General features: G+C 37.6%; 2 protein-coding genes and 1 pseudogene across 4 annotated transcripts; 2 read left to right on the top strand and 1 right to left on the bottom strand.

The window, feature by feature from the left end:
* Window positions 1-23,225: 23,225 nt before the first annotated feature.
* On the top strand, window positions 23,226-39,038 carry TFAM (transcription factor A, mitochondrial). The gene is made up of 7 exons (XM_059170218.1): window positions 23,226-23,750; window positions 24,270-24,388; window positions 25,772-25,842; window positions 26,254-26,403; window positions 29,754-29,849; window positions 35,274-35,330; window positions 35,825-39,038. The coding sequence occupies exons 1-7, from the start codon at window positions 23,650-23,652 to the stop codon at window positions 35,969-35,971; spliced, it is 741 nt and encodes a 246-aa protein (XP_059026201.1). The 5' UTR covers window positions 23,226-23,649; the 3' UTR covers window positions 35,972-39,038.
* A 1,512-nt stretch (window positions 39,039-40,550) lies between these two features.
* Window positions 40,551-41,712, bottom strand: LOC131830334 (peroxisomal membrane protein PEX13-like; annotated as a pseudogene).
* A 149,528-nt stretch (window positions 41,713-191,240) lies between these two features.
* On the top strand, window positions 191,241-463,235 carry BICC1 (BicC family RNA binding protein 1). 3 transcript variants are annotated; one of them, XM_059170216.1, is made up of 22 exons: window positions 191,241-191,744; window positions 284,078-284,124; window positions 352,063-352,132; window positions 422,103-422,182; window positions 423,932-424,090; window positions 425,887-425,940; window positions 426,384-426,578; window positions 427,009-427,260; window positions 430,803-430,934; window positions 432,967-433,153; window positions 435,191-435,352; window positions 435,952-436,148; window positions 436,286-436,418; window positions 436,944-437,100; window positions 439,145-439,310; window positions 442,148-442,187; window positions 442,581-442,735; window positions 448,161-448,317; window positions 451,967-452,127; window positions 454,857-454,956; window positions 457,742-457,820; window positions 460,562-460,697. In XM_059170216.1, the coding sequence occupies exons 1-21, from the start codon at window positions 191,249-191,251 to the stop codon at window positions 457,795-457,797; spliced, it is 3,156 nt and encodes a 1,051-aa protein (XP_059026199.1). In that variant the 5' UTR covers window positions 191,241-191,248; the 3' UTR covers window positions 457,798-457,820; window positions 460,562-460,697. The 3 variants fall into 3 exon arrangements, with proteins under 3 accessions (XP_059026199.1, XP_059026198.1, XP_059026197.1); XM_059170215.1 differs by lacking the exon at window positions 457,742-457,820 and having other exon boundaries at window positions 439,148-439,310; window positions 460,562-463,235; XM_059170214.1 differs by lacking the exon at window positions 457,742-457,820 and having other exon boundaries at window positions 191,242-191,744; window positions 460,562-463,235.
* The last annotated feature ends 83,528 nt before the right edge of the window (window positions 463,236-546,763 follow it).

Here is a 546,763-nt window from a genome sequence, read left to right as displayed (position 1 = left end):
TTTTCTATGACAGCTTTTAAGATTCTTTTTTTTTATATATATTCTTTAACAGATTTGCTACAGCGTTACAAAGAGTAGCTTTGTCTTATCTTGCTTGAGGTTCACAGAACTTCTTGAATTGTAGGTTGATACATTTCTTCAGTTTTGGAAAAATCTCAAATATTCATCAAATATTGCCTCTGCCTCTTTTTATTTCTCCCCTATAAGACTCTAGTATAAAATATATTAGAATTTTTTACTATAGCCCCCATGCTCCCCAGCATGTCTTCTGTGTTTTCTTTTCTTTTTTCCTTTGTGCTTTAGTTTGGAAATTTTGTATTCATCTTTTTTTTCAGTTCACTAATCCTATGTTCTGAGTGTGTAATCTGTTCTTAAACCCACCTACTCAATTTCAAATATTGTAGCTAATTTCAGATTTTATTTTTCAGTTCTAGAACTATCTCTCTTTTTTTTTACATATTTCAGTTTTCTATTGAGTCCCTAAATTATTTTCTCCATGTTTTCCCCTATTTTTAAGTCCTTAATCACAGTTATTTTAAAGTCTGTCTGCTAATTTCAATTAACTGAATCACCTGTAGCTGTGCTTTTATCAAAAGCCAGAAATTGTGTATAAAAACTGTTAGAGACTCTAGATGATATTATCTTACCTGAAAAAGGGCTCACCCATTCCTCTGCCAGACAAATAGTATGCAAAGATGCTCATCTTGAGGCAATCAAGGTCTGTACTTAGTTGAGGCTGGTTTGCAGTTTTATCTAATTCAATCTATGTCTAACTTACTTTTGTTTGGAGTGCCCAACGTTCTAGGACTATCTTTGTTTCCTCAGAACAGAGACTGCAGGAAATTCCAGTCTGCTTTTCAATATTTTTGATTCCCAGTTTCAGCATTTTGCTTCTTAGAGCTGCAGAATTTGGCAGATATTTTGAGAGGGGAAATAATCATATTTCTGAAGACTTCCTGATCTGCTGGAAATCACCAAATGTACAATTGGTTTTTCTGTTGTAAGCAGTTGCCCTTTGCCAGAGATCCAACCTGAATTCTCAGCCTTTCACCACACCAAATTAACACGTACTCCACGGAGAAAAAGGACCACAGATCCACTTTTTTAAAGCTTCCCCTTTCCTCTGTCTCTCCACAGTACAAGACTGCAAAAAATTGCAGTGTGGTTTCAAAAGTTTAGTTCTTTAGCTCCCCAACCAGTACAGTTTAAGACTCTGGTATTTATCTTGAGGAGAAAGCTAGCTGCATGTGGATGTCCCTTAAGTCTCCAGTTCTGTCCCTACAGCACTGTTGAACCACAGCAAGTTCTGTTAGTTTCTCTGCCTTTCAGTACTCACCTACTACCCGTGTGAAACCCAAATTCTCACCCTCTAGTCTGTACTACAGAAGAATGGTTGCAAAAACTCAAGAGCTTATCTTTGAGAGTTTCATGGTTGCTGCAGCAATCTTGTATTTTTCAATTATATTTTTAAAAGACTTTATTTTTTTTAAGATTTTATTTATTTATTTGACAGAGATCACAAGTAGGCAGAGAAGCAGGCAGAGAGAGAGGAAGCAGGCTCCCTGCCGAGCAGAGAGCCCAATGTGGGGCTTGATCCCAGGACCCTGGGATCATGACCTGAGTGGAAGGCAGAGGCTTTAACCCACTGAGCCACCCAGGCACCCCTAAAAGACTTTATTTTTAAGTAATCTCTGCACCCACTGTTATAATTTCTGTATTTCAACCAGTTCTTCTGATTCTCAGTAGATCAGCCTATCTGGAAATAAAAATCCCTATCACTCTTTTTCTTTAATGTTCTACTTCTATAACGTCCTATCTCTCTCTGTCCTCAGACTGCCTTCGAATTCATCATCCACAGAGATGTCAAAGTAGTCTATCGAACCCGAATATGTTCTTGTGGATTATTAGCTTTAAAATGTTTCAAAACTCCCACAGCCTCAGTAGCGGTTTTGCAGAGGAGACTGGGAAAAAAAGAAAGAAGAGGTTAATGGGTTAGCCTTTGGATCTTACACTGCAACTTCAAAGAGTGAAGCTGATTTATATATCAGAGTCCTGTAGGTTCTCACATTTGTTCCTTTTGTTTAAATCATCAACCAGCAGAATAAAGTACTATGATCTGACCTGTGCTGCACTTCCAGACTCATCTCCCCCTGCCTGCCTCCCACCAAACTTCCTGTGGTGCCAATGGCTCCCAGCCTTTCCCAATTCCAGTACAGAGCAGTGCTTTTCATTCTCAAATGTTGGTCATATTGTTCATTCTGCTGAAAATGCCCTCTTCTCCAATCCTTTAAATCTCCAATTCTTTGTTATTTCTTCTTTCCTTATCTGTTGAGTAAATGAGTTATCCTCACTGGTGCTTCATGACACTTAGTGTGCATCATTTCCACACACACACCCCGCTTTATTGAGATACAATTAACCTATGACACTGTATAAGTTTAGGGTGTACGACATGTTGATTTGATACACTTATATATCATAAAATGACTACCACAGTAGGGTTAGTTAACACCTCCATAAGCTTACATAATTACCACCATTTTTAGTATTGAGAACATTCAAGATTTAATCTCTTAGCAACTTCCCACTATATAGTACAATATTATTAACTGTAATAACCATGCTGTACACTAGATCCCCAGAACTTATTCATTTTATAAATGGAAGTTTATACCCTTTGGCCAACCTCACCCCATTTCTCAATGCCATTGCATCTCCACACAGACACACACACACACACACACACACACACATCCCTTCTGGTACCATCATTTTATTCTGCTCTATGAGTCTGGCTTTCTTAGATTCCACATATAAGTGATATACAGTGTTTGTGTTTCTGATTATTCTCACTTAGCAATGTCTTCAAGGTTGCAAATTGCAGGATTTCCTTCTTTCTCATGGCTGAATAATATTCTACTGTGTATATATATACACCACATCTTCTTTACCTATTCATCCACTGATAGACCCTTAGGCTGTTTCCATATCTTTGCTATTATGAGCAATGCTGCAATGAATATTGGAGTGCACATATTTCTTGGATATCTTGTTTTCACTTCCTTTGGACGGATACCCAAAAGTGGAATTGCTGGATCATAATAGTTCTATTTTTAATTTTAGGAGGAAACTCCATATTGTTTTCCATACTGGCTGCACCAGTTTACGTTCCCATGGACAATAGATAAGAATTCATGCTTGTCAACATTTTTTAAATCTTTTCTTTCTTTCTTTCTTTCTCTCTCTCTCTTTCTTTCTTTCTTCTTTTTTTACTATAAACAACTTAAAAAAACCCCAAACATACCTATAATGTATTCTTTGCTCCAGGGGCACAGGTCTGTGAATCATCAGACTTACACATTTCACAGCACTCACCATAGTACATACCCTCCCCAGTGTCCATAACCCAACCACCCTACCCCTCTTTCCCTGCCCCCCAGCAACCCTCAATTTGTTTTGTGAGATTAGGAGTCTCTTACAGTTTGTCTCCCTCCCGATCCAATTTTGCTTTATTTTTTCCCTCCCAACCTCCATGACCTCCCATTCTGCCTCCCAAATTCCCCATATCAAAGAGATCATATAATTATTGTCTTTCTCTGATTGACTTATTTTGCTCAGCATAATACCCTCTAGTTCCATCCACGTCATTGCAAAGATTTGGGGTTTTTTTGTTTTGTTTTGTTTTGTTTTCTGATGATAGCTATTCTAATAGGTGTGAGGTTAAATCTCTATGATTTTTTAAAAAACTTTACTTATTTATTTGAGAGAGAGAGATCATGAGAGGGGAGGTCAGAGGGAGAAGCAGACTCTCCGCTGAGCAGGGAGACTAATGCGGGACTCAGTCCCAGGACTCCAGGATCATGACCTGAGCTGAAGGCAGTCACCCAACCAACTGAGCTGCCCAGGCACCCCAAAATCTCTTTATGACTTTGATTTACATTTCTCTGATGATTAATGATGTTGAGCATCTTTTCATATACCAATTGACCATTTGTATGTCTTCTTTGGGAAAAAAAAAATCTCTTCAGTTCCTCTGCCCACTTTTTTTAAAAGATTTTATTTATTTATTTGAAAGAGATAGATCACAAGTAGGCAGAGAGGCAGACAAAGAGAGAGAAAGACAGGGAAGCAGGCTCCCTGATGAGCAGAAAGCCCGATGTGGGACTTGATCCCAGGACCCTGAGATCATGGCCTGAGCCGAAGGCAGCGGCTTAACCCACTGAGCCACCCAGGTGTCCCCGTCTGCCCATTTTTAAAGTGGGTTCTTTGTTTTCTGCTATTGCTTTGCATTGTTTCCTTATATATTTAAATATTAACTCCTTATCCAACTTATTATTTGCAAATACTTTTTTCTATTCCATATGTTTCCTTTCTATTTTGTTAATTGTTTCTTTTGATGAGCAGAAGCCTTTTAGTTTAACGTGATCCCACTTATTTATTTTTGTTGTCATTGTTTGTGCTTTTAATGTCATATCCAAAAAACTATTGCCAATGTTAAGGGATTTTTTTCTTTTTCTTTAGGTGTTTTATGGTTTTAGGTTTTACACTAAAGTCCTTAATTCATGCTGAGTTAATTTTTGTGAGTGGTGCATGATAGGGGCTCAATTTCATCCATCTCTATATGATTATCCAGTTTTCCCAGTACCATTTTTTGAAGAGACTATCACTTCCTCATTGAATATTCTTGAATCCCTTGTCAAATATTAATTGACTGTATATGCAAGAGTTCACTTATTGATTCTTGATGCAATTCCATTGGTCCATGTTTATATTTTTATACCAGTACCATACTGTTTTGATTAATGAAGCTTTGTAGTATAGTTTTTTTAAAGATGTTATTTATTTATTTGACAGAGAGAGACACAGCAAGAGAGGGAACACAAGCAGGGGTAAGTGGGAGAGGGAGAAGCAGGTTTCTTGCTGAGCAAGGAGCCCAACGTGAGACTCAATCCCAGGACCCCGGGATCATGACCAAAGCCAAAGGCAGATGCTTAACAACTGAGCCACCCAGGTGCCTTGTAGTATAGTTTGAAGTCAGGAAGTATAATGCTTCCAGCTTTGTTCTTTCTCAGATTTGCTTTGACTATTCAGAGTCCTTTGTGATTTTATCGGAATGTTAGGATTTTTTTTTTTTAAGTTTCTGTGAAAATTCTTTGGAATTTTGATAGGGGTTGCATTCAATATATAGATGGTTTTGGGTAGTATGAACAATTTAACAATATTAATTCTTCCAACCCATGAACACGGGATATCTTTCCATTTATTTATTTTTTTTATTTAATTTCTTTTCAGTGTAACAAAATTCATTGTTTATGCACCACACCCAGTGCTCCATGCAGTACGTGCCCTCCATAATACCCACCACCAGGCTCCCCAAGACTCCCACCCCCCACCTCTTCAAAACCCTCAGATTGTTTTTCAGAGTCCATAGTCTCTCATGGTTCATCTCCCCCTCCAATTTCCCTCAACTCCCTTCTCCTCTCCATCTCCCAATATCCTCTGTGTTACTTCTTATGCTCCACAAATAAGTGAAGCCATATGATAATTGACCCTCTCTGCTTGATTTATTTCACTCAGCATAATCTCTCCCAGTCCCGTCCATGTTGCTACAAAAGTTGGGTACTCATCCTTTCTGGTGGAGGCAGAATACTCCATAGTGTTATGTGAACCACATCTTCCTTATCCACTTATCCGTTGAAGGGCATCTTGGTTCTTTCCACAGTTTGGCGACTGTGGCCATTGCTGCTATGAGCATTGGGGTACAGATGGCCCTTCTTTTCACTACATCTGTATCGTTGGGATAACTACCCAGTAGTGTAACTGCAGGGTCATAGGGAAGCTCTATTTTTAATTTTTTAAGGAATCTCCACACTGTTCTCCAAATTGGCTGCACCAACTTGCATTCCTATCAACAGTGTAAGAGGGTTCCCCTTTCTCTACATCTTCTCCAAGCCACGTTGTTTCCTGTCTTGCTAATTTTGGCTATTCTGACAGGTGTAAGGTGGTATCTCAATGTGGTTTTAATTTGAATCTCCCTGATGGCCAGTGATGATGAACATTTTTTCATGTGTCTGATAGCCATTTGTAGGTCTTCATTGGAGAAGTGTCTGTTCATGTCTTCTGCCCATTTTTTGACATGATTAACTGTTTTGTGTGTGCTGAGTTTGAGATGTTCTTTATAGATGCTGGATATCAGCCTTTTGTCTGTACTGTCATTTGCAAATATCTTCTCCCATTCCGTGGGTTGCCTCTTTGTTTTGTTGACTGTTTCCTTTGCTGTGCAGAAGCTTTTGATTTTTATGAAGTCCCAAAAGTTCATTTTTGCTTTTGTTTCCTTTGCCTTTGGAGACATATCTTGAAAGAAGTTGCTGTGGCTGATATCGAAGAGGTTACTGCCTATGTTCTCCTCCAGGATTCTGATGGATTCCTGTCTCATGTTGAGGTCTTTTATCCATTTCCAGTTTATCTTTGTGTACAGTATAAGAGAATGGTTGAGTTTCATTCTTCTTCATATAGCTGTCCAATTTCCCAGCACCATTTATTGAAGGACTGTCTTTTTTCCACTGTATATTTTTTCCTGCTTTGTTGAAGATTAGTTGACCATAGAGTTGAGGGTCCATATCTGGGCTTTCTATTCTGTTCCACTGGTCTATGTGTCTGTTTTTATGCCAGTACCATGCTGTCTTGGTGATCACAGCTTTGTAGTAAAGCTTGAAATCAGACAATGTGATGCCCCCAGTTTTGTTTTTGTTTTTCAACATTTCCTTAGCGATTCGGAGTCTCTTCTGATTCCAAACAAATTTTAGGATTATTTGCTCCGGCTCTTTGAAAAGTACTGGTGGAATTTTGATTGAAATGGCATTAAAAATATCGATTGCTCTAGGCAGTATAGACATTTTAACAATGTTTTTTCTTCCTATCCAAGATAATGGAATAGTCTTCCATCTTTTTGTGTCTTCTTCATTTTTTTCATGAGTGTTCTGTAGTTCCTCAAGTACAGATCCTTTACCTCTTTGGTGAGGTTTATTCCCAGGTATCTTATGGTTCTTGGTGCTATAGTAAATGGAATCGATTCTCTAATTTCCCTTTCTGTGTTTTCATTGTTAGTGTATGGGAAAGCAGCTGATTTCTGTACATTGACTTTGTATCCTGCCACATTACTGAATTGCTGTATGAGTTCTAGTAGTTTGGGGGTGGAGTCTTTTGGGTTTTCCATATAAAATATCATGTCATCTGCAAAGAGAGAGAGTTTGACTTCTTCATTGCCAATTTGGATACCTTTTATTTCTCTTTGTTGTCTGATTGCTGTTGTTAGGACTTCTGATACTATGTTGAACAAGTGTAGTGAGAGTGGGTTTCCATTTATTTTTGTATTTTTTTCACCTAGGTTCTATAGTTTTCAGCTTACAGATTTTCACTGTCTTGGTTAAATGAGTGTTTTAGTGGTTTTGATGCTATCACAAATGAAATATTTTGTTTTTCAGATATTTTATTGTTAGTATATAGAAATGCAACGATTTCTGTATGTTGATTTTGCAACCTGCAACTTTAATTTGTTGACTGCTCTAATAGTTCTTGATTGGTCTTTAGGATTTTCTATATATAAGATCATATAATCTGCAAAGATAATTTTATTTCTTCCTTTTCAATTTAGATGCCTTTTATTTCTTTTTCTTGCCTAATTATTCTGGCTAGGACTCCAGTACGGTGTTGGATAGGAGTAGTAATTGTGGACACACTTTCAACCTTTCACCACTATGATGTTACCTAAGTTTTGTCATATATGGCATTTATGTTGATGCACATTCTTTCTTTGATCAATTTTTTGATAGCTTTTATTCCGAAAGGATGTTGTATTTCACCAAATGCTTTTTCTGCATCAATTGGGATGAACATATGATTTTCATCTTTTACTCTACGAATATGTTGTAAGACATGTGTTGACTTGGGTAGTTGAACTATCCTTTTATCCCAGGAATATATTCCACTTGATTGTGGTATATGATCATTTTAATGTGCTGTTGAATTCAGTTTGCTAATATTTTCTTTAGGATCTTTGCATCTATATTCATCAGGTATATTGGCCTGTAGTTTTCTTTCGTTGTAGTTTCCTTGTTTGGTGTTAGTACATGATAATGCTGGCCTCATTAAATGGGCTTTCAAATGTTCCCTCTTCTTCAACTTCTGGAAGAGTTTCAGAAGGATTAGAAGAATTTGAGATGGATTGCTATCAATTCTTCAAATGTTTGGAAGAGTTCACCAAGGAAACTCTCTGGACTTTTCTTTGGTGGGGGATTTTGATTATTGATTCATCTCCTTATTATTGGTACATTTCAATTTTCTGTTCCTTCATGATTCAGTCTTGGCAGGTTGTACCTACTAAATTTCTTCTAGGTTATCCAATTTATTGTTGCATAATTGTTCATAGTAGTCTCATGGTTCTTTGTAATTCTGTAGTTGCAAGTTACAAAGTCTCTTCTCTCATATCTGATTTTATTTATATGAGTCATTTTCTCTTAGTCTAGCTAAAAGTTTGTCAATTTTGTTGTATTTTTAAAAAATCAGCTCTGGGTTTCATTGATATTTTTTATTCCTATTTATAATATTTCTATTTCTTTTCTGGTCTCTATAATTTCTGATCTGATCTTTGTTATTTCTTTCCTTCTTTAGTTTGTTCTTCTTTTTGTAGTTCCCTGAGGTGTAAAGTTAGGTTGATTATTTAACATCTTTCTGTTTTCTTTGTGTAGGTGTTTATCCCTATCAACTTCCTTCCTAGAGCTGCTCTTGCTGTTTCCAACGGGTTTTAGTATGTTGTGTTTCCATTTTTATTTGCTTCAAGATTTTTAAAATTTCCTTTTTGTTTTCTTCTTGATCTATTATTTGTTCAGGACTGGGTTAATTTCTACAAATTTGTGAATCTTGCAGCCTTCCTCCTGCTATTAATCTATAATTTCCTAACATTGTGACCTGAAAACATACCTGGTGTGATTTCAATTTCCCTAAATTTGCTAAGATTTGTTTTGTGATGTACCATATAGGCTGTCCTGGAGAATGTTCTGAGTGCTTTTAAGAAGATTGTGTATTCTGGGGCTGCCTGGGTGGCTCAGTGGGTTAAGCCTCTGCCTTCAGCTCAGGTCATGATCTCAGGGTCGTGGGATTGAGTCCCGCATCGGGCTATCTGCTGGCCAGGGAGCCTGCTTCCTCCTCCCCCTCTCTCTCTTTCTCTCTCTGCTTGCCTCTCTGACTACTTGTGGTCTCTCTCTGTCAAATAAATAAAAATCTTTAAAAAGAAAAAGAGAATATTGTGTATTCTAACAAACTGAGTGTTTTGGGGGGTGTGGGGATGGGTGAGCCTGGTAGTGGGTATTAAGGAGGGCACATATTGGATGGAGCACTGGGTGTAATGTGTGAATGATGAATCTTGGAACACTACATCAAAAGCTAATGATGCATGGTGACTAACATAACACAATAAAAATTTATTTTTAAAAAGATTTTATTTATTTATTTGACAGAGATCACAAATGGGCAGAGAGGCAAAGGGAAAGGAGGAAAGCAGCCCCCCCCCCCCACCTCCAAGCAGAAAGCCTGATGTGGGGCTTGATCCCAGGATTCTGAGATCATGACCTCAGCTGAAGGCAGAGGCTTAACCACTGAGCCATGCAGGCACTTCCACAATAAAAATTAAAAAGAAGAAGAAGGAGGAGGAGGAGGAGGAGGAGGAGAAGAAGAAGAAGAAGAAGAAGAAGAAGAAGAAGAAGAAGAAGAAGAAGATGATGATGATGATGATTTTGGGATATGAAGAAGAAGAGGAAGAAGAAGATTTTGTATTCTAGTGTGGTTGGATGGAATGTTCTAGATATGTCTTTTAGATCTCTTTGGTCATAAAATATAGTTCAAATCCAAGTTTCCTTATGGCATGGGTGGTTCAGTGGTAGAATTCTTGCCTGCCAAGTTTTCTTATGGATTTTCTGCCTGGCAATCTATTTTTGAAAGAGGCGTATTGAAGTTCCCTACTATTACTTTATTATTGTCTGTTTTCCCTTCAGATCTATAATTGTTTAATATATTTAGATGCTCAATGTAGAGTGCATATATATTTAAGATTATCATGCCTTCTTGATGAATTGACTTATCATTATATAATGACATTGCCTTTTATAGTTTTTGGTTTAAAATTTATTCTGTCTGATATAGGTATGGTTACCACTGCTCCCTGGACTTCTACTTGCATGCACTATCTTATTCCATTCCTTCACTTTAAGCTTATGCATCCTTAAGCTAAAGCAAGTGTTTTGTAGGCAGCATATAGTTGAGTTTTCTTCTACTTCTTCTTCTTCTCCTTCTCCTTCTCCTTCTCCTTCTCCTCCTCCTCCTTCTCCGCTTCCTCCTCCTCCTCCTCCTCCTCCTTCTTCTTCTATCTATCCAGCCACTCTATGCCTTTCTTTTGGAGAATTCAATCCATTTATATTTAGAGTAGTTATTTATAGGTAGGGACATATTCATACCATCTTATTAATTTCTAGCCATTTTGTATTTCCTTCTTTCCTTTCTCTTGTTGCCTTCTGTGACCTGATGATTTTCTGTAGCAGTATGCTTTGATTTCCTTCTCTTTATTTTTTGTAATCAATTGTAAGTTTTTGCTTATGGTTATCATGAGGCTTATGTGAACTGTCTTATAGATATAACAGTCTATTTTATGCTGGTAACAACTTAAGCTGCATACAAAAATTCTGCCCTTTTACTCTCCTACCCTTCATGTTTTTTATATCATCATTACCTCTTTTATATTGGCATTCATTTAAAAATTATTATATCTATAGTTATTTTCAATATTCTTATCTTTTAACCTTTATGCTGTAGTTAAGTGGTTAACATATCTCCATATTATGGTACTAGGTATTCTGAATTTGCCATATATTTACCTTTACTAGTGTATTGTATATTTTCAGGTTAATTGGTGTCTTATTATTTCTGCTTGAAGAACTCATTTCAGTATTTCTTATAAGACAGTTCTATTGGAATGCTAAGTGAAATAAGTGTCAGAGAAAGGCAAATACCATATAATTTCACTCAATTATGTGGAATTTCAGAAACAAAACAAATGAGCAAAGGGGAAAACAGAAAAGCAAACCAAGAAATAGACTACTAACTGTAGGGAACAAACTGATAATTACAAGAGGGGAGTTTGATTGGGGGATGGGTAAAATAGGTGATGGGGATTAAGGAGTGCACTTGTTGTGATGAGCACTGAGTGTTATACACAAGTGTTGAATCACTATATTGTACACCTGAAACTAATATTACACTGTATGCTAACTAACTGCAATTTAAATAAAAACTTGAAAAAAAAACCTGTTCTACTGGTGATAAACTCCCTCAGCTTGTTTGTTTGGGAAAGTCCCATTTCTCCATTTCTGAAGGACAGCTTTGCAGTTAGAGTATTGTTAGTTGGCACTTCTTTTCTTTCAGCACTTTGAAAATATCACCTCTTTCTCCTGGCCTGCAAGATTTCTGCCAGATATATGTAAATAGCTTTATGGGAGGGGTCCCTTGTAAGTTATATACTTCTTTTCTTTTTGTGTTTTTAAGATTCTCTATTTGCCTTTTATCTTTGATGGTTTTATTTAATGTGCCTGGGAGACAATCTTTTTAAGCTGAGTTGGGTGATCTATGAACTTCATCAACTTGGATATCCAAATCACTCCCCAGATTTAGAAAACTCTCAGCAATTAATTCTTTAAGCTTTCTTCCCCCTCCCCTTCTCCTTTTGGAACTTCAATAATTTTCAAATTGTTTCTTAGTATGTAATTCTATAGATTATGTAGGTTTTCTCCATTCTTTTTTATTCTTCTCATTGTTGTTCTCTGACTAAATAACATCAAAGTTCCTGTCTTCTGATTCATAAGTTCTTTCTTCTGTTTGTTCCATCATGATGATGATGTTCTCTAAGGCATTTTGCACTTTGTTCTTTGAATTCTTCAGCTCCAGAATTTGTTTTATTCTTTTATGACTTGTATCTCTTTGTTAAGCTTCTGGGTCCCCCCCCCCCCATATATTGTTTCCCTGATTTTGTTGAATTATCTTCCTGTGCATGTATGCTTTGGTTTTGTTTTGGTTTTGGGGGTCTTTTTGTAGCTCATTCAGTTTCCTTAAAACAGCTCTTTTGAATTCTTTACTAGGTCCATTGCAGATCTCTGTTTTGGGCATCAGTTTCTGGAAGATTACTGTGATCCTTTGGTCTTGTCATTTTTCTTGCCTTTTTATGTTCCTCGAAGTTTTGCATTGTGGTCTTTACATCTGACAGAGCCACCTCCTTCAATCTTTACTAGCTGCCTTTAGTAGAGGAAAAACTTCCATCATCACTGCTAGGGATTCTGAGGCTTTCTCAGCTCCTTTGTACAGCTGTTCCGTGCTTCTTGCTCCCTCTTGTGGCAGAACTCCGTGTGTGTGTGTGTGTGTGTGTGTGTGTGTGTGTGTGTGTGTGTGGCAGAACTCTTAAGCTTAAATGCCTTCTCTTGATCCTTTAATGCGCTAGGTAGAATGCTGACAGCTTCCTTTTTGTTTTCCCAAAGGTGGCATTAAAGTTCAAATCTGTGGTCTCTTTCTGGCCTACAGATTCCAGCTGGCTCTCTGTGAATGTTCACTAGCCATATGTCAGAGATTGATTTCACTGCTGTCATCAGAAAATGCACAGAGCAAGTTGGATACAGGGTATGAATGTGTGTGTGTGTGTGTGTGTGTGTGTGTGTGTGTGTGTGTTGCATCGAGGACTGGGGGAGGCTATGGGCCAGGTGGGAAGATCTGTGGGTGAGGAGTCCCCTGCAGTTAGTACTCTGGTTTCCTGATGCAGTCCACAACAGAGTTAGTAAGATCCACATCTTTTTAATACCCTTTGAGAATCCTATCTGTGCTCTCTCAGCCTCTTCCCATTCTCCAGTCCTTATGTTTATGATTCAGTACTCTCTGGATAGCTGAGAGAAAAATGAGATCCTTTCACAGTTGTTCTACACTTTTTTCTCACTTTCCCTTGTTAACCGGAGAAATCATGGGCTCAGATTTCTCTTGGTCTTAACCTGTGCTCTCTTAGGGGAAAGGTGATGACTCTGTTCCTCTTCTTTTTCCAATGTGTCACAACTCCTTTTTTCTTTTTTCTTTTCTATTCTTTCCTCTTTTCTTTCCTTTCCTCTTTTCTTTTCTTTTATTAAATTTTTATTTTTTTAAATTATTTTTTAAATTAAATAATAATGTATTATTAGCCCCAGGGGTACAGGTCTGTGAATTGCCAGATTTACATACTTCACAGCACTCACCATAGCACATACCCTCCCCAATGTCTATAACCCAACCACCCTCTCCCTACCCCTCTCCCCCTGGCAACCCTCAGTTTGTTTTGTGACATTAAGAGTCTCTTATGGTTTGTCTCCCTCTCCATCCCATCTTGTTTCATTTATTCTTTTCCTACCCTCCCAACCCCCCCCCCCATGTTGCTTCTTGACTTCCTCATATCAGGGAGATCATATGATAGTTGTCTTTCTCCAATTGACTTACTTCGCTAAGCATAATACCCTCTAGTTCCATCCACATCATTGCAAATGAAAAGATTTCATTTCTTTTGATGGCTGCAGAGTATTCATTCCATTGTTTATATACACCACCACATCTTCTTTATCCATTTAACTGTTTTCTCTTTTCTTTTTTCTTTTCTTTCTTTCTTTTTTTTCTTCAATATTGTCCTGGAAATTTTCTGGGAACCTGGACTTATACAATCCTCTTTTGGCCTTGATTTTCTAAGACAGTGTTTTGCAGGCTCTCCTAGACTATGGTTGAGGGGGCTGGAGTGGCTCACAGGTCACTACAGTGTACATAGCTGAGACTGAGACCTGTAAGCCTATTATTACCCATTATACAAGTGGTGGAACTCCTCCCAGGTTCCTTGAAAAATAGTGCTAGATCCCACAGCTCCCACCTAGGCACTTTTGTTCATGGATGGATGTCAAATTATTGTTGGTGGGGAGGCACAGATGAGGGATGTCTTATTTAGCCATAATGCTGACATCACTCCACTCCCATTGTGTATCTTTATAATTACCCTTACCATGCTCTATTATCAGTATAATTAACCATGGGATCCTTAACTTGGGATCATTTTTTACTCCCTGGCACTTAGCACAGTGTCTGGCACACAAGAACTCAAATATTTATTGAATAAGTAAATGAATTAGTCATCAGAAGATACTTGGAATTTTATTTTTATTATTTATTTATTTATTTATTTATTTGACAGAGAGAGATCACAAGTAGGCAGAGAGGCAGGCAGAGAGAGAGAGGGGGAAGCAGGCTCCCTGCTGAGCAGAGAGCCAGATGTGGGACTCGATCCCAGGACCCTGAGATCATGCCTGAGCTGAAGGCAGCGGCTTAACCCACTGAGCCACCCAGGCGCCCGATACTTGGAATTTTAAATGGCATGTTTAATTGGGGAAGGGATTAATTAAGATAAGTGAAACCCAACAAAGATAATAAATAGAAGTAAGTAGAAATAAGAAATAAATAACAGCATTGGTAGGTCTGTGTGCAGTTAATTAGAGAAAAGGTTACATGGAGAAGGCAGATTTGATAGCCTGTAAGAAGTCAGGATAAGTTTTTCACTGGCAAACTGATCTAATAAAAACATTTGTTTAGGAATATTTATTTAATGTAGAATAGAATTTGAATAGGAATAGTCTGTTATACTAGAATCCTCAAAGGCATTCTTGGCTTCCATAGGCTAAACTGGTCAATGAAATCCTGCTGGTGGTACTGATAAATGTCTTTGGAATGTGAGCTGTAGCACTATGCTGCTAGTTTGATCACAGTCTCTTTCCTGGATTTTAGCAATAGCCTCTTCACTCATCTCCTTCCTTACAGTTTCCTCACTCCCATCACTTTCTATGCTCCTACCAAAGAGATTTTTCTAAAAACAAGTTTAACCTCCCTAAAGAATCATCCATCTTTTGCTAGCAAACTCTTTAGCATATTACACACAGCCCTTCACAACCTAATGCTGCCCAACATTTTTGGATTTGTGTCAAATCACTCATTCCATATACATATTTAAAATACACCATGTTCTCATGTTTATCTGTCACTTGCACATACTGTTTCCTTTTTCTGAAATGTACCTCCACCCTTCTCCACTTGAAAAAAACAGTTCAAATGTCACCTGCTTTATGAAGCCAACCCCTCCTCCCCCAGGCAGATTTAAACAGATGGATCATTCCTTAGTCATGTTTGTATTTTTAGAAGTTGTTGCAGCATCTAGCATAGTACTGGTTTCTACTAGAAACTAAATTTAAAAAATATATTATGAAAGATGAATATCACCGTTATATCTTGGGAAAAATGTAAAAGAAACAGATTTTTTTTTAAAGATTTTATTTGTTTATTTGACAGAGAGAGACAGAGAGGTCACAAGTAGGCAGAGAGGCAGGCAGAGAGAGAGAGAGAGAGGGAGAAGCAGGCTCCCTGCCAAGGAGAGAGCCCGATGTGGGGCTCCATCCCAGGACCCGGGGATCATGACCTGGGCCGAAGGCAGAGGCTTAACCCACTGAGCCACCCAGGTGCCCCAAGAAACAAATTTTTACAAAGTAAAAAGTGAGTACCATATACACACTCCTGCAATACTCAGATATAATCCCCATTAAACCCAATTTTGTGTATATTATTTCACACACTTTTTATGCATTCACACATTGTATAAAATTACACATGTGTAGTTTTGAAAAATTCAAGCCTAATGTTTTTGAATGACTGAATGAGTGAATAAAAGAACCTAAGATGTTATTTTAACAATATTCATTAAAGAAGTTAAGAAAGAGTCTTTATAGGGATAGAAAAGGAACAATAGAATGTGAGTATTGAAAAAAAAAAAAACAACACTGCAATTTCATGACTCATTTGCCTATGTTGTCCTTACATACAATCAAATATAATTTCAAAGCTGCAAACTGGATTCATAGGTGGGAATTTATAGCAAGATGAAACAATAAAGGTAATCCCTCCTATATATATCTCTCTGAATACCAGTTTTCATACCAGTACAAAACAAAGAATTCCACCTTGTAGGATTTTGAAACAATTAGAGATAATATATTAAAATGTTTGGCACATGTCAGAGGGGAGAGGGGTAGGGCATGGGCTAAATAAGTGATGGGGATTAAGGAGTGCCCTTGTGATGAGAAATGGGTGTTGTATGGAAGTGTTGGATCACTATATTGTACTCCTAAAACTAATATAACACTATATATTAACTGGAATTAAAATAAATATTAAAAAATATGTAAATAGCCACGAAATTAAATGTTTGGCACATAATTGAGCAATAAATTATAATTTTAATTGATCAGTTATTTTACAGTAATGCAAGGGCAAATACTATAAAGTTATCCTGTTTATTAACATTATTCTAACAATTTAACCATTCTGGATTTCTTCGACCCTTAAGTCAGCTTTCAGGAATATCCAGCAGTATGAATTTGAGTTTTATAATTTGCATAAAATTACAGCTATCCTTTTGCTTGTCCTACCTCCTGCTGACTCATAGAATTAACTTTAAAATAGAAAGGTTATATTTATATTGCAGAATGTTGCTACAGCAATAGCTAAAAATAACTTTGGTGTGCTCTTAATAATTAAGGTTGCATCTTGACTTTGTTCCAATTGGGAAATAATTCATAAACCAATTTGGATAACTTGGAATTGTTAGCATGCAATAGATCTTACTTTCTATTTTTTTTCTCCCTTCCATTCTTCTGTATAGTATGTTAAGGCAAACTCAAGTGTATTCATAATAGAACCTTAGTAAATGAAAATGTTTTGGAGGAAAAAATTACATACATAGTTTTCTATGTGTATAATTTATTGAAATATCGATTTATAGGAAAGATACACTAGGAGAAATTCAGACAATAATTCCCTCCCCCCCTTGCTGCAATAAATTGTTATACTTTTGTAATTTTCATGTGTTGTTACTTTGTTTTCCTAATCAGAGTGTAACCTATTTGGGACAGAAACAATGTCTCAATTCTTTTTGTGCTACTTAATACCTATTAGAGTGCTATTTAGTTTTTAATGAGTAAATTGTCTTTAAATGTGGTGTTGAAATATCTTATTTCTAGAAATACATTTTACTTATGAGTTTAGAATGCATCTATTCCTCATGCTAAACCTATTAGGTGATTGCTCTTATTTTAGTGAATTATTTGTCCATTATAATTACAAAAGCAAGACTACTTTCTTGAATATTTTTTCTTTGGGTGATATCAATGTATGTAACTCTGTTATTTAGTAGTGAATTATCTTGGTCTCTGGCTGCTGCTACTACTTATTGGTGCTATTCAATTTTACCAGTGTGCACGTATCAATAAACCATTATCATTATTTTCATATGTGTTTCCCAAAATTTTACATAGTCCCCATCTCCACATATTAACTTTTTATTGGTGAATAATACTTCTAACAGGTGTCACTATTTTCTATGGGGCCAAATTTGTATGTAAATGATTTGTGCAGATGCGAACCTTTTCACATTTTCTGTGTCTCTCTTCCTCCCTCCCTCTACCTATCTGTCATACTGAATATAGTATGTTAGGTACTAAAGGGGATAGAAAGAAGCTGAAGACTTGGTCCTGTCTTCAAGAGCTTGCCATCTATTGAGAAAAAAAAAATATATGTGCACATAACAAAAGATTAAACACCAGAGCAGTCTATGATATGTCACAAGTAAATAATAAAAGCTCACACACTAAAGAAAAATTCAAGAATATATTTTGGGCTGGAATGATACGGTGTGTTGAATGAGTCTGATGGATAGTCTGATATAATGGAGAAAGCATTACATTTAATTGGAAGACCAGGTTTTCACCTCCACAACCTACTAATTAGTGTAACCTTTTGTGTCTTGTGCTTTCTAAACTTAATTTTTCTCATCTATAAATAATGATACCATCTCTGCCTGCTATTTTAATTTCTGAATAACATAATCAAAGTTATATAAAAATGTTCTAAAATATTAAAGTATGACTCCAATCTAAAGGGGTGTTATTTTTTCATCACCTACCATAGTTTTATGCTCAAACATCACTAATTTAAGAAATGCTAAAAGTTCAATAGGAATAGAAGAGTAATGCTGATATATAACATATGTGTATGCATGTATTGATGTGGGAAACAAAAGCAGTAGAAAAATTACTTTTTTAAAGATTCATTTTATTTATTTATTTGACAGATAGAGATCACAGGTTGACGAGAAGCAGGCAGAAAGAGAGGAGGAAGCAGGCTTCTCGCAGAGCAGAGCGCCCGATGCGAGGCTCAATGTGGGGATCGATGCGGGGCTCGATCCCAGGACCCTGGGACCATGACCTGAGCCGAAGGCAGTGGCTCAATCCACTGAGCCACCCAGGCGCCCCAGTAGAAAAATTATTAAATTTCCTTACCACCTACAGCCCACTGACAAGTCCTTGAAACAGGCAGAGTGACATTCCTCTAGGGACTCAACTGCCTTGATTACTTTGCTAAGGGCAAAAGGCAATCCTAGCCTGACCCACCACCTCCAGGACCCTGTAAATCTACTTTAACATATAAAAATTCCTTTGGAAACGTCATCTCTAAACTCCCAAGATACTTGTTGGTAATCATCCCCCAGGCCTATGGCCCACCAATATACATCTGTAGGGTCTCATGACTAAGCTTTCATTAGATGTTAATAAATGACCTTATCCCAACAATAGCTAGTCCCCTCAAGGTCTGAAAATCTTGCTTCCAAAATTCTTTAGAGACTTATGTTATCCCTAACTACTCCCAACTTGTATATAATGGGCCACTCCTCCTGACCCATTGCAGCTCTTTCTAACCACAGGTCCTGTCCCTGTACTTAAATAAAATCACCTTTTTGCACCAAAGATGTCTCAAGAATTATTTCTTGACTGTCAGCTTTGAACCCCAACATCTTCCCTACATTATGGGTGTAATTTAAAAGGGGCAGGAAATGACAGAGTAATGGCAGGTCTGTGATGCAAATCTCACGTTGGGGAAAATTCATATTACACCTGTAATTATTTAGAAGCTAATAATAATTGTTACAAATAATATAATTATAGCCATTATCTGTTGAATCTTTATGATGTGACAGGGACTCTGTTAGGAACTTCTTGTATATTTCCTAATTTAATCCTCACAACAATCTTAAGAATCAGCCATTATTGTTCCCATTTTCACAGAAGGGAAAACTCTGGGTCAGAGAAATTATCATTTGGCAGGGTCACACAGCTAGTAAGTAACAAGAACAGGATTCAAATCCAGATGTGTCTAACTTATGAGTCTATATTCTTATCCGGTAATTTCCGTAACTTCGGTGTGTCATGCAAAATGCAACCCAGAGCCAAGTGAAGTGGTTTGATGTTTTTATTAAACCAGAAAAAGAACCAGGTATTTAAATAATAAATTATTTTTAAGCAAAGGTGAAGTGAGAAACTATAGGGGAATCAGAAAAGCCAGTTCGTGGAGGATTTCTATGCCATGTATGAGAATTTAAACTTGATTCCGTAGGTAATCAGGAACCACTGAAGGTTTCAAATATAGATATGTGAAAATCGCCTACCTGGCATTGTTGCAGGATTTCTTTTCCTTTATTGCCCGTGGTTCTTGGTCACACTGCTTTGAAGAATGAAGAGGTAGACCAGAGGAAGAGTGTTAGGCAGCAAAGCAAAGTTTATTGAGTGATAGCAAAGCAGTTTATTAAACAATAGTACAAAGCTCCCAAAGGAGGGAGCCCGATAGGGCTGCTACCATGAGTTTCTAAGACTAGAGGTTTTGGGGGGCTTGATGGCAGCTGTTTAATTTGATTAACCCTCAATGTGCCCATCACCCAATCAAGTTTTTGTCATCTACCTATCACAGGGGAAAGGGCAGAGGGCTTCTTCCAGGGTGGTGTAAAATCCTTTTAAGGGTTGAGTCCTCTTAGGGTAGGTTAGGAGTGGGGGGAGGGGGTCATCCCTGTCTGCCTTTCTTCAACTATCCTTCATTAGCATAGAGTCTGTCTCAATAAGCAGGTGAAGGGATGAGATTTGTCTTTTAGAAAGAAGGAGTTGGTGACTGGGCACAATATGGTTAGGAGGGAAATAAGATGAAAGTAGGAAAACTCCTGTAAGAGTTTGGGAAAAGATGTCAGAGCCTGAACCAGTGACATACAGGAGCGAGCTGGTATTGGTCTGGAGAGCCAGTTGTGTGTGTGTGTGTGTGTGTTTATATATATCCAAATGGATATATATAGCTCTTCCCAACTCTAGGTGTGGTGACATCACAGTAGTTGGAAATGAGCCGCTGTAGGAGAATTTATACCACAGATCTCAGCAAACACTACAAACTAGGGCTTTCTCTTTGGAGAGCTGATTTGCCAACATATTACTAGCCAAACAAAAGCAACAGCAATTTGGAGAAAGAATACTTACCAGAGAGGTTAATGAGGTAAAATCAGCAATACTTACCATTAGCTGATTGATGGGGGAGAAGTATTGTTACCAGCTAGACCCCAAGACCCGACCTTTACTGCTTGCCTGGCTGTACCTAGAAGCCTTTTCCCACCTTTTTTCCTTTCAGCTTATCCCATAACTCAGGCAAAAGACCCTAGGGGCATAGCATCCTCAGAAGGATAATAAAACTACCCCTTAAGCGATAACATCTGCCTGGGTAGCGATCCACTGGTCCAGACTACCCAGACCAATCTGAGATTAACCCCAACTCACACCTACAGAGATGGACCATGGAGTGACCTGTGGAATGACTGACCTCATTATAATAGTAAAATCTCCACCCAAGGAGGAACACAAGCCTCATTTGAGCCTCATTTATATTACAATGTTAAGGCATGTTTTATTAAGCTGCATGTGTGACCTTATGCCCAGTCCTACCTAAAATGACAAGGCTTCCCTATCTAAATATTCATCCTAACGCAAATAAAAGGAACCCATTCAGCCTTGCTCAGAGAGTCAGGTCTTTGAAGTTTATTCCCCATGATGTCTTTATTTGCTGCGAATAAAGTTTACTTTGTGTGACAACTCCACCTGTATAGTAGTCTCTGTGACTTACCAAAAAGCAAACTCGCAGTAGCTCAATTACAGTCAGTGGGAAAGATTATAAAATGATTTATCAAATTATTAGTTTGGATAATTCAAATGGGATACTGGTGCCTCTTATCAGGACAAGGAGTTCAAAATGGAAAAAATAGTGAATTCTCTTCAGGGAAAATTGAAGTATCTGTGAGACATGATGGTAAAGATATCCACAAGACAGTGGTTATATAGATTTGGAACTAAAATGAAGTCTGTATTCAAAATAAAATATTGGAATCATGAGGATATAACTGATAGTTGAAGTCAGTAGATAAACAGTAGATAAAACATTTAAAACAAAACAAAGTAACAGAGCCCTGGGAAAGGCTGTGGCAAGACTTCACATTTCATAAAGTAAATATAAATGAAATCATATGTCTTTTTGTTAAAAGCAATTTCAGTAAGTAAGTAGGATTATTTTTATAAATGCTGCATTCAGAATAAAATTACACTGCATGCAAATGAATGTAAAGGAATATTGGTATCTGATGAAAACAAATATAGATCAGATTTGTAAGAACTGTATAGGAAGATTTATCAAAATGACACTTTAATATTTAAGATTTTATTTATTCATTTTAGAGAGAGACAGCATGAGTGGGAGAGGCAGAGAGAGAGAGAGACAGGACCTCAAGCAGACTCCATGCTAAGCATGGAGCCTGTTATGCAACTCAATAGATACCTGGAATCTGAGAACATGACCGGAGCTGAAAACAAGAGTCGGAGGCTTAATCACCCAGGAACCCCTCAAATGACACGTTAAAACAAAAAGATTTTTTAAATATCCAAAAGAAGTTTAACTTTTATCAAACATCTGAAAGAACAAAAACATTCTAGAAAGTACAGAGAAAAATTGAGAATTCAGCTAAAATGTAATTATAAGGAAATGTGTGCTATACTTTATCTTGGCAATGTATTTTAATTGTTTATTTCTTTGCTTCTCTCATTAGACTTTACTGAGAGTGAAGGAATGTCGTGTCTTTTACCCACATTTGGGGCCTTGTACATAGTTATATAATCAGAAAAAAACTCGTTTCTTTCATGACAAGATGGACGTTTGAACAGATGACCTGGGAAGGTCTTTTCAACCCTGACAGTCTATGAATAGATGATAGAAATAGATAGATATATAAAAAAATATAGATAGAAAAAGTAATAGTTGCTTACTTACCACTTAAAAGAAGTGGGCTTAGTCCTTTGTAATACTAAAGGGCCAATGTTTCAAAGCTACAGAAAGGCAGTTGACTCTCAGCTTAATTACAGTGGTATGAATTTTTCAATTATTCAATTAAGAATTAACAATTATAGCTACCCAACAGAGGTTTCAAGATGTGGCTATCTTGGAAATAATTAGAAATGTAAAAGCTGATCCTTAGATACTTTCAGTTTAGGTCTTCCCAATCTTTTTCATGCCATTGTCTGCACAGAAAATGGTTGTACAGCATATCAACCAATAGCTCAAAGAATATTTGCCATATGCTCTCAGGACTTGGGGAAAACTAATCTAGTCCAACATCCTCATCTGCAGTGGGGGAAACTGAATCTTAGGGGATGCAACATTTCCGGATCAAGACTTTAACATGAACGCTGGGACTAGGTAGTGCCTCTGCACAACTAATTAGACAAAGTCCCCTTCCTAGAAATTAAGCAGGATTGGATGTCAGGCTCGAAGACCAGGTCTGGGATAGCTGCAGTGGAGGGGAGGACCGTCTAGATCAGTACTGCTTTAAATGTGGTCCCATGATCACTGGCATCAGAACTTTTTAAACCGTGAGGAACTTGTTGAAAACAGAGATTCACCGGCCTCACACAGACATACTTAATTAGGCAATGCGGCAAGGCCAGGACATCTGCATTTTTAGGTTTGAAAACACTCCCTACCTTCCACTCCCCCACCCCCGCCCCCGCAGTATTTTGGGGCTCTAGAGCTCCAGCTCCGGCTAGAACTGAGCGGCTCCGCTCCTCGCCAGGCACCCGCCAGCTTCACCTCGGAGCAGCGGGTGCCGCACAGTTATCCCGCGTCCTCGTAGTAAACTTGTTTGTTACGTACTAGCCCTTCCGGTCGTCACAGCCAGACGCCAGCCAGCACTGCCCAAGCCAGCTGAGACCACCGCAGTGCCTCCACCAGCCTCCTGGCCCCGCGGAGTAAAAGACTGCGGAGGGGGGCGGGGGCCGGGGGCAGAGGTGGCTCAGCTGCGCCCCCTTAAGGCCAGGACCCTCCGCAGGCAAGCCGGGCTGCGGTTTCCTTTCTCCGCCCCCGAGCTCCTCCTACTTTGCGGCCCCGCCCATCGGGAAGCCACTACAGCGCCTGCGTCAATTCTGCCTTGCCCCGCCCCCTACTACCAACCGGATGCTAGAGGATTTCCCATGGTGCCTCGCGAGTGGCGGGCATGAGAGTAAACTGCGGAAGGTCGCCAGCGGGTTCTAGTCATTGTTGGAGTTGTTCTCTTGTGCCGCAGGGCTTCGCCGAGATTGGCGCCCAGTCGCTTACTTGGCGGGTGCAATGGCGCTTTTCCGATGCGTGTGGAGCGTGCTGAGTGCCCTGGGAAAGTCCGGATCGGACCTCTGCGCGGGCTGTGGAAGTCGACTGCGCTCTCCTTTCAGGTGGGACCGCTCACCTGCTCTCTCGGGAGGTGGCACGGCCCAGGACGCTCTGGGGTTGGAGTGTGTACTTTTTGTCCCTTCTAGGAGGTGCGGGCCACTATGGCCCTCTGATTCAGACCTCGTCTTTGCCTAGGTGGCTTTGAGACCAGGCCTAGACGCCAGTAGTCTTTCCGGCCACCCTCCACCTTTCCTCTTCCCGCCCCACCGCACTGTCCACTCTGGTAGCACCGGTTCCGAGCTCTCTGCGAAGTCGCGCCACGAGCCTCCCGCCATCAGTATGGGAGTTAGGGAGGCGGCGGCCAGGACCTTTCCTCCACCTTGCTCTTCCTAGGAGGCATAGGTAGAGTTTTGAGACTTCCAAGTTTTGCAGGTTTTCCTTCCGGTTAGGACAGGGTTTTAAATGTCACTAACATGGTGTCATCTGTGGCATCTTGAGGACCTCTCATTTGGTGTCTCTGTCCTATACAAATGAATATTGTCACTTAAATACTTTATATTGGTTATTTTCTTTATACGTAGTTTTGCGTATGTACCGAGATGTTTTTCATCCACCGCGAATAGTTACCCAAAGAAGCCTCTGACTTCATATGTTCGGTTTTCTAAAGAACAGCTACCCATATTTAAAGCTCAGAACCCAGGTAAGGAGTTTTGGAGCATTTATTCTTTTCTGAAGTAGTAAAGAGGACTAAACGGTTAAACTTCAAACTTGATTTGCATTTTCAAAGCATCCATTGACTGTGCGAACATAACCATTATATTTAGTGGTCTGTAAAATAGGAAGTATGACGTATTTTTTACCAAGTCGAAATGCTTTAAAAATATGTTAATGAAAAGTATTATTTTCCTTTCCTACAGTATATGTATTTTTTGATGCATAGTTGATGTGCAGTGTTACTAGTTTCAGGTGTATAAGGTAGTGATTCTAGTGATTCCTATCCATAACTCTGAGTTATGCCATGCTCACTGCAGGTGTAGCTATCAGCAGTCACCAGACAGTGCTGTTAGGATATCATTGACTTTATCCTCCTGACTTACTAATTTAATGAAAGGTATTTTTAAAATAGCAGCGTGTGGAGTGGAAAGCATCCAAGGAAGAGGATGAAAAAGCTGAATTTGGGTGATAAAGTTGCCATTGGCCTGGAGCATCATTGATAAATCATCTTATCTTTTACTTAGCTCCTACTTCAGGGAAGTTGCAATGAAATAATAACTTACTTGGATTTGTTCTATAAACTGTAAAGCTCTATACAAATTACTGCTAATTTCAGGAGCTTTTTCACTGGAAATTGGTTGAATTCCTGAAAAAAAAGATTTCCAGGTAGGATATTTGTTGACTCCCTAGAAAGGCTATGGACCTTCATTTGGGGTTATAGTGGCATAAATGTCAATTAACTTTGTTTACGATATCTAAAGCCCTTTCAGAGGTCACTTGTGAAAACCAAATGAGCTTTGATGAATTACATTATAAAGAATTGGTTTAAGAAACATGTTTCAGAAGTACTCACATCTTTTAAAATATGGTAGTTCAAACTAAGTGGGAAATGGGGAATGATGAATTGATTTTGGAAGAGTTTGCTTGAGTATAGTACTTCTGTAATTAAAATACAATTGATGTTACATGAATCAAGACTATATTTTATGTTTAGTCAGGTTTTATGAACTTAATAATTCCTGAAAGTTGGGGAAAAAGTTTTGTCTGAAAAATGAGGTAAAAAGCTTGAAGAAGTTGATTACCCAACTTCTTAAGCTAATAATTTCTGAGGACTATTTGGGGATATGTTATATACTTCTTAACTTTTAGTTAATAGATTTTTAACCGTGTTGAATGAAATAATGAAATTCTGTATCAAATTTAAATTAGCTGATTAAAGAAAACCTACATCATTGTATTCAGTGTTGTGTGGTATAGAGATATCTGTAATAAAACTTAGAGCTGATGGATTATGCTTTCCTAGAAGTCTTTAGAAATTAATCCTGAGACATAAAATTGTGACTTTTTTTCATTTTATTCCAATCTATAGCTGCAAAAAATTCAGAACTAATTAGAAAAATCGCCCAACTATGGAGGGAACTTCCTGATTCAGAGAAAAAAGTAAGCATATTGGTTTTTCACTATTGCTGGCCAGTTATTCTGCAGTTAAAAACAGTAGTCATGTCCTTTAAGTACCAAAAAAAAAATTTATTTAATACCCTTATCTATAAAGGAACTTCATACATTCTCATTCACATAAATGATTAGAATATGAACGTACGGCAGTGGTCATGAAGGGTTGGCAGCAATCTGAAGTTGAAGACTAATTGTTAGACTCTCACCTTGGTTAGCATGTATATGAAAAATACAGGTTTTTAATCCATATGCATGTGATTCCAAAGCACATTTTTCACTTGGTAGTTCAGTCAGTCTTTATCTGAAGTCATGCAGTTGTCTTTCCCTGCAGGTATGTTATGTTTAATTTACCAGGGGTAAATTTATTGACTTCTTATCTGTGTTTTTTATTTATAGATATATGAAGATGCTTACAGGGCAGACTGGCAGGCATACAAAGAAGAGATAAACAGAATTCAAGAACAGTTAACTCCAAGTCAGATTGTATCTTTGGAAAAAGAAATCCAGCAAAAACGTTTAAAAAAGAAAGCATTAATAAAAAAAAGAGTGAGTATCAATGAAATATTCTTTTCCTTTGGCAAAGGACTGAAATTTATGTAACTATGAATATAGGGAGTTTTTTTTTTTTTTATTTTTGTATGTGTGGCTAAATGATGGAATGTCATCAGGGGTACCCCATTTAGGAAATAATGAGATCGCTCTATTCTGCCACTTGTACCACTTGGCACTGAGTGTCTTGGAAACCCTTGTTACTACTTTTGGATGTATCTCTATTTAAGATACATAGTTAGGACTAGCATGAAAGCTGTAGGAACAGAGTTATGAAACAGCCAAATCAGGAATAACAAGGATCTTTGCTTCTGGGTCTTATCTAGAATAACCTGCTGATTTGACTTGTTTTATAAGTAATGGTGAGTTTGATGCTAAATGTTGCTGAATAGACTGAATCTATTAACACATCGGGAAGAAGTGACTTATTGTATCTTCAAGTAAGAAGTGTCCATAGGATGAAATTCGGTTTTTCCTTATTAAAAACCCCACATGGTTCAAAGTTTGTAGTTCCCAGCTTAAGGTTATTAATTCACTTAAATTCTGTTGCTTGAAAGACTACATTTTTCTATAGAACCAATGTTAGGTATGAGGTAGTCAGCTTGCTGGTCCAGTACACAGACTATAGAAAATGGTCACCAGAGCTAAAACTATTTCTTTGGAAAAGCAAATTTGAGACTTTGATGTGAGATACCAGTATTTCTCTCCCTGGACCTAATGTTAAGCCCTCCTAGTACCAGTGTTGAGGACTCATCCATTTTAAAGTCAGTAATCTAGATAGTAATCTAGTTTTCTGATCCAGTTAGTAAAAGGAAACTGGAAAAGATAATAGAAATACGGTGTCTGCTTAAGGATAGTATTGGAGGTGTGATTACCAAAGTTTATTCTCCCTCTTTTTTTCTCCCCTCTTCTTTAATGCAGCCATCCAGTGTTAAGAGTGGAGGGACCAGAAGTGAGGATTGGGCAGTGATAGAGGATTTCCCTTTCATACATTTCTTTTGTTCCTTATTCTTTCTCTTCCTGTTTCCAATATTTTTTTTTAAGATTTTATCTTTTCGAGAGAGCACGCATGCACGTGAGCATGAGCAAGGGAGGGGGCAGAAGGAGAGGTAGAAGCAGACTTCTGGCTGAGCCAGGAGCCCAACATAGGGTTTGATTCCAGGACCCTGAGATCACGACCTGAGCTGAAGGCAGACTCTTAACTGACTGAGCCACCCAGGCGCCCCTTGTATTCCCATTACACGTTTGCTACACCTGTTGTAAGTTGTCCCATAGACCTTGGTTAGTTGGTTCAGTTGTTTTTTCAGTCTTGGTTCTCTTTGCTTTTGGATTTTTGAGGATTCTGTTAATATGTCCTTTAGTTCAGAGATTCTTTCTTTAGCTGTGTCCAGTCTAATAAGTCTATCAAAGACATTCGTCGTTTCTATTATAGCATTTTTGATACCTAACTTTTTTTTTTTTTCGGTTCATTTTTGGGATTTCCATCTCTTTTTTATTGCTAGTCTGGTCTTGCATGCAGTCTAGAGTCGTCAGCATATTGTTGTTTTAAATTCCTGGTCTGATAATTTTAACATTCCCCCATATCTGGTTCTCATGCTTACTTTGTCTCTTCAAATTATGTTTTTTTTGCCTTTTAGTATACCTTGGAAGTTTTTTCTTGATAGATGGACATGAGGTGCTGGGTGGAAGGAACTGCTGTAAATAGGCCTTAGTAATATGATAGGTGTGGGGGCAAGAGAAGCATTCTGTAGTCCTAGGATTCGGTCCTTATCTTTCAGTGAGCCTGTGCCACTGGTCTGTGAACTTCAGAAGAGTTTCTCAGTTCACTCCTGCACACACTGCCTCCCCCTTAGGTGTGGGACAGGATGGCTAGAGTGTGCAGGAGTTGGGTATTTCCCTTCACTTAGGTCAGTTAGGTTCTCGGTTAACTGTTAAGGCCTGAGGCAGGCCTTCATAATTGAGTACTCGGGCATTTCAAAATAGTTTCTTTTCCTCTCCCCTTTTCTCCTCATAGAAGCAGGAGGGCATTTTTTTTTCTGGTATGTATTGTGGAAATCTGGTCTAGCTCCTAGAGGTAGGTCTCACAATACTGTGAGAACTCTCAGTATTGTGTATTGGGTCCCCCTGTAGTTTTTAAGCTCTAAGAGTTGTCCACAGAAAGCATCCAGCAATTCATTTATTACAGTAGAGGTTTTCCTACCCCAGCACTGGTTCCAGCAGGGTTTGCCTCGACTCTCCCTGTATTCCCTTGTATATCTCCAGTCTAGGGGGTATCAGTTTGCCCTGTTTCTTCCTCTCTTGGATCCAAGGAAGGTTGTAGATTTTTCAGTATGTTCAGCTTTATACTTACTGTTAGTAAGTGATGACTTCCAAGCTCCTGGCATGTAGAACCAGAAACTTGAGGCCTGAAGGTTTTTTTCTCTCAGGTTTCATTTTCACTCCCTGTTGGAATTTTTCTTTCTGTTGAAGATTCCCAGTGCTAACTAGTAGAGATCAGGTGAGAAGTGTGGGGATCAGGAAGTTACAAGTAGAGCACCTGGGAGAGAAATCTCTAGCAGTAGCTCTAGAAACAAAAGGGGGAAGTAGTTAAGTTATGAGGTGCCTGGAGTCTACAGTAGTTTTATGATTGAGAAGTTGAGGGAGAAGATAATAAATCACAGGGGTCCTACTTTTACTTATGAATGAAAATTGGGTTATTGACTTTAACCAAATTACCATTAAAAGCCATACACTTTTATAAATTACAAGTACTACTGTCCAAATTCAGAAACTAAGTAGGATAATGCAGTACCTCTTATTCTCTGAAACTCAGAAACTAAATTGATTTAAACAGCACGGAATATGTGTATTCTTTTCCATCTCCTGCTTCCCCTGCTCTTTGGTACCCAATTAAAAGAATTGAATTTAACACATTGTTGAGGTTTAAAAGTTGAGAGATATCAGAGAAGGAAATGAGATTGTTAAACAGATAGTCTAGGGTTCATGAGTTGTGGTGGATCCACGTAGTGACTAGGAGATGGTAGTGTCCTGCAAAGATGAAGCTGAGATTGTTTTAACCTTTAAAAAAGATTTTGTGCATATGTGCTCAGTTATTCAGTTTGTGGAGACTATGAGAATCATATGTAAAGGAAATATTTGTGTGTGGAAAATAAATCATAAAATCTATTATAATTTTGAAAACTTAGTGCAGTTGTCATCTCCAGAATGAATAATCATTTTGTATGAGAATTATAACATTGACTCACAGGAACTTTCCACAGTGCATAGTAGTGAATAAAGTTTCTGTAGGTAAAGTTAAGTCTCACACAAATTAAAACTGTATCTAATTCTTCATTTTTGTTACTCAGGAGTTAACAATGCTTGGAAAACCGAAAAGACCTCGCTCAGCTTATAACATTTTTATAGCTGAAAGGTTCCAGGAAGCTAAGGATGGTACATCACAGGTAAAACAGAAAACAGCATTTGTTTTTTAAATTTTTATTTATTTTAATTTTAAAATATTTAGACAGAAAGTTGTAGAGGTGCCATGTTAGGAGGTAAAGAAAAGTAAATTATTTTAAATAAGTATACAAATATGATCCTCTTTCTTATATCTCTTTTAGAAGAAAACCCTTTTTCTTACTTAGTGGCTAATAATGTATATTCAATTTTTTTAATTTAAAAATAACATTTTCAAATTCATAGGTATTTCAAAGTTCTGGAGACTTTTTATATTTTTATTGTTAGGTTTATTATTATTATTTTTTAAAGATTTTATTTATTTATTTGACAGAGATCACAAGTAGGCAGAGAGGCAGGTAGAGAGAGAGAGAGAGGAGGAAGCAGCAGGCTCCCTGCTGAGGGATCCTAGGACCCTGGGATCATGACCTGAGCCAAAGCAGAGGCTGTAACCCACTGAGCCACCCAGGCACCCCTTATCTGGCAATTCTTAGCTGTTTTGTAATCACTGGGAAAGAATGAGAGTAGAATTACAATGTTTTGTATTGGGATTTGAGTATAACCTATTGCTTCATGTTATATCCTTTAATAACAGTTATGTCCGTGGGAATGTATCATACATATGAATATCATCATATGAATGTGTCAAAGAAAGAAGTTTATCATTCCTGCTATGGCTTATTCTTTCCTTTATTTCCTTCTTAGAAGCTCCAAATGGGGAATTATATTTTTCCTTTTATAATATGATATGGTAAGAAAAGCGTACAGATCCCTCACTGTTGTCAATCTGGAGATGAAGGTTTTTTGCCATTCTGCCACATTTTGGGTTATTTGGATCTGTAGTTCATTTCAGAAATCTCTTTAATGTATGATTAAATAATGTATATGTGACATAGTCTTTCCTGGCTGTATACTTTTCACTGATTTACTCGTTGGGATTTTTTTTTATCTTATGTTCTTAAAGATTTATTTATTTTAGAGAGAGTGCAAGAGCTGGAGCGCAAGGAGAGGGACGAAGGGAGGGAGAGAGAGAGAGACAAGCAGACTCCCTGCTGAGTGGGGAGCCTGATGCGGGGCTTGATCCCAGGATCCTTAGATCATGACCTGAGCCCAGAGCAAGAGCCAGATGCTTAACCAACTGACCCACCCAGGTGCCCCACTCCTTGGGATTTAAAAATTCCGTTTCTATGTCTTTATGTTACTAAAATGCATATCTGTTTATTTTTTTTTAGTTGAAATTTGCTCAGTTAGTAACTTACTTTGGATTTTATCAGTATAAGAAAATTGTATGCTATATGAGAATCCTCCTAAATCAGTGGCTCTCAACTCAGACTGTGTCTTGGAATCACCTAGAAAGCTTAATGGCTGAGGGACCCTATCCTGGGAAATTAAAATTAATGCAACTGTCATTTTTAATCATTTAAAAAATACTGGTGGGACGCCTGGGTGGCTCAGTTGGTTAAGCGGCTGCCTTTGGCTCAGGTCATGATCCCAGCGTCCTGGGATCGAGTCCCACGTCGGGCTCCTTGCTCAGCGGGGAGCCTGCTTCTCTCTCTGTCTCTGCCTGTCACTCTACGTGTGCTCATTCTCGCACTCTCGCTCGCTCTCTGACAAATAAATAAATTTTAAAAAATATTAAAAAAAAATAAAAAATAAAAAATACTGGTTATACATCCTCATAGTTAAAAGAATAAAAATAAGACTTTTGTTATGAAAGGTACCAGGTTTCACAGCCTTGTCATACTGCTTACTCCAGAAGCAGATACTTTCAACTGTTAGCTGACTCTTGTGATATTTACTGCTTATCTCTAAATCATACCTTATATTATTAATTCTTGATTTATTTCAATTTTAAGCCTTATCTTTTAAGCCCACTATATAAGACTAACATTTAATATTATCTTATCCTGCTGTTCATGTTTCCACTCACCTGCGTCCCAGTATAGTTATCAGAATTTTTGTTAGTTCAGTATTGAGTATGTTATTATGATAATGTAAACCTAGTCATAGCTGAGTTGTGCCATTTGCTATGATTATTTTTCCTTTCTTACAAAACTCACTTCCACTGAAGTTCATTTTATTTTGTGTTTTTGTTTCCTTAGCTTATTATATACTATCAGTAATTTAGCCTTAAACTCTTAAATACATTCACTGGCTTTCAGTGCATTTAAGATACATAAGCTGTTCTGTTAGTTTCAGGGTGGTGCCTCTGATTTGTTCCAATTTAATTGTGGCCTTTTATGGTTAGTGCACAGTTGATATTCAGCTTTTGTGGTGCTTTTGCTTCTTCTGTTGTCTTTCTTGGTTTACTGGTTCTGTTACAGCATCTCCCCAGTGAGAGTATGTGGAAGATCAACTTTTTGAGTTTTTGCATGTCTGAAAATATCCTATCCTTACATTGTTTGATAGTTTGGGCATAGAATTCTAGGATGGGGTCATGTTCTTTCAAATTTTTAAAAATAGTGCTTCTTTCTCTTGCAGCTGCTTCGAATTTATTTATTTACTTATTTTTAAAGATTTTATTTGAGAGAGAGAGAGAGACTATGAGAGGGGTGAGGTCTGATGGAGAAGCAGACTCCCTGCTTGAGCAGGGAACCTGATGTGGTACTCAATCTGGAGATTCCAGGATCGTGAGCTGAGCCAAAGGCAGACACTTTAACCAGTTGAGCCACCCAGGTGCCCCTTGTAGCTTCTTGTTAATGTTTTTGAGAACTATAAGCCATTTTGATTATTAGTTCTTTGAATATGATCTGCTTTCTTTTTTCTTCCTTTGCCCCCCTTTTTTCCTCTGTTCTCTCTAAGACAGAGAGTCTTCTGAGCTGGTCCTTTCATTTTCTTTTCTGTATTGTTTTCTCTTAGCCTTTTTTGCCTTTCTTTCTGGGATATTGTATACATTTTTACTTAATCTTCACTGGCCCCAACTATACCTGGGGTAAATACACCCTTTAGAGAGGGTAAATCCTAGAATCTGCCCATGGTGGGGATTTAATCTCCTTTTCAAGAGAATTTCAGTCAGTCTCCTGTTTTAAGCCCAACATTCACCTCTATTTTCTACCTATCTGATGCTGCCAATTCCTGAGCTACCTGGGAATTCTGCACTATAAACCAGTTTGCTTTTTTGGCTTTCCTAGTGCCAACTTGGGAATCTGCCTTGTTGGTTAGATAAGTCACTATTTCTCCACCTGCTTTTCAGCTTCTAAAATTTTGTGATAGTGCCCTCACCTGTTGTTTTTGTCCACATGGGTTTATGGCATAAGAAATATTTATTTTACGTTAAAAAAAATAAACAGTAGAAGTTTTTTGCTCACAGTCTGGAGGCTGGGAAGTCCAAGACCAGGACAGCGTCATGGTTGCCTACTGGTGAGGTCCCTCTTGGTTCATATCATCTCACTGTGTCCTCCATGGTGGGGGGGCTTTGTGTAATGGGTTTTAGGAGGGAGCAGAATTCAATATCTTTATATCTTTTTAGTTTTCTTTAATGAATGGTGAAAGCTCAGATTATTTAGACATGCAACTTTATAAATTATTTTTGAACTCAGTGAATACAAAACTTTATGGATTAAATATAAGCTTTAAAAAACTTAAAGAATTGAGAGCATTAAAGCAATTCCTTGCAAAGCTAAGAGAGCAGTTGTTTAGTGAGTAACTGTCCCTGGATATATTAGATGTGTTTATAAAGGTAAGTTTTAAGATGTTCGAAGTATAATGGTTATATAGTCTCAGATACTATCTGGTACCTCCATTTTTGTTGATAGGAAAGAATTTAGAGTTTGAAATGGTAAAGCTCATTTTTCTCATTCTGTTTTTCCTTTAAAGTCACTGATAATTTCCTCTTAGCTTTAAACAGATACTTTTTAGACTATTTCCCTCTCTCCTTCACATTTGCTTTCTCCTACCCCTGTGTGTCTCTCCCTGCCCCTCATTCTCCTCCCACCCATTTATTCCCATTTAGTCTCTCCTTTGTGGGAGCAACAGCACAAGCTGTATGCGGTGTGCAGACTGTCCTCTCTGCCTCTCTCCAGTCATGGGTTCCCTGAATCCTTTTAATTTTATAAATGAAGAACCATGCCTAAGGGAGGTAATAATGACTTTTTCCAAGTCATATAATTAAGTTCAGCTAAGTAGAATTAAGGACTAGTGTTAAATTGTTCCCATGACTACAACTAAATACTTTGGCACAAATTTTAGAATAAAACATTAAGATACAGGGAAGAAATAAAGACACTTAATCTTTGAAGTTAGTCTATCATAGGGAATATAGATTTATACTTGAATTATTAGTATTGGTGAATCAAAAAGGATACATCCACATAGCAAAGAAAACCATTAACAAAGTGAAAAGGCAACCTACTGAATGCGAGAAAAATACTTGAAAATCATACATCTGGGTGCCTGGGTGGCTCATTGCGGTAAGGCTCCGCCTTTAGCTCAGGTCATGATCTCAGGGTCCTGGGATCAAGAACTGCTTTGGGCTCTCTGCTCAGCAGGGAGCCTGCTTCCCCCTCTCTCTCTGCCTGCCTCTCTGCCTACTTGTGGTTTCTGTCAAATAAATAAATAAAATCTTTATTTAAAAAAAATCATATATCTGATAAGGGGCTAATATCTAGAATATATAAAGGACACATACAACCCAATAGCAAAGAACAAAAAAAAAATCTGATTAAAAAATAGGGAGGGGGCACCTATTGGGCATTATTTACAATAATCAAGACGTGGAAGCAATCCAACTGTCTATCAATGGATGAATGGATAAAGAAACTTTTATTTATCAATGACTATTCAGCCATCAAAAAAAATGACATCTTGATATTTGCAACAGTATGGATGGCCTTTGAGAGCATTATTCTAAGTGAAATAAGAAATAGACAAATACTGTGTGATCTCTTATATGTGGAATCTTGGAAACAACCAAGTTCATAGGTACAGAGAATGGATTCGTGCTTGTCAGAGGTTAGGGTTGGGGCCCAAAATGGGGTGAGAATGGTCAAAGGGTACAAACTTGTATTTTTAAATATAAATAAGTCTTAAGGATGTAATGTGCAACAGAGTGACTGTAGTTAATATTTTAAAGTTGCCTGGAATGGATCTTAAAAGTTCTCATCACAAAATTTTTGTCTGCATTTTTGTGACATGTTAACTAGACTTATGGTGGTGATCATTTCACAGTACATAAAAATAATGAATCAAGTTTACTCCTGAAACTAATAATAATATAATGTGTTCATTATATCTTAATGAAAAGATAAATATTTTCATCCTATTCACTTTTTGTATGTTTTAACAGTGTAGTAGTTTTTATTTGGAAAGAAAGGTAGGAGTTGAGACTTTGCCTGTGATTCTTGACATCTGAAATTTTATTGTTGAAATGAATAATAAAAAATCTTTAACCACTGAAGTGTATCTGGTACTTAAACATACATATTTTACAGGTAAAGCTGAAGACTATAAATGAAAACTGGAAAAATCTGTCTAGTTCTCAAAAGCAAGTAAGTAGTATGGTTTTAGTTTCAAGTGTCTAGTTAAAATATCTGTGAGAAAATATATTAGGGCAAGGCTTGATTCATGTGAAAACAACTTTGTATCACTAATAGCACAGTTAAAGTATTTTAAAATTATTTTTATATCCTTAGAAACAGTTTGGTTTTTTTCTTTTGGTAGTTTTTAACTGCAAATAAAACTGATATTTAAAACAATGTCACTCATAACTCCGAGTGCTCACTCTATCCAGGGATAATCACTCCTGGCCTCTGTTTCTTTTCCATATCCCAAGCCCTAAAATTATACCAGCTTTATTAATTCTTACAAAAATCTTAATTTCTGGCCCTTTTCTCATCTTTTATCTCAAAAAACTTTCCTTCTGCTGTCCCTTTTACACATGTGGAACAGTAAGGTGATTTCTAGAATATATGGAGTTTTCCAGAAATTAATTGTAAAAGACTCTTCTAAAGAAATCATTTTAACACTTAACACTTTTTCTCAGGTATATATTCAGCTTGCTAATGATGATAAAATTCGTTATTATAATGAAATGAAATCTTGGGAAGAACAGATGATGGAAGTTGGACGAAAAGATCTTCTACGTCGCACAGTAAAGCACCAACGAAAAGTCGACCCTGAGGAGTATTGAAATAGAAGATTGAGTTATGTTCATAATGGATAGACACAAGAAACCAATTAGGTCTCAATACCTGAAGCTATTGAAAATTAGAAAGGATAAAGTTGGTGAACATTTTATATTTAATTCCTTTTTTCTTTAGCCCATGGACTTTTCTGCCAGTTCAATACATTTTGTATTAGTATCTTGCTTTGGAAAACCCAAAGAGATAAAAAGTTCATGCGAAATTTATTTTGTGTTAAGGAACTACTGAGGATCCAAATAATCCATGAAATGCAGCAGTGAATCATTTTACCTTTGATAAAGGTAAATCAGACTGTGAAGTTTTTTTATACTTGATGACTGGAAGGAGTATTTTTGTTTCCTTATATATATATGGAGTCAGGAGTTTCATATTCAAAAGTGTAGGAGTCATAGTGTCCTCTGATATAATTGTACATTTTAGAAAAGCGCCCATAATTCATCTAAGTAAATTCCACTTCCTAGGTGTAATTCACATATTCGGAGTTGATGGTTGTACATACAAGGAATTGCTGATTTTAATTGCAGTTTTTTATAAAAAGGATGGAGAGATTTATAAACCTTTTCCTCATTGCCTTTTTCCCAGAGTAAAAACAAAGAAATTATGTACCAAATCTATGCATATTGTTTTATACTGCATAGAATAAAGATTTTAAATGTTTCCTAATTATATGTTTTAAGGTGAAACATTCATTTTGCAGATTTTGTTTTCTTTTTTAAGTAGAGGTATGTATTCTGAATTATTTTCTTTTTCTCATGTGAGTATATTTATCCATAAATTAGATAACCTGTACGGTATAAGTTTTAAAATGAGTGATCTAAAAAACAAGTCTCCAAACTCTTTAGGCTTGGGATTCAAAAGTTTTGCACAACATATATAAACCCATATATAAGACACAGGCAGCTCTGGCCTGTAAGCCAAATCCAGCCTAGTGGCTGCTTTTCATAGTCTGTAGGACTAAGAATTGTGTTTACAATTTTAATTCATTAAGAAGGAAGTTTCAAGACACAGGAAAATTAATATGAGATTCTGTGTCCATAAAGTTTTATTGGAACACAGTTATACTTTTACTCTTATACTCTTGTATAAGTTATACTTACACTCTTTTACTCATGGTTTATGGTTGCTTTTGGATAACAGTGACAGTTGAGTAAATGTTTCAGAGACTAAAGCCTAAAGTCTAAAATATTTACTATCAAACCCCTTACAAAGAAAGTTTGTCAGCCTATAGAGTGGTATGACTGGTGTTCCAATGTATAAATGTGTTGGGATAGTTCTTTAAAACTCTTTCAAAGGTTTTTGTTTTAGAATCTTTGTCACCATTTACTTTAAGAGAAAAGAAGTCAGACCACTGAAAAAGCTAAGCAAACTTACTCTGCAGTGTTAGCCAGGAAAATTATCTTTAGTTTCACATTATGTTGCAGTATAATAAAAAAGGTCCACATAGTGTGGAATGAGATTCTTTTGAAGTATTTGCTATGGGTTAGTAAAATGAACTTCAGGAACTTTCCAGTAAGCACATTACCACAAAATCTTTATCAGATTTTAGCATTTGTTTATCCTTTAAGAGAGTTAAGCAAAGGTTTTCAAATCCATACCACATTTTTGATCAAAATAATTCATCTGTCATCATCAGTTCACAGGAACAGGATAACTCAAAATTTATATGTGCTTTATATTATGCTAGCTGTTGAGAAATGGCAGTTTCTAAATTTCTAGAAAACTTAGAAGATTTTTGTTGTTTCTGGATAGAAAAATCAGTAAAAAGTCACAAAAAGATGACTTAGGTACACCGAGCTTGACAAAGTTAGGGACTGAAGACAAAAAAATACAGCTTAAGAGGAAGAATAAGATTTAAATGTATAAAGGTGGGTGTTTTCAAACAACTTTGTGCTGTGGTTAGGAATACGGGACAGTCTGCCATTAGTTAGATACACCATGAAAAAAAATAGATACACCATGGTTCTGAGGCTAGAGTATTTTGGGGAAGAAGGGAACTGCACTGTTACCAGTCTATTTGGGTTTCCAGGAGAATTAAGTGCTCACTCCCTGTGGTATCTAGAATGTTACTCCTTATGTACCTTCTTCAGGAGAATGGCGAAAGTCATCAGTCAAATAATTTTTTGTGTCCTGTGCTTCAGATGAGCCCAGGGAGCATATAGGTGTCAGTGCTGGTAGTAAATATTGTAGAATGGGTGAGATGGAGAAATGAGTTTTGTAAATACCTGACAAAGGTACAAAACACGTCTTTGCAGTTACCTTCTGAGCTCTTAGCATTTTACCTATGGATGCTATTTTACACTGAGCACATTCAAATCAAATCTTCCCAAATATATTGGGAGGTTCAGTATCCACTAGGTTCTCAAGTATTTACACCCTCATACAGGAAAAGGAAGTATAAAACAGTGGAAGGAGCTAGAGCAGAACTAAATTATGATAATACCAAATTGTATTGGATTTGCTTTGTTTCTAAAACAATGTTATTGTTAATACTTTAAATATTAGAATAATCTGATTCGACACCTTTCTTAAACTTCAATACATGCTGAAGACTGGCATGCCATATGTCAAATGTCATCTAGATTATACACAAAGTTTCTATTATAAAGAATAAATTTAACATCAGTAACCAGTGGCCACTCCTGTAGAGCCTTGGTTTTTAGATGTTTAAGTTGTTTCAACAGAGTAAGTGCTGTAGGAAGTACAGAAGAATGCTAGAGAGAAAGATGCTCAAGAAATGAAATAGGGTTTATGCTGTTCTTCATAAGCGATATGTCATAAAGAGATTTTTGTACTATTGTTTAGAGGAGTACCAATATTAGGTTTTTGAAGTACTTTGATGACAGAATAGAGGTCTGTGTGATTATTTTACTTTCTGATGTTTACTTAAAGAATATTGTGTGCCCATTCAGCCTTTTATGATCATGTAATTTTGCTGTTGTTTTTGGCTAATCCTTTTTTGGAAATACCACTTTAAAAATAAGGCGTATGTTTTTATAGTTGCTCTGAATGTGTGTATTTAAATTTGTGAATTAAAAGGGTATTACTATAAGTGGATTTAAAGTAACTAGAAAGTTTTATTGATTTTTCTGACATTTGCTCTACCTAAAACAATCACCACCAGGTTGTGCCGAAACAGTAGGAAGTTTTTATACAATTAACTGAGTATATCCATTATTTCTCTTAATTTTATCTACATTCACTTTAAGAATATTCTCTTCCTTTCTTTACTGTCCCCAGCTACTTTCCCTTCTTTTCTTCATAGCACCAACCTCTTACAGACAATTTTGAAAATGTTATTAAGCACAGACTGTGTTTTAAAATTTTAAAGCAGTAAAGAATATTTTTAAAATTGAGTCTTTGGAAAGAATAAGAAAATGAACATATTTATTACTTTGAATTTATAAAACAGCATAATAATACAAAGCTGCTTTCATCAGTCTCACATTGTTCACAAAGTACTTTTGGTAATTGATTAAATCACTGATAATATTTAATAGCAAATACATAAAATAGAAAACCATTTTCTAATACACTTTAAAATATTTTTTAAAAATTTACTGACTAAAGAACTAAATATTTAAAATTGACCCTAAACAAGAATTTTAAATAAGCTAAACATTTTTTTCACTTTAACATCATTTGAAACACCCGTATATAAAATGGTTTCTGATTAACTTAGGTGATGTGCAACAAAATATTGGAATTTATTCTTTTTTGCTTGTATTGACTGAATTTAGAATTTATCCAGTTTCATTTCTCTTTCCCCACAAATCCAGTTTAAAATATGGGAAAAAAAGCATCTGATCCGAGTACTAACCTGGCCCAACCCAGCTTAGCTTCCAATATCAGGTGATATCGGGCGTGTTCAGGGTGGTATGGCCATAGACCCCTTGCTCAGCCGGGAACCTGCTTCTCACTGTCCCGCTCCCCCTGCTTGTGTTTCCTCTCACTGTATCTCTATCTGTCAAATAGATAAAATCTTTTAAAAAAATAAAATATGGGAAGAAGGAAAGGAGTGTATAGTTCTGATGTCAACTAGTTTTGACACACTGACCTTTTATTATATAGGCTGCCAACCAGCAGCCTTAACATTAAAGAACTTGATTTGGTTATAGCCATCTCTAAGGTTCTGTTTATTTATTTATTTATTTAACACAGATCAGAACATTTCTCTTCAGTTTAAAGTTGTAAAAAAAAAAAAAAAAAGCCCTTTGTTCTCATATTTATGTTATCACTTGATTTCTAAGGATTCCAAACCGATTAAGCTCTAACTTTAAAAAGCATTAAAGACCCCTACTGTAGCAAACTCTGTTCTATAGTTCATCAATCTTACTTTCAAATTAAGATGAAAATGGTAGCAGGCTCCATAATCTTAAAATCTAGGTGAAACAACTTGTAAAATGTAACCAGGTCACTAGACCAACACACTAGTGTTCAACTTTAATAATTTCTAGCAGTAAAACACCTGGAATAGCCATTAACAAATGTATTCATTGGATTGTAGATTAATTTTTTTGAAAGAATTTTTAAAAAGTATAGTTCAGTTGCAGGCAAACATGAAAGATATCAAAGATCTTGTTTATCTCCCCCTTTCCCAGTGGGATCAGGTGCAACTGGAACCTTATTAGTTTCAACAAAAACAGATTCAAAGGCAGATTCCAGTTCATCCAAAGAATTAGCAGCTGTGGCTACTTTAATTAGTGTTGCATTGGTAAGATTGTTGCTGCTTGGAAATTTTGCTGGATTCCACTGCTTCTGTACTTCTTACCAAGACTTTTGACATAATTACAAGGTGTAAGTCTTGTTTGACCATCAAGACTAGCCAGAAGCGAGCCATGTACTTTGGGTTGCTTTCTTTGAGAGGTTAAGTTTAGCATATTGCCAGCATGGAAAGATTTCTTCAGATACAGCAGCAAAATCATATTCTCTAGCAAGTATGTGGTCATCCTCACCACTTGCCCAGTTCATATTGTTACTTCATCATTATGGGTAGACAGCATTTTCCAGATGAGGTAAGGACTACTAAGAATAATCGCAAAGAATAAGAACATTGGCTGAGATTTTGCTGAGTTAGCGGCTCAGCCCTCATCATCAAGGCAAGCCACAGTTCCTTCACTTTCTGCCCAAAGGTCCTCATTCAGAGCCTCTTCTTAAATCATCCACTGCAACTGTTTGTAAAGATAACTTATAGTCCTAACTAAAACAAAAGCTGAAAAACCCTTTGTGAAATGTATTTTTAATTGGGAAAAATGATTTGCTACATCGAAACATACAGACAGCTGAAAAGGTAGCATCCATCATCATCAGAGGCAAATACATGCACAATACTTCAGTGGACTGAAAAGCACCTCTGCTGCTTTCTTTAGCTTGCTGAATAAATCTAGGTGGTAGATCATCACACAGAGGTGGTTATAGCCAAGCCCATTATCTCCATAACTATAAGGTCTATAGCTTCCATAAAATGCATTTCCACAGGCACCATATCTTGAAGAAAATGAACTGTAAGCAGGTCTGAAAGCATTCACATTGCTGCTTCCTGTCTGCTGTGATGGCCTTGGAAGAATAGGTGGGGCATTCTGGTAAGTGTTGGTTATCCAGGTCTTGTCAGTAAAGTAGGACCCAAATCAGGAGATTGGAAATGGGGGCAGGTCTTCATCCTGGCCAAGCTCCAGGAATTCTGGCCAAGCTCCCTGGGTTTGGGGGTCAGGGGAGGAGTCTGGGAAGCCATCTCCTCCTCCTCCACTCAGCTCCCAGTCTGTGCTGGGAGGTTCTTTTAAATTAACTTGTTTATACTGGAGTTTTGTGCATTGAATTTGGTGGGATTAAGTGATGAGGGGTCCAAATTTATTAATCCTTCAGAAATTGTGAAACATTATGAGCATTTGATACCAATTTCGGATTTCTTTTCCCCCAGTCACCAGTCAGAACAGTTTCTCAGCAGTTGTGTAACTAAGGTGAGCAAGAATTTTACTAGTGGCAGATACTTAGTTTTACTGGTGGTAGAGACCAGTAGTTTTTATGACTTCGGAATTTATACCCTGACCACAAAGGTACTTACATGAGGTTAGTGGAGATTTGTTAAAAACATCATTTTTTGTTAATTTTGATATTAACATCTGATTATGCATAAACTTAGTATCAGATATAAGTTAGACCTAAACAACTCAGGATATTTATCCAAAGCTATCTCCTCACCTTCAGTTTTTACTTTTGCAAAGCTCCTACTTGTCCTCTATAAGAGCCTGAATGACAATTTGGATGTGAGATAGACATGTCACAACTTTTAACCAATACTATTATTGACAGTGTTATCTTGGATTCAGAAGGAATGTGTCCCCCTTTTTTTAATGGAAAATGGGAATTGATTGCTGATGAAGTTTGTTGCTGAGTATTAAGAACAAAAAAGTGTACTTGAGGAAAATAATTAGAACTAGACATTGCTCCCTATAAAAATCAAATGATGAAAAAAAGTTTTGAAAATGGTGAGATGAAGACTTCTTTCCTTTTCGTTTTCCAAAATCTATTAAAGTGGCTAAAGAAATGCTAAACAGGTAGACAAAAATAGCAATATTAGAAAACAAGAAACAGTACCATCAATAGAGTAGCAATTTCTAGTATTTTTGGAAGATAGGAGATGAGTAGTGACCAATAGGTGTTTGTTGGTGCCAACATAAACCAACCACATAAAGATTAGTGAGATAAATGGAGGTCTCACGAGTTCTGAGTATGGGGGCTAGTAACAAAGGTTATCTCTTAAGGTTTGGAGAGAAATTGGGGTTGGGTTGGAGCAGGAGAGGAATAAAATGGACAGACTAGAGTTTGTTTCTCCTTATTTTGCTTAAGGAAAGTAGAATGATAAGAGACTGCATGGTTGGCTCTATCCAAACTAGGTGATATGATTCTTAACCCTTACTCAAAAGAATCAACCCTAGACTTTTAAACATGCAGATGCCTAGAGTCAAAATCTGGAGGGTAGAACTGAGTGCTGGCTTTTTGTAAGTTGTCTGGGTAAAATAATGTGCAGTTGGGGTTGAGAACCGTTTGGTGGGAGTAGTGCTGTATTTTGGCTTCCCAACCTGGTGGTAGTGGCTGGTATTACCTGGATAGGTTATAGGTAGAGTAAATATAGTCCATTATCCCAGCTGGAAGGTTTTCGAAAAAGCAAGAATTAGTAGTCATACCTGGACAACAAGCAGCCTGGAGCATATGGTCACTCTAGATATGAGTGTGCTTAGGTATTCCTTTCACCTCTGTGTAGTTATGCTGTTGGTTTGAAGAGCCAGGTTGTACAAGGAGCTGCTTCCGTTTACTCCAGTATGCCTTGTAAATAAAACCATTTTTTGGCATGCCATGACATGAAAGAGGCTGATAAACACTGTTTCTAACTAACCACAGGTTACTTTTAACACATGTAGTAAGAAGTGAATTCCCTGTGAAAGAGAGAGCTCCTCCGCTGGTGTTGAACCCCCAAATCAAACCCTGGCCAGTAGGTTTCATGCTGTTTAAATCACAGAATCAAGCTGAGGAATTTTTCCTTTATCCATGTAGAGTCAGACATACTTGCTTCCTGTTTAAGGGCATATGGAGCATTCTTCCGGTTAGGCAATATGTTAGGTCATAAGACAAACCTCATTAAATTTAAAAAGATTTTTAAAATCATGCAAAATAATCACAATGAAAAATAAGGTAATTTGGGAAATATATAAATATGTGGAATTTAAACATCCATTCCTAAATAACCAATGTGTCAAAATAAATCACAAGAGAAATAGAAAATACATTGGAATGAATGAAAATGAAGACAATCTACCATGATGGGCTATAGCTAAAGCAATGCTTCAGAGGGATAATATGTTTACCTTCTATTGGCTACAGTATAGGAGATCACAAATCAACAACATAACCTTTCAGTTTAAGACTAGAAGCCCAAAGGAAGTGGATGGAATGAAATGAGATTTAGAGCAGAAATTAAAAGAAATAATAGAAAATAGAGAAAAATCAATGAATCCCAAGGGTTGTTATTTGAACTGATCAACAAAATTGACAAACTTGGCTGGATCAACCTATGAAAAAAGATTGAATGACTAGAATCTGAAATGAAAGAGGGAACTTTACTAATGACTATACAGAAATAAAAAGGATTATAAATATTATGAACAATTTTATGCCAACAATAAAATGGATCAATTTTTAGAAAGAAAACTTTTTAAGTAATAGAATAACTGGTAATTCAGGAGGAAGTGAAGGTATTTTCTAAAATTGGTTGAGAAAAATATTTTTAAGTGTCTTTTAATGTTATTCAGCAGTAGAAGAACTAAAATTACAAAATTGGAGGAAAGGAGTAGTGTTACTATAAATGATTAAAATTTTCATCTTTTACTTACATGTAAATAAAAGTACAATTGTTATTCAGAGCTATAATCAAAACTGAAACCTGAAAAGTGGAATAGATAGCCTAAGGATGGAAATAGGTTGGGAGACTTCTCCTATTCTGATGTTTTAATTTCTATATATTACCTAAATAATTTAAAAAAAGATTTTACTTATTTGAGAGTGTGTGAACAACCACAAGCAGGGGGTGCGAAGGCGCAAAGGGAAAGGGTAGAAACAGACTCCCTGCTAAGCAGGCTCCATCCCAGGACCCTGAAATCAGGACCTGAGCCAAAGGCAGACACTTAACCAACTGAGTCACCCAGGCTCCCCTTAAATAATTCTTAAGTGCAGAACTGAAATATGCACAGATATTTTAAGGAAAGGGAAAAAAAACTATGAAAAAGATTTCATATCCCCTGAGCGCTCAAGAAATTGGACAAGATTCAAACATTATTTGATCTTTTTTTTTTCAAGCACAAATAGAACATTTATTAAAAAGATGTTCTGAAAACTCTCTTCACACTAGACAATATAATTAATATAATTTATCTAATTTACATGCAATTGGTTTCATATAAGCCACATTTCTGACCAAAATGCAATTATGTGGGGGTGCCTGGGTGGCTCAGTGGGTTAAAGCCTCTGCCTTCGGCTCAGGTCATGATCCCAGTGTCCTGGGATGGAGCCCCACATTGGGCTCTCTGCTCAGCAGGGAGCCTGCTTCCCTTCCTTTCCCTCTGCCTTGTGATCTCTGCCTGTCCAAAAAAAAAAAAAAAAAGAGAGAGAGAGAGAGAAAAGAAAAGAAAAGGAAAGAAAAACTCTTAAAAAAAAACCCCAAAGCAAACAAACAAACAAAAAAACCCAAAATGCAATTACGTTAGAAATCAATAGCAACACCAACAACAAAAGCTAGAAAACTCCATGTGATTGGGAATTAGAAAAAAGATGTCTAAAATCACTGGGCAAAGAAGTAATTATCACAAAAAGTATAAAATTTTAACTATTCTAATGAAAATATTACATGAAAAAACAAATATGGTACCACTGGAATAAAAAGTACAGAAACTCAAATTTAGTATTAGAAAGGCAAAAGAATGAGGATTATTAAATCACACTATGATCTGTTTTTTTCTTTGTTTTGGTATATTTGACACACAATATTACATTAATTTCAAGTATACAACGTGTTCTAATTTCGTTCCTCATTTTAAAAAAAGATTCACAACTGAGCTTTACTTTTTTTTTTAAATTTTTTTCAGTGTTCCAACATTCATTGTTTATGCACCACACCCACCCAGCGCTCTATGCAATATATTCCCTCCTCAATATCCACCACCAGGCTCACCCAATCCTACCCCTTCCCCTCCAAAACCCTCAGTTTGTTTTTCAGAGTCCACTATCTCTCATGGTTTGTCTCCCCCTCCGATTTCCCCTAACTCACTTCTCCTTTCCATCTCCTTCCATCTCCCAATGTCCTTCATGTTATTCTTTAAGCTCCACAAGTAAGTGAAATCATATGATACTTGACTCTCTCAGCTTGACTTATTTCACTCAGCATAAACTCCTCCAGTCCTGTCCATGTTGATATAGAAGTTGGGTATTCATCTTTTCTGATGGAGGCATAATACTCCATTGTATATATGTACTATATCTTCTTTATCCATTCATCTGTTGAAGGGCATTTTGGTTCTTTACACAGTTTGGCGACTGTGGCCATTGCTGCTGTGAGCATTGGGGTACAGATGGCCCTTCTTTTCACTACATCAGAATCTTTGGGATAAATACCCAATAGTGCAATTGCAAAGTCATAGGGAAGCTCTATTTTTAATTTATTAAGGAATCTTCACACTGTTTTCCAAAGTGGCTGCACCAACTTGCATTCCCACCAACAGTATAAGAGGGTTTCTCCTCATCTTCTCCACCAGAAAAGAGAGAGAAGATGACCAAGTGGCAGAGCCACAATTTGAATCTAAATATATAGATACTGGGACTCCAGAGCCCTCATTCCTAGTTTTCTTATCAACTGACCCATTTAGACTGTTAGGAATAACATTTTGAGGTTATTGTGAGTAACACATGACAGACATTTGTGTATAAATTGTTGTGTAGATGTTTGTTTTTCTTGAATATATTCCTAGAAAATACTGGGTCATTTGATAACTATTTTTAACCCTGTGACAAACTCTAGACTGTTATCCAAAGTGGTTGTGCCACTTTACATTTCCACCAGCAATATATGAGAGTTCTAATTTCTCCACATCCTTGTTAACACTTCTTTTAAAAAATTGTGACATAATTGACATATAATATTACATTTTTTCAGATGTACAACATAATGATTTGTTGTGTGTGTACATTGCAAAATGATTACCACAATAAGTCTAGTTAACATCCGTTATCATACAGTTACATTTTTTCTTGTGATATGAAGATCTATCTGTTCTCAGTGACTTTCAGTTATGCAATACACTATTATTAACTATAGTCATCATGCTGCACATTACATCTCTAGGGCTTATTTATTTTATAACTAGAAGTTTTTACCTTTTACCCACTTAAGCTACCCCCAACCCCTACCTCTGGAAACCACCAATCTATTCTCTATATAACACTTATTTTTATGTCTTTTATTCTATAGCCATCCTTGTGATGTTAACTTGGTTTGCATAATGACTAATGATTGAGCATTTTTTGCATGTGTTTACTAGTGATTTGTGTATTTTCTTTTTTTTTTAAAGATTTTATTTATTTATTTGACAGAGAGAGATCACAAGTAGGCAGAGAGGCAGGCAGAGAGAGAGAGAGAGGGAAGCAGGCTCCCCACTGAGCAGAGAGCCCGATGCGGGACTCGATCCCAGGACCCTGAGATCATGACCCCAGCCAAAGGCAGCGGCTTAGCCCACTGAGCCACCCAGGTGCCCCGATTTGTGTATTTTCTTTAGAGAAATGTCTATTCAGATCTTTTGCCCTATTTAAAATTGTGTTAGTTATCTTTTTATTATAAAGAGTATATAGTCTAGATATAAGTCCCTTATAAGATACATGAATTGCAAATATTATCTTCCATGCTGGGAGTTGTCTTTTTACTTCATTGATGACGTCATTTTGCAGCACAAGTTTTAATTTTGATGATGCTCAGCTTATTTTTTCTTTTGTTTCTTATACTTTTGGTGTCATAAGTAAGAAACAATTGCCAAATCCAAGTTTGTGAAGATTTACTCCCTCTATTTTCTTCTAAGTGTTTTATAGTTTGGTTCTTACATTTAGATTATATAATCCAGTTTTAATTTTTATGTTAGGGTTACACAGGGAGTTAATTTTTGTGTATGGTGCAAGGTGGCAATCTACTTCATTCTTTTGCATGTGGATATCTATTTGTTGAAAAAACTATTTTAGCCCCATCTAGTTGTCTTGATATCTTTTGAAAAATCAATTGAGTATAGACACATATATTTATTTTTTTAAGTCTCAGTTCTATTAGATTCATCTGTATGTCTGTCTTTATGGCAGTACCATATTGTCTTAATTATTGTAGTTTTGTAGTAAGTTTTATAACTGTGAATTGTGAATTCTTCAACTTTTTTCAGTCTTCAAGATTGTTTTGGTTACTCTGAATCCTCTTGCATTTCCATATGAATTTTAGTATCTGTGTGTCAATATATGCAAAGAAGTCATCTGGGATCCTGATAGATTGCACTGAATCTGTGGTAAAATTGGTGCATTTTGAAATTTCCATTGTTTCATCTTATCAATGACATCTTCATATTAAATTGCATTTGGCAGATATGTAAGTTTGTTTTTGATGCATTTTGGAATATGATTTTGGGTTAACCTAACCCAGTGAAGTGGCTGCAATGTAACTAAAAAGATAGAAGAAACAGCACATCCAAAGGCCCTATATTAGATGGAGAGAATGAGGTTGATTAAAGAGATATTTCAGAGGCTGAATCCATAGGATTTGATAATTGATGTTATATAGTGTATTTGTGTATTTGTTTATTCTGAACATTTCATATAAATGAAATCATGTAATATGAGAGATAAGGCAGAAAAAGGTATCAAAGATTATCCCCAAGGTTTTGGGGGCAACCAAGATGGGGAATACTGAAGGATCTGTTTCCTTTAACTTGGCCATTTCTCTGCCTAGATCAGTGGGTTTCTTGCCTGTCTAGGCAATTGTTTTTCTAGAGTTAAAGAGGCAAAACAAGGCCAGGATTTAGGTTGTAAGCATATACACAAAAATGGTAAAATTGGGAGGATTGAGAGTTGCTACACTGGATAGAGTCAAAGGTTAATTTGTATAGAGATAATCATAGTGCTGTGATTTTGCTAAATTACCATTTGTTAAGTAGAGCTCTGGGGTATCAAATGGTAGGCCAGGTGACTTCAACGAAAGACTATAAGAGAAAGTGAAATATAGAAGTTTATTAGTCACAGGTCCTGGAGGAAGTACTCTGCATACCTAGAGGGGTCAGGCAGGGAGGTAAAGGCAGAGTGCAGGTAGAGAGAGAGCAAGGCAGGACCTGGGAATATACCTTTATTTGGATACTTAAATGGAGTGCTTTGAGGTTCCCAGGATAAGTTCAGATTGGTTAACTCAAACCAGAAAAATGAAGATTTTGGTAAAATTCTGGGAGTCTTAGCTGAAGGGCATACAAGGGGAAGATCCTGGGAGGTGGAGGAGAATGCTTATTATAAGGGTCACTGAGAGAGTCATATCAGGAACTTCTATTTACTTGTGATTCTGTGGGCTGTTAACTAACTAGGGCAAGGGCTTAACAGAAGGGCTAATGCCATCTTGAGGCTACTTGGCCACACAAAAAGATTGCTGGGGCAGCAATATTAAGGAGTAGTTTAGCCAACTCTCAATCTAGAGACCTGAATGTGCATCTAAGGAAGTCTGAGAGTACACCTAAGGAGATTGAACTACTGGGGAGAGACAGGTGATACATCAGTACTATGCGTGAGGATATAGGATCTGAGATGTCACTATAGGCAGAAGCTAGGTTGCAGTATCTACAGTTGGGAGTTCAACTGACAGTATGTGTGAAGAACTTTGTTGGGAGAACCAGGATCAGACTATAGAACAAAGAGAAACGAAGAACAGCATCCACTCAGCTTCTGAAGTTCATCAAAACCAGTCTTTAACAAATTAAAGAATCATCAACAAACATGCAGTGCTAATTTCTGGGCGTCTTAGTAGATGAACAAGAAGCTCAAATGATTCTGCCACAAATGGAATATCGATCATACTTTAAAAAACACTGACGAAATGATCAAAAAGACTAACTTAATGATGAATCAAGTAGGCTACTAAGAGATACATCCTTTCTTTAGGTCTAGGAGAGATCTTAATATATTGTGAATGGAGATTGAGGTTATCTACCAGGAGTAGAGCCCTACCAGATATTTGTCCCATCTGTGTGATCATTCTTTAAATAAGTTGTTCTTGACCTGGTGGGGATGGGTGGGATGACTGGCATTTTGGCCCTCAGAATATTTGGCCTTTTTTGTCTGAGACATTTTGATGGGGCAATACTATAGGCTTAATGGGTAAAGGACAAGGTTGCTGCTAAACATACAATATGCAGGCTATTCCCCACAACAAAGAATTGTCTTGTCCCAAATGTCAATCTTGCTGCTATTGAGAAAATCTGCTCTGAATTCTGGACTAATATAAGGTCTTGGAATAAAGAGAAGAGTAATTGCTGGCAAGATTTCAGAGACAAGAGCTAAGGTGGTTCTACTTCGTTTTCTTTGGAAATTGCTACTATTAGCAATATCCACACAACAACCAAAAGAAATACTAAGCTTTATGGGAAGAGAAGGGTTAAGGAGAGGGGCATACAAAGACACAGGAAAGCCCCAGGAACAACTCTTACCTCTGTTCCGTGAGGACTCATTCATGATGATGGCTATTTGCACAGTCTTGGTGGTCCTTGTAAAGTGACCGGAAAGGAGAGCTTGTATTTGTATAGCACTTCCGTTCACAAAATATTTGTACATCCCCGAGCTTATTCTTTGGCTTGGGAGGGAAGCAGCATTGCTGCTGTAACAAATTGCCACTCTGTGACTTAAACAGAAATTTATTCCGTAATGGTATTGGGACCCAGAATCTGAAATCAGTGGTTTAGCAGGGCTATAATTCCTCCAAAGGCTAAAGGGGAGAATATGTTCATTGCTTTTTCCAGCTTCTGGGAGCTGTGGCATTCTTTGCCTTGTGGTGTTGTATCTTTCTCTGCGTTCATCACCTTTGCTTCTGTGTATGTCTCAAAATTCCCTCTGCCTTTCCCTCACAGGCACACACGTGATTGCATTTAAGGTCCACTCAGATAACTCTCAAGATCTTTAACTTAATCACATCTATGGCCGTGTTAGGTGGTATTCACAGGTCCTAGGGATAAGGATGTGAGCATTTTCTTCTGGAGTTGGTATCATTCAGCTCACTGTACAATGTAATGATGACCCTCGTTTTACATTATTCTCCTAGGTCACATGGCTAATGAATTGTGGAACTTGGCCCCCAAGGCCAAATGCTAGTCCCATCTTTTAACATTATACTATAAATCCTAACAAGAAATATGAGAGAGAAGATGAAATAGATAAGGCAGAAACAAGAATAGAGGAGAATTGGGAAGTAGAAAACAGTTAAATTGCAGACTTGAGATTTGGGACAGTAAGCAAAAAGAAAGACTGCTATGAAAAAAGGCTAATGGATGAGCCCAGGGGCAATGGTCAGTTAATGTATAATTGAGTTACTACCATCTGGGGTTTTTGTTTGTCACCATACCTGCTAAGGTTTAATGTTCCAGGCCAGGAATTATCTACAGGTAAGATAATGTCATTTACTTAACAGTGGTTGGCACAGTGCCTTGCAAATAAAAGCATTTCTTCATTGCAAAGCACGAAAGTTATCAGCCATAGTTACCAGTTCACATTTTTGTGCTCAAGTTCTATAAGGACTATTGATTTGATATTTTTCTAAACCTTGTAAATCATTACTTGCCAGACAACTAACACTCTCAGGCAAGTGATAAACAATGCAGCTTTCATTTTTCCTGTTCCTTGTCCAGTGTTATCCTATTGAGAGAGACTATGATTTTTAGACTACAGCTATTGTCAGTTTTGGCTACACACTAGAATAATCGGAGGAAACTTTAAAATCCATGGTATTCCTATGCACCCCAGGCCAATTAATGAGCAACCTCTAGAAATGGGATCTGAGAGAAAAAGTATACAAACTTTATACTTTTATTTTTTAATTGTCACATTCTCATTTTAAAATTAATATATAGGATTTTATAATTTTAAAGAATTATGAAGTATTACATTTCTAGCATATCATAAATACTGATTTAAAAATAAAAAATATAAATATATAAAATATATAAATATATAAAAGTCACAGAAATGATTCTTAAATGCATACAATGGGGATTAAAAACCATAGTGTAATATGATAAAACATTACTGGAAAATTTCCTATTATTCCTTTCCATTCTGCACCCTTCATAGAATTTTATACTATTAATGTAGTATATTCTCATCCTTAAATGTCTTTTATTTATTACCCTATCATAATTGAATGGAGCCAACATATGGATATAAATTTGGATTGAGCTTTTAAATTTCCTGTGTCCACAGGCTTTAAGTACTTAAATCTGGATTGTGGGATCATTACAATTACATCAGAGCACAATTAAGAGGAATGCCTGGGTGGCTCAGTGAGTTAAGCCTCTGCTTTCAGCTCAGGTCATGATCTCAGGGTCCTGGGATGAGCCCCACATCAGGCTGTCTGCTCGGTGGGGAGCCTGCTTCCTCCTCTCTCTCTGCCTGCCTCTCTGCCTACTTATGATCTCTCTCTGTTAAATAAATAAATAAAATCTTTAAAAAAAACCCACAATTAATAAAGGCAACATTAATATATTAAGAGTAACTGGATATGATATATATGGATTTTTTAAAAGTCTTTATTTATGTGAGAGAGAGAGCATGAGAGGAGAGAAGGTCAGAGGGAGAAGCAAACTCCCCACAGAGCTGGAAACCCGATGCGGGACTCGATCCCAGCACTCTGGGATCGTGACCCCAGCCGAAGGCAAAGGCTTAACCAACTGAGCCACCTAGGCGCCTGATATATATATATTTTTTGAGCTACATGATTTATTTTGATAAAATCAACATTGAGCAGATAATCTGTTGGGTATAGGAGGACTTTGCTTATTTGGCATCTTTGCAGTTATTCTGTGTTGGTGAAGCTTAAAAGCCAAATCTTTTATTTTATTTTTAATTTTTAAATTTTTTTATTTATTGTTTTAATTTTAATTCCAGTATAGTTAACATACAGTGTTATATTAGTTTTAGGTGTACAAAATGGTGATTTAACAATTTCAAGCAACGCCTTGTGCTCATCATGACAAGTGCACTCCTTAACCCTCATCACCTATTTCACCCCTCCCCCTCCCACCTCCCCTCTGGTGACGATCAGTTTGTCCTCTGTAGTTAAGAGTCTGTTTCCTGATTTGTCTCTTTTTTATTCCTTTGCTCATTTACTTTTCTTCTTAATTTCCACATGTGAAATCATATAGTATTTTTCTGTGACTCATTTATTTTACTTAACATTATACTCTCTATCTCCATCCATGTTGCAAATAGCAAGAGTTCATTCCTTTTAATGACTGAATAATATTACATTGTGTGTATATGGATATATATATATATATATAATATTTACACATATAAATATATTATATATAATGTGGAGTTGGAGAGGATGCAGAGAAAAAGAAAGCCGTGTGCATCTTGGTGGGAATGCAAACTGATATAGTCACAGTGGAAAACAGTATGGAGGTTCCTCTAAAAGTTGAAACTAGAACTATCTTATGATCCAGCAATTGCACTACTAGATATTTATGCAAAGTATACAAAAACATTAATTCAAAGGGATATATGCACCCCTATGTTTATTGCAGCATTATTTACAATAGCTAAGAAATTATGGAAGCAGCCCAAGTGTCCATTGAAAAATGAATGGATAAAGATCGAAGATTTCATTCTTTTATGGCTGAATAATATTCCACTGTATATATGTACCACCTCTTTGTCCATTCATCTATCTAGTTTATTTATTTTTTGTTTTTTTAAGATTTTATTTTTTATTTATTTGACAGGCAGAGATCACAAGTATGCAGAGAAGTAGGCAGAGAGGGGGAAGCAAGCTCCCTGCTGAGCAGAGAGGCTGATGCGGAGCTCAATCCCAGGACCCTGAGATCATGACCTGAGCTGAAGGCAGAGGCTTAGCCCATTGAGCCACCCAGGTGCCCCTAGTTTATTTTTGTTTTTGTTTCCTTGGCTCAGGAGATATATCTAGAAAAATGTTGCTAAGGCCAATGTTAGAGACATCATTGCCTGTGCTATCTTCAAGGATTTTTATTATTTCAGATCTCACATTTATGTCTTCAATCCATATTAAATATTTTTTTGTGTATGATGTAAGAAAGTGCCCCAGTTCCATTCTTTCACATGTAGCTTTCCAGTTTTCCCAACATTTGTTGAAGAGACTATCTTTTCCCCTTGCATATTCTTTCCTCCGCTGTCAAAGTTTAATTGAGCATGTAAGGGTAGATTCATTTCTGGGTTTTCTGTTCTGTTCCATTCATCTATACGTCTATTTGTGTGCTAGTACCATAGTGTTTTGTTCAATACAGCTTTTATTATAGCTTGAAGTCTGGAATTGTGACATTTCCAGCTTTATTTTTCTTTTTCAAGATTGCTTTGGTTATTCAGGGTATTTCATGGTTCCAGACAAATTTTAGGGTGGTTTGTTCTAGTTCTGTGAAAACTGCTATAGGTATTTTGATAGGGATTGTGTTAATGTGTAGTTTGCTTTGGTTAGTACAGACATTTTAATATTATTTTTGTTTTTCCAATCCATGAGCATGGAATGTCTTTCCATTTCTTTGTATCTTCAATTTCTTTCAAATGTTTTAGTTTTCAAAATATAGGTTTTGAAAGAAGATGGGATTGGGAGGGAGACAAACCATAAGTGACTCTTAATCTCACAAAACAAACTGAGGGTTGTTGGGGGGAGGGGGTTTGGGAGAAGGGGGTGGTATTATGGACATTGGGGAGGGTATGTGTTTTGGTGAGTGCTGTGAAGTGTGTAAACCTGGTGATTCACAGACCTGTACCCCTGGGGATAAAAATATATGTTTATAAAAAATAAAAAATTATATTAAAATTTCAAAAAAAAAAAAATAAAAAAAATAAAAATGTAAAAAAAAAACCAAAAAAACAAAATATAGGTTTTTCATCTTTTTGGTTAAGTATATTCCTGAGTACTTTGTTATTTTTGGTATAATTATAAATGAGATAGTTTTTTAAAAATTTCTCTCTCTGTTGTTTCATTATTTGTATATAGCTGTCAATAGATTTCTGTATGTTGATTTTGTATCCTGTGACTTTATTGAATTCATTTATCAATTCTAGCAGTTTTGCTTTGTTTTGGTAGAATCTTTTGGTATATTTGGTATAGTCAAATATATATAGTGTGTGCGTGTGTGTGTGAGTGTGTGTATACACTATTGTATCATTGGCAAACAGTGAAATTTTACTTCCTCTTTACCAATTTGGATGACTTTTACTCCTTTCTCTTGTCTGATTGCTGTGGCTAGGACTTGCAGTACTATTTTGAATAGAAGTGGTGAGAGCAGATATCCTTGCTTGTTCCTAACCTTAGGGAGAATGCTCTCAGTTTTTCCTCCATTGAGTATGATGTTTGCTGTGGGTTTTTGATACATAGCCTTTGTTATGTTAAAATATATTCCCTCTAAACCTACTTTTTGAGGGTTTTTATCATGAATGGACATTGTATTTTGTCAAATACTTTTTATGTATCTATTGAAATGATCATATGGTTTTTATCCTTTCTATAACGGATGCAATGTATTACATTGATTGATTTGCAAATTTTGAGCCTCACTTGCATATTGGGAATAAATCCAACTTGATTGTGGCCAGTGATTTTCTTTAATGTATTGTTGGATTTGATTTGGTAGTATTTTGTTGAGGATTTTGCATCTATGTTTATCAGAGATATTGCCCTGTAGGGGTTTTTTTGGCTTTTTTTTTTTTTTTTTTTGCAGTATCTTTGTCCGGCTTGGATATCAGGATGATGCTGGCCTGATAGAATGGATTCCTTTTCTATTTTTGGAATAGTTTGAGAAGAATAAGTTTCTATTCTTTAAATATTTGGTAGAAGTCCCTTATAATGCTGCCTGGCCCTGGACTTTTGTATGTTGGGAGTTTTTTGATTACTGTCAATTTCCTTGCTAATAATCAATTTGTTAAAATATATATATATATATATTTTGCTTTGGTTTTGGTAGGTTATATGTTTCTAGGAATTTATCCATTTCTTCTAGGTTGTCAGTTTGTTGGCATTTGGATCTATTACAATTGTTTGTTTTTTCTCCTCTTTCAGTAGTAATTTTGTGTATTTGGGTCCTCTCTCTTTTTTAAGGAGTCCTGCTAGAGATTTATCCATTTTGTCGATCTTTTCAAATAACCAGATTCTGATTTCATTGATCTGTTCTATTGTGTTTTTTAAGTTTCTATATAATTTATTTCTGCTGTAATTTTTTTTTAATATTCTTCAGACTGTTTCTTTTTTTTTTTTAAGATTTTATTTATTTATTTGACAGAGAGAGATCACAAGTAGGCATAGAGGCAGGCAGAGAGAGAGGGGGGGGGAAGCAGGCTCCCTGCTGAGCAGAGAGCCCGATGTGGGACTCGATCCCAGGACCCTGAGATCATGACCTGAGCCGAAGGCAGAGGCTTAACCCACTGAGCCACCCAGGCGCCCCTCTGCTGTAATTTTTATTATTTCCTTCCTTCTGCTTGTTTGGGGTTTTACTTTTTCTTTTTTCTAGCTCCTTTAGGTGTAAAGTAAGATTGAGATTTTTTTCTTGCATCTTGAGGTAGACCTGTATTACTACAAACTTCTCTCTTAGAACTGCTTTTCCTGCATCTGAAAGGTTTTAACCATTTTGTTTTCATTTTCATTTGTTTTCATGTATTTTTTGATTTCTTGGTTGTCTCAGTCATTACTAGTAGTATGTTATTTAAACTCCATGTATTTGTGGTTTCTCCAGTTTTTTTTTTTCCCTTGGGGGTTGATTTCTATTTTCATAGGGTTGTGCTCAGAAAAGATGCATGGCATGACTTCAACCTCTTTGAATTTGTCGAGGCTTGTTTTGTGGCCTAATATGTGATGTATTATGAAGATTTTTTCCATGTGCGCTTGAAAAGAATGTGTAGTCTGCTGTGTTAGGAAGGAATGCCCTGAATATATCTGCTAAATCCATCTATACATTGTGTTTCAAAGCCACTGATTTTCTGTTTGGATAATCTGTCCATTGATGTAGTGGGATGTTAAAGACACTACTACTGTTGCATTACTATCTATTACTTCCTTTATATTTGTTATTAACTGTTTTACTTGGGTGCTCCATGTTAGGTGCATAAATATTTACTGTTGTTAAAACTTCTTGTAGGATTGTCCCCTTTATTATTATATGGTGTCCTTCTTTGTCTTTTTACAGTCTTTTTTTAAAAGTCTATTTTATCCAATATAAGTTTTCCTATCTTGACTTTCTTTTGATATCCATTTGCATGATAAATGCGCATCCTCTCACTTTCAATCTGCAGGTGTCTTTTGGTCTGAAATGAGGGTCTTGCATATACATGGGTCTTATTTTTTTTGTTTTGTTTTGTTTAATTTTTAGTATATTCTTTCATTCTATGTGTTTTGATTGGAGCATTTAGCCATTTATATTCAAAGAATTATTGATAGATATGTATTTATTGCCATTTAGTTACTTGGTTTGTAGTTGTTTCTATAGTTTTCCTCTGATCCTTTCTTGTACTCCTTCATGGTTTGCTGGTTTTCTTTAGTGATATACTTAGATTCCTTTCTCTTTATTCTTTGCATATCGATCACTGGTTTTTGATTTGTGGTTATCATTAAGTTTGTATATATAATATCTTCTGCATATCTCAGTTTATATTAAGTTGATGGTCACTTGAATCTGAACTCATTCTTTACTCAACTTCTCCCCATATTTTAGGTATATGTTGTCATAGTTTACATCTTTTTACTTTGTGAATCTTTTGACTGATTTTTATAGTATACTCATTTTTCATACTGTCATTTATGGTCTTTCCTTTCCACTCGCAGAGTCCCCTTAAACATTTCTTGTAGGTCTCGTTTAGTGATCATGAACTATTTCAGTTTTTGTTTGTCTGACAACCCCTTTAAATTCTCCTTCTATTCTGAATGATAGCCTTGCTGGATAAAGTATTCTTGACTGTAGATTGTTCCTTTTCAGAATACTCAATATATCATGCCATTCCCTTCTGGACTACAAAGTTTCTGCTGAAAAATAATAATAAAATAAATTTTAAAAAATGATAGCCTTATGGGGTTTCCATGGTATGTGACTGTTTTCTTTTACTGCATTAATTTTTTTTCTTTATCACTACTTTTTGTCATTTTGATTACTGTGTGTCTTAGTGTAGACCTCCTCGGGTCAATTTTTGGGGGGATCTCTGTGCCTCCTGGATCTACCTCCTGGTATCTGTTTCCTTCCCAGATTATGGAATTTTTTGGCTATTATATCTTCAAATACATTTTCTGTCTCCTTTTCTCTCTGCTCTTTTTCTGGGATCCCTATAATGATAAGTTATACACTTGATGGAGTTACTGAGTTCACTAAATCTATTCTCATTTTGCACAATTCTTTTTTCTCCCATTTGCTTAGCTTGATTAATTTACATTAGTCTGTCTTTCAGATCATTAATTCATTCCTCTGCTTCCTATAATCAGCTGTGTGTTCTATCAATTGTATTTTTAATTTCATTTATTTTGCCTTCAAATCTGATTTTTTTTCCTCTCTCTCTCTGAAATGAGGAATGGAGACTGAGGTCCTCCATTCTTTTCTCAAGTGCAGTGAGTATTTTTACAATCATTACTTTAAATTCTTTGTCAGGCATGTTACTTATATCTGTTTGCTCAGGTCTTTTGCTGTGGTTTTATCCTGTTCTTTCATTTGGGACATGTTCCTCTGTATCCTCATTTTGTATAACATTCTGTGTCTGTTTCTCTGTGTTAGGACATTGAGCTATGTCTCTTACACTAGAAAGTATGAAGATGAGGTCCTGTAGTGCCCTCCTGTGTAGTATCTCATGTTCATCAGAACCTGGTGGTTCAGGAAGTTCTCCTGTGTGTGTTTCATGTGCCCTGATATTGTGGCTCAGCTGCTTTTCCATTCAGTGTGGTCATCTGGAATGGTTCCCCTGTGGTGTTATGGGCCAGTCTGGGAACTGCTTGGGCTTGAGTTATGTCATACTAGGTGTTTGCCCAAGATGCAGTAACACCAAACTACAAGGCATTTTCCCTATGTTGTACCCTGAGAAGCTTTCATTGGGGGATGGAGCCTACAGATAGACCAGTTGTCTGCCTCCAGCTCACCCCTGAGGCCTCTGACAGGTGTGTGCAATTATCTTTCCCCCTCTCTGAAGCAGGAGTCACTCTGGAGTGTTCTGTAACTTGCTTGTGGTGGTGAGTTCACAGGTATAATTTATCAAAATTCATTGATTTGTACAGTTTATATATCAATATAGTTGATAAAATATGTTTCAAATTTTTACAAATATTAAAAAGTAAAATCTTACTGGGAATATACAGAAGAATAAATCCCTACTCAAATTAGTAAAAGTCTGTCTCTCACTTTGAACCAAAGCTAATAGGGCTCTTTTAGATTCATCCCTGTCCCCCATATCTGGCCTATTCTTTACCTAACTCATCTCATTCCACCTACTTCTCACCCACCAGACCATGTGTCTATTTCTGGGACATGCTTCTCTCCATAACTTTAAGTCTTTCTTCAAATATCATCTTTTTAATGAAGCCCATTCTGAACACTCTTTAAAATAGCAACCTGTATCTCCCTCACTATACTCTGGTCTCTTCTATTCCACTCTTTTTCTTTATTCTGTAGACCTTAACATCTTCTAAGTATATAGACTACTTATTATGTTTAGTGTTTATTGTCATTTAGGATGTAAACTCCACGAGGGCAGAAATCTTTGCTTTGTTCTTTATCATAACTAGAACTGTGCCTGGCATATACTCAGCACTCATTAAGTGTTGAATAAAAGATGAATGAAAGTGGATTTAAATTGAAGACTTTTCAAGTTAGTGTATATTTGGGTTAATAAGATCCTTCATTAAGCATTTTAAAATCTTTCTAGGGATTTTTACAGGGGTACCCTGCCTGACACAAAAGCAAAAACTAAAATTCAAGGAGTTTGATTCAGTGATTTTGGAGACAAAACTAGCAGGTACTATGGAATTCAAGAGTATTAAGTGTAGTCACTGGTGATGATATAGGGTCTTGAATATGAGGCAGAATTCTTTAAAGCTAAGCACTCACTCTTCCTTACATTGATAATGCAGACTTAGGAGAAAAGCAAATTTGAAGGAAAGTAAATTTAGGATGGTTGTATTGATGTATTCATTTGTCGAACTTGAAGTATAGAACCATTATCTGGGGGAACAAAACTCTTACATCCTCTAAATAGATGGCTCTCTACATAAACTGAAATAGTAGACCAGATGTAAAGAAGTAGGAGAAAACTGTGAAGCAGGAAGTGTGGCGGGGAGGATGTTAACCTCACTACGGGGATTCTGTTACATTCTCTTCCTTGTATAACATGACAGATTTATGTATTCAGTCACATCACTGAAACCCAATTTCTCAGAGCCTTTATCATTTCTAACTCAAAAGAATGTCTACTTTTGACACAAAAGTGTTAAAGCTTAGGTAGATTTTTGTACTACATATGTTAAACACCCAAACCCAACAAGTGGAGATAGAAAGTCAGAACTGGGTCAGAAGAAACTGGCCCAGTTGTGGGTTATTTTCAGCAATTAAAGTGCCTGCTGAACTCTGAAGTTGATCAAGAAGACAATAGCCTCTAGATTGTCCAACCCAGTGGTCCAATTAAGGATGGGGGGAAGGCAAAATATGCAGTATTCAGAGGGAATGCAGACAATAGGCATTGCTCACACAAGAAGAAGAAAGTAACATCCTCAGGAAGCAGAGGCTAGGTAGACAAACAAAAAAGAGGGTTTGTTATGCAAAGGCTGGGAAACCTGTCAAGAAGGGCAAGGTTCAAGCAAGAACTCCAGTTCCAGCAGGAACTATCAAGATACCTTGAAGTTGCAAGGACTGACCTGGAGTATTACAATATGTACGGAAAACTCTCTTCTGAGAACACTGAGGAAGCCACAGAGCATTCAGGTTTTCTTAGAATCTAGGTAGGATAAGGAAATTGCGATTCATGATGAATTGCAATTAGGGTCAGGTGTCTAATTTTGACAGTAATATTTAAAATCAACATGCACGGTGAGAACAGCACTTCCCTTACAGTCTTGTTCGAAGATCAAATTAGTTATGTTTATACTGTATTTAGAATAGTACCTTACATAATAAGCACTACATATCAGGAGATGTACCTTACAATAGGACATAATTTTGTGAAAATACATTGCCTAAATTATCACCCATCTGGTATGTAACAAAGATTATGTTGTACTTTCTTTTTTTTTCTTAATTTTTTATTTTTTTAAATAAACATATAATATATTTTTATCCCCAGGGGTACAGTCTGTGAATCACCAGGTTTACACACTTCACAGCACTCACCATAGCACATACCCTCCCCAATGTCCATAACCCCACCCCCCTTCTCCCAACCCCCTTCCCCCCAGCAACCCTCAGTTTGTTTTGTGAGATTAAGAGTCACTTATGGTTTGTCTCCCTCCCAAACCCATCTTGTTTCATTTATTCTTCTCCTACCCCCTTAATCCCCCATGTTGCATCTCCACTTCCTCATATCAGGGAGATCATATGATAGTCGTCTTTCTCTGCTTGACTTATTTCGCTAAGCATGATATGCTCTAGTTCCATCCACGTTGTCGCAAATGGCAAGATTTCATTTCTTTTGATGGCTGCATAGTATTCCATTGTGTATATATACCACATCTTCTTTATCCATTCATCTGTTGATGTAAATCTAAGTTCTTTCCATAGTTTGGTTATTGTAGACATTGCTGCTATAAACATTCAGATGCATGTGCCCCTTCAGATCACTACGTTTGTATCTTTAGGGTAAATACCCAGTAGTGCTATTGCTGGGTCATAGGATAGTTTTATTTTCAACATTTTGAGGAACCTTCATGTTGTTTTTCCAGAGTGGTTGCACCAGCTTGCATTCCCACCAACAGTGTAGGAGGGTTCCCCTTTCTCTGCATCCTCGCCAACATCTGTCATTTCCTGACTTGTTAATTTTAGCCTTTCTGACTGGTGTGAGGTGATATTTCATTGTGGTTTTGATTTGTATTTCCCTGATGCCAAGTGATATGGAGCACTTTTTCATGTGTCTGTTGGCCATCTGGATGTCTTCTTTGCAGAACTGTCTGTTCATGTCTTCTGCCCATTTCTTGATTGGATTATTTATTCTTTGGGTGTTGAGTTTGCTAAGTTCTTTATAGATTTAGGACACTAGTCCTTTATCTGATATGTCGTTTGCAAATATCTTCTCCCATTATGTCAGTTGTCTTTTGGTTTTGTTAACTGTTTCCTGTGCTATGCAAAAGATTTTGATCTTGATAAAATCCCAATAGTTCATTTTTTACCTTGCTTCCCTTGCCTTTGGCGATGTTCCTAGGAAGATGTTGGTGCGGCTGAGGTCGAAGAGGTTGCTGCCTGTGTTCTCCTCAAGGGTATTGATGGATTCCTTTCTCACATTGAGGTCCTTCATCCATTTTGAGTCTATTTTCGTGTGTGGTGTAAGGAAATGGTCCAATTTCATTTTTCTGCATGTGGCTGGCCAGTTTTCCCAACACCATTTATTGAAGAGGCTGTCTTTTTCCCATTGGACATTCTTTCCTGCTTTGTCGAAGATTAGTTGACCATAGAGTTGAGGGTCTATTTCTGGGCTCTCTAATCTGTTCCATGGATCTATGTGTCTGCTTTTGTGCCAGTACCATGCTGTCTTGATGATGACAGCTTTGTAATAAAGCTTGAAGTCTGAAATTGTGATGCCACCAACGTTGGCTTTCTTTTTCAATATTCCTTTGGCTATTCGAGGTCTTTTCTGGTTCCATATAAATTTTAGGATTATTTGTTTCATTTCTTTGAAAAAGATGGATGGTACTTTGGTAGGAATTGCATTAAATGTGTAGATTGCTTTAGGTAGCATAGACATTTTCACAATATTTATTCTTCCAATCCAGGAGCATGGAACATTTTTCCATTTCTTTGTGTCTTCTTCAATTTCTTTCAATGAGTACTTTATAGTTTTCTGAACATAGATTCTTTGCCTCTTTGGCTAGGTTTATTCCTAGGTATCTTATGGTTTTGGGTACAATTGAAAATGGGATTGACTCCTTAATTTCTTTCATCTGTCTTGTTGGTGTAGAGAAATGCAACTGATTTCTGTGCATTGGTTTTATATCCTGACACTTTACTGAATTCCTGTACAAGTTCTAGCAGTTTTGGAGTGGAGTCTTTTGGGTTTTCCGCATATAGTATCATATCATCTGTGAAGAGTGATAGTTTGACTTCTTCTTTGCTGATTTGGATGCCTTTAGTTTCCTTTTGTTGTCTGATTGCTGAGGCTAGGACTTCTAGTACTATGTTGAATAGCAGTGGTGATAATGGACATCCCTGCCGTGTTCCTGACGTTAGTGGAAAAGCTTTCAGTTTTTTCTCCATTGCAAATGATATTTGCGGTGGGTTTTTCATAGATGCTTTGATGATACTGAGGTATGTGCCCTCTATCCCTACACTTTGAAGAGTTTTGATCAGGAAGGGATGCTGTACTTTGTCAAATGCTTTTTCAGCATCTATTGAGAGTATCATATGGTTCTTCTTCTTTCTTTTATTAATGTGTTGGATCACATTGATTGATTTGTGGATGTTGAACCAACTTTGCAGCCCTGGAATAAATCCCACTTGGTCATGGTGAATGATTCTTTTAATGTACTGTTGAATCCTATTGCCTAGTATTTTGGTGAGAATTTTCGCATCTGTGTTCATCAAGGATATTGGTCTGTAGTTCTCTTTTTTGATGGGATCCTTGTCTGGTTTGGGGATCAAGGTGATGCTGGCTTCATAAAATGAGTTTGGAAATTTTCTTTCTATTTCTATTTTTTGGAAGAGTTTCAGGAGAATAGGAATTAGTTCTTCTTTAAATGTTTGGTAGAATTCTCCCGGGAAGCCGTCTGGCCCTGGGCTTTTGCTTGTTTGGAGATTTTTGATGACTGTTTCAATCTCCTTACTGGTTATGGGTCTGTTCAGGCTTTCTATTTCTTCCTGGTTCAGTTGTGGTAGTTTATATGTCTCTAGGAATGTATCCATTTCTTCCAGATTGTCAAATTTGTTGGCGTAGAGTTGCTCATAGCATGTTCTTATAATTATTTGTATTTCTTTGCTATTAGTTGTGATCTCTCCTCTTTCATTCCTGATTTTATTTATTTGGGTCCTTTCTCTTTTCTTTTTGATAAGTCTGGCCAGGGGTTTATCAATCTTATTAATTCTTTCAAAGAACAAGTTCCTAGTTTCATTGATTTGTTTATTGTTTTTTTTTTGTTTGTTTGTTTCTATTTCATTGATTTCTGCTCTGATCTTTATGATTTCTCTTCTTCTGCTGGGTTTAGGGTCTCTTTCTTGTTCTTTCTCCAGCTCCTTTAGGTGTAGGATTAGGTTGTGTACCTGAGACCTTTCTTGTTTCTTGAGAAAGGCTTGTACCGCTATATATTTTCCTCTCAGGAGTGCCTTTGTTGTGTCCCACAGATTTTGAACCGTTGTGTTTTTATTATCATTTGTTTCCATGAAATTTTTCAATTCTTCTTTAATTTCCTGGTTGACCCATTCATTCTTTAGAAGGATGCTGTTATAGTCTCCATGTATTTGGGTTCTTTCCAAACTTCCTTTTGTCGTTGAGTTCTAGCTTTAGAGCATTGTGATCTGAAAATATGCAGGGAATGATCCCAATCTTTTGATACCGGTTGAGTCCTGATTTAGGACCGAGGATGTGATCTATTCTGGAGAATGTTCCATGTGCACTAGAGAAGTATGTGTATTCTGTTGCTTTGGGATGAAATGTTCTGAATATATCTGTGATGTCCATCTGGTCCAGTGTGTCGTTTAAGGCCTTTATTTCCTTGCTGATCTTTTGCTTGGATGATCTGTCCATTTCAGTGAGGGGAGTGTTAATGTCCCGTACTATTATTGTATTATTGTTGATGTGTTTCTTTGATTTTGTTATTAATTGGTTTATATAGTTGGCTGCTCCCACGTTGGGGGCATAGATATTTAAAATTGTTAAATCTTCTTGTTGGACAGACCCTTTGAGTATGATATAGTGTCCTTCCTCATTTCTTATTATAGTCTTTGGCTTAAAATCTAATTGATCTGATATAAGGATGGCCACTCCTGCTTTCTTCTGATGTCCATTAGCATGGTAAATTCTTTTCCACCCCCTCACTTTAAATCTGGAGGTGTCTTTGGGTTTAAAATGAGTTTCTTGTAAGCAAGATATAGATGGCTTTTGTTTTTTTATCCATTCTGATACCCTGTGTCTTTTGATTGGGGTATTTAGCCCATTAACATTTAGGGTTACTATTGAGAGATAAGAATTTAGTGCCATTGTATTGCCTGTAAGGTGACTGTTACTGTATATTGTCTCTGTTCTTTTCTGATCTACTACTTTTTTGGGCTCTCTCTTTGCTTAGAGGATCCCTTTCAATATTTCCTGTAGAGCTGGTTTGGTGTTTGCAAATCCTTTCAGTTTTTGTTTGTCCTGGAAGCTTTTTATCTCTCCTTCTATTTTCAATGATAGCCTAGCTGGATATAGTATTCTCAGCTGCATGTTTTTCTCATTTAGTGCTCTGAATATATCATGTAAACTCTTTCTGGCCTGCCAGGTCTCTGTGGATAAGTCTGCTGCTAATCTAATATTCTTACCATTGTATGTTAAAGACTTCTTTTCCCGGGCTGCTTTCAGGATTTTCTCTTTGTCACTAAGACTTATAAATTTTACTATTAGGTGACGGGGTGTGGACCTATTCTTACTGATTTTGATGGGGGTTCTCTGCACCTCTTGGATTTTGATGCTTGTTCCCTTTGCCATATTAGGGAAATTCTCTCCAATAATTCTCTCCAATATACCTTCTGCTCCCCTCTCTCTCTCTTCTTCTTCTGGAATCCCAATTATTCTAATGTTGTTTTGTCTTATGGTCTCACTTATCTCTCGAATTTTCCCCTTGTGGTCCAGTAACTGTTTGTCCCTCTTTTGCTCAGCTTCTTTATTCTCTGCCATTTGGTCTTCTATATCACTAATTCTTTCTTCTGCCACATTTATCCTAGCAGTGAGAGTCTCCATTTTTTATTGCACCTCATTAATAGCTTTTTTAAATTTCAACTTGGTTAGATTTTAGTTCTTTTATTTCTCCAGAAAGGGCTTTCATCTCTCCAGATAGGGTTTCTCTAATATTTTCCATGCCTTTTTTGAGCCCGGCTAGAACCTTGAGAATCATCATTCTGAATTCTAGATCTGATATATTACCAATGTCTGTATTGATTAGGTCCCTAGCCTTCAGTACTGCCTCTTGTTCTTTTTTTTTTTTTTTTTGTGGTGAATTTTTCCGCCTTGTCATTTTGCTCAGATAAGAGTATATGAAGGAGCAAGTAAAATACTAAAAGGGTGGCAACAACCCCAGGAAAATATGCTTTAACCAAATCAGAAGAGATCCCAGATCATGAGTGGGGGAGAGAGGGGATAAAAAGAGCTTCAGAAAGGAAAAAAAAAAAAAAAAGAAAAAAAGAAAAAGATAAGAAAAGAAAAGAAGCAATTAAAAAAAGAAAATGAATAAAGAAAAAGTATAAAAAGGAAAATATATATATATTAAGCTAGTTAAAAAACATTAAAAAAGAAAAGAGTAAAAGTTAAAAAAATTTAGCAGAAGAAGAGAAAAAAATTGAAAAAGAAAAACAAATTTAAATTAACTACAAGACTAAAGAATCATGGGGAGAAAGCCATGCGTTCTGAGCTTTGCTTTCTCCTCCTCTGGAATTCCGCTGCTCTCTTGGTATTGAAACTGCACTCCTTTGTAGGTGAACTTGGTCCTGGCTTGATTTCTTGTTGGTCTTCTGGGGGAGGGGCCTGTTGTAGTGATTCTCAAGTGTCTTTTCCCCAGGAGGAATTGCACAGCCCTTGCCAGGGGCTGGCCTCAGTAATCTGATCGGGTTTGCTTTTGGGAGCTTTTGTTCCCTAAGCACTTTCCATAGAGTTCTGGAGGATGGGAATGAAAATGGAGGCCTCCTGGTCTCCAGCCCAGAGTTGCCGAGAGCCTGGGGCCCCACTCCTGAGTCCGCCCTCAGAGAACTGAACCCAATTACTCCCGTCTCTGTGGCCTCCAGCAGCGCTCCGAGCTCACCATGCCTGAGACCAGTTCAAGGTAACCCTGAGCTGGGAGCTCACTCCTCAGCTCTGTCTCTGTAGCTGGCTTCCCCATTCTAATACCTGTAAGCTCTGCGACACTCAGACACCCCTGATCCTTCTGTGACTCTGCGGGACCTGAGGCCATGCTGACCCCGCGTGGGCTTCGCCCTGGTTTAGCCTCTGGAGCAATGTCCCTCAGTGGAACAGACTTTTAAAAGTCCTGATTTTGTGCTCCGTTGCTCCGTCGCTTGCCGGGAGCTGGCCCCTCCCCCCAGGGTCTATCTTCCCGTAGCCTTGGATTCACTTCTCTGCCAGTCCTACCTTTCAGAAAGTGGTTGATTTTCTGTTTCTAGAATTGCTGTTCTTCTTCTCTTTGATATGCTGTTGGATTTGTAGGTGTTTGCAATCTTTAGATAAGCTATCCAGCTTATCTCCTGCTATCTGCTATCTAGTTTATCTCCTGCTATCTGAAGTAGTCTCAGACTGCTGCTTCTCCGCCATCTTGACTCCTCCCCTTATGTTGTACTTTTTTGGATAAAGAAATTTAGAAATTTAGAAATTTCTTGAGTAATTTAAACTTTTAAAATTGCAAATGAAACTGAATATTGATGGATTTTAAAAATGTTACAAAGCTGGGGTGCCTGGGTGGTTCAGTGGGTTAAGCCTCTGCCTTCGGCTCAGGTCATGATCTCTGGTCTGGGATTGAGCCCCACATCATGCTCTCTGCTCAGTGGGGAGCCTGCTTCCCCTCTCTCTCTCTCTGCATGGCTCTTTGCCTACTTGTGATCTCTCTCTGTCAAATAAATAAATAAAATCTTATGAAATAAAGATCTTATGAAATAAAAGCTTATGAAAATAATAATAAATACTGGTATAAGAAAAATATATGAATGTTGCACATGTATCTGCACTTTTACTTTACCTGAATCACATCTAAAAATAACAAAAGAATTAAATGAAAATTAAGTGGCAAAAGACAAATAATGGCTAAATAGACTACAAAAAAATAAAGATAATTGACAAACCAGTGAAGTTATAATACTCATGTATTGTACAAATAAACTATATAATACATGATATACACAATACATAGAATTGTATAAAGTGGTATGAATTATTTTTTAAAGGATATCTAGTGTTGTTCTTTGCGAAGAAAAGTGTCACCATATATATTGAAGTAGATAAACCTTTTTAAAAAAAGATTTTATTTTTTATTTGACATACACAGATTGAGAGAGAGAGAGAGAGGAGAGAGAGCACAAACAGGTGGAGTGCAGGCAGAAGGAGAGGGAGAAGCAGGCTCACTGCTGAGACAAGAGCCTGATGCAGGGCTTGATCCCAGGACTATGACCTAAGCTTGATCATGACCTGAGCTGAAGGCAGATGCTTAACTGACTGAGCCACTCAGGTGCCCCTATATAAAACATTCTTAAGTCATCAACTGGACAGCCAATTATTTTGTGCTCATAAATCCAGCTTTCTATCTGTGCATAACTCTGGGTGACTATGGGTGACATTTACTGGAGTTCTGTTATAGTTATTAAAAAACAGTATAGATAGCCTCAAGATCAAAAGGACCAAAATATGAGTTTTTGTGGAGGGTTCTCTTACTTCTCTTACAGGAGCTCGCCTGTGAACAGGAGCTGAATTTCAGGGTTCCTTTGAGGTTGAACTTGAGGCTGAATGGTATGGATTCCTCTCTCATAGATCCTGGATCTGACTTCAACTCATTGAGAAGACTTTAGTTCACCCCATATGCTAGTTCTGTGATTGCTGTGGCACTATTTCTCAAAGACTGGGCCAAGGATCTCCTATATCAAAATGTTCTCCTGTGCTCAATAAAAAAGATAACAAATGGGCCAGGGAAGATTTTCAGATGGCAAATAAGCACATGAAAAGGTTCTCCTCATCTTAAGTCAAAAAGGAAATGCAAACTAAAGCAACAATGAGATATCACTACATACTTATTAGAATGGCCAAAATCCAGAATGTGGATAACATCAAATACTGATGAGGATGTGCAACACCAGGAACTCCCATTCATTGCTGGTGGGAAGGCAAAATGGTACAGCCAGTTTGGAAGACAATTTGACCATTTCTTACAAAACTAAACATAACTTTAACTATACAATCCATTAATCATATTTACCAAAAAGTGTTGAAAACTTATGTCCACACTAAAACCTGCACATAGATGTTCATAGCAACTTGATTCATAATTGTTAAACCTGGAAGCAATCAAGATGCCCTTCAGTAGGTGAATGGATAAACTGTGGTACATCCAGACAATGGAATATTATTTAGCATTAAAAAGAAATGAACTATCAAGCCATGAAAAGACATGGAGGAAACTCAAATGCATATTACTGAAGTGAAGGAAGCTAGTCTGAAAGCCTATATACTGTATGATTCCAACTACATGTATGAGATTCTGGAAAAGGCAAAACTATAGAAATAGTGAAAGGATCAGTGGTTTCCAGGGGTAGCTGGAGAGGAAGAGATGATTAGGTATAGCACAGTGGATTTTTAGGATAATGAAACTACTCTGTATGATGCTATAAGGGTAGATATATGGCTTTATACATTTGTCCAAACCCATAGAATGTAACAGAGTTAGCTGTAATGTAAACTTTGGACTTTGAGTGATAATGTGTTAATGTAGGCTCATCTGTTGTAATAAATGCACCATTCTGGTGGGGGATGTTTATAACGGAGGAGGAGTGCATATGTGGGAGCATGAGGTATTTGGGAAATCTTTGTACCTTCCTCGATTTTGCTATGAATCTAAAACTGCTCTAAAAATAGTCTATTTATAAAACAAACCCCCACCAATTCCAGTATCCAACCCCAGACCACAGGGTCACAGTCTCTGAGGATAGACCCCTTGAATCTTCATTTTCTTCAAGTAACCCAGATGATTCTTATGCCCACTAAAATTTAAAATGTACTGCATTGGAGTACATATGTGTGTTTCCTCAGTTCAGGCTGCTCAGTACAGGAACAGCTCAGTACCCAGCTGGCTAAAGTTGAAGACAATAGAGACTAAAGCAAGCTGAGCTGGGCTCTTGCTCTTTCGTCCAGCAAATATTCTTTCCAGGCTCTCTCATTCAGTTTGTTAACCTCAAATGGCAGTGTAATATACACACACCATTCTTGATTTTGTTGTTACAATTACTGTTTCTACATTAGCAGTATATCAGGACATAGAGACTTCCCTTCCTCCTCCTCTTCCTTCTTTTCTTCTTCTTCTTCAGATTTTATTTTTAAGTAATCTCTGCACCCAACGGGTGGCTCAAAATCACAACCCCGAGTCAAGAGTTGTATGCTTTACTGACTGAGCTAGGTGCCCTGAGAACTGCTGCTGCTACTGCTGCTGCTTCTTTTTAAAAAGCCTGTGCTGTATTCCATTGCATGGCTACACCATATTTTTTTTTTAACAGTTTCCCTAATGATTGATTGTTTTTAAACTTTTGCTCTTACAAAAAAATGCTGCCATAAAGTCTTGTACATGTATGTACATGTTATTTATCACCTCTGTGAATATATCAAGATAAATTCCTTAAAGTGGAAATATTGGATTGGAAGTATATGCATTTGTGATTTTGATCTGTGGTGCCAAGAGGTAGTGCCAGTTACATACCCCTAGCAATATGTGAGCACTGCATAACTTTTTGATGACTCCTTATTATTCTGTTGCAGGGATTACCATACTTTGTTTAATCTTTCTTCTGTTTGTGAACACTGGAATTGTTTCTCTTCCCACATTTATTTTGCTCTCAAAGCCACACTATTTTATTGTATTATGACTAAATTACTCAACATGGGGGATTCAACAATTTAGAGCAGGCCCTTGTTCTTACTGTCATGGGGGATTTAACAATGTAGAGAGGGTCCTTGTCCTTACTGTTATTATCACAACAACAGGCCTACAAACTCTTTTCTAACTGTTTCACCATCTATGATCTCACTTTTGTGGCCAGACCTCACCTCTAGTCCCTGGGAATTTCTTCTGTGAACCCAGCAGGATGACATCCCTTAAGTCAAATTCCAACGCTTTGAAGCAGATCAGCAGATCAGGGCCCCCTAATGACTAATTACACACAGCCCTGATCCCACACAGCTTCAAGCTTGTTTTCTGCAGCCTTTCATCCCTGCATCCTTCAGTCCATCTCTTCCCCAGTGGGAAAGCACACAGTGGAGTGGGAAGAGCGTGATGCATGTCCCTCAGGCTATGCAGAGACTCTGATCTCTACAGTGACTTGTTTGCAAACAAATTCTTTCCCTTAGTGCCAAGGAACTGAAGAGAGAAGTGGGAATGGGGACAGCCCTGGCACCTGGAAACCAAAGGTTTATCTGCATGAAGCAATATTAGAAGTGGTTTATGCTGAGCATCTCCAGCTTTTCATATTGTAGTTCTGCACTAGCCTCAAACTTAGATGGTTTCTTACTGTTTGTTAAAAACCTTCCAAATATTTTTAGAGGTTCTCAGAGATGGTGGTCTTGGAGTGGAAAAAGTCCTCCGAAAAAAGTGCTACAACTCCAGCCATGATGGCCTTCTCTCATTAATCTCCTTGGCTCTTCCTGCCTGGATCCAATTGGAAATCAGAGCAAGATGATACTAAAAATAGTTTTGGCCAGAGACCCATGAATGCTTAAGTCTTACTGAGGAATGGAGGAGGGAGGGTGCCGTGGCTCAGTCGGTTAAGAGTCTGTCTTCAGCCCAGGTCATGATCTCAGAGTCTTGGGATTGAGCCCCACATCTTGAGCTCTCTCTCAGCTCTGCTCACTGCTTCTCCCTCTCCCTCTGCTGCTCCCCTTGCATGTGCTTTTCCCCCCTCTCTCTGTCAAACAAATAAATAAAATCTTAAAAAAAAAATCTTACTAAAGAATAGCCAAGAAAGTCATATAACAAAGGAAGTTTAGCAAAGGAAAACAAAGTAAGGCTTGTTTGGTAGATGTGCTTTTGACCCCAACCCCAATGTAAACAACTAAATCATAGTTCTGGTTTACCACAAGATAGCCATGAGGAAAGAAGAGAGAAGAGAAGGAGATTATGACAACATACTTCCTGCGAGCATGGACCCTGGACCTTACCACTTTAGCAGTTTGGAAGGAAGACAAGAGAACCACACTCCTATGGATGCAATACTGGAGGAGCGCATGCTCCAAGCAGGGAGAAAATAAAGGCGCTGAAGTAGGAGCACGCACGATATGTCCAAGGGACAGCTCCTGATCCATGGATTTTATTTTTTAATCCATGATTCTGGCAGGTGTTTTAGATTACGATTGATAGCTGTGGATTTAATAATTTTAAATATAGTGGCCTTCATTTTTTTTCACTTCACTGAACAATATTCAGAACTTTGTTTTGATCTATTGACATATACTCATTCTACTGGGATATGAAATTCTGAAAATCATTGAAGTCATTCTTTTCCTAGTAATGGTTGGGAAGACCTTGTAAAGATAGATTATAAACCAAGAAATGTCAAATTAATGATACTGGCAGTGAATTAAGTTGTTTTATTGGAAGTCTTCACTTCGATCCATAATTTGTATAAATCATTCATAAATTAATTGATCATCTGCTTTCTCAATCATTGAATAAACTGCAAGGAATAAAGTTTCCCCATTCTGATTATAGTGGAAAAAAATAACTTATATCTAGAGGTTTGAATCAGCAACGCCTTGGCACAATTTGATTTGAATGTCAAGTGATCAAATCACTTGGAAGTAGTTTTGGTGTCCAGTGGGTTTTTCCCCATTTCCAAGAAGTTTAGACATCTATAGTTATTCATCCCAGAAAACTACAGCTAGGTACATTTTCTGTCATCAGGTTCTTTTTCAAGGTTTCTTAAAAGTAGTTTATTCTACAAACATCAGAGGGCAGCATTTGATAGGGATTCCAAAAAGACAAAAAAATTCTCCACATCAAACCTGTCTGAATGCTCTATTGAGCTACACTTTTCTCTCTTTCCTGATTCTTCTTCTGTTCTTTACAAGAGAGCAAATGCCTTGACCTGTGACTGTTTACTACTTACTACCCTCTCCTTTCTCCACCAACAGACCTAGCTGGCTGAGTTTCATCTCTTCCCCCTCCTTTTAGGATCCCTGTGTGTACCACATAGACTGGAAAGCCAAAAACTCTATCTCCTGATTCCCTTGTAGAATTAGGATTGCAAATGTGATTTTAATTTGGCCAATCAGATGTACTTGTGGGACATTCGGAAAACAGATATGTGTATGGAGGAGGGCTGTTTCTGTTTTCTGTAGGCAAGCATGGTTTGGAGGGGTTGAGCTTTCTGTAGTAGCATCGCAATATTTAGTCACTAGCTCTGTGGGGCTCAAGGCTTGGGATGTTGGACATGCAATTTTTGCTGATGCCAGTCGAGCAGGAGAAGTGTGACTGGAGAGACAATAGCTACAGCAGTGGGGCATTGTGATTCCCAGCTTGCCATTTAGGATGAGTTCCAGGGAAGTTTCCTGATTCTCTACCTTTTTAATTATGGCATGGTTCCTTGGTTCCTTGGCAGGCCAGTTCTGTCTTCTGGGAGCCATTCCTGGAGGCCCTGCCTCAAATTTGTTTCCCCATTTTCCCAATACTTTATGTGTATCCAATTCTCTGCATTTCTTACATCTCTTTCTGCTTAAAATAGTTAAAGTTGTTTCTGTTTTCTAAAACTGACTCCTGAATGATATATTGACTGGAGGTAAGAAAAAGCTCCAGCTCACATACAGCACCATGATTCATATGTCTATGATCTTCGTAGCCATCAGGTAAACTGAACTGAAATACCACCGCGAAATCTGGAAGTAAACAAATTACCTCTTCTTATGTACCTCGCCCCACTTCTAAAGTAAGTTAGTGTGATTGTACTGCTGCCACCAACATAACAGATATGCAACGGTGCACTTGGATTGCATGCTGGCAATTAAGTTCATAGCCATCATTCAATAAGCATTTATGCAGATGACTGTGAGATTCTTTAAAAGGGTTATTAGGAGCTAACCACATGAATATTAGTTCAGTATAGCTCCCCTGAACCCCCAGAGGAACATGGCTGATGGATTCTGATATAACTGGCGTGAGGATCTAAAGATGCCTGCCAACTTCTTCAGCCATTCTACATTTCTTTCTTTGGGGTGAGGCTTAGTTTGGATGTGTTCTCTGACTTTATTCACACACTAGCATAAGAAATATTTAAATGCATTTGACCTCACAGGATTGCTCCTAAACAAGATACATTCTATTAATGCTTTTCTGTAGCTGCTCTTGGGGTATTTAAACTCTCACAGACCTTTACATGAATCCCCAGTATACCGGCCAGTCTTAATGACGTTGTTACTCATTGTTGGCATATTGAATAGTCTCTGGTAAGTGGACTCTTAATAATAAATATCCATATTTTTCATATAAGACAATGGCAAGACTACAAACCCAACCTACAGTCTAGAAGATCAACCTCATAGCTTGATTTTCAGGGAGATACAAACTGAAATTCCTTAATTTTTTTATGACCAGCATGCTGCAAGAATCCCTAACTCTCATAACTAGAGGGTTGAGGTTACTATAAGAATTGGAGACGGAATCAGAGATTTCCAAGCTATCAATCCCTCTTGAAAAACAACAGCAACAATAACCACCACCACCACCACCACAACACATCACCATTGGAATTCCATTGCATATGGAAGCCATTCTGTCTTCCTTGACAATAGAAACTATTCTTTTTGCTACCCTGAGATCTCTCTTCCAGGAGGAAGCTAATAATCTCCCTCATGCTACATCTGCTGTCAGCAGTATGAGACCATATTCCATTTTTCCCTGTGGTTATGTGTAAAACTGGACATTTCAAAAGAAATTTCTGAAAACATTGCAGGAATTGGCAAACTCATACCAGCAAAAAAAGTAAGTAATTTTTTTAAGAATAGATGTTGAGGCTACTTGGCTCAGAAGCATAGATGATACCTTTAGGTGGAGCTAAATTTGTTTCTATGGGTGCATAATTCTCTTATGGTCTATACCTTACAGTTTGCCTCCTGGATCAATGTTCTTATCTGTTAGGATTCTCTGGTTATAAACAATCTAAATCAACTCTGGATAACTGAAATGATATAGGAAGTAATAACTTGGGATTTCCTTAGTATAAATTCTGATTCTTTAACTTACTAATTTATGTCACTGGGCAATCAAACTGATCTCTATTTGCTTTCATTTGTAAAAGGGAATAATAAAAATACTACAACTTCATAAGGCATTGTGAGGAATAGGTGGAAACTTGCATGTCAAGAGTTTGGCACATGTTAACTATTCAGTAGGTTTCAACTATAATTTTATTTCTAGATGGTCTTTCCTGCTTTTTTCAAAAGAATTGTTTATGATAAATAGATAATAGATAGATGATAGATAGATAAATAAATACCTGGAGGTCACCACATAGAGTTTTTGAAGACTGTTTTCTTCTTATTTTTTTTTCCTTTTATTTTTTAAAAGATTTTATTTATTTGACAGATAGAGATCACAAGCAGGCAGAGAGGCAGGAGAGAGAGACAGAGAGAGGAGGAAACGGGCTCCCTGCCAAGCAGAAAGCCAGATGTGGGGCTTGATCCCAGGACCCTGGGGTCATGACCTGAGCCAAATGCAGAGGCTTCAACCCACGGAAGGCACCCCATGTTTGAGGCTTGTAAATAAGATCTTTCCCCCCACCGAATGAAAGCTTGTAATGTGCTTTGGTTACCCTTGTGGTGTTACATTTAGAGTTTATACTCGAAACCATTTGTGTCAGTTGGGTCCTAGAGTATGCAGGCCCTGTGACAAAGTTGGGAGTGCAAGATGTTCCTTGGTAGGTAATATCTGTAAAAGGAAAAAGGGGAAAGAAGTGGGATTTGGCAGGGAGAACCTTTAGACTCTGATGTAACTCTGACTCCTGCGAAAGGAGAGGAGCAGAAAGCAGGTTTGCATAGCAAGAACCTCAGATCTGGAAAAAAAAAAAAAATCAGCCAATCTGATGGCAATAAAGCAAAGATTGCATATTAGAGTATGCTCTAGGCTAGGTACTAGTGTCTCTGCAGTGCTGTCATTGGCTGGAGGATGCCTTAGAAGAATGTGGCTTTATCTTAAAAGTTAAGGCAGATCCTGAAAGCCTTAATAGCCAAGAATGCTGGCAAGTTCCTTCTTGAAGGGAAGTTCTGAGCAATAAACATCCATGGCTGCCACAGTCCACCCCTCATGCTTCTTGGCAGCAGCTCCTACAGGGTTCTAATGAGTCTCTCTTCCTAATGGGAATGTTACAGGCTCCAACTGATATTCATTGTCTGTCCTTCTCCAGGGACCATTCTACATCCCCCTCTCCCTCAGCTACTACTTCTCCAGCCTCAGTGACGTGTCTGTTTTTGGTTTTCCCAAAAGCTAATTCCTGAGGAACTGAGCCACAGGGAACCGTATTCTCCTCAGTTCAGGATGGCTGCACTCGTCAATTCACAATTATATTTGGACAAGAGAGTAACTGGAAGTGTCCCCAATGGATCACTGGAGTTCCACACATATTCCTCTATCCCAGTTGTAGCACAGCATCCCCACCTCTTAATAACCCCTAACCTATTTAAGGCAGCAACTCCTGTCCTTGCTTGTTGATCCCAGGTGTAAGGAATCCAAAATGGCCAGATGGCAACTGTGTCTTATAGATCAATGGAAACCTTGCTGTGTCTCTCAGGGTAGCAGGACTTCTAAACCTGCAAATACCAGAGTTGGAACTAAAACATAAAGTCCTCAATGGGTCACTGCAAATGACATTATGTGGGGCCACTCCTGCTTCCACCCCTTAATTCCTGGACCCATGAATTTTTCCTGTTGGGTACATGGCACCATATACAGGACTCTGAATCAGTGTGTACTACAACCTGGAGGATGATACCCTGTCCCAGCCAGTACTACCTATAAGTTAGTACTTAATCAGGTCATTTCATTTTGCTAACAGATTGGCAGCTTCTGGGTGGTATGACCAGTGGACCTCATGTTTCGGCCCACTTCCCTACCTCCTCTCTCCCCTACCTTCAGGGGGTTCCCTGATCAGATGCTATATTGTATAGGACTCTAAGGAACTATGGGTCACATGCTCCTTAACAATAACTTCCAAATCTGATTCATTGTTAGATTCACAGACTGGAAAAACCTTAGAAGTCATTTCTTAGTTTAGGCTTAATCTGATCTCTGATTGACAGCTATAACACCCTTGAAAGAGACCAACAAGCCCAAAGATGACAAAATCCATGATACCAATGCCACCATTCCCCTTTTAAGGTCTCACTGTAGACATCATTAATTTTTTTTATGACTTTTATCTGCTGAGTCCATATAGGGACTCAGAATCTTTTTCAACAAACTCTGGAAGAAACTAATACTAAACAACCTGATCTGTGACATTGAGTTGAAATCTATGTGCTAATATGATCTAGCCTTTACCTGAGAGATAGCTGAAGACTGACAATGCATTCTTACTTGCAAGAGCTCACTTCATTTCTGTAGGAACATACTGCCTCATTTCACTTTTAAATCCCTCTTATATGTACATAAATGTTTAACAAATATTTAAATAATAAAATTTGTAGAATAAATAAAAAATAAAATAAAGACTTGAAGAAGTCTTTCATATTTTGTTTCAGATCACCCAGAAAATCTGTTGATTTATCAAATTTATTGAAAACCTACTATGTTAAGTACTAGTGTAGGAGCTGGGAGATAGAGTTGAGCAACACAGATAAAAGATCTATCTTTATGGAGCTTACATTCTAGTAGACATTGACAATAAGCATATTAAGAGATGAAGAATGAGAAAGTAGCAAGTAGTGAAAGTGTTGTGGTGGAAATAAAACAATTTCGTGACAGGAATGATTGGGAATGTGGTACTTTGTGTGAGGTGATCAGGAAAGTCTGCAGTGAGAAAAAGACTTAAAGACTTTATTTGAGAGAGAGTGAGAGAGAAAGCACAAGCCTGTTGGGGATGGGAAGAGAAAGAGGGAGAATCAGACTCTGCTGAGCAGAAAACCTGATGTGGGGCTCTATCCCAGGACCTTGGGATCATAAACCAAGCTGAAGGCAGACACTTAACTGACTAAGCCACCCAGGGACCCAGAAGACTTTTGTTTTTATTGTGGTAAAATATATGCAAGATTTACCATTTAACCATTTTTAAATGTACAGTTCACAGGCATCAGGTACATTTACGTTGTTGTACAACCATTTACCACCTTTCATATCCAGAACTTTTCATCATCACATATAAAACTTTATATCCATTAAAAAAATAACTCCCCATTTCTCCTTCTGCTCAATCTCTGGTAACTGGTTTTCTATTTTCTGTTTCTATGAATTTGCCTATTCTAGGTACCTCATGTAAGTAGAATCATATAATATTTGTCCTTCTGTGACTGGCTTATTTAACTTAGCATGTCTTCAGCGTTCATCCATGTCATAACATGTATGAAAAGATGACTTTTTGAAGAGCTTTTAATTAAAGTATAACATGCAAAGAGAAAAGTTGAGAACTCCTTTACAACTTAAACAAATCAGGGTAAGCAGCACCTGGATAAGAAATCTAAAATTACCAGTTCCACAGGAGACCTCCTCAGAAGACCTCCCTAGACGTCCTGTCTAGTCATAGTCCCCAGTGGTAACTTCTACCTTGACTTTTAAGAGTATATATTAACTTTGCCTATTTTTTAACTTTATATAAATGAAACCATACAATAATTACTATTTTTCAACCTGCTTTCTTTTGTTCAAAATTATGCTTGGTGGTGTTTGTCTATATTGTATATAGTTATAGTTTTCAAAATTCTCATTTCTTTATAGTATTCTCTTGTGTATACTACAATTTATCCATTAAACCATTGATGGGTACTTAGGTAATTTCTGTCCTTAGCTATTATAAATACTGCTGCTATGAACATTCTTATACATGTTTTTTGTGAACACATGAATGGATTTATATTAATTATATGCATATATAATATATTAACTATTTGTTATATAACATGGATATATAATGTGAGCATGTTATATACATTCCTATACATATATAGTCAGAAGTGGAAATCCTAGGTCACAGATTATGTGTAAGTATATAGCTTTAGTTGCTTCCAAAATGGTTTATCCATTTACAAAGAGTCACATTTATGCTGTGGCCTGAATGACAGTGAAGAGCGGAAGCTGCACTGAGATTTCTGTACTAATATCTCTCCACTGCTGTGCCAAAAATGTATCCTTTCTTCAAGTGGTTAGAGTCCAATGAGAGAAGACCTCCCACCTCCTTGTGGCTGTGGTCTCCCAGTGACACTTTAGTGAGAGTAGCCTTCATCATTTTTGTCAGGCTGAGGGAGACAAGAGATGCTGACTGATGACTCATGCCCCTCGGCTCCACTTCCCAGAGCTCCACTCACCACATCAGTGAGTCTGGCAGTTGGGGGAGACATAAACACACCCATTGTGTTGATATCAGTGGTAGCAAAGATGTCAAGAGCCAAAGCCTGAGAAGGGGAGGAGAGAATTGGAGTAAATAAGTCAATGGAAAAAAAGATCAAATGAGGGCTTGAAAGTCACATCTAAAGAATTATTTCAGTAACAGTGGCAAATGAAACACAAGGCCTCTACTGCTAGAATAATCAGTGGTACCTGTTTCAGATTCCTAAGCATGCTTTTGGGAGGTCTTAGGACTCAAAGTTTTGCCAGTTGTGTGGCCTAGGATGAAAGCCATCAACAGAGGTTGGAATTCAGGGATTTCTTCTCAACAGAAACAAAAGGAGGCTTGAAAAACTGGCCACAGTAATGCCTATAAATGCTGTGTGGGTGTGAGGAACTGATTCTTTGTCCTGGTTCAGAAATTACAAACAAAACTGTTAGAAATTGGTCATTTTGGGGTAAAGTTTCCAGTGGGAAAGAGAAAAGTTTACTGGCTTTTCCTTTCAGTGGTTTAGAATTTCCTCAGGGTACAGAGGGGTTCCAGTGTGTTTCTTTCAGGTGCTACTCATAAAATCCCATCTTTTGAAGAAAAGAACTAGAACAAAATGATTGGTGTGTTAAGATGAAGTTTCTTACTCTCCACATGGCCACAAGTCACTGATCCCTTTTTGAATTGCATTCTGTGCCTTTAAGATAGCCAAACAGGGGTGAAGCAAACTGTATTTAACCCAACCCCAGTCTTGAAGGGATTGAGGGAGTCTCTCTTTTTTCTTTTTTCTTTCTTTATTCTTCTTTCCATCTTTCTTTCTTTCTTTCAGGTTAATTAGCAAAATAGAGTATATCATTAGTTTCAGATGTGTTCAATAATTCATCAGTTGCATATAACACCCAGTGCTCATCACATCATGTGTTTTCCATGATGGCTATCACCCAATTACCCCATCCCCCCATCCACCTCTCCACCAGCAACCGTCAATTTTTTTCCTATAGTTAAGAGTCTCCCATGGCTTTTCTCCCTCTCTGATGACTTCCCATTCCATTTTCCCTCCCTTCCCCTATAATCCTCTGTGCTGTTTCTTATATTCCACATATGAATGAAACCATATGATAACAGTCTTTCTCTGATTGACTTATTTCACTCAGCATATTACCCTCTAGTCCCATCCACATCAATGTAATGGTAAGTATTTATCCTCTCTGATGACTGAGTAATATTCCATTGTATATATAAATATACCACATCTTCTTTATCCATTGTTCTGTCAATAGACATTGTGGCTCTTTCCACAGTTAGGCTATTGTGGACATTGTTGCTATAAATATTGGGGTGCGGGTGCCCCTTTGGATCACTACCTTTGTATCTTTGGGGTAAATACTAAGTAGTGCAATTTTGGCTTGTAGGTTAGCTCTAATTTTAATGTAGTGAGGAACCACCATGCTGTTTTCCAGAGTGGCTGTATCAGCCTCCACTCCCACCAATAGTGTAAGAGAGTTCCCCTTTCTCTGCACCCTCTGCACTCCTGCCTCAGGGGTACAGGTCTGTGAATTGCCAGGTTTACACACTTCACAGCACTCACCGTAGCACATACCCTTCCCAGTGTCTGCAGCCCTCTCCTGCCCCCCTGGCCCCAGCAACCCTCAGTTTGTTTTGTGAGATCAAGAGTCTCTTATGGTTTGTCTTCCTCCCAATCCCATCTTGTTTCATTTTTTTCCTTTCCTACCCTTCAAACCTCCCACATTGCCTCAAATTACTCATATCAGAGAGATGACATGATAATTGTCTTCCTTGGACTGACTTATTTCGCTCAGCATATTACCCTCTAGTTCCATCCATATCGTCACAAATGGCAAGATTTCATTTCTTTTGATGGCTATATAGTATTCCACTGTATATATATACAACATCTTCTTTATCCATTCATCTGTTGATTGACATCTATGTTCTTTCCATAGTTAGGCTATTTGGACATTGTTGCTATAAACATTCGGGTGCATGGGCCCCTTCGGATCTCTACATTTGTATCTTTAGGGTAAGTACCCAGTAGTGTGATTGCTGGGTTGTAGAGAAGCTCTATTTTCAACTTGTTAGAAACCTCCATGCTGTTTTCCAGAGTGACTGCACCAGCTTGCATTCCCACTAGCAATGTCAGAGGGTTCCTCTTTCTCCACATTCTTGCCAACATCTCATTTCCTAACTTGTTAATTATAGCCATTCTGACTGGTGTGACGTGGTATCTCATTGTGGTTTTGATTTGTATTTCCCTGATGCCAGTGATATTGAGCACTTTTTTATATGTCTGTTGGCCATCTGGATGTCTTCTTTGCAGAAATGTCTGTTCATGTCTTCTGCCCATTTCTTGATCGGATTATTTGTTCTTTGGGAGTTGAGTTTGATAAGTTCTTTCTACATTTTGAGTATTAGCCCCTTATCTGATATGTCATTTGTGAATATATTCTCCCATTCTGTCAGTTATCTTTTGGTTTTATTGACTGTTTCCATTGCTGTGCAAAACCTTTTGATCTTGACAAAGTCCCAATAGTTCATTTTTGTCCTTGTTTCCCTTGCCTTTGACGATGTTCCTAGGAAGAAGTTGCTGAGGCTGAGGTTGAAGAGGTTGCTGCCTGTGTTCTCCTCAAGGATTTTGATGGATTCTTGTCTTACATTGAGGTCTTTCATCCATTTTGAGTCTATTTTTGTGTGTGGTGTAAGGAAAAGATCCAGTTTCATTCTTCTGCATGTGGCTGTCCAATTTTCCCTACAGCACTTGTTGAAGAGACTCTCTTTTTTGCATTGGACATTCTATCCTGCTCTGTCAGAGATTAGTTAACCATTGAGTTGAGGGTCCACTTCTTGGCTGTCTATTCAATTCCATTGATCTATGTGTCTGTTTTTCTTCCAGTACCATAATCCCTTGATGTTACAGCTTTGTAATACAGCTTGAAGTCTGGAATTGTGATGCAACCGTCTTTGGCTTTCTTTCTCAATATTTCTCTATTTGGGGAATTATTCCTCTATTTCTGGCTATTGGGAGTATTTTCTGGTTCCATATAAATTTTAGGATTATTTGTTCCATTTATTTTAAAACAAAATTGATGGTATTTTGATAGGGATTGCTGTAAATGTGTAGATTGGCTTAGGTAGCATAGACATTTTCACAATATTTGTTCTTCCAATGCATGAGCATGGAATGCTCTTTTTCTATTTCTTTATGCCTTCCTCCATTTCTTTCATGAGTACTTTATAGTTTTCTGATTACAGATTCATTGCCTCTTTGATTAGGTTTATTCCTAGGTATCTTATGGTTTTGTGTACAGTTGTAAATGGGATCGACTCCTTAATTTCTCTTTCTTCTGTCTTGCTATTGGTGTATAGAAATGCAACTGATTTCTGTGCGTTGATTTTATATCCTGACCCTCTACTGATTTCATGTATGAGTTCTAGCAGTTTTGGAGCAGAGTCTTTTGGGTTTTACACATAAAGTATCATGTCATCTGCAAAGTTTGATAGTTTGACTTCTTTTTCGATTCAGATGCCTTTTAGTTCTTTTTGTTGTCTGATTGCTGAGGCTAGGACTTCTCGTACCATGTTGAATAGCAGTGGTGATAGTGGACATCCCTGCTGTGTTCCTGAGCTTAGGGGAAAAACTCCATTATTTCCCCATTGAGAATGATATTCGCTGTGGGTTTTCATAGATAGCTTTGATGATATCGAGGTATGTACCCTCTATGCCTACACATTGAAGAGTTTTGATCAGGAAGGGATGCTGTACTTTGTCATATGCTTTTTCAGCATCTATTGAGAGTATCATATGGTTCTTGTTCTTTCTTTCATTAATATATTGTATCACATTGATTGATTTGCAAATGTTGAACCAACCTTGTCGCCCAGGAGTAAACTCCACTTGGTCATGATGAAAAATCCTTTTAAGATACTGTTGGATCCTGTTGACTAGTATTTTGGTGAGAATTTTTGCTTCTGTGTTCATCAAGGATATTGGTCTGTAATTCTCCTTTTTGATGGGATCTTTGTCTGGTTTGGGGACGAAGGTAATGCTGGCCTCATGAAATGAGTTTGGAAGTTTTCCTTCCATTTCTATTTTTTGGAACAGTATCAGGAGAATAGGTATTAATTCTTCTTTAAATGTTTGGTAGAATTCCCCTGGGAAGCTGTCTGGCCCTGGGCTTCTGTTTTTTGGGAAGTTTTTGATGACTGCTTCAATCTCCTTACTGGTTATAAGTCTGTTCAGGTTTTCTATTTCTTCCTGGTTCACTTTTGGTAGTTTATATGTCTCTAGGAATGCATCCATTTCTTCCAGATTGTCAATTTTGCTGTTGTATAGTTGCTCAAATATTTTCTTATACTTGTTTGTATTTCTTTGATGTTGGTTGTGATCTCTCCTCTTTCATTCATGATTTTTTTGGGGGCGGGGGGTCCTTTCTCTCTCTCTCTCTTTTTGATAAGTCTGGTCAAGGGTTTACCAATCTTACTAATTCTTTCAAAAACTGACTCCTAGTTTCGTTGATTTGTTCTACCCTTCTTTTTGTTTCTATTTCATTGATTTCTGCTCTGATCTTCATGATCTCCTGCTGGTTTTAGGCTTTGCTGTTCTTTCTCTAGCTCCTTTAAGTGTAGGGTTAGGTTGAGTACCTGAGTCCTTTCTTGTTTCTTGAGACAGGCTTGTATTGCTCTATACCTTCCTCTGAGGATTGCCTTTGGTTTGTTCCAAGGATTTCAAACAGTTGTGTTTTCACTTTCATTTGTTTCCATGAATTCTTTCAATACTTCTTTTATTTCCTGGTTGACCTATTCATGCATTAGTAGGATGCTCTTTAGCCTCCATGTATTTGAGTTCTTTCCAACTTTTGTGATTGAGTTCTAGCTTCAGAGCATTGTACTCTGAAAATATGCAGAGAATGATCCCGATCTTTTGGTACCAGTTGAGACCCGCTTTGTGACCCAGGATGTGATCTGTTCTGGAGAATGTACCATGTACACTAGAGAAAAATGTGCATTCTGTTGCTTTGCGATGGAGTGTTCTGAATATATCTGTGATGTCCCTCTGGTGCAGTGTGTCATTTAAAGGCTTGATTTCCTTGCTGGTCTTTTGCTTGGATGATCTGTCCATTTCAGTGAGGGTGATGTTAAAGTCCCCTACTATTTCTGTATTATTGTTGGTGTGTTTCTTTGATTTTATTATTAATTGGTTTATATAATTGGCTCCTCCCATGTTAGGGACATAGATATTTAAAATTGTTAGATCTTCTTGTTGGACAACCCTTTAAGTATGATATAGTGTCCTTCCTTATCTCTCCAGTTCTGACATCTTACCAATGTTCGTATTGATTAGGTCCATTGGCTTAAGATCTAATTTATCTGATATAAGAATTGCCACCCCAGCTTTCTTTGGATGTCCATTTGCATGGTAAATTGTTTTCCAGACCCTCACTTTCAATCTGGAGGTTTCTTTGGGTCAAAAATGAGTTTTGTAGACAGCATATCGATGGGTCTTGTTTTTTTTTATTCATTCTGATACCCTGTGTCTTTTGATTGGGGCATTTAGCCCATTTACATTCAGGGTAACTATTGTATTGTATTTAGTTCCATTGTATTGCCTATAAGGTGACTGTTTCTGTATATTATCTCCGTTCCTTCTGTTCTATGTTAACTTTAGGCTCTCTTTTTTGCTTAGTGGACCACTTTCAATATTTCCTGTAGGGCTGTTTTGGTTGGTGTTTGCAAATTCTTTTAATTTTTGTTTCTCCTGGAAGCTTTTTATCTCTCCTTCTATTTTCAATGACAACCTCACTCAATATATTATTCCTGGCTGCATATTTTTCTTGTTTAGTGCTCTGAATGCTGCTAATCTAATATTTCTACCATTGTATATTACAGACTTCTTGTCCCAAACTGCTTTCAGGATTTTCTCTTTGTCAAAAAGACTTTTAAGTTTTACTATTAGATGGCAAGCTGTGGATCTATTTTTATTGATTTTGAGGGATGTTCTCTGTGCCTCCTGAATTTTGATGCTTGTTACATTTGTTATATTAGGAATTGCCCTAATTAGGAAAATTCTCTACTATAATTTGCTCCAATATACCTTCTCCCCCTCTCTCTTTCTTCGTCTTCTGGGATCCCAACTATTCTAATTATGTTTTGCCTTATGGTATCACTTATTGCTCAAATTCTCCTCTTGTGGTCCAGTAGTTGTTTGGCTCTCTTTTGCTCAGCTTCTTTTTTCTTTATCATTTGGTCTTCTATATCACTAATTCTCTCTTCTGTCTCATATATCCTAGCAGTAAGAGCCTCCATTTTTGTTTGCACCTCATTAGTAGCTTTTTAAAAAATTTCAACTTGGTTAGATTTTAGTTCTTTTATTCCTCCGGAAAGGGCTTTTATATCTCCCGAGAGGGTTTCTCTAATATCTTCCATGCCTTTTTCAAGCCCAGCTCGCACCTTGATAGTGGTCATTCTGAACTCCAGTTCTGACATCTTACCAATGTTCGTATTGATTAGGTCCATTGGTACTGCCTCTTTTCCTGTTTTTTTTTTTTTTTTTTTTTTTTTTTTTTTTTTTTTTGTGGTGAGTTTTCCCACCTTGTCATTTTATCCAGAGAAGAATATATGAAGGAGAGAATAAAATAGTAAAAATGTGGCAAAAAAAAAAAAAAAACCAGAAATATGTACACTAACCAAATCAGGAGAGACCCAAAACTGGGGGAAGAAGAAAGTGGGATATATATATATATATATATACTGGTTAATAGAACAGAGCCACCACTTGATTTTGGGTGTATTCTGTTCTCTTAGAAGAAACTACCTCCTAAAATTTTAAAGAAAGAAAAACATATAATATATGTGTGTGTATACACTCACACACACACAAATAAGGGTAAACTCAATGAAGGGATGGAATATGACTGTGCAGATGAAAATTTTTTAAAAATCTAAAGGAATTGATAAGATTAGTTGGTTAGAAAAAGAAAAGAAAAAAAGGAGTTAAAAAATGTTAAAAGAGGAAAGAGGAAAAGTTAAAAAATAGAATAAGAAGAAACATAAAATTAGAAAAACTTAACTTTGCAAGACTAAAGGGTCATGGGGAAATAGCCATGAATTCTATGCATTGCTTTCCCCTAGCTCTGGAGTTCGGCCATTCTCCTTGACTGGTGAGCTTGATCTTGGCTGGCTGTTCTTGCTGATCTTCTGGGGGAGGGTTCTGTTGCAGTGAGTATCAAATGTCTTTGCCTGAGGCAGAATTGCACGGCCCCTGCCAGGGGCCAGGCTAAGTCATCTGCTCAGGTTTGCTTTCAGTACCTTTTATTCCCTGAACGCTTTCCATAGAGCTCTGGAGGACAGGAAAGAAAATTGCAGCCTCCCAATCTCCTACCTGGAGGAGCCAAGACCTCAGAGCTCCACTCCTCAGTGCACCTTCAGAGAAAAACAGTCAATCACTCCTGTCTCCCTGGTCTCAGGCAGTGATCTGTGCTCACCTGGCCCATGATTGAGCATTTTCATCGCTGGCACATAATCCTGTTTGGAGTCTCCAAACTCAGGAGATTCCTGCCACATGTTCCTGTGCCACTCCACCTAGAGGAGGAAGGAGGCAGTGTCTCCAGATCTGCCACTTGGGTCCATGCTCAAAAAGCAGTGGTCCAACTCTGCCTTGGATCATGGTTTAAGGTAACCCTGATCTGAAAGCTCACTCCTTGGCTCTGTCTCTGTAGTTGGCTTCCCTGCTCTGATACCTGGGAACTCTGCCACACTCAGACACCCCTGATCTTTTTGTGGCCCCGCAGGACCTGAGACCACACTGTCCCCATGAGGGCCCCCCCTTTAGACTCTGGAGCAATGTCCTTCAGTGGAGCAGACTTCTAAAAGTTCTGACTTTGTGCTCGCTGCTCCACTGCTTGGCAGGAGCCACCACCCCCTCCCAACCCCGGCAGTCTATCTTCCTGTCACTTCAGATTCACTTCTCTGCATGTCCTACCTTTGAGAAAGTGGTTGTTTTTCTATTCCTAGAATTGTTGCTCTTCTTCTTTTTTATCTCCTATTGAGTTTGTAGGTGTTCAAAATTGTTTGATAACTATCTAGCCAAACTCCTGGGATCTGATGTCATTTCAGTCTGCTACTCCTCTGCCATTTTGGCCCTCTCAATTTTTCTCCTTTTAAGATTAAGGAAATATATTTCTCAGGGTGTCTATTATCTTCCAATGTTCAGATCTTTCTATCAATTTTCCCAATTTGTTTCACAGAATTCCTAGGAGCAAGCACACAGTCACAGAGGGGCAAAGTTATGAACACTTACATATTGATGTTTTTGGCATCACTTGTACAATTTTTTTAAAAAGATTTTATTTATTTATTTGAGAGAGAGACAGTGAGAGAGAGCATGAGCGAGAATAAGGTCAGAGAGAGAAGCAGACTCCTTGTGGAGCTGGGAGCCTGATGTGGAACTCGATCCCGGGACTCCAGGACCATGACCTGAGCCGAAGGCGGTCGTCCAACCAACTGAGCCACCCAGGCGTCCCTCACTTGTACAATTTTAAACAGATTATTTTCCAGTCACTAAATAGTAGTTTTTTTTTCAATAAGAGGCAAGGTTGACAAAGTTACTAAAATCCATATTTTTGAAGACTGGAGGAAGGAAGGAGTTGAAATGTAGTACAAGATGAGCAACAACTCTGAGCATAGGCAAAATTCTGCTTAGACCTTCATTTCCCTGCCTCTGGTAACACCACACATGCTGATACTTTTCCCTGGAGGCCCTGGGACCATAAGCCAATAAACCATCCCCTTGGAAATTTACCTACTCTCTGATAGTTATTTGACTGGATGAAGAAACCACAAGGGAGAGAATAGAATTTCAAGGTCATATTCAGCCATTTTTCTGATATTTCATATCTACTACATGGGTTTCTTCATTTGGATCCCATTTCTCTGTTAAAATCAAAGAACATCTGCTCTCTGCTTATTCAGGGCCTGGCATGGCCAATGACAGTATTTCATGCTGAACCTGAAGGACAGCAAAGAAGTAAAGCTAAGGTGCTTTACTTGAAGCATCTAAAAACTAGAGCAGGAGTCTAAGAGCATGCAAAGTAAAAACATATGCAATATGATTTGCTAAGATATAAATATAACAGAAAGTTACAAAAGAAAAAATACTAAAAACATACTAAATGTAAACATGTTGAAGAAATTGCTGAATAAGAGTGTTTTCATAGCGTAGCCAAGCAAATAAAGAGATGTTTTCTCAATAAATAATATATTTAGAATATTTGTCTAGAAAAGTACATAGATGTCTTAGGATTAAACTTCTCAACTCTTTGGGAAGGAAGCAATTTCTTGCTCACTTATTTATTAACTTAAAATATGTTTAAATAGAATTTGCTGTGTAGCAACAGTATTAGGCACTAGGAGTAAGACCTAGAATAAGATCATTGAAAACTATGAGGATTAAATGGGCTAAACAAAAAGTTCCTGCTATGTAATAGGTACTTAATAAAGTGATATTTCTTAAAAAAAAAAAAAAAGAAAAGACTTACATGGTCCTTTCCCTCTTGGAGCATACAGTATAATGAAAGACATTGAACAGGTTATTACTCATTCAGACATTGAATGTGTGCACTGAGAGTTATGATGCAGAAGTGCAAGGTGTTTTCAAGCTAGTCCATCAGGGAAGGCTTTATAGAAGAATATGATAAAAAAAAAAAAAAAAGAGGACAGAGTTTCTTTCCTTTCTCTGGCATATAAAACAAAGTAAATATGTGTTGAGCAATTCAGGTGTTACACTGTCACCTCTGGGCATCGTCCTTCTCCTTTGAAAAGAATACATTAACATCAGATTAAACAAAAAGCTCATAAAATGCATGATAGCACATTGACCAATCAAAACATACCAAGCATTCTTTTCCGGAGGATTGGGAAAGAGATTCATTTTGAAATAATTATCTGGCAGTGGGTTCAAACTGAAAAAAACAAACATGAAGCCATAATTATTTTCCAACAGAGCTAAGGACTTATCCTACTTTCTGAAATTGTATAACTCTTTCATAGCACTGAAAGCTCAATACTGATTTTTATGTTCTAAGGGTAAAAACATGATGTCTGTTTTATTTCACAACATGAATTAAAAGAATTTGTGGAACAGGATATTGTTTTGGTTCAATAGGTTGTTCAAGGTTCCTTAGGAGTTTTATCTAGTAACTGTTTTCAGCTTTAAGGTATTAATGTTTCCACTTGGTTTTCAAACCCAAAGACTGCATAAGCAGATTTTTCTGTTTTTGATGCTTATTCTACTGTTAGTGTGGTTTAAGGTAATCAGTCATATAACCAAGAGTAATAAAGGTCTCTCGCTAAGAGTTTTTGCCCAAATAAAACATTCATTGCTTTGAGTGGAAATGGTGATTATTTAAAGATTATGGGAATAGCTTGGAGTCAAACTTCATAAATGTCCCTGATTTGCAACTCATGAGCTATTTGGGAAGGCTGTCCCTCATGTTAATAAGATGCTGGCCAGGCTCATGTTAAGAAAACTAGATTTCCTGATGGGAACAATAAAGTGACTGATTTTCTTGAGCTATCAGCAAGTCTCTACTCCTCCTTCAGGGATCTTTCTGCCAGACTCCACAAGGAAAACCTGCTCTATTCCCATCTTTCCTTGTGGACCCAACTCCAGGGTTTGTGTTTACGATCACAATTAAGTCAGGTTTGAGACTATTTTCTCTCAGGACCATTTGCCACAGGGGGCTATCACTCCCATCTGCCAGTCCTCAGAATTTTGCTGCTTCCCTCCAGAGGCCTAAAGTTCAACACACTGGAGCCTGACTTTGGTCTTCCCTACTTGGCCTAATATTGCTAATGATAATGTCCTCCAAATTTTATGCTTCCCTACTACATTAGTTCTGATATTTTCCTACAAATGCATCTCCACTATACTAGTTTACTATTGTTTCAAACAAGTTACCATAATCTTAGGGCTTAAAAGAACACAAATTTATTATTGGACAGTTCTGAAGGTCAGAAGTCTGAAATGGTGTCATTGGGTTAAAATCAAGGTGTCACCAAGGCTGCATTCCTTCCTGGAGGCTCTAGGAGAGAATCAATTTCCTTGGTTTTTCTAGTTTCTAGAAGCTGCCTTCCATCACCAAGTGGTTGGCTGAGCCTTTTTCATAGCATATATCTCTAACTTTTGTAATCACATTTCACTCTGATTCTTGCTTTCTTCCTTCTGATTTCACTTTTCATTCTTGTGATCACATTGGGCCCACATGAACAACCCAGGATGATATTCTACTTTGAAATCAGCCAATTAGCAACCTTAATGCTATCTTCAATCTTTATTCTGTCTTTCTGTGTAACATAACATATTCACAGATTCTGGAGATTAGCATATGGACATCCTTATGGGGTCCTTGGTCTGTCTACTACACTCATCTTCAATCCTGCAATCAAATATTACTTTTACTTCTCCAATGATTTCCTACAAAACTGAAAAATAGAACTGGTAATTGAACTCAATAGAAGATGTTAAAGGCAAATATATTTATAGGACATGTCCCTACTCATTTTCCTATGTTTGTTTACATATCCTGAATCAACCGTGGTCCTTTTCAATACAGAACCCAGCCTAGTCTTCAGAATCCTTCTTAATATAGTCTTCTTGGTAATCTCTTCCAAATGGTCAGATTTAGTGTAAAGATGAATCTCATTTGATATAGCTGCTTTAGTAGGTTACTTCTTCCTTTTAATTGGGAACTTCTGGATATGCAATGTTTTAACCCAAAGGAATGCTTTTAATGGTAAACTTTAGAGTACCAGTAATTAGCCCCTGGAGACATGTATCCTTAGGAGATTTTCCTGGAATCTTTTTTTTTTTTCTTCTTCTAAGACTTTATTTATTTATTTGAGAGAGAGAGAGAGAGATCATGAGCAGGATGGAATGGCAGGTAGAGGAAGAAGCAGGCTCCCTGCAGCAGGGAGCCTGATGTGGGACTTAGTCCCTGGACTAAGGATTGGATTATGACCCAAGCCAAAGGCAGATGCTTAACTGCCTGAGCCACCCAGGCACCACTTTCCTGGAATCTTTTAAGGTATAATACATGTGCCAATTCCTGTTCCCCTCTTCCTAAGTCCACCACTGCACAGGAGACAGGATTGGATGATCTAGGACAGTGATTCTCAATCTCAGCACTATGGGCATTTTGCATGGGATAATTCTCTGTTGTGGGCACTGCCCTTTGCTTGTAGGATGTCTAGCAGCATCCCTGGCCTTTGCCCACTTGATGCCAATAGTAATTCGCCAGTGAAAAACATCTAAAGAGGTTTTTACTTTTGCATGTACGCTGGGAAACAAAATAGCCCCCACTTGAGAACCATTGTTCTAGTAGAATGAAGTAGAAACCACCTATTTCTGGACTTAATATTAGAAAGAAAAATTTTTGTTGTGTTGTGGTTCTTTGACTTTCCTTTGATTTATATTTAATGGCATTTGCATATATTATTATTATTTTTTGTCAATGGAAGACCCCATCAACAATATAATTTCCTCAAGTCTTCATTTTAGATATCCAAATCCTAGACCTGAGTGGAAGCCTTTTTGTCAGCAAGGGTGTAGGATGAGCATGAGTATTGATTTTACCAATTTTTAAATTTTAAATTTTTAAATGTTTAAATCTCAGTTCAAATGCACTCCTCCTTCTCTGCCTTCTTCTGAACTCCTATTGGCTAAACCTCCAAAGACTGTTGTCATATACATCTGATAGTCCTTATCATTTTATGTATGGATACATGGCTGACTCCAGATAGACTACTTTGAGAATGGTTTTTATAACATACTGAGGTACAGTGCCCTGCATATAATAGGTGCTTAACAATCACTAAAAAAAAAAAATTACTTATTTCGCACATTTCACAGAGTCAAGTAAGCTTTAGATTTAGCTCGCTTTACATATGTACAAATTACCAATCTTCAGGAAATAAAAGTTATGTTATTAATACATACTCCCAGTGTAGTCTTCCTAACATAACATTGTTCTTAGTTGAATAATATTCACTGTTTATATCATTATTCATATATAAATGTTTCTCATAGTTGAACTGTGTAGAATAAAAATGATTGCTATTCCTTTTCAGCACATTTTTTAGAGTAGATACATGTCCACAATCCCTAATTTCCAATTCCAAAATTCAAAAAGCTTGAAAGATCAGAACCAAAACAAAACAAAATTTTATGTTTGCAGCAAATTCATTTAACTGCAACATCTGTCCTGAACATATCTGGCTACCTATAGTTCTTATTTATGTTACCTGGTGTGATTATTTAAATGCTTTGCTGCAGAAATTTTGATGTGTTTGTTACAGTAAATGACCTACTTGGAGAGTTATAAAATATATACCATTCCCACCATATTTCTAAAATTTTAATTTTAGATTTCTGAAAAAATATAAAATTTGAAATATATACCTCTCCAAGGAGTTCAGAATTGCGATGATCTCATTTTTTTGTTTCTTTCTTAAATTTACTTTTCAAAATTTTATACTTTGAAATAGAACAAACTTAGAGGAAAGTGCATAAAGCAAAAATGTACAAATGAGTATTTGTAAAATGAATATCTGTTTAGCTATAACCCAGGTCAAACAATACAAGATGGCCAGCACTGAAAAAGTTCCAAGTATTTCCCTACCCAATCATCACATCTTCCATGCTGTTATTGGTGACCATTAGCCTAACTTTTATGTATTTCCTTGGTTTTCATTTTAGTTTTGCCACTAAATTATACATCCCTAAACAAATAATTTTGTCTGTTTCTGAACTTCAGATAAATGAAATAACATATCATATATATATATGTGTGTGTGTGTGTGTGTGTGTGTATACATATAGATATATATGTATATATAGGCTTTCTTTTTCCATTTAAAAATGTTTTGAAATAAACTCAAATTTATAGAAAAGTTGAAAATATGGTACAAATTTTTTTTCTGCACTGAGAGTAAATTGCTAATATGTTCCATATGATTCTCCTTAATGCTCCTGACTTCTGGGATTCTTCTGTATGTATTTCTTATAAACAAGAACATTCTGTTGTATAACCTCAATACAACTATAAAAAGTAGGAAATTAGCATTGGTACCATACCCTCTAACTCTTAGATTCCATTCAAGTTTTTCAAATTGTCCCAATAATGTCTTTTATAGCTAATCCCTAATTTGCAATTCCAAAATTCAAAAAGCTCCAGTTCAGAATCACTACACTGCATTATTTGTCCTCTCTCTTTATTCTCCTTCAATTAAATTGAAAGTAGTTTGTCCAGTTTTCCTTGGCTTCCATGACCACAAAATTTTTACAAATTATAGGTCAGTTATTTTGTAGAATGTCCCTCCATTTGAGCTTATCTGACATCACTTGATTAGATTTATTTTATGCATCTCTGGCAAGAGAACTATAAAACTGATGTTATGTTCTTTTCATTGCATTCTACCAGGTGCTACATAATTCTTATTTGTTCCATTATTGATGCTATTTATTTTAATCACTTGATAAAAGTCATTAAGTTTGCTAGGCTTTCAGCTGAAAATTTACTTTTTTGTCCTTTATAATTAATAAATATTCTATGGGGAGATTCTTGTATAATACAAAGTACCTCATTTAAATATCTCATGAAACTTTGTTCATTAATTTTTAGTGAGCCATGGTTTCCAATTTGATTCAAAAGATTATAGTGCTTTAACATATTATTTACTGTGATGTTTAAATCATCCTAGATTGGACCAGTTGTATCCCCTCAAGACTATTGTTTGCCCTTTTGACATGTCACCATCATTCTTTAAGCCATTCCTTATTTTCTGGTATAGGAAGAAAGAATATTCCAGGATCATCTTCTACTTTTCCTGCTCCTATCCTGGAATGAGCTATTTTTCTAAGAAATTTAATTCTATGATTCCACTTAGTGGATATTTAGAGAATAAGATCTGGCTACTAGGTCTGCTCATTGCTTTTTTTTTTTTTTTTAAAGATTTTATTTATTTATTTGACAGAGAGAAATCACAAGTAGATGGAGAGGCAGGCAGAGAGAGAGAGAGAGGGAAGCGGGCTCCCTGCTGAGCAGAGAGCCTGATGCGGGACTCGATCCCAGGACCCTGAGATCATGACCTGAGCCGAAGGCAGCGGCTTAACCCACTGAGCCACCCAGGCGCCCTGCTCATTGCTTTTGAAGTTATGACTACTCCCACATCCTCTTAGTGGACATAGCTAGAGAATATATGTCGGTGTATACATGTATTTATATGTATATATGTGTGTTTATATATGCATATATATCATACATATATAATATTCACACATAACAATACACATTTACATCTAGATTTACTTCTCTATCAATCTATGAGCTAAAAACTATGAATCCTTAATAACTCTAATTTTATTTCAATACCACAGGGCTCATTCCAGTTTTCCTTCTTCCTACACTTTTATTCTCTTTCTCCTAACAGTTAGGAAACAGATTCCCATTATCCTTAACAGATTTACCTAACTGATTGATCTCTCTTATGCAATCAATATCCCATAACTCCTGCTAATCCCTCCCCCACTTTTATGCTCTCATCATTTCACTGGTGCTCTGACACCATACAATGTGCCTCCATTGTATGTAGTTATCCTTCCATCTTATTCTTCCCTAAGTGACCACTGACATTCTATGTGTCTTTAGAAATGAGTTTGAACTTTCTAGAATTTTATGTAACTGGATCATATGGTGCACATTCTTTCATTTAACATAAGTAATTTAAGATTCACTCATGTTAAGTCACTAATTCCTTCCCTGATATTGCTGAGCACTATTCCATTGTATGGCTCTACCATAATTTTGTCTATATATTCATCTGCTGATGCAGATGTCATCAGCAAATGTACTGATGCACATTTGAGTTGTTTTCTACCTTTTGGCTCTTAAAAATAAAACTACTATAAAAATTCATGTGCAAGTGTTTATGTGGACATGTATCTCTCCTTCTCTTAGGTAAATACCTAGGAATTAAATGGCTGGATAAAATTACAGATAATAGGTTTAACTTCTTTTTTTTCTTTCTTTTTTTTTCTTTTCTTTCTTTTTTTTTTTTTTTTTTTTTTTTTTTTTTGTCACACATTTGCCCTTATTATGAGCAGCAGCAGGTGGGATACATCCAGCAATAGTAAAAAAAATTAATTTATAAAAATAGGAATTCAGGGAAGCCACCTTTTTGGAACCCTTGGGAACTCATATGTAGATGCCAAACCAGAGCAACAGGAAGAGGACTCCAAAGCCCATGAAGAGCAATGCTACCAAGGAGATGAGAAGCATTCATTCTTCTGATCAATGAGCATGGAATGCTTTTCCATCTTTTTGTGACTTCTTCAATTTCTTTCATGAGTGTTCTGTAGTTCTTTGAGTACAGATCCTTTACCTCTGTGGTTAGGTTTACTTCCAGGTATCTTAAGGTACTTGGTTCTATAGTAAATGGAATTGATTCTCTAATTTCTCTTTCTGTGGTTTCATTGTTAGTGTATAAGAAACCAACTGATTTCTGTGCATTGATTTTGTATCCTGCCACATTGCTGAATTGCTGTATGAGTTCTAGTAGTTTGGGGCTGGAGTCTTTCGGTTTTCTACATAAAGCATCATGTCATCTGTGAAGAAAGGGAGTTTGACTTCTTCCTTGCCAATTTGAACACCTTTTATTTGTTTTTGTTGTCTGATTGCTATTGCTAGTTTCTTCTAGTACTATGTTGAACAACAGTGACGAAAGTGGGCATCCTTGTCATGTTCCTGATCTTAATGGGAAGGCTGTCAGCTTTTCCCTGTTGAGAATGATATTCACTATGGGTTTTTCCTTTTTAGCTATTTTCTTATTTTATCAAGTATGTTCTAGGTCTTTCTCAATTTTCATTTTTACCTTTATGTTTTATATATTTTTTTTTCATTTTTGGCTTCCTTTCATTGTATTCAATTTTATTTTTGTATATATGTATTTTCTTTCTTTCTTCCCTATTTTGGGATCTAGTTTCTTCCAACAAACAGACACAAATACACCCAGGATCTACTTCATTGTCCTGTTCTGTTCAGCTTATTTGATTTAATTTTTTGTCTGTTTGTTTATTTTTGCTTACTTTTGATTTCTTTACTGTATATTTTTCTGGTGTCCTTGTTGTTATTTTTGTACATTTTCTCTCTCATTTATTCTTTTCTGTACATAAAGATAAGATAGAAGAACTCAACTTAAAAGAGAAAAAAGAGGTGGTACTCACTGCCATGGATCTAATCAATATGGAGATAATTAAGATGTTGGAACTAGAATTCAAAACAATGATTATAAAGATACTAGATGAGCTTGAAAAAGGCATACTAGACAATAGAGAACCCCTTACTAGAGAAACAAAAGAACTAAAATCTAATCAGTTTGAAATATAAAATGACATTACTGAGATGTAATTAAAAAATGGAGGCTCAAACTGCTAGGATAAATGAGGCAGAAGAGAGTCAGTGATATAGAAGACAAAATGATGAAGAATGATGAAGCTGAGAATAAGAGAGATAAATAACTACTGGATCACGAGGAGAAGATTAGAAATCAGCAATAAGTAAAGCAAAACAATATTAGAATAATAGGGGTTCCAGAGGAAAGGGGAGCAGAAGGTTTATTTAAACAAATCATAACTGATAACTTTCCTTATCTGGGGAAGGAAATAAGCATTCAGGTCTAGGAGGCAAAGAGACCTTCCCCCCAAATCAATAAAAACAGGCCAAAACCTTGACATACATTAGTCAAGGCTGAAATTTCAGAGACAAAGAGAGAATCCTGAAGTCAGCTTGAGACAAGAGGTTCTTAACCTATGAGGGTAGAAACGAGGCTGCCATCAGACCTATTCACAGAGACTGGGAAACCAGAAATAACTAGCATGTTATGTTCAGGGTATTAAATGAGAAAAATATGCAGCCAACAATACTTATACAGCAAGACTGTAATTCTGAAAGGAGGAGAGACAAAGAGCTTACAGAACAAACAGAAACTAAAAGAGTATGTGATCAATAAACTAGCCCTGTAAGAAATAATAAAAGAGAATCAAGATGGAGGAACAAGATGGTGGAGGAGCAGGAGACCTAATATCATTGTGTCCCAGGAATTCAGCTAGTTATTAAGCCATTCTGAACACTTACAAACTCAACAAGAGATCAAAGAGAAGAGCAGAAATTCTAGGAACAGAATGGACCTAATCAATATGGACATCAGTAAGATGTCAGATCTAGAATTCAGAATGGTGATTATCAAGGTGCTAGTGGGGCTTGAAAAAGCATGGAAGATACTAGAGAATCCCTTTCTGGAGAAATAAAATCCCTTTCTGGGGAACTAAAAGAACTAAAATCTAACCAAGTTGAAATAATAAAAGCTATTAATAAGGTACAATAAAAAATGGAGGCTCTTACTGCTAGGGTCAATGAGGCAGAAGAGAGAATTAGTGATATAGAAGACCAAAAGATGAAGAATGAAGAAGCTGAGAAAAAGAGAGTCAAACAACTACTGGATCACAAGCAGAGAATTCAAGAGATAAGTGATACCATAAGACAAAACATTATTAGAATAATTGGCATCCCAGAAGAAGAAGAAAGGAAGAGGGGTGTAGAAGGTATACTAGTGGAAATTATACCAGAGAATTTCCCTAATTTAGCAAAGGGAACAAGCACCAAAATCTAGGAGGCCCCTCATTGAAATGAACAGATCATCCAAGCAAAAGACCAGCAAGGAAATCAAGTCTTTAAATGACACACTGCGCCAGAGGGACATCACAGATATATTCAGAACACTCCATCCCAAAGCAACAGAATGCACATTCTTCTCTAGTACACATGGAACATTCTCCAGTACAGATCACATCCTGGGTCACAAAGCGGGTCTCAACCGGTACCAAAAGATTGGGATCATTCCCTGCATATTTTCAGACTACAATGCTCTGAATCTAGATCTCAATAACAAGAGGAAAGTTGGAAAGAACTCAAATACATAGAGGCTAAAAAGCATCCTACTAATGAATGAATGGGTGAACCGGGAAATTAAAGAAGAACTGAAAGAATTCATGGAAAAAATAAAAAATGAAAACACAACTGTTCAAAATCCTTGGGACAAAGCAAAGGCAGCCCTGGGAGGAAGGTATAGAGTGATACAAGCCTTTCTGAAGAAACAAGAAATGACTCAGGTACACAACCTAACGCTACACCTAAAGGAGCTGGAGAAAGAACAGTAAAGTAAGCCTAAAATCAGCAGAAGAGAAATCATGAAGATCAGAGAAGAAATCAATGAAATAGAAACAAAAAGAAGGGTAGAACAAATCAACAAAAACTAGGAGTTGGTTCTTTGAAGGAATTAATAAGATAGATAAACCCTGGTCAGACTTATCAAAAAGAAAAGAGAAAGGTCCCAAATAAATAAAATCATGAATGCAAAAGGAGAGATCACAACCAACATCAAAGAAATACAAACAAGTATAAGAAAATATTATGAGCAACTATACAACAGCAAAATTGACAATCTGGAAGAAATGGATGCATTCCTAGAGACATATAAACTACCAAAAGTGAACTAGGAAGAAACAGAAAGCCCAAACAGACCCATAACCAGTAGGGAGATTGAAGCAGTCATCAAAAATCTCCCAACAAACAGAAGCCCAGGGCCAGACAGTTTCCCAGGGGGAATTCTACCAAACATTTAAAGAAGAATTAATACCTATTCTCCTGACACTGTTCCAAAAAATAGAAATGGAAGGAAAACTTCCAAACTCATTTCATGAGGCCAGTAATATCTTGGTCCCCAAACCAGACAAAGACCCCATCAAAAGGGAGAATTACAGACCAATATCCTTGATGAACACAGAAGCAAAAATTCTCACCAAAATACTAGTCAACAGGATCCAACAGTATCTTAAAAGGATTTTTCATCATGACCAAGTGGAGTTTACTCCTGGGCGACAAGGTTGGTTCAACATTTACAACTCAATCAACGTGATACAGTATATTAATGAAAGAAAGAACAAGAACCATATGATACTCTCAATAGATGTTGAAAAAGCATATGACAAAGTACAGCATCCCTTCCTGATCAAAACTCTTCAATGTGTAGGCATAGAGGGTACATACCTCGATATCATCAAAGCTATCTATGAAAACCCACAGCGAATATCATTCTCCCCTAAGCTCAGGAACACAGCAGGGATGTCCACTATCACCACTGCTATTCAACATGGTACGAGAAGTCCTGGCCTCAGCAATCAGACAACAAAAAGAACTAAAAGGCATCTGAATCGAAAAAGAAGTCAAACTATCAAACTTTGCAGATGACATGATACTTTATGTGTAAAACCCAAAAGACTCCACTCCAAAACTGCTAGAACTCATACATGAAATCAGTAGAGGGTCAGGATATAAAATCAACGCACAGAAATCAGTTGCATTTCTATACACCAACAGCAAGACAGAAGAAAGAGAAATTAAGGAGTCGATCCCATTTACAACTGTACACAAAACCATAAGATACCTAGGAATAAACCTAATCAAAGAGGCAATGAATCTGTAATCAGAAAACTATACAGTACTCATGAAAGAAATGGAGGAAGGCATAAAGAAACAGAAAAAAAGCATTCCATGCTCATGCATTGGAAGAACAAATATTGTGAAAATGTCTATGCTACCTAAGCCAATCTACACATTTACAGCAATCCCTATCAAAATGCCATCAATTTTTTTTTCAAAGAAATGGAACAAATAATCCTAAAATTTATATGGAACCAGAAAATACCCCAAAGAGCCAGAGGAATATTGAGAAAGAAAGCCAAAGATGGTGGCATCACAATTCCAGGCTTCAAGCTCTAATACAAAGCTGTAAGCATCAAGGGAGTATGGTAATGGCACAAAAACAGACACATAGATCAATGAATCTGAATGATGGCCAAGAAATGGACCCTCAACTCTAATTTGATCAATTTGATTTAGTTTAATCTTTGTCAACTAATCTTTGACAAAACAGGAAATAATATCCAGTGGATAAAAAAGAGTCTCTTCAACAAGTGCTGTGGGGAAAATTGGACAGTCACAAGCAGAAGAATGAAACTTGACCATTTCCTATACCACAAACAAAAAATAGACTTAAAATGGATGAAAGACCTCAGTGTAAGACAGGAATCTATCAAAATCCTTGAGGAGAACACAGGCAGCAACGTCTTCAACCACAGCCTCAGCAACTTCTTCCTAGAAACATCATCAAAGGCAAGGAAAACAGCAAAAATGAACTATTGGGACTTCATCAATATCAAAAGGTTTTCCACAGCAAAGGAAACAGTCAACAAAACCAAAAGACAACTGACAGAATGGGAGAAGATATTAAAAAGCAACATATCAGATAAAGGGCTAATATCCAAAATCTATAAGGAACTTATCAAACTCAACACCCAAAGGACAAATAATCCAATCAAGAAATGGGCAGAGGACATGAACAAACATTTCTGCAAAGAAGACATCCACATGGTCAACAGACATATGAAAAAGGGTTGAAAATCACTTGGCATCAGGGAAATACAAATCAAAACCACAATGAGATACCACCTCACACCAGTCAGAATGGCTAAAATTAACAAGTCAGGAAATGACAGATGTTGGCAAGGATGCAGAGAAAGGGGAACTCTCCTACGCTGTCAGTGGGAAGGCAAGCTGGTGTAGTCACTTTGGAAAATAGTATGGAGATTTCTCAAAATGTTGAAAATAGAGTTACCCTACAACCCAACAATCTCACTACTGGGTATCTACCCTCAAGATACAAATGTAGGTATCCAAAAAGGCACATGCATCCGAATGTTTATAGCAACAATGTCCACAATAGCTAAACTATGGAAAGAACTTAGATGTCCATCAACAGATGAATGAATAAAGAAGACATGGCATCTATTTATATAATAGAATACAATGCAGCCATCAAAACCCTCAAAATCTTGCCATTTGCAACAATGTGGATGGAACTAGAGGGTATTATGCTAAGAGAAATAAGTTAATCACAGAAAGACAATTATCATATGATCTCTCTGATATGAGGAATTGGAGTTGCAGGACAGGGATTCATGGGGGTAGGGAGGGACAATTGAAACAAGATGGGACTGGGGGGACGCCTGGGTGGCTCAGTGGGTTAAAGCCTCTGATCCTGGGATCCTGGGATTGAGGCCTATGTAGGGCTCTCTTCTCAGAGGGGAGCCTTCTTCCTCCCTCTCTCTCGGCTTACTTGTGATCTCTGTTGGATGAAAATATAGTCTTTAAAAAATAAAAGATGGGACTGGGGATGGAGACAAATCATAAGAAACTCGTAATCTCAGCAAATAAACTGAGGGTTGCTGGGGGTTAGGGGACAGGATGGCTGGGTTATGGATATTGGAGAGGGTATGTGCTATGGTGAGTGCTGGGAAATGTGTAAGTCTGATGATTTACAGACCTGTACCCCTGGGGCAAATAATACATCATCTGTTAGTTAAAAAAAAAAAGAAGAAGAAGAAATGTTAAAAGAGATCTTTAAAGAAATAATGAGCCCAAAAATAACAAAGACCAGAAAGGAACAGAGATAATATACAGAAACTGTGAATTTACAGATAATACCATGGCACTAAATTCATATCTTTCAATAATTCCTTTGAATGTAAATGGGCTAAATGCTCTAATCAAAGGACACAGGGTATCAAATTGGATAAAAAGTGAAGACCCATCCATTTGGTGTCTGAGAAACTCATTTTAGGCCCAAAGACATCTCCAAATTGAATGTGAAGAGGTGGAGAACAATTTATCATGCTAATGGACAGCAAAAGAAAGCTATAGTAGCAATCCTTATAGAGAAATTAGATTTTAAACCAAAGACTGTAATAAGAGGTGAAGAAGGACACGATATCTTAATAAAAGAGTCTATCCAACAAGAAGATCTAGCAATTATGGATATTTATGCCCCTAACACAGGAACAGCCAATATATACACTAATTAATAACAAAATTAAAGAAACACATTGATAATAATACAATAGTCATAGGAGACTTTAACACTCTATTCAGAACAATAGACAGATCATCTAAGCAGAAGATCAATTAGGAAACAAGGGCTTTGAATGACACACTGGACCAGATGGACTTCACAGATATATTCAAAACATTCCAACATAAAGCAGCAGAATACACATTCTTCCTAAGTGCACATGGAACAGTCTCCCAAAAAAGATCTCATACTGGGTCACAAATCAGGTCTCAACCAGTGCCAAAATATTGGAATTACTCCCTGCATATTTTCAAACCACAACACTTTAAAACTTGAACTCAATCACACGAAAAAATTTAGAAGGAACACAAATACATGGAAGTTAAAGAACATGCATATCAAGAATGAATGGAAAATTAAAGAAGAATTTTAAAAATTAAAGAAAAATGTGGGGCACCTGGGTGGCTCAGTGGGTTAAGCCTCTGCCTTCGGCTCAGGTCATGATCTCAGGGTCCTGGGATCGAGTCCCGCATCGGGATCTCTGCTCAGCAGGGAGCCTGCTTCCCTCTCTCTCTCTCTGCCTGCCTCTTCATCTGCTTGTGATATCTCTCTGTCAAATAAATAAATAAAATCTTTAAAAAAAATTAAAAATGTAAAAAATTTAAAATTTAAAAAAATTTTTAAAAATTCATGGAAACAAATAAAAAATGGTAACATAATTCAAAACCTTTGAGATTCAACAAAGGGAGTTCTAAGAGGGAAATATATAGCAATTGAAGCATTTCTCAAGAAGCAAGAAAAGTCTCAAATACACAACCTAACCTTACACCTAAAGGAGCTGGAGAAAGAACAGTAAACAAAGCTTAAATCCAGCAGGTGAAGAGAAATAATAAAGATTAGAACAGAAATTAATGAAAGAGAAACCACAGGAACAGTAGAACAGATCAAACTAGGTGATAAGTTCAATAAACTCCTAGCCAGAGTTTTCAAAAAGAAAAGAGAAATCACCCAAATAAATAAAATCATGAATGAAAGACAAGAGATCACATCCAGCACCAAAGAAATACAAGTGATTATAAGGACATATTTTGAGCAACTATATGCCAACAGATTAGCCAATCTGGAAGAAATAGATGCATTCTTAGAAACATATTAACTACCAAAACTGAACCAGGAAGAAATAGAAAACCTGAACAGACCCATAAACAGGAAAGAAATTGAAACAATAATAAAAAATCTAGCAAAAAACAAGGGTCTAGTCCCAACGGGCCTCCTAGCATAATTCTACCAAACTTTTAAAGAAGAATCAATACCTATACTTCTAAAACTGTTTCAAAAAATAGACATAGAAGGAAAACTTCCAAACTCAGTCTATGAGGCCAGTATTACCTTGATCCCAAAACCAGACAAAGACCCCATCAAAAAGGAGAATTGCAGATCAATATCCCTCATGAAATGGATGCTAAAATTCTCACCAAGATCTTAGCCAATAGGATCTAACTGTATATTAGAAGTATTATTCACCATGACGAAGTGGGATTTACTTCCGTATTGCAAGTGTGGTTCAATATTTGCAAATAAATGAATGTGATACATCACATTAAAGAAGAAAGGACAAGAACCATATGATCCTCTCAATAGATGCAGGAAAAGGATTTGACAAAGTACAGAGTTCTTTCTTGATTAAAAACTTCCCAATATGGGGGAACATACCTCAATATCATAAAAGCCATATACTAAAAGCCCACAGTGAATATCATTCTTAACAGGGAAAAATTGAGAGTTTGTTTTAAGGTTAGGAACACAACAGTGATGTTCATTTTCACCACTGTTGTTCAACATAGTACTAGAAGTCCTAGCCTCAGCAGTTCAGACAACAATAAATAAATAAAAGGGATCTAAATCAGCAAAAAAAGATTTTCAAACTTTTGCTCTTTGCAGCACGATAATCTACATTAAAAACCAAAGGACCGGGGTGCCTGGGTGGCTCAGTGGGTTAAGCCTCTGCCTTCAGCTCAGCTCATGATCTCAGGGTTCTGGGATTGAGTCCTGCATCGGGCTCTCTGCTCCGCACGGAGCCTGTTTCCTCCTCTCTCTCTCTCTCTCTCTCTCTGCTTGTCTCTCTGCCTACTTGTGATCTCTCTCTGTCAAATAAATAAAATCTTAAAAAAGAAAAGAAAAGAAAAGAAAACCAAAGGACCCCACTCCCAAATTGCTAGAACTCATATAGGAATTCAGTGAAGTTACAGAATATAAAATCAGTGCACAGAAGTTAGTTGCATTTCTATGCACTACAATGAGGAAGAAGACAGAAAAATCAAGGAATGGATCCTATTTACAACTTCACAGAAACCAATAAGACACCTAGAAATCAACCTAACCAAAAAGGTAAAGGACTTACTCTGAAAACCATAGAACACTTATGAAAGAAATTGAGGAAGACACAAAGAAATGGGAATACATTCCATGCCCATGGATTGGAAGAATATTCTTAAAATGTCTATGCTACCCAGAACAATCTACACATTCATTGCAATCCCTATCAATATACTATCAACATTTTTCACACAGCTAGACCAAATAATCCTAAATTTGTATGAAATGAGGAAAGATCCTGAATAGCCAAAGGAATGTTGAAAAGGAAAACCAAAGCTGGTGGCATCACAATTCTGGACTTCAAGCTAGATTACAAAACTGCAGTCATTAGGATATCATGGTACTGATACAAAAACAGACACATGGATCAATGGAACAGAATAGAGAACCCAGAAATGAACCCTCAATAAATTGTTGACAAGGCAGGAAAGAATATCCAATTGAAAAAAGAGAGTCTCTTTGACAAATGGTGTTGGGATAATTGGACAGCCACATACAGAAGAATGAAACTGGACCATTCTCTTACACCATACACAAAAATAAACTCAAGATGGATAAAAAGACCTAAATGTGAGACAGGAATCCATTGAAATCCCAGAGGAGAACACAAGTAGTAACCTCTTTGGCCTCAGCCATAGCAACTTCCTCCTAGACACGTCTTCAAAGCTAAGGGAAACAAAAGCAAAAGTTCATTATTGAGACTTCAACAAGAGAAAAAGCTTCTGCACAAAGAAGTAAATAGTTGAGGGGCGCCTGGGTGGCTCAGTGGGTTAAGCCGCTGCCTTCGGCTCAGGTCATGATCTCGGGGTCCTGGGATCGAGTCCCGCATCGGGCTCTCTGCTAAGCAGGGAGCCTGCTTCCCTCTCTCTCTCTCTGTCTGCCTCTCCGACTACTTGTGATTCCTCTCTGTCAAATAAATAAATAAAATCTTTAAAAAAAAAAAAAGAAGTAAATAGTTGACAAAACCAAAAGACAATCTACAGTATGAGAGAAGATATTTGCAAATGTTTTATCAGATAAAGGGTTAGTATCTAAAATCTATAAAAAACTTATCAAATTCAACACCCCCAAAACAACAAATTCAGTCAAGAAATGGGCAGAAGACATGAACAGACACTTACTCAAAGAAGACATACAAATGGTCAACAGATTCATGAGAAAAAGCTCCACATTGCTCGGCATCAGGGAAATACAAATCAAAGCCACAATGAGATATCACCACACACCAGTCAGAATGGCTAAAATTAACAAGTCAGGAAATGACAGATATTGACAAGGATGCAGAGAAAGGGGCTCACTCTTTGGGAATGTAAGCTGGTGCAGAGAGGGGCACACTCTTGTGGGAATGTGAACTGATATAGACACTCTGGGAAACAGTGTGGAGTTTCCTCAAAAAGTTAAAAATAGAGCTACCCTAATGACCCAGGAATTGCACTACTAGGTATTTACCCAAAGGATCCAAGCATACTGGAACCAAGGGGGACCTGTACCTCAATGCTTACAGCAACAATGTCCACAATAACCAAAATATGGAAAGAGCCCAGATGTCCATTGACATCCATTGGCAGAATATATACACAATGTAATATTACTCAGCCATCAAAAAGAGAAATGTTATCATTTGCAATGACATGGATTGAACTAGAGGGTATTATGCTAAGCAAAATAGGTCAACCAGAGAAAGAAGATTATCATATGATTTCACTCATATTTAGAATTTAAGAAACAAAACAGGATCATATGGGAAGGGGGGGAAGAAAATAAGACAAAATTAGAGAGGGAGACAAACCATGAGACTCTTAACTCTAGGAAACAAACTGAGGGTTGCTGGAGGGGAGATAGGTGAAGGTATGGAGTAACTGGGAAATCGGCATTAAGGTGGGTGCCTTAATGTAATGAAGGCTGGATGTAATATGCAAGTGATGAATCTGTAAACTCTATCTCTAAATCTAATAATGCACTATATGTCAATTAATTGAATTTAAACAAAAATAAAAAAGAAAAGAAAATTGCACTACTTTATAAAACTACAAAAAATTTATATTCCCTTTCAGATGTTATTTCAAAAAATGTGTAGTTTTCATATATGTAATTATACCCCATGGTAAATGTCTTAATTTTGTATTATTTCTATCATGTCACATGAATAAATGAGTTTTCTCTTGCTGATCTTTATAATTATATCCTTCTAATATACATTCCATTTTTATGTACAACTTTTTGAACTATTATTCAATTCATTGTATGTTTATATTGCTACTATGAATAATGCTCCATATCTATTTTATATCTATCTATCTAGATAGATAGATGATAAATAGATAGATGCAAAATTAAGTATCTCCCTTTTGTGGAAGATATCTGTTGTAGTGTAGATACATTTAATATTATTTCATTTATTTTAATATTTACTCACTAGAGCCTTGACGTTACAAAGCTTTTAGAGTTATGTGGGTGATAATGTTTGTATTTGAGATTGTTGAAAGAAGTGACTTGCTTCATTTATGTATGCAGCATCCAGCATAGTGCCAATTATTAGACTAATAAAAGCTATATTTTGAATGAGAAACTCAATGGATGAATGAATGATTAATTCACTTGTCATATAAGTAGAGTTTGAATGCATCCCTTGCCATCTGGATGCAGTTTGATTTCAAGTGTACCCTGTGATATTGGCAACGTCTGGAGAGCTATTTAGTTACTCCTGTGATCTGGATTTTAGAAAAGTCTGGAATGTTGCCCTGAGAACACAATCTGCAACAGTGTCTGGGATTTTTGCTTTTGCTTCCTGGACCACTGTGCACCCAAATATTTCTATGGGCTTACCTCTGAAAAAGAGACTGTGATCTTTTCTTTCTGAAGGAAACTTTCCCATTACTTTTGCCTCAGTGCAACAGGCCCTTGCAGGGCAGGCTAAGTTTGAGCCAGAATGTTTGAATTTCTTAGCTTTGTTCTCTCCTGGGCTTCAGAAAACAACCGGGTTCATGATCAGCTGTATCACTCTTTCTGTTTTATTGTTTGATGCTATTTCTTTTCTTTTCTTTTCTTTTCTTTTGTAAAGGGATATTAATTTTACTTGAGATAAAAATTTTTAAAAGTTGGGATTTTGATTTAGCTAATTAGCACCATGGAATAATATACAATGGAGATCTTACATCAATGTCGTTTGTCTTTTACCAACAATAATTAGTACTTATGGCATTTTATGATTTCCTTGTATTATTTCACTTAATTTAATCATTACAACAACCCAATGAAGTAGATATTATTATGAACATTTTCTGAATTAGGAAAATAATGTCAATGTTAAAAGTCTTTCCATAAGAACCTGGAAGTGGTGGGGTCAGTGTTCAAAGCTGATTCTGTCTGGTAAATCCATTTAAAGCATTTTCATGTATATTCTACTCTCTAATTCATGCTTACAACACCAGAAGAAGACTCTGATTTGTCCTGTCTGTAGAGGTAGAGATAGATTCAGAGTTTATGTTCTTTCCCATCCAAGTTTTCATAGAAATGAATTATCATCACCAGGTTGTTAGTGTGGACCTTTTGTTTCCTCATCTCATATTCTCTCTCAGCCTCTCCTACTCTAGATCTTTCTGAATCCTTCACTTTATAGTCGAAGAAACTGGGTTCCAGAATACTGTGACAATTTGCTAAGGTCATACAGCTAGTTAGCAAGCTAAGACTAGAGCTCACATTTTCTGCCCCTCAAGCTAATGTCTCCTCTGTTATGTCTATGTGGCAAACAAAAGCTCTTGGTAAAGAATGTGTTTTGTGAATTATATTCCAAACCAAAACCAAACCAAAACAAAACTTAACAAAACTAAACAAAAACAAAAAAAATTAACATAGCCCCTCCAGTGCAGAGAACTTTAACTTGTCATTTTCATTAGCTAAAATGGTCTCTATCATTTGAGATGCCTAGTCAATCTGTTAATTATCAAATATATACTGAATGGCTAATATAAATGTGCTTAGCAGTAGAGGCCAGCCCTGAGTGGGGTCTCTGTCATCAGTATATGAAACGTCTCAGGATTTGATATTCTTTCTCACCCAGTATACAACTCAAAAGAAGCAAAGTAAATAGAATTTTCCTCCTCAACAGCTGTATTTATTTTGGGCCGTTTCTCCACCTACAAGTCCATTTTCTGTCCTCAGAGCTTCTGAACCTGTTTATTTTCAACCTCCCAGAGGCAGCCAGCTGTTGTATTCCTGTGTCATGGCACAAAGAAGTCAACAAGTTCTTCTGGAGGGGAACAAGCCATTTCAAGAGCTTAAAGGATATAACCCAAAAGAGAGTTTACCAACTGTGGCTATTTCCTTGAGCAAGACACCAACCCTGCTCTCAAATATCTTACTCAAGTAGCTTAACAAGATATAATTGGAGACAAAACTTGAGCACTGGAAGTTAAGGAGTAATATAAGCTCAGAGCTTAAATGATATCAAGTGAATGTGATTAAACAGAGTGCTCTAGTCAGTAGGCTGGACTAGGCTTGTAGAAATATTTTGAATTCCAAGTTTGATTTTGTGTGTGTTTGTTTTTAAATGAGACAACAGTTAAAAACTGAAAACATTTACCTAAAAATCCATATATATATATAACTTCTGTTGAAAAAACAGATCTGTTAGAATGGGTTTATCTTCATGCAACTATGGGCTGAAGTGGTGGGTGTGTTAGATGAAATACATATTCCCCAGCTTGCCACAGTCCTCAGCATTCACTATGTTCTTCCCAATGTTGAGGCCAAGTCTCAATTGCTTTGTATCCTAAAAACTCCAGTATTCTTTTTCTTATACTCATTGACTTCAGTTATGTGCTTGGTCCCACAGGTATGTGAGTATTCCATTCCTGCCAGAATAATAATGTTCTGTGAGTTTAGAGGAAGATGAGAACTTTGATGGTTGGGGTGGATATCCTACTTATTGGGTGGCTGCTATAATGTGATGAGCACTGGGTAGGCATGATACCTCATTACTCAGAAAGCTCTACCAGGTAGGTATTATCATTCCCATTTTACAAATGGGAAAAGTGAGGCTCAGAAAGGTTATGTGGTCAGACAGAAGTCATCTAGTTAGTGAGTAGCTAGGATTCAAAACCATCTGGATGCAGATAAATCATCACTTTAGTTGCTGTCTCCCACAGAGAAGTAGGAAGTAATAAAGCTGAGTTTTGAACCCAGACTGTCTGACTCTAAGCCTAGCGGCCATTCTAAAATGTTATACTGTACCAGAGGCAAAGACTCTACCATTTGCAAAGGGATAGCAAGTAAATATCTCATGATGAATCAAGAAGAACAAGAAGAAAGAACAATTTCCATTGGGAAATGACTTACATGTCCAAGAATAAGTTCTGAAATACATTGTAATAAATAATACATTGGGACAGTCCTTAAATTATAAATAGGCCAGCCCATAACTAAGCAGCTGGCATGCGTCTGGGGTAAGTTGAATTTTGGCCATTAACAGAGTATAAGCTACTCAAAATCACCATTAGGTATTTTGATGTGAAGGACTGAATCCTATGAAGAAGCTTAACAAGGCCTACAAATTGCAAATGGTCTGGGAAGATAAAGGAGAAATAAAACCTATCTTCTAGACCTTGAAGGGAAGATCTAGATCAGTCATCCCCTGAGTAGTGCCCACAAGAAGCTGGAACTCAAAGAGACTGAAGTGCTATGTCACAATTCATCACTTTGCCTAAGGCTTATTCTGAGCACTGGAAATACAAAAGATTTAAATGTTACATACTCTGTTTACTATTTTTTAAAAAGGATTTTCTGATAAGTTGCAAAGCTTAGATTTAAACCCAGCACTTCTGGGTTATTCCCACTATATTCTGCCTCCCAGAAAGCAGATGGTAGAGAGGAGAAGGACAGGCCTTCCAGGTAGAGGGTTGCTTTGTTAGGAAATTTCAGAGTCTGTTAGGGTAGAGAAGGAAAAAAAAATAGCAGAAGTTGAAGCCTCTGACAACAGTCACCAATTTCATCACTTACCCTGTCACCACAGATTGCAGAGGACTGACCATGTGGTCCCCACTGAGGGTCCCAAGGGCCATATATTTAATGACCACTCTGCCTTTTCATTTTTTTCCCTCATAGCCATGGCCATTTAGCCCCACCTGCAGGATCCAAAAGATTCTGGATCAATTATCTTCTTGGTCAAGGTAAGTTGCAACCTAGTAGTTTTTTTTTTTTTTTTTTATAAACATATATTTTTATCCCCAGGGGTACAGGTCTGTGAATCACCAGGTTTACACACTTCACAGCACTCACCAAAGCACATACCCTCCCCAATGTCCATAATCCCACCCCCTTCTCCCAACCTAGTAGTTAAACCACAAACCATCTTTAATTTGAGTGATGTTAAACAGCAACAAAACCGGGCGCCTGGGTGGCTCAGTGGGTTAAGCCACTGCCTTCGGCTCAGGTCATGATCTCAGGGTACTGGGATCGAGTCCCACATCGGGCTCTCTGCTCAGCAGGGAGCCTGCTTCCCTTCCTCTCTCTCTGCCTGCCTCTCTGCCTACTTGTGATCTCTCTCTGCCAAATAAATAAATAAAGTTCTAAAAAAAAAAAAAAACAGCAACAAAACCCAAAATGACAATTACTATAAGAGTAATATTAGAGGGTGGAGACAAGATGGCAGGGAAGTAGGAGAGGAGGCGCTGTTTCAAACCGTACCCTAAAGTGAGCTGATTACCTACCAAACAACTCCAATCACCCATGAAATCAGCCTGAGTTCAGAATTATGCACGTCTGGATCTCCTCAGGGGCAGAAGACACCAGTGGGCAGGTAAAGCGGAGTGGGAACATCGAACTGATATCAGAAGATAAACAAAAGGGGGAGGGAGCCACCAAAGGCGACCCACTGGAAAGTCATACCCCTAATACGAGAGTGCCTTGCATCTGGGGGCCAGCATTAACTTGGAGTCTGGTTGAAAGCACTCAAAAAGAGCAAAGGATTGTGGGGGGAAATTGTGGGAATCGGGGCAGCTAGGGACAAGGGCTTAAGTCCCCGGACCCAGGACAGCCTCCCCTGGCGCTGAGCCATAGAGTGTGGCAGAGAAACCAGGTCTTGGTCCCTGAGCTGCCAGTGCACCCGAGAATGCATGGGGTCCGGCTCCTGTGAAGGGCTGGAAGCCTCGCCAGATGGCAGAACGCCGAGCCGTGCTAACAGAGCCTGAGATGCACGTGCCCCTCACCCTCCCCTGAGAGAGGTGCATGCCAGCCCAGCACTCTTAGATCCAGAAAGACCAGGCACTCCCAGCCCGGGCCAGCAGGAAAATCTCAGTGTGCAATCGCTGTTTGGAACGTCTCTGGCAGTCTGGAACTGCCCAGACAACTGCCACTGCTGTGGTTTTGGGTACATGCAGAAGATCCTGCGTCCCCAGGGACCTGCTCTGCCAGCGGCCAAGGGGGCATTTATATGCGCTCTGCAGCACCCGCAGGGGAGCAGACTGAAGCTTCTCTCTGAGAGGGTGGTCGGGGTGCAGTTTGTTTTCCTCTAAACTTCCAAAAACGATCATAAGCGGTCAAGGCAAGAAAAAAGAAGTGAACAAACATAAAAACCTCCAGAGAACAAAAGCCTGAAAAAACTGGTTTCCTCAGAGCCTACCTCCTTGAGGGGGGCAGGAGGACTTAACTCAGGGAACATCATTGACTCAAAACCCACGTGGCAGGGCCCTCCCCCAGAAAACCAACCAGGAAAGGAAAAAAAAAAAAAGGACTACAAGGGAACAACCACCACTACTTCATAGATACAACTTTTATTTTTAACTCGTTTCCACTATTCCGGTTCATTATATATATATAGATAGATAGATAATTTTTTAACCTACTTACCATCACAGTGAGATGTCCAGTACATCAAATTCAATAATAACCTTCTAACCTGAACTTTTTGATACATACACCCGTGCTTTTCTTTTGCATTTCTATTTTTTAAATTTTTTCAACTTTTAGTATAGTTTAGTCTAGTTTATTCCTTTTTTATTTTTATTTTCAAATATTCGTATAGAGTTAAACTTCAAGGTAATCCCCTTTCCCCAATCAATGCTACCCCATAGGTAAACCAATTTTTAATCCCCCTTTATCTTGGGAAAGTTGAGTCCTTTAACAAAGATATCAAGATATATCCAGGAAGAATCAAAATTAACTTCCTCACCCACACTGAGAATTTATAACCACTCTCCCATCTTTTTCTTCCACCAGTGTTTTTGTGTATTTGTGTTTGTCCTGATAGTATATATATCTTATACTTATAGTATATATATCTTATACTCTTTTTGATGAGATTCTTCCTTTTATTGCTTATACATATAGATTTTTTTTCTCTTGTCATATATTTTGTCAGTCTTTTTCTTTGTCTGTTTTTGTTTGTATACTTCATAAATCTTACCTTGAGGCCCATTTGGGCTGAACCTTCTCTTTTATCTTCCCCTTTTTTCCTCTCTCTCTTTTTTTCTTTTTCTTTTCTTTTTTCTCTCATTTGGGTGGGGAATCCTGATTGCTCAGAAGTGTTCCAAGGTGCACCTTGACTGCACCACGGTCAATACATCCAGCTACATCCATTCTATTTCTCATAAAAATGACTAGGAGGAGGAATGCCCAACAGAAGAAAAATCCAGAGGATGGGCCTTCTGCAACAGAGCTAATAGCTATCAACATAGACAATATGCCAGAAAGAGAATTCAGGCTAACAATTATCCAGGTAATAGCTAGGTTGGAGAAAGCCATGGATGACCAAATGGAAATGATTAGGGCAGAAATGAAAGCCAACAGGGATGATGTTCACAATGTTAGGGCAGAACTGAAAGGCACCAGGGATAAGGTTCACAATGCTCTCAATGAGTTCCAATCTAATCTAAATTCTCTAAAACCTAGGGTAACTGAGACAGAAGATAGAATTAGTAATCTGGAGGACAAACAGATAGAGAGAAAGGATCAGGAGGAAGCCTGGAACAAACAGCTTAGAAGCCACAAAAATAGAATCAGGGAAATAAATGATGTCATGAAACATTCCAACATCAGAATTATTGGAATCCCTGAAGGGGAGGAGAAAGAAAGAAGTCTAGAAGATATAGTGGAACAAGTTCTCCATGAAAATTTTCCCAGTCTCGCGAATGGAATCAGCGTTCATGTACTAGAGGCAGAACGGTCTCCACCCAAGATTATAGATTCCAAAACAAACAAACAAAAAAATCAAGGCACCTGATAGTAAAATTGAAAAAATCATAATTGTAGATACAATCTCTTGAAAGCCGCTAGGACAAAGAGGCTCCTTACGTACAGAGGAAAGGCCAACAGAATAACGTCAGACCTGTCCACACAGACCTGGCAAGCCAGAAAGGGCTGGCAAGATATATTCAGGGCACTAAATGAGAAGAACATACAGCCAAGAATACTTTATGCAGCAAGACTGACATTCAAAGTGGATGGAGAGATCAAGAGTTTCCAAGACCGGCAAGGCTTAAAAGATTATGCAACCACCAAGCCGACACTGCAGGAAATATTAAGAGGGGTTCTATAAAAGAGAAAATATCCTAAGAATAGCATTGAACAGAAATATAGAGACAATCTACAGAAAGAAAGACTTCAAAGGTAACACGATGTCTATAAAATCATATTTATCAATAATCACTCTCAATGTGAATGGCCTAAATAGGCCCATAAAATGACACAGGGTTGCAGATTGGATGAAATGACAGGACCCATCCATATGTTGTCTACAAGAGACCCATTTTGAACCTAAAGATACATCCAGACTGAATGTGAAGGGATGGAGAAGCATCTTTCATGCTAATGGGCCTCAAAAGAAGGCCAGGGTAGTGATTCTCATATCAGATAAATTAGATTTTAAAGTAAAGACTATCGTCAGAGATACAGAAGGACACTACATCATTCTTTTTTTTTTAAAAGATTTTATTTATCAGAGAGAGAGGGGGGGGAGAGAGCGAGCACAGGCAGACAGAATGGCAGGCAGAGGCAGAGGGAGAAGCAGGCTCCCTGCTGAGCAAGGAGCCCGATGTGGGACTCGATCCCAGGACGCTAGGATCATGAGCCGAAGGCAGCTGCTTAACCAACTGAGCCACCCAGGCGACCCGACACTACATCATTCTTAATGGGTCTATCCACCAAGATGATCTAACAATTGTAAATATCTATGCCCCCAATATGGGAGCAGCCAATTACATAACAAAACCATTAATCAAGATAAAGAGTCATACTGATATGAATACACTAATAGTAGGAGATCTTAACACACCTTTCTCAGAAATAGATCATCGAAGCAGAAAATCAATAAAGAAACAAGAGAATTGAATGATACATTGGACCAGATAGACCTCATAGATATATACAGAACATTCCACCCTAAAACAACAGAATACACATTCTTCTCAAGTGCACATGGAACATTCTCAAGAATAGACCACATAATGGGTCACAAATCAGGACTCAACCGATACCAAAAGACTGAGATTATTCCCTGAATATTCTCAGATCACAGTGCTTTGAAACTGGAGCTCAATCACAAGGAAAAGTTCGGAAGGAACTCAAACACCTGGAAGCTAAAGACCACCTTGCTTAAGAATGCTTGGATCAACCAGGAGATCAAAGAAGAACTTGAACAATTCATGGAAACCAATGAGAATGAAGACACTTTGGTCCAAAACCTATGGGATGCAGCAAAGCCGGTCCTAAGGGGGAAATACATAGCCATCCAAGCCTCCCTCAAAAAAAAATTGAAAAATCCAGAATACACCAGCTGTCTCTACACCTTAAAGAACTGGAGAATCAACAACAAATTAAACCAACTCCACACATAAGAAGGGAAATAATCAAGATTAGAGCAGAGATCAATGAGGTAGAAACCAGAGATACAGTAGAACGTATCAATTAAACTAGAAGCTGGTTTTTTGAAAGAATCAATAAGATCGATAAACCATTGGCCACACCAATCCAAAAGAAAAGAGAGAAAGCCCAAATTAATAAAATTATGAATAAAAAGGGAGAGATCACAACTCACACCTAGGAAGTAGAAACAATCATCAGAAGATATTATCAACAGTTATATGCCAATAAGGTAAGCAACCTAGATGAAATGAATGCATTCCTGGAAAACTATAAACTCCCAAAATTGAACCAGGAAGAAATTGGCAACCTGAATAGACTGATATCTAATAACGAGATTGAAGCAGTGATCAAAAACCTATGAAAAAACAAGAGCCCAGGACCTGATGGATTCCCTGGGGAATTCTACCAAACTTTCAAAGAAGAAATAACACCTATTCTCCTGAAGCTGTTCAAAAAATTGAAGCAGAAGGAAAACTTCCTGACTCTTTCTATGAAGCCAGCATTACCCTGATCCCCAAACCAGGCAAAGACCCTACCAAAAAGGAGAATTTCAGACCAATATCACTGATGAATATGGATGCTAAGATTCTCAACAATACTCTAGCAAACAGGATCCAACAGCACATTAAAAAGATTATCCACCATGACCAGGTGGGATTCAACCCTGGGCTACAAGGATGGTTCAACATGTGAAAATCAATCAATGTGATGGATCAAATTAATAAGAGAAGAGAGAAGAACCATATGGTCCTCTCAATTAATGCAGAAAAAGCATCTGACAAAATCCAGCATCCATTTCTAATTAAAAACACTTCAAAGTATAGGGATAGAGGGAACATTCCTGAACTTCATAAAAATCTATCTATGAAAGACACACAGCAAATATTATCCTCAATGGGAAAAAGCTTGCAGCCTTCTTGTTGAGATCAGGAACACGACAAGGATGCCCACTCTTACCACTCTTGTTCAACATAGTATTAGAAGTCCTAGCGACAACAATCAGACAACAAAGAGAAATAAAAGGTATCAAAATTGGCAATGAAGAAGTCAAACTCTCTCTCTTTGCAGATGACATGATTCTTTATATGGAAAACCCAAAAGACTCCACCCCCAAACTACTAGAACTCATACAGCAATTCAGTATGTGGCAGGATTCAAAGTCAATGTGCAGAAATCAGTGGCTTTTTTTCTACACTAACAATGAAAATATAGAAAGGGAAATTAGAGAATCGATTCCATTTACTATAGCACAAAGAACCATAAGATACCTGGGATTAAACCTAACCAAAGCAGGGCGCCTGGGTGGCTCAGTGGGTTAAGCCGCTGCCTTCGGCTCAGGTCATGATCTCAGGGTCCTGGGATCGAGTCCCGCATCGGGCTCTCTGCTCAGCAGGGAGCTTGCTTCCTCCTCTCTCTCTGCCTTCCTCTCTGCCTACTTGTGATCTCTCTCTGTCGAATAAATAAATAAAATCTTAAAAAAAAAAAAAAAAAAAAAAACCTAACCAAAGCGGTAAAGGATCTGTACTGGAGGAACTACAGAACACTCATGAACAAAACTGAAGAAGACACAAAAAGATGGAAGACCATTCCATGCTCTTGGATCGGAAGAATAAACATTGTTAAAATGTCTATACTGCCTAGAGCAATTGATACTTTTAATGCCATTCCAATCAAAATTCCACTGGTATTTTTCAAAGAGCTAGAGCAAATAATCATAAAATTTGTATGGAATCAGAAGAGACCCCGAATTGCTAAGGAAGTGTTGAAACACAAAAATAAAACGGTGGCATCACGTTACCCGATTTCAAGGTTTACTACAAAGCTGTGATCACCAAGACAGCATGGTACTGGAATAAAAACAGACACATAGACCAGTGGAACAGAGTAGAGAGCCCAGATATGGACCCTCAATTCTATGGTCAAATAATCTTTGAAAGAACAGGAAAAAATATCCAGTGGAAAAAAGACAGTCTCTTCAATAAATGGTGCTGGGAAAACAGGACAGCTCTATGTAGAAGAATGAAACTCGACCATTCTATTACACTGTACACAAAGATAAATTGGAAATGGATAAAAAACCTCAACATGAGACAGTAATCCATCAGAATTCTGGAGGAGACCATAGGCAGTAACCTCTTTGATATCAGCCACAGCAACTTCTTTCAAGATATGTCTCCAAAGGCAAAGGAAACAAAAGCGAAAGTGAACTTTTGAGACTTCATCAAGATCAAAAGCTTCTGCACAGCAAAGGAAACAGTCAACAAAACAAAGAGGCAACCCAAGGAATGGGAGAAGATATTTGCAAATGACAGTACAGACAGAAGGTTGATATCCAGGATCTATAAAGAACTCCTTAAACTCAACACACACAAAACAGATAATCATATCAAAAAATGGGCAGAAGACATGAACAGACACTTCTCCAAAGAAGACATACAAATGGCTATCAGACACATGAAAAAATGTTCATCATCACTAGCCATCAGGGAGATTCAAATTAAAACCACATTGAGATACCACCTTACACCAGTCAGAATGGCCAAATTTAGCAAGACAGGAAACAGCGTGTGTTGGAGAGGATGTGGAGAAAGGGGAATCCTCTTACACTGTTGGTGGGAATGCAGGTTGGTGCAGCCACTTTGGAAAACAGTGTGGAGATTTTTCAAGAAATTAAAAATAGAACTTCCCTATGACCCAGCAATTGCACTACTGGGTATTTACCGCAGAGATTCTGATGTAGTGAGAAGAAGGGTCATCTGTACCCCAATGTTTATAGCAGCAATGGCCACGGTTGCCAAACTGTGGAAAGAACCAAGATGCCTTTCAATGGATGAATGGATAAGGAAGATATAGTCCATATACACTATGGAGTATTATGCCTCCATCAGAAAGGATGAATACCCAACTTTTATATCAGCATGGACGGGACTGAAAGAGATTATGCTGAGTGAAATAAGTCAAGCAGAGAGAGTCAATTATCATATGGTTTCACTTATTTGTAGAGCATAACAAATAGCATGGAGGACAAGGGGAGATGGAGAGAAGGGAGTTGAGGGAAATTGGAAGGGGAGGTGAACCATGAGAGACTATGGACTCTGAAAAACAATCTGAGGGTTTTGAAGGGGCAGGGAGTGGGAGGTTGGGGGAACCAGGTGGTGGGTATTAGGGAGGGCACTGATTGCATGGAGCACTGGGTGTGGTGCAAAAACAATGAATACTGTTATGCTGAAAAGAAATAAAAAATTTAAAGAAGAAGAGTAATATTAGAAATTACTTTTGCTGAGCATTTTTGTGTCCTAAATACTTTGTTATATAATTTATATTCTTTATTTCACTTAGTTGTTATATCAGCCTGTGAGATACATATATATATTAAAAGAAGACAATACTTTTGTCAGTCTCTTACATTTCTGCAATCTTGTGAGTGAGGCACTGGCTTCCATTTGTTCCAGACTAATTTTTGAAGGATGCCTGTATAGCATACAGCCTTGGAAGATAGAGATAATGTCTTCTGTCAGATTTCTTAAACTCAGGATTCCCCTTTTGTAACACAATCCTCTTTGCATCTCACTACTGGAAATGAACTTTGGAGAATCAGCACAGAAATGCTGGCCCTCTGGCTATTGCTATTGCCATAAGTCATAAAATTGTCATTTGTCTCTGAACCAGGATTTTTTTGTCTTCCAGCACCCTTGAAACTGTAGCAGGCTAACCTCTTAGCTTGCAAAGAGGGTAATATCTCAGACTCTACACTTTCCTTTGAAAGATGTTATTTTCTTTTTTTTTTTTTTTTAAAGATTTTATTTATTAATTTGACAGAGAGAAATCACAAGTAGACAGAGAGGCAGCCAGAGAGAGAGAGAGGGAAGCAGGCTCTCTGCCGAGCAGAGAGCCCGATGCGGGACTCGATCCCAGGACTCTGAGATCATGACCTGAGCCGAAGGCAGCGGCTTAACCCACTGAGCCACCCAGGCGCCCCGAAAGATGTTATTTTCATTTTACAGACTAGAAACTGAGATTTTAGGAAGTGTTTTAAATTGTAGTATTTAAATCTCATCTTATACCTTAGTATTCACTTAGATATTCTGCCTTGTTATAGATATTAAATCCCCATTTTGGAACATATTTCTGGCACCCACATCTCAGATAATTCTCTATTCCTGAGATAGTCATCTATCCATCGATCCCAGTGTTTATTCAGCACATAATATGAACATTGTTCTCATCAGTTATCCCTGGGAATGACATCTCTCTTTGAACCCAAACTCCTGTAACAGTATCATGGTGGAAATTAAGTAAATAATAATGGGCACCTGGGTGGCTCATTGGATTAAGCCTCTGCTTTCAGCTTGAGTTATGATCTCAGGGTTCTGGGATGGAGGCCTGCTTCAGGGTCTCTGCTCAGAAGGAGCCTGCTTCCCCCTCTTTTTCTGCCTGCCTCTCTGCCTACTTGTGATCTCTCTCTCTCTCTCTCTTTGTCAAATAAATAAATAAAATATTTTAAAAAAATGGATATGAAAACATCTAATTAAATTACTGATATATTTCTTTTATATATAGATCCCCAGGCCTCATTCCAAGGGATTCTGAATCAGTAGATTTAAGTAAAGCCAAAATGCAGACTTTTTTTTTTTTTTCTTTTAAACAAGAGTCTCAGGTAATTCTGGTACATTTGTGTCCTAGGCTTCTTTGTGAAAAGCATTTATACATGGGATAAAATCGAGGTCCTTTACAAAGTACACCAGGATTTGGACTGTTTACTCTGTGTTTACCTCTTATGCTATTGTTCCTTACTTTGTGCTTTATATTCTATCTACTCTTTTTTTAAAATTTTATTTATTTATTTGACAGACAGAGATCGCAAGTAGGCAGAGAGACAGGCAGAGAGAGAGGAAGGAAAGCAGGCTCCCAGCCAAGCGGGGAGACCAATGTGGGGCTCGATCCTAGGACCCTGGGTTCATGACCTAAGCCAAAGGCAGAGGCTTTAACCCATTGAGCCACCCAGATGCACCTATATTCTAGCTACTCTTAATAGATTATAATTCTTTCAACTTCTACTCTTCTTCTTTACCTAGTATAACAACCTTCTACTCATTCTTTTAACTCATCTGTGTCCTCCTCTAGGAAGCCTTCCCCATCTGAAGAGGGGATATGTTTTCCCTATCTTCCCAAAGCTTGCAGTGCTTTATTATATCATTTATTTCTACCTTTTATTAAGATTACATATCTGTCTCCACCACCAGACTATAAACTCCTTGAGGGCAAGTAATCTGTCCTGTACATTTTTAATACTTTATATGGGAAGACATTATAGGATACTATAGTATCTGGTTCATAATCATCACTGGGCTTTGAAATCAGTTTTTGTTGAATGAATGAAAGAATGAATAAACGGCAGAATGATTAAAGCTATACGTTTGCAGATAGCTTTCAATATAAAATCCTATTAATGATACATTCTTGATTTTCTTAAAAACATTTATTTCATCTGAGATAACAACAATGTGAGGAAAGGGATATAGTAAAGAAGTTGGATTTTAGCATGGGTAGAGAGAATAAAGGCAATATACCCCAGCATCATTTTACAGAAAAGGAAACTGAGGTTCAGAAAAAATAAGTGAGTAACCCAACATCACACAACTTGCTAATGGCAAAGCAAGATTGAAAGCTTTTGGCTTTCATTCTCAAGCCATAGATCTAGCTATCTATCAGCTATCTATCATCTATCAATCATCCATCTATCATCTATCTATCTATTTCATCATCTATCTATCATCTACCATCTATCTATCTATCATCTATATATCTATCTAATCTATCATCTATCAATCTGTCATCTATCAATCCATTCATTCATTAAAATTTTTAGTATAATCACCAGGTTCTCATTACAAGTATGCTCCTTAATCACCATCACCTGTTTCTACCATCCTCTTACTCCCCCTCCCCCTTTACTTGGGGTCTTTTGTGGTTCCATGCACATTTTAGGACCATTTTAGTTCTGTGAAAAACGCTGTTGGTATTTTGATAGGGATTGTATTAAATGTGTAGATTGCTTTAGGTAATATGGACATTTTCACAGTATTTGTTCTTCCAGTCCATGAGCATGGAAAGTGTTTCCATTTCTTTGTGTTGTCTTCAATTTCTTTTATCAGTGTTTATAGTTTTCAAAGTACAGATCATTTACCTCTTTGGTTAGATTTATTTCCTTGTATCTTATAATTTATGGTGCAGTTATAAATGGGCTTTCCCCCCTTGATTTCTCTTTCTACTGCTTCATTTTTGGTGTGCAGAAATGCAACAGATTTCTATATATTGATATTGTATCCTATGACTCTACCAGATATATTTCTCAGTTCTAGTGTTTGCTTGTTTGTTTTTGTTTCTTTGTTTGTTTTGTGTGGTATTTCAGGTTTTCTATGCATAGGATCATGTCATCTGCAAACAGAGAAAGTTTTACTTCATCCGTACTGAATTAATTGGATACCTTTTTTTTTCTTTTGTTGTCTAATTGTTGTAGCTAAGACTTCCAGTACTATGCTGAATAAAAATGGTAAGGATGGACATCCTTGTCTTGTTCATGACCTTAGGGGCAAAGCTCTCAGTTTCCCCTCCGTGTTAGCTGTAGGTTTTTGATATATGGCCTTTATTATGTTAAGATATGTTCCCTCTAAATCTACTTTGTGGAGGGTTTTTATCATGAATTGAAGTTGTACTTGTCAAATGCTTTTTCTAAATCTAGTGAAATTATCATATAGTTTTTATCCTTTCTCTTATGCAGTGATGTATTATGTTGATTGTTTGCAAATATTTAACCATTCTTGCATCCTGAGAATAAATCTCATTTGATCATGGTGAATGATTTTTTCAAATATATTGTTGGATTTTGTTTGTTAGTGTTTTGTTGAGGATTTTTGCATCTATGTTCATCAGGAATATTGGCCTATTGTTGTTTTATTATGTGTGGTATCTTTTTCTGGTTCAGATAATAGAATGAATTTTGAAGTTTTCCTTCCTTTTCTATTTTTTTAGAATAGCTTAAGAAGAATAGGTTTCTGTTCTTTAAATGTTTGGTAGAATTCCCTGTGAAGCTGTCTGGCCGTGGACTTTTGTTTGTTGGGAGTTTTTGATTACTGATTTAATCCTCTTGCTGGTAATCAGCCTTTTCAAATTTTCTATTTCTTCTGTTCCTGTTTTTGGTAGGTTATACATTTCTAAGTATTTATGAATTTCTTCTAGGTTGTCTAATTTGTTGGCTTATAGTTTTTCATAATATTCTCTTACATTTGTTTGCATTTCTGTGGTGTTGGTTATTTTTCCTTTTTTATTTGTGATTTGAGTCCATTCTCTTTCCTTCTCCTTGTCTGTATTTCTGTTTCTTTCTTGCTCTTTCTTTCTTCCTTTCTTTCTTTCTTTCTTTTAGTGAGCCTGGCTAGAGGTTTATCAATTTTCTTTGATCTTTTCAAAGCTCCTGTTTTCACTGATCTGTTCTATTGTTTCTTTAGTTAGTATATAATTTATTTATGTTGTACTCTTTTTTTATTTCTTCCCTTCTGCTGGTTCTGGGTATTGTTCTTCTTTTTCTAGCTCTTTAGCTGTAAGGTTAGGTGGTTGTTTTAAGATTTTTCTCGCTTCTCAAGGACAAAAATGAACTATTGGGACTTCATCAAGATCAAAAGTTTTTTCACAGCAAAGGAAAACAGTCAACAAAACCAAAAGACAACTGACAGAATGGAAGAAGATATTTTAAAAAATCACATATCAGATAAAGGGCTAGTATCCAAAATCTATAAAGAATTTATCAAACTCAACACCCAAAGAACAAATAATCCAATCAAGAAAGGGGCAGAAGACATGAACATATATTTCTGCAAAGGAGACATCCAGATGGCCAACAGACACACAAAAAAAGTGCTCAGCATCCTTTGGCATCAGGGAAATACAAATCAAAACCACAGTGAGATACCACCTCACACCAGTCAGAATGGCTAAAATTAACAAGTCAGAAAATGACAGATGTTGGCAAGGGACTGCAAGCTGGTGTTGGTGGGACTGCAAGCTGGTGCATCCACTGTTGGTGGGACTGCAAGCTGGTGCATCCACTCTGGAAAACAGTATGGAGGTTCCTCAAAAAGTTGAAAATAGAACTACCCTATGGCCCCGCAATTGCACTACTGGGTATTTACCCTCAAGATACAAATGTAGGTATCCAAAGGGGCACATGCACCTGAATATTTATAGCAGCAATGTTCACAATAGCCAAACTATGGAAAGAACCTAGATGTTCATCAGCAGATGAATGGATAAAGATGTGGCATATATATACAATGGAATGCTATGCAGCCATCAAAACTCTCAAAGTCTTATCATTTACAACAATGTGGATGAACTAGAAGATATTATGCTAAGCAAAATAAGTCAACCATAGAAAGACAACTATCATATGATCTCTCTGATATGAGGAATTTGAGAGGCAAGGCAGGATATCATGGTGAGTAAGGAGGGGAAAAAAATGAAACAAGATGGGGCCGGGGAGGGAAACAAACCATAAGAGACTCTTAATCTCATGAAACAAACCGAGGGTTGCTGAGGGGTTGTGGGGAGGGATAGGGTGGCTGGATTATGGACATTGGGGAAGGTATGTGCTATGGTGAGTGCTCTGAAGTGTGTAAGCCTGATGATTCACAGACCTGTACCTCTGGGGCAAATAACACACTATACATTAATTAAAAAAAGAAAAGATTTTTCTTGCTTCTTGCGGTAGACATGCATTGACATAAACTTCCCTCTTAGAAATGGGTGCCTGGGTGGCTTGGTTGGTTAAGTGTCTTCCTTCAGCTCAGGTCTTGACCTTTAGGTCCTGGGATCAGGCTCCCTGCTCAGCAGGGAGTCTGCTTCTGCCTCTGACTCTCCCCCTCACTCCTGCTCTCTCTCAAATAAATAAAATCTTAAAAAAAAAAAAAAAAAAGAACTATTTTTGCTGTGTCCCAAGGTTTTGAGACATTGTATTTTCATTTGTTTCCATATAATTTTTTATTCCTTCTTATATTTATTGGCTGACTTATTCATTGCTTAGTAGCACGTTATTTAACCTGCATGTATTTGTGGTCCTTCCAGACTTTTTCTTGTAGTTGACTTCTAGTTTTATAGGATTGTGGTCAGAAAAGATGCCAGATATGACTTCAATCTTTTTAAATTTGTTTTGTGGCCTAATATGTGATCTGTTCTAGAGAATGTTCCAGATGCATATGAAAAGAATTGTGTATTCTGTTGTTTTAGAATGCAATGTTCTGCATATATCCGTTAAATCTAACTTGTCCAGTGTGTCATTCAAAGCCTTTGTTTTTCCTTGTTGATTTTCTGTTTGGATGATCTGTCCATCCCTTCACTTTCAATCTACAGGTATCTTTAGGTCTAAAATGTAACTTCTGTAGGCAGCATATAGCTACATCTTATTTATTTTATCCTATCTGTCACCCTGTATCTTTTGATTGGAGCATTTAGGCCATTTACATTCAAGGTAATTGTTGAAAGATAAATATTTTTGCCTTTTTTTTTTTATTTTTTGCTTTTTGAGATTTTTTCTTTTTTTAATATTTTATTTACTTGAGAGGGAGAGTGAAGGGAACAAGCCAAGGGAGGGGGAGGGGCAGAAGAAGAGGGAGAATCAAACTTCCTGCTGAGCGGGGAGCTCTATGCAGGGCTCAGTCCCAGAACCCCAGGACCATGACCTGAGATAAAGACAGATGCTTAACCAACTGAGCCACCCAGGCAGCCCCATCTTTTTCTTTTTCTTTCTTTTTTTTTTTTAAGTATTTTTTTTAAAGATTTTATTTATTTATTTAACAGAGAGAGATCAGAAGTAGACAGAGAGGCAGACAGAGAGAGAGAGAGGGAAGCAGGCTCCCTGCTGAGCAGAGAGCCCAATGCGGGCCTCGATCCCAGGACCCTGAGATCATGACCTGAGCCGAAGGCAGCAGATTAACCCACTGAACCGCCCAGGCGCCCCATCTTTTTCTTTTTATTTATAGTTTGGGTTCAATGCAAATCAATTCCCTAACATGAGAAGTTACCATGGATCAAAACAGAAATATAGGAATGTAATATATAATCCAAAATAGATATTTAGCATTCAGATATGAAACAAAACAGAATATTCATTGACACATATGGAAGCTTGAGATCTGCTGGATATGGTTGCTCAGGTATGTCTTCCTAAAGAAGGGGAAAAATAGCTTTGATTATCAAGACTACTGTGGCCATATCAGATATCTGAACATTAAAGCCTCAATGTGTGACCATGCAAACAAATGACCTTAGAGTGTGTATTTAAAAAAGCTTTATTTTAAAAGTTTGCTGTACATTGAGACAGTTGTGAAATGAGTTTCTTTCCAGAATCAAGCTTACTTTGGACTTAGGAACAGGTTCTAACTCTCTAAAATTATTGACTAACAGAAAGTGTTCCAAATGTAGTTATTCTGATTCAGATTTAAAAAGACAAGTATTTACACAAAGAGTATACATTTTTTCTGAATTTTAATGTATGTAAGTTTCCAGTCTTAACTTCCGAAATATTATAATTTTGGCTTCTGCACACATTTTGCCTTTTTAATTTCAAGATTTGTCAATTTTATCTTCAAAACAGATAATTTCTTAACTTGTAAAAAGTTTTTGACATAAGCAGAAATAAAAAGCATTTTGAAGTTAGTTGAGGTCAATGTACTTCTACTCTTTAGGATCAGTTTGGCTAAATGAATCTGGCACTGTTGCTGAATAGGAATTGGTGATAAGTATATGAGCAAAATTTGCTCATTATGCTTCAATCTGACATAGATTCCCATCCATCATTGCTCTGGCTCATGTCAATTATTATATAAAAAATCAAATGCAGTGCCAAATCCAAAGCCTCAGAGAAAAGAGTTCATCTTTTAGACCTAGGAAAGATAAAAACTATTCTCATTTTCAAGGTAGAATTTTACATGTTCATACTTTTTAAGCAATATTTAAATCAACTTTAACTAAAAAAAAAAAAATTAACTTTAACTATCTTGGATGTTGTCTCCTCATATTGTATCTGAAACACCAGGAGATTTAGTAGAGATTGGTCATCTAATCAAACCTTCACATGTTCTTCAAACCAATTACATTTGATGTTCTCAACATTTTCTGTGTTAATAGTATGGAGTTTACAGACCTGTTTTTTTCTTTGTCACCCTAGATGTCTAGACACCATTTGGATTAGGTTTAGAATATGGGAAAGAATAGATATTTCTTGGCCTGAGACTTTTAACAGTAAAGAGGTAGAAGGAAGAATGAGATCATGAAGAGACTGACTATTGACAGCAGAACACAGCCAGTTGCTCCGGTAGTGGCATTAGTTGGATTTGGGGCAGTTGAGGTATTCTGGGAAGGAGTGACTTGAAAGTGTTACAACAGTTGTTTGATTTGAATAAATCTGTGTGAGTAAGAACAGCACCAGAAGTACTATCTTCAGTCTGAGCCAAGCCACCATTACTCTGCTCATGTCCATTCTGTTGGTATCGGTGCATGGCTCATCTCACTGTATATGGGGTTAAGTGGAGAACTAACTGCTGGTTTGGGGCGGGTGCAGGCAAGGCCATATTTATCACCATTTTATTAATTATTTTGTGGTTGTTTCTGAAGATTTTCTCTGATTCTTTATATCTTTCTTTCATAGTATGCTGGTATTCTTTAGTGATATATTTTAGTGATATATTTGGATTTTTTTCCCTTTATTCTTTGCATATTTATTAGTGGTTTTTGATTTGTGGTTACCATTAGGTTTGTATATAACATCTTCTGCTCTTATTTGGATTTTCTCTTTATTCTTTGCATATTTATTATTTATTTGCAGTTACCATTAGATTTGTATATAACATCTTCTGCATATAACAGTCTAATTAAATTGTTGTTTAATTTTGAACCCTTTTGTTACTCTTCTTCTCCCCACATTTTATGTATATGATGTCATATTTTACATCCTTTATATTGTGAGTTACTTGAATGATTTTCTTAAGCAAAAATATTCATTTTTACTGATTTTGTGTCTCCCACCATCATATTGTCACTTTTGGTCAATCCTTTCAACTCAGAATCCCTTTTCATATTTCTTGCAGGGCCAGTTTAGTGGTCACAAACCCCTTCACTTTTTGTTTGTTTGGGAATATCTTTATTTATCCTTCTATTTTGAATGATACCCTTGTTGGATAGAGTATCCTTGGCAGCAGGTTTTTTCCATTCAACACTTTTAATGTATCATACCATTCCTTTCTGGCTCGAAAAGTTTCTGCTGAAAAATCCCCTGATAACCTTATGGGATTTCCTCTGTATGTAATTGTCTTCTTTTCTTTTGCTGCCTTTATTATTTTTTTTCCTTTATCACTGTATTTTGCCATTTTGATTATAGTGTGTGTTGGTGTGGATCTGCTTTTGTTGATTTTGGTTGGAGGTTCTCCATGCCTCCTGAATCTAGATATGTTTCTTCTTTCAGATTAAGGAAATTTTCAGCTATTATTTCTTCAAATAAAATTTCTGCCCCCCTTTCTCTCTTTTCTTCTTCTGGGACTCCTAAAATATGAATGTTATTATGTTTGATGGGGTGACTGAATTCTTTAAGTCAGTTCTCATTTTGCACAATTCTCTCTTCTCTCTTTTGTTCAGCTTGATTACTTTCATTACTATGTCTTCTAGATCATCAATTTGTTCCTCTGCTTCTTCCAGCTGTTGTTCATCCTACCAAAAGTCTTTCTCATTTTATTTATTGAGCCCTTAAACTCTGCTATGTTATTCTTTATCTCTGTGTTAATGGTCTCACTGATGTCCTCCACTGTTTTCTCCAATCCAGTGAACTATCCTTATGATTATTGCTTTAAATTCTCCATCAGACATGTTACTTATATCTGTTTCACTGTGGCCTTGTCATGATTTTCCTTTGGGGAAAATTCCTCTATCTTCTCATTTTGTCTATATCTCTTTTCCTGTTTCTAGTGTGAGGAAAATCTGCTATGTCTCCTGTTCTTGTGGGTAATGACTTTATGAAGAAGAGCTACTGTAGTGCCTTTCAGTGTAGTGTTCCCTGTTCTCTGGTGCCTCGTGTTTCTGGGACTCTCTCCAATGTGTGCTGTGCTGTTGAGGTTGCTTTATCCTTCAAGCCAGTCATCTGCAGAGGCTCTCTTTGCCTGTTGTGGGTAATGTTTGGGGCTTGGCCTGAATATGGCACATTTTAAATAGGCATTGCCTGGTCTGTTTGTGAAATGAGACCTGTTGCCACTTCCACTGGAACCAATGCCGTGCAAAACTTCTGGGTTGGGAGACATGGCATTGGCAGTGATTTGGGCTAGTCTTCTGTGGTATGGACAAACTGCACTGAGATTGAGGTAAACATGACTGGGAACAGCAGTCATGCTGTTCTGGAGCACTGAGGTGGGGCTTGGTGTAAGCAAGTTACGTAGCAAATATAGGCATCACACTGGTTCCTGCAGATAGTCCTGTGCCTATGTTATGGTGGGGTGGGGGATGGTGTCTGCCAGTTCCTTTGTACCCAGAGGGGTCTCTCCACGAATGTTGCTTCTAGGATATGCTCTGAGATGAGCAAATAATCTCCCCAATGTGTGTCCCAGGCACTCTTCAGGTCACTGTTTCCATACTGTATGTCTGTAGGCTGTTCATTCTGCTTTTCCTCTAAGAACGACCCAATGTCTTCCAAGTTCTTCTAGAGCCAAGCACACTGGCTTTTAAAACTCCAAGCTTTAAGCTCCACTGGTTACAAGAACTCATGAAATTTGGCCCCTCTCACTTTCCAAGCCTGTTGTTATTGGGAGTTGTTTCCTTGTGTGGGTTCCCCTGCGTATTAATCTGTCTCTTGCCATTCTCCACAACCATGTCTCTATCCCCACCACTGCAGCCATCATTTATTTTGTCTTCCAGGCCTTGTTTCCACACTTTCTACCTTCTTTGATGTGACCTCTTTTCTCCTTTTACTTGTAGAGTTTTTTCTGCTAGTCTTCAGGTTGATTTTTGGAGTATTTAAGATGATATGATAGTTATTTAGTTGTATTCCTGGGAAGAGGCAAGTCTACAGTCCTTCCATTCTACCACCAGCTTCTCCTTCCCGAGCTCTTTAGATTAACCATACTCTCCCCCTTCCACTAAGTTATAGACCTACTCAAAGTCCAGCTAAAGTTTTCACCATCCTGGCTTTTTAAAAATACTTCATCTGATATTGATAATGTCGTTATTTCATATTATCTGAAAAATTCCTATGCAATGTTTTCTTTACACAAATTTGCTTTCTCTGATATAGACTCTATTGAGATATTTTTAAAACTGTTATTGTGTTTATTCTTACTATTTAATTAAATTACTGTTTTTATATCCTGTGAATCAAATCTGCCTTCTCATTTTGAATAACTAACTTTGATCTGATAGATTTTTCTGGAGAAATCTCTCTTTCACTAGTAATTAAGACATGGAAATGTGGTTTATTAAAAAAGAAAGACTCCTTGTTTTCCCTAAATCATCCAAAGCACAATCAACTCCATGTGTGTTCCTTTTTTCACTTTTATAATCATATGCAGAAAATCTTTAACATTCTATTAAGTCCTCCAGTTTAAATCAATACATATGATACATTGCATGGGAGTTTTTAATTTGCCTTGCCATGGAAACCTTTATCTTTTCCCTGTGACCTGATTGTAGCTTACTAAAATAAAAAAGGCCCTTTGAATAGATTTTATGCAACATGGTATCTTAATCAGGTCTATGAATAATTTTTCAGGCAAGGGTCTTATTTCTATTTATAAAATAATATTTTGGAGACCATTAGGACTAGTCCTATGCAGTAATCATAAAGTCCTTGAGTTCCAGCTAAGAACATGCAAAAAAAATTGTTGTTACTATAACTGCTCAAACATATGGCTGGGTTCAGGGGAATCTGTTAACTTTTTGTGTTGCATCCAAAAGTTTCCAATTATCAACAAAAGATGGCATACCAGCCCAATTACTCCTGATGTATTCCAGTCAAGGATTCCAAGTAATCATAGTTGTGTGGGTGTATGTGGTCTGAAGTAAGAAGAATCAGTGAAAATTTCAAGCATAAATACACAACAGAGATCATTTACATATCACAACCAGACAAACACATCCCACTGAGCTGAATGTGCTTTCAATAGGAAGCAAGAATTTTGGGCCACCTCCCAATCCCTGATTCATAGTCTTTGTAAACTGTTTGAGATACATTTTGTTTCCAGTTTTGCAACAAACTTCTCCAACAGCTTATTTGCTTCATACGTCAACAAACTTGAGGAAAGTATTGCCTGTTACATAAGATAATAAGAAATGTGGAAAACTGCTGTTAGGACCTAGCTACCCCCCCAAATTTGGACAAAGATATTATAGATTTGATGTGGAAGCAGGCTTATCTTTTTTTTTTTTTTTTTTTAACATGTATTTTTATCCCCAGTGGTACAGGTCTGTGAATCACCAGGTTTACACACTTCACAGCACTCACCAAAGCACATACCCTCCCCAATGTCCATAATACCACCCCCTTCTCCCAAACCCCCTCCCCCCAGCAACCCTCAGTTTGTTTTGTGAGATTAAGAGTCACTTATGGTTTGTCTCCCTCCCAATCCCATCTTCCTTCATTTATTCTTCTCGTACCCACTTAAGCCCCCATGTTGCAACACCACTTCCTCATATCAGGGAAGCAGGCTTATCTTGATGAACATTAGTATGTCCCTTCAATTCCTAGATAACTCTTACACTCCTTGGAATGAATTGGTTGGGGATCTTTTAAAAGTTTGCTTAAATTTTGTGACTGTATGAGCCAAAAAAATAGCAAAGTAAGGAAAGGAAAAAGGACTCAGCATAGCTTCAGGAAAATGCACGTAGCCTGCTTTGAAGGCAAATCATCCCCAGGCATGAGGCCACAGGGAGATCCCTGAAGACAACTCCTGACTGGCCAGGTCCTGTGTTGCCTTTATCTATTCAGATATCAGCAAAAACTACCAAGCCTGTTGGCAAAAGTGGAAATAACTCAAGCTTGATCCTCCCAAAATGCATCTCAGATGATGTCACTGTACTTCTATTGATTCTTCATCATTTATAAAACCAAGTACAAGGGTCCCTGGGTGGCTCAGTTGTTAAGCATCTGCCTTCGGCTCAGGTCATAATCCCAGGGTCCTGGGATAGAGTCCCACATCAGGCTCCCTGCTTGTTGGGGAGCCTGCTTCTCTCTTTCCCACTCTCCCTGCTTGTGTTCCCTCTCTCTCCATCATATAAATAAATAAAATCTGGGGGAAAAAACCCAAGTGCTAATTCCTCAGTCTGGTTCTCAATGCCCTTCTGTAATCATTTTTCAATCTTCCATTAATCACACAGATTTTAATAAAAACCAAGTTACTGATTAGTCCATGAAATAGCCCCAGTCTTTTCTGTTTTGTTGTCTTTGTTCATATGACATTACAGATAAGATTGATAGCAATACTGTTATTCTTATTAATTCTAGTATTTGTTGAATACTTAACTGTGTGCGGGGGTCTCATAACAACTATAAGGTAAGGATGTAGAGTTACTTATTAGCTGCTGAGGACCACAGAAACTGCAAATGACAGAATAAAGGCTTTGAAACTCTAATGTCACATGTCTGACATGAGAGTCCTCATTATACTGCATCTAACTTCTACAAATAATCATATCTCTGAGTGAGTTTATTTTCTATGCAAATTTTAAAATAACCTCTTAGCAGTCTTTCTGATCTTCTACTTTACTATATGGTGATCTGGTGGAGAGCAGGGATCACAACTTTGTGTTTTCTGTATCCCACATAACACCATGTAGTAAGTGTACAGTAGGTCTTCCATTTGTTCTGGGCAAAGCCCCTGATTATCCAGATAGCAGAACAGGATTCCAAAAGGGAAAGTGGATTAGAACAAAAGTTGGATTTTGTGAGATTGATATCTGGCATCCCAGCTTTATTTTCCCTTTTCCTCCTGAAAGAGGGTTCCATTCTCCAAGGCACCACAAGAATCAGAAGGAAAAAGGATGTTAAATGTTCTACTATGGTCAGGCTCTTTTGTCCTGGAGCTGGTTTGTACCATGTCTTGACCTGGTAATCAGTAATCAGTATGTTGTCTAGAACATGAAAACTTAAAATTAGCCATGTGGGAGTATTTATACCATAAAATTAAGAAACACTACAAATCAGTGCTTCTCTGGACCCCCTGCCCCAATATCTTGTTTGCCAATACACTAGGGCCTGCCCAAAAATGAGAGATACCCATGATCCCAAAGGCCTCTTGCCTTTTCCCTGATCCCTCTGACCCTCCCAACTTTTGGGTCTAGCATACTTTGTTCAGTGTTTTTTATGAACAGATTCTCTGCTTGGTATATGAAGAACATCATGATTATAGCTATCTGGTTTCTTACTGATGAAATAAGAGATACATGAATAACATTAAGGATTACCAAGTATATCATTTGGGTTTTTTACCCTCTTAATTTGTTTTTAAGTTGAAAGTATACATATTTCATATATGAAAGTATAGGAAAAATGTAAGTGCCTTGAGACTTTACTTTTCACTACTGCTGCCTACATAGGGCCTGCATGCAGTGTGAGGCATGTGATAGGTGTTAAAAAGTAAATGAATGAGATTACACGCAAAAAAACAGTCAAGAATATAATAAAACATGAACAGTGTTTATCTATGAATAATGTAATCATGTGTTATTTTAATTTTCTTTTCTTTTTTTCCTTTTTTTCTTTTTGTTTTGAGTCGGGTTCTTATCTGTATTTTGTATGTATTTTTGCAAATTTTGCAAATTTAAATAATATGCATGTATTACATTGAAAGCCAAATAAAAATAAAAGAAAGAGGAACTGGAATTATTCAAAATGGCTAACATTAAGAGCAAGAATCAGAAAAACTTGTGTTGCTAAAGTCTACTAAATTACAGGAGAATTTTGTGGGAAGGCTTCCTAAAGGAAATGAGACTTGAGGGGTACCTGGGTGGATGGCTCAGTTGGTTAAGTGTTTGCCTTCAGCTCAGGTCATGATCTCTGGGTCCTGGGATTGAGTCTCAGATTGGGTTTCCTGCTCAGGTGGGAGTCTGCTTTCTTTCCTCTCTCTCTCCCTCTATCCCTCCCCACTGCTCATTCTCTCTCTCTCATATAAATGAATAAAATCTTTTTAAAAAAGGAAGTAGGGCTTGAGATAGGTTTAAAATCTCCTTCCCTCAGAGTCATGTTAAGCTAGTTATCAAAAGAGAAAAACCAGGTAAAATAGTTCACACTAAGGGCTGAATGACTGGCAGATGATGATACTATCCCTTCCCAGGCATCAAAAATCCAAACTGATGGATTATGCAGTAAAATCTTCTATAGTTTTGCCAATTTTTCATTTGCTTATTTACCAATTACTAAGAAGTGTCTGTTAAAATATCTCACTGTTCTGGTGGATTTGTTGGTTTCTCCTTCAAATAAAGTGCTTGATTCTGTGTGATATTTTCAAATCTACTTTCCAGATCACCAATATTCTCTTCATCTGTGTCTAAACCAATGTTTAAAATTCCCCTTGAGGTTCATTTTTCATCATTAATTTTTTATCTTTAGACTTTTTTTTCCACCTTGGCCTATCAATGTTTATACTTTAAATATTTCTGTAAAGTTCTTTACATTTCTTTTGTATTTGGTGTCTGGTAATTCCATCATCTGCTGTCTGTTTAGGACTGATTCTGCAGATTATTCACATCATGTTGTTGAAGACTTCTTTCCAAATATGCTTAGGGACCTTTAAATTCCTCTGGGATGTCTTTGAGGCCTGTCTTTAAGTTAATTTAATTCAAGAGATAATTGACTTTGGCTTCTGAGCAGTGTTTTATGGCACCATCAACCTCAGAGTGCTTGGATAATATGAGTTCTAACTCCAAATCTGTGTGAGGGTGCGTTCACTGTGAGTTAGGAATTATCGGGGAGTTTTTTTTTATTCTGCTCCATATAGAGCTAACAGTGAAAGAGCACAGTGTTCCCACCACATATCCCTTTATTGTTTTCCCCTATTCCATATACTTACCCTATTATCTTTGAAGGGCTCCTGAATTTATACAGTGGTCTATAATACAACCTTTCACACTGCATCAGTCTCAGGATTTGTCTTTTGCCACTTGAGCATAGATCATTAAAGCCAAACTGTCAGCTACTATAGACTTATAAATGAGCCTCTAGTGCTTCCTTCCTTCTTTGGATTTGTAATTTTTTATTTTCTCTTTTTCCCACTAGTTCAGCCATGTGTTTAAAAATATGAATTTTATATTTTAGAGAAAAAGTTTAGATGTTCTGTACTGGGATGGTTTCTCTGGAATCTAGATTACCTTAATGCCAAAAATGGTTTCCTGCGTTCAGGCAAGAACTAAGAGGAATCACTGTCTATTACTTTTCCCTGCCTCCACAAATTTTACCCATCCTTATCCTCTAATCTATTCCAACTAAAAAACAATAAAATCTCCCATTTGTTTGAACAATTTGCATGTGCTAGTACTACTCTATGTTCTTTACATGTTTTCTTTAATTTAGTCTTTAGGGTACCTGTGATATAAGGTAAAACTTTAATTTTTATCTTGCCGAGAAGGACCCTGAGGTTCAGAGGGTTTAAGCTTACGTGCCCATAGAAGTCTGCATGCTTGCCCCCCAAACTCTATGGTCTGTCATGACAGATTGATGGGCAAACTAATGTGAAATTTTCAAATGTCTTGACTCAAATAAGTTTAGGAAACACAGTTAATGAAAATTAAAGGGATTTATTAGCAGAGAAATCTCAACCTTTAATATATTAAATGTGCACTGTGAGTCATTAAGAGAGTAAAGTTTGTAGTTTTTGCTAAACTCTTTTGGCTACACAACTCTTTTTTTAAAAATTTAAATTAAATTAGCCAAGGTATAGTACTTATTAGTTTTTTATATAATGTTCAATAAACATTGAATTATTTATTATAATTTTAAAAATTTGTTTACTGTAATTATATAATATATTATATATAAAATAATAATTATATATATATCTATATATATAAATTATATATACATATAATTTTTATATGTATTTTTTTTTCAGTGAGCAATTAGTGCTTATCATATCAGGTACCCTCTTTAATTCCCATCACCCAGTTACCCCATCCCCCCACTCACCTCCTTTTCTGCAACCCTGTTTGTTTCCTGGAGTCAAGAGTCTCATATGGTTTGTCTCCCTCAATGATTTCTTTCCATTCAGTTTTCCTTCCCTTTCCTTGCACTATTCCTTATGTTCCACATATAAGTGAAACCATATGATAATTGTGTTTCTCTGATTGACTTATTTCACGTAGCATAATCCCCTCCAATTCCATCCATGTCAATGTAAATAATGAGTAGTCATCCTTTCTGATGGTTGAGTAATATTCTATTGTGTATATGAACCACATCTTTATTCATTCACCTGTTGAAACACATTTCAGCTTTTTCCACATTTTGGCTATTGTGGACATTGCTGCTATAAACACTGGGGTACATATGCTTCTTCTTTTCACTACATCTGCATCTTTGGGATAATTACCTAGTAGTGCAATTGCTGAGTCATAAGGTAGCTCTATTTTTAACATCCTGGGGATTCTCCATTCTGTTTTCCAGAGTGGCTATACCAGTTTGCACCACCAGTGTAGTAGGGATCCCCTTTCTCCACATCCTCCCCAACACTTGCTGTTTCCTGTCTTGTACTTTTAGCCATTCTGACTAGTGTAAAACTGTATCTCATTGTGGTTTTGATTTGTATTTCCCTGATGGTAAGTGATGTGAACCATTTTTTCATATGTCTGTTAGCCATTTGTATGTTTTCTTTGGAGAAGTGTCTGTTCATGTCTCTGCACATTTCTTGATTGGATTATTTGTTTTGGGGTGTTGAGTCTGATAAGTTCTTTATAGATCTTGGATACAACTCCTTTATCTCTAATGTCATTTGAAAATATCTTCTCCCATTCTGTAGGTTGACTTATAGTTTTGTTGATTGTTTTTTCTGGCCACACAACTCTTTTTTGCAAGAAAGCACCTCCAACACCTGTAGTGCCATAGAACAAGTCTTGGGAAATGTTGCCCTAAAATAATGAAATTTATCCCTCATTTGAAATATAAAAAATTTTGGAAACTCCAGACAAAGATGAAAAAGAGTCTTTAAACCTTATAGCAATGATAATAATAAACACTAAAAGCAGGTACCCAGTTTGATCATTCTAATCATGCAGATCCTTTCCAGATAACTTTTCCAATATTCACAACCAACCTTAGATGACTTATCACTGAGCATTCAAAAGACTGTCATTGTCTATAACAGATTCAGTTACTGAGATGGATTCTCTAATTTTCTAGTATATAGACAGCATTTTTGGCACAAGTGAATCCTCAGGAAGACATTAAAAGTCTAACCCTCAGTCAGTTAAATATCTGCCTTCCATTCGAATTGTGATCAGGATCCTGGGATCAAGCCCCATGTTGGGCTCTCTGCTTCTCCCTCTCCTTCTGTATTTACTCTCACTTTTTCTCAAGTAAGTAAACAAAAAGAATCTTTTAAAAAAGGGGTTGGAGGGGTAACCCTCTCTGAGAGATATACATTTAGTGATGCTAAAATCCCCAGCAGTGTCACCAAAAGGTAAATACAAAAATGTTAACAGTGACTCCCATTAGATGATGGAATTATGAATGACTGTTATTTTTCCTTTTAATTTATCTGTGTTTAAAAGAATTCAACAATGTTATATATTAATTTTAGAGTTTAGAAAGGCATTTTTGAAAAAAGTACATTTATAACTACTTAAAGGGGTAAATAAATATGTTTTTAAAATTGCAGAATTTGATTCTCAGAGAGAAAGGTAACTTTTTCAAAGTCACATAGTCTATCAGAGGTCAAATTGGTGTTTTTGATTCCCTGACTCCCTCCCTGAGGACCCTCCTCAGAATACTATACATTACCCTATAGTCAGTGAGACATTACCCTATAGTCACCCTGAGCCACTGGCAGGGCTGTCCCTTCTCAGGAAAGGAGTCCTCCAAAAAGGAGATACATATGTCTTTTGGGCAGGTGGGTCTCCATCCTTTTCTGGACAAATGAGAAGACCATGCTGACAATTCCACAGATTTTCTTGCCTGTGCTTCAAGATTTGCTAATATTTTTCTCACTAGGGCAATATCATGAAAGGAGGAAGAAGGGCTCCCTACAAGAATGGGATAATTAATCTCTCTTAAGTAACCATTCTGTAATACATGACTCATTGTTATTGCTGTTCTGTTCCAGCCATTTACTGCTGTTGAACACCCCACGGAAGAGATAGAGATAGATTGTTATTTGGCTTCCTCTCTTGGGAAGAATGACTAGAACCACCTAATGTGAAAGTTTGGGGAATCTTACACTGCTGAGGTTGGGAGATTGGGAGGTCTGTGGTGATTCTGGAACTCATTTTACAAAATAGACAATGAAGTAATTGATTCACTGTTTTCAATTTAAAATAGCATATTTGTGGGGGTTTTTTCTTGCTGAAATAAGAACTTAGAAGGATGATGGTATAACACTGGAGAAAGGGTGTTGGAACCTCACCCACCTGCATTTGCCTTCCTGTATACAATTTGAGCAGTAGAAGTTGGGAAATGGGTGATGAAACAAGGACTGGGAAGAGATAGACTTTCTCACAGTGATGTAGAATTGAAGGAAGCACTCAGAAAGCCTTGGTACCAACATCTTAATTTTTTATATGGGGAAACTAAATTCTACAGATGTGAAAATATTAGGTATTTAACTGTTTATTGAGTCCTTTAAATGTCTTGAGAGTATGTATGAATAAATAATAAATAATAAATAAATGTATAAATAATCTATTATGTACTAGAAATTAAGCTAGACATAGTAGGTGGAGCAGAAAACAATGTAGCTGAGTCCCTGCTTTCTGCAATCTAGAGACCCAAAGAGGAAAAATGAAAAAAAAAAAAAAAAAAAAAAAAAACAAACTCTGAGCCAGAATCCATATCTTTTAGGTCTAAATTGGTAATTTTTCTTACATTTCCCATCAAATATATCTTAAGAACCTAGTATTTTTTTTTTTAATTTTGGACAACTCAGTAAACATGTAGACTTCCATTTTACTAACATTCAAAAATAAACTTGTATGTTTACTCATTCACTTATTCATTTATCAAATATTTACTAAGAACTGTCTATATCCCAGACATAAAACTCACTGAACTCACAGAATAAAATCTTTTTACTGAGAGCAAATTTACATATGCCACCAATGCTCTCCAAATAGTAACCAAAAGGTAGCTGGAAAGTCCAGGGTTGGCTATATTTTCTTTTTGCCATTTAAAGTGGGCTTATTCCCCTAGGTACCTGAATCCCAACTTGGATTTCCTCTCCCATTTTTCCTTCCCTTTCTCTCTCTCTTTTCTATCCATCCACTAACCACCCCCCACTTCCTTCTGTCCTTTTACTCCTCCTTCTTTCCTTCCCTCCTTTTTCCTTCTCTCTCTTATTTCTATCCATCCTCTTTATACATCGTGTAAACAATAATTACAGTGAATCGAATTATAGTAATATTTCAAAGTCATAAAGCTAAACACTTTCATCAACAGAGTTAATATATTCTTGTTTTGTAGCTGTTGCAAATTGTAACTTTTATTTATTCTTCCTAAATAAAAACTTTTCCTAAGTTTCAAGCTTTTTTTAAATTTTCTTTTTTAAATTTTACTTATTTATTTGACAGAGATCACAAGTAGGCAGAAAGGCAGGCAGAGAGAGAGGAAGGGAAGCAGGTTCCCTGCTGAGCAGAGAGCCCGATGCGGGGCTCGATTCCAGGACCCTGGGATCATGACCTGAGCCGAAGGCAGAGGCTTTAACCCACTGAGGCGTCCCAAGTTTCAAGCTTTTATTTAACATAGGCGACATGAATACTGGATTATATTCACCACTGTATCAGGAAAACATGTTACTGGTATAAATCCCCAAACGGGCAAGGGCAAAAGGAAGAAAAAGAAAAATGTGAGATGACATGACTGATTTTTGACAAGTCCAGATAAAAAGGAAGAATAAAACACTGGTCCTTATCAAGGCAAAAAAAAAAAAGAAATACTGCTCCTTATCAGGGTAAATAGTGTTATCTACCAATGCACACAAGAATTTCCAATATTAACTAACCTGTACTCTTCAAAAGGCATTTTCTCATAGCTGAAGAATCACATTCATGTTGGCAGCTGATTTATAAGTCCAAGAATGTGTTTTTTTGGATCACTGCCTCATCAAAATGGAGAAATTATAGAAATAAGTGGTGCTCATCTGTTTGTTTCTCTAGTTCACTTGCATGTAATTTTTTTCTTTCAATTTTCAGGTTAATGAAAAGCGGTTACTTGAAGTTAGCAAGAGTTTATGTGCATATTGCTAAAATCTGCATAACAGCCCTTTTGGGGTCTTATTTCAATAAGTAAACAAGATGAATTGCATATTCTTTTTGAAGGTCATTATTATAGCAGCTCAGAGACTGACCATCCCATTGAGATGTTCTTCCTGTTAATTTGGGACCTCTCTCAGACACTCTGGTTTCATTCACTGTTAATGGTTGTGTGTATGTGTGTATTTCAGCAAGCACTGGGGGACTTCGCAAGTACAGCTGATGTCTCTATGGTCTAATTGGTGAAAAAAGCAAGTCCTGGCTGGAGAAACACAAAACTGGCTTACTTTCTTGGCAGGATCTTCATGCTGCCAGGACTTGGTTTTTCCCAGGCTGAAAGCACTCTCCTGAAGGCTAAGTGCATGCCATTTAATGCATTTTTGAATGGGTAGGAAAAATGATAATTCCTTCAGTTCCCTTCTATCCCAAAAAGGAGGATCACAAACGGACAGTAGTCTGGGGAGAAAACTGTTCTACAGAAAGTCCCACTTGGTACTCCATCTCACTGTGTTTTTACTCTTTCACCTAGTGTCTGTACTTCTGTTTCCTCATCTACAACACTGTGCTATCATATTGTAAATGCAGGTTTTTTGCAGCGTGTCATAGGTAAGTGCTTAGTATATCTATTCATAATTATATTATTTGACTACTACTGCCACTACACCATAATGTTACTACTGCCAGTATTTCTATAATTACCACTCTGAGTCATCTCAGATTGTGTTTGTACACTTAACAACTACAGTATTATTTCAAATTTCACAAAACTATGATTAAGAAGTCTGTCTTTAAATCATAGAAAACTCAATTCACACTGGCTAAAACAAACAAACAGCACCACCAAAAAACTTAGAAGAGTTTCATGGCTAGTAATACAGTGAGCTAAAATAACCTGAAATCTTCCCACTGTAAAACAAAAGAAATGCTGGGTACATTTTTTTCAGAAGATTTTAAACTATCAATTCAATTTAAAAAACAGTTTTGTACTATTCACATTATCTGTATCACCATATGTGAGTTTTGGTATTTGTGGTTTTTCAGGAAATGGTCCATTTAATCTAAGCTATCAAGTGTTTGTGTGTAAACTTGCTCAAAGTATACTTTTATCCTTTTACTATCTGTAGGGTCCTCTGATAATATTTTTCTCTTTCATTCCAAATATTAGTAATTTGTGTCTTCTTTCTTCTTTTAGTCAGTTTTGTTTATAGGTTAATTTGTATTTTATTGATCTTTTTTACAGAAGATTTTGGTTATTTTGACTTTATCGTTTTTTGTTTGTTCATTTGTTTTCAATTTTATGGACTTCTGCTTTCATGTTTATGATTTCCTTCCTTCTATTTATGCTGGGTTTATTTTGCTCTCCCTTTTCTAGTTTCTTAATGTCCTTTCTATAAGCATTTGATGCTATAAATTTCCCTTGAAGCACTTATTTAGACATCACATAATTTTTGACATTGTGTTTTATTTTTGTTCAGTTTAAAATATTATCTCTGATGCATGGATTCATATAGAAGGGTGTTGTTTAAATTCCAAGTGTTTGGAGACCTCCTGTTATCTTTCTATTACTATTGGTATTTTAATTCTATTATACTCAGAGAACATACTTTGTATGATTTTGAATCTTTTTAATGTGTTAAGGTGTGCTTTATGACCCAGATATGATCTATCTTGATGAGTAGTCCATGTGTATAGAATGTTGTAACAATTTTAGTGAGTTCCAGTTAGTTGATGGAGTTGTTCAGTTCGTCTACAACCTTGCTGATTTTCTATTAATTCTGTCAATTACTGAGAGAGGAAAGATTGAAGTTTCCAGATACAATTTTGGACTTGTCCATTTTGTCTTTAATTGCATCAGTTTTGCTTAATGTATTTTGAAGCTGGTATTAAAGTTGCAAACATATATAGGATTATTATGTCTTCTTGGTGAAATGGACATTTGATTATTATGTGATGCCCCTCTTCATCGCTAATGACCTATTTTGCTCTGCAGTCTTCTCTGATATTATTACAACCACCTCAGCTTTCTTTGGAGAGGGTTTGCATAGAATCTCCTCTTTTTTCCTTTCACTTTTAACCTACCCATATCATCATGGTTGAAATAAGTTTCTTGAAGACAAAATATAGTTGGATTATATATACTATATCATATATATGATAGATATATTATACATATTGTATATACTGTATATATGATATAATATACATACTATATATCATTTATACTATATAAATATATACACTATATAAAATATATATAGGCTATATATATAAACTATATATAAATATATATGTACTATATATAAATATCACATCTTCTTTACCCCTTCATCTGTCAATGGACATCTGGGCTTTTTCCACAGTTTGACTATTGTGGACATTGCTGCCACAAACATTGGGGTGCATGTAGCCTTTCAAATCACTATGTTTGATTCTTTTGGATAAATACCTAGTAGTGCAATAGCTGAGTTGTAGGGTAGCTCTATTTTTAACTTTTTGAGGAGTTTCTATACTTGATAGTTGGGTCAGAAAAGACCAAGGATAAAGTTTACTTACCTCATCATTTTGTTTCCGTTTCGAGTGACCTACTCAGTACAAGCTAACTGTGCTCATGCTTAAAACATTCTCCAACTTTTCCTATCAGGCTTTTTTTTTTTCCTAGCTGGAATGTTGTTGGCTCAATGTCCTTTTGTGGGCTCAGTACAGTTGTTAGGAGATTTTTAATGGCTGCAGTATAATGCATCTGTTTTTCACACCAATCTCAGCTTCTGAGTCAGGAATAGCTACTTTTGTGATTCAAGAATAGAAGGGCCAGAGATGGCCGTAATTTCTCCTTAGGGCTGTAGCAGAGGAGAAAATCTGAGGATAGTAATGAACATGAGATGATATCTCTGTTAAGAAGAAATCTGTTCCTGCCTCATTCTTGGCCCAAACAGCTGTAAGCCTGATAAAACAATATTGCATGTTAGTTTCAGGAATGTAACTCAGCCATTTCAGTGTTTCCTTTCTGGGTCTCTGTGGATTTCTAACCCTCACTTTAACAGTAAGGTTATATTATCCTCATTTTCTCCTGCCATCACTCGGCTGTTTTTCTTTCTCCTGGGTTCAGTGAGTCATTTCCTCAAGTCTTCCCTGGTTTGGCTTCAGCAATTTAAGATAATCATCAAGAGCTGTCCTTTTCTCTCCTTCAGGCTTGAATTCCTCCCACTGTCAGAGACCTTTTGCTTCCCAGTGTCTGAGGTGAGTGGGATCCATCTAATACCCTTTCTTAAATCTTAGTGTGTGTGCTAGAGAGTCCGACAGACAGACCATGAGAAAAAGGTAACAAAATGAATGTTTTGGGGTGGGTAAAGGGAGAGAAAGAGAGAGCGACCGACTCGTGCTTTATGCAAGTTGTTGATGTGAACCCACTATTAAAATATTTAAACTGTTATAATTTTCCTTCAGAGTAACATGAAAACATCCAATGCTTTGTGAGAAACTTGATGCGGCTTTTTGTTTTGTCTCCCAAGTATCTGTATTCCTTCACCTGGTGTAGTTGTTAAGCACCTGAGTCCTGAAGTGAGACAGGATCTGTGTTGACACACTGATACTACCACCTTCTAACTGTCTAACCATTGGCAAGTTATTTGACTTGCATGTGTTTTTGTTCCTTCATCTGAAAAAATGGAGAGTGTAATAGTATTCACCGAGGACTGGTGGAGCAATTAGATAAGGAATATCACATAGGAAGTGCTTCATCACTGGCTGTTATTGTTATTGTTACTGTCATTCCTATGGGAATTGAATTTATGCCTGCCAGTTACTTATGTTTTCCTGGGATGTCCAAATAGTATTTAATAAACAACTAGGTTCAGATCAGGTGTCAATAAACTACAGTTTACTGGCCAAAGTCTGCCATAACCTATTTTTGTAAATAAAGTTTTATTGGAATACAGACACATCCATATGTTTATACATTCTTCATGGCTGCCTTTGCTGTATAATGGCAGAGCTGAGTGGAGGTGTCAGAGACTATATGACCCTCAATGCCAAAAAAAAATTATTAATTGGCCCTTAATAGAAAAAGTTTGCCAATCTCTGGTCTAGAGAGTCATATTTAATTGTTTTAAAGTATATAAATAGTTGTGGACAAATTTGTAATTCTGTGTCTCAGTTTCCCTAACCAAAAAATGCATGTAGTAGATAAGATGATTCCAAAATAGGATTTTTTCTAGAACTATTCAGATGTCATTGTAAATCCTGGAGTCTGGGAATTTGTAATTGGTTTGTCCTTTCTGGTGGGCTTTCATAAGCTGTAAGAAGAGATAAAAAGCAGAAAACAATTCTCAGTAATTTAGACACCAAATATTGTGGTAAATCATGAGAGGTGATTTATTCCAGAGAGGGAGAGGACAGTGTTGTGAGACTTTAAGGTTTTTTTCTGGCTAGGTGGAGGAGATCTTAGTAATTGCTGTGTCTCTTTCTGCTGACTTAGCAATTTTCCTCATTCTTTGGCTTAAAAAAAAAAAAAAAAATTATTTCTGTTTCCCCACTGCCTGACCTCTGTGCCACTTTCTTTTCCAGGTTAGCCCCTGCGTTTTTTTCTTCCCCCAGAATGACTCCTTTCTCCAGTGGTTTCCTCAGCTGTCTGTTCTCTACCCTCTACTTCCTTCAGATGTGATGTAGGTGGAGGCAGATTGTCAAGTCTTCCAGCAATTACTGCTGCTGGATAGCGCAGGACCTGAATTTCAAGCAGTTTTAGGGGAGGGTGGAAGAAATGGACAAGTGAGTCACATGAAAAGGGAAACACCACAAACTGGTAATCTGCGTCCTTTGAAATTTAGGGTTAAGAAACAGGGAAAGCTGGGAGAATCTCACAATTTGCAGTGGGTACCTGGGGAAGAGCCTTAGACCATCAGTCAGGACTTTCTGATTCAGCTCTGCCACAAAATAAGTGTAGTGTCCTCAGGTTGGTCTTTGATCTTCCCTGAGCCTTGGTTTTCTCTTTGTAAAATTAAAATAATTGCTTTCCCGCTTTCCACACAGGGTTTTGTGATGGTCACATGTATGTGGAAGAGGTGTTTGGTTTTTTATTTAATTTATTTAAAAGGAGAGCATAAGTAGGCCAAGCAGCAGGCAGAGGGGGAGGGGGAAGCAGGCTCTCCACTGTGCAAGGAGCCCAATATGGAACTGGATCCAGGACCCTGGGATCATGACCTGAGCCAAAGGCAGAAGCTTAAGCGACTGAGCCATCCAGGTGTCCCTCAAAGTCAAAATTATCATGGTTTGGAATAAAGGTTACTTCTAGGAAGTTTTGGAGACATTTGGGATCCAGGTGGGAGATTAAGACCTCAGGAAGCTTGGAGTGAATATATCAAGATGGATGGAAAGTGGAAGGTGTAATAGGGAGAAATGAAAATGAACTTAGCAGCATGTGATGGAGTTGTTTAAGTATGTTATAGTAAATGCCAATAATGCAAGAAATGAGAGTGTCCCAACACCTCAAACATTCCCTCGTAGATGCGCACGCATGGACATATACACATACACACTGCATTTCATTGATTCCAGGACCCATATCGTTTTGTGGTTGAACATCTCTGAAACTGAAATGCATCTTACAATCAATGGGGTGTCATAGTTCAGTTGGCAGCATTTTACCCTCATTATTGGCACATAAAAAAATTATGTGTATGAAAACCTATACTATCTTCAACTTGGTGTGTGTGTGTGTGTGTGTGTGTGTGAAAGAGAGAGAGAGTGGGGAGAGAGAGAAAAGAGAGAGAGAATGAAACTATCTCACCACAGGAAATGTCTGAAAAAATATATTGAATACTCATTCCATTTGCCTTAATAATTGTTATTATCTTAACTTTTTGGATCCTTTTTAAAACTTTCTTCATTTGAGACAGAGAGAGAGAGAGAGAGAGAGAGAGCATAAACAGGGGAGAAAGACAGAGGGAAAGTGAGAAACAGACATCAACTGAGCCAGGAGCCTGATGGGGTTCAGTCCCAGCACTAAGAGATAATGATCTGAGCCAGAGGCAGATGCTTAACCATCTGAGCCACCCATACATCCCCTTTTTTGACCATTTCAATTCACTGGTGTTACTTTTGTTTTCACAATGTTGTACAACCATCGTCACTAATTATTTCCAAAATTTTTCATCACTCAAAACAGAACTCTGTAATCATTAAGCTTATGTATGTATGTATGTATGTATTTATTTTAAAGTATAACTAACATACAGTGTTATATTAAAACATAATGGTGTACAACACAATGATTCACCAATTCTGCACATTATACAGTGCTCACCAAATAAGTGTCGTCTTCGTCATCAAACATTACTAAAATCTTGTTGACTATACTCTCTATATTTTTTATCTCCATGACTTATTTATTTATTTTTTTAAAAAAGATTTTATTTATTTATTTGACAGAAAGATTACAAGTAGGCAGAGAGGCAGGCAGAGAGAGAAGGGGAGGCAGACTTCCTGCTGAACAGAGTCCCACGCAGGGTCCCTAGGACCCTGAGATCATGACCTGAGGTGAAGGCAGAGGCTTTAACCCACTGAGCTCCCCAGGCACCCCTCCATGACTTATTTAGTTTGTAACTGGAAGTTTTTACCTCTTAATCACCTTTATCTATTTTACCCATCCCCCCTCCCCCATTTCCCCGGTATTTGTTCTCAGTATCCAAGAGTCTGGGTTTTTTGGTTCATCTTTTTTTCCTCTTTGTTCATTTGTTTTGTTTCTTAAATTCTGCATATGAGTGAAATTATATGGCATTTGTCTTACTCTGACTTATTTCACTTAGCATAATGCCCTTTAGGTCCATCTCCATTAAGACAAATGGCAAGATCTTATCTTTTTTTTAATGGCTGACTGAGTAATATTCCAGTGTGTGTGTGTGTTTGTGTGTGTTCTTTATCCAATTCATCTACAGATGGACATTTCTATTGTTTCCATATTTGGCTATTGTAAATTATGCTGCAACAAACGTAGGGGTGCATGAATTTTTTCAAATTAGTCCTTTCATTTTCTTTGGATAAATATCGGGGTTTGGGAGAAGGGGGTGGGATTATGGACATTGGGGAGGGTATGTGATTTGGTGAGTGCTGTGAAGTGTGTAAACCTGGTGATTCACAGACCTGTACCCCTGGGGATAAAAATATATGTTTATAAAAAATAAAAAATTAAAAAAATATATCTAATAGTAGAATACTGCATCATATGGTATTTCTATTTTTAATTTTTTGAGTAATCTCCATATTGTTTTCCATAGGGGCTGCACTAATTTATTATTCCACCACAGGGCACAGGAGTTCCTTTTTCTCCACATCCTCATCAACATTTATTATTTATTGTTTTTATTCTAGCCATTCTGACAGTTGTTAAGGTGATACCTCATTGTGGTATTGATTTGCATTTCCCTGATGATTAGTGTTGTTGAACATCTTTTCACGTGTCTATTGACCATCTGTATATCTTCTTTGGAAAAATGTCTATTCGGGGCCTCTCCCCATTTTTAAGTATTATTTGGGGTTTTCTTGGTGTTGAGTTGTTTAAGTTCTTTTTTTTATATAAAAGATTTATATATTTTAGAGAGAGAGAGAGAGCGAGCACAAGTGAGAGGGACAGAGGAAGAGGGAGAAAGAATCTGAAGCAGACTCTGTGCTCAGTGCAGAACCCAATGCAGGGCTGATCTCATGACCCTGAGATTATGATCTCAGCAGAAACCCAGAGTCAGACGCTTAACCCACTGTGCCAATCAGGTGCCCCTGTATAAGTTCTTTATATATTTTGGATACTAACCCTTTATGGGTTATATCATTTGCAAATATCTTCTCTCATCCAGTAGGTTGTTTTTTTTTTTTTTTTTGTCTTGTTTTGTTTGTTTCCTTCACTGTGCAGAAGCTTTTTATTTTGGTATAGTCATAGTAGTTTATTTTTTCTTTTGTTTCCCTTGCCTGAAGAGACATATCTAGAAAAATATTTCTGTGACTGAATTGAAGAGAATACTGCCTACAGTTTATTTCTAAAGAGTTTTATGGTTTCATGTCTTACATTTAGGTCTTTAATCCAATTTGAGTTTATCTTTTGTATTGTGTAAGAATGTGGTCCAGTTTCATTCTTTTGTGTATAGCTGTTCAGTTACCCCAACACCATTTGTTGAAATGTCTATTTTTTTCCTATTGTATATTTTTTCCTCCTTTGTCATAGATTAATTGACCATATAAACATGGATTTATTTCTGGACTTTCTATTCTGTTTTATTGACTTATGTTTCTCTTTTAGTGCCAGTGCCATAAAGCTTTCACTCCTGTACCTTTGTAATATATCTTGAAATTTGGGATTGTGACACATCCAACTTTGTTCTTTTTCTTTTCTTTTTTTTTTTTTTTAAGATTGCTTTAACTATTTGGTGTTCTTTGTGTTTACATACAAATTTTGGATTATTTGTTCTAGTTCTGTGAAAATTGCTTTGTATTTTAATAGGAATTGCATTAAACCTGTGATTAACTTTGAGTAGTATAGACATTTTAACAATATTGTTTCTTCCAGTTCATGAGCATGGAATATTTTTTTCATTTGTTTGTGTCATCTTCATTTTTTTAAATCAATGTAATTGTTTCATGATTTCCAGCATACAGATCTTTCACTTCCTTGGTTAACTGTGTTTCTCGGTATTTTATTATTTTTGGTGCAATTGTAAATGGGATTGTTGTCTTAATTTCTCTTTCTGCTGCTTCATTATGAGTGTACAGAAATGCAGTAGATTTATGTAAATTAATTTTGTACCTGTGACTTTCCTGAATTCATTTATCAGTTCTAGTAGTTTTCTTAGGAAGTCTTTAGGGTTTTCTATATACATTATCATGTCATCTATACTTAGGAAAAGTTTTGCTTCTTCTTTACCAATTTGGATGCCTTTTATTTCTTTTTGTTGTCTGATTGTTGCAGTGAGGGCTTCCAGTACCATGTTGAATAAAAGTGAAAATGAACATCTTTGTCTTGTCCTTGATGTTAAGGAAAAAGCTCTCAGTATTTCACCATTGACTATGATTTCACATATAATCTTTATTATGCTGAGGTATGTTCCCTCTAAACCTACTTTGTTGAGTTTTTATTATGAATGGATGTTGTATTTGCCAAGTGTTTTTCTGCATCTGTTCAAATTATCATGTGGTTTTCATCCTTTCTTTTATTAATGTGATATATCACATTAACTGATTTGTGAATATTGAACCACCCTTGCATCCCAGAAATAAATTCCACTTGATCAAGGTGAATGATTTTTTAAAATGTATATTTAAATTTATTTAATAATATTTTATTTAGTTTTTTGCATCTGTTCATTAGAAATATTGACCTGTAGTTTTCTTTTTTTGTAATGACTGTGTCTATTCTTGGTATAGGATTATCCTGGCCTTGTGGAATGAATTCATATCTTTCCTTCCCATTCTATTTTGTGGAATAGATAGAGAAGAATAGTTTTCAATTATTATATATTTCTAGGAATTTGTCCATTTCTTCTAGGTTGTACAACTTGTTAGCATATGATTTTTATAATATTCTCTTATAATCCTGTGTATTTCTGAAGGTTGGTTATTATTTCTCCCCCTTTATTTCCAATTTTATTTATTTCAGTCCCTTTCCTTTTTTTCTTCATGAGTCTAGCTAAAGATTTATCAAATTTGTTTTTCTTCAAATTACTAGCTCCTGGTTTCACTGACCTTTTAAAATTGATTTTTAGTCTCTATTCCATATACTTCTGCTACAGTCTTTACCTAATCTATTCTTACTTCTACTGGGTTTGGTTTTTGTTGTTGTTGTTCTCTTCCTCCTCCTCCTCCCCCCCCCTCCTCCTCCCCCCCCTCCTCCTCCCCCCTTCCTCCTCCTCCTCCTCCCCCTCCTCTCCTCTTTCCTGTCTCTTTAGTTATACTTTTAGGTTGCTTATTTGAGATTTTTCTTGTTTCATGAGGTAGGCCTGTATCATTGTAAACTTCCTTCTGGGAACTGCTTTGTCACATCCCCAAATTTTGAACAATTCTGTTTTCATTTTTATTTGTCCCCATGTATTGTTGATTTTCTCTTTGATTTTTTGGTTGACTCATTCATTGTTTAGTACCATGTTATTTAGCCTTCGTGTATGTGTTCTTTCCAGATTTTTTTCTTGTAATTGATTTCCAGTTTCATACCATTGTGGTAGGAAATGATGTATGATATGATTTCAGTCATCTTGAATTTATTGTGACATGTTTTGTGGCTGAAAATGTGATCTGTTCTGGACAATATTCTATCTGCCCTTGAAAAGAATGTGTATTCTGCTGCTTTTGGATGGAATGTTCTTTATATACTTGTTAAGTTAATCTGGTTTAATGTGTCATTCAAACCCACTGTTTCCTTGTTGATTTCTGTCTGGATGATCTATCCATTGATCTATCCATTGATGTAAATACATTATTGTATTTCTGCCCACTTATCCTTTTATTTTTTTTTTTCTAGTTAAGTACTGTCATGTTGGATGCACATATATTTACAAATGTTACATTCTCTTGTTGGATCGTTCCCTCTATCATTTATCATACATAACTTTGTCTTTGTTTTAAAATCTATTTTCCTCAATATGAGTATTGCTACCCAGCTTTCTTATCCCTTCTATTTGCATAGTAAATGTTGGTCCATCCCTTCACTTTCTGCAAATTTACAGGTGTCTTTAGGACTAAATTGAGTCTCTTGTAAACAGCATATGGATGGGTTCTGGTTAAGATGGTGGAGAAGGAGGATCCTGAGCTCACCTCATCTCATGGGTACACCAAGATAAAAACTACATTTGTATAACTAATGCTGAAAATGACCCAAAGCATGACAGAACAGACTTTCCACGTTCTTTTCAGATAAGAGGCCACATCAAAAAGGTTAGGAGAGGCAGAAACATGGTCAGGAATAAGACTTCTAGTGAGACTAACTATAAATAGGAGTGACACTACAAGCACAGAAAAAAGAAAGGAACAGACCCCATACCATGCACTCCTGGCTTGGACGACTCCACTAGGAAGACAAATCCCCATGTCATTCAGTTTTGAAAACAAGAGGGGATAGACTGTATTTTTAAAATTGGTGGGGTTTAACTCCAGGTAATTTAAAAATCAGTGCACAAAGCTCTGGGAGAGCTGGAGAATGATAGGAAACTGAGTCCCTGCCCTTAAAGAGAAAACATAACAAATAACCTGGTTAATAGCCATAGGGAGAGGAGGAGATAACCACACACAACAGTTCTCATGAGCCTTTTAGGTGGTAGAATAGGGAGAGTGCACTGTAGTTTGGAGTCCCAGCAGAGGGACTCCTAGTAAATACCTGGTCTGACTGTAGGTTCTGCTGACTAATGAAAACAATTCAGGGGTCAATACAGGGAGAGTGCCCTATAGTTTGGTGTGCACACAACTTCAGCAGACATACTGAATGCAGAAAGTTAGCCTGATGGTTGACACTACCCAACTATGAGCCCAGACCAGCCTCAAACATGCCCCTCAACAGTGCAGGGATAAATTCCTCCTCAGTGTGCCAATAGCAGGCAAAGTGGGACATTGTATACAACTAAACTGAAGACAAACCTGGGTACACAGTAGAGTGCATGTAGTAGGATGCACACAGACCTCATAGAAGCAACTGAAGTACATGGGACCCCTGAAGCAACTGCTTCTGGTGAACAGGGAGTATTGTGCTATAGGGTACCACAGGGCTTCATCATTAGGTCACTACTTTCAACATCAGAAAATGTAGCTGATCTTCCTAATACATAGAAACGAACACAGACAAAATGAAGAGACAGAGGAACATGTCTCAAATCAAAGAACAAGACAAAATCACAGCAAAAGAACTAAATAGAGATAAGCGATAATTCAAAGTAATGATCATAAAGATACTAGACTTGAGAAAAAGGTGGACAATCTTAGTGAGACCTTCAGCAAAAAAATAGAAAATATGAAAAAGAACAAGTCAGGAAGGAGGAGCAAGATGGCAGAGGATTACAAATCTGAAATATCATCAAGTCCCAGAAGTTCAGCTAAATAGTTATTGAACCATTCTGAACACCTACAAACTCAACAGGAGATAGAAGAGAAGAGCAACAATTCTGAGAACAGAAAATCAACCACTTTCCATAGGGTAGGGTGTGCAGAGAAGTGAATCTGAAGCTGCGGGAAGATAGACCATGGGGGGACAGGCTGGCTCTCAGCAAGTGAGAGAACAGCAGAGCACAAAATTGGACCTTTTTGAAGTATGATTCACTGAGGGACGTTGCTCCAGAGGCTAAGCAGGGGGTGTCCCTTGTGGGGACAGTGTGGTCTTGGGACCTGTGGGAACAACAAAAAGACCAGGAGTGTCTGAGGGTGGCAGAGCTCTCAGGTATCATAGTGGGGAAGCTGGCTGCAGGATGGAGCTGAGAAGTGGGCTCTCGGCTTGGGATTACCTTAAACTGTGATCCAAGGCACAGTTGGGACACTGATCTTCAATCAGGGACCCCACAAGTGGCACATCTGGAGAGACCCTCTCTTTTCTACTTCAGGAAGAGTGGTGCGGGAGTGTGCTGCAGGAATCTGCTGGGTTTGGAGACTCCAAACAGGGCCATGGCAAGAGACAGAAATACTTGGTCATAGGCTGGGTGAGCATGGAGTGCAATGGGAGACTAGGGAGAAGGGACTGATTGACTACTTTTCTCTAAGGGGTCATTGAGGAGTGAGGCCCTGAGCTCTCAGCTTCTACAGGGCAGGAGATTGAGAGGCCACCATTTTTATTCCCATCCTCCAAAGCTGTACAGAGAGTTCAGAGAACAAAAGCTCTGAAAGTGAGTCCGAGCAAATTATTTAGCCTGACCCCTGGCAAGGGCAGTGCAATTCTGCCTTCAGCAAAGACATTTGAGAAGCACTGCAACAAGCCCCTCCCCCAGAAGATCAGCAAGAACATCCAGCCAAGAGCAAGTTCACCAATGAATTAGAAGTATGGGACTCCAGAGCTAGGGGAAAGCAACACATAGAATTCATGGCTTTTTTCCCATGATCCTTTAGTCTTGCAAAGTAAGTTTTTGAAATTTTATATTTTTCTTATTTTTTTCTATTTTTCCTCTTTCCTGTATTAATGTTTCTTAACTATTTTATCATATAAGTGCCTTTAAAAAATATTTTTAAATTTTCATTGTTATAGTCATATTCTATCTCTTCATTATATTTAACTTTATTATTGTATATGTATAGTTTTTTTTTTTCTTTGAAATTTTGGGATACAATTTCTTCTAATAGATCAAAATATACCCTAAATCTAGCACATGGCTGTGTTCTAGCTTCCAGCCTGATCACATCCACTCCTCTTTTATTTTTCTTTTTTCAGCCAACTTCTTATCAATTCCTTTTTAAACTCTTTATTAATTTTCATCTTTATAGTCATATTCTATTCCTTCCCTGTGTTAAACCTTATTTTGTATATATACATATAGGTTTTTCTTTCTTTAAAATTTGGGGAGATAGTTTTTTCCAACAGACCAAAATACACCAAAAATCAAGTGTGTGGCTCTGTTCTATTCACCAGTCTAATATATATATATATATATATATATATATATATATATATATATATATATTTTTATCTCTTTTTCCTTCCAGTTTCAGTTCTTTTCTGATTTGGTTAGTGTATATTTTTCTAAGTTCATTGCTATCATTTTAGTATTTTTTGTCTCAATCATCTATTCCTTTCTGGATAAAATGACAAGGTGGAAAAACTCATCATAAACAAAAAAAGAACAAGAGTACTGATGGTTAGGGAACTAATCAATACAGACATTAGTAATACATCAGACAAGATTCAGAATGACGATTATCTCAAAAAAAGCATGGAAGATATTAGAAAACACCTTTCTGGAGAAAAAGAACTAAAATCTAACCAATTTGAAAATTTTAAAAAAGCTATGAGTGAGGTGCAAACAAAAATGGAGGCTCTTACTGCTAGAGCAAAAGAGGCACAAGAGAGAATTAGTGATATAGAAGACCAAATGATGGTGAATAAAGAAGCTGAGCAAAAGAGAGACAAGCAACTACTGGACCACAAGGGAAGAGTTTGAGAGATAAGTGATACCATAAGACAAAAAAATATCAGAATAATCGGGATCCCCAAAGAAGAAGAAAGAGAGAGATGGGCAGAAGGTATATTGAAGCAAATTGTAGTAGAGAATTTCCCTAATATGGCAAAGGGAACAAGCATCAAAATCTAGGAGACACAGAGAACCTCTCTCAAAATCAATAAAAATAGGTCAATACTCTGTCATCTAATAGTAAAACTTACAAGTTGTAGTGACAAAGAGAAAATCCTGAAAGCAGCTCGGAAATAGAGGTCTGTAACATACAATGGTAGAAATGTTAGATTGGCAGCAGACCTATCCACAGAGACCTGGGTGGCCAGAAAGGACTTACATGATATATTCAGAGCATTAAACGAGAAAACTATGCAACCAAAAATACTATATCCAGCTAGATCGTCATGGAAAATAGAAGGAGAGATAAAAAGCCTTCAGGACAAACAGAAACTAAAAGAATTTGCAAACACCAAACCAGCCCTACAGGAAATATTGCAAAGGGCCTCTAAGCAAAAACAGAGCCTAAAAGTAACATAGACTAGAAAAAACAGAGACAACATATGGTGACAGTCACCTTACAGACAATACAATGGCACTAAATTCATATCATTCAATAGTTACCAAAATGCTGTCTACAAGAAACTCATTTTAGACCCAAAGACACCTCCAGTTTGAAAGTGAGGGACTGGAAAACAATTTACCATGCTAATGGACATCCAAAAAAAGCTGAGGTGGCAATCCTTATTCTCATAAATTAGGTTTTAAGCCAAAGACTATAATAAGAGAATGAGGAAGGACACTATATTATACTTAAAGTGTTGTCCAACAATAAGATCTAACAATTTTAAATATCTATGCCCCTAACATGGAAGGAGCCAATTATATAAAACAATTAACAACAAAATCAAAGAAACACATTGACAATAATAAAATAATAGTAGGGAACTTTAACACCTTCCTTACTGAAATGGAAAGGTCATCTAAGCAAAAGATCAACAAGGAAATAAAATAAAGGCTTTAAATGACACACAGGACTAGACAGACATCAGAATACATATTCTTCTCTAGTGCACATGGAATATTCTCCAGAACGGATCACATCCTGGGTCACAAAGCAAGTCTCAACTGATCCAAAAGATTGGGATCATTCCCTGCATATTTTCAGACTACAATGCTCTGAAGCTAGAACTCAGTCACAAGAGGAAAGTTGGAAAGAACACAAATACATGGAGGCTAAAGAACATCCTACTAACGTATGAATGGGTCAAACAGGAAATGAAAGAAGAATTGAAAGAATTCATGGAAACAAATGAAAATAAAAGCACAACTGTTCAAAATCGTTGGGGCAAAAAAAGGCAGTCCTGGGAGGAAGGTATAGAGTGATACAAGCCTTTCTGAAGAAACAAGAAAGGACTCTGGTATAAAACCTAACCCTACACCTAAAGGAGCTGGAGAAAGAACAGCATAGTAAGCCTAAAACCAGCAGGAGAAGAGAGATCATGAAGATCAGAGCAGAAATCAATAAAATAGAAACAAAAGAACAGTAGAACAAATCAATGAAACTAGGAGTTGGTTCTTTGAAAGAATTAATAAGATTGATAAACCTCTAGCCAGACTTATCAAAAAGAAAAGAAAAAAGAGCCCAAATGAAAAAAAAAAAAATCATGAATGAAAGAGGAGAGTTCACAACCAACATCAAAGAAATACAAACAAGTATAAGAACATATTATGAGCAACTATACACCAGCAAAATTGATAATGTGGAAGAAATAGAGACATATAAACCAAAAGTGAACCAGGAAGAAATAGAAAGCCTGAACAGACCCATAATCAGTAAGGAGATTGAAGCAGTCATCAAAAACCTCCCAACAAACAGGAGCCCAGGGCCAGATGGCTTCCCAGGGGAATTCTATCAAACATTAAAGAAGAATTAATACCTATTCTCCTGAAACTGTTCCAAAAAATAGAAATGGAAGGAAAACTTCCATACTCATTTTATGAGGCCATCATTACCTGGGTCCCCAAACCAGACTAAGACCCCATCAAAAAGGAGAATTACAGACCAATATCCTTGATGAATATGGATGCAAAAATTCTCACCAAAATACTAGCCAACAGGATCCAACAGTACCTTAAAAGGATTATTCACCATGACCAAGTGGGATTTATTCGTGGGCTGCAAGGTTGGTTCAACATCCACGAATCAATCAATGCAATATGATACATTAATAAAAGAAAGAACAAGAACAGTATGATACTCTCAATAGATGCTGAAAAAGCATTTGACAAAGAACAGCATCCTTTCTTGATCAAAACTCTTCACAGTGTAGGAATAGAGGGTACATACCCCAGTGTCATCAAGTCATCTGTGAAAAACCCACAGCTAATATCATTCTCAATGGGAAAAAACTGAGAGCTTTTCCCCTTAGCTCAGGAACATGGCAGGGATATCCACTATCACCACTGCTATTCAACTTAGTACTAGAAATCCCAGCCTCAGCAATCAGACAACAAAAAGAACTAAAAGGCATCTGAATTGGCAAAGATGAAGTCAAACTCTCTCACTCTTTGCAGATGGCATGATTCTTTAGGTGGAATACCCCAAAGACTCCACTCCAAAACTGCTAGAACTCATTCACGAAATCAGTAGAGGGTCAGGATATAAAATCAATGCTCAGAAATCAGTTACATTTCTATACACCAACAGCAAGACAGAAGAAAGAAAAATCAAGGAGTCAATCCCATTTACAACTGCACCCCACACCATAAGATACCTGGGAAAAAACCTAACCAAAATGGTAAAGGATCTGTACTCAGAAAACTATAAAGTACTCATGAAAGATATGGAGGAAGACACAAAGAAATAGAAAAATACTCCATTGTAAGAACAAATATTGTGAATATGTCTATGCTTCCTAAAGCAATCTACACATTTAACGCTATCCCTATTTTTTTAAAAATCAATTTTTTCTAAGAAATAGAAAAATTTATCCTAAAATTTATTAGGAACCAGAAAATAACCTGAATAGCCAGAGGAATGTTGAAAAAGAAAGCCAAAGTTGGTGGCATCACAATTCCAGACTTCAAGCTCTATTACAAAGCTATAAGCATCAAGACATTATGGTACTGGCACAAAAACAGACACATAGATCAATGGAACAGAATAGATAGCCAAGAAATGGACCCTTAACTCTATGGTCAACTGATCTTTGACAAAGCAGGAAAGAATGTCTAATGGAAAAAGAGTTTCTTCAACAAATTCTTCTGCCACATGCAGAAGAATGAAACTGGACCTTTTCCTTACACCACACACAAAAATAGACTCAAAATGGATGAAAGACCTCAATGGAGACAAGAATCCATCAAAATTCTTGAGGAGAACAAAGCAGCAACCTCTTTGATCTCAGCCACAGCAACTTCTTCCCAGAAACATCGCCAAAGGCAAGGGAAACAAGGGCAAAAATGAATCATTGGGACTTCATCAAGATCAAAAGCTTTTGCACAACAACAGAAACAGTCAACAAAACCAAAAGGCAACTGATAGAATGGGAGAAGATACTCGCAAATGACATATCAGATAAAGGGGTAGTATCCAAAATCTAGAAAGAACTTATCAAACTCAACACCCAAAGAACAAATAATCCAATCAAGAAATGGGCAGAACAGTGTGGAGATTCCTCAAGAAATTAAAAATAGAGCTTCCCTATGACCCTGCAATTGCACTACTGGGTATATATCCCAAAGATACAGATGTAGTGTAAAGAAGGGCCATCTGTACCCCAATGTTTATAGCAGCAATGGCCATGGTTGCCAAACTGTGAAAAGAACCATGATGCCCTTCAACGGACGAATGGATAAGGAAGATGTAGTCCATATACACTATGGAGTATTATGCCTCCATCAGAAAGGATGAATATGCAACTTTTATATCAACATGGACGGGACTGGAAGAGATTATGCTGAGTGAAATAAGTCAAGCAGAGAGAGTCAATTATCATATGATTTCACTTATTTGTGGAGCATAACAAATAACATGGAGGACATGGGGAGATGGAGAGGAGAAGGGAGTTGAGGGAAATTGGAAGGGGAGGTGAACCATGAGAGACTATGGAACTCTGAAAAAGAACCTGAGGGTTGTGAAGGGACGGGGGGTGGGAGGTTCTGGGAGCTAGGTGGTGGATATTAAGGAGGCCATATATTGCATGGAGCACTGGGTATGGTGCAAAAACAATGAATACTGTTACTCTGAAAAGAAATTTAAAAAAAGAAAGAAATGGGTAGAAGACATGAACAGGCATTTCTGCAAAGAAGACATCCAGATGGCCAACAGACACACACAAAAAAGTGCTCAATTGCACCCAGCATCAGGAAAATACAAATCAATACCACAATGAGATTACCACCTCACACCAGTCAGAATGGCTAAAATTAACAAGCCAGGAAATGATAGATGTTGACGAGGTTGTGGAGAAATGAGAACCCTCCTCCACTGTTGGTGGGAATGCAAGCTGGTGTGTCCACTCTGGAAAACAGTATGGAGGTTCCTCAAAAAGTTGAAAATAAAGCTACCCTATGACCCAGCAATCTCACTACTGGGTATCTACCCTAAAGATACAAATGCAGGATCCAAAGGGGAACGTGCCCCCCGAATGTTTATAGCAGCAATGTCCACAATAGCTAAACTATGGAAAGAACTTAGATGTCCATCAACAGACGAATGGATAAAGGAGATGTAGCATATATACATTTATATACATATATGTATACATATATATATATACACACACATATACATATGTGTGTGTATATATATACACACACACATATATATATTACAATGCAGCCATCAAAAAACTCAAAATCTTGCCATTTGCAACAACATGGATGGAACTAAAGGGTATTATGCTAAGTGAAATAAATCAATCAGAGAAGGACAATTATATGATCTCTCTGAAATGAGAAATTTGAGAGGCAGGGCAGGGCGTCATGGGAGTATGGAAGGAAAAATGAAACAAGATGGTACTGGGGTTGGAGACAAACCATAAGAGACTCTTAATTCAGCAAATAAACTGAGGGTTGCTGGGGGGTAGGGGGAAGGGACAGGGTGGCTGGGTTATGGCATTGGAGAGGGTATGTGCTATGGTGAGTGTTGTGAAATGTGTAAGCCTGATGATTCACAGACCTGTACCTCTGAAACAAATAATACATTATATGTTAATAATAAAAAAGTATAATTCAGAGATGAATAATTCAATAACTGAAATAAAAAATAAATTAGAGGGAATTACTAGCAGTTTAGAGGGTGCAGAAGGATGAATCAGTGATCTGGAAGACAGGTTAATGGAAAGTAACCAATCTGAACAGCAAAAAGATAATTGAATAATAAAAAAAAATATGAGAATAGGTTAAGGGAATGCAGCAGCATCATCAACATCATTTACATTTTAGAGATCCCAGAAGAGAAGAGAGAGAGAAGGGGGCAGAAATCTTTTTTGAGGAATAATAACAGAAAAATTCCCTAATCTGGAGGAAAGAAACAGAAAGAAAGAAATTCCCTAATCTGGAGGAAAGAAACAGATACCTAAATCCAGGAATTACAGAATGCCCCTAACAAAATTACCCCAGTCAATACCAACACACATAATAACCAAAATAGTAAAAAGTAGTGATAAAACAAATTTTAAAAGCAGTGAGAGAAAAGAATACATTTACCTATAAGGTAACCCCCATAAGGCTATCAGTTGAGTTTTCAGCAGAAATTTTGCAGGTCGGAGGAAATAGGATGATATAGTCAAAATGTTGCATGGAAAAAATCTGCAGCCAAGAATAACTCTTCCTAGCAAAAATATCATTTAGAATAGAAGGAGAGTTAAAGTGTTTCCCAAACAAACAAAAGTGAAGGAAATCATTCCCACTAAACCAGTCTTATAAGAAACATTATAGGGAATTCTGAGTGGAAAGAAAAGACCAAAACCAGAAGTAAGAAAATTATGAAAGGAAAAAATTTCACAGATAAAAGCAAAGATATAATGAAAGTAGTAGATTAATCACATATAAAATCAGTTTGAAACACAAGAGTGGTAAAATCAATTATACCTATATATTAAAATATGACACTGTCTATATAAAGTGTGGGAGGAGAGTGAAAATTTAGTGCTTTTGGTTGTATGAAAACTTAAACAATCATGAACTCAATATAGATTGTGATATGTTTAAGTTGTTAGCTATGAACCTAACGGTAACCACAAATCAAAAACCCATAATAGATACACAAAAAAGAGAAAGTGATCCAAGCATAACACTAAAGACCTTCATCAAACCACAAAGGAAGTGAATAAGAAAAATAAGAAGAGAACAGAGAACTATACAATCAGAAAACAAGTAATAAAATGGCAATAAGAACATGCCTATCAATAATTACTTTAAATGTAAATGGGCTTTATGTTCCAATCAAAAGACATAGGGTGAATGAACGGATAAAGAAGGTATTCACTTAATTTTCTTTTGTTAATATTTTTTGAGAAAGAATCTTAAAGATCATTGAACCCAATGTCTTCATACTGAGGAAGAAATGAGCCTCAGGTATTCGTTTACTTTGTCCCCATTGCGTATGTTTGGGGAGCAGTGGTCCTAGTGAGACTTCAACACATCAACGTGTTCACAATATGATTTACACAAATTATTTATAATTTCAGTGTTTTGGGAACCCCAAGAAGTGGGATATGTTTCGAGCTAGACGAACTAAGAATGAGGAGAGCTGTGCCCTATAAAAAAGTCCCCCCTTGGTAACTTAATCCACATAATGGGAGTGAAAATGGAGTATAGATATACTGATCAAGGCCTGGGGCAGTCAGTAAGTATTAGTGTGGTTCAGTTTTTTTGACAGGACATCTTTCTTTTTTCCTTCCTGTCTTTGTTTCTTTCTTTCTTTCTTTGTTTCTTTCTTTCTTTACTTCCTTCCTTCCTTCCTTCCTTCCTTGCTTCACTTTTTTAAAAATTTCTTTTCAGCATAACAGAATTCATTGTTTTTGCACCACACCCAGTGCTCCATGCAATATGTGCCCTCCTTAATACCCACCACCTGGCTCCCCCAACCTCCCACCCTCTGCCCCTTCAAAACCCTCAGATTGTTTTTCAGAGTCCTGCTTCACTTTAAATGGTTGTGGGGTATGATAGGATAGTGAATTGAGAGGCGTCAAGGACGGTGGCAGAGTAGGAGGACCCTAGGCTCATCTCTTCCCATGAACACAACTAGGTAACTATCAAATCATCCTATATTTCCCAGAAATAACCCCAAAGACTGACAGAACAAACTCCACAGCTAAAGGGAGAGAAGAGGCCACACTGAAGAAGGTAGGAAGTACGGAAACATGGTTTAGGGGAGAAATGGATTGCAGGTGCTGCTAAGGGGAGGGGCTCATGGTTGTGGAGAAAAGGAGCTCCACTGGCTGCAAGAACTCACAAATTTCATTCCCTCTCATTTTTCAAGCCAGTGGCTTTGGAGAAATGTTCTTGTGCATTCCTCTGCCCAGAGGGGACTGCGCTACTCCCAGAGAGAAGGCTGGCAAACAATCCAGGAGCATACAGAGTGGAAACAGTTTGGCAGAATTCCTGGGGCACATAGTGGGGAAATTATTTGCTCATCTTGGAGAGCATCCCTGAGAGGCAATGCTCACATTGCCTCTCAGAACAGGGGAGCTGGCCTCCTCCACCCTTCAACATAAACAAAGAGCCACCTGAAGGAAGCAGCTCAGCATGACACCAGCTCCCTAACTTGCTTACACCAGGCTCTCTGCTGCTCCCCTCACCCCAAACCCAGCAACTGTGCTCTGGTGGGACCATGCTTCTCAGTCAAGCTTGTCTCAGTCGCAGCATGGCAGGATCCTTCCCCTAGAAGATAGCCTAGGCCCTTGCCCACACCATGACTCCTAATCAGAGAGTTTTACAGGGAGGTGGTGTCAGGTCTCATTTCACAAGTAGATCATAAAGCCATACTGAAGTATACTTCAAGTAAAAAATGTTCTTGCTGAAAAAACAAAACAAAACAACAGCAACAAAATAATGCAATAGTTCATATTTCAGAAGGGTTAGGTAAGATACTGACTGAAAAGTTTTCATTTGATTTTTAAAATTTGGAGTCAATGTTGACCTGGACACAAGCTGTCTGGTGGCATTGGAGGACACAGAAGGCAGATTGCATTTGGTAGTTGAAAAAATGTAAGTTGAGGAAGGAAAGGTAACCTCTGTTTCTACCAGTATAATTATAAAGAAAAAAGCAATATGGTATCCAGAGAAATAGATTAATAAAGACTTTGTTTAATTATAATAATAAAAATAATAATAATTAATAATAAAAAGATAGTGAATTTAGTTATCCCTTTGAAAGAGGAGGGTGCCTCTTGCCTTTTTGGTCACAGAGAGACAACTTTTGTCCTGTGTTCTCTCCCTATGCTTATAGGGATGAGTCAGAGTTGCTCTTGTTATTTAAGTGTAGATGTGGGTTCAAGGCACAGAATGGCCTTGAATGAGTGGCCAGAATGAGACAGAATGGCCACTTTTTTCCCTCTTGAAGGTTCTAAAATTGTTCCACTTCATTTTTAGCCCCTTCACTACAATTGATGTTGTATCCTTTCCCCACAACTTTTTCTTTCTTTAATTAAATGATATTCTGGTCATCCTCAGATCAAATTGAAACATACCTGAATGGTGCCCTCAGGATCTCTCGTTCTGTGACTCTCTTTGAGCCTTGGTGCTGCCATTTTAGCCATGTGATTTTGGGATTCTTGAACCATAATTCGCCATCATACATAGGGCTTTTGAGTAGATTAAATGTAATAATGCATGCATAGCCTTTTTTTTTTTAAGATTTAATTTATTTCGTTATTAAAAAGAGAGAGCACGAGCAAGGGCAGGGGTAGAGGGAGAGAGAGACAGAGAGAGAGAGAAGCAGATTCCCCCTGAACAGGGAGCCCCGTGGGGGACTTGATCCCAGGACCCTGGGATCATGATCTGACCCAAAGGCAGATGCTTAACTGACTGAGCCACCCAGGCACCCCCATGCATACAAGGTCTTTGCATTTCTTGATGTCAGACAGATAACCAATATTGAAAAAAATGATAGCTACTTTTATTATTTTCTTGTGGTAACCCCCCTTTTCCTTTATCAGGTAAGATATTATAATTCTTGTATTATTATAGCAAATTTATTCTCTGTATATTTATAGGTTTTAATAGTTATACTATTGCTATTTGTATGATTTTAAGTTGTTATTCTCCCAAGAATATTTGCATTCTTTTCCTCAATTTATTTTTGTAGTGTAATGGCACTTCTTATACTGAAAAAAGTTCAGTGAAATCATTTAGTGGGGTATGTGGGTGGAGAGGTGCAGAGGAGTATCTTCACATCCACTTTCTCTCCTACTTCCATTTTCAGTTAAGACTGATCCTATTGTTTACATAGACATTTTCTCTGGTTATAAATGCCCACTGTATGCCAACTCCAGTCTTGTGTACACTGATTTACGTTTTGTCTTCCTAATGGCCACTCCCATGTAATTCTTCTGTTCATATAATTCTCTGAAAACAGAGAAACTTCCCTTTTTCCTTTCTCCTGATGATGGTACCGCAGCCAAAATTGCAGATCTGGTATTCCCACCTCAGATAACTCTCTCTCATAGCTCAAATTCTCTTTAACACTCTCTCTTTCTCTCCACTTCTGCACAATAAAGTACACTCTATTTGTGAACTTAAAAATGACTTGGACCATAAATAATAAGTAAGGACATTGTGGTAAAACAACAGTATCCAGGAAGAGGAAGCGTCAAAGATTTTTATATTTTTATTGCTTTCATTCAGATTATAAAAGAAGTGCCTGGTGGCTTAAAAGGTTTGAATAAAAATGTGTTAAGGAGAAAGAGGGTCTCACATAATCTCACCTATGAGGGGCAACCACTGGTAACAGGTTGGGGCATATTTTGATTCAGTTTTTTGTTTGTTTGTTTGTTTTCTGGCAGTAATAAATTTTGAGGTGTAACTAAGCATAATGGAGAAGAAATGAAACTCTAAAAAGCCTTTGAAAAAGCCCAGATCTGCTCTTAGGAATCAGCATAAGACTCCAATAAAATCTGTTCTTCCTTAAACCAAATATTCAAAATACATAAAAAGAATTCTTATTCAGTTTACTGTTGTGTTTAATAACTACCATTACTACAGTATTGTATTGCACTATTTTTTTAATAAAAAAATAGGTTTCAGATTCACAATGGGTAAAACAGGGCTAATCTTTAAATCTGGCCACCATTAAAATATTATTTCTTCAAATAAATGCGTACCAACAAACTTTGGAAAGATAATTTGGGAACAATTAATATTTTCTTCCAAGTGAATGTAGTTTTGATCAGAGGCATGCAGGAAAGAACCATATTTGGAACAGATCTCACTTTGTTATGTGGTAAAGAAAACCTGACTTAGGATCCATTTCTAGCTTAGATGATGAAACTTTGGGTAAGTCATTAAACTTTGCTTGAGTGCTTGGATCTTGCTGGGTAATACTGTAGCAGCTATCATCTGAATGCATTTTGGCTGCTAGGAAGGCAACAAATAATGGCTTCAGAAAGGAAAATGGGACTGTTTTGTTTTTAAACAACAACAACAAAAAGTCCTGTCAAGTTATTTTAGAAAAAAAAGATGGTTTTAGGGCTAAAACTGGTAAAAGGCAGCAAATTAAAAACAGCTGAGTCATATAGGCAATGAAAGTGAAAACCTGGAAACTACCACTTTTCAAAGGCAGCATACTCTGCATTCTTGTGCTTTTCTCTGGACACAGGTTATCTCTGCTTTCCCACAATTTTGACTAATTCATGATCACTCTGGCCATGAGCTTGACTCTGATTCAGATTTTAATGTCTTTGAATTTAGTTTCTCCAGCTAACTAAGCCAGTCTGTGTTCCAATTTCAAATTCCCAGGATGCAAAAATCTAGTTGGTCCAGATTGTGTCAAATGTCCAAAGAATTGTGATTAGAGATGGATTCAGTAGAGGTTGGGAGCAGGAGTTGATTCTATTAGAAAAACCTGTGGTAGTAATGGCTGCCATCTTTGATATAATTTAAGAGAAAATTGATGTTTATATTTTCTATTCTATTTCTCTTTTGGAGGGTTTTTACTTTGTTTTAATTCAATTCAACAAATATTCAAATCTCTTCAATTCTAAGACATGTTTTTCAAAACTTAATGATCTGATATCTAGTCATGTCTCACAGTCAGTGTCAGTGTGTTCATTCAATGATCTCTGTTGTAGTATTTCTCCTTAATCTCCCACAACCACTATTAAACTGGTAAGATTGTAAAACTGAGGAAATACCACATATATTATCAACAGAAAATCAGTTGCTTTCCATGGAGGTTATCACTAGATATGGGGCTGGATTAGAAGGTGGGGAAATATTCCAGTATCTTTTTTCCACCATCCCTAAAGTCCTGTACCAAAAGAAAAAGGAGGCTGTATTCCCCCTTGCTGTAAGAAATGAAGTCCATTAAAGATTCCGAGGTGGTCTCGGGATTTATAGCTCTGAGAAGCAAACATTTATTTTATAGAATAACTATCAGTGCTGACTAAACAGGAAGTCAATACTAGAGCACGTGTGGGCACAAAATGTAGCTTTGTATGCAACAAAATTCCAGGCAATTGGCTCGTCTAATTCACTCAATTTTAAGAAAAGAATGCTTCCTTTGGAACTGAAGTTCTTTCTACTTGGTTTCAGCCCAAAGGTAAGCATTTTTGGAGAAGGTTAAATCTTTTCAGATGTTTTTGAGGTGTACAAGGAGGAAAAACTAAACCATTCTTCGTTACACATACTTCTAGCTTCTGTTATCCAAATGGGTTTGAACTTTAATATTTTTGTTCTATTTTGAGAATCCCACAGAGTGCTCAAAAAGTAGCTTATGGAAAAAATTCTTCTCAAATCAGTCCTGAAAATAGCTACGTTTGTACTTGAATAGAAGAGTAAACTTTTCAAGCTATGTAAAAGGTACACATAAGATAAGGCCTATATAGAGAAACTAATCACTTGGAAAACTGGCAGAATCTGTTAAAGTTTCAGAAAAACAAAACAAAACAAAACCTTGAATCAAGTTTTTAAAAATTTTGTTAAACTTTAAAACATACATGGATTGGAAAAAACAGAGCATTCAAACTCATTATTGAGACTGCATTATATAGTAGATCAGGTTTGATGCTTATTAGCTCTGTGTGGTTGGTTAGATTGCTGCTTCTTTCTGTATTTCAGGTTTCTAATTTATAAGAGGATCATGATAAAATAAACCTATTTCAAAAAGTTGTTGTGAGCAATAAATCACAAAAGCAAGGTATCTATTTTCACTTGGCATACATAATGTGTGTTGGCCGGCTAGCAATGGCTGTAATTATGTGGTACACAATAAAGGGTTCCACTGATGCCAAAAACAGAAAAATGGTTGAACCAGACAAGAAACCATGCGTTGAGTAAATAGCTTCGTAGACAAATGAATTTAGTGGATTTTAAGAAAGGAATTTCTTTTACTTTTAGTTTTATAAGCTTTATGGATAGATGCAAACTTTATTAAAACAAAAAGTGGTCCAGTTTCATTCTTTTGAATGTAGATGACCAGTTTCCCCAACACAATTTGAAGTGACAGTCTTTTTCTCATTGGATATCCTTTCCTGTTTTGATGAAGATTAATTGACCATATAGGTGTGACTTTATTTCTGAGTTTTCTATTCTATGTGTTTATTTCTGAATTTTCTATTCTATGTGCCAGTACCACATACTGTTCTGATTATCACAGCTCTGTAACATGACTTAAAGTCCAGAATTGTGATGTCTCCAGCTTTGCTTTTCTTTTTGAAGGTTACGTTGGCTATTACTTTTGTTGTTCCACACAAATTTTAGGGTTATTTATTCTAGTACTGTGAAAAATGCTGTTGATATATTTTTTAAGATCTTTTATTTTTCACTTATTTATTTGAAAGAGAAAGAAAATGAGAGAGAGGGAATATGAGAGGGGAAAAGTCAGAGGGAGAAGCAGGCTCCCCATGGAGCAGAGAAGCCAATGCAGGACTTGATTCCAGGACTGTGGGATCGTGACCTGAGTCGAAAAGAGATGCTTAGCTGACTGAGCCAGCTAGGCACATGATGATTTTTTTAATGTATTTAAATGATTTTTTTAATGTATTGTTGGTTTGGTTTGCTAGTATTTTGCTAAGGATTTTTGCATCTATGTTATCAGAAATATTGGCCTGTAGTTCTCTTTTTTGGTGGTGTCTGTCCTTTTCTGGTTTGGTATCAAGGTGGTACTGGCCTCATACCAAATGAATTTGAAAGTTTTCCTTCTTCTGCTCTTGTTTGTTTGTTTGTTTGTTTGTTTAAAAGTTTGAGAAAAATAGGTATTAATTTTTCTTTAAATGTTTGATAGAATTTCCCTGTGTAGCTGTCTGGCCCTGGACTTTTGTTTGTTGGGGATCTTTAATTATTAATTCAATCTTCTTGCTGGTAATCAGCCTGTTCAAATTTTCTATTTCATCTATTTCAGTTTGGGTAGATCATGTGTTTCTAGGTATTTATGCATTTCTTCTAGACTGCCCAATTTTTTTGGCATATAGTTTTTCATAATGTTCTCTTATGTTATTTGTGTTTCTGTGGTATTGATTGTTATTTTCCTCTTTCATTTATGATTTGTTTATTTGAGTCTTTTCTTTCTTTTTGATGAGTCTGACTAGAGGTTTATAAATTTTGTTGTTCTTTTTCAAAGAACTGGCTCCTAGTTTCATTGTTCTGTTCTATTGTTTTAGTTTGTATATCATTTATTTCTGCTGTAATCTTTATTATTTCCTCCCTTCTGCTGGTTTGGGGTTTTGTTTTTTTCTTCTTTTTGTACCTCCTTTAGGTATAATATTAGGTTGCTGATTTGAGGTTTTTTTACTTCTTGTGGTAGGCCTATATTGCTATAAACTTCTCTCTTCAAACTACTTTTGCTGTGTCCCAAAGGCTCTGAGCTTTTATATTTTTATTTTCATTTGTTTTCAAGTACTTTTCAATTTCCTCTGAGATTTCTTGGTTGACTCATTCATTGTTTAGTAGCATGTTATTTAACCTGCGTGTATCTGTGGTATTTCCAGATTTTTTCATGTGGTTGACTTCTAGTTTCATAAGGTTATGGTCAGAAAAGGTGCCTGGTATGTTTTCAATCTCTTTGAATTGGTTGAGACATTTTTTGTGGCCTAATATGTGATCTATTCTGGAGAATGTTCCATGTGCACTTGCAAAGAATGAGTATTCTGCTGTTTTAAGATGGAATGTTCTGAATATATCTGTTAAGTCCATCTGATCCAGTATGTCATTCAAAGCCATTTTTTTCCTTGCTAATTTTTTGTTTAGATGATCTATCAATAGAAGTGGGATATTAAAGTCCCCTACTATTATTGTATTGCTATTATTAGTCCCTTTAGGTTTGTTATTAAATGTTTTATGTATTGGGGTGCTCCCATGTTATGTCTGTGTTATTTACAATTGTTGTACATTTTTGTTGGATTGTCTCCTTTATGTTTATATAGTGTCTTTCCATATCTCTTTTTATGGACTTTGTTATAAAGTCTATTTTGTCCAAAGTAAGTGTTGTTACCCTGGCTTTCTTTTGACATTAATTTGCATGATAAATATTTGTCCATCCCCTCACTTTCAATCTGTAGGTGTCTTTGGGTCTGGCATGATTATTTTGTAGGCAGCATACAGATGTGTTTTATTTCTTTTTAATAGAGTCTGTCACCCTATGTTTTGGGGTTAGAACATTTAGTCCATTTACACTCAAAGTAATTATTGATAGATATGTATTTATTGCCATTTTGTTACTTGTTTTTTGGGTTGTTTTTGTAGTTTTTCTCTGATACTTTCCTCTCTTTCCCTCTTTCATGGTTTCTTAGTTTCCTTTAGTGATATACTTGGTTTCCTACTCTATATTTTGCATATCTATTACTGGTTTTTAATTTGTGGTTACCATTCAGTTTATATACAACTATCTTCTGTATAAAGCAATCTATAATAAGCTGATGGTTGCTTAATTTTGAACTCTCTTTTTAACTCCCTCCACATTTTAGATATTTAATATAGTATTTTGCATACTTTTATTCTGTGCTGCTCTTATTTTTATACTTCATGAAGTATATATATATACTTCATGTAGTTATACTTCATTTTTCTTTTGCTTTTTTCTTCTCTACATTTAGTTGTGGAATTTGTTCTGCCAGTGTTCCATTTGCTTTCTCTTTTATTTACTTAGATGTGAGGGTTATCTAGTCTTCAGTGCTGGACAGGGTGAGCTTAAGGTCCTTCTACTCTGCCATTTTCACAAGCTCCCCATAGCATGTACTTATAACATAATACCATAAATATGATTGTCAAAGTTTTTTTTTTTAACCTAACAGTATAGGGGCACCTGGGTGGCTCAGTGGGTTAAAGCCTCTGCCTTCGGCTCAGGTCATGATCCCAGGGTCTTGGGATCGAGCCCCGCATCGGGCTTTCTGCTCAGCAGGAAGCCTGCTTTCCCCCACATCTCTGCCTGCCTCTCTGACTACTTGTGATCTCTCTCTCTCTCTCTCTCTCTCTGTCAAATAAATAGATAAATAATCTAAAAAAAAAAAAAAAAACTAACAGTATATGGCTTCGACGTGTTTCCGTGTCACTGTTTGGAAGTTTTGACATTCCCTATTTATGTATAAGACCCAGAAAGTCAAGATGTATTTTGGTTCTGGAGGCATCCAGTTACTATAAATGTCCAAATAAGGTTTTTAAACATCCTTAGCAGGAGAGAAAGTGCTTATTTAAAAACGTGAGCCCCATTTACATCACAATCTGCTGAAGGGAGACCAGATATCCTTGTCCACTTATGCATGAAATATACATTCACAACCACAATCAAACAAAGCATCAAAGCCCAGGCAAGAAAACAAAAAGCACACTAATTATTTTTAATAGAGCATTTAATAAAGAAGATTGATTAAGAGTATCAGATTTAAGCAAAAAGGGAATGTTAAAGTAAAACAAGTAAATACATGCAGGTAGCAACTGTGACCCCTGTGGCTGGGAGAACAGCGGGAAGAGTTAGATCAGCAAACCTGCAAGCTTGGAGGGTCCCTGAGATGCTGGAACTAAGACTTCCACAGAGGGGGTGCCATCACTTGCTCTGAGTATGAGGCTGGGTATGAGTATGAGGTAATTCCGAGTATGAGGCTGGATCCAGCAGTGATGGAAGAAGCTCGAAACTAGAATTATGCTTTGCTGCTGGAGCCAAAGGACATTGCTAGAGTAGCAATGACAGGATTAAGGGGCACAAGGGAAGGAGCAAATCTCTTCTTCCTTCTCCAGCCTTCATATCTCCCTCTGTTGTTTCCATTTGCAAAATCTAACAGGAAATGCTCTCTCCAAAGAGAATGGCATTTGCAGAGCCCAGATCTCAGGTTCCTGGAGTAGAATAGAAAAAGGTGGGTTTGTAGCTGAGAGAAAATAGGTTAATCCAGCACAGAGTGCTTGGATATAAATGTGATTCCTATTTTGTAGTTACTGGGTGATAAGCAGATCTGTACATTCCTGTTTCTCTGGTTAGGAGTTATTTATAAGCACAAGCAAGGAAGCCTATGAAATAGACAAGCTGTCTAACTAAGTAAACATAAGTTCATGATAATAGAGTTCCCCACTAATCTATGCTTAATAAGTAAATCTACCTGATTTGTCAATAAACCAATAACAGTAGTTTCCAAAATTATTTTTAAAACATTTTTGATAGAAAAACTTAGGGAAGAAATTATTTATCAATTTATTTTTTTATTTTTATTTTTAAAAATGTTCAGCTAATTTATTTAACAGAGAGAGAGAAAAGAAGAGAGCACGAACCGGGGGGAGAGACAGGAGGAGAAACAGACTCTCCACTGCACCTGGAGGTCAATGTGGGGCTCCATCCAAGAACCCTGTGATCATGACCTGACTGAAGGCAGATGCTTCACCGACAGAGCCACTCAAGTACTCCTCAATTTATTATTTTAAAATAAATTAGGGGAAAGTTTGCATTATTTGCCTTGGCAATTTGAAGATTTCACCCAACTCTGCATTCTACCACACATATTTAAAACCAGCATAAGCTGGTAGTAAATGGCCATGAAGTGTAAATAGGCCTCATACACCAAAAGGATACTTCTCTTTTCTTTTCTTGTGTTATTTAATTCTTTCCTTGAAAAAGCTCTTCTTTTAAAGCCCATGAAAACAGGGGTACCTGTGTGACTCAGTTGTTTGGGCACCAGACTCTTATTGATTTCTGCTGGGTTCATGATCTCAGTGTCAGGATCAATCCTTGTGTTGAGCTCCCCACTCAGCAGGGAGTCTGCTTAAAATTCTCTCCCTCTGTGCTTCAGTCTGCTTGGGTGCAGGTGTGCACATTTTCTCTTTCTTTTTAAAGTCCATGAACACAACCAGCCACTTGAGAAAAAAGGCAAGAAAAAAATCCTATTGATTTCTTTGTGCTTGAGCAGAACTCTTGGTTCTTTTTTCTTTTTTCTTTTTTATTCAGTTCTATTGAAAGTAGAACATTAATTCATTCACTTTATTTAATGCCTTCAGTGTCTCTACTTTATTAAGTGGGGGGGATATAAAGATAAAGAGATAGACCCTGCACTCAAGGGACTTGGATCTAATAGAGGAAGATGGCTCTGTATACAGTAACTGATTTAGCAAAGATCCCATGACACAATCAGGTAGGTGGCGTCATGACGACACTAGAGGAATGGTCAATTCTGTCTTTGGGATGGGTATGCTTAAGAAAGTGTCCACTGAGGAAGTGACTTATTGAGAGTATATCTATCAAGTAGATAGTGAAGATAGGTAAAAATAACCTTCATCGATTCTTCTTTTTACTTTGTGGGTCAGATATTGTATGTGGAAATATCAGAGATGCTGTACCAATGAAAGAGTAAGAACAAAACCACAGTGGTATCATGGCCAAAAGGAAGATGAAATTCAGAAATATAAAAGTCTTTGCCAAGAAGAGCAAGTTTTTTCAATTGTTTGTTTGAGATATTTCTGCATTATATTTGTTGGCATTGAAAAAAATTAGCCAAGGTTAAACTAAGCTTTTGTATATCTGATCTCGAACTTTTGTAATACACTATTTCATTTTTATTTTAGCTAATTACATGTTCCCTTTGAATGTTATTTTAGCCATTTTCCTTTGGCCTTATAAAATGCAAATTATACTGTACAAAAGCAATTTTAATATAGGAATTACAGACTCCATTTGTCTTCACAAAGTATGTGCCATAATCAGAGAATATTGAACTGTATAACTGATGGTAGAATTGGGCTTGGAGTGAAAGAATGGCAGCAAGTGAAGCATATTTGAGGGAGGAATTCAATCACAATTATGTAGGGTTTGGGTAGTTTGGATTTTTGAATAATGTATTTGAGCATGAATTGAAGGATTGGTCTCAGAGTTTTCCTAGTGATTTTTAAGAGGAAAAATATCATCGAAGGGTTTAATTTCTCTTTTTATTAAAAAAAGGAATATGTAATTAGATACTTTATTATTTCAGTGAAAGACATATAATTCCATTATAACTTGAGCTCTAGCTAACAAGACCTGGCTTTAGAGGAAAGGATTATACCTGGACATAGAAATTATGTTTTATTAGAGTAAGAATTTAGAATTGTGGTTTTCAAATGACTTCTGAGCCTTCTGGAAAACATGTTAATATGTATATTTTCAAGCACTCTCCCTCCATCTCCCACTGTGAAATTCAGATTCAGTTGGTTTGGGAAAAGTTCCATAAATTTGCATTTTTCAATAAGCACACCAAGTGATTCTAATATAGATGGCATTGGACTACACTTTGAGAAAGGCCATAGAAACTTCTTCCTTCTGAAATTTTTTATATCTAAAATTTCTTTTTCATAATGCAGAATATAGAGCTATTGAAGGTAAAAGGCTTAGAACAATTCTTGCATTCTTATTCGTGATTTCTGCTAATGAAAGATGACTTTGCTAACTTAATTAATGCCTGCAAGGATGAGAGTGATGATTGTGTATGGTCTTGTTAGTGACTTGTTCCCTTTCTTTTTCCCCCTCAGGTTTTTCTATTTTTCATACACTGTCCTGATTCTTCCTCCTTTCTTTTGATTATACTGTATCTACTTTGTCAGTATGTATAGACGTTCATGAGAGCAATCAATATTTCCTGTCTATTCATAACAGTGTATCTGTAGACTTTTTGTACTAGTAAACAAGGTTAGCTGGATTTCAACCCATCATGTGGGAGTTTCCCTTTTTTTACCTGGAATACCTTAATTTTTCTCTTTTTGAATATTTAAGTGTGTTATTCCATTATCTTGTGGCATAAAGTGTTGCTGTTGGAAAGACCAATGACAATCATATTATTATAAATGACTTGTTCTTTGTGTCTGGAAGTCCAAAGGATTTTTTCCTTTTTACTTAAAATCTAATACCTTTTATTAGAATGTCTTTCTGAGTTGGCAACTTTAGGTTGATTTTTCTAGGTTTAAGAAGTTTTCTTTCTTTTTTTTTTTAAGATTTTATTTATTTATCAGAGAGAGTGAGCACAAGCAGACAGAGTGGCAGGCAGAGGCAGAGGGAGAAGCAGGCTCCCCGCGAGCAAGGAGCCCGATGTGGGACTCGATCCCAGGACGCTGGGATCATGACCTGAGCCGAAGGCAGCCGCTTAAACAACTAAGCCACCCGGGCGTCCCTTAAAATATTATTTATGTCATCTTTTTTTCATGGAAGTTTTCTTACAGTTTTTAGTGTTTGTTCTGTCCCATTTCTTTGATTTTCTTCTTCAGAGACTCCTATTATATGGAAGTCACCCTGCTTATATTCCATCTCTATCATTATCTCTAAAATCTTTTAAAAAAATATTTCTTAAAATTTCATTTTGCCTTAAAATATTTTTATTCTTCCATCTTCTATATCTCTTCAGTTATTTTCCACCATGTTTGTTTTCACCTTAGTTTCTTCTAATGGAGAATTGCTTCTAAAGATGTAATGTTAACGTCTTAATTTAAACTTGTTTAATTCCTTCCTGAGCTCTTTATCCTCTTTTTCAAATCTTTCCTTTGTCATTTATAGTAAATTATTTTCCAATTCTGAGTATTTCTTCTTTCATAACTTCTATTATTTAAAACATTTCTTTTTGCTTGTTCTGAAATTTAAGTTGGAATGCTTGTCTTTCTGGCCTGTTTTCATGCTCTCTTGGGATATCTACTACATTATTTGACTTTTTTCTTTTTCATATTTCAACCTCAGTGTATTTCTTTTGCTTACTTTAAAGTGCAAATAGATTTCTTTAGCAAAGAGATAAAAATATATGATCCCTTGGGGGCACCTGGGTGGCTCAGATGGTTAAGCTGCTCACTTTGGCTTGGATCATGATCCCAGGGTTCTGGGATCGAGCCCTCCATTGGGGTCCCTGCTTGGAAGGGAGCATGCTTCTCCCTCTCCTTTTACTGCTCCCCCTGCTTGTGGTCTCTTGCTGTCTTTGTCAAATAAATAAATAAAATCTCTTTTTATAAATAAATAAATAAATAAACTACCCAACAAATAAATAAATAAATATATAGGACCCCATACTTCCACGTTTTGCTTCTCTATTTTCTTCTTTACTTAAATCCTGAACTTCTTTTCCCTTAGTTACTATTTTTCTATCCTACTTAATCTGATCCTATTTCCAGGAGTTTTTACTCAATTAGGAATTCGACTTGGGAGAGTGCTTTGGTTTATGAGTTTGAGAGTTCACAGGGTCCAGACGTCTTCAGCACCAGCCATCCTTCTGCCCTGACATTGGATCCTGTGGCGCTCCCACTTAGTCTAAGCTATTTTCAGATTAACTTTATGTGCTTTCTAAGGAGTAATTGATGGCAGTTTTGGAGTTCTTCTGATACTGTCCCCACTAGCCTCTATGAGGTCTGTGAGGATATGTAGTCATCTACTTTTCTTGTGTACATTCTTGGTGGGTTTTTGGTTTTGCTAACTAGTTGTTATGTCTGGAGTGTTTTTGGAGGAAGAAGATTCAGGGAGTTTTGGAAAATATACTAACTCCACCTCAATTTTCCTTTATTTATCTGTTTCAGGTGTAGGACTCTGTCTTCCCTCCTCAAGATTTCTCAATTTCTCTAGTTATGCACAAAACAATTATTAAAAATAATATCCATCATTTATTGAGAGCATACTACATTCTGGATTACTGAATGAATTAAATGCTTTATAACATGTTCATAGTCTTTACAACAATCTTTGGATGTAGCTACTTTATAACCATTTAAAATAAAGAATAGCAGATGTGAAAAGTTAAAATAGTTGGTCCTAGGTTGGAGTAGTTTGCTTGGAAAATGGCACTAATCATCCTTCCTTCCTGATAATCATGTCCTGGGATAATCCCCTCCCCTCATATATGGGCAGGACCAAGTAACCTTCTTCTAATGAACAGACTGTAGAAAACGTGATGATATGTCACTTCTGAGATTAGCCCACAAAAATGATATTGGTTTGGGAACCCTTTCTCTCTTGCTTTCTTGCTTGTTCTTTCTGATAGAAGCCAGCTGCCATGTTGTGTGTTACCGTAGAGGCCCATGTGAAAGGAATTGAGAGAAGACCCCCCCAGCCAATAGCCAGCAAAGAACTGAAGTCCTTCACCCAACAGCCCTAGAAAAACTAGATACTGCTAACAGCTGTGTGAGTGACTTGGAAGTGGCTCATCTCTTTGTTTAGACTTTGAATAAGACTACAAATGCAGCTGACACCCTGATTGTAGTTTGTGAGAGATTTTTGAGCCAGAGGTGCCCAGATAATTTATATTTGGGTTCCTGATCCACAGAAATACACAGATAATGTTTATTGTTTTAAACTGTTGATTTTAGAGTAACCTGTTACATGGCAAGAGGTAACTAATACACATGTCATAAAGGTAATAAGTGTCCCTGTTGGCTTGGAATCCAGGGGATCTGATTTCAGGGTCTATATTTTTCACTTGTTTGTGACACTGACTTTGATTAACCTATACCTTTATGTGCCAGTATTTCTACCAAATTGAATTTGACAATCTTCCAGTTCTTTGATTCTATTCATTCTTCTTTGAAAGAAATTTTTCTAACTAAAAATTGCCTGTTCCTGAACTGAGTAAGTGAGCACTTCCTTTAAGTCATGGACATTTAGAGTTAGGAGGAATCTGAAAATATGTATAATCCAAATCAGTCTGTTCCCAGTTTTCACAGACGAGGAAATTAGGCCCAGAAAAATTAAAAGACTTGCCTAAAGTTATAGAATTAGTGAAATAATGAGGAATAAAGTCCAAGTCTCTTAAAGTCCGGTGTAGGGCCATGAGCAGGTACAGATAGTTCTGGATGGTCACAGTTCACTACCATATTCTGAACCTGGAGTAGATTCAAGTTGATTCCCCTTCAGTTTTGCTGCAGAAAAACACAAGGATCCCCAAGGGAAGAGCTGACAAATAATGAGTAGGATATTTATTTCCTTTCCTCTCAGTCTTACTTCTCCTGAAAGAGGGGTAGACAGACTGTGTCCAACTGAATGACTGTCTTGCAATCCCATAACCACAGCACTGAATCCAACATAGCAATGAAATTTCATACTGAGAGCCAACTCCAAATGATTTGTCTTGGCTCTTCAGACTGCTCGTTGAGAAGCATTTCCTGAGCTAGAGTGGAAGGGGCTGTGTTTAACCAGTACTGTCAGCTATGACAGGAGGTTGAGGGTCTGGTGGAATGTGTGCCATGTACTTGCCCATTGACATCTCTGCAGATTTAGCAGCCTGGTCCCTCCTTTGATATTCCAGGCTTTTCCCACTATGAACCCTTCTTGCCACACAAGCTGCCCAGGAAGGGTCATTTTCAATCTCCACTGCCCTTCATTTCTGGCATCTTTTTCTTCTCATTTGATGGTGAGTTTTAGCATATAAGTGGCATTGGTGGAATTTACCTTGTCACTGAGTGTAATGTTGGAAGCAGAGCCAGTTCTCACATCCCTGAGGTTGGATGCTTTTATGGCTTCATAGACTACATTTCTAGCTGGATCTAAAAGTCACATTGCCAGAAAACTTTTATTCAGCCCATCAGAAAAAAAAAAAAAAGGCAGGAAGATACAATTTTGCACATGCTTATTCTATTGTCTTTTGCAAAACACTCCATTTTTCTCAATCCCAGGGGGTCATGGGAATAAATTTACAGGTGAGTGCTAGTTCAGGTATCTTAGATGACAAGGTAAAATATTGGTCTTGTAGATCAAAAGCTCAATTAACATGTGCCTTGGAACTTGGACAACTGTAGGAGCTGTGAGGCTAGTGTTTAAATATCTCTATGGGTGGTAGTTTCAACATAGTACTGGCAGGTTTTTTTTGTTTGCTTGTTTTTTGTTTTTTGGATTTTTTTGTTTTGTTTTGTTTTTGGCAAGGTAGAGAATTAGGCAATGTTAGAATTCAGGTGAATGCCTGGGAAAGTTCATTTTCTTCTATTCTCCTGCCTGCTGCTTAACTTTCTTCTATTTCAATTCATTCTGTTCTATTTTCAATGACTCGGCATTGGAGTTTATTTTCCAGCATTGGAGTATTGAAACCTAAATGAAAATTTTTACTTTTCAGAATATTTTTAATCAGAAGTCTATATTATTGAAACAGTTAAAGAATGGTAGGATGCCTTCTGGCAACTAGATAGCCTTGGCTCTTGACTCCTGGAAAACACAAATCCCTCCTCTTTCGGTGGGAAAGCAATAAAAGCCTGAACATAATTTGATGCTTTGAGTTGTGGAACTTGGGTAAGTCAATTTGGATCTATAGGCTTACTTTGTCCATAGGTATAAATGTGTGTGTGTTGGGGGAGAGAGACAGAGAGATAATGAGATCAATACTTCTTTGAAAATTTAGAACCCTGAAATTAATGAAGAAAAAGTTTGAGCTACTGGGAATCCTATCCTTCCTCAACTCTGACAACACCATTGTTACTTTTCTGTAAGAGCTTTTTGCATTCAAGCTTATTTGAAAGATGGTTTCTATTGTTTTAAATGTGAAAACCACCAGCATCAATGAGCCTTAGATTCCTTTGACTTCTAATTTTTTTTAAAGATTTTATTTATTTACTTGACACAGAGAGAGAGAGAGATCACAAGTCAGCAGAGAGGCAGGCAGAGAGAGGGGGATGCAGGCTCACTGCTGAGCAGAGAGCCTGATTAGGGGCTCGATCCCAGGACCCAGAGATCATGACCTGAGCCGAAGGTAGAGGCCTAACCCATTGAGCCACCCAGGCGCCCCTGACTTCTAATATTTTATAGAACTTACATATAACCAGATAGTCCTAGATTGGAGAGAAAGTTCCATATGATGGTTAAGAACATCATCTTTGTCAGATGTCTCTGTCTTTGGGTCAAAACCACACCTTACTGAGTCCTTAGTTATTATCTTCTTTAAAGTGGAGATAATATATATTTTTTAATTTTTAAAAAGATTTTATTTATTTATTTGGGAGGGGTGGGACAAGGAGGGACAGTGAGAAGGAGAAACCAACTTCCTGCTGAGCAGAGAGCCTAATGTGGGACTCCATCTCAGAACCCAAGCTGAAGGCAGCCTGGGTCTGACTGAGCCACCCAGGGGCCCTAAAGTGGAGATAATATTTGTATCTATTTCATAGGATTGTGGTGAAAACCAAATGAGCTAGTTCACAGTGTTCAGCAATTCATAAATATTCAGTAAGTGATAGATATTATTATTATGGTGGGGGTATAGCTCAGTGGTAGAGCATTTGACTGCAGATAGATATTATTATTAATCTGAAAAAACATTGGCATTATATATAGTATGCACATCTTCCTTTATTATATCATTTACATTTATTTCAAAAAGGCTTCTCCTAGAACCAAATCTAAAAACATTGAAATAGAATATCTAATACTCTGCTGCTTTTTTAAGCTTGACATTGCAAGGAAAATTTATATGATTTTAGAATGTTCACTTGAGTGCAAACTAATCTGTAAAATATACTGTACCATAATGTGACCATGTAGTTTTTGGCCAAAAGGTTTCAGTAAAAAGTTGAAGTGAAAATAATTTAAGACAAAAATGAATGGTTTCTGTGGATGATGCTTTACTGAAAATCAGCTTTTTCATAAAATTTAAGTGTGTATTTGTAGAACTTTATTTTTCTTTGAGTTTTTGGGTCTCAATTTCTTAATCTGTAAAGTAAAGGGACTGGACCTGGTAATTTTTCATATTTAATATTGATGATCCTAAGTTTCTTATCATGGGATGTGGCATTCCAATCAATTCTTCTAAATTCTTTAGGCATCCATTTCTTTAGCTGCAAATTGAGAAAAGAATATTTTTGGCTATCTGCTACCATTGATTTTAGCACTAGAGTTTTAACTTTTGTTTTTATGCCTGTCCTCATCAGTCTTTGGTTATTTAATCATCTAAAGTGTATCACAAAACAATTTGTAGAGAAGGGGCAAGATGGTGGAGAAGTAGGAGCCCCTGTTTCAACCAGTCCCCTAAAGTGAGCTAAATATCTACCAGAACACTCTGAAGACCCATGTAATCAGCCTGAGATGTAAGATTATACACTTCTGGATCTCTACAGGAATAGAAGACATCAATGGAGAGGGTGCAATTTGGCTGGATGATGGTGGATATATTCAGCTATACATCCCCTCAACCAACTCTCACCAAAATGACTAGGAGGAGGAATACCTAACAGAAGAAAAATTCAGAGACCATGCCCTCTGCCACAGAACTATTGGAAATGGACATAAACAGTATGTTGGAAAGGGAATTCAGAATAACAATTATCCAGGCAATGGCTAGGTTGGAGAAGACCATTAGTGACAACTTATAATCACTAAAGGGCAGAAGTGAGAGCTGATTGGGCAGAAGTTAAAAAGGCTACAATGATATCCAATCTAATCTAAATACTCTAAAAGCTAGGGTAACCAAGGTAGAAGATAGATTTAGTGATCTTAAGACAAACTGATAGAAAAAAAGGATCAGAAGGAGGCCTGGAACAAACAGCTTAGAAGCCATGAAAACATAACTAGGGAAATAAATGACATCATAAAATTCCAACATCAGAATTATTGGGATCTCTGAGGGGGTGGAAAAAGAGAGAAGATTAGAAGATATAGATGAACAAATTCTGGATGAAAATTTTCCCAGTCTGGGAAATGGATCAAGTGTTCATGTCCTAGAGGCAGAAAGGACACGCTCCCCCAACATCAATGAGTCTAGAAAGACATTCAGATACTTAATTGTGAGATTCATGAATCATAATTTCAGACAGGAGGTCTTGAGGGCATCTAGGGGCAAGAGATTCCTTATGTACAGAGGAAAGACCATCAGAATAACATCAGACCTTTCCACAGACAGGTGCAAGCCAGAAAGGGCTGGGAAGACATATTTAGGGCACTAAATGAGAAGAACATGCAGCCAAGAATAATTTATACAGCAAAGGTGACATTCAAAATGGATGGAGAGATAAAGAGCTTCCAAGACTGACAAAGTTTAAAAGAGTATGTGACCACCAAGCCAGCACAGCAAAAAATATTAAGGGGGGTTCTATTAAAGAAGAAAGAACCCAAGAGTGACATAGGACAGAGATTTACAGAGACAATATATAGAAACAAGTACTTCCCAGGCAACATGATGTCGATGAAAACTTATCTTTCAATGATCACTCTCAATGTGAATGGCCTAAATACTCCCATAAAATGGCACAGGGTTGCAGACTGGATGAAACAACAGGACCTGTCCATATGCTGTCTACAAAAGACACATTTGGAACCTAAAAATACATCCAGACTGAAAGTGAAGGAATGGAGAACCATCTTTCATGCCAACGGGCCTCAAACGAAATCTGGGGTGGTGATTCTCGTATCAAATAAATTAGATTTTAAGCTAAAGAATGTAGTCAGAGATACAGAAGGACACTACATCATTCTTAAAGGGTCTATCCACCAAGAAGATCTAACAATTGTAAATATTTATGGCCCCAATATGGGAGAAGCCAAATACATACTTCAACTGTTAATCAAAATAAATAAAGAGTCATATTGATATGAATATTGATATGAATGATATTGATATAAATACATTAATTGTAGGGGATCTTAACGTATCACTCTCAGTAACAGATGATCATCCAAGCAGAAAATCAATAAAGAAACAAGAGCTTTGAATGACACCTTGGACCAGATGTACCAGATGTAGATATATACAGAACATTCCACCCTAAAAAATCCAGAATACTCATTCTTCTAAAGCACACATGGAACTTTCTCCAGAATAGACCACATACTGGGTCACAAATCAGGGCTCAACCGATACCAAGAGACAGATTATTCCCTGCATATTCTCAGACCACAATGCTTTGAAACTGGAACTCAACCACAAGAAGAAGTTTGGAAGGAATGCAAACACTTGGAAGTTAAAGACCATCCTGCTCAAGAATGTTTGGATCAACCAGGAAATCAAAGAAGAACTTAAAAAATTCATGGAAACCAATCAGAATGAAGACACATCAGTCCAAAACCTATGGGATACGGCAAAGGTGATCCTAAAGGGGAAATACATAGCCATCCAAGCCTCACTCAAAAAAATTGAAAAATCCCCAATACACCAACTCTCTTTACACCTTAAAGAACTGGAAAATCAACGACAAATGAAGCCAACCCCACACACAAGAAGGGAAATAATTAAGATTAAAGCAGAAATCAATTATTTAGAAACACGAGATACAGTAGAATACATCAACGAACTAGAAGCTCATTCTTTGAAAGAATTAATAAGCACTGGCCATACTAGTCCAAAAACCTAACCTAGACGAAATGGATGCATTCCTAGAAACCTATAAACTTCCAAGACTAAAACAGGAAGAAACTGACAACCCGAATAGACCAATAGCTAGTAACGATATTGAAATAGTGATCAAAAATCTCCCCCAAAATAAGAGCCTGATGGATTCTTTTGGGAATTCTACCAAACATTCAAAGAAGAAATAATACCTATTCTCCTGAAGCTATTTCAAAAAATAAAAACAGAAGGAAAACTTCCAGACTCTTTCTATGATGCCAGCACTACCCTGATCCCCAAACCAGGCAAAGACGCCATCAAAAAGGAGAATTTCAGACCAATATCCCTGATGAATATGGATGCTGAGATTCTCAACAAGATCCCAGCTAATAGAATTCAGCAGTACATTAGAGGATTATCTACAGTGACCAGGTGGGATTTACCCATGGGATGTAGGGGTGGTTCAACATTTGCAAATTAATCAATGTGTTAGAACAAATCAATAAGAGAAGAGAGAAGAACCACATGGCCTTCTCAATTGATGCATAAAAAGCGTTTGACAAGATAGAGCATCCATTCTTGATTAAAACTCTTCAGAGCATAGGGATAGAGGGAATATTCCTCAACTTTATAAAATCTATCTATGAAAAACCCACAGCGAATATCATTCTCAACAGGGAAAAGCTGACCACCTTCCCTCTGAGATCAGGAACACGACAAGGATGTTCATCCTCACCACTGTTGTTCAATATAGTACTAGAAGTCCTGACAACAGTAATCAGACAACAAAAAGAAATAAAATGTATTCAAATTGGCAAAGAAGAAGTCAAACTCTCTCTCTTCGCAGATGACATGATACTTTACATGGAAAACCCAAAAGCCCACCCCCAAACTACTAGAACTCATACAGCAATTCAGCAATGTGGCAGGATACAAAATCAATGCACACAAATCAGAAATCAGTTGCTTTCTTATATACTAACAATGAAACTATAGAAAGGGAAATTAGAGAATCAATTCCATTTACTATAACACCAAGAACCATAAGATACCTGGGAGTAAACCTAACCAAAGAAGGATCTGTACTCGAGGAACTACAGAACATTCATGAAAGAAATTGAAGAAGCATTCCATGCTCATGGTTCAGAAGAATAAACATTGTTAAAATGTCTGTACTGCCCAGAGAAATCTATACTTTCAATGCCATCCTAATCAAAATTCCACCGGCATTTTTCAAAGTGCCGGAACAAACAGTCCTAAAATTTGTATGGAACCTGAAAAGACCCTGAATCGCTAAGGAAACGTTGAAAAAGAAAAACAAACTGGGGCATCACGTTGCCTGATTTCAAGCTTTACTACAAAGCTGTGATCACCAGGACATCACGGTACTAGTGCAAAAACAGACACAAGGACCAGTGGAACCAAGTAGAGAGTTCAGATATGGACCTGCAACTCTGTAGTCAAATAACCTTTGACAAAGTGGGGAAAAATATACAGTGGTAAAAAGACAGTCTCTTCAATAAATGGTGCTGGGAAAATTGGACAGCTATGTATTGAAGAATGAAACTTGACCATTCCCTTATACCATACACAAAGATAAACTCAAAATGGTTAAAAGATCTCAACGTGAGGCAGGAATCCATCAGAATCCTAGAGGAGAACATAAGCAGTAACCTCTTCAACATGGGCCACAGGAACTTCTTTCAAGACACACCTCCAGAGACAAAGGAAACAAAAGCAAAAATGAACTTTTGGGACTTCATCAAGATCAAAAGCTTCTGCACAATAAAGGAAATAGTCAACAAATCAAAGAGACAACCCAGGGAATGGGAGAAGATATTCACAAATGACACTGAAGACAAAGGGCTGATATCCAAGATCTATAAAGAAAACTCCTCAAACTCAACACACACAAAACAGATAATCACAACAAAAAATGGGCAAAAGACATGAACAGACACTTCTCCAAAGAAGACATAGAAATGGTTAACAGATACATTAAAAAAACGTTCATCATCATTAGCCATCAGGGAGATTCAAATCAAAACTGTATTGAGATACCACCTTATACCAGTTAGAATGGCCAAAGTTAACAAGACAAGAAACAAGTGGTGGAGAGGATGTGGAGAAAGGAGAACCTTCTTACACTGTTGGTGGGAATAGAAGTTGGTTCAGTCACTCTGGAAAACAGTGTGGAGATTCCTTAAGAAATTAAAAATAGAGCTACCCTATGACTCAACAATTGCACTGGGTATTTACCCCAAAGACACATATGTAGTGAAAAAAGGACCATATGAACACCAGCGTTCAAAGCAGCAATGGCCATAGTCGCCAAACCGTGGAAAGAGCCAAGATATCCTTCAATGGACGAATGGATAAAGAAGATATGATTCATATATACAATGGAATATTATGCCTCTATTAGAAAGGAAGAATACCCAACTTTGTATCAACATGGAAGGGACTGGAGGAGATTATGCTGAGTGAAATAAATCAAGCAAAGAAAGTCAATTATCATATTGTTTCACTTACTTGAGGAACATAAGGAATAACATGGAGGACATTAGGAGAAGGAAAGGAAAAGTGAATTGGGGGAAATCAGAGGGGGAGACAAACCATGAGAGACTGTGGACTCTGAGAAACAAACTGAGGGTTTTGGAAGGGAGGGGGTGGGGGGATGGCTGAGCCTGATGGCGGGTATTAAAGAGGGCATATATTGTATGGAGCACTGGGTGTGGTGAATAAACAATTAATCTTGGAAACACTGAAAATTTAAAATATAATTTAAAAAATTAGTACTTGACCAAGAAAAAAAATAATAATTTGTAGGCAGTTAGTTTTAAGTGCATGGTTAAGGGCTTATCAACCTATACCAGGCTATTTCTGAGTGTTCTTTGGGACATAATGGTGGAAAAAAACCCCACATTTTCTGCCTCAGACATCCGACATATGATGATAGTGATAATGATGAAGAAAATAAAGATAGTAAATGCAAACATAAGGGCTATAAATGGAGTAAGCTCAATATTTACTGGATACAGAAGTTAAGAAAACCCCAATCAGCTGGAGGTAGAGTGTTTGTGAAGTCCAAGGCAACAGAGTGGGAGAGAGTATTCCAAGTCAGAGGAGTAATGATAGTGAAACACAGAGTTCTAGATGAGAGAGCAGGACTAGACTGGGAGTTACAAATCGTTCCACATTGTTGGAGTGTGAAATGTGAAAAGAGAATATGAGGTGGGATTGTTAAACGGGCCTGCTAAGAGCTCATTTAATTTAGTTATATCTGGCCATATGCTGAGATTAAACATGTCTGAAATGTCAAGATTTTAAATTAAAGTAGGAAAGCAGTTTTAATATAAATTTCTGAAACTCTTAGGAAAATACAGAATCAATAGTTTTGTATTTTGCATTAGAAAAGACTAGCCCACGGAAACTAATTAAGAGTTCCTGGAAGGGCCACCTGGGTGGCTCAGTGGGTTAAGCCTCTGTCTTCTGCTCAGGTCATGATCTCAGGATCTAAGGATCCAGCCCCACATTGGGCTCTCTGCTCAGCGGGGAGCCTGCTTCCTCCTCTCTCTCTGCCTGCCTCTCTGCCTACTTGTAATCTCTCTGTCAAACAAAGAAATAAAATCTTTAAAAAAAAAAAAAAAAGAGTTCCTGGAAAATAACACCAAATTCATTTTACTTTAAAATGTTTCCTGGGGCTCCTGGGTGGCTCAGTGGGTTAAAGCCTTCGACTGGGGTCATGATACCAGCATCCTGGGATCGAGCCCCGCATAGGGCTCTGCTCTGCAGGGAGCCTGCTTCCTCCTCTCTCTCTGCCTACTTGTGATCTCTGTCTGTCAAGTAAATAAATAAGATCTTAAAAACAACAACAACAACAAAAAAACTAGCCTAAAATGTTTCCTGAGGAGTCCTCTTTGTCAGATGAGCACTAAGCAGTTAGACATGAATTTCTTAGATAGGTGTAAGATAATGCTCCTTAAAAAAACAAAACAAAACAAAACAAAACAACAAAAACTCTTATGGGTTTTCATAACTTGTGAACTTGAAGATTTTATTCAAAATTTTCCCAGAGATTTTTTTTTTTTAAATTATTGACTTACTCCATTTTAAAAAATCTACACAATTGATTACCTGGCATCTGATCTATTCCTATGCTCTCAGTGAATTTCAATGAAATGGAAAGATAAAGTCAAACCACATACATGCTCTTAAAACAAAAAGACTATCAATTATTCTAACTCTGGTTCAATTTTTGTAGAAAAAGGACACAATTCAGAAGCTGTAAATTCAAGATTCTGCTATTTATCATTTCAATAATGGTTTTGTAAGGATATGTTGCTTCATTAGCTTTTCTAAATTTAAAACTATATATCCATATGGCTTAAAGAACCAAATTGTTCTAGAAGACTTGTATAAAACCCAGAAGTACCGTATGCCTTCCTTCCATTTCCCATTTCCTACAGGCAACCACTTTTAGTTTGATTCTATTTTCACTTCCATATCTCTAAATGATGTGCTTGTATTGGTACTTCTTCATTTTTAAAAGTTTATCATTATCTATTAAGGCTCCCCTAAAGCACTTTTTCACCGCCGCTCCTCTCAAAGCCCCCACTACTCCTCTGCATATGTTCATACTCTTCAAGCATTTTATTCAATCTAGAAGAAATCTCAACCCTGAGACTTATGACCTGCTCCAATTTGAGCTCGCCTTTCACTATGATCCCTAGGACCCCCTTTGCCTCTATCATGTGCTGGATCTCTTGTTTCCTAGGTTTCATGTTTTTCTCTTCATCTTGATTTACTCCCTTGCTTTGGGGACACACGATCTTCAGTAGCTTACTCAGAAATAATATAAGGAAAATACCCTCTTTTGAGAGATCTCATACCTAAGAATGAATTTGTCAGGCATGATTGATATTTTTACTGACTATAAACTTCTACATTGGAAATTATTTTCCATCAGTCACTGCTCTACCACCTTTAGCTCCTGGTGCTTCATCGGTTTGGTTCCTATGTTTTCTCCATACCTGCACACAAGAAGCTTAGCACTGGTGGATAAAGTCAAAACAAGCAGGCAGATCCCTTATAAATTTGTGACTACCAAGATCATGTGGACTTTCAACAGTGCCAATTCATTCTTTTACAGAAGCAAAAGAGTATTTTAAAAACTCTGTAAACAAACAGACATGAAAATCTCTACTTTCTTCAAACCTTTAGCAGCTCTCCTTCCCCCACATTCTCAGCAGGTAATTTTGATTTTCACTCTTTTGGGAAAATAAAAGCCATGAGGTGACAATTCCCTTGAACTCTAGAAATGAAATCTACAAAGTGACATACATTTACACCTATCTGTTCATCTTTGGATGAACAGTTTTGCTTATATTTGGGTCTTTGAAGTCTATTCTGTTCATGCTTGCAAAGCCCTATAATACTGATTTCTCCTCTTTTTTTTCTTATATGTTCAATTTCTGTCAAATGGATCATTTTCAGTGGTTTTTCCAGTGCTCAAACCTCACCCATTAAATTAGTCATTCAACTTACCAGCCAACCAACATAATAAACAAGAAACAGCCCTTCTTTTACCTAGATTATTTCTACCTAGATTCCTTCAGCTATTTCTCTCTGATCCCCTTCTCAGCCAAACCTTTCGCAAAAAGCTGTCTTACTCCTCATTTCATTAGCTATATTCATTCCTTCACCACTACATTCTGACTTTTCTTGCTAAGGTCCCAGTGACCTTCATCAAAAAATTTTGACCTGGGCTGCCTGGGTGGCTCAGTGAGTTAAGCCTCTGCCTTCATCTCTGGTCATGATCTGAGGGTCCTAGGATCAAGTCCTGCATCGGGCTCTCTGCTAGGCAGGGAGCCTGCTTCCTCCTCCCCCGCTACTCTCCCTCTCTCTCTGCTTGCCCCTCTGCCTACTTGTGATCTCTCTCTGTCAAATAAATAAAATCTTTAAAAAAAATTTTTTTTGACCTAACTACTATGCAAAGATCATCACATTTTCTTTTTTGAAGTAGTTTTTTTTCCCCTGGGCTTACATAACAAAACTTTGTTTTGTTTTTTCCTTCCTCCCTTATTATTCCTTCTATCTCCTTTCCTATTATATTATCATCTTCTTGATCACTAAATGTTAGGATTTGTGAAAAGCTCTTTCCTTGGTTCTCCCTTCTTCTAATTCTCTTCTCTTTCCCGAGACAGTTTTACCCATATATATGGCTAATTACTGTCTATAAACAAATAAGTAACACGTTTTAGTCTCCAGTCAAGATCTTTCCTGAATTCCAGACCCATATGTCCAATTGCTTATACGACATATCTTTTTGGGGTTTCAATGACACCTTAAACTTAATATGCCCTGTTCAAATTCATCTTTATTCCAGTGAAGTCAATCCTCTCCCAGTGTCTGTTTTAGCTAATGGTACCTATCTTTCTCCATTTATGTTAGCCAGAACTCAAGAGTCATTCTTGACATTTCTTTCTTCATCACCCCCTATCCAATCCATCACCAAACTTGTTGGTGACATTTGCAATCACAATATTTCTCAAATCCTCTCACAAATCTCAATCTTCACCACTCTAGGTAAGCTACCAGTATCTATTATCTAAACTTTCTGGATAGTCTCTTAATTGGTATACTTCTGTTCCTGCCCTCGAACTACTCCCCATGCTATAGCCATAGTCATCTTTTAAAATGCAAATCTAAGTACATTATCCTTGAAAGCCTTTACATGGCTTCTTTCTATTCTAAGGAAAAAGACAAAAACTCCTTAATTTGGCTGAGAGGGCTTACATACTCTATTCCTTTCCTTAACTCTCTTTCCTCAGCTAACACTGCCTTATTCCTTACTTTCTTTACCAGCTTTGCTGATTTCCTTTTTGGTCCTCCACTGAAGGAATGTACACTGCCTCCTCCCACCACAGGATCTTTGCTTATGCTGATTCTGTTGAGAGTCCATACAGCTTAGTGGCTAAGCATAGAGTACCCAAAGTCTAATTTTCAAGGGAGACTTCCTGGGTTCAAATCCTGATTTTATAATTTATAATTTTATAATTTACTTAGTTGTAAAATTAGTTGAGTTATTTTACCTCCCATACCTAAGTTTCCCCAACTGGAAAACAAGGATAATTTTGATATCTGACTTCAGGGATGTTAGGATGATCAGTCATTTGAAGGGGAGGCCTCACTCTCCTCTTTCTTGCCGAAATTCTTCTCAAACTTCTATTCAGCCCCAGAGTAATTTTCTCTGACAAGCCTCCACTGACCTCTCTGGTTGAATTCAAATACTCCATTACTAGATTTTCTCCTATCTTGAGTCTCTTATTCGTAATGCTTAATATAGGTGCAATTTTATATTTTTCTGAACAATTTATTTATTTAGATCAATATTCTATCTTTCTAGATAGAATGTTAGCTCCAGGAGCTTAGGGATTGTGTTTGTTTTTGATAACTCTTCTTCCAGCCTAACATACTATCTATCATATCCCAGGTTCTCCCCAAATATTTCTTTCTTTCTTTCTTTTTTTTTTTTAAGATTTTATTTATTTATTTGACAGACAGAGATCACAAGTAGGCAGAGAGAGAGAGAGAGAAGGAAGCAGGCTCCCTGCGAAGCAGAGAGCCTGATGCGGGGCTTGATCCCAGGACCTTGGGATCATCACCCAAGTGGAAGTCAGAGGCTTTAACCCACTGAGCCACCCAGGAGCCCATCTCCCCAAATATTTCTTGACAGAAATAGATGGTAAACATCCCTGATGGAAGGCTCCTTGATAACCTGTTTTTTGGTGTTTAAGTTAGTGCTTTGCACAGTAATTAATAAGTTCAGAGAAGGAACACACGGTAGTCAATCAAGCAGTTAAGCTGTATATCTGCTCCCAGTTTTTCAGAAGGTGAGTCTGAGCAGGAAGGTTATCTGCTCAATAAGGTAGGGTTTTGTGCAAATTATTTGCCAGGTACATGGACCTGGGTTTGATTCTTGTCTCCATTATCTGATGTTATGTGACCTTAGTCATGTCACTTGACTTCCCAGAGTCTTAATGACCTCATCTGTCAGTACAGGACAGTACACGGCACAATCAATTCTTGTTAACTAGGCAACTGAACCTATACGAGTTTCTATTGACCCTAAGTGTAACTTGCCCCTTGTGTAAGCTAATAAACCTCCCTCTGTGACACAGTAACAGACTGCTTTCCCATTCCAAACCCCACCCTCTAAAAGAGTAAACAAAGCAAAACAACCAGGAATGAATCAGTGGGAACGCTAAATGGAGTTCCAAGGGCATTCTTGGTGCAAGCAAGTTTCTTCCCCGGTGCTTCAAGTCCAAGTTTATAAGTGGCAGTGGGTGGGCTGGCCTGGGCAGTTAGGATCATAGGGTCATTTACTGGTCCTCTATGAGACAGACCTTGAAAACAGAGAAGAGCCCTCGGTCCCTGACAAAACAGGCTGCCTAGATGACAACTGGATTCAGCCAACCACCATTTCCCTCTGAGAGGCTTTTTTTCTTTGCCACCCGGCCTTCCCCCTTTCAAATCAAGCTGAATCTTTTCCTTGAGAATCACATAGAAAATGACTCCCTCCTCACTTCATTCAAGAAAAAAAATCCCTTTCTTCACAATAAAGAGTAAGCCTCTTGTCCACTTCTTCTGCAGCTGACCGTTTTGCTGTGCTAAGAGGAGTGATCTGGCTGTGAACTTGAGCGGAGGAATGAACTGCGTGGAAGCAATGACCACAATGATGTCTGCAAGAGATGGACATTGTTTTCTTCGGCTAGTCTTCTCCTTCCTCCCTCCTCTTGTTTCAAACTTCTGGGACCGACCGGGGTTGTGAGTTACAGCGTGCAGTGTGTGTATGTAAATAGCAGGGGAGTTACGTGTGCATTCGGCGTGCGTTCGGAAAGTGTGCTTTAAACCTGGTGAGTGTCTGTGTTTGAAGAACCGTGAAAGTACACGGGCGGGATAAGTTTTGTACGAGTAAGTGCAGAAAAGCAGTAGTGTGTACGTGGTGAGTGTGCGCGCGCGAGTGTGTTCGAGCGCCAGGGGCGCCCCGCCCGCGCGCCCGCCCGCCGCGGCTCCCCGTGGGCCGGCGGGGCCAATGAGCGCACGGCGGCCGGGGCGGCGGGCGGGGAGGGGGCGCCGGAGCCCTGCGGATGGAGGCGCGGGCGGCGCGGCGCGCTCATTCCGCTCGGGCGTTGCTGGCAGGGGGAGGCGCAGTCACTGGCCCAGAATCCGGGCCCGGACTCTGGGCAGCAGGCGGCTCTCGGGGTTGGGATGCGCCGGGGGCTCCGTGGCGGCGGCGTTGGCGGCGGCGTGGGCGGCTGCCGGGGGACGAGCTAGCGCCGCGTCGCGGGGAGCCAGTGGAGCCCGGACTGCAAGCGGAGGCGGGGGCGCAGGCGGAGCGGCGGCCGCAGTCGGAGCCCGAGCCGGAGCCGGAGCCCGAGCGCCGCGCGCCCACCATGGCCGCCCAGGGCGAGCCCGGCTACCTGGCGGCGCACTCGGACCCGGGCTCCAACAGCGAACGCAGCACTGACTCGCCCATGCCCGGCTCCGAGGACGACCTGGTCGCCGGGGCGCCCCTGCATAGCCCCGAGTGGAGCGAGGAGCGCTTCCGCGTGGACAGGAAGAAACTTGAGGCCATGTTACAAGGTAGGCATCCCCCACGTCCTCGGCCTCCCGGACCGAGTCCGCACTTCTTCCCGGACATCCCCGCTCTGCGCCCAGCTCCCCACCCCAGCCCAGAGCCGACGTAGTTTCCCGGTTTCCTCTCCCGCGAAACCGCAGGACACCCAAGGAGTGGGGACCTCGCAGGACTCTCCAGCCTTCCACGCTTCTCAGGTCTCCAGGCACCGGGAGCCTTGTGCTAACTTGACCCGCTTTAGAAAAGCCGAAGGCCGGGTTTGTACCGGCACGTCCCAGTTGTGTTCACTTCGATACTTTGGAGATGCCAACTTTAGCCTCGATACCCGGGCTGTGCCATCAGGACCCACTGCGGCCGCACAGAATATTCGTGACTGTATCCCCACTCCCTGATAGCCTTGAATTCTAGCGCTCTGTCCCTGTTTCTCCTCCTGTCAGTATCCACTTCCTCCAGCTGAGGGGCCTTGTTTAGCTATTGGGAAACACCGCAGATGTCAGGGCTTAAGATAGGAGCTCCCGCCTCCCACCCTCCGCTCTGGAGTAAAAGGGGCCTGGATGGGGGTAAAGAGCCAGAGCCTGGGGGCTGTGTCAGGGCAGTGCTGCTGGGTTGGAAGACACTGTGTGTTCATCTCCTGACAGGCTTATAAAACACATCTTGAGTTACACTCAGTTCATAAAAATCTTCCTGTGTTATGAGAGTCTGTCTTACACATTTTTTTCCCCCCCTAGTTTCTCTGGGACTTTCCCAGGCATAACAGCTTTAGGACTGGAGACAAATTCTGAGTTTTAATGGGAGGATTGGAATTCTTAGAGTGAACGCTAAAATGTCCAAGGTCATTTGGGCCTGCCTTAAAAATGTTAATTACTCGCCTACCTGTCAGTCACCAGTGTGGTCATTTCCCTCATCCAGAAAACTATGATGGTTTGAATGGCTGTCATTCTTAAAATACTTAGAGGACCAGGCATTAATTTGACTAAGGGTGTATGGTGGGTTCATTCAGTAGCCAGTGTCTTTATATCAAGAGAGGATTGGCGGTTCCAACTTTCTTCTGTCGCTTTGTGCATAACTAATTCGGACTTTATCAGTCAGTGCATCACAACATCGGAGCTGTTTAGCCCTCCCTGGAAATGCAGTGGCTTTTAAAGACAATTAAACAGGTTATTTTAAGAGAGAACAACATGTTTTCCAAGACAATAACTTGGTAGAAACAAATAGCAGGAGTGTTTGGCTGGGGTTTTTGGATGAGCTCCCTTGTTGCTTATTTTTACTGATAAACATCCCTCGTGCTTATCATGTCTGTCTCTTTCTCTCTTTTTTCCTCCTTAAATTATATAATGTTTCTAGGAGAGTTACTTTTGTAATAAACTGTTCAAATAAGAATATCGCATAGTGGATTTAAAAATTAAATTATAGAGGATTTGGAAATTAAAGTTGTATTTCGATCCATTTTAGTTTAATTTGTTCCATTGTTCTTTTTGACTAATTTCTGATTCTAAAACAAAATATTAAGTTTATTCAGAAAAATATTGCGAGATTGTTTCCTACGTGAGTTTGGGATGATGTGAAAGATGGATCTTCTAATAATACTACGTCTTCCTTACCTGTTCCATTTATGCATGCACAGATAGTGACAGCGATGTTAGTTTCTAGGCAGCCCTCTGAGCTTTGGAAGTGGATTTCTTTTTTGAATTAATTAATTTTTCTCTAGAATAAAATGAAATATGGGTGAAGCATTTCTTAAATTTGAAGGCTGCCCCCTTAGCTACTCTGCCATGAGGTGGTTTAAAATTGCTTCAGTGATAAAGTTTCTTTCTCAAGAAGTCCTAACACTAACAGAGGCAACGTTTCTTCAACAATCAATGTATAGTGAAATATTTACATTTCAGCCCCAAAGAATTCTTTAATGATTGAACATAGGCTTTTGATTAACTTTCCAGAAATCACCAATAAGTGAATTATGCCTTCTGAGAAAGTAAATTTTGAACTTGTTTGGCAATAGAACGTGGTACACAGTGTATCAAGGCATTTTGTGATGCATGCTTCCTAGTGTTAAAGTATGTAGAACTACTATGTTTGAAGGAATGAGACTGGTTTTCTGAACCAAAAATAATCCTGTGTCTCATTGTTTTAAGCCAGGGGATTATACAGAGAGTGGCCACTGGCATCACTCAGACCTAGGTTGATATCCTACAGACATTGGGACAGTTTCTGGGCCTTTGTCTCAGTTTGCCCATCTCTAAATGGGACTAATAATAGTATTTCTGTTGGGGTTTTGTGAGAATTAAAAGGTACAATGCCTGATAAGCTAATGACAAATAACAGCCTAATATATTTTAGATGCTTTTATTATTATTAATAATAAATATTATAGCATAGATACAAATGGGCACATTTGCAGTGCCCATTACAATTTCTGACAGATAGTGTATACTTAATTATTTGGAGAACCAAAAAATTCTGCAATTTCATATTGTAGAAGTAAAATAGAGACCAAAATAGGAAGTTTGGCAAGTCAGTAAATATTCTAATATTGTTAGATATTCTTCGGTATAAACCTTTTTCTTTTGAAAAGTGCCAAGTAAGTAAAAGTATTTGCCTGATTGGATTTCTGATTATGTGAATCGGATTTGCCATCTTTCTTTTCATAATTGCCTTAAAATATATGCCGCTTTCCAGTTTAAATCTGGGTAAATAAGATTATCTGTCTTTAAGTCTACATAGTACAAATTAGTGATTATAATGCTTGGAATTTGTTTCTAGAGAGACTGTCCTGGGGGCAAGTTAATCTTTAATGGGTGCATTTTTATTAGTAGAGAATTTCTTCTATGCAATGGACCAAAAATTCACTGAGGTTAAAATATGGGCAGTAGGGCACTGATCAAAGAAATGAAATACCATTCTTGGGTGAACAATGAATCCCCAAATAATTTATATACATAAAAACCACCAGGCTGAAAAGGTAGGGAGAAATTGCTAGTTTTTCTTTTCTCTTTTCTTTTTTCTTTTTTTTCCCTTTATCTTTTTTTGTCTGATAACTACTTTGGAACAGTCTTGCAGAGTATCTGACATTTTTGTCTAAACAAAGATTATCAATTGTATTAGTCAGTGGTTTTATAAATGAGAACTATTTTCAAGTTTATTGAAGTTTATGGTCAGCCTTGGAATGCATACCATGGACAGCACTGTTTAATTGTAAAGAAAAATTGTTTTTTAATTTATTTAATACTGATTTTCAAACTTCAGAGTTCATGCCTCATGTGAAATGATAGTATTGATTCATTTAAGTCAATTAAATGTGACTTATGGTATGCAAAGAGGAGGAAGAGAATAGTATAGAAGAAAGAATAGTATAGGAAAGTAGGAAATAAATAGGTCAGAAGAGTCAGAAATAGAAATAGTCTTGGTGTTTGCTAGAGGTCTGAGAGGCAAACATGGAATTTGCATATGTATGTTTTTTTCTTTCTTTCTCTCTGTCTTTTTGGTTGTTATACATCTTACTGTTACACTTTTCTTCTTAACTTACAAAACATACATGCATACCATACAATTAAAAATTCCTATATACAATTTAGAAGCATAGCCATTTTCAGAGTTCTGAATCCCTTGTTTCATCATAGAGGAAGTGTTACAGGTGGGAAATGGCCTATTTTTATGAACTGAGGTTGACATCTGGTGGGCTTTTAGGATATTGCTGTTAAAGACTTTAAAAACCGTGTTGCATTTTTACAATGACAGGCACAATAGGGATCATTGACTTCTGGCTTGCGTAGCAGAAGTAGCCACTAAAATAGGTTGTCAACACATTATTGATTAAAAGTAAGAGCAGCAGTTATGTTATCTCTTTAATTTAACAAGTGAAGTGAATCTTTAGTGAAGATGGTCCTGTGTTGTAGGTATTTTGTGGGAGAAATACAAAGCACAAATATATGAAAATTGGGAAGAACTGAAAGTGAAGATAAGTAAGAGCTAAGCTTGATACAGGTTTCTAGCTAATGTTTGATTAAGGGTTATACAATAGGAATAAACCAAACTTTATGAAGCTTAGGGGTTAAAATCACAAGGTGCTGGGCCAGAATGTGAATTCAAATCTTGATGCTGCCTTCTAATAGGGAGCTTGGGAAAATTCATCACCTGTGGCCCTCTGTCTGAAAGTGGGTGTTGGGTCACCTGGGTGGCTCAGTCACTTAAGCATCTGACTCTTGATTTTGGCTCGTTCATGATCTCGGGGTTGTGAGATTGAGCCCTGCAGTGGGCTTCTTGCTGGGTGTGGAGCCTGCTTGGGGTTCTCTCTGTCTCTCTGCCCTCCTCCCATCAATCAGTCAATGAATCAGTCAAAAAATAAAAGAGGGTATTAATAGTTCTAGCATCTTGAAGTGCTTGTGATGATTAAGACAAAAATGATGTATGTAAAGCATCACAGTGCTGGCCATGTAGGAAATGCTGAATAAATGAATGATAACTATGTTCATTATAAACCATAGTTCATAAAATGCACATTTTTATATTGCAAATGAAAATCAAGTGTATTGGAAAAGAAATTAAATGGTCTTATGATAAATAAATATTGATAGCTATTTAAATATTATTGACCTTCGTGGCAGCTTACACTGTGATGAGTATATTAGCTTCTTGTAAAGGTGGTTGAGTATATACTGCGTAAAACTATATTAGACATGACTGTGGAATTTTAGGTTTTGCTCAGGATGAGAGAGCTTTATGTTCTTGTTAGTTGTCCTTGCCTTGAGTATTTTTCATTCTTTGAAGGGTCCTGAGCCATTCATTTCTGATACTTTTACAAAAGACTAGCAGCAAAATCTGTTTCCTTTCTAGTTTTACGTTGCTTTGAACTTGTCATTCACTGGTGTCTAGAAAGAGGCTTTTTTCAAAGTCTGTGCCCAGACTTGTTCTGTTTGCTCACTTGTAAAATGGGAATGTTGTGAGCACTGAATAAGACTATGCACGTGAAATGCTTAGCTCAGTGCTAGGCTCATGGTGCTTGGTGGATGTCAGTATCGCCACAGCTCTGTGCCTTGTGATAAAGATTTCAAAACACTAAAGAGCAAATGCTCACCAGGTTTTCAAAAAAAAACTACATGTGAATTCCTTTTGTTTCAGGGAAGGGGTTATTTATTTTTTAGAAGTCTTTCTCCAATCAGAAGGTTAGTTAGGACAATTGTCGTTGAGGTTGAGCTCAGACTTGAAGGTTAAGATTGCTTTATAAACAGTGAAAAAGTCCATCAGAGATCGTGTAGCTCCGCAGTAAAGAGCTCAGGAGCTGCTGTTAGACTGGCCTGGATTGGGGTCTTAACTTCGCCTCTCCTAGGGTCCTGTAAGGATAAAACCAGGTGGGCATATGTCCCTGGCCTCTAGGGCATTGAGTAAGCACTCTTGGTCAATGCAGGTACTCATAGTAAGTCTTATCTTTGCAAAGGCTTGTGGGGTTTTGTCGAAGTTGATCAATGATAAGTTAAAACATAGAAAGGCTTGTCATATTGATGATTTTAATGGGCAGGAATGTATTTGGCTGTGACTAACAGAAAACCGAACACAGGGCGGCTTAAACAAGCCAGGGGTTTATTTTCCTCACCTAACACAAAATCTGGAGCTAAGAGGTCCAAGCCCCAGTAGTTGCCCCAGGGTCCTCAAGGAGCCCAGTGACTACCCTCTGCCATCCCCACTCTCTGGCTTTTGACCTCATTTTCTAGACTGGCTGTCTGTTCCTGAAGGTGCATCCGGGGTCTGTGCAGGGGAATGGAGGAAACATTGTTTTCTATTCAAGATTTTGAGGAAGAATCTCTCTCCTGAAACTTCCATCTGTATTTCTTTGGTTGCTCTTTGCTACATGAGATTCTGGGACTGTAACTGCTTTTCCAGCTTCTCTAACAGAAGTAGGCATGGAAAAAAAGGGAGGCACAATGAATCCAACCCGGTTTCCCCACGATGGGTGAAGTGGGGATTGTGACAAAAATTCGAAGTTGTGACTGAAGCAGAAGCTTACTTATATTGGCAACTGACCTGCATTGATAATCCCTAGAAATTTAGATTATTTGGTAATGTTATAGGTAGGTGGAATTTCTTTCTTGGCATAATGCAGGAATAAACTTAAATTCTAAAGACAAAACATCCTTATCATATAGAGCTGTTCTCATCCTGTTACTGCTTTTACAAACAGAACCTAGGTCCACTAAGTAATGTAATTGCCTTTTTTCCTCCACTGTTTTTTCCATGTCAGTTTTTTTTTTTAGTCGAAAATTACACAACAATAAAAATGCCTATTTTCCCTTTTATTACTCCATGATAGATATCTTTTCTCTTTTCCTTCCTGCCTATCACCCATCTCAAATTGCTTTTCGAATTGACAGGTTCAGTATAGTTCATGCTTCTGTCCTTTTGGCTTTTGGAGATTGGTTATTGCAGTACATTCTTGCCAAGAAAGCCAGAGTTTGTTCAGAAGATGAAGTCATTTTGGACGCAGTTTGACAGTAGAATTACCATCAGATTTGTGCCATGTTTTGGTGTTTGAAATTGTTCAGAGTGATGAGCTAATAAAATACACCGGTTGGCTCATTCTTGGCTTTATTCTAAAATGTATCTCTTAAAAAATGCATGGTTCAGTGACATGGTACATGTAAAATACTGAATAATTCCTGATAGGATGAGGCACAATTATAATGTTAATTTATAGTGGCTCTTGCTTAGTATGGGGGATGACCTTGGCAAGAAACCCTTGCTATAATGCAGAAGCCACCACATTGATTTATTTTCTTTCTTTCTTTCTTTCTTTCTTTCTTTCTTTTTCTTTTCTTTTCTTTTCTTTTCTTTTTTTCTCCTATCAATTGATTTTTAATCCTTATGGTACTTACCTTTAGGGCAGTATCCGAAATACACAAACTATTAATAGAAACATTTTGTGGATGTTATATATTTATAAATCCATTTCCTACCTCCTAAGCTGCTAATGACTATAGGTAATGAAAACATTTATTTGTAACAAGTTTAATAACTTGTTACTCCCACTGGTATTTATGATGCTGGCATAGAAAAAGGTAATTCTCACCTTGTAGATTTGAAGAAATTTCTCTGTTACAGTGAGTAAGGTAAACCACACATTAGTCTGCATATTGAGTTTATCTAAAGCTTACTTGCATCTCTTGTATAGGAAGATGGTCAAACATAAGATTTGAATATTAGTCATTGTGGTTTTTTTTTCTCATTATGAAAGTAATATAAACTTAACAGAATACTTGAAAGTACAAACAGATATAAAAAAGAAAAACCAGAAGTCTTCTTAATCTAGCAATAACCACTATTGTGTTTTGGAAATCTAGCAATAACCACTGATAGTATTTTGGGAATTATTTTCTGGGCTTTAAAAAATATGCTGACACATAATTTATTTTTATAACAGATATTGAGTTCCCACTGTGTATCAGGTACATTGTTAGCATTAGGCTTTGGGGATGCAGACAAAACCAAGATAGATAAGATAGATATGGTTCTGTGTTTTGTGTCCCCTACATTCTAAATTGGAATCACACCCAGTTTTTCACTTAGCATTGTGTCATGAGTATTTTCCATCTCATTAAAGACTTTTGAAGAGTATGGTTTTAAGTAGATATAAAATATCACCTTGATATATCATACTTTGCTTAAACATTATGACATCTTAAAACATTTCACAGGGTGGGGAGTGGGTAGAGTCTGATGTTTTCACTCATACTGCCCGAGATTCAGATCCTGGGCAGGTTAAAAAATAACCTGCCTAGGCAAGTAAGTAACTTCTCTGCACCCTAGTCTTTTTCTGTCTACAGTGGGGATAAAACTACTGAGGGTTAGAGAAATACTATGTGTAAGCACAAGGGCCAGATCCAGTGCATATACTCAGAAAAATGGCAAATGGTGAATATTAATACTGCTGTCCCAAACACTCTTGCCTAAAAACCTTGTTTGCACCCTTGAATATCCTTGTAGGAAAAATTCTTACTAGTGAAATTTTTGAGCAAAGGGCATGGCTCTTTTAAGACTCCTGTTAAAGTGCACAAAATTATTTTCTGGAAACTTTGACAGGTTAGGCAGAAGAGACAACAGATTTGCAGGATGTCTGCTCCTCATGCCTGTGATCTTATAGCCTTACTTGTTTAAGCTGTTAATTGTGAGAAATTAGGATGTAATTGAATGACCTATCCACAGTTAAGAGTTCTATATGTTTCTTTCACTGAAAATTTTAAAAGGTATTTATTTTACCTGATTAACATGTCTGCAGATCAATAGTTCTTAAAATTTGTGTGCATAAAAATCATCTGGGAATATTGTGCAGAAAGGCAAACTCTGGGCTTATGTTGGAGATTCTGATTGTGTAGGCTGGAGGATTGCTATAGTGGTTGGAATCTGCATTTTGAAAAGAATCTCAGCGTGACTCTAGGTTGTGATCCTAGGGCTATACTTTGAGAAACCTTGTCTACATGGTTTCATGGTTACGGTCAAAATTAAAAAGATTCAGATCCTTATCTTTCTTTGATTTCCTTTGTCCTTGAAGTACTTTCTCCATGTTAGACCATCTTGAAGCATTTTAGTCTAGGAGCATAATTTATAACTGGCACAGCATTGTTTAGTGTATTGTATGGGACTTAGGAAGAGCCCAAACCTGTATATTCCTATAGGGGAATATATTATCTTTATTATTGTGCAGTAGGCTCAGAACAAATTTAATTTTCTTACAGATTCCCATTAAGTTAGAAACCTATTTAATGTATTATAAAATAATTTAAAAGGACATATTTGTTATAGAAATTTCAAAAGCAATATGAAGGAAGCTTTTTAAGAATGAAAATAATCATCAGTAATCTCACTATCCTGACAGCTATTTTTACTTTTCTGCTTTTAAATATAATCTTGATATACAGTCTTTGACTATTTGTGTAGAGTTTATGTAGTTCTTGCGATATCATTAGCTACTATTTTGTATTTAGTATTTTAATCTAATATATTAACTATTTTTATGTATTTTTTAAAGAGCTGTTTATTTTGGAAAGAGAGAGAGAGCCTGGTGGGGGGGGTGGGGGGGAGGGACCCAAGGAGAGAGAGAGTCTCAAGCAGACTTCCCACTCAGTATGGAGTCTGACTTGGGGCTCCATCTCATGACCCCGCGATCATGACCAGAGCTGAAACCAAGAGTTAGATGCTACGCCGACTGTGCCACCCAGGTTCCCATTTCTGTATTTCTAAGCAGTTTTCAAAATTAAAATTTTGCAGTTGAATAATAGTACATTTGGTTAAAAAATTTTTACAGTTATAGACTATGTTGTAGTAAATGTGAATTGTATTTTTTTCTTCCTTTGGAACTTTATTCTGAGGGAAAAATTTTGAGGAGTATGGTTATTGAAGAATGGTAGTGATTTTGAAAGCAGCAGCCAACTTTAATTATTTGTATGAGACACTCTGCCTGAGCTTTAGGAGTGTTCAGTCGTCTCCACCTCTCATGCAGCAATCTAGGAGATACCGGTACTGTTGGGATCTGTATTGTACCGACAGAAGGACTATAAACACTTTAAACTTGGGGAGTAGGTTTCTTTTTGGAATTCTTCGTGGATCTAGACAGTACTTTTCTTCTCACGGTTGTTGCTGAGTTGAAACTCATATTCATTGTGGACATATACCAAATCTGGATCTAAGATGCTGAACTATACTCCAGAATAGGTTAGTGTTTCTCTGGTTCCCTGCTAAAAGGCAGAGGAATGTGATAGTAGGTATGAAGTTGGTTTAGAATTCTTGGTGAGATTGCACATGTTCCCAAGCTCTGCCTTCTAGTAGCCTTGGTTAACTTTTCTGTTTTCTTCATGAAACAGGGATAATAATATCTCTCACCCTGGGCTGAGGTGAAGATGATATAGTAATGAATTTCAAGTTGGCTTACAGTTGGTTCCCTGTACGTGGTCTATATGTTTCAAATTCATCTCCTATTCCTCTCCAATGTCTAGTCCAGTGCTGGGTTTATAGACTAAATGACCCATGGTGGAGCTGGATTAAAAACTGCCTATTTTGGGCTATGGACCTGGCACTGACTTCATGGAATGGAACTTTAAAGGTAGGGCATATGCTTGACCTTCAGAAATACCAACATTTCTGCCTTATCTAAATAAGGCATAGTAACTTTCCACCTGTAAGGGGGTCTTCCTTTACTTTTAGTCTAGGAGCTGTGTAGAATGTTGTACTATTAGTGATAGTATATTAGTGCAGAGTTTTGAATAAGGGTATGCAAAGTAATTCAAATGAGGTAAATGTTGAATAATTTGTATCTGTGTCTGATTTGGATTAGTTTTATACATTGAAATTTGTCAAGGTTTAATAGAATTCGTTAGTTATAGATACTGGATTATCTTTTTCTTATAAGAATACATCTCCAGATACTTGTTTAAATGTGATTTTTGAAGCGTCTCAGATAAGAGACCATCTGTTCTTGTAATAAGTGGTCTTTTATGTTAGTTTGCTCATGGCACTAGGATAGTCACTGACATATTTTTGGCTAGAAAGAAATAAACCATTCCTCTCAGAAGAGTGGGTAACCAGGAGTCAGGCAACTTGAATTCATGATCCAGCCTTGCCATTGACACTGTGTTGACACTGTGTAAGTCATTTAACCTCTCAGGGTTTTGGATTAGATTTCCCTAAAATCTTTCCCAGTTTTAGTATTCTGAGTTTTTTTGTACAGTATATAATAAAAGCCCCATAGTGGTTGGATTGCAGTGGTGGAAGCTGACTGAATTCATGTACATGAGCAGTTTGGGTAGGAATTTGCCTTTATGAGTACCACACATTAGCATTCACAACAGATGGGGGAGGAGGGTGGAATGAAGACAGTAGAGTATCTTGGTTTAGAGGAGCAAGTACTCACAAGACAGCTGACTGTGTGAGCTCTGTTGACATCTTGGCAGTCAGGTTTACAGTGTCTTGTGGGTTTGATGTTACCCAGTTTAAGGTTTTCTTTTTTCTTTAATTTAAGGTTTTCTACAGTAATTATACTGGAATGGCAATGTTAACCATAGTTGAAACTTGTTGGTGTTAACTTAACTGTTAGATGAACGAAGGTGATCATGTGCTTCCCCAAGTAGCGTCTTTTTGTAACATTTTCCTTCCTTTATATCATGTCCAGTTAGCAAGCTTCATGTGCCAAGATTTAAACATTTCATATAAACCATTAGAGAAACATAGTAGGGAAATGTAATAATGTTCATTAGAGTAAATTCTCAATTAAAAAGATAACTATGTCCAAAGTTTAAGTATTTTCAGAATTGTTTTAATTTCTTCTTCATTATTGAGAAGTAACACACTATTTGTCTTGTACAGAGGACCACTGAAGCTTGTATTACGTGTTTTTTGAGTTGGTTCCTTTATCATATTCTGAGCTTTTTAAAGCAAAATCAATATTTTGGCAAGAAATTGTTATCTTTTAAATTGCTTGATTATAATGATCTGATTTAAAAAGCCAGAAAAATGTTTAGCTTGAGTGTTGCAGGAGGACTCATATAAAGGAATGTTTATTTTAATCCAGGGGGAATGTTTTTCTTAATTATTTTCTAATATTGGTAAAGGAAACCCAAGCTTAGCATAGATCTATAAAGGCTTTTTTGGCAGGGAGAGGACAGGGATTTATAATTTAGTAAAGCATTGCTGGCAGTCATATTGTCACTTAAAGAGAAAGCTGCCTTCAAAAATATATTTACTGTCAGTGAATGGACATCTGAGATGCTGTTATCTATGAAAATTGCATTTGACTATGTCAAACATTTAAGCTTCAGCAACAAAATATTATAAAAATGGATTTGAATTTGAATGAAGATCTGCATAAATGATTAGCTTTCAGGCTTGTGAAAATTGTCTTTTATTATAAATTAGGAATAATGAGGCCATCTGAAAAACCCAATGGGCAATTACTGTGTTTGAAAAAAAATCATGAGGTCATATTATGAGACTTCACAAGTGAATAAAGCCTTTTACCTGTAAGAGGAATATAGTCTGGTAGAATAGAGGAAACCCACCTATATTCAATAACAGAAAAGAAAGGGAGATCCCATGGAGTAAAGTTCTGCTTAAGTAATGTGCTTCTTAGCCTGGCATTGCCTACTTCTGTCCCTCAAGACTAAGACTTACAATAGCTAGTTTATTTGAGAAAGGCTCTTGAGAAGAGGAGGTGAGGGAATAAGGAGAGTCAAATGGGGAAGGAGAAAAAAAAAAAACAAAGCCAGTACAATGATGCATTATTGACTTGGTTACCTCTGAGAGTGAACAGCTATTTCTGGTAGTCACAGAGACTACATCCCTAAATCACCCATCTAAGATACTAAAAGGAGAAGTATTTGTCTGTAAGTTTCTGTCTTTCTGGAGGGTTGCCCCATGAGGTTTGCCTTTTCTGAGCCTCTGGGTTACATATGTATGACAACTCTTGACCCTCCATGTATCCAATGAGCTCCCAGAGCATGAAGGGAAGTGTCTGTTTGGTATAAGTTTGAGATGAGATACTATTAGTACAAAATGGGTTGACGCCTGCACAGTGTCATTAACTGTAGCTTGACTGGAATCAGAGATGAAGTGTAGTGGAGGTGAGATAATATATAATATGGTCTGTACAATACAAAAGCTTTATATATTTTAAATGGAAAAAAAATTCAGAAAGAGAGAGATAGAAGTGGATGTCAATACCCTTTGTTCTAAATCAAAGCATAGTCTTTCCTATAAATTGTTGATCATTGCTGTTGTGTGTGTTTCCTTTGAGTTTGTTATAATGTGAGATTACAGAAATAAACTGGTCTTTGGTCAGAAAGATGGTAGAATAGAACACTCCAGAACTCACTGCCCTACAGAAACACTGACTTAATAATATATAGTCCAAAAAGCCATTATATTAATGCCCAGGCAAGTGCAAAGGCAAGAACAGCTGCATTGAAATGGGTCAGAAAGGTGGTTTCATTTTATCTATATCAGCCCCTCCTACAGGCCGGTAAAGCTAATAATTAAAAGGAAAAGCCCAGTATGCTGCTTGTGCCTTGGAAGGAAAAGAGAATAGTGGAACATATATCCAATGTTCCAGGGTTTTCTTGGAGTGGGAAACTACATGAGGGGTTTGTTTATATTTTGTTGCTTGACATGGAGTGCTGATGGGGAACTGGTATACTTTGGATGCCTGGCTATTGAGAGCAAAAGAAGGCTCAGCAACCTGTGATAGTGCCAGAGAACCTGCAGTACTGTAGATAGACATCAGAGGGAGAAATAGACTAATGCTTCACGCAAAATAAACTGGAAAACCTCTTTAGTTGGAAAATTATACAAGCTCAGAGAACATGTATCCTTGTAAAAGGTTTGAAAGGCCCCCAAAATCTCTAGCCAGGCTGACTGATGAAAGTCTTCCAATACATAAAGCCAGTCCATAAAAACTGGGGGAGGTGGCTGCCTTTTTAAAATGCAAAAATGACAACCAAAAAAATAGCAGTTAACAAAGGACACAACAAAACAGGGAAGCATGGCTCAACCAAAAGAACAAAATAACATTGGGAGATGGAGAAGAGAAATGAGTTGGGGGAAATCGGAGGGGGAGACAAACCATGAGAGACTGTGGTCTCTGGGAAGCAAACTAAGGGTTTTTGCGGGGGAGGGTTTGGCGGTGGGATGAGCTTAGTGGTGGGTATTTTGGAGGGCATGTATTGCATGGAACACTGGGTGTGGTACATAAGCATTGAATTTTGGAACACCGAAAAAAAGATAAAATTAAATTAAATTAAAAAAATGCAAAAAGGCTTCTAATTTATAGCAGCTGATGACATTAGGATTAATAAACTCATGAGTGCTTTTTGTGTTAAAAAAAAATCTTCAGAAACCAAACATAAGAAATGGAGCTTTATGAATTAGTGGACAAAGAATTAAAAGTAATTGTCTTAAACTTAGTGTGCTTCAGTAGATTAATGGAAGAATTCAGTAGAGGGGTTCAACATCAGACTTGATATAGCAGGAGAAAGAATCAGTGAACTTAAAGACAGTTCATTTGAAATGATCACATCAGAGAAATGAAAGGGAAAAAAAAAACAAATGTGAAAAAAGTCTGAGGGACTTATAGGACACTGTCAGATGGTCCAATTTATACAATATGGGAGTCCTTGAGAAGAGAGAGATGAGCAGAGAGTTTCTTTGAAGACACAATGGTAGGAAGCTTCCCAGATAAGGAAGGAGAAAACTTAAAAGATTCTAACTAGGTCCATCTAAAGTTGTCCCACTGAGACACATAAAAAACCAAGAAATGGACCCTCAACTCTATGGTTAACTAATCTTCAACAAAGCAGGAAAGAACATCTAATGGAAAAGAGACAGTCTCTTTAATAAATTGTATTGGGAAAGTTGGAGATCCATATGCAGAATGAAACTGGACCTTTCTCTTACACTGTACACAAAAATAAACTCAAAATGGTAAAAGACTTAAACATGAGACAGGATTCCATCAAAATCCAGAAGAGAACATAGGCAGCAATCTCTTTGACCTTGGCCACAGTAACTTTCTGCTAGAAACATCTTCAAAAGCAAGAGAAACAAAAGCAGAAATGAACTATTGGAACTTCATCAAGATAAAAGGCTTCTGAATGACAAGGGAAACAGTCAACAAAACAAAAAGGCAACTTACATAATGGGAGAAGATATTTGCAAATGATGTTAACAGATAAAGGGCTGCTATCCAAAGATTTATAAAGAACTTATCAAACTCAACAATCAAAAAACAACAAAGCCAGTCAAGAAATGGGCAGAAGACATGAGCAGACATTTCTCCCAAGGAGACATGTAAATTTCCAACAAACACATGAAAAAATGCTCCACATCACTTGGCATCAGGGAAATACAAATCAGAACCACAATGAGATACCACCTTACACCAGTCAGAAGGGCTTAAGTTAACATGAAATGACAAATGTTGGCGAGGATGCGGAGAAAAGGGAACCCTCTTACTCTACTGGTGGGAATGCAAACTGGGATAGCTACTTTGGAAAACAGAATGGAGGTTCCTCAAAAAATTAAAAAAAGAACTACCTTCAGCTTCCATTTGCAATGAAATATCTTTTCCCTTCCTTTCACTTTCAGCCTGTGTATTCTTTATATCTAAAGTGAGTCCCTTACAACATACAGTTGGACAGTTTTTTTTTTTTTTTTTGGTTGGCCATTTTTAAAAATCCATTCAGCTACTTTATGTCTTTTGATCAGGGAGTTTGATCTCAAATAATAAAAATCAGAAATGAAAGAGGAGATATTACAAGTGATGCCATGGAAATAAAAAAGATCATACAGGACAACTGAACATTTATATGCCTAAAATTGGATAATCTACAAGAAATGGATAAATTTAGAAAAATATATGACCTACCAAGACTGAATCATGAAGAGATTAAAAAAAAAATCTGAACAGAGCTTTAACTAGTAAAGAGCTTGAATCAGAAGTAATCTTAATAATGAAAAGCCCAAAGCTGGATGGCTTCCTTGGAGAATGATACCAAACATTTAACAAAGGATTGAATCTAGTTCTTCATCTCTTCCTAAAATTTGAGGAGGATGGAACACTTCCAAACTCATGCTATAAAGCCCCCGATGCTAAAAATCAAAGATACTACAAGAAAACTACAAACCAATATCCCCAGTGAATATTGATGCAAAGATCCTCAACAAAATATTAGGAAACTAAATTCAGCAGCATATTAAAAGGATTATATTTAATATATAATTAAATAAACCAAGTGAGGTTTATTTCTGGAATGCAAGAATGGCTTAACATGTGAAAATCAATCTGTGTAATATACCACATGAAGAGAATGAAGGACAAAACCCACAGGATTCAGGTAGGTAGTAAAAAACATTTGGCAATATTCATCATCTTTTTATGAAAAAAACATTCAGTAAACAGAATTAGGGGTGCCTGGTTTGCTCAGTGGGTTTAGCCTCTGCCTTCAGTTCAGGTCATGATCTCAGGGTCATTGGATTGAGCCCCGTATCAGGCTCTCCGCTTAGCGGGGAGACTGCTTCCCCCTCTCTGTCTGCCTGCCTCTCTGCCTACTTGTGATCTCTTTCTGTCAACTGCATAAATAAAATCTTAAAAAAAAAAATAAACTGAGAATTACCTCAATGTAAGGAAGGGCAAATATGAAAAGCACGGCTAACATCACTCAATGGTGAAAAACTGAAAGTTTTTTCTCTAAGGTCAGGGTGCCCATTCTCATCACTTCTATTCAATAAGGTACTGAAAGTCCTAGCCAGAACAGTCAGGTAGAGAAATAAAAGGGCATCCAAATAGGAAAGGAAGAGGTAAAATTATTTGTTTGCAGATGGCATGATCTTGCATGTAGAAATCACTAGAGATTCCACACACACAAAACCGTTTGAATAAGCAATTTCAGCAAAGTTTTAGGATACAGAATGAACATACAAAAGTAAATTGCATTTCTATGTAATGACCAATCCAAAAATAAGAAAATAATCCCAAATACAATAGCATCAAAAAGAATAAAATACTTAGGAAATAAACTTAAGTGAGGAGATGTGGATATTGAGAACTGTAAAACATTGGTGAAATTAAAGAAGACACTAGTGGAAAGATATATGGTTGGAAGACTTAGTATTATTAAAATGCCCTATTACACAAAGTGTAGATTACAAAGTGTAGATTACAAAGTGATCTACAGATTCACTGTAAACAGTATCAAAATCTCCAGTAGTACAGTTGCTGGATCATAGGATTGATCTATTTTTAACTTTTGGAGGTACTTCCACACTGTTTTCCAAAGTGGTTGTAACAACTTGCATTCCTGCCAACAGCGTAAGAGGGTTCCCCATTCTCCACAGCCTCTCCAACATTTGTTTCTTGTCTTGTCAATTTTTTCCATTCTGTCTGGTGTAAGGTGGTATCTCAGTGTGGCTTTGTTTTGAATTTCCCTGATGACTAATGATAATAGGCATATTTTCATGTGTCCGTTAGCCATGGGTATGTCTTCTTTGGAAAAGTGTCTGCTCATGTTTTCTGCCCAGTTTTTGACTTGATTATTGTTTTTTCACGTGTTGAGTTTGAGAATTTCTTTATAGATATTGGATATCAGCCCTTTGTCTATAGTGTCATTTGCAAGTATCTTCTCCCATTCCGTAGGTTGCCTTTTTGTTTTGTTGACTGTTAACTTCACTGTCAGGAAGGGTTTTTTTCTTGATGAAGCCCTAAAAGTTCTTTTTTGCTTTGGTTTCCTTCACCTTTGGAGATGTATCTTGAAAGAAGTTGCTGTGGCTAATGTCGAAGAGGTTACTGCCTATGTTCTGTAGGATTTTGATGGATTCCTGTCTCACATTGAAGTCTTTCATCTCATTTTTAGTTTATCTTTGTGTATGGTGTAAGAGAATGGTCGAGTTTCATTCTTCTATGCATAGCTGTCCAATTTTCCCAGCACCATTTATTGAAGAGACTGTCTTTTTTTCCATTGGATACTTTTTTCCTGCTTTGTTGAAGATTATTTGACCATAGAGTTGAGGATCCATATCTAGGTTCTCTATTCTGTTCCATTGATCTATGTGTCTGTTTTTGTGCCAGTACCATGCTGTCTTTATGATCATAGATTTGTAATATAGCTTGAAATCAGGCAACATGATACCCCTAGCTTTGTTTTTCTTTCTCAGCCATCAGAAGGGATGAATACCCAAAATTTGCATCAACATGGATGGAACTGGAGGAAATTATGCTAAGTGAAATAAGTCAAGCAGAGAAAGGCAGTTATCATAAGGGAATAGCAATGGAGGACATTAGGAGAAAGAAGGCAAAAATGAAGGGGGAGGAATCAGATGGGGAGAAGAACCATGAGACACCATGGACTCTGGGAAACAAACTGAGGGTTTTAGAGGGGAGGGGGATAGGGGGAGTGGGCTATCTTGGTGATGGTATTAAGGAGGGCCCATATTGCATGGAGCACTGGGTGTTATATGCAAACAATGAGTCATGGAACAGTACATCGAAGACCAATGTTGTACTATATAATGACTAACATAATATAATAAAAAAATAAAATTATGGGGAAAAAAATCTCAATGTCATGTTTTGCAGAAATAAAAAAAAATTCTGAAATTCATAAGGAATCTTGAAGGACCCCAAGTAGTGAAATCAGTCTTGAGGAAGAACAAAGTTGGAGACCTCACGTTTTCTGACTTCAAAACATATTATAAAACTGCAGTAATCAAAAAAATATGGTACTGTCATAAAGACAGGTATATAGACCAAAAGAACGCAACAGAGAACCCAGAAATAAACTTCCCTTATATGATCAGAAGATCTTTGACAAAGGTGCCAATGCTATACCATGGGAAAGGTTAGTCTCTTCAACAAATAGTGTTAGGGAAACTAGAGATCCACAGGCAAAAGAATTAAGTTTGGACCCTTACCTTATACCATATACAAAAATTACCTCAAAGTGTTTAAACACCTAAATGTAGGACCTAGAACTATAAAAATCCTAGAAGAAACATAGCAGAATGGCTTCATGTCACTGGGTTTGTCAGTTATTTTTGGATATAACATAAAAAGCATAGGCACCACAAGCAATAATAGACAAATGGTATGACATCAAACTTAAAAAATTCTTTGCAGCAGAGGAAACAACCAACAGGCAACCTACAGAAAAGGAGAAAATATTTGTAAACTATGTATCTGATAAGGGATTAATACCCACATTATAGAATTCCTAAACTTAGTAAGAAAAACAAATTTAAAAAATTGATTATGGTTTTAAATGGTCATTGCTCCAAAGAAGATACACAAGTGACAAACAAATATGAAAAGATGCTCAACCTCAAATGATCATTAAGGAAATGCAATTACTATATGTTGGCTAATTGAATTTAAATAAAAATAAAAGTAAAAAACATACAGCTTAGAACCACAATGAAATACCACCTCACAGCCAGTAGGATGGCCATTATCCAAAAAACAGAAAATAACAAGTGTTGGCAAGGATGTAGAGAAATTGGAAAACTCATGCTCTGTTGGTGGGAATGTAAAATGGCTCAGCTGCTAATGGATAATAGTATGACACTTCCTTGACAAATTAAAATTGGAGTTATATATGATCCAGCAGTCCTACTTCTGAATATATATGCAGAAGAATTTAAAATATCCATTCAAAGAGATAGCTGTACTCTCATGATCATTGGAGCATTAGAGCATTATTCACAGTAGCCAAAAGATGGGAAGCAACTTAAATGTCCATCAGTCAGTAAATGGAGAAAGAAAGTGTGTGTGTGTGAAATCACACACACACATACTCCTGAATGTTATGCAGCCTTAAAAAGGAAGAAATCTTGTCATATGCTACAACAGGAATGAACCTTGAGAACATTACACTAAGTGGAAAGTAAAATAATCCAGTCACAGAAAGACAAATACTGCATGATTCCGCTTATATGAGGTATCTGAAATAGTCAAACTCTAAGAAACAGAAAGTAGAATGATGATACCAGGGAATGGAGGGAATGGAAAAGGGGAGTCTGCTCAGTTTTTATAGAGTTTCAGTTTTGCAAGATGAAAAACTAAAAGAGATCTGTTGTACAACAATGTGCGTATAATTAACACTATAATACTTTTCACTTAAAAATAGTTAAGATGGTAACTTACATATTCTTGACTAAAATAAAAGCCAAAAAAGAAAAAAAAAATCCTGTGTATTGTCCTCTGTTTTTTTTACCTTACAGGACAGATTTGCCCTAGTTGTAAACCTTTATGAACAGTCATGATCTTTTAAAAAATGTTTAAACATTTGTAAAAGAGAAAGAGCAAAGTACTTGAAAAGTCATACTAGTTCTTTATCTTTGTTAATTGTTTAAAAAGGAGAGCACTTTCTATATTTCATAAGGGTGAAAGCACTCATCCATTGAAACCTGAACCGTGAGTATTTCCTTCTGAGAGATGCATAAAAATAAGTCGGCAAGAAGGCAGAACTCTGCGGTAACTGGAACCTCGTAATAGCATTTACATTTGGTGTTAACATGCACACACAGGAAACAGGATTCAGTTATTTTCAAGCTCTCTAATCCAAAATGTGCTGAATGGATATTTCTTTTTAAAAATAAATATACAAAATGGATTTGTGTTACTTGAAGTTTAAAATAAATGTTCTTGCATTCCATAGTTAACAATTGTAACAATATCACTTTCTCAAGTTCCCGTATTTTTAAAGTGGACTATCATGGTTTGGCTCAGCTACTAAATTAAATTATTGCTGGCTTGCACATTTCTATTGGTTACACTAAAATCTTTACCTCCATTGGAAAATATGCCCTATTTTCAGTGTTTATTTTAGGGTTCTTGGCTTACGATATCTCTGTTTAGCAACAAAGGATTGATTTGTATGTGTGATCTGTTGTAAGCATCTAGAAAGAAAAGAAAGAGAAATGTGTTATGCTGTGTTACAAATACACATCAAAGTAGTGTGAAAAGCATTAGTGCAATTATTATTATTTTTAGATTTTGCTTATTTATTTGACAGAGATCACAAGTAGGCAGAGAGAGAGGAAGGGAAGCAGGCTCCCTGCTGAGCAGAGAGCCCGATGCGGGGCTGGATCCCAGGACCCTGGGATCATGACCAGAGCTGAAGGCAGGGGCTTTAACCCACTGAGCCATCCAGGTCCCCCTAGTGCAATTATTTTCTTAATAATTGATAAGAATGGTTCTAGTTATGTACATATGTACATATACATAATATATATACATACATATAACACACACATATACATATATATATATACACACATATATATATATATATATATATATATATATATATATATTTATGTTATGGATTGAATCGTGTCCACCCAAAGTTAATATGTTGGAATTCCAACCCCCAGTATGTTAGAAAGTGACCCTGTAAAACAAAAATTAGGTCTTTATGCAGGTGATCAAATTAGAGTGAAGTCATTACTGTAATCCAGTGTGACTGGTGTACTATGAAAAAAGGGGAAATTTGGACACACACACACACAATAGTAGAGGGAAGATACTGTGAAGAGCCTCAGGGAGAATGTGGCCATTCCTCATAGCTCTCAGAAGAAATCAGTCCAGCAGCACCTTGATTTTGGACTTGTAGTCTCTAGAACTGGTGACAATAAATTTCTGGTGTTTGAGTCATCCAGTTTGTGGTACTTAGCTATGGAAGTATTAACAAATTAATGCAGTGTACTTTTCTGTTGTACAAATCAGGACACTCATTTAGCTGAAGCACAGGTCTCAAAACAGTTTAACATTTTTTACTTAGTATCTCGTAAGCACTCTTAAGAAATTAAGGTTGGCTATGATAATGCAGCAGTTAGGTTTGAAAAGTGGATCCAGGACTTCTGACCCTACTTTGCAGAAATATAAATCAGACCTTTTCTTATTCAGGAGTTTGGGTTTGTGCAATTTTTAGCAGTGCCAGAGTCCACCAGGGACCTAATAGTGTAGAGAGGCAGAATCAGAAACAAACTTCACTTTAATCCAGCACCAAAAAACAAAAAATTCAAAACCAAAAACTAAAACAAAACCCTCAGAATTACACAGATTAGAATTAATTTTCCTGGAGATTGGAAGTAGATGTCTTTGACCAGTGTTTCCACTGCCCCAAGCTGTAAGTGCCTTTTTATTGTGCTCATGTTATTATTATGAGCACGGTATCAGGAGGTGACCCTTAAGTTCAGCGCTTGGAGAAGTGGAAGAAGAAGCTGTTTGCCTCTGTATACCTTGGCCTACCCAGTTGTCCTGTGCTGCATATCCGAGTAAACTCACACCTGGGTTTACTACACCCAGCTGACGCAGGAACACATCAGGGTTTCCCAAACCCTGGGAAAAACTGGAGATAGTGATTGAGAAGAAGAAAACTATTTTAAAATGTTAGGTGTTTTTGTTGTGGCTTTTGGAGATTGGGAGAGGTTAATTTTGGGGTGAGAAAGTTCTCTATCTACTTGAATTTTGTAGACTAAGATAGTGAAGTCTGTCAAACTGGCCTGACCAGTGATTTTCACAGTAATTTTTAATTAAAAAAAAAAACAAAACTGTATTATACGAAGTTGGCATTCTTTAAATCTTGTTACTGGCTGTTAAAGTTGTCCAGTATTTCAGTAACTCAAAATATACCAAGAGATGCCCTTTAAAAGGTGTTACATTGATATTTAATGTAAGACTGTAAAGTTTTTGGAGTAATGAAGAATTCATACCTTTTAGAAAAATTGACCTAGTTATTGGTAAAATTTTATTATCTATTCTAATATTATGTTTAGGAAATAGCTAATCAAAGGATTTTATTTGATTTGTTGTGCTTATGAATTTGAGAATTTTGTGACAGTTTATTTTTGGGATAGAATTAGTCTGTTACCACTAGAAATGACCTTTTCAAGTACATATACTTTTTGTGTTTCTATTATGACTAATTCCTTTCTAACATTTTCAAACCCACAGTTTTTAGTTATGAAATAATTGAGTAAGTCAGTTCAGAGTAATTTTCTTTTTTTTTAATTAAAAAAATTTTTAAAAAAGATTTTATTTATTTATTTGACAGAGATCACAAGTAGGCAGAGAGGCAGGCAGAGAGAGAGGAGGAAGCAGGCTCCCCGCTGAGCAGAGAGCCCTATGTGGGGCTTGATCCCAGGACCTTGGGATCATGACCTGAGCTGAAGGCAGAGGCTTTAACCCACTGAGCCACACAGGTGCCCCCAGAGTAATTTTCTATTTTTGTTTTTAACATTTTTAATTGTGAAGTATAACACAGATACAACAAATATAGCAGAAATGAACAATGAATTATTTATACCACTCAGGTCAAGAAAGAAAATACTGTCAGCACCCTAAAAAGCACTCTATTCATGCCTATTCCTCACCTTTGAAGGTCACAGCTCTTCTCATTTCTATGGTAGTATTTGTCTTAGTTTGCTATACCTATATACCTTGTTGGGTTTTACCTTCTTTTAAACTTAATGTAATTATGCAGTATAGAACCTGTTAAGTCTGGCTTTTCTCCCTCAAAATTGAAATCCATCTATATTGTGTATAAGTATGGTTTTCATTACTGAATATTTTCTATGGTATGAACTTACCATAGTTTATCCTTTCTACTCTGATAATCTTACCTTTAAACTGGAGCATTTAGTTTCACAAATATTTGATGTAATTATCAATATAGTTGGATTTAGGTCTGTAACTTTGTTATGTGTTCTTGTGTTTGTCTCATCTGTTTTTTACTCTTATTTTAAGTTTGATGGATTTTTGTTTTATTTATTATTTATTTATTTATTTATTTTTTTAATTTTTTATTTTTTATAAACATATATTTTTTATAAACATATATTTTTATCCCCAGGTCTGTGAATCACCAGGTTTACACACTTCACAGCACTCACCAAATCACATACCCACCCCAATGTCCATAATCCCACCCCCTTCTCCCCAACCCCCTCCCCCCGGCAACCCTCAGTTTGTTTTGTGAGATTAAGAGTCACTTATGGTTTGTCTCCCTCCCAATCCCATCTTGTTTCATTTATTCTTCTACCCACTTAAGCCTCCATGTTGCATCACCACTTCCTCATATCAGGGAGATCATATGATAGTTGTCTTTCTCTGCTTGACTTATTTCGCTAAGCATGGTACGCTCTAGTTCCATCCACGTTGTTGCAAATGGCAAGATTTCATTTCTTTTGATGGCTGCATAGTATTCCATTGTGTATATATACCACATCTTCTTGATCCATTCATCTGTTGATGGACATCTAGGTTCTTTCCATAGTTTGGCTATTGTGGACATTGCTGCTATAAACATTCGGGTGCATGTGTCCCTTTGGATCACTACATTTGTATCTTTAGGGTAAATACCCAATAGTGCAATTGCTGGGTCATAGGGCAGTTCTATTTTCAACATTTTGAGGAACCTCCATGCTGTTTTCCAGAGTGGCTGCACCAGCTTGCATTCCCACCAACAGTGTAGGAGGGTTCCCCTTTCTCCGCATCCTCGGCAGCATCTGTCATTTCCTGACTTGTTGATTTTAGCCATTCTGACTGGTGTGAGGTGATATCTCATTGTGGTTTTGATTTGTATTTCCCTGATGCCGAGTGATATGGAGCACTTTTTCATGTGTCTGTTCGCCATCTGGATGTCTTCTTTGCAGAAATGTCTGTTCATGTCTTCTGCCCATTTCTTGATTGGATTATTTGTTCTTTGGGTGTTGAGTTTGCTAAGTTCTTTATAGATTCTGGACACTAGTCCTTTATCTGATATGTCGTTTGCAAATATCTTCTCCCATTCTGTCAGTTGTCTTTTGATTTTGTTAACTGTTTCCTTTGCTGTGCAAAAGCTTTTGATCTTGATGAAATCCCAGTAGTTCATTTTTTCCCTTGCTTCCCTTGCCTTTTGCGTTGTTCCTAGGAAGATGTTGCTGCGGCAGAGGTCGAAGAGGTTGCTGCCCGTGTTCTCCTCAAGGATTTTGATGGATTCCTTTCGTACATTGAGGTCCTTCATCCATTTTGAGTCTATTTTTGTGTGTGGTGTAAGGAAATGGTCCAATTTCATTTTTCTGCATGTGGCTGTCCAATTTTCCCAGCACCATTTATTGAAAAGGCTGTCTTTTTTCCATTGGACATTCTTTCCTGCTTTGTCGAAGATTAGTTGACCATAGATTTGAGGGTCTATTTCTGGGCTCTCTATTCTGTTCCATTGATCTATGTGTCTGTTTTTGTGCCAGTACCATGCTGTCTTGATGATGACAGCTTTGTAATAGAGCTTGAAGTCCGGAATTGTGATGCCACCAACGTTGGCTTTCTTTTTCAATATCCCTTTGGCTATTCGAGGTCTTTTCTGGTTCCATATAAATTTTAGCATTATTTGTTCCATTTCTTTGAAAAAGATGGATGGTACTTTGATAGGAATTGCATTAAATGTGTAGATTGCTTTAGGTAGCATAGACATTTTCACAATATTTATTCTTCCAATCCAGGAGCATGGAACATTTTTCCATTTCTTTGTGTCTTCCTCAGTTTCTTTCATGAGTACTTTATAGTTTTCTGAGTATAGATTCTGTGTCTCTTTGGTTAGGTTTATTCCTAGGTATCTTATGGTTTTGGATGCAATTGTAAATGGGATTGACTCCTTAATATCTCTTTCTTCTGTCTTGCTGTTGGTGTAGAGAAATGCAACTGATTTCTGTGCATTGATTTTATATCCTGACACTTTACTGAATTCCTGTATAAGTTCTAGCAGTTTTGGAGTGGAGTCTTTTGGGTTTTCCACATATAGTATCATATCATCTGCGAAGAGTGATAATTTGACTTCTTCTTTGCCGATTTGGATGCCTTTAATTTCCTTTTGTTGTCTGATTGCTGAGGCTAGGACCTCTAGTACGATGTTGAATAGCAGTGGTGATAATGGACATCCCTGCCGTGTTCCTGACCTTAGCGGAAAAACTTTCAGTTTTTCTCCATTGAGAATGATATTTGCGGTGGGTTTTTCATAGATGGCTTTGATGATATTGAGGTATGTGCCCTCTATCCCTACACTTTGAAGAGTTTTGATCAGGAAGGGATGTTGTACTTTGTCAAATGCTTTTTCAGCATCTATTGAGAGTATCATATGGTTCTTGTTCTTACTTTTATTGATGTGTTGTATCACATTGACTGATTTGCGGATGTTGAACCAACCTTGCAGCCCTGGAATAAATCCCACTTGGTCGTGGTGAATAATCTTTTTAATGTACTGTTGAATCCTATTGGCTAGTATTTTGTTGAGTATTTTCGCATCTGTGTTCATCAAGGATATCGGTCTATAGCTCTCTTTTTTGGTGGGATCCTTGTCTGGTTTTGGGATCAAGGTGATGCTGGCCTCATAAAATGAGTTTGGAAGTTTTCCTTCCATTTCTATTTTTTGGAACAGTTTTAGGAGAATAGGAATTAGTTCTTCTTTAAATGTTTGGTAGAATTCCCCCGGGAAGCCGTCTGGCCCTGGGCTTTTGTTTGTTTGGAGATTTTTAATGACTGTTTCAATCTCCTTACTGGTTATGGGTCTGTTCAGGCTTTCTATTTCTTCATGGTTCAGTTGTGGTAGTTTATATGTTTCTAGGAATGCATCCATTTCTTCCAGATTGTCAAATTTATTGCCGTAGAGTTGCTCATAGTATGTTCTTATAATAGTTTGTATTTCTTTGGTGTTAGTTGTGATCTCTCCTCTTTCATTCATGATTTTATTTATTTGGGTCCTTTCTCTTTTCTTTTTGATAAGTCGGGCCAGGGGTTTATCAATTTTATTAATTCTTTCAAAGAACCAGCTCCTAGTTTCGTTGATTTGTTCTATTGTTTTTTTGGTTTCTATTTCATTGATTTCTGCTCTGATCTTTATGATTTCTCTTCTCCTGCTGGGCTTAGGGTTTCTTTCTTTTTCTTTCTCCAGCTCCTTTAGGTGTAGGGTTAGGTTGTGTACCTGAGACCTTTCTTGTTTCTTGAGAAAGGCTTGTACCGCTATATATTTTCCTCTCAGGACTGCCTTTGTTGTGTCCCACAGATTTTGAACCGTTGTATTTTCATTATCATTTGTTTCCATGATTTTTTTCAATTCTTCTTTAATTTCCCGGTTGACCCATTCATTCTTTAGAAGGATACTGTTTAGTCTCCATGTATTTGGGTTCTTTCCAAACTTCCTTTTGTGGTTGAGTTCTAGCTTTAGAGCATTGTGGTCTGAAAATATGCAGGGAATGATCCCAATCTTTTGATACCTGTTGAGTCCTGATTTAGGACCGAGGATGTGATCTATTCTGGAGAATGTTCCATGTGCACTAGAGAAGAATGTGTATTCTGTTGCTTTGGGATGAAATGTTCTGAATATATCTGTGATGTCCATCTGGTCCAGTGTGTCGTTTAAGGCCTTTATTTCCTTGCTGATCTTTTGCTTGGATGACCTGTCCATTTCAGTGAGGGGAGTGTTAAAGTCCCCTACTATTATTGTATTATTGTTGATGTGTTTCTTTGATTTTGTTATTAATTGGTTTATATAGTTGGCTGCTCCCACGTTGGGGGCATAGATATTTAAAATTGTTAAATCTTCTTGTTGGACAGACCCTTTGAGTATGATATAGTGTCCTTCCTCATCTCTTATTATAGTCTTTGGCTTAAAATCTAATTGATCTGATATAAGGATTGCCACTCCTGCTTTCTTCTGATGTCCATTAGCATGGTAAATTCTTTTCCACCCCCTCACTTTAAATCTGGAGGTGTCTTCGGGCTTAAAATGTGTTTCTTGGAGGCAACATATAGATGGGTTTTGTTTTTTTATCCATTCTGATACCCTGTGTCTTTTGACAGGGGCATTTAGCCCATTCACATTCAGGGTAACTATTGAGAGATATGAATTTAGTGCCATTGTATTGCCTGTAAGGTGACTGTTACTGTATATGGTCTCTGTTCCTTTCTGATCTACCACTTGTAGGCTCTCTCTTTGCTTAGAGGACCCCTTTCAATATTTCCTGTAGAGCTGGTTTGGTATTTGCAAATTCTTTCAGTTGTTGTTTGTCCTGGAAGCTTTTAATCTCTCCTTCTATTTTCAATGATAGCCTAGCTGGATATAGTATTCTTGGCTGCATGTTTTTCTCGTTTAGTGCTCTGAAAATATCATGCCAGCTCTTTGTGGATAAGTCAGCTGCCAATCTAATATTTTTACCATTGTATGTTACAGACTTCTTTTCCCGGGCTGCTTTCAGGATTTTCTCTTTGTCATTGAGACTTGTAAATTTTACTATTAGGTGACGGGGTGTGGGCCTATTCTTATTGATTTTGAGGGGCATTCTCTGAACCTCCTGAATTTTGATGCTCGTTCCCTTTGCCATATTGGGGAAATTCTCCCCAATAATTCTCTCCAGTATACCTTCTGCTCCCCTCTCACTTTCTTCTTCTTCTGGAATCCCAATTATTCTAATGTTGTTTCGTCTTATGGTGTCACTTATCTCTCGAATTCTCCCCTCATGGTCCAGTAGCTGTTTGTCCCTCTTTTGATCAGCTTCTTTATTCTCTGTCATTTGGTCTTCTATATCACTAATTCTTTCTTCTGCCTCATTTATCCTAGCAGTGAGAGCCTCCATTTTTGATTGCACCTCATGAATAGCTTTTTTGATTTCAACTTGGTTAGATTTTAGTTCTTTTATTTCTACAGAAAGGGCTTTTATATCTCTCGAGAGGGTTTCTCTAATATCTTCCATGCCTTTTTCGAGCCCGGCTAGAACCTTGAGAATTGTCATTCTGAACTCTAGATCTGACATATTACCGATGTCTGTATTGATTAGGTCCCTAGCCTTCGGTACTGCCTCTTGTTCTTTTTTTTGTGGTGAATTTTTACGTCTTGTCATTTTGTCCAGATAAGAGTAAATGAAGGGGCAAGTAAAATACTAAAAGGGTGGCAACAACCCCAGGAAAATATGCTTTAGCCAAATTAGAAGAGATCCAAAATCGTGAGTGGGGAGAAAGGGGATAAAAAGAGGTTCAAAAAGGAAGAAAGAAAAAAGAATAAAAAAAAAAAAAAAAAAAGAAAAGAAAAGAATTTTTTTAAAAAAAGAAAACACCTAAGAAAAATGTAAAAATATATATATATATATATTAGATAAACTAGTAAAAAATCGTTAAAAAAGAAAAAGGTAACAGTTAAAAAAAAAAATTTTACCCGAAGGCGAGAAAAAAAAAAAATGAAAAAGAAAAAATTAAATTAACTGCAAGACTAAAAAAAATCACAGGAAAAAAGCTATGAGTTCCGTGCTTGGCTTTCTCCTCCTCTGGAATTCTGCTGCTCTCCTTGGTATTGAAACCGCACTCCTTGGTAGGTGAACTTGGTCTCGGCTGGATTTCTTGTTGATCTTCTGGGGGAGGGGCCTGTTGTAGTGATTCTCAAGTGTCTTTGCCCCAGGCGGAATTACACCGCCCTTACCCGGGCCGGGGTGAGTAATCCGCTCAGGTTTGCTTTCAGGAGCTTTTGTTCCCTGAGCGCTTTCCGTAGAGTTCCAGAGGACGGGAATACAAATGGCGGCCTCCTGGTCTCCGGCCCGGAGGAGCCGAGAGCCCAGGGCCCCACTCCTCAGTGTGCCCTCAGAGAACAGCGCCCAGTTACTCCCGTCTGCCTGACCTCCGGCCGCGCTCCGAGCTCACCGAGCCTGCGACCGGTTCAAGGTAACACGGAGCTGCGAGCTTACTGTCGGCTCTGTCTCTGTAGCCGGCTTTCCCGTTCCAATACCCGCAAGCTCTGCGACACTCAGACACCCCCGATCCTTCTGTGACCCTGCGGGACCTGAGGCCACGCTGACCCCGCGTGGGCTTCGCCCCGGTTTAGCCTCTGGGGCGATGTCCCTCAGCGGAACAGACTTTTAAAAGTCCTGATTTTGTGCGCGGTTGCTCCGCCGCTTGCCGGGAGCCGGCCCCTCCCCCCGGGGTCTATCTTCCCGTCGCTTTGGATTCACTTCTCCGCCGGTCCTACCTTTCAGAAAGTGGTTGTTTTTCTGTTTCCAGAATTGCTGTTCTTCTTCTCTTCAATCTGCCGATGGATTTTCAGGTGTTTGCAATCTTTAGATAAGCTATCTAGCTGATCTCCGGCTAGCTGAAGCAGTCTCAGCTTGCTACTTCTCCGCCATCTTGACTCCTCCCCCTTTATTATTTATTTTTTAAGATTTTATTTATTTGAGAGAAAGTGAGAGAGAGGGAATAGGAGCAGAGAGAGGGGCAGAGAGAGAAGCAGATTTCCTGCTGAGCAGGGAGCCTTATGTGGGGTTCCAATCCAGGGGATTATGACCAGAGACGAAGGCAGATGCTTAACTGACTGAGCCACCCAGGCATCCTAGATTTTCATGTTTTATAGCAGTTTTAGATTCACAGCACAATTGAGCATAGGGTAAAGAGATTTCTCATTTTCCTGTCCCCATACATTCATAATCATTATCAGCCTCTCCCACCAGAGTGATAATCAGTTCTAGTTACTGAACCTGTATGGAAACATCACCATCTCCCGAAGCCCATAGTTACATTAGGGCTCACTCTTGGTGTTGTGTATTTTGTGGGTTTGGACAGATGCGTAATGGCATATTCTTTGTTGTTTCCTATCCAGTCTTACTTTGGGCTAATTGATGATTTATAAAATTTCCGCCTAACTTATCTAGTGGTTTTTTAACAATAGCTTTTAAAAAAATGTAATTGCTTGCTGCTAAAATAAAAAAAATTTAAATGGATAAAATTGATGAACAAATAGGATCACATTGTACATCCTCAGGTTGTCACAACCTATTAAGAATTATTATTTACTACTGGGGGTGCCTGGATGGCTCAGTGGGTTAAAGCCTCTGCCTTTGGCTCAGGTCATGATCCCAGGGTCCTGGGATCGAGCCCCGCATCGGGCTCTCTGCTCAGCGGGGAGCCTGCTTCCTCCTCTCTCTCTCCCTGCCTGCCTCTCTGCCTACTTGTGATCTCTGTCTGTCAAATAAATAAAATCTTGAAAAAAAAATTATTATTTACTACTTTATGTGAAAGGAAAGCCTGTGCCAGCATACAGGTTCATTTACCACCATCCTCCATCCTTTACGATGTGGTTTCCATATGTATTATTGTCTACTTCTATTACAAACCCCACAGTAAAATTGTGTAGTTTTTTGTTTTTCATTTTAATTCCAGTTAGTCAACATATGGTGTTATATTAGTTTCAGGTGTACAGTATAGTGATTCAACAATTCCATGTATCACCTGGAGCTCCTCATGGCAAGTGCATCCCTTGATCCCTTTTACTTATTTTACCCATCCCCCCACCCCTGCCCCTCTGGTAACCACCAGTATGTTCTGTATAGTTAAGAATCTGTTTCCAGGTTTCTTTCTTTCTTTTTGCTTGTTTATTTTGTTTCTTAAATTCCGTATATGAGCAAAATCCTGTGGTATTTGGCTTTCTCTGACTGACTTATTTCACTTACCTTTGTACTTTCTAGCTCCATCCATTCATTGCAAATGGCAAGATTTCATTTTTTTTTATGGCTGAGTAATATTCCTGTGTATACATATATTCCATCTTTAACCATTCATCAGTCAGTGGACACTTGAGCTGCTTCCGTATCTTGACTATTATAAATGATGCTGCTGTAAACTTGGGGGGTGCCTATCCCTTTGAATTAATGTTTGGTATTCTTTGGACAAATACCTAGTAGCGCAATTGCTGGACTCCATACTGTTTTCCAGAATGGCCGCACCAGTTTGTATTCTCACCAACAGTTGCAAGAGGGTTACTTTTTCTCTACATCCTCGCCAACATCTGTTGTTTCTTGTGTTGTTGATTTTAGCTCTTCTGTGTGAAGTGATACATTTTTATAGTTTTGGTTTGCATTTCCCTGATGGTGAGTGATGATGAGCATCTTTTCATGTGTCTGTTGGCCATCTGGATGTCTTCTTTGGAGAAATGTCTGTTCAGTCTTCTGCCCATTATTTTTAATTGATTTTTGGGGTTGAGTTTTATAACATCTTTATCTGTTTTGGTTACTAACCCTTGATCAGCTATGTCATTTGCCAGTGTTTTCTCCTGTTCAGTAGATTGCATTTTAGTTTTGTTGTTTCCTTGCTGTGCAGAAGCTTTTTATTTTTCTGTGGTCCCAATAGTTTATTTTTGCTTTTGTTTCCCTTGCCTCAGGGGACTTAGCTAGAAAAAGTTGATATAGCCAATGTCAAGTAAGTTACTACCTGTGTTCTCCTGTGTAGGATTTTAATGGTTTCATGTCTCACATTTAGGTCTTTAATTCATTTAGAATTATTTTTGTATATGGTGTAAGGAAGTAATGCATTTTCTGGATTCCTGTTGTGACAACTTAATGGATGTCAGGATTCTGTTTTATAGTTGAAGAGAATGGAGGCCATTAGGCTTTTTTTCAGGTGGTGGCCTTAGGACATGAGTAGCATATTAAAAGTTGCAACTTGTGGTCCTAGACATTTCACTTATTTGATTTAATTAATTGCTCCAGCATTGCTTTGTGTGGTGTCAGGGACAGAATTGACCTCCCAGGTAGTTAAAAAGTAGAGTAATCAGTAACCCTGGCAGGAGTCCTAGAAACTTCAGTATAAATAGGCCAATTTTCTCTTCTGATCATCAAGATCGAAAAGGGGAAGTTGAGGTCTAGGTAATGAGATTCTCTGTATGTGAAGTCAGTTAATTTTCAGTGAGTAGATCAGTATTTTCATCTCTTACGGTAATGATTAGCAACTCCTGTTAAGGGAAGTTTCAGTGAGTGCTTGAAAAATATGGGTCAGTGAGGTCTGTCATGTGAAACTCAATGTTGGCCTGGCATCTCTGGAACTCAAGTGATGGCCAAATGGTTTGGCCTCTGTTAAACAGAGTTTTAATCATTAAATGGAAATGGATAAAATTGGTGAACAAATAGAGTGGCTTCAAAGCTCTGATTTGGTCTTTAAATAGCCCCTAACTTTGGTTGGAGAGTCAAGTGAAATATTTCACCACAGGAGTTATCACTAAAGAGAATCAGTTCAGTCAATGGTGCTAGTTTCTCTAACCATGGTGTTCTACACTAGGGATAAAAAACTGTCCTCCCCAGTTAGGTAGAATTTAGATGGAGAAGTAAGTAATAACAAATTGTATGTTTTAAAAAATGTCTTCCACTTATTTGTTTGATTATGGTTATTTACATAATTTATAAATGATAGAATGAGAAAGTTTATTTGTAAGGCTGTGGAACTTCTATTTATATGTATTGGGGGATGGTTAATATTATGACAAACTGTTACCTTGGGATGAACGTTATACCTCTCTGGTTGTGTTCAAAATGCATCTCTTCAAAATGCTGAATGGAAAGCCTTGATTCTGTCTAATTTTATTGGTATATGTGTATGCATGCAAGGTAGGAAAAGATTAATTTTTATTCATTTGCAGCTTCTCAAATTCTGAAATTGCATTACTAGATCTAAAATAATAGGTCAGTTTGGTGATGTATTAAGCATTTCATGTAAGGAAAGAGTGTTAGGGTTATTAGAATACTTGAAGAGCCATACATTCACATAGCATAAAAAGTTTACAACTTGATTCATAGTACAAAGGACAAAAGAATCTCTCAAGAAATATGACTTATAGAATATTGACATAGAGTTAAGTTAGTATAATTTCAACCCCTCTAATGCCAAATTTTGTCCTTAAAACTAAGAGTAATTTGATTGATAGTGCATTGATGCAAGTAGGAAATTGTTTTTTTAAATCACTTTTCTGATTGCTTTTAGTTTTTTTTTTTTTTTAAGATTTTATTTATTCATTTGACAGAGATTACAAGCGGGCAGAGAGGCAGGCAGAAAGAGAAGAAGGGAAGCAGGCTCGATGCTAAGCAGAGAGCCCAACACGGGGCTCTATCCCCGGACCCTGAGATCATGACCTGAGCAGAAGGCAGAGGCTTTAACCCACAGAGCCACCCAGGTGCCCCAGGTTTTTTTTTTTTTTTTTTTTTTTTAAACAGCATTTTAAACAGGATTAAACATAATTATGTAAATTGTGTTTGCAGAATCAAGGGGTATACTTGGACTGGTTAAGAAGACAATCTCAAATTACTAAATCTATAGGTCAAAGACTATCTAGGTATCAAAATCCAAAGGAGTCCCACTTAACTTTTTTGTTTTTTTTTTAAAGATTTTATTTATTTATTTGACAGAGAGAAATCACAAGTAGATGGAGAGGCAGGCAGAGAGAGAAGAGAGAGAGGGAAGCAGGCTCCCCGCTGAGCAGGGAGCCCGATGTGGGACTCGATCTCAGGACTCTGAGATCATGACCTGAGCCGAAGGCAGCGGCTTAACCCACTGAGCCACCCAGGCGCCCCTCCACTTAACTTTTTAAAAAAATTTATTTATTTATTTATTTGTTTGTTTATTTATTTATGTATTTATTTGACAGAGATCACAAGTAGGCAGAGAGGCAGGCAGAGAGAGAGAGAGGAAGGGAAGCAGGCCCCCTGCTGAGCAGAGAGCTTGATGTGGGGCTCAATCCCAGGACTAGGGGATCATGACCTGAGCCAAAGACAGAGAGGCTTTAACCCACTGAGCCACCCAGGCACCCTCTTCTCCCCCAAACTTAACTTTTTTCATGTTTCTTTCTTCTCAGTTATACTCAGCTTCCATTTTTTAAAAATTATGTATTTTCTTGCATTATTCTTTTTTGTTAGTGGAGGGTCTTTTTAAGTAATTTCTTCATAATAGGTTACTTTGGTTGGAAACATTGCCTCCCAAAGGTCTCCTGTCCTCATTCCTGGAACATGGAAATGTTACCTTATACAGTAAAGAGACCTTTTAGATGTGATTAAGGATCAGGAGACTATGCTAGACAATTATTTTTTCTCTGAAGAATTTTCTTTAGTATTTCTTATCTTTAACATTCTTACTTTGCTCTTATTTTTGAGAGAAATTTTCATTAGTTAAGCAATTCCAGGTTGAGAGGGTTCCTCCCCCACCTTTTTATTATTTTAGAGATGTTTCACAGAATTCTGGCTTGCATTATTTATAATGAGAAATTGGCCATCATCTGCAAATTAGATTTGGTCTGTAAATTATGTGTATTTTTTTCTCTAGTTGTGTTAGAGATATTTTCTTTAACACTGGTTTAAGCACTGTGATGATATATATATCAATGTTGTTTTATTCATGTTTCTTACGTTTAGAGTTCATTTGAATTTATGGGTTTATAGTTTTCATCAAATGTAGAAGATTTTCAACCATTATTTCTTTAAATATTTTTTTCTGTTCCCTTCCTTTGCGGATTTGATTTATATGTATATTAGTTTGCTTGATGCAGTTCCACAGCTCACTGATGCTCTGTCCATTTTTCCTCAGTATTTCTTTTTTAATCATTGTGATTAATTTTAGATAGTCTCTATTACTATGACTTCAAATCAGCTTCTCTGAAGTTGATTTTTCTTCTCTAGAAAGTTTAATGTGTTTTTCGTCCTATCCAGTGTGAAACCCCAGACAGTGTATATTTTATTTCTAGTAGTTTGGTTAGGACCTTTGGAATATCTTAAAATTTTCAAATTTTTGTTGTGCTTTTTGATCACATAATAGCCTTTTAAAAATGTTTCTGTTAATTCTAATATATGACAGTTCTACTTAACTGGTTTATGTCCTTAATATGGATTGTATTTTCCAGGTTCTTTACTTGCCTAATTTTTCATTACATGCCAGACATTGTGATTCTTGTTGAATGCTGAATATTTTTGTATTCTTGATCTTTGTTGTGGAATATAGTTAAGTCGCTCAGGAGGATTTGACCCTTTCATGTCTTGTTTTTAAGCTTTCTTAGATAAGACCAGAGCAACATTTAGTCTAGGACTAGTTTTACCTTCTACCAAGGCAAAATCCTTTTTGAATAATCTACCTGGTGTTCTTTTGATTATGAAGCTTTCTACTCTAACTAATGGGAACAACATGTGTGAACTTTATATTATTCCCTCTTCTCCTCTCAGGTGGTTCTTGGCTAGTTTCTTTACACCTAGGTGTTGATCAGGGAATAATGGAGAGGGAACCCCAGCACCTCTTCAGAGTTCTCTGCCTTCATAACTTTCTCCTCTGTGGTACTTTACCCTGCAAGTTCTCAGCATCTTGGTCTCTTGTATTCCCAGACCCATCTCCTCAGCTCAGGCTCTGTCTGGCCATGCTTTTTGTTTTGTAGTCTAGAAATTCCATCCAGGCAATAAGCTGTTTCAATTGAATGGTTACCTTGTTTGTTTCCTGTCTCTCACTGTCCAGTGTCCAGTGTTTTAAAAACCATTGTTCAAACTACTTTGTCCGTTTTTGAGTTGTTTCAAGTGTGTGGATAAATCTGTTTTGCTATGTTGGCTGGGAGAGGATGTCTCCAGCCTGTGAGATCTTAATCATCTTCAGGCACATTCTTAGGATCACTTTTTTTTTTTGGGTAACTTCATAGTGCAGTTTGTTTAGTAAAAATGCCCAGACTTTTAGTTTTAATTGGGACCTGAAAAATAATGTCTTTATGTATATTTAGGGTGATTTATGATGGTTTATCTGAAGGTCTATAAAATATAGTAAAAGTCTTTAGAGTTCAGTTGTAATGCTGAAATATATAAAGCTTTGAGTTCTAAATGGCTTACAAAACTGAAAAATGGAATGTGTGTGTGTTTTAATTTAATATTGAAATGCAGCCATTAGATGTGTTGATATATCTGTTTCCTGGAATAAATGAATTTTTAAGTTTAGAAACAATGGAATATTTTAAACTTTGGTGTCACTTAGTTTTCTTTGGATTTCATTTTTATAAGTGATAAAATTTTTAGTGATATGGTGAGGTTATTGAAATTTGTTGAAAAAAGTTGCTTAATTTTTCCTACTATTTGCTATAAGAAACACATTACATTTGGAAGCATGCATTTAATTACTGGTGGAATTCTGTGCCGCATTTTATTATGTACAACTTTTTCTTTTGGCTTTCAAGTGGGAAAAAAAAATAAAAGCTCTGTGTTTGGGATAACTGTGTGATCAAAGTTTGAGGTGAGTGAAAGCTGATGACATATTTTAAGCTGATTTCAATTAAAAATCCTTTTGTCTTAGCTTTATTTTTGTTATATATTTAGGCACAGCATAGTGATTTGGGCTCATTTTCAGTCTTCCTTTTTTCTCTCTCTTTGTGGGCTGTTTTAAAACTTAAATGGTTTTGAAGCAAAGTCTTTCACAAAGTGCTTTGCTCTCAGTTATTGTTTATTTGCCATGGCTCTAAATCAAGTCCATAAATGAGAAAATGGTTTTGGCTCCCTGAGTCAGGCCAGAGATGCCGATTGCAGTGTCTGAATCAGTGGGGCTCTCCTTGACTTTGCAGGCAGCAGGCACTTTACATCAGTCATCTCAGAAGTACTGTGGGACATGTAGCAATCTCCCCTACAAATGAGGGACATGATTTTCAGTGAGGTCACAGTAAGCTGCCTCTGATGTCATTCTGCTAACAAAGAGGCCGACTCTGTAATACCCACAGCACTATGCTGTCTCGTACTATTTCCCCCTGGACGTAGGTAGAGGTAGCTACTGGCTGTTCTTGCACCCCTTGTCCAAATTGTCATAGAGGTCTTTATGCCCTCATCCAGGCAAGCACTGGGCTGCCGGTGACAGTCCTCATCTAGTTGATAGGAAGCCCACTCCTTTATTTAAAAAGAGGCTGTAAACACCATTATATATTATTTTGGTAAATTTGGATATGAATGGTTCTGACTATTTAGGAAAAATCTGTGAAATGAGGTACTTTTAGTAATAATTAAAGAATATCTATGAAATGACATACTTTGTGTACAATTTTGTCTTTCCCATTTTAAGTAGCATTGGTATAAAAAGAATAGGAAAGAAAAAATTATTTAAGAATCTGGGTACCAGTCATTTCAGACACCATCTTCTTTTTTTATTCTTATCACATTTACCTATGTACAATTTTTGCTTCATCTCACCTAGCTATTATAGAAAATTATCATAAGCCCAAACTTCCAATGCTTTGTAGAGTCACTGATTCATCTCCTAGGTATAATGTGAATATTCTGTTTATGTCTTTGAATTAGAGGTGATATAATTTACAAATTGCTAGATGCAACTTACATTCAGGATTTTATGGATTCTTTGTGCTTCATATTTGGCATTCAGGAGGTAGGTACATGTGAAGGACTTGTAACAGTGCATCATTAGATCATTATTTCATGTTTGTGCATCCATGTGCTTAGGGATAACAGTGTGAACAAGGCAGACCTAGGCTTTCATCTCCAAAGGCTTGTAGTCAAGGATTTCAAGAGTTTTGAAACTTTGCACAGATGCTGGGCAGAGCCTCTTTTTGTCCTATCTGCAGGGGAGCTGGTCAGTTAAGTGGGCCAGCATGCTCTGTCTCTGCGCAGCCTGTCCCTTGAGGGCTTAGGAAAGAGGGCAAGCCTCTGAATGAGAAAGCAGACCACCCCTCATCTTCACAGCAAGCTGGACACCACTGTACCCCCATCACCTCACTGCCTGCTCTGGGAGGATAGAACAAAATTGTAATGGAAAAACAAAATAACTGGGAACCCTTTTTCATAGTAAGTAGAACTCTCTTTCCTTCTGGCTGTAAAATTGCTTAATATTCTGAAAGTTCATGAGATGGCTGTACTAGCTTTTTTTGACAAATCTAGAAACAAAGGTGGAAGATGGCGTTTTAAAAACCGGGACTGCAGTGTTAGTTAGGCTGGTCCAGATAATTGTCCAGAGCAAATGTTGGTTTTTCTGTCTTCTTCCTCTTTCGTTTTTTCCCCTCCTTTTCTTGTTTCTTTCCTTTTTTTCTTTCTCTCCCTCCTTTTCCCTTCAGTAAACAAGAGGGGTAAGAAATGCGTGAGTAAATGTGCCATCTGTTCATAATGGAAGATGCACATATGAATGGAATGTCAGTGAGTATAAAGGTAGGGTACGGATTTTACATCTTTTGAGGGTGTGAATATACTGATGTTTACCTTATGAGTGTTGTTCTTCTTTGGTCCATATCTATCAAGTGACTTAGTGATTTGCACATTTCTAACTGTTGAATTGTGTATATATATGTGTGTATAAGTGTGGTTATAACCATATTAAAATTTATTTTTTAAATTTATAAATGATCAATGATAAAAATACTGAGGCATCTGTTTCTCTGAAGCTGAGGTCAATTAATAATCAGTGTTGCTTGGTAGTATTATAGAGCAGATCTTTCATTTCATTGGGTGGCTCAGTCGGTTGAGCCTTTGGCTAAGGTCATGATCCTGGGGTGCTGGGGTTGAGCCCCACATGAGGCTCCCTGCTCAGCGGAGAGCCTGCTTCTCTCTCTTCTTCTGCCTACCTCTCTGCCTACGTGTGATATCTCTCTCTCTGTCAAAGAGATAAATAAAATCTTACAAAAATAAGGAATAGTTAATAAACTAATATGGTCTTATATTATAAAGGGATGTTTTCATCAGTTAACTGAATACTTTGGAGAACTGAAGCCCATACTTTTTTTTTTTTTTTCTTTTTTAAAGATTTCATTTATTTATTTGACAGAGAGAGATCACAAGTAGGCAGAGAGGCAGGCAGAGAGAGGGGGGGAGGGAAGCAGACTCCCCTCTGAGCAGAGAGTCTGTTTCTGGGTCATGATCCCAGGACCCCTAGATCATGACCTGAGCTGAGAGTAGAGGCTTTAACCCACTGAGCCACCCAGGCGTCCCTGTCATTTTATTTTTGTTTCCTGTTCTGATGTTAGTCTGTCTCCTAAAGTTAGGACCCTAACCTGCCCTTTGTTCTACTTTGTCATTCACTGGAGCTGTGATCTGGTTTAGCAGAACTTTTTAGGAACTTTGCTAAAAGTTGAAATGACTCAGAGAGAGAATTTTAAAAAGAGTGGAGTGCTTGCTGAAATTTGTGTTTTTTTCCCCATCAGTCTCCTGTGAAAGGCTGAATAATGGCCCAACATGTCCGTAACCTAATTTACAAATCTGTGAGTATGTTACCTGGCAAAGGGACTTTGCAGATATGTTTAAATTAAAGATCTTCAGCTTTGGAGATTGTTTTGGATTATCTAGTGGGCCCAGTGTAATCATCAGGGTCCTTATGAGAAGAAAGGTGATAATAAGACAGGAGGAGATGGAGGACAGAAGCAGAAGATGGGATGTTATGGCTTCGAAGATGGAGGAGGAGGCCAGAAGCCAAGGAATGTGGATGAGTAACTTTCCAGTAACAGGAAAAGACAAGGAAGGGATTCTCCCTAGAGCCCCCAGAAGGAACGTACATATCTGCCAGCATTATTATTTTAGCTTGTAAGACTCATTCATAATTTCTGAACTCCAGAACACCAAATAAAAAATTTGTGTTGTTTCAAGCCCCTGAGTTTATGATAATTTGTTATAGCAGCACTAGGAAAATAATGTACTCCAAAGCAGTGGGGTATTTGGAGGACAAAATTGTAACCCTTAATGTTTTAAAACCCAATACAGATGTAATATGTGCTAACTAGAGGTATAATAGAAAGAATGAGTAAATAAATAAGTGGATACCAACTTTTAACACTTGACTTTTTGAATTTATAATCCAGACATTGTCACAATTCACAAGAATGAGAATGGGAAGTAGTAGGTTTAAGAAAAAAAAAAAAAAAAACTTCCCTAAATTTAGGGGAATTAGTAATAGATACCTGTTAATGATATCAGCTGTGCAAGGGACATGATTTCCCTGTTTAATTAAAAAGTGCTTATGTGTGAGGCAAAGTAAAATCTTATGAAATTGGCAATATCAGCTATTTTTGATGGAAAGGAAGAAAGAAGGGCAGACAGGCAAGCTTCAAGAAGCCAGAGCTGCAATTTGGTAACACTCATCTGTTCTGTTCTTTAATGATAATTATTGTAGTTGATGGAATGCTTCCTCTGTACCAAGTGGTGAGTTCAGCAAGGTTTTATATATATTTCATTTAATGATTACAACTGTCTGAAGTCCCTCACCACTATTTCTATCCCATTAAACTATTCCCATTTTTTCCCAGATTTTTATTTAAAGTCCAGTTAACAAACAGTGTAATATTAGTTTCAGGTATACAGAATTGTGATTAATTGCTTCCAGACATCGCCCAGTGCTCATCACAACAAGTGCAAGCGTTAATCCTCATCACTTGTTTAATCCTCACCCACCACTTCCCCTCTGGTAACGTTCAGTTCTTTGTAGTTAAGTTGTATTTCTTGGTTTCCCTCTCTTTTTTCCTCCCCCCGAGTTCATTTTTTTGTTTCTTAAATTCCACATATGAATGAAATCATTTGGTATTGGTCTTTCTCTGACTGACTGACTTCACTTAGCAGTATACTCTCTAGCTTTATCCGTGTTGCAAATGACAAGATTTCATTCTTTTTGACAGCTGAGTTATATTCTATTGTATATATACTGTATATACCGTATCTTCTTTTTTTTAATCAGTTAAACATCCAACTCTTTTTTAATTTTTAATTTAATTTTTTTTAAAGATTTTATTTATTTGACAGACAGAGATCACAAGTAGGCAGAGAGAGAGGGAGGCAGGCTCCCTCCTGAGCAGAGAGCCCCATGCGGGCCTTGATCCCAGGACTCTGGGATCATGACCTGAGCTGAAGCCACTGAGTCACTCAGGTGCCCCCTGACTCTTTTTTTTTTTTTTTTAAAGACATTATTTATTTATTTGACAGAGGGAGAGAAAGAGATCACAAGTGGGCAGAGAGGTAGGCAGAGAGAGAGGGGGAAGCAGGCTTCCTGCTGAGCAGAGAGCCTGATGTGGGGCTTGATCCCAGGACCCCGAGACCATGACCTGAGCTGAAGCCAGAGGCTTAACCCTCTGAACCACCCAGGCCCACCTATACTGTATCTTCTTTATCAATCCCTCATTATTGGACAGCTGGGTATTTTGGCTATTATTGACAATGTTGCTATAAACATTGAGGTGTATATGTATCCCTTCGAATCAGTGTTTTTGTATCTTTGGGTAAATACCTACTAGTGTAATTGCTGTATTGTAGGGTAGTTCTATTTTCAACTTTTTGAGGAACCTCCATTCTATTTTCCACAGTGGTTGTACCAGTTTGTATTTGTACCAACAGTGCAAGAGTGTTCCCCTTTCTCTTCATCCTTGCCAATCCCTGTTGTTTCTTGTATTGTTGATTTTAGCCATTCTGACCAGTGTGAAGTGGTATCTTATCGTAGTTTTGATTTGCATTTCCCTGATGATGAGCATCTTTTCATGTGTCTGTTGGCCATCTGGATGTCATCTTTGGAGAAATGTCTGTTCATGTCTTCTGCCCATTTTTAAATTAGATTATTCAATTTTTGGGTGTTGAGTTTTATAAGTTCTTTTTCTGTTTTGATTACTAATCCTTTATCAGATATGTGATTTGCAAATATTTTCTCCCATTTAATATTCCCATTTTAAGGATTCAAAAACTGAGGGTCAGAGTTGTCCAGAGACTTGCCTGAGGTCCTTCAACATTTGACCTCAAGAGCTTGGCCTCATTTGTTTGGTATATGAGATGGAAGGGATACAAATCATTAGCATCAACAACTTCCACCACCTTTTTGTAATGCTGTATTTTTGTGATTATTAGAGTGATAGTGTTCAGTGAAGGAAATTTGAAAACTGTGGAAACATATAGAAAAAAATAAAAAATGACATCAAACGAAAGATAAATTCTCTTAAAAATGCTTTTGTGTTTTATAACACTTTAGCAGCACAAAAAAAAAAACCACCACATTTTTCAAGAGAGAAACTCCTCTTAACACTGAATTTTCTCAAGTTTACCAAGAAGTAGCTAGAGACATCAAGATTAGAGCTTACTTTCTCATTGCCAGCTGATGCATAATCACTAACAATATCTTTATCTGGAAAAAATGACTCTCAACACATTCTCATATTTCATGAGTCAGTTGAATTACCTGAGCAAAAGATCTGTCTGCAGCCACCACCCATTGTCTGTGAGATTCTGGCTTTTGTGAGAAGTGATTGATGGGTAGATGGTGCCACTTGGCATGGCCATTCTTGTTGGCAGGTAACCTTTCTTTCTTATCCATATATTTATGAGAAAGTTACTTCTTGGAATTGGTGTGTATTCTTTTGTTATTCAGTTTCAGCAAGTTTGCTTACCTGAAATTTAGGTCCATACCGAACTACAAGTGGTACCTTAGAAACTTGGAGATGTGATACTTAGGCCACCGACCGACATCATCAGTATGAAGTACAATGAAAACCCAAGGGGAGAATTATAAAAAGGTATAAAAACTGATGGTAATCTGGGGGTGTTGATGCTCATATCTCTGGAAACTGCATAGCATTGTCATTGATGTCCATGATGATGACCTGGATTAGACCATGTGTCTTGCACCTTATGAAAGATCTGGAAAAAGTGTTTAACATGTCCCTAGAACACTTTACATACTTAATGGTTAACTTAAATGTTGTTGTTGTTCTTTTCTTTAAGGGTATAAACTTTACTTTTCTATGATGACCTATTCCCTAGAAGGTCCCCAAAGCTGAGGTTTTAGTGCATATCTGTGAAGCAGCCTATACCATAAACTTTTAAAAAATGATTTGAACTCTCTTTTCTCCCTTTAGGAGAGCTTTGAAGAGAAGTAAAAATGATTTGTCATCCCTTCAAAAATATATACTTATATATTTTCACTCTCATCTCATAATTGGTTTGACTTCGATGCTTCAAAATGTGGTTGATCTTTTAAAAGTTTTATTTGATTTTTTTTTTTAAAGCTCTTCTGAATTCTGTAAGCTGAGTTGCATAGCCAGTTAAGATAGCCACTTGCAGTTTAAAGTTGAGATGTAAATGAACTGCTTATAGTTAAGTAGATTACTCATAATAGCATTTTTCAAGTACCTGGTGTCTGGGGATCTGCTGATCACCTGTGCCTGGAGAGCTGGTGAAGACTCACAGGGAGGACAGAAAAATCGTCTAATTCTGAGTAGGCTTCTTAAGGATTTTCAGGCAGAAGAACCGTCAAGGACAAAGACTTGGAGTTTGGAAAGGGCATGGTCTGTATGGAGAATACTGAGAGATGTTATGTGATCAAAATCCTGCTGGGATGGAATGTGGGACGGGGGGTGGGGGGTGGGGAGAAAGAAAAAATTAATTTTCTCTTCCAGAGTGGGAATTTTGCAGCCAGTGACATCCTAATCCCAACAACTTTCTGGCCCCGTAAGTTAGGTAATTTATCTTGTATCTCTACCTTGATTTTCTCATCTGCACAGTGAATGCTACTAACAGTGTCTGTCTGTAAGGGCTAGCTGACAAGACACACAAGCCTCTCGTGTGCTACCTGAGATTAAGTGCTCTACATGGGTTTCCCTCTTTTTTTTTTTTTTTTTTCTTTTTTTAAAAAATTCTCCTCAGGATGCCCTGTGACTAACCCCGGTACTTTCGGGAGGCCAGATCAGACTGGCAGGTGCCAAACAGAGCTCTCGGTCTTTGATGGAAAATGTATGACTTGGAAGTCTGCTCCCAACCCCTTCTAAAGCTGATTCTGTATTATGTAGCACTTATTTAAATGTTCTAGTGGGTTATCTCTTCACCCCAAAGTTTAAACTGAGAAATCCTTCTGGCAAGGATGAAAGGAAAGGAAGAAGGGTTGCTGGCCAGCAAAAACAGAGTAGAAGAGAAACTTGTGCACAGATCGCCCGCATCAGCACACCACATCCACTCCAAGGAGGCGGGAGGTTTCTCAATCCCAAAAATCTAGCCAGGGTTTTTTTAGGTAAGGATTGGTCTTTGTATTCAATGTTTATCTTGGACCTCTTCACACTTTTTCCTACTCTTGGTGCAATGTCTTCTCCTCTGCCTTCTCTCCACTCAGTGAATTATCAGAAGAGAGAAGGTAAGACTCACAAATGAACAGCTTTTGCAAGAACTACATGAAAATGCCAAAGCCTTTCTAAGGAAGGGGGATTTCGCCCCAAAGCTATAGGGCTGTTGGCTCACTAAGCAGTGGAGTGCAGAGATTGCACAGGTTTCCCCTACTTTACCTTTTGTGTTCCTAAGGGAAGATTTTTGGAGAAAGACAAACCAAGACATTTCACTTCTTAGGTAATGCTTAAGAATTCTTAGTTTGGGCTTTAATTTTTTTTTTTTCCTTCTCCAAATAACACTGGTAGAGAAATGAATGTGGATAGGTTTGGGAGAAGTGCTGTACAAGTACGATTTGGGTATGTTTTCGAGTTACGCAGAAAGAAAGTAGAACATTAAGTTAAGTAAGTTTAATGTTGATACAGCCAATAACATTCATTTGGAGATGGTGTAACTGGTGTCTGTCTGCACAGAGTTTCCTGGAGGTTGTCCAGTCTCAAACCCTTTTAATTATATAGTGTTGCATTTTTCTTCTTGTTGCTCTTCCTGTCACCACAAGGAATATGTGTCCCTGTCATATTTAAATGTCTTGAGGGCTCTATATTGCAGTTAGAGTGGAATGTTAGGAACTTTTGTGGAGAAACTACTTATTTTTGTGAATTTCCTTCAAACCTGTAGCGTTGGCAATTATAACTGAAGGTGATTTCTTAATCAGCTGCAGTAGTTAGTAAATGAGCAACATGACTGCCCAGCTAGAGAGCAAGAGTAAGATGAATGTCTATGTATTTCACGGTTCTGGGAAGCTCAAAGGACATTCATAGGAAAATTTACTTAAAAACAATAGACACAATGTCCAGTTCTGATGTCAGGGTTAGAGAAATTATCTTTGGCCAAGGTTGACTTCCATCTTGCCTTGTAACATTAAAGTGCATGCTCTAGCGTGATGCCCACATGTGCTTTTCCTGGCTTGCTCCTCTTGTAGGTTTGGCCCTCATAGACTTAAAGGTTTTCCAAGTTGGCCAACCCTCATGATGAACTCTTTTGAGCATGATAGGCTGGTTGCAAAGGCAGGAGCAGCCAAGATGACTGGAGCTATGACTGGTGTTGAAAGAGGTTGAAGTGGAGCTATTCGGAACAGATGCAGACTTACTTATTTCAATTGATCCCATCTTTGTAGGCTTCTTTTCAACTTTTAGAACTGCTTCTTACTTTGGCTTTGAATGTTTATCTTTCCCTTAACTTTCTAGCCATAATATATTTGAGCCAGCGGGACCTGGAATTTGTGCTTAATTTGTGCAAATACAGTTTGGAAACTTAAAGGTTAGGGAAGTTATGTGTAAATAAGATATTTAACTTAAACCAGAACTGTGTGTGTGTATCTCCAGACCTGAATGCATTTAACCTGGGAGTTACTAAGCCAACTGCTAATTTAGCATTGACACAGCCTAAAGAGAAACAAATGGATAGCAAGTGTAGTCTTGGTGAGATTCTCCTAGATTTTCTTACTTCCAGATGCTTTTATGCTTTACATAAAATAGTATCTTAATCACCTTTCTTAGTGAAATGTTTCATGACATCATTTTTGTTTTGGGTTTGTAAAGGTAGTACTGCTGCTCTTCGTTTTTTCTTCTTAGAAATATCTGCTTGACTTTGTTCAGTACCTGGCAAAGGTATCCATTTCACCAATTTCTCATGTCCTTTATCTTAATCTGTCATTGCTATGTATCTAGTGCAACCTAGACATCAAACAATTTGAATTGTAAATCTGACTTCTTGGACTGCAAGTTTTTAGAAAGGCACTCTGACCAAATTCAGTTTGACAATTCTAAATGGAGTAATGAGAATTCAGAGGCTTGCATAATTTTATTTGAAAGAACCTTTGTCATTCCACTGGGCCTATCAGAGAACCCATCTAATGGAAGGTGCTTGATTAAATACTTGTTGAATTGAATGTATGTGGTCAAACAGTGCATTCTTTTTCTAGATGGTCACGATAGAGGCCAGGCTTATGGAGATTACCTGGAGGCTAAGAATATATTATTTCCATGGGGATTCAATTTTTAATCTAATGTAGAAATGTTGTTGCTTTGAACAAATTTCATTAAAAATATTGTTATAGGGGCGCCTGGGTGGCTCAGTGGGTTAGGCCTCTGCCTTCGGCTCGGGTCGTGATCCGGGAGTTCTGGGATCGGGCCCCGCATCGGGCTCTCTGCTCTGCGGGAAGCCTGCTTCCCCCCACCTCTCTCTGCCTGACTCTCTGCCTGCTTGTGATCTCTCTCCGTCAAATAAATGGGTAAAATCTTAAAAAAAAAATATTGTTATAAATCTTAATATATGCATAAAACTGAAAAGTGTAGAAGTCTTCCTTAAACATCTCTCATATCTCTATTCCTATCTAACCATATACCTGTGTCTAGATATATAGCTCATATATCTGTATTTAAATATGTTGAGGAAAAAAGATAGAGGGACAAAATATCAACAAAGATTAGAGCTCTGGTATTGGGAAATAAGAAAAACAGCCAGCTGGAGGAAAAACTGTGCTGTGCATAGCTGGTGTGCACTTCCAGTTCTTGGTGAAATATGAAATATGGTGAACATTTTTCATTGTCATTAGGTTTTCCTGGTAGCGTGACTTTCTGTTATGTGATATTCCATTATTATAGATACTTTATTTCAGTTATGTAGGGCATGAGAGAGAAGATTTGGTGCTTACTATTATAGTTTTTCCATCAGTACTTATGGGAGGAAGCCGAAGCAGGAAATTAATTCATATTTGACTATGGAGTCTGTTTCATCTGAGGTTTTACCCCAAACAAAATGGTGGCACAGCACCTTGGGAAGCTGCAAATTTTTCTGTGTTGGGGCATGTGTTCCCCTTCCCTGTTTCCTCTCTCTAGTTGTAAGCAGAGCTCTCTCAGTGGTTGTGTAATGATGGCTTGAGCTTAATTGCTGTCTTCTGTGGTGTTGGGTAGTTTTATAGTATTTTAATGAAGGTGTAGCTCAGTGTTGGTGTGTTTGGGAATTCAGTGGCTCTTTGTTCCCTTAACTCTTTTCTTGGGAAAAAAGGCAGTTAGATTCCTCACAAAAGGCTGATAAGTAGATTCTGTATTTTATTCAGTGGAAAATAAAATTTGGCCTTTGTCATTACTGAAGATACTGACTTTGTAAGGCAGACTCCTACAGCTTTTGTAGTATTCCTAGGAGTTCTTAGCAGTTAAATGATAGTCCAAGAAGGAATAAACATTTTTTGAGGTTCAGATGGTGTGAAAGACATTTAGCTAGTGCTCTGAAACTGATTTGATGGTTTATAATCTTTTTGGTATTCATAGCCTAGTAGCATAGGTGAGGGCTGTAGAATTCCTCCCGAATAGCCTTATTATTGGGTCATGTGTAACTACTAAAACAGATAACACAGAATCTTGCCTTATGCGCAAATCCTTATCAATGAGCAAGGCTCAGTGTGTTTATTTCATAAGTTCAGTGAGGTCTGAGCTATCTCCTTTTAGTGCTCCTGCAGTCCTTGTAGGAAATATTCACTCAAGGCAAAAGGGAAATTGCATGAGTATCTGCTAGTCTTCCCTCAGAGTGGAAATACTAAGCCTGGGCTGCCAATTTAAAGTGTTTGGACCACTGGATTTTCTCAGTTTATATGCCCTGTTTACTCAAGGGCAGGAGTACCCTACAGTATTTCTAGTCAGTCCACATTTTTAAAACAGCACTGTTTGACCCATGAAAATAATTTTTAACATTCATTTTGTTATTTAATAAAATCCTCTGGTATTTATGAAAGTTAAAGAAAAATTCAGACTCCTCACTAACCACTGCAGTGAGGCCTGTGTGGAGGCTGTCAGATGCTAATACTCCTGGGGTCTGTTCTCAGCTGGAGTAGCCAACCGTTCTGGGTTGTGGGTCCGAACCAACAAAGAGGCATTTGTCACATGAGCTGTGTCGAAGTATTTTAAATATGATTACAGACAACATAGTAGAAAGATGTTTTGTGATTATTCTTGTATGTGAGAACCAGATTGGGAGATTCATTTGGACACAAAAATGTTGAAATATAAAGAGCATTTTTGTGGTTGATGGGAAAAATTGGAAACACATTTGATGTTCAGACTGGCCTAAAAACCTGGGACACATGGTTGCCAGAGAACAGGCCCTTTCAGTGCTTTTCTCTGGGCAGTGGCAACTTGGAAGTGAGATAAAAATAGAGAAGACAGTCTAACTAGCTTCTTTGCATAAATATAAGTGCATGCTAAAGTAATACATATTAACAAATAGAAAGTTAATTATGTGCACGGGTAGCATATGAAAGTGTGCACAGCCCTCTTACCTTCAGCAGCAGTTTTCAGATATTTTGTTTCCCGACCCTTTGACACTTTAAAAACTTATTAAGGACCCCCAAAGAGATGTCATTTATGTAGATTATAATTATTGATATTGACTTATTAGAAATTAAAATAGAAAAATTTTAATATAGTCAAACATATGGTTTCATTGCCGGTTAATAAAAATTATTTTTTTTATGAATTTATATATTTTCCAAAACAAATTCAGTGAGATAGATGACTCTATTTTTCTATTTTTGCGCATGTCATTAGTATCTTGTGTCCTCAAAGACAGCTGGATTCTTGTGCCTTCTGCTGCATGCTGACTGTTGCTCTCTCATCCTGCATGTAGTGTCTGGAAAACTCCAGTGTATGTGCGTGAGGAAATGACCATGAGAAAAGCAAAGAATGTAGCATCCTGAAAACCAATCTGATCTCGCAGATCCTCCTGAAGGAGCATCAGAGAACACCCCCTGTCCGGAAGGGGCTCTGAGAATGGCTGTGGTGTAGTTTCAGAGAGGGCTCTAACCGCCCATTATGTGATTCAGTCCCGGGGACTAAGTGGTGTCTCCACTCTGTCATTGAGGAGGAACCTGAGGTTCTGGCAGGCTTTATCCTTGAGTACAGGGCAAGTTCCTCATGACTGGGTGCAGCCAGTTTTCTTTTGATGGTTCTGTTAATGTGATTGTTCTTTTTCAGTGTATGTCTTTGTTTACTGTGATTTGTGCCACCTCGTGCTGAGAATTCAGGGAGGGGGAAGAGTTCCTCATTACCGATGCACCTTTGTGGTATGAGATTAGTTCTTTGCAAAGAGTTATAGCTTTGGAGGTGATATTTCAAACAGACCAAATAGGTTAATTAGGGCAGTTGTTTATATTTTCTCATCTTATATGGATTATATTTTATACCTTATGAGAGAGTAGATCTGGTGGAGTGTCACTACCCCTAATTATTTTCACTCTGTACAAACTTGTGTTCTCTGTGGAGGTCAGCAAGACTTTCTACCAAGTCTTTCAGGAACAGATCTATTGTGTAGGATCTGTGTTTTGAAATTTTGCAGTTGACAGATACTTACTGTTCAATATACGTTCCCCTTAATATTCAATGAAAATTAGAAAAATGAAAATTATTAGAAAAGCAATAAAGACAGACCCCAGTTTTTATTATTTTATTCCATGTACTTATAAGTTACCATAAAAGTTTCTAAGTGCTTCCCCTCAGTTTTTGTATTATCTTTATTATCTCCTTGCTTTCTGGGGATACACAGTTCACAACCTCACAATAGAGCACACTCGGAGGAGTGCTATCATAGCCACCCTGCCTTCTAGTGGAATTCAGACCTGGATTTTTAGTCATTTGACTTCTTGGCTCCCGTCCTCAACTTAAGTTTAAACGAGGGAATTCTTAATCTTCTCTGATTTCTCAAATAGTATTTAAATAGTGTTGTGCATTGGAAACTATGTTACAAAAGTAAGGTATATTCAAAGTATAATATTAGAAAGGATTACTACTATTAGAAAAATACATTCAAACATAAGTTCAAATAACATTGTCTTCAACCTTATTTTCTTAACAAGATGAGCGACTCTGGCTTATTTGTTCGAGGAAGACAAAATAACAAGTGAGAGAAAAAGAGAAGGTTATCCCAGATGGCTTGAGGGTAAGGGAAGGAATGAGTGGTGGTTTAGTTTTTCTTTTGGGGTCTTCACAAGTCATTTCACTAAAGACTTCGGTGTGAGGGAAGGGACAGTGCGACCGCTAATCAGAAGAGGTAGGGGCTGAGAGGGAGAGGGAAAACAGAAGAACAGATCTGTCAGGGACAGAGGAGGCTGTAGCAGACCGAGAGCCCCTTTATAACAGATGAGGTTGGTTTCCATCCTGCCCAAAGGTCAGTGGGACTTGTGGTTATCACCATCAGTGCTGGGGTTTCTCTGAGCACTTAGCATTTATCAGGTGCTTACCATGTGCCAGGCAGAGGCTGGTTCCTTCTCCTATGACCTCAGTTCTCACAACAGGCCCAGGAAGGAGGACAAGAGGGCAGTGAGGCTCAGTTGGAAGTAAAGTATTTGTTCAGAGGCACACTGCTAGTCCATAGTGAGACTGGGAGTGGAACATCAGTGAGATGCCAGAGTCCCTTGCTTTCTCTGCAGATCCGCTGCAAATTTAAAAGACTGGGAGTTGAGCCTGAAGGGGGCCCATGTACGAGCTGTAGCATGGCCTTACTTACTTGCTGTGGTATACTTTCCTACCATTGCTTACCGTACTTCTCCAGATAAAGAAGATGGAAGATGGTAAAGTGTCTGTTTCCAGAAACATTTTTAAGGAAATCAGAGAGAGGCCAAAAGGGACTTAAATTTCTCCAGAGAGGAAGTTGAGAAACTCAAGTACAGCAAACCCCTAATGCCAGATGTTATTTATCCAAAGGTTTTTGGCTACATTGCAATACTTTCTGGATCTCTGCTAGTTCTCTGCAATCTTTCTGAAGCTGCTTTGAGTTTTAAAAATATACGTACCTGAATTTGAAACCATAGTCATTTAATTTAAAATATGATCTTAAAACCCTAAATTCTTTGCAATAACAATGTTGGAAGCACAGAAGGAATCAGTCCAAATGATTATTTGAAGTATTATTTTATTCCAACTGGAAAAAAATATTTCGGAACTGGCAACTCTTTCAGCTAGAGTAAGCTGTGTTTTTGCTTTAAAAAAAAAAAATCACATTTAGCATTCCCTTACTCCATACACATGGAATGTTTCCTACTTAAATTTTTAATTATTATTCCTTAATGGAAAGCTAAAAGGAGATTTCACTGCAGCTGTCTTTGACTTTTCTACCTAAATGGTAGCAAAAACTTTTATATTTGGTCATAAGGCAAAATATATTACTTATTACCCTGTAGATGATGTGGAGAGGTGGATGGGGATAAGGGTAATTAAAATTTTCTCTTATAATAAGGAGCTTTGATTTGTGGTCGCAGATCTGTAATTATCCTTCTTTTCCTGAATGACATTTTCAGAATCATTCTTTCATATTTTTACTTTTGATCATCTTTTAAAATCATACTTTACGGAGTAGTTTTGAGTATGAGTATTTTCAAGTTCCTAGTTTTTGTTCCTAAGACTTCAAACAATCTCTTCTAATTGCTTTTTAATTTTTCTCGTAGTATGTTCTGCAGTCTGCTTTTCTGTTCCCGGCTAGAATCATACAGCCCCTGGTCTAGGGCTTACATTGTCTTCCAGTCACCTCCTTAATTGATAGAAAACTTAGGGGAATGTATTGTTCCAGTTAATCTATTTTTCTTAATAAAGATTGATGCAGAAAAAAAAAATTTTTTTTTTGACTCTGGTTGTTGAAAATGTTCCTAAAATAATATCCCACATTCCTTCCTTAGTAAGCACAGTGGAAATGATTGCCTCCTGATGGCTGAAAATCTTGTAGTGTTTGAGAGCAACTTTTCCAGATATCTCTTCTCCCCAAATGTGTGATAAATAGAGATTGAGAAGGATTGGAGATAAATAGCTTCTGGCGTCATTGCCAGAGAGGCGAGGGGTCTGGTTGCTCTGTCCCCCTCCCCTGCATCAGAGAAGCTCAAGAACCCGTCTCTGAACCATGCTGTCCTCCCACCTGTGTGTGCAGGAGTTAACCTCCCTGGATTTGCACGTGTCCAGAGTTCTCTCTGCTTTCTCTTTGCTGTTTCTCCTTGAAAGCTATTACTCTTCTCTCCTGTCCTCCATGTGAATAAGGTGGGGCATACCTTGGCAGTGCCTTGTAGGACATTGAATGTCCAGGAAGTGGCTATTTTGAAGTCCTCATAATACTAGATGTCTCATGAGTTGATTCCTCATGAAGGTTTGGGCGGATGAGGAGCTCAGAGCTCCCCCACATGGTACTAATGATCAACCACACTGTAGCCCCGCTGTGCTCCTCCTGGGGGCCTCCCTTCTTGTTGCTGGTGAGTTCACCGTTTCTGCCCCGCTGCCTTGGCTCAGTCTTGCCTCTGGCCTTATCTGGACTTTCCTTACAGCTGGTTTGAGAGCAAAGCTCAGCGGGTGTCTGTAGGGAATGGTTCACTCCAAGCTGGGGGAAAAGACATTTTGACTTTTTTCTAAGGTTATGCTGTTTGCTCTTAAGTTCCTGCTAGTGCTGAGGTGGTCTTGCAGCCAAAGTAAACAGAGAATTTTCCTTACTAAAGTAGTTTGTGTATGGGCACTCATTGCTGGGAAACACCTGAACCCTGAGGCCATAACCTAACTAAACATGGAAATGGTCATATCTTAGAGCCTGGCTTGGTGTGGAAGGGTGTTTTGTGGCAGTGTAGTTCTTTCTAATTTTACAATCCATCCCTGGCAGAGAAGTTCAGGGCTCTTGCTGGGTGTCATCTTATCACTACCAGGTTATTATTTCCTTCTTCCAGGAGGGAGGCTGGAGAGTGCTTGTTCCTAATCCTTTCTAATTTTTGAGGTAATGGGATTTTTTTTTCCCCTTCTCATTTTCTGAGCCAGTTGTGAACTGTAAAGAACTGCCCCATCTCCCTTTCAATCTGTTTGGCTTCTGGCTGACTCTGCCCAGTTGATTGAGGTGTGTTTCCAGAGGGAATGCAGGCTAATTTAGCTTAAAGGGAGTATGCTTAGAAAGGCAGATCTACAGAGCAAAGAAAGACCTGGATGTCTTCCAAAGAATAAAAAAAAAGATTTTTGGGTTAGCCATTATTTTGGACAATGGGATGTATATACTGTTGCTTACTGTAATCACTCCATGGAACCAGTTTAGTTCCAGGGCTGGGGGAGAAGTGATTCTATTTCTCCCAGATCTTATGCTTTTTGTACCTTCTGGTCTCTTTCTGACACCAGCCTCCCCTTCCCAATATCAAGCAACATTTCCATGAAATTTGAAAACCTTAGTTACCGATGGAGTACAAACAGGAGAAGTTGAACTCCGTGAATAACAGAGCTCTAGTAGTTTTTAAGATCAGACAGTATCAGAGGAATTTTGTGTTTGTTAAGTCTGCTTAGGGTGTTTTAATGGTGGGACCTAAGAACAGAAAAATTTATGTGACAATTGTAAGATTTTAGGAAAAGTTTTAATAAGGAAGAGAGAGGTGGTTTTCAAATTTTGAAGGTACTTACAAGCAAAAAAGTTGCTAGAAATATCTAAGACTTTTATTTTCCTTTAAAAATAAATGGCATCTTTATTTCTTGGGGTCTTGAAAGCTGTAAAAATTTTTCTGTCTATACTCATTAATTAAAGGAAGTAATATTTAGTCTATTTTTTTAAAATTTTTAATTAATTTTTTATTTTTTATAAACATATATTTTTATCCCCCGGGGTACAGGTCTGTGAATCACCAGGTTTACACACTTATTTAGTCTATTTTTTAAAAAGAATGGGGATATGAACCTCTGAAACTAATAATACACTATATATTAATTGAATGTAAATAAAATTAAAAAGAATGATATGAAGTCTCAGATAATGTAGCCTAATTATGAAGGTTTTATATGTTGAAGCATCTTTTAAAATGTTAGCTATTTTTAATAATAGTGCTTTTGTAAATAGTACTAAAGAGCCACAAAAAATAAGTGATAATGATAATATTTATATTTAAAATATTTATTAGTTTATTATAGTATTAAGTTATTCATAGTCAACATCTTTATCACCATACATATACATGTTTAGTACTATTTTTAAGTGCTTTATTTTTCTTTCCTTTTCTTTTTTTTTTTTAAGATTTTATTTATTTATTTGACAGAGATCGCAAGCAGGCAGAGAGGCAGGCAGAGAGAGGAGGAAGCAGGCCCCCTGCTGAGCAGAGAGCCTGATGTGGGGCTCCATCCCAGGACCCTGAGATCATGACCTGAGCCGAAGGCAGCGGCTTAACCCACTGAGCCACCCAGGCGCCCCGTGTGCTTTATTTTTCTTAATCTACAGATCTAGATGGATACAGTCTTTGAGAGAATAGAATAAAAATACCCCCGAGTTTTTTAAAGGGGGCATTTCAACTTCTCAGGTGCCTGTTCTGTGGTTGTTAAAAAAGAAAAAAGTAAAATGAGAACAACAGATTTGGTACCATTTTGGTGGGGGACGGGGAAGCAAATGGATATGAAGTATTGGAAATACTCAGGTTTCGACATCAAATGATGGATTTTGGCTATTCACCTTTCTGTATTACAAGCAAAAAAGGAGGGGAAATTGCTAAGGGACCCCCCCCCCCCCATTTGGGAGGAATGAAAAAGCATATCTGTTTTATTTGAATGTGTATATATACTCATGGCAGATGTCAGAGATAAAAAATACGTATATTAAAAATTACAGTTATTTTCCATTTTTCTAATCATCACATCTTTCTTTGACTGACTCTTCCATCTTTAAGGACACTTGTGATTATATTGGGCCCACTCAGAGAATCCAGAATAGTCACCTTATGTTAAGGTCAGCTGTTAGGAATCTTAATTCCATTTGCTGCGTTTATTCTCCCTCAGCATGTAACCTAACATACTGAAAGGTCTCAAGGATTAGGATGTGGGGGCCGTAATTCTGCCTACCATAGCGCTTAACGTCCATGTATCCCGAATAGAATTCATGGTTTTCTACCCTAAACTTTGTTTTCCCTTAATGAGCTGTGTCTTAGTAAGTGATGCCACTATCTTTCAGTTGATTACATTGCTACCTCAGAGTTATTCGTGGCTCTGTCTTTGTTCTCCTCACTTTTCATATATAATCTATCATCGACTTTGGTGGATTTTACTTCCAAGATAGTTTTCAAATTAGAGACCTCTGTTTCTGCCACACCTATACCAAGATGTGTAGGAATTTTCTAATGGGTCTCCCAGGGTATTCTTCCCCAACCACCTTCAGCTTTACTGAGGTATTCTTGAAACACAAAAATTGTATGTATTTAGGTGGTACGATGTAATTATTTTAGAGGTGTACAGCGTATGTTCTTTTGACCTTCTTCAGACGTTCTCCACCCCTTAGCTACAGATATCTTTTAAAAATGCAAATATACTAGTGTCACTTCTCTTAAAACTTAGGGATAAAAAAACAATCCCAATGGGGCCTCAGAGTACTCTCCCTGATTCCTTATCTGTCATTCCCTGTTGCCCTTCCTCCAATTTCTAGGCTGCCTCAGGGGCTATCTATGGGTCTCTTCTCTCTGCCAAGGAGTCCTCTCATCTCCCCAACACTTGCTCTTTGAACTTACACTCCTTCTTCATGTTTTGATCCATATACTTCTGTGGGGAGACCTTCCTCTTGCTAGTTGGTCTGCAAGAGGACCCCAGTTGAGTGCTGTCAATTTGTCTGTACTTTTCCTTCATAACTCTTGCCACAGTTTGTGATTGTAACTATTTGTAACAGTTTTATGGAGTGGTTGAGTATCTCTGCTCTGAATGTGAAGGTGAAGCTATCATATTCATATATTCCGTAAGGGCACTACTGCACTCCTGTGCCCAGGCACATGTTTTTTCAGTAATTGTTCTTTTTTTTTTTTTTTTTATTTCCAAGATTTTTTATTTGTTTATTTGAGAGAGAGAGAGAGAGAGCATAAGCAGGGAGAGAGGGAGAGGGAGAAGCAGACGCCCTGCTGAGCAGGGTGCCTGATGTGGGGCTCAATCCCAGGTCCTAGGGATCACGACCTGAGCCCAAAGGCAGATGCTTAACCATCTGAGACCCCAGGCGTCCCTCAGTAATTGTCCTTAACCGGGCTGTGTTAAAATTCCCTTTTCTGTGATATAGAATATACCATATTCCTTAATGATAAGTCAACCAAATGTTATAGCTTTTTCCATTTCAGTGTTTAAGGATCAATCCTATTCATTTTACCTTTTCTGTCTTCAGATCAGGAAAGGGAAGAAAAAACTTCTTCCCCCATGACTTCCATTCTCCTCAAAAGGTGTCCATCTTCTGGTCAGTCCCGTTTTTTGTATTGTCTAGAGTTTGGGTGGGATAATGTGGACTTAGGGTCAAGCTGGTGTTTCTTAGTAAACTCTGGAAGGAGGTGGCTTCCCCTTAATGTGCTCCTTGGCTTACTCTATGAACATATATTGTGTGTACTTAGCTCTGGACTTCAGCCTTAATTCTGGATATGAAGATCATTGCTGTGAGGCTATTTCATGATTTCTCTTTGTGATTGCTAGTTAATTTCTCTTCCTGTTGTTGGGCAGTATTGTTCATGAGTATAAGGACCATACATACCTGCTTCTTCTTTTCTCTTCACTTAACTCCTCAGTGTAGGGTGGCCAGTTCCAGTTTATTTAGGAGTGAGGGGATTCTGAGGACAGTGTTAAAACTAGGATACTCCTGGTCAAATTGGGATGTTAGCTAGGCTACTTCAGTGTTTTCTTAGCACACTGACTAACAAAGTAGGAATAAAACTTTTTTTTTTTTTTTAATAAATGAGAACAGAATAATTTGTCAAAGGCTAACAAGCAGGTAATGAGCTTATTGATGATTGTGCTTTTGTTCTTCAGTAACCAAAATTAGAATAAATAAAGCTAGTCATTTTGTCGCCTCACCTGATTGTTATTAATTTCTTTCCTTTTAGATCTCTAATTTACAGTTGTACTTAGTCACAATGGGAATGGGAAATTACAGAAGTAGAGTATGAAAGTGGAATTCAGTTGACTTAATGCTATGTGCCCCAGGTCCATAATTTGTGATATTTAATAATCTAGAGTAATAGTGATAGCATTGTAGTAATGCTGTTTTTTCCTTTGGTTTTGTAGAGTGTTTTTCATTGGCAAGTAAGTTTTGGGTAGTCTGTGTGGTCTGTTCCTATCCAGGATTATGACACAATTCTTTGTGTGGTCATTTTAAAATTAAATTTTTAAAAATTCAGCTATGATTCAGTTTTCCCAATAATAAACTCATTAGTTCATTTAATTATAAAAATTCTAAATAGTGTGGGTATTATTCTCCCTGTGTGACAGGTAATGATGTACTTTCAGAGAAGTGGTTAAGACGGGTTGTTACTGCATATTAATAAACACACAACTTTTATTCTGAAAGGGACTGGTATGCTACACACAAAACCCACAATATTGTTAATACTAGTTTTCCTTGTTTTCTTCTAGTTAAACTTTAGGAGAGTTCCTCACCTTTTTTAAAATGTTCTACAACTGGATAATGATGTTTCTACATGCTTGTAATAAAAAAGTAGTAATATGCAGTTTTCTCTGAGGATCATAAATCCATTATAAGTAGAATGACTAGGAAATGCCACTTTTTTGATTCTTGGTTTCTTAGCCCATTTATTCATGCATCCATCCATCCATCAATCCAGCCATCCATCCATTTAATGTGTACTACATGTCTGCTGTATTTCAGATATTGTCATACACTGGAAGATAGGTAAAAAAACAATTAAGACCCTGTTCCCATATGGATGAATTCAGGCTCTACAGTTGAATGTTCTTGGTGACTCCTTACTGACAAGCAATCAGTGCTATAAATATTTGCTAAGTTCTTTCTTTGTGTCAGACACTGTTGTTAGGTGCCCAGAATACGATGCCAATAAAACCTGCATAGATTTTCTATCTTCATGTGGTGTATAGTAGATATGGACACACACATGCAATACACTATATACATGCTATACATGGACTCTGTACACATATACCACACTTTGCACACACATCATGTGCACACATATATAGCACATAAGCATATAAATATTTGGATATCATTGGGAAATACACATATTAGTGTGTGTGTGTGTGTGTATGTATGTGTGTAAATCAATGAGCTCACTGAATTGAGGTGACTTCAGAAATTAGGCAACAGCCGCTGTTATTGACTTGCAAGCAGGGTCTTATCTCGTCTGGTTTGCCCCCTTGTTCTCTGTGGGAGAGACACAGGGTCTGCTAGTTATCTTGTTGGTAACTATGGGTTTTATCTGTGTGTTTTGTGCAGAGGAAGAAAGTGGATATTACCCCAGGTGGCCTTATTAAGACCTCATGAATATTGGTTGCCACATGTCTCATGTATAATTTGTGCATCACGAATATTTAGTGCCACAGGTGCCTCATGCATATTTATTGCTTTATGAATATTGGGTACCTCTTGTATATTTAATGCCTCATGAGTTTTATGTGCCTTTTGGTTCATTCATCCCTTTTTATGTTCACACTTTATCACATCTCTTTACTTACCTATGTTAAACACACCTGATGAGTTCCATCTATCCATTTATTTTCCTTTGTTACTGAGCAGAATTTCCTGCCTTACTGAGCAGAATTGAATTTTCTCAAACAATATAGCAAGCGTACATTACAGCTATCCATTTGTAAGGTTCCATGAGCCTAGTGCATGGAGCTTCAGGGGAAAGAAAAATATTTTTCATTTATAAAATTTCAAGTCAGGAATACACCTATAGATATTTTCTAATGTAGGAATTTTCCTAAAAACTTGAGTATAATAAAGCTCAAAAGTGAATTGAAATTCTTGTGAAAAAGACTATTCTTAGCAATGTATTTGTATTAGTTTATGGTTTTGTTTAAAGCTTGTACCATGAAATTAGTGGAAGGAGATGGCAATGCCATTTAATATCCCTTACTGCCTTGCGGGTTTTGAACTTTTGAGTTGCCACTGTTACTCTTCTGTGTCATAAACATTTTTGTTATGGTTATGATTCACAGTTATAGTGTATGGAAATGTTATTTTGTACGATAAACTGTCAGACTAATGTAAATGTGTTTTAGGAGGCCAGGAAGCTCCTGTTCATGCTGACCAAGAGCCAGATTCTCATTAAGCTCCTGGCTTTTGAGTAATCTGGGGGCATGTTTAAGGTTAGCAGTAATTGATAGGATGGTTTGTATTTTCTGGATATCATGGAGAGTAGTTCTTTCTGTTTCATTAATAACTAGTCAGGAAGGGACCTAGGTTTGGTGTCTTCTCTGCCATTTTCAGAGAGGGTCTCGCATAGATTGTTTGAGAAGATATCTTAGAACAGACGTACCAACTATCTCATGTACTAAAGAAGTGGTTGTGTAGAGTAGAAGTGCTTTTCCAATGCGACTGAAACCAAATAAACTGGGAAAAATTGGGGAATCATAAATACTATAAATATTTTGTTATACCCTTAATATGTATGTATAATATATTTAATATACATATGATATATATATTGTTTACATATATTTATATTATTTATGTTATATATTTAAATTGTACACAAATAATATACATATATTCTATTATACATACATTCACTTTTTTTTGTTAGGGCCAAGATCTTTTCTGAATATGGGGAACTGATTAGAAACATTCATATTTCTTGGGATAAATTGACAGATGTATTTGGGAATAGATGCAGCTGGCCCTTAACACAGCTTGTGGGAGCCAGAGGTCGTAGGGGTCCATGATTTTGTCTTGTATCCTCAAGGGTTTTGGGCCCTCTTGTGCATCAGTCACTTCGTTTTACAGGAGAGAGAGGGGGTGTTGGTGATGTGGACATTGTCTAGGAAATCTGCTTCTCCTGGTTTTAACGTTTTCACTTCTCTTTTATGTCTGAATTGAATTTCAACTGAGATTTTCTAGTCTGTGCCAGTGACAGAGCAGGTAAAAAAGGCATTTCTTGTTTCGGAGCCTCTCATTTGTGGTATTCTGGAGTCATTTAAGCAGGCAGGGCCAGGCAGCTGAACCCTCCAGTGTGCCCCCTGCCCACACAGCTTGCCACTCAAGCACTGGGTAGGATGACCAATTCTCCTGGTGTGCCTGGGACTGAGGGAGGCTGGACTCTCAGTGACAGAAACGAATCATGAGTTGCACCCCTAGCCCCTGCAACTCCTACCCCAGGATATCTGTGGCCAAAGACACGGCCTCATAGCAGATGCTGTCCACAAATAGTGGTGCATTAGAACTGGTGGATGAATACCAGCCTCTGAGCTCCTCCAGGGGACAGCTCTGTGGATCTCCCTGCAATGTCTGAGAGGTCCCTGCAGAATGGGCCCCAAGTCCCACAAAGGGAAGCCCTCAGGCATCTGTACAAACTTCCCTCTTTGCTGTTTTTCCCAAACCTCCCTACCAGCAACCCTTGGGATCAACTTCTAAATTAAATTACTTTTACTCATGTAACTTGTTGCAGAGTCTACCTTTGGGTGAGTCCAATAAAAGACATAAGAACTATTTTGCCCTCATTTCACAAAAAAGGAAAATGAGGTACAGAGAAATTAAGTAATTTTGCTCAGAGTTGTTCAGCTAGCAGAGCTAGTAAAGAATACTAGTTACTACATCATATACAGCTTTTGTTCCCATCCCCCCATTTGTAATTATTTCCAGAAAACCCAAAGGTCAGTTTATTCATATGGAATTAACAAGAGGCCGTCATCAGTCCATGGGATTATGGATGGTATGTTATTCTGCTCCTATTAACTTTACGGTCATAGAATTGAGTGTAGAGCAGAAAATACCTCTTAGAGTATTTAGGCTGTTCTTTTTTCTTAATCAAGGAGAAATCTATCTTTTATATAATTTCCAAAATTAGCAGATTTTGACTAAGCACCAAGTGCTGATCCCTTGCCCCAGTCTGGCCTTGGCTGGAAGGAGGACTTGTGACATCTCAGACTGGATCTGATGTAAATGGCCTGCTTGTGCGAAGGAGTTGTATCTTCTGGTTCTTGGCTAGCATCCTAGAGGTCTCTATCTATGAAATGACTCATTATAAGGAAGTCTATTAAAAACAAATCTCTCCCTGTTTCAGAACATCTCTTTAAACTTCTGCTTAAAGAATTTTGGGTTTTCAGTTCCTGTTACTGCCAAGAAATGGAGTATGCCTTGAGGAAGTACAGTACTTGGGTTTCTTGTAAAGATGGATGCTTTGGGAAGTGAGGGCATTTCCCTCTTATTTAAAAGCAAGAAGCTTGGAAATTATAATAGAATTTTAAAAATTCTTTCACTGTAAAACCCCACAGCTTAATCAAAAGTATTCCACGTTTCTCTAGTAAAGGTGATTCCACTTACCTGATGTTTTAGGAATCTTTTCCATTATTCTCAATCCCTTTAAAATCTATTTAAAAAAAAAAAACAGCAAATTATCTGCTGAAATAAAATAATATGGTGCAGAAGCGTCGGATATAACCATATGCCCATGTGTAGGAATGAGTGGAAAGTATTTTGCTTTAGAGAAACAGTCTTTACCAAAGATGGTAGCTCTGATTTAAAATGAGCTTGCTTTTCTTGGACTAACTTGTCCTTTCTACTGGTGCACTTGTTCCTTTCCTAAAAGATCTAAAAAGACACTCCCCAGTATTGGGAAATATCCCCTCATTGTCACAACTGGCTTTGGATTTTCAGCTCCATATCTGCTTTTGTCCTGTACTCTTAAGGGGCCACCCACACAAGTGCTCTTTCACCTTGTTTTCATGCTGATGGGTTGCAATATATATTTGGGCAACTATATGCCAGCAAATTTGACAATCTGGAAGAAATGGATGGATTCCTAGAGACATATAAACTACCAAAATTGAATCAGAAAGAAATAGAAAACCTGAACAGACCCATAACCAGTAAGGAGATTGAAGCAGTCATTAAAAATCTCCCAACAAACAAGAGCCCAGGGCCAGACGGCTTCCCAGGGGAATTCTACCAAACATTTATTTATTTATTTATTTACTTATTTATAAAGATTTTATTTCTTTATTTATTTGACAGACAGAGATCGCAAGTAGGCAGCTAGGCAGGCAAAGAGAGGGGAGGGGAGAAGCAGGCTCCCTGCTGAGCAGAGAGCCTGATGCAGGGCTCCATCCCAGGACCCTGGGATCATGATCTGAGCCAAAGGCAGAGGCTTTAACCCATTGAGGCACCCAGGCGCCCCTCTACCAAACATTTAAAGAAGAATTAATACCTATTTTTCTGAAACTATTCCGAAAAATAGAAATGGAAGGAAAACTTCCAAACTCATTTTTTGAGGCCAGTATTACCTTATTCCCAAAATTAAAGACTCTACAAAAAGGAGAATTACAGACCAATATCCTTGATGACCACAGATGCAAAAATTCTCACCAAAATACTAGCCAACAGGATCCAACAGTACACTAAAAGCATTATTCATCACGACCAAGTGGGATTTATTCGTGGGCTTCAAGGTTGGTTCAACATCTGCAAATCAATCAATGTGATATAATATATTAATAAAAGAAAAAACAAGAACCATATGATACTCTCAATAGATGCTGCAAAAACATTTGACAAAGTACAGCATCCTTTCTTGATCAAAACTCTTCAAAGTGGAAGGATAGAGGGTACATACATCAATATCATCAAAGCCATCTGAAAAGCTCACAGTGAATATCATTCTCAGTGGAGAGAAACTGAGAGCTTTTCCCCTAAGCTCAGGAACATGGCAGGGGTGTCCACTATCACTACTGCTATTCAACATAGTACTAGAAGTCCTAGCCTCAGCAATCAGATAACAAAAAGAACTAAAAGGCATCTGAATGAGCAAAGAAGAAGTCAAACTATCACTTTTTACAGATGACATGATACTTTATGTGGAAAACCCAAAAGACTTCACTCCAAAACTTCTAGAACTCATACAGGAGTTCAGTAATGTGTCAGGATATAAAACCAATGCACAGAAATCAGTTACATTTCTATACACCAACAACAAGACAGAAGAAAGAGAAATTAAGGAGTCAATCCCATTTACGATTGCTCCCCAAACCATAAGATACCTAAGAATAAACCTAACCAAAGAGGCAAAGAATCTGTACTCAAAACTATAAAGTTCTCATGAAAGAAATTGAGGAAGACACAAAGAAATGGAAAAATGTTCCATGCTCTTGGATTGGAAGAACAAATATTGTGAAAATGTCTATACTACCTAAAGCAATCTACATGTTTAATGCAATCCCTATCAAAATACCATCAATTTTTTTTTTCAAAGAAATGGAACAAATAATCTTAGAATTTATATGGAATCAGAAAAGACCCTGAATAGCCAGAGGAATGTTGAAAAAGAAAGCCAAAGTTGGTGGCATCGTAATTCCAGACTTCAAGCTCTATTACAAAGCTGTCATCATCAAGACAGTATGATACTGGCCCCAAACCAGACACATGGATCAATGGAACAGAATAGAGAGCCCAGAAATAAACCCTCAACTCTATGGTCAACTAATCTTTGACAAAGCAGGAAAGAATGTCCAATGGAAAAAAGAGAGTCTCTTCAACAAATGGTGCTGGGAGCACTGGACAGCCACATGCAGAAGAATGAAACAGGACCATTTCCTTATACCACACACAAAAATAGACTCCAAATGGATGAAAGACCTCAATGTGAGACAGGAATCCACCAAAATTGAGGAAAACACAGGCAGCAACCTTTTCGACCTCAGCCACAGCAACTTCTTCCTAGAAACATCACCAAAGGCAAGGGAAGAAAGGGCAAAAATGAACTATTGGGACTTCATCAAGATCAAAAGCTTTTTCACAACAAAGGAAACAGTCAACAAAACCAAAAGGCAACTGACAGAATGGGAGAAGGTATTCACAAATGACATATCAGATAAAGGGCTAGTATCCAAAATCTATAAAGAACTTATCAAACTCAACACCCAAAGAACAAATAATCCAATCAAGAAATGGGCAGAGGACACGAACAGACATTTCTGTAAAGAAGACATCCAGATGGCCAATAGATATATGAAAAAGTGCTCAACATCCCTCAGCATCAGGGAAATACAAATCAAAACCACAATGAGATACCACCTCACACCAGGCAGAATGGCTAAAATTAACAGTCAGGAAATGATAGATATTGATGAGGATGTGGAGAAAGGGGAACCTTCCTACATTGTTGGTGGGAATGCAAACTGGTGCATCCACTCTGGAAAACAGTATGGAGGTTCCTCAAAAAGTTGAAAATAGAGCTACTCTACAACCCAGCAATCACACTACTGGGTATTTACCCTAAAGATAGAAATGTAGGGATCCCAAGAGGCACGTGCACCTGAATGTTTATAGCAGCAATGTTCACAATAGCCAAACTATGGAAAAAACCTAGATGTCCATCAATAGATGAGTGGATAAGATGTGGCAAATATATATATTATGGAATACTATGCAGATATAAAAAGAAATGAAATTTTGCCATTTGTGATGACTTGGATGGAACTAGAAGGTATTATGCTGAGTGAAATAAGTCAATTAGAGAAGGACAATTATCATATGATCTCTTTGATATAAGGAATTTGATGGGCGGGGGTGCGTCTGGGGGATAGGGAAGGAAAAAAATGAAACAAGGTGGGATCAGGAGAGAGACAAACCATAAGAGACTTTTAAGCTCACAGAACAAACTGAGGTTTGCTGGGGGCTGGGGAAGTAGGGAGAGGTTGGTTGGATTATAGATGTGGGGGAAGTTGTGTGCTTTGGTGAGTGCTGTGAAATATGTAAGCCTGATGATTCACAGACCTTTACCCCTGGGGCAAATAATACATTATACGTTAATTAAAAAAAAAATACTGTTGGGTGGGGGAAGAATTGCTAAGAAGGATTTGGTACAGTGTAGGTTTGACTTGGGGGCCTCTTCCCTTGCTTGTGTCTAAAAGCAGATTCATTTTTACCTGGTGCATGGTGCATGGTCTGGGAAGTGTGGCCTAACTAGTGGGGAGGTTTTAAGATGTAGCAGGAAAACTCTTTCCCAGGTGCTTTGAATATTAGGCTCCAGGAGTTTTAGGAAGTCTGCTGTGTCCTCAGGAGTTGAGGTGGGTGCTCTTTGACTCAACAAACAGTCCGCTTTTCCTAACACACTGTGGCAGGAATGAATTGCTCTGAAATTTTCTTGTATTTAGTTCTGTTTCTAGTCTCTGCCACCAACTTTCATAGGTTTACTCACCACGTATAAAGTAGAATTTAGTAATGTTTCTCAAGGTGGGGTGGTATTATTTTTCTAGAATATATTTCCCGGTATATGACAAAACTTTTTATTCTCTCATATCCTTTATAAATTTGTAAGGGTGATTTTATAATGTCTTCAGCTTCTCCTTCCTAAAATGAAATTTTTCACAGACAATTTTGTTAAAAGCAAAATACCCTCTAATAAATATCTCGTTATATTAGTTGCTTCTGTCTGGACACAGTTCTTTCTTTAGGTGTTGTGATGAGAAATGCATGTAATATTACATGTATAGATGAATATTAATTTGGGTTGAAATTGGGATAATATTCTTTGTCCTCTCCTTAGCCTTGGTCAGTTTTTTTTTTTTTTTCTTTTGTTGTGGGGAGGGGCTGTGGAGAATGTTGGAGACTGATCCTGAATTAATACCTTTAGAGAATAGTCTGTCATGATGTTGTTTTTCTTCTTAATTGTTAAGTCCTTCAAGTAATTAAAAAGAAAAACCTTCTGAATTTTATTTTTCTTTCTTTATTTTGTTTTGTTTTTTTTTTTTTTAAGAGAGAGAGGGAGAGAGAGACAGACACATGGAGAGACAGAGGGAGAGAAAGAATGTTAAACAGGCTCCATGCCCTCACAACCCCGAGATCTAGACCTGAGCTGAATTCAAGAGTCGGTTGCTTAACCAAGTAAGCCATCCAGGTGCCCCCTAAATTTTCTTTTAATTACATGTCCTCTCCTTCTTTCCCTCCCCTTATTCCCACTTGGAAAAGGGTTAGACACAGTATCAGATCCATATTGACTGGTTGATCGAGGAGCAGCTCCATTGAAAAATCCTGAGGCCATTTTGGGGACTGGAGGGTGATAGAGAGGCATACTTTGTTTTTCTTATGGGAATATTTCACCTTAAACTGTAGTTACCCGATTATAGCCACCAAATAGCACTCTTGCTCTAACCAATGCCATTTAGGTTGTCTTTCACAAGATCTAATAGAAGAGGGATGGGAGGGAACACTGCACTTCACTGTACTTTGTGGTTTATTACATTTTTCAAGTTCTTTGGGCAAAGACTGCTCAAGAATTTTTGTAAGATGCATCCACAGAAGCTCAAGTTATTCTTTTCTAATTGCAGGCAGTGAGCTTTTCGCCGTTCCCTTTGTGTGTACTCATCTCTAAGTTTGAGTGTGAGGGGGAACTGCTCATGGTTCACAAAGCAGCATCTATTTTGAGAAGTTGACTCCCAGCCCTTGCTGTTATAACAAGCATGTAACATAGCACCCTATTTTTCAAAATCATTTTTGTTGGCTTCTGGTTGTGCTTGTAAAAGGTGCTTATTTGGAACCCCCCCAGCTGTAGTGTTCTGTTTATAACCACCGAGTAGGTACAGTTAAGCTGACTGCATTGTACATGGGGAGAGTTTGTGTGGATTCAGGGCCAGGGAGTGAGGAGACAAGCTGTCTGTCAGATAACATAGTGGGAGAAGCCTGGCAAGACTTACTAGAGGGCAAGCATTCTAGCTTGGATAGACAATTGAAAAATTTGGGCAAGAAGTACTACTTTGTACATTCATTTCAACTTTGTTAATCTTAAGAAATCCTTTTGAAATCAGAATTTACCGAGTTTAATTAGTTATATGAGTAAACACAAATTCATAAAGTATTTTCTCATGAATAGATACTTTAAAAAATGACTTGACTTATGGTAAAAATTTTTAAGTGGTCTTTACTTTCACATATGGATGTGTCTATGGGTTTTTTGGGGCTCATTTTCAAAGTACTATAGCTATATCCCAAGAAAATTTGGGAAATAAAGATAAGATATATTGTAATTAATAATACTCTTTCCTAGTGTATACATTTTGGCCTTCTGATGAATGTCCCTGGTTTTACGTCTGTATTTAAAGGATAATATTTACAGTCATATCACACATAGAATTTTATTACCTGCTCTTTTCTTTGTTTTAACAGCATAGTTTATTGTAATCACTTTTCATACTTCATCAAAGTTTTTGCAAATCAAAACCATCTTTTAAAATAACCTTAAAATGTCTGAGTAAGTAAGTGCCTGTATCTAAATTTTCTTAATTCTCATATTGCTTTGTTTTTACTCATTATAAATATTGTGAAAATGAACATGTTTGTGCCAGTAGTCTTTCCTCTTATATTTTGGATTATATCCTTAGGACCAAGTCTCCTGGAAATAGAATTATTGGGAACTATATGGAAATGATAGTTACTCTTTATATAAACCAAATTGTTTTTTAAAATGATTGCATGAATTTACAGCTCCATGATAGCTTTATTGGTGCTTATGATATTACTGAATTTCAGGGTTGTAGTATAATTATATAAATTATATAAAAACTCTAGCTGAGATAAAATCTTTGTATTCTCTGGAAAAACTCACCATTTTAAAAAGGATAGATTCACGTAGTCTATCTGACCCATTAAAGAGCAGGAATTTTATTTTTTTCAAAGCTTTCTGAAATTAACCTAAACCGGTTTAGCAAAATCAGAAAGATGTTCTAGAGAATTTTTACACTGTATAGTTGAGGATAAGTGCCTCAAGCATGCACCTTCAGAACTTGATAGAGCATTGCCAACTGTCGTTACCTTTTTAGAAAAGCTTGAATATTTTGAGAGTGGTGAATAATCTAGGTCTAAGACATTTTAGTTTCTTGAACTTAAGAAAAATGAGTTTAAACTTTCCAAAGTAAACAAAGTGTAAAAAAGCAGCTGAGAAGATAGAACTGTTCAAGAAAATGAATACATACAGACCCACTATGCTGTTAGAGCAGATTTATTTTAATTGAGATAGAATGTGACTCCTTAACCAGAGCTAAAATTCTGGGAATAAGAAGAAAGCTATGGCTTGGAATATGACCACCGTGTTTGCATCATAAATATACGCACATATTTTATGAAAGGAAATAGAGGTAATAGTATCTGTTATAACTTTTATCGTAGGCCAAAGACTATTACCTTAAAATTACTCTTCAAGCATTGTTTGAGATGAAAACCACATTTAAAGGTGGATTCTGCCTACTGATGAAAAACGAATTCATGTTAACAAACCAACAAGTTTAAATGGAATAAATTATAATCAGATGTTAGATTTTGATCGACTTTAACAAAAACAAATGATTCTCTTCAGAAATGAGAATTGATGGCTTAGCCCTCAAAGAATATATCTTTCTTTTAAACTAAATGTCTTGAGAGGAGGGGATCTGCTTAATTTCCTAAAAGGAGACTTGTGATTTATCAGCAGCAAACTGCTGAATTTAAGAAATAAGAGCTCACTTAAATATTTCCTAGACCTTCTGAATGAAGTTGCCGTGATCTGTGGTAGTTCGGTTATGTGGAGCATTTTACAGAAGGTTGGATTGTGCAGGTAGCTATGGAACAGGACCTGTTGGGATGGTAGGTCAGCTCCCCTCTGAATGATACCTTTGCTGCCATTCTTTTGCATATTAGAACTTATTTTTTAACCCTAGATTGTAGAAGTCTTTCAGGACCACTGGGTATCTGCTGATTATCTTAGCACTTCACACTTTTTTTTTTTTTTTAAGATTTTACTTATTTGAGAAAGTGGGAACGAGAGGGAGCATGAGTTGGGGGAGGAAGAGAGGGAGAGGAAGAAGCAGACTTCCTCACCGAGCAGGGAGTCCAGCCCAGGGCTTGATCCCAGGATCCCATGACTAGAGCCGAAGGCAGACACTTAGCTGACTGAAGCACCCACTTCACACCTCTTCTAATGAGATGCCATGTGAGGCCGTCTTGGCTCAGCAGTCCTTGAGTAGAAAAAATTTAGAAAGGGAGGGTGCCTGGGTGGCTCAGTGGGTTAAGCTGCTGCCTTTGGCTCAGGTCATGATCTCAGGGTCCTGGGATCCAGTCCCACATCAGGCTCTCTGCTCAGCAGGGAGCCTACTTCCCTCTCTCTCTCTCTCTCTCTGCCTGCCTCTCTGCCTACTTGTGATCTCTGTCTGTCAAATAAATAAATAAAATCTTTAAAAAAAATTTAGAAAGGGATGGGAACACTTTTAATGATAAAAAATGAGTCAGTTACTGCTTCTATCATCCTTCAGTTCAGCCTGAAGAACAGCATTTCTAGGTTGTAATAAATTATGTGAAATACCCAGAGCACAAGCAATACTTTAAAATCTACAATGATTTATATTGTCATATTTATTTATGTGCATATGTATGTAGAGTTGACACACAATATTGCATTATTTATGATGTCATATTTATAAACATTTTACCTACCTCAAAGTAATTGTATTTCTCTGTGGTCCTGGAGTTAAGGTGAAACGTGTAATAGGTGGCTCTGGGCCACTGGCTAGGGTCCTAGGAAGCCAGCTTGACTGAAATTTTGGAAATAAAAAGTAGCAGTGTCACCAGTGATTCCAGTGATGTCACAGTGCTTGAAACTTCTATGTGTAAGAATTACCTGGTATATTTACAAGAGTGCAGGTTCCTGGGCTCCCACAAAGATTAAGATTTGGTGGGATCTGTGGGTGGGCCCAAGAATATGATTTTTTTTTTCAGGAGCATCCCTCTCCCCAGTGTATCTTCAAGTTGGTATGCTTTATAGTTCGTTGGAGTATTAGATAACTCTTACCCAGTTGGTATGTTTGTATAAGCAGACCTATCTTATTTGAGCTACTAGAAGCATCCAATTAAAAAGATAAATTTTGTGATCTAGTTAAATTTATTGACAACCTGAAAGAGTTTGGAAAGATTATGGGACCTGTCCATTTGGTAGTTCCCTGACAGTGTAGAAGTGGCATAGGTATGTATTATTTAGAAGATCATTGCATGAAGAAAGGATATTCCTAAAAAAAAAAAAAAAAAAAAAAAAAAAATCCTACAAGTAATGCTTAACTAGTGATACCGGTATGATGAGTGGGGAAGTTCTTCATTGACCTGGACTCTGTGACTTTCCTAGCCCTAGACACTAAATGTCTGCATCATTGTACTCAACCCCCGTCCCAAGACAACATCATCACCTCACATATTTCCAAACACTCCTCTGAGGAGTGATGCTTCCCCTGGTAAGAATCAGTGTGAGCCAACTTGAGATATTCATGGCCCCAATGACTGGAGAACTCGCCTTTCTCTCTGCTGTCCCGACCTATGGCCCCTCAGGTGCTGTTTAAGTGTTTTGAGACATATAAAGGGAAATCTAGTGGACGAACGGGTGTGGGTATTCTCTGCCCAGAATTCACTTTCCCTATCTCCCGTGTCTCAGTCCTTTTGTATGGTAAGGGATCAGCTCAGAGCTCCCCACCATGTTTATTCTTTGAGTTCCTTTTATCTGTGACTCTTAAATAATGTTTAACCTTTTACAGTCTCATCATTTTTATTACTGACCTCAAGAATTTATAGTTGAGTAAGACTTTATGTTCTTTGAGGTCAAGGTTGATGGCTTCCATTTATTAAATACTTATAGAGTGCTTATTTACATATTATTAAATACTTATAGAGTGCTTATTTACATATTTTTGAGGTGAAAGCAGAGTCTTAGGGAGGCTAAATCACATGCTGGGGTTACACTGTTAGTAAATTGGCAAGCCCAGAGTTGAACCCAGGCTTTTCTGACTCCACAGTTTTTATCTCCCCTTTATATGCCTCAGATGCTAACTAAGTTTTGTTTAAATGAATCAGTAAGTGAGCCTTTTAGAAGAATTTGAGTAGCCTTGATGAAAGCAAGCATATCTTTGTGCCCTTGTAACCACCTCACCCATTCGGTGAAGAGAATAGGGAAACAGACTGCCCTTTCATAGATTTTTGCACATAACCTGAATTGTAAGCATGCCTGGAACACATTTGGTTCTGATTTAAAACAAGCTGGCTTGCCCCATTGCCATGTTATTAAAACACAAAAGAAGTATAAACTTCATTCCATTAAATAACCATCTACATAAACTCTTAAAGATTTTCATGGTTTTGGGTTGGGCCAAAGCTAGATATTAAGGAAATGGATATTAATGTTATATATTTTATTCAAAGTACTCTAATTCTTTAACCCTCTCACCAGCCCCTCAACACACTAACCAATATTTTTCTTTCTTCCTCAAAATGTTCCCAGGATGTTAAGGCAGGTACAGCTTGGATTTCAATACTCCTTGCTTTCAGTCCTTTGTAGCCTGTCAGGATGCTCTCTACTTGAATCTTTTTCAGTTTCCTTTGGGTAATAGTTAAGTAAGTTATTATAGTAGCACTGTATAATGGAACTATAATGTGAACTGCAAATGTAACTTAAAATTTTATAACTACATGAAAAAGAAAAGAGTTGAGATTAATTTTAATAATAAATTTCTTTAACCCCATATGTAGAAATGATATTGTTTCAACATATAATCCAAATATTACTGAGATTTTTACATTTTTCTGTGCTAAGTCTTTGAAATCCAGTAAGTTTTTTACTCTTACAGTACACCTGGATTCAGACTAGCCATGTTTGAAGTGCTAAATAGCCACAAGTGGTTAGTGGCTATTGTTTTGGGCAGTGCAGCTCTCTGGGAAGACCAGCATATCATTGTGGTGTGTTAGGTATTCATAATTACATTAAACTGTATAAAGGCCATGAACATACTTTAGCTTTTGATAAAGCTAGGAGACTGTTGATTTAAAAAAAAAACACTAATATTATGTAAATACTCAAAATTGTCAGATAGTGTTTATGACCCAGGCCAGACTAACTGGTGCAGGAATTGCTTATGTTAGAAGAAAGAGGCCGGAGAAGCTAAATATTTGAAATGAGCAAAATTTCTCTTCATCAGTTGGACTGAGAGTACATTGACGTATGTTAGGGTCATCAGTCCACAAGGAAGTCTTCACTGTCAGGTCAATAAATTTGAAGTCTAGCCAGAGTTACTTGAAGAGTCCAAATTAAATGTTGTTTGAAGCAATGAATAATATAATTTAGGTGTTCTCAGATTTTTCTGAATATTTGTTTTCCTCCACTTGATAGCAGCAGATGCTTTGTGAAACTGAAAGCCTATTGACTAGGAAATGTTGGCCTTTGCCTGAGGCTGCACTGTGCCCTGAGTGTGGCGGGGCCACCGCTGTCTTAGGTCATCTCCAGCACTGGGATAATGACAGAGTTTTACTGCCCTCAGAGGTTCGACATGTAAAGAAAGTCCCCTGCAACCTGCATTTTGATTAGTGTAATTCTGTAGAGCACTTAATTTTGGGGTTAATAGAATATAAACCTTCAATAGGCAGAAGTCCCCATTGTTAGAATAGATTATGACTGCTGCCCCCCCTCCAGCATAAATTTTGTCATTCCTGTTAGTTCAGTTGGAAATTTGATGGGAAATGAAATTTTTAAAAAAATCTCAGAGGATGTCTTGGATTACTGGTGTAGTTCAATTAGTGGTTCATGCTCTAGGCCCAGATTGTAATGGACGGTCCATCTCTTTGCACTCATGCTCTTACTTATTGATCCAGTTTAGACTGTGGTAAATTAATAAGGTGTTATCTGTTTTATTTTATGTGACCTTCCAGTAAAAGTGGCCCTCTTTTAAGTAGTCTGTAATTAGAAATGTATACACTAAATTTTCTCTTTTTGGTTCATGCATTTTGGAGTCTCTTTCTGTCTCGAGGCTAGCTACTGTACTTGGATGTGAATCACAGAGGTTTTCCAAACATTGGATTTCGTGTTTTCAGCTGTGAAGTTTCCTACTGTGGGCATGAGAGTTGGCACAGAATCGGTATTTCCGTCTAGAAAGCGCTAGGTTAATTAAAGCCTGTGATATTCTATGCTTGGTATGATTTCATTGTCCATTATTCATCTCTGATATTGCCACAGGCATTATCCCTTAAATAGCTTATACCCACATTTGACCTTCACACTTTTGTCAGATTGCTTTATACCTTGTGGGCTGAAAGTGATGCTGTGACAAACAGCCTGGGCTCACTCTCAAAGACGAAGAAAGATTTCAAATATGTTACCTGATTTCTTTTTATAATTAAAAAGAAGTTCAAGCTATGTAAAGGCATTCTGAAAAATGCAAAGGAGAAAGTGATGAATGACCCAGTAATTCCACCAGTCAAATAATGATTGTTAATATTTTGATGTTTATTTTACTTTAAGTCTTTTTCCCCCTAGCATATACATTCATTCTATGTGTATACATACATTCTTTTTTTTTTTTTTTAAGATTTTATTTATTTATTTGATAGAGAGAGCACAAGCAGGGGGAGTGGCAGGGAGAGGGAGAAGCAGGCTCCCACTGAGCAGAGAGCCTGATTCCAGGGCCCTGGGATCACTACTCAGCTGAAGGCATACACTTAACTGACTGAGCCACCCAGGTGCCCCATGCATTCATTCTTACATAGAGAATTGAGATAATTCTGTATATCCTGTCTTACAGTCTCCTTAAAAAATAATTTATTTCACTTTTGAACATGGGGATTTTGGGGGGTGACTTTTAAAAAAATTCCTGTTAACATACAGTATTATATTAGTTTCAGTTGTACAACATAGTGATTCATCACAAATGTTCTCCTTAAATCCCCTTGCCTGTTTAACCCATACCCCACCCACCTCCCCTCTGGTGACCATCAGTTTGTTTTCTATAGTTAAGAGTCTATTTCTTGATTTATCGCTCTCCTTTTTTTCCCCTTTGCTTGTTTGTTTTGTTTCCTAAATTCCACACTTGAGTGAAATCATGTAGTGCTTGTCTTACTCTGACTTGTTTCACTTAGCATCATACACTCTGGCTCCATCCATAGTGCTGCAAATGGCAAGAGTTCATTCTTCTTCTTCTTCTTTTTAAGATTTTATTTACTTGAGAAAGAATGTGAGCAAGAGAGAGCACATCAGTAGGGGCAGATGCAGGGGGGTGGGGAAGCAGCCTCCCACTGAGCAGGGAGCCTGATGTGGGCCTTGATCCCAGGACCCTGAGATTGTGATCTGAGCTGAAGGTAGATGCTTAACTGATTGAGCCACCCAGGCACCCTGAGAGTTCATTCTTTTTTTTTTTTTTTTTCCCAAAGATTTTATCTATTTATTTACAGAGGGAGATCACAAGTAGGCAGAGAGGCAGGCAGCGAGAGAGAGGGCTCCCCACCGAGCAAAGAGCCTGATGCGGGGCTCGATCCTAGGACCCTGAGATCATGACCCAAGCTGAAGGCAGAGGCCCAACCCACTGAGCCACCCAGGTACCCCGAGAGTTCATTCTTTTTAATGACTAAGTAATATTCCCTTGCATATATATTCCACATCTTCTTCATCCATTTATCAATTGATGGCACTTGGCTGCTTCCATAACTTCACTATTATAGATAATGCTGCTACAAACATTGGGGTTCTTGTATTCCTTTGAATTAGTGTTTTTACATTCTTTGGGTAAATAGCCAGTAATTCAATTGCTGGATTGTAGGATGTTTCTATTTTTAACTTTTTTGAAGAACCTCCATACTGTTTTCCACAGTGGCTGCACCAGTTTGCATTCCCACTAACAGTGCAGGAGGGTTCCCCTTTCTGTGTAACCTTGCCAACACCTGTTGTTTCTATTTTGTTGTTTTTAGCCATTCTGACAGATGTAAGGTGGTATATCATTGTAGTTTTGATTCGCACTTCCCTGACGGTAAGTGATGATGAGTAGTAGATGCTCATCTATTAGCCAAGTCGATGTTTTCTTTGGAGAAATGTCCATGTGTTCTGCCCATTTTTTAAATTGGATTATTTGCTTTTTGGGTGTTGAATTATGTAAGTTACTTACATATTTTGGATACTGACCCTTTATCAGATGTGTTGTTTGCAGGTGCCTGGGTGGCTCAGTTGGTCAGGTGTCTGTCTTCAGCTCAGGTCATGATCCTGGGGTCCTGGCATTGAGCCTCACTCCCTGCTCAGAGGGGAGTCTGCTTCTCCCTCTATCCCTCGCTCCACTCTCATGCTCTTTCTCTCAAATATATAAATAAAATCTTAAAAAAAAAAGATAAGTTTTTTGCAAATAAGTTCTTCCATTCCCTAGTTTACCTTTTAGTTTTGTTGATTTTTTTTCCTTCACTATGCAGAAGAAGCTTTTTTTTTTTTTTTTTTTTTTAAAGATTTTATGTATTTATTTGACAGAGAGAAATCACAAGTAGATGGAGAGACAGGCAGAGAGAGAGAGGGAAGCAGGCTCCCTGCTGAGCAGAGAACCTGACGCAGGACTCGATCCCAGGACCCTGAGATCATGACCCGAGCCGAAGGCAGCGGCTTAACCCACTGAGCCACCCAGGCGCCCAGAAGAAGCTTTTTATTTTGATGTAGTCCCAGTAGTTTATTTTTGCTTTTATTTCCCTTGCCTCATGGGACCCATCTAGAAAGTAGTTGCTACAGCTGTTGTCAAAGAAGTTACTGCCTGTGCTTTCTTCCAGGTTTATATGGTCTCGGGTCTTATATTTAGATGTTTCATTCATTTTGAATTTATTTTTGTGTACGGTATGAAAAAGCGGTCTGGTCTCCTTCTTTTGCTTATTGTTATCCAGTTTTCCCAACACCATTTGTTGAGAATATCTTTTTCCCACTAGATATTCTTTCCTGCTTTGTCAGAGATGAATTGACCATATAGTTGTGGGTTTATTTCTGGGTTTTCTATTCTGTTATATTGATCTAGTATCTATTTTTGTGCCAGTACCATACTGTTTTGTTTACTGCAACTTGGTAATGCAACTTGAAGTCCAGAATTGTGATGCTCCCAAGTTTTGCTTTTCTTTTACAAGATTGCTTTCTTTGAGGTCTTTCATGGTTCCACACAAATTTTAAAGTTGTTCTAGTTCTGTGAAAAAAGCTGCTCCTATTTTGAGAGGGATTGCATTTAAATGTGGAGATTGCTGTGAGTAGTATAGACATTTTCATAGTATTTGTTCTTCCAGTCCATGAGCATGGAATGTGTTTCCATTTCTTTGTGTTATCTTCAGTTTCTTTCATTAATGTTTTACAGTTTTCAGAATATAGGTCTTTCACTTCTTTGGTCATTTTATTCCTAGACATCTTATTATTTTTTAGTGCAATTATAAATGGGGTTGCTTTCTTGCTTTTTTTTCCTGCTGTTTCATTATTAGTGTATACAAAAGTAACAGATTTCCATACATTGATTTTGTGTCCTGGGATTTTACTGAATTTGTTTAGGAGTTCTAGCAGTTTTTTGGTGGAATCTTTCAGGTGTTCTATCTATAGTATCATGTCATCTGCAAATAATGAAAGTTTTACTTCTTCCTTAAAGGTTTGGATGCATTTTATTTCTTTTGTTCTCTGATTGCTGTGGCTAGGACTTCCAGGACTGTGTTGAATAAAAAGGGTGGGAGTAGATATCCTTGTCTTGTTTCTGACCTTAGGAGGAAAGCTCTCAGTTCACTGTGGGTTTTTGATATATGGCTTTTATTATGTTGAATTATGTTCCCTCTAAACTTACTTTGTTGAGGGATTTTATCATGAATGGGTGTTGTACTTTATCAAATTGTTCTTTTGCATCTATTGAAAGGATCATATGGTTCTTATCCTTTCTTTGATTGATGTGATGTAGAATGTTGATTGATTTGCAAATATGAACCACCCTTGCAACCCAGGAATAAATCCCCCTTGATCATGGTGAATGATTTTTTTTTTTAATGCATTGTTGGGTTTGGTTTGCTAGCATTTTGTTGAGGATATTTGCATATATGGACATTGGAGAGATTGGGTGGTAATTCTCTTGTTTTGTGGTGTCTTTATCTGCTTTGGTATCAGGGTAATGCTGGCTTCATAGAATGGATTTGGAAATTTTTCCTCCTTTTCTGTTTTTTTGGAAGAGTTTGAGAAGAATAGATACAAACTCTCCATTAAATGTTTGGTAGAATTTACCTGTGAAAGCATCTGGTCTTGGACTTTTGTTTGTTGGGATTTTTTTTTTTTTTTTTTAATTAGTGATTCAGTTTCTTTGTGGGTTTTGGTCTGTTCAAATTTTCTATCTCTTCCTGTTTCAGTTTTGGTAGTTTCTATGTTTCTAGGAATTTACCCATTTCTTTTAGGTTATCCAGTTGGTTGGCATATTAGTTTTTCATAATGTTCTCTTAGGATTTTTTTTAATTTCTCTGGTGTTGGTTGTTATTTCTCTCTCATTTGTGATTTTATTTATTTGAGTACTTTGTCTTTTTGATAAGTCTGGCTAGAGGTTTATTACTTTTGTTGATTTTTTTCAAAGAACTAGCTACTGGTTTCATTGATCTCTTCTGTTGTTTTTTAAGTTTGCATATTGTGTATTTCTGCTCTTTTGTTTTTAATATTTTATTTGGGAGAGAGAGAACAAGAGATGGGGTGAGGCAGAGAAAGAGGGAGAAGCAGACTCACTGCTGAGCTGGGAGCACGACGCAGGGCTTCATCCCAGGAGCATAAGATCATAACTTGAGTTGAAGTCTGATGTTTAACCGACTGAGCCACCCAGGTGCCCCACCTACTCTAGTCTTGGTTATTTTCTTCCTTTAGGTTTTGTTTGTTCTTCTTTATTTAGGTTAAAGTTGTTTGGGATTTTTCTTGCTTCTTGAGGTAGACCTGTATTGCCTCTTAGAACTGATGAAGTTCCAGAACCTAAGTCAGGTTCGGTGGGGTGAGGAGGTTCGGAGCCGACGACTAAAGAAAGAATTCTTAAGACATCGTTGGTGCAAAATGGTGGTTTATTAAAGCACGGGGACAGGGCCCGTGGGCAGGAAGAGCTGCTGCTGCCCCGGGTTGTGAGGGGTGGTTGGTTATATACGCAGGAGTTGGGTAGGTGAGGACAAAGGGGTATTCAGAAGGGCTATTGGGGCAAAGAATACTATCAGGATATTGAAGGCTTAGTTACTATCAAGTAAAGACAATTGAGAGTCTCCTGGTGGAATGTTACATTCCTGCTATCAAGCATCCCTGTTAATGAGATTTAGGTTTAAAGACAATTGGGAGTCTGGTGGAATGTTACATTCCTGCTATCAAGCATCCTTGTTAATGAGATTTAGGTTTAGAAGAAATTTAACTTTATTTACTTTTCCTTCTACCTCCACCTCCTTTGGTTTTTATGGAGGGGAGGGTAACATTAGGCTTGAGGAACTGAGTTCTGTGTCTTTGGAAATTGGGCTATTGATAAGGTAACTTCTTTGTTGTAATCTCAAGGACATTTGCAAACCAAGGGAGACTCCTGTCTTGTAGGATTGTGATCTCAGCAAGTTAACTATTTATCATTTTATGGCAGTCAGGGGTGCCTGAGGAATGCTACACCTATGGAGGGGAGCGGATGAAGGGGGGGGTGCAAGGCGCCAGCTCTTGCTTTGTCCTCAGCCAGCCTCCTGCTCCCTCAGAACCAATTCTACTGCATCCCAAAGGTTTGTGTTTCATTTTCATTTGTCTTCATGTACTTCTTAAATTTTTTCTTTTACTTCCTGATTGACTAATTCATTGGTTAGTCACATATTATTTAACTTCCATTTATTTGTGGTCTTTCCAGATTTTTCTTATGATTGATTTCTATTTTCAGAGTCTTTTGGTCAGAAAAGATGCATAATATGACTTCAATCTTTTGAATTTTTTGAGGTTTGTTTTATGGCATAATATGTGATCTATTCTGGAGCATGTTCCATATGCGCTTGTAAAGAATGTGTGTTCTGCTGTTTTAGGGTGGAATGTTTGAATATATCTGTTAAATCCATCTGGTCTAGTGTGTCATGCAAGCCATTGTTTTCTTGTTGATTTTCTGTTTAGATGATCTGTCTGTTGATGTGAGTGGGATGTTAAAGTCCCCTACTGTTAAAATTGCAATATTATCAATTAGTTCTTTTATGTTTGTTATTAACTGTTTTATTTGGGTGTGCCCATGTTGATGCATAAATATTATAGTTGTTATATCTTCTTTTTGGATTATCCCCTTTATTATTATAGTGTCCTTTTTTGTCTCTTGCTACAGTTTTTGTTTTAAAGTCTATTTTGCCCAATATAAAAGTATTGTGAATTTGGATTTCTTTTGACCTCTGTTTGCATGATAAATGTTTTTTCATTCATTCACTTGCAGGTGTTAGGTCTAGAATGATTCTCTTGTAGGCAGCCTCTAGGTGGGTCTTGTTTTTTTTATGTATTCTCTCACCCTATGTCTTTTGATTGGAGCATTTAATCAATTTACATTCAAAGTAGTTTTTGTGTATTTATTGCCATTTTATTACTTGTTTTGTGATTGTTTCTGAAGATTTTCTCTAATCTTTTCTTGTCTTTCTCTTTTTCCTGCTTTTCTGGTTTTGCTTAGTGATATATTTGGATTTCCTTCTCTTTGTTCTTTGCATATATATTAACGATTTTTGATTTGTGATTACCACTAGGTTGGTATATAACATGTTCTGAATATAACAATATATATGAAATTGATGGTCATTCAAGTTTGAACCATTCTTTACTCCTCCTCTGCCCATGTTTCAGGTATATGTTGTCATATTTTATATCCTTTTTTGAGTTCCTTGACTAATTTTTTTTTTAAAAGAAATACTAATTTTTACTGATTTTTTTGTTTTCTTTCTTCATACTGTCACATTAGGTCTTTCCTTTCCACTTACAGTCTCCTTTAGTATTTCTTGCAGTGGTCATGAACTCTTTTGGCTTTTGTCTGAGAAACTATCTCTACTGAATGATATCCTTGCTGGGTAGAATATTCTTGGCTGCAGATTAATCCAGTTCAGCACTTTCAGTATATTATGCCACTTTCTTCTAGCTTGGAGAGTTTCTGCCTTCTGGGTTCTCCCTTGTAAATTACTGACTTCTTTTGTTTTGTTACTTATAAATGTTTTCTTAATCGTTTTATTTTGCAATTTTAATTATAATATATTTTGGTGTGGAGCTGCTTTTGTTTATTCTGTTGGATGTTTTCTGCCTCCTGGATCTGGATATGTTTCTTTCTCCAGATTAGGGAAGTTTTTAGCTATTACTTCTTCAAATAAATTTTCTGCCCTCTTTTTACTCTATTGTCTTCAAAGACTCCTACAATAAGAATGTTATTACATTTGATGGAAACACTGAGTTCCTTATGTAGATTTTCATTTTGAATAATACTTTTTTTCTCTCTTTTGTTCAGCTTACTTTCCATTACTCTGTCTTCTAAGTCATGGATTTCTTCCTCTGCTTCTTCCAGCCTGCTGTTTATTCTTTTTCTTTCTTTCTTTCTTTTTTTAAAAAATATTTTATTTATTTATTTGTCAGAAAGAGAGAGGGTGAGCACACAGCAGGGGGAACAGCAGACAAAGGTGAAGGGAGAAGCAGCCTCCCCTGAGGTAGCCCAGTGTGGGGCTTGATCCCATGACCCTGAGATCATGACCTGAGCTGATGGCAGATGCTTAACCATCTGAGCTACACAGGTGCCCCCACCTGCTGTTTATTCTACCAAGCATGTTTCAGATTTTGTTTATTGAGTCTTTTATCTCTGCTATATTACTCCTTATCTCTGTGTTAAGGGTCTCACTCATGTCTTCCACTCTTTTTTCCTGTCCATTGATGATCATTACTTTAAATCTTTTATTTTTTTAATTTTTTAAAGATTTTATTTATTTACTGGACAGAGAGAGAGGTCACAAGTAGGCAAAGAGGCAGGTCAGAGAGAGGTGGGGGATGCAGGCCCCCAGCTGAGCAGAGATCCCGATGCGGGGCTCAGTCCCAGCACCCTGGGATCTTGACCTGAGCTGAAGGCAGAGGCTTAACCCACTGAGCCACCCAGGCACCCCAATTACTTTAAATTCTTTATCAGGAATGTTAGTTATATCTGTTCTCATTTAGATCTCTGGTTATGGCTTTGTCTTGTTCTTCCATTTGGGACAGATTCCTCTGTCTTCTCATTTTGTCTAGTCTACATGCCTGCTTCTCTGTTAGAAAAGTCAACTATGTTTCCTGCTCTTGATAATCTTATGAAAAAGAGGTCCTATAGTGCCCTGTAGTGTTTTTCTCAAGGTCCTGATGCTTTAGAGAATATCTCCAGTGTATGCAGCATGTGCTCTTTGATGTGGCCTCTTCTCTACCTTTAGTTGTGGAGGTTGTTCTGACAGTCTTCAGGTCAATTCCTGGGGTATTTATGATGATTTGATAGTTTTGTGTAGTTGTATTCCTGGGATGAGGCAAGACTAGAGACCTCCTACTCCACTACCATCTTCCTCCTGTCTCTTCTGAACATGGGCAGTTTTAACTGCAAAACAACAACAACAACAACAACAAACAATATTTTAAAAAAGCATTAAACTGAAGAAGAAATTCATTCTCAAATTACCAACCACTATTTGAAGGAAAAAAAAAATACTTTTGTTTGTTTCTTCTTGATTTTTCTCTACAGGGCTACATGCTTTTCTTGCTTTTAAATTTTTTTAAAGCAGGTAAATTTGATTTGTTCATTTGTTCATGTGGTCCCTGAAAACAGGTAGGGAATTTTAGGAAAGATGAGGTCTGAAAATCCTCACACTTACTGTGATATATAACTTTCAGAAGCCATTCTTCATTACTGATGTTTAAACTTGGAGTGTTTTTCAGTTTACTAGGTGTTTGAATAACTTTGAGAATTGAAGGAACTTTAAAAATAGACTTAATGTCTACTATTCAATCAATTCTCAGAACTTTATATGCCACTCTTAGATATGAGTGTTAGATATGATTCATGAAAATAAAAAGTTCTTTGGAAGTATATAATAACTACATCTTCTTCATCTTTTTATGATTCCTCTTTCAGTGAAATTGGCTCAATTGTCATGGAAGTTTTCTGAAAACAATAATATACAGAATAAAATATCTCACATAGCTCTTTTAGCATATTCATTAAATTGATCTGATAAGTGAATGTTTTAAAATTTTAGTACTTTTGCTGGAGAATCAGGGTACCTAAATGTTCACATTTATTTTCAGGTGACCTTCACATACAGCAGCCTTCTTGGTTGCAAATGTGCTACAGTTGGGTTGTGTTAAGAAAAAGGGAGAAATGCCTTGAATCTTCATAGAGTTGAAGAATTACTTCTCATTTATTTTTATATTGAACTGTTTTGTTTGTTTGTTTTGTTTTGTTTTGGCTCAGATTCCACAGGGTTGAGGAAAAAACCCATTGCCTATCCAGCGAGTTTTTAAAGATATTCCATTCTGTCTTTTAAATGTGAATACATAATCCTTGTTTTTTTAGATTTGACTCCAGAAAACATTAGATGTTATACTAGAAAAGCATTTTAGAGTGAAAGGGATATTTAAACAAGTTTCCATATGCCTTAAGAATTTTAAATTGAGTTCCCCCCCTTTAATTCAGTAATTAACTAAATTTACCCTGTAGTTTGGGGGAGTATAATAGTTTACACCTGTTTCAACTTTTGCTGTTTTTATTGGCTATGGATTTTGCCATCCCATATTTCTTGTGAAGCAAAAATATCAAATAAAATATGGCAAAGCATTGGAGAAATTATAATAAACATAAAAATGAATTGTTCAGCTTAAAATATGAAATGCTTTACCTGCACAGCCATGTTTCAGTAGTATTGAAGTAATTTATTCTTGAAGTTCTATGTCATGAAAATAAAGACAGTTGCTTTCATTGGCAAGAATAATCCAGGGTTTTTACAATCAAATGACTAAAGTTTGGAACATCAGGCAGAGGTCATGTTATACAGACAGTTAGAGAAAGCCTGTTAAATCATTTTATGTGTGTTCATGATACTGTGGAATAAAAAAGATGAGAGTGTATTGGTTTATAAGAATATGAAGACTCAACAGAACTGTTAAACCACAGAATATATAGTCAGACTTCAAAGGTCAAGGAATGTCACAACATCAGGATGGCTTGGCTCATTTCACAGGCAGTATTTGCCTCTCCAACCATAGTGAAAAGACAACCATTGAGTCAAGATATTATCATATCTCATGTGTTTTCTTTTTCTTTTTTTGTATCCAACTCTTATATGGTCTTCCTAAAAGTACCCTGTGTTCTTCAGGCCTTGTGGGAGCTTCCCAGCTGTAGTGTTGGATTAAGAGTAAAATGAGTAGCTTTTTAGTACATTGTTCTGAATGAGAATAGCTAAATTAAGTTTCTATTAAGTTTGGTTAGGGGGAAGCTGTTACCATGACAAGATCTTTGGCAAGTTGTCACTAAAATTAAGTTTTGATTTTGACTTAATCTTATTAGTGGGTGACTCTGACTATATGGACCAAGGTTGTACGTTGAATGAGATCAGGGCCTTGTGAATTTTGATTGACCAGTACAGGACTTAAATATTCATGGAATGAAAGAGGGAACTACTTTTTATTCTTTTCTGCATCTGTAAAATGAACTTATTAAATACCTAAGTTTATACTGAGAGGTAAATATTCTGCAAACATCCTCCCCACAATCTCTCACTTCTTCAGAGGAGTTTATATTTTAATACTGAGGAATTTGGACTATTTGAGAACTGAGCTCTCAAATTTGAGCAGGGAGGATCCTCCATTGGGGTGGCTGAGAGAATGCTTTTGGTGTTATATCCTTCTCCTTTAATTGGCTTCTGTGGCCTTGACAGCTTTGCCTTCATGGGGTCAGTAAAAGGCTGGTAGGAGACTGAGCAACCTGGGAATGAGATAAGGAATAGTTACTATATATATATATAGTGCCTATGACGTGGTCTAACCATGGTTTGTACCTGAGACAATCGGAGTCTCTCACTAGGGTGCTTGGTGGGCTTAAGTAATAGACACTACTCAGGATTTAGGGGGAAATCAGGCTCAGATTGGGAGTTTCGTATATGTCAATACTTGGAAGGAAAGAGGCCAAAGAATTACAGTATGAGTATTTTTGGTGCCATTGAGTATCCCTGCTTTCTCTTTCCCTTGATCTCCTAAGGTTGCTAAAGGTGCAGGTTTCTTTTAAATTTTAGATGTTTCTAGAACATAGTTAATTATAATTTGAGTCTAAGGAAAATCCTCTCTCCCTCTTTTTATTCATGCAGGGATTGAAAGGCCATTCTGTGAAGTCTGTTTAGCTGGACTTGGAATGAAGGGGCATTTCAAGGTTGTGACATAATGAGTTTATCAGGAGCAAAATAAGTGTCCTAAAGGAAATGTCTGTAATAAAGTGTACTTGTATTATGAAATTTAAAATGATGAATTCTATGTTGTGAAGGAGTTCCCTGTGGGTGAAAGGCGTCTTGATAGGCCTGTCTTGCTTCATAGGCCTTTGAAAATATCTTTGACTCCAAAGTTTATTTCTTTTTTTTTTATTAATATTTTATTTTTTATAAACATATATTTTTATCCCCAGGGGTACAGGTCTGTGAATCACCAGGTTTACACACTTCACAGCACTCACCAAAGCACATACCCTCCCCAGTGTCCATAATCCCACCCCCTTCTCCCAAACCCCCTCCCACCAGCAACCCTCAGTTTGTTTTGTGAGATTAAGAGTCACTTATGGTTTGTCTCCCTCCCAATCCCATCTTGTTTCATTGATTCTTCTCCTACCCACTTAAGCCCCCATGTTGCATCACCACTTCCTCATATCAGGGAGATCATATGATAGTTGTCTTTCTCTGCTTGACTTATTTCGCTAAGCATGATACGGTCTAGTTCCATCCATGTTGTCGCAAATGGCAAGATTTCATTTCTTTTGATGGCTGCATAGTATTCCACTGTGTATATATACCACATCTTCTTGATCCATTCATCTGTTGATGGACATCTAGGTTCTTTCCATAGTTAGGCTATTGTGGACATTGCTGCTATAAACATTCGGGTGCACGTGCCCCTTTGGATCACTACGTTTGTATCTTTAGGGTAAATACCCAATAGTGCAATTGCTGGGTCATAGGGCAGTTCTATTTTCAACATTTTGAGGAACCTCCATGCTGCTTTCCAGAGTGGCTGTACCAGCTTGCATTCCCACCAACAGTGTAGGAGGGTTCCCCTTTCTCCGCATCCTCGCCAGCATCTGTCATTTCCTGACTTGTTTATTTTAGCCATTCTGACTGGTGTGAGGTGATATCTCATTGTGGTTTTGATCTGTATTTCCCTGATGCCGAGTGATATGGAGCACTTACCTCTTCGACCTCTACCGCAGCAACATCTTCCTTGGAACAACGCCAAAGGCAAGGGAAGCAAGGGAAAAAATGAACTATTGGGACTTCATCAAGATCAAAAGCTTTTGCACAGCAAAGGAAACAGTTAACAAAATCAAAAGACAACTGACAGAATGGGAGAAGATATTTGCAAACGACTTATCAGATAAAGGACTAGTGTCCAGAATCTATAAAGAACTTAGCAAACTCAACACCCAGAGAACAAATAATCCAATCAAGAAATGGGCAGAGGACATGAGCAGACATTTCTGCAAAGAAGACATCCAGATGGCCAACAGACACATGAAAAAGGACTCCAAAGTTTCTTTTCAAAGAAGTGTTTCCTCAATGTCACTAGAATTTTATCAGATCTTTGTGCCACACTATGCAATTTTGATCACCAAGTGATTTTGTCATTAAGTAGGGACACTTCAAAGTGTTTTTTGCTTTAGAGATAAAGAGAAAGCCTAAGAGAGGGCCAAGCTGAAATGCCCCCAATGCACTTATTAGGTTTGGGTACTAGGCCTTTTGTCTTGCCTAGGTAGCCCCTCTAGGTAGGATCATCCACATTTTCCAGTTTATTTAGAAAGTATAAGCTTTGGTTTTGTTGTTGTTGTTGTTTTGTTTTGTTTTTATTTTTGTTTTTGTTTTGGTCAAATTTGCTTTTTATCGTTTTTAAAAATTTTTTTTAAAGATTTTATTTGTTTATTTGACAGAGAGAGATCACAAGTAGGCAGAGAGGCCGGCAGAGAGAGAGGAGGAAGCAGGCTCCCTGCTGAGCAGAAATTCCCAGTGAGGAGCTGGATCCTAGGACCCTGAGAACATGACCTGAGCTGAGGGCAGAGGCTTAACCCACTGAGCCACCTAGGGGCTCTTTTTAAAAACTTTTTAAAAATTTGTTTTTATTTTTATTTTTATTTTTTATTTTTTTTTAATTTTTAATTTTTAATTTTTTATAAACATATATTTTTATCCCAGGGGTACAGGTCTGTGAATCACCAGGTTTACACACTTCACAGCACTCACCAAAGCACATACCTTCCCCAGTGTCCATAATCCCACCCCCTTCTCCCAAACCCCCTCCCACCAGCAACCCTCAGTTTGTTTTGTGAGATTAAGAGTCACTTATGGTTTGTCTCCCTCCCAATCCCATCTTGTTTCATTGATTCTTCTCCTACCCACTTAAGCCCCCATGTTGCATCACCACTTCCTCATATCAGGGAGATCATATGATAGTTGTCTTTCTCTGCTTGACTTATTTCGCTAAGCATGATACGGTCTAGTTCCATCCATGTTGTTGCAAATGGCAAGATTTCATTTCTTTTGATGGCTGCATAGTATTCCACTGTGTATATATACCACATCTTCTTGATCCATTCATCTGTTGATGGACATCTAGGTTCTTTCCATAGTTAGGCTATTGTGGACATTGCTGCTATAAACATTCGGGTGCACGTGCCCCTTTGGATCACTACGTTTGTATCTTTAGGGTAAATACCCAATAGTGCAATTGCTGGGTCATAGGGCAGTTCTATTTTCAACATTTTGAGGAACCTCCATGCTGTTTTCCAGAGTGGCTGCACCAGCTTGCATTCCCACCAACAATGTAAGAGGGCTTCCCTTTCTCCGCATCCTCGCCAGCATCTGTCATTTCCTGACTTGTTTATTTTAGCCATTCTGACTGGTGTGAGGTGATATCGCATTGTGGTTTTGATTTGTATTTCCCTGATGCCCAGTGATATGGAGCACTTTTTCATGTGTCTGTTGGCCATCTGGATGTCTTCTTTGCAGAAATGTCTGTTCATGTCCTCTGCCCATTTCTTGATTGGATTATTTGTTCTCTGGGTGTTGAGTTTGCTAAGTTCTTTATAGATTCTGGACACTAGTCCTTTATCTGATAAGTCGTTTGCAAATATCTTCTCCCATTCTGTCAGTTGTCTTCTGATTTTGTTAACTGTTTCCTTTGCTGTGCAAAAGCTTTTGATCTTGATGAAATCCCAATAGTTCATTTTTTCCCTTGCTTCCCTTGCCTTTGGCGTTGTTCCTAGGAAGATGTTGCTGCGGCTGAGGTCGAAGAGGTTGCTGCCTGTGTTCTCCTCAAGGATTTTGATCAATTCCTTTCGCACATTGAGGTCCTTCATCCATTTTGAGTCTATTTTTGTGTGTGGTGTAAGGAAATGGTCCAATTTCATTTTTCTGCATGTGGCTGTCCAATTTTCCCAGCACCATTTATTGAAGAGGCTGTCTTTTTTCCATTGGACATTCTTTCCTGCTTTGTCGAAGATTAGTTGACCATAGAGTTGAGGGTCTATTTCTGGGCTCTCTATTCTGTTCCATTGATCTATGTGTCTGTTTTTGTGCCAGTACCATGCTGTCTTGATGATGACAGCTTTGTAATAGAGCTTGAAGTCCGGAATTGTGATGCCACCAACGTTGGCTTTCTTTTTCAATATCCCTTTGGCTATTCGAGGTCTTTTCTGGTTCCATATAAATTTTAGAATTATTTGTTCCATTTCTTTGAAAAAGATGGATGGTACTTTGATAGGAATTGCATTAAATGTGTAGATTGCTTTAGGTAGCATAGACATTTTCACAATATTTATTCTTCCAATCCAGGAGCATGGAACATTTTTCCATTTCTTTGTGTCTTCCTCAATTTCTTTCATGAATACTTTATAGTTTTCTGAGTATAGATCCTTTGCCTCTTTGGTTAGGCTTATTCCTAGGTATCTTATGGTTTTGGGTGCAATTGTAAATGGGATTGACTCCTTAATTTCTCTTTCTTCTGTCTTGCTGTTGGTGTAGAGAAATGCAACTGATTTCTCTGCATTGATTTTATATCTTGACACTTTCCTGAGAGGAAAATATATAGCGGTACAAGCCTTTCTCAAGAAACAAGAAAGGTCTCAGGTACACAACCTAACCCTACATCTATAGGAGCTGGAGAAAGAACAAGAAAGAAACCCTAAGCCAAGCAGGAGAAGAGAAATTATAAAGATCAGAGCAGAAATCAATGAAATAGAAACCAAAAAGACAATAGAGCAAATCAACGAATCTAGGAGCTGGTTCTTTGAAAGAATTAATAAAATTGATAAACCCCTGGCCCGACTTATCAAAAAGAAAAGAGTAAGGACCCAAATAAATAAAATCATGAATGAAAGAGGAGAGATCACAACTAACACCAAAGAAATACAAACTATTATAAGAACATACTATGAGCAACTCTACGCCAAGAAATTTGACAATCTGGAAGAAATGGATGCATTCCTAGAAACATATAAACTACCACAACTGAACCAGGAAGAAGTAGAAAGCCTGAATAGACCCATAACCAGTAAAGAGATTGAAACAGTCATTAAAAATCTCCAAACAAACAAAAGCCCAGGGCCAGACGGCTTCCTGGGGGAATTCTACCAAACATTTAAAGAACTAATTCCTATTCTCCTGAAACTGTTCCAAAAAATAGAAATGGAAGGAAAACTTCCAAACTCATTTTATGAGGCCAGCATCACCTTGATCCCCAAACCAGACAAGGATCCCATCAAAAAAGAGAGCTATAGACCAATATCCTTGATGAACACAGATGCGAAAATACTCAACAAAATACTAGCCAATAGGATTCAACAGTACATTAAAAGGATTATTCACCACAACCAAGTGGGATTTATTCCAGGGCTGCAAGGTTGGTTCAACATCCACAAATCAGTCAATGTGATACGACACATCAATAAAAGAAAGAACAAGAACCATATGATACTCTCAATAGATGCTGAAAAAGCATTTGACAAAGTACAGCATCCCTTCCTGATCAAAACTCTTCAAAGTGTAGGGATAGAGGGCACATACCTCAATATCATCAAAGCCATCTATGAAAAACCCACTGCAAATATCATTCTCAATGGAGAAAAACTGAAAGCTTTTCCGCTAAGGTCATGAACACGGCAGGGATGTCCATTATCACCACTGCTATTCAACATAGTACTAGAAGTCCTAGCCTCAGCAATCAGACAACAAAAGGAAATTAAAGGCATCCAAATCGGCAAAGAAGAAGTCAAATTATCACTCTTCGCAGATGATATGATACTATATGTGGAAAACCCGAAAGACTCCACTCCAAAACTGCTAGAACTTATACAGGAATTCAGTAAAGTGTCAGGATATAAAATCAATGCGCAGAAATCAGTTGCATTTCTCTACACCAACAGCAAGACAGAAGAAAGAGAAATTATTTTTATTTTTTAAGTAGTCTCCATGCCCAGTGTGGACCCCAATGTAGGGTCTGAATTCATGACCCCAAGATCAAGACCTGAGCTGAGATCAAGATCTGGATGTTTACCTGACTGAGTCACCCAGTCGCCCTTCCTTTTTTCTTTTTTTAAAGTTTTAATATTAACATATTTCCAAATTAGAGAGTGAAAATCATAATTGGTAGTGTTAACTTCCAGGAAACCTATTTGTGGAAGTGTGTGATTGAAATGCTCACATGTGTTTGCTCAGTTTCTGTTCTCAGTTCATGCTGTTGGAGATTTGGTATTTGTACAGAAAGTAAAATTAAATGGTATTGGCATTATGTATTAGGGTTTATGTATTAGGGTTTTTTGCATTTTTTGTTATGTTTTTTTGTTGCTGTAACAAATTATAAGCATAATGGTATACAACATAAATTTATTTGTGTAGTTCCAGTGTTGCAAAGTCTGAAATGGATTTCACTGGCATATATCAATGTGTTGGCGGGTCATCCTCCCTTCAGAGGCTCCAGGGGAGAACCCATTTCCTTGCCTTTCCCAGCTTCTAGAGGCTACCTCTCTTCTTAAGCTTGTGGCCCCCTTTGTCCATCTTCAAAGCCAGCAGCGTAGCATCTCTAATATCTTTCTCCATTGACCTCTCCTTTATTTGTTATGTGTCCTGCTCTCCTTCTGCTTCTATTGTCACATCACCTTCTTGGATTCTGACCTTCCCACTTCCCTCTTACAAGGACCTTGTGATGACATTGCGCCCACCTGGGTAATTCAGGATTGTCTCCCAAGCTCAACAGCTTTAATTTAATCACACTGCAAAATTCCTTTTGCCACATAAAGTAAGATATTCATACTTTCCAGGAATTAGGGCCTGAACATCTTTGAGAGGCTGTTGTTTAAGCCTGCCCTTAGCATAGAGTTAAAAATTTTTTTTTCTTTTTAGCTCTTCATTTCTTTTCTTTTCTCTTCTTTTTTAAAGATTTTATTTATTTATTTGAGAGAGAGAATGAGTGAGAGAGAGCATGAGGGGAGGGAGAAGCAGACTCCCTACTGAGCCGGGAGCTGACATGGGGCTTGATCCCAGGACCCTGAGATCATGACCTGTTGACAAAAATACATATTTTTACAAGATTATAGAAGGTGTCTTATATTTAACTATGAAATTAAAGCTGGCTAAAAAATTTAATATTAATACTTGCTATTTCTTTGAGGGAATTTCTTTGAGTTTTGAGTCTTCTACCTAACAGAATGACCTGCCACATTTCTTGGGTCATCATTAATTTTTTCAAATTGAGGTATAATTGACACTCAAGAGTCTTTAATAATTTTAGTAAGTGTCCTGGACACACATACACACATGTATATGTATATGCATGTACACACAGTGCTCCTCATCAGTATTGACCAGCAGGTGTTTGGGGTACCATGGCTTCTAGATTTCATTGTCTAGGAGTTCTTGCTCCAGCTCATTTCCTTGTCTTATCCAAGGGGTGCTTCTCCGGTTAACCACTGTTCCACCCTGCACCTGAGTTTGAAACCTGTATGGTGTTTGCTTTCCTTTTTTTCTTTTTAAGAGAGAGCATGAGTTGGGGATGGGTGTCCGGGAGGAGGAGGGGAAAGTAGGAGTGAGAGAGAGGATCTTAAGCAGGTTCCACACCCAGCGCAGAGCCCAACACAGAGCTTGATCTCATGACTCTAATATTATGACTTGAGCCAAAATTAAGAGTCAGGTGCTTAATCAACTGAGTCCCCCAATGCAGTCCGAGGCTTTTGCAAGTAAGAAGCTATTGGTTCTTTGTCTCCTCTCTTCTTTTAGTCAAATTGCTTACTCCTCTCCACATATTAAAAAGAAGGTTCACAGACTTATAAGACTTTTGAATGTAGAGACCTGGTTTTCTCCTATATTTATAGTCTGCCATTTAGAAATAAGAACAATTATTCAAAGGTAATGACTTTTAAATTAATCTCACATGAAGTTTTATTGTTGTGTGTGACCTTCTCTATTACCATTTCATCCTCATGATGTTTTGTCTCTTTCTTATAAATGTGAATTAAGGAGTGAATTAAAGTATGATGGCAGCTGAAACCCAAGTTGATTATATAGTCATTGAAAGTGTAGAACAAATAGCTAAGAGTATAAGGCCTTGTGGGATGAACCACCCATTGAAAAGGCAACCTCATGCCTGGGATTGGTTGCAGATAGGAAGTGCTTAGAGCACTATAGTTTATTATATTGGTAGTTGCATTTGCTCATGTCATTCCTTAATTAAGGATGCGATTACTTTCATCTGTGTGTGAAAAGAGACCTGGGTCTTTCAGACAAAAAAAAAAAATTTGTGAAATTATCTGAAGTTGTATATTTGATTGAATTAGTATGTTTGTTTTTGTTTTTGTTTGTGACTTTGCACCAGATGAGGCCTGTTCAGGGAGGCACTGAGCTTTGGGAGAGCAAGAATGGCATCTCACTTATTGCTCTGTTATTCTCATAGTTGATACTTGAGAGGCTTTTGAATACAAAGGCCAGAAAAAAAAGAAACTATTTTAAATGTATACGTTTTTATTTACAGCTGCTGCTGAAGGAAAAGGCAAAAGTGGGGAAGACTTTTTTCAGAAGGTAAGTTGCTTTGTACTCCTGCCTCTTAGTGATAATTCAGGAGAAGTCAGTGTGTCTCAATGGTTACACTCAAGGCCCATGAAAGCTCCCCTTCCGTATGAAGGCAAATAGGTTTTGATGAGACAGCTGGAGATGCTCAGGGCAAAGAAAGGATGAGATGTTGTTTGGGAAGTAACCGTTCTAACTTCTTGGTCCTCCTGAGCAACTCTAATGAGGCAAAGAGGCAGTGAAGGCTGCCAGGTATGCTGTGCTGGTTGTCTTTCACGGCTACCTCTGTTGCTTCTTTCCCCATATACATACTTGACCTGGCACGTGGAGAGGAATCCTTCACAGCTTTCCTCATTTCCGGTAAGCACGACCATGGGTGGGGTAATAATAATCAGTGAAAGATGAACCTTTAGACATGCTTGCTCACTATTGGTGATGGTGTCCAGTGTGTCCTGACTGTCCTCTGGGAGTTCTGAACTTCACTGAAGCCAGTCTTGCTAGTCATATTTAGCAAAGGGAACTGGGAGTGGACCTGATTGAAAAATGGAGGTGAGAACTATGATTAGCAATTGATTATTCCTAGTCAGCTCTATTTTAAAGTAAGAGTTTTGTATAGGGAAGATGCCTATCCTTTCAAAGAGATTGACTCAAGTTCATGTTCTTTTTTCATTTATTTGGATTTCTTATATTTGTGTCTTTGTTGTTGGGATCCAGAAAGCATGTGTATAACAACAAATACACAGATATTCTGGAGTGAAATAAAGCAGCAACTATAGATGAGGTTAAATAATGCTGTAGAAGGTCATAAGCCTTTGGAAATCACCTGTGTGTAACCAGATATAGCCTTTACAGCCTCTTTATTTTTTGTTCTGTGTAATCTACATTTTTTTCTCTTTTGTTAGCTTCAACATTTTCTTCATTCTTTGCCAAGAATATGGAAGCAAATATTTTCAGCCAATATTGCCATTTCTTCATTCTGAAAGTATTTACCACCTGCTGTATTCCACACGCTAGAGAGACTAAAATGAGCAAGGCATAGTCCTTGCCCTGAAGAAATTAGTCTGCTGTTTGGCAGTAAAGTTGTAGAGATAGCAGGAGAGTCTGGTGCTAGAGAGGGTTAAGCACTTGACTGGGGCTCTAGGAGATAAGAAAGAACTTCTTGAGTACTTAGGAGTAGTAGTTAATTGAAGAGTAGGCTTGGGTGGGCTGGGAGGGCACTCTGGGCAAAGAAACAATGTAAGAAAGCTAAACAGGGTTGGAAGAATTCCTGTGACATTTGGCTTGCACACATGACATCCGTGGGGTTCATAGTTCATGGTGAGATATAATATCTTATGAAATATCTTATATGTATTGGGGGGCTTTCCTAAAGGGACTTAAATTTAAAAAATTTTAGAATGCTATGCTGGCCAAATAGAATGTGTCTGACCAGAGTTTTCTATCCTCTCTTTAGGCTCCTGTTGAAGTTTCTGTACTTACCTGAAACCCCTTACTTGGCATTATCTGATAATGGTTAATATCTGACTTATCATTACCTGGGCATTTCAGAAGCCTCTTCCTGTACCTCAGGAAAGCTTGCCATGAGGGAGGAAAGGAGAAGACAAATAACAGAAATCACAGATCTGCTTTGGGTTGGCTGTGAAGGGACAGATAGATGTGATCTGTGGAAGGATTTTATTCATTGTTTTTTAGCTTGTGGACAGATGGAAAAAGCAGATTGTTCAGCTTTGTTTGACTGAGACATTTGAAAAACTGAATCAAAACATGGTGTATGTGGTCATAAAGGACCTTCATTCTTAGAAGATTTGCTAATATTTATCACCCTTTGTGGAGCCATATATACATTCCAGCCGTTTAAATAGAAACACATGTTTGAATCCAGGAACATGTGTGCGTCCAGCAAACCATACATTGGAATCATAGATTCCATTCCTGGTCACAGGTTAATGAAGTCCCTAAATAACTAAATGGGAATAGTTTTCATTTCTTTATTTTCTTCTTTAGTTCAGTAGAATGTCTTCCTGATAAATGTCCATGCAGATTTTGGATAGTCACCCTGGAAAAGAAACCTGTGACTTAATAAAAGGCAAACATTCCAAATTCTAAAAGAGTAATTTTCAGTGTTTTGACCAGACAGGAGTAGACATTATGGTTCATCTACAGTAGAATGAAGTAATGGAGAAGTATTGAATTGTTCTCCAGGAGCTGACTTCTAGTTTCACACATATTCCAGTTTCAGATAATGACATTTGGGAAGTATTTATGAATAAGAAATGAGAAAATAATTTTCTTTTCTCAGAGTTAGGCAGATATGAAGGCTGTATATGGTCATTATTAGAATATGTTCTGGTTTTGATTCTTGGTGTGTATCTCAAACCAAAATTAAAATCTCTCTTGAGTTGACTTTAAAATTTGATCACCCTTATTGTTTTATAACATCTAAGCTTTGTACTGGCTTTCCCTAGAGAGGAGATTGGAGAAGGAGTGTGAGGCTTTTATATGTTAATTTTTGTATGATTAAAATGTATATAAAATCATATGCTTTACTAAATTTAATTATTCTCACAAAAATTTTTCAAATTAAAAGAAAAAATCTTCAAGAATAAGAAATCTTTAAGAATTTGATTTGGTAGATTTGCAGAAGAGTTTGAATTGTAACTTAAAACTACTAAGGTCATCAAATACATTGTTTCAGATTCGGAGCAGTGATTGTTCAGTTTACACTGGAACTTCTCCTATAGAGTCACATTTATTGTTTCAGAGATTTACCTGGTTTCTACATACTGTTTTATCACATGTATTTGCAAAGTTTTATTTCCCCTGGTACTCTATTAGAGCAAAAGACTAACCTGTTATAGCAGAGAAACTCAATGATTTGGTGGGTTAAAGAACAGTTATTTGTTTTCCTTTTTTGTAACATTATAAGGAGAATATTCCCCGTTGGTGGGTGGCTCTGTCCTATGCTATCAGTTAAAGACCCCGATTCCATCTAAGAAGTAGCTCTGCTACTCCTTAAGGAATGGACCTCCTCTTTGTGGTTGGTTTGGGTGAGCACCATGTGTAAATGGGAGCTGGTAAGAAAGAAGAAGAGTATCCCCAGTCTTAGGCCTAGACCTGGAGGCATATGTCATGTCTTATATCCAGCTGGAGAAAACTTAGTTACGTAGGCTTACCAAACTGTCATCATGGGGAGGGAGGAGGAGGAGCATATGGAGGAGGATTGATTTTTGCAAGCACTGTCTACCAAAAGGCAGATAGTTCTGAAAAATGGGTGTAGTCGAGCGTAAGGTCTTCCTGTGGTATGCTTGGGAACCTTTTGTGTTAGTTTTAGGGCTGCTGAAACAGTGTATCGCAGACTGGGTGGCCACAGAAATTGACTGTCTCACAGTTCTGGAAGTCGGAGTCCAAGAACAAGATGTCAACAGGGGTGGTTCCTCACAGCTGACCATGAAGGAGAACCTGTGCCACTCCTGTCTCTAAGCTTTTGGTGGTTTGCTTAGCATCTTTGGTGTTCCTTGGCTTGTAGAAGTGTCCTCCCCATCACTGTCTTTGTCTTCACAGGCATTCTCCTTGTGTGTGTGTGTGTGTCTCTCTCTCTCTCTCCAAATTTTCTCTTTTTGTAAGGACACTGGTTATATTGGATTAGGGCTTACCCCAGTGATCTCATCTTACTGATTACATCTGCCGTGACCCTGTTTCCAAATAAGGTCATAATCTGAGGTACTGGGAATTAGGATTTCAACATAGGCATTTTTGTGGGACACTATTCAACCTATAAACATTTCTTAATGGAGGAAATCATTCTTTAGGAAAATTCAGTATAATTAGAAAATTTTCCTCAAACTGTAAATGTTATTTATCATACTTTAATCTACACATTTTAACCGCCTAGGCGTTTATATTAAATTTATTCTTTTTACTTATAACAAGTCATTTCTAAATTGTCTAGAACAAATATATAATTAATGCAGAAGAAAAAAATGTAATCTGTCATCCCATCTTTGAAAAAGAACTATTTATATACTCTTAGCCTTTTTTGTTTGTGTTTATTAAAAATGCATATAAAGTGCTTTTTAAATATTCTCTGATTGGCTGGTAGAATTATAAATCAGACTGTTTACATTGGGTATATTCCAAATGTTTTTCTGTATGAATGCTTTGCAAGATCTCCAGTAATTGTACTTTTTATTCTTTGGCTGTAACTATACTTACAAAAAGGAGGGAAGGGATACAACTTTATCATTTCTCTCTAGCTCGCTGTCCACCTCTCATGTCAACTTTAACTGAAACACATGGAAATGATCTGCCAGGATTTTTACAGTTCTTTGGGCAGTTGTTCATGGCTTACTCACTGTCTGTCCTGTTTCCTTTTAATCAGTTCTTTTTTTTCTTGTGAGATGACTATGGCCCCATTGGAGGGAAAATGTGTTACAATATATTAGATGGGGATGAGTATAGCAATTGTGCTATGAATGTGACTCATCAAAGCACAGTGCTTTATTTAGGAATCCTGAATCTCAATGGCTGAAGAAGACAAAATCAGGTCAGCATCAGAACTGATGAAAGCTAGGTTTTCCATTGCATCGGGTTATATACATTATTTCTTCCCAAAGTACACATCACACATTTTTAATGCAGGGATGGTTTATAAAAAAAATGTCAGTTTGGAAACTGTATTGTATTGGAAACTGCGCTGCATTTTTAGTACCCTCAAACTCATCCTTTTAAGGCAAACAGATTACTTTCGTCATTTTAAGACTGAAAAGTAGCAAATGTTACCAACTGAGGAAAATTGTGGAAGGAGTATTTGTTTCCCTATGCACCACAAAATGAGTGTTTTAGTTAATCTTAGGGACTTCTTTAATCTTTTTATTGGAGCAGGGGCCAAAGCAGAAATTATAGAATTGCTTCTGCTTTTTCCATGGGTCATTTTTTTGTATGTGTTGAATAGATATTCCTCTGGTAATAGAAATAAATTTTGGTTTAATTATTTAAAAATGAATTCAATTAACTATAGCCTAGGATATACTTTCTCTAGCACTAAGACTTTATGCTTAAACATTTTAAATTCTGTGTAAGTAAAATTAAGATATTTTAAAGTTTTAATCTTGGTGTTTGTTTTAATAGGTAATGTATTCACATGGTTCGCAATTCAAACATTACAAAAAGGTGTATATACAGTGAAGAGTATTTGGTGTCACAGTTCTGAAGATGTGTGGAGAAGGTTATGCAGCATTAAAGTGTTGATTCTAATTTTAAGCAAAAGTGATCAGGAATGGATGTCACCAGTAAAAGGTAGTTAAGTCTTGAAGCTACCATTCAGAGATGTTGAGTTCTTATTCCTGATTATAACACTATGGCCCTGAGAGTAAGTTTCAGTGAGAGAATTTGTTGTCACAGTTCTCCCTGGCTAAACAGGGATGACTGACCATTTATAAGATTTAGAAAAATAGAACAACCTTTCCAAAATAGGTTGTCTGATCTTTTTAAAATCTGTTAAAGGTAGGAATCTATCCTATGTTTTGTTTTGTTTTTTAAAGATTTTATGCATTTACTTGAGAGAGAATATGAGAGAAAGAGAGAGAGACTGTGTGCACACAGGAGCATGGGGAAGTGGCAGAGGGAGAAGCAGAGTCCCCACTGAGCAGGGAGCCCTATTCCGGATTCCATTCCAGGACCCTGGGATTATGACCTGAGCCAAATGCAGGTGATTAACCAGCTGAGCTACTCAGGGGTCCTGATCCTGTGTTTTTAAAAAACATTTATTTATTTATTTGAGAGAGAGAGAGTGGGGGGAGGGACAGAGGGAAAAGGAGAGAATCCTCAAGCTGACTCCCTGCTGAGTGCAGAGCCAGAGGTGGGGCTCTATCCCAGGATACCGAGGTCCTGACCGGAGCTGAAATCAGGAGTCCAGGCCTCAACCAACTGAGCCACCCAGGCACCCCTTGATACCATTTTTATGCCTTTGTAATTTGCTCTCTATTATCTAGCAGATAAGGGTGAGAAAAGATTAAGAAAAAAACTAAATAACTTGTTCATCATCCATTCTCTGGTCTTCTAAGTTGTCTAGGTGTTTTATCTGACATGAGTAGTCTGGATATTGGGCCTATGTTTGTAGCATGCTCTGTAATCATGTCGAGTTCTATTGTCTTGTCTATTTTGGCTTTATTTCTGGCAGCCATTTCACACAACTGTTTTATGAAAACCCATTTTGTCTTTTAGTCCTCTCTCTGTAACCAGGAGGTAGGGGATATCATTAAGATTCCTATAAAACATAGCTTGATGGTAGTCAGTATACCCTAATTACTACTATGATTTTTTTCAGTGAATAATCTCAAGTCAGTATCTGGTGAAGCTTAGTTTTGTCCAGTTAGAATATTCTCTCTTCTTGAAACCAAACTCAAGGCACTGGTTCATGTGGAAAATCAAAAACTGAATTCATGAAAATAGATTTTTTAAGAAGGGTTACTAGGCAGGACTCTGGATTAAATAGTGACATGCAGTGTACCTGGCTGGGATAGAATGGCAATCGAAAGGTCCAGTTAAGTGATTTATTGGTCTTAGTTTAAAATGGGTTTTATATTATTTTGTAAAATGCTCTCCCTGAATGGATTTAAGTCCTTAATCCCTGTAGTTGTCAATATTTTTCTTAATTTAAAAATGTTGAGATACAGACTTCTTTATTTATGGCTGATATCAAGATTTCAGGGCAATTTTAACATGGCACAGGTAAACAAATATTATACTAATAACTGATAATATGCAAATATAAACATATTTGGGGGATTAGAAGCAATTTGTCAAGATAGTGGCATTAATTGGGGCGCCTGGGTGGCTCAGTGGGTTAAAGCCTCTGCCTTCGGCTCAGGTCATGATCCCAGGGTCCTGGGATCGAGCCCCACATCGGGCTCTCTGCTCAGCAGGGAGCCTGCTTCCTCCCTCTCTCTCTCTGCCTGCCTCTCTGCCTACTTGTGATTTCTGTCTGTCAAAAAAATAAATAAAATCTTAAAAAAAAAAAAAAAGATAGTGGCATTAACGGTTTCTGAGGTGGGATTAAGTTTGATTAGTTCTAATCAGAGGAGCTTTGCAATTGCTTTGATATATATGTGTGTATATTTAATTATGTCCTTTGATTGTTATATGATTCAAATTGTTTTTATATCTAAGAAAGATAAATTCAGTCATGTATGTACATACATAGCACACCATCAGAGAGGTGTCTAGAGATCATTGTAAAAGGATGTTCATGTGGTAATATATATAATAATTAAAATTAAAATTGATTAAAAATAAGCTACATGTTTAATATAATGCTTGAAATATGCTATATCCAAACTTTGTATTATTAGGTAGACATTCATGCTTTTTTGGTAAGTAATTAATGAATTAAGAAAATGAGTATCATATAAATATAAAAATCAGGACAGACAGTATATAAATAGCTTGTCTCAAATTTTCTTACATATATTTATGCTTTGAAAAATGATTGGGGCAGAAGTTATGCCAAATGATAGCAGCGATTGTCTTGGCTGTGGGATTATAGTTCATTTTTATTCTTTCTCTGTACTTTCCTTATAGTGGGCTTCTAATACTTTTAAAACCAAGACTAACAGCAACTACCATGTCATGGAGAAATGCAGATCATCGTGGCTAATAGTTTGAGGTTGTTCACAGATGCATAAATTGTTGTCAATTTATAGCATATACAAAATTTTGTTGAAAGGAGTCTGAGAGGTCATCTGGTTCTACTTCCCATCAAACCCTGAAGTTCCTTCTGTATCATAGCAGTTGTAAACAGAGTAGATCCCAGTATACAAGGCAGATCATTTTTTAGTCGGTGCTAATTTTTTAGAAAGTCCCTCCCCCTTTGCCCTTGCTTTGCCATTTGGAAGTCTAAAAATTTTTGAAGATGGTTTGTACAATATCTTTATGTCTTCTTTTCTTTAGGCTAAAGATATTTAGTTTCTGATTTATCATATGACATAATTTTCAGATCTCTTACCATTCTGTTCACTCTCAGGGTCAGGGTCCCATGTGGCAACAATATCTGGGTATAATATTTTGTCTGTACAGTGATAGTGAGGCCTGAAAATCTTTGATATTGATGTGATTCAGAAGTAGGTAAAGATTACCTAACCTGTGCATTGGTACAGATGTGAAAAATTGACATTACTTTCCATTCTTCACCCAGCTGAGTAAGGCTGGCCCCAATTCATTGCTAGGTACATAACATAAAAAGAGGATACTTGATTTCAGACTGACAGGTCAGGGCCCACTTGGATACAGCTCACACATTCTGTCTCTTACTCTAAGCTCTTGACCTGACATTTGGCTTGGAGACAATGTCACCTTTATGGTGACCCGCATATGAAAGTGTAGAAAGCATCTCCCTGGAAGATTTCACCTGGCTCTGTGACTCAGTGGTCCAAACTCCTGTGTGATTTTCTTTCTTCATTATGAACTCTATAAGGTTACCTAGGGTAAAAGACTCAGCTGAAGGGTTACAGTCCATAAAACAATGGGTCTGTGTAGTGCCATTTAGTGTGATTTAAGTGAATGCTCTGACAGTTAGTAAAGAGCTTAAGCTTTATTGACTTAAAATGGGTTCACAGAAGAATTAGTACCTTTTAAAGTTGGTTATGGTGATGGTGTTTTTTTCTTCTGGACAGCGCTCTGAATAGACTTGGATTGAGTTTTTTCAAGGTCAGACAGCTAGTTAGTGGCAGCCAACTTGAAGAGTGCTTTCCTGACTTTGACTATTCTTTTTTACTATTGTTAATAAAACACAAGTGATTTTCTTTAACTCAGCAATTATCATGCCCTCTTGGGTGGGCCAATCTTCTATAGTTGAGAGAAGTTCTGTCTAAAGCTACAAGTTATGCTCAGTAGGGCTCTGAAGTAGGGTTGTTACAGTGCATGAGATGGACAACTACAAGGCTGAAGCCAAATTAATACGGTAAAATAAATGATATGGATTTTGTCATCCTTTATAGCTTGTTTAAGCATGTTTCAGAATCATATTGAGGGTCGGTCATTTTGAAGTTTGTACCTCCGATATTTTATTTTATTCTATCTAGAAGACTTGAAATAATGGTTTGTTACAATCTCATGAATCAGTTCTTTATTGAATTTTGGGACCCTTTCTTTTTTTTTAAAGAGCAACCTTCTTCTTGATGTGTTTAATATTTTGCATTTTATTTTTTAGACAAGGTGGATTATTTTGGAATTTATTCTCAACTCTTGCTTATGTCTCTGAATAGTACTTTTAAATATATATACTTCATTTACATGTCTACCTTTCCCCATATCCTGTTGTGAAGAAGGAGAGGAGCAAGCCATGTTCTACACTGCCTTGCCCTATTTCCCAGCTCATCCAGGCACAGCAGATGGGCCTAGATGTGGGTGCCGGATCCAGAGAGGAACTTTCTATAGGCGCGGGCCATGACCAGAGCGATAGGCTCTGAAGACTCACAGAACGAGATTCACCTCTAACAAACTGGGGGACTAAGACCCAGAGTGCTGGTGGGAATGAAATGGGAAAGGTCATGATGTAGGATGGGTGAGGGAGAAACCGAGGGGTGGAGTTGGCCATGGAAAAGCCGGAATGATGAAGGAGAAGGGGCTGTAAGTAAGCAGACACAGCCCATCCACAGAAGACAACATGGAGCAAAGCCCAGAGGGATGACCGGATATGCCGGAAGTGAGAGATGCCCCTACAGAGAGTTGGCACAGTTTGTGTTGCTTCTCAAAGTTTGATCTACAGGGGTCCTTGGAATCTTCTCCACTTTTCTTGATGGAGTTGAGAAGTCATGAGGCCTTGTAATCAAGATGTAGACTAAAACACATAAAAGGCATCCGATTACTTGAATAATTATATAATTGTCCTCTCTTCAAAAGGCTTGTGCATTATGTGTAGTTTAACTCCTCAACAAATGACTCAAATTAAATCTTATCTTTAAAGGAGCAGTGCTCTTTAGATGAGGCATAAGGACATTTTCTTAAAACCTGTCACTAAAATTACAGCAGCAGGGGGGTGCCTGGGTGGCTCAGTGGGTTAAGCCTCTGCCTTCGGCTCAGGTCATGATCTCAGGGTCCTGGGATCGAGTCCCGCGTCGGGCTCTCTGCTGGGCAGGGAGCCTGCTTCCTCCTCTCTCTCTCTCTCTGCCTGCCTCTCTGCCTACTTGTGAACTCTGTCTGTCAAATAAATAAATAAAATCTTAAAATAAATAAATAAATAAATAAATAAATAAATAAAATTACAGCAGCAATACCACAGTGTGTTTAAAACATGAAAAAAACACTGTACTAGTATATGATGAATACTTTTTCTATATATATGTACTGTATGTGAATAGTTTTTTTATTCAGGGTGTGTTTCTTTTTGTTAATCAGTTGCCAGCATTATTCAAGGAATAATAAGGTCATTGCTATTAATATCTTAGGTGGAAAAAGCTTGTGCTGTTCTTATTTTCCGAAAAGATTTTGTTGTGGGATTTCCTTCTTCTTTTTGGCCATTGACATTAATGTTGTTTCAGTCACTATTATAGATTTTGTGGGAAGTTTGTAGTCAACCAACATGCAGAGGGATTAATACAGCATGAAATATTTTCTGCTTTTCTTAATTGTGGTTAAGGAGGACTCTTTGTTGCTCTATGACTCTTTATGTAACATGATCCTTGAATTAAATTGTTAAATATTCTGAATGTTATTCTCTTATTTTGTATGTTTAGCAGTTGTGGCTTGTCCCAAATGAGTTTTTTTTTTGCAGTTTTTTATTTCTTTGGGTATAAATTCCTTCTTGAAAGAATTGCCTTTTGACACTTCAAGTAGTGAAAATATAGATTTCATTACCTTTCTTTTTTCTTTCCTTTAGTGAAATCAAAATGCTAGGAGAAGTGTGTAAGTATGTGTTTCCTTCCTTAGCATTTACTACTCTTAGTGTTCACCATAGATTATCAGTCAGTCATTCCAATTTTCTGCTTCTTAATGGTTAAAGTGATGATAGGTGGGGAATGAAGGAATTTAGCCAGAGATGAAACCAACTATTGGCAAATATATAGAAGCTTCTGTACTTTTTTTTTTTTTAGTTCACCATCAATTTCTTCTTTGAAAGAATAAAACCACCCAGCTTCAATTCCCATGTGCCTGTTTACTTTGGAGTTACCAGGAAACCTTAATCCTCTGTGAATGAGAAAACGTTTAACTTAGTTTGAAGTTCTTTTCTTAAATAGAACTTCTTGTTAATTTTTCTATGGGATCTTTGAAGACAATTGTTGTAAGTCAATAGTAGTTGCTGTTTGAGAAGCTCTGTGGCATGTTCCCTAGGTTTGGAGAGCCTGTTTTATTTATTTATTTATATATATATATATTTTTTTTACCCCTTTTCAGCCAGTACCTTGAGAGGGAGATATTAACAAAATTGAGGAAATAGTATATATCATTATTTAACTGGAACATGGATAGATGTTTCTTCTCATTTGAGTGCCATTCCACCTTAGTATCTCTCTCATACATTAAAAATATGATGAGCTACCTCAATCTGTGAATCTAAAAACTCTCCCATTTCTCCTGGATCCATGGGACTGCTAAAGAAGAAATAATTTCTACCTTCAAAGAGTTTCCAAGCAAAGGGGGAAAACGCTTATAGAATGGGCTAGAGTGAATGATTATGTATTGGCTTTACAATAGGATACCCCTCATGAGATACTTACTGACCTCACTGGGAGCTAGACATTGTCGAGGTACAGGACTGGAGAGGGACAAGGTGGATCTATGGACCCTGTCCTCAAGAAGGTCACACTTGAGAGGAAAAAGTGTTGAGTAGAGATATGAGGGGTATATGAACTGAGTATGATTACTGTGTTGGGTAAGATTAGATAAAACTGCAAGAGAGTTTCTGGCAGAGAGCAGGGCTTAGATTAGGTTAAGATGTCTTCCAGATCTGTGATTTCTTGACTTTCAGTGTCTTAATGGAGGCAAAATGGGAAGGCATTCCGGGCAGAAAGAATGAACTAAGTGCTTTTGCAGAGGTAAAACAAGGGAGAGGGGAGACTGTTTCTCTATCATCTGGTTCAGAAAACAAATGAGTTGAAAGTGATAGATATTATATCATTTCATCAAAATTAATTATGCACAGATCCAAGTGAAAAGTTGAGAGAATGAGTCGAAGGGTTTGAAATCCAGATTAAATTTAGGAGATCCTGTTGTCTGTATTAATTGTCTCCTGAAAGATGATGAAATTTAAAAAGGTAATCACATTTTGGATATAATTAGTTTTGCAGCTTTTGACTTGTGAGTGCTGGGTTTAGGGATGTGTTATTACTTTCTTCTTCCCACTACTTTCCTAGATGATAAATGCATTCTCCGATGCTTTGAAACACAGAATTTTCAACTACTGTGATGCCTTCATTGCGTTTTGGGTGATAAATTTTCCAAGTTTGGAATGATGGCTGTGAAATAAATAGCATCATTTAAGTAAATCTTGAACCTTCTGTGGTATGCGTTTTTCAAAAAATATAATTTTCAGGAAGACAATTCAAAGTTTTGGCTTTGCAGCTTGCTTCTGGCTGTGTTTTATGGGAATCAAACTAAAACTTCTGAGGCCAATGGCTCAAATTTGACAAATAATAGAAAATTTGGTTCTATTTGTCTAAATTAAAGAAATCTTTAATCTTTAAATTAAATTAAAGAAATCTTTGGCTATCAATTTAGCATACTGTATAATATTAGCATGAAACCCCAGTATAATGATGAACAAGTATAGAGCAGAGAAAGCCAAGAATATTTGAGATCTAATATTGTATGCAGAATAAATATAGCCAATTCTCAGTTTTTCAGGGACAGATTTTCTAGCTGAATTAACTGGAGTTCACATTCCCATTCTCATTTCCCAAACTGTACCATTAACCATTTTGTGTTGGTATACTCTTAATCTCTTAATCGTCCTTGGTGTGTGTTTGTCCAAGGACCTTTTGAAAACTATTGATGCCCAAACTTAGAGATTCTGATTTAACTGCTCTGGAGGTAAAAGCTAGGGCATTAGATTTTTTTTTTTTTTTTTTATAAAGCTGCCTGTGACTTCAATATGTAGTCCTGGTTGGGAACCACTGATGTGAGAATGGGAAAGTGCTAACAGAAATTGTAAGTTCATGTTGATCTCTAATGCTGATAAAATGAAATGAATTGCATGTATTTTGTATGTGTGTGTATCTAATACTAATGGATTTCATTTTCTGTTGAGTTTCATTCTCTTTTGACAAACTATTCATGGTGTTAGTTTTAAGGTGGGGTCTAATGTGAAACACTAGTTCTGCATTATGTTAATAAATATCACATTTTTGAAAATTCCATGATTAGGTAAGTTTGAGGAATACTGCCATATCCACTTAAAAAAGATCCTTTCCCTCAAAATTATCTACAGATTTTAATGTGTTATTTTTATTTTGTGGATTTGTTAGGGAAATATGTAATGTGCAGCACTTCAAAATATCATTTGATGAAAAAAAACTTCTTGGTGAAAATCTAGTCTACAGAATTCAATGATAAATGAATCATTTGGAAATTCCTTTAAACCCACACATGCATGCACACACACACACACACACATACACACACACACACTAAGATTTGTGCTGGGGCTAAATGTGATGGAAAGGAGGCTTTTTAAAAAACATTTTTCCTCAGTGAGCCTTGTAATAGAGATGAGAGTATAAACATTTGAGCCTATGATTCTTTCTAAAACACAGCCATTTTATATCTGTGCTCTGTATTTCTTTAACATTTCTCCACTGTCTCCAAGATAAAGCCAAATTTCCATCTTTGGCTTTGAACATTAATTACATTCAGTTCCTTCTTGCTTATTTAACTTTGTCTCCCATTGCTCCTCTAGCCATTCCCGTTGGCATCATCCAGTGGCATCCCCAAGCCATGATCATTCTTGACTGTAATGACTGCAGATAAAAATATCTACCCATCTAGAAAGTCATTTTCCTATCTCAATTTCCTACCTTTCCAGTTATATAGCTAAAACCCCACCGTCTTGCGGCATGTTCTGGACTGTCCTATCCTACACATGAGAGTATTTATTTGTTTATGTGTTGCATTTACATATCTCTATCACTTTGGATTTTGTTAAAAAGTTAACTTCCTTACCTTGTTGTTCTGTTCTTTTGAGTTAATATACTAATAGTTGAAGTAATTCTGAACTCTCGAGAGACTCCAGTATTTTTGGGCCTAACACATTGCTCTGTGTGCATGGTTGGGACTAAGTAACTTCTTAGCATCATGATATTCTAGGACTGAAAGGGACCATAGAGATTTCCTAGGTTAGCATACAAATGAGGGAAGACCTAGAGAATTTAAGCGATTTGTCCAGGTCCTATAACTATCTAATAGTTGAAGTGGGGAAGAAAACTCAACTCACCATTTTTCTTTTCTTTTTTAAATTACACTGACAATTCACATCTTTTAAACATCTCTGTGCTCTTTTAGGGAAAATAAAAATCTCTTGTCTTTGTTGTTAGTGGGAAAACACAGTAAGTTAAATATGGTACCTAACAGATCAAAGCCATAAGAGAGAGCTGTCTTATTCTGCACCCTGCCAGCACACACACAAGAAGATACTTTAGAGGTTCTTAGTGGATACTTGTCTGATGTGGAAGCTTGGTCTTTAAAACTTGGATCTTTCAGAGGTGATTATAATATGTATTTCTTCATACCATCTCCTCTTTATCCCTTCTTCTTTCCCATCTTTCATTGTCATGCCCTCATTTTGAAGCAATCCACAAATAAAACAAATAAAAGATGTCAATTTTAGGAAGAACACTAAACCAGGACCCATGAGATCTGTTGACTCTCAGCCCATTAACCAACTGTGAAAACTTGGGCAAGTTATTTGTCATTTGAGACTCCATTCTCCTGCTTGTAAAATGGGGATGATAATTCATAGATTTGGTGTTAAAATCAATGAAAATTGAACAGTTTCAAATCAGTTGAAATTGAAAATCTTTGATCAAAGGTGAGAGATATTTGGGTCTTTAGAGAGACCCTTCCTTGACAGTGCTTAAGGGAAGTCTGTGGGGCCTTAGAGTTTTAGGATGGGACTACCATGTTTTTAGTTGTTTGGAAGAACACATACACACTTATATAATATTGTTGGTAACCCTTCCTAGTTTAGAATGGAATGGCTGTTATATTTATTTGGGGATACTACTTTCTGGATTTTTTTTTTTTTTTTTTTTTAATTTACTTGACAGAGTTCACAAGTAGGCAGAGAGGCAGGCAGAGAGAGAGGAAGGAAAGCAGGCTCCCTGCTGAGCAGAGAGCCCGATGTGGGGCTCAGTCCCAGAACCCTGGGATCATGACCTGAGCCAAAAGCAGAGGCTTTAACCCACTGAGCCACTCAGGTGCCCCTACTTTCTGGATTCTTATGTTGAGAAAAAATTCCATTTGTTGCGAAACATGTTTATATTTTTTGCATTTTTAAATAAAACTGTTTTCTTAGTGGAGTTTTTTTTTCTCTCTTTCTTCCTAATTTTTCTTTTTTTTTTTTTTCTTAGTGGAGTGTTTTTTTCTCTCTCATTTTTTTGTTAAGGTGTTGTTGATGGTGTTAAGTTCTCATGCAATAGGATAGTTCATCACTATTAGAAATATTGTTACTCCTTTATTATGAAATGGAAAATTGTCAGGGAATGATAGGCTGTAGCTGGATGAGGTTTGCTATCAATGAAGAATTATCAGGGCATGCTGAACTTCCATTAGAGATGCAAAAATATTTTAGTTTTACTTGGCAGAAGAGGATAAAAAGAAAATCCATGCAACTTCTTGATTCAGGGGCTGCTAGTTCTCTCTGTGGCTCAAGGAGTGTTTCATGTCTCAGCCATAAGAATCTGCCATTTTGGTTCTGATGTACATTGCCTTCCCTCCGCCCTCGGTTCTGCTTTCAGCTTGTGACTTAAGAGCCCTTTGCTGTGAGGCAATGAGAGTCCTTTGAAGACTACTTATGAACTCCTCCTTCCACAGCCTGTTGGGCTGCTGGGATGGATGGTGGGAGCCACTCATCATTATTGGTGTGAAAACTTACAGTGAATATGGAGTGCAGGGCACTGTTAGGGCTGTTCAGCAACATGACAAGACAGCAGATTCTGTTAATTGCTGTGAGGGGCGGTACTCTTTGGGAATTAGGATAGGTGTGGCTGTGACTGAGTGTTGGTACAGGCATAGTGGGCTAGATGGGGGTCAGTGGTGCTGGGAAAGACACTTAAATAATAACTGTAAGGTGAAGAATGCCTGGGAACTTGGGGAGGTATGAGACAAAACAGGAAGATAAAGGGATGGATGTGAGGAAATGGAAATGAATTTTTTTTTAAATTTTAATTTTTAAGACATTTTTTTTCTAACTGAAATATAGTTGAAACAATGTTACATCCGTCTCAGGTGTACAACATAATAATCCCACAACACTGTCTATGCTACTCTGCGCAGCACACATATCGCCACCATCTGTCACCATACAGTGCTTTTACAACACCATGGACTGTATTCCCTATCCTGTGCCTTTTTCATTCCTTAGAGGAATTAGAACCTAGTGGATGAAGAAGAAGAACATGAAGGAATTAAGGATGACTTCAAGGCTTCTAATATGAAAGGGATAGACAGAGTAACATTTAGCAGGAGAGCTGTTCTGAATAAAAATGTTAACTTGAAGTCAAGATGGGTATGTGGGTAGAGTGTTCAGTAGAGAGTTCAGGGCTGAAAATAGTGACTTATTAGGAATTCCTTGCATTCTAAAAATAGTGAAGTGGTTCATGTAAAGTTGTCTATAAATTAGGAGTTTTTAAATTCATCTCCTTAACATTACAGAAAATTATAGTTATGTTTTGCAGTAAGTAATTATGGCAGCTTTTTTTTAAAGACCATTGGGAAAAAATGGCTAGAAAATACCCAATAGAGAATGTGGGTCTGAACTTGGACTAAGTCAAGCCACATTTAAAGAACACTTGATTTATTGGGCTCTTGCCTTCTTTGCACTCTTCCTGTCTCTGGCTCCTCTTTCCCCAACTCTCCTGCCCTCTTTTTGGTCTCCAAGCTTCCAAGATATAGGACAGTGTCTAATTGCCACATACGCATTGCTATGTGGTCACTCAGAGTTCATAGACTTGAAAGTGTTTTCTTCCAGAGAACTGTATGTGTCATATCAGCCATCCCCGTGGCTTTGTGGCATGGTGGTAATGAGAAAGGAGGCCCAAGACTAATGTACGAGTTTACCTACAGCTAGGGATTGTGAAAAGGACATTGGTTGAGGAGAAAGGAGGTAATCCCAGTGCCAGATATCTCATTTAGGTGTCTGATTCCTTATTCCTTAAGGGAGGGCCAGAACTATCCAGTCTCTAAAGCTCTGCTATGCTGTTTTTTAGTGTACGGAAGTAAGATCCATATTCATACTGTCAGTGTTCCCAATAAATCAAAGCAAGGTCCGAGTAGCAGCTCACAGAGCATATTTGTTCTTCATATGAGGTTTATGTAGCACTCTTAAATTTTCCAGGTTTTCCTAAACTTCCCAGTAAGATAGAGCAGGAGGAAGGCCTTCAACTATTAAAGTAGCTTTGATAAGCAAGCCCACTGTTGCAATTAATCCAGGCTAATCTTCCTGGGAACCATGGGGGTAGTGAGAAATGGGGTCAGGTATGAGAAGGAATTCAAGATTTGCCCTTAGCCTCACAACTCGCTCTTGTTAACTGAATTTTAGACAGAAACTGTAATTTCTCATCAAGCATAAGAAAATATTATTTTGTATTTCCTTTTCTTGTGGAGGTAATACAGTAAGTTAAGCAATGTTTAGTGTCTCAGACAGGATTGGGTGAAAAAAAAGAATCCACAGTGTGGTTTTCATTCTAGGCCCATATCATATGGCTTACCTTTGTTCAGTGACAACATTCCTTGCAGATTTTGTTTACTATTTGGGTACTGAAAGATGTCGGTTTTATAGAAATAATCATTATTTAGAGTGTTTTTACTAAAATATTTACCTGTAACAGGACTAGTATGAAATGTAATAACTTGTCTTTATTCGTATTGAAGAAAGCTGTATCGTGGCTTTGGTATGTGTAGAATTTTAAGGTGTTTTAACTCATTAGATTCTAAAGTAATTATAGACTTCCCTTCTCTCTTTTCTCTGAGTTCTTGAATCCCAGAGACCAATTGCAGCTTATAGATGTGTGCTAAATCTTCATATGGTGTTGTCACTGTGGAATAAAGTTACTCAGTACATAATTGTTGCCCAAATGAATGAAATGATGAATTTTCTCATTAAAAAGATTGTTTTATCAGCCTTTAGTGTGTGTGTGTGTGTGTGTGTGTGTGTGCGCCAGACACTGTGTTGGGCCTTAGGAATACAATGGTGAGCAATCAGACACAAGTTCTGCCATTATAGAACAAAGGGAAATTTTACTGAAGGATATAGACAGAATACAAGAAAATAAGCAAATAGAATAATGATTGATTATGATACTTCTGTGAAAGGAACATATACAGAAGTGAGGAAAGGCTTATTAGATGATGAACACTCAAATAGAAAAGAACTTACTTTTTAAAAAAAATTTTTTTTTTTTTTTATGTATTTATTTGACAGAGAGAAATCACAAGTAGATGGAGAGGCAGGCAGAGAGAGGGAAGCAGGCTCCCTGCTGAGCAGAGAGCCCAATGCAGGACTTGATCCCAGGACCCTGAGATCATGACCTGAGCCGAAGGCAGCGGCTTAACCCACTGAGCCACCCAGGCACCCCAAGAACTTACATTTTTTAAACTAATTTCAGGAGGCAGCTACATTTTAATAATTTGCTTTGAATAGACAAGAAACTTTCAAGTATTTACTTCAGCTTTCCAAAACAATTCTTTACCCTCCCACTTAGACCAGTACATTGAAGGAATCCTACCCATTCAGGATATAATTATACTTTCTTTCATTTGTCTTTATTGGAATTCTTTTACAGTTCTTCCAAAACAACAATACATTCCTTAGAGCTGAGGCCCAGCAGGAATAATGGAGCATCTCATTTGATATATTATTCCATTACCTATGATGTCAGGACAGTTGGTAAATAATTTCTTTTTTTACAGAGTAACCAAAATGGGGGGAAGGGAGGGAGAGAAAGAAAGATTTAACCCAATCTAAACAGTCTGACCCCCGGAAAATGATTTAGGGAGGCTCTGTCATGTGATGGCTGCTATTCATTATCGGGGGTTTGTTTGCCTTTTAAATCAGGGCAACACTTGGATTGTGGTTTTGCTGTCCTGCCCTTTCTTCATGTTGGAATTTTGCTAGGGCTTTTTGCAATTTCAGAGGCAGATGTTTGTCTTCCTTATGTTAGGGGATGATTTGGCGCCATCTAGGTTGATTTTTTGCTTTCGCCAAAGGAACACTGTTTCTGAATAGTTTCAAGCAATGACAGCTGCTGAAAGGAAATGTTATGGTGGTGCCTTCATGCCCTGGCTAGTCAAATATTGATTAGTCTTACAGGGACTAAGCAGTTGTGATTTTAAGTTCTAATAACACAGTGAAGGTTATTACTTGTGTTTTAGGAAACCAATAGCTTTTACACTTTCAGTGAAGAATTAACTGACCACTGTCAATTAATAATGAGGTTATAGAGAGAACCTCCCATAAGGGATTTGTGTGTGTGTGTGTGTGTGTGTGTGTAAAATACACATAATGTAACATTGACATTTTAGTCTTGTGTAAGTATACAGTTCAGTGGCATTAAGTACCTTCACTTGTGCTATTTTAAGAGATTCTCGCTGTGAAATAGCATCCTACCTGAATTGATATTTTGACATTATCATGGCCACATATTTATAAAAAATATAGGGACAAAAATATAAAATTGAATCACAGATACAAATTATTTTGCTGGAAAGATTTGAAATTGTAATAACATTGTTGCAAATTTACAGTAAAACTGGACTGGCTCGTTGCACATTTAAATGAACAGTAACTGACTACTCTAAAGCTGACATTTAGAAGTACTAAGGAGTTGGTAGATGTTTGAGGGCCTGGAAAGAAGTACAAGGAAGTCTCTGCATTTTGTGAGGGGTTGGATAGGCATAGACATGAATGGCAGCTGCTTCCTGTGGCTTCTTAGTCTCACATTGTGAAAGATGCTGGTGGGCAGGAGCGGAGTACTATCACGTGGAGCACTTAGCCTGTCTTCCCTGAAATGTTTATTACATCCGTGTGTTTTGTGTTCCAGGATGAAGCATAGTGACTCTGGAAGGGCAGAGGAGGGGGTTAGAGAGATGAGTTCTAGGCTGGTTTTATTCCTGGAACTTTGTGGAATTTTTTTCTATAATGAGTTCCTGATGACTTGAGAATCTCTCAAAGCCTTGCCTTCATGTCTGGGCTGTTTTGTCACCATTTCAATTCCAATTGTCTGTCTTATCCTCTGTGCAATGAGTGGTCTTGCAGGAAAATGTGGTTGAGAGTACAATCCAACGTTTAATTGGACAAATCAGCAAAAGCACCCCTGCTTGTAAAAATATGGACCATTCATTTGTATTATTCTTTTTTTTTGAGATTGATTTATTTATTTTAGAGAGAGAGTAAGCGAGCATGGGGAACAGGGAAAGAAGGAAAGGGAGAGTGAAAGAGAGAGAGAGAAGCAGATTACTTGCTGAGCACAGAGCTTGATCCGAGGACCCTATCGGTCTTCTACTTTAATACCTCCCAAGAGTTACTTACTAGTGGAGCTTGTGAACCAGGTCTCTCTTCTCTTGGACACCCCTCACTGAAATTTTGTTTCCTGGCTTTCTCACCTAATCATTACTTAAAGGGAAGCTAAGTTGGCTTTCTCAGCTTAAAGCAGGAAGTAGAAATCCCTATGATGGATTAGTCTTCTGAAGGCTTTCTGATGATGCCACTTCCAGATCAGAGCAGGAGCATTTGAGGGAGGGATGATGTTGTCCCTGAAGGGACGGCCCAATGCATCTAAGAGCATTTGGTTACGTTCAGTGATTTGAAGCATCCTCCTTTGATTCCAGAGCTTTCTGCTGGCTTCTTCCGTTGCATCCAGTTTTGTCAGTCTTCCCAGATATTTCCTGAAGCACTTTGCTCCCTTGTCGTCTATCACTGTGTATCTGTCGGAGAAACCTTTCTGTTACTGCCAAATCTGAGTTTGGCAGGACGAGGTTGAATTCTTAAATTTTTAGTGTGAATTCTGAATGGCAGAGTGGTTAAACTTTAAGATATATTATGTTATCCCTTGTTTCAAAAGCAGATATGAAGTGGCCTAAGAATCTACATGAGTAGCACAGACTAAAAAATAAATGAAAGAGGAAATTGTTGTGAAGGGAAAATAGAAGTTGGAAAATAGTTTGATGTGAGGAACAATAAGGTTCGTGTACAATACCTCGGAATGTCAGCTTCCCCCATGGCCAAAGCTGAAAAGGAAACCTGACCAGTTATAAGAATCACAGGGTCTGTGGGATTAAAACTGAGTCAGTGGCTCAGGAAAATCACAGGCTTACTTGCTGCAGGATCCTCGGAAGACCTGTGGATTTGCTAAGGGAGACACTGGTGCATGTGTCTGGTGGAATATTTGTCTCCAGCAGCTAACCCAGCTGCAATATGATTCTTTCTTGTTATGTCTCAGTATAGGAAAAATAAATATTCTTCTTATGAGCTGAAGCAATTCTACAAAGGTTAGAAATTAAGAGTATCTAAGATGACCTGTACAACTATGAATATATATATTCTGTGAATAGTATTTCTCCCAAATGAGTTAGATAAAATGGTTATCTGGCTTTTATTATTATTTGTTAATTTTTATTACTAATAATTCTAACAGTAGCACCGCTTATAACACATAGCTACCCTTTTCCAGTACTTCTGATGTGTCAGACATTGTACTAAGACACTTGCTGCAGAAGAGATCTCTTAATCCCCGCAGAAACCCTGTAGCTTGATTCTTATTTTAGAGGATGGAATTTGGCTCAGAGAATTTGACTGACTTGGCCAGGTTCTCATGACTGTTGCTGCCTCTGTGTCTCGCACCAATTCCACCACCTGAGACCAAGATGTTACTGTGCGGGGGAGAGAGTTTAGCTCTTTTGAGCCAAATCTCATAGTCGGAAGAGCAGCCTTTTCTCACATTAGCCCAAGCAGCACAGAAATAGACCCCTGGCTGCCCTGTGCCTTGGAACGCCTCTGTTTTCTGTTCAGCCCCATGTGTGTTGCATACGTGCTTGGGGCATTCCACAGCTGGCTCCCTTTAGGACGCCTTAAGAGTTGTACATCCAAGGCCACATTATAGTGATTGGATAAGAACACTATTTTCTTTGACTTCTAAATATTCTTTAGCTTTGAATACATAATTGAATTTCACTTGGCTAATGTTGTCAGGAAGGGCAATCTTATAAAAAGGAAAAAAATGGCATTCTAGGTAAAGATATTTGAAATCTGATATTTCTACCATGTTCTCTTGATTAAAAATTAAAATTAAAAACAATGTAGAGATTGTCTCCTTCCATCATTTTGACAATACAGTGTATGTTCAAAAGTATCTTTAGTATGCCCATATGTATTTTAAGCCAGAGACAGTGTTACTTTTAAATGTCAACTTTTAATAACAAAGGTTTCGTCTGTGTTTTAACAAAGCGTTTGGTTTATATGCGCAGAAGACACCCCCCCCACCACCAACACACACAATTTGTTGTATCTTCGGTCAAGGTAGGGAAGCCGATGATAAGTTTTTAAGAGGGAAAAGGTCTGCATTTAGAACCATATTGGCAGTTTGGCAGTTATTTATTTTTCCAGGGTGAACGTGCTTTCAGAAATTGCCAGTAGTTGCTAGGCAGGCTTCAACAAACACAAAAGATATTACCCAAGTGTCCAGGCTGGCTGGTTTCTCAATTTAAATTTTGTGATCCTGGCTCAAAATGTAGTAAACTCTATTGCCATTTGAACTTGGAATACAGAATTGTGCCAGCAAGCCCATTGGCATCCTGAGGCCATGGTGAGGTTAAATTTTCTTCCCCAGGAGGCCAATTGACTGACTTTTAGCAAGGGCACACTGACCAAGATCCAGGGCCTGGGCCTCAAAGGTGAATGGAAACTGTATAAAGAAAACAACTCCGTCTTGCCAGGAGCGCTTGCCTTTTCATTTGGTGCTTTCCTTTCCGATGACTGGATTTTCCTGCTGAGTATATGCTGGCTTTTTGTATCTTTCTCTGTCTTCTGGCCCATGTATAAAATTTACACACACTCAGTTACACTCAGCCCTTTGCTTAAATAACTTTTCTGGATGAATTTGGGAAAATGCCAGTGAAACTGAAGAAATACATGTTCCGTTGGAATAGCGATGAGATGGGCAAAGATTTTTTAAAATAATTGTTTTACCATAGGTCTGGCCATTTACTTATTTTTGTTTTCTTTTGTTTTGTGCTGCCTCTCCAGGCTAACTTTTCCTAAGAACAGTAGTGTGCCATGTACTATTAGATGAGAAATGCAGATTAATTATGAAATCTGAAAGTTTAAAAGACAGCACCTTTTAAATGTGTCAGTCATACTAAGGGCAAAATGCTGATAAATAAAATTTCAGCTTTCCCAAATGGAATAAACATGCAGAGTTGGGGTAATATTAAGAATCTGAGATATTTATCTTGCTCTATAATGGGAGTCAGTAGCCTATTGTTTAGGCTAAAATTCTTTATGAAACATTACCGGAATTAGCTTTACCTTATTTCCTAGTGCGGTATGAATATCATACATCCTCCCAGATAGGCTTAGAAGGTCGTGCAGGCTGCCTGTGCTATCTTTTTGAATATCGTTACAACTAAAGGAGACCATGATGATTATTGTAATGATGGATTTCCTCCTGCATGTGTAATAACCCTTTTTTTTAGCCTTCTGTATCTGGAACATTTTGATTGGGGCTAGCATGGTATCTGCGTATTTCCTGCATAGAACCTTTTAGGAAACTCACAGTAGAAATAATGGAAGAAACAATGTTATCTTAGGCCATGGGTAGATCTCCTGTGAAAAATGCAACAGGTAGTGCTACGCTTGGGAGACATGGTCTTTCTTACCAGCTCTTGAAGTAAAATATTAATAATATTAATAATAACATTAATATTAATAAACTACTATCTGTTTCAGGGAGTTTACATTGTTAGTTTTAAATACAACAGAAAATGTTTCTTTTCATAAGTTTATATTCTATTTGGAAAAAAATAGCTTCTTTTTTCCAAAAATAGCTTGTTTATTTTTTTTTTAAGTAAAAATGAATGGTAGGCTCTCATTGAAAAAAAAAAAAAAAAAGTACAGAAAAGTACAGAGTAGAAACCAAATAAAGAACAGCCAGATTCCTCCTCAAAGATAGTGTACACGTTTTGGAAGCTTCTCTCTAATTCTCTTCTTATGATAGATATACCTATATATAGCTTTATTTGTCCTGTCCTTTGTAAACTACTCTGTATTCTGCTTTTTGTAGCTAGCCGTCAGCATTTCTTTTTCATAAATAAAGAGTTACAATATTCTGTTTGGTGATCATAGAATCACTTAAACATTTTCTCAATAAAAATGTGAAAATGTTTTATTTAATTAGAAAAGTTGCAGTAAACAATGAGTATTTGCCTGTAGTGAGGATGTTAAATTTTTACTGAAAGAAATCCCATTAATAAAGCATTGAAATTACATTGTTTTAGGAAGTAACATGAATGTCAAAATCTCTTTACTGCTTTAGAGAATCAAATCCTTGGCCTTTAGTTTAATTAAAAAATTTGAAAGAAATTAAAGGTAGTTCACAGGTTTAAGGAATATTTTAATATACTATAACATACTAGTTATCTGGAATCCAGAAGAATGAATCATAGTGGTTACATTATCAAAGACTGAGGGAGTGAAAATCCCAAGATGATTTTCCACACTCCTGAAAAACCATCACCTTCATAGTAATCTGTGTCTTTCGGTTTGTCAGCACTTTGAAAGATAAGACTTTTCCAAGTCACAGAACCTTCTTTGGCTACTCACAATTACTTTTTTGTCTTGTTGATGTGGTAAAAAGAGTATGCTCACCCTTACCAGAACATGTACTTATGGGATTAAAGAAGAGGTTTCTCCAAAAAAAAAAAAAAAAAAAATTGTATGTGTGTGCATAACCACGGGAGAGTAGCATAGCTCTGCAAACATGAGAGTAGCTAAAGTTTTCCAGGTCCCTTTGGTGTTTAGCTTTAAATAGAATTACAGAGAACAGTTGACAAGCAGCACCATGATTGACTGATTTTCTAAGTGTTGTAAAGTGTTCAGAGGATACACTGCATACTGCATTCAACAACCTGTTTTCCTGAAATCACAACATTTTTTTTTCCCAGTTTTAAGACATGTTGAGTTCTTTTTTTGACTTGATCTAATGTTTTCATGCCTTATTTTAATTTTAAAATGTTTTCAGAAGTAAGCATGATACACTCAGCTGCATTTAAAAACAAAATGAAAGCTGCTTTGTGCCCTCAGTAAGCTACTAGGCCATCTCTAAGGGCAGCACTGGCACTTAGGACGGAGACCCTCTCCTGTATTAGAGTATGGCTGAAGTTACCTGCTTTAGGAATTTGTGGTACTTGGCAGTTTTAGATGCTCACAATATAGAAAAATACTCCCAACAGCTATCCTTCTCTGAGCTGTGCTCTCATATCATCATAGTGCACATGGAGTCAATGTCCCACCATGGGACTGATTCTTCAACCTTTTCTTGTGTTCACCCACTGAAAATGCCATTTTCTCCTGCCACAGAAGCCTTTGAATCCAAGCCCTAGAAGGCATTCATCGTACAGAGTTTTATTCTGTAGTGTGTTCAGTGCTCTTGTGTGCTAGGCACTCTGCCATGACTTCGGTTATTACTGTAGAGGTGTCCTATGATTTCAATGTTCAGTGTCTTTGTCTGTCTCTCTGTCTCTTTCTCACACATATACACACACATACACACCCTATATCTTTAACTGCCAGTACACCGAGTTACAGAATTCCTCTCTGATGTCCAAAATCCTTTCCATGGTCTGAGAATAAGGCTACTTTGTGCTCCTTTTCTCTCCTAATTATGATTACTTCGATCACTTGCTTCTCTCTTTCCTTTCTGCCTTTCTTCTTTTTCCTAGTAGTTCCCCTACATAGGATTTGGGTAGGACCTTTTCCTATTACCCCATAATCACCCCATAATTGCTAACTAGGATGCAGATCGAAGGGCCTGTTTATGGCCCTGGCATTTTGAGGAGAACTTTGGATAAATTGCCGACATTGAGTCTGCATACTTCTTCACATTTATTAACAGATGGCAGAAACTACTCTGATACCCACAGCCGCCACTACTAACCACCCCCCTCCCCTCAAACCGTTTCCCTAATAAGAGTGAAATGGAAGAAAGAATTTGAATATCTAAGGCAGGTTGAGCTGATGGGAAATGAGGCGGTCCTTTTAAGAGGTTGGGTGATTTTCTTTTGGGAGAAGGGACTTTCCAAAGAAATCTCTCAAAGATTGGGTGTACAGCAAGAAGAGACCAGTGTTTTATTACATGATGGCACAGCTGCTTAAGCAACAGTCTTGCTGATGTGCCCCAGTGCCTAAGTGAGATTGGACAAGACAACTGGGGAGAAACTCTCCCATCATTTACCACTGAGGGTAGCTGGGCTTGAGCTGTCTCTCCAGTAATCCATGCATGAAACCTGACTACTAGGTGAGTAGAGGCCAGCATCTGCTGACTACTAGGTGAGTAGAGGCCAGCATCTGGAGACGATTAGGTATTCTACTAGTGTCAGACGGTAAGGAGACATAAGGATGTTGGTTATCTCATGTCAGGGAAGCGTGCAGTGAACCCTCATAGATGCCTCTCAAAAACTCATAGAGACCCTCCACAGGAGAGCTCCTTGCAGACCTTCCCTGTAGAGTAGCCAGTTAGTGGTAGCGAGAGAAGCACTAAAAAGCAGTGGAGAGAGGATCACTGATGCACCCAGGTAAGTCAGGAGGCATTTGCTTTTTCTTCCCTTCCTTCCTTCCCTCAGGTAGCTGATCTCCACTGGTGTATTTGATAGATTTTTATGTGTTGACTCATCTAATCCTCCAAACAACTACATGGTAGAGATTCTATTATTGTTCTCGTATAGCGGGAACCAGGACATGGAGAAATTTAGTACGGGAATGTGGATCTATGTGGTCTGGCTCCCAAGACCACATTATAGCCATTATTGTCCCACCACCTGAGATCAAAGGGAGTGATTTGCAGGTTTTTTTTTTTTTTACTGTAACCAGCATAAGAAATGGGGTTCATTACATCCTGACCCCACTACACATCTACCTAAAAATAAATAAGTGAAAAAAGTTTAATGAGGTAACACATATAATACAACCTGATGTTTTTCTGTTTTCTGTTTCACTAAAAAAAAAAAAAAAAAAAAGCTTAGTTACCCCCTACTATATAGACAATCTGGAGCTCAGAAGAGGTTTCAAGGGAGGAAAGAATGCCTCCTCCTTCCCAGCATAACTTCTCTCTCTGTCCCCCTCCCCCTTCTCCCATGTGTTCCTGAGTTTCCTGAGCTATTAATCTAGCGGGTCATGGAAAGTGGAATTAACTCTGAATTGATTATCAGAGTGGAATGTTACACTGCACTGGACTGAGTTTCTAATACTGAAAGTGACCAAATCTTTAGGAAGTCTTACCTTCATGATAAGAGATGAGGAAGAGGGATTCTGGAGAGCACAGTTAAAAATAGTGATGGTGGGGTTCATGTTACTATCTCCACTGAACAATGATTCTATCATGGGCTGGTTATATCAAGCTTTGGCTGTTTGGACTATGTAGTTGCCATCCAGCCAGGACAACCCTGTCTTCCATTGGTCATACTACCCATGGAGCATTGGTTGCACTCTTCTTATACTCTGTCAGAGTGGAGCTGTTGGCTTCTGATTTCAGACCTCAAGCTATTTTGTGTTATTAACTCAGAACAGGTTTTATTGAAATAGCTTATTTTGCTAAATCAGATTCATTTATTACTCTGTACTTAAAGCATACCATATTTTCCCCTTCCTCCTTGGTTTAGGATTTTTTTTTTTTTTCAATAAAACTCAGCCTCTTTAACGAGCTTTTATAGTTAACCTGGAGCTTCCTTTGTTAAAAATAAAAAGTCAGGATGAAAAGATGTCTTAGCAGAAAAAAATGAAACTAAGTGCGTTTGGTTCTTGAAAATTTATGAGAAGTACAAATATTAATGGCAAAACTTCCGTTAGAATTTGTTGAATCATGCTTTCCCGAGACCAAAAAATTATTGGGCTCCCTCTTCACCCCACCCCCAACTTACAAGTGACTTTTGTAGGTGGTGAGGAATGCCTGTCTTGAACACTTCCCAGACTACAAAGATTGTGACCAGGCTCTAAGCTTTGTGACCTTAATCACCCATTTGTCTGGGAGTTGGAATGAAGCCAGGCTCTTTTCTAAGGGAGATTTTGGCCTTCCTTGCTTGTACATCAGCAGCGCAGTGAGATGGGTTGTCTGTCTCTTTTATTTGGCGCGAAGCCATCAGCCTACATTGGGAGAGAGACTGTGAGCAGAAAAGTCCCAGTACACGCCAGCCTTGTGGAGACTTCCACCCCATCACAGACTGGACTTTCATGAGGGACCACTGGGGAAATTGCCTGCAGAATGTAAAACGGGCAGCCTCTGTGCTTCCACCCTGAAAAACTGGCTTATGTTTTAGCATATGGATGTGGTGAATCCTGTACAGATGTGGTTTCTCTCCTTGCTTGAGGGCTGCAGGGATCAAATTCGCAGCCTAAGACAGTGACCATTCAAGCCCTGATGTATGCAACTCTGTGTTCCAGTCTTCCCATTGGCTTTATTGCTCTCTTTACCTAGTATTCCTTCTGGGATTCTCTCAATTTTTTTCATTTGATGCTTTTGTTTCTTATGTGCTTTTAAATAAACCTCCAGTCATCATGGTAAAGTACTTGTATGCAGAGTGCTTTTGCCAAGTAAATATAACATGTGTTTTTAAAGCTTTAGCCTTTTAAAAATATCTACTGCCTTAAATAGTGGTTATGATTGAAAATAAATTATGGTCTCAAATTTAGAGTGGAAGAGCAGGACCATAGTTTTTCTACATACCTTGCAATCTTGTTCTAGGTTTGGCTGGCAGCCATGACTAAAATGAGAATGAATTTTTCTTGAGATAACAAGATTAAGATAATTGAAAGGTCATGTTAATTACTCAGTACAGTCAGCTGATATTAAGTTGTAAGGAACCACCCAAGGGGCATTCCAAATTCAATAATGAATTGGGACAGAAAGCATATTTAAAATTCATACTTAACAGTTCAGAAAAGATAGGTGGAATAAGAAGTGTTTGTGCTGAGAAGCAAGGGAGCTGTTAATTTTGGCAGTGTTACTTTGAGAAGCCATTTTCCCTTTTATAAATTGGTTGTCTCATCTATTAAATGAAGGAATTAGGTTAAATGAACATAACAAGTATGCCAACTCTAACATTTTCTGATTTTTCAAATGCAGTTAAAATAGAGCTTTGAAAAGAGATCATCAGTACTTGAATAAATGGAGAGTCCTGAGTTTTGAGGCCTTTACTGGTAGCTCAATGAACATATTAATCCACAGATACTCACTGCTGTACCATGGCACAATGTTTGGACCTCCAGACCCAGAATAAGGTGTTTTGCCCCCCCCCCCCCCGCCCATAAATTTGAGTGTATAATAAAGCAAAGGAAGGTAATGGTGTATGCACACACTTGTGTGCGTATGTGATTATAGTGCTAACCAGGAGGGTTAGTAACTCCTAGTCATGTTTTTGGTGAGCTTTGATATGCCCGTATAGGTATTCAATGAAGGCTTATTGTTTTGAGTTGGTATTTTACGGCAGTATCCATTTAAAATGTTCAATCGTATACCTTGTTGCTTTACTTTGAAATTAACTCTTAAAAAATTTTATAGAGATGTAACACTTTAAAGTTGGAAGGGACCTTCGAGTATTACCCTGTATGTGGAGTAAAAGAAAATAAGCATAGTTGGAGCTTAGTGTTCTTTTCTACCTTTTCTCGAGTGAGTGTTTGCTATCTGGAGAAGGCTTCATAATTTGAAATTTGTGCACATGGAGGCGGAGCAGAGGTTTCCCTGATAGCCCTTGCATATACCAGAACATTTTGGCCATGGCCAATAAAGATTTTAACCACTAATGTAAGAGATATACAGAAAACAGATTAATATGCCAAGTCATACAGTAGTGCATAGTTATTGCCTTTAGAACCTCATCAGTGATTCCTTTTAATAAGGTGAGTGAGAATATCATATTTAAAAGACAAGTTATTCTCTAAAATGTGGAGTATATTTAGTTAATTTGAGGGAATCTTGATGTTTTGTCCTGCTGATGGTAGCGGCCATATTTCACAAAAGAGAATGCATTTTCACTGAGATGGGCAGTACAAACATTGCCCTGAGTTTGGCCAAGTAGCCAGAAATAGTTTTAGGATTCATGGCGTTGTCTCCAAAATTCCAGGGATATTGCATCATCTTCATGGGTCTGGTTTGTTTTCAGTTCTTTTTGAAACTGAGCCCTGCTGGTGGGATAAATACCCAATAAATTACAGTCACACTAAGACTCTGCACACCAAAGACAGTAGCAGAAATTTAAAGCTCCTTTCAGAAGCATCAGGCTTCTCTTTTGAAGTGTAGCTTTTTTCCCCCTTGAAAATGTAGTTTAGCGTTTCTTCAAAGTATGCAGTGATTAAAGTCACAATAGTCCTGCATGGGAAATTGACAGAGCCATTCTTCATTTGCCCTCTGTTCAGTCCACAGGTTTGTTTGAATCAGGGGGCTGTGTATCCTTCACCAAGTGTCATTGCTCTTGCTTATTCCAGCAAATATATGCTTAGCATGGACAGATTTTGATTTCAGTAAGATAACATCATTGTTTAAATCATAGAGGTTCTAAGTTTGGTCTTCCAGAACGTTTATTCCTTAAGTTCCTTGATCTGAGAATAATTCTATTAATTTTTTTTGTTGTTGGTTTTATAAGCAGCTGAAAGAATTAAATGAGATCTTCACACACTGCCAAGATCATCTTCCAACCTTCAGTCAGTTGAAGATGGTTAGTTGCATCTGGGCATGCAGACAATTTATAATCTTGGCAATGTCTCAGTTACTTACAATGTTAAAAGTTTATTGAACATTTATTATGAGTAAGGCACTGACCAGGACCTGGGATTTGCCTGATAATTTAAGTACCTCTGCCTTTTGCACTAGCCTGACTTTCCAGCCTTCTCTGTCTCAGCATCTTTATACTAACCATGTGCTGGTGCCACATGGGCTGCTAGCTGTTCTCTGAATGCACTTAGTCATGTCATTCTTTCCATCTTGAATGGTCTTCTATCCAACTTTTGCCTGCTGATGCGTTATTTTTGAAAGGCCAACTTAAATGCCGTCTTTTTCATAAAATCATCCCTAATCACTGGGAGCTAGAAGTAATCCTTCATATGCTCCGTGTTACACACTACCTGTCCCTCACTGGAGTTTTCATTTGCATGCGACACTGCATTGTGTTATAATAGAGGCATATCCAGATAAAGGCAGGGATTGCTCTTTTGCATTTTTTGTTTGTTCCAAAGGAAAGTGCCCTTTGGTAGTTTTTGTGTCATGGTAGGACTCAGTGTTATCAAATGAATGAACATCGCTGTCATATAAAGGCACCTACTTAATATACACAGTGATTTTGGAGAAGAGTGGGGGTAGTCTGGAGCCAATGAACTTACCTTAATGTAGGAAGATTTCTCGAATGTACAAATGGTCCCTGACTTACAGCGGTTTGACACAAGATTTTTTTTTTGCCTTTACGGTGGTGAAAAGTTATACTCATTCAGTAAAAACCATACTTGAAATTCTGAATCTGGATCTTTTCCCTGGGCTGGTGATGTGTAGCCCAGTACTGTCTTGGGATTCTGGGCAGTAGCAGTGAGCCGCAGCTCCCAGTCAGCCATGCAGTCACATAGTCGTGAGGGCAGACGACTGATACACTTGTGATACTTCTGATACTTCTGATACTTCTGTATCCATACATCCATTCTGTTTCACTTTCAGTACGGTATTCAATACATTACAGGAGATGCCCAATACTTTAGTATAGAATAGGCTTTGTGTTACATGACTTTGGCCAGCTGTATGCTAATGTAAGTGTTCCAAGCCTGTTCAAGGTAGGCTTAAGCTAAGCTATGATTTTGGTAGGTTATGTGTATCAAAGACATTTTCAATTTACAGTGGGTTTGTTGGGTTGTAACCCCATTGTAAGTTGAGGAAGCGCTGTGGAATTGTTGCGTGTATGTTAAATTTTTGCTTAGTTATCATGTTTACAAGATTCCGAATTCAAAAAAAAGTGTACATATAAAGTTAAAATATCTTCAGTCTCTCTTCAGTTCCCCACATTCTAGTTTTGCAGCTTGCTTTGTTTTAACTTTAATAATATATCTGGGAATCTGTTCCAATTGAATATAAACATTGCCCTCATTTTTTTCTTCCGTCTGCATATTACAATATTATTGCATTGTATGATGCAGTTTAAACTATTCAACTGGTCCTGTTCCCCCTGCCCCCAGGGAAACTTTTAGCTGTTCATAACTGTTTATTGTTACAGAAATGGATTTTCAGCCATTCGCAAAAGGAGGAGAGAAAAAAAAAACTAGAAATGGTATAAAATCTTGAACAAAGAGAATATTCTCTGAACATAGAGACAGTTTTAATAAGGTCCAGCTTGTTTTATAGAATTTTCTTTTTTAGTAAAAACAAACTAAAATTTAAGTTTTAAAAGCCACTTGAAAACCCATTTGGCACAAGACAAGTCAGTTATATTTGCTCATTTTGTTTCCTATTTAAATTGAAATTTTATTTGTAATTTCTGAGGATTCTGTGGGCAAGTTTTGTAATAATTTATATCTTTGTTTGAGGTCAAATTCAGTAATTGTTTTGTGGTACTAATAAGCATTTGAGAGAGTAAAGACTTGCTTTCCCATCATTATTAATATTTTACTTACAATCTCTTTAGTGCTCTTTCTGGTAATGTTATTATCAACCTCATCACTTTTGATTTTTGATTTTTGCAACTGAAGATAGGTCACAGTTATTCATGATTGCCTTCTTAAAAATTTTTCACTATGAAGAGTTATGTTCTGCAAATAGGCATGTGAAATTATGTTAAATAGTTTTAGTGACAGTATCAACCATTTTTTGAGCAACTACTGTGTATTGTAGAGTGCAAATTTGCTGGATTCTCTGAGGTGCATTAAATACTGATCTCTGATTTCCATCCCAGAAGAGATTTAATTGAGGTAGTCCAGCTGTTGGGATTTTTAGCAAACTCTCCCCAGTGATTATTTGTTAATAGATTGTTTCTATTTTGGACTTCCAAAAATGTTGCAAAGACCTTTCACACTCCTATGACCCAGATTCCCAATTATTAATATTTTACTGAATTCCCTCCCTTTTCTGTTAATCTGTGTAGTCTTTTTTTCTGACATGATGCTCCATTACCCCTCAATGAGGTTGGTACTGTTACCAGAGACAGCACAGATGGAGAAGATGGGAAGGCATGGAAAATTGTCTGTTAACATCAGGAAATCAACGTTGCACAACATCACCACATAATGCACACATTCCATTCCAATTTCACCAAATTCCCCCAATAGTGTCTCTTTTTCCCCCTTCCTGGTCCAGAATCATATACAAGGATACGTGTTGAATTTAGTTGCCATGTCTTTTTGTTTTCTTCAGTCTTTCCCCTGTTTCTCATGTCTGCGAAAGGCCTTTCATTCTGTACAGCCCTTGATGGGGCCATCCAGTGTTTTCTCACAACCAGACTCAGGCTCTGCTTTCTTGGCCAGAATGGTGCCATGCTTTTCTCAGTGTATTGCATCAGGAAACTGTCAGTCTGTTTCACCACTGGTAATATTAAATATGATCACCTGCTCAAGTTGGTAAACAATGACTTTCTTCATTATCACCCTAACCCTTTGAATTTAACTAGTATTTTGTGAGGAGATGTTCCCGTATTATGTCAGTATCCTGTACGTCACCAAATCTCTACCTGTAAGTCCTAGCATTCATTGATGGCTTTTTTTTTTTTTTTAAAGATTGCTGTGATAGTTGCTGAATGGTAATTACCTTCATTATTCCATCCACATCTATTAGTTAATATTCTATAAGAAAGAGCTTCCTTTCCTAGTTATCAATTTATTTATTCATTGACTTATTCATATGAATGTGGATTTATGGATTCTCCCTTTATTCAGTGGATTGTAATTTGTTAATCTCATTATTTTGATACTCAAATCATCCCAGAGTTGAGCAGTTCCAAGCTCCTGTTTTTGTTTGTTTGTTTTTTTGATACATTCCTCTCATTCTGTGAGCATTTTCCTACTTTCTGGGACAAGATGTTCTAAGTTCGTCTTGAACTTCCCTGCCCTGACCCTCATCCTTTTTAGTAGGAGGTGGTAACTAGAATCCTGGTCTGAGTCTCAGTGCTTTCATTGCTGGTAGGCCCTCTCAGCAGACAGAACTAGGAAATGTGTATCTGTATACATAATACACACATGTGTATCTGTGACTATTTCTATACTCATGTCTGTATAACTTTAGAAAAATATTCTGTTCGTTCACATTCTAACCCAGTACCTCCAGTGCTTTTTCTAGCCTTCACCTCTTTTCCAGAAATTGAGAATGCTAGCTCCCATTCTTTCAGTGTGTAACTTTTGGGCCCAATTAAAATCTGCTTAATGAAACCAGTATTCCAGCTACTCAGGAATCCTCCTTTCTCAGCCACCTTTGTGTTCCCCCCACTCAAACCCTTTCCTGAGCAGCCAGGCATGGTGCCCAAGATGCCTTAGCATGGCACCCCCTCCCCATCGTGGTCCCACTTCCGTGATCTTTAGCACCTTCATGCCAGGAAGGAGGAGAAGGGAAGAGGAAAAGAAGGGGTCCCCCCCAGGTGATTTCATGTGATGCCAAGTTGAAAATCACTATTTTTGTTTAATAGTTTGCATTTTAAAGATTTTATTTATTTATTTGACCGATAGAAATCACAAGTAGATGGAGAGGCAAGCAGAGAGAGAGAGAGGGAAGCAGGCTCCCTGCTGAGCAGAGAGCCCAGTGTGGGACTCAATCCCAGGACCCTGAGATCATGACCCGAGCAGAAGGCAGCGGCTTAACCCACTGAGCCACCCAGGAGCCCCCAAAATCACTATTTTAACATGTTATATGTATTGTTTTTAAAAATATTTCAAACCAAATACTCTGTCCTCATAAAACTTGAAATTTAAGAAAAATATATCTTTATTATCAGCTTCTCTTTTTATAATTTGTCCATTTTTCCCACACATGGAATAGAGGTAAATTTTTTTAGTCCTGAGACTGTTGGGGGGTATTGATAGATTTTTATTTTAGTGTTTTAAATTTCCTTAATGGTAATAGGACAAGGTTTCTAAAATGACATGATTTGGGGGCTGCCGGGGCGGGTCAGTCAGTTAAGTGTCTGACTCTTGGTTTTGGCTCAGGACATAATCTTATGAGTTGTTAGATGAGCCCCACATCAGGCCAAGCACTCAGTGGGGAGTCTGCTTGAAGATTCTCTCCATCTGCCTCTCTCCAAACACACACGTGCTCACAGGTGCAGCTCTCTCAATCTCTGTGTCTCTCTCTCAAATAAAATTTAAAAAGTTTTAAATGACATGATCTGGTAAATTGGTAGCAACCTGGTGCTGTCGTTTTTTTTTTTTTTTTTTTTTTTTTTAATTTATTTATTTGTCAGAAAGAGAGAGCACAAGCAGGCAGAGTGGCAGGCAGAGGCAGAGGGAGAAGCAGGCTCCCCGCTGAACAAGGAGCCCCATGTGGGACTTGATTCCAGGACCCTGGGATCATGACCTGAGCCAAAGGCAGCCGCTTAACTGACTGAGCCACCCAGGTGTTCTGCTGTCAGGTTTTTTTTTTTTTTTTTTTTTTTTTTTTAAAGATTTTATTTATTTATTTGTCAGAGAGAGAGTGAGCGAGAGCGAGCATAGGCAGACAGAGTGGAAGGCAGAGTCAGAGGGAGAAGCAGGCTCCCTGCGGAGCAAGGAGCCCGATGTGGGACTCGATCCCAGGACGCTGGGATCATGACCTGAGCTGAAGGCAGCTGCTTAACCAACTGAGCCACCCAGGCGTCCCTGCTGTCAGGTTTTTTAAAGAGGAGATTCTTTTCTTCAAATTCATGACATTTAAAGGGCTCACATAATGAGCTTGGATATTTCTTTTTTTATATATTATTTCTTTTCAGTGTTCCAGAAATCATTGTTTATGCACCACACCCAGTGCTCCATGTAATACATGCTTTCCATAATAGCCACCACCAGGCTCACCCAACCTCTCACCCCTCCCCTCCAAAACCCTCAGTTTGTTCATCTCCCCCTCCAATTTCCACCAACTCACTTTTCCTCTCCATCTCCCAATGTCCTCCATGTTATTCCTTATGCTCCACAAGTAAGTAAAACCATATGATAATTGACTCTCTCCGCTTGACTTATTTCACTCAGCATAATCTCTTCCAGTCCAGTCCATGTTGATAGAAAATTTGGGTATTCATCCTTTCTGATGGAGGCATAATACTCCATTGTATATATGGACCATATCTTCATTTTTTTTTAAAAAATTTATTTATTTATTTATTTGACAGAAATCACAAGTAGGCAGAAGTAGGCAGAGAGGCAGGCAGATAGAGAGGGAGAAGGAGGCTCCCTGCTGAGCAGAGAGCCTGTTGTGGGACTTGATCCCAGGACCCTGGGATCATGACCTGAGCTGAAGGCAGAGGCTTAACCCACTGTGCCACCCAGGCACCCCCTGGACCATATCTTCTTTATTCATTTGTCAGTTGAAGGGCATCTTGGCTCTTTCCACAGTTTGGCGACTGTGGCTATTGCTGCTATAAACATTGGGGTACAGATGGCCCTTCTTTTCACTACATCAGAATCTTTGGAATAAATACCCAGTAGTGCAATTGCAGGATCATAGGAAGCTCTATTTTTAATTTCTTAAGGAATCTCCACACTGTTTTCCAAAGTGGCTGCACCAACTTGCATTCCCACCATTGTAAGAGGGCTCCCCCTTTCTCCACATCCTCTCCAACACTTGTTGTTTACTATCTTGTTAATTTTGGCCATTCTGACTGGCATAAGGTGGTATCTCAATGTGGTTTTTTTTTTTTTTTAAATTTTTAAATTTTTTATTTCTTTTCAGCATAACAGTATTCATTGTTTTTGTACCACACCCAGGGCTCCATGCAATCTGTGCCCTCTCCAATACCCACCACCTGGTTCCCCCAACCTCCCACCCCCCGCCCCTTCAAAACCCTCAGATTGTTTTTCAGAGTTTTGATTTGAATCTCCCTGATGGCTAGTGATGATGAACATTTTTTCATGTGTCTATTAGCCATTTGTATGTCTTCTTTGGAGCAGTGTCTGTTCATGTCTTCTGCCCATTTTTTGATATGATTATCTGTTTTGTGTGTGTTGAGTTTGAGGAGTTCTTTATAGATCTTGGATATCAGCCCTTTGTCTATAGTGTCATTTGTGAATATCTTTTCCCATTCCATGGGTTGCCTCTTTGTTTTGTTGACTGTTTCATTTGCTGTGCAGAAGCTTTGGATCTTGAAGTCCCTAAAGTTTATTTTCACTTTTGTTTCCTTCACCTTTGGAGACATATCTTGAAAGAAGTTGCTGTGGATATTTCTTTTTACTTCTGAAATCTCTGTTTCTTCACTAAATTCAGAAGCATTAATATCAAGAGGTTCCATGTTCCTTCTCCCTGGAGTTTAGAACTGGCATTTTAAAAACAGTTTTTTAAAAGATTTTATATATTTATTTGACAGACAGAGATCACAAGTAGGCAGAGAGACATTCAGAGAGAGGGAGGAAGCAGGCTCCCAGCCGAGCAGAAAGCCCGATGCGGGGCTCGATCCCAGGACCCTGAGACCACGACCCAAGCTGAAGGCTGATGCTTAACCCACTGAACCACCCAGGTGCCCCAGAACTGGCATTTTAAAAGAGTGTAGGCACCCCCTACCCCAACCATACCCCCTTCAGGAAATCTGAAGGGAGAAATGGTCTGGAGCCACTGGCCTAGATTATAAATATCAAAGCCCAAACCCCATTATAGTTAGAAGAATCCTAGGAGTGATCTAAAGCTAAATTCCGTTGCTGTGTGATTCATGATGATCTAAGACTTTTCATCTGTTTTTCATTTTCTGAAGATTGTTAAGTTGGTTGCTATTATCGACAATGTTTAGGTTTAAACAATTAAAATTAAGGTATAAAGTTACCTGTGTATGTCATGTGCAGGCTTTGCTCATTTGTTGGCACAAGCTCATTAAGCAGAGGTTATATGGCACAAGTTTATCTTAGATAATATCTAACAGATTGAAAAATATCTGAAGTCAGTTGGAGGGTTACTAAGTAAAATTTCACTTACTTAAAAAATTGGAATAAGGATTCTTGAATTTATACAGATTTAAAATCTGATATAACTTGTATTTTTAAATATGAGGCTTTTTAGTAGTATTTATTTGACCAAAGATTACATTTCATAACTTTGATTTGTTAGAATTTTGAAAGATGAAATCAAGAAAGCGAAGACATAAAAACTAGAGTGGAATTTGAAAATAATAGAGAAATATACTTTGAGAACTTTCATATTTTGGAATTCTAAACAATTGTTTATGAATGAGGGGTAAAAAGGTGTATCTCTTACATTCCAAATGTCTTTTTTTTTTTTTTTAAGATTTTATTTATTTATTTTACAGAGAAAGAGATCACAAGTAGGCAGAGTGGCAGGCAGAGAGGAAGATGCAGGCTCCCTGCTGAGCAGAGAGCCTAATGCTGGGCTTGATCCCAGGACCTTGGGATAATGACCTGAGCTGAAGGCAGAGGTTTTAACCCACTGAGCCACCCAGGTGCCCTTACATTCTGAATTTCTGTTCATTGTTTTCTCTACAGTAAGGTCCTTTACAAGTCACATATGGTTATATAGCTCCATCATCATATGTGTATATTTATGTTGAGTGACAGCTGTCATATATTGTGTCTGAAGAAAACATTAGTGACTGTGGAATTAATTATTAGCCCTTATGAAGGCCAAAATACTATCAACACTATTCATGGAAATATCCTACCAGAAAGATATAAATGTCACAATGGCTTATAAAAAAAATTAAGATAGTGTTAAAGCACAAAAATGATATTTTTTTTCTAAAATTATATGCATGAATTATGCTATCTAAAAAAATTCTTGAACAAAAAGAATATTTCATTTTGATTTTTGATTTTGGAAAGTATATTTATTTTTCACAGGAATATTCTATTCTAAAATGCCTGAATGAACTATACCTTTTAAGAGGATTTTCATGTTTTCCACTAATGATAAGGAAGTTAAATAAAAGACTTTTAACTAAAAATGGGAATAATTTTGCAGTCCTTTAGTTATTACATTAGAAATTTGAAACCAGAAGTCAGTTAAGTTTCCATAACAATCATCTCTATTTACAAGATGAATAATACATTTCAGTCTGGATGTTGGGAAAGTTCTTAAATAGTAAAATGTAAAACAAAACAAAACACACACACTCACACACACACACCCAAAATATCACGGTTTTTGACTAGAAACTTGGCCATTATTTTGCATTATAATGAGAAGGTGTGATATCACCAGTGATTACTTCCCCAGCTTGCTTCTGATTTCTTGTCTCTGGGAACACAGGAAAGAACTCTTTTGTTGATTACATTGCAGATTCCTATGGTTCACCTTAATGTATAATAAACTATCATAAGAAAATATAGGAGACTTTGAAACAATCCGGTAAGAAGATGGAAGAAGTATTGTGTTCTGACAACATTCAGTCAGCATGTAGAAAACTTAAATTAAATGAGTTTTTGCTGCATTTGTTCCCATCACTTTTCCGAAAATTCATACTTGTGCAACTTGTACATTGTCTATAATAGTGCCTGCTACATTGTAAGCACTCAGTAAAAATTTGTTGAATAAATAAATGAAAGATATTTTATTTGTATTGGTTTTGAAAATTCAGATTTCTAAGTTTTTATTAAAAGGACAGTTTCCTTCCCCTCAGTTTCCAGTACTTGAACAACCACTGATATGTTTCTCTCCCTGCAGGGTTTTGGAATGAGTAGAATCACACAGTGCTTTGTCTTTTGTATCTTTTTTAACTGAGACTAAATCTTTTGAGATTCATCTAGGTTGTTGAGTATATCAGTAGTTTATTGTTTTGGTTCTGAGTAGTGGTCTATTGTGTAGATATACTAGTATTTCTTGTTGTTCATTCACAGTGGATGGGGATTTGAATTGTTGACATTTTATGACTATTACCAAAGAATGTGCTCTAAAATCCACATACAGGTCTGTGGACAAATATTTTCATTTCTCTTGAGGTAATGCTTTGGAATGGAATGGCTTGCTCCTATGGGAAATGTGTTTCACTTTATCGGAAAGTGGCTCTGTGATTTTGGATTCCCACCAGTGATGTGTGAGAATTGCCATTGTTTACAGTCTTCCCAGCTCTTGGTAATGTCTGTCTTTTTAAGGTTAGCCACTCCCGTGGATATGTAGCAGTTTTTCCTTGTGGATTAATGTACATTTTTTGAAGACTGATGTTAAGCAGTTTATGTGCCTATTGGCCCATTCATATGGTTTCTTTTGTTAAGTGTTCAAAATTTTGCTAATAATTTTGGGTTGTTTATTGAGTAGTAAGAATTTTGGATACAAGTCCTTTAAAGATATATGATATAATTTATAAATATTTTTTCCCAGTATATGACTTTATTCTACATTTCAGGTATTTTTATTTCACTCTTTACATAATTTCATCTCTCAGGTAAATGCCCCTCCCCTCTAAAAGGACACATTGACCTTTTTTTTTTTTTCAATTAGATTCTTATCATATTTTTAACTATTTTATGTTTCCAGATAATATTTACAATATTTGGACCATGTTGGAATCTGGTCCTGTTGGCCATGTTATCTATTAACACTGGAATAAATTTCTTTTTGTGTTTAGTAATTTGTTAATTGAATATGAGGTATTGTGTGCTAAAGAACAATAGAAACTAAGGTAAATAGTATTGACACCCCAAAATGGTCACTTCTCTCCTTCAGGCTGTTAACATAAGCAGTTGTGTTAATATTGTCAGTAGTTGAGCTAAATTTGAATTTTGTTGGTGCTATAGTTACTCTGAGTCCAACACAAACTTCAGACTTCTCCAGTGTTGAACTACTGTTACCTTGAGCTTAGTAGGAGGTCTGGAGTGCAGGAGAGTTTTCATAGTGTTTCTAATCTATGCCTGATTTTCATTCCACACTGCACACCTGGGCCCCAGGGCTCTGTGTTCTTTCCTCTTCCCCAGCAGTGGGCTACTGCTGCTTGTCATACGGGGCAAGCTTCTTGGCAGCAGGGGAGTGGGGGCGGGTGGAATGTGTATTGGTATCCTCCCTTCTTCTACAGCCTCAGTTTTAGTCAGGTCTTGTATGCCTGAGCTTCAGGAAAGGGCCTTTCTCAGGGCACCTGTCCCTCTCATAACTGTTTTTAAAATCTGCAGTGATGAGTCTTGATAGTATCTTGTTCTTCTACATAGTTGTGCTAAATTCTTTTATATCTTTAAGTATAAGTATTCTCTATGGTATTGTAATATCTGTATTATTTTGGTGGTCTTTTCCTGCAGCTTATTGTTTCTACTGATTCACTACTCATGGCTTTTCCCCTTGTATCTATAGTGATTTTTTTAAAAAAAGATTTTATTCATTTATTTGACGGAGGTTACAAATAGGCAGAGAGGCAGGCAGAGAGAGAAAGAAGAGGAAGCAGGCTCCCCACTGAGCAAAAAGCCCGATGCGGGCCTGGATCTCAGGACCCTGGGATCATGACCTGAGCTGAAGGCAGAGACTTTAACCCACTGAGCCACCCAGGCGCCCCTCTATAGTGATTTTTTATTATAAGCTCATGTTCATTGGAGCTTTATCTATGAAACTTATTTGAAAACTACTTTTAAATTGTTTTAAACTTTTGGGGTGCCTGGGTGGCTCATTGGGTTAAGCCTCTGCCTTCAGCCCAGGTCATGATCTTAGGGTCCAGGGATCCAGCCCCACATCAGGCTCTCTGCTCAGCAGGGAGCCTGCTTCCTTCTCTCTCTCTCTGTCTACTGTTCTGCCTACTTGTGATCTCTCTCCCTCTGTCAAACAAATAAATAAAATCTTAAAAAAAAAATAAATTGTTTTAAACTTATAATTCTGTTGCCAAGAGTACATCAATACAGACCTGTATATAGAAAATATCAGGAGACTTTTTTCTTTTTCCTCATTCCATAGAGCAAAGTCAGACACCGGTGATCACTAATGGGAATTTTTATTTCAAGCTCTGGGGCTTTATGTGTTTCTGTTGTAAACTTTATTTTCTGTTCACTGAACATGGTTTATTCAAATTCAGGCTATAGGCCACCAGGTAATAGACATTTCTATGGCTAATGCTGACTCCAGCTTTCATTTCCTATCATTGCCGATCTAAGGAATTTTTGTACTTTGAAAAATATATTTTTGTATTTTACTCAGCATTTTAAGATGTTTTTTACTTCAGTGAAGCCTTATCTGAATATCCAATTTACCATGTTTTTAAAAGTGCAGCTTGTATGTGCTATCTTCTCATACCTCTGGTGTAGCAGTTGATCTATTGTATCATAATCATGAGGTTTTTTCCTTTTCAGCCAAAACTCAAATTTTAACAGGTTGTTGAATGTGACTTTTTACTTTTAAATCCCTGACCAAGCACAGAAAATGTGGGAGGAGGTTGTATAAAGAGCTTATACTTTTCATTTATGTATATATTCAAATATGTATGGGCTGGAAATACATCAGCATTTATTAGCTGTGTGACCTTGGGCAAATTATCCATTTTTTTTAAGTTTATTTGTTTGTTTTAGAGAGTGTGCACGAGCCAAAGGTAGGGACAGAGGGAAAAGGAGAGAGAGAATCTCAAGCAGGCTCCTGCTAAGCGCGGTGCCCTAATTCGGGGCTCCATGCCATGATCCCAAGATCACGATCTGAGCCGAAACCAAGAGTCAGATGCTCAACCAACCAACTGAGCCACCCAGGAGTGCCACAAATTACCTAGTTTTTAAGTCTCTTTCTTCACCTGCTGAATGGGATAGCAATGCCTGCCTTTTTTAGAACTAAATTAGACTTTGGTTATTGTATATCTGAAACTAATATAACATTGTATGTTAACTATATTGGATTAAAAAAAAAATGACCACGATTAAACAAAACAGTCTACGGGAAAACTTCTCTGTCATGTCGTGTAGTAGGCATTCACATGTTAATATCATCATCTTCCTCTCTTAAATACCTGATGAATTTTCCCTATGTTTTCCCTTTTGAGTTCTTCCCTGTAAGGAATTTTAAGTAAGAGAGTAAAAATGTCTCAGCCATTTGGTCTTATATAGCCAGTTTTTTCTATTTAATGTTTAAATTCCTTGGACAAATATATTGGAAGTGATGACTTTTTCTGTCTTTTCAATAATGAACTAGATAAAAGAGTTTCATGTTTAGGGCACATGGGAAATCTCAATTCAGTTCAGCTTGTCAGTTTCAAGAAAGGCACATATTATTACTTTACCAAACTAGAATTTTATTTTCTAATTAATTTCTATGAGTTTTGTACCTCTGTGGATTATAAGCAAGATACAGAAAAAAATTACTGATTCTCTTTGGCCTTCTAGTCCTTTAAAAGCTAATTTGTAAGGTGGTGTTATTGTAATAGGGTTGTATGGTGACAGATGGTAGCTACAGTGAGCACAGCATCAAAGTACAGACTTGTGGAATCACTGTGTTGTGTACCTGAAACTAATGTAACATTGTGTGTCAAATGCACTTGAGTTTTTAAAAACCTCATTTGTTCAGAACGACTTTTAAATTTAGTCTAAATACACAGTTTCTTACTGGCTATTGTGATGCTTTTTTACCAAACTTGAGACCACATTAATAATTCTTTTTTTTTTTTTTTTTTTTTTAGTTAAGATATCAGGTGTTTGAGGAAATTTTATAAAGTCAGTTCTCATTTGTTCACTGTAATTATGAAGAAATATAGGTTAAAGGGATAGTCTCTAATACTTATTTTAGGAAGTAGTTTTAATTTCTCTGTTCAATATTTTTCTCCTTTTAAAATCGGATGTGTTTTCAAGTATATAAAACGAAACTTTTCATACTCTTTTTTTTTGCAGGCAGGGGGAGGGCAGCTCCTTTTCTTCTTGTGGAATGGGTGAGGAACAGTGAAATTAGATAAAGGGAAGGAAGACAGGGTAGAGGTGGATCGAAAGTCAAGTCTGACCATCCCTCATTAGTCTCTAAAAGATCAAAAGCACCTTTTAATGTAATTTAAATGTTCAGTTGAGTCTTTTTAGTTTGCATATTATGGAAATGGAGCATCAGAGAGGGGACTTACACTCATTAAGAACATATAGCTAGTTAATGGCAAAGCCAGGACAGAAGGCCACTTGTGATTCAGCTGTGTGATCCTAAGAAGGGTCTTTAATCTCTCCAGACTTGCTATTCAAGTGTCAAATGGGATCCTACATGCTTTCTAAGGTCGTATGGAGGAAGTGGAGATCATGTATATTTGTGTTTATGAAGTGCTTATGTATACCAGGTGCTCTGTAAATTTTTGTTTCATCTTGGCTTACTGTAAATTACTTTTTTGTATGTGAACATAATCAATAAAAAATTGGGCAGTAAACACAGAATTGAATACTTTATGGTCTTTCACTTTTTAACAAAAAGTGCAGACTGGAAGTAAAACTCGTTTTGGGAGATTCCCTGACTCATTTTAGCTTGAAAAAAATGTAAGTTTTCTGTCATCTTTAGATGTTCCTATTTTGGTCAGCACATTATTGCCTTGGGTCAGATATACCAATTTATATAAAAAGGATTTTCAAAGATTTCCTTTTTCTTTTTTTTTTTTTTGTCTCCTTGCCCCTTTCTTTACGCAAGCTTTGATCCTCACTGAATGACCTTAAAAAAGAAAGGGAAATATCAGTGAAGCTTAAAACCTATACTTTCCACTCAAATTTTCTTCCAGATAAATTTACAGTGTTCTGAATCTTTACCTTTGTGTTTAACCCTCGTTGAAAAACTCAAAATTTTTTTTGAGCCCAACAGCCTGATCCCACTAGTCACATTTGAGCTTTACACTACTTCCTTTGCCCTTTTAACAAACACATATTCCAAGGGTTGCACTGTTTTAAATGGATGAAGTAAGTCAACATTTTCTTATTTGGGAAAATTTGGTTTTATTGATGACATGGAGTTTGGTGTTTGTTTATGACATTCATGAAAGCATTTTGCTTTAGGTCAGTAACAGTGTGCAAACCAAAACCAATAAACTTATAAAACAAGATTTCTCTTCCTTCTCTCAAACTTGTGGGTATACCTAGATCAGTATTTTCCTGATCAGGCTAGTGAAGACTTTAAAAACCGAGGACCTAGTATTCAGAAGGTTATATGCACCCCTGTATTTATAGCAGCATTATTTACGATAGCCAAATTATGGAAATAATCTGTGTCCATTAATAGATGAATGGATAGCAAAGATGTAGTGTGTACACACACACAGAGGAATATTACTCAGTCATAAAAACTAATGAAATCTTCCCATTTGCAAGGATGTGAGTGGAGCTAGAGAGTATAATGCTTAGTGAAATAAGTCATTCAGAGAAAGACAAATACCATGATTTCACTCATATGTGGAATTTAAGAAAAAAAACAAATGAGCAAAGAAAAAAAAAAAAGACAAACCAAGAAACAGACTCTTAACTATGGAGAACAAACTGATCGTTTCCAGAAGGGAGGTGGGTATAGGGTACAGGGAGGAGTGAAACAGGTGATGGGATTAAGGAGTGTGTTTGTTGTGATGAGAACTGGGTGATGTATGTATGGAGTTGAGTTACTATATTGCACACCTGAAACTAATATAACACTGAATTTTTACTGGAATTAAAATTTAACTTAATTAAAAAAACGATAAAGAAATGGAGAACTTAGGACCAGAGTTAGGCTCATTTAGGTATTTTCTTCTCCTTTACTTTAACAGTGGGGCTCTTAGGAAGACATAGTGTCTACATATTTACTTGAAAGATTAATATTCCTTTTTTTGTTTTTGAAGTTGAAATGGATTTTTAAAAATTTAGTATAATTAAAGTCCAAGCTGAGAGCATGTACAGTAAGGAAAGCTACTTATCTTAGAATAGTTACCAGACTGTATGTTCAAGACTTCATCTGCTGAAAATGAGCAATAAAATATCCCATGCAGTATATATGAATATGTAATTAAAATACTTGTGCTACTAAATGAAAACTTTTCTTCTGTAGTATATACAGTTGTACGTGCCACTTCATAAATTCTCTGTGTCATCTGAAGAAATAAATGCATGCAAGTTGATATTGAGCTTTTTAATTGGTAGTTGGTTTTGAAGTATCAGTTTATAAGTTTTAATTAAAAGGACAGTTTGGGCTAGGGCTCAAGGTGTGGCCTATGGGTCTGCAAGCTCAATGTTATCACTAAATCTCCAGAGAAGAGTGAGAGGAAGATGGAAAGGCATTGGCTGCATGGAGGAAGGATTCCTCCTCTGCCTCACTTTCTACTGGCTGCTCTTCCTTGAGAAGAGGGGACAGTTTTACTACTAATCACTCAGGCTTTGACCAGCATGGGGGTAATCTTATTACCTTTTTTTTTTTTTTAAGATTTTATTTATTTATTTGAGAGAGAGAGACAGTGAGAGAGAGCATGAGCAAGGAGAAGGTTAGAGGGAGAAGCAGACTCCCCGTGGAGCTGGGAGCCCGATGCGGGACTCGATCCCGGGACTCCAGGATCATGACCTGAGCTGAAAGCAGTCGTCCAACCAACTGAGACACCCAGGCGCCCATCTCATTACCTTTTAAGCAGTGTTTAACAGAAGAGTTTCCATTAAAGCAGACATCAAAGACAGTTTCCCCCCTCTTGTCCACATTTCCATCACCCTGTCTGCCGTCCTGGAAATGGTGATGCTCAGCTTCAACTGATGCCTTCATTCCTGTGGCTAACTTGTGGTCTGCTGCCATCCACTCCTCAGGTGGAATCCAGAGGAATATGGGGGCATCAGGAAGGACAGCATAGCAACTAAAACCTGTGGCTTCCAGCTATGTTCAGTGAGGAGTTCATTCACGGATGTGGATCAGGCACTGGCAAGTCACATGCTTATGGCACCTGTAACAGCTGCATCAGATATGACAAGCCAGTGTTGAATGGTCAGCATATGTAATCTGGCATCTTCTTTTTCCCCTTTGATGAACAGAACTGCATTCTCACCTTCAGCTCTTTCATCTCAGCAGGTGGCCCAGCCTGAACTGATGAGCTTTCTGGGGTCTAGTGGCTTTCTGATTGTCACCAATGCCTTCAGCTTCTTTCTGCCTGCAGAAAGTGAGAGTCATGCCCCATTCAAGACAGAACTTCTCCTGCGGTACACTGTCTTTCTCCTTATGATGAATGACTTATTTCTGGCCACTGGCACCCTCTCCCCATCAGTGTCTGCTTTGCCCTGTGTCTGTTTCTGATGGGGCAAGTCAACATCCTGGGGACCATTCATCACCTCCCTGCTATACCTGATGATCACCCAGCCACCAGCTTGTTTTTACATTGTACTAGCCCAAAGAAATGCCACCCCACTACAACCCAGAAGAGAAGTAAGGGCCTGGGTCTCACTCCCACCTGCTGCCTGGCTTGAGGAACCAGTGGAGTAGTTGGGGAGGGTAGCTGGTAACAAGGAGGCATCAGCAAGGTCCAGTAGGAACACAAGGCTCAGAAGCAGCATTGGGTGCACCTGTGCATGCAGTTCAGCCACACAACAGACGCTGTGCTCTTCTGTCTCTACCTGCTCTTATGGCCTCTTCCACATGGTCACTGTCTTCTGGAAGACCTTGAAAGATGCCCACCTACAAACCTCTATTTGGAGGTTCTCTTGCCTCTAGAAACTAGCCGGGCTCTCATACCATCCAGTCCCGGCCCCACAGTCTTGGCAACGACCTTGTTTTTAACTCAGCCCTGTATGCAGTTTCAGACCAGACCCAGGTAGTTCCCTCTGCCCTCAGAAGTAACTTCCTTGTTCCTGCATGTTGTTAGCTCCCCTCAGCCCTCCCATGAGGTCTGCCTAGCTCCTCAGGATTCAGGCTCCTAGAATACTCCCCTGGTTGAATCACCCTCAATAAGCCTCTTTGCGGGGATTGGGCGGGGGGAGAGGACAATTTGACCTTTTTTTTTTTTTTTTTTAAAGATTTGACTTATTTATTTGACAGAGAGAGAGTACAAGTAGGCAGAGAGAGAGGAAGGGAAGCAGGCTCCCTACTGAGCAGAGAGCCCGACGCGGGACTCGATCCCAGGACCCTGAGATCATGACCCACTGAGCCACCCGGGTGCCCCTGACCTTATTTTTTGAAGATAAATTTTTATTAAAATTCAACTAAATCTGTAGTAATTTTAAATAATTTTATCTGCTAATTTTTATGAAGAAAGACCTACGGGCTTTCTTTAAGTAAAAAATTTGTATTGGTAGTGGAAATTAAGAATATGAACAGTATTCCTAGGGAAACATCTTTAAAAATACAATAATGAATAACTGACATTTGGGTATGGCAGTGATAGTTTTTCCCTTATTAAAAGGGTCCTAAAGAACTACAAATTATGAAAATAAGAAAACCGTATCCCTTAAAATGTTACATAATTCAGAATGACCATTTTTTCCCCTATATTAGCTGAAATTTTCCCCAGTTTTTTCTTTTCCTGAATTATCATGATTCATTGCTTAAAGTGTGTTAAAATATTTCTATTTAACTGTTTTTCTGCAAAATACACCGTTTGGACTCGATAATGATTTCAAGTGATTTTAAAATGCTAGATTTCTTTGTGATTAATTGGTTACAAATCTCCCAGTAGTAAACATTCATGGATTCACAATGAAAGTGAAGATGGAAAGGAAAGGGAGGGAGATGTGTGCTTGAATCATTATTGTTAAGTTTTAGTTAGGGCTTTTAAAGAAATACAGATCAGTTACTTAAAGCTTTTCTAACAGTTTATTATAAAAACACAAAAAAGTTGTAAGAATTATACAGGGAGTACCCTAGTGACTCCTTTATATTGGCTTTATCACATATGGATCTATCTCTCCTGTTTATTCGTCAATCCATCTTTTTGCGGAATTTCAGACTAGCAGGCCTATCTCAGCACACCAGCTCTTTACTATGCATACCAACAATCAGCATTCAAAAGTGCTTTGTCATTGTTAAATTTAGATAAAGTAAATTTAGTGTTGACTGTGTTTTGACAAATGTATACACTTGTGTAACCCAAACTCCTATGAAGATGTAGACCATTACCATGAATAGAAACAGTTTCCTCCTACCCCACTCTCCTGAACCACCCCCACTAACTGTGGCAACCAGTTTTCTGAGTTTTTTCCACCAAAGAGTAGTTTTGTTTGTTCTAGAATATTATATAAATGGAAATATACAATATGTACTTTATGGGATAAGGCTTCTTTCTCTGAGTATAATGCGTTTGGGTTTCATCCATATTGTTGCAGTTAATCTGCTTCCCTTTTTTGGACACCTGGCTATTTACCGTTTTGTGCTATTACGAATAAGCTTCTGAGAACAAGTTTTTACTTGCTGGGTATTTATTTACCTTTGGTTATTTCAAGAACTTAAAAATTAGACTGTTAAAAATTGAGCTTACCCAAGTGTGTATCTTTTCCACAAGTCTGTATTTCAGTGAATGACATCAGCATTCACAGTGTTGTTCAAGCTATAACCTTGAGTGTCATCCTTGACTGCTTGCTGTCCCTGGTCCCTGCATAAGCACATACAGAGTGCTGCCAGTGCTGTCTCTGTCTTCTTCACATTCACTCACTTGGCCATAGGACTGTCATCATTCTCCTGCTTGAAGCCATCCCCGTCTTTCATCTGGATTGTCAGAACAACTTCTGAACTGGTCTCCTTGCCACCTCTTTTGGCCTCCTTTACTTTCTTCAAACTACTGTCACTCATCTTTGAAAAAGTACACATTAGATCCTGTTACTTACCTATTAAAACATGTCTAGTTTCTCAGTTGCTCTTAGGATAAAAAGTAAAATCCTCATCCTACTTTGCAAGTCTGCATGGTTTAGCTCCTCCTGCGTCTTCCCTGGTCTCATCTTTCTAGCTACACTGGGTTTGCATGTCTCACTTTGGGCTTTGTCCTCCTCTGCTGTGAGTTAAGCTCGGTAATTGGATTATTCCCACTTCCACACAATGGTGTTCTACTGTCTTCCATACTAAAGGAAAACAAAACTGCCTGCATCAGTTCAGATTAGAATTGTCTGTGGAAATAAAGCAAAACGAAATGATTGCTTTTTAAATAAGATGGAAGATTACTTCTCCTAAAGGAACAGTGTGGGTCTGGTGTGGTGACAGTGCTCCCCAGAGACTTAGTAAATCAAGTTACTTCTACCTATATCGTTCCCCACTCCTGGGTTATGGCCTTTATCTTCATAATCCAAGTTGGAACTTCTGGTGCCGCATCTAATCAGCAGGATGGGAGAAGGGACAAAAGACACTGAATCATGAGATTTCCTAGAATCTCCTAGCATGTCTCTAGGCAGAACTTTTTTTCCTAGCCATACCTAGCTTCAAGGTAGTCAGAATAGTTATGTTAGGTGTCCATGTGCCCAGCTAAAAATTGAGGATTCTAATTAGGAGAAAGTGAAAGTGGACATTGGGGTAGTATGGTACAACTACCATACTTCCCTTGATGTCGCATTCCTCTCCAGCCACGGTCTTGTTTTTCTGCTTCTTCTTAAGAAGTCAAAACTTCTATTGAGAGTATCATATGGTTCTTGTTCTTTCTTTTATTAATGTGTTATATCACATTGATTGATTTGCGGATGTTGAACCAACCTTGCAGCCCTGGAATAAATCCCACTTGGTCATGGTGAATGATCCTTTTAATGTACTGTTGAATCCTATTGGCTAGTATTTTGGTGAGAATTTTCGCATCTGTTTTCATCAAGGATATTGGTCTGTAGTTCTCTACTTTTTTTTAATGTGATCCAGTGAAATGTAAATAACCTTTTATTTCATCTTGACATTGGAATACCTTTTTTTAAATTTATTTATTTTCAGCATAACAGTATCATTATTTTTTCACCACACGCAGTGCTCCATGCAATCCGTGCCCTCTATAATACCCACCACCTGGTATCCTGACCTCCCACCCCCCCCCACCACTTCAAACCCCTCAGATTGTTTTTCAGAGTCCATAGTCTCTCATGATTCACCTCCCCTTCCAATTTACCCCAACTCCCTTCTCTCTAACTTCCCATGTCCTCCATGCTTTTTGTTATGCTCCACAAATAAGTGAAACCATATGATAATTGACTCTCTCTGCTTGACTTATTTCACTCAGCATAATCTCTTCCAGTCCCGTCCATGTTGCTACAAAAGTTGGGTATTCGTCCTTTCTGATGGAGGCATAATACTCCATAGTGTATATGGACCACATCTTCCTTATCCATTCATCCATTGAAGGGCATCTTGGTAGTTCTCTTTTTTGATGGGATCCTTGTCTGGTTTTGGGATCAAGGTGATGCTGGCCTCATCAAATGAGTTTGGAAGTTTTCCTTCCATTTTTCTATTTTTTGGAACAGGTTATGGACATTGGGGAGGGTATGTGCTATGGTGAGTGCTGTGAAGTGTGTAAACTTGGTGATTCACAGACCTGTACCCCTGGGGATAAAAATATATTATATGTTTATAAAAAATAAAAAATTAAAAAAAAAAGAAGTCAAAACTTCTTGAAAGAGTTGTATAATTATATTCTACTTCTCAACTCACAGCACTTCACCCTTCCACTTACATGGTTGTGTCGGGGTTACCCATGATCCCAGTGTTTTAAAAATCCGAGGGATACTTTGAAATCTTCATCTGACTTCATTTCTTAGTAGCTTTCTGTTCTTTTCTTTTTTCCTTGAGGAACTCCTATATGGGGATTAGCATGGAGTTTCTCCTTTGTCTTCTATGTCTTCATCCCCATCTACCATCATTCTGGAAGTTCATTCCCTCTCTGACGTTTACAGAATCTCCTCTTCTATCCAATGTCTAAATGTTGACATTTCTCAAGGATTTGTCTAAATGTTGACATTTCTCAAGGATTATTTTTTAATTAAGTAGTAAATAAGATTCTTCATTTTAACCATTTTTAAATGGCATTAAGTATATTCACACTGTTTTACAGTCATCATCATCATCCATGTTTGGAACTTTCACTTTCTCAAAGTGAAGCTCTATGACCAGGAAACAAGACCCATTCCCCCTAACTCCCACTTACATTCTACTTTGTAAATTCTCAGGGTTTGTTTCACATCTAAATTGGAAGGACCTTTGTTTCTTCATCATGTCCTTCATAGGTGAAAGCCTCAGATTCCATGATCTTAAATAACATCTAATTCCAAATTTTTATTTCCAATTAAATTTTTTTTCCTTCTGATCACTAGATTCTTATTGCCTTAGCCTGTTATTTCCCCTTGGCTGGAAATCTACTTCAGTGGCTCATTGACTTGAAAAATGTAGCTTAACTGAAACTTTTATGTTCTTAGTCTCATTTGGTCTCTTTTTTACTTCCAGTCTCAGTGATGGCACCAATCAGAAGCCTGACTGATAACTTAATAGCTCCCTTTCCATTACTCCTCCCCAGTCAATCATTCAGTAGTCTTGGCTGTTCCACTCTCAGTATACATTGATTTTCTTCATTTTTCTTCATCTCTACCATCCTGACCTTTCTCCGTGCTCCCATTATATCTTACTTGACAACTGCAATGCTCTCCTAGCTCATCTCTCTACTTCTGCCTGCCTCCTTCAATGTGATTTGTAAAACACAAATAAGGTCATGTTACTCCAAGGTTTAAAGCACTTCATGGCTTTCCCAGTGTTGTTAAAAGGAGACCCAGCCCCCTTATCCATGGCTCTCTGGGCTTTATAGGACTTGGCCCTTATGTCCCTCTCCACCTCACGGCTGCCCTTTTCTCCTTCCTGCTGGTCGTCTTTCATTTCCTTTAATGTCGAGTTCCCTCCTGCTTCAGGGTCTCTGCTTGCTATGTTCTTTCTGTTTTCTTGACATCTTTCAGGTCTTGGCTTAATTAATTCTTAGATTGTCTCACCTAATACAAAGTATTAGAACAATTGTTCTGACTCAGGGCATCCTGTTCTTTTTTAACCCCTTTCCCGCTTAAAAAATGATTTCTTCCCCCTTCCTTTACTTCATTTCTCCCAGTAGATTTATTTTATTGTATTTGTTCATTTCCCCCGGTAGATTGTAAGTGTGATCAGGAACTGTTTAAATTCTATTCACTATTTATGCCTAATGTTTAATGCAATGACTGGCATGAATCTGTCATGCAGTAGGTATTTAGAAATGAATGAATCCTGCTCCCTCTTCCTGATGTGATTTGCATCACCCCCTTCAAGGTAACTGTGCTTCGTATTATGGCTCATTTCTTCAAGGTATTCTTCCCTAAGTAATAAATACATGGCATCTCTCTGTTAGGTGATATCATTGCAATTTTTAAGTTTCTTTCATGAAACTTTTTATGCTCTGTAATTAAAGTAAGGGTGGTTTTGTTGTTGGTTTCCCTGACTATACTGTCAGCCTTGTGAGAGCAGTGGCCATAACTGGTTTTTTGTTTTTGCTTTTTTTAAGATTTTATTTATTTATTTGACACAGAGAGAGTGAGAGATCACAAGTAGATAGGCAGGCAGAGGGAGATGTGGAAGCAGGCTCTCTGCTGAGTACAGAGCCTGATGTGGGGCTCGATCCCAGGACCCTGAGACCATCACCTGAGACAAAGGCAGAGGCTTAACCCACTGAGCCGCCCAGGCACACCATAACTGTTTTGGTCCATCGTTGTTGCTCTTCAGTTGAGCATAGTGCCTCATACTTACCTTGTTTTATAAATGAATTTATAATGGTAAAATATACCTCACCAACTGGTTCATATTTCATAACATAGGATAATTATGCCATTTTATCAGTGATGAATAGGTATTGAAAATTGAGGATGTAGAGAGAATCTTAATTTCTTGAAACTAGCATTTAGAAAGTTTAGTGGTTTCTAATTGGAATCTTCTTAAATCTTAAGAACCTAAAAATTCACAAGGGAAAACTTATGAAATTTTACTCTAAGAATCACATGAAGACATCTGAAATATTGCCAAATCTAATTCTGCAGTTTTGCAGATTAATGAAATCTTAGTACATCTGAATGTTTGTCTTTCCAGGTCTCCCTTGTGACATCATTAGTACGCTTAAGTTTCTTGAGTAGCTTTTTTGGAAATTTTCATAATCAATTAAATTAATTTTTAAAATATATAAATTCTTTGAATATTACTCATAATGTTTTATGAGTTCCACACTTTTTTCCTATATCACAAAGATTTAAAATTAATTTTATAGAAAAATACATTTATAGTGCAATAGATATTTTCTATCCTGCTGTACCAAATTCAGTGGAGTAATACTTTAATTTTCTGGCATCCTCTTGGAAGTGATAATTTTTGAACAGTAATTCAGGAAAATTTAGTGGTTTTAAAATTTCTAGCATGTACAAGGGGATTCATATATAAATTTATGTTGGGCTTAACTGGACTCAAGTTTCCCAGCAGTCCTTAGCCTTGGGCCTTTCCACCAATACCCTAGACCCAGAATCAAGTGCTGGCCTATAAAGCTGTCAGTTCCTTCTTCCTATGATCAAAGTCCAGCTCATTATAAACTGCCTGCGGCACGGGATTTTCTGATGGTAGAGACACCATCTGCTCACTTTTTTCAGTATTACCACATTCCTTTTATTTCTCTTTTAACCCATCTCAGGTAAACAGAAAACAAGCAAATGGCTTAGTGTTGTATTTGGTGTACACACATGTTTAGTTGAGGCTATATCGTATTTATCTAAATAGTGATTGTTGAAATAAATTTAGCTGCCAACATTTTAAAATTAAGGAGATTTTACATTCTGTCTGGTTTGGTAGCTTTTCTTGAAAAATCTGAAAGTCTGGCTACTTTGGGTCAGGTTCTGTACATGTTGGTTGGAGCCAGTGATGTGCTACTGTTTGCCTCACCCTCTCCTACTCCTTATTTCCTGATGTGAAAGTCTGGTGTCAGTTATCATTTATCCTTGCTTTTGTACTGTTGGTTTTCTCATGATGGAGTAAAATAATTCTTGTGCCCACATCTATTGGTCAAGGGAAACTATGAATGAGGGGACAGTGGATTCCAAGACAATGAGAGAAGATGTATTTTGTTTGGGGGCAATGAATAATTTTTGTCTGTTTTTTCTTTTGTGTAATATATATTTGAATTATAAGCATGCACGGTGCCCATTCATTCCTAATGGTTCCTTACCTAGCTTCAATTGACATTGGAGCCAGACTCTTGACTTAGAAAGATGATTCTATAAAAAGAAGGTAATTCCACCTTTGGTTCCCTCAAAGGATAATAGGTTGTTCTAGAAGCTTACAGCTCTCTTACAAATGAAATGCTCAGGCATGTTCTTTGTGACTTGTCAAGAGGGTAATGTTGTTGGCTTTACCAGTAATTAGGCCTTGTAAGACCTGGCAAGTTCACTGTAAGTAAAACAGTCTTTGCCCTCAAAGATAGTTTATCTTTGAAGGGGGTTGAGTCAATTTAAAATAGAAATATAAGTTGCATAAGAAAGACAGTATAGCAGCTCTGAAGAGGAGAAGATTGTATCAAATTGAGGGGATCTAGAGGTTGTTTCTATGTTTTGAGATGAACTGAGTGCTGGAGAGACAGTGGGACAATGGAACTGCTTATAGAAAGAAAAAAAAAAAGTTGGGGATTGGGTGTGGACCAGACATACTGGTGGTGATGAAGTTATGGGGACTGAGGAAAAGTAAAACCAAAAGAGGTGGATTATAGCCTCATTATGGACAGCCTTAATGTTAGGCCAAGAAGTTTGTGCCCAACTTAAGAGGTAATGAATAAGTCCTGACAGACTTGAATTATAGTGGGGAAATATCAGAGCTTGTGAGTTGAAGGGGAGAAAACTGGAAGTGCTCTCACTACTTGTGAAGCCATTGGTGGAAATGCTCAAGGTGGTCATTACTTGGATGGAAGGTTGTCTTAGGTTCTGGGAATAGTTTTGGAAAGAGAATCACTAGGTCTGTGCAACTGATTTGATATAGTAGTGTGAGGAGTGGGGAAGATGAGGGACCATGTTTGCATGTTTCTCCCAAAGGGAGACAGAAGGCCATGAATTCCCGATGGGCAGCTATAAAATGAAAGGGCCTCTATAAGCTTGGGTCCCTGAATGACTGTATAGAACCAAGCCCTTTGCTGACGTATGCAGTCCATCTAAAAGGAGAGAGAAGTTTTTGTTGTGTTCATCCCCTGACATTTGGAATTGTTATAGTAGCATAACCAATATATACATCTTCATTATACTTTTTTTTGAAGCAAACTTTCCTTGAACCCAGTACTTGTTTCTTTGCCTACTTACCCAGTACAGCCTACATAGAATTTTATTTTATTAATGTCTCGGGGATGCCATTACTGATCTGCTGTTGTCCTGATTGGTCGTCACCAGCATCAGTGCCACTGGAGCTTACTCAGTTTGCTTGAAGAAGATCAGAGTGACCTGGGTAGTAAAATGTGTTGCCTAAAAAATCATATAATGTGAATTCATATAACTGGAATAATGGCCTTATGAAAAATCAGAGGCTAGAAAATTATAATCAAGTTTTGGTAACTTGATTTTGCTAGAAATATCAATACTATTACTTTTTTTTTCCCCACAAGTTATATACTGTTTAACCATTATATTCAAGTCACATACAAGTTACATCTGATAGTTCAAATTTAATCTTTTTTAGCTACCTATGATAATAATATGATAGAGATCTGGTTAGTCCTTCTTAGGAATTATAAGGTGATAGTTGGAGAATGAAATGGCTTTAAGAATTATGGTTCCTGTGTCCCAGGGGAACCAAGAAATTGGCTCTTCACTAACACTTTAGGTCATCACAAATAACCTCCCACACCCTCTGAAAATTCTCTTTGGTTTGGAGCACAGGTCAGAAGGTGGGGTCCATGCTTTCTTTCACCCACAGTGTTTTTTACATAATTGAAACATTTAGAAATTAGATTTACATAATTTACATAATTGACATTTAGAAATTAGAAGATTTAACACAAAAATCTAGCTCATCTTTTAAAACGGGAAAGTGTGGGCCCCTGAGCTGGTGCCAGACGTAGGCTAGAATGGAAGTGACAGAACACAGGCATCCTGCTGTCCAAGCCCATACTTGGCCTAACTTGCCCCTTACTATACGGAGAGCTTCTCCATTATTAGGCACATGGACCTTGGGAGAAAATTTCTGTCAGTGATTTAGAATGTACTTTTATTTAAGGAATATTCACTCAGTTCATTTATTCTGATAAGCAGATTCCACAAGGATACCATGTTTCGAATGAGGTAAAGGAAACTGTGTAGATGGAGCGGCTGTACTGGATTCACTAAGTGCTGAATAATTGGAAAGTCCTTCGTAATTGTTGCCTCTTCTGTCCCCTTTGTCTAACTACTTCATCACTGTTAATTACTTGAACCATGCTTCTTAGATCCTAAGTGCTAGATTCAAATGTTTAAAAATGAACAAGATCTAGTTTGTTGGCCATGAGGAGGCCACCTCTTTGGTGGGAGTGGTAAAACGAGCAAAGAAATAAGCACTAAAATGTTGCCACAATGGACGAGGGGAGAGAGATGACTTCTGCCTGGGAGGGTTGGGAGAGTTTTCGTAGTGGGGGGCACATCTGAACTAGGTTTTGGTCAGTATGTAGGAGTTTGTTGAACTTTTTGAGATAAATAGTATCTATAGTGTAGAACAGTTTGAAAGCCTTTATGACTGATTCTCAATGGGGGCATAACAGGTAGTCCTCACCTTACACAGCAGTGTGGGACCATAAAAATGACTGTGGAGGCTGAAACTGCAAGGTGTTTTCAGTAATCAATGGGAAAATTGAATGCTGTGCAAATTCTAAAAATTTTGTGAAAACATTAAAGATTTCCCTGTCAGTGATAAATGTATAGGAAAATGAAAAAAGATATTAAAGCTAATATTTAATGCACTGTATTTTAATGTTCGAAATATTGAGAATTAATGTGTCCATTTCTTTGTAAAAAACCTTGAACAGTTGGAACCATGGCTTTTTTATTGTATAGTTTGTGATATGGAGGGAGCATTTTTTCTCTGGCTTGATGAATTGTTGCGATCATAAGTCTTGATCAGATTCCAACATGTCATCCTTTGTACTTTCAAGGTGTGGAATATCTCCCAGAGTTTCTTTAATGTGAAGTTTTTTGCTGGCGTCAGCTCCTCCTTGTCACAACCGCTTTCATCGTTTATGCCCCTGAGTTTGTCTTCACTCAGTCTCCTCTGGCTGCATATCCTAGCCCCTCCAGCAACGCCAGTGTCAACACTCCCATCGTCCCTATAGATCTTGTACGCCTGACGTCTGACTCAAGTTTCACTTCCAGCCTTGTCACTGTACTTTTATCTTGGTTGGCCAGTTTCCACTTTTGATTATCCATTTTTGTAAAATGTCACTTGTTTTTGACCCTGGGAGATAAGAAGTCAGTATAACTACTTGCTTTGCTCCTCTGTGCATGAGGTATTTACAGATGTGCAGTGAGTAATCCCCAACACACTTCGAAAGAAGCTTTGTGATTCGTCACTGATCAAGATGCATGTTATATACGTAGTGATTTGTATACTGAAGAGCTGGCAGTGGAATGTGTATTTGATGCAACTACTCACAATTAATGTACTTTGGTAACTGGAATGTAAACTTGTCTCGTTGGGGGATTGGTGTTGTTTACCTAAGCTGGGTAACTAAAATTTGTGCATCTTGGGACTGTGCAAAGCCAGGACTGTCTCTGTGGCCATCCTGAGTGGGTTTGTTCTGCCCTTTGTTGGAAGCTCATCATCTGTAACCCTGGCCAGTGTGGCTCTCTGTTGTGTCACTGTGACAACCAAATGCTTCTGACATTCTCTCTGTGTGCGTGGGGGTGGTGGTCCTTCCCTTGATTGAACCATTCTGGGGCCATCCCTGGTTACTCTGTCATGAATGAATCAGAGTGTTGAGGGGCAGCTGTTGGGCTGCTAGTGAGCTTTCAGATGACCCCCCTGTAAGTATATGGTGCTTTCCGCTTACTTCATAAGCCAAGTGGGTCAGAAATTGCTTTTGCCAGAGTCACAGGACTTTGATTTTAGCCAGACTTTGCCACATACTTATCTGCTGCTTAACCTCTTTGATTTCTCATTTCTTCATCTGCCAAATGGGTTTCACATATCTGATTTACAAGATTATGGCGTGGAATACACGGGAAATGTATAAGAATATTAGACAAATGTGAGGAGTGGTTCTGGAGATGATGAGTAAGTGAATCAGTGAGATGCATTTCTTGGATTTAAAATGAAATACAACAGAGCCTTCTAATGTCTCAGCAAAATAAACATCCTCAGTTTTTAGACACCCCCTCGTGTGAGAAGTTCACTGCTTTCCCATCACTACTTTTCAGGGTTTTCTAGTTCTCTCTTTTTTCTCACGTAGCTCCCTTTGTGATGAAATGTAGCAAATTGACTCACAATCCATTAGTCCATGAAGTAACTTTAAACAACCTTCTCCATGAGGATAGACATTATTTCTCTATCAGTATAAGGAAAAGAGAGCACAAATGAGCTGGGTTTGTGTGTATGTGTGTGTGAAGCAGGCTGCAGATGGCTCCCAGCTGGTAGCCATTTTGAATGATGAATTTTCAATAGTTTAGAGTATAAATGTCAAGTTAGAGTGTTCAGTGTTCTTTTCCTGGTCCAAGAATAAATATTTCAAGTAAAGTCAGCATAAATAGACTTGTCGTTGGTTGATCTGAGATACTGTTTACTTACCTGTGGATTTTTAACTTTATGTCTGGATTGAAGAATTTAGTGAAATAAGCACGTTAGTAGAATTGTTGGTTTGGCAAAGGTTTCCATCATCTGTAAGATATTATCCTATAATTGCTGCAAACTTGCAAAATCTGTAGTATAGTGAACATTGGTAGATATATTCTCTTTCCAAATGGTGTACGAATCTGGAATTTGCTGGAGATGGAAAAACATTTATCATTTGAGCACTGGGGAATATAAGTAGAAATTATTTTTTATCATGGATAAAACTATATGTAGAATTTGATTAGATTTTACTTGTTTATTTCATTCTAATTTTGACAAGTTATTTTGGTTAAGTAAAGTTATTTAAATGATTCCTTGTAAATCTGTGATGGAATTTTTTTCTATAGCTGATAGAACTTTTTTCCAATCAAATTCCAAATTCCAGCCCTTGTAAACTTTCCTCTCCCTTGCCATCTCTCCCTCTCTTACTCCCAATAGAAACTAAAACCAAAACAGGAACATAAGATTACATGTTTATTAGGTGTGTTTTTAATATTAAAAAAGCAGTGCTATTACTCTTTGGTTAGGGTACATTATCCCCTGTTTTGAGTAAGAAAGTTAAGATGGCTAATTAACTGCCTGAGGTGTTAAATATCCACAGCATGCTATCTTCATCAGATTTTTCTTTATTTTTCCTTTTCTTTTTCTTTTCTTTCTTTCTTTCTTTTTTTTTTTTTTTTAAAGATTTTATTTATTTATTTGACACAGAGGGAGAGAGGTCACAAGTAGGCAGAGAGGCAGGCGGGGTGGGTCGTGGGAAGCAGGCTCCCTGATGTGGGGCTCGATCCCAGGACCCTGAGATCATTACCTGAACCGAAGGCAGAGGCTTTAACCCACTGAGCCACCCAGGCACCCTTCATCAGATTTTTCATCAGGAAAAAGTAACTTTCAAACCTAAACTACAAAAATACATATTCTTTCTGATATAAACAATCTTAATTTTAATTGCATCATATGTTTCAAAATTGATATTCTTGGCTCAAATACTTTTGTTACTAGAAGTATTTTCCATTCGTCAGATCTAAGATTAGTATAAGAATTAAGTTACATTTCCATTATTAATCCCTTGAAAGTAATGAGTATAACAAGTCTAACAATGGAAACTTCAAATAGTTATTTTTCAGATACTTTTATCTTTAGATGAATGCCTCCCAAATCTCCTCTCCCCATGACAGAGAATTGCTGCTTACAATAAAAGAACTAAAGAGCGTAATTGGTAGAATTGAGGACTCTCTCTCAACAGTGAAGATGTCCATAAGTTGAAACAGGCCTATTTGAAATGGCATGAACATAATAGCATCCAGAATAATGAGTTAGAACAAGTCTTTAAAATATTTAAGTTGAATAATTTTTGGTAAACATTTGAACTTTGATTTCTGTGAAGGTAGAAACCAGGACAATGATATTAAAGAAACAAAAACAAAAAAACTAACTGGCACTCACTTTAGGATATTTCTCCCTGAGATAGAAGATAGTCATTTTCTTCTTGGAGGTTTTGTGGTTTGTACACCAAGGCACTCCTTTATCTAAATGACACTGTGATACATGGCTTCTTTGCTCTGCAAGGAAGCACTATCCATTTTAAGCATGTTTCCCAGCTTTCAGTTCAAATTTCACACATCTTATGTTTTGCAGAGGGTTTGGTCAGAGTTAGCCACTTAATTGAATTATTCCTTGAATGCAAATTGAACATTTGGACAGTATCCTGGCTTGCTTAAGAATTGGGGCATAACATGGGTTTCTGGAAAATGATTTCCTTGTAGGAATTAATTGGATTTTGGAAAATGTATAATATCCTTTTGAAAAGGTGTCAGTGTTTTCATCCATTAAGAGATCCTAAAAATTAAGTGCTTTAGTGGTCCCATTTCTGTAATTTTTAAAAAATAACATTTTATTACTTAAGATTTTTTAAAACGCTGTCTGGATTTTGTGAAGATTCTAAAAGATTGCCAGCAGCTCCTGTTATGGTTTGCCCATGATTAGCTCCTCTGTCAATGTCCTGATCTTTTAGATGTCACAGGAACTTGTTATGTCAACAACCTAGTCGACTAAGGTTGCTCAGTGGCTTTTATATCATTTGTGTCTACACCTAAGGTCTTGTTCAACTCAAAGACATGGCCTCTTTGAAAAGGAAAGTAAGCACTTAGGTCAGGGTTGTCTGGAATTCCTTGGACATCTTTTTAAAACTATATGTAAGCTTTCTAGCCTTCGTTCCCCTCTTTTTTTTGCCTTTAGGAGAAATCCCAGCTTTATCTCTGTCTTCCTTTAGCTGCTTTATTAATGAATAATCCAGAATAATGAATTAAAATAAGTATTTAAAATATTTAAGGTATGATTGAATGTTTATAGGAAATTATTCAAAATTAGTAATTTTTTCTTTGGGCTTTGGTTTTGTTAAGGTAGAAACAGGCCTATAATAAGATTTTTTTTTTTAAAGCCTAGTTGGAACTCACTTCAGTTTTTTTGTTGTTGTTGTTGTTTTTGTTTTTTAAGACATAAGAGCATCATTTTCTTCTCAGAGCTTTTGCGGTTTCTTTGATTTCAGCCACAGCTTCTGGATCTCATCTTTTCCAGCTCCTCTGTTTACCTTGATTTACCTCTCTGTTCATCTTGATGACCATTTAGGACATCTTTTTTTTTTTTTTTAAAGGATTTTTCATTTATTTCACAGAGAGAGATCACAAGTAGGCAGAGAGGCAGGCAGAGAGAGAGAGAGGAGGAAGCAGGCTCCCCACTGAGCAGAGAGCCTGATCTGGGGCTCGATCCCAGAACCCTGGGATCACGACCCGAGCCGAAGGCAGAGGCCTTAACCCACTAAGCCACCCAGGCGCCCCCCATTTAGGACATCTTTTAAAAAAGTAGTTTGCTGCATACAGAGCTTCTGACTTGCTTAGGGCCCTAATTTCTCCTTCTGCCCCTATGATTTATATCCTCATCCCACTTCTACCAGGGCTCATTCTCCAGCCCCTTTTCCATTAATTCAGCTTTAGTCCTACGGTCCCTGGACTGTTGTCCACACATACTCCCAACAGAGAACTATACTTCCTCTTCCTCCTTATCATAGGACTGCTTCACACTCTACTAGTCCGTAACTGGTTGAGGCTAAAGCCAGCTATTAGTGTGCAGTGTCTGTGCTGTAGGTAGGAACTGACTTGGAGTCATTGGAGGTGATGGTTTGAAAAGCTTCATTAAGAACTTCCTAAGGGAAGGGGCACCTGGATGGCTCAGTGGGTTAAGCCTCTGCCTTCAGCCCAGGTCATGATCTCAGGGTCCTGGGATTGAGTCCTGTATTGGGCTCTCTGCTCAGCAGGGAGCCTGCTTCCCCCTCTCTCTCTGCCTGCCTCTCTGCCTGTTATAATATCTCTCTGTCAAATAAATAAATTAAAAAAAAAAAAAAAAAAGAACTTCCTAAGGGGAATTTGGACTTCCTAAAAGTAAGTTAAGTATGACCTCTTCCTATTTATAGTTACTCTTCTAGCTTTCAAAATTGATTTGTAGTGAATTATAGCCAAGCACAGGTACCGGATGGCTTTGGTTTGTGTCATGTCCTCAAGGCTATATGAACATGCCCATGTGCAGATGCGTAGGCAGGTGGAGAAGAGGTGAGGCACATTTGTTGTCCTTGATGTGTGAAGTGAGGCTTGAAGCACCTCAGCCATACTGACTTACCCTCAGACCCTCTGAAGTACCTCCCTCCCTCCTTCTAGACCTTTCTACATGTATTCTATTTCTATCTGGGACACATTCTCTACCTTTTCTCCAGCTAGCTGTTTCTATTCCTTTAGGTCACAACATTAATAGGAATTTCCTTGACTACCCATGACTGGGCTAGGATTCCCTCCATATACTCATATTGCTCTGCTCCATTATGAAACTTAACACACAGTACACAGTGGTGGGTTAACTTGTCCTCGTCCTTGTTAGACTAGGAGCTCCTGGAGGGAAGCAAAATCTTATTTATTGTTGTATCTCTAGTTTCTAGAACCAGTGACTGAACAAAAGTAATTAATATGTAATTAACATAAGGGTCAATATTATCTAATAATCACTGTGGGCCATGTTCTCTGTTTGGAGTTTTCCACATGTTTTCTTATCAAAACCTCACAGCAATTCTATGAGTGGGTACTATAATTAATTATACAAAGGATGAAAGACTGATAAAAGCAATTTACCCATCATGATAGCTAAAAAGTAGCAGAGCTGGTACTTGACTCCTCTGGAGCCACCTGCTCTTAATGACTAGATTACATACAATGATGAACAAATAAAGACATACCTGAGAAGGCATCCACTCAGAGCTCTGTATGGAGATTGTAGCCTAGTGAATGACCTGTGTGGTTGGCATTGACTGACCACAGATGATATTCAGGGGAGTCACTTTTTTCTACTCATAGAGGGAAGGTCAGCTATGGGTGCCAGATTCCAGTAACTAGTAATTCATTTTCTTTAAATTTATGTTGACATTTCTTGTAGCTCATAGAACTTTGGAGGTCATGTACTATAGAAGGTAAAACTCTGGTTTTAGAGTTAGGGATACTCAGCTTGGCATAGTCTGTCTCCCTTCCCACTCAGATAGTGTCAATGTTAGGTAGGTTTAAAGTGAGCATTTCTGAGTCTCACCACTTCACTGCCCAGTGGAGACCCTGGACTGATGGGAGGCTTAGAGAAGGTGTGTGTAAAGTAGCATTTTGACTTGATGGCTATTATATTCCATGAGGATATTTTCTCTGACATACTATTTTCTGTCATGGAGCATCTATTGTTGTTTATTAAGAAGAGATCAAACATATATACAGGGTGATTCCTAGGAAGTTCTGCAAATGATTAAGATTTTAGAAAGTTATGTCTTACCACCATATGTTGCCAAAATAATTTACCAGATTAAACGGCCAAATTATTTAACTCAGGAAAAGAAAGGTATATAGATTATTTTCTTACTGCTTCCCTATTAACAGAATTATAGTAAGATCTCATTTTCCCATTTTATCTCTTCGAGGAAAATTCTGAATCAATTTTTAGTCACTTTGAAGATGTGTATGTATGTATGTATGTATAGTTCTTGAAAGTATAAGTGTTAAAATGTGACCAATGAGAAGTCTCCCCTAATTGGGGCTTCCTGCCCTCATTCAGAGACTATTGAACTTATTCATAAATTTACTTTTACTTGCCTTTCAAGACTTGAGTGATTTTGTAGATTGTATTTTAGAAAATCTTTACTAACCATCTCCCTTAACCTGACCTTTCAAAACAGTGGCTTTGAACCATCTTTGTGAGCAGGTCCTGTGTAGCCACCCAGTTCACTGTCAGCAGTTGGCATTTTTGCATGTGTCCCTGACTGGACTGTAAGCTTGTGGACACCAGGAATTGTGTCTTAATCATAGTTATGGATCCTGGAACTTGTGGTACCTAGGTATGCTCTTGATAAATCCTTGTAAGATGTTAAAGCCATTTGTCATGCACAAATCTTAAAGCTTATTTTCAAATTTGTATATACATGTTTTAAAAAGAGGCCCTATGTTCCGTATGGTTCAGTCTTTGTAAGCAGTCTGGTTTTAAAAGTATGGTCTTTGCAAGCGGTCTGGTGTTTTTATCTCTACTCTGCTGCTTTCTAGCTGTGTGAGGAATAAACAGGTCTACTTCATAAGCATGCTGTGAAAACTCATTTACCCACATGTATCCTTTGCTTGCTATGTGTAGGGTGGAAAGCTTATTTTTATTTTGCAGAGACAGATTATAAACAAACACAAAACAGGAGAATTTCAGATTGGGAATTTCAGCACAGTGAGATGGGAAAAATTGGGGTTGGGTCATGCAGGAGTAGAAGGGGCTGTGGCAGCTGGACAAGTGTGTGTAGACACAGAGGCCCTACAGGAAACCTGCTGTGCATGTTTGCTCTGCTGGGAAGAAGAGTAAGCTGAAGATGGTAATATTTATTTTATTTTTAAATATGGATTTAGAGCTAAAAATTTAATGGTGGAGACAACCAACAAGGGCAGCATGGATGGTAGGAAAAGAAGAGGGGCTAGGTCTTACAGGGTTGGGCTGAACAAGTTCATCTACTTTCAGGCCCAGGCCAGTACCTTCACTTAGTGAGGACAGTGTGATCTCACCTGGGTTTTTCAGTCTTTAATAGATACACAGGTGTAGAGAAATATTTCTCTGAGAAAAATATAAAAGTGTAAACACCATGGTATATGGCAAGTGAATAATACAGATGTGATGATAATGGCAAGTGGCTCTTGACCTCTATGTAAGAGACCCAGTGGGGGTTGGGGGACAGCCGAGAGCCTCCTGGGCATCCAGTCCTCAGTGCCAGCCAAGTGTTGCCATGTGGGAATGTGGGCTTCAAGTGCTAAATCTGTCAAGTTCTCCAAAGAACCAGAAATCTTAATTTCTATGTGAAATTTTCAGAGTTAAAAATGTTGGCTCATGTTTTAAAAACATTATGATGGGTAGACAAAATGCATCTGTGGGCTTCCAGTTTGAAACATCTGCTGGAAGTTCTTTTATGCTGTGAAAAGGGGATTATGTAAAGTAAGATGCATGTTAATATTTTAACTCTGTAGCCTTATACGCAGTACATAGCCAATACTGAAGGGATAAAGGTACTTTTTGTTAATTGCACCGTGCTTAGTTGTCTTCACCTTTAATTTGTTTAGTTAACTCTAAATCCATATTAAAAATCATATTGGGGCACTTGGGTGGCTTAGTTGGTGAAGCGTCTGCCTTCATCTCGGGTCATGATCCCAGGGTCCTGAGATTGAGCCCAACATCCAGCTCCTTGGTCAGCAGGGAGCCTGCTTCTCCCACTGCCTGCTGCTCTCCGTGCTTGTGCTCTCTCGCTCTCTCCCTCCCTGACAACTAAGTAAATAAAGTCTTTAAAAAAATAAAAGTATAGACTATCCTACTCTAAATGAAGTGATTAATATGTACTGGTTTTATTTGCCTATTAGTTTGTTTAGTTGTTTGCCCTGTCAGTTTCTTTGACAAATTCTGTACTCATGGTACAAAGTAAACATTAATCTAGTCTTACTCATGCGATAAAAGTAGAGAAGGAAAAAGGGTGAACAGTTTTTGGTTACTCTTTCTTATTTGCCATCTACCACTTTTACTCTGTGGTGGTTGTTTCCCTTACTCCTTCTTACACCTTCACACATTTGGGTCCTGGTCACTCCGGCCTGTGTTAGTCTCATGGAAGCAGAAAAGAATTGTGGCAAAGATGCCATTTTGCACCAGGCAAAGGATGACGGGAATGCAGCCTTACGACATGATGTCGTGTTTAGAGGTTTTTCATCAGTTTTAATGAAATACAAATGTGCCCAAAGCAAGTTATTAATTTTTTTCCCAGAAAAAAAAAGTCTTCATTTAGTATGGCCTAACCCATGTAGTTTTGTGTTACAAGGATTATGTTTGGTGTGTTGCAATCTGTTGGCAATAGTCTTGGGGAATTTTATTCAGCACAAGCATCTCTGACAGTTCTGGCGTCAAGTGGGGTCAATTACTTGTTCATGTACTTTTGGTCTTGTTGTCTCTATGTTAAAAACTCTGAAGCATAACGGAGAGGAACACTGGGAGTAACAAAATATACTTGAATATTTCTAATAGATTAAAGGCTTATAAAAATGAATCTCTTTTTTCAGCAAGTTTTTTTTTGCGTTGTTTTCAAATGAGGTCATTTTATCAGCATGAGACTAGAGACTTGAAAATAATTTCTTTAGAGGAATCTTATCTGTAAATACAAGTTCTTAATTGAATCAATATTTTTCTCTTTTAATTTCTGTTACAGATCATGGAGGAAACAAATACACAGATTGCTTGGCCATCAAAACTGAAGATCGGAGCCAAATCCAAGAAAGGTAAATCATGAGAGATGGAGAAATTGGTGGCTTTGATAATGAGGACTGGAATTACTGGAAGTTTGCCTTTATTTTTATCATGTCTGTCCCCAAATATTTGTGAAATAGTGATGTTTTGGAAAGTTTACCGTAATTAAGAATGATGCCTTTTATCCAACAACCAAAAAAACATTAAGTATTTCATTGTAATGGAAATGTTATTATGGAAGATACCATAGCAAATTACGATTTCAGTGATGTTCTTTCATTCAATGGCCATGAGTCATGGTGACTTCTGAATGTAACAGCATGTTTTCAACACATAAACTTCTTGTTTTGTACCACACGAATTTAAGAGCTATCTTTTTCTTCTTCTCATATGTTAGAAACCTTAGGCTTCCTTTCATGTATGCTTCTTCTCTTCACATGTCTAACTGGTGAACCCAGTACATTTTTCTTTCAGGCTGAGTGTTTGCCTTGCATGGCCTTTCTTCTGTTTTATCCTAGAACACATCACCCAATGGATGGATGGTCAAGAATGGAATACAGGCACCATTATTTATTTTTTTCCCCCAGATTACATAGTATTTTCAAGTGACCTGCCAGTAAATATATTTATGGATATTTTTTCAAAGTATAACCTTAGTCTCAACAAACTTTGTCGTATATACTTCATTAAAAGATACATGTAGTCATTAGGGGCTGATGGGAGATACTATCACATAATTCAAAAACAGATTGTGCAAGCTGAACATATCTTTTGTGGTCCAGCTTTTTTGCTGTTGCTGTTCAGTTTCATATTTACTTTCCCTTCTCCTTATGACTTTTATTGCTAAATGATACTAAACATTGAAAGCTTTTTCTTTCTCTTTAGTTCAGATTTCCTTCTTTTAATCTCATTTTATTAGTTACTCATCACATGGGATGAAAGTTATTTTATAGTTGTTGTGAGGACTAACTGGACTCCAGTGTATTGAGGTTCCTACAGACACTGCTCTTATTACTTTCTCATTTCTGTTATGGTGGCAAGAAAGGGAAACCCTGTGTGCTAAACAGTCGTAAGAAGACATGGTGAATTTCTAGGTTTGATCCCATAACCTCTACATGCCTTCCATTCGCCAAGTGCTGTGGGATATAGTCTCAGTCTTCAGCGTGTTGAGATGTTTTATATTCATTATGCTGAAGAAGAAATTACTTATTAGTGGGTTATCTACTTATTTGGTTGTTTGTGGCCATGTAAAAATCCCTGGCCTACTACATGAATAAATTGAAACTTGAATATAAATTATATTCGTTTTCCCTATTGTCAGGTATTTTTACTTAAAGAATGACATAAACTTCATTACTATCCTAATAAAAATGTAATTTGATCAGTCTCCAAAGAAAACCTCCAGGGGAACATGAATATTAAAATGATTCCAGATAATTTTGGATGGCTTATTCTCTTGCACTACCCATGCTAGGTCCCCCCCACCCACTATCATGAGAAACTCGGAATTGATTAATTTTTTTTTTCAAAATGTGGTTACAACTATAGAGATTTTAGATAATACGGAGATAAATAGATGAGGTTAATGTTTTAGATTAGTTTCCGGTCATTGAAATACATAACCCATTCACAATGACCAACTAATCCACATTTTGATTACACATTTTGCTTTGAAAATAGAAGTATTTTAGCAGTGCATTTTGGGGGAATTTAACAAAATTTCCCCTTGGTTAAAGTTAACCTTTGGAATTGTGCCTAAGAATTGATCCCTCCAGGCCTATGTCTACAGACCTCATTTTATTTTTCTATTATTTATGAAGTGCTATGAATGTATACAGTATTGTATGATGAGCCGAACGTGCCAAAAGAGAGAGACTGAGCTCAAGGAAGGGAGAAAAAAGTCAAAAGTTTTCCTCAGAGGAATTTACAGTTCAGAATTTATTTGAGTTGCTCTTATTACTTAAACACACAGCTGCTGAATCAGTTCTTGGCTAACATCCCCGATATATGTATTCCTATATTACTTTTAAAATGGATAAATTCAGAGATGAGGTTTGTTTGATTATCATTTGTAATAAGTAAAAATAAAATGAAAATGGCAGGGGAACCTTCAGAAGGTCATTCTTTGATTTGATGTGGATACCTGCCTCTAAATGTTGTATGGAAAACAGTTGTTAATCTTTATTTGGAACCTTCTTCATACTAAACTAGTATTACTCAAGAGACCCAAGAATGTAAATGTGTATGGGGATTTGTGCCATATTTGGATGGTTATTAAACTCTAAATCTCACGGTGATATGATATACAGATAATCCCCAGACGATGCTAGTGGTTCAGTATAGGCACAGGCTTGTGTTGTATTTTACTCTCTAGACTTTTGATCCTCTTTGTTGACTATGTAAGCCAAGACATACATTTTTCATAGCTACTGTTACCAGTCTGCCCTCCTCTTTGCCCTATCAGAATTTAGTCCTGTGCTTTATTTTTTAAGCCATCAACCCTTTATCAGAGTGGCTGTGTGGCTGCATTGGTTGGAGTCCTGGTAAGGTGCTGCCCCTCACAATGGCAGAAAGCGATCTGGATTTGGTATCACTTGGAAAAATCAGGTTCTTCTCTGGAGATTCTGGTTCAGTCGGTCTGCAGTGGGACTGGGAAGTGTATACTTAACAAGTTCCTCTCATGGCTTTCATGGTTAAGCTGAATTGCAGAAACCAAAATTTCACCATCTGATGTGGAAATATCATGACTTAGTTACCGGGGAGACCATGTGTTCATGGCAGTGGATGATGATTACTATTGAAAAATAGGCACAAGTCCTTCAACAGCCCCTTCTCCTGGATAATGTCAGTCTTGGTTTCTAAAAACTGCACTTTCATGGATTCATTAATTTTAAGTTTCTGTCATCGTTGCAGTCAGTCAGGATGAGTAAGTTTAGAGTGATAACTGTTGTTCTGTGCCTGTGTGAAATATAATTTTGGGTAAAAAGCCACCTGGTAATTGTCCCTCTCTCCACCCCTTTCTCCCCCCTTTTTACTCCTCCTCCATTCCTTTGAGCCGTAGGGAACATAGTGAAAAATGTAATAGAAACATTTCCATTTAGTAAGCATGGCATTTTGGCAAGGAGCCTGTTTTGTCATATAAAACTCAGGGACTATAGAATTTTTTAGAATTTACAAGTATATGAAATTATTGGAAGGTTGAATTCTCATTAGAGACAGAACTGAGAATTTAAGATTCAATATAATGGACGATTAAGTAGGCAACTCTAGGATTATCCTAATGATGAAGAAAATAAAGCAATATTTAGTATTTCTTGTGTATAATGCACATTTATTTTGTGTGGAAGTAAATAAAACTCTTTCCATCTTTTAGATTCAGAATGCTAGAATATTCTGCCTTAAATAGAAGAATCAGAGGTATATGTTTATGAAGACTGTCCTTAAGGATTAAGATGTTTAATACTTTAAAGCCTTACCAACAGAATAACTTTAGGCACTCATTAAAATTTTGAATATGCTATTCTGAATTACAGCCTGTTTTAAAGCAAATGCAGCTTCATTAAATTACAGATAGCATTTTGAACAAGTTTGACTGTTTTGCTAAATAGAAGTCCTGCCAGACCTGCCTTAACAAATAGATAAAAGTGTTTTTTAATGAGAATTTATCACACTAGTATGATTATGCTGCATGTGATACTAGATGAGATTGTTCTCTTAAATACAGTAAATATTTTTCTTACAGTCTTCTTTTTGCCCTTAATTTGCTCATCAGTCTCCTTCTTAAACTGGCAGGGTTGTAAATGTGAGTGAAAATTGTTTAAAGTTTTTATGCCAAATTCCAGATAAATGTGGTCAGCATTGATGAAGCTTTATTGGCTTTTGTTCTGGGAAAGAGTTGTCTTACAGAATTTAATGATAGAAACTTTTCTCTGCAAGTGTTTCTTTTATGACAATTCAAGATGTCCCGGAATGATCAGGAATGAAAGTTGTGGCTGAATTGCATGATGTATCCTGGTTTGGAGGGAGTTGGGCACCAAGTTTGGCTATTTTCTCCCTCCTGGAATAAGGAAAAGGATCATTAAAATGAGGTTTTATTATTTTTGGTTGCATTCCATCAGAACAAGTGGTATCTAATAGGAAATCTTAGCTTGAGAAAAACTATAAGTTGTTCACTTTATTTTTTTTTAGAGGAAAATGTTTTGTTAAGTGTGCTTACAGTTTTGTTGGGTATTTATGTTGAACTGGTTGAGGCCTTTAACACACACAGTGTTGTTCAAAGGGCAGAGGGCAGAGAAGAGGCGTGGTGGCATGGTAAGCTGTGTTACAGTGTTTCCGGTGGTGAGTTGTGACCTATTAGTGTCTCAAAAATTATTTCAGTGGTCATAACCAGTATGTAAAAAATACAACTAGATTAGAAAAGAAAACATTAGAGTGTAAATGAGTATTGTTTAATGTCATATGTCAGTATTTACATAGATATATAAACATATAAATATGACTAGATCATGGTGTAAAATGAGTGACAAAGACAGGTTGGAGAACACTCTTTTAGGCCATCAGTTCCCCAAAGAGTAAAGAGTACATGCATTTGGTTCATCCCTCTGTCCTTAGCACTGTAAGCAGTTCGTAGTTGGCACCGAGTAAATATCTGCAGATTTTCCAGTACCTCAGCTCAACTCAGTCATGGTTCTAGTGAAACCACTGATACGGATGGAGATGTCAACCACTAAGGTGTGATGTGTAGCAGAGAGATTTAAAATCATGGCATTCACAAAGGAGTGGCATTTACTATTATGAAAAATACTAATGATGCCTTTCCTGGAGCCCTTTTAAGTGAATGGATGTAAGACATGATTTGTGACTGACACCAATGTGGCTAAAGCTCCTTTCAGTGGTTCTGAGTAGTGGAAGGAAACACAAGGGAAATGACCTCATCTTTGTCGTTCATGGGACGCCTGAATGAGCGAAGCTCTCTGCCTTCTCTGGTAAGCTTGTAAGGGAAACTTCACAAGATGCAGCCTCTTCCAGCTACAGTTGTTGTGGCTGCTTTAATTAGTGTTGGGTTACATAATTGACCGATCGCCAATATTACTGAATACCACTGTTTGTTGAGACCCAGCTGGGGCCACACACCATGCTAAATATATTACATACATAATCTTACTTAATGATCAGAGCAACCTATGAGTTGCATGGTGATATTTTCAGTTTATAGGTTAAGCAAACAAAGCCACCTGAAGTAGAATAACTTGCCCAGGGTTTTACATGTAGTAATAGTAGACCCCAGACAAGCTCGGGTCTCTTTTCAGAGCCCTAGATCCCCCTGGGTGAGATAGTACCTTTCTGAACCCCTTCCCTTATTCCATGGTGTTCTCAGACGAGCGTCCCTTCAGTGGCCATAGCCTACATACAGCTGATTACAGTCATTACTGATAATAATCAGTTTTATAATGCCTCAGTCCTTGGGAATTACACTGATTTGAAAGTAGGCTAAATTTAGCGTATCCTTACTCTCATAGATAACACCTCCTTTTTCAGGGGGAGTTAGATTTAAGAGTTAAGAAAAACATGAAACTGTAACTGTATACATATTTTAAAAATGCCTTCTGGATTTTAACTTTGTATTTCATATCTTCATGTACTGTTTCCTTAGGAAGAGACCTTTTGATTTGTCATTAGACTAAACAACTTCTAAGATGGATTTAGAAGGAAAATAATCTCAGAATGTGTTTGCTTGCTTTTCTGCTTTTCAGTCTTTGAAAGTGGTTTTCTTTGAGCCGCTCAGGAGCCATTGTCTTACTGTTGGGGAGAAAGATTTTGCATTTAACATATTTGTATATATTGTTAATGTGACTGACCATCAGTTGATAAATGCTAATTGGGAACCAAGAGTAGGCGTTCAGCCAAAGACTTGATAACTTGTCTGCAGTGTACTAGTAGTTACTCTGGTTAGAGAGAACATGGTCTAAGTAAGATTTCTTAGAGGAGGTTGGAGACCTGGGATATTTCTAGTTCCTAAAGTTCTCAGTATAATTAATAAAAAGCTTATAAAATTAGTGTGTCTTTTAGATATATGACTGGTCAGTACATCTCTTTCTACATGAATGACTTCATTTATAGATAGTGCCAAACATGCAAATGCAAATTTGAGAACCTTTCTGAATACCATGTGTACTCTCACACACACAGACACTCATGCATACACACAGTCCTACCAGTGAGGTAATTTATGCTATGTTTGTTTATGCTAGTGATGCATTAGCACAACTAAGGACCTGAGCCTACGTTGATTTCTTGATCTCTGGCTGGTTCCCCTCTCTTCCCTTCTGAAGCCCCGAAGGGTTGACTTACTTGTTCATCTAATAATTGCCACAGGCTAGCTGCTCCTTCCAGTCTCTCCCCTTTCTCCTCTACCAGGGCCACAGAAGAAGAGGGTTTTAGTTGTTCAGTTGTCCGCTAAGCCTGAAATAAGTAACAAACATATCTATCTGTTTTTTTTTTAAGATTTTCAATTAACTTAATTAGGAAGCAAATTCAGAGTGAGGTGGAAGGGTGAGAAAATGAATGGAAAAAGTGAAAGCATCAAGAGAGTGAGAAGACACACCAGAGATGGGGAGAGAATATTTGCACAGGCCGGATCTGATAAAGATTTGAGTAAAAATAAAATAATGATAAAATAAAAATAAAAATAAAGATCAGAATAGACAAAGAATTCTTAAAACTCAGCAATAAGGAAATGAACAACCCAATTAAAAAATGGCCTAAAGACCTGAACAGACACCATACCAAAGAGGATGTCCAGATGACAGATAAGCATATGGGAAGATACTCAACATCATATGTTTTTAGGGAATTACAAATTAAAACAATGTGATACTGTTGTGCACGTTATCAGAATGGCCTAAATCCAAAACACTGACAATATCCCATGCTGGGGAAGACGTGGAACAGCAGGAATTCTCATTCGCTGCTGGTGGGAATGCAAAATTGGAAGACAGGCAGTTTCTTACAAAACCAAACATATCCTTACTTTACAACCCAGCATTCGCACTCCTTGATATTTCTCTAAATGAGCTGAAAACTTATGTTCACACAAAAATGTATGCACAGATATTTATAGCAGCTTTATTCATCACCACCAAACTTGAAAGCAGCCCTGATGTCCTTCAGTGGGTGAATGGATAAATAAACGGTGGTCCATCCAGACTAAAGAATATTACTTAGCACTAAAAAGATGAACTATCAAGCCATTAAGAGACATGGAGAAACCTTAAATGCATATTACTAAATGAAAGAAGCCAGTGCTCATACTGTAGGATTCCAACTATATGAGATTCTGGACAAGGCAAAACTATGGAGACAGTAAAAAGGTTAGTGGTGGGTGATCATTAGGGGTTTGGGGGAAAGGAAGGATAAATAACAGGCAGAGCACAGAGGATTTTTTAGGCCAGCGAAATTATTCTGTGTGATCTAAAATGGTACATATATGTCACTATATATTTGTTAAAACCCTTAGAATGGTTTTGATGTTGATGTGATGTTGATGGTGGGATGGTGTTGATCCCTGGGGAGGAGCATAGATGTAAACTCTCTGTACTTTCTACTGAGTTCTGCTCTGAACCTGGAACTGTTCTAAAAATTAAAGTGTATTTTCACAAAAAATAGACCTAGATCCAGGACACAACACTTTATTATTTATTTATTTAAGGTTTTATTTATTTATTTGATGGAGAGAGGCACAGTGAGAGAGGGGACACACACAGGGAAAGTGGGAGAGGGAGAAGCTGGTTTCTCTTTGTGCAGGGAATGATGTGGGGCTCAATCCTGGAACCCTTTGGCTCATGACCTGAGCTGAAGGCAGACACTCAACCACTGAGTCACCCAGGTGCCCTGGCACAACATTTTGATCAGCATTTTAAAGTGTATTACATGAAAAGATAGTGGTATATGATCCCTAATAACTGCTTCATGTGTAAATTTAAAAGGAGCATGAAATCTCTAAAGAACCAATAAAAGTTTTGTGAAATTAAGAATGAAAGAAAGATGGTTCAACAGTGAATCACACTCTTGTTATTCCCCCAAAGGTGGCTGGAACCAAGATCGATCTTCTGTCACTTGCCTGCCTTTGACCACAGCCTTTCTTTTCGGGAGAGCTCCCTTTCTCTGTCTTCTAGTTTCCTGGACGATGTTTTTAAATCCTTCTCCTTTTTTTGAAGAAAGTGCCATCCCAGGGTTCCTTCCACTGATAGTTCTTGTTAAATGCTGTGAGGAGGAAGGATGAAATACTTTCTATTTAGCTACCTTATAATAGGATTGTGGGAGGTATGTTACCTGTGTTATCTCTTAATCCTTGTACTAACCCACATGAAGGACTATTATCATATACTTTATACACATTAGTCATGTGGAGAGGTAATACAGCTTCTTCAAGGCCACAGAGTCTGAAGTGATGGAATTAGAATATAAGCTTTGATTTCAAAGATCAAAGTATTCGGGCACCTGGGTGGTGTAGTTGGTTAAGTGATTAAACATCTGACTCTTGGTTTCAGCTCAGGTTATAACATCAGGGTCCTGAGATTGAGCGCTTTGTTGGCCCTCTCCCTCCGTCCCTCCCCTCTCCAAAATATATAAATAAATCTTAAAAAAAAAAAAAAATTAAGGTATTTTCCTCCAGTCCCTAAGCATGCAGATAGGTGCTAAATGAGAAGTGTTTAGTCACCAAAGGAATGGATATTCACTAACACATTGACTTAAGAAAGCTCAGAGTATTTTTCTTAATTATCTTGAAGAAGAAAGGCAATCCCCTAACTCCTTATCCACATTTAGAAGCTTACTGAATGATGCATCCAGTAAGCTTCTTTTTTAATACATCTTTTTAAAACTTTCAACCTGGATTTAATCATCTTTTGTGCTTTTTTGCAGTATATGTCTTTCCTCTTCTCCTCTTTTGAAACCTATTAATGTTTTACTGGAATTTATGTACTTTTATCTGGAGTAGTGGTTATCAACCTAACATAATTTTTTAAAAGATTTTATTTCTTTGAGAGAGGGAGAGCAGGAGCAGAGGGGAAAGGCAAAGGGAGAGGGAGCAGCAGACTCCCTGCTGAGCAGGGAGCCATCCCAGCACCCTGAGATCATGACCTGAGCTGAAGGCAGACACTTAACCAATGGAGCCACCCAGGCATCCCAGCATAGTTTTTGGTTTTGCTTTTGTTTTTTAAAAAATATTTATTTAAAACAGAGAGAGAGCATGGGCAAGGGGCAGAGGGAGAGGAAGACAGAGAATCTCAAGCTGACCCTGCTGAGTGCAGAGCCTGCAGATCTCACAACCCTGAGATCATGACCTGAGCTGAAATCAAGAGTTGGATGCTTAGCTAACTGAGCCACCCAAGCGCCCCAACCTAGCATAATTTTATCCAGGATACGTTTAGCAAGGTCTAGGGATATTTCTGGTGTCACAGCTGGAAGGTGGTGCTGTTGGCATCTGGTAGGCAGAGCCAGGGTTGGCCGTCCTACAGTGCATCAGACGGCCCTCACAACCACAGTCGTCTGGTGCAGAGTGTGAGGTGTGAGGCCGAGGAGCTCCAAGCTGGAAGAGCAGGTGTGATGACAGGACACGGCCGTGTGCATAGCGCTGGATTCTCACTGGAACATTGCATGAAGCACAGTGTGTAACCGGCTCCCTTTCCCAGGATTAGAGGTGGGATAGGGACCCCTGAAGGGAGAATTGATGTGCGTAACATAAGTGAATGGACAGAATTCCAGTGAAAGATAAACATGATAGGATGGCACCTGGCCATCAGTTTTTAATTATATAGTTTGTACATTCTTAACTGCTTGCTTGTTTTCTGTGAGTGTTTCAGACCATGTCTGTGACTCGTTTGTCTTGTGACTCCTTTGCTGAGAGATAGACCAGCTCCCCTCCAGTTCCTGCAGCCTGTGTCTTTCATTCCTCTTTTCTAGAATGTGTAGTTGTCATAACTGTGATAGCTTCTGAGATTTGTGAACGTATTTGAACACCATGATGATGTAGTTGCAAACAGCTAACCATGCTCAGTCATTTTTCACTTACTATATAGAAAATAACTTAAATCATAATGGTATCTTCATTTCTTCAAATGGCCTTTTTGTGCCATTAAAGCATGGTTTGAGGCTTATTATACAAACCTGTTTTATACAAATGTACTAACAGACATTTTTATCAAAAGATATTAGATTTCAAGAATGAGGAGTTACATTCTTTTTATATCTTGCTGCCAGAAATTACCTTTTTTTTTTTTTTTAAGATTTTTATTTATTTGAGAGAGTGAGAGCAAGAGAGATTACAGAGGGAGAAAGAGAAGCAGACGCACCACTGAGCATGGAGCCTGATGTGGGGCTCAATCCTAGGACCCCAAGATCATGACCCAAGTCAAAGGCAGACTGAGCACCCAGAAATCACTCTTGAAACAAAATAAGTCCTAGCTGAAATAAAAATGAAATGAGAGCACAGCATATGTATGGTTTTTGTCTTGTGATTAGAGACTTATTATAATTACTTTATGAAAATGGATCCATTTTATACACATACACATTTCTGCTATTGGATTTTTCCTTTTAAAAAGTAGTAAGAGAACACCTTCCATATAAAGCATGTAGGTAATGTAAGAAATGCCATTGTGTGTGTTTGGGTAAAGATACATCAATAATATATGTCGACAGATCTGTTTTGATGGACATTGGGTTATGTTTTCTCTTTTTCCTACAGTGAGTGTCAAATGTATTCGTCTACTTGTTTAAGCTTTTCTATTACAAGAATTCTTAAGCCACAGCTAATGAGCAACTTTAATATTTTTTATGGTTGCCACCTTCTCTTCCCAAGTGACTGTTGAACTCCTACCAGTCAGGGAATGGATTCAGGAAAGGATGATTCTTCCTCCCATCTTTGTCAACATTGTGTTTTCCCATCCTCAGCCATAATAGAAGTGTAAAATATGGTGTTTCATGCATATCCTTAATTAATAGGAAAACTAAGCATTTTTCTCCTGTTTATGAAACTTTTTGTATTTCTCTGTGGACTATTTTTCTTAACCTTTTGTTGATTTGTTTGAATCCTTTCCCCCTTTTAGTTAGTTGTTCATTTTTTTTTCTAACAAAATAAATTGTTTTTTTCCTTCTCTGAAGTTTAAATTATTAGCAGTTCTCTCTAACTGTATTTTCCAAACCCCTCATTTCTCACCATTAATATTATTTATTTATAAGTAATTTGTGGATTATTTCAATTCCAAACTAAAAAGAAGTGAATTGACCTTAAAGAGTGATTGTGTATTGATTTTTGAAGGTCTGTAGGAAACTGTGCATTAACTTTTAAGGCATTGGATTTAAAAAGTTAACTATTTAAATATTAGATCTTCAATATTAACAGTATAGAAATTTTATATGCACATAGACACATATATGTGTATGTATGTGTATATGTTTATGTGGCAAGGGATGAGAAATACTTAAGAACTCAGTGACTCTTATATAATGTTATATGTTGTTTGGCTTTATTTCCATGATTTGGGCTTTCATTTTGGTATATTAGTAGGAAAAGCTCCTGAGAATTTTTCCAATCTCTCATACTCAAGGGAAGGACACTTAAATACATTATTTAGATTGACTTGCATTCTGTTTCTACACTGTCTCCATTTCTAGAGTGGGATCCTTAAATAAGCGTATTTATGATTTGGAATAATTTACCTCCTTTTCAACACTCAGCTTACTTAAGAGAACAAAAGAACTTACTTTAGTGTTACTGTATTTCAGAGATACCCTTTTCCTTTCTTTATGTGATCCAAGCTCTTCCTCAAATCTGACAGCACCAGGGAGTCCTGATTTATTTCACTTAGCTTGGAGAGGTACATGTGAATTTAGTAACATGAAGGAGAAGAAAGGAAAGAGGACTGTTCAGCCACCACAGATAAACATATTTGAAATCAAGCAGTATGTCCTTATTTCCTTTGCTTTCGCCATCAAATGGATAAATTCTAATCTAACCCTCTGGGGTTTTCTCCTTAGGTGAGTGCCTAATAAATTTTTACATCATAGGTTATATAATATTCTCTCTTTCCACACCTGAAAAATGTAGTATCTACATAGTCTAGGTTGAAAATTCATTAAATTCATTGCAAAATATTTTTTAGTTTTGAGTAAAGTTTGTTTCATCCACATTGAGTTATGTTCTGTTCCCCAAGCCCTATGCCATCTCACCCCTTTGTCTATGGTGTGTCTGCTGCAGAAGGACATCTTCCAACCTTCTTTTTCCAGGTGGTCACTCCTAGTCATTCTCTTACATCCATTGTAGATGACATGTCTTCCTGGAAAATTTCACTCACCCTCCAGATGGAGTTCAGCACTCTGTTCTGTGCACTAACTCAGTACCTTATCCATACTTAGGTTTTGGCACTTTTCATGGTTGTGTTGTGTCATCATAGACATTTGCCTTTCCTTCTGGACTGTGAGCTCATGGACCTGTGTCCAAGGCCAAGATGTCTTACTCCCTTCTGTGTGTGTGGTACCTGCCAGGAAAGTGGAGTTAAAAATTATAACTTAAAGTTTACATTACCATTTAAGTTTAGAATAAATTTGAAATCACTTCAACAATTATTTAAATCTTACTGGTATCTTTTGAATAACTTTTGAGAAAGTGAAAAATGGCTCTGGCAGCTAAGCCACAGTATTCCCAATTGAACATAAATATCTCTCATGGAATATAAATAATCACACAAGACTCCTCCTTGAGTATGTATGAAGCAAGGCAGAGACAAGAACATGGTGCAACCACAGAAGTAATTCTCTTGTGACTGACGTGAGTGATTGTTGCTGCTTTACCAATGAGGACTCCAACTCAGCGTTAGTCCTCTGCCTTCTAGATTAAATTTGCCAGGATAATGAATTGCCCTCACGTTCTGACAGCTTCCATTCCAAATCTGGCCTCTACTTTCCTAGGCCCTCTGGGGAGGGCCTAAGTTATCATAAGTGTCTTATAATTTCCTCTTAGAATGTTCCAGTTCCTTTAGTGAACTCTTCCTCTTGCTACAGCTAAAGAAAGCTTGTTTTATTTACTACCAATGTGTTCCTGGTGGTATTTGGCTTGTGGGCACTCTTCGAGGGTTGGAGGAACTTAAGAAAGAAGCATGGACCTCAGTTTCTGCCCCTTGGATACTTGGAGTTTGGCCAGGGCTTTCTGCCCCACTCACTTTAAACACTTTTTTTTCTAATGGCATTGTTTGCCATCAGGACTAGAGTAGTTCAGTGGGGGAGAAGGAGAGTACAAGCCACAGCCAAAGAAACTCTTTAGGAGTTGGTAGTTCCTAGTGTGAGTCTCCAAAGGATGGGTATGGCTGGGGCATTTTGTATAGGAAAGGCTAAAGTTGGGAAGGATCATTATTTGCTGGAGGAAGGAAACAGGCTGTTTGACAAAAGGGAGAGTTGGAAGAGTTGGTGACCAGTAAGATTGGACCAGTGGGGCAGGTCATTGAGTACAATGACCTCATGAGAACTCATCCATGGTGTGGACAGTGGGTGGTCACAGGAGATGACTGATGGCTATTGTAGGAATGTGATAAAGACTGGAAGATGAATGTGGTAGATCATATTTGATGACAGTGGGATTAAGGAGTCTTCTTAAAATGTAAATCAGCAGAACATGGTGGTTTGATGAAAGCAAGGAGTTGGCTGCTGTAGCAGATGCTGTTGATGTGCTTTTAGCCCACCCCTGAGTTACCCTGTGGTGGGCATTTCCCATTCCCACTGACACCTCTCACGTTAAGTGCTAGAGGTCTGAGCTCCTCTACTAGAATACTTGTGGAGCACTGTGAGGGCTTACTCTTCTGGTCCAGAGCAGCCTAGACATGCTGGTGTTGGTACTGGTGCCAGTGCCAGCAAGTGAACTCTCCCAGGGGCAGCCTTCAGCCAGTGAAGAACTAGAATCAGAAAACATATGTCTGTTTTCCCCTTCCATCTGTGGGACAGTTCTGAGATATGTTATTCACGTCTCCTCAGAATACCCCAGGGGGAGTGAGTCCCAGCAGTGACTGCTCTGTCCTACTCCCTTCACCGGCTTTCCTCTCTTTTCAGTAGTATTTTCCTTACTCCCCAACTGGTGCTCCCTGGGATCACCTCCTGAATAAACTATCTCAGGTAACACACACTAACCCAAGTCCTTGTCTCAGTGACTTTTGCAGGGAAGCCCAAACTAAGATCAGTTTCCTGGATGATTGGGATAATCATTATGCTATGACAAACAGAGTTGGTATACTTCCATTGTTAATTAATGACACTGTTGTTTGGTGAAAATCTGACTGTAGTCATCCCAAGTGTATTTTATATGTCAGTACAGAAGTATGGCAAAAATGATTTAGAGTTCACGGCTCATTTTGAGAAAAAAATAATGCTCCAGACCATCTGTAGAAGTATTAAAATCCTCCCAAGTGGAGCATAGGTACTGGAATCAGTTTCCAGGCACATCAGATTGTTGTCAACAAAAAGAAAAATATATACCAAGGGAAGAAGCAAGAAGAGAGAAAAGTCTAAGATCCCATGGTTTTGGCAGGTTAAGGAAAGAATGTCAGTGGGCGAGCAGGGCAGGAACCCTGAGCTCCCTCACCTGGGTATGATCCATGTGGTTTGGGGATCCCAGACCCTTGGCAGCTACACTGTGATTCCTGCCTGGTTAGGGAGCACTGATTATTGATCACAGGGGAAAGGACCCAGACATGGGATCATTTCTGTCCACTTGTTGTACTCTCCCGAAACTCATGGTTGGTGAATTGAGCCAAGTTAGGAAAAATATTTCCGTTACTAACAATATAGTTGTTAAGTGTGCTCTATGGGGATTCTGAAATATTTACTTGATAGTAATAAGCATTAGGATTTCATTCTTTTCCTATTTTTCTTCATGATCACATTAGCATCCAAATATTTTAAAAGTCAGCACTTTATACAATTTTATAGGTTTCCATGAATAATCATACCTACGTTCTTCAGAGTTTGGAACTGATGCCTGATGGATAAGATGCCCACAAAGGGGAGGTCCTGTCCATTTCATTCTCTGAGAAAGGAATCCTTGGCTTTCCTGATTCTCATGTTCTGTGTGAAACTTTATTCTAGACAGGAAGGCATAGCGGTTTTTTTTTTTTTTCTCCTATAATCTATTAGAGACTTAATTTTATTGAAACAAGTTTAAATCATGGTCACATTTGTGACCTTTGAGAGAAGCAACAGAATCCTGAAAGGAACAGGCAGCAACTAATATTTAGGGGAGCCTATCTGTGAAAGAAAATGTTAATAGGTGGAGTGGTTGCTTGACACAATCATGGAATGAGTTTGCTGTTTCGTTTTTTTTTTTTTTTTCTTTTCCGTAAAAATAATCACTTGAGTGGATAAGGCTGAGAACACACAGAGATGAAACTGACACTAGAGAAAATAAGGCAGAGCTAAGGATAGAGCTACATCTTGCAGGGGTAGGGCCAGGCTTCAGTAGGTCTTGGGGCTGGGTTAATTATAGCCTTGTCCTATTGACCTCACTTTGTGAGTCCTTCCACTGACACTGGGCTCATTTGAACAAAATAACCCATTTCAATTACTGGTTTCTATGGTCCCCAATAGACACTACCAGATAGGGTCATGGATTTAAAGACTGAGGTCAAAAAAAAAAAAAGACTGAGGTCACTGATTCAGCCAGGAACATGTTCGGTCAACTTCTTGTCTGATACAGCATGTTCTCAATAAAATATTTATTAAACTGGTTTGAATGTATATTCCTGAGTTTCAGAAGGAAGAGAAAAGAGTAATGATTATGGTAGATTTAAGGTAAAAAGGAGAAAATTGAGTATAACTTTATTTTTATCAGTCTTTGGTAAGGGGGTGACTTAGAGGCTTGAAGAAACTATAGGGAAGGTTTAGGGCAGCTTCTTACAGAAAATGCAGTAGAGATGAATAAAAAACCTACCAAACCAAATTAGTATCCAGCTAAGGCTGCAAAATGTAATTTTGTAGTCAGATTTATTAGGAAAGTTATGTTTTTTTCCAGTTCTTTGACTGCTCAGCAGTGGAAAACACAGGGGACCTGTGGTGGAAGATGGTAATATGGAGAGGGCAAAAAGCTGGAGTGCATTTTAGGATGTGTGATGAGAAGGAGAAATGGATGACCTTGGAATGTGATGGTGCATGGAAATTTGAAGCCAGCAAGAAAGTTGGAAAGAGGCAGGGAACTGGCAATCATAATAACCTAGAGAACTTATAGGGTTGAGGGTATTCAAGAGTTGTATTTGTAGGAGTTTGCAGCTACAGAAGTAGCTGTCAAGTTACAAGTCTTAAAAGTGGAATAGTCGGGATTATAATGCGGTCCATTTCATGGCTGGGCTTGTGGGATACTAATGTATAACCAGTTTTACAATTTAGTAATTCTCAGCACCTTTAAGATGGCTTAACAAAATTAAATTGGATTCTTTAAACAAACAATAAGAAACTTGTCAATGAGTCAAAACCAAGTAGGATGGAAAAGTTATTGTCAGTATGACTGTAGTTTACTAAATTTGATGTGATTTTTAAAGCTGATTAGCCAAGCTAATATTCCTTTAGTAACTGCCTTTCATGTATGGAAGAATGACTTATGTAACAACGAGCTTAGTGCTTTTGCTAGCCAGTTTTAAAATGTTACATGTGCAAACACCTCATAACTTACGCATGTTTTCCAGTGAGAATTACATCATAGGTCAAAAGAAAATAAATGCATCCATGGTTCTTAAATGTTACATAATCTAGGTACTTCGTAACTTCCTACTTACATAATCTGAAGTCATTCTATAATCTCATGACTCCTTACAAGGGGAAAAAAGTTATATTTCATATAGAAATTCAATAAAATGATTGGATAAAGAACAGGGTGCGTGTGTGTGTGTGTGTGTGTGTGTGTGTGTGTGTGTATGAGTGTGTATGTGTGTAATTTTGCAAATACACAAATACTTAAGTAATAGTTAGAATTGCTCTGACATCTCTCTGACTGCTTCTCTTACAGTGAACATGTAGGTCTCCTTTCATTTCCAGAACATCAAAAGCTGTGACCTGTGCCAGCCCAAAGCTAGGCACAGGATTCCTTGTGGCCACAGGGAATGTACTCCTCCCTATCAAGCTTTCCTTCTATTCTTGGTGTTAGACTCTGCCTGAGTGGTCATTTATTCTCATCCTCTGAATCGGTTGCTTGAAGAGGCAGAGTCTGTTGGTAGCTTTCAAAATGTGTAGGGTTTGGTTTTCAGACTGGCAGTCCCCAGAAAATGTCTGTCCTTACCCCTGGCTGCCTCTGTTCCAATGAGGCAGACAGGGTACATTCAAGTTTTTGATTCTTCTTGTGTGTCCGGTTACTCATCATGGGATCCAACCTCCCTTATTGGGAAAGAAGTTCAAAAGATGAGGGCAGATCAGAGTCTCCGAGGATCTTGTTGCCAGACCTGACTGACTCTTCCTTTACTGCCTAACGTCTCATTTGAACTCAGATACCTGTCTGAGTAGTGTAAGCTGACATACACTAATTCTCTTTGAAATGCAAGTACAGTTTGCTCAAATCCCTCTCTATTTGCAGTGCAAACTGGAGTCCTCAATAGCAATTTTGTTGGGGTAGGTTTTGGGAGACTTTTATCTAAGTCATTTCTATCTTATTTAAAGTGTAGCACGGGACATGTGGGTGGCTCAGTCAGTTAAGCGTCCTACTCTTGATTTTGGCTCAGGTCATGATCTCAAGGTCGGGAGATAGGGCCTGGTTTGGGCTCTGTGCTCAGTACGGAATCGGCTTCAGGTTCTCTCTCTCCCTCTGCCCCTCGCCATGTGCGCACACTCGAGCTTTCTGTCTCATTCTCTCTCTCAAATTAAATAAAATCTTAAAAAAAAAAAAAAGTATGGCTAACTTTCTATTCTGTTTGTTACTATATATTAAAGGCAAAGAAACCAATTTTTCTTTTAGAATTTCTTCTTGCAAATGTCAGCCATTCAGGTACTTATATTTGTGGCAGAGTTTTTTTTTTTTTTTTCCCTTAAGATTTTATTTATTTATTTGTTTGTTTGTTTGTTTGTTTGTTTTTGAGAGAACATGAGTGAGAGCAGAAGCAGAAGGAGCAGCAGAGGCAGAGGGAGAAGCAGGCCCCCTGTTGAGCAGGGAGCCCAATGCGGGACTCAGTCCCAGGACCTTGGGATCACGACCTGAGCTGAAGGCAGTCACATAACCTACTGAGCCACCCAGGCGCCCCATTTGCGGCAGACTTAAATGTGTGGGGCAGCAGGAGATTTTGCTTAGCCTGCTCTTTCTGCTGGAGACTCCTTTTTCTGGCAGCCTCCACGCTGCAGTAGTCCCCTGACTCCAGGCTCTGCCCACGTGTAATTCAACAAACATTTAAAAACATCAGATTATCTCTCTACCTTCATTTTGTTTCAGGTCTCCATTTGGGCTTCTTTGGATTATGGCTCCTCTATTCTAGGTCCTAGTTTGTGAATTTATATTCTCCCTCATCGGCCAGTCTTTAAGAGGAGCGAGGTGGAAATGTGTTTTACCATTGGTATGAGCACATTATATAAGAAGGCAGAAAAGGGCTACTTTTGGAATTAAATAACCTATGTTTTTGTTTGTGTGTTTGCTTGTTTTGCCTTTACAAATCCACCTGATTCTTGAATCTTTCAGGTTATGGACCTGTGGGCCCCCATCTAATCCAAGGTGCTTCCCCAGCTGCCTCAGGTTTACTAGCCTGGATGGCTGCTCTTGATGCTGTAAATATGGTGCTGTCTGAGGAGACATTCTCTATACGCTCTTTGTTTCTCAGAAACATGTTTTTAGGGAGAAGTTAGCAAAGTAAACGTTAGGCTGAAAGTTACTGAAGACTTGCTTTATTATCGTTCTTTTTTTTTTTTTTTTTAAAGATTTTATTTATTTATTTGACAGAGAGAGATCACAGTAGACAGAGAGGCAGGCAGAGAGAGAGAGAGGGAAGCAGGCTCCCTGCTGAGCAGAGAGCCGGATGCGGGACTCGATCCCAGGACCCTGAGATCATGACCTGAGCCGAAGGCAGTGGCTTAACCCACTGAGCCACCCAGGCGCCCCTTATTATCGTTCTTATTGATGTTTCTTAACAGTGTTGTGGGGAATGGTTACATACCCAATGCATTAAAAATGGCCTTTATAAATGGGTATATCAAGACCAACTTTAATCTAGATGTTAGGGTTGTTCCTAACTATAAAAATTAATTATTTAAAAATTTCTACTATTTTCTCACATCCACAAAGGGTTAGGATCTGCTTCTTTGATAATATGATTTTCATTAGACTGAAAACTTACTAGTTCGAACAATTCTTCTCTCTCCTTTAAAATTTAGTCTTTGGGGGCACCTGGGTGGCTCACTGGGTTAAAGCCTCTTTCTTCGGCTCAGGTCATGATCCCAGGGTTCTGGGATGGAGCCCCACATCGGGCTCTCTGCTCAGTGGGGGGCCTGCTTCCTCTGCTCTCTGCCCGCCTCTCTGCCTACTTGTGATCTCTGTCAAATAAATAAATAAAATCTTTTAAAAAATAAATAAAAAAATAAAATTCAGTCTTTGCAGCCTCAAGTGGGAAGAATTAGAAGTAAAATGAGATCAGATGACAAGCATGTCTATTTTCATCCAGATAAGACTACAGTAATGGGTTTAATCTTTCAACCTGTTTCAATAATATCAATAAGAAGTAAAAATAGCAAAAACCTATCACTGATTGTACACCTACCAAGTCAGGCATTGGTTTATGTGAGTTTTATAATTGATCTCACTCTCACAAATAACAATTCTGTGGGGTGAGCATCTCCCCTCAGCTGCAGATACAAGCTTGGAGAACTCCGTGTAGTTACATAGTGTCAGGTTCCCTGACTGGGATTTACATTTGCCCTTCAGGCAGCTGGTAGTTCATCCTCTTCGGGTTCCTAAACTAGAACTGTGGACCTGACGTTGTGTGCTCAGACACACATGCATATGTGGAGCACTAGAGTAGTTAAATCTCTTTGACTTAGCAGCTAATGTTTTTATTCCATGTCATTTGCGCACGTGCAGCTCCCTTCCATCCTGTATCCATATACCGAAAAAAACCTGATTGTATTTTCTTTGGAACAATTGGAATGGCCTCCCTCCTACCTTTTTTTTTTTTTTTTTTGGTCATTATCTTAAGAATATACATTTTTAGGGAATGTTTTGCAGTTGCTTCTTCAGGTTGAATAACTCAGTTGATGGTAAATATCTTTCATCTGTGTACAAAGGAACGCGTTTACCCCAGGGAAAATCAGATCTTCAAGCGGTTGTTATGTAAAATGAAACTTTTTCCTCCTAGAATTTGGCAAAGTTGAGTCTAGGAGGAAAAGAGTATGTGTGTGGGTGGGAGGTGGAAGAAATGTGAAGAAGTTAACTGAGAATTGTAAGCAACTGATGAAAAAAGCAAGCGTACATGCTGATCCTACAGAGCTTTACTGCTATATCTCACTCATGTTAATGTTGGCCTTTAAAAGGTGATAGAATTAGGTTTTCTTTTCATTACAAAACTCCACTGAATTTTACTGAGAGAAAATGGAATTTTCCATGGGATAGTAGGAAACTATTTTAAATATAATCAAAATGCTAAATTTTGGCTATATTTTATGCATTTACTTTTCCTTGAAGAAGCTGAATGCATTAAGTGTACAAAGTCTAACCAGGTAGATGGTTAAAGTGGTTTTCATACTTACCAATTATAAGAGGATTCATAACAAAGTTTTACTAAAAAGTAGATCCCTTTTTGTGCTAAAAATATACTCTTTAGAAACTGGATTTATATTTATTTAGCAGCACATCTGAATGGGATCATTGAACAGCTTCTTAACCAGCTAACAAACTATTAATGTATAGGGATTTGAGATGGATAATCATGTAGTTAAAATAAGCATAAACTTTAATTCTTAATTTATGAATCACTGAAAATGACTTTGTGAAACAATCACCAGCCCTAAAAGCAGTGCCTTGTACAGAGTAGATGTTCAAAATATTTTGTGAGAGCATGTGTGAATGAGTGGGAACATGTGTGATTGATGCCTCGATCAATGAGTTAATGTGTGAATCCATAAGCTTAACACCTCCTTTTGCTGCCACTGTAATTATTCCTCTTCTCTTCCCTGTCTCCTCACTCTGGTATATATAGATTATGCTCAGAGAACCTGCTGGCTTGAAACTAGAATAATCATCCCAGGCACAAAGTCCAAATAGATTTTGGTGGAGATTTATGTTATGGGGGTGGTGGTGGTGGTAAAATAGCCTGATTTCTACCTGGACTAGCCTCAGCTCCCTACAGTCTGATGCTGTGGGGTTTGGCTTGTTGCAGTGGCTTGTTGCCCATGTAGCTATGACTGTTATTCTCTTGGTGACTGGCTTACCCACCTTTTGATATTCAGTTAAAGCTAAATAAGTCAAAATGACTAATTGGCCACCGAGGTTGATGCAGGGTCATTCTGGCTTTGTGAATACATGTCTGGCTGGCCTTGATTGTCCTGGAAAGACTTTTTTTCCCTGCCATAAAGATCTTTCACTGTAGTACAGGTAATGGTTAAGAGCCTGATGTCTTGATCCAGCACAGCATGTACTGGACTCCTGGCTTAGTTATTGATCGATGGTGAACGGGGGGCAGTGGGCTCACTGTAAACCCCTAGATTTCTCATATGTAAAATGAGAATTCAAGTAGTGGTTACCTTTTAGGGAGTTATACTGACGTCTGCCTTAGAGAGAAGCTATGCTTCCATCCGTGGGAGTGTTGTCACTACTCTGCACAGAGGCCTGGACAAAAATGAGGAAGATTTTAACACATAGCCAGGGCCATATTTAATTCTTTGTCTGTCACTGCCCTTCATCATCTGCAACAATTAGGGAGCAAACACCCTTTCTTTGTGACTTGCCAGCTTGGCAGGGACTTTAAGTCACTGTTTCCATCCAGGTGCCAGTGTTTAATTAAACTCTTCAGAGTCTGGGATCATTATGATAAAAAAAAAAAAAAATGTTCATTCTGGAAAAGTTTGAAAATGCTTTCTGGTTAGAATGAGATTTTTGGCATGCTTTTGACTGCGGTCTTTGGCCATAAATTCCTGAAATGCTGACATAGTTGAATTTATTTTGTTTAAACACAATTGCTAACATTTCCAAGTGTCCATATGGACTCGATAAATACTTTGCTTCTGCTTACTGTGTATGTGAACTGGACGAAGAGGAATGATTATGATTTGGGGAATCCTGAACATTTTTCCTCATTTAATTTGATGCTGAAGTGAATTGGAAATATGTCTTTGTCATCATAATTTTAGGGTTTCAAAAGTGTTTGGATTTTCAGGAAATCAGTGGTAACTTTATATTAGCGGAGAAAAGTGAATTTAAAAATTCTCAGTGAAGAGTCAAATGATCCGTTTTTCATAGGAAGAACTTTTCCAAGGTAATTTGCTGCCAAGTTGTCTACAGTGGCTTCAGGCATTACTTGACCTTTTGGCACATCGAGAAATTGTTTTCTTTGTCTAAATATTAAATCAATATTTTAGGAAGGCTGGGTAGTATATGGTATGTAGTGCAAGGACACAAAAACAATCAGCCATGTGTATTTCCACATCTGCAAGCAGATTTGGTTTGTGTAACTGTCAGTCAGGCAGATCTGATCGAATGAATTTTCATTCCCTCACTGGTCGCATTCAAATTCTAGTTCTCTAGTAAATAAATCACAATGACCATTCTGACAAAAATAGACAGTGAAAAATAGTATGAGGCTATAGTACATCCATTCTTAAGCAGAAGTAAATTGCTTTTTTGTTTATTTGATGCTATAAAAAAGAAAAAAACAATTTAATAAAGTAGTTTGTTTTAAATACGTGTTATCTGTAATGTGATGGACTCTGTTCTTTTCATGGCTGTTTTTCTTTCGAGTTGCAGTAGGTACTTCTTAGAGTCTGTAGTCTCCTGTTTGGATGCCATGGTAGGAAGTTATTATCTTCTTTTTGTTTTTGTTACTGGAAATCCTCACCCTCTCTGCCTTAGCTTCTCCATAGGCAGAGGCAATCTAATGAAAGGTTAGCAATACTTGTGCCTAACAAGCTTGTTCACCGAGATAGGAAAGAAAATAAACCTATTGTTTTTAACTGCCTGCTGTATCTCTGCCATTGTGCTGGGTCCCAGCCACCCCGTCGGGTAGGAGTTACCATCCCCATTTATGATTGGGAGATTCTCTAGCCAATAGGTGCTGGTTTTCAAACCTGTGTCTTTTAGAATCTAAGGCTCACATACCAACCACATCAGCTACCTCATTGGAATTCATAGTGAAGTGAAATATTCAGAGTCGTTAGTGAATATTGTCACGCTTGGAAAGAAAATCACAAAATTCCAATCTCTTGTCCCAAACTATACCCTTTGTACTGTTAGGTCACTGGATTAAAGTGGATTTCTCCAAGGTACCCAACGTAGGGGTCTCCCTACATCTGTTCCTCTTTCAGCGTTCCCACCTCAGGTGCACAAGCCAGAATCTAGCAGTTACTCTTGACCCTTCTTTCTGTCACTGCCCACATGGGCGGACTAAGGACTAAACACTGTTGATTCACTGCTGTGTCCGTGGGAGGAACACCCACAGTTCACATCTGACTCCTGTGAAAGGAAACCTGGTGGGAGAGGGGCTGGGGTGCGAGAGGATTGGGCCAAGACCCTCAAGACTGTGACAGATCTGACAACACCTCATCTGGTCCAGCACGAGCACTGGAGCAAAAGTTGCCTTTTCAGAATTCCTGTTTTGAGCAGAAATGACAAGATCCTAATATGCTTCTGTGCTCAGTCCTTGGCTGGGAGCTGCTGGGGAAGAGTGTGACCTGGGCTTCAGAGCTGAGGTGAATCATTTGGAGACAGCCCACTGGCTCCCCCTCTTGCAGCTGCTCTACAACAGCCCTCTCGGCAGCCGCCAGCTGTTCACCTGCGTAGCCCGTACTCTGATGGGTCCCTGTTTGTGTTCCACTCTCATTCATCCTCTATGCTACAGCCCTTTATTTTCTTTTGATTTCTAAGATGCTGGCTTTATTCGACAAATGCAAATAAATCAAAAAGTCACTTCTTGGTAGCAAGAAGCTGGAGGGAAGACCATATTTAAGATGGATTTGTACGGGTCGTATTGAATAAACAGTCTTTGGCAGAATGATGGCTTATTTGCTGACACATTTTAGGTAACTTGTACACCAAGAAGCAGAGCCCTTAAAGGAATTATTACAAAATACCAAATGATGGCAACAGGGAGAAATTTTCATTCCTTTTTTTCTGGTGAGTTTTATGTTCGTTAAATATAAAAATTCCAAAGTCTCGTTTAACATGAAAGGATTTATTTCTTTGTTCTTCTTTTCTTTTCTCTTTTTCTTTTCTGTTGTGATGTTTTCACCAGAAAATATCTGTTATGACTCGTGAATGGAATCTGTTTTATACTCATGTAATTCCATATAAGAATTTTTTAATGAATACTGTCTTACACCTTTACTATTTCTTACCTAAAGCTAGGAGCATCATAATACCTGTGTGACAACCATGGTTGGGTGACCCCAAGTATACAAACTGAGGTATTGTCCTATTACATTAGAATTTCAAGGTAATTTCCTTCCATAAAAAGTTCCAGGTATGTCCACTCTGATGATCACCAGGCCTCAAAGTTCAGAGAGAAATTCCATAGTGCGTGATAGGGTTTTTTTTTTTTTTTTTTGCCTCATGTTGCTCTTTGTATTCTCTTGTCTAATGATGTGATTACTGATATTGTCACATGTTTATTTTAAACTCTTGGGGGAAAAAATAAAAAATAAGCCCTTGGCTGAATTCCAGATGGGGCCCTGGATGAGTTGTCCACTGTCTGTCTTTTAGCCTCTCATCCCAACTCACATTAGAATCACATTAGATTCCAGAGTTGAGAACAGACTCTAAGAGGTAGTTTCTTGTGTAAGAATTTGTTTGAGGAGTGCCCCTGAGATCAACACCTTTGGGAAGGAAGGTGGCGAAGAATGCCTAAGTGGAGAGAGGGAGAAGTCCAGCTCAAGGTAATACCAGTGACAGGCTCCCTTTCCCCTAGTGGAGACCTTGGAGCTGTGCCAAGTGGCCAGGATTTCATACCCCTGCCCTGGATCTACCCTAAATGCCACTAGAAAAAGCCACAAGTAGGCAGGGTACCTTACTTACAGTTGAGGGCTCTTGGACAGCAGCTCTCCAAGCATCTTGAGGGAATGAGCCCGTCAGTCCTACAGGGAGATCTGCTTGGCTCACCACTTGTGCTCTTCTCCAGCCACTCTGGACTTCTCCCTAAAGCCTCTGGGCCTGCTTGTCTGTTGTTTCTTTCACTTAAACTTCTTGTTCCTCTTCCTTTCTTTACTTATCTCCTGTTCATTCTTCAAATCTTATCTTATAGGTCTCCTCACAGAAAGCATCTGACCAATCAAAACTCTTTGCTAATGCAAGCCCAAAGCACCCTATATTTCTCTTCCATTTTAATGTCTGTCACATTTTCATTTATTTGTTTATTGTCTTTATTCCGTATGTGAATAAGCTGTGAGTGGCATAGTGGTAGCATAAGCATCCCACTACATCCCTAAGGGTTAATAGTATGTGATACATAACGGGTACCCAATAAATAGATGTTGACTCACTAAAGTGGAAAGAGCATTAAAATTTTTTGAAATTCTTTTGCTTATCAAATATTCCCTCTATCATAAAAAATAATTTAAACAATATGCAGAAATCTGTGGTTACTTTTTTTTTTTCCTGTGGTTGCTTTTCATACTTGCTTTTGTTCAGCACTCCATCGAGTGTAGCATCCTATTTTTTTTTCTTGCATTTCTTATTCTTGTGAAAAATCAAGTGCCATGTAATTTAGATGAGTCATCACAGAGGTGAAGATACTTGTCGTTTTGGAGTATATTTGACTGACTGAATTTGCATAAGATTTGAGAAACACTACAATACTATCTTTCTGTTGGATATCTCTATAATTTATTGCTGCATTTTCAGGAAGTATAATCAAGCAGATATCTTAAAATTATCTCTATTCTTATTAAAAGACCATATGAAAAGACGTATACATTTACAAAATAGTTAAATTCAAGGTTCATGTTATGGTGTAGAATTCTTGTGTTACCAGAAGATTTAATGTTAGAAGGTAGAAGTGGATACTAAATTATCCCCCAAACTGAGAAGGCACTTTTAGAAGGGAAGCAGGCCACTCCATACAGTTTGCATAGAGTTTAATTCAGGGTAACTCCCTGATGGGGGAGATTGAGCAGGTGACCATATAGCTGTCCATTTATTCTCTGCAATGTCCAGACCTTGGTCCATAGATTTTATAGAGTGAGGGGACACACAGAGTGTCTCACTGTAGTGAGATCAAAGGGTTTGCATGGACATAATTGTTAACTAACCTTTAGTTAGATCTCATGGCACCACCTGAGCACAGGAAGGAGAAAGAGTATGTTATCTCTAACAAATTCATAGGAGGCAAAAGAAGCCACTCCCCATCCTGGCCTTGGTGGGCATTTCTAAGGTATGTATATTAATCTCCAAGGGGTGCTGTATATTAATCTCCAAGGGGTGCAGAACACTAGCCTCAAGAGAGGTCATCAAGTGAACGTGAGCAAGATAGAAGGCCAAAGATGGACCCAGTAGTGTCAGCCCTCTTGCACTTACTAAATCACAGTATTCTTTGTTTTTCCATTATCCAGTACTTGACAAAGAGAAGTGAAATGAGTAGTTAGTAAAGAGAAGTGTAAATCAAAATTACTATGTTCATGCAGATTGGGAAACACTGATATGATTGAATAGGTAAAAAAAACAGACCTGGATTTACAAAACCTTGGTTTAATATTTTCTGTATTTTATTTACAAATTCAATTGCTGTCCAACAGTTCTTAAATGAAGTCAGGATTTTCTCCCTATTGTTTGTTTCTGAGATATTATAGATAAATTTTAGCTTAACAGACTCCTGTGTCCTTAGAACTAATCTTTCATAAATTGAGTTTATAATTCTGTCAAAATAAATAGAAAATAGACATATATCCTATTAAGGTAATTTTATACTTTCTCCTTTTCTGAAGAAATAAAAATACTTAACGATAATTTCTTTTAGTACTGTAAGAGATTCATTTATAATTCTGAGGTGAATAGTTCCTGTTAAATCCTCCTGGTTAAAGAAGGCTACCACTTTGAAGGTCACAGTCAGAGCAAATCTTTGGTTATTTGCTCTGTAGAGAAGTTATGCAATTGGCCCAGCTTTTTGGTACTCTGTTGTAGCATATAGAAGTCAGAAGATCTGGGTTTGGGTCCTTACCAGACCATGTCTAGCTGAGTTTACTTGACCTTTTTGACCAAATTCCTAGTCTGTAAAATAGGAATAATGACTCCTTCATTGGGTAGCTGTAGGATTTAAATGCAGGAATCTGCAAGGGAGTGCCCTGAGGACTTCTGGCACTAGGCCCCCAGCGAATGGTAGCTATTATTATTATGACCAGTGCCTGGAAATAGCATATGTTTTTATTTCCCAATTTCAAAGTTAATTTTTGAAATGAAGGTTTATTTCCCCATTGAATTCTAAAAGTTTTGCTCATGTATAAAGAAAACACTGTTAAAATTTAGGAATTATATTTTGGAAACTTATGAGAGTCTTAAAATTTTTTGGCTGTTCCCCGAAACTCCTTTGACATTTAGAAGTTGTCAAGACACCATCAGGTATTTCAAAATGAGATCAGGTCTGATTCATTTGGATGAATCTGATGATTTCTGAATTTATTTGATTACATTGAGGCTTTTGTTCCCAGTTTTTCCCTGGATCGTGTGTGTGTGTGTGTGTGTGTGTGTGTGTGTGTGTGTAATCAAGAAGAGCAGATAGTGGGTAAGATTTGGGTAAAAAAGCTCCTTAGGAATTAATAATTTCTGGATCACTATTTATATCTTTCCACTTTTGTTCCTGAGTTTTAATAGCTCCCCAGGACAGAGTTGAGAACAAAGTGCCACGAGAGTCCACAAAAGGAGTGACTAACTCATTGGAAGACCTCATAGAAGAAGTGACATTTGGGTTGGCTTTGAAGGACAAATTGTTTGCCAGATGGAGAAAGGGACGGTGTGGGGTGACTTTTACAGACCAAGAAAGTGGCATGGGAAAAGGCAGAGCCTTGAAAGCACACATATTTCATTAACAGAGATATTAGCTTCCGGGACCCCCAGAACTGTGCAGGAGTGGCCTCAAATGGGAGAGTGTGTGTCAAGACACTGGGAAAGGCCTTGGGACCAAATAGAGAGGGGTGTATATCCTAAGGAATTTGTTCTTTACCTGGAAGACTGTGCTCATACTTACCCCTCAGAAAAGTTTCTGGGTGAGGAATGAGCTGAAGAGGTGAGAGAGTAGATGAGTTACCAGAAGGTGTTGACTTTGAGCCAGAGGAGACATGAACTGTGGTGACAGTTTTAGGAACAAAATAGGTCAGAAGTGGGATATTTAGGCAATAGAATGGATTTGTAAGAGAAAGATTTTAATTAATAGGTGTGGGATGTACATGATATATCATGAGCTTTAACCTCATGACAGTCCCATTAAGTAGTATTCTGCAACTGATTTTTTTTTTTTAGAAGAGACATTAATACATTCCTTAAAAATATATTTGATAGAGCTAGGAGACTCACAGAAAAGGAATACTGTATCAGCAGACACTTGGGCTGTTTCCATATCTTGGCTGTTGTAAATGTTGTAAATAATGCTGCAATAAATATAGAGGTGCATATAGCCTTTCAAATTAGTGTTTTTGTATTCTTTGGGTAGATACCCAGTAGTGCAATTATTGGATCACAGGGTAGTTCTACTTTTACCTTTTTGAGGAACTTTCCTACTATTTCCCACAGTGGCCACACCAGTTTGCATTCCCACCAACAGTGTACAAGGGTTCCTTTTTCTCCACATCCTCACAAGCTCCTTTCTTGAGCTTTTGATAAACCATTCTGGCAGGTGTGAGGTAATATCTCATATTAGTTTTGATGAATAGATAAAGAATATGTGATATCATATATATATATATGTATGTTATATATATGTATGTGTGTGTGTGTATATATAATATATATATTATGTATGTATATGTGTGTGTGTGTATATATATATAAAATATTTTTCAGTCATAAAAAAGAATGAAATCTTGCCATTTGCAACAACTTAGATGCATCTAGAGAATATAATGCCAGGTGAAATAAGTCAGTCAAAAAAAGACACATACTCAGATACAGAAAGAAAAAAGAAAAAGATACATACTCATGCAGAATTTAAGGAACAAAACAAGCAAACAAAGGGAAAAAAAATGGCAAACTGAAAAACTTGCTAAACTGTAGAGAACAGAAGGCTACCAGAGGGAAGGTGGTTGGGCATATGGGTGAAATAGGTGAAGGGGATTCAGAATGTACTTAAGAGGAGCACTGAGTAAGGTATGGAATTGCCGAATCACTGCATTGTATAACTGAAACTAAGACAACACTGTAAACTACACTAGAATTAAAATTTAAAAATTCCTAAAAAGCTGTACTGAGGTCAGGTAAGTTTGGAAAAGGTTAAAGAAGGTGAAATAATTTTTGCTCTAATAATGTTATTTCTCATAACCTTTAATCTGACATTTCGTGAATTCCAAGAGAAAAATGTAGAATAATGAAGGTATGTCTCAAAACCTACTTATTTGATTTTAAAGAAATTTCTTATTCATATTGAGAGAAGTCTTATTATATCCTCAATTTACAAACTAAGAAACTGAAACTTAAGATTATGTATCTTGTCCAAGGATTTTATAGTTCATAAAAAGCCCTTTATATTTAAATCTATGCTGTTTGTTTTATATGATAGAGTTTCCCAACTGAAATCATTGGGATTTATGGCTTGAGGCTGGGAAATAAGTCAAAACTAACCTAGAGGCGTCTGGTTTGAGTGACCACAATTGTTGGCATTTTTAACTAAAATAGGAAAGATGAGTAAAGGAGCAGTTTTGTTTTTATTTTGTATGTGTGGGAATGGAATGGGTAATCTTCAGCTTCGGATGTGTTGCATTTGAGTATTTGGTAGAGATGTCTAGTAAGTAGTTGGAATACCAAAAAAATGAAAGGTAAATTTTTGGACATGACAAAACTGTAACATTTTTGGCTATAAGATGAATGATTAAAATTTGGATATTCAATTTTATTATGGCTTTAAATAAAGCTTCTAACTTAATGTCCAAAACTGCCAGTCACTTTGAAGACTTTTGTTTTTTTCTAGACACGGTTTTTACTTAGTAGCCAAGCATCATATTTCATTTTGTGTGTGTATGATTTTGTCAGAAAGCCATCTGTAGGAAACCCTATGAAAAAAATCTTCAATAATTTTCTTTTGAGTGAATTATACGTGGTAGCCTTTATGGGGTATTTTAAAAATTTCTTGACACCAGTAAGTGTCCATGTGAATGAAATGTTGTATCTCAGTGGTATCCTAAGAGTTTGTCACCTCTACCATGAGGTTATATATATGATTTTCATCCAAAAAATTATTTTGATAATAGTGTGTCTTGTACAACTTTGGTTTGATCTGTTTAAAGGTATATACTTCAATATCATTAGATATTGATTGATTGAAATTGCTATTCCTAATTTTCTGCCATCCGTTCTATTACTATCTTTATAATCAAGTTACTGGAGAAATAGCTATTAGATCAAGAGCTTTAACCCTCACTCCCCTCACTCTCATATGGAGAAATGAGCTAGACCTCTGGAAGGCATACAGTAAACATCAGTAAGCAATATAAATAAAGTAGTTATGTCAGTTTAGAAGGCACTCTTGCTAGGTGGGCATTGGTTATGGTGTTATAGATCATTTGCTTCTTTGCAGGATGACGGATCAAAGGGCATTCAGGTCATGTGTGTGTGGTGAGGGAAATTCAGAGGGACACACAGCATATGTATGGGATAACAAGTAGGCAGATGCGGCTAGAATGCAGAGTTCATGGTAGTGTAGTTGGAGACAGGCTTCAAATAAGGTGTCTTGGAACCAGATGGAGGAGGACTTTGTGATATATGATTTCTTAAGAAAATACAATCTCCAGGTGTCTTCATCAGTACTAGTCTGGCCGTCACCATTCTGTGGACAAGTGAGACTTTATTAAGTCAGGGAACCTGGAACGGATAAAATGTGTGCATATGCTTTCAACTAATTGGGAGCCAGATCTTCCCTTCTTCCCACTTGAATTTTTACTTCTGATACCATTTGCTTTCATCATTTGGGCAAATTTTCTATTTTGATGGTGATTTTCTGATAAGCTTAAAGGAGAAGATGAAGTTAGCTGAGTTTCTTTTAAAATACCAACAGAAATAAAACAAGGAGACAGCAGCTGTAAAAAGCATATGCCAGATTTCTCAGTTATGGTCTTAACATGCTAGCTTCAGTGCAGGCTCCTGATGTGTGCTTCTGTTTCCATGGCTACCTGCTAGACAGCACAATCCCCCCAGGCTGCTATGCTCTAGCCTCAGAATTTTTCATGCAAAGGAAATTCAAGACTTTTTAAAGAGTGAAGTCAATACTTTTTTTTTTTTTTCTAGGCAGATGGGTTATGCATTTTTAAAAAATAAAAATGGTTACTACAGTTTTGATTTCCAAGTTATAAGTGAAGCCAGACTTGAAGGCAGTGTTGTAGGGAGTTTGAAATCCTGGCATTTAAATGGTTTCTCCGGGATGGTCCCCATGACAACAAAACTCAGAGCAGGTATTGAGTATCATCATCTCTGCTGTGAAACAGTCATGCCACAAGAATGCCTTTCATCCTTAATGCTACTCTAATAAACTAAAGCAGAAGAATTTAGTTTATTCAAGGTGTTACATAGACAAATATTTCAAAATCATTTTTAAGAGCTTAATCAAATTGCAATTGTAAGTGAACAGTTAAAAGATTGAACGATGATATGATATATCGTATTGTTAAATGGATTGACGTTTTGTTCACCAAAAAGCAAGGAAGTAATTCAGTTGCCAAGTGGAAAAAATATATATTGTTTTATGATAGAAAAATTTAAATTTCTTAAGCGCAGCTGAAGAGTGCTGTTTTAATATTGCTTATTTTGTAGTGTAATAAGTAAACTTGATTATTTTGGCATATCCCCTCACCCCCCAATTTTTCTGCCAAAGAAAAATTCTTATTTTCAAACTAACACTTTATAGAGCCATACATTTGTTAAAGATGTAATTTTTTAAAAAGTTTTAGTGTTTTATTTCAATAACCCTTGTAATACATACTTTTTAATTAAAGTCATGTAAAGGACTAAACTGGTACTGAGGTATAAAGAAGGAGGTGCCATCTAAGGAATAAGCTACTATGCATTAACCAGTATCACTTGAATTTTAACGGGATTTTATTTCTAAAATCGAGAATTATTTTTCTTGTATTTGTTTGTTGTTAAATTTTCTACTTTATGTAATTGGCCATGAGAGAAAAGCATAAAATCTTCAATTCTGTGATGAACTTTTTCTGGTTTGACATCTTTATACCTATCTTGAATAAGAAATCATTTGCTGATAAACCCCCCTTGTTAAATCTCCTTGTTAAATCCAGATTGTCCCTGTGTTCAGTACAGTATCTACTTCTGGACCCTTGCTCAAGGAGAAGAGTAGATGCAGGAAATCATGGGAAAGACATTGGGGGAAGGGCAGTTAAAAACACTTGAAGGTGAACAGGGCTAACTTTATAGAAACGGAACCATGGAACAGAGGTTAATTATAGCAAATGGATAGGAGTGATGGTCTGGAAGAAATTAGAAGGATTGAATAGTCGTGAAAGATCTTACAACGGTTTTCTAAATTTGGTCTATTTTTATAGTTTCATTCAGGCCTTAAATTAGATTCTTCTCTTGTCCTCTCTTTGACAGTCTTCTGCTACATCCATATTACTGATTAGATGTTAAAATAAACCACTTCATCTCCTTTGACCACATGATATCTCTAATCTTTCAATGACTCTCCATCACAAAACTTCACATTTTAACCACAGGATATGGTTGTCCTTAAGGTGTTCCCTGGAGCATTGCATCTTTCGTAGTTACAAGTATCCACTAAGGGTAGGGACACTGGAGCCTGACTACCTGAGTTTGACTCCTGGTTCTGCCACCTATTAGCTCTGTGACCTTGGACAAGTTGTTCGCTTCTATTACTACAGTGTCTTCATCTGTGAAATAGGAGAATAATGAATAGTACTGCTTCATAGTATTATATGAGAATTAATATTATCAAAAATGTCTATGGAACGTCTGGGTGGCTCAGTTGGTTGAATGTCTGACTCTTGATTTCAGCTCAGGTCATGATCTTGGGGTTGTGGGATCAAACCCCATGTTGGGTTCTGCACTCAGCTGGGAGTCTTCTTAGGATTCTCTCTGTCCCTCTCCCCATCCCCACCGTGTGTGTGTGTGTGTGTGTGTGCTCTCTCTCAAATTAACAGATCTTAAAAAATATATCTGCTGTGTTTTCTGTTGTTGCTGTAGCAAATTACCATAACTTTATTGACTTAAAACAGTACAGATTCACTGTCTTACGGTTTTGTAGGTCAGAATTCCAGCACAGGTCTCTCTGGACTAAAATCAAGGTATCAGTAGGACTCTGTTTCCTTCAGGAGGCTCAAGGGGAGATTTATTTTCTTGCCTTTTCCAGCTCCCACACGCCACCCACATTCCTTGGCTAATGGCCCCATTTCTTCATTCTCAAAACCTTTTCTGTAGTCATCTCTCTCTCTGATGGTACTCTTCTGCCTCCCTCTTCTGCTTTTAAGGAGCCCTGTGGTAGAGCGAGCCCACTTAAGAAAAATTCAGGATAATTTCCATATTTTAACGTCAGCTGACTAGCAACCTTAATTCCTTCTGCAACCTTAAATATCCTTTGCCCTGTATCCTGACCTATTCACCAGACCTTTGGAAGTCAAGGATGTGAATGTCTTCGGAGGAGCCATTATGCCATCCTGTTTCCCCTTTAACTTCTTCCATCCTAGTGTAGTAGGGCTGATTTTTGCATTTTCCCATACTTCTATTTTGGAGCAGATGTGTTACCACAGGCAGATGAGAGGGGCCCAAGAGAGGGAGAAATGGGGAGAATTATGTACTGATGTTATTTTTTGTAGCCACAGAGACTGGAGATAATTCCTATGTCATATTTTCATAGCCATCCAAATTGGTCTCCACTTTGGTCAGTGTCTCTGAAGGTTTGCTAACAGTTAAGATATGGACAACATTTAATCTATTTATCTGTGATAGGTCATTTCCTACTGCAACTTACTTTTCTTGCTTTTATATCTATAAAATTTGAACTAATACATCAAATATTATGATTTAGAGTGGGCAAAGACTCAAACTATGAAATAAAATATGTTAGCAGTTGTGAGGTGTCTCACAGGTTATGAATGTTTTTATAAAAATTATTTTATGGAGCCTGTCAACAGTTTGAGAAGTGAACAGCTCAGATCTTTTGGGCAACAGTCATTTCCAGAGATATGCTGCATATTTCTGTTGCCAAAGAGGAGAGGGAGAAAAAAACACCTACCTCTCCCTTAACTAGAATTTGGCAGAAGTATGATTACTAGGAAGGGGGAAAATGAATGAGTAAATGAGTTCCTGGTTTTGCAGCCAAAGAAACTATGGGAGAAACTTGACGGCTTCCCATTGGTGGTGGCTGTGTTTCTGTCTCAGCCTGGTTCTCTTTGTTCCTTGGTGTGAATCAGTTTGTAGGAGCATGTTGGAGAGAGGCATTCCTTTCCTTTTATAAAGTGGGCCATGAATATATTAAGCCATTGTTTTCTAGTGCAGTGTACATTTACCATTATCCTCAATGATTGCATTTAATAAAAAAGGGGTAGAGGGTGAAATCTGTTCTGAGTTCATAAAACTAAAAAAATTTAAAGTCAGTTGATATGTCAACAGCAGGGAAGTAATTCATTCTCTCTTGGAGAAGTGAATGCCAATAACAATAGCTGTGATTCTGGCAATGGAATAATGCTTGAGAGGGTCACTTTCCACTCTTGGCTCTCTCCTTTCCCTCCATTTCCAAAGGACATTCTCCCCAACAACAGAATCACGTGATTGATCCTTGTTCATGTCAGCTGTGGAGGTTCATGGGACCACACAGTGTGGATGGAGGCCCAGGTCTGTCTTCCTGTGGCTATAATCACAAAGGAAGTATTCTTTTTTAAAAAGAAAAATATAAAGTGATATATCTGTTTGTTATTAAAACCCTTTTCTATGCTATGGAGAAGATTAGCTTTAGCCTTGGGGTGCCAGAGTAAACTTGGATTTAATAAACTATGACCATTTTACTACTATCTTCATTGCCCTTGAATTCTATAGGTCAGTAAAATAAAGAAGGCAGCCTTTCCGTAATGTCTTCTTTGATTATATCTCTATTTAAAAAATAAATAAATGAAAAGATACAAGAATGAACTTTGTATTGACCAATTTAAAGAAAATAAGTAAGCAAATGAATAATAGATGTCAAAAGTAAGTCTTCACAACTTTTTTTCATTTTCTCAGGGTATATGGTATAAATTTTAAATAACATAAATGCTCTTTCTGAAAATAGATATTTGAAAGTTGCTTATAGCCTTTTGTTTGTATCTGTCAACATAATTAGATTTTAAAAAATGTAAAACCAGTAACAGTTATTACTTCTGTTGCTTTGACCAGGATCAGCAAACTGCATTTCACAGGTCCAGTCTGGCCCACTGCCTGTTTATGTAAATGAAATTTTATTGGAATACAGCCCCGTCCATCATTTACATATTATCTCTGGTTGTTTTCATGGTATAGAGACAGAGTTGAGTAGTGGAAATAGAGTCCTGGAAAGCCGAAGATATTTACTATCTGGCTTTATACGCATACACACAAACACTGCCAACTATTAGACAGGAAAGGTACATCACACCATACTGGGTGATGTGATTTTAAAAATTATTTAAGCCTGAGTCTCTAATAGCTTATGGTATAGTTGAAGAAAAGATATTCTAGAGTTTAAGTGAGAGTACAGGTCAAATTTAATTTATTCATTAACTCAAATTAAGTGGCTTTTGAATGCCTCCTGTGTGCCAGACAATGTTCTAAGCATTTGAGGATATGAGGTAAACAAAGAAGACAAAATTTCTGTCCTCCTGGAGCTTACAGCCTGGAGAAGCAGGCAGATAATAAAGAGATGAACATATATGGTGTAATGCCTGGTATGTGCAATTTTATATACAGAAGGATTCACACTACTGGTGTTGTCTTTAGCAATAGATTAATTTTCCTAAATATCTTCATCTCTAATGAGATTCAGACTTTTTAAGGGAGCAAAGGGAGGATGCCTGGGCAACTCAGTTGGTTAAGCGGCTGCCTTTGGCTCAGGTCATGATCCTAGGGTGCTGGGATTCAGTCCAGGGCCAGGCTTCCTGCTCAGCCGGGAGCCTGCTTCTTCCTCTGCCCCTTCCCCCAACTCCTGTGTGTGTGTGTGTGTGTGTGTGTGTGTGTTGCACACACAATAAAAAATTAATCTTTATTTTAAAAAAATGAAAAATAGGGGTGCCTAGGTGGCTCCATCCTTAAGTGTCTGCCTTCAGCTCAGGTCATGATCCCAGGGTCCTGGGATCAAGCTCCTCATCGGGCTCCCTGCTTGGTGGGAAGCTTGCTTTTCCCTCTCCCAATCCCCCTGCTTCTGTTCCTTCTCTGTCACATAAATAAACAAAATCTTAAAAAAAAGAAAAAGAAAAGCAAAGGGAGAATGAAAATAGTTCAAGCCAATACTTTCTCTGAGCTTTCTCACATGGCTCAAAATTCCACTTTGATATAGAGTGGCAAATAATATATATTATGTTCTGCTATTGTAGAAGAATATTAAATTGAGCAACAGGAAACCTATGTCTCTTTTTGGCCTTATAAAAATTCTTATATTTTCAGCAGTATGTCAGGGTTTTTCTCTACCAGTGCTTCTCAAATTTGAGTGTGCATTAGAATCACCTGGACGGCTTCTTAAAACACACATTGCAGCCCCACACTCTGAGTTTCTGATTCAGTGCGTCTGGGTGAGGCTTGGGAATTTTCCCTTCTAACAAGAAGTTTTGAGGTCAGCTTTGCTGCTGGCCTGGGAACCGCTCTTAGAGAACCACTGACCTACATGATTCTAGTTCCTACCAGTTCCTCCCTTATTCTTAAACTCCCGGAAAAAGCTTTATAGCTCTTTGAATTAGACTAGGAAGATCCCACTAAATAATAGTTTGGCCCGCATGGCTACTTAATATTTAGGGCTGTTTACTTAAGAAGAGCTTCCAGAAAAAGAATTTTTAAACACTTGATCACATGGATTTATACCTGCTTAATGTATTTTGTATGCTTTCTTTGGAAGAATTATGCTAAACTCCAAGGGTGGAGGCCATGATTGTTCTTGATTTTTTTCCTTTTCATGTCCCAAGTCCACAGTGTGCAGGTAGGCAGTAGGTGCGCAATGCTGGTTTGTTTAATTGACCTAAACTTAGAATAGGACAGAATGCTTCTTAAGGTCATCTTCCTCATGGTTTTCTGTTAAATTTCATTTTGAATTAAGCATTAATTCCACTGGTGGTCAAAATTCTAAAACTATCTGTAACATGTACTCTTGTTTCTGCAAACAGTAGTCGTGTTATTTCTGTTGAAATAAAAAAAAGAAAAACCTTCATTGATAGTTTGTCTCCTCTCTTGAATCTAAATGTACAGCAAAACAAATGAGCAAATACAAAACAATCAGCATAATAAAGGAGACAAAAATTCATGTTTTTCATTACACAAAATAACTTACACACTTAATTCAGTGTAATTCAAGACTTCTTTGCTAAATATGACTTTTATAGAGCATCCCCCAAAGCCCTAATGTTATTTTTAAAGCAAATATGCATCTCAACTTCTGTTCATAAAATAGGAACTGTGGGTCTGGAATAATACATAAGATAGACTCTCTACCATTAAGAGATCTCCACACCCTTAGTTGGATAAGGCAACAATTGCAGACTCAAATGTCTAAAGAGCCGGGCACCCAGTAACTTGAAAGTTTGGATTTTCATGAATTTTTAAAAAAATGTTGCTCAAGTTAGAAATAAAGCATGACATGGACCAACAAAACCTGTGTTCACCAGCTAAATTCCAACATTAGGCCTTCAGTTTATAATTCTCATGTATGGATTATATAGACAGTATTCAGAGTATTTCACAGGGTGGGGGGTTAGGACAAAATCAGGTGTGAAGATTAGAAACAGTTGTTTATGTAAGTTGGTATTTGATACAGACTTTGAAGATAAATAAATGTTCAAAATCTAGAACAGTGTTAGGGTAGTGGGTCCTAGCAAGGAGAACATGAGAAAATACTGAATGCAGGTAGATGGAACAGATATTTAGGGCATCACAAAGAATTTCTTTTAAACAGCAGGACAGCAGGAATAGTAGCTTTTGAGAGAAAAGCCTAGTAAGTGTATTTGGGATTCTGTGGTGTGGGGCCATGATGACTAGTGGGAAAGCTTTATACTTAGGCGACTTGAAACACCAGTCATGGACAAGTGTTAGGTATCTGGATTATATTTATGCCCTATTTTCACTTAATCTGCAGTGCTGTTGAATGTTAAAAACATATAGCACTAAGGAAAAAGAAAAACCCTGACATTTAAATTATGACAAAGTGCTTTATTATCATTTGGAATTATTTTAAACTTATAGGAGCTCTTTTAAATATGTTTTGACACAAGAAATGTGAAAATACGGACCTTCGTGTTCTAGTTTTTGTACGCACAGACAATGCAGCTGTCAGGATTGCCATGGGACCAAGAGCTATCACAGCTGTCAGTTTTAGGATGCATCACTCCTTCATTGGTGTTGAAATGTACATCTTAGAACCAATAAAAATACAATAGGTAAAAAAATTCTACATGCTGGATATTATGCTTCTGTCCATAAACCGGATTGAGTAGAAGATATTTGAAGCTCAACTGCTAGGTCATAACTACCATTTCCATCCAACTGTTACTACTTGCAAGTGAAGTTTTGTTAAGACCTAAGTTCTCGAAATCCAAAGGGCATCAGGCTTTTAAATTTTTTTTAAATATTTATTTATTTATTTATTTTAGAGAGAAACTGAGAGCATGAGTTAGGGGGAGGGCAAAGGCAGAGGGAGAGAGGAAATCCACAACCAGACTCCCCAATGAGTGCAGAGCCTGACCTGGGGTTCGATCCCAGGACCTTGAGATCACCACCTGAGCAGAAACCAGGAGTGTGGTGCTTAACCCACTGAGCCACCCAGGTGCCCTAGGGCATCAGCTTTTTAATTGGAATCAGTCTTTACTCTTTTGAAGCCACAAATATTGTCTTACATGTTGAACACAGTTAATTCCGGTTTCATGTTTGTGTTCCTCCTTGAAAAATTCTTTGCTTCCCCATTTTTCCCCCCACTCTCTCTCTCTCACTGTCTCCAAAGAAATATTGAGATTTTATGAAAAAGAAACACAGCCCTAGAGAGTAAACTGTTCATTGTAGGGCTGATTGAAGAGGTTTGAAATAGAAAACGCACATACCCAAATCAACAGCAGTGACAGTGTACAGGGCTGTGGTCTTCCAGAAACCATTCTTAACTCAGGAAAACCAGGAAGGGCCACAGGTTCCCAAGGATTAAGGTTGTTATTTTCTCTGTTATTATTATTTTTTTAATCACCATTCCTGTAACTTATCTGAAATCTCCTTATTTCTATATTAGTAAAGTGATTCTGACATAAATGGAACAGTCACTGAAACATTGATCACAACCATTTCTTACCGTCTCCACTATGGTAATCTTGCCAGATGTTAGTCTAATGTGCTGTCAGCTTTAAGGTGTTACTGTAATATTTGTAATAAAAATATAGATATAAAGAAACTATGTCAACAATAGATTTCCTTAAAGTTTGACTAAGTCTTCCATTAGTAATACCTGGTGTGTATTTGTATTTAGGAAGTAACATGCCTTGTGGGAACTATTTTGTCTTTTTCTCTCTGTGTGTATGGGATGCGGTACTTACCAGTTTAGATGCAAAATATTTCATTATTAGAGCAAGCAGATGAGTAATGTTGTAGAAGAATAATTCAAGGACCAGGAAATAATATAGCCCAAAATATAACTAGGGTTTACTCCTAGTCAGGCTGCATATTCTTGTGTTTTAATTTTCCTTTTTTGAACCATGAATAATTTCGAATTTTGTTTCTAAGAGGCAACTGAGATTCAGTTTTATTTTTAAAGTACCTGAAGCATTTATTCATTCACATGTAGGTTTGGGACCAAAAATCCACAGGCTCAATATTTTTAGGTGATCATTTGGGAATTAAGACTATACATGCAACATGACTACAGGGTGCATTTATTTCAAGTAAAAAGGTGTTAAAATGGAAACAAGCACCTTTGCTGTTACAACTTTCTCTGCAGTATACCTCACCATAATTTAGCATGAGTAATTGAACTTTTTCAATTTTGCTTATTTTTAGACATTAATTGAATGTTGTGTGCATATTTTTTCTTTTTCTACCTCTTCAAGAAGGGAAAATGGCAAAAACAAAAACCAATTTGGTCTGTAGTTCTGAATCTAAGGCATTTTTCAGCTGCACAAAAAGGGTCTGAAAGAGCTTATTTGAGGCATGGGTGGGCCCACTCTGTGGCATTTGGACCATTGTGGAGTTGTTGAGTGAAACCTAAAAACCAAAGTTTTTATTATCAGCATTGTATTGTTGGCTTTTGCAGTGTATCCATATGTAGTTTTCTGATATCCGATGTGCCTAGGGGCAGAGCTTGAATATCTCAGTGGCCTGATTCTGTCACTCAAGTGGGAGATCTAGACCCTCCTCAGCTGTCCTCCTGTCCTTCCAGACCTGATCCCACCCGGAATGCCAAAGAAATGCTAATCTAATGCTGGGGTTAGCAGCTGTTGAATCAGGCCTTGGCAAGGGGTGATGAAGAAACAGGTTGCCTCTAACTCCCCGTATCCTATTTGGCTGCTAGACCCCTCTCTCTCGTATCCCTTCCTTGGACAGTCAGATCCTCTGTTAAATATTTTATGGGCACTGTTGACTATAGAATAAGTTTTGATTATTCCCTAATCAAGAGCACATCTGTTCTGTATATTAGGAGACCTTTCCGAAAACATAGCGGTAGGCATTGTCTTATTTACCGTGAGTTTGCAGCATTTACTTGATCCTTCACTTCCTTCCACTCATGGTTGCAAAGGACAGAAAGCTCAGGCTGCAGGAGTTTCCAAATGCAGAGGTTACTTTTTTATCACATCACAAGAAATCTGGAGGTCAGCAGCCCATAGCTGGTTCCACTCATGAGAGGTGTCGGTGGCCAGCCACCCAGGTGCTTGCATTCTCTCTTTAATGTTCTCGTTTTCTTTACGCTGGTAGTATGTGGTCGTAGGAGCTGCCACTTGAGCTGCCCCTTGAAGCCGTGCGGAGGGTGAAGGGCTGCTTGGTGCCTCATCACTCCTTCCTCTCCTGATGGAAATTGAGACTGCCTCTGGTGGTCTCCTACCAGCCTAATGGCTTTCTTTGTTGTCGTTTCTATTTGCTTTACTCTTCACGAGTTGATCTTTGCTCTATCTGCAGTGTGGTTTGTAAATGATGTGAGTTGGGGATCCAGTTTTATTTATGTAAAAGGAGGAAGTGTTCTCAGCACCAGTTTCTAGATGATGTTTGCGCAGTAATTTGTGATGCCGTTTCTCTTGTTAACAAAGTTGGTACACACACTCTCACTCACTTCTCCACCCTCCCTCATATTTTCGTGGAATATCTGTTCTTTTTGTGCCTTAGACTTTGTACTATATCTTAGTATATGGTAAGCAAAGACATTTCTTTCCTTTTCTGTCCTGGTCAGTTCTTTTCATTCCATTTTCTATTCTGTTCTCTCCTCGTTTTTTCTTTTCCATCTCTTTTCCTTCTTTCCTTCTCTTTCCCATCTTAACATTGACAGGGCAGGTCATAGATGGTATCTCTGTGCATTCAGTTTGGATAGGACTTGACTTTAGTCGGGTTTCTCTCTGACTGCTCAGCAGTTTAAAAAACAATGGTGTTTTTAATTGGCATATCAGGTGTATAAGAAGCCTAGATTCAACAATAATGCCCCAACCACAGCACTATGAAAATCACAGTGTACTGGCCACACTAAGAGGTTTTGGGTTTGGGTTGGTTTTGCCTGATTGCCAGATGGAGCAGAGTGTACCCCTGCAGCTGTAACAGAGCTCCCTACAACGTGGCTGCTTTCTGCCCTTGTCCCCCACCCCCCTGAAAAGTGGTCTGTTGGGCATTCACGGTGAGTACCTTTGAGCTGAAGAGCTTATTTTCTTTTATTCCAAGTAGAAAGTAACTTTTTTGTTCCGGTGAATAGTACTTGAAAGAGTAAATAAATCTAGAAAACTCCATCAACAAACTGGATAATCCTGAAGCCAAAAATGTGAAGGTCTGCAAAAACTGGTTACAGAGGATTTAAAGCACCTTTGGTCTCAAGTTGTTGGTGGAGGGGGGAAAAAAAAAAAGCCTGCAGCTGTTTTAAAGTGGGCATTTCCTCTTGGGGAGAGGTCCAAAGTCTCTTGCACTTCCATTCTGATTTCTTCATAGCTTGCCAAAGTTTGGCCACCACTGCTAGTCAGTTGCTGTCCCACACTGTAGGGAGCAGAGAAATGTCTCATCTGTGTCTGGAGGGGGTGGTCCCCCTGGGGAGCCGAGGGGTGCCTCATGCGTGCGTGCTGGGGCAGTTTTATTCCCGTAGAGGCCTTATTGTACCGACTTTAGGGACAGACTTCGGAGTATATGTGTGTGTACACGCACGTGTGTACAAACTCCACACTCTACTTGAGCTCTGATTTCCAAGCTGAAACTGTTTACCTTCCAAATACTTGGAGAAAAAAAAAAAAAAAAAAGAGGCAGCCAGGAAAAGGACTCCAAACTTGAAAATGTTTCTCTTTCAGCAGATCAAAATTGCACGTGGGTCCCCTACAGACCTGAGGTTTATTGCTAGCAATACCAGACGAATTACAGTATGTATTGCAGTCATTGTATTTTCGGTTACATCTGCTTTCTCTTAAAGTGCCTTGGTAAACCGAAACGGTTAGTGAGTGGAACCCTGACTCTGAAAATTTTGAAAAGCAACTGTGTCCAGATCACAGGATTTTTCTTTGTTTTGTTTTCATGGAGTTGTTGTTCTGCGTTTGATGACTATTTTATTTAAACCAAGTACAAATGCAGGGAGTAATAGACACCCTCATTTTAGCCTTATGAACTTTGGTTTGATTTCTTTTTCTTCCCCCTGCCCCCCAACTGCCAGGGCACACATTTTTGTGTCTACCCTGCTTTCTTCTCCAATTCTAATGTTTTGCTTTTGTTCATCTTGGAGAAAGTTGGAACCTTTGTCTTCAAATTGTACTCAGCCTTACAGTTTCCACACACCAGGGTCCCAAAGTCATTGGGGCTGTTAAATTTAAAAGCTGAAAAGAGCTTGTTCCTTGGTGGACCGCTGAGACGCTCTTCATGTGATTTTGGTTTACATTTGGTTGGTTTTCACATTACAGTACATTTGGTTAATTATTTCTTAGGGTCAGGCAACTCTGTACCATTTTCTCTATGTTAGGGATTTTCCGTCTGAGGTCTTGAGGAAAAATTGCTAAAAGTTTGTGGAAACCCCAAAATTTTAAATGGACAAATGAAGAAACACCTCAGGTTTGAAAAGGCATTTTTAAAAATTACATTCCTGCATTTCATATATATACTTGTGGGGTTTTTTTTTCTTTTTTCTTTTTCTTTCTTCTGTTTTTTTTTTTTTTTTTTTTTTTCCTTTTTGGTGTAATAAGTGACATTCTGGAAGGTGATTTAAATTGGCCTTTGGGAAAATCTTTCCAGCGGTGGCTGAGTCTGGGTTAGATTCTACAGTGAACAGTGGAAGCTTCTCTACACTGGCCGCACCTGCTTTCTTGAGCCACCCCAGAGATGCTTCTTGTGGATATTTTCCACTACTTGGTGATTAGTCACCCCTCAGCTCTGCTGTTTTCACCGTGAGATAATTTCACATTGCCTTTTGGTGCACACGAGTCCTCTGTGTCTGCTTTTGCCTTTCTTTGCTTTTTCATTTTCCTTCAGGTTGTTCCTCTCACATTTCTCTGTACCTTTGCCTCTTCCTACCCTTTGAACGTCACGCTTCTGCCTGTTCCATTTTCACTTGAGTCTTGAAGTTTTGCATGTTTTCCTTTGAAAGATGTTCCTTTTTTTCTTATGTGACCTATTCCAACATCATCAGGATGGAGACCTTTTTTTCTATTCCCTTTCATATCTTAGAAACTAAGAGCTTTTCTTCCTTTAAGACCAGCTGGAAAGGCTGCTTTTTGCTTTCTGCTTTTTCTAAGTAGAGTGGATTGCCACTTATATGAGAAACCACAAGCATTCCTGTGTGGAATTAAATTCTCTTTTTGTGATTCTGTATGTGTGGGTGGATGTGGGGGGCATGGTAATATTTAGAGCCACTGGCCTTTGCTTCCCACGGGCTTTCCGTTCATGTTTTGTTGATTTTAAACTGTTCCTACATTTAGGACAGTTTACTCAGTTCAACTCTCATTCCCTTTCTGGCAGGAGACTTAGGGGACCTGCTTGCTTGCTTCCTCTTGTTCTGGTCCCACCCCAGAGGTTTTCCATGTGATCACACCCCTTTGCACAGAGGTTCTTGGTATTCAGGATTCTTTACCATTTATTAGCATTTTTTTGGCCAGAATGTTCTCCATAGTAACTGTCATGGCATATTAAGTTAGCAGTTAATTCCTTTGTGAGGACCATTTTATATGTAAAATTATATTTGAACAGTTGTTTCCAATTTAGCATTTTAACAACATTGAGGTATCTTTTTTTTTTTTTTTAAAGATTTTATTTATTTATTTGACAGACGGAGATCACAGGTAGGCAGAGAGGCAGGCAGAGAGAGAGGAGGAAGCAGGCTCCCCGCTGAGCAGAGAGCCTGATGCAGGGCTCAATCCCAGGACCTTGGGATCATGCCCTGAGCCAAAGGCAGAGGCTTTAACCCACTGAGCCACGCAGGCGCCCCTTGAGGTGCCTTTAAAATGGGTCCATCTCACAAACAAAAGAAAAATAACTTTCTAACCTTTGTACTGTGTTATGTAAACCGTGCTGTCAAAACTTACAGTGTCTGGAACTCAGGGACCTAATAGATTCAGATAACAAGATACCCTTTGCAGTTGGATTTCAGCAACATCGTAGACTTTGATAGTGAGGAATGCTTATATTTGTAAAGAATTTTCATAGGTACTCACATTAAATTTCTAACTTATTTTTTTGCTACTTTAATTTTTAATTGCTTTTATAAGAAAACTCTTTTAGTATGCATAGAAATAACTATGTCATGGAAATACACAATGCTGAACATAATTTATATGTGTCATTAGATATATTGCTTTAGAAAATATAAGGAGTTACCTATAAAATAAGAAGCTCAATTCTGTGGCAATGGCACAAAATCAGCCTCCTTGTTGGATGTTACTACTACATGTATGTCTTGTGGATTTATATTTGTTCATGAGTAAGTGGACATTTCATCATGGAGAAATGTAGATTTCAATAAGTACTTTGAAATCCTAGCACAATTGCTGTAGGAAGAGTATGTGACGTTACTGGTAAGTGTACTACCAGTTCATCTGTCCAGCTATTATATTATATTGCTGTTTCTCCTGGAAAACTGAGATGTGAGATGTGAGAGGTCAAAAGTACAGCAAATAGTCAAGTGCCTTGTCTGAGCATCATGTTAGGCATTAAAGAGGCAAAAGTAAGTATGAGAGAGTCTATGCCAAAGAGTAGCTTGTGATCACTAAATGGGTGTTATGGAGGATGTTTACATTCAGGGTCTCTGACTCGTGTTTCTGTTGCTTCAAGGGGTCTTGTGTGTAAAGAGAAGTAAGAAGGGCACAGGCCTTTTCTTAACTGTCGGTACCTGTATAACCTCTAGCCCGGTCAGTAGGGCTAGGACTTCATCCACATCAGTCACTCCAGGTATTCCGAGTTAAGAATAAAGGACAGGGGCGCCTGGGTAGCTCAGTGGGGTAAAGCCTCTGCCTTCAGCTCGTGTCATGATTCCAGGGTCCTGGGATCGAGCCCTGCATCGGGCTCTCTGCTCAGTGAGGAGCCTGCTTCCTCCTCTCTCTCTGCCTGCCTCTCTGCCTACTTGTGATCTCCATCTGTCAAATAAATAAATAAAATCTTTTAAAAAAAATAAAAAAATAAAGAGTAAAGGATGTGGGAAGACTGGGACCAAGACAGGATTTCTATCAGTGATTATTTGTATGTTTACGTTGCTAAAGTTTGTTAGAACAAGAGATGTTATAGATCTCAGTATTTTCATTGATAACTATAATGACTGTCTTCTTAAGCCTGAAACCTCCAGTTCAGATCAGGTGTGTGTAATTGGCCTTCACATCAAAGGCTTCTCTTTTACTTATCATAACGAAATGTCTGAAGTTCTTGGAGGTTGGCAGCACTGAGAAGCTGCCCTCTTAGCTCAGAAACTACATATAGCAAACAACATTAGAAATGGTGCTTGGTTTCTGAAGTTATTGCAAAGAACACAAAATGTACTGACATGCACTTGCAGTATGTTTTCTCTACAGTCTTAAAAAAAAAAAAACATGTATCTAGTTTTTTAGTCACTCTATAGATTATTAGGCCTTTGGGAGCTACACCTAGGATCAGAGCAATCATGCAAAACTTTTTTTTTTTTTTAATCTGGGAAAAAAATTGTGTATTTCATACAACCATTTCACAAAAACACCTATAGAGTGTAACCTGTTCTTATTAAATCTGTGGTTCCCAAATGTGTGTTGAATATGTGCACGTGAACTCACCGATAGGAACTATCACCACAGAGCTGTATGGTTGCTAGATGATTTCTAATGCTCACCTCCTCTACCAAAACTGATAGTTCTGTTTATTCTACTGAATAAAAATGGTATTTGTGGTGGATCCTGGTAGAGGGAATTATATTGCTACCATGAGTATGGTATTTAGCAGCAAAGCCATTCATGGAACATAGTTCATCTAGTTTTTCTCCCCGCCTCTATTGGGACTGTGACAAAAAAAGAAGCCCATGATTCATTCTTGTCCCCCATCGAACAAAAACGAGGTTAGTTCTAATAACCAAACTGCCAGACTAGATAAGTAGGTCCATTTGGACCCTATAGAGCTTAGCAAAAATTGTCAAGTGTCAGAAATATTTTATCAGCCATTTCTTCTCACCATCTGTAGGTCCAAGATAATGGAACAAATGACACAAGCTTATTTCTTGTGAAAAATTTCTATTCCTCTTCTGTAAATTGTGATCAGAAACAGGAAACTGAAATTAAAATAAAAATTGGGCTTTCGTTCCAGTGATTTTTTTTTTTTTAAGCTGGCCACTTGGTGAAAGCTCATTTTAGATTCTAAGGACAACAGCTTCAGTCATTAAGATATTTTAAGATCTGTCAACATATTTCAGTAAAAACAAAACCTAAAATCTGTAAAACCTAAAATCTTTATAGACTTTCCTAGAGAAAGAGCATCAGGTTAAATATCCAGAATGAAAGCATTTTAAGCCTTTTGCTAGTATATTGGAAGAATTAATTGATATGAACTGCTTTGGGTTCTTACAGTCATATTTACATAGTATCATAAAGCATTCTTCACTAAATTACAAATCAAAGTAGGGAAGAAATGAAAACTGCTAAATTGTTCTTTTATTAAGACAATAATTTATGTTTACTCTTTTTCTGTGGTGTAAAAGAAACTCAGTGTCGACCTTCTGCTTTGTGAAACCTAAAAGTAGAATTACATTAAGAAGAAGGACAAAGGAGTGAGAAAAATTGGTCACTTTTGGAGGGAGTTGTGGTCATTTGAAAAATGACGTTGTGTTAGCTGCTTTCCATAAACACGTTTGAAACAAACGTGTTCTTAGCTCTGCTTTTGGTTTTAGTAATAAGTCCACTGTGAATTTGTATATTGTGGAAAGAGCAAATGGTGTTAAAAGGAGCGTGGTTGTTGCCAGTTCTGAGAATGGGAATGGTTTTCTTGAGAAACCCTTATTCCATCAAGGGTGTTAAATTACTGTAAATTACATTCATGCAGCAGATTGCTGAGTCCCCAAATGACAGTTTCTACTCTTTCCCAGCTCCTTAGTGTATCTATACCTAATAGTTTTGCTTCTTATTAAACTGTAGAACTCATATTTTCTCTTCCACAGAGAAGTTCCCATGTTTACTACAGGTGAGATCTACCACAATAAATACATCACCCCTGCCAAGCACCAGAGAATAGATTTTCTAAGCCATTTACTTAAACTAATATTCAATAGAGAAATTTTTGTTAACCAGAAAAGACTTTTTGGAATCTCTAACAATGAGATTTAAACTGTCTTTATTAATGGCTTTGGAAATTATTCTAATGAATGATTTAAAAAAAAAAAAAAGGAAAATCATGACTCTTGCACAGATTAAAAAAAAAGAACACATGTTAAGGATTTTATTTATCTCATTATTAATGAGAGAACCAGGCAGATGATATTATAACCATTCAGAGGAAAAGCACACATTTTTATGGAATAAAGGAATATCAAATGATTTTGGTTTTTTCTGATGAAAGGAGAAAGGGAAGTCAATTGAACTATCAAGGGATAAAATTTACTTGGATGTCTGTTTGCTACACTTATTTTGCTTTGCTCCCAACTGTATAAAATTTAAAGTGTTATAAAATAGTTAAAAGGCAATGGAAGGGTAGAATCAGAGAACTTGGAAAGATGTTTTCCAAAGGAAAGCGTAAGTTTATAAGTGTAGTTTTCACTTATAGATATTCAGTAATATGTTGCTTATTTTTGTATATTTACTATGAATGATAGAAATAAGAAGTTGATGGTACCAGAACTGATTGAAAAACAACACATTAGCTTTTTTTTCCTTATTGATTTCCTGAAAGACAAAGTTTATTTTAATTCCTTTCAGACAAAGACTTCTTCATTTATTTTATAAAAATGTAAAGCTTGTTCTTTAAGGGTGTGATTTAAGATTTTGTAAGATAAGAGATGAAAAATTTATGAAGGGATAATGAGTTTGTGGGAAACTAGATAATGCTAAGATACAGATGAGGTGCCTCTATCTTTGAAGTAGCTGTCTACAGAGAACAATGGGGATGGGAAGAAAGTTGATTACTTTCTAACTGAAAGAGGAGATATACTAATACTAGGGGCAGGGGGTAGTGACAAGATTTAAAACTGAGACAAGAGAGGGGCACCTGGGTGGCTCAGTGGGTTAAAGCCTCTGCCTTCAGCTCAGGTGATGATCCCAGGGTCCTGGGATCGAGCCCCTCGTCGGGCTCTCTGCTCCGCAGGGAACCTGCTTTCTCCCCTCTCTCTGCCTGCCTCTCTGCCTACTTGTGATTTCTCTCTCTCTGTCAAATAAATAAAATCTTAAAAAAAAAAAAAGAGTAATTTAAAAAAAAAAAAACTGAGACAAGAGAAACACTAAGAAATGTGTCAGTGAAAGACTTTGAGCTCCTTGAGGCCTAAATCAATTTCCATTTAAGGGAACTGGCAAAGATACCAATCAATACTGAGTTTTAGAGATGGTTTATTGTGATTTCCCTTGTGTGTTAACTAGTTTTACCTGTCTCTATTTATTTTGATAAAGTTTTTAGAAAAATGTAGAAGTATTTGCAATTCAGTATTATAATACAGCTGGAAAAAGGAGATATGCTCCTCTAGATAAGGGTTGTTGAGAGTGGGCAGCTAATGAACAGTTCAGGCTTCTGATTCCTTAAATCTGTGTAAAAGAAAAAAATAAATGAAGGAGGTAATTTGGGCTTCTCTTCTGGAGATTGCAAAGCAAGCATTGGCTGGGGAATCGTTGATTTTTGGGAGTGTGCCATCACCTTCTAGGAGTCTAGAGTAAGTGCCTATATAATCTTTTTTTTTTTTCTTCTTCTTCTTTTTTTGAGTACAGGTGAGACCCAATGTTACATTAGTATCAGGTATACAACAGTGATTTGACAACATTATCCATTATGCTGTGTTCACCACAACTGTGGTGACAGCTACCATCTGTCCCCATAAATCGCTATTACAGTATCATTGACTATATTCTCTTTGCTATACTTTAATTTCTGTGACATGACTTATTCCATAACTGAAAGCCTGTATCTGTATAATCTTTTTCATGAATACAGTTCAAGAACTGATGGGTTTAAAGTTCTTATCAGTCACTAATAAAAGCAACCACTTCCATACTGACTTTTGTACGAAAAAAATTCTTATGAAACATTTCTATCAAAAAGGAAATGGGAGCCTTAAATCAGAGGAGAATAGATCAAGTTGTAGAAGTTAACTTTGTTAGGTAGGTGTGGGGTCTGGCTTTCAATTTGAAACCAAACTCCCTTTCAAATGATCATTTTAACTTGGCACCACTTTCTTTCATGACAGTAGTTTCCCAACATGTCTTTGTTGTTGATTTACGTCGGAAAGAGCCTGCACATACTACACACCCAACCTTGTATGGGCCAGTTCCTTCCCACTAATAGAGATCTGTGGCCAGGAGACTCACAGAGCTGATCAGATTCAAGGCCAACAAAGTGAAAGCTGAGGAATGTACAAACATAGAAAAACAAAAATTATGGAAACTTGAAGAGAACAAAACAAGAGACTATAAGAGGTGCCACCGATTTGAGGAAATATGGTCAGACATTGAGACTTGATTTGCAGCCAAGCTTGATGGGAATGTCTGTGGCATATTAGAGAATGTAGTTGTCAGGTTTGCTGAATACAGAAAAAAAAAAAAATGTTTAAAGCATGCAATGGAAGTGCCAAAATCAAGATCCATAAGGTTTTTACATGATACATTATATAGTAGTATCTGGCCAAAAATGCAGTCAACTTTGTTTTCTTTTTCTACATTATGTGGTAAAAGAAAGAGGAATAGATTATAAAATGTCCAGCATCTCTCTTTATAAACTCTGGGGTCTGAGTCAGCCCTGCTGCAGGAGAGGCCCAGTTAAATGAGTGCCTTGGTTGTTGTAATAGGCCATCTCAGTGCCCGGTAATATGTGTGACATTAAACTTCTGTACATTCTCTCAAAATTTCCTGTACATGGCTATTGACATAGCTTTTATTATGAGATGGAACTTAATAGGCATTGGTCAAACTTGCAGGTGTACTTTGGAAACCTTCAAAAACAAAGGGTTTTAATCTCTTTCCAGATTAGCCTTAAAGGTACATTATAGTGCTTGAGCAATTTCTTCCTAAACAAAGGACACTCAGCACATTCTTCATTGCTACAGCAATGTATTGGTCAGGCTCAGTTGGAATAGAGAGTCTATTAGAATTTCATAGGTTCTAAATGTAATGGCATTTAGATACATACAGACAGCTGTATTGTATTTGTTTCAAGACCCTGTGATCTTTAACCTTTGTGAATCAGGGAAAGATAAGGGAAGCCAATGAGTGTTGAATTGTTAATGTGACATGATTTTCTTTCTATGCAGATGTAGTTCTGTCAAATCCTCAAACTTCTGCAATCTTGACCATCTCTATCAGGGATAAAAATAATAGAGTCAATAATGAATAAACCCTGAAAACATATAGTTACTTTAAAAACATTGGAGACATTGGGAAAAGTTATTGCTCAAAATGTATGTTCCTTTTTTTTTCTTTCCTTTCCTTTTCTTTCTTTTTCCTTTCTTTTTTCTTTCTCATATTATTTAGGCACCAGCCAATGTAGCTGATAGCTTGAACTAGTCAACTTTCAAAAGTGATTTAGCAATTACCAGAGTGTAGCCTTGAGTTTTCCCAAGACACTATCGCAAATGACAAGTTAAATCAGGGTTAGGTGGAAGAAGAAAATGTTTTCACATATAAATGAACCCAATAAATTTTGGAATTTTCAAAGAAAAAATAAAAAGCATGATGATTTGTAATAATGGATGGTGTCTCCCTGGCCAGTACTGCCGAAGTGAATTACTTATATGGGAGAGATTCAAGAGGGGTTTAGCTCTGAGCTCAGACCAATGTTTGCATTAAAGTAAGACAAGATCACACGCTTCCTGTCTAAACTGTGGAGATCCCCATTTCTGCCAAAAGGATAGAAGACAGTAACAGATTTTGAGCCTGCCATGTTGAAATTGAAGAGTATGAAGATAATGAAAAGTTTACTGGGTGGCTGAAACTATAGAGAGATCAAGGTTGGGAAATTGGAATTGGGAAACATTGGAATATTGGATGGGAGTTAAAGCTACATGAGTTGACAGATTATCCAGGTGAATGACATACAAGAGTGCCAACGGGGTACCCTGGGAACAGAGGAGGAGAAGCAGGAGAAGAGACTGGAAGGAATACCGAACGAAGACTCAAGAGTCTAAGTGTAGTGCTGTTCTGGGACCCCCCAGATGATACAGGTGCATTAATATTTACTAATGTTTACTAAGCACTTACTATGAAATAGTATTACAAAAAACCATTTTATGAGTGAGGAAACCGAGTTCATAGCAGCAGAACCGGGACTCATACCTGATAATAACCGGTTGCTTACATTAGGCTTGTGAATGTTTTAAGTAGACAAATGATCAAACAAAAAGAGCTAGAAATTACTGAAAATTGCCAGAAGCACAATTCCATCAAGAATCCATAATAATTCCATTTATATACCCTGGCACTTTAGACTGAGCAGCAGAAGTGGGAAAAATCTGGTTTATGTGACTATGGAGAAAATTCTCTACACGTGGAATGCCATATCCTTTCCGGACACCTTATTGGGAAAGAGATCCATTAACTTGGAAGGGACCTGGAATTCACTTGTGGTTAAAAAGGGAAAGAAATAAATGCTTAAGGCTGTAAAAGCATATAGAAAGCGAAGAAGGTGATATGTGCATATATGCTGATACAGCAGAAGGGCAGAAAATCTGAATAAAACCCACCCTTGGTTTTTATGACAGAAACATACAGCCTTGAAATTGATCAGTAATTTCCATTTTCTGTTCCAGGTTAGGCATTTCCCACTTTTTTCCTTTTAAAACAGGAAAAAGAGTTGGTTTTAAATTTTATGCCTTTAATTTTCTCTAATCCTTGCCTGATGGAGATAAAAGCATAAAATCAGTGGAATGAAATTCAGGAGTGCTGAGGAAATGAAAATGGAGCACTAAACTTGGGCAGGTTCAACAGTCTGACTCGGAAAAACCAACAGATGATATGAGAACAAACATTTCAATCAGTCATTACTACTCTCAAATAATCCAGGTGATACCTATGTCACTGAATCTGATGCAAAAACTGTTATTAGAAGAAAGTTTCCTTCCCTCCCGTGGATTACATAACTTAATTATGGCCTAACATTCCTGGGGAGACCAATTCGTGATTAGTTATTATGATTTCATAGGTACTGTGTGGCTTAAAATATAAAAATTCAGCCTCTGAAGGACCTGATGGTGTTCAAACAGCACTTCTTTAGTCCAGAAGTTTTTATTTACATTCATTTACTTATCAAGCACTTTCTTTACTTCCAAAGAGAAGGTAAATCTCAGCCTAACTCAAAACTTTCATGTTGTGGATTTGTGGCATTCATGTTAATGAGGTTGCACATAATAAATGCCAATGTGAATCCTAAAACATGTTCTCCCCACCAAGGACATGGGAGTCCCATTAATAACAAAAATGTAATTGCTTATCTAAGCAACAATTCAGATAAGTCAGAACACAAATGAAGCATTTTGACTTTTCTCCAACTTAAATTTTGGATTTTAAGATAAGGATCCAGAAAAGGAAAATAGTTTTTTCCCCTGCTCTGGAAGGAAACTTCTCTGATGCTTTTGTACTTACTAATAATCATGTCAGAGTAGCTGATGCCAATTGTATTTCTCCTCTCACCCTATTAAGAACTGATCCTATTAAGAAAAAAAAGTCTTATTAAAATTTAATCAACAAAAGCCAGTGTTACAGGGAAGGGTAGACCTGTTGAAATCTGCCAGTGAATCCAAACACCCTCTCTTTTCCAGGCATATGATAAAGTTAGTCCACAGAGCATATGAAATCTTTCCAGTCTATAATAACATTAACATATACATTCTGTTATTGGATGCAGCACAGAAATATTCCCATTTGACTCAGTTCAGTTCTTAGTCACTCCTCCAGCCTCACCTGCAAAAGCTGCCTCCTGCTGGTTTGAAAATCTCCATCGTTGCTGGCAGGATAGTGGTCCTTCTCTCCAATTATATTACTACTTAGTGTCTGGTAGTTGCAGAAGTGGCTCATGCTGCGTTCTGTTCCAAGAAAAATCAATCTGTGAACCAGATTAAGGCCAAACCCAGTCTCGGATAGCCAAGACCCAAGCGACAGCGCCGCTGGGTGGGAGTCGAGGGCGAAGGCAGGGGGCACTGCCTGGCGGGAAGGCTGGAGCTTGCCAGAATAATGCAGTAGAAGACAGACCGCATGTGCATAGCGTTTTGATTTATTGTTCCCTAGAAAATGGAGTGGGGAGAGTAAGTGGGCAGGAGGGCAAGAAAACGCTTTACTGCCTAGCATACACATTTTCATTTCTTTAGTGATGTAAATCATAGTAAAATTTGGATCATCCCAGAATTACCAACTGAAGGACTGGTAAGATACGTTTTCAACAATGAAAGCATCTCATTTTCTTTTCTTTCTTTTTTTTTTTTAATATCCTATTTATTTATTTGACAGAGATCACAAGTAGGCAGAGAGTCAGGCAGAGAGAGAGGAGGAAACAGGCTCCCCGCTGAGCAGAGAGCCCGATGCAGTACTCGATCCCAGGGTCCTGGGATCATGACCTGAGCCAAAGGCAGAGGCTTTAACCCACTGAGCCACCCAGGTGCCCAAAAGCATCTCATTCTCAAAGCAACCCCACCTTTCACACCCATACTTCATTAGGGAAGGATTTTATACCATTACAAATATAAGTATCATGTCCTGTATGTATATTCTTTGATTTTAACTAGTATTCTCTGAATTGCTATTGACCCATCTGTGTTCACATGATCAGTCCTGAACTCGAAGACTCAGTATTTGCTCCCTTTCTTTGGAAAGCATTTTTGGGAATGTTGGTGGCAGTTTAGTTGAGGTTCTCCCATCATACACTGTACTTCACTAACCACACTGTTTTTATATCTTAACAGGGAGAAAACTAAAGATCCCCAAATATACAATATTTGGGGCCTCAATTCCTAAACATGGGCAGTAAAACAGGAGGTATTCAAGTAGCAGGGCCAAGGACTTGCATACTGAATTGAGTGAACTTTTGAAAAAAAGTTTGAAAGCTGGACTACAGAGTGTTTCAAGTTTGCATGTCTTTATTAATGTCCATCCAAAGCTATCTAAATCAGTTCTTAGGTTTTAAATTAAAATGGCGAAGTGAAAATTCCTTAAAGTTTTCTGAAAAATTTCTTACAATATTTAGCAGATATAATCTAATTTAATTTTTTTAGAAATCTTGCTTAAAATCCTTTACTGTAGTTTCTGATATGTAAGTATCATTGATATGTTGCACTGTGAAAATATGTATTGTAGAGATGTTATAGATTTATGCTAAATTAGTTTTGATTTTCAGATTTTAGAACTTACTGCGGCCTTAATCAAATAGTTTTTTTTTCTTTCTTTTTTTCTATTTTTGTTTGAGAGAAACATTGAGGTGATGGCAAAGTGAAAAAGTAAACACATTCCATTTTAATTCTTTCTTTTCTCTTTTCAAATATTTTCCTCTTACAAGCTATGAAGAAAACCTGTCTTCATCAAGGAGTTACCATGCTGATACATTGAATATTCCTACTACTCCTTAAAAAGTGAGGGAAAACAAACTTATCAAATGTAAAATTGCATATAAAAATTTCTCTAAAAAACAGGAATAACAGGGGCGCCTGGGTGGCTCAGTGGGTTAAGCCGCTGCCTTCGGCTCAGGTCATGATCTCAGGGTCCTGGGATCGAGTCCCGCATCGGGCTCTCTGCTCAGCAGGGAGCCTGCTTCCCTCTCTCTCTCTCTCTACCTGCCTCTCCATCTACTTGTGATCTCTCTCTGTCAAATAAATAAATAAAAAATCTTAAAAAAAAAAAAAACAGGAATAACAGTTTATCATGCTCTCACTCATCCTATGTCTCTCTGTGAGGATGATACCAAAGTCTGACAGGATTTTCTCATTAAAAATCAAACAAAACATAAAACACAGACACTAACAGAATAAAGCTAATCTGAGACATTTTAATATAATTAACACTAAAACCGTAGTTAAAATGAAGAGACATTGTTTGCTCTTGATGGGACTGTCTGGGGAGGGGAAATGCAGGGCTAAACACCAGATGATGTGAGAAGGTTCTGGGGGTTTGGTCATTCAGAACCACTGTTGCCACCTGTGAGTCTCTGTGATGCTGTCACAAATGCTGTCTAAGGTAGCTTTATCAGGGGGATCTAGAGGTTATATAGACTTGCTGGACTCTGCTAAATCAGGCCACATCTCTAAAAGAGGTAAGAGCAAATAAGAATATGTCTGGAGAAGAGCTAGAATGGTAATCATTCATTAATAATAGCTAACACTTATGGAGTACTGACTATAATAAGGACACTGCGCTAAGCCCCTATGTTATCCCATTTAGTGTTATTTATTTCTCACAACTGTGTGTATGGACACCTACTTTACTCCATAACCTACCTGTGCCAGAGATTGAAGATTCAGAAAAGTAAAATTGATTCACTTAAAATCAGTTCATCGAAGGAGGAGCTGAGGAAAGTAAGGGTGATTGCCCAAAGACAGAATGAGCCTAGCAGATGGCCATGCCAGAGTGGGTGTGCTGGGGGAGTGCGCTCTTGAGTACAGACAAGGTGGTGACACATGCATAAAAAGACCAGGAAGCAGATACCGGTTACTCTAGGGAAATCCAGATGCTTATCTAATTTGAAGATACAGTAAATAGTATGTTCTGTGAAAGATACAAAAGCTGGACATGGTGGCTTCCATGAGATGAAGAAGGCTGCAGACGTAAGAATGGTGGGTGTGTGGACAGTACGGTAGCATGTGATAGGGGACTAAGGATTGATCTCATACTTGACTTCTGTCTGAGGACTGGTCAGTGAAAGAGAAGCCCTCAGAGATCAACATTGCTCTGGAGGGACCTGGTAAAATGTAGCATTTGGGTTGACCTTAAGATGGTGAGGGTTGGATGGATGGAGTCAAAAGTGGAGCCAAAAGTGAGAATATGGAGATGAGAAGCAGTAGGACATTATGGGGAGTGTTTATGTTTGGTTGTAGTGCAGCTTATCTGGAGGGAGTGACGGAAAGTGAAAGCTGGATAGCTGGGTGCAGTCCTGATCATGAGGGCTTTGAGAACACAACAAACAATTCAAACTTTTAATTCTATAAGTTTGGAAATCTTGGAAGGTTTATGATCAGAAAGATGGTTTGGGGACATTATTGTTAACAGCTACCTTTTGCTTTTTGTGAAATGGCACACTTTCTGTGACTAAAAATGCAGCAAGTCTAGATGACATTTGGAGGAAGGTGTGCTGGGAGTAAGGAGGTTTTAAAATCTGTGGTCACCTACATGGCCCTGACTGAGGGAGTCCTCACCACAATGACTGGACTTTGTGAGATGTGCCTGGCCCATTCTGGTGAACACTCTTGAACTTAGATGAAGGAAGGGAAGGAAGACTAGAACGTTGTTCTGTTCCAGCTCTGAAGTTCTTTGGTATATGTAGGGGATGTACTGAATCAAGGTTTTTATATCATCGGCTGAATAAAGATCTATTTCTGTAGCAGAATGATAAAGGTTCTAGGATTTTACTCTAATACAATATGTAGGATTTTTTTTTTTAAGGAGTTGACTTGATTCAATTATGCCTTCTTTCACAGACCTTCCATTCTTTCTGTTACTACTTTCTCCTATGTCTTTTAGAATAACTGAAAGAAAGAGATGATGAACACAAATTTGGTGTCATCTTTTTGGTTAGCTTTCATGTTTTAAATATAACTGCTGAAATTATGCCCCAAAATGTAATTGTTGAACATTTCTGAAAAGAAGACAAATATCAGCTTGCAGTAATGCCAAACCAAAACTGAATCCTTAAAGTATTTTAAAATATGCTCTCTTAATGTCTTTATAAAACTCCTTCTGCTTAGATGAAGGCTTCTCAACTGTTTCAGCCTCTTTGAGAATCTGCAGATCCATTCAGAAAAACTTACGAATGCATATGTACACAGTTTTTGAATGCAATTAGAGGCAGTTTCACCAGCTCCACAAAGATGATCCATAGACCTCCTCTGCTTCAGTAAGAAACTCTGACTTTAGGATGACTAATGGTTTGCAGAAATCCTACTTCTAGAGATTTGAAGTTGGCACAAAAAAACGTATGTATGTAGTTAAAACAGTGTTTTTTGGGAGCAGAACATACAAACAAATGCCTTTAGAGGTAAAAAATTGTATGGAAGCCAAGGAAATATTAAAGAAGTTTTTAAATGCTGCTGAATCCACACATATTTCTCAAAGGTCCTATAAACATTACAACACATTTATCAAGGAATATCTGAAGGTGCCAAGATACTTCCAGTAATGAACCAGAATAAACATGACCATATGATAAAAATACATTCGCTTTAACAGCCTCTGGGGTCAGGGAGAAGGACAGAAACATGAAAGTGGGGGAGGGGAGGAACAGAGCAAAAACTGTGTCACAATTCTTGACTATAGTTGTGAAGTTGAGTTGTGTTGAACAAGAAGAAGAAATCAATATTTTCAAAAAAGTATCTGCTGAGACCTAAGGAATTTTATTCTTAACCTATATAAGGCATGGATTCTACCCTGTAAAAGTTAGTGCCTTACAAAGAAAGACAAGCACAAATGTTGAATGAGCTTCTCTACTTCACCACCCCCAACCTCCCGTACATTTTCTCATCAAGAGAAAAATAAGAATTGGTGGAAAACGTGTTAACAGTCTCGTTCTGACAAAAGCAAAATTAACTCCAAAAGATTTATATAAACTTGAATGAAGGACTGAGTAAAAGGACAAGCAAATAGTTATTAACAGGCAATGAGGCACAAAAGCTGGCAGGAACCAGAGCAGGGATCTCCCAGGGGCTGTGGGACAAAGGGAGGACAGAATATTATGGGACCTCTATGGAAAGGGACTGTGGCAAGAGATTGCCCAGTGGAGTTGAACTCACGGGGCTGCACAGCTGCTGCCAGAGATGCTGGTTTGGCTTCCTGGGTGCAAAGCAGGGCAGAGCCAGCCGTGGAGAATGGCCCTGGGGCAGTGGCTAATGGAGCATAACCAGGTACATTCTCAACTCTTGGATTTTCCCGCTGAGAAGACAGAGAAATCCTGGTGAAACTGTTTGTTATGAGGGCACTACCTTTGAAGTTATTATTTACTTATATTAATGGGTAGTTTAATCATACCCTGAGAATGATACGTAAATAATGCTTTCCTAAATGGCCTTGCTTGTGGGGACATTGGGGAATTCTTTCAAGAAAGAGGACTGAACTCCCATTACCAGGATTGTTTCCATTTATTTTGGAAATAGTTGTGGAAGAAAGAAAGAGATGTGACCATAAATGTTTAAAAGAATTCCATGTATAGTTAGTGGTGGCCATAAACATATGGTCTTCACCAGCTATTGGATTCTGTTCCAACCGTGTCTTTCAACTGCTGTTAACCCTGTCATTATGTATTCCTGCTCCATTTTCACTGAGAAAGTCTGTGTTCAGAGCCAAAGTACATTGATAAAATTTTAAGGATATGGCCCAACAAATAAAGAGAGGTAAAGTTCAGAAATTGCATGGCAAAAAGCCATCACAGAACTGTAGTTGAGAAAGAAGGAACTTTTAAAATTGAGAAAACATTTGTCATTATCATTAACGTTTTTAAAGATCTAAATTTTTAAAGGAACTCTTAAAACATTGTGCTTGGAAAACAAGGGGTTTTGACAAGATTTAAAGTACAAGAATTTAACTTGATCTCAGGACTTTACTGATACAGATGATCTTCTTTTTCCACATTTTAAAAGTGTACTTTTTCATGGTAGAAAATACAGAAGAACTTGAAGCGTAAAATAAAATAAAACCATAAGTGACTCTTAATCTCACAAAACAAACTGAGGGTTGCTGGGGGGAGGGGGTTTGGGAGAAGGGGGTGGGATTATGGACATTGGGGAGGGTATGTGCTTTGGTGAGTGCTGTGAAGTGTGTAAACCTGGTGATTCACATACCTGTACCCCTGGGGATAAAAATATATGTTTATAAAAAATAAAAAATTAATTTAAAAAAATAATAATTAAAAAAAAACCTTCAAAAAAAAAATTACCTGAGACCTCATTACTTAAAACTAATCACTGGTGGTTGTTTCCCTTTTTATTCTGCTCAATATATATGTATCCTTAAAATGATGATACTGTGATATTTTTTTAAAGATTTTATTTATTTATTTGACAGAGATAGACATAATGAGAGTGGGAACACAAGCAGGGACAGTGGGAGAGGGAGAAGCATGCTTCCTGCCAAGCAGGGAACCTGACCTGGGGCTTGACCCCAGGACCCCAGGATCATGACCTGAGCTGAAGGCAGACAGTTAACAAATGAGCCACCCAGGTGCCCCAATACTGTGATTCCTTATAAATATTTCCAGTACTTCATTACTCTCCAGGCATTTTGCACCATTTTTTATTTCCATCCAAAGTATATTAGTTTGACTAACTATATCCTTGTTAGCCTTGTAATTTAAAATCCCCCCCTTAATTTTGTAAATAAAAAATTATTTAGTAAGTTTGAACTTTATTCAAGTTAATATATTTCTTGACCATTTTTCTTTTGAATCATTTAGGACAATTAGTGTATGTTTGCTTTTTGTTTTTAATTTGTAGGAGCTCTTTCTAGAGAAAAAAGTTTATTTAATAAGATCAATTTTGCAAATACTGTATGATTCTGCTTAGATTAGTATTTAGAATCTTAAAGGGAAAAAAAAGAATTGTGGATGATATAGGCTGGGGGAAGCGAGTATTACCTTTGGATAAATGTTTGGTAAATCCTGATTTAGAAACTATTAGACTTCAAGGTAACTTTAGACATTTTAATTAAGAAAAATAAGGACGATCGTGAAGTTATTTGATAATTTAATTTATAATTTTGTGCCCCAGAAGATATAAATCTCTTAGGACTGATAGATTAAGACCCTTGGTTCCAGTTTACTCAAAAGAGTTCTCAAAAAAGTAGGAAAGAAACAAATAATATACAGAAAAATGTTACAGTGGAAGACAGGGACATGACAATTGTTTTCACTATGTGTGATACATAAATAAATCTATTAACGGCTTTTCAGCTAGTCTATAGAAAGCCGGAGTAGGAAGAAGGGATTGGCGGATAGACATTTTCCCCAAGAATTGAAGGCCCATTTATTTAACATTAGGTACTTCCAGTTTTTGTGAAAATTACTTTCCTGATATCATGAACAAGCTTGAAACAGTTTTTAATACTCAGAGTCACATGAACCCTTAATTAACTGCTCTTTCATGCAATCTGTGAAACTTTCTCACTAGATCTTACAGTAAAGATGAGAAAGGTGGAGAATTTTTATGCCAGTCTTGGGCTGGCAAGTTACTTTTAGAATTGAATTCCTAAGAGTTTTGCATTTTCTTTTTTTTCTTTTTTTTTTTTTTTAATTTCTTTTCAGCGTAACAGTATTCATTGTTTTTGCACCACACCCGGTGCTCCATGCAAAACGTGTCCTCCCCAATACCCACCACCTGGTTCCCCCAACCTCCCCGCCCTCGACCCCTTCAAAACCCTCAGGTTGTTTTTCAGTGTCCATAGTCTCATGATTCACCTCCCCTTCCAATGTCCCTCAACTCCCTTCTCCTCTCCATCTCCCAATGTCCTCCATGTTATTTGTTTGCTTTTTCTTACATAATCCTTAATTGTGCCTCAAATATCTTCAGAAGACAGATTTTCTGGCTTTTAAGTTTCTTCTCTTAATAAGCTGGACGTAAAACAAACATTTTTTATGTGGTATGATGTGATCAAGTCTTCATTTACGGTACTTTCCTTGTCTAAAGTGTGTGAACCCTTAAATGCATGGTTGCCTTTTGGGAATGGCAGCCAGCAGTTTTGTGTTAGGATTTTTCACGAATAGTCCCAGCTGTTGTAAAAAGGAACAGTCTGCCCTGGCCATAGATAACAGCACTTTGGGTTTAGCCCACAGGCAATACCACTGGGACCTTCCATGTACACTGTGAACATCAGTATTCCTTGGAGAGAGAATGACGATTAGTCATTTCTGGCTCCTCGAAATTCTTGCATAACTTGCTGTTATCTCAGTACAGCTCCAGGGGAGGCTTTATCTTGGCACATGCCTCTATCCCCACTGCAGTGCGCTCTCGTTGGTCAGACGGACCACTGAGTATTAGCCCTGGGACTCCTGGTTCATTCAGTGTGGGTTCTCCTTCCTTATCCTGGGTCCTTGCATTATTGTTTTTGTCATGCCTTGTGTCTTGGGCTTTGTTCCCACTGCGACAAGAGTTGTCCATCTCTAGCTCATACATATGTATGTGCCCGTCCTCCCTTGTAGCAACCTAGCACTGCCAATGCTTTCTGTAGAACTGTTACATAGAAATCATTCAGAGGATTCCAGATTTCCTCCTGGCACTTAAGTTTCCTTTCCTCCCCCTTGTCAGAATCCTTGTCCTTACTATCTCTGGAATATAAAGCTTGAATACCAAAAGGCTTCAGAAACTAATTGAGTTAGGCTTTGTGTTTTTAGCTTTCTTTTTCCACACTCCATATTCCAGAGCTAACTTTCTCTTGCGCTTTGGATTTTTCTCGCCCTCGTTTTGCATGAACAGCACTCGGCAGTTATGCTTGTAGTTCACTTTATACTGCGTAAGATAAGGTGGTTTGTAAGATAAGGTCGTTTACTCTTTCCTAATTCTCACACTTCTTAAATACATCTGTTCTTGGTTATTTCACCTGCTATGCCTTGATTTTGCTTAATACTTTGTTTGCATTTCCTTGTTCTTCTCTGAAATTATTTCTAGGTTTTTGCTGAGTCCATAGGATTTGTTTCTGACTACATAAACAGCTTTGATATGGTACAAAGGATCTCAACAGGGAAGAGGCATGCGCCTTATTTACCCCTTCTCTCTCTCATGCCTTCTTTCCTCCTAAAGTTGAAACAACTCAGAACAATTAGAAGAACATATTGTCACTATATTTTGAATGCTTTTATTATTTTGGAGATACTGGCATTCTATCAGTAAAAGTTCTTGCGTATCTTCTAGATAGCTGTGAATTTTCAAAGGGTAATAGCTCTTTTCCACAGGCTCCATTTTGGGATGTGAATGCACCTTTTCATTTAGCAAAACCTGCCTAAAAGCGCTCATTACTGTAGTGATGAAGGCACCTTACCTCCAGTCGCTGCCAAATAGTTGAACTGAAAAAGGTGTCGTACTTTCTATCGCTTGGTTTGCTCATGTCACTTATGCCAATATCCGGTCAAGAACACACTTCCTCTGTTGAGTATTAAAGTTTCACTCTGCCAAATGGAATTTTGATAGAAAGTTATCCTGGGGCATCGTGGTGTTTAAACTGATTATGTGTACCAATGGAAACATCTTTTTCTTATGAAAACCAGGTTTTTTAAATTTTAAAACAAATTTGCTTTTGCATTTCTCTCTCTTCTCATTCCCCTTCTTTTCTAACTGACTAGGAAGTTGATTTTTTCTCTTTTAAAGTAAGTAAGGATTATTTTATACCTTATTCTAAAGCAACATATTTGGTTAAGCGAATGCCTGCAACAGGTAGATTTGGTTTTTTCTTAATCCAGTTGTAATATCTGATGTGTTATAGCTGCTCACCAACATTTTATCTTAAATATTTATAGCTTGGGTTCTTCTACCTACTCTCCAAATACACTTTTTACCTTCTTATTCTAGTTCAGTTTATTAAAATGCTTGTCATCCTTGAAAGAATCTGGGAGTCTATATTACTGGCTATAAAATCAGCTTAAAGTGCATTGACTACTGTCATTCTGTTTCATTTCTTTAAAATAATTTCCAGTAAGATTTAATGAGTCGGTTCAGGTTTCCTCCATCTCTTGCTAAAGCACATATGTTCACTTAAAAATCTGATATCGGGAAAAAAAAATGTGATATCAGTATGTTACTTGACTTGGATATAACATTTTTGTTTAAGAAGGAAAGTCTGTTTCTCAAGAGGTCAGAAGGAAACTTTTGTTTCACAGGAAAATATGGGCCATGACCCCATGACCAAGAGTCAAATTCACTTTTGTTGATCAGCAGTGACTTGCTAATGTAAAGGAATAGTGATCAAAATAGCACGTGAATTGAGTGGTATCTAATTTTGAACCACAACATGACTCAGATAGGGTTTAAAGGACACTCCCATCTCCATATGCGGGTTTCCCTGCATTTGTTTAGTGCCTACAAGCACATTATTCAGGAAATGCCAGTAGGGTGAATACCAAATTTCATCTATGTTGATGCAGAATTGCACATTCATAGAGTGTGCAAAACAAGAGGAAAGCTCAAGCTGCTGTCTCTGAAGCCAGTCGTGCATCATGCCAGGTCACTGTTTCACACCTTTGTGTTTACTGACTACAGTTTAAGGCTCTTGGAAACATTTAGACTGTGATGTCTTCGGTAAGTAGCTCTTGAAATACCAAGAACTTGGAAAATAAAGTTATTTATGAGGTTAGTTTTATTTAAGAATGTTATAGTATTGCTTCACAACAAAGGCATTTGGATTTATTTGAAAGTATAATGATGTTCTGACCAAACTCCCTCATTGAAGAAACTCTCCTCCAGAGATTCAGTGACTTTTTCAAGGTGACAGATCTTGTTTATGACTTACTTATGATTCAGAACTTATTATCATCATTGTGGAATTTATATATTTTCCCCACAGTGTGAAAGGAATCTATTGCGGAGTCAGTCATCAAAACCTTTAATACATTCTGCTTGATATCTGCTGGCTTTTCATAGCATTTCCCTATATGATCCTAGTCAGCCAGTACCTAGGGGATGCCCAGGCCTTTTTCTGAGTCTTGGTTTATATTTTGTGTTTCATAAAATCCTTACCCTACAGCACAGTCTTTCTTATTTAAAAAAATTAAAAAAAAAATTCCCATTACTACTTTGGAACTAACTTCTTGATGGCTGTGGATATATTCCCAGTGGTTACAGGGAATTTTAGAGGAAGTTGGAGAGGCCTCTCTATCAACCCTGACCACTTCTAACAGTGGTGATGGACCCAGTCCCAGCCAATGTCCTTCTTCTAAGACAGTTTTAAAAGCTAAGACTTTTTAGGAAGAACTTGAAATAAAAGTGAAGAGAGCTCCAAGCCAAAAGAAAGTGAATTCTGTCCACTGCTCTCTTCTTATGGATATGAGGCCAGGTTGACAGTTTTATATACATTCATAAAAGGTACCAAAGCCATCTTGATTTCAGGCCATGACATGGAACTTTTCCCCTGTAAACAGAAGTGCAGCACTAATATTATGTCTTTTATTTTGGGTGTTGTGCGTGGGAGGAGTCAGGTTAGTTAAACAAGGGATTTTCTGTTGTTTTCTCTCTCCCAGAGAACCTGCTGAGAATGAAAGCATTGTTTTGATTTTTTGGTGTTGAATCTTTTTGCAACAATACTCAGTCATGGAGACAGGAAAATAGCTATCAACAGATCATTGGTGAAACAGTGATGGCTTGAATTGATCATATGTCAATAATCCATTACTTTCTATAGCATAATAAATACAATGATAAAGCTGACATAAATCTGTTCTATACATTTTGCTCTGGAATAAGAATAAATGAAAGGAAGTTTAAGCTTGAGGAGAGAAGGAAAATGCAATACAATTTTTTACTAATGTTTCCAGGAATGGGAATATTTCCAAGTGTGGGAAATCAGAGAGTGCAACCAGAGTACCAAGAGCTAAATCTTTAAAAAAATCATAACTAAACCTCACTTAAGCTCATATAAACATCCCATATATACATATATATATGGGATATATATATTAAAATATAAAATATATATATTTACTGAAAATATGGTTTTTAGCATGTATTCTTATAAAACAGTTGTTGCCTTATCAACTCCTTATGAATTTCCATATGGAAGTCATAAAAGCCTTTTTTGCTCAAAGGTTTAGCTCTTTTGCAGCATACATGTAAAAAAATACCCATTTTTTACCCATGTCCATACAACTTCATATAACTTATTGAAGGTTGCAACACCATTTGGTCTTCCTCTCTTCCATGGGATTACACCACAGAAGTGTAAACAGATTGATGGGGCAGGAATCTAAAAACCAAAATTCTGGATGGACATCTGAGAGTTCTCTCTATTTTTATAGAGGTACTGAGATAAAAATATTTGAAGTCAAAATGGTTCTGGGATGCACAGGACCTCTGATCACCTTAGATATGAAGTTTAGTCTCTTCCCATGAATTTCTATCTCCTCCGTCTAGGAAGCCATTTCCAAAAATAAGGGCTCCTTCAGTCCATTCATCTACTGTTTAATGAGTATCTGTTACTTGTTTGGTGCTGTGAAGTTATAAAACCAATTAAGACAATCCTCATATTTAGAGAGCTTGAGGGTTGATTATAAAGCAGTGAATATTATTTTTAGGCAAATATCTCAAAACTTTCGTGGCCCAAATTGGAGTTGTCCTTCAGAGCAATTATTTTGAGTCAGGGGAGATTTTACACTCATTCCCTATTACTCTGCCGTCTTCCTACTATCTTCATAGCTGGCCCATTCTTTTATGTTCGTTAATAGAGCTAATCCTGTAACTTTTCTCCATCAAGTAGTTCCAGAATAGGTCTGAGTAAAACCTCAGCCCCTTTCAAGGATACATTTAAACTGTGAAAGAGAACATTCATTGAATACAGAGAACTGAACTTCAGGATTTGAAATAAGCACAATAAGTCCAGCCCTGAATAAGAGTTCACATCCTGTACATATCTTCTAAGCAAGATATGTACAGGAGGGCATGAGGAAGACACTATTATTGGCCACTTTAGCAGTCTAAACCAGAATATTGTCATGATTGTTTTTCTCTTGATTGATTTTCTCATGACTGTTTATGAGACTTGATTATTTAAAGAACCATTTTCCAAACAAGTGCTGATTTAGGTCCTGGAGACTGTGTGTTGTGTGTAAATCTCTATGTCCCTTGGTAATTTATAATTTTAGGTCACTAGATGGTGCTCTTTCGCTTTGAAACAAAATGTATTTTCCGTTGAGGTGTTTGCTTTTCATTTTATTGTTCTGTTGATACAGAGATGGTAGAAAATAAAATTCTCTAATAAATTGGATCTGAGGCTTCTTGTCCCTCTACAGGTGCATAGGAATTTTATTGTGATTATCCAACCTGTACAAGTAATAGGTTTTCATATTAGCATACCACTCAGTACTTAACTGTTAATTTATTTTGTAAGAAAATACATTTTTCTCCTGTAGAACCATTTTATGTTATATATTCTTCGCTGATACATAAGATACTACATTTATATTTTTATGTGGTTTTATCTGTTCTGTGCTACACATGATTGAAAAATAACTTGGGAAACAAACAAAATGCCAAATTACTGGATCCTGAAGACCCAGGAATGTACATTTTAACAAATGCTACAATTGAATGCAATCAGGTGTATTTTGAGAAATGCCAGGTCCTTATCCCCCAGTAGTAAGCATTTTCAATGGAGATAAACATCAGAGTCAGCCGACGGTAATTAAAATCAAAGTCAAAGATAGCTGGGATCAAAATTTTGAATGTAGATAGCTTATAATGTGAATATTTCCTAGAGGAGCTATAATGGATATAATAAGAATCACTGAAGAAAATGCTTTGTTTACATAAGTATGTTAAAGTTGGTGAGAATCCTACAGAGAAAACGTGGTTCCTGTTAAGATACACTAAAGAGTAAGCAATGTGAACATGATGCCATACTGACTTCAGCTTGTTTGACATCCGTTTTGCCCCACTTTTAGGCCCGTGACCTTATAATACCTGACACTTAAACGTTTTAGAAGGTTTAAACCAATCCTTAGATCTTTCATCTTCATAGTGTCCCTGTGACATGGCAGGCATCAGAGGAAGGATTAAAGAACAGGGTAAGGAGAAGAGTCTAAGGCCTAGGGCAGCTCCCAGGAGATAGTCTGGGAAGGGGGAGGTAGCGCGGGTGGCTAGAGGTGACAGCTGACTCAAATTAAGCACAGCTGTTGGGATGTCCCCGCAGGAGGCCAGAGGCATTCCTGAGCTCTGAAACTTGGTGGTGCACTGTTGTTGACTGTGATTGCTCTGTCCTGGTCTTAAGATCCTGTAGCTTTAGTGCAGGATTTCTTCCCTCCCTCCCTCCAGCTTCCCCTCCCTTCCTTCCTCTCTCTATTCATTGCTCATTTTTACCTTATGAATATGACCTGCTCATCATGGCATTGATTTTCAAATGGACTGTTGGATGGGGATACGGAAGTCACAGTATCAGGAAGTATGTGGAATTTGATAAAATTCCCACCAGGTGGTTCTCTTTTCTTATCCTAGAGAAGTGATGGTTTGGAAGGACTCAGTTGGAACTGCTTGTTAATTGTAGAAAATGCTCAGCAAACATCTCCGGACCCCGTTGCTGATCTGAAGTGTAGTTCCGAGTAGGAAGGACTCAGCAGAGAAGGTGTGCTGTAGGGGGTCAGTGAGGTTGACATCACTAGTGATGGTGATGATGATGCCCTCTCTGCTCTTCAGCCTTATCACTTTAGTCTAATGGTAGAGAACTTCTGGCTTCCCCCCAAATGGTCTTGGTCTCTGTCATGCCAACCCATGGGGTAACAGAACACCCTGTTGCAGGGGAGACTTGGAAACCTGACAAAAGAGAGAGCTGAAGAGACACATCCTCACCCAGAGTTTTGGCTCTGGTGTTTCCCTCCTTGTGAAGATTCCAGCTTGGCGAACTGCCTCACCTCCTTCAAGCTTTTACTCAGACCTCACTTTCTCAGTGAGGCCGGATGCGCTGACCCCCTTCCCACAGTTGGTACTCTTCACCCTTCTCTCTTGTTCTCCTTCTCCCAAGTTATATTCTAATACATTAGATAATTTATTTGATTCATTTTTTTCTCCCTGTATATAAGACTGTAAGCTGCATGCGGACAAGTGTCTTTTTCTTTACTAATATATCCTCCAGCCCCTGGAATAGTGCCTGGTACATAGTCGAGGTTCAGAAAGTACTTGCTGAATGAATGAATGTTTTCCTTTGTAACAGTCTGTGGCAGTAATCAATAATATATACTAATACATATAGTAGTCATGTAACACTAATTCTAAATAAATACTGCTGAATCATTATGTTTTATTATATTAATCTTGGTGTGTAAAGATAAATTCTGAATTAGATTATCACGTAGTGTAAAAGTGTGAATCCAGAGTTGGAAGACGTTGGATTGTAATGAATGAGTCTCTTAGTGGTTTTCGTAGGGCAAGTTACTAAACTGCTCTGTGCCTTAATTTCCTCAGGAAAAGAACCTTACAAAGCTGTGGGGTAGATTAATTGAGTTAATACTCTTAAAGCCTTAGATCAGGGCTTGGAATGTAGCAAGAATGTAGTAAGTAATAAATTGAATTTATAAATTCTTTACTTGTTTAAAAAATAATTATGTGATAAACTTATTTTGCAGTTCAATAGTTTAGCCAGCTTTCAGAAGGAAAAAAGTCCACATAGAAAAATATACAACTTGGGGATTTTCCATATTCCTGTTTTGATTACAATGTTAACACACCTAGAATGAATTAAATCTTGAATTTCTTATGAATCTCTTTTCTTATATTGTAACATCAATTTTAAAACAAAGAGTTTGGGGGTTTATATGGGCTCTTTGTTTTTGGTTTCTTATAGATCCCCATATTAAGGTTTCTGGAAAGAAAGAAGATGTTAAGGAGGCCAAGGAAATGATCATGTCTGTCTTAGACACAAAAGTAAGTGAATGTTAAGGACACTCAGATGTCAGAACCTTGTCTCTGCAAGGGCTACTTCATGCTATTATGAAAAGAACCATTTGGAGAAGAAAAACCAGGAGAAAGTAATGGTGGGTTTTAAAATAAGCATGTGTGATTCTACAATGGATGTAAAGTTCTGTTTAAAATTTGAATAGGTTCTCAAGCTAGGTAAATGAATAATATTATATATACATACTCACACACACACACGTGTGTATGTACGTACATATAAGTACATATGTATGTGTTTGTATGTATATGTCATCTTCAGAAATAGACAATGATGCTGATTAGTATAGGGCAAGTGATGAAGTTTAGAAGAATTATCATATTTGCCTTTATGATGCCAGAATGATCGCCTATGTGCGTGAAACTTGACAACTTTGTCTTATAAGTTCTTTCTCTTTCTGCAGGTATAAGCTAGATAATAGGGAAATATAATTGTGTAAAAATGTATACTGATTTGTGAGAATTTATTCTAGTAAACTCTTCTAAATCATATACTATGTGGCAGACACTTTGCTAATAAGCATCTTACAAATATTAACTTGTTTAATGTTCATAACTAACTCAGCACAGAGATATTAGGGAGTTTGCCCAGAATCCAGTTGCTAATAAACAAAGAGGTGGGATTTAAATCCAGGCTGTCTGGTTCTTAACCACTATGTTTTGCCACTTGGTATTTCACTGAAATGGTTTCTGATCTCTTCCTTTTTTTTTTTCTTTTCTTCCTCTTTTTTATTTTTAAGACTTATTTGCCTTACAATTATTAAATATTCTAGAATCTTTTCCCAGGAAGAATATTGATTTCCTGAATTTCAAATGTTAAACTAAAAGAACTAAATTTAAAAATCAAAGTGTTTAATGGATATGTTTAAAATTTTTAAATTAAGGCTATGTAAAAACCATTGATATTTTTAACATCTTGTTGTATTTTGACTTTCTAATTTTAGTTTCTGAGCATTGAAGAATCTTTACATCAGTCTTACAAATGAGAAAATATTTCATGTCTTTCTCATTTTATAATACCGAATTTCCCAAAATTAAGTACACAGATTCTAATATGATCACAGTTATTCATTATGTCTTCGAATTTTATGTTTTGCTTTATTATAACTAATCTTATACTTTGTTTTGGTTTAAGTAAACCATGTTACTTCTGGAGCTCTGTGCATTGTTGGCCCTTCCTCATTCTTCCTATCACTGAGAATAACAGGTCTGCTCTGTGAAGTTTGACCTACAGTAATAGACAAATTGTGAAAACAACATTTACAGATACTTTCCTATTCAGTTTTGAGTTTTATTTTTATTGTTTCTGTCATAGTTCAACACTCCTACTAACCTATATATATGCAGTCTTGTAATTATTTTTATTTTTTTGTTATTTGAATTAAATGTTTCATGAATAATCTCTGTTAAAGAAAAAACTGAATAATTTATTTGTAATTATGCCTGACTTTATTTAAATGCTGCTTTCCAAAAAGTTATCTTGGTAAAGGGGTTATCTTTCAATTTATTCTGACAGATCTGTCTTAAGATGAGAATTTTTTTTTTACAGCCAAAGAGAAATAGGAAATATACATTTATAGATTAAGATGGTACTACCAAGAAATCTATAGTGTTTCCCGTCGGGTCACTTTTTGTTAGTACTCTTCCCTTGGAGAAAAAGTGTTTTAAGGAATTGTTCTTTATTCATGCATCAAGAATTAATACCTTATTTCCGTATAGAGTAATCGAGTCACCTTGAAGATGGATGTTTCACATACAGAACATTCCCATGTAATCGGCAAAGGTGGCAACAATATTAAAAAAGTGATGGAAGAAACAGGATGCCACATCCACTTTCCAGATTCCAACAGGAATAACCAAGCAGAAAAAAGCAACCAGGTGCTTTGTCTTTTTGCATGAATTAAAGCTTTAATTTTCCATATGCATATCTTTTTTGGGAGACAGAAGCACAAAAATAACCACAGACATACCATAAGATCTTGTGAATATGTGGAATCTAAAAAACAAAACAAAACAAATGAATAAACAAAAGGCAGAAACAGATCTGTAAATGTAGAGAACAAACTGATGGTTCCCAGAGGAGATGGTAGAGGGGAGATGGGCAACAATGGGAGTAAGAGGTACAGGCTCCCAGTTATGGAATGAGTAAGTCATGGGAATAAAAGGCACAGCATAGAGAATATAGCCAGTGGTATTGTGATAGCTATGGTGAACATAGCATAACTTCTAAACTTGTCCAATCATTAAAATCACTTGAAACTGATGTAACATTATGTGTCAACTATACTCAAAAAATAAAAATTAAAAAAAATATATATGGCCCCTTTTTAAGGAGACTGAAGGTGCTCTACTGTTTTTAAGAGATGATGCGTAGGTAACTATAAACTTTTCATCTCTGAGTGGTTGTAGAAGGGCGGGAGCAGCGTAAATGTGATGGCAACGTAAAGTGAAGTCTCTGAGACAAGGCCCAGAGAGCATAATGTGAGGAAAGGACCTGGAACTCTGCCTACTCCGAGCACGCGTCCACTGTGGGGATTCTGTCTGTAGCCTCACACACATGGTTCTCCAGGGTGCACCACATCACCTTCTCAGAGGCAGTGCCCGGGTGCCCATCTTCCTCACATTGACTGAATTATGTATCTCTTTAGTTTATACACGTTCTTTCTAGTTTTTGTGTTTGAAAACAAATGAAACTCACCTGTCCGTACACTTTCAGTATGTGAAGATTGGATAGTATTATTTGTGCTATTTGGAAGTTTCTTCTCTAATCACAGTTCTAGAAACTGTCAGCCACAAAGATGAATAAGGTTACAGTCTTTTCTCTGTGGGGACAAATGTGACAGTGACATAAATAAGGAAGATAGAAAGCAATGGCAGTATTCAAAATATTTGACAATTGGTATGGCATGGGGCATGGTCTATTAGGAACAGTGCCCTAGAGCCCCATGCCTTTACCCTCATGCAAGGTGAATTCTTTAGTTGATGGATCATGGGAAAGTTCAGGGGATCCCGGGAGAGAGCTGGAGGTAGTGTTGGAGCAATAATTATTTTTTACCACCTAGCATAAAGTAGTTCAATATTTTGAGTACTAACGGCAGCAATAACATTGTACAGTAATGTAGAGTACAGACCTGATATACAGTATGCAGAAGATTAAATAAAAGGTAAAAAATACAGTGAACCAGAGAAATGATAAAGTGGACAGGATGGCATGATGGGGACTGTGAAGTTTTAGCTAAGTCCAGGGGTTGATGTAAATCAAATGACACCAGTCAGCAAAGGAGCTCATTAAAATGCAAATTAGGATTAAGTAGGACTGAGATCCTTCTTTTTTTTTTTTTTTAAAGATTTTATTTATTTATTTGACAGAGAGAGATCACAAGTAGGCAGAGAGGCAAGCAGAGAGAGAGAGAAGGAAGCAGGCTCCCGGCTGAGCAGAGAGCCCGATGCGGGGCTCGATCCCAGGACCCTGGGATCATGACCTGAGCCGAAGGCAGCGGCTTAACCCACTGAGCCACCCAGGCGCCCCGAGATCCTTCATTTTTAACAAGCTCCCAGTGAAGGGCAATGCTGTTCTTTCCTGGATGACATTTTGAATGGCAAGGGTGTGGATGGACTGGAAAAGCAGATGTGGGCTCGATTAAAATCTAACTTTGTATTTTCTACTTTTGCAGGTATCTATAGCAGGACAACCAGCAGGAGTAGAATCTGCCCGAGTTCGAATTCGGGTAACTGTTTATTACTTTAATACTGTAAATCAGTGTCAGCAATGGTTCCATCATAAGGCAATAAAAATATCTTCATGTATGAGTTTATAGCCAAATCGTATGTTCAGTAGTTTGGAAATAGTGACAAAAGTTGTTTGAATGTGTTGAAGATATTTCTTAGAGAGATTCCAGATTGCACCTGACTCAGTTTCTCTGATGATTTTAAAATGATGAAAAAGAGGCCCAAGGAAGAATTCCATAGGCAGTTTAAGTTACAGACGCCCAGGTTTCACAAAAGACTCCTTTCATTTGAGAAACTTTGCAAACTCTACCCAAGCTTATGTATTTAATAAAAACAATTTACATTTTAGAATTCCATCCTCAGAAAGGAAGGAATAAGTTATGCACATCTCTAAATGTGTGGTGATTCAGCTGTCTGCTTGGGCTCTCATACTTTCATTTAGGAGCTGCTTCCTTTGGTGCTGATGTTTGAGCTGCCAATCGCTGGGATTCTTCAACCAGTTCCCGATCCTAACTCCCCCTCGATTCAGCACATATCACAAACGTACAACATTTCGGTGTCATTTAAGCAGCGTTCTCGAATGTATGGTGCTACTGTGATAGTACGAGGGTCTCAGAATAACACCAGTGCTGTGAAGGTAAGTAATTGAGATAATTATAACATCCTAAGTGTACAAATGATGCAAGTTTTATTTTTATTTTTTTTAGATTTTATTGAGTGAGAGATAAAGTGACTATGAGCGGCGAGGGGAAAGGGCAGAGGGAGAGGGAGAAACAGACTCTCTACAGAACAAGGAGCCTGATGCAGGGCTCCATCCCAGGACCCTGCGGTCATGACCTGAGCCAAAGGCAGACACTTAAACATCTGAGCCACCCAGTGCCCCAAAGCAAATTTTATTTTTTAAAGGATTTTAAATTAATTCATTTTCCAGAATTTTCCCTCGAATTGCATTTTGGTTTATAGAATGTGTTGAGTCTATCCATAGTTAGTAGAAGTGCACTAGAGTCTTTTCTTGTATGTGGATAGTTATTCTATAGGATTATTTCTTTCCTACTCTTCTCTCGTAGGAAGGAACTGCCATGCTGTTGGAACATCTCGCTGGGAGCCTAGCATCAGCTATTCCCGTGAGCACACAACTAGACATTGCAGCTCAACATCATCTCTTTATGATGGGTCGAAATGGAAGCAACATCAAACATATCATGCAAAGAACAGGTGCTCAGATCCACTTTCCTGACCCCAGTAATCCACAAAAGAAATCCACCGTCTACCTCCAGGGCACCATTGAGTCTGTCTGTCTTGCAAGGCAATATCTCATGGTAGGTTTACTGAAATTAGTGTTACAATTTCATTTTATTTTATTTACTTATTTGGGTACAGTGTATGTGGCTACACACACCTTACTACTGTGGTATTTATGAAAACACTTTGGAAGCCTTCTCAAATAAATTTCTTGCTAAAAGGAAGTAAAATAAGAATAAAGTATGTAATCCCTTACAGGCTCAATTTCATTACATAGGTGAGTAATTTCTTTGCTGTACTTTTTTTAAACTTAAACTAAACACAGAAGAGTATACAATGAAATAATGCACTGTATTGGGGCGCCTGGGTGGCTCAGTGGGTTAAGCCGCTGCCTTCAGCTCAGGTCATGATCTCAGGGTCCTGGGATCGAGCCCCGTATCGGGCTCTCTGCTCAGCGGGGAGCCTGCTTCCTCCTCTCTCTCTCTGCCTGCCTCTCTGCCTGCTTGTGATCTCTGTCTGTCAAATAAATAAATAAAATCTTTAAAAAAAAAAAATAATGCACTGTATTTCATGCAGGGTGATTATTTTCTCCTGACATGTAGTATTTGTCTGCATTTGACAAAGAAAGTCTATTTAAACAGAAAAGTAAAAATACCTTTTACCCTCAAAAATATAAATTTTGGTAGCATGAAACATGTGAACATTTCTCAGATCTCTGATACAATTTAAAAAATGGTATTTAAGCCACATATTTGTCTTAATGCATTGAAGTAAATAGTCATTATATAATTCATTACTGCTTCCTATTTAAAATGTGCAGTATTTCTTTTTTTTTTAATTTCTTTTCAATATTCCAGAATTCATTGCTTATGCACCCAGTGCTCCATACAATATGTGCCCTCCATAATACCCACCACCAGGCTCACCCAACTCCCCGCTCCAAAACCCTCAGTTTGTTTCTCAGAGTCCATAGTCTGTCATGATTTGTCTCCCTCTCTGATTTCCCCCAATTCACTTCTCTCCATCTGCCATGTCCTCGGTTATTCCCTATGCTCCACAAGTAAGTGAAACCATATGATAATTGACTCTCTCTGCTTGACTTATTTCACTCAGCATAATCTCTTCCAGTCCCGTCCTTGTTGATACAAAAGTTGGGTATTCATCCTTTCTGATGGAGGCATAGTATATATGGCCCATATCATCTTTATCCATTTGTTCATTGAAGAGCATCTTGGTTCTTCCCACAGTCCTTCCTATATTCATTTAAAAGCATGTATTGCATGAAGCCCTGGGTGTGGTGCAAAAACAATGAATTCTGGTACACTGAAAAGAAATAAAAAAACAAACAACAGCACCACAGTGTATAGGTTGATACATAGTTAACAAAATGGATTGACTGACATAATGTGGACTTGCAATTATCTTATTAAAAATACCACTGTATTCTCCTGTTCAAGAAATTGACCTTTAGTGACATTTGAAACAGTAAGCCTTGGGCGTGGTCTTTACTAATAATAACTTGCAGAATTTGTTTTTGAGAAACTTTCAGAAAGTCCAGTTTTTGCTTTTTAAGAGAGGAGCATAAGCAGGGAGGGGAGTGGCAGTAGGATAAGCAGAGAGAGAATCTTAAGCAGACTCTGGAGTCCTGGATGCCAGGACTCTGAGATCATGAAGAGTCCAATGCTTAACTAACTGAGCCACCCAGGGACCCCAGAAAATCCAAAAGATAAGAACTTGTTATAATCTTTAAGGATTGTAATATATAATTATTTTGTTGTGAATGATTTTTTTAGCCAAGCTTAATTTATAAAGATACTTTTTTTTTTTTAATTTTTTTAAGGTTTTACTTATTTATTTGATGGAGAGAGAGAGAGAGCACACAAGCAGGAAGAGCAGCAGGCAGAGGGAGAAACAGGCTCGCCACTGAGCAGAGACCTGGATGTGGGGCTGGATCCCAGGATCCTGGGATTATGACCTGAACCGAAGGCAGCGGCTTAACTGACCAAGCCACCCGGGCATCACATAAGGATACTTTTAATATACCACTAGTTAGGTAGCATATTCGTGTCCAAAGATGATTATGATTGCTCTTCATAACTTTCTTTTTTCTGTTTTTTTTTCTTTAGGTATTATTTTAAGTGAACTTTTTCAAGCATTCTGTATAGTTAGGAATTCATATTCATACTTTGATCATACCTACCAAAAATATAAGTATGCAATGAGATACAGTTTTGTACAATATTAAAAGAAGAGAGTGGGTGCCTAGGTGGCTCAGTGGGTTAAAGCCTCTGCCTTCAGCTCAGGTCATGATCTCAGGGTTCTGGGATCGAGCCCCGCATCGGGCTCTCTGCTCAGCAGAGAGCCTGCTTCCCCTCTATTTGTCTGCCTGCCTCTCTGCCTACTTGTGATCTCTGTCTGTCAAATAAATAAATAAATAAATAAATCTTTAAAAAAATAAATAAAAGAAGGGAGGAAGAAGGGATAAATTAATAGGCTTTAACCTAGGGGCATCTGGGTGACTCCGTTGGTTAAGCGTCTGACTCTTGATTTCAGTCAGGTCATGATCTCTGGGTCATGATCTCAAACCGCACATTGGGCTCCACACTCAGCACAGAGTCTGCTTGAGTTTTCTCCCTCTACCCTTCCCCCAAGACATGTATGTGTACTGTCTCTCTCTCAAATAAATAAATAAATCTCTAAAGGAAATGAAAGGCCTTAACATACATTTTAAATACAGAAATTACTTTTATCCGTAAGGAAAATGGAACACCATGATTTCTTTTAATTCCAGTGTATTTGACTATTACTTCTGCCAATACTTATGTACAGAACCCAGCAGTTGGGCTAGCACTGAGTGTCTTGGGAATCAAGTATGAGATTCCTATAGTTAGTAGATTCAGGGCCGGGAAGAAAGCATCAGAGAAAAAACAAGTGCGGACCTCAGCAGAGCTAAAAAGTAAGAAAGCTAAAAGAAGAAACAGTAGTAGCACTTTACTCCAGGAAGGAGGTAAGGTTGGAGCTGCACCAGAAGAGAGGTAGGTCTTCAGTTGGTGAAGAAGCCTTTGGATGAATTGAGACCAAAGTATAGAATCCATTTGAAAAATAGGAGGCTGGTCTAGCCTGGAGGAAGGGGCAGATGTATGAACATACAGGCCTATGATTTTACAAGCAAAGCTGTGTCAAAATGTGGAGATCTTGAAATGCTGAAACATGGTTAGATTTCATTCAGAAGACAATAAAAGCCAGTACTTTAAGTCTTTGAGCAAAAGCACAGGATTAGTCCCCTTGATGTGGTTCAGTGTCTAGTTTCTGGCATCACTAACAAAATGGAAGTCAGAGAATGGATGAATTTTCCAAGGTGGAAAGTGGGTAAAAAACTCAGGGCCAATAACAGAAACTTCAGACACATATAATTTTGTCATTCAAAAATAGTTTGTGCCCTCAGCATTATTTCCACACGAATTCCCTAAGCTTTGTGAAAGCATGTGATTGAGCTTTAATACTTTGGTTTACTCTTTCAGCCCATAGAATATTGCATTATTTGTAGGCATGTTATATTATCAGATGTTTAAATGAGTAACATTTTACCTCCTGCACTTTCTACTGTGACATTTCTTAGGGTTGTCTTCCCCTTGTGCTGATGTTTGATATGAAGGAAGAAATTGAAGTTGATCCACAGTTCATTGCTCAGTTGATGGAACAGCTCGATGTCTTCATCAGTATTAAACCAAAGCCGAAACAACCAAGCAAGGTTGGTTCAGATCTGGGCCCAGAAGACCACATATCCTATCCCATTCTAGATTACTTTTTTATTTTCATATACATGTATATTTTCATATATATGGAATTAAATATTCTATGTAATATATATGTCATTATATATTATACTTTGTTATTTAAATATATAAGTTAGTAAAAACATTCATTTTTGATCATCATTTTTCTTTTTGTGTTGGTTTTGGAGTTTATTTTTAATGACCATTATTTCTTACAAACATATGAGTAAGAAAAGACGTGGTAACTTTCAGCTTTATTAAGTTATCAGAGAGTTGATAAGGCTAAACATTGTCTTAAATGTGTATGTGTACATATCCAATGTAATTTTTAAAATATTTAATTTACATACTCTTTGCGAGCCACTCTGCTAGCCCTGGAGATTTAAAGAATAGGTGTTCATTCTCTTTAATAAATAATAAACTAATAATGATAATCAAAAGTAAATAATGATGTGTCCTCCATTCAGTCTTCTTGGAACTTCTCTAACATGTTACAAAATTTCAGTAATTCCATGTATAGTCAAAATTTAATGGGAGAAACTTGATGATAGTAAATGCTAGTGAGAATGTGAGAGAAGAGGCAAATTGGCATAGCCACTCTGAGGAGCAATTTGGGACCTTCTAATCACACTGAAAATACTGATATCCTCCTGCCCGCCGGCATTGTACACCCAGTTAGACACCCTGAGGAGACCTATGTACCAGAGTCAAAGGACAAGAATGGTGTGGAATAAAAGAAGCAAGTCGCATAATAACATGTACTGAGTAATAACATTAATGTATCTTTTTATTCTAGTAGGTAAAACCCCAAACATTTGTGCTTTCATTTTTTAATTTCTATAAATCTTATTATATATGTATCATGGTGTAAGGTATATCACAGACGATTTTTATAGATATAAATATCATGGTATTCAGTGTCCAACTTAAGAAAAACAATTGTGCCTTCATCAAAAGAAAACTTTAAAAGAAAAAGAGAGGTTTGTTTCTAAGTGATAAAATGAGTTTAAAGTTAGAGAACAGGACATTAATTTTATGTGTCCTGAAGTGTCATGCTTAACTAATTTGAGTTGACTGGAGTCACTGCAGACACAGTGACTTCCAAGACTGGAAGATACAGCCAGAAGAGACTTTGTGCATGTGAAGAGTGTCAGGCACAACAGGATCTTCTGGAGTTCAGTACTAAATGAGCCAAGTCAGGGGGCTATAGATGAAAAGTGAGAATTCTAGAGCCTCGTTGCATCCCAGGGCCATTTAGTTCTGTCTGCCTGACCCGGATGCTGAGTACTGCTTTAACTGCTTTTTCAGTCACAAATTTTCTTTATTGCCCATTGAGGCTCTCCTCTTGAGTTCACACTTCCAATTTTCTAGAGGAGTCCATTGAGGAAAAAAAAAATTACTGTTTAGAAGTTTGTTTTACCATAAGCTTTGCCATTGATATGCCATCTGTGAGGAACAGGGGTACCTCAAGGTCTATTAGTTAACTAGTAGGCTATAAATGTCAAACGTAAGTGACTGTTACTATGCAGTCTATATATGGTGACAAGTTTGAGTTGTTTTGTAAAAATGTGATCAAAGGGAGAAAGCTTTAATGTAACAGCGCGAGGATGCCAAGGGAATGGGCTGTACAGGCAGACCACCTGAGGTCCAGTCCTCTTGCTGCCCCTGCCCAGCTGTGACCATGGGTAGGACCCTTATCCTCCCTGAATGTGAATCACAATTCCCATCCAGAAGGTTTCTGGCAAGCATCAAGATTTATGTACAGCTTCTACCCCAGTGCCTGGAACACAGGACACACCCAGAAAATTATAACTAACCCTTTATGGTTTTACCACAAGGAGCAAACTTAAGAAATAAGTGGTTAGAATTTTTCAGTTGATTTTAAAACCGCATCAATATATTTCTTCCTGGAATCCTTATTACCATATTCATTTCTCACCCACCTCCCCAGTTCATTGTAGACTACTCGCATGTCACCTTTTTCTTTCCCATTATGTGTTTTCATAGTCTGTGATTGTGAAAAGTGTTGAGAGAAATGCCTTAAATATGTATGAAGCAAGGAAATGTCTCCTCGGACTTGAAAGCAGTGGGGTTACCATAGCAACCAGCCCGTCCCCAGCATCGTGCCCTGCCGGCCTGGCATGTCCCAGCCTGGACATCTTAGCTTCGGCAGGCCTCGGACTCACTGGACTAGGTATAAAATTTATTATTACAGCGCTTCTCAGTCACTGGGGGATTGCTTAGCCCGTTCCCTTTCTTTCTACCATCTGGGGCTACAGTTTTTAAAGGCTCTTTTTTTTCCCCATGTCAGGCCCAAAGATTAGGTGAAAAAGCAACAAAACTCACATCAATCCATTTTGGGTTTTTTTGTTAGACTCCAAAGATTTTGTACCTAGATTCTTTTTATTTTGGCATAAATAACCAAGGTCTGACTGTTTTATTTTCAGTGGCTGTGTTTGTTCTTCTAAATTAAGAATGCCACTGAGAGTGAAGCTCTGAGAGCAGGCTGACTATAATTTATGTGCTTATTCTCTCTTGCATTGGCAATATTGCCATCCATCCCTAGAGGTAAAGATTATCCAGTTTGTTTTTCAAAAAGTAATTGCAAATCTGTAGGAGGGGTAGAGAGAGTGGGAGGTGGGAGCAAGCAGACACCCCCCCTCCCCCGCTGGTGGTCATCACAGCCTCATCCAGACACAGGGAATCTAGCTGCAGCTACCAAGAGGAGCGATGACCTGTGTTTCTATCTACAGCACAGGGTAGAAGGTGGAAGAACGTCCTCCCTCGGTGCTGTAGCTCTTTGAGAACAGGGAGGGCGCTTCTTACTTGTGCCCTGTACCGCCTCATTTGTGGAGTCCTGTACAGGTGGGGTTTCATTGCCATATTCCCATTAGGACAGGCTCACTACTTTCTTGCACATGTTTCCGTAGCCTTAATATGAAAAGTGAAAGTAATAGCCCTACAAAATCCCCTTGCCTCATTCAGTATTGATCTGAGACAGAAAAAACACTCTTCGCCTTCTGTCACTTCTTTTTTTCTAACAGCTATTTCTTGCTTTTAAAAATTATATGGTTATAATATGATTAAGATTCCAGGTAGCCCTGTCTAGACACCATTACAGTAAAGACAGACTCTTTACCCCTTGGCCTCTACTCTCCCCAAATCGTCCCTTGCACTAAACAGTCATAACAACACGTGCATGTCAGTTAGGATGTGCCAGTGAGATAATCTGGCAGGAACCAAGTTCTTCCTGCACCAGAGCAAAGATTCAGTTACTCAGTTTCTAAAATGTTTTCATGTCTATTCCTATCCTGTAATACTTAATACTTTCAATATTATGAAAAAGTTATATACAACTTCATATTTTACTTTAAAATATATTTAAATGCCTGAAGAGAAGTTTCATTACTTAAATCAAACATTAAATCCTTAAAAGAAGCAAAAAACAAACAAAAAAATTGTCTCTGAGGAAAGTTTTTGTACTTACTGAGATGGACCATGGACCACAGGGATGGTCGTGTGTTTTGACAAAATAAAAGCAAACTGTTCCAAGTAACTCAGCCTCTTCAAAAACATAATCATTCTACTGCAGGAGAACCTTCCCCTATTCTCTGCTAATTGTAAGTGGTTTGAAAAGAGTTTGTTTGGAAACAGAAAACAAGTGAGTTATAGTTAGAAATAAAGATGAATTTCCAGGGGCGCCTGGGTGGCTCAATGGGTTAAAGCCTCTGCCTTCTGCTCAGGTCATGATCCCAGGGTCCTGGGATCGAGCCCCACATCAGGGCTCTCTGCCTGGCAGGGAGCCTGCTTCCTCCTCTCTCTCTGCCTGCCTCTCTGCCTACTTGTGATCTCTGTCTGTCAAATAAATAAATAAAATCTTTAAAAAAAAAAATAAAGATGAGTTTCCACTAGAGCAGAAGTATGTTCATCCTGGCCAGTTGAAATGAATGCAAAGCAGCTGGCATTGCTCAGTAACCCTGACTGCATCCCTGATTTACATACACCTAACTTCTGGTTCTGATCAGCATCTGTTTGTAGATAGTCTGGGTTCTGTGTTGGAGTTGTATCATGTAGTATCTCTTGGGAATATTCGAAAGAAGGTAATCTATCACTCATATTATATTTGGAAAATATCAGACTCTCATTGTGCATTCCAAATGGCAATATTGGTGCCCATCTGTATTTTTAATATTGAGTGTATGCATATTGACTTGGCATTCATTTATTGCAGGTCTTTTGGGGCCTACCACCTTATCTCTAAACACATCAACAACTCCAAACTCACTCTTGAATGCTCTTAATAGCTCAGTCAGTCCTTTGCAAAGTCCAAGTTCTGGCACCCCCAGCCCCACATTATGGGCACCCCCGCTTGCTAACACTTCAAGTGCCACAGGTGAGTGTCATTTAAGTACAATCAAAGGCATGTTGGTGTGGTTTTTTGTATCAGTTTTTAAATAAAATGTTCCAGTTGTCCCGTTTCCTTAGGGAAAAATTATGGTTCAAAGCATACTGCGGCTAAAGAGAAACTCCCCAGTGTGTAAATTAGTTAAAATGAAGCATGACAAAGCTGTGAGATTTTAATAAAAGTAGAATATAATCTTCCAACATGACAAACAGATCAGGAAAAAGAGTGTGATGAGCAGGAAGCAGTGGCAATAACACATGAAGCTAACTGACCTCATAATTAGGAAATGTCGGTTCCAGTTGGACAGATGTGCCTGATAGTCATATGGACAGGCTAACTCTAGCTAGTTTCCTCCTCCGTACAGTGAAGAGCTTAGGTTAAGTATTCTCTCAAGTCTGGTTCGATTTTAACATTGTTTTGTGTTTTTATAGTAATGGTAAACCTATTTACGAGAGGTATCAAAACTGAACTCTTCTGAATTTGTAGTAACAAAAATGAAGTTTTTTGGTTTTACTGAATATGATAAAGTAATATTTGTCAAATATGAGCTTTTTTCTAATATCTGTCTGCATGAAATGTCATTGTAGGTTTTTCTGCTATACCACACCTTATGATTCCTTCTACTGCCCAAGCCACATTAACTAATATTTTGTTGTCTGGTGTACCCACCTACGGGCACACAGCTCCATCTCCCCCTCCTGGCTTGACTCCTGTCGATGTCCATATCAACAGTATCCAGACAGAAGGCAAAAAAATCTCTGCTTCTTTAAATGGACATGCACAGGTAACGTTCTTTGCTAGAGGTGTGTGATCTATGCTGTTTCTAAGAGATAAGCCTCTGGTAATATGTTTAAACTTCCACCTGAAATGAATTTTAGAATGGTAGCCATATCTGTATGTTATTTTCTGTTATCGTTTTAGTCTCCGAATATAAAATATGGTGCAATAGCCACTTCATCACTTGGGGAAAAAGTGCTGAGTGGGAATCACAGTGACCCATCTAGACAGACAACTGGACCTGAGCAGCCATCTCCCAAGTCAAACCCTGTGGAAGGTAACTTTCCTTCTGAACTGACGTTACCCAGATAAAGGGGTTCGTAAAGTCTCTGCGGTGATTTCAAGCTGGTTTTGCTAACCATTTATGACTCATCCTACGTCAAGTATGCAGAAAGACATCTTGAATGAAATTCCAAAGAACACAGGGCACAATAAACTGAAAAACACTTCCCACAGAAAGAATCACTTCCCATTACATTGGAACTTCCTAAATTAAAGTGGATGTAATTGTGTAAGAGGAAAGCATCAATTTAGTAAATGTATACATATAATTTTTTTCCAAGTAGAGTGTTTCTTTTTCTAAAACGCTTCCACCCCTAATAAATCTTTTGAAAATGTGAGGGTCTTCTCTTTAAATTTCATCTTGAATGAAATTTGGGACAGCCTGAATTTATAGTGTCTTCTTTGCAGCTGAAAGCTGTTTTACCTGGGTCTCCCTTGAGTTGGGTTCTGATTTGTTTCCATCTCAAGTGGTTGTTGATGATAAGGTGACATTTGGATTTTCACTTTATCCCTTCTGCAGGTTGTAACGATGCTTTTGTTGAAGTAGGCATGCCTCGAAGTCCTTCCCATTCTGGGAATGCTGGTGACTTGAAACAGATGATGGGTCCTTCCAAAGTTTCCTGTGCCAAGAGGCAGACAGTAGAACTGTTGCAGGGCACAAAAAACTCACACTTACAGTATGTATTTTAATCTTTAAAAGTCCTTGATCCTTTGAAAGAAAATGTCTAACACGCTGGATTTGTTTTAAACTCAGTAGTTGGTGTTCTTTGGTTCAAGTGAGTTTGATCTATTCCGAGAGTGTTTTTTATTTTTCTTTTTAATACTCTTTTTCCTTTTAAAATTTCTACTAAGGATTACTAGCTGGTAATTTTCACTCTTCTGTCCTCTCTATAGTGATTGGATTTGTATCTGGGTTCTCTAAACCGTCTCTGTGCTCTGACACTTTAACATCCTCCCTGCTCTTCAATACAGCAGTATTTACTCTCTGTTTTTTCTGTTGGAAATTTTCCTCCTGTGAATTTTCCTTTGTTTTGCTTTGAATTTCTAACTTAAACTAGGCTTCCTTATCCCAAGGTAGTAAATTGCAAACTATGGTAATAAATACTTGACAGTTTCATGATTTTATTTATTACAAACCACCATGAGTATAAATACATATATTGTAGTAACTGTAACTCTCCCTTACCATAATAGCACAGTTACAAATGTGTTATCCTTACTCTATCTTCTTTTTCTTTCTTTTTTTTTTTTTTTTCAAATAGATAGTCTATTCACACTTTTTAAAAAAGTGGAGTGCCTCTGTGTTGAAAGATTTTGCTCCTCTCCATCTCCATCTACCCAATTTCCTCTACTGTCTTATTAGTTTTCTTGTATATCCTTACAGGGGAGACTATCTTAAGACAAATATAGCCTTTATATTTTTATTTCCTGTGTTTCTTACTGAAATCTGTTTTGCTTTTATAAACTCTTTGATCACTTAACTACTCTCGTTCCCATTTTGTCCAAATCTGCTTTCTCTGTGTTTTTCCTTATGTGGTACTAGTAGCCACGGTGAACATTATTCAGCTTAGGTTAGAGAAGTAAATTTGCTTTCTTCCCTGTGTGGAAGCATTTGAAGGGTATGCCTGTTCCTTTCATCGTTAAATAAGTTCTGAACTTACCTCTCATCTAAATTAAGCTGCGACCTCCAGAATGGTCTCTCTGTCACTACCCTTTCAGCAGCTCAGTCGGTCCTTTATTTTGTTCCAGCAATTTTTTTGAACATGGAAGTCTGATCTTGTCACACTCTGGCTTTAACAGCACCAGTCGTGCACATGGCTTGCTTCCTTTGCTTTGCTTACGCTGTTCTCTGGGCCTTCACAGGCCGCTGCCTGCCCAACCTGCAGAGGCCCTTTGCATTCCCCTGTGTGAAGCCACTGGGAACTTTTGTCAAGCAAACAAAGTGCATTGCTCCTCCTCTTATATTCCAGTAGCCTGCTCCCAGTTCTCCTGGCACAATGGAACAGTGAATGACAAAAGAAAGAATGAACCAATCAGATCAGCTCTTTTCCTAATACTGTTCCTTATTTCTCTTTTACTTGAGCTTAACGTGCACTTGGATTTGAACTTGTGCATGTATAGGGCATTACCAATCTTGCAATTCAGATCATTTTTCCTATTTTAAGGAACATTTTTATGTTCATCCATGCACCCTGAACAGGTGTTGGGAAATACTTATTTATCTGAAACCTGTGTCATAGTAGATTTGTTAGCAATACCCTATGCATTTCACACACAGGAACTGGATCATCTGTATGCCTTCAGGTTGACTTGTTTCTGCTTAGACTGTGTATGCACGAGTCATTGCTCTCTCTTTGACGTATCCAAATTAGAAATCTTGTCTGTGTGTCTGTTCTGTATGTATCACAGACATATGCCAAACATACTACATATAATGTTTGTGAAAATGTGTCATGAAATAGTTTCAACTCCAGCTCTAGAGTGGGTTAAAATCCCAGCACTATCCTTTACTTAGAGGTGTGACCTTGGTTGAGGTACATGGTTATCTGTAAAATGGGAATAATACGACTGCCTAACTCAGAGCAGCCTTGTGAAGAAGATGAAATGAAATAATACTTGTAAATAGTTAACAGTGGTAAACATAGACTAAATGTGCACATAGGAAACATTCAGTACATTTGTATATAAACATGGACTGTTAAATTCCGAACTGTTTCACAGCAGCACTGACAGGTTGCTCTCGGACTCTGAGCTGAGTGCTGCAGAAAGCCCTTTGGCTGACAAGAAGGCTCCCGGAAGTGAGCGTGCCGCGGAGAGGGCTGCAGCTGCCCAGCAAAACTCCGAAAGGGCTCTTCTGGCTCCACGGCCATCGTATGTCAATATGCAGGTAATGAGGAGAAATGGGAGAGTTATCTAGATGTGGGGTGGTAACTTAGGGAATGGGGAATTCAGCAAATGTTTAACAATAGAGCAGAAATTTGGTTTTCCTTCAGTGCTCTAGTCAAAATTAAATTTAAATATATAGGTAGTAGTTAAGAATTGGTTTTGCAATAAACATTAAAAAATAAAAAGCTTGAGTAAGAAGAATTCTTTAAAGTGTACCAAGAAACCGTGGCATTGAGTGTGCTGAGTCCAGACAAATGATATTTATATACACATCCAAATTTGAAGAGAAAATGTATTTCTTTAGGTTTCAAACACTGTACTAGATATAAAGCAAAAATAAAAAAACCTGTTGCAAAGTTCTAAAAAAAAACAAAAAACAAAAAAAAAAAGTGTATTAAAATTCACAATAAGATGGTCTGTGTCGCTATGTCTTATGTAAATGATATTATTTCTCTGTTACTTAAAGTTTAGATAAATGTAAAAACTGTTATTTTTAAGTATCACTGCCTCATAACATAGTCTTGGATAAATATATCTTTCTATATGCTTAATGGAGATAATAAATTTGGTGTCATTTAGATAGTTTTAAAAATAATTAAAGTGAAGTTTAGGTTTTTGAAAGTAGATGCCAGGTATTATTGAAGACTATGTTAGTTGAGAGATGTATGATCATATTAAACAATTTCTTCAGGAGGGATCTTCTCTGTATCCATTTTTAAAGTATTAGGCCAGTAAATCAAAATAGACTATTGATCATAAAATTCAGAAATTTGATTTCCATATAAATGACAATATGAGAAAGAAGGATTTCATACTTTGTGCTTTTAGAGACTCTTATAAACATTTGATTTCAGTGTCAGAATTACTGGGTAGACTTTCCTACTTTATAGTAGATTTATTATCTCCAGTCTCCCCCACCTCCCCAGAAAAGGGGAAAGCTTTTCACAGAATCTTAAAAACAAGCTGTCACTGCTATGTCAAAAAAAGTAATTTTTGTGACTAAATTATACCTCTATAATTTTAGTGAAAACTGCAGTTAAGTCCTGCTTGTCTGTTTTTTAAATCCTTCACATTTGAACATTTTCATGAGTTATTAGATGAATGTTTTTACAAAACCTGTCTTTTTTAAAGTGTCAAAGTTTAAAAAAACACACACACATTTGTTACATTTTTCCTGATGGATTTATTTTCAGTTAATATAAATTAAAGCTTTCATTATACGAAGTACCTCATTCCCTGTATGATTCCTTTTGGTTTTTGTCCCTCTTGTAGTTCCCTTCTTTTCCTTCAGATTTATACCTAGTGAATCATTTTCACATTCCTTTCTTTTGGGATGGATGAGAATGTTCTTGGTGAAAGAGTTTTAACTTAGATGTATTTATGCTCTTAATGAAGAGCTAACTTTTTAAATTGCTAAAAATTCAATGGTTGTAGTCATCAAGCATTGATAGAGAAAGACTGAAGATTTCACTGATTCCTGCACCTAAAAAATGATCTCTGTCTCCTGACCCTTCTTGGAACACTGCATCTCTAGCTCTCTCTTTACATTTACCTCACTTCCTAATTTATTTTGTAGTCATTTATTTGTTTCTTAAACACATCCCTGCTAAGATTCTGTGTGTTTTGAGGCTCTAGACCCTTGTTGATGCATTGTTGTATTCTTCTACAAAGAGCAACATAATCTCTTAACCAGAAGACACTCAATATTTACTGAACAGGTGAATTTAGGATCTAATCATTAAAAGTTGATTTTAATTCCCAATGCCATTTTAGACCTATAATTTTTAAAAACACCAAACTATGTTATCTGAAAATCTGGCTCTCCTGATTTACTGTCATTTTCTTAGAGTTAATCACACATCTTAGTTTGTCTGGGTCAGCCCATTTACTTTTATAATTCTGGCCTAATTTTTATTTGTAGCACATTTCTCTCTCAGAAATACAGTTTCAGACCATACATTATACAGGCATGCTAGATCTAATGGTATAGATCTTTTGACCCTCCTAGAAGAAGGGTCAAAAGAGCTCTCACCAACTGGTTCTTGGCCCTCTTGGTAGGCCTTAAGACATTCTTAAATCAAACCTTACATAGTCCCTAAATTGGAGAGCTGAGAACACTGGGTTTGCATTTGAGATGTAGCTGTGTCTGGACTGCTTTCTTCAAAATGACCTACCTTGGTCCTCGGTAGACGTATGATTGAAGTCACTTATTCATTGTGAATGGAAAGAATGAATGGTAACAACCTAGACCAGTAGAAGAAGTAGCTAGGTTTAATTTTATTGCATGGCTTTAATGTCATTACAGATCAAAGCTAGGCATTTGTCATTTATCTCACTTCAAAAGCAAGGACTGTGCCAATTAGGCTAAATAATTTAAATTGTCTTAACATCATCCCATTTCAGGCCATGGTTTACTTAAGTGAGGAGGGGATGTAGAGAAACAAAGAGACCAGTAGATAACCAGAAAGCATTTTAGTAATGCCTTATGTTGGGAAACTTAGCCTATTGTTGGGTTATTCACTATACTTTAGCATCTGTTGGCCCTGGTGTGTTAAATACTCACAATAAATAGGATTTTTTCCCTTTTGAAGAAAAATTTCTGATTCTTATCACTTTCATATTAGAAGTAGTTAATTTATTCTAATTAATTAGTTTGAAAACATGTTTAAATTTATCAGACTTGTGCTACATTACTATCATATTAATGGTACAAAGCTTAGCATGTGTCCCAGACAGATTCATGGGCTGTAGTCAAAACCTTTGTTCTCTAATTATGGGGTATTGGCAAGACATTTGGACAGACTGGCAATAAAGATATTTTTTCTCTTTTATTTTCAGGCATTTGACTATGAACAAAAGAAACTATTAGCAACCAAAGGTATGTGCTGTGTTAATGATCAATACTTTGATTTTTTTTTTTCTAGGAGACCATAAAAAGTTTCCTAGTAGTCATGTTGAATTAAGAAATTGGACCTTCATGAAAAAAAAACCTACAGTGTTTAGGTTCAAGTTACACAAATTTTGTTGGAAATGAATGTGTTTTGTTGAATAGATTAGCGTTAGATTAATTAAGAAATAATGTAACATTTTTCAGTTTACTGTTACTTTGTATAAAGTATTTTATGAAGGTACTTTAAGGCATTTCATGTTAAGAAATAATACTCAGTGATACTTTCTTTACATATATCAAAGAAACAATATTCATCAATATTTTATTTTAGAAAAAACATTAAAAATACCAAACATTTGTTTTATATGCTGTCTCCCAAAGCTATGTTAAAGAAACCAGTGGTGACAGAAGTCAGAACACCCACAAATACCTGGAGTGGCCTGGGGTTTTCTAAATCCATGCCAGCCGAAACCATAAAGGAGCTGAGAAGGGCCAACCATGTGTCCTATAAGCCCACAATGACAACGACTTTTGAGGTTCGTAGAGTCATGACTTACCCATTCTTCCTGTCTGTTCTTTCAGCAAAGGAGTGGTATCATTCTTTATTTACATAAGGAAAAGTTGTTAATGGTGATTTGTTCTAATTTCTGTTCCTGTAAACATATTGCTATCAAATTGATACAGTCTAATATATTATGGTCTTTACCTTCACTCAGAGTTGTTGATCAGCTACTAAAGAGATGTAAATTTGGATAAATTGTGATTTTGTTAGAGGGGGGAGTGTCACAAATGATAGAGCAGGGCTGAGATTAAGCAAAGGACAGATGTAATATTCCATAAAAGTTATAAAGACTCCCTTTATTTAAGGGTATCACTCACCAGCAGACCCACTATAGGGGGGCAAAGGCCAACACTCAACAAAAATAAGTTTTCAGATATGAGTTAAAATTTAGCATGTTCAGATGTGCCAGGAACACAGCAGGAAGTATCATAAACAAGAGCTCCAAAATTTTATGTTTCCCAGATGTTGGCTGCATGGCTCAGGGTGAGACTGGGAAGCTGGCATCCTTGCCGCATGTGGAAAGGATCCAGCGTTCTGTATTTCTCAGCCAAGCTGCACGTGACTTGCTAAGCAAAGCCTTTTCAATCTGACAGTATCAGATTTTTGGCTGTAAGCCTTTTGGGAGTTGGGGTGGAATTAGAGCACACATATGCACACTCAGTACTGGGGAGAGTATACACACCCAAACGTGCGTAAAAATCATGAATCCAAGAATCACAGTGTTCAACCAGAATGCTTGTAAGCTGAAAAACAAATACTGGTTAAGGGTTTCATAATTGTTAGTCTAATAACTAGCAATTGTAGATTGACCTTCTTTTCTCCACCAATTTTCCTTATAATAAATTAGACTATTGATGAAAGGCAAAAGCAAACATGCAATTTTTTTTTCCCCCATTGCTTTTAAGTTTAAAAGAAAATACTAAAAAGAACAGTCTCTTACAAATTTCCTTGTCAGACTTACAGTAGCAGCCTGGAAGCCTGTATTTAAGGACTGAAGTTAACTGTCAGCAGCTAGAATGTAGGAACCGTTATGAAAAATGTTGAGGCTCTAGGAGGCACACTCCTCTTTCTGCCATTGTAGCTCTGAGAGAAAATAAGCTTTCCTTTTGTTGGCAGAGACCTTAAAACTGCTGTGCTAATTCTGAAGGTTTTAGCTGAGGCACCTATGGTCATCAGTTTCACTCACTTGGCTTTGGCAGAATGAGTGTTAGGTGTGTTAGGTGGCTGATCGTGTTTCTGTAGTTTCAGAGATGAAATTACCCTAGAAATGCTATTTGAGTTGTGTCCTCAAAGACCAGAAGGATTGCCGGTTGAAATGATGATTGTTCTGATAACGTAGTGATCAAGTGAAAGGGCTGTGGGGTCTGACAGCCACTACTGGTACATGGACAGCTCTGAGGAATGACTTCTCCCCTCTGAACCTGTTTTCTAATTTGAGTTGTTCTGAGGATTACCTGGAAGAAGGCATCCAGTATGTAGCATGCCATGTGGTAAGTTCTCGTAATATAGAGCAGCTACTGTTCTTTGAAATGGAGAACTTCACCCTGAAGGAAACCAAACATTGGCTGAAAGCTGAGATTACATATATGAAAGCTTTTTGCTGGAAATATTATTGCATATTCAAACTAGATTTGCTTTTTATATCCAAAGGAATACCTCAGAGTATTATGTGAACACATACTGTGCTAAGAACAATTATCTTATTCACATAATTTATTTCTTTGTGATTTATACAATGCATTTTCATCCATAAGCTTACCCAAAGCTACAAGCTCCCAGTGAGGAAAAAGAGACCCTGATCAGTTAAGTGTCTTCCTTGAGGTCATGGTAGTAGGTGTCACAGAAAGGAGTTGAGTTTATTTTTCAAAATTTCCTTATATTTCTCTTTTTAATGGTTTAACCCAAGAGAGTACATAGCAACGGTGATAAGTAAATGATCTAGAACCATGTTGCCATTGCTTAACATATATAAGATTCACTTTGGAGAGCTTCGTAGAAATGCACATGCTTTTCCAGGATCTCATTCATCAAATAAGGAGCAAGAATCAAGAATCTACATTTTCAGCAAAAGCCTAGTATGAGTTTGATGCAGACACCCTTCTAAAAACACTGCTCTAAAGAGGGGTAACCCTAGGAAGAAGATGCTGAAATTATTTTAGAACCTAAAAGACTCTTTGCTCCAGCGCCTGTCCAAGGATGGATGGACCACTTCTCGAGGCAGGGATGTGCAGGGTCTGACTCAGTGCCTGAACTCCCTCCTATGGCTTTTCCTGCTTTGGCCATCTTGGTCTAGCCTGTTCCCCCTTTGTGGTTAATATCTCGCAACCTGTTCACAATGGAAGGTAAGGGAGAGGGTGTGAGCAGCTAGATCAGTGCATGGGCTCTCACCATGTAACCTGTGTTTATTTACAGGCCATTCAACAATGCTGATAAAGATATAACCACACTTTCTTTGATAATGGTGTTCTAGCTATTCCCTGTTGTGTAGGACTTGAACTTTTCTTCATGCATCCCAAATCTATTGAAAGGGGATGGAAGGGCCCCTTACAATAACAGGATCTAAATTTGTGCAGTTGTTATCTGCACATGCATGCCTTTTCCTTTATTCTGCCATAGCTCAGAGGGCTTAAAAACTGAGCAGTGAGGATTGCTTCTTAGGGTTAGCACATGGGGACAGGGTGTGATGGAGAAGGACCTGGGGAAAAGTAGGGAGAACTTAAACATTTTTATTAAAGAATTAACCACATCTCTGCGTACAGCACTAAAATTTTGAAATTAGAAGGTGGCAAGAAACACTCGTTTTTCCCTTATTCTTTACCAAACCAAACCAAATGGACAAGTGGAATGCTTATCTATGAGAAGAAGCGTGTTTAGCCAATAGGTTCTGATGGAAATGTGCTGCTCACTCCGTGTGCTGGGGATTAAGGCACACAGAATTTCCTGCTCTAGGAGGCTTGCTTGAAGCAAGAAGTGGATGCTTTGAGCTTCTTAGTCAGATTTCTGAGAAGCTAGACTTGAGCAGTTGCTTCCAGTTTTAGGGCAGCTTTGAGAAATGAGCCTGTTCTGAAGAGCTCCTTCAGATAAGACGCTGGCACCGTGAGGCATTTTTTGTTTTCTCCAAGACTCAAAAATATGACCCCATCCACTTGATCAAATACTGAGACACAAACCGTTGAACAAAAGGCTGCTTTCACCTATAGTGTGTCTGTCACATCAACAGAAATATGAAAGGTCTAGGATTTTCCTTTTCTGTTTGCTACCCCTCTCTGCTGCATATTCCCTGAAGCAAATGAAAACATGTTTTGGGACTCAAAGATGGTTTTTAATTTCCCCACCACTAAGAGTAATGAGATTGTCTGATTATTTTAAGTCTTACAAATCCAAGAATGGAAATGAGCTGCTCTTTATGGTACTTTAAATTAGTGAGTAGATAGTGAACTAGTAGATATCACAAGATTATGTTTTACTTAATTTTTTTAGAAATCACCATGTTTTGTCAGGACTGACATTGCCGTATGTATCAAGTCAGCTTAGATCTTAGATGAATGTGTTTTTATGCTAAAAAAGAGTTTAGATGCAGAATTTTAAATATACATATAAATACTACAGTAATGATCTCATTGATGTTTCTGGTTATTGCCAGTTTTGAGCATATTCTTATTTCCCTTGTTACACTGGATTTATCTTGGTTGAAGTGTAATATTAAAGATGATTTTAACTGAAAACACTAGTTCTTTGGTCTCAGGAGCCTTTCTTTCCTCTGCCCCTTCCCAAAAGTCAGCAAAGTGCATCCCATAGAAGTGGGAAAAGATATTTATAGATTCAGTAATTCCACAAATATTTATTAAATATCTTTTTTGCTTCTGGAGACAATTTTAGGGATACAGTGCTTGAATACAGGTTCGACTTTCTTTTTGGTGGGTACAGAGAGATACAAAACAAACAAAAAAGAAGTCTTTAGGTGATTAAAAAAAATCCCTCGTCAATATAAGACAGAGATGCTTTACATTAGATGGTTATAGCAGACCTTTATAAGCAGATGACATTTAAGCTAAGTTCTAGATGACAAGAAAGGGCCAGCGTTGTGAAGATCTAGGGAGACAGTAATAGGCCTTGATCACCTGAAGACGGAACCAGCTGGTACCTTCATGGAAGAGAAGTTGGGTAGGGTGGTAGAGTGTTGAAGACTGAGAGTTCAAAAGAGAGGAAGAAGATCAGTTAGGGAGCACCTCAGCCCATGGCAAAGTATTAGAAAAGCATTATAAGACTTCATACAGAAGGTACCATTTGTTCTAATTTGCTTTTTTTTTTTTTTTAACCAACCTAGTTGCTTTATGAAAAATGGATATTGGGGTGGGAGGCAAGAGTAGAATAAAATATTCATGAGGTGGCTACAGGTTACGGTTGTGGAGATGGAGAGAAGTAGGTAGATTTGGGGTATGTTTAGAGATGACATCAATAGAATTTGTTGATGGATTTGATGTAGTGAGGGAAGGTGACATGAGGACAACTTAGAAGTTCAGCTTTAGCAACTGGGTGAGATGTAGGAATTCTGGGGGAGGAGTGTGTTTGAGTGTAGCTAGTGGGGATGGGTAATCAGCAATTCAATTTCAAGCATTCTAAGTTTAAAATGCCTACAGGACAGTAGAATGGAGTGTCAGATTGGCAATTTAATTATTATAAATTTCAATAGGGAAGTATGGGAATAGGGAATATTCCTATATTAGGGAATATAGGGAAATGCCAATACGGAAATGCCAGTGATTAAATAAATGAATGAATAAATGCAAATTCATTGCAAATGTTGAGATCTTTTACATTTTTATATTTGGGAGGAGGAATTTAAAAAGGTAAATTTTTTCAGGTATTTGTAATTTATTGGAAAGACCCTATCGTTGTTGGGATGAGGGTTTCAGGGAAAAGATGGCAGCCCTCTCCACTGTGATTCACCTAGCCTAGGAGCTGTATTCCTATCAAAGGGTTGGGTGTAGCCACACATCTTCCTATTTGTCCTTCATAGGTGATCCAAGGCAGAGAATCTCTGCTGTACCAGCTGGAAGATTTGTTTTGTAGTTCCCCAAAATAGGGAGGACTCTGAGTATCTATTGCTCCAAAACTTAGAGGAGCAAGGCTTTATCCTGAGAGCTCTCAGAACTCTGTTGAGCACTCTGATGATGAAGGAGAAAGACTTCATTGCGTATATTACCAGGTGTCGTTGGTGGCTGGAGGGCAGAGGCCATATATACAAGTACCACAGACTCCTGAGAATCAACATGTGTGGAGAAACTGCAGTGGTTGAACAGAGAAGTAATTGGTGATGGTCTTATGTAGATTCTCTTCTCCTCAAATCTTGGGAAACCTACCTTAATATGTCCCCATCTGACTTTGGTTATTTACAGGGCTCATCAATGTCCCTCTCGAGATCCAGCAGTCGTGAACACTTGGGAAGTGGAAGTGAATCTGATAACTGGAGGGACCGAAATGGAATAGGACCCCCAAGTCCTAGTGAATTTGCAGCTTCTGTTGGCAGCCCCAAACGTAAACAAAACAAATCAAGTGAGCTTTGACTTTTCATCATACTTTTAGATGTAATCAGCCTGAAATTTGTCTGTTTGATTTAGGGTGATGCTCGGATATAAACTCTGGACCCCCTGCCTTCAAGTATTTGGCATAATCCTATGCCACCTCCTCTGTGAAGCCTTCCCCATTTTTCCAGGTGAAGTAGAGAGCATAGTTCTCTGCTTCCATGGCCTTTTGTCTGTGCTTTAACTTAGCACTGGTTATACTTGAATTTTTATACTTGTGGAGAACTTGAGCTTCACAAGCTAGGAAACACATTTATATTCATTCAGCAAGCACTCACTCATTGCCTGGGTACTGAGTGTTCTATTAGGCTGCACCTTATTTGTTGTTTCTTCCCAAGAGTCTAGCAGTTCTGACACTTACTAGGCACTCAGTAGATATTTCTTGAATGAACCTATGGCCATGCTCACGCAAAACATCCAGATGATGAGGAAAACACAGGGATGTAAAGGAGCCGAGCTGAATGCTGTCGCATTAGCATCATGGAAAACAGAGGAAAAATGGGCAGACTTGCCTTCAGCTACAGAAGGTGAAGAGCAGATCTGATTTTTTGAACTGGCAAGATAAAGCTGAATTGGCACAAATAGAAAAAAAGAGTTTAAAGCACAGAGGCTAGGATGCCTGGGTGGCTCAGTGGGTTAAAGCCTCTGCCTTCGGCTCAGGTCATGATCTCATGGTCCTGGGATCAAGCCCCACATTGGGCTCTCTGCTCAGCAGGGAGCCTGCTTCCCCTCTCTCTGTCTGCCTGCCTCTCTGCCTTCTTGTGATCTCTGTCAAATAAATGAATAAAATCTTTAAAAAAATAAATAAATAAAGCACAGAGGCTCTGGCTTTGAACAAATGTGGTTGAGACTCAAAATGAGTCCAATGGTTTTGTCTGTAACAGTACCCACACTTCTAGGCTGTATAAATAAGACAAGAATTGATGATTGTAATCACATAATAGGCACCTAATGGCCTTTTTCAAGGTTTTCAATGAATTTGGAATCATGGAACACATAGGGTGGCGTATTTGAAGAATACTTGAAGAAAGGCAGTCTGAATGAGTGTAGTGGACGTGGTCTACTGTCAATTGTTACCTTCAATCAGGTGGGCCATGTTGTCCAGGGTCTCAGATTTGAAAAGGCTGGTCATCATGTCAGCCAGGTCGAAATAAGGAAATAGATTCCAAGTACACTGACAGAAGTAGCCTGGAGACTTGCATGGGCATGGTGCCCCCCAAGCAGCTGAGAGGTAGACTGGTGCAAGATGCAGATCTAGGGCTGGAAATGATCTCTGCTCTGCATCTCAATATAAATTCCCTTTGTGTCTTTCTTTTTCTGTCTTTATCTCCTTTCCCTTTGCTTAACACTGGATAATTAAAATTGATTATACAACTTAGTTGAATTGAAGTTCAGGATTTGGGTTAAGATAGGAAACTCATTAATAAAAAGGAATGATTAAGGAAATTGTTGTTTGTCTTTTGTTAGATGTTTTAAGAGCAGAGGGAGTTTAAAACAATATAGAAACTACAAGTAGTCAAAATAAAAAGAAATATGAAAGAAATTATGTGCCATAATATCACTAAGAACATTTTATTTTAAAACATGTTTTTTTACATTTTACTAATTTTTTGCTTAAGCCAACGATATGTAACATATTATCATTTAAATATATAATCAATATGAAGACATTTTTATGAGATATTTTATATTTTTTTGTGTGCTAAGTCTTCAAAACCTGATATTACCAGATTTCATAATCTTACAGAACATTTTCATTCCCACCACACACATTTCAGGCACTCAGTAGCCACATGTGGCCAGTGGTTACTGTATTCAACAGCACAGTTTTAGACAATTTTTCTTGACACTCTTCAAAAGCACCAATGTCCAGGTTTTCTTCAGACATCCCTATTTATACCAGTTGTTCCAATGTGATTCTCAGTAAACTCCTTCTTTTATTCTCAGAAAAAGTAAATGTATATCATTTGGACAGTAAATTATATGGTCATCCTGCCAGTAACCTCCTTATTGTCAACTCTGGTGGTTACTCCTGTGTGTTCTTCAAACTCTGCTTCGTGTGTCTCAAACCAGCACCTCACTGGATTGATGACTTTGGGTCCTTACCTTTAAGTGTTGGGGGTCCTTGTCTCTATACCTTCTCCCCACAAAAGATAAAACATCTATTTTTTAGGGGCACCTGGGTGGCTCAGTGGGTTAAGCCTCTGCTTTGGGCTCAGGTCATGATCCCCGCATCAGGCTCTCTGCTCAGTGAGGAGCCTGCTTCCTCCTTGCTTGCTCTCTCTCTCTCTCTCTCTGCCTGCTTGTGATCTCTGTCAAATAAATAAATAAATAATCTTAAAAACAAAAAAAAAAAGAAAAAAATCCATATTTTAATACGTGTTTTTTAAAAGTTTTAAGTAGGCTCCATACCCATTGTGGGGCTTAAACTCATGACCCCAAGATCAGGAGTCCATGTTCCATCAGTTAAGCCAGCCAGGCACTCCTAAAACATCTATTTTTTAAGAGAAAGAGAAACCTGATCAGGAAATTCCTTCCACTTGAAATATAGGAAGTATATATACTCTTAGTTGGGAGATTAAAATGGCCAGAGAAAGTGATCAGTGGCACATAAAAACGTGTAGAACTGGATTCTTAGATTTGGAGAATGCATTGACCAAAGGAAATTCCATGTATCTAATTTGCTAGGTGAGTGCCCTCCACTCTCACCAGTCTGGGAATCCTTCCTGAAGCTGCAACTTCAGTATAAGAGGAAGAATCCCCACGTGATTGAGAGCCATTTGTTGGTCAGGGAGGTAGGGATGGCTACACAGACAGCTCTGCTAGGTTCTCCGAAGCATCTCTGGAAGAGTGGGTATTTGGCCAAGTGCTTGGCATGGCTCCCTAGTCCATCACCCAGCAGTGCATGTTATTGGGTCTGAGAACCACAGACAATCTGGGGAAATCTTTGTCCACCAAATCAGCCACAGAGTCAAGGCAAGTTCAGCATTGATGTCTTCGAAATTTTCTAAGTTAACTAATGTTCATAAGTTAAATCCAGAAACTGTGCCACCATTCTTACACTTCATATTTTCTCTTAACTTTAAAAGTGCTCTGTTTTGTAAACTAACTGCCCAATTATATTTTTGTAAGGAATGAGATTTACATGTTGCAATATCCTATAATTCCTTTGACCACAGGAAAGCACAAGTGTGGATACAGAGGGCCATCCTGCTTTCCAAAAGGAGTCTGGACTTACAGTAACTTTCCATACCTGTATTATATCCCAGGGATCTTTCTTCCAATTTCTCATTTAATTCATATCAAATCAATTACAAAGAGCAAATGTTTCTGAATGCTCAGGGAGAATATGATTAATGATTATTAACTACAGAGGCACTGCTGCTGAGTTGCTGCCTCCCAAGTGTATCTTTTTAAGGGCAGGAGCCTCCCTGAAAGCAGTAACCCGAATTTCATTAATGAAAAGCCAATGTTTCAGTAAAGAATTGCTGTATTCGGGCAGCTACTGCTCCGTTCAGCCCCACAATGAAATCTAAAATATTTGAGTGATTAAAATTTTTAATTAAACCATGTTGTCTCTGGGCATTTACACTTCAAGCTTGTCTCTGCTTGCCTTCCAGCGGAACACTATCTCAGCAGTAGCAATTACATGGACTGCATTTCTTCGCTGACGGGAAGCAATGGCTGTAACTTGAACAGCTCTTTCAAAGGCTCTGACCTCCCTGAGCTCTTTAGCAAACTGGGCCTGGGCAAATACACAGACGTCTTCCAGCAACAAGAGGTCAGTCACTTTTTGTTTATTTTCCTGGGCACCTTCATTTTGGTTGTACGTATGATGGCTTCTAGAATGAAATCACTCATTGACCTATGCCTGTGCTTTCACTGAGCGTTTACGAAAGTCTCATAACTTGTTTTTGCTGCTAAGAAAAATGTCATCTCATTTCTTACTTATTTAGTGCAACTAATAAACACAGGATAGCAAAAATAGAGAAAATTTGGTTTCCAAGAACACACCTTCCCCAGTTTGAGCTAAAAGACCTAACCAGTTTATTGATTCATAGGAACTTTGGACTCACAGCTCCCTCAGCAGCAGTCTGTATTTAAGATCATTTCAGCCCTTAATCTTTGTTACCTTCATTGGTGGCACTTTTAAAAGACCGCATCTGAAGTAAAATCTGTGGTCGCTTTTGACCCCATCTTCGTCTTGTTGCTGAATCTGTTCCCACAAAATAGAATATGCTTTTTATATATGTTAATTTATTCGTTAATCTACTGCTTGGCTTTTGCCTGAGCTAAGACAGAAATGCGATGTCTTCTGAAACATCACCACCATGAATTTTGGTCAGACCGATAAGCGATGGCTATTTATGCTCTGCCTTAAAGAGAAGAGCCCCTGAACATAATTCTTTCTATTAATGCCGTCATGTTACTAGGGCACAGCTAACCCAGTGCAATAAAAAGTTAGAATATTTCAGTAAACGTGTGTATTTTTCAAATACAGACATGGTTTAAGTTTTATGCTAGTTTGGCTTAGTTGATACTAGAGAACATCTGATTAAGTCAGTAATTCCCAAGTACATATGCATCAAAAAGAATCTAAGATTTTTTTATTATACAGTTTATATCATAAATTTATGCCCATGGTTCATTAAGTAATTAAGTTTAATTGGTGAACTTTTTTGTTTTTTAACACCAAAAAAATGTCGTGTGTATTGGATTTCAGTGTATTGATTTTGTTTTCTTTTCCCTGAATCTAAATTAGTGTTCATTTAACTGAGTTAAATGAACTCTCTAAGCTGAATAACACTTTTCCTTATCAAATGCATTAAAAAACTGCATTTACTGATTTAGTTCTGCTGGTTAGACGAGGGTAGCTGATTGAGAAGTTCAAGGGCAGAGTATTTTAACTTGTCCAGACAAAGAAGGTTTTGAAGTAAAATATTGGTTGTTATTCAATAATATTTGGATTTGTTTTGTCTGTGTGTATTTAATATTTAAAGAAGCATAGAAATAAATTTATTAAAGGTAATTCTTATGTATTCACTCCAAGAAGGAGGAAAGCAGGACAATATAAAGTCAGACTGCCTTTATCAAATATTTATTAACTAGACCAGAGGTCAGCAAAGGTACTTCTTAACCATTTACTCCAAGAAGGAAGAAAACAAGATAAAATAAAAGCCAGACTGCTTTTATTGAATATTTATTAACTAGAGCAGGGGTCAGCAAACTGTAGCCTGCAAACCTGCCTGATTTCATAAGTAAAGTTTTATTGAAACACAACCACATTCATTCATTTACATATTATCTGTGGCTGCTTTCAAGCTCAAATAGGAGAGTCGAATAGTTGCAAAGGAGATAATTTGTCCCACTAAGTCTGAAATAGTTACTCTCTTGCCCTTTAGAAAGAGAGGATCCCTAAAATAGAGAATCTATTTAATTGAATTTCTAAAAACATATCTTTCGACATGATAGATGAAAAGGTTTTCTAAGATATACCTTTAAAATGAAAACAGAATATCTCAAATTAATTTCTATATAATTTGAATGAAAAGTACAAATTTGGTTGTTTCTTTCATGTAGGATATTCTCTAATACTCAGATATCACTTAACAAGAATTTCCCATTAAGTGACCTTGTGGGATTTAGTTTATTGTAAGCAAGTTGAATATTCATTTTTAGCCACCTTCACAGATGATAAGTCTAAATACATCATTACTAGCCATAGCTGTAAGTTTTTTTACACTTTCAGTGAGCCCATTGCTTTATATCTCCAATCATATTTGATGCCCACTGGAGCCCCATAGGATACAGTATTATCAACCCTAGGTGCCCACAACTAGTAATGGCAGAGGCAGAATAGAAAACCAACTCTCTCTGGCTTCAGAGCCCATTACCTTTCTGTTACTCCACAGTGTCTTGAAAGGAGGGGTCATATTCTTGAGCTACTTTGTTGCTAATGCCAAAGAGGGTAATTATATTGTCCCTGGAAATACCTCTTGTATGCCACTGTTGGAGATAATTTGCCAGGCTGAGCCAAGTGAACCATGTGTCTGATGTAGTTTAGGAATTCTTCTCTCAATTCTTATGTAGAACACAGTGGAGGATACCAGAGATGGTATTACTCAGTTTCTTTTTATAGTGCTACGCTTAACCAGTTCAGAATCCAAAGCTAAGAAATGGTTTCTCTCTTCTGGACAGGTATGTATCCTTCCTCTTATGAGTTCCCCAAAAGTATAGAATTTGCTCTGGCTGCCAGAATGCTAAGACCTAAATATTTAATCTCAATTGCATTAAATTACTGGCTTGGTTAAGTTTTATGCTAGAATCATCACTTCCATTTCACCACCTTTGTTACTTAGCCCTTGTCCCCTCGGTTTGTGACACCACTGTTCCTTTTTGGAAGTCGGCATATTCGTAAATGGAATATGTGTAATAATGAGTTGAACTTTTAGTAAGCAAGAAAATAAGTGCTTAATACATTGGTTATTTATATTACTTTTTCACCTACAGATCGATCTTCAGACATTCCTCACTCTCACAGATCAGGATCTGAAGGAGCTGGGAATTACGACTTTTGGTGCCAGAAGGAAAATGCTGCTTGCTATCTCAGGTGAATATAAATCCTCATACTCACATTTTAAAATCTGAATAACTTCTGCCCATGGCCCCAGCCAGTGGGGCTGGTTCTGTCCATCAACCACTTGCTTACACGCTGACACCTTGTGGTTGTGGTTCTAGAGTGTTTTCCCACTAACAGTGTGACAAATGCTGAGAACATCCCTACTACTCCTTCATCAAGGCGTTGGCCTGAAGACCTGCCTTGACAATGTTGTTCTTTAAAACAGATCTCTTCAGCAAGATCTAACCAAAATTGCCCTTTGCAGAACTTAAGATTGGGGGAGAGGTGGAATTCTCCTTGTCATGGTTGTGTTAAGCAATAATCATTGGGAATAATTACTCTGGTTTGGCTGTCATGTTCCAACTGCATGTGTCCTTGTCTGCCAGCTGAGATAACTGCACCAGAGAACAAGAGAAGGATCCTTCCTGTAGCTGGAATCTGGCAATATTGTCTTGCTTTAAAATTTTTCCCAAACTCTTAATAGAATCTGTGAGTCATAGAAGGGTGTAGTATGCTGAATCTAGTTACAGAATGAAGGAAGATAATGTTGTCTGTCTCCCAGACCACCTTTTTTGTGCCCCTGTTGCATATTCTATGTATTAGAAAACATTCTTCTGTGTATTTCCTGAGTACCTGCCATTTAAGAGGAATTAGCTGGGTGGTGGGTGGTGAGTCAGGAATCTGCAGATATATAACCATGTACCTCAAAAAGTTGTTTGGAGAAATATAATGGCAAAAATAAAAAGGGCAAAGAAAAAAAAGAGGTTACTTTTTGAAGTTCTGATGAAGTTCATTAATATCAATATTATATGTGTGCCAGTTTCTCAGAAAGAGACATCAAGGGCAGAAGCCAAGTGTTAGGTGTGGTGGGAAAATGACTTTGCCTTTTCAAAACATTGATTTTTGCAGACTCTTGCCTTTATGAGGCCAGCGGTGCCATCCAACCAGTGCAAGTCCTTTCCAGCGCGAGTCCTTTCCAAATAGCATTCACTTATCAGATCAGCAAATAAAATAAAAACCTGTCATTTTCCATTTAATTTTAGCCTGAGATTGCATCCCTCTCCCAACCCCATCAGGAAATTGTATATATAGACCTAATACCTGAAGCACATACAAGCAGAGCAGCTCTGAAAGAAGGGTGGAAATTCAGCGACTAAGCAGCCTGTTAGGGTCCTCCGTGGATAGGGTTCTTCAGGCGTCAGTTGGAGAAGTCTTCTCCCCTCCTGCGCACCCACGTAGTTGCATTAATGAAACTCATAAGGGCAGATGCTTTTTCTTGTTTCATTCATAAGATCACCTTTGTATAGTAGAAAGAGCACTGTGTTCACATAAGGAGATCTGGGCTTTGCCTCTGCCGAGGCATTAGTCTTTGGGTGAGTTTCCAAACCTCATTTGTTTTTAGTTTCTTACCCATGAAGGTGGGTTGGAATAGAAGATTCTGTAAGATCACCTTCCTTTCCTAAGGTCTGTCCTTCTATGCGCTGTGTCATCAGGGGTAGTGAAAATAACCGACAGTTTTAGCAGTGTATGTGATTAGCAGTATACCCTTTTGTTCTTTCTCTTTCTACTACCTGTGGCAATAGGACAATTTGCAATTTGCTTACTCTGAAGCTTAGCCCTAAATGCTATTTCTAGACTCAAATTAACCTTATGTATGTTTACGTTCTTTTATTAATTTAAAAAAGAAATTAATATACTACTTGAAATTTGATTAACTCACATAACTGAGCCTGTAGTGTAAATATATACTTGTAAGCAGGCACCTTTATACCAGAGAAGTTTATGTCCTAGAATTGGATAATTATTCACTAGAAAATCATAGAATGTCAGGGACCGTATGATGAAAATTAAGGTCTTTCTTCGTGCACCCAAGCTTTGTAAAGCTTCCAGCAACAAGCAGATATCTCTAAATCATTGGGACCTTTATCCTGGAAGACATTTGTGATGTATTCCAGATGGGTTTTGGGGAGTAGAGTGGAAACAGGCGGGGTTTTGAAGCTTCTTTAATTTTTTTTTTTCTTCATTCATTCTCAGTGTGGTTCTGTTGTGGTTATACACTACTTCTGTAAACCACCTCTCTCAATGGGGCTCACAGGTCTTCTTGCTTTTAAAGGAAATTAGAGGCTTTGAATAGATGCCTTATGAATGTTCGGCACAGTGTGAAGTATTCGATTATTTTAAGTATGATTTTGCCTTACTTTGTTGAGCATATTTGTTTGAACCTGGTAAATTGTTTTCTCTGCAAGTAATAAGTTTTTATTGAGAAACGCTTTGTCAAAAAACTTCTTTTTCCAATTCAGCTCATCTGATAACAAAGACATCCATTCCTAGTCTCAGAACATTCCATTTCCAAGGACAGAATGCAGGATAGCTGGGCAGCTTTTACTCATGTTTGTCTTGTGATTATATAGTTTGGTTAGATACAGAGTTTGCTCAAAATTCCTTTCTAAAATTTTATAGATTTTTAATTTGTAATCAGGGTCGTTCTTTCAGTGTAAGGTTTTATTTTGTTTTTAATCTTGGGCCCGAGGACATTTCTTTTAATGTCATAGAAGGAGAGGAGATTTATCTCTAATAGAGACAGATCAGAGGGGGGGGAAATGGTCTTTTTTTCAAATCTATGATTTTTTGAAAATTCTTTGATTTCTCTTAGAATATTTTAGTGAGTGATTAACTAAATGTACAGGGACAAGGTAAAAGGAACTTTAACATCCTGTAGACAGGCTTCCCACATCGGCCTCAGGTAGATCTAACATTTCCTGACCTATTCTTTTAGTTTGTGACTCTGTTCAGACCCGCAACAAGATCCTGAGAGCTGCCAGGATTGTGTGAACCTTGGAATTTCAAAGAAAAAGGTTGGTATTTTCCCAAACTATCTCTTAGGTTTACTTGAAAAAAATCAGGAGGGACTTTGCTTTTTAATATAAAAAAGAACAACAGAAATTAAAGTCTCTTCAATAGGACTTGATCTTTAATAATCTCTGGAAGATTTATCTGTTTCACATTTAGAAATATATACCTTAGAAATTATTTAGAAATTATTTCTTTAGGGAATGGATGAATTCCTTCATGATCATTTTATGCTCTCAAAAATCTAGTTGATGTGACTTTCCAGAATAAAGTTTTCAATGTCTCTTTTAAAAATGTGTTTGTCTTCAGTGGCCCAGTTTCTTCATGTGCTCAATTGTACATGTTACGTGTGCTAGGGGAGACTGGTGTTTCACCTGTTCATTCCTCTTCCTTCTCGATAGTATGGCAATGTTTTCCTGATTCATGGGTTATTCTCTCATGAGAAAATGGAGACCAAAGATTGTCCTCTAACTAGAAGGTGATAAAACTTTCCCAAGCCATGTACTTTTAAGGGGATTCATTCTTAACTCTCTTACAGTTGCCTTTAAATACATTAAATTCTGTCTTGATTTCTGAATCTCTGTTTTTTAAAAAGATACATGTGTTCAACTTTTAGTAGGAATGTCATTGTTACAGTGTTTCTGCAAGAGTTTGAAGGTAGCCATCTATAAAGGAGCCTGCATATATCTTGCTTGTGTAGATATCTTCCTTGTTTCTCCAGAGTTTTAAAGATGCATTTTTCTGTTTAAAAAATAAATTTGGTATCATGAAATCTGAAGTTTAGCTGTATTATCTGGCATACCTGAAACTACTGATTTTTTTAAAATTTGTATTCCGATGCCTCAGTTGGTCTTCTCTACTTGGATGGACCACTGGAGCCCAAAGCCCAGGACATGGACCTCTATGTAGGCAGATAGAGTTTCAGCCTGTCACTTAAACGTTATTTTTAAAACTCAATTTTCTTACCTAAAATGGAGAATAGTGGGTACCTGGTGGCTCAAGTTGGTTGAGCGTCTGCCTTCAGCTTACGTCATGATCCTGGCCTCCTGGGATCGAGTCCCATGTCCAGCTCCTTGCTCAGCAGGGAGTCTGCTTCTCTGCCCCTCCCCTGGCTCATACTTTCTCTCTCTCTCTCTCAAATAAATAAAATCTTTAAAATATATATATAAATAAATAAAATGGAGAATAGTAATATCACTTACTCCTTAAGGAGGACTTAAATAGGACAAATCAAATCATAAAGTGCTTATCTTATAATAAACACTACTAAATTTCTGTTATTTTTATTCTGCCCTAAGACCTCATTGTGGCCAAAAGAGAGATGTCTCCACTCAGGCATCACCCCTGTGGGGCAGACATTTACATTTTGGAAGGTAGCAGAGTGAAATGTTAAGGGTGCTGGTTCATCTTCCAGAACTTGGGAGATGAGTGCACATCCAGCCATATGGCTGTCCCTAGCCACCTGTGACCAACCCACTGCAACCTGAATCTCTTGTTCTGAACCCCGGCACTGGTATAGCCATAGCTTGCAGTGCGACTTCAGAATTGGAAAGGGGACTGTACCTGTGTGGTGGTGAGAATGTTTTGAGTTACTGTGCAAATGCACATCCTGGATTGCTGGCTCTACTCCTGTCAAAAAAAAAAAAAAAAAAAAAAAAGGAAGGGAAGCAAGAAGGAGAGAGGGAAGAAAAAGAAAGGAAAAGGCAATACAACTTTAATCACATCAACTATATAATCCCATTATTTGATACTTCGGTTTGATGGCTGTCGGCTACTCTAATTTTCAGAGTATGACCATTGTCTTTACTGGAATGAGTTCATTAGCAGGAGTTACATCATTTAGTTTGAGGATTTGTAAATATGTGTGTTGGGGGAAAGGGGACTGTTGCATAGTGATAAACAAGGTGGACTGCTGCAATTAATTTTTTCCTTTCTGATTAGTAATTTCTGGTTGATGAAAGGCAAAGTAAACTGTGTTTTTTTCAGGACTCTGGTTTCTTTAAAATGAAATGAAAACATCTTAGTTTTTCCCTGAGAACTTGAGTTCAAGTATTAGTTGTTTTCAGTTACAATAATTTCACAAACCGTTGGTATTTTTACTAGGTTGATTTTTTTTATTCAAAGGAAACTCCTGCTGATACAGTTCCTCACATAACTCTTTCTGACTCAAGGAGCAGAGGCATCAGGAGTCGGTGGAGCCATTGGGCTGTGGCTTAACACTTCATCGTGCTCCTTCGTTATTCTCACATTTGTGTGTGGAGTTTCCTTTTCATGTCTGACTTCAGTAATTTAATGAATGCTGTGTTTGACATGGATGAGTTCAGTAGCTGTAATAATTTTCTGTGTCATTGGTAATACACCCTCTCATATGCCTTTCGCCACCTCTGATGGCTCCCCTTTCCTTGCCTCTGCAATGACATTTGAGATAGTTCAAACCGGTTAATTTGTCTGCCAGGAATATAGAGGGTTCTGAGAACACGACATACCTGCCGGATAGTCTACAAACTGCAATAAAAATGATTTACTGTCCTTGGTTCTCTCACTACCAACATGCTCCACTTAATATCAGACTTTCTAGCATTTCAGAAATGTCTTGACCAGCAACTAAAACTTTTCCTTTTGCTACCAGATTGACTTTCCCTCCAAAACCCTTCTATGTCACCATTTTCTGGGCTCTACTGCGTTGTCCTGTAGATTATAGAACTTTTCTATTGAGCTTCTAACAATTCTCTCTTTTTCTCTCTAGAACTAAATAAAAATCGAAGAAAGCTTTTTGAACCACCAAGTGCACGCACCTCTTTCCTGGAAGGCGGAGCGAGTGGGAGGCTACCCCGTCAGTATCACTCGGACATTGCTAGTGTCAGTGGCCGCTGGTAGCAATATCCTCGAGGCATGCACCCGCCAAATCTGTCAAGTTGGACACAGGAGATCAGATCTGTGAACAGCCTTCACTGCACACCGTCCTCAGTACTCTGGGTGTCTGGTATCAGGACCAACACATCTTACTCAAACCTGAACTTTGTGCCAAAAAGCAAGAAAAGAGAGAAGGTTATCTTATGTCATCATACAGAAATGCCACATTTGGATGACTTTTTTTAAACGGCAATCCGACAGAACTTGCAATTTGAGGGTAGGGCTTTATTTCCTGTTTTTATTTACCTAAGTAATGTATGCACTGATTTTTTTTTTTACTTAAAATGAAGGATTAATTGACATCTGGGATGCCAGAAAACTTAGAGGTTCTTTTTGTTTGCTTATTTTGTTTAGGGATTTGGGGATTTTTTAAAAAAATAATCAAAATGGAATTTTCTGGTACTGCTTTAAAATAATTATTGAGGTCTTTCAGCACTTTACACTTTCTAATTTCTTGTCCTGTGGAAATCATGCCTCTTTCTCTCAACTTTCATGTCACCTGATGTATTGGTACAAATCAGATTTAGGCATACTTTTCTGACAATCAAGTTTTTATTTGAAATGGTACTGGATTATCAGTTTTGTGCCAAATATTCTGACTTTGGGAAATGTAAATGACTCCCCTTGGTTCTGGACCAGTTCTGTTCATTTATATCAACATCCTAGAAATAATTAGCAATTAACCTATTTCACATAACAGGTACAAAGAAAGACCAGATGGACTTTGCAATATTAACCCTTTGCAGTCATCATATTTAGCTGCTGCCTGTATTGCTAAAATGATTTTAATGGTTGTCTGAAGGCAAAGGGCTATTCTTTAGTATACTGCCACTAAAGGACACTTATTTATATCAAACTTTTATTTTTAGATATTATAAGCATACAGTACATAACTGATTAAATTGATATCTACTAGAGATTTATGGTAGAGAATGGACGGCATTCAATAACTGGAGCCCTAGATTGTCACTTTATTTAAAAAAAAGACAAATAATCATCTGACAAGACAGCACTGTTGCCATTAAGAGGAGAAATAGATTACTATCCTTATCATGTACACTCTAGCTGTGCTCCATATGGTCACAGGACTTTCAAAAACCATATCTGTCTGCTTGAAGTAGACTTGTGTTTGTTGAGAACAGAAAGGCTTTATTTAAGTTTCCAGGATGACAGTTTATAAAAACAGCGGAGTTCCAAAGGAAGACCCAAAGAAAAAGACTATTTTCTAAGTGGCTAGACTCATTGTTACTATCTTATACTGTGAAAGTCCAAGAAATCAGGCAACATTGTTTCCTAGGTCTTTTCGGACATCTTACTATAGATTTATGAAGGGTTTTCAATCCATGAAGAAAATCACTAAGTGCCTCTCTTTCTTCAAGGCAATATTATTTCCAAGTGTATTGATTTGTTGGAAAACTTTCCCATAGGAAATGTTGTGAATTACCTGTACTGTAATGACTTATTTATGTTCAGTATTCAAGACTTTCTACATGGACATAAACCACTGTCACACATTTTCAGAAGAAGGTCTTACATAAGCATACATAACAATTGGGGACTTTCATACAAATGTGAGATTAGAAAGATTCACCAGATATTTTTCCATGACTAAGTCTTTCCATTAAAGTAAGAAAAAGAATTGAAATTTTGCACTCAGAAAAAAATTTCACCTTATAAAATAATATTGGTAACCTGGAAGGCATAAGTAATGGGCCTGTCATAAAATTATATCCGTAATGACAGCACGAAGGGGATGCCCATTCCTAACTAAATCTTGCATGCTTAGGTGTGAGAACTAAATTGCTTCTTTTGCGAGTACAACAGAATCATCCTGTGCACAAGTCACATGAATACGATGGAGTTCCCTGCTTTACGTGGCTGTATGGACACATCATGCTACACATTCAGCACAGGGTAAGAATTTGGATTCATTTCCTGTTCCACTCAGTGCTATAAGTTTCATTTCTTTAATAAGACCTTCCTAAATTAGAAAAAATAATAACATCATTTAGAGCTCTTTCCCCAGCTCTACCATGCAGTAGTAATAGGAGGAAGATGGGATGAAGTTGATAAGTTGATAACAGGTTTTATGAACAGTGCTTTGATACTATGCCAAAGAGAAAACTGTCCCAGTTAAACTAGATTAAATAGGGTGGCTAAAAATTAAAAACAAAAACAAAAAACACTGGAAATTACTTTTCTCACTTTCTCTTGATGCAATGAAGGGAATATGACACTACAGTATATGGTGTTGTCAGTGTTATATGATGCACAAAATATTTGGATTATTTGAATAAATGTTAGCTTTTAATCAGTCTGTGCCTTAATAGTGACCGGTTATCTGTAAATAGAGAACAGATACAGATTGTATTTTTGTGGGGGGTTTTTGTCCTTCTAGTGATTTTTTTTTTAAATGAAAGATGGAATTAAGCATTGAAAATGGGAATTTTTCTAAACTAATCAAGTGTTATATGAAAAATAAATTTATATAACCCCTTTGTATTGCCCTTGCTAGACGAAATGTGTCTTTTAAATTTTTTTTTTTTTTTGCCTTTTTCAGCAGAATTGGAAGATGTCTCTGTAGTAGCATTGAGCATGCATTCTCTCTTCCTGTTGTTTTGCATTGGCCATCCTCATTTTCATCCAGAAGCTAAAGCACTTTATTTTAGCCAGTGAGCTTGGGACCAGTAATCAATCATTGTTTCTCTGGCCACCCATAGGTATATACCAAAAGAGTAAGACTACACATTTTATTCTTGCTCTTTCTTTCTTTTATAAAGAATCAAATGTATGACCACTTTGACAACCTCATCCATCAACAGAGGAGCTCTTTCCTAAAGTTATGCTGGGCTTCTTGACCCAGGTTCCTGTTTCAGAGATGGACTGTCGTGCTGTCACACTGCACACCGAACCCTCACTGTGCCTTGTGCTGAGATTTTATCTGAACTCATCTTCAAATGGAATTAATATATTGCCAATCCTGAGAGTTGTTAAATCTCAAGGAAATGCTAACCTTCCACTTATTTATGCTTCCAAAAATACCTCCACTGTGCTGAGTGGAGTGTGGATTCTGCTTAGCTTTCTCAAGCCCTCTCCACTTGCCCCTCCCCACTGCTCACTCTCTCTCTCTAAAAAATAATCCTTAAGGAAAATGGAAAATGGTGGAGGTACTGGACAATGGACTGCCCCTGCCCTTCAACATAGGCCTCCATGTGTTTATAGCACTGAGAACTCCTATGCTGAATAGAAACCCCAATTTTTGACAAAACTGTTGAAAAGTTCCCATCTCAGAAATGGGCCTGTGTTCTCAAATGCAGTATTTCTTTCATCTACCTTTTGTTTTCTAGGTTTCATACGTTTAATCAGATTCTCAAAAGGAATGTGGCCAAAAGGGTTATGACACACAGCTTTATAGTTACACTATATGAGCCATAACTTCTTAGATTTGACTCCAAGTGACTTTAAAACTCAGATTTACCTTGAGAGAACATGAGTTTGCTACCACTGAGGGCAATCTGAGAACGTAACAATAGAGAGTGATGCTAGATGGTGACATAAGTTGTTCCTGACTTTGCTCCCCTCCACCCCCAAGAATGACTAACAACTATTCTTGGACAGGGCACCACTAAGAAAGTCCTAGAAAATGGGGGTGAGACAAGTGCCTCTCATGCCACAAAGACCAAGACAAAATGGACTGGAAGAGTATGAGAAGTAGCTACACACTGATGGCATTGCTTCTCCCCCAACCCAGTGCAGTACTGTGCCAAAAGGTCTCCCCTAAACCTATAGTTCCTCCACTGGAAAAAGAGGTCCCAGGGGAGACATCCAGCCACCTAAAGGTAGTGGGTTTTTTGGTAGAAGCACCTATTCTGATCTTGCTCCATGGGGATCATGGGAATCTCATTATGATGGAAGCTCCTCTCCCCTTCTCCAACAACCAACACTCAAATCTTAGCAGACAACATTTCCACCTGCAGGCGCAATCAATATTTCCAACCAGTGACTTTGTAAATCCGCAGAGCCAAATAAGTGATGCATTCTGACCAGCTGCATTCATACTACAGCAGGGTACAGACCTACCGGATCTGGGTTTTCAAATAGAGTTTTGCCAGCCCTGGAGTCTCAGTCTTCCTGCACCCAGCCAGGAGAGCTGTGTCATACCCGCCTTCCATCCTCTCTCATAGCCCCCAGCCCCATACTACAGGGCTGACAGAACACCTGGAAGTTGCTTTGTAACCCACTAACATGCAAGCTGAGGTGAGAGGGAAGAACTGATTGCCCCCAAAGAAGAGTAGCCCTGTTTGGCCAGGGAACTTAGGGAATGGGTTGGTTTGCAACAGTACCACAAACAGACCTTAGTGGTATTGGAGCTGCTTCTCCTGCGGTGCCCAAAGAAGGGAAATAAATTCATAGCCCTAATTATTCTTTTTTTTTAAGATTGTATTTATTTATTCGACAGAGAGAGCACAGCAGGGTGAGCAGCAAGCAGAGGGGGAAGGAGAAGCAGAGGGAGAAGGAGAAGGGAGCCTCATGTGGGGCTTGATCCCAGAGCCCTGCAGTCATGACCTGAGCCAAAGGCAGACGCTTAACTGACAGAGCCACCCAGGCCCCCCCGCCCCAATTACTCTTGAATACAACCTTCAAGCTGCCTGACCAGGGAACATTATCAGAATTCATGGGAAGTTGTATCGCCTCCCCCAGCCCTGCTTACAGTGGCACTTAAAACAGAAAGCATAGTCCATGGCACTCCCCAACTGTAGAGCAAAATAATTGACCTCACTAACTAGAATATTCATTGCACACTCTTGCCTGATTCAGGTGCCCAAATAATAAGTCATGCATGCTGTGGGTCCCGTCCTACTGCCCTGCAGGGAAGGGCAGCTCTTTTCATAGCCCCTTCCACTACTGCTAACTAACAGTTCTCACTATTAGATAAGCCTGGCCAGGAACAAAAGCAACAGTGGAGCTGATCCCACAGTTTCATTTGGTCAGGGAACCCAGTGGCAATCCTAATAAGCTGTTTTCAGCCAGCGTCACATCATCCCAGCACTGACAGAGCTCAGTTACCTTGCCCTCAGACCTTAATGGCAGGTCCCATTGCCCAAGAATCTTGTTACCCCAGCAGACAGGTCCAGAACCCCAAACTTAGCTGACTTAGTACTTAGTGAAGTACTGTCTCTGCAAGGTGAACCTGTGAAGTCTGAAAGATGAGACCACTTAGATACCGATGTAAGGATCACAAAAATCAGGTCAATACAACACCACCAAATGAAACTGAAAGCTGAAACTAATAACTGAAGGAAATGGAAACAGGGAAATGGAAATCAATGAACTGTCAGGCAAAGAATTCAGAATAATCCTCTTCAAGAAGTTTAATGACTAGAATAACAGTTAAAATTAGGAAAATAATTCATGAGCAAGATAAGATGTTCAAGAAAGAAATAATAACTATAAAAAATGAACCTAGAGCTAAAAAGTGCAGTAACTGAAGAATTCAATAGATTGAAAGGAAGACTCAAAAAACAATAACAACAACAACAAAAAGGGAGACTCAATATGCAGAAGAAATAATAAGAGACCTGGAAGATAGGACATTTGAAATTATCAAGTCAGAGGAGCAAAAAGAATAAAAAAGTGAAGAAAGGGTGCCTGGGTGGCTCAGTTGGTTAAGCAACTGCCTTAGGCTCAGGTCATGATCCTGGAGTCCTGGGATCAAGTCCTGCATCCAGCTCCCTGCTCAACAGGGAGTCTGCTTCTCCCGCTGATCCTCCCCCTTCTCATGTTCTCTCTCTCTCTCTCTCTCAAATAAAATCTTTTTGAAAAAGTGAAGAAAGCTTATAGGACATATAGAAAATAACAAAAACAATATTAATACAATAACAATAAAAACACATGGGAATTCCAGAAGGTGGAGAAAATGAGAAAGGAACAGAATATAAGTATATTCAAATAAATAATACCTGGAACTTTTCCAAGGAGGGGAGAGAATTAGACATCCAGATCCAGGAGACCCCAAAGACTCCAAATAGATTGAACTGAGACATTATAATTACATTGTCAAAGTCAAAGAATTTTAGAAGAAGCAAGAAAAAAAAAGAGGTTATATATAGGGGAACCCCATAAGATTATTGGCAGGTTTCTTAACAGAAACTTAACAGGCCAGACAAGACTGGGAGGACATATTCAAAATGTTGAAGTTTAAAAAACAAACAACAACAACAAAAAAAACCTGTCAACCAAAAATAGTATACTTGGTAAGCTGTCCTTCAGAAATGAGGAAGGGATAAAAACTTTCCTGAACGTATAAAAGTTGTGGGAATTCATCACCACAACACCTGCTAAAAGGAGGTCTTTGAGTAGAAATAAAAGGATGCTAATTAACATCCTAAAAACATAAAGCAGTGTGAATGATAGATATACTATCAAAGTTAGATTGCACACTATGGTAATCGATTCTGTACCATGGTGATTGTGGTGCATAATTCACTAACAATTTTAGTAGTTCTAAAGCAAAAGTAGTAAAAATAATCATAACTACAAAAATTTGTTAAGTTGCACAATATAAAAATATGTAGGTTATAACATCAATAATGTAAAATGTGAGGAAAGAAATAAAAGTCTAAAATAAAAAGGGCTAAGGAATTCCATCAAAGTTGTTACTAGTTTTAAAAAGGGTGTTAAAATTTGGAATCTTGAAATTATGTTCTCCATACTAAGAATAAATACTTTTAATAAGGTGTCTTTGGGTTTTTTGTTACCATTATATTCCTTTGGAAAATGGACAATAAATAAATCCTTAAAAAAATTTTTTTAAAAAGATGTTAAAATTTTAAGATTTTGTTGTAATTATTCAAATTGTAATTATTTAAATTAATCAAATTATTCAAAAGTTCATGATTTAAAAAGAGTCAGAGCATACTGATACCACATAACATTAAACACACAATAAAAGACAGCAGGGTAGGAAACAAAGAACAATGAAAAAAAAAAAAAGAATAAAACAACCAGAAAACAATGAACAGAATGGCAATAACTCCTTACTTACTAATAATTCACTAAATGTCAATGGGTTAAATTCTCCAATCAAAAGACATAGAATGCTGACTAGATTAAAAAAAGAAAATCCAAGGATATGCTGCCTGAAAGAGACTCACTTTAACCTTAAATACACATAGTCTGATAGTGAAGGGAAAGAAAAAAATAATTCAAACAAAAGGTAAATAAAATCCATATTTATATCAGAAAAAATAGACTTTAAAATTTCTAAAAAGAGGGGCTCCTGGGTCACTTAATTGGTTAAGCTTCTGCCTTTGGCTCAGATCTTGATCCCAGGGTCTTAGGATCGAACCTCACAGAGGGATCCCTGCTCATTGGGGAGCCTGCTTCACCCTCTGTCCTCCTACTGCTCCCCTGCTTGTGTGCTTGCTCTCTCTCTGCCAAATAAATAAAATATTTTTAAAAATTAAAAAATGCTAAAAAGAGGCAAAGTAGCTCATTATATAATGATGTAGGGGTCAGTCAACCCCAAAATATAACTGTTGTGAATATTTATGCACCCAAATTGGAGCATAAATAATAAGCAAAAACCAACAGAGCTAAAAAGAGAAATAGAAATACAATAGTAGTTGGGGATCTTAATACCCACCTTCAATAATGGATAGGCCAGACAGAGAATCAATATGGAAACTGTGGATTTGAATAACAGTATAGACCAAAAGAACCTAACAGATATATCCAGAACATTCTATCCAATGACAGCAGAACATACACTCTTCTCAAGCACACATGGAAACTTTTCTTAGAATAGATCATACATCAAGGCACAATACAAGTCTTGGCAAATTCAAGAAAATTGAAATCATACTAAATATCTTCTCTGATTGTAATAAAATCAAAAAGAAGAGAAAAACTGGAAATAAATGAATTTGTGGAAATTAAACAACTTTATCTTGAACAACTAAAGAAAAAATAAATTAAAAAGCAAATATCTTAAGACAAAAGAAAATGGAAACAAATCATACAAAATTTATAGTATGCAAAGTAGTTCTCAGAAGATGATAATAATAAATACCCACATTAAGTAGCAAGAAAAATCCTAAATAAAAAACCTAATACTGTGCTTTAAGGAACTAGAAAGTGAAGAACAAATTGAGCCCATTGTTAGCAGAAGGAAGGAAATATTAAAATTAGAGGAAAGATAAAAGAAATAGCAAATAGGAAAACAATAAAAAATTGATAAACATTTAGCTGGCCTAACCAAGAAAAAAAGAGAGAAGTCCCAAATCAACAAAACGATAAATGAAAATGGAGATATTACAATTGACACTACAGAAATACAAAGAATCATTGAAGATTCGTAAGTTGCTTATAAGTTATGAACAACTATACCTCAGCAAATTGGACAATCTAGAAAAATTGGGAAAATTCTTAGAAATATATAAACTATTAAGACTGGAACAGGAAGGGGCACCTGGGTGGCTCAGTGGGTTGGGCCTCTGCCTTCAGCTTGGGACATGGTCTCAGGGTTCTGGGATCGAGTCCTGAATCGGGATCTCTGCTCAGTGGGGAGCCTGCTTCCTCCTCTCTCTCTCTCTCTCTCTCTCTCTCTGCCTGCTTGTGATCTCTGTCTGTCAAATAAATAAATAAAATCTTTAAAAAAAAAAAAAAAACTGAATCTGAAAGAAACAGAAAATTAGAATAGGCAAATTACCAGTAAGGAGTAATAAAAAATCTTTCAGTGAAGAAAAGCCCAGGACCAATAGCTTCACTGGTGAGTTTTATCAAATATTTAAAGAATTAGTGCCAATCCTTATCCTTCTCAAGCTGTTCCAAAATATCAAAGAGGAGGGAACACTCCCAGACTGAATTTACAAGGTTAACATTACATGACACAAAAGCCAAAAAAGGAAATTCCTTGAAAGAAAAATTTAGGCCAATATTCTAATGAATGTACATACAAAATCTTTCAATGGAATACTGATAAAGTCAATTCAGCAGCATAATTAAAGATCAAGTGTGATTTATACCTGAGATTCAAGAATAGTTCAAAATAAGCAAATCAATCAATATGATACATCACATTAATTGAATGAAGGAAAAAGTCATATCATTTCAATAGACACAAAAAGCATTTGACAAAATTCAACATTGATTAATAAAAATTCAACAAATTATGTGTAAAAGTAATGTACTTCTAAGTAATAAATATTATTTATCATAGCATCATACTAACATCATACTCAATGGTGAAAGGTTGAAAGCTTTTCCTTTAGGATTAAGAACAAGACTAGGGTGTGCACTTGCACCACCCCATTCAACAAAATGTACTAGAAGACTTTTTCAAAGCAATCATGCAAGAATAAAGAAATAAAAAACATCAGTATTGGAAAGGAAGAAATAAAATGTCTTTATTTGCAGATGAAATTATTTTATATTTAGAAAATCCTAAAAAACTTCACCCCAAACTTAAATCTGATCAATGAATTCAGTAAAATTACAGGATACTAATTTCAGTACAAATACCAGTAGTAGTGTATGTGTGTGTGTGTGTGTGTGTGTGTGTGTGTGTGTATACAACAAATTAAAAATAAAATTATCTTATTTACAATAGTATCAAAAGCAATAAAATACATAGGAATAAACTAAGCCAAGGAGGTAAAACTCTCTGGAAACTACAGGGCATTGATGAAGTCAAAGACACAAAAAGAATAGAAAGGTATCCTGTGTCCATGCAACCCATGCAATGAAGAATTAATATTGTTAAATGTCAATATTACCAAAAGATATCTCAGATTCAATGCAATCCTTATCAAGATTCCCATGGCATTATTTACAGAAGTAGAAAAGGGATCCAAACATTTAAATGGAATAACAAAGAAACCCAAAAAGCCAAAGCAATCCTGAGAAAACAGAACACAGTGGGAGGCATCACGCTTTCTAATTTCAAGCTACACCAAAAAAGCTATAGTAATCAAAACAGTATGGTCCTGGATAAAAACATAAATATAGATCAATGGAACAGAACTGAGAACTCAGAAATAAACCTAAGCCTATATGGTCAACTAATATTTATAAGGGAACCAAAAATACCCAGTGGAGAATAGACATTCTGTTTAATAAATGGTGCTTTAAAAAACTAGTTATTCATTGTAAAACAATGCAACCAGATCCTTATGTCACTCACAAAAATTACCTCAAAAAGGAATACAGACTTAAATGTATGTCCTGACCATGAAACTTCCAGAAGGAATCATAGCAGAAAATTTTGTTGGCATGGGTCTTGGCAATTATTTTTTGGGATATGACACCTTTAAGTGTCAGTGCAGCATGGCAACAAAACCAAAAATAAACAAGTGATACTACATTGAACCAAAAAGTTTCTGCACATCGAAAGCAAAGTGAAAAGAAACCTACAGAATGGGTAATATTATTTGCAAACTATATACCTGATAAGAGGTTAATATTCAATATATATAAAGTACTCATAGGAATCAATAGCAAAGACCACCACCACCATCAAAGAATCTAATTAAAATAGGATAAAAGATCTGAATAGACACTTCTTCCAAAAAAGATATATAAATGACCAGCAGGTATACAAGATGTTCAACATCTCTAGTCATTAGGGAAATGCAAGTCAAAACTACAATAACATGTCACCTCATGTCTATTAAAATGTCCATCTTCAAAAAGACAAAAGATGACTCCATAAGATGTCAGCATAGGAAGATTCTAAACTCAACCCTTCCCATAGACACACCAAATCTGTGGCTCATTTCCTTCTGAAAGAAAACTGAAAATTAGAAGAGCTATATCTTTACAACAAAGGCTAAAAAGATCACACTGAAATAGATAAGAGAAGCAGAAATGCAATGTCACCAAAAACCCCACCCTTGGTTTGGTGACACAAAATAGGGATGGATATCACCCGTCTAGTGCTTCTCCCAGAGGAACAAGGGGTTGGTATCCCACATCAAGCACCCCAACTTCTGAGATCTATACCAAAGAAACAAGCTCCAGAAACATCTGGCTTAGAAAACCAATGGGGATGTTGTCTAAGGCACCAAAATTGCTGTAGGGAACTGAGATTCCCTTTCAAAAGGATCACGTGTAGTCTCACTTGCCCAGAGACCCAGTAAAAAAACAACTCAAAAAGCTCTTAGACTGTATTTGAAAACAGCAACTCAAAAAGCTCTTAGACTGTATTTGAAGAAGATTTATATGTTAATCTAAAAGCATCTGCTGGAGGGACAGGAAACAGTTGATCATCTCTCGGATAGAGAGGTGTTGGCGGATGCCATTTTTGCATTGTTCACCTACCCTGCTAGCATGAATTGGCAAATTCAGACACAGAATTCCCCTGCTGCTTGTGAAGATAGGCAGAGGTGAGAGGTCATGGCAGTATTTTGCTGCTTAGCTAAAGCATGAAAGAGGGGGCAGTTGTAGAACTCTGCTCCCTGGCTGGGGCAGGGGAGAACGGTTGTCATATTCTCCCACTCCCTAGCTAAAGCCTGCAAACACAAGTGCTTGTGACATTACAATAATTCTCTGGCTCAGGCTGGTGAGTATGAGTGGTCATGGCATTCTCCTGCTCCTAGCCTAAAGCTGGCATGTGTGCACAGACAAGGCACTCTCCTGAAGCCCACAGATATGTGCTGTTAAGATATATTCCCACTGCCTTTCTGTAGCCAGCCAACAAACTCCTCCCCCTACACTCTTCAACTGCTTAGCTAAAGCCAGCAGGTTTGCAAAATCCACACAAAGATGCCCCATTACTGCTTGGCCCTGGTGGCCAAGGAACCTCAAATTCCTGAGATCCACTGGAATGTAACAATCAGAAAGACAATTTTTGGTGGGCCACTCGTCCCTGCCAAAGACACTGCATGCACAGCAGACTGAAACATAACCCCAGTCCCACTGTAAAAAGGACTATTTTACTTCGCCTGGAGCTTCATCCTGAAGAAGAGACTTCAGGTTTCCCACACATCTAGAAGACTGGAGGTGAGACACCACTGTTACTCTCTTGGACATTGTACCTGTCAATGAGACCTCCCAAAAATTTTTATACGCTCATCTGGGGCACAGGGTTTGCAACTTCCACCCAGAGGATACTTCCTGATCTGGTCTAGAAGCTAGCAGAAATTTCAATTGCAGCCTATTGCCTGAGATTCTGGCTCCCAATTACCCTGAAACTAGGTGCTAAATGAGATTCTGTCCCTTGGAACACTGATAGATCTTGGCACACCCTCAGCCATAGGAATATATCAAGAATAAATCATACTGTTTAGACAATCACAAAGGTTCAAAAACAACCAAGAGCAAGGTTGAATGAGAAGATTTATCACATAAACAAGACCATCCCTTTAAGACAAAGAATTGGTTGCTTCATGTAATACATAAAAACCAAAACAGAGTCGAACAAAAATGAGAAAACAGAGAAATATGTTCCAAATGAAAGACAAAGGACAAAACCTCAGAAAAATACCTTGATGTTATGGAAATAAGTAATGTACCTGATAAAGAACTCAAAGAAATGGTTATAAAAATGCTCACCAAAATTGGGGAAATAGGTGACCAACAACACGGAAAATATAAAGAAAATACCAAACGGAAGTCATGGAGCTGAAGAATAAAATAACTGAACTGAAAAATACACCAGAGAGGCTCAACAGCAGACTGTATGAAGCAAAAGAACTAAATTCCAAGCAATGGAATTTATGCAGATAGAGCAGAAAAAAGATCTAAAATCATAGTCATAATCATAATCATAATTTAATGATAACTTAAGGAATCTACAGGACAACATCAAGTGGAATAACATTTGCACTAGGGTCCCAAAAAAAAAGGGAGAGATAAAGGTGCAGAAAATTTATATGAAGAAATAATGGTTAAAATTTCCCTAACCCAGAGAGAAAAACACCCCAGGTCCAGGAAGCCCCAAGAGTACCAAAAAGTATGAATTCATAGAGAGCCACTTCAAAACATATAATTAAAATGTGAAAAATTAAAAATTAAAAGAGAATCTTGAAAGCAACAAGAGAAAAAACCAATTGTTACGTACAAGGGAAACCCCATAAGGCTATCAGCAGATTGTGAAGTAGAGTCTCTGGAGGCTAGAGGTGAATGGTATGACATACTCAAAGTGCTGAAAGGAAAACAAAACAAAACAAAACCTCCAAAGAATATTTTACCCATCAAGATTATCATTCTGAATTGAGGGAAAGGTAAAAGTTTTCCAGAGAAGCAAAAGTGAGAGGAATTCATCAGTACTAAACTGGCTTTGTAAGAAATGTTAAGGGGGGAGCACCTGGATGGCTCAGTTGGTTAAGCATCAGACTCTTGATTTTGGTTAGGCCATGATCTCAGAGTCATAAGATTGAGTCCTCTGCTTTGGGCTCCATGCTCAGTACGCAGTCTGCTTGAGATTCTATCTTTCTCCCTTTCCCTCTATCCCTAAACTACTCTCCAATGTTCTCATGCTCTCTCTCTCTAAAATAAATGGACCTAAAAAATGAAAAGAAATAAAAGACAAAGAAAGCAATCTTAAGGTAACTTCTTTAAGACTGAAAAACAATAGCACCAATAAATAACAAGAAATCATGAAAGTATGAAACCTCATTAGAAAAAGTAATATCTATGTTACATGTTATATATATAATACATAGGAAAGGTAGATTAATCACTTATAAAGGTACTATAAAGGTTTAAAGAAAAAAGTAATAAAGTTAACCAAAACTATAATAAATAGTTAAGGGATATATTAAAAAGATGTAAAAAGTGCCATCAAATACAAAATGTTTGTGGGGAAATACAAATGTAAAGTCTTGGAATGTATTCAAATTTCAGTTACTATCAACTTAAAATTGACTCACATACATAGGATGATATATATGAACTTTGCAAACCACAAAGCAAAAATTCATATTAAACACACAAAAGTGGGCACCTGGTGGCTCAGTCAGTTAAGCATCTGCCTTTAGCTCAGATCATGATCCCAAGGTTCTGGGATGGAGTCCTGAGTTGGGTTCCCTGCTCAGCAGGGAGTCTGTTTTTCCCTCTCCTTCAGCCCCTCCCTCTGCTTATGCATGCTCTCTCTCTGCTAAATAAATAAATAAAATCTTTTTTAAAAAATAAATAAAAATTAAAAATAAACATAAAATAAAATGAAAAAATATTTAAACATAACACTAAAGAAAGTCATCAAGGGATAAGAGAAAAGGAAGAAATAGAGAAGAGAAGAAACAGAGGAACTACAAAAGCAGCCAGAAAACAAGAAAATGACAATAAGACATATGTATCAATAATTAATTTAAAGGGACTAAATTTGGCAATCAAAAGACAAAGAGTAGCTGAATGGATAAAAAGCAAGAAACATCTATATACTGCCTACAAAAGACTCATCTTAGAAGGACACACAGAGACTAAAAGTGAAGAGATGAATGCAAAGTCACCATGCAAATATTTCACCATGCAAATAGTGATGAAAGGAAGGTATTGTAGCTATATTCCTATCAGACTAAACAGACTTTAAGACAAAGACTATAATAAAAAACAAATAGGGGCACTACATAATGATAAAAGAGTCAACACAATGAGAAGATATAACATATGTAAATATATATGTATCTAACACAGGAGGACCAAAATATATAAAATAAATATTAACAGGTTAAAAGAGAGAAATTGTCATATATATATGACAATTTAATATAAATATTAATATTATATATTATATATGTTATAATATATATAGTAGGGGATATAATATAATAGGGGATATTAACGCCCTACTTAACATCAACAGATAGATTTTTCAGACAGAAAATCAATAAGGAAATATACGTCTTAAACAACATGTTAGACCAGATGGATTTAATAGACTTATACAGAACATTACACCCCAAACAGCAGAATACACATTCTTCTTAAGTGCACATAGAACATACTCCAGGATAGATCACATGTTAGATCATGAGACAAGTCCTGATAAATTTAAGAAGACTGAAATATCAAACTCCTTTTCTAACCACAATGGTATGAAGTTAGAAATTAACTACAAAAAAGAACCTGGGGAGAAAAATCCATAAACATGTGGAGGCTAAACAACATGCTATTAAACAACCAATGGGTCAATGAATAAATCAAAAAGGAAATAAAAATATACTTGGAGATGAGTGAAAATGGAAATACAACATTCCAAAATCTATGGGACACAGCACAAGTGGTTCTAAGGGGAAGTTTATAGGATCGAAGCCTACATCAAGAAACAAGAAAAATTCCAAATAATTAAAGCTTTTACTTAAAGAAACTAGAAAAAGAAAAGCAAACAAAACCCAAAGTTAATAGAAGGAAAGAAATAATAAAGGTCAGAGTAGAAATAAATGCCATAGAGACTAAAATAATAGTAAAAATCAACAAACTTAATGTCTCATTCTTTGAAAAGACAAGCAAAACTGATAAACATTTAGACAAACTCATCAAGAAAAAAAAGAGAGGTTACAAATAAATAAAACTAGAAATGAAAAAGGAGAAGTTAAAACTGACACCACAGAAATACAAAGGATTGTAAGTGATGATTATAAAAAATTATATACCAACAAACTGGACAACCTAGAAGAAATGGATAAATATCTGGAAACATACAATATGTCAGGACTGAATCAGGAAGAAATAGAAAATCTAAACAGACTGGTTACTAATTAGAATCAGTTATTTAAAAAAAAAAAAAAAACTAATAAAAAAAAATCCAGGACTGGAAATCTTCACAGGTGCATTATACTAAACCTTTAAAGAAGAGTTAATACCTATTTTTCCCAAGTTATTCAAAAAAATTGAAAAGGAGAGAATGCTTCCAAATTCATACCAAAACCAAAGACACTACAAAAAAGGAAAATTACAGGCTAAAATCCCTGATGAATAAAGATGCAAAAAATCCTCAATAAAATATTCACAAATTTAATTCAACAATATTATTTTTTAATTTAACAATATTATTAAAAGGATAATATACCATGATTAAGTGGAATTTATCCTAGGAATGCAAGGATAATTCAATGTACATAAATCAATCAATGTAATATATCACATTAATAAAATAAAGAATAAATATTGCATGATCATTCCAATAGATGAAGAAAAAGCATTCGACTAAATTCAAAATCCATATGTGATGAAAACTCAACAAAGTGGGTATAGATGGAGTATATCACAACAAAATAAAAACAATATTTGACCAATCTACTGCTAACTACATACTCAATGGTGAAAAACTAAAAGCTTCTTCCCTAAGATCAGGAACAAGACAAGAATGTCCACCTTTGCCACTTTAATCATATAGGAATAGTATAGGAAGCCTTAGCTACAGCATCAGGCAGGCAGAAGAAATTAAGGTAATCCAAATTAGTAAGGAAGAAGTAAAACTTTCACTATTTGCAGATGACCTAATACTATATATAGAAAGTCCTGAAGACTCCACCAAAAAATCCATTAGAACTAATAAATGAGGGGTGCCTGGGAGGCTCTGTTATTAAACATTTGCCTTCATGGGGCACCTGAGTGGCTTGGTTGGTTAAGCATCTGCATTGCTCAGGGATTAAGCCCTGCAATGGGCTCCCTGCTCAGTGGGGAGCCTGCTTCTGCCCCTCCCCCCACCGTGAGCTCCTTCTCTCTCTCTCTCTCTCTCTCTTTCTCTCTCTCTCTCTCCTTCTGCGCTGTCTCTCTAACATAAATAAATAAATAAATAAATAAATAAATAAATAAATAAATCTTTAAAAAAGAAAAAAGCATCTGCATTCAGCTCAGGTCATGATCCTGGGGTCCAGGGATTGAGCCCTGTGTCAGGCTCTCTGCTCAACAAAGAATCTGCTTCTCCCTCTCATTCTGCCCCTACCACCTACTCAATCTCTCTCTGTCTCAAATAAGTAAAATCTTAAAAAAAAAAAAAAAAAACCTAATAAATGAATTGAGTAAATTTTCATGATACAAGATTAATATATAGAAATCTGTTGCCTTTCTATACAAATGATAAACTATCAGAGAAATTATAATTCCAGTTGCAACTGTATCAAAAAGAACAAAATACCTAAACATAAATTTTACCAATGCGATGGAAGACATGTACTCTGAGAACTATAAGACACCAATGAAAGACATTGAAGAGGACACAAATAAATGGAAAGATATACTGTGCTCATAGATGAGAAATGTTAAAAGTTGTCTTACTGGAGATGTAGTGGAAACAGCAAAAAAATTAGAATTAGAAGTGGAGCCTGAAGATGTGACTGAATTGCTGCAACTTTATGCAGTCTTAAACTTCAGTGGATGAGGGGTTGCTTCCTATCGATGAGCAAAGAAAGTGGTTTCTTGAGATGTAATCTATTCCTGATGGAGATGCTGTGAAGATGGTTGAAATGACAACAAAGGATTTAGGACATCACATAAACTTAACCAGCAGGAGGGTTTAAGAGGATTGATACCAATTTTGAAAAAGTTCTGTGGGTTAGATAATACCATGCTATTGACAGCATCACATGTTAAAGAAAAATTATTTGTGAAAAAAAGAGTCAATTGATATGACAGACTTCACCATTGTTTTAAGAAATTGCCACAATCACCCCGATTTTCAGCAACCAACACCCTGATTAGTCAGCAGCCATCAACATTGAGGCAAGACCCTCTATCAGCAACAAGATTCTGACTCACTGAAAGCTCAAATGATGGTTAGCATTTTTTTAGCAATAAAGTAATTTTTAATTAAGATATGTACATTGGTTTTTTTAGACATAAGGCTATCATACACTTAACGGATTAGTTATGTAAATATAATTTTTATATATACTAGAAACCAAAAAAATTCATTTGACTTAGTTTCTTGTTTTATTCACTTTATTTTAGTGGCCGGAAACTTAACCACAGTATCTCTGAGGTATGCCTGTATCATATGTCAATTATACCATAATAATGATGGTGATGATGATGATCATAATACTTGGGGAAAACAACCAACAGGAAACAAATGTTGGCAAGGATGTGGAGGCAGGAGAACCCATTTGCATTCTTTGTGGTATTTGTGAACTGGTACAATCATTACGGAAAACAATCTAGAGGAAAATTAGCAAATAATTAGTAAAAAATTTTAAAAAGGACTACCATATGACCCAGCAATTTCTCTTCTGGGAATATATTTAAATGAAATGAAAACAATAACACAAGATGTTATCTGTATCCCCATCTTTATAACAGTATTATTTACAATAGCCAAGACATGGAAACAAACTAAGTATCCACTGGTGGCTGAATGGATAAAGAAGATGTGATACCCACACACACACGACTATTATTCAGCTATAAAACACACACACACACACACACAAACACACACAAGGAAATTCTGCCATTTGCAGCAACATGAGATGGACCTCGAGGGCATTATGCTAAGTGAAATAAACCAGACAAAGACAAATACTGCATGATATCACTTACATGTGGAATCTGATTTTTTAAAAATTTAAAATTTAAAAATTTAAAATTTAAAAAACACACTCATAGTAAAAGAACATATTTGTGGTTACAAGATCTGGAGGGTGGGTGGAGAGGAAAATGGAGAAGGAGGTTAAAAATTACAAACTTTCAGTATTTGGAATGTAAGGTATAACCTAAAGACTATAATTAACCTAAAGACTATAATTGCTGTATTGTGTATACACACACACACACACACATACATGCATATTGTTGTTAAGAGAGTAAATCTTAAGAGTGCTCATCCCAAGGAATTTTTTTTCCTTTTTCCTTTTATTGTATCCATATGAGATATTGGATTTTAACAAAAATTGTTGTAATTCTTTTACAATATTTAATTTTAACTATTATGCTGTATACCTCAAATTTATACAATGATGTATGTCAGTCACTTTTCAGTAAAACTGGAAAAATGTAATAATACTTGGAAATTAATTCTAAAAGTTGACCTCTGAAAAGACATTGGACAATGTAAAAAATGGAGTCTCCTTAGATATCCAAGTTTCCAAGAGAACTTCACGGTCTTGCCTATGTAAATCTTGGCCTACCTTGTTAAATTAGCTCAGGATTTGTCCTTTTCTTGAGTACTTATTAATTATACATACTCAAATATGTTAAAGTGCATTTAACCTCATTTTGATAATAAACTGATATTTATTCAATATTACATAATTCCATTTATTACCAGAGGCCATGATTCTGTTTTCTCCTACAATCCTGCTCCAAGGAAGCAGCTTCCTTTCCTCATCTCCAACAGCCTTTCAGATAACTTTCAGGTAATCTGAGTGAGAACTGAAGAAATTCGAATTTGTAGTTTGACAAACATGTTTAGATCTTCTCTCTAGATCTCAGGATAATTCTTCTGTGTCACAAAATCCTTACTTGTAAAAAGGACATGTTACCCACCTCCTAGAACGGTTGAGGGTTCAGGAGAGGTGTTGTATAACTCGTCCCAAATAGTACATTGCACACAGTGAGCAGTGGATGAAGAGCAGCGACTATTACTAACTGATTGTTCCTTTCCCTGCCTGGCCTTTCTTTGCCCATCAGGGATTGTCACTGTGTTCATCTTCTTTTTGCATCAGCAGGGGAAGCCCATTTCTTCAGCCAGAACATGAGTCATGAGGAATATTGTAAACCCCAGACTCCGCAGCCTGCCTCCAGACTGATAAGGTTGGAGTCGGAACACTTTCCTGAAGGTGAAGGTCTCCCACTTTGTTCAGAAACCCATACTGTATTTGGTTGCTTTTTATTTCAGTTCTTTAACATTTCTGACTCACCAGAACACTAATATGTGTGGAGAGGATTAGTAGCTAATTCTAATAGTCCTATACTTTGTGTTTAATTGTTATGTTCCCAGAGAGTTCTCATTACTTCCAGATGGCATTTTTTCCCCCTAAGATCACCTCAGTCCTCACCCCATGGTTCTGCTCAATTTCTCTTCACTCCCATTTTTTTTGGGGGGGGGGGCACTACTACCCCAGGATTTAATACCAGTTTCCTTTGTGTGTATATAATGAGCTTTTCTTTTAGAAGGAGCCATTTGCCTATATTTATGCTAAGTTTAGTTGTTTTCCACTTTAAAAAGTGAACTGAATTAGATAATATTTGACCATTCTTACAGATGTGGTGGCCAGGATACTTCAAAAACACTTCATCAGGGGATTTCACATTTTTGTTGCTTTTTAAAATACTTTGACTCATTCTGAAAGGAGGCAAGTGGAGCTTAAAATTCTCTTTCTCAAGGGTTAGGCGACGAATGTGTTTTGGAACAGATTTTGGGAATTGGATTCTGAATTTGACTTTGGAGGCAGAATTTCAGTGTGGGAACCAGAACCTTTAGGAAAAAATTACAGTAACTGAAATGTTTCAAATTCATAATAGAATGTTTGGATGTGTTACAAGAGGAAAAAAAAAAAAAAGGAGTAGCTCAATAATTTGGTGTGTGTGGCCTCTTTTTTTTTTTTTTTTCTCCCAGGCCAGGGAAAACAAATGATTCTTACCCCACGGTGTTCAGGGCTTCTTAATTCCTAATGAAAAGGTTGTGGGAATTAGACATTAAAAGACTTTAGTAAAACATCTAGAAAACAATATATGTTCAAACAAAATTTTCACTGAATTATAATTGACTCTTTGTCCAGACTGCCAATTCAATTTGATACAAAGTAACTGTGGATAAAGTTTTCCAGCTTTTTTCGTTTGGTGATGTGGGTGGGTTACACTTCCTTTGTTTTTCCTTTCCTTTGCCAGAATCATAAGCTCACATTAGTAATAGCCACATGAATTTGCTCTACATAAATTCTTCCTATAAGTTGAAAAAGTCTCCACCTTCTATTTCACAAAGCTAAGTTAAATTCCTAGATGAGAAAGGGAAATCTCATCTTACTATTTTCTTTATATATTTAAAAGCTTTTAAAAACACATAAAACTACCTTAACTGTTTCCATCAGAAAATGTGAGGACAGGATGGCTTTAAGGAAAGTTATAGCCTTATTTGTCATGTCACAAATTTTAAATCAGGCACTCCATTATAATGAAGATGTCTTTAAAGAAGTGATTTGTTAAAAAAAAAAAAAATCAGAGGACATAGAATTGAGTTAGGAAAGAGGATAATAGGAATGATACAGATAATACTTATCACCCTTGCATTTTCATAAGCCCAGGATAAATACAAGCTTTTTGGAATAGCTCTTTTGGTCACACTACTTTTAAGGCAATGATAAGTTAACAAGACTGAGAAGCTAGTTAAAGAAATAATTTAAAACAGAACTTTAGGTCTTTAGGTGCACTGTTTTACATCCTCTTCAAACAGTATTTCTCTATGAATTATTCTGTATTTCTCCCAGTTTGTTAAAAACAATTAAATCTAGGTGATGTAAAAATGGGTGGTATGCCAGTGCTTCTCAAACCATATGTGATGAAAACCAGTTTTTAAAAATTCACTTAAAATGAATTCTTCAACTAATACATTTGCAAAAATAATAAAAATCTTGTGGCTGTATAGAATTGTTATAAAAGTTCCTAAATGCTTCTGCTCCCTTCTCTTACTGCAGAGAACACCTGCAGTAAGGTGTTCAGTAAGGTTGAATTCACACCTGTCCATAGACCACTCTTACAGGAGTACTCTACATTTTTCATAGCAGAAGAGCTTAGAAATTTATTTTTAGAAGATACATGGAATTATCAAGTGCTGTCGCATGTTTTATCAGCTTTACTAGCCTCAAAAGAACTTGGATGTGCTTTCAAGTGTCTTTAAGATACAGTAAGTTGTATAAATCTCTTGGAGAAATATTGAAATGTGTGTCTCATGTGTGCTTAATGTAAATGTGCTTTTCTTTTGATTCTGTTCTTTCGCCAGCCCTGTGGCCACTCCAGCTGCTTCCTGTGTGTTTAATGTATCAAATTCTCCCTCTCTTAGTTTCTCCATCTCACGCTGTCCCATTTATTTATGCTTTCCCACAATTGAGGGGAAATAGCATTTTCAGCCACTTGGAGGAGAGTTTATTTTGTGTGGCAGTACCTCTAGGATCTGGCATGCTCTAGAAGTGGAAAATATTTCCTTTGATCTTCTTGAGATGGTGGTTTGTAAGGTTCCAAGGCAGAGACCAGCAGGGCATGCATGTCATATTACAACATTTTGGAGAGAGGCCCATCACCATTTTCACTCTTGCAAGGCTAATCCAGACCATTTTGTTTGGAGCCATTCTTTATTTGCAGATGTTAGAACTTTACCTTTTTAGGATGCTCTTGGAAATTGATTTTAATGTTCTGCTAAAGCAGAGGAATCATCCTAGTACTCAGAGCAGGCAGTGATAAAGATACAATTTCAGCAGCAAAAAAAAAAAAAAAAAAAAGGAAACCAAATCCCGAACAGTGGCCCCTCCAGCCTACAGCCCAGAGAAACAAGTTGACAGCTTTGTGAAGAGGGTGTCCAAACTAATGTGCCTGCTGGAACCAAACAGAGCAACCATGTGGAGTGGTGGTAGTAAACCAACTCCAAGCTGCTTGGGGATTGTGAAGACCAACTGCTCACACAGAAGGAAAAGGAACCAAATAAAATACTAAAGAGGAAAAGAGGGAAATTGGGGGAACATGCTATAGCAAGGCCTGCAAGCCACAACATAAAAGACCAAAATCTCTGGCTTTGTGTCTGTGAACCTTGGGTAGGTCTTGCTTCCAGATCCTCCAGCAATGCAGTCGTAACAGCTTCAGCTGAAAAAGGGACTCCTGAGAATGGTGAGGCTCCACAAAGTGGCTTCCTTTCCAAGATCTCCCAGGCCTCCCAGAATTTCCCCAGTTGGGGAAGAGAGAGCAGACAGACTGTCCCTTTGTTGGGAGGAATGAGGGAGATTCCATGGCAACTCCAATGAGGAGCTGTGGTCAGAACCTGGACATAGTATCTTCCTTCACCATTATTAAATATGTATCCTACAGCCCCAGTTCTGCCTGGTTGTGTGGGTGAGTGTGTGCAGTGTTCCTCTTTCTGAGAGGAGGGTCTTGTGTGATGACACTCTTAATCCTCCTGCCTCTTAGCTCCGGGTCAGCCTATGAGTTACAAAGATTAATTCCTATTTTGTGCTTGGCTTTTTCACTTATGGTGTTTTGGCCCATATATTTATTTTTAATATTTGTTAAATTAAAACCTGTAAGTTTTATAGAAATACAGGTATCCCAGCATCATTAGAAATTTCTGGGGGAAGGCTCAGGCAATCTATAGTTTCCTAAAAGTTTTCCCCATGGTTCTGTTGTATCAGGGCTAGAAATCCAGTCATTTGAACCACTGGCTGAAGCCACTATGAAATAAATGGTAGTAGGGACAACAAAAACCTTCTCTTATAGGGAGGCACTATTTTCATCCATTTTTACAGATGGTTCTGCTAATGCAGAGACATGTTAACTAATTTGCTAAAGGCCATATAGCAGTGAGAGGTTTAGATACAAGCTGAGGGGGGACACCTGGGTGGCTCAGTGGGTTAAAGCCTCTGCCTTCGGTTCAGGTCATGATCCCAGGGTCCTGGGATTGAGCCCCACATCGGGCTCTCTGCTCGGCAGGGAGACTGCTTCCCCCGACCTCCACCCTCCCCCCCCCCCCGCCTACTTGTGATCTCTCTGTCAAATAAACAAATAAAATCTTTAAAACAAAACAAACAAAAAAAGATACAAGCTGAGGTTTAGACACAAGCTCTTTGACTCTAGAAGTGGAACTCTTGTCTACTAAAGTTGCAAAAGATCTGTGGTAATGTGGGCTGATTTGGCTGGTCAGAAATTGACTGTGTTTAGAGGGGAACTGTGGTCAAAAGATTGTAAAACGATTTGAAAATAGAACATTTTTCTGTCTCTGGGAGCAGACAGATGGGTAGAATTCTGTGCACCATGCCCATTCCAGGCAATGCTGAGAACTACTGATGAGAGCATCTTGTGTAGGCGAGGGTCATAGGTGAGTGTGCAAACCTTAAAAGTGGCTGTGTCTTGGACTGTGTGTTGAAAACCCTTGACCAGGGAGTCACATGGGGAGTAAATATGGAAATGTGCTTTCCTGACACTTCAGTCCTCTTAAGGGATTCAGATGTTCTGATTTCTTTAATTGTTGCAGAACCTAAAGAAGCATTGCAAAGAAACAATGTAAGGGCTGTGGTTCCTACATGTACTTTCTCAGCCAATCAAGAAAAGCTTGTAATTATCATAGGAAGGGGGTAAGAAAACAGAATGGGCCACATCTCCCTCATTCCACTTCTACTTCTTCCCTCCATTCCCATTCCTTCTTTAGGGTCAGGGGACATGCTCATGTATCTTTGAATTCCTCCAGTAGCATTGCTATGAAAGTGTGTCCACATATTCTGCTGCGTTTCTCTTAGAGATCCAGTGGAATTAAGCTTTGCTACTAAATCCTGACTGTTGGATTTCTCCACTTATAATAAGATCTTCATTACTTTGAATGCGTTATTTGGCTTCTCTGACACAGCCTCCTCATCTATAAAATGCAGTTGCAAATATCCATTGCCCAGGGTTATCCTGGGGATTAAGTAAAATAATTTGGATTAACAATCTCATCCAGAGTCTTTCAATTAGCATGTACTCAATAAGTGTTGATTTCTTCTCTCTTGGCCCAGTACAGTGATCTTTCTAGGACAACACTTCAAACACTGTTTGGAAAAAACAATTACTAAAGTGATTTGCATAGAAACGGTGGTTCAGAATCTGACATATAGGATTCCTTGACTCTCCTGAAGTGAATTTTCCCCCAAAGGTGGCTGTTGATACCCTCAGGCCAGAGTTTGATGGAAACACCCTTACAGTGAACAACTTGGGTTTATTTCCCACTGCAGGGAGGGAGAAGTCACAGCATGGGGTAAGTGAGTGTTAGAAAAACCTTGGTGTATTTGGGCTTGTAATAGGTGATTTGGAGAGGGAGGAAGTTAAAGGAAAAGAGATTTTTCTGTGAACTGGATGCTGTCAGGATGCAGAGGTAATTCTGATTGTTTCTTAGTATGTCTTACCTAGAAGAATATAGAACAAGATAAAACTGAAATGCGTAAGGAAACAATGAGGAGTAATTCTATTAGCTACGAGAGGGGGATATTTGGAATTTGAAAGTTTGGATGATGTTCATATTTTTTCTGTGTTCACACATGACTATGGAATGGTCTGTTTTTGTCTTGATCCATCTTGGTCATAGAGTGGCCTTGTCTGATGTTGATGTTTTGTAAAATTGTTCAACAGGAGAACACCAAGATCTGGCTGTGAGTGCTGGTCCAGCTTCTAGATGACAGGAGCTACCTTTCTCTTTTCTTGTGATTTTTTTTTTAGTTATATATATATATATATTTTGAGTGTGTGTGTGTGTGTTTTCATTTCTCATACCCCCTGAGCTGATTCTTCTGTTTTCTCTTTTTTTTTAACTTTTATTTTTTATAAACATATATTTTTATCCCCAGGGGTACAGGTCTGTGAATCGCCAGGTTTACACACTTCACAGCACTCACCAAATCACATACCCTTCCCAATGTCCATAACCCCACCCCCTTCTCCCAACCCCCCTCCCCCCAGCAATCCTCAGTTTGTTTTGTGAGATTAAGAGTCACTTATGGTTTGTCTCCCTCCCAATCCCATCTTGTTTCATTTATTCTTCTCCTACCCCCTTAACCCCCCATGTTGCATCTCCACTTCCTCATATCAGGGAGACCATATGATAGTTGTCTTTCTCTGATTGACTTATTTCACTAAGCATGATACCCTCTAGTTCCATCCACGTCATCACAAATGGCAAGATTTCTTTTCTTTTGATGGCTGCATAGTATTCCATTGTGTATATATAACACCCTTCTTTATCCATCATCTGTTGATGGACATTTAGGTTCTTTCCATAGTTTGGCTATTGTAGACATTGCTGCTATAAACATTCGGGTGCACGTGCCCCTTCAAATCACTACGTTTGTATCTTTGGGGTAAATACCCAGTAATGCAATTGCTGGGTCATAGGGTAGTTCTATTTTCAACATTTTGAGGAACCTCCATGCTGTTTTCCAGAGTCGTTGCACCAGCTTGCATTCCCACCAACAGTGTAGGAGGGTTCCCCTTTCTCTGCATGCTCTCCAGCATCTGTCATTTCCTGACTTGTTAGTTATAGCCTTTCTGACTGGTGTGAGGTGATATCTCATTGTGGTTTTGATTTGTGTTTCCCTGATGCTAAGCGATGTGGAGCACTTTTTCATGTGTCTGTTGGCCATCTGGATGTCTTCTTTGCAGAAATGTCTGTTCATGTCTTCTGCCCATTTCTTGATTGGATTATTTGTTCTTTGGGTGTTGAGTTTACTAAGTTCTTTACAGATTTTGGACACTAGCCCTTTATCTGATATGTCGTTTGCAAATATCTTCTCCCATTCTGTCAGTTGTCTTTTGGTTTTGTTAATTGTTTCCTTTGCTGTGCAAAAGCTTTTGATCTGATTAAATGCCAATAGTTCATTGTTGCCCTTGCTTCCCTTGCCTTTGGCGATGTTCCTAGGAAGATGTTGTTGCGGCTGAGGTCGAAGAGGTTGCTGCCTGTGTTCTCCTCAAGGATTTTGATGGATTCCTTTCTCACATTGAGGTCCTTCATCCATTTTGAGTCTATTTTCATGTGTGGTGTAAGGAAATGGTCCAATTTCATTTTTCTACATGTGGCTGTCCAGTTTTCCCAACACCATTTATTGAAGAGGCTGTCTTTTTCCCACTGGACATTCTTTCCTGCTTTGTCGAAGATTAGTTGACCATAGAGTTGAGGGTCTATTTCTGGGCTCTCTATTCTGTTCCATGGATCTATGTGTCTGGTTTTGGGCCAGTACCATGCTGTCTTGATGATGACAGCTTTGTAATAGAGCTTGAAGTCCGGAATTGTGATGCCACCAACTTTGGCTTTCCTTTTCAATATTCCTTTGGCTATTCGAGGTCTTTTCTGGTTTTATATAAATTTTAGGATTTTTTGTTCCATTTCTTTGAAAAAAGATGGATGGTACTTTGATAGGAATTGCATTAAATGTGTAGATTGCTTTAGGTAGCATAGACATTTTCACAATATTCATTTTTCCAATCCAGAAGCATGGAACATTTTTCCATTTCTTTGTGTCTTCCTCAATTTCTTTCATGAGTACTTTATAGTTTTCTGAGTATAGATTCTTTGCCTCTTTGGTCAGGTTTATTCCTAGGTATCTTATAGGTTTGGGGTGCAATTGTAAATGGGATTAACTCCTTAATTTCTCTTTCTTCTGTCTTGTTGTTGGTGCAGAGAAATGCAACTGATTTCTGTGCATTGATTTTATATCCTGACACTTTACTGAATTCCTGTACAAGTTCTAGCAGTTTTGGAGTGGAGTCTTTTGGATTTTCCACATATAGTAACATATTATCTGCGAAGAGTGATAATTTGACTTCTTCTTTGCCGATTTGGATGCCTTTAATTTCCTTTTGTTGTCTTATTGCTGAGGCTAGGAACTTCTAGTACTATGTTGAATAGCAGTGGTGATAATGGACATCCCTGCCGTGTTCCCTGACCTTAGCGGAAAAGCTTTCAGTTTTTCTCCATTGAGAATGATATTTGCAGTGGGTTTTTCATAGATGGCTTTGATAATATTGGGGTATGTGCCCTCTATCTCTACACTTTGAAAAGTTTTGATCAGAAGGATGCTGTACTTTGTCAAATGCTTTTTCAGCATCTATTGAGAGTATCATATGGTTCTTGTTCTTTCTTTTATTAATGTTTTGTATCACATTGATTGATTTGCGGATGTTGAACCAACCTTGCAGCCCTGGAATAAATCCCACTTGGTCGTGGTGAATGATCCTTTTAATGTACTGTTGAATCCTATTGGCTAGTATTTTGGTGAGAATTTTCGCATCTGTGTTCATCAAGGATATTGGTCTGTAGTTCTATTTTTTGATGGGATCCTTGTCTGGTTTTGGGATCAAGGTGATGCTGGCCTTATAAAATGAGTTTGGAAGTTTTCCTTCCATTTCTATTTTTTGGAACAGTTTCAGGAGAATAGGAATTAGTCTTCTTTAAATGTTTGGTAGAATTCCCCCGGGAAGCCGTCTGGCCCTGGGCTTTTGTTTGTTTGGAGAATTTTGATGACTGTTTCAATCTCCTTACTCATTATGGGTCTGTTCAGGTTTTATATTTCATCCTGGTTCAATTGTGTTAGTTTATATGTTTCTAGGAATGCATCCATTTCTTCCAGATTGTCAAATTTGTTGGCGTAGAGTTGCTCATAGTATGTTCTTATAATTGTCGTATTTCTTTGGTGTTAGTTGTGATCTCTCCTCTTTCATTCATGATTTTATTTATTTGGGTCCTTTCTCTTTTCTTTTTGATAAGTCTGGCCAGGAGTTTATCAATCATATTAATTATTTCAAAGAACCAGCTCCTAGGTTCATTGATTTGTTCTATTGCTTTTTGGTTTCTATTTCATTGATTTCTGCTCTGATCTTTATGATTTCTCTTCTACTGCTGGGTTTAGGGTTTCTTTCTTGTTCTTTCTCCAGCTCCCTTAGGTGTAGGGTTAGGTTGTGTAATTGAGACCTTTCTTGTTTCTTGAGAAATGCTTGTACCACTGTATATTTTCCTCTCAGGACTGACTTTGTTGTGTCCCACAGATTTTGAACCGTTGTGTTTTCATTATCATTTGGTTCCATGAATTTTTTCAATTCTTCTTTAATTTCCTGGTTGATCCCTTCATTCTTTAGAAGGATGCTGTTTAGTCCCCATGTATTTGGGTTCTTTCTAAATTTCCTCTTGTGATTGAGTTCTAGCATCAGAGCATTGTGGTCTGAAAATATGCAGGGAATGATCCTAAACTTTTGATACCAGTTGAGACCTAATTTAGGACTGAGGATTTGATCTCTTCTCGAGAATGTTCCATGTACACTAGAGAAGAATGTGTATTCTGTTGCTTTGGGATGAAATGTTCTGAGTATATCTGTGATGTCCATCTGGTCCAGTGTGTCATTTAAGGCCTTTATTTCCTTGTTGATCTTTTGCTTGGATGATCTGTCCATTTCAGTGAGGTGAGTGTTAAAGTCCCCTACTATTATTGTATTATTGTTGATGTGTTTCTTTTATTTTGTTATTTATTGGTATATATAGTTGGCTGCTCCCACGTTAGGGGCATAGATATTTAAAATTGTTAGATCTTCTTGTTTGACAGATCCTTTGAGTATGATATAGTGTCCTTCCTCATCTCTTATTATAGTCTTTGGCTTAAAATCTAATTGATCCGATATAAGGATTTCCACTCCTGCTTTCTTCTGATGTCCATTAGCATGGTAAATTCTTTTCCACCCCCTCACTTTAAATCTGGAGGTGTCTTCGGTTCTAAAATGAGTTTCTTGTAGGCAACATATAGATGGGTTTTGTTTTTTTATCCATTCTGTTACACTGTGTCTTTTTATTGGGGGCATTTAGCCCATTAACATTCAGGGTAACTATCGAGAGATATGAATATAGTGCCATTGTATTGCCTGTAAGGTGACTGTTACTGTATATTGTCTCTGTTCCTTTCTGATCTACCACTTGTAGGCTCTCTCTTTGCTTAGAGGACCCCTTTCAATATTTCCTGTAGAGCTGGTTTGGTGTTTGCAAATTTTTTCAGTTTTTGTTTGTCCTGGAAGCTTTTAATCTTTCCTTCTATTTTCAATGATAGCCTAGCTGGATATAGTATTCTTGGCTGCATGCTTTTCTCGTTTAGTGCTCTGAAAATATCATGCCAGCTCTTTCTGGCCTGCCAGGTCTCTGTGGATAAGTCAGCTGCCAATCTAATATTTTTACCATTGTATGTTACAGACTTCTTTTCCTGGGCTGCTTTCAGGATTTTCTCTTTGTCAGTGAGACTTGAAAATTTTACTATTAGGTGATGGGGTGTGGGCCTATTCTTATTGATTTTGAGGGGCGTTCTCTGAACCTCCTGAATTTTGATGCTCTTTCCCTTTGCCATATTGGGGAAATTCTCTCCAATAATTCTCTCCAATATACCTTCTGCTCCCCTCTCTCTTTCTTCTTCTTCTGGAATCCCAATTATTCTAATGTTGTTTTGTCTCATGGTGTCATTTATCTCTCGAATTCTCCCCTCAGAGTCCAGTAGCTGTTTGTCCCTCTTTTGCTCAGCTTCTTTATTCTCTTTCATTGGGTCTTCTATATCACTAATTCTTTCTTCTGCCTCATTTATCCTAGCAGTAAGAGCCTCTATTTTTTATTGCACCTCACTAATAGCTTTTTTTATTTCAACTTGGTTAGACTTTAGTTCTTTTATTTCTCCAGAAAGGGCTTTTATCTCTCCGAAGAGGGTTTCTCTAATATCTTCCATGCCTTTTTCAAGCCCGCCTAGAACCTTGAGAATCATCATTCTGAACTCTAGATCTGACATATTACCAATGTCTGTATTGATTAGGTCCCTAGCCTTCGGTACTACCTCTTGTGTTTTTTTTTTTTTGTGGTGAATTCTTCGGCCTTGTCATTTTGTCCAGATAAGAGTATATGAAGGAGCAAGTAAAATACTAAAAGGGTAGCAACAACCCCAGGAAAATATGCTTTAACCAAATCAGAAGAGATCCCAAATTGTGGGGGGGAGAAAGGGGATAAAAAGAGGTTCAGAAAAAAAAAATTTTAAATAGAAAATGAATAAAGAAAAAATATAAAAAAGAAAAAATATGTATATCAGATAAACTAGTTAAAAAAAAATGTTAAAAAAGAAAAGGGTAAAAGTTAAAAAAAATTAGCAGAAGAAGAAAAAATTGAAAAAAGAAAAAAAATTAAATTAACTGCAGGACTGAAGAATCATGGGGAGAAAACCATGAGTTCTGTGCTTTGCTTTCTCCTTTTCTGGAAATCTGCTGCTCTCCTTGGTATTCAAAATGCCCTCCTTGGTAGGTGAACTTGGTCCTGGTTGGATTTCTTATTGATCTTCTGGGGGAGGGGCCTGTTGTAATGATTCTCAAGTGTCTTTGCCCAGGCGGAATTGCACCACCCTTACCAGGGGCCGGACTGAGTAATCTGCTCAGGTTTGCTTTCAGGAGCTTTTGTTCCCTGAATGCTTTCCGTAGAGTTCCAGAGGATGGGAATGAAAATGGTGGCCTCCCAGTCTCTGGCCCAGAGGAGCCGAGAGCTCGGGGGCCCCACTCCTCAGTGCACCCTCAGAGAATAGCGCCCAATCACTCCTGACTCCCTGGCCTCTGGCTGCTCTGAGCTCACGGAGCCTGTGACTGGTTCAAGGTAACCCTGAGCTGAGAGCTCACTCCTCAGCTCTGTCTCTGTAGCCGGCTTCCCTGTTCTAATACCTGCAAGCTCTTTGACACTCAGACACCCCCGATCCTTTTGTGACCCTGCGGGACCTGAGGCCACGCTGACCCCACGTGGGCTTCACCCCGGTTTAACCTCTGGAGCGATGTCCCTCAAGGGAACAGACTTTTAAAAGTCCTGATTTTGTGCTCCGTTGCTCCGCCGCTTGCCAGGAGCCGGCCCCTGCCCCCGTGGTCTATCTTCCCGTCGCTTTGGATTCACTTCTCCACCAGTCCTACCTTTCAGAAAGTGGTTGATTTTCTGTTTCTAGAATTGCTGTTCTTCTTCTCTTTGATCTCCTTTTGGATTTGTAGGTGTTTGCAATCTTTAGATAAGCTATCGAGCTGATCTCCTGCTATCTGACGTAGTCTCAGCCTACTACTTCTCCACCATCTTGACTCCTCCCCTTAGTTATATATTTTATTTATTATGTTTATAGCATTGACTCGTATATGACAGACATTGTTCTGAGAGCTTCACAACTTCACATTGTTCTGAGAGTACTAATGTACCCCTAAAAGTTACTATTTTCATTAACCCCATTTTACAAATGAGGAAACTTAGAATCAGATGAAATAATTTGCTCAAAGTCATACAGCTCATGGGTGACAGAGCTGGAATTCAACCCTAGGCCACATGGCTCTTTAGTCAGGGTCCCTAAACTATATACCAAGCAGGCAAGATGCTGTTTGTCCTAGAAGGCAGCCATCAGTGGCCTCATGGGGTTTTTTTACAAGCTATTTAAAAATTTGTTTTTACTCCTCCTTGAGACTTCTCATTCCATCATTGACTCCAGATTCTCTGCATTTATTCAAAAATCTTGATGGAGTACCTACTGTATGCACATGGTATATGTGTATGTGATGCAAATGTTTCCAAGCCTTCTGTGGGTAATCTTCCATCTCTGTTGCACCTGTGTTGAAAAATCTGCACCCTGATAGCTGTTTGTGCTAAAGCAAGAGACAGGTCATTCTCTCTCTATTTAGTTGTCAGCAAGGGAGATAGTGAATCTTGAGGGCACATCAAGTAATGGACCTACTGCCAACAGTTTTCTGAGTTGCCAATACCTGAACAAATGGAATGAGATGTTCTCATTCCAAAGAGCACTACAACAATTCCAGGTATTGCTGGAACAGACTAAAAGATGGACTGATGAAGTTGGCAGATGATATGCTCACTGCTGTTTTGATGTTGGGGTCAGTTTATAGGCACAGTAATATTTATTTGACACTTAATCTCCAAAGGAATTAAAATTAAGACTCTTTATGATGCTATAATATAAAACCATTAGTAATCTCTGTAGTATTCCTCTATAACCCCTCCTAAATGCAGACAAAACCCCAAAAAGAAAATGGCAAATGTATGCGGAAATAGGAAGATGAACTTGAAGCTGGTAAGGACTCTGGATCTTTGCTTCTACCAGGTCAAATATCTGTGAACAAAAAGCTCTCCATTCTTCTAGGAGTCCATCAAGTAGCAACTATGAGGAGGAAGTTCTTCCTCATGTCCCACCTAACTCTCTCTCTCTCATGCTATAGTTAATTCACATCTTTGCATGCTTAGTCATAGGACAGAAGCAAAGTTATCTATAAGAAAAATTGACAGGCTTGGTATTCAGCTTTTCCTCAATCTTCCAGGAGCCTTCAGTTTCCCCTCCTAGACCTGCTTTCACTGGCTTCCCTATGTAAAACCTCTTCTTCAAAAAACTGGTTTTCTTTCAGGTCAAATAAAGCCACTGGGGGAAGAGAGGGCAAAAAAACCTTGTTTGGAGGGGAACTGCAAGAAATGCTTTTAGTTCTTAAAGTGGCTGTTAGTTCCTTGTCCAGAAATAATGACTTAATCCAAAGGGATGAAGGACATTTTGGAATATCAGGCATCAGCAGTTGCTCTTTATAGAAAAGACTGTCAATCTGATTTTTCATAAACCTCTGCATGGTGCCAAGGAACTGAGTACACTCTATCTCCATAAAATGGGTCCTCTGTGAAGAATTGATGATTATCATTAAGTTACATAATGCATATGTAAAGTCCTTATCATAGATTCTGTCTCATGGTTAGTGCTTAATGAAAAGTAGTCAATCATTATAATCTATTAAACTGTTTTTCATGGGGGCGCCGGGGTGACTCAGTGGGTTAAAGCCTCTGCTTTCGGCTCAGGTCATGATCCCAGGGTCCTGGGATCGAGCCCCGCACTGGGATCTCTGCTCAGCAGGGAGCCTGCTTTCCTTCCTCTCTCTCTGCCTGCCTCTCTGCCTACTTGTGATCTCTGTCAAATAAATTTTTTTAAAAAATTGCTTTTCATGTATTTTGGCTATTACTGATATGGCACAGTGTTCTCAGGTAATTGAACCTGAAAACTTGAGGTTTAAGATCTGTGTAGTAGGAGATTCATGTGCGTCTGGTGTCTGGGAGTGCCATTTGCCCTTCCTCCATCCTAGGGTATCCTGTCCTCATAAGACAATTAGGTATATGTTTGGTTCTTGTGATGCTTTTTTAAATTGCTTTTTATTAGTATATGACTTTTATACCTTATACATTGACAATCTGAGCTAAAATATTGTATTAACTTCAGCCAGGACAGAAGTTGACAGAGCCTTCAGTACTTACATTGGATACACACCAAAAATATCTGAAACCAGGTATTTTTTTTTTATAGAGAGTTGTGTGGATTTAGGTTAAGTTGTGCCCCAATTCTGACATAATTATCAGGAATGTGAGGTTACCATTGAATTGCTTTGGGGGAAATGAGGCCTCTCTTATATCTCTCTTGATAATTGGAGTCATGATCCTGAGTAAGGCTTTCAGGTCATTACACAAGGATAAGATGGGTTTATTTGCAAAATGTAACATGGAAGCCTTCTGGGTTAGACTTGATATATGGAAAAGGTTCCTTTGGGATGATTATGTTCCTCATTTAAGGTCCAACCTGAGGGTAAATTATAGTCCTAGAGGAAAGGTCATTAGGGATATGGCATGAAGGCAGTTTTACAATATATTGGTGGCTACAGTTTAAGAATAATGTGAAAATACAAGTAGAAGAGTACAAAATCTCTAGTGGTTATTGTGGCTCCTTCCTTAGCCTGGGTTTCTTAGAAAACAGATGGAAGTCTTTTGTGTTAACACTTCACTAGGAGAGCATTCACAGGTAGGTAGTAAAGATAAAAAGGTAAAATTCAGAGAAGGCAGGATGACAAAGATAAGGTAGAAGACAGTGGAAGAGTAGGGGATCTTGATTCATCTGGTCCCTTGTTTTTGGTTAGATAATTATCAAATCATTCTGCACATCTATGAATTCAACCTGAGATATAAGAAAATAATTTCTGGAATCTACAAATAGAAAAGCAACCACTTTAGAAAAGTAGGAAGTATGGAGAAGTGATTTGAAGGGATATACTGCAAGGGGGCAGAGACTCTGAAAGTCAGCTACTGGAAAATGATATAGTCCCAGAGTGCAAAAATGGAACTGTTAGAATTCTGTTCCAGTGAGAGACGTCCCTTTCTGAAAGGTGTTCATGTGGTTAATTGGGACAGAATCCTAGGCTGGACACAGAATCCCTGGGGTCATAGAAAGAATGGGGGTACTTGAGCCAGCAGTTTCCATGCACTGGAGCATGGAAACTGGTTATAGTCAGTGAACCCAGGAAGGGATCCTTAGCTCGTTTTGTCATAAACCATGAACCGTGGCACAATGGGGTGACCAGTCTTCATACAGGGCCTCTGCAAAGGGTTGAAACATGGTGACCCTCCAGCTTCCTCAGGGAGGGGCAGTGTGGGAGTGCATCACAGGAGTCTGTAGTTTGGCACACACAAAAGTGAAGACTGCTTATCCCTGAGTAATTACTGAAGAGAGGCAGGCCACAATCTTTCAGCTCCAGAGCTGGGGCTCAGGGCTTGGCCACTTTTAAAGTGACATGGAAAGCCCTTAGGGAGCAAAAGCCATGTAGAACAACCAGAAGCAGCTTACACTGAGCCTGGGCCTCTGGCAAGGGGTGGTGCAACTCTGCCCAGGCAAAGACACCTGAGAATCACCACAGCAGGTCCCTTCCCAGAAGACCAGCTGGAACAACACGTGAATACCAAGGTTATGGAGCACACAGGACTATAAAACTCCAGAACCAGGGGAAAATAGTATTTAGAATTTGTGGTGATCTTTTTTTCTCATGGTTATTTATCTTTCAGTTTAAAATTTTCCTTTTCTTTATTTTTTTCCTTTTCAACTAGTTTCTTATTTTATCAACTCTGTTTTTAAGTCCTTTTTGTCTTTTATTTTTACATTTATATTTTAAAAATATATTCTTGATTTTTGGCTTCCTTTCACTATATTCAATTTTATTTGTGTGTGTGTGTGTGTGTGTGTGTTTATATATATTTATTAGTATATTCCCTGCATATTCTCAGACTTCAATGTTTTAAAACTGGAACTCAATAGGAGTTTCCACAATAGGAAATTTGGAAGGAACTCAAACACTTGGTGGTTAAAGAACATCTTACTAAAGACTGAATGGGTCCACCAGGAAGTTAAAAAAACTTAAAAAAATTCATGAAAACTAATGTGAGAGTGAAAACACAATGTTTTAATACCTCTGGAATACAACAAAGTTGGTCCTATGAGGGAAGTACATAGCAATACAAGCTCTCAAAAAATTGGACAAGTCCCAAATATGCAAGATAATCTTACACCTAAAGAAACTGGAAAAAGAACACCAAATAAATCTTAAACCAAGCAGGAGAAGTGAAATAATAAATATTAGAGCAGAAATAATTAAAATAGAAACCAGAAGAATACTAGAACACTAGAACAAATCAATGAAATCAGAAGCTGATTCTTTGAAAGATTAAATGAGATCAATAAGCCTTAGGTCAAACTTATCCAAAATAAAAGAGAAAGTACCCAAATAAATAAAATCATGAATGAACGGGGAGAGACCATGGCCAACAACAAGGAAATACAGAGAATTTTAAGAGCATATTATGAGTAACTATATGCCAACAACTTAGGCAATCTAGAAGAAATGATGTATTTCTGGAAACATAAAGTACCAAGACTGAAACACAAAGAAATAGAAAACCTGAACAGGCCCATAAACAGCAAGGAAATTGAAGCAGTAATTATAAAAACTCCCAACAACAAGAGTCCAGGGCCAGATGTTTTCCCAGGGGAATTCTACCAAACATTTAAAGAAAAACTAATACTTACTCTTCTGAAACTATTTCAAAAAAATAGAAAGGGAAGGAAAACTTCCAAACTCATTCTATGAGGTCAGTCTTTCCTTGACCCCCAAACCAGACAAAGACATCATCAAAAGATTTACAGACCAATATTCCTGATGAATATGGATGCTAAAATTTTCACCAAGATCCTAGCCAATAAGATCCAACAGTACATTAAAAGGATTATTAACTACAACCAAGTGGGATTTATTCTTGGGCTTCAAGCGTGGTTCAACATTTGCAAATCAATGTGATACATCACATTAATAAAAGAAAGGACAAGATCCTTTCAACTGATGCAGAAAAAGAATTTGACAAAGTACAGCATCGTTTATTGATTAAAAATCTCCACAGTGTAAGAGTAGAGAGATCATACCTCAATATCATAAAAGCTATCTATGAAAAGCCCACAGAGACTATCATTCTCAATGGGGAAAAACTGAAAGTTTTCCCCTGAAGTCAAGAACATGACAGGGATACCAACTCTCACCTCTGGTTCAAATCAGTACTAGAAGTCCTAGCCACAGAAATCAGACAGCAAAAAGTAATAAAAGGGATTCAAATTGGGAAGGAAGTCAAACTCTCACTCTTCACAGATGACATGATACTTAATATGGAAAAACAAAAGACTGCACCCCAAAATTGCTTAAACTCATATAGCAATTCAGCAATGGGGCAGGATATAATATCAATACACAGAAATCAGTTGCATTTTTATACACTAACAATTAGAAGAAAGAGAAATTAAGGAATTGATCCTGCTTACAATTGCACCATAAACCATAAGATAGACTGAGTAAAAACCCTGACCAAAGAGTAAAGGATCTGCTGAAAAATATGGAACACTTATGAAAGAAATGGAGGAAGACACAAAGAAATGGAAGAACCCTCCATGCCCACGGATTGGAAGAATAACATTGTTAAAATGTCTATGTTATCTAGAGCAATCTACACATTCAAGGCAATCTTTCTCAAAATACATAGTTCTACCAATTAAATTTACAATTAAATATTTTCTTTTTGGGAGGAACCATAGGGAGAGATGAATATATGGAAAAGAAAAAGCAATCACACTCCTTCTCTAGATGTGAGCCTGTCTAGAAATTTGAGGTGATAGGAAAACTGTCCCCACCTCAACACTGTCCACTTCCACAGATCAAGGTCCAAGTCATCTATAATTTTCAACATCCATTTTCATCCATCCATTTTCAGTCTCATCTTCTAAGACATATGATAAACCCTCTATCCAGCCTAATTAATCAGCTAGACCTTCCTTGAGTACATTCTCTGTGTCCATGATTTGGCCATGCCATTACCTCAGCCTGGAATGTCCTCCCTGACACTCTCTGGTTATAGAAATCTTACCCATTTCTGTAGGCCCAATTCAAATGGCAGCTCTACCATGCAGCTTTCACAACTGAGTGGAAGTATATTATTCTTCCTTTGAAGTCCTGTACCTCTTTGTGTCTAACATGGTTGATCAAACGTTACTTTCTTTTTAAAATTTTTAACATTTTTTAAAATTGTGTTATGTTAGTCAACATACAGTAAATCATTAGTTTCTGATGTGGGGTTCCATGATTCATTATTTGCATATAACACCCAGTACTCCATGCAATCTGTACCCTCCTTAATACCCATCACCGGGCTAATCCATCCCCCCGAACTCCCTTCCTTCCAAAACCCTCAGTTTATTTCCTGGAGTCCATAGTCTCTCATGGTTTGTCTTCCACTCCAATTTTTCCCCCTTCATTTTTCCCTTCTTCTAATGTCCTCCATGCTATTCCTTATGTTTCACAAATAGGTGAAACTATATGATAAATGTTACCTTCTAATACAGTTAAAGGACTTGCTGGTTTGCTTTCATTCTTTTTTCTATTGCCTCATTGGTGCCAAGGATGATGTTTAAGATAATGACTGTGAAATAGTAAGAGTTTAGCAAATATTTGCCAACATGAATTGAATTCCAGGGTACTTGATGGAAAATGGGGAGACAGACAGAAATGGAAGTGACTAGTATTTCTTCTCTTCTGCTGCTGTTTAATATGTTTCACTTCATGCTCAGTCATAGTGGAGGAGGTCCTAGAGATGATGAAATTAAGACAGAAAGTGGAAGGGTGGAAGACATATGAGATCTAATTATGTTTTTTTCTGAATGTGGAATTTGTTGTTTTTGAAATGGGCAAAAAGTGTGCTCTGTTACAGCTCAGTGTCATTTCACAGCATGACCCATCTGCTATAATTGTTTTGTGCATATTTGTTCTGATATTTGGCCTGACATGTGTGTCAAAGACCAAATGATAAAACCCATACAAATTAGTGAGAATAGTCTCAGACTGAAATGGCACTTAGAACAAAAATGAAACATTAGTAAAACCAATTGGGAAACTAGCTGACAGATGAAGATCATTCTGGAGTGTATTAGGAGTCAGATATGCTAAATAACACACTTAGCAGTGAGGACTTTTGTCAGCCTGAGAAGAGGCTGGTACTAGAAACCAGGAAGTCTAAGTTCTTTTCATACCTCTAATCCCCTTTAGCAATTAGCTTCAATTGGCTTCCATTTTTCCATTTATGCATGGCTTTGAGTTATTGCAAATCATCTGTGTCCCAGAGAGTATAGAGCAGACAGAAGACACTGTCTTCCATTTCATGTCCTAAGAACCTCTGACCTTTAATTCTATTAGAACAATGACTCATCCAGAGCAATATTTGTGTTCATCCATTGCAAAGTTGTTTTCTAAGGTGCAGCTTTGTGCCAGCCTCTGCAGTATGTTCTGGGAATGGGAAAATGAACAAGACAGACACCTTTGAAGCCAAATAGTATTTTATATGGTTCCAGCCAAGTCTGCCTTAAGTACATGAGCTTGACCACCATCAGTTCATCTTTAAACATTTTTTCTCATCTGTAATTGAGATGACAATAGAATGTTTGTCAAAGAATTCTTGTATTATGTATCATAAAGTGTGCAAAGCTCTCAGCAGAATGTTGGGCACATAGGAGGCCACTAACAAATGTAAACAGTGATGGTGTAATAGTTTGATTGCATCAGAGTGACAGACCAGCTGGACCAATAGATCAATCTGAATCAACCACAAGATGACTTTAAACATCTTCAGATAAACTATGGTATATTCAGACAATGGAATCTTTTTTTTTCCTTTTTAAATTTATTTTTTTATTTATTTTCAGCATAACAGTATTCATTATTTTTGCACCACATCCAGTGCTCCATGCAATCTGTGCCCTCTATAATACCCACCACCCGGTACCCCAACCTCCCACCCCCCCGCCCCTTCAAAACCCTTAGATTGGAATCTTATTTAGTGCTAAAAAGAAATGAACTGGAGAGCAATATCACCAAGAGGGTGACATAGGTGACTTTGCTCTATCTCACAAAAATAACTGACAACTAGTCTTGAACAAAACACAACTAGAGCATGGAGGTGAAGCTGAAGCACCTCCTGTATCACAGAGATCAAGAAAACTGCATTGGAAAGGTCAGAAAAGTGGCTATCTTATGGCATTGCCCTTCCCCCAGGCCAACACAGCATCATATGGAGAGGTCTCTCCTGAGCCTATAGTTTCTCCAATGGGGAAAGGGGGGGGTGGATTTCAGCCTCCTCCTAGTGTTTTGGGTCACTTCATGGAATCCCATACTCTGGTCTCAACCACAAGGATTGCTGGGAGTCTATGGGCTCAATCAGAGAAATTTTATTATGATAAAGAAGGGAGAGGAGTTTCTAACAACCAATCTACAGAACCAAACAGGTGGTACATAGTGAACATGAAACTCTGTGGGGTGTATGAATTCCTGATTTGAGTCCTCAAACAATAAGTTTTGCTGACTCTAGAGAATGGTTTACCCATGCCAGGCTCCATGTACTACTGTGGAACATGATTCTTGGCCCCACAGGAGCAGAAGGTCTGGTGAGAAAACCTGGAAGCTAGCATCTAGCAATGCTCAAGCTGAAAGGGGCACAGGCAGAGCTGATGGTATGCAGTACAAAGCCAGTGGTCTTGGTCACTAGGAAACTCAGGGCATGGGTTGGCTTAAGACCATGTAGAGCCTTACTGGCTTTAGAGCTCCTTCTTCCTCTGCACCCAGGCAGGGAAACCAATTCATAGTGCCACTTATTACTGAATATAGCCTTCAGACTACCTGAGCAGGGAACCTAACCAGGACACATGGAAAACTATGTAGCCTCTATAACAACTCTCATAATAGTGATACTTGAACAGAGAGCATACGCATGGTTTTCTCCATCTGCAGAGCAAAACTGGTGGCCTCACCTGACCAGGAAATTTAATATACTTTTTTGCCTAATTCCAATAAGGGATTGGCCATGGGTCTTATTCTGTTGCCCTTCTAACACAAGGAAGCTAATTCCTAGCTCACCTAATATGAGTATAGTAACCTGCCGGGATTGTCTAGTAAGCCTGACCACACCTCAAGGCAACAGCAAAGTCCTTCCCACAACCTTTCATGGTTAGAGAACAAGCTAATGGTCCTACCTAGGTATTCTTAACCAATGACACACCCTCCAACCCCTGATCACAAGCTCAAATGATTGTCTTGTCCAAAAACAGAACTTAAGAAGCAGGCCCCACCTGCCAAAGACCAATTCTAAGAGAGATGCTCCCAAATCCAAACTGAGCTAAATGATAAAGAAATGTCTCTGTCAAAGTGAACCTGTAATGTCTAGAAGATGAGCCCACTTACTCAAATGCCCAGATTATCAGTGGAAATAATCAAGAACTTAAAAAAAAAAAATCAGGTAAATACAACAACCAAAGAAAACCAACAAAATTCCAATGAATGACCCTAGAGAAATGAAAATCTCTATGGCCTTTCAGACAAAGAATTCACAATGATTCTTTTAAAGATTAGTGAACTACAAGAACACACAAACAACAAAATAAAAATAGGGAAATGATACATGAACCAAAAAAGCTCAACAAAAAGGTAGAAACCACAAAAAGAAAGAAAAGTTCAAGTTGAAAAATACAATTAATTAACTATAAAATTCAGTAGAGAGCTTTAGAATCATACTTGCCATGCAGAAGAAAGAACAAGTGACTTGAAAGATAGGACATTTGAAATGACCCAATCAGAAGAGAAAAAGAAAAAAAAATTAAAAAGAGCAAAGAAAGTTTAAAGGACCTTTGGAATACAATAAAAACAAACAACATTTACATAATGGGAATTCCAGAAGAACAGGAAAGAAAGGGAAGTATATTCAACCCCAAGTAGGTTGAACCTAAATAACATTTTACAGAGTCACATTATAATTAAATTGTCAAAAAGCAAATACAAGGATGGAATTCTAAGAGCAGCAAGAAAAAGAAGAGAACATGCAAAAGGAAAACCATAAGATGATCAGTGGATTTCACAACAAAAATGTTTTAGGGTAAGATAGAATGAAATGACATATATTCAAAATATTGAAAAAAAAATGTCCACCAAAGATTCTATACCTGATAAAACTATCCTTCAGAAATGAAGGAAGGATAAAGACTTTGCTGAACAAACAAAAGCTGAGGAAGTTCTTGCCAGTAGACCGGCCTTGAATTTCTTTGAGTGAAAGTAAAATGACATCAATTAACAACATAAAAAAAGAAGGTAATATAAAACTCACTGATAATGACAAATACACAAAGTTAGATTCTGTAATGTAATAATGATGGTCCATAATTTACTTACAATTCTAGTTTAAAAGTTAACAAACAACAGTAAAGATATCTATAACTACAATAATCTGTTATTTGTTACACCATGAAAATATGTAAATTGTAATCTCAATAATCTAAAATGCAAGGAAGAGAAGTAAAAATGAAAGTTTAGGAATTCTATTTATTTTTATTAGCTTAAAATAACGTGTTACATTTTAAGGTGTTTTATGTAATCCTCATAATAAACACAAGGGAAAAACTTGTAGCAGTTACACAAAAGAACATGGTAAAGAAGTCAAAACATACTGATACCAAAAGATATCAAAACACATACACAAAGATAGCAGGATAAGACACATGGAAAAATGGATCTACAAAACAACCAGAAAACAATTAACAAAATATCAGTTGTTAGTCCTTTTTTATTAATAGTTACATCAAATATAAACATATTATTAAATTCTCTAATCAAAAAATACAGAAAGGTTGAATGGATTAAAAAACAAGATCCAATAGTATGCTGCCTACAAGAGATTCACTTTAGTCTTAAATACACACATAGTCTGATGGACTGATGGATGTCCATCAGTCTGGATGGAAAATGAGATTTGAAGAAAATGGTAACCAAAAACTAAAAAGAAAGAAGAAAAAAAAAGAGAAATGAAAGAAAGAAAAAAGAAAGTAAGGAGAGAAGGAAGAAAGGAAGCAAGGTAAGGTGGAGGGAATAAAAAGAGGAAGAAATAAAGGAAAAAGCCTGGGTGCAATACTTAATTCAGATAAAATAAACTTTCAACTAAAGATGTTAAAAGGGACAAAGAAAGTCACTATATAATGATAAAGAGATTAACTCATAAAGAAGTTAAAACAATTATAAATATTTATGTGCCCAAATCACAGTAGCTAGACATATAAAGCAAAAATTAACAGATCTAAAAGAAGAAATGAAAAACAATACAACAGTAGTTTAGACTTTTATACCCTAACTTTGAACAATGGATAGATCATCCAGACAGAGAACCAAGAAGAAAACATTGGATGGTGCAACTCTATAGACAAAATGGTCCTATCAGATATAGAATATTCTACCCAACAAAAGCAGAACACATATTCTCCTCAAGCACATATGGAACAACAAATCTTAGCAACTCCAAGAAGATTGAAATCATATCAAGTATCTTTTCTTACCACAATAGTATGAAACTAGAAATCAAAAAGAAAAGAAAAACTGGAAAATTTATGAATTTGTGGAAATTAAACAACACATGAATCAAAGAATAAATTAAAGGGGAAATGAAAAAGTATACTGAGAAACAAAAATGGACACAGAACATACCAAAATGTATGGGATATAGCAAAAGCCATTCTAAGAGTTAAGTACATAGCAGTAAAATCCTACATTAAGAAGAAAGATGCCAAATTGAAAAAAAAAATGGGCTAGAATCAGAAACAAAGAACAAATAAAGTGCATAGTTAGCAGAAGGATGAAAATAATAAATACTAAAGGAGAAATAAAGGAAATAGAGAACAGGAAAACAATAGAGAGATCTACCAAACTAAGAGTCATTTCCTTGAAAAGATAGACAAAATTGGCAAAAGTTTAGCGAGATTAACCAAGGGAAAAAAGAGAGGGGCCAAATCAACAAACCTATACATGAAAAAGGAGACATTACAACTGACATCACAGAAATACAAATTATCATAAGAGGCTACTATGAATAACTATATACCAACAAACTGGACAACCTAGAAGAAATGGGAAAAAACTTGGAAACATACAATCTAAAAGGACTAAATCAGGAAGAAATAGAAAATCTGTAGAGACTGATTACTGATAGATTCAATCAGTAACCAAAAATCACCCAAGAAAGAAAAGCTCAGGATCAGATGTCTTCAATGGTGAATTCTACCAAACATTTAAAAAGTAGTGCCAATCCTTCCCAAATGCTTAAAAAAAAATAATGTACAGGATGGAGCACTCCTAAACTCATGTTATGAGTCAAGGATTCACCTGATACCAAAGCCATAAAAAGATACCACGGGAAAGGAGAACTATAGGCCAATATTCCTGATGAATATAAATGTAAAAATTCTCAGTTAAATACTAGTAAATCAAATTTAGCAGCACAGGGCACCTGATAGCTCAATTGGTTAAGTGTTTGCCTTTGGCTCGGGTCATGATCCTGGAGTTCCAGGATCAAGCCCCACATGGGGCACCCCACTCAGCAGGGAGTCTGCTTCTCCCTCTGCCCCTCCCCCTTCTTGGCTCTCTCACTCACTCTTTCTCAAATAAACAAATAAAATCTTTTTAAAAAATAAACTTTTCATTTGCCATGATGAAGTGGGATTAGTCTCTGTGATGGAAGAGTGGTTCAACATCTACAAATCAATGTGATACATCACATTAACAGGGATAAAGAACAGAATCATATAATCATCTCAATAGATGTAGCAAAAGCATCTGATGTAATTCAAGATCTGTTCATGATAAAAATATTAACAAATTAAGTATAGAAGGAATGTATCTCAATAAAGGTCATATATGTCAAACCCATGGCTAACATCATACTCAATGCAGAAAGTTTGAAAGCTTTTACTTCAAGATCAGGAACAATATAAGGGTGCCTAATCTCACCATTTCTATTCAACATGGTGGTGGAAGTCCTAGCCAAAGCAATCAGGCAAGAAGAAGAAATAAAGGACATTAGAACTGGAAAGCAAAGTAAAATTACCTCTATTTGCAGATAACTTGATTTTATATAAAGAAAATCCTAAAGATTTCATCAAAAACCCTGTTAAACTTAATCAACAAATTCACTAAAGTTTCAAGATATAAAATTAACAAACGACAATCAGTAGGATTTCTGTACATTAACAATGAATTATTTGATTAAATAAATGAATCAATCTCATTTACAATAGCATAAGAAATAATAAAAACATTTAGGAATAAATTTAACTAAGGAAATGAAGGAACTCTATTCTGAAAACTATAAGATATTGATGAAAATAACAGAAGGAAACACAAATAAATGGTATCCTGTGTGCATGGACTAGAAGAATTAATATTGTTAAAAATGTCAATACTACTGAAAGCCATCTATAGATTTAATGAAATCCTTTTCAAGTTTCCAATGGTATTTTGTACAGAAATAGCACAAACAATTCTTAAACTTATATGGAACCACAAAAAATTCTGAATTACCAAAGCATTTCTGCAAAAAACAAAGCAGGAGGCATCATGATTCACATTTGTTTTCAAGTTAAACTCTAAAGCTATTGTAATCAAAACAGTACAGTCCTGGCAGGAAGCAGAAAAAATGGACCAATGGAACAGAATTGAGAGCCCACAAACAAATCTAAGTACAGACCTTCCTCAGCTTATGATGAGGATACATTCCAATAAACCCATAAGTTGAAAATATCTTAAGTCAAAAATAAATTTAATATGCCCAACCTGCTTAGCCTAGCCTACCTTAAGCATTCTCTGAACACTTATGTTAGCCTACAAGTGGGCAAAATCATCTAACACAAGGCTATTTCATAATAAAGTATTGAATATCTCATGTTATTTATTGAATTCTGTACTGATAGTAAAAAACAGAATGGTTATAGGGGTACACAATGGTTTTAAGTGTATCAGATGTTTACTCTTAGGATCATATAGCTACTGGAAGCTGCAGCTCATGGCCACTTCCAAGCATCACAAGACAGTATCTTATCATATATCATTGTCCCAGGAAAAAAATCAAAATTCAAAGTATGGTCTCTATTGAATATGTATTATCACTTTAGCACTTTCATATAGTCAAAAAATTATAAGTGAAACTGTCATAAGTTGGGGTCCAACTGTATGCATGGCCAACTAATATTTGATGAGGGAGCCAAGAATACTCAATGGTGAAAAGATAGTCTCTTTCACAAGTGAGGCCTATAATTGGGTATTCACATGTAAAAGAGTGAAACTAGCCTGCTATTTTACAGTACTCACAACAATTAACTTAAAATGGATTAAAGACTTACATATAAATCCAGAAATCATGAAGTTTCTAGAAGAAAATAACAGGGGAAAAAAATATCCTTAACATGGATATTGGCAATGATTTTTTTTTACATGACACCTAAAGCACAGGGAACAAAAGCACAAACAAGTGTGACTATATCAAACTAAAAAGCTTCTGCACAGCAAAAGAAACAGTCAACAAAGTGAAAAGACAACATATGGAATGGGAAAATATTTGCAAACCGTATATCTGTTGAAGGGTTCATATCCAAAATGTATTAAAAATTATACAACTCAATAGCAAAAAACAAAAACCTCAAATAATCCAATTTAAAAACTGATAATGGACTTGAATAGATGGCTTCATTTATGAAGAAGAAAATCTATAAATGGTTTATATAAAATGGTTTATATAAAAGGTAGGAATATAAAAAGATGCTCAACATCACTACACATTAGGGAAATGGAAATCAAAATCACAATGAGATATCACCTCATGCCTGTTAGAATGGTTATAATAAAAAAGATAGATAATAAATGTGGCAAGGATGTGGATGAAAGGGAACACCTTTGCACTGTTAATGGGATTGGTACAGCCCTTAAAGAACAAAGTATGGAGGATCTTCAAACAATTAAAATTAGAACTACCATATAACCCAAAAATTGCAGTTCTGAGGATATATACAAAGGAAACAAAAACACTAATTTGAAAAGATATCTGCAACCCCATGGTGATAGCAGGACTATTTGCAATAGCCCAGATATGGAAACAACCTAAGTGTCCATCAGTAAATGAATGGATAAAGAATTTGTGGTATATATACAGATAGGTTGGCATATATATATAAATATAATTGGTACTGTACACACACATATTAAGATAATATTCAACCATGCAGAAGAAGGAGATCCTGCCATTTGAGATAACATGGATGGACCTTGAGAACACTATGTTAAGTAAAATAAGTCAGAGAAAGATAAATATTGTATAATTTCACTTACATGCAGAATCTAAAGCAAGACAAAACAAAACAAATCCACAAAAAACCCCACCAAACTCAATGAAAAAGAAATTGGATCTGTGATTACCAGACATGGGATGCAATGCTGGGAGGGGGAATTGGAGGAAAGTGATCAAAAGATACAAATTTCCACTTATAAGATAAATAGGTACTATGGATCTAATGTATAACATAATTATAATTGTCACTGTTCTATGATATATATGAATGCTCTTGAGAATAAATCTTAAGAGTTCTCATTAAAAAAAAAAAAAAGAGGGCACCTGGGTGGCTCAGAGGATTAAGCCTCTGCCTTTAGCTTAGGTCAGGGTCTCAAGGTCCTGGGATCCCAGCCCTGCATCGGCTCTCTTTTCAGCAGGGAACCTGCTTCCCGCTATCTCTCTCTCTGCCTGCCTCTCTGCCTACTTGTGATCATCTCTCTCTGTGTGTCAAATAAATAAATAAAATCTTAAAAAAAAGAGCTAGTAAGCTACAAACAGACATGGAGAAAACTTAGATGCATGTTACTAATTGAAAGGGAAATGAAAAAGCTACACACTGTATGATTCCAACTATGTGACCTTTCTGGAAAAGGCAAAACTAGGAAGATGATAAAAAGATCAGTGGTTTCCAGGGGTTAAGAGGAGGGGAGAGAGATAAACAGGCAGAGCACAGAGGAATTTTAGGACAATAAAAATACCATGTATGATATTATAATGATGGACGTGTATCATTATACGTTTGTTCAACCCACAGAATGTACACCAAGAGTGAATCCTAAGATGAACTATGGACCTTGGGTGATTATCAGTGTCAAGGTAGGTTCATCCTTGGTAACAAAGGTACCATTCTGTTAAGTGATACTGGTAATAAGGGGGGGTATTAATTCATATGTAGGGGCAGAAGGTATATGGGTTTGGTGGCTTAGAAATTCCAAACATTTCTAGTCTTGGCAGGTCCTTGCCGCTGCTCTGTACAATGTTCCTGATTTCCAGGACCCAGTGCTTCAGTGTCAAGTCTCCAGCTTCTGCTATTGGGACTCAGAAACAATGACTAGACATGACCATGGTTCATGACAGCTTCCCATTCTGGGGAAGGTGATAAAAGGGTATTGATATAAGTGGGGGCAGCCCATGGAGAGCATTTGTTTTCTGCTTCCAACTCCCCCTTGGTGTCATTTTCTGTATTTAAGAATAATAAAATGCCAGGAATGACAGAAATTGAGATTCAGAGAGAGTAAGTGACTTGCTCAAGGTTATTCATTAGTGCCAAGATTAGGACTCAAACCTAAGTTTCTTGTCTCCATTGTGGTGCCTTTCCCTGAGCTAGTTGCATGAAAAAGGAGCAAGGAGAGTTTGGTAACCTTAAATCTCTCTTTCTCTTGATGTGTTCTTGTCATCAGCAAGTTCAAATAAGTTCTGAGTTTTATTCTGCATAGTATCCAAGATGGTATGGTCCTACTCTGCATTCTAGAGGAACAGCTTCAGTTTTCTGTAAAAGCACCTGTGCTTTTCTTTAATAAAATAGCAGTGTGCTAAGTTAAGATGGAACTTTCCTCTAGGCCCAAGGAATGATCCATGATATGACAAAAGCCAATCACAATAATCTTGATGACTTAGTTGTGGCCAATAAAATATAAAAATATATCACTTGAGATACCCCTGAGACACAACAGGAGACTCTGAGAGGAATACACTCCTTTGCTAGTCAGGGGGCCTAATTCTATCAAATTGCAGTCATTATAGTTAATGTGGCTCTATTTGAATCCCCTGGAAAGTGAGGCTGTGTTTCTTATGATTCAGCACTGTTGATTCTTTGGGCTGGATGATTCTTTGTTGTAAGAACTGTCCTGTGCGTTGTGGGATGTTTAGCAACATCCCTGGCCTCTACCTTCTAGATGCCAGTTATACACCTTTATCCTGAGCTGTGACAACTAAAAATGTCTCCAGACATTTTGAGAACCACTGGTCTAGGGAAGTATGGAAAGTGTGTGCATGCGTGTGTAGTAGGGAAAAATAAATATATGTCATTTATATTTATATTTATTGATAATTTAGATTTCTTCTTTTTCACTTTAAAAGAGCTTCAGTGAACATATCCTTAGTCTTTGTTAATATCTTTATTTTCTTTGAATAAATTCTTAGACATGGAATTACTTGGTGAAAAGAGTGGCAGCTTTAAAGTTACTCTGAGGACTAAATAACCTCCAGAAAGACTTTTCCATTTAGATTCATATCAAATTGGACACTTCTTCTTAATCTGTACAGAGTTTAGTACCTAGTTTTGCACATGGCAGGTACTCAAGAAATACTTGGTAGTTGGTTGATTGTTACTTGTGAATTCCCAATCCTTTTTTTTCCAATAAATATCTAGACATGTTGGTATATGTCACTTCACAACAATTCCTGTATAGGCTGGGTCTGCAGAAGGTATTTGTTATTATTATATATATTAAAAAATAGTATTATATTATATAGTCTATATTCCTATAGACTGAAAGTATGGTCCCTGAACCTGTGGTCCCCACATAGGAACTTGTTGGATATTCAAATTCTCAGGTCCCACCTCAACCTATTCTGTGTTTTAAAATCTTTCTACAAGGGTACCTAGGTGGCTCAGTGAGTTAAGCCTCTGCCTTTGGCTCAGGTCATGACCTCAGGGTCCTGGGATTGAGCCCCATGTTGGCCTCTCTGCTTGGCAGGGAGCCTGCTTCCCCCCACCTCTTTCGGCCTCTCTATTTGTGATCTCTGTGTCAAATAGATAACTAAAATCTTAAAAATAAAATAAAATAAAATCTTTCTACATGATTCCCTGAAAGCTAAAATTTGAGCACCACTGCAATAGACAATAAAAATCAACAAACACTGCTCTCTTTAGTATATAAATTGCTAATCCCTAGATAGTCCCTCTATAACGGCTTCTCCCTGGTGGGAGTTGGCCAGCCTGCCCTTTGTTCATCAGAGATTTTGAGCCTTCACAACCTAGATGTGTATAATGGTATCTCACTCCATATGGTTCCCTGGTTGGTCCTTTAAAGTCTCTGCCCATGCCAATACCTTACAGTAAGGTTCAGTTCAGCCTGATTGATGGTCCATGGCCTGTGAGCCAACAGCTGGGATGCTGAAATGAAGAATGCTTCTTGCATGTTCAACCTCATTTGCCAGATTGCTCATTAGACAGATAATGCCCTATCTTGGCCAGATATAAAGTCCACTGTGAGTGGTGTCCATCTGCTGTGAGATGGGTCTTTTGATCTAATCAGAGACTGCAGGCCTCTAGCAGGCACTTCTGCCAAAGAGAATAGCAATTTCCCTGCGGCTGAACCGTATGGGTGGGTGTGAGCAGAGAAGAGAAGAAGGTGGGAGACTGCACACACTTTTGAAGGCTAAATCAGCTATTTCTCTACATGGGACAACCCCAGCGTACCCAGATGCCTTTCAAAGCGTAGGAAACAAAGTCAGAAGGTCAATTTGGAAGGGAACAGCTGCAGTTGACAGGGATTTTGGTGCTTGAGCTCACATCTGGTTCTTCTTCCTCCCCTGTGGGTAAGAAATGAGCCCTGTACTAACAGATCCTGACATCTGTAATCCTTGGGGTTTGCAAGATTGTGTGTGTGTGTGTGTGTGTGTGTGTGTGTTCATATATGTGCAGTTTTCTAATTAGACTACAGCATCTCTTAAAGGCAGGGACTGTGCCTCTCACTGCATTCTCCATCTTGTTTATAATGGAGATTTTTTTTTAAAGATTTTATTTATTTATTTGACAGACAGAGATCACAAGTAGGTAGAGAGGCAGGCAGAGAGAGAGGAAGGGAAGCAGGCTCCCTGCTGAACAGAGAGCCCGACGCGGGGCTCGATCCCAGGACCCTGGGATCATGACCTGGGCCAAAGGCAGGGGCTTAACCCACTGAGCCACCCAGGTGCCCCTATAATGGAGATTTTTGAATGGGACTGACTGTACTTTAAATTCTCATGCACTAAGGTACCTCATGTTCAGGCTTCCCAGGGAACACTGGGTGATCCTTCCTATAAGACACATAATTTTGAGAAGCTAATTATATAAGGGACTGAAAAACAATGTAAAACCACCAGTCAAAACACTTCACTGGGGCAGTTCTAGGCATTGCTTTGTAACTGATAATTTTTTAAATAGTGAAATGCATCATTATTCATGTCTGACATCTCTATCCCAGGTCAAATGTTGCTTATTTGGTGACCAATTCAGACATACAGGTCAAGAGGATGGGACTAAATTCTTAAGAAGCCAGGAAGCTCTACCTTCCTTCTGTGAGGGAGCAACTAGTGAAAATAATCTCTTTTCATTTAAGGAGACCAGTCAGTGAATAAAGCGGCCACTCTAAGGAAATGGATGCTGGGGTTACAGCAGTAAGAGCTGAAGTGAGAGTCAAAATAAAATGCTCACTGTCAGAACATGTTTGCATGACCAGATAGCTCTATAGCAGTGAATGACACAGCATGGCATGAATGAGATGCATGGGAATGAAGAGAAATCCCATGTTCTTGCTGACCCTAATATGAATGGAATGTGATCTATTGTCCAGGTTTTAGCACTGAAAGTCCTATGTCCCTAGAAGTCCCCCAGTTCCTGGCAAACCAAGATGGTTGATCGCTTACTCGTTTTCTGAATGTCTTGATTTCCCACAGTGGCCCCTTGGAGATGGCTAAATTCTTCATGAGATATGTTTAAGGCAGTCCTGGAAAATAAGAGCCAAATTAGCTATTTAGATCTGAATTTTTCTACTCCCTATGAAATGTATGCTTGGTGTTTGTAGATTTTACACCACCACCCCCCACACCCACCTTTCACATCTATAGCAGGAAAGCAGCAAGTATGGCAGTCCTAAAGTGGGGCAGCTGCTCATATTGGAAGTAGAGTCTGCCTCAACAGTGGAGGCCAGACTTCCCCAGATCTTGTGAGGCTTCTCTAGTTGCCTGTCTATAACTTCTGGAGTTCAAGCCCAAGGTGTTGTGGTGGAGTGAGGTTTCACAGTGAGAGCGGGTAATGGAATTATAATCTTGCAAGAAGTTTCACGGTCTTTCTCATTCAGTTACTTGGTTTATCACCTCTCTCATTCCAAAGACTGGTCAGGCATGTTTCCCTTTAGGGTTTTATTAATGCTATTTTGGATTTTGTGACATTCTCTGCCTAGAAAGTCCAAAGTCCTGAAAAGCACTTAGTTTCAGAATATTTGGAAAATAGAATAGTAGAATGTATTGAGAACATAGTTTCTAGAGTCAGACGTTCTGGGTTTGAATCTCAATTCTTCCCCTTCAATATGTATGACCTTGGGCAAGTTACTCAAACTCTAAACTCAGTTTCCTTACCTATAAAATAGGGATGGTGTCTTTTACATAATAATAGTATCTTTTTCATAAAGTTGCTGTGAGAATAAAATGATATATATATATATATATATATGAAGTGATGTTTTAATTTAAAAAAGTTAATTTAATTTTTCCAGCTTTACTAAAATAAAATTGATATATAACATTGTGTAAGTTTAAAGTATTCAATGTATTGATTTGATGCACTTAAATATTGCAAAATGATTACCACCAAGTATTAGCTAACACCTCCATCATGTCACATAGAAAATTTAAGTTAGAACTTTTAAGAATTAGAACATTTAAGATTTGCTCTCTTAACAAGTTTAAAGTTTATAACACAGTATTATTAATTATAATCACCATGCTGTACATTAGATTCTCTAGAAGTTATTCATCTTATAACTAGAAATTTGTATCTGTAGTTTGAATCCTGACAGTTTTTTTCTTTTTTTGAAGTAAAAGTGTCCAACTTAAGCTTTGATTGCTGAGGCATCCACTTCAAAGAGACATCTACTTCAAAGATAGCTATCTCAAATAAACACATTGCCAGCCACATGACTAGATAAAGAGGCAGGCTGTGCCATGTCCCCATCTGCCAACCAGGCTCCCATGTTTTAGTGATTTTGGTAATTAACCATTTGGGTTGCTTGTTTTTCTCTTTTTTCACATCTTGAATTCCCATTCTGTGTTTTTAATTCACCAATAAAGAGTATGTCCTTGAAACCCTAGGCCTATACACTCAGTCCTAATAAAAGCAGAACCCCAGACCCACACCCTCTTTATCTACCTGTGTCCTTGCTCTGTGGCCTTAGGCATGCTGTATGGCCCTTTCCACGACCTATGATTAATAAACTCCCTACTCCCCAAAGTTTCCTGATGAGTACAGAGGGCTTCCTACAATCACAGTAAGAATCATGAGGGCCAGTCCAGTCACAACATTGGTATTGATAGGTTTAGCCTGGCACAGAGTAGTACATTTTGACCAACATATCCCTGTTTCTCCTACTCCCAGTCCCTGGTAACCATCACTCAAATCTCTGTTTCTAGGAGTTTGGCTTTTTTAGATTCCACATAAGTGATACATACAGTATTACTGTTCTGTTTAATATGTCCTCAAGATCCATCCATGTTGTTGCAAATGGCAGGATTTCCTTCATTCTCCTGGGTGAGTATTATTTCATTGTACACACACACACACACACACACACACACACACACACTACAACTCTTTTATTATCCATTATGGACCCTGAAGTTGTTTTTATATTTTGGTTTCTGTGAATAATGCTGCAGTAAACAGGATATAGATAGCTCTTTGAGGTCCTGTTTTCATTTCTTTTGAATATATACCAGAAGTAGGATCATTGTAACATATGTAGCTCTATTTTTTATTATTTGAGGAACTGCCATACTGTGTTCCATAGAGGCTGTGCCAATTTAAATTCCAACCAACACTGCACAAAAGTTCTCTTTTTCTACATCTTCACCAACACTTGTCATCCATTGTCTTTTCAACAGTATGCATTCTAACAGGTATGAGTTGATACATCATTGTAGTTTTCTTATAAATATATATATATATATATATTTTTTTTTTTTAAAGTTAAAAATAGAGCTACCTTATGACCCAGATATTGCACTACTTGGTATTTATATTTACCCCAAAGATACAGATATAGTCAAAAGAAGGGACACATGCACCCCAACGTTCAGAGCAGCAATGTCCTAAATAGCTAAACTGTGGAAACAGCTGAGATGTTCATCGACAGATGAATGGATAAAGGAGATGTGGTTCATATATACAATGGAACCTTACTCAGCCATCAGAAAGTATGAATAGTTACCATTTATATCAACATGGATTGAAACTGGAGAGTGTTATGCTGAGTGAAATAAGTCAATCTGAGAAGCAAAATTATCATATGGTTTCACTCATGTGGGACATAAGAAACAAGATAGAGGATCACAGGGTAAGGCAAGAAAAATGGAATGAGGAGTCATCAGGAAGGGAGAAAAACATGAGAGAATCTTAGGTATAGGAAACAAACTGATGGTGGTTGGAGGGTTGGTAGGTGGGTGGATGGGTTAATTGGGTAATGGACATTAAGAAGGGCATGTGATGTGATGAGCATTGGGTATTATATGGAACTGATGAACTCTACATCAGAAACTAATGATGTGCTATATGTTCACTAATTGAATTTCAATAAAAAAAGAAAAAAAAATCTTCCATGAGCACAGATAATTCTCCATTTGTTACAACTTCTTTAACTTCTTTCATTAAAGTTCCATGGTTTTCAGTCACCATATCTTACACTGTCTGGGTTTAATTTATTCCTAAATATGTTATTAGTTTGATGCTACTATGAATGGATTATTTTATTTCTTTTTCAGATATTTCATTGTTAGTGTGTAGAAATGAAATGATTTCTTTATGTTGATTTTATGCACTTCAACTTTATTGACTTCATAGCTCTAACACTATTTGGTTAAGTCTTTTTTTTTTCTAGCATCTTTTTTTAAAAATTAAATTTGATTTTTTTCAATGTTCCAAGATTCATTGTTTATACCACACACCCAGTGCTCCATGCAGTATGTGCCCTCCTTTAATACCCACCACCAGGCTCACCAATTCCCCAAACCCCCTTCTTTCCAAAACCCTCAGTTTGTTTCTCAGTGTCCACAATCTTTCATGGTTTATCTCCCCCTCCAATTTCCCTCAATTCACTTTTCCTTTCCTTCTCCTAATGTCCTCCACGTTATTCTTTATGCTCCACAGGTTAGAGAAACCATATGATAATTGACTTTCTCTGCTTGACTTATTTCACTCAGCATAATCTCCTTCAGTCCTGTCCATGCTGATACAAAAGTTGGGTATTCATCCTTTCTAATGAAGGTGTAATATTCCATTGTATATATGGACCATATCTTCTTTGTCCATTCATCCGCTGAAGGGCATCTTGGCTTTCTCCACAGTTTGGCAATTGTGGCCATTGGTGCTGTGAACATTGAGGTACATATGACCCTTCTTTTCACTACATCTGTATCTTTGGGGTAAATACCCAGGAGTGCAATTGCTGGGTTGTAGGGTGGCTCTATTTTTAATTTCCTAAGTCTTTAAAGATTTTTTGTATATAAGATCATATCATCTGCAAATAAAAACAATTTTACATCTTCTTTGACTGGATTTTTTTTTCTTTTTATTATCTGATTTCTCTGACTAGGACGTCTGAAACCATGTTGAATAAGTGGTGAGAGTGAACATCCTTTTCTTGTTCCCAAACTTAGAAGAAAAGCTTTCAGTCTTTCACCACTGAGTATGTTGTTAGCTATAGGTTTTTATCATATATAGCCTTCGTTGAAGTACATTCCTTCCATACCCACTGATTTTTTTTTTTTTATCAAGAAAGGATGTTGTATTTTGTCAAATAACTTTTTCTACAACTATTGATGTGATAATATGATTGTTACCTTTCATCCCATTGATGTGGTGTATCACACTGATTTTGGGATTCTGAAACATCATTATATCCTGGGATAAATCCTGCTATTTGTGGTATATGATCTTTTTAATGTGCTATTGAATTCAGTTTGCTAATATTTTGTTGAGAATTTCTGTATCTGTATTCATCAGGGATGTTGATCCATAGTTTTCTTATAGTGTCTTTATCTGACTTTGGTAATTGTGGCCTCATAAAATGAATTAGGGAATGTTCTCTCTTCAATATTTTCCAAAGTTTTAGAAAAATTGACATTAATTCTTGAAATGTTTGGTGTAATTCACCAGTGAAGCTGGCTTTTCTTCGTTGGCAGGATTTTGACTACTGATTTAATTTTTTACTCATTATTAGTCTGTTCCAATTTTCTATTCTTTACTTATTCAGTAGGTTATACATTTTTTAATTAATTTGGTATGTTTCTAGGATTTTACCCATTTCTTCTATATTGTCCAATTTGTTGACATATAGCTGTTCATAGTAGTTTCTTTGATCCTTATATTTCTGCAGCATCAGCTGTAATGTCTGCTCTTCAATTTCTAAATGTCTGTTTTCCTTAGTCTAGCTAATAGTTTATAAATTTTCTTTTTAAAAAAATCAACTTGGGGTGCCTGGGTGGCTCAGTGGGTTAAAGTCTCTGCCTTCGACTCAGGTCATGATCCCAGGGTCCTGGGATTGAGTCCTGCATCAGGCTCTCTGCTCAGCAGGAATCCCGCTTCCCCTTCTCTCTGCCAGCCTCTCTGCCTACTTGTGATCTCTGTCTATCAAATAAATAAATAAAATATTTCTAAAAAAATCAACTTAGTTTCATTAACTTTTTCTATTGTTTTCCTATTCTCTAATTTTTCTCCAATCCTCATTTTTTCCTTCTTTCTGATAACATTGAACTTAGCCTTGTGGGGGGTTCCTTGCTTTTAAAATTCTATGTCTTGAACTTTTGACAGTTACTATAATGGGTCTTGGAGAATATTTTTGTGGGTTGGACTTTAAGGGTGATCTATTAACTTTGTAAACCTGGATATCTAAATCTCTCCCCAGGTTTGGGAAGTTCTTGGCCATTTTTTTCTTTAAATAAGCTTTCTACTCTTTTCTTTCTCTCTTTCTTCTGGGACTCCATTGATATTTAACACCTCAAAAGAAAAATATGTACACAAGTCCCAAAGGCTTCCTACATTCTTTTTCTTTTATTTCTTTTCTTTTCTCTTCTCTTTTCTTTTCTTTTATTTCTTTTCTGTTTCTTTAGTTCTGTCTTCTAGATCACTGATTTTTTTTTCTTCAAGTCCGCTGTTGACGGTCTTTATTGAATTGCTGGGTTCAATCATTATCTTCTTCACCAAAATTTCCGATTGGAATTTGGTTCTTTATGTTTTTAAAAAATCTCTTTTTGAACTTCTCATTTTGCTCTTGCACTGTTTTCTTGACATTGTTAAATTCTTGGTGTTCTCTGAGGATCTTTAAAAAATTATTTTGAATTTTTTGTGGTGCACTTCCTAGGTTTCCATTTCTTTGGGGGCTAATTATAGGAGGCTTGCTGTATTCCTTTGGTGGAATCCTGTTTCCTTGATTCCTCATAATCCTTGTAGCTTTGGCATAGGTGTCTGTACATTTGAAGAAGCAGTCAGCTCTTCCAGATTTTATGGACTGATTTGGGAAAGGGAAGACTTTCACCTGGAGGTGGGAATACCCTGGAGCATGCTGTGACATCAGGTTTAATGGTGCAGGGTCCCATATGTGGTGAGAAGTGGCAACACTGAGTCTCAGAAGGGGTATCATGTCCTTTTGGATCAGCCTGCTAGGTTCAGAGCACTGATAACTGTGTGGTACTTGGTGAGGACTTCAGGAAATCAGAAGTGGCTGAAAGAACTTCTGTGGTGTTCAGTACTAAAGAACAAGGAAATCCTGTTCCAGCTATAGACCAAAGCAGGCAGTGGTCGTGGCTGGAGGTGGTGGTGTGTACACACTTGACTGTGGGGCTAGTTGTAGATGTCCAAATAGTGGCAGGGGCTTGTTGCAGATACACATGTAGTAGTGGGGGCCAATATAGTCAGCAAAGGTCAGGGCCTACTATGGGCTTATTGACAGATGCAGAGTCTTCTGCTGTCAGTGTGCTGTCCCATGGCTGGATAGGCTCAGGCATCTTCTCTGCAATGGATACTTGTGAGGAGGATTCGGCCAGGGCATTCAGGTGCACAGCTAGAGGGGGTATAGAGAACATGGGGGTGCTGACCAGTGACAGAAAAGAGAGTCTTCTCTGGGCCCTCAAACAGTTGCAGACATGCTGGTTGTCAGCATGCTCTTCCTTGACTGTACCATCTTCTTGCAGGTATGCACACTGTAGTAGAGATGAGTGATAGTTCTCAGACTGGCACCATGGCAATGCATAGCTGGAGGCACTAATCCCAAGCATATGTACTGTAGTAGGGTTCAGCTATCTAGTTCTAGGTGGGCATTTTTATTTGCACAGCCACAGAAGCTTGGGCTGGCTGCTGGTACAGATTCCTAGGCTCCAAATGGGAGGAGGAGAGAAGGAGTAGGGAGGGATTTATGGACCTAGCAAAAGAGTGAGATCTTTAGAAGGGCCACATCAGGTGTGTTGACCATTAGTCTCTTCAGTGGCAAAATCTGCTAAGTGTGTCTGCAGAGCAGTTCATATCTGTTTACAAGATGGTTCCCATTGTGTGGCTTTTACTGGTAGCTCCTGCTTTTCTTCCTTGTTCTTCTCTGTATATTTCATCTATGTCAGTCTGGTGGGGTGAAATTGAATTGGTTTCTTCATGTGGTGCCCAGAAAGGCTAGTGAAACAGGTCACTCACCCTCCTCCTCCTTTTCTGGCAAGGGGAACTCTTTCTAGCTGTAAGATCTTTCTTGGCCTTGAGCAATTCCATCTTGGGAGATGCAGTGATGTAGGGAAAATTAAGCTATTGTCCTTCTCTTCTTGTGTAGCTAATTCTCAGTTGGTTTTTTTCCCCCTCAACCGTGCTGCTAAATTTGCTTAAGTGAACTCCAGAACTCTTCCAGAGCTGCTTTCATTTGTGGGTTACTGTCTAATTGTTCATATTTATGGGTGGAGGGTGGTGAAAGCTGGTGAGATGTCATCTCAACGAATGTATATGATGTACTTAGAAAACAGATTGAGTGCTATATAAACATTTGCTGTTACTATTATTACTATTACTACTAAGGTTGCAAGAAAAAAGAATTTAACAAACATGGCTCTAAGATATACCTTTTAAATTTGCCAACTTTGTAGTTATGGGCAATTTTACCTCTCAGAGCTTCAGGTCCCCCATCTGGAAAGTCATACCTCAGGTTTGTTTTAAGAACTAAAAGAGAAGTCTGGTTAAAATTGCTTCCTTGATAGTTGTCAATATTTTTCCATCCACAGAAAGTTAACATAGATTTGGTGCTATAATTATATAGTCACATTAACCAGATCATTATATACAAGGCACTGATAGATTATCAAATCTGGTCCGTGGTTTGTCATTATTCCTGATATGGTGCAGCATGCACTAACTTTTTTGCTTCATTGAAATTGACATCCATAGTTTCATTGGAACTTCAATGGCAAGGACTACTGAAAAAAATTTCTCTGAAGCCTCACTTCATAATAAGGCATATTTTCATGAGTGTCATAGAAATTGCTTACCAGCTCCCAGAGGATTTGGTTACAGCCCCAAGATTGCTTACCAGCCATAATTAAATGCTTTGTCTTCCCAGAGCCAGCTCAGCTGCAGTATCTGGGAAACCACTAGCTAGGGCTTTTAGGTCTTTCTACCTAAGAAATGGTGCTCATTGCCTGGAACCAAAAGATTGTCTTGTGTCTTCTGTCCATTTTATTCTCTGCTTGCATGGCATGACCTTATATTCCCCCTTATTATTTTTTTCCTCTAATACCTTTTCTGGATCACAAAGTCTCATTCACTGCTCCCCTTCCTCTGCCCCTCACAAAAGGTAGCTTCTATATAATATCATGCTATGTCCTCTTTCTCTTACTACTTAGGAGAACCTAGCTTTCAACCCTGATCTCTCACTCCTTAAGTAGTGAAGCAGTGAGACCATTTCTGACCCACAAGAAGGTTTCATGCCACTACCACCAAGCCATAGAATGTACAAAGCTGTCTTGGGGCATTTCTAAAACATGGGTGAGCCCCATGCCAGTCACAACACAAGAAAAGCCAATAGTATAAATATCTTTACCTTACATGCCCACACTCGTTCTTTGCACTAGCTTCCATTTTATCCCAAAGCCAGAAAAACAGATCATGGATTCTAGGGTTCTCTGATAAGAATGTAAAGTTGAATAAACAACATGGCTTTCCATAGGTCTGAGATCTTGCCTTTTTATCCCACTGTTTGGATGAGCATTTTTTGTTGCCTACAGCATGCCATGCTTATGCCATACCCTGTGAGAACAGGTCAAATAAGAAACATTCTACTCATGTGACATTTGCATTATGGTGAGAAAGATAAAGAAATTTACCAGTGATGACAGGATTGCATAGTAAAATCTATGCCAGAGGCATGCTGAGGGAATCACACTGAATCCTAGTTGAAGGAGATAAAACAAAGAAGAGCTTTCGAAATACAGTCACACTAAACTGACTTTGAAGCAGTGGGTAGAAATCAGGTAGATGAAGACCAGTGGGAGAGAGACCTGCATCTAACTTAGCCCTCTGTCCCTTCTGTTTTTGTTACTGTAGGCTACTTTATCCCTGCCTTCTCTATTGCTTAGGGACTCTGGAACTTTCACATAAAGGAATATAAATTCCTTAGTTTTCCATAGTACAATTAAAAAATAAAATTTCTATTCTTTAGAAAACAGTTACTCATTGTTTAGGGTAGTTTTGCTCCACTCTATATTCAGGCATCTGTAATTTCAGTTTTTGGTTTGTTTCCCACCAACTTCTCAAGATACTAGGGTTGCAGTTGGAGGAAGTTACCCTGGATCTCTGTGCTTTAGAATACATAGCATTGCTATGGTGCCTCACACCCTCATCTTCAGCCCTGATCAGTGAGTCTGTAATTATGGGAACAAGGCAAGCAAATTTTATGAAGGAGAGTTTTTTTGTTTGGAGAGGTCAGGCCTGTATAAATAGCAAAGGAAATGGCTGGGTGGTCAGGAACAGTATGAAAGTTAAGGATATCAGGAGAATATGAGAGATAAGGGGGGAGTTTATAAGGGAATTAAGGTAGCTTCAATATAAACTTGGACTGCCTTGGGACATTTCTGTGGGGTTCTGAATGTTACTAGATCAGTTCTAGTCATCAGGAAGTGAGATACAACATCTCTCGGGAGAAAAAGTGTTAGTAACAGAAACACTTGTGGAATTGTAAGAACTCCCATTCAGATTACCAGCTTTTTTTTGTAGGGAAGGACTGTATTTTCTGGAACATTTATTGTTCCTGGAAAACTAAAAGCCCTATCCAGTCTTCTAGACCTGACTGAATTTGAGTTTCAGTGCTGTGGAGCTACAGTGGGATGTGCCTAGCAGCTGGTGTGTGGGAGACCCTGTTCTCTGGGGTTCAATTTTGCACAAAGTACTCTAACACCAACTTCTTGCCAAGGTTTCAGTGGCTGTTTGTGACTATAACTAACTATTATCTTAGTCTGAGAATCTCCTATAACCTTACCAGAAATTCAGAGCTGGGATAGAATTTTGAGTCCAATGTTGGGATTTCATACAAGGGCCAATTAGAGAAAATGTTGCATCACTCCAAAGTTCATGCTGCAGGAAAGGTTCAAAACAAAAACCACAAACTGTCTGTTGATTATTTAGAATATTGTTCTGGTACATGGTCTACTCAAATGCTAAACAAAATGTAATTCATTCCATTACACTGAGAAATAAAATAAAACACACTGTAATTATTAGCAGCATGTTAGGAGAGAAGATGATTTAATGGAATTTTTTCTTTTAGTTAAAATCAACTTTTCCAATGTATGTACTTGTAAACTATGTTAGTGATACCCATTCTGATTATTTTAAGCAATAAAAGGAAGAAACCATGAATGAAAAAATAATTTCCTTTTTGAAGAATGATGTAACCAAAAGAATGTTGCATAATAATGTCTGTAGTAACGCTAAAATCACTTGGGATAGTACCTTTAAAGTGCTGTAAATATAAGGTGGTATGATTATGCAAGAAGAAAATAGAAATGAGACAGTTGAAGATTAAGGAGTGTATTTCTGTAAGGAATTTTCAAAGGACATTTCAAATATGGAATCTTAGTTCTCAATCTAAGGGATAGTTACAGCTGACATTTCAGCACCTCCAGAACCTGTTCTACTCTGCTTTTGCTTTTATTGGAGTCTGTCCTCCATCTTCTTCTAATTATCTATTTATTTAAAGAGAAATCAATAGGCTAGCTGAACATTAAGAACTGACCTCCAAAAGAGAAGTCAGGAACTACAATGGGGAGCATCTTGAATCATGACAGAAGTATATTGACTGGGCAAATTCAAGCAGCTTCTGTTTAGACATTCAAAACAGTGGGCCTTTATCTGTTATCATTGGTGAAATGGCTTCCTGAACACTGGTAGATTTGGGAAAGCTGAACTCACTCAGTATTATCCCTTTCCCTCTCATGCATCTGGAGCTCTCTCATGGGAATAAACTACTTTTCCTCCTGGCTGATGGCCTCTGGTAATAATAAGGGCTTGGGGATGATACGGCTGTGGTGCATGCTAGCCCTCTGATTGTCAGGGTTGATGTGAATGGTCTGGCTGGTGTGTCCTCTTCCTCATTCCTCACACCATGAGTAACTCTCCTGGAGGTGTGAGAGGATGGTTTTCCCAAGTAAAGAAGGATTATTCTTCAATAAAAGGCAGGCTATCATAGTATTTGCCTGTTAGGAACTTTGTATCAATTGAACCATTACTGGCAAATTTAAGCAGAAAATAATGATCATTATGAAGGTACTGGGAATATTTTTAGAGGAAAAATAAAATAATATTTTTATGATCTTAGGAATGGTGAGGTGAGATTTCTTACACAAGATGAAAGCACAAACTATGTCAGAAGATTAGTAAATTTGACTACATTAAAATGTAATTAAAAACCTGTGAATCAAATACACCAAAACTGAAGTAAAAGCAACCAAAAACCTTGGGAAAATATTTGTAAAACATGCACTTAATAGAGGATTATCATCTGGAATGTGTAAAGAACTCTTATAAGTGGAGGGATTTGGGATAATGGTGTAGAATGACCCTGAACTCAGCTTCTTCCCCTGGATACAACAAATCTACAACTACAGGGGTAATTATCTCCTGTAAAGAATCTGAGTGTTAGCTGAACAGCATTTTCACAACAAAGATAAAAAAGACAAATTGAGGGGCGCCTGGGTGGCTCAGTGGGTTAAGCCGCTGCCTTCGGCTCAGGTCATGATCTCAGGGTCCTGGGATCGAGTCCCGCATCGGGCTCTCTGCTTAGCGGGGAGCCTGCTTCCTCCTCTCTCTCTCTCTCTCTCTCTCTGCCTGCCTCTCTGCCTACTTGTGATCTCTGTCTGTCAAATAAAATAAATAAAATCTTAAAAAAAAAAAAGACAAATTGAAATGAATAGGAGAGGCAGAGAGTTATATCACCCAGAAACCCACTCTAGGTCTGGTAATCCACAATTGGGAAGTGATTCTCAAAATATGGAATTTTCCCTTGATTAGTGAAGGGATAGTGCCTCACATCAATCACCCTGGCCACTGAGCCCAGCACTGGAAAAATGAACCCACCAAATATCTGGTTCTGAAATTCAATTGGGATTAAATCCAGGAGAACCAAGAACTATAGGGAATGCAGGCTTGTACATAGACCCACTTGAGCTGAGATTCAGTGCGAAAGTAACAGTTTAAAAAGTACCTAGAGCATAAGAGAAGAAGATCCTATACTAATCCTAAAGTGGTTTTCAGAGAGATAGGAACCTGAAGTGACTTCATTATATGGGGACACAAGGGCTAGGAGGTGCTATTTTTGCAACCTCATTTTAACTTGTTGGTGATGTAATTGACAAACACCATTTTTGGTGCCCTCTCATGTATTCTACTAGCTCTAATAAGTATGTTTCATGCCCTTTCCACCCCTGTATCAGCCACACCAATACTATGTATCAGCCCCACTCTTCTTACACAGCAGCAACACCATAGCCCAGCTGGATGAGTGCCTTGCTCTCCACCATTCCACATGACAGCCATAGCCCCACTAGAGCTGAAATGCACACACAGTTCACATGAGAGATGCCACTTGACTACCTGGCTCTGAATGCCAGGGGAGATTGTGCTTCAGGATCTATGGAACATCTCCAACAGAACACCACTCCTTCAAGACTGAGAGAGGTAGCTGTTTTACCTAATACATATAGACTAACGCAAAGAGTCTGGCAAAATGAGGAGACAGAGAAACGTGTTCCAAACCAAAGAACAAGACAAATCTCCAAAGACCGAAATGAATTAAAAGGAGATATGCAACCTACCTGGAAAAGAGTTCAAAATAATGTTCATGAGGATGCCTACCAAACTTGGAAGAACAGATGAACACAATGACAACAGCAAGAAAGAGGTAGAAAATATAAGTACTAAACCTAAGTTATAACTGAACTGAAAAATACAGTACAAGGGATCAACAACAGAACAGCTAAAGTAGAAGCACTAATCAGTAAGCTGGGAGGCAACGCAATTGATCTCACCCACAGAGAGGAGCAAAATGGAAAAAGAATTTTTAAAAAGTGAGCATAGCTTAAAGGGCTTCACATTGAATGGGAAAAGAGAAAATCCAGAAAAATTATTTGAAGAGATAATGGCTGAAAAATTTTCTAATCTTGGGAGGGACAAACATCTAGGTCCAGGAATCCCAGAAAGTCCTAAGATGAACCCATACAGAACCACACAACCTGTCCACCTGTCAATAGGTATCATTTCAAAATGTCTCCTGCCCCAGTACACTCCTGAAGGCAGGCCCAGATGGTACCAACACCAATCCAAAGTGATTCCTGCCCAGGGAAAGGGGAGCAAATAACCCACACACCAGTGTGCCTGCCATTCCATCAGCCATACCTCTTAGACAGTCACTTAGTGAGTAGGCCCTGACTTTCAGGGCTCCTCCAATAGTGGCAGAGAAGCTAACTGCAGATAGCTAGTCTGACTGCCAGCCCCACTTATCAAGAAGCTTCCTGCAGCCTCAAACAGGACCTTCAATATTGCAGGGACCAAATACTGGAGTGTGAGCCCATAGCAGGCAAGGTAGATCAGTGCAGTTGGCTGAGCTGAAGGCATTCACACCTTAGCCACAATAGTAGGACACACACAGCTCCTACAGGAGAGGCTCCTGCAGGGCCTTTTTCAGGTTATCAGAGAGGACAGTGTTACATGGTACCATAGGACTTCTTCATATGGCCCCTGTTTCCAAGTCCAGAAAATTTAACTGACCTTCCTAATACATAGAAACAAACACATAGAATTAGATAAAATGAGAAGGTGGAGGAATATGTCCCAAATGATGGAACAAGACAAAAATCATAATAAAGAGCCAAATGAAATGGAGATAACAATATGCCTGATAAATAATTCAAAGTAATGGTCATAAAGATTCTTGCTGGACTTAAGAGTGGATGAATCAATGAGAAGTTCAACAAAAAGACAGAAAATAGAAAAAAGAACCAGTGAGAGCTGAATCATTCAACAGCTGAAATTTTAAAAAGTACACTAAAGGCAATTAACAGAACATGATGGGACATAGAAGAATAGATCAATGATATGGAAGGCAGAGTAATGGAAAAAAGACATGCTGAACACCAAACAAATAAACAAACAAACAAAAGAACAGGTTAAGGGAAATCATCAACATCATCAACCATATGAACATTCACATCAGAGATCCCAGAAAGAGAAGAAAGAGAAGGGGATGTTTATGTGAAGAATAATAGCTGGAAACTTCCCTAATCTGAGAGAAAGAAACAGATATCCAAATCCACGAAGCACAGACTCCTGAACAAGATAAATCTAAGGAGGTCCATATCAAGATACATAATAATTAAAATGATAAAAAGTAATGATAAGGGTACCTGGGTGGCTCATTTGGTCAAGCATCTGACTCTAGATTTTGGCTCAGATCATGATTTCAGGGTTATAAGATCAAGCCCTGTGCTGAGCTCTGTACTGGGCATGGAAGCTGCTTAAAATTTTCCCTCTCCTGCTGCCCCTGCAATACCACTCTCTCTTACTCTAAAAAAGAAAACAAAACAAAAAAAACAAACTGAAAGAGATTATGCTGAGTGAAGTAAGTCAAGCAGAGAGAGTCAATTATCATATGGTTTCACTTACTTGTGGAGCATAAGGAATAACATGGAGGACATAGGGAGATGGAGAGGAGAAGTGAGTTGGGGAAAGTTGGAGGGGGAGACAAACCATGAGAGACTGTGGACTCAGAAAAAAAAAATGAGGGTTTTGGAGGGGAGAGGAGTGGGGAGGGTTGGGTGAGCCTGGTAGTGGGTATTAAGGAGGACACATATTGCTTGAGCACTGGGTGTGGTGCATAAACAATGAATTTTGGAACACTGAAAAAAAATAAAATTTTTAAAAAGTAATGATAACATTGACTGATTTGCGGATGTTGAACCAACCTTGCAGGCCTGGAATAAATCCCACTTGGTCGTGGTGACAAATCAAAACCACAATGCGATATCATCTCACACCAGTCAGAATGGCTAAAATCAACAAGTCAGGAAATGACAGATGCTGGCGAGGATGCGGAGAAAGGGGAACCCTCCTACACTGTTGGTGGGAATGCAAGCTGGTGCAACCTCTCTGGAAAACAGCATGGAGGTTCCTCAAAATGTTGAAAGTAGAACTGCCCTATGACCCAGCAATTGCACTATTGGGTATTTACCCTAAAGATACAATCGTAGTGATCCAAAGGGGCATGTGTACTCGAATGTTTATAGCAGCAATGTCCACAATAGCCTAACTATGGAAAGAACCTAGATGTCCATCAACAGATGAATGGATCAAGAAGATGTGGTATATATACACAATGGAATACTATGCAGCCATCAAAAGAAATGAAATCTTGCCATTTGCGATAACATGGATGGAACTAGAGCGTATCATGCTTAGCGAAATAAGTCAAGCGGAGAAAGACAACTATCATATGATCTCCCTGATATGAGGAATTGGTGATGCAACATGGGGGCTTAAGTGGGTACGAGAAGAATAAATGAAAGAAGATGGGATTGGGAGGGAGACAAACCATAAGTGACTCTTAATCTCACAAAACAAACTGAGGGTTGCTGGGGGGAGGGGGTTTGGGAGAAGGGGGTGGTATTATGGACATTGGGGAGGGTATGTGTTTTGGTGAGTGCTGTGAAGTGTGTAAACCTGGTGATTCACAGACCTGTACCCCTGGGGATAAAAATATATGTTTATAAAAAATAAAAAATTATATTAAAAAAAAAGTAATGATAAAAAGTGAACTTTAAAAGCAGAGAGAGAAAATAAAACTTACATACAAGGGAAACCTCATAAGGCCATTACCTGATTTTTCAGCAGAACCTTTGCAGACCAGAAGAAAGTGGGATGATTTATTCAAAGTGCTGAAAAGAAAAAAGCTTGCAGATAAGCTATTTTTCAGGATAGGAGAGATAAAAGATTTCCGAAACAAAAGTTAAAGGAGATCATCACCATTAAAACAACCTTAGAGGAAATATTAGAGATTCTTCAAGTAGAAAGGCCATGAGTAGACAAAATTGTGAAAGGAAAAATTTCACTGGTAAAAGCAAATATAGAGTAAAATTAGCAAAGTAATCACATACAGATCCAGTATGGAGGTTAAAATACAAATGTAGTAAAATCAATTTTATCTATAATTGTTATTTTTCTTTTAATATTTTATGGTTTTAGGTCTCACATCTAGATCTTGAATTCATTTTGAGCTTATGTGAATGGTGTAAGAAAGTGGTCCACTTCCATTCTTTTTGCATATAGGTGTCCAATTTTCCAGCATCATTTTTTGAAAATGTTACAGTATTTCTTTTCTTTTGGTGCCCGTGTTTCTTGGACTTCAAAGAATGAAGGTGTAGACCAGATGAAGAATGGCGGGCAGCAAAGCAAATTTTATTGAGTGATAGCAAAGCAAAATTTATTGAGTGATAACACAAAGCTCCCAAAGAAGGAGGGGGCCCTAGAGGATTTGTCCCCAGAGTTTCTCATTCTAGGAATTTTTATGGGCCTGTTGGTGACTGTTTTAATCTAATTAACTTTCCAAGTGCCTGTCACTTGATTAGGATTTTGTCATCTACCTACCATGTGGGAAAGGGTGGAAGGCTCCTTCCAGGGTAGTACAAAAATCCTTTTAAGGATGATTTCCTGTTAGGATGGTGGGGCCAGATTGTGTGTGCAGGGGTGGGGGGGTGGGGGATGGGAGTGTTTTCCTGTCTGCCTTTATTCTGACTGTACTTTATTAAAAAGATTTTTTTTTTTTTTTTGGTAGGAAGAGACAGTTTATTGTGATGAGATATTCTCAGAATCAGCATTTTTAGGTTTTGGGTGATTTCTTTTTTTAATCTTACAACATATATTTAACATAGATAAAAATTAGAAATACAAATTAACAAAAAGGCATCTGAAGCCCTACCATCCAAGGGCAGTTACTATTAACATTCAGTGTGATATTTCCAGGTATTTTTCCCAATATACCTTCCTCTTGTGGTTCTCAAAGGAGGCAACAAGGGAGATGGGACCAGGTCAAAATAGTTAAAGACAAACTACTGTCAATTAGTCTGAAACTAATACCTTGGTGATACTATATCAAGAGAATTTTAATTTTTTTTAATTTTTTTTTTTATAAACATATATTTTTATCCCCAGGGGTACAGGTCTGTGAATCACCAGGTTTACACACTTCACAGCACTCACCAAATCACATGCCCTCCCCAATGTCCATAATCCCAACCCCTTCTCCCAAACCCCCTCCCCCCGGCAACCCTCAGTTTGTTTTGTGAGATTAAGAGTCACTTATGGTTTGTCTCCCTCCCAATCCCATCTTCTTTCATTTATTCTTCTTCTACCCACTTAAGCCTCCATGTTGCATCACCACTTCCTCATATCAGGGAGATCATATGATAGTTGTCTTTCTCCGCTTGACTTATTTCGCTAAGCATGATACGCTCTAGTTCCATCCATGTTATCGCAAATGGCAAGATTTCATTTCTTTTGATGGCTGCATAGTATTCCATTGTGTATATATACCACATCTTCTTGATCCATTCATCTGTTGATGGACATCTAGGTTCTTTCCATAGTTAGGCTATTGTGGACATTGCTGCTATAAACATTCGAGTACACATGCCCCTTTGGATCACTACGATTGTATCTTTAGGGTAAATACCCAATAGTGCAATTGCTGGGTCATAGGGCAGTTCTATTTTCAACATTTTGAGGAACCTCCATGCTGTTTTCCAGAGTGGCTGCACCAGCTTGCATTCCCACCAACAGTGTAGGAGGGTTCCCCTTTCTCCGCATCCTCGCCAGCATCTGTCATTTCCTGACTTGTTGATTTTAGCCATTCTGACTGGTAAAAATATTAGATTGGCAGCAGACTTATCCACAGAGACCTGGCAGGCCAGAAAGAGCTGGCATGATATTTTCAGAGCACTAAACGAGAAAAACATGCAGCCAAGAATACTATATCCAGCTAGGCTATCATTGAAAATAGAAGGAGAGATTAAAAGCTTCCAGGACAAACAACAACTGAAAGAATTTGCAAATACCAAACCAGCTCTACAGAAAATATTGAAAGGGGTCCTCTAAGCAAAGAGAGAGCCTACAAGTGGTAGATCAGAAAGGAACAGAGACCATATACAGTAACAGTCACCTTACAGGCAATACAATGGCACTAAATTCATATCTCTCAATACTTACCCTGAATGTGAATGGGCTAAATGCCCCTGTCAAAAGACACAGGGTATCAGAATGGATAAAAAAACAAAACCCATCTATATGTTGCCTCCAAGAAACACATTTTAAGCCCGAAGACACCTCCAGATTTAAAGTGAGGGGGTGGAAAAGAATTTACCATGCTAATGGACATCAGAAGAAAGCAGGAGTGGCAATCCTTATATCAGATCAATTAGATTTTAAGCCAAAGACTATAATAAGAGATGAGGAAGGACACTATATCATACTCAAAGGGTCTGTCCAACAAGAAGATTTAACAATTTTAAATATCTATGCCCCCAATGTGGGAGCAGCCAACTATATAAACCAATTAATAACAAAATCAAAGAAACACATCAACAATAATACAATAATAGTAGGGGACTTTAACACTCCCCTCACTGAAATGGACAGGTCATCCAAGCAAAAGATCAGCAAGGAAATAAAGGCCTTAAACGACACACTGGACCAGATGGACATCACAGATATATTCAGAATATTTCATCCCAAAGCAACAGAATACACATTCTTCTCTAGTGCACATGGAACATTCTCCAGAATAGATCACATCCTCGGTCCTAAATCAGGACTCAACCGGTATCAAAAGATTGGGATCATTCCCTGCATATTTTCAGACCACAATGCTCTAAAGCTAGAACTCAACTACAAAAGGAAGTTTGGAAAGAACCCAAATACATGGAGACTAAACAGTATCCTTCTAAAGAATGAATGGGTCAACCGGGAAATTAAAGAAGAATTGAAAAAAATCATGGAAACAAATGATAATGAAAATACAACGGTTCAAAATCTGTGGGACACAACAAAGGCAGTCCTGAGAGGAAAATATATAGCGGTACAAGCCTTTCTCAAGAAACAAGAAAGGTCTCAGGTACACAACCTAACCCTACACCTAAGGGAGCTGGAGAAAGAACAAGAAAGAAACCCTAAGCCCAGCAGGAGAAGAGAAATCATAAAGATCAGAGCAGAAATCAATGAAATAGAAACCAAAAAAACAATAGAACAAATCAACGAAACTAGGAGCTGGTTCTTTGAAAGAATTAATAAAATTGATAAACCCCTGGCCCGACTTATCAAAAAGAAAAGAGAAAGGACCCAAATAAATAAAATCATGAATGAAAGAGGAGAGATCACAACTAACACCAAAGAAATACAAACTATTATAAGAACATACTATGAGCAACTCTATGGCAATAAATTTGCATTCCTAGAAACATATAAACTACCACAACTGAACCAGGAAGAAATAGAAAGCCTGAACAGACCCATAACCAGTAAGGAGATTGAAACAGTCATTAAAAATCTCCAAACAAACAAAAGCCCAGGGCCAGACGGCTTCCCGGGGGAATTCTACCAAACATTTAAAGAAGAACTAATTCCTATTCTCCTGAAACTGTTCCAAAAAATAGAAATGGAAGGAAAACTTCCAAACTCATTTTATGAAGCCAGCATCACCTTGATCCCAAAACCAGACAAGGATCCCACCAAAAAAGAGAGCTATAGACCAATATCCTTGATGAACACAGATGCGAAAATCCTCAACAAAATACTAGCCAATAGGATTCAACAGTACATTAAAAAGATTATTCACTACGACCAAGTGGGATTTATTCCAGGGCTGCAAGGTTGGTTCAACATCCGCAAATCAGTCAATGTGATACAACACATCAATAAAAGAAAGAACAAGAACCATATGATACTCTCAATAGATGCTGAAAAAGCATTTGACAAAGTACAACATCCCTTCCTGATCAAAACTCTTCAAAGTGTAGGGATAGAGGGCACATACCTCAATATCATCAAAGCCATCTATGAAAAACCCACCGCAAATATCATTCTCAATGGAGAAAAACTGAAAGCTTTTCCGCTAAGGTCAGGAACACGGCAGGGATGTCCATTATCACCACTGCTATTCAACATCGTACTAGAGGTCCTAGCCTCAGCAATCAGACAACAAAAGGAAATTAAAGGCATCCAAATCGGCAAAGAAGAAGTCAAATTATCACTCTTCGCAGATGATATGATACTATATGTGGAAAACCCAAAAGACTCCACTCCAAAACTGCTAGAACTTATACAGGAATTCAGTAAAGTGTCAGGATATAAAATCAATGCACAGAAATCAGTTGCATTTCTCTACACCAACAGCAAGACAGAAGAAAGAGATATTAAGGAGTCAATCCCATTTACAATTGCATCCAAAACCATAAGATACCTAGGAATAAACCTAACCAAAGAGACACAGAATCTATACTCAGAAAACTATAAAGTACTCATGAAAGAAATTGAGGAAGACACAAAGAAATGGAAAAATGTTCCATGCTCCTGGATTGGAAGAATAAATATTGTGAAAATGTCTATGCTACCTAAAGCAATCTACACATTTAATGCAATTCCTATCAAAGTACCATCCATCTTTTTCAAAGAAATGGAACAAATAATGCTAAAATTTATATGGAACCAGAAAAGACCTCGAATAGCCAAAGGGATATTGAAAAAGAAAGCCAACGTTGGTGGCATCACAATTCCGGACTTCAAGCTCTATTACAAAGCTGTCATCATCAAGACAGCATGGTACTGGCACAAAAACAGACACATAGATCAATGGAACAGAATAGAGAGCCCAGAAATAGACCCTCAAATCTATGGTCAACTAATCTTTGACAAAGCAGGAAAGAATGTCCAATGGAAAAAAGACAGCCTCTTCAATAAATGGTGCTGGGAAAATTGGACAGCCACATGCAGAAAAATGAAATTGGACCATTTCCTTACACCACACACAAAAATAGACTCAAAATGGATGAAGGACCTCAATGTACGAAAGGAATCCATCAAAATCCTTGAGGAGAACATGGGCAGCAACCTCTTCGACCTCTGCCGCAGCAACATCTTCCTAGGAACAACGCAAAAGGCAAGGGAAGCAAGGGAAAAAATGAACTACTGGGATTTCATCAAGATCAAAAGCTTTTGCACAGCAAAGGAAACAGTTAACAAAATCAAAAGACAACTGACAGAATGGGAGAAGATATTTGCAAACGACATATCAGATAAAGTACTAGTGTCCAGAATCTATAAAGAACTTAGCAAACTCAACACCCAAATAACAAATAATCCAATCAAGAAATGGGCAGAAGACATGAACAGACATTTCTGCAAAGAAGACATCCAGATGGCGAACAGACACATGAAAAATTGCTCCATATCACTCGGCATCAGGGAAATACAAATTAAAAAGATTTTTTAATGGGAAAATATTTTAAAAAAATTTTTTTTTGTTTTTAGCATATGTGTTTCAGGGGTATAGGTCTGTGATTCATCAGTCTTACACAATTGACAGCACTAATCATGGCACATACCCTTCCCAATGTTCATCACCCAGCCACCTCATCCCTCCATCCCTCCTACGCCCCTCCTCTCCAGCAACCCTCAGTTTGTTTCCTGAGATTGAGAGTTTCTTATGGTTTGTCTCCATCTCTGGTTTCAACTTGTTTTATTTTTTGCTCACTTCCCCTATGATCCTCTGTCTTGTTTCTCAAATTCCTCACATCAGTGAGTTCATATAGTAATTGTCTCTCTCTGACTGACTTAATTCACTTAGCATAATAACCTCTAGTTGCATCCACATCATTGCAAATGGCAAGATTTCATTTTTTATGGCTATGTAATATTCCACCATGTGTGTGTGTGTGTGTGTGTGTGTGTGTGTGTGTGAGTGTGTATGTGTGTATACCACATCTTCTTTATCCATTCATCTGTTGATGGACATATAGGTTCTTTACATAGTGTGGCTATTGTGGACATTGCTGCCATAAACATTTGGGTGCATGTGCCCCTTCAGATCACTACATTTGTATCTTTAGGGTAAATACCCAGTAGTGCGATTGCTGGGTCATAGGGTAGCTCTACTTTCAACTTTTTGCAGAATCTCCATGCCATTTTCCAGAGTGGCTATATGAGCTTGCATTCCCACGAACAGTGCAGAAGGGTTCCCCTTTCTCCGCATCCTCACTGACACCTGTCATTTCCTGACTTGTTAATTTCAGCCATTCTGACTGGTGTGAGGTGGTATCTCACTGTAGTTTTGATTTGTATGTCCCAGATGCTGAGGGATGTTGAACACTTTTTTATGTGTCTGTTGGCCATTTGGATGTCTTCTTTGCAGAAATGTCTGTTTGTGTCTTCTGCCCATTTGTTGATTGAATTATTTGTTCTTTGGGTATTGAGTTGGGTAAATTCTTTCTAGATTTTGGATACTAGCCCTTTATCTGATATGTCATTTGGGAATATCTTTTCCCATTCTGTCTGTTGTCTTTTGGTTTTGCTAACTGTTTCCTTTACTGTGCAAAAGCTTTTGATCTGGGTGAAGTCCAGTGGTTGATTTTTGCTCTTGCTTCCTTTGCCTTTGGTGATGTTTCTAGGAAGAAGTTACCATGACTAAGTTTGAAGAGGTTGCTGCCTTTGTCTCCTCAAGGATTTTGATGGATTCCTGTCTCCATTGAGGTCTTTCATCCATTTTGAGTCTCTTTTTGTGTGCTGTGTAAGGAAATGATCCAGTTTCATTCTTCTGCATGTGGCTTCCAATTTCCTAACAGTATTTGTTGAAGAGATTGTTGGTCTCCCCCCATTGGATATTCTTTGCTGCTTTGTTAAAGATTAATTGACCATAGAGTTGAAGGTCCCTTTCTGCACTCTATTCTCTTGTGCCAATATGATACTGCCTTGATTACAGCTTTGTAATAGAGTTTGAAGTCTGGAATTTTGATGCCACCAGCTTTGGCTCTCTTTTTCAACATTCCTCTGGCTATTAAGGGTCTTTTCTAGTTCTATACAAATTTCAGAATTTGTTCCATTTCTTTGAAAAAAGTTTATGGTATTTTGATAAGAATAACATTAAATATGTAGATTGCTTTAGGCAACATAGACATTTTCACAATATTTTTTCTTATAATCCATGAACATGGAATGTTTTCCCATTTCTTTGTGTCTTCCTCAATTTCTTTCATGAGTATTATATAGTTTTCTGTGTACGGATTCTTTGCCTCTTTGGTTAGATTTATTCTTTCTTGGTCATCAGCTCTGAATCCCACCACTGCAAACCACATCAAGAGCAGGCAAATAGACTTTAAAATAAAGGTTGTAATGAAAGACAAAGAAGGCTTCTTTGATGATAACAATAAGGAGTCAATCCAATAAGAAGACGTAACATTTATAAATATATATGCACTCAAATAGGAGCACTAAAACATATAAAGCAAACATTTAAAGCAAATATGAACAGGCCTAAAGGGAAAAGCTGAAATTAATATAATAATAGAAAGGAATTTTAACACCTCCTTATAACAATGTATAGATCATCCAGACAGGATATCAATAAGATAATATTGTCCTTAAACAACACATTGGACTTGGTGGATTTAATAGATATATACAGAACATTCTCTCCCAAAGATCAGAATACACATTCTTCTCAACTGTACACAGAACATTAACCAAGATAGTTCACACGTTGGGTCACAAAACAAGTCTCTATAATTTTAAGAAGACTAAAATTATATCAAGCATCTTCTATAACCACAATGGGTATGAAACAAGAAATCAATTACAATAACAAAACTGGAAAACTACAAAAACAAATATGATACAAAAACCTAATAGGCCATCTGAAGAAGTCAGAGGAAATAAAAGTACATAAAGACAAATGAAAGCAGAAAGAGGACATACCAAAATCTATGGGCTATAGCAAAAGCATTTCAAAGAGAGAAATTCATAGCAATGTAGGCCTACTTTAAGAAATGAAAATCTCAAATATACAATCTACCTTTGTATTTATAGGAAGTAGACCCCCCCCCCAAAAAAAAGGGCAAATCCAAAGATAGTAGAAGGAAGGAAATAATAAAGATTAGTGTGGAAATAAATGAAATAGAGACTAAAGAGAGGATCAAAAAAATCAATCAGACTAAGAGCTGTTTTTAAGATTTTTTATTTCTTTATTTGAGAGACAGAGAGATCACACAAAAGAGCACAAGTGGTTGACAGGCTACCCATCAAGCAGGGCGCAAGACTTGATCCCAGGACCTTGGGACTATGATCTGAGCCCAGTAGCCATTTAACTGATTGAGCCACACAGGCACCCCAAGTTCTTTTGAAAATATAAACAAAATTCACAAACCCTTAGTTAGGCTCAAAAAAGATCTTAGACTAAAATAAAAAAGAGAGGGCTCAAATAAGTAATAACAGAAATAATAGAGGAGTGGTTACAACTGATATCACAGAAATACAAAGAATCATAGAAGAATACTATAAACAACTATATGCTAATAAAATGGGCAACCTAGCAGAAATGGATAAATTCCTAGAAACCTACGATCTCCCAAGACTTAATCAGGAAGAAATAGAAAACCTGATTAGACCAATTACTGGTAAGAAGATTGAACTAGTATAATAATAATAATAGTGAAAAGAAGGGCCATCTGTACCCCAATGTTTATAGCAGCAATGGCCACGGTCGCCAAACTGTGGAAAGAACCAAGATGCCCTTCAAAGGATGAATGGATAAGGAAGATGTGGTCCATATACACTATGGAGTATTATGCCTCCATCAGAAAGGATGAATATGCAACTTTTGTATCAACATATGTATCAACATATGTTGAGTGAAATAAGTCAAGCAGAGAGAGTCAATTATCATATTGTTTCACTTATTTGGGGAGTATAACAAATAACATGGAGGACATGGGGAGATGGAGAGGAGAAGGGAGTTGAGGGAAATTGGAGGGGGGAGATGAACCATGAGAGACTATGGACTCTGAACAAGAACCTGAGGGTTTTGAAGGGGCAGGGGGTGGGAGGTTGGGGGAACCAGGTGGTGGGTATTATGGAGGGCACACATTGCATGGAGCACTGGGTGTGGTGCAAAAACAATGAATTCTGTTACGCTGAAAAGAAATTAAAAAAAAAAAAAACCTGAATAGACCAATTACTGGTAAGAAGATTTAACTAAATAATAATAATAATAATAATAAATAAAAACCTTCCCCCAAAACAGGAATCCAGGACTAGAGAGATGACTGATGAATTTTTATAAACTTTCAAAGAAGATGTAATATCTATTCTTCTCAAAATCTTCCAAACAGTTAAAGAGGAGGGAATGCTTCCAAAAACGTTTTACAAGACCAGCATCATCCTGATAACAAACCAGAAAAGAACACTTTACAAAGGGAAATTAACAGGCCAATATCCTTGATGAACATAGATGCCAAAATCCTGGACAAAAAGTTAGCAACCTAAATTTAACAATGTATTAAAAGGATCATATATCACGATGAAATGGGATTCATTCCAGGGATGCAAGGATGATTCAACACTCTCAAATCAATGTGATACACCAGTTTAACAAAATGAAGAATAAAAATCATATGATCATCTGAATAGATACAGAAAAGTCATTCTATAAAATTCGACATCCGTTTATGATAAGAACTTAACAAAATGTGTATGGAGAGAATATAGCTCTCCATAATAAAGGTCATATATGAAAAAGCCACAAATAACCTCACACTTAAGGGAAAAGATAAAAGCTTTTCCCCTAAGATCAGGAACAAGATAAAGATGCCCACTCTTGGCATTTATATGGTGTTGGGGAAACTGGATAGCTACATGCAAAGGAATCAACATGGGCCACTATTTTACACCATACACAAAAATTAACCTAAAATGGAATAAAGATTTGAAGCTAAGACCTGAAACTATAAGCCACCCAGAGGAAAACATAGACAGTAAGCTCTTTGACATAGATCTTGGTGATAATTTTTGAAGCAAAGCAAAAGCAAAAGCAAAAGCAGTGTAAACAAAAATAAACAAGTGGTAGTATATCAAACTAAAAAGCTTCTGCATAGCAAAGAGACCATCAACAATTAAAAGGCAACCTACCAAATGGGAGAAAAATACTTGCAAATTATTTATCTGATAAGGGGTTAATACCCAAAATATACATAAAACAACAACAACAACAAACTCTTGAAACTCCATAGCAAAACAACAACAAACCCCATAATACAATATGAGTAAAACTGGGTGAAAGATATGAATAGACATTTTTCCAAATGAGACATACAGATGGCTAACAGGTACATGAAAATATGTTCAACATCATTAATTACCAGGAAAATGCAAATCAAAACCACAATGAATGGGGTGCCTGCGTGGCTCAGTTGGTCAAGCGTCTGCCATCAGCTCACATCATGAAATCAGGGTCTGGGACTGAACCCCACGTCGGGCTCCCTGCTCAGTGGGGAGTCTGCTTCACCCTTTCCCTCTTCCCCTCACCCCTGCTCATTCTCTCTCTCTCAATAAATAAATAAATAATAAAAATAATTAAAAATAAAAATAATAAATAAAATATTAAAACAAAACAATATCACAATGAAATATCACCTCCCACCAGTCAGAATGACTATTATCAAAAGACAGCAAGTGTTGGTGAGGATGTGGAAAAAAAGGAAATCCTTGTGCACCGTTGGTGGGATAATAAATTGGTACAGGGTACAGCCACTAAGGAAAACAGTATAGAGTTTCCCCCAAAATTAAAAAGAAAACTCTCAGACAACCTATCGATTCCACTTCTGGGACTTTATCTGAAGAAATGAAAACATTAGCTTGAAAAAACACAGCCTCCCACCCCCATGTTTATTGCAGCATTATTTAATTAGCCAAGACATGGGAGCAATCTAAGTGTCCACTGAAGGAGGAACAGATTTAAAAATGTGGTATATGTACACAATGGAATTTTTTTTTAGCCATAAAAAGAATGAAATCTTCCCATTTGCAGCATGGATGGACCTTAAGGATACTATGCTAAGTGAAAGGAGTCAGATAGAGAAAGACAAATACTTTGTGATCTTACTTCTATTTGGATTTCCAAAACAAAAAACAAAAAACTCAGAACAAAAAATTAACTCATAGAGAACAGGATCAGTGGTTGGCAGAAGTAGGTGTAGGGGATGAAGGGTGAAGAAATGGGTGAATGTGGCCAAAAGTTACAAACTTCCAGTTATAAAATCAACAAATCCTGAAGATCTAATATACTGAATAGTGAGTATACTAAAAAATGCTGAATTGTATATTTGAAAGTTGCTAATAGAGTTAATCTTAAAAGTTCTCATCATAAGAAAAAAAAGTGTAACTGTGGTGATGAATGTTAACTAGACTTATGATGGTGATCATTTTGCAATATATATAAATACTGAATCATTTTGTTGTGTATGTGAAACTAAATGATAGTATATGTAAATTATATCTTTTTTTTTTAAGATTTTATTTATTTATTTGAGAGAGAGAGACAGTGAGAGAGAGCATGAGCGAGGAGAAGGTCAGAGGGAGAAGCAGACTCCCCATGGAGCTGGGAGCCCAATGCGGGACTCCATCCCGGGACTCCGGGATCATGACCTGAGCCGAAGGCAGTAGTCCAACCAACTGAGCCACCCAGGCGTCCCTATGTAAATTATATCTTAATAAGAGAGGAACATCTTTAGGATTGGTTTAATTTGAGGAATTATTAATAAAGTCATACAGGAAAAGATGAGAAGACAGGAAAGAATGGTTATTTTTTTGGATACCTCTTAAATATGGGAGTGTAATAGTTGTTTTCTCTATGTTTGGTTGACAAATAGCTTCCAGTTCTGAATGGTTTAATTAGTAAATCAATATCATAGAATTAATTTATGTTGCATATAGAGACTAGATTATTTTAGGAAAATCAAAGAAGATTTAAAATTACAAAGAACAATTAAACAAAAGCTATTTCATAAGACACAATTAACAACTAATGTTTTATCATACCTGCTTTCTTAAGAGAAATTAGATAACATCCATTTTAAAAAGTCCCTATGTATGTCACTGTTCTTATTTGTAGACAACAGAATCAAAGTTTAAGCAGAAAGTTTTTTATTGTTGTTGTTATAAACTAACAAAGGTAGTACATAGAACCTTCAGGAGAGAAGAGAACCAGGTTTGGATGCTACACAGCCAGGATCCATGCAGCTAGAAGCTCTGAGCAATCACACCATGGGCCTCTTGTAGCAGAAGTACTACTGCTGTTGGCACCCATTACTCAACACCGATGATGCCAGGGCTTGGAAGCTAAAACTATGCCACAATGCCTCACAAGAACCAGATGCTTTAATTATCACACACTTCCTCAGGCAGAACGACCATCTCACAATGTTCACTTCCTTGTTGTGATTGCAGGGGGTCTCTGCTTGGCAGAACCTACGCACTGTGGGGAATCCCAGGTGTAATGAGAAAAAGAGGGCAATGAGTGCAACCAACTGGAGGGCAGCCAATTGATGTTTTTTCTCCAGTCCTTGACCACCGTACTATAGGTCCTTTTTCCCTGTAAACTTTCCTATCTCCAGAAGTAACCAATATAATATTTATCTATAAACAATATACATTTTAAATTTATATACATTGCCTTTTCTTTACATGGTTCAATAAGCTGCATTTTCTTTTTCACATATTTAATACCTATTTATTTGGATATATTGTTCTTTGGTACTTTCCATCTGAATAAATGCCTTTTTTTTTTCATTCTACTCTGATATTCAGGTTTTGGTTTTTTTTTTTTTTTTTTTTTTTACTTTTATAAAGGGTTGTAAAATTAATATCATTGTATATATTTCTTTAGGCACATTTATTCAAATTACTAAGACAGAGTTTTCCAAAATTCCCTGGAGGTAGAATCACCTGGGGGCACTTATTGCAAGTATAGCTTCCCAGACTCCTCTTCCAAGAGTCAAGAGAAAACTGGAAAGCTGAACAACTCAAAACAAAATAATTCAAACAAGTTTAATTACAATAATCTAGGTTATGGTTAGGACAACTTTTCTGTAAAAGGGCCAAATAGTAAATATTTTAAGCTTTGTGGGTTACACGCAGTCTGTTGCATATTCATCTGTCTTTTTTACAACTCTTTAAAAATGTGAAAACCATTCCGAACTTAAGGGCTGTACAAAACAGGCTGGTAGTTTGCGGAACTTTGCTTTGGTGAAGAAAGGAATATTTCAGTCATCTGGAGCTAGTAACAAGTGTGCTTTTACTACCTAGACTTGAAGGATGAGAGAGGTTACTGGGACTTGAAAGGAGAAAGGATACTCTGTTGCCAGATGTACCCCTTGAAGTGTTCCATGAAAGAGATGGTCTACAGAGACCTTTCAGAAAGTAATGAAATACATGAACCTGACTCCTCTGAGTTCCCCATTTGACAAAGCCAATCCTGAAGCTAGGGGAAGTGGAGTCCTATTATATCATCACGTTGTATAGCCTTCTGGAACAGAGAGTATGGTGGGTGAGGCAGAGTGTCTTTGGAGGAGCCAACAAAAGGTAGTTAAGACAGCTGAGATATAACCTGAGAATTTGTCAAAGATTAGTTGAGAGTCCATTTCTGGAGTCTCTATTCTGTTTTATTGGTCTATGTGTCTGTTTTTGTGACAATGCCATGCTGTCTTGGTGATCATGGCTTTGTAATATAGCTTGAAGACAGGCAATGTGATGCCCCCAGCTTTTTTTTTCTTTTTCAACATTCCCTTGGGTCTTTTCTGGTTTCATACAAAATTTAGGATAGTTTGAGCTCCTTGAAAACTGCCAATGGTATTTTAATACGGATGGCATTGGAAGTGTAGGTTGCTCTGGGAGAGATCAACTTTTTTTTTTTTTTAGATTTTATTTATTTATTTGAAAGAGAGTGAGCTGGGGGAGGGGCAGAGGCATAGGGATAAGCAGAAGTTCCCACAAGCCAGGAGCCAGAGGTGGGGTTCAATCCCAGGACCCAAGCCAAAGGCAGATGCTTTACTGACTGAGCCACCCAGGTGCCCCCAGTGTAGATATTTTAACAATGTTTATTCTTCCAATCCATGAGCATGGAATATTTTTCCATCTTTTTGTGTCTTCCTTAATATCCTTTATAAGTGTTCTGTAGTTTCTGGAGTATAGATCCTTTACCTCCTTGGTTAGATTTACTTCTAGGTATCTTATGGTTTTTCTTGCTATTGTAAATGAAATTGATTCCTTAATCTCCCTTTCTATAGTTATATTGTTAGTGTATAGATGAGCAACTGATTTCTGAATCCTGACCCAAGATATTGATTTTTGTATCCTGACGAATTACTAAATTGCTGTAGGAGTTCTAGTAATTTCGGGGTGGAGCCTTTTGGGTTTTTGACGTATAGTATCATGTCATCTGTGAAGACAGAGTTTGAATTCTTCTTTGTTAATTTGGATGCCTTTTATTTCTTTTTTTCTTTTCTTTCTTTTTTTTTTTTTTCCTGATTGCTGAAGCTAGGACTTCCAGGACTATGTTGAACAAGAGTGGTGAGAATGGGCATCCCTGTCATGTTCCTGACCTTAAGGGAAAAGCTCTTAACTTTTCCCCATTGACAAATCAGGAAAAAAAAATATCCCGTAGAAAAAAAGACAGTCTCTTCAATAAGTGGTACCAGGAAAATTGGACAGCTATATATGGAAGAAAGAAGCTAGACCATTCTCTTATGCTATACACAAAGATAAACTCAAAATGGATGAAATAACTCAATGCAACTTCTTTCAAGACATGTCTTCAAAGGCAAGGGAAACAAAAGCAAAAGTGAACTATTGGGACTTTGTCAAAATGAAAATCTTCTACACAAGCAAGGAAATCAACAAAACTAAGAGGTGACCTATTGAATGGGAGAAGATAATTGCAAATGGCATTACAGATAAAGGACTGATATCCAAAATCTATAAAGAACTTCTCAAACTGAACACTGAAAAAACAAATAACCCCATTAAAAAAAAAAAAATGGGCAGAAGACAAGAATAGACACTTCTCCAAAGAAGACATCGAAATAGCTAACAGAAAAAATGCTCCATATCACTAGCCATCAGGGAAATACAGATCAAAACCACAATGAGATACCATCTTACACCAGTTAGAATGACAAAAATTAACAAAACAGGAAACAATAAATGTTGGAGAGGATATGGAGAAATAGGAAATTTCTTACACTGTTAGTAGGAAAGCAACTTGGTACAGTCACTCTGGAAAACCATATGGTCCTCAAGATGGTAAAAATAGAACTATCTTACAACCCAGCAATTGCACTACTGGGTATTTACCCCCAAAATACAGATGTAGTGAAAAGAAGGGCCACATGCACTCCAACTTTAATAGCAGCAATGTCCACAATAATCAAACTGTGGAAGGAGCAAAGATGCCCTTCAACAGATGAATGGGTAAAGAAGATGTGGTTCACATATATAATGGAATATTACTCAGCCATCAGAAAGGATGAATACTCACCATTTGCACTGACATGGATAGAACTGAGGGGATTATGCCAACTAAAAGAAGTCAGTCAGAGAAAGATAATTACCATATGATTTCACTCATGTGTGGAACATAAGGACTAACACAGAAGACATTAGGAGAAGGAAGGGAAAACTGAGGGAGTGGAATCAGAAGGACTATGGAGTATGGGAGTGGAATCAGAGAGACTATGGACTGTGAGAGACTATGGACTCTGGGAAACAATCTGAGCATTTCAGAGGGGAGGGGGTTGAAGGGATGAGGTAGCCCCATGATGGTTATTGAGGAGGGCATGCGTTATAATGAGTACTGGCTGTTATACACAAATAATGAATTTTTGAACACTACATCAAAAACTAATCATGTACTGTATGGTTACTAAAATAACATTAAAAAAAAAAAAGAACCTGGGAATTTGTGCTTTTAACAATAACCTAGATGATGTTGACTAAAGCTTGAGAAACATTGTTCAAGGGTATGTCCATTATCACCACTGCTATTCAACATAGTACTAGAGGTCCTAGCTTCAGCAATCAGACAACAAAAGGAAATTAAAGGCATCCAAATTGGCAAAGAAGAAGTTAAATTATCACTCTTCGCAGATGATATGATACTATATGTGGAAAACCCAAAAGACTCCACTCCAAAACTGCTAGAACTTATACAGGAATTCAGTAAAGTGTCAGGATATAAAATCAATGCACAGAAATCAGTTGCATTTCTCTACACCAACAGCAAGACAATAAATGTTCAAGGGTATAAAGCTAAACATGAAATTGCTAGCTCACAGTGTATGTGAATTATCCATTTTAGTAAAATTATTATTTAAAGTGACCATATCGATTTAACCTGTACCAGCAGCATATGATTAATTTCCCCTTCAATCTGACCAAATACTTGATAGTCAAACGTTTCCATATTTACTAATTTAATGGACAAAAAAGTAAAATTTTAAAAGTAACAATAGCTGATTTCCAGTGAAGGTGAACATACTTTCATATATTTGTCATTCCGATATCCCTCCCTTTTTGAATTTATGTTCTTTGCCCATTTTTCTACTATATTATTTTTCTTGTCTTTATTAACGGATGAGAATTATTTATATATTCTTTATTTATTTATATGTATAACCCTATGTCTAATATATACTGCAAACATTTTTTCTAGTTTGTGGCTTATTTTTTTCATTCTGTTTGTTTTTTGCCATACAGGATTTGAATATTTTTATGTAATAAAATGCTTAACATTTTTAAAAACTTATATCCTTTATAACTTGCTATGACTTCTACCTACAGTTCATGTGTTCCACTACTTTATTATTCTAATTTCATAGTTTTGTTTTTTATACTTAATATATCTGGTATCTGGGATTTTTTCCAAACATAGGAATTACTAAAATACATAAAAAAATTATGCTGAATTATACTATAGATAAAATAATATTTCTTGTATTTAAGGTTTATTTAAAGGACTTACATTTTTATCAGGCTTACATTTTTATCAGAGCCAGCATGAACAAATTATTAGCAGATTTTGAAAATACCAATTAAGAGAATTTTGAAAGAAAAGAGACATTCAGCTTTGGCAGTCTTTAGGTAAAATAAAGAGTAGTGTGATAAAATCAGAGAAAGTAAAAGCAAATTGGTCTTGTTACTACTAATGGAAAAATATTTCTCAGTATAATATTATCATGTATTATAAGAAAAATTTAATATTAAACCATTCATTTGACTAATCGCTTGTTATTTCTGTTAAAATTATGGAAAGGGGGAAAGAGTATACTTTTGAAAGATGGAAAATGATAGTAAGATAATTTTGGAATCTTGCCAAAATGGTGGCTGGATCACATACATCTACCTCAAACACCCCCAAATTTCTACTGAAACAGGATAATAAAATGATTGAAAATACATATGATAACAAGAGTTCTGAAATACAAAATGACAGCGGTAGACCAGGACGTTTTGAGGAAATCCTGGAAAATATAAAGTAGATGAAATTAGATTCATGGGGGAAAAGGAAAAAGATCAAAGATGCCACAATTTCCCCCAAACAGAGGCATAAATACTCTTTCTCTGGCACACACCTTTATAGCTCCAAGCTCAAAGTCAGGAAAATGCTGAGTAATTATTTAAAGACCCACTGTCTTTATCCATTTGGGCTGCTACAACACAAATACTACAGACTGGGTCACTCAAACAATACTTATTTTACACAGTTCTAGAGGCCAAGGCGTCCAAGATCAAGGCACCAGCAGATTCAGTGTCTGGTGAGAGCCCACTATCCTGTTAATGGCAGAAGGGATGAGAGAGCTCTCTGAGACCTTTTTTTATAAGGACATTAATCCCATTCAGGAGTTCCATCCTCAAGACCTAATCACTTCCCAAAGGCCCCACCTCCAAATACCAGCACAGTGATTAGTTCTCAGCATATGAATTCTGAGAAGATGCAAATGTTCAGTCTATAGCACTCCACCCACTCTGAAAAGCCATGCCTGAGAAGGCCTTTCACTGACCACTAGCAAAGGCCTCTGGGAAAATCCCCATTATTGGTTTAGTAAGCAAACAGTTGAAGCTGAAGGACTATCTTCTTAAACAAATGTGATTAATCAGCTGAAGGAGAATTTCTAGAGTAGGTCTTTTGGCCTGAGAGAAAAAGAGCAAAACTTGAGGTAATTCCGGACCTATGCATCAGAAAATGTATT

Source organism: Mustela lutreola, chromosome 4 (assembly GCF_030435805.1).
Source record: "Mustela lutreola isolate mMusLut2 chromosome 4, mMusLut2.pri, whole genome shotgun sequence".
NCBI lineage: Eukaryota > Metazoa > Chordata > Mammalia > Carnivora > Mustelidae > Mustela > Mustela lutreola.
This window is presented reverse-complemented; position numbering and strand designations above follow the sequence as displayed.

What these genes read in the sequence shown, in the direction of transcription:
- TFAM (XM_059170218.1), top strand. Translation starts at nt 23,650, where the DNA reads ATGGCGCTTTTCCGATGCGTGTGGAGCGTGCTGAGTGCCCTGGGAAAG. An exon ending in TTCCTGATTCAGAGAAAAAA is followed by an intron (nt 25,843 to 26,253) that starts GTAAGCATATTG and finishes TTTTATTTATAG; the next exon opens with ATATATGAAGATGCTTACAG. An exon ending in CTAAGGATGGTACATCACAG is followed by an intron (nt 29,850 to 35,273) that starts GTAAAACAGAAA and finishes CATATTTTACAG; the next exon opens with GTAAAGCTGAAGACTATAAA.
- BICC1 (XM_059170214.1), top strand. Translation starts at nt 191,249, where the DNA reads ATGGAGGCGCGGGCGGCGCGGCGCGCTCATTCCGCTCGGGCGTTGCTG. An exon ending in AGCCGAAACAACCAAGCAAG is followed by an intron (nt 430,935 to 432,966) that starts GTTGGTTCAGAT and finishes GTGTTTTCATAG; the next exon opens with TCTGTGATTGTGAAAAGTGT. An exon ending in CAAGTCAAACCCTGTGGAAG is followed by an intron (nt 436,419 to 436,943) that starts GTAACTTTCCTT and finishes TCCCTTCTGCAG; the next exon opens with GTTGTAACGATGCTTTTGTT.